Here is a 539013-nt window from a genome sequence, read left to right as displayed (position 1 = left end):
TACAACGCGGTATGTGGCTGTTGTGTTTCATTTGGTTAATGCGTCTCATTTGATCCAGAACTGCTCCCTCTTTTTTTTTTTTCAAGTGACATTTTATTTTTGAAGTTTCAGGTCAGCTGCCTTCGAGAATGCCCCCAAGCAATGCTTTCCTTAGGCTATTTTGTACAAACCACAAGTCACTTCGTTTCTGAATAGATATGCATTCCAATGTGCGTGTTATTAACATTTTAAAAAGAAAATAAAGTCAATACTTTTGTTTGAGGTCTGAATACACTCTAGACTTCAACAGGCAAGTTTTGGATGCAAGTTGGAGGAAGCGATTTCCTGATGAGCCTTAAATCCCAAGTAGTTTCCTACCATGACCACCTTCAGTAGGTGTAAAATATATTCTGGTTATCGAATGGTGTACTTTTTATTTTAAAAGTTGTTTTCCTCTTTTCTGTCTCTATTAAACTAAATTCCTCCAAGAGCCAACCTCTTAAGCCTAGCTATGCGTTAACCTATATTTCTCTAAACTCATTTACATTTTACCCATTTGGTTTCTTAATCTTGCCTACCCATTTTCAAACAGAGAGAGAATAGCCAATGTTAGGAAACAGACCAGAATTAACCCTACACACACATAGTGCCAGGAATAAGAAAAACCCCTTTAAATATTTTTCATTTATACTTCTCCATTTAAATAATTCTTTTGGGGTACAGAATTTAGTTAAATGTTGGGTTTAGAGCCTCCAAAGTACACAGCCATATAAACACATAGTCTGGGATCTTATTGACAATTTTAGAAAAGAACACTGCTTAACTGCAAAGTAATATTGACTTACTTATAAGGTCTTTACAAAGTACTTTTACCTATACTATTTGACCTGATCTTTACAACAGCTCTGTGAGGTAGTTGAGGAAGGTGGTGAAATCTTTCCTTTTCAAATGAGGAAATTGAGGCTCAAGCAGATGTACATGACTTGCCCAGGGTTTCATGACTACAATTGGCAGAGATGGGCTTTAAATCTGATTGCAGATTGCAAGCCAGAGGCATGCTGCAGTATCTCACTTGACTGAATCTACCTCCTCAAAAATCAATGTGTTTGTTTTAGGAATGCTAAGGTTCCTACCGTCAACAACAGTTTGGGAGTCCTGCCTTCATTGTTAAACAGCAAGCCCTTTGGACCTTTGGAGAGACTCTGTTACCATGGACATTTGAGGACATTACTGCTTTGGGAGGATGCCACTAACATAAAGTGTTCAATACCAATTAGGGCCACCCTCTGGTTAGGCAGATATAAAAAAAGCATCAATCCGGGCCACCTGGCTGGCTCAGTTGTTAGGCATCTGCCTTTGGCTCAGGTCGTCGTCCTGGGGTCCTAGGATCAAGCCCCGCATTGGGCTCCCTGCTCAGTGGGGAGCCTGATTCTCCCTCTTCCACTCCCCTTGCTTGTGTTCCCTCTCTTGCTGTGTCTCTGTCAAATAAATAAATAAAATCTTTAAAAATAAAAAAATAAAAAAGCATCAATCCAATTTGTACTTCCTTCAAAGATGACTCAGTTGCAGCATCTAATGTATTCTCTCCTGGTACCTGATAATAGTCACTGTTAAGAGTCTGGTTTTGCTTTTGCCTTTCACCTAAAAGGTGTTAATGATCATTAAACCTACAAAAATGAGGTCTGGAGGCACCAAATGTCATAGTTTTTTTGCTTCACCATGGGTTTGCCTAATTTACTTATATTACTAATAATGGGAAACTGACAGATCGGAAACATTTTTGTCACCATTGGTTGTAAGTAAATAATATAATCAACATTATAAAGCAGCTTCATTGTGGACACAGATTCCTCTTTAGCAAAGTCATAATAGTGTGTGTGTGTGTGTGAGTGTGTATGTGTGTGTGTATACACATATACACACAAATATGTTTGTTTTATTTTCTTTGTTGTTTGTATTTATTTGCTTTTTAGTTGAGGTACATTTAATATCTTTGTCACAGGAAGGCTGATAATATAAAACTCTTCTTATATATGAAAACTCAAAAATAACCCAAAGTGACAAGTGAAATAATTGCTTTGAGATGAAAAATAATAATCCAAATTTTCTTCCTGAATTTTCTTAAAATTAAAAAAAAACACACAAGAATCTTCTTGTACTTAAATTGCCATTTTCTGTTTTTTAATTTTGTCAACATGTATTTCATTGCATTTATGAACAGGAATAGATCGTATATATACACAAAGCCAACACTCGGGGATGGCTGCTTGCTTTGTGAGGTGCTTTGCAAATGGTGAGTTCTCTTATTACATAGATTATTCAAAGCTCCCTCAACTAATAACTTCATTTAATTTGCAATATTCCTGCAAATTGATTTCTCAATCTGTTTGGCAAATTAAGTCCGTCTTAGCAAATCTGGAACTGTACTTTAAGGAACCAGCTCTCCTGAGGATAGAGATCAAATGTTGCTTGTCTTTGTGCATCTAGCGCAGCACCTGCCCAGAGCAGGTGGTCAAGTGTTTGCTAAGTAGAACTGTCCTCAATTTTATCTAATGGAAAAAGAGAAGAAAGGCATTTCTTTACTGAAGAATTTACTATTTGACTGCCCCAAATAGAAATAAATTCAGTTTTATATGGTATACACATTTAAACTCCCAGTGAAAATGAGTGCACTTCTATGGGTACAATTTCTCACGGGCCATGTGGCAGCAGGTCAATCCCCTCGTCCACTGGCTCAATCCAATCTCTCTCTTTGAATACCTTTAAGTTTGCTCTCCTCTAATCATATAAAAAACAGACCCATGTCCAGTTATTTAGGTCAAAGGGAAACATTGAAAATACTGATACTTTAAAAGCTGAAACAAAATGTTAATCCAAGGTGGTTTCTGATGATTTGATTTCTATGACTATTCTTTTAAGTATGGGTGGCAATTTCTTAGGAAGAGGACAAAAGTTCTCTTTTATAACCAAAACTTTTCATTTTTAACAAAGTTCTTAAAACTATTTTGAGTTTTTAAAGAATTGCTGATTGTTTTTCATTTCACTAAGTGGTTTGCTTGTTGGTTTATTTTTCACCTAACTTTTATCCCCTGAAACTTTGATTTTGTAGTCACCATCCAAATTTCTTTTACTGGCAGTCTTAACAGGAGTCCTAAGGAAGATGGCTAAACCTAGTCACTAAGACAAGTATACTTAATTTTCCCCCATGGCAATTATCAATACCAGGAGAGTTTCCACGGCTGTGTCATAGCTTCCTTATGATGCAGAATTGGTAAGACTTATGTGAATATAAATGTATGACTTGTTACACATCGTAATAGCAACTGTAGGGTAAGAACAATGTAAACATCTCCTTGTATTAGAAGAACCACCTCATTCCAGGATCTGAAGAGCTTTCTTGTCCCTCAAGAAAACAAGTCCTGGTCCCGTCCAAAAAGCACACACACACACACAAAGACCTCTAAATTGACTCCTCCCCACCCAAAGTTTACAAAATACCGAAATAATATTCTCACAAAAAAGTAGAGTTTAGAGAATGAGTATCAAGTACATGCAGACAAGCTCTCACTTCACTCATATATAAATGGCTCTAGGGAAAGATACAGAGAAATCTACCAACTACATCACCCAGACTTGGTGACACCTGACTAGGGCCTGGGGAGGAGGAAATAAATAGTTCATAGGGTAAATCCTCTGTCCCACAGTCCAATCAGGGAGACCCCATGGTGTCACCAGGCAGTAAAAGTCCAAGATATCTTTTCAGATAAGTTCCTGAGTTGGAGTGTTCTTCAGAATTTCTCATCTTGCTCCTTCCAAATGCCAACATTATTGCCTCCAGTGTCCTCAGCCTGAAGTCAGCCATCCTGCAATATGAATCAGAATCTGTTGTATAGCTGGGTTGCATTTAACCAAGCAAGAATATTCTTAGAAAGCAGTTTACCAGTGACATTCGAGGGAACATCCCAAATGATCAGTACTTTGTGCACTCAAGATTTAGAGGGAAAGATCGTGTAGTCTACACAGCTTATGAAATCTTAAATCCTACAGAGTCCAACAGGGTTGCTTACATTAATTCCCTAAAAGGTGCTCCACAAGACCCTGGTCTATGAAAAGCTTCTTGTTGAGGTTTCCCTCTTAGAAATCCACAATGTAAATTTGTATAAGGGAAAATTTGTAAGGGAAAACGATATATATATATATATACATATATATATGTATACACACACACACACACACACACAGAGAGAGGGAGGGAGAGAGAGAGAGAGAGAGAGAGAGGGAGAGAGAGAGGGATATAGGTATATAGAGAAATATGTAGGGAGAGATATACGTAAACATATCAAACTTTATTTACTCCAGCATTTCCTAGCCCTTCTATGATATTTGTTAATTAGATTTAATTTAGTAGAAGATAAGGGAAAACAAAGAAGCATTATAAAGAAAATATACATAGTCTTACTGCCAAGAGAGTAATCATGACCTGCCATTGTCCCTGCCATCCAGGGGCTCAATGATCATTGCAGAAATGATATGCATAGTCCCAAAAAATGTTCACACATTTGCATTTTAAAATGAGTATAAATCCTGGAACTCCACCAAAGGAAATACATAGATTATAAACATAACTGTCTTTTCTGTCGGTCTATCATTTTTACTCATAGGATTCATAGACATCGCCTGATTCTAAATAATACATCTGTAGATCATTTCTCTGAATGCCATTCATGGCCTTGCCTGGCAGAAAAAAATTCTTAAATATGAAAACCCCTTTGTCTACATAATCAACTCTGATGTAATTTTGTCACATTTTTTCCTTTTTACTTTCTTCCCTCAACAAGGGTAAATAGTCTTCATTTGTTACTGATTTGGATGACGACAATGTATACCATATGCATGATATATACAAACATATTGTCTTCCTTAATTAGCACACATGAAATTGAATACTAGTCAGTGAACCATCTCTGATTTATGACATGAGAAAATTGAAAGGGTAAGATAATACTTGAATATAAATATTCAATTTTCAAAGAAGAAAATTAAATTTAAAAAATCCAGATTTTTGTCTCTATTTCCTTATTGAAGATCAGGAAATCCTACTCATGTAAGTGATTGTCCTACATCTAACAGGCAGTGAATTTCTCCTAAGCCAGGAGCAAGGTTTAAGTACCCTAAACAGTGCTAGGCAAATAGAAGTGAGCTCATAGCTAGTTTCATGGTTTATTAAGCAAAAGCAAGTACTCCTCTGAATTCAGAGGTGGTCCACAAGGTGAGCACCATCATGAAAGCTCTAGGTAGGCATCCTACGACTCTACGCATAGAAGCTCTTGTTTTTCATGAGATTTTAATTATAGCCACATTGCTCATGGAAACAGCCTCCATAGGCTTAGGTGATAATGGGGTGACTAGCACAATTTCAAAGAATCTTGCACAGTGATTTCTCACTTTTTGGGAGTGTCATAGACCCCGTTGAGTATCTGTTCAATGCTGTGGACCCTTTCTCCAGAAATGAGCATATGTCCATATGTAATTTCACATAAAGTATAATACACTTTCATGAACTCCTTGAGGCCCTTCTTTAGACCCCAGGTTAAGATCCCTTCCCTAGGATATCTTCTTCTGTCATAATATCAGGAACGTTGTCCTTTTTACCTTTATATACCCAGCTTGAACTTGCCAGGCCAGTAGAAGAAATGGAAGGGTAGGACTGAAACATTTGTCAAGATAATCAATAAAGAAATGTTAAAAACAAAGTTGGCATGGCAAATCTATAGTAAATTAGCGGGGTTGCCTAGGGCTGGGATGAGGTAGGGGAGATGAGCTGTGACCGCTAATGGGTACATTTGGGAATGACGTGAATGTTCTTTTTTTTTTTTTTAAGATTTATTTACTTATTTTAGAGAGAGAGAGCACAAGTGGGTGGGGGGAGGAATATAGAGAGAGAGAGACAAGCAGACTCCACGCTGAGTGTGGAGCCTGAGGTGAGGCTCAATCCCACCACCATGAGATCATGACCCGAGCTCAAATCAAGAGCCGGATGCTCAACTGACTGAGCGGTCCAGGCATCCCCAGGGGATGATGTAAATGTTCTATAACTAGATTGTAGTGATGGTTGTGTATCTACTAAACGTGACTACTAAAAATGTGTGACTACTAAAAACCACTGAATTATATATATACTTTTTTTATTTTAAAGATTTTATTTATTTGTTTGACAGAGAGAGACACAAGCGAGAGAGGGAACACGAGCAGGGGGAGTGGGAGAGGGAGAAGCAGGCTCTCCGCAGAGCAGGGAGCCCGAAGCGGGGCTCGATCCCAGGACCCTGGGATCATGACCTGAGCCGAAGGCAGATGCCCAAGGACTGAGCCACCCAGGCACCCTATATATACATTAAATGAGTATGTTTTATAGTACATAAATTAGGTCTCAATACAGCTGTTTTCAAAAGTTGGTGTTATAAGAAAGGAAAAAGAAGTGGCTCAGCAGGAGCTTATAATAAACTGCAGGAGACTGAAGATAATTTGTGGCCTCCTTATTAATTGTCTTCAATGAGGAAGGAACTAGAGGAATTTTGGTTAAAGGTCATTGGAGTTTTTCTCATCATGGGAAACCAAGGAGACTGTGTGTTTAGGTCTCCTAAAGAGTGGAATGTGGAGGACCACCTAAGAATAAAGAGCACTGGCTTGATCCAATAGGATCTCTGCCTAACCCAATAATTCTGTTTATGAGAACGACTCCATAGAGAGGTGATGGCTGCCCTCCATGGCACAGCTTGAAAGGTTAGGAATACGACACCAATTGCCCCAAATCTTTCTTCTCAATACACTATGGACTGTTGACTAATAAATTTATCTAAGTCTATCTTGAATCAATTTATGTTTTCAGCTTATTCCAACAAATCCCATATGCTTGGATGATGTGAATGTAATTTTTATGTGGAGCCAAACCCTGGTTTATAGAACCTTGAGGCTCTCATGTCTCTGATTCTCACCACCCCCTTCTCCATGATGCTGTCAAAAGCCACTCTTCTCTCTCTGCAAGTCTTTTGCTTCCACTGCCCATCACTTTCTCTCCCCGACCCCGAGTTTGGGCCCTGATTCTAGCTTGGAAAACTAAACTGACTGGTATAGGGTACCGGCCTATCGGGTACACCCAGTAAGTCATGGATCCTTGGGACATCATTTTAGTACACAGAAATGGCAGCCTCACTAAGCTTTAGAACCCATCTGGTTCCATTTTATACATGACGAAACTGAGGTGCAAAGCGAAGAAATAATTTGCCTGGGATCACACAACTAGCCAACAGCAAGATGAAAAGTAGTATGTATTAATGCCCAACCATTCAGCTCTCACAACTATGAGGCTGTCTCCTGGATTCACTATAATGTTCATCTTGGCCCTTTGAGCCTCCTCCTTGCGATTTTACTTGTAGTTTGACCCAGAACTGACCTCACCGTCCTGTCTGGTCTCACCCACATCTGCTTCATCCTGGTCAGGCTCGAACTCGGTGCCCTGGTCAACCACATCCACGCCAGCCTGCACCCTGGGCTTCTCGTTTTCCCACTTGGCAAAACCCTTGTCCTTTGCTGCTTTGCCATGGAACTTGGATTTCATTTTGGGGAAGGTGTGGGACCCTGAGTCCCCCCAGCCAGCCTCTGACCATACAGGTTCGGTCTGGGTAGCCTGGCTGGTGGTAGCCCGCTGCAGCCTCACGGAGATCTTGCGAGAAGAGCCTGTAACCAGCGTGATGGCTCTGCTGTCCAGGTCTCGGTGTCCAGCAGTGACGCCAGGGAACTCGAACACCTCATCCTGCACTGGAAGGGGGGAGACTGTTGTGATTATTTGACATCTTGATTGCTTTATAGCAAACCATCAAAGTTGGTGCAAACAACAGGAGTCCAACAGGCAAGGACCTAGAGGGACAGACCAGAGGCAGACCGAAACAGGCTGCAGGTGAGCTGCATAGAAGTGAAACTTGAAAACAGAGAGAAGCAAGTGGGAGTCAAGGGTGTAGCCACAGCAACTCACCCTGAAGTAGGTCTTGGTATCAGTGACTCTGAGCAGGTTCAGATCCAGAACCCAAGAGAAGTCCGAGTGTGGGAAGGCAAGCAGAAAGAAATCGAGGTAGAAAAAAAGCAGAGGCTATTACCTGGGGGCAACGAGGGACTTCCAGGCAGCGACCCATGACTACTGCCCAAGGAGGGCGCCCGAGCAAATCTCCTACAGGCCAGAACCAGGAGGTCTTTGCACTGTTTGTGACAATTGGCTCCACAGTCTGAAAAATCCCAAAGTATCACAGACGATTAGTGGGAACCAAGTGCATCTGGTGCTGACTGGGCTTCCAGGGTAGCACCTGAGCTGTCAGCTGTGCCCTCCCCATCCCCTTTCCCGTGTTGACTCAGAGTCTGGCTCAGGCCTGCAGGGTGTGGCCAGGGGCTGGAAAAGGGCCAGTGGGACTTGCTAGCCCTCCTGGGGTTCCTCTCACATTTGTTCAACTACTTCTGCACAATTCATCGAGGTGCTGGGGAGCAAACAAGCAGGGGACAGACCTAGTGAGGAGTTGTCTTTGCCCCAAACTGAATGCAAATTCCATGGGACTGGGATTTTCTCCCAGGCCAAGACAGATTCTCCACCAGTGAGCCAGAATGAGGGAAAGAAACCCCAGCTTCTAGTATCTCCCAGGACCAACAGCTGCCTCTCTTCATTTACAGCGAGGTGTCCCTTCATTCAGTATTCACTCGCATTTTTTTAATTCTTCTTCATTCCTCCAAATCTTTTCCAGAACAAGTGATTTTATGTCCTGCTTTCTTTCTTTGCATAGAAACAGAAAACAAGGTGGGCTTATGCCCAGTATCATGTTCCAGATTTGACTTTATGGCTTTGAAACAGCAGTAGACTCTGTGAAATCCCCCATTAGAATGCTTTAGTTAAGAAAGCAGACTATTAATTGCTGCTTGGGGTAGAAACTTTGGCTGCTTTGGAAAAGAGCAACACAATTATTTCCCATAGAGGGTCCTACATTTCTTTTAGAATTACTGAACAGATAGGATCATTTTATTTTTAAAGATTTTATTTATTTGAAAGAGAGAGAGAGTGAGCGAGAGGGAGAACAAGAGCAGGGGGAGGGGGAGGAACAGATTCCTCTACTGATCAGGGAGCCCAAAGCGGGGCTTGATCCTGACCTGAGCCAAAGGCAGTTGCTTAACCAACTGAGCCACCCAGGCGCCCCAGATAGGATCATTTTAAAGAGCATATTTCTCTCTCACTATCAAACAGGACCTTTCTAATTCTTTCAGATACTTGCTTTTCCCCCAAATGGTCTTATTTTCAAATGCTCTTGTAATGACATCATGGAAAGACCAAATTAAAATGAAATGTTCAGTCTATTTTAATTAAGTTTTTCATTGCATTGCCTTTAAGAGAAAATACTGTATACACACAGATGATCCAAGGGCTTAATAGATTTTCATCTCCATAAAAGTGTGTTTATATGTGTGTGTGCATGTGTGTGTGTGTGTCTTTTTAGAGGATAAGGGTCAGAAGCGAGAATAGAACTATGGCTGGGTGGTAAGATATTGCGGTGTTTTTGCTGCTTGAAAGTAAAAATCCAATTTACACTCAGACAACTAATACCAGGAACTAAAGGGAAGGTTTTTGAGACTAAAAGGTGGCTCCCATCTAGCTTCAGGGAACTCTGTTCATACAACACGAGGCCCAAGCCTGAAAGATAGCTAGAGAAAAAAAAAAAAAAAAAAAAAAGACACCATAAGGGAATAGCATTAATCTGAAGGCATTCTGTGGTGAAGAAGTTTCCTTCTGTAGTTATATCTTTTAAGAGCATTGTCGGATTCTTAAAACCATCAATACAAATAGTCTGCATAAACTATCCAGCAATTTCTTAAATGAAACACCAATGATATATAATGATCATATATGCATAAGTAAACAACACAGCCCTAAGTGCCTATTAATATGCATGTGTGTTGCATTTATCAAGTACATACTTATTTGTTTATAAATTTCAGTGAAATGGAGAACTATATGAAAAATTCATTGAAAGGAACAAAAATAAGTTTTAAGGCTTCTCTTTTTTTATCATCATCTCTGATTTAGTGGAGAAAGGAAAAGCTACCTGTGAGAGCGGAAAAGGCATATATTACGGGAATGTATTACGGGAATGAGTGTGTGTGCTTATTCACATGAAGGACAAGGTTCTTTCATATGGTATTTTAGTTAGGCCTGCCCCGCTCCAGAGTTCCCACCCTAATTGTGTGCTGATGATTCACAAGACATCCTAGAGATGGGGCCACATGTACGTGGCTTGATAAGGATGGTTTGCTTGCTCTCACAACAAACTATAAAATTCCAGTTGGGCCTCTCCAAAACTCTAGGGTTTTTTTTCCCTAGACACATTACCTCTTCAGTTGCCAGTGGCCCAAAGAGCCGAGTTCTCCATGATGCCAAGAGTTTTTGTGGTTTCATCAGAGAAATTTGATTCCTGCCCATGTCACATTTTAAAATTTTACCAAATAACATTTATTTACCTTTGCATTTGTATCCTTGCTTGATTATGCCCCAGAGCTGAAACAAAAGACAGAAGGATGTCAGAGAACCTGAATTAAAATCTGGGAAAAAAAAGAAACAAGGCCAGAGAGAAGGAAGTCCTGGGAAGCATGATGGTTGGTGGAGCACAAACAGGATGTAGCTGATCCTGACACCCTTCCTGTCAGATAGAAGTTCACTGCAGCTGGGGTGATAACAGCTTTGCTTCCCTTTCTTTCTGAAAGCCAAATGGGAGCCGGAATGGGAAACTGACGTTGGTACATTTATTGGACTTTGGTATAATGCGCTCTCAGCTCAATTTACCAGGGAGACTGTCACTGTTTTTGGAAGCCCCTAGCTCCCTCTGCCTTCTTTTTCATCACTCCAGATGCTCTTGGCGCCCTCTACAGGAAATTAAGCAACCTACAGGGTGCATATCCCACTAAAGCATTTGCATGGCGCTAGGTCCTTTTCTGAGTAGCATTTGTGCCTTGAAAGAATATAGAAAAGGAAAAGATCTATTTGTTCATGTATTCATTCTCTGATTGCTCAGTGTTTGACCTGTGCTAGGGCTCAGGGAGATGCAGAAAACACTCCGATTCTGCCAACCACATAGGAAGGAGGATGTAGGAAGTGACGAGTGTCTCAGGAGAGATGTGAGGGCCTACAGTTTAAGGAGGGGGTGTTTGCCCAGGTGGCTCAGAGGATCATCCTGCGGGTAGTGTGTTCACCCTCCTGACACACTGTGTTCTTCCCCATGCCTCTCAGCATTGCACACGGGTCCCAGGGACACAGAAACATACAATATTGATGAATTCAGTGGGCTTAGCTCAAGCTGGCAAAACCCCCATTTTTAACCTTTTAGTAGTTAGATTAGGTGACTGATATCTTTGTAATAAAATGATTTTGAGAGAAACAGGGCCGGTGGCCTACTGGGGCTGATGGGGGTGTCATTTACATGTATGATAGGGGAACAATGCCCTGAGTGTGGCATTGTTCATGACCCTCCCTACAAGAAGAATAAAAAGTTGCCAATGTGAAGTGACTTGAGGCATCAGGAAGACTGATCCTTACCCTCTTTCTGACAAGGAAATTCCACCAGTGGAAAGTCATTCCTTTGAGTCTTAAAAGTTAGCGGGTCCTCCAGAGTACACTATTAAGATGTAAATGTGTCCTGGGAAGGAAGGATTATGAAGACAACTAACTGGCTGCAAGGCCTCAGTTACCTAGGATGACCGGAAGAGATGAGGGGCAGTCTATACAGAAAAGGGAAGTGGGGTTGGGGTAATCCCGTCATGTCAGAGATACAGGGACCTTCAAGATAATTGAGTTTGCTTTTCTCCCATAAAAGGCGAGTGGAATGATCCAAAGAATTAAATAATCTGCAAGGTCCCACATCTGGGAAACTTTGCAGTGATAAGAAATTGTTTCCTCACAGAGCCCTTGGTGATAGTAATACCCATAGTAATGATAGCTAACATTTATTAACTTTGGTTGTGTGAGAGGCACAGTTTTAAGCTTTTTATGTGTATTCACTCATCCAATGCTATGTATATACAGACTGGGCTCTCGAGAGGTGAAGTCACTTGGCAAGGTCTTGTTGCTAGTGAGCAGGGAAAGAAGGATGTGTCACATGAGGGAAGGACCGGAAGCCACTGTTCCTGGGTGTTTTGTGTGTCAGCAAAAGCCACTGATATAGGACAAGAAAGGATAAGATTTAAGAAGAAGCATTCTAATATCCAGATATGGCACATTATTAGCAAAGCTGCAGGAACTGCTAGAAAAGATAGAGTGAAGCCTGAGTCCTATCAGGAGAGAAACTCAGGGGACTGCCTGCTAATGCTCCTTAATAACTAGGAGACGACACAAGGCAGGAAGGGGCTCTGGGTCAGTGTGCCAGCCACAGACAGGAGACAGTGACATCATGGAGATGGGTGTATAGGAATATTTCCCACAGTCCTTTGATTTGAGACCTCAGGTTGCTTTAGGATTTGGAGGGTCTGTGGTGTAAGGAGCACTGAACTGGGAGTGCTAATTAACTCCCTTTTACAGATAGAAAAACAGAGACTCAAAGATGATCAATAATTTGCTCAGGGACATAGATTTAATAAGGGCAGAACTGAGATTCCAAGTCAGCGTTCCAGACTCAAGTCCAGAGCTTCGTACCTTATCACAGATGCATCAAGAACCTAGCACCAGCAAACCTGCTCTGAGGAGTCAGGAAGGGAAGTGTGGAAGCTCCTGAGAAAGACCACCTTGTTGCTTCTACAGAACCCGTGCCTCCATAGAAGGGAGAGATACCCAGAAGGACTAGAGAGCACAGATAAGACCCTGAGATTTGATAAGAGCCCGCCAACTCTCACACCATACCAAAGCGCAGATGTCTCAACCTGACTTTCGGTGGAGTTACGCCATGGCCTAACAGATTCACTGGGCCCCACTCTGCAGAAAGAGTTGCACATGGCCCTATCCTACTTCAGCATTTTTCAGGTGTAGATACAACCAAGATTTCCCATCAGAGGAAAGAAATATGAAAAAGGAGACATATTTGTTGTATGATAAAAGTGGTCAGGTGATGAAATCCCACTGGGGGTGAAGCTGACAGAAGAAGAATCTCTCCTTCTCTGGGGTGGGCTGGCCTTGCCCCTTGACCACATCTGCTGCAGTGACCACCTGGGGCCATCTTTGAGGTAACTACTGCCTCTTATTCACCCATTCTCAGGGGGGTAGGGGCTTGAACACAAACGCCTGTCCTTGGGCCCCTCAAAGCCAGTCCTTCAAGCATGGGATGGGAAAACTGTTATTTTTGCAGTACTATATGATAGCAGCTGTGAGTTCAAATGGGTCGCCAGGGGAACACGATGGCTGAATGAAGCTAACACAACTGAGTTCTGGCCTCTGGACAAAGAAGTAGTGGTCATGCGGGCTGCCGGGCCAGCCTCACCTAGAGGACCACATTTTCATCTTCTACAACCTGGGTAACAAATAGACTTTCAGGGCGCAGGAGTCTTTGTTCAGTATCAGGGCCAACGCTGCCCTTAGTTGCCAGAGAATTATCAAATGTGGGGAACTGAAGTGTAAAATCTTCAGTTTATGCAGTCGTGTAGGTAGAGCATGGGATTTAGAGTCAGAACACCTGCGTTTGAGCCTTGGCTCTGGTAATTATGGGCTGTAGGGTCCCGGGAAACTTATATCCTCTGAACCTCTCTGTCCTGATAGGCAAATGGGGAGAATAAAACATTCGCCTCATGAGCTAGTTATGAGGATTAATTACATTAACGTGTATGGAAGTACTTCATTACTGTCAAGGGCCAAATAAATGTAATTTATTATTATAACTATCTTCCCTCCGAAAAGATTTTTCCTTTTGAGTTATGAATCACTGAGCCATGCCATGATGGATTTCTAGTGACTGACATCACATGAAGCAAGAACTGGGAGGAACTGGCGAAGATAAATAATCCCCTTAATTGCACCTGCTATGAGTATTAGCGATCAATGCCAAGCCTCCTTGGGCCGAACTTTCCTTGGCAGGGATTAACAGACAAAACGCTCTCTTGAGTTAACAAGCCTCACTATCCTTTCCTGTCACCAGTCCTACATTCCTCGAAAGAACATAGTGAAACCTGCAGAGTTTGCTTTTGCTTTTTAACTTAGTTTTTAATTTCAGGGAGTCGTCATATTTTACTTCTGACCTAAAGCAGACAATGGACTCCGTTGGTGTATCGTTTTCCTACCTTCTCAGAATGAGGCACAAATTACACACAAGAGAAAACAAGAGAAAACAGACTTACAAATCCTGCACAGTGTTCGCAGAAGGTTGGCTTGAGATAGGTCATCTCCTGAAAATTATGGACAAATCCCGGTCCCATTTTACAGTGTAACTGGGACTTAGCTCGCAGGAAGTAAGCCATCATTTCATCTTTACTAATAAGGCCATCCCTGTAAAGAGAATCAGAAAAGGGAGGGATCTTTGAAGACCATGTTGCTAAGTTGCTGACACACTGTGATCACCCAACTCCCCAAACCTTTGTGGCCAAAGGCAGGTGGGGAGTGTTTACTTCTCTGTTCTTTCTGAAAGGAGAGGACCTTGAAGGACAGCATTTAGTGCCAAAGGCTCTTAGTAAGGAGAAGATACGTATGTGTATCCTGTGCTCGGTAGCACAGAAAGTATCGTTCATTACCAAACGGTAGTTTCTAGTAGGAAATCTCCTTTCTGGCGCATCCCTAGCAATAGAGTGTGCAAGAATTAGGCTGCTAGAGAAAGGCAAAAAACTGTAATAACTGGGCCCGCCATTCTCAAATTCATTCAGCCTGATGTCATCCATGCCGCTGCCATTGGTAATCTTTCATTCATGTCTTACTGGCTTATAGACCATTTCCTAGAGCGATTCTTCCAGATCTTCTTCACACAGAGTCTCTGGTTGCACCCACCAGCACATATCCAGACTTCCTGTTTATCAAGAAGATCAAATCTACATGAAGTAGGTGATCTTCATACTGCCTTCTCTCCACATTGGCCTGTGCTGGAGACCACACCCTTCTGTGCCAATTCAGAATTCCTTTGTATCTCATCTGTCCTCTCTTGGGTCCTCCTGTCTCTGAGGAAGTCATGCTCCCATCCCCCACTCTGTAGACTCCAGGACACAGCTCCTTCCAGGTTCTGCTCAGTCTCTTCACCCGCTCCTTCCTCTGTGTAAAGATACGCTCGCAACTTCCCCGCCTGGAAAATGTCTGTCTTCAACCTTGCTTCCATCCCTGGCACCTGTTTTTTCTCTCTTCCTTTTCTTACTCCCAAAGTTTTCAAAAAGAATAATCATTAGAGGGTTTTTTCCCCCCATTTCCTTCAATTACTCTTCCCTCCATATAAACAGGCTTCTAACCCTACCGTTCTGTTGAAACTGTCACAATGATGTCTTCAGTGGCCTTTTCTCACTTTTTTTAAAGATTTTATTTATTTGACAGAAAAGAGAGAGAGAGAGCGAGCACAAGCAGGGGGAGAGGCAGAGGGAGAGGGAGAAGCAGGCTCCCCGTTGAGCAGGGAGCCTGACGTGGGGAATGATCCCAGGACCCTGAGATCATGACCTGGGCTGAAGGCAGACATTTAACCGCCTGAGCCACCCAGGCACCCCCTTTGCTCACTACTTGATGTTGTCTACCTCCTGGCTGCATGTGACATGCAGACAGGGTTTTTCCTTTTTGACACTCTCTCTTCCACGTACCCCTGTGATTCCACACAGCCCTGTTTCTCTCCTGCCTCCCATGCTCCTCCTTCTCTGGCTTTCCTGCAAGATCCTTGTCTTCCTTTCATCTGCATGTGGGAGGAAGGGTCCCCAAGCTGCAGTCCTCAGGCCCTAAGCTCATGTTGCTCTCAACTTTCCCAACAGAATTTGCTCTCATGCCTGGGACTTCAGCTTGCACGGCTGGGCTGAAGACCTAGCAATCAATATCTCCAAAACTGTTCTCCTGAATCTTGGTACCATATCTACAGCTTGCTAGAATCTCCTCCTGGATGTTTTACTCGCCTCTCAAAATCAACATATCTCAGCTTCTTTGACAAAAATCATGTAAGCTATGAATATTTCAAACCTTCATTTTTAGAAAAAAATGTATTTATATATCTTTTCTGGAACAGTGTCAGGTCCATCTAAAGAACCAGCAGGAAAAAGAAACGAAGAATAGGAAGGGATTTTAAGTTCATGTCCTACCTACATGTCACGGACAGAAACAAACTAAGGGAAGTGGGTAGGTAGCAGGTAACTTAAATTTTATTTTGTAAAAGAAGTTTATGTTTCTAATAATTTTTTTTAAAGTATTCTTTGTTCTAGATATACAATGAAGATGAATTAAGGTTTTAAGATGTTATGATAAAATATCAAGGCTTTCCTTGGTGTACTGAATTACTTACAGATTTAATTTTTTAAAAATTCTCACACGAACAAAAATATTAAAGAATTCTAAGGTGATATAATTTGGACATTTCACCAATATAAAATCTAACACCTCGTTACAGATGATTTTTAAACTAGGAACTAATCTCACAGAATTAAAAATTAAGCAGTCAGATTACTAATGCCAGTATTTCTCCACAATATGTATATATTTTATCATTGTTTTCTAATGAGCTGGATCTTAGCAGAAATATATTTTTACTTCATTTATCAAAACAACCTTTGAACTAGCACAGAGAGAAACAAAGCGAGGACACTTCTTGGCTCTCTGTAGATATCACCTGCTTTTCTGAAGACTGTAAGTAACTTAAAATAATTTTACTTACTTGGTGAGTTTTAGTCTTGCCCTTAAGTCCACTGATGCTGAGGACTGTACCAGCCTAGGTGTAACTATCTTTCTCCCCTACTCTTTTTGATGGAGGCTTGGGGGATTGATGAAATAGCTAAGCAGAGGTAATGTGGGGAATGGAGACTCACGCTCATTTGCAAATGGGCACTCACACTCAACACTGATGTTGTAGTCTGCCCTGTGATTTCATCCAACAGTCATGTTTGTGGACACCAAGAAAAAAATCAGCAGAACATTAGACTTGTCTCATTAACACGCTGGGATTAAAGCTGTCAGGATGTACATTAAGGGTATCCCTGTTCTCCTCTGACACTAATTTTCTGCTTCAGGACAGTTGCATTAAAATATAACAAAATTAAAACTTACTGATCTTTGTCCAGCACACAGAAGGAATCCAAAAAGGGAAAATTGGCAGCTATACTTTCAAAGTCCTCTTGGGAGATGTACCCATCATGGTCATGGTCATAGTTTCTAAACACAGACTGCAAAGGAAAGACAAATATTTATGGAATAAATATTTATGAGTCAGGCTCTGAACTTATTGGGGAAGCAGTGATAACTAGCATATTATTCTATCAAGGAGCTTAGAATCCAGTGGGAGATAATCAAATCAAGAAGCCTTTATGGTATAAGAAGTGCAATGCTGAGGATAAAAACAGGGTGCCATGAAGGGAGGGGAGACAGGAGGGAGATTTTAAAAGGTTTCCTGGAGAAAGTGAGGTCTAAACTGAGACTTCAGTTTTAGTAAGAGTTAAGCTTGGTGAATTCACAAATGCCAATACCATGTCGATAGAAAATGAAGCTTTAAAATGTTAAATTATCCAAAAATTTCAAGTATACTTTTAATATAATTCCAGTCAGAATTCCAGTGAGAATTTGTTTTAAATGAACAAATTGATTCTAAAGTTCAAATAGAAGTGAACATGTTGAGAATAGCCTAAAATTGTTTAAGATGAGAGGTAATGAGGGAGAACGTGTCCTATCAGAAATCAAATAATCTACAAAGCTACATTAATCAAAACAACATGGTACCATAACTTACTACAGGTAGCACAGTCTGGAAATAGATCTATGTATATACAGGATTTAGACTCTCAAAAAGTATGTCTTCAAATCCACAGGGAAATTAAAAATTATCCAATAATTACTGTTGAGGTAATGGCTAATAATCTTACAAAATCAGTTGCCCCTAAACTAAATTCTAGATGCATTAAATATTTTAATGTAAAACATAAAGATACAGAAATATGAAAGTTAAATAGATAAAAATATTTTTTATGTTTTGTGATCTTTGAGTAGGAAAGGCCTTTCTTACCATGACATCAAAGTCAGCAGCTATAAACGAAAACATTTTATTACATAAAATGCAAAATATCTGAATCAAAAAAGCTCAGCTAACAAATTTAAAGATAAATGACAGAGAAGATTGCTTGCAATATACATGAGAGCAAAGACATAAAAGGAAAACAGGAGATCACCAAAGTAAAAATACAAATGGCCAATATATTCATGGAAAATGCTCAATTCTGCTAATAATTATAGAAATGCAAAGAAAACTTTTTTTAACCTCTCAGATAAGAAAACATTAAGATAATTGGTAATTCCCTAGGGTAAGAAAATAGGCACTCTCATATTACTTGATGAAGTCAATAGCCATAGTCTTTCTGGAGAACAGTCGGCTTACTCTCTGACCCAGCAGTTCCACTTAGTGGAATCTGTTCTAGGAAAATAGTTGAACAATGTTACCCATGGGCATACGTGGGTGTGAGTGTGTTTATGGGGGGGGGGAATAAAGTCATACAAGATAATTTACAAATTATCAGTGTTTATCCCTAGAGAGCAGAATTCCCACGACCTAAAAGTAAAACTTGGATTCTCTATTTTTTTTGAAAAGTGTGCATATTTACAGTGATTCTGACTCTCTTTATAATCAGAGAAAAATAAAAGGAGGCTTCCACTGCTCTCTGCTAAATCGGGTTTTCAAAAAGGTTTGTTAAGTTCTCCCCAGAAACACATGTATGGAAGAATATAACAAGTCTTTCTCCCTTTTCCGGATGGTTTCTGTCTATTCTATTTTATTCGTATTGCCCTATATAGCAAACTGCTTCAGGAGTGTTTTGGGAGATGACCAAGGTATAAATGAACAAATTACTTAATTAAAAATATGACTGTTTAGCACCCATTGTAAGTTTATCTACAGATAACTGAATTGTGCAAAATCATAAAGCATTACCTTTTTTTGCAAGTCCCAATATCAATATTTATCTACAATCAAAATTACTTAAAATTGACCATTGTAGAGTGCCTACTATTTATAGCCTAAAATCCATATTTATGTTGAAAGTACAATCTTTTTGTAGAATAAAATTCAGTATGCAAATTTCATAATAAAACCCAACCTTTCACTTGACTGAGCCCAAAGTAGGCAATTTATCCAAACTGGGCCAACCTTCCCCCCATGAAATTGGAATTGGAGAGAAAATAAGAGAGATGGCATAAGGGAGGAGAGAGGGAGAGAGAATCATTGTCTTTCGTTTCCTGGTGCCAGACCTTCCTGAGCTGCAATTCTTTCCTGCCTGGATCCCATCCCCCTTCCTTGGCTCCGAGTTGGGTCTGTGACCACAACATCAACACATGGTCTCCACTGGACCTTATGCTTCTCAATGCCGTCCTTCATCCTTTCTGACCTTTCCTTGCTGCCTCACATGCTCCACAGAACTTTTCTTCCAGTGCACTATAGTTCCCTGGATGATCCAAGATGTAGAACATTCTTTCGTTTTCTTTAACCATCCATCCCTGGCAAAATGTTCATTTTATCCCAAAGACATGATCCTATTGCATCATACCCATCCATTAAAGCAGATGTTTAATCAGGGGTCATAGTTTTTAGTACCAGGTATGTTTCCATTTTCTGCACATTGGCACTTCTACTCTTCTTTCTTTTTATTATTTTTAAAGATTTTTATTTATTTATTTTGAGAGAGAGAGCACATGATCGGGATAGGGGGAGAGGTAGAGGAAAAGGGAGAAGCAGACTCCCTGCTGAGCAGGGAGCCCAACTGTGGGGTGGGGTGGAGGGGCTCCATCCCAGGACCCCGGAATCATGACCTGAGCCAAAGGCAGACGCTTAACCAACTGAGCTACCCAGGGGCCCCTCTACTCTTCTTTCTATGTGGAACACTCTGATAGAGACTTTCCCATCATTAAGTGATGTTTCTGACCCAAATGGCATTGTGCTACTGTGTCCCAGACCCCAATATATACAGCAAGAGAAACTGTGCACCTACAGGATCTTTTCCTACCCTCACATAATCAATTTAGTGGGCATTTCATTGTGACCCATGTAGGTTCTCATGAGTAGATTCTAATCCCCAAACAGTCCCTCAAGTTGCAGGGGCAGTAGTGGAGGCATCAAATGCTACCGAAAGAGTTGGAAGTAGCTGAGGGTATTTGGGCAAATGAGAACAGAATGACAAGAAGGGAAAAGAGGGCCTTTCCGGGATACTCTCCCCCAGAGGCCAATGCCAAGTAGAGCTAAGTGTCTGCTAAATTGCTCCTACCTGCTACAGGGCTGTTTTCATTGACTTCAGCTGATTCTTGGGCAATGACAGAATATTCTGGAAAGAGAAAGGGGTCTTCTAGTGCTCAATTTCCACTCTGTCAACCACTTACCTCAACTAATTTTCTTATGTGCTTGTTGATGACTGTGGGGTCTGGCTTCGGCACCACTCCTGAAGCCCAGTCCAGGGGCACCACGGGCTTGGTGGGCGTCGTAGGGGAGGTAGGCTGCTGACAGAGAAAAGACATTTTTCAACTTTATCTGAGACCCTGAGCAATTAGGGGACACTAAGAAAGACATATACATTCTACATATTAATAGTACTAGTAAAAACTTACATATATGTAGCACTTAAATGTTCTGAAAACAAACATCTTTTGTGAATGGAATCTAATCTGTGACTAAATACACCTGTGGATAGTGCATTTTGCTTAGCAGTAGCCTAGATTCCATTATTTTAAATGGAAAAAAGATATTGCTCTCCCAGCCCACCCAAAAATTCTATCCGAGTTCCCCAAATATTACTAAAACATCCTTAAACCTATATAATAATACTCCATACAGATTTTTGTATAATATAAAATATACAAAACACCAGTTGTCTAAGTCTTTAATACTTGGTGTTGGTGAAAAATTAGATGTGTGCAGTAAATGGGACCATGAGAATCATCAAGTTTATGTCCTCAAGCTGCCATCTCTCTCATTATCCTTAATCCCGGGACACCTGGGTGGCTCGGTCGTTAAGTGTCTGCCTTCGGCTCAGGTCATGATCCCGGGGCCCTGGGATTGAGCCCCGTGGGAAGCCTGCTTCTCCCTCTCCCACTCCCCCTGCTTGTGTTCCCTCTCTCACTGTCTCTCTCTCTCCGTCAAATAAATAAATAAAATAAAATAAAAACCTTAATCCCTTCTCACTGTTTGGCTAGTTAGGTCTTTCTAGCGTCTTCAGTGAATTTGCTTTCTCTATATGTTTTTCCATGTTCTTGCAAGACATTTTCACTAAATAATGTGGAGAAGATGGTGATGATAACACATAACATATTCACACAACACAAGGGAAAAACACAATCCTATCAGGAGACCAGCCAAGAGTGCTGTGCACTTTATTCCTCTCCCTGGGACCCTCAAATAATGTAAATATCTTTGCTGGTGCCTGCATGCAAACTTGTATTGGCAGGTTTTATTTGATGCTAAATTGGGGATAAACATGTTTGCAAGAGGAATGGAGGAGTAACTGTACTGGATTTAAGCCCCTCACAATGTTGTGAGGTGGGTGAGACAGCAGGACCAAAAACTACCTGCTGTCTGGATATGATCACCAAAACATAGACTCACTCACACACACATCATACACATCATGGCTCTTTCTCTCAAGCTTTTCATTTTGTTCATCTGATGAAGGATAAACCCATGATTCCCAAACTATATAACAAGGTGCCCCATCCGTAATACAGCAGTGGACTCATAGGGGTACCCAAAGATATTTCAAACTTCCAAGGGAAATACAGCAGTACTCCATATTTGTCAGACACCATGTGAACTACCAGCTTGAAGTAGTTCACAGTTCCCCCATTAGGTCCCGCTACATTTCTTTCAATGCTATCGTCTTTCCAAAGCAAAAAATCAATGTGGAACAAGAAAAAAGGTGGCAGTATTCAATCTGATTCCAAGACTTCAAAAATTGTTCCATGCCCAACAGGCACACACATCCATTAGTAAGTAATTGTGCTTATTTAAGAATGAAATTAAAATATTATTTTTATTTCGACATGTATTATCTTTTCAAGTGGGTTCTACATCGTTAGAACATTAATATATATTAAAAGTTGTTTGGACCTAACTATCCTAAAAATGGAATTGTGAGGTATTTCTTTTGACCTAGAAGTAGTCTGAAAAAACCGAGGCACAAAGTAAAACACAAAGAATTAGTGAGACACAAAGGGTATGCTGTGCAAAGGTTCACGGTGGGATCATGTGAGGTCCACCAGCACCAACTGTAAGCACACTGAGTTACAGGCTCTCAGTACTAGCATCCTTTTTTTTTTAAATAAAGATTTTATTTATTTATTTGAGAGATACAGAGCACGAGAGGGAAGAGGGTCAGAGGGAGAAGCAGACCCCTCTGCTGAGCAGGGAGCCCAATGTGGGACTCGATCCCGGGACTCCGGGATCATGACCTGAGCCGAAGGCAGTCGCTTAACCAACTGAGCCACCCAGGCGCCCTCGGTACTAGCATCCTGATCGTACTTGTTCTCTAGCGTCAGCATATGTCAAACCAAAGCACAAAACAGGACGACAGATGGAAAGGGATTGGGGAACTGCATTTTCATAGATTCAGAGGATTTTAGCCGTTGGAAGAGGCTTTGAAAGCTTCTGCTTTTATAAAAGATAAAAAAGACTACGTTGGATGGAAATGTCTCCAACGATTGGCAAAAATTTATCCTGAAAATAAACTAAAACAAATCTAAACAGCACCAATCAGGCAAGTGTGCTAACACGGTCATTCCTACCATGTTCCTGATACAAGGGGTGGCGGGAAAATGAAGGGCAGCGTCCCGAGGGAGAAAAAGCACAGGCATTAAAGACAGACAGGCCTGACCCACCTCTCAGTTCTCCCACATACTGGTTGTGTGCTCCGCGTGAGACGCCTGTCCTCACCAGACTCCATTTCCTTAAGAGTTAATGAGATAATGATGCCCCACCACATGCCCAACAACCAACCGGTAGCAACTAAGGTGCCTGGTTACTGGAAGAGGGAGGTGCAGGGTGGTGGAAATGCCATGTGTACACGGAACAGCTTGCCACCCTGCAATCAGCTTCTTCACACCAAAGCTAAGGGGTGAGAGAAGAGCTCATGAATTCCATTTTTTCTAATAACTTCGCTTTTGTCTCCAGCTCTTAGGCATGGTAACTTTGCAGAGTCTCGCCCTCATTTGGCCTGTATCTTCCCATATGGGTCTGTTCTTCAGTGTCCCCAGGAGATGGGCCTCTGGGGACTGGTGGTCGTGAACATGCTGATGGAAACACCATACTCAAGATCATAAGAACAGATGCTACCAGGTCAACCGACTCAGACTCAAGTGCGTACTCTCCCAGCACCGCACAGTCATTCTGCCTCTTTCGGGCTGATGCTTCAGAATCAGAATAGAGGGTCACACTTACGGTCCACGTCTCTGGCAACATGCCACAGAATTCAACTGGTAAGGAGGTAAGGCACGAGGTCTTTATCAGAACCCTGATCTCAGGATATGATTCTAAGAAGCCAACATAGACAGTTTTTCCTTCAACATGCAAACCACATCCTCACTGTAAATTTCAAATTTGCCCAGGTATTTTTTGACTAGCACAAAACATATCTAAGATACAGTCCACTCCCTAAAACTAATGACCAGTGTACTTTCAGTAATGCAGTTTCCTCAATCTCAGCATAGAATGTTTCTTTCCTAAGAGTCAGCCGTTAATTGAGACATGATCCAATGTGATACTGAAATTCTGAGCTGAGTCGATCATTAGCAGGGAAATTTGTGAATTATGATCAGGGTCTTCAAAATTTATTAAGCTTAATTTTATGCTAAATGGGATTTTATACTGAAGAGTCTAAATGCTCTTTAACATTAAGATGAGTTCTTCATTTGTTGGGAGGATGCCCTATAGGTACACAAGTTCTCAGATGGGACACAACACATAGATGATAAACAATAAAACAGAGTAATTGGGAATAACGTTCTTCTTTATTAGCCCCTGATATGAAGAAATAATCCTCAAACTGTCAGGGCTCAGCCGTTCCATGGGCAAAATGGAATAATATAGATTTTTAAAATTCTTCCATCTTCAGATCACAAAGCATCACTGTAACAGGCACGATAAATGACAAACAATGGTGTTTGGCACTGATCCTTAGAGAGAAAACATCACCTACCGATTTAGAATTTCTAGGCTCCAGCACCAGTGACAGTTTGTAAATATCGTCTTCTGTGTGGTAGAGGTCCAGAGAAAGCTACAACAAATTAGAAGGGATAAAAGATGATGTTGGATCACATTTACTTATTTATTTACATGGCTGAAATATTTTTCAAACTCAATGTGTTAGCTCAATGTCTAATAATTTGAGAGAATGAAGAGCATTAAAAAGATAATATGTAGAGGTAGAACGTGAACTTTTAAAAAGAAACAGGGAAACCTAGTATGGCCATCAGCATCCTATGAGTTACATCAGATGTATTTACATCAATAAAAGGCAACACTCTCAACGAGGTAGGGATTTTGTTCAGGGGTGGTGTATATAGCAGAGGGAGAGGTTCTGGAGTCCGAAGGGCCTGAGTTCAAGAGCTGAGCCTGCCACTGCTTAGCCCTGTCACCCTGAGCCAGTTACATCTTCTCTGATACTCAGTTTTCACATCGGTAAAGTGGAAATTATCATAAAAGTCCCTACTGAATTGCATTTTGATTAGGATCAAATGGAATACTTCATGTGAAGTGCTATACAGGGGCCCTGGTACACACTGAAATATCAAGAAAGGCTATTTGGTCTTGCAGCTGTTACTACTGATATTATTATGTGTGGGGGGTCACTGAAGACAGAAATGATCAAGACGGAATCACAGAGGAATTTGTGAACTAGGTCCTAACTGGGAGGACTTGGGCAAAGAAAGAGGGAAAGATCAGGGCAGGAAGGACACCAACTTAGACCAAGATTGAAGAGTATGGATAAAATCAGTAAAACCTAAAATGCATGGTCCCATTCACTTAAAATAGAAGTCATGAGACTACAAATAAGCCTGGATGAGTCCCACCCACACTCTTCAATGTTAAAATACCTGATGAATCACATCATTTCATCAGAAGTGAATGTAACCAGGTGCCCTGTCCTTTCTTTGACCACTTAGGCATGAAACATTTAACATATTTGGTCTAAAAATAACGACTTAATGTGTATGGGTGTGGAGTGAGGGAGAAGAGCAAGAAGGAGGAAGTGGGAGAAAACTTAGAGGCAAAGGACATCTTCCAAGGATTTATCTTTTTGTTCTCATTCAAGAAAAAGTTGGTATTAAAAGATGTCATTTTTGAATTAATCATTCATCCATTCAGCAAAGATTTATTGATCATCTAATATGTGCTGAGGACCATTCTAGTCACTATTCTATCTACTAAATACATTTAAATTAAGGATTTCATACATTGGGTCATATATTGCTTTACCTAGCCTTTGCCACCTAGAGATTTTTTTCTAAACATAATAAAATTGACTATTATAAAATTGCCCCAGCATCATTTCAGATCTTGAAAATCCTGCTCACAAAGAATGGACACTGTATCCACCTTCCCCTAAACAGCAGTCACTCCTACCTCCAGGGGCTCCGCCTTTATGCAGGAGAGGAACCATCCCTATATCACAAACCAATGCCTCTAAGGGCCAGCCCATTATATAAAAGAATGAAATGGGATGCATGAAAGAAATCTTTTGATAGAAACATTGGTATAACAATGTCTTCTTTGCAAAAAACATCTTTGCAGATGTAATTACCTTGGGGCCCTGCTCTCTGAGCTCAACAATAAAAAAATTTGTGATAAGTGGAATCTGACATGGATCTCTGGGTTAGGGAAGCAATAGGGAGAGTTGTGGTCCCTGATGAATGGGAGACAACCACTGCTCAGCCAAGGCAATTTGTCGTCAGCCTGACAAGTGCCATATCTTCTCTTTTGTCAAAAGAAGCCAGAAATCTGGAGTTTTATATGAAATATCTCCATTATTAAATACTGGCAACTAATTAAAAAACTTTATGATTCCATGTGGGCCAAATAAAACCCATCTGCCATGGACAGTTGCCCGCCATTTTGTAAATTCCACAATGGAAAACTCTACTGGCTTCTAAGCCTCAAGAAAGCAGGCAGCGCATCCGTCTTTTCTGCCTCTGTAATCCCAGCCACAGCCTGCTGCCTTGCACTGTGAATGCTACATAAACAGAAAGAAAATCAAGTAACAATTCCTTGTTATCAGGAGTTATTCTAGACTTTGATGAGCATGTTCCTGTCCTCCTCATTAGGCCTCTAGTGACAGGCACTGGCATCTGCTGGAGAAGGGATGACAAGCATGCTAGAACATCTGACCAGAAATCCCAATAACCACATACTATGTAGGGAAGATGCTCTTTCAAAAGACACAGAACATCCTTGAGTATTTTCATATATCACATGGACAGATATCAGGTGCTATGACGGAAATATCTTCTCCAAATGTTTGCTCTCTGTTAGCGCTGTTGTGAACCTGGGCAAGTCATTAACCTTCTTGGGTCTCAGTCTCCCAGTCTATAAAATGGGGCATAAATAATAGGTCCCTCCTTGGACTGCTGTGAAGATTAAATGAGCTAATGTGTAACCAGCGGGGTTTGTTTAGTGGGCCATAGAGATGGGCACTACAGGATTTGGCTCCCAAATACCACTGCATGCATCAGTGAAAGCAAAGCTGCCCCTGAGTTACTCCTGCCAGCTCTTTGCTTTCCCAGCCACAATCTTACCTAGGTGCACTCTCTCATCTCCTCTGGGTTTTATGGCCCTGCGTAGAGTAACCTGTTGTACTTCCTATACACCTCTATTTTATAATTATAGGCAGCTTGTCAATGGAATTTCAGGAATGCTTGCTTGTGTCTCACATATCTTGAATCTGACTGTTTTTGAAAAATGTCCTGAGTCACTGTTTCAGTTTGCTGCATTTACATCCAAGCCTATCAGCAAAGATGGTTGTAGATTTACTCTGTACATTCAGACCACATTGCCTTGACTGGAGAATTGTAAAATAAAACACACTTGGTCATCAAACTAACACCATTCACCATTTTTGCAATTCTTCTTCTTTTTTTTTTTGAAACTGTAAAAATACAAGGGGCTTTCCAGTTATTTGCATATACTCAGAATGGTAAAAGTAACTGATAGATCTGAAAATACTATGAAAAGAATCAGATGATTTCATATACCATGAAGCAAGAAGCATCAGCTTTTAAAACTTCTGGTTCCAGGACTGGGATGGATCACAAGGGAAAATGCCTTCTCTAGATCTTCCCTGAAAAGGGGAACAATCCAAATCCCAGCAGTTTAGTGCTGGGGTCCTCCTTCCTTCACGTGCCCAGTGCTATTCAGGGGGTAAGTTTACAATGATAAAAATGACATCAGAGTCCCTGACTCAGATTTGGTTCTATAATTAACTCCTTCTTTAGATACCCATGAAGAGGGATAGAGAGATTATTTAATTTTTACAGATGCAAAATAAAATAAATGTCAGCAATGTTCCTATATTATGGAGTAAATGTCCATCATTGGGGGAGGAGGGAGTGCCCCACCCCTCCACAGTGCGATTCAGAAGTTGCCCATTTGCAAGCCTTTTGTCCTTTAGAAATCTGTTTCTTCCTTTGTAAAACACAAAGGGGCAGGGGTGAATTTACGGGCTCTGGCCTGCAGAGGCTAGCTCTGGGAGTGTCTGTGAGAACCAAGTAAAAGTACAGGGAAGTGCTGTGAAAAGGCAACCAATTACTATGGAAAGTTCAAACATTGCTCCCAGCTCAGGGCATGGAGCAGACATTCAGTAGTTGTGGATTCTTTTAAGAGTTCTTATTTTCTATCTCCCAGGGCTCTCAATTGTGAATTGGCTTCCTCACCTGGGGCCATGTTTAGAAGCAAACAATCACTTTGGGCAAAAACCTGACCTAGAGTCTTGAGGCAAAAGAATGGTCCCTTCGTATGCCTTCACGTGCATTTGGGCAGCTTCTGTCAATCAAATGGTTCTAATCCCAACACATATGTGCTTCATGAAATGCCCTCTGGGCTCTAGTGAACACTTGATGGGAATCTCCTCTATCTGCGTTGAAGAGATTCATCTGCCTGTGGCCAGGAAGAATGAACGTATATTCCCATGCCCTGAACCTTCTGCTTGGTTGTGGGGAGGAAGGGGGGATGTTGGCTGTAAACAGAAACTGGCTTGCGGATTGATGCTCATATGTGGGGCTGTGCTATCCTGAGGAGCCACTGGGCTGGAACCACAGAATCAGACTGACACGAACTTCCTTATTCTCAAGGTTCCACCAGTCCTTATATTTAGAATCACAGAAGTTTAGAGCTGGAAGAGATCTCACAAATGATCACAAAATCCTTTATGAAAAGTCCAGAGTCAAGTCCAGTTAGCAAGGAGACAAAACTAAGTAACTGCATACATTGAACTAAAAGCTAGATCTCCCACCTAGGATTCGGGCCACTGCAGTACACTAGGTAACATTGCTCTTCCTAAATATGGTGTTTGGTGGCTTCTACATTCTCCTTTAATATGAGAGAGAGAGAGAGAGAGAGAGAGAGAGAGAGAGAGAGAGAGAGAGAGAGAGAGAGAGAGACTGAGTTGGCATCCTCTTTTTTTCTTTCCTTCCCAGCAAAAACAAAAACAAAAAAAAATTCTTAATCTTCATTTCTAGAGTTCAAATTTTCCATTGGCACCCAAAAAATTTCATTCAAAATCCTTTGATACCTTCTAAATATCTGTCATTATGGTGCTTGCTGCATTCATGACTCAAAATCCATTCCCCTCCTCCATCCCTATCTTTTGTGTGGATGAGAAAATGCCTGAGCGTGGGCACCTGCTCTGTGACGCTCTCCTCCACGTGGTACGGGCAGCCTGGACACAGACGTGGGGAACTCAGGCCGCTCTGCAGACATCACCTGGGCCTGTGGGTTTGCAGTCTGATGGGGGCTGCAACTCATCACTTATTCATGGAAACAGATTTACATGGCAAATGATTAATAAATGCAGGTGCCTGGTTTATTGTGAGGGTTTTTTTTCCCCCTAATAGAGAATGTCTGTGTGTTTACTGTTTGTCATACAAACTCAGCCCCAAGAGATTCATGTTTCTGGGTGTTGGCCACTTCTGCTTTATACTAAGGTGCAGCTTCCATTACTACATACAGTTCAGGGGTTCTGTTCTTTGGTAAACAATTATGTGCTCTAGGAATAGTTTGTGAAAAGGTCTAGGAACCAACACTCTTACTCCAGCGTAGCAGTCCTAGGGGATTCAGGCTCCTAGAGCTTCAGAAGTGTTATTGTTTTCATTTTTCCATGGCCATTAAAGGAAAATAGTCAACTGAATATTGCAGCCAAGTGTCAGATGCTTCAGTGTTATAAACCCAAACTGGGAAGTTGCTTCTTCATTTGTTAAACAAGGGTGAGAGAATTTGATTATGCCTCTTCCCCCTGACAAAGCAGCCGTCAGTGGGGAAGGTTTTCTTCTCCACACCTGTTGTGTCTAAAAGCACTAGGGCCTGGAGACCAGCCACAAATGACAAAAAAAATATGAATGCTAGATGAATGTCTTCTGTCTGACCCACTTTGTTCGGAAATACAGTGTTCAATTAATCTGCTGAGCTCCTAAATACGCCAGGTACCATGAGAGGTGCTGGGGCTATGGGATGTGTAAGGTAAACAGGAAAAACAAATCTATTACAAAGTGATACCTCCTATGGTTAAGAAAGTATAAAGAGCAAAAGCCACACATGTGACAGATGTGTTACGGCTCTGGAGAGGAACAGAGAATGCTCCAGAAAGACAGAGGCTTTTGAATGTGAGCTAGTCACAGGGGTGGGTAGGGGAAGGGATTTTCCAAGAAAGGGCAAAGGCCAGGAAGCAGAAGGCAACGGTTCACAGTGGAAAGTCCAACGTTCCTCAAAGGCAAGTGTGATGTGAGATCAGGTGATGACAAAACAGGCTAGACAGACAATGAATCTGGAAGGGCCTCGAATGCCAGGCGGCTTTGGGGAGGTTGGCCGTGGGGCCAGAGAGATGACAGAGGAGGTCCTGACACTACCCCAGGTTCCAGCTACAGTTGCACAGGGAGGGCAAAGGGAAGCAGACGAGAGAAGGCCATGTAGAGGGAGGTGATGAACTAGACAGGTGTAATGAGGGAGAGGGAGGGGCTGAGAGCAGGAGGGCCTCTCTAAGAGCTCTGGATGCGGAGCTATAGGGGTGCTGATTAGGCTCCTCCAGACAATGGGAAATTTCTTGGCCCCAAGATTATAGTCTCAATTCATGCTGCTTATAGGGCTGGGCTCCCCTCCCCTCACCCACCCTTGCAGATCTCTCCCGGTCTACTGGCCCTGCACACAACCTGGTGAATGACTGTCCCGGATGTTCCTGCACCCCCTGTGCAGGGAGGCATGCAAGGGCCCTTACCACAAACCCCGGTCCCTTGAACTTACCGTGAGTAGGTTGATCAGATCCATGTTGGGTTCTAAGTGGTGGGAGGCATTCTGCAGGGACACCAGTTCGCTCAGGGTCACAGAGAGCTGGTGCATTTTTACAATGTTCACTTTGTTGTCCTCTGTCCAGTCTGGGAAAATGACATGGACCGCTATCAAGTCTTTCAAGTGCACGCCGAGGATGGGGATCTTGAAGCCCTCACAGTCGGCAAAGGCCCTGCGGTAGCAGCAGTAATTACCATTGGAGGAGACCAGCTCTGTCATTTCATGCCAGTTCTGGGAACAGATGGAAAAGCAGAGGTTTCAGTCTTCCCTTCCACCCACCCCCAGGCCCTGCCATGTGGGGCTAGGACATTCCTTAGCACTGAGAGAAGTATCGATTGCACCACCACTGATGCAGGGAAATATTAACCTGGAAAAAGAAAATTAGAAAAATGTACTGGGCCTGGCTACGAGTGGGGCAGCCTGTTCTATTCTCCTGCAGAGCAGAAACCCCCTGCACCTCTTCCTGCCTGCTAGTGCTCTCGGGGTGTAAAATAGCTTCAAATAGCTATAAGTATTTTGCTATTCATGGAAATATTACAGTCCACAAATATAAGCATGTATCTATTAAAATATAGTATGAAATATATTAGTGTCCTAGTTTTTTAATTTTTAAAATTTTTTTATTTTGCCTTTTTTAAAATGTTATTGTTATGTTAATCACCACACATTACATTAGTGTCTGACGTAGTGTTCCATGATTCGTTGTTTGCATGTAACACCCAGTGCTCCAGGCAGAACGTGCCCTCTTTAATACCCATCACCAGCCTAACCCAACCCCCACCCCAACCCTGTTTCTCCATAGTCTCTCCTAACCCATCCCCCACCTCCCCAGAACCCTGTTTCTCCATAGTCTCTCCTAACCCAACCCCCACCCCAACCCTGTTTCTCCCTAGTCTCTCCTAACCCATCCCCCACCCCCCCAAACCCTGTTTGTTTCTCCCTAGTCTGTCATGGTTCGTCTCCCCCTCCGATTCCCCCCCTTCATTTTTCCCTTCCTACTATCTTCTTTTTTTTTTTAACATAGTGCCCTAGTTGTTCTAAGACTGTTGCCTTCATGGTATTACTTGAAGGTTGTTCTGGGATGGGATGGGGTAGGAAAAGCCACACTGAGGTGTGAGATAGCTATGGTCTGGGACTCTGCTACTAACTAGAAGCATGACCTTGAGCAAGCAACTTCATTTTGAAGAGCCTCAGTTTCCTTTTCTGTAAGAAAGAGTTTAAATAATTTTCAAAGGTACACTGGTGGTTCCAAGCCTCTAAGAGCCTCTACTGAATTCTTACTCTTCACAACATGTAAAATGTGTTTTGCTCGTTACTTGAAATTCAGTACAAAGCTAAAGGAAAATAAGACACTTAGATAACAAGCCCTGTTACACTTAGAATGAGTGTTTTAGGTCGGGCAGCTGTGCATCTTGGCTTGTATCCTTCTGTTTATTTTTAGTTGCCTAACAGCAACCAGACCTCAATTTCGATCACGCTATACTTTCTCCATGCACCCCATATAACTCAGATGGAGCTGCCTCCATTCCCAGGTCCAAGGATGGGTTCTGATTTACCATCATCATAATTCTGTCCCTTTACTTTGTGATTGGTTCAGGAACACAGACCTAAGCCAATCAGTACATTATATTCCTCTAGCAACTATTATTGGCCCAGTGGTGAGCATGTGACTTGAGGTGGGTGAATCTGCCTAAAAAGGAGGTCTTTCATTCCATGAGGGCAGGGCTGAAGAGATTTTTTCCCTATCTCCAATTTTCATGAGCAAGAGAGCATCATTTATGGGACAGCTGGGTAGCTCAGTCCCTTAAGCGTCTGCCTTCAGCTCAGGTCATGATCCCAGGGTCCTGGGATCGAGCCCAGCATCGGGCTCCTTGCTCAGCAGGGAGCCTGCTTCTCCCTCTGCCTGCCGCTCCCCCTGCTTGTGTTCTTTTTCTCTCTCTGACAAATAAATAAATAAAATCTTAAAGAAAAAACACAAAAACAAAACAAGAGAGCATCATTTTCCTGCTACTGCAGATGGTCCAATCAGGAAGGAAGCCAGTCTAATGAAACAAACAAAAACCTGATCCTCCAAGGAAGACAGAGCTACTGAGCCAAGAGCTCTGATCAGACCATGCTTGGATCTGGCCCTGCCTCTGGACTTCCAGGTATGTGAGATGGCTCATTCGCTTGCTCTTTCAGCAATTTCCAGATTTTTTTCAACTGAGAGCTGAAAAGTGTCCTTACTGATGCAGCAAACTCCATGCTTATAAGGAACTCTTTTCATAAGGATGAAATGTTCTTTTTTACTCAATAAGGAAAACTGTTATTATTGTGGTCTGGAAACAGATACGGCAGAAAAAGCTCAGTTTGGGAAATGATTGTTGTTTTTTAAAAAAAATATATTTTTGTTCCTGAAAACTTAGCTATAAATCTGAGGGATTTCTGGACAAGGTCTACATCTCCCTCTTCCTTTGTCTCTTTCACTGTGCCAAACAGTGCTTTGAAGAGAGCAGGTGTTCAATGACTTCCTTTGAGGAGGGCAGGGTAGGAATGATTTGTCTTGCACCCCCTGTGTGTGTCACAGTGCCTATCACATAGCAAGGACCAAATGCAGACTTGTAGAGTACTCACACCTGCAATACGTTAATGGTATTCAAGTCCTTCCTATTGGGACACTTGCCACCACTTCCAATCTGGTTTTCCAGGCAGTGTGCCTACTCCCTTCCTACTGAATTCTCCATGTGTAACCAGGCATTGCCTGAGAAGAACATTTTCCCCCTCTGAGTCACATCTGTTAGAAGCATCCTATCCCTAAACAATTTACAGATGATTTTTTCACTTGGGACTAGGATCTAATCCATTGTACCTTTGTAACTTCTGAAGAAAGATGAGAATGGGTCTCCTTGAGGCGTGAGATGGAGCTATGACTAAGGCCTCCCACCACTGCCATTAGAGTGTTAAAATTTTTGAGCTGGAGGAGCTTCTGCAATACAAAAATGTTAACATCAATACTTTGCAACAATTTTTCAATTATTCTGGTCTTTCTGGGATTACAGGTGAATGCATGCACAATTTCAATAAAAAGAATCTAAGAAAAACATTATCAATTTAAAATGAAGCACAAATGCAATCCACCAGAAAAACATACTAATCATTTTACCAAAAAAATAGTTATAATAAATGCTTCTAAGGATTGCCGATTAAAAGCAATCTTCTTGCATGACAGCAGTATGAGTTGTTCACTAGATATTATGAATACTTTAATTGTCCTTTATATTGTGAGCCCCAAATTTCTTCAACAACTATTCTCTAGAATGAAGGACCATCTAGATTCCTTTAAGAACCCTGTCTAAGGGACGCCTTGGTGGCTCAGTCAGTTAAGCATCTGCCTTCGGTTCAGGTCATGAATCCACGGTCCTGGGATCAAGTCCTGCTTAGCGGGGAGCCTGCTTCTCCCTCTTTCTGCAGCTGCCCCCTACTTGTGTTTCCCTCCCACCTCTCTCTGACAAATAAATAAAATCCTAAAAAAAAAAAAAAAAAGAACCCCCATCTAACTCCCGGACATACATACCTTGGCAACATTGATAAACTTTGTAATGACTTCTGCCCTTTGCTGGGGGGTTGGTTTGCTAAGAACCATCAACTGGACCCACTTAGAGATTCCATTAAATAGAGCAATAGATCTCTCCAAGGTTGGGTTATTCTCCAGGCAGCCATGGATGACATAGCTTTGGTAATCAGTGAACTAGTAAAGGAAGATTCAGAGACTGAATTAAAATGGAGTCTTTGCAAAATCAGAAATTGGAATGTTGCATGGAAGATGTGAAATACTGTTTCATAACAACATAATGATTTCTTTCATTTCACATTTATAATGGCATCTTACACATTTGAATATACAGGTTCCCTTAATATACTGTTTTGCTGTGTTTCACTCCCCCATACACAGACACATACATCACAGTGTCAGGGGTGGGGTGGGAAGGGACAAGATTCGAAGTCACATTCCAGTGAGTCCCAAATTTGCTGGATCATAAGATCCACCTGGGGCATTTGTGTTTTAACCTATTGGTTTCTGGGAACACTCGAGACCTAAAGGGTCAATCTCTCCAGAGGAAGAATCTAAGAATCTCCATTTTTCAGTCACTACTGGTGATTCCAATGGTCAGGCAAGTTTGAGATACAGTGGCATACATTAAAGAAGAGGAAATGAATATAAATATAATGATTTCAAGTCAGAATAATTTTGTAAAGTTTTTTCAAGAAAAAAGAAAAAGAAACAGTAGTTGAAGTAAGGTAGCTCCTTAGCAAAACAGACACCTTTTCAGGAAGTCAGCATGGATTTCATCAAATACATATGAGCTTTCCATCATATAAACAGTGCAGGGGGTTCCTTTTCATGGCCTGCTGGTGGAGAACCATGAAGGTCCTCTCCAAAAGAATTATTTATTGAAAAGAATCTGTCTTTCAGAATCCATACTTCTAACTTCATGTTCATCTTTGCAAGTAATAATATATTTAATTCCCTGGCATCTTGGAAAAGAAGGAGGAAGAATGACTGCCCCAGAGCTTGGTAAGACAAAGGCTGATTATGAGCCATTGCAGAAATATTATCCTAACAAGTGGATAGTGAGTAGGTGGCTAGGAAGAGACACAAGACCATAGTCAGGAGCAAGAGAAAGGGGGTGGAGAAGAAACGCTATCAAGACAGAGTAGGAAAGAAAAGTTTAATTCAGGATCTCTGTTCCTGGGAAAGAAACAACCTAATGTGAGATTCTCATCAAAGCCTACAATTCTTATTTTCAACCTACACCCATAATTAAGCATTTATACAAATCCCAACCTAAATAAAGATTTTGTCCCTCAAATGAAGGACCTAGCAAAACATGTTCACTTGGGAGAAGTCAGTGGAGCTCCATAAACCTTGAATGGTTAAATCTCCACTGAGTATTTAGAAAATCATGCTTTAATCCTATGAAAGGAGGCATTGAAAATAGCGACAGATATATAGCTCCTAAGCCACAAAATAAAGACAGGATAATATTTATCTTTGGTTAAAAGGGATTGTTCCTGTGAATTCAGGGCACTTTTCCAGTAGAGCACAATGACAAAGGCTGCCAATACTTCAGAGTATGAAAACGCAGCTTTTGGGAAAGTTGGCATGGTGGTTGTTATCCTTGGAAGAATATACGTCAGTTTCTTACTGAGATCCTTCTAAAAGATTTATGCTCCAGAAAAGTGAGGTGCTCAGCCAATTCAATGGGCTCCAGATGGTCAAACAGCAGACAGGCTTTTCCCTTCTTGGATACTTTTTTCCTCTGTGTGACTCTTCTCATCCAGTCATAGGAAGGACTATAAAAGAAACAGTGAGTCTGGTCAATGCGCTGAAAGGCCATTTCATTCAATGGAAGTTATTAACCTACTGACTCTGTAACTCTTGGCCTGCTTCCAGAAGCTTGTGCAAAATACACACCCTGTCCTTCATATTTGAAGAGAAAACCACTGACCCATTGCCAATAGAACAGAAACTGTGAGTTGTTTTTCCAGACAGGGTGGGTTTGCACTGATCCATCAAGAATCTCTTACTTGCTCTTTCTTAGGACCAGTAAGGTTGGGATCATAGGGGAGAGGTCAGGGTTAGGTCTATAAATTTGGCAGATTATCAATATATAGGATGGTGATTTAAGGCACATGAAAGCCACCTGAAGTTCGTTCTCACACTTCAGCAACATATAATCTGAAAAGCTCGTGATATAGACAGAGATCTGACCTCACTGCCAGAGATTCTAATTTATTCGGAATGAACCTGAATAATCTCTATTTTTAACAACATCCCTGATGATTCCTGGATCATGCACTGTTCATCAAGATTCTCAAAGAAGTATTCTAGGAAAAAGGACTAGAGTATGAATGACCAGGACACAAGAGCTTATCTTTGCAAGATGGGATAACCATTCTTAGGGTCATGAAATAGTTTTCTCTGTGCAAAGTTAACTGGTAGATATAAAACGCTAGTCTCATTAGTACTGAGTTCCTAATAACTGAGCTCACCAACAAGGCCATTACTACTCTCTCCCCCAAACAGTGGGCTCATCATGTTTGAAAGAAACGTGTGCCACTCTTACATGCTGGATATGTCGATGAGGCTGATGTGCTTTTCATACCCTAGTTGACTAGCTACTTCCCGGAACTCTTCAGTCATACGGATCAAACCAAGGTCCAAATTAAATTCTGCAGGAAACTTGAGAATCCAGTACCTGAGAGGCATCAAGTATTTTTGATGAAGAGACGATTTCAAGCTATACCTTTATGGAAACTGTTGTATTATTTTACAGATTACGTTTAACAATGAACCCAGGGCCATGCCCCAAATTAGCAATCTCCTATTCCCCACCGATGACACGGGGTCTCACTCTTCCCTCCTTCAATCAAGGACCCAAGTCTACCACTCCCACTCTGAGCCTCCCTTTCTGACCCTAAGTCCTGAGCATCTGGACTCGCATCTAAGTGCTGAACCACAGCTGAAATCAAACCCTTCCCCCAACTTACGGCAACTAGATGGGAAAACTTATGGTGGGTAAATAGAAAGATAAAATGAATTTACTCTTTCCAAGAGCTAGTTTTATTCCCTAATCACATTTGCTACTGCTTGATCTCTAAAAGAAAGATAAATTCTACCCCCAGGAACAGAGGAAGGCCAATTTAAATAAAATCAGGAAAGGGGGGAATCTGAGTCAATTCTATTGCCAGACTAGGTCTACTGTCTGGGCAGAAAGAAACTGTCAACAATTCCAGAACCATACACTACAAGACAATTACATGTATATTTACCTCATGAAGTAGCAGATCTTTAACCGAAATTCATCACAGCTTTCTCCACTGGCATCTCGATACGTACACTAGTTAAAGAAAAAATCCATGCACCTGGTTTCCTTTGCCCACACCTGCAGCTGTTTGACCAATTTAGATGAAGTCCTAATAAGAAGGCCATCCTGGGGACATTTGGGTTATGTGGACGTTCAGCTGGGAAGAGAAGGGGCTCTGACGATGTCAGCACTAATTGTCACCTACACACTACCCCTCGATATTGAGATCTGGGGACGAGGATCTTGCTCACTTTCAGGGACCTCTGTTCAGGTTGAATGTCCCCTTAACCCTTTCTGCATCCCCTTCGGCCCTGAGGTTGTAGGGAGGACAGAGGGAAGAAGGAGGAAGTGGAGCAAGCTTGCAATGAGCAGATGGACGCCCACATGGCCCTCATAATCATTTGACAGACCCTCTGCCTTTCAGGCTCCTCCTACCCTGTAGGGCTTCCCAGTCATCTGCAAGGTCCCCTGGGGTTGAAGCAGGCCGAGACTGTCGGAACCAATATTAGTGATTACATGATAAACATTAGATCTCCAGGAAAAAATCATCCTTATAAATCTGAGACTGTTTTTTCATTTTGGGCCATTTGGCTTTACAACCACCTTTCAGGACTGCTGTGTGTTCAAAAGTGGTAGACTGCTAAAAGCCCTTATTATAAAATGGAGTTTCTAACTATTTTTTTTTTGCTTTTATATCAGAAGGAAATCTGAAATTAAGATCAACCAACAAATTGCAATAAACTTGCTAGAATGTTCTTTGTGTCTTGTAAGCAAGGGAAGATATGAAAACTCAGGTGGTGTTTGTGCCTGAGCCAGATCCTATTATTTTGGCTGGCATTTCCATGTGTCTAAACTGTATCCTCTACAGCCATCATTTTGCCATCCTAAAAGGAATGAATTAGGTCTGGAATCAGTGTTGACTATTCTTTCATTGTACTAACAACAGAAATGTTTAAGTCAAGTTAGAAACATTCAGCCTATAGCTTCTGTTTCATTTTATATCTAGTGGTTATTTTTAAGTCGAGCCAAAACATCCAGATGGATAGTCAACTGTTTGGTCCATCATCCAGATGTCTTGTCTAGACATCTATATATATCCACAAAACAGCTGGATAACTGACTAAAGACTATTTATTCATCTTAATTTACTGGCTTTTGTTAGATGCTCTATCTAAATACAGAACTTGATTTATGATTGTAAAAATTACACAGTAGTTGAAAAGATATATGCAGAGAAGTTTTTCTGCCAATTCAGTGGAAGATAAATACCATCGGTGCATCAGTAGAACTATTCTTGGCAAATAACTATTATTCAGCTCTCCATTGTCATCTGTTAAAAAATAAAATAAAAGGGGTGAGGAGACAACAGTGCTACTCTTCTCTTTTTCTAATAAGAGTAGAGAAACATTAGTGTCAAAAACTTCTCGTATACCCAATTATTGTTTTCCTCCTCCTTCCATTGGTACCTTCTTACAAGTTAAGTGGATGTGGGGTTTCACCCTCCCTCTGGTGCTGGACTGCCAGATTTAGCAAACAGAAATACAGGACACTTAGTTAATGTGAATTAAGGTGAACCACAAATAATTTTTTAGTATAAGTATGACCCATGCATTATTTAAGACATGCTTACACTAAAAACAAACTTTATCTGAAATTCAAATTTAACTGATCATCCTGTATTTTATCTGGCCACCCTACTCTGGTCTAACTCTTCCTGTAATGATCAATTTAAAAAACAATTAAAACAACTCCATTTGTTTTGTACAAAGGTCACACCATCTGTACAAAGAATAATCTGAAATGCTGAGGTGGATATGTAAACAACATAAAGCATATAGCTGTAAAGTCTGTAACCTAGTAGGAGATACGAGACATATATGCAAATTAGAATGCAGCAGACTGTGCTATCCACAATTATGTGAGCCAAAAGACCGAGAAATGATCATACCATATGGGAAAGTCACAAAGGGCAGTGGGAGGAAGCAATCAGCATTCCTGACAGCAGAGATTAGGTACGGTATAATGAACATCTGAAACAGTATCTGAGATGAGCCCTGAAGCAGAATTTCAATGAAGGCACAGAGGTAGAAAGATGCAGGGGATGTTCCAGAAACATTAAGGGGACAGTATGACTGGCATATTAGCTGTGGGCATTAAAGGGAAGGAAATGCACAGGGCAGTGTTACTAGAGAGATAGATTGGGGTCAATCAAAAAGGACTTAAATGCCAAAGATGGAGACCGAGTTCTGTTCAGCAGCAACACTCGCATCTGAATAGGGAGAAGTGAGAGTATCAAGGTATATCAAAGGGAGAAAAGGCTCATACCAAACATCTCAATGCAAGTGCTCAACAGTTCATCTAATGTTGCTGCTTTTCCAAGTCCACTTGACCCCATGGTTATTTAGCCGTTGTCAAAAAACTAGATACATTTTCAGCATCAGGTAGACCATCTCCATAATCACACAACTTGGTAATGTCTGTGCTGGTACTGGTCTCTGTCCTTAGTCATACTTCAAGACTCTAAGGAAACAAGAAATGAAAGTTATCAGACTAGAGTTCAGACCTCATTAAGGCATTACTTTTCCACCTAAAAAGATAAGGACTTCCATTGACTGTATCTTTCCCCAAGAAAAGTCTCAGACTGGCAGAGATTACGTCAACCACCATGATGGTAAAATGCCTGCTAAAGTGCTCTTTAGCATGTAAGGCGCTCCAGAACCACAGAAATGTTCTGTGAGATACCATTCCATTTTGCAGCTGACATTTTTTTCATACAATATCTTAACTTTTCTTCATATTCTTAAGTGATAAGAGAGACATTCAAGAATATTACAAATGTTACTTGGTTTAATATTATCACAAGTATATAGAAGGAGGTAAATTTTGAAGTGCAAATATATTGATGAGCATCATCCTCAATGATCATATAAACATTCAACAACTGATTTAAAAAATCTTACTTGCCTGATTTCTCTAATAGTAGTAGTGAAAGTATTAACAAAAACCTATTGAACAGTCACATTACGTACCAGGCACCATACCAAATGCTTTATATATTATCATGTACCAGGCACCATACCAAATGCTTTATATATTATCCAACTTGACCTTCATAATAATACCATTATGACCAACACAATGATGCTTCATAACAATGCTTCCAAACGATAGTAATTAGTACTCCCAGTTTACAGATGAGGTCATGGATTTGCAGAGATGCAGCAACTAGTCTAAAACCACACAATTAGTAAGGTCTAGAATCAGGACTCCACTGTAAAATAAAGCTTTTAGTTTCCTTTGCCCCCTTTTCATTGCTCTCTCAAGTATGGATATCATAAACCATCATAATTTTGTCCCCTAATCTAGTCAGAAAGAGGACACAGCCCCAGATCTGTCGCCTAGGTAGAAGAAATATGTGGGTATAACAGAGGTCCCATGTTACAGCACTGTCATGGGAAAAATGGGGATTAAAAACAACCTCTTAGAGTTCCTCATACTGGACGTACTGCTGTTGGAAACACCATCGCTTTGTTTTACAGAGTCCTTGTAGCAGTGCCATATAGGGCCTAAAGAAGGTGAGAGGTCATCATGATGTAAGACAGTTATTTACTTTGGGCAGTTTAATAGGTAAATGTGGCCACTGGGCATGAATCTCTTAAGCTATTTGAAATCAATGTCTATTTTACTTTCAGAATGTATTTATTCAACTGGTAAGCCCTGAGGACCTGACAAATGCCGGGCACTGGGCTAAGCACTGAGGCTGCTAAGATGAACAAATCATTGTCCCACCCCTGCCTTCAGCATGCTCAAAGTCAACTTCAGAAAGCAAACACGTGAATGAATAGGAAAAAAAAGCTAATGTTCCTGTGTATGGTTGTGTTAGTGCAATCAGACCCCCAAAGAGTGACAGTTGAGTGGGTCTGTGCACTAGGCATATAACTTTAAGGAAAATTTTTTACCATGTATTATTTCTGTGTAAAAACCATATTCTTGTGCTGAAGGTGCCATGCTCAAGGCATAAAAAGTTAGATTATTTCCCATGTGCAGTAAAAATAACAGAAACACTGCATCAGGTCTCTCCCACTTCTGCTACCCAAATGATTTGTGAAAGGGAAATATTAAAGATGTCTGGAACCAACTCTTTTTACATCTCTTCACCAAGTTACCTTATCAGTAAGGCCTTTCCTGACCACCCTATTTAAAACAACAAGACCGGGGCACCTGGGTGGCTCAGTTGTTAAGCGTCTGCCTTCGGCTCAGGTCATAATCCCAGGGTCCTGGGATCGAGCCCCGCATCCGGTCCCCTGCTCAGCGGGAAGCCTGCTTCTCCCTCTCCCACTCCCTATGCTTGTGTTCCCTCTCTTGCTCTCTCTCTCTCTCTGTCAATTAAATAAATAAATAAAATCTTAAAAAAAAAATAAAACAACAAGACCTCTCTCCCCACACTCACCTCCTATTTGGCATGCGCTCTCTCACCTCCTGGATTTATTTTTCCTCATAACAGTTTTCCCCATATAACATACTACATATTTTACTTGTTTATTTGTTTTGAAATCTCTCTAGCACTATAAACATAAGCTCTATGAATGCAGAGATTTTTGTGTTTTCTTCTCTGGTGTACTCCCCAGCTCCAAAGATTTTGTCCCTCACAGAGAAGATACTAAGAAAAGCAATTGATGAATTAGTGAATTGATGAAGAAATGAATAAAATATAAAACTGTAAAGAGTTTGCCTTTGAATAACTATATATTTGTATGCACGTGTACTATAAATTTTTTAGTTTGTTTTAGCAATTTAAATCAGCATTTAGTAAACATCCTAGGACAGAAGTTCCTGCCAGCTTTCTAGACTTGATAGGATCTTTCTGCGTTCGTAAAAAGAACTTGGTATCTCTTCCCAGACATTTTGGCAGCACTTCTCTTATTTCCCTAATGTAAATAATCCATTAAAAGTCAAGATTGGACAATTGACAAGTCTGATTCCCCTTCACGTCTATACAGACACTTTTTATCTTGTTAACACTTGTTACTGAAGAGTAAATATATTACTTAGAACCAAACAGACTAGATTAACTAAACTAGATTCTCAGGTCAAAACCAAAATTATTCAGCTGACCTACCTGAGGAAGGTATTACCCTTCCATAAGGGGTTGGAAATAACCTGGTACCAAAGACCTGTCACCATGTTTGGAGTTATATTTGTGATCCACAATGAAGCCAGCACCTGAAAGCCAGGTGGGCCAGACTATCCAGTTACAATCTGTTTCTGCAGTCAGGAGATGGGTCTGTGCCCCTCCTTAGCATTCTGTCACCTGCACGTGTACCTGAGGTCTCATTTTTATGTGTGGCTATTATTGTGTCTACAACTGCTTTTTCAACAGTAAAGCTTCTTTATTATAAAAGCAATATAGGGTGATGGGTATTAAGGAGGGCACGTGCTATAATGGGCACTGGGTGTTATAAGTAACTAATGAATCACTGAACACTACATCAAAAACTAATGATGTACTATATAGTAGCTAACTGAACATAATAAAAAAATAAAAAGAATATTTAAAAAACAATATATATTCTCCATTTAAAATAAGACAGTAAGGAAAAAGGAAGGGAAAAAAAGTTACCCATCATCTCATCATCCAAAGACAACTCTTATTAATATCATAGCATGTTTCTTTCAGTTTTGTTAGGCATATTTATCTTGTCAAGATTTTTACATAATCTACAATAGTTTAAAGAAATACTTACCCACTGATTTCACACTGAAAGTTCTCCAGGTCTGAAAGAATTTTAAAGGCAGTTATCATCATTGGAAAAGGCGCTGGGGATGCAGTCTGCAGACCTGATTTCTCCAATTTGAATAAGTACTTTGGAGAACCTGATAAAGGAATGTAAAGAAATCCCCAGAGTTAAAATAATAGAAACCCAAAAGAATGCGGATGGTGCTAAAGCATTTCCAAAACCCTTGAGTTATAGGTGGTTTTGAGATTGTCTAAATTTCACCGACGAAGTCAATTAAAAAAAGAAAAATATTCAAAATAGTTATTTGGTAACATATTTTTCAAATCAAGTAGTTTTTTTTTAATTCAACCTATTAAAATCCTGCAAATGTGGCAAAATCAAAATTTATACACATAGTGTAAAATACTATTTTGGTCCAAATATACTTCTATTATTGGAGTACTCATTAAGAATTTCCAAACACTGACCTTGGAGTGTTAGTAAATCTCTAGAAGAGTTTGTTGTGGTGATCATCAAACTCTGACTCTAAATCACTCCTGACTGTCTCAACATGAATGTCAATGTTATTTTAGTCCAGGTTGTTTAGTCTCCCAATGATTTGGGACTTGCTTTAGTGTTGACAGGTACTCTCTGGCTGCAATGAAAATTATTGCTCCCCAGCATACACATTTTTCTCACAAGTTTGAAAAGGACACAATAAGCCAAAATTTCCCCAGGGCTTGAATTACTTCTAAGAGAGAAGTTCTCACTTCAAAAGGGCAATAGAGTTCTGCTGGGTGTGATTTCCAAAGGCTATGATGTATTCATGCAGCAAAAAGGCTTTCATTAACATGAAAGCCTCTATCTTCAAAAAATCCTCCTGAGGTTGCTTAGGACAATAAGAACCATACTCCCAATTTTAGAAATAATAAAAAGGAGCCAACTCCATGCAGCTGTCCATTAAGAGACATAAATTAGCACCCCAGTCTCTTGACTCAGAATCTTGGATTGTATTTCCACATTAGATAAGCTAATGGGGAAAGTTATAGTTACCTCTGAGTAAAATGCCATTAATGCTTCTTACTTTACTAGATTATTGAAGGAGTTTCAGAGGTAACGTAAAATCTACCCACTGTATGTCCTTTAAAACACTAGGTGTCCGGAAAGGTATCTCCCTTTGCCCACACCATCTCTTCCAGTATTTAAGGATTTCTAAGTTGAGGACTTAGGTGAAGTAGAGGACATATGATTGAAGTGACAGGAAAGAGATGTTAAGTTAGAGAAGGAAAAGGAAACAGGAGAAAAAATATTGTGACATTAGAGCTTCTAGGAGTAGGGCAGGTGGCCTCATCAGCAATGGAATCTCATTCTCGAAAGTTCTCAAGCCAAAGTAAAGTAATGACTGTCAGAGATGTTGTAGGCTTAATTCCCAGATGGTGTCTAGGAAGCATGCCAGAATGACAGCAAAGGTTGCTCCTGGCTCCAGGACTGCACGATTTATAAGGTGAAATATTGTATCTAGTAAGTATTCAATAAATAGTTTTGAAATGATGTTGGCCATATTAGAACTTCCAAAGGTAGTCTTGTCTATAGCATTCTCTCTATTGCAATAAAAAACTAACAAAAACCCTTAAAGACTCTTCCCTCCTAATGACAGATATTCTCTTTATGTATAAATGACCACAAATATGTCTTTGCTTTTATATGACCTTCATATGGAGATAAGGGGGTTTCTCTAAATGCCTAAATCCTTAGTGAAAATGAGTGCTAATGACCACAAACCTTTAAGCCTTAAGGATTAACATAGCATTTGTTGTTCTGGCCACCTTCAAGCTTAATCTCCCTTTCTCACCACAGACATGAGATTTGAAAGGTGCTGTGATTATATTCTATGAGACTCCATTGGAGAATCAAGACTATTAATAGTTCAGTAAGAAAAATGAAGCAAAACCCTGAAAAACAATGAAGTTATTTGACAAATACTGAGGATCTATTAGATACCAGATACTAAGCAAGATAGTAGAAGACATTAGGAGCAAACAGAGAGAAGGATAAATTGGTGAGCAAGAAAGTCATAATTCTTATACTCTAGCAAAGAATTAAACAAGTAATTACAATAAAGTATCCCAGGAAGGGGAGGAGCACTACATTAATTCGGAGCCAAAGGAGTTTTAGCGAGGCAAAGAGTGAATGAGAAAATGGCAATTATGAAAAGCTGAAAGACATCTAGAATGATTGAAGTATTGACAAGTGGCAAGACATGAGGCTAAGAAGTCTGTACGAGTAGCTCATGAACAGTATTATAAGCTATATGAAGGAGTATGGGTTTTATCTGAAAGGCAATGGGAAACCATGATTTCAAAAATGAATAAGAGGGTGGCATGATCCTATCTAGATTTTTTAAAGATCTCTCCAGCTGCAGTATGGAAAAGAGATTAGTAGAGACATATACAGATGATGCTGAAACCAGTTAGTAGTCAATTATGACCATCTAGGCAGGAGATGATTGTTATCTAAACCAGTGTGTGGCAATAGAAATGAAGGGGACTGGTTGGTTACAGACTACAGTTTGGAAGATAGATCCAACAAGATTTGCTGATCAAATGGCTTTGGAGACTGAGCAGAAAGGAGGACTCAGGGATAATTTCCAGGTTTCTAGCTAGATATTTGGTTGGGTTATGAAGCCACTCCCCTGAGATTGAGAAATTGAGGGGAAGAGGAAGGAAGTTCATGTTGGACAAATGATGAGTTCATTTTTAGATGTGTTTAGAGATGTCTGAGACATCCAAAGGGAAATGTTGACTTAGCTTCTGGATACCTATTACAGTCTTCTGAATCGACACCTGACCATATTTAACCTCTAAGAATCAGTGGAAAGGAAATTTAAGGAACAGGAGGAAAAGAATTTAATATATATAACAAGGTCCCTGAGAGGACAGAAGTCATGGACCCATGCATAGGTGGAGGGATTTACCTTGGATAAGGTAGCAGGCCACCTTTTTCAATTTAACAGCAGGAAAGGGGGGAAATGGGTAGAGGTATAGGTAGATTTGTCCTTTTGATAGCGGAGAGTCAAGGAAGTTTCTGTCTAATGACTCATTTACTCTAAAAAGAAGGAGACAAGGTCATCTGCTGGAAGATCTGAGGTTTATCAAGAGAAAAAAATATACAACAGATGTTATAAAGCACAGAAGAAAGAAACCAGAATTACTGGGCTATTTCCCATTATTTCCATTGAAAAGGCTGATGTTTTTCTTCTGGAGTTTGTTTTGAGAGAAATTAATTTTGTGTTCCCTGTTCCCTGGGTGACATCATTCACTTGTGCCACGTTTCTGAAATTATTTAACTTTTTTGGAACAACTTATACAGCAAGTTCCTTCTTTATGGGGCAGGCGATTCTGAGTTAATGCCGTTATGGTCCAGTCACATGTGGTTTCCATAACCCAGAGCTAAAGCATGATGGCATTTGCTAGGTCGTTTCCTCACAAGGGCATGCGTCCCTCCCATTTCACCTATATCTTTGCTTCAAATGGTGAAGAAGACAGACACTATTGGAGAAATCATTTGTCTCCCACCCTTTGTCTTGATCCAGGATACTGCATGTGGGCATCTACCACCTCAGCCTCAGCCACCATCCCCATGTCCTGCACTTTCCTTGCCTGGATTTCTGTATCTCTGCCCCACCCCCCACGCACACTCACCAATGCCCTCATTACCCGTTACCTCTAAAAAAGGTCATAAATCACAAGATACATTACTGTTCCTTCTCAGTTCACTCTTCATATCTGGAATTCTTTGCTGATTTCTGTACTGGTCTTGTTTTAACTTCAATTTTCCTTCTCACTTCTTTCCACATCGCCTCTCAGTTATTTCAATTTCTCTTTCTACCTTATTTCCTCCAATCAGTTACTCTTCTTATCATACTCTCACAGTGTCATGGTTGTCACTGTCAAAGCTGATTCTATCACAAACCAACCGGGATAGTACATACTGAGGAAATGACCCCAATGCTTACAGCAAAGTTACAACATTTTAAGTGGGCCATCATGGTGACCCAGAGAATCAAGTATCCTGCATTTATAGAGAGTGGAGAAATATTCCCAAAGGTTATATAACAATGACATACGGAATTGCTGTGGAAAATATTTTCTCAACTCTAGAGTAATTTTTTTCATTCTTGCCTTGGACGGATTTATTCAATGTGATGATGAGGTTTTCCTGGGTTTTAAAATTTTGTTGTTGTTTGTTTTTCATCTGCATAGAGCTTTTCCTAAATCAATAGGGCATTAATAAACAATACTGATGTGGATTTTAGAAAACAAAGTAATAATATCTTCTTCAAGTACTACTTGTTGGTGGCATGTAATGTGATACACATAATGTTGGGAAAATTACCTGTATTATGTTTAAATCTTATAACACCCCGAAAGCGAAATATTATTCTCCCCATTTCATAGATGAGGAAATTAAGGCCTACAGAGGTTAAGTTACTTGTCCTATCATGTTACTGGTTTAGTGGCAAAGCCAGCTCTATGAAAATTTATATTTTTTCTACTATCCACACAAATCTTAGCTGTTGTTAAGGCTTGCCTATTAGATCAATTTCTGGGCATTGTCTAGAACAATTGTGTACTATGCCCTCTGCTTAGCTTTTAAGCATTTTATCACTGGCTCTATTGTCTGAAGATGAATAACCATTATTATTAGAGCAAGCTTGGCATTTTAGGGACTCACTGGTACCAAATACTGAACGGAAGTCAATAACCAGCTCAGAGCTCATTCCACAAGGCCCCCTTGTAGTTTGGGCTAACAATTAAGTAACAAGGTTAAGCTGCATTGTATTTATTTTTTCTTGGTTACTGATATATACTATTGGCAACCAAATGAACATATTTACAGCTATCTGACATGAGTTAAATGAGAAATGAGAATATTGAAGAAGCTCTAGTAATAAATATGAAATTCCAAAGTCCATCTGAGGAGGTATTTTCCTAGCATTTGGCTGAAGCTAAACACAGAAGAGAACCAATATATACACATATTAGACATTTGCAATCAGATGGTTTCCAGATGGACACATTCAACTCCATGGAAATGTTATGACCTACTATGGCAACTCTAGTGTTCAAATGGTAAATAATATCCCAAAATAAGATTCAGAACTAGAAAATATTTAGCTTAGAAGTTAAAATTTTAAGCCTTGGGAAAACAGTTTTTGTTTTCTTCAGCATTATATTCATCAGAATCTTGTCTGTGGCACTAATGCTTGGGAAGGACCTGGTTCCAAATCGCTTGAAATGAAGTCACGTCCCCTTGTTCATTTACTCCAGAGTGAGCTTGATGATGATGATGCTGTTGGTGGAGGAGAAGAAGGAAGAGGTCATTGTTTTGAATGCTGTCTGTGCCATCATCGTGCTGAGTGCTTTACCCATTTAACTCTGGGAAGCCAGTATTCTCCCCAGAAATCTAGCAACAAATAAAACACAGCTTAAGCTTGTTACTTAATTGTTACCAAAAAAGTGCAAGGAAGCCACATGGGATGAGCTCTGAGCCGGTTATTGACTTCTGTTCCGTACTTGGTACCAGCACTGACATGGTCGTGCCTATATGTGCCCACCAGGAGCAAGAAGACATTTTCAGTAACTGGCATGAGTAAATAAAACTCTTAAGGATCCACCCACTGGAGCCAGAGAACAATCTCAGGGGTTAGAATCTACACAAAGGAGGCTCTAAGAAAATGAAGATACTATACAGAAAGCCTCTAAGAAACAAAAGAATATGAACAGAAGGCACAGCCTGCAGTATAATCTCTCTCTAACCTACCATCCTTCTGTGCTGGGGGTGGAAGCTGCTATCTTTGAAAACACCAGGAAAGCATTTTAAAACCTGAGTTCTAAGTTGTTTCATAGGAATGCAGCAAGAAGCACTAACATAATGAAGAACTGACTTCAAAAGTATCTCCATGCTCACAGAAAGGCATTTGTTTGGTTGAGAAAAAAAAAGAAAGGCCAATGATGATTGAATATCTACTAAATATTAAGTGCTATGATATGGGCTGGAGATGTAAAGAGCTCATTTAAGGAGCCTACATCCCATTGCAGTTTACAGATTATAAACTAATTATTATAAAACAACAAGCCCATTAAGTCCAATGCCAGAGAAACATGCCCTGGGTGTTATGGGGGCACAAAAGTGGGATAAAATTTAACCAAAGAGAGCTGGGAAGGCTTCCTGAAAAGGAGACATCTGAGAATATTAAGTTTTATGGGTCACAAAACTAGAATAGAAAATACCAGCTAAATTCAGTGGTGTCGGACAGCAAAGCAGCCAGAAATATCTGAGCTTGATTCTAGAATTGGGCAAGAGATTGATATCATAAACTGTTATCAAGAAACTTATCCCCACGGGAAAAAAGAACACATATAAGACAATACTTAGAACAAGAGCTAATGACAGTAAAATGATTGGGATGCACTGAGTTCTGAACTGTCATTGGATTTTTTAAAAAGTATAAGTAAATGGATACACTATGAAAAGCATGGAAACTGTACAATGCTGCTTTATTAGTATTAACTTTATTATCCAGTTTTACTATTGACGGTGATAAGATTTTTTAGATTTTATTTATTTAAATTCAATTAATTAACATATAGTGTATTACTAGTTTCAGAGGTAGAGTTCAGTGATTCAGCAGTCTCATATACTACCCAGTGCTCACTACATCACATACCCTCCCCAATGTCCATCACCCAGTTACCCCCTCCCTCCACCCCCATCCCCTCCAGCAACGCTCAGTTTGTTTCCTATGATTGCGTCCCTCATGGTTTTCTCCTTCTCTGATTTCATCTTGTTTTATTTTTCCCTCCCTTCCCCTCTGATCCTGTTTTGTTTCTTAAATTCCACGTATCAGTAAGATCATTGTTTCTCTGATTGACTTATTTCGCTTAACATAATACCCTTTAGTTTCATCCATGTCATTGTAAATGGCAAGATTTCATTTTTTGATGGCTGAGCAATATTCCATTACACACACACACACACACACACACACACACACACACACACACACCACATCTTCTTTATCCATTCATCTGCTGATGGACACCTGGGCTCTTTCCATAGTTTGGCTATTGTGGACATTGCTGCTATAAACATTGGGGTGCAGGTGCCCCTTCAGATCACTACATTTGTATCTTTGGGGTAAATACCCGCTAGTGCAATTGCTGGGTCTTAGGGTAGCTCTATTTTCAACTTTTTGAGAAACCTGCATACCGTTTTCCAGAGTGGCTGCACCAGCTTGCATTCCCACCAACAGTGTAGGAGGGTTCCCGTGTCTCTGCATCCTCACCAATACCTGTCGTGTTCCTGACTTGCTAATTTTAGCCATTCTGACTGGTGTGAGGTGGTATCTCATTGTGGTTTTGATTTGGATTTCCCTGATGCCGAGTGATGTGGAGCATTTTTTTCATGTGTCTGTTGGCCATTTGGATGTCTTCTTTGCAGAAATGTCTGTTCACGTCTTCTGCCCATTTCTTGATTCGATTATTTGTTCTTTGAGTGTTGAGTTTGATAAATTCTTTATAGATTTTGGATACTAGCCTTTTATCCAATTATCTTCTCCCATTCTGTCGGATGTATCTTGTTTTGTTGAGACAGTGATAAGCTTTAAAAGCTAAATTTCTTACACTATTCTGGTGCTAACTTTTGTATACATAAATAGGCCCACTTGGGAATGTAATATTCATTTCTCCTTTTTAAGTGAAACTGTGTGTGTTATCATCTAAATGAAAACTTTTTCTTCTATTTAGAAACCAGTATGTTCATGGTACTCTTTTGTGGGATGGTAAAGTCTCAGTTTTAAAACACGTCTCTATCAGGGATTTGGGGCTAGACCTTTTCTTGAAAACAATTAAAAGTAAAGCACAGGGACCAAAAAAATGTTTTTGAAATTATTTCCGTACTGTCAATTAAATGTATATAGCCTGAAGGTTATAATTAGAAGACTCCACTTAATGACTTTGTCCATTCTCTCTGATTTCACATGTTTTTCCTACAGCAAATGTTTCTTCCTTTCTCTAAAAGGAAAACAAATCTCAAGAGGTAGTGATATCTCTCTTCTTATTTAAGGCATTAACTAAATTCACCTTACTCCTGAAAAGAAATCCCTGTATATACCAACAAAAGAGAAAATATTAGTGACTAATAAATGTCAGTAGTGTCTTAGGTCCCTATTTAACTTCTCTAAGGCTTGCTTTCATCATCCCTAACATGAGAGAAACAATATTACTCTGTCTTCTTCATCAGAACAAAAAAAGCTCTCTTAAAGTTTTAAGAGCACAAAACCCAATGAAAAAAAAAGGGGAAGTCCTAAAATTACAAAATGTTTCCAACTATATTTGTAAAGTGGTTATTTGGAATTTAGAGTATATTTCCCCACTAGAACATTATACATGGATTAATAGCATATTACATACAGAGGATAAGGAGGTTGGTGGGCATCTATCAAAATGCTGAAAAGAACTTTTGGAATTCTCATGGAGTTTAGAGGTTGATGGTACTAATTTTTAATATGCCGAATTACCCTTCGGAAATTGTGTAACTGCTAGAAACATGAATCAGATGGGTTTATTAGAGGATCTAGAGAGACACAGGAAGAGGAAAAAAAAAGGGAGAGGGTGGTTCCTTCTCACAAAGTAACTATGAAGGAGTTGGAGGAGGCAAATGACTGAAAATAAGAGTTTTGTTGATACAGCTATAAAAAAGGGAGAATTAATGAATTGGAGTTAAATTGTTAGCAGTTTAAGTAAACAAGAGGTATCTTTCCTGGCCAAAACCAGAAACAAACAAAAAACACCAGTTCCCCACTGGCCAACTCTCTTCTCTCTCCCATCCTTGACGGCCAAGTAGAATTTGCTGGATTGGCTCCATCCCCTCTTCAGACCGCCCAAATCAAGCTCTGTCCAGTTCTCCCCTCACTCCCCACTCCCACACTTCACTAAAACTACTCTGGCGGCATCACCACATTTGTGCTAAGGCTTGGCAGCCTTGTGTTACCTCTTGGCCACACTCCCTCTGACATTCTTCCCTTGGATGGTTTTCCTGGCAACTTCTCTTCCCTGGTTTTCCTCCTGTGCCTCTGGTCACACCTTCTCAGTCACACACAGACTCCTCTCCTGCTGCTGGGGGTCCACAAGTATCTGTGCCTGGACTTTTCTTCTCACCTCAGATTCTCCATGGTTAACTCATCCACAACCATGGCTTCAACTACTACTTCCATGTCAGTAACTCCAAATCAAACTGAGGCCAGCTGCATGGTGTACCATAGAGAGCCAAGAGTGGGGGCTGCCACTTAATACTGGGTGCCTTTGGGAAAGTTTTATTTTACTTGAGGGTAGGTTTTCATACCTTACCATCATACATTGCTAATGGAGATATGAAATGATGTGTCCACTTTGGAAAACAATTTGGAAGTTCCTCAAAAACTTAAACATAGAGTTACCATATGATTCAGCAAATTCACCCCTAGGTAGATAGATCCCTGAAAGAACTGAAAACTTATGTCCACACAAAAGCTTGTACATAACTGTTCAGCAGTATTATTCATAATAGCCCAAAAGTTGAAACAACCCAAATGTCCATGAACTGATAAATAGATGGATAAAATAAAGTATATCTATATGATGGAATTTCATTCAGCCATAAAAAGTAATACAGCACTGATACATCCTGCAACATGGGTACACCTTGAAAAACCTGATGCTAAGTGAGAAAAGCCAGACCCCCCCCCTGCAAAAAAAGCCATTTTGTGTAATTCCATTTAGATGAAATGTCCAGAAGAGGCAAAGACTATACTCATGACCTAGACTCTACTCACAGAGATAAAAAGTAAATTAGTGGCTTCCAAGGACTGAGGGGAGGGAGGCAAAGGAGTAACTACAATGAGTTGAGGGTTTCTTTTTGGGGTGATGAAAATGTTCTGAGGTTTGAGAGTGGCAGTTGTGGTACAACCTTGTGAGTAAACTAAAAATCACTAAGCTATACACTTTAAAGGGACATATTCCAATAGCCTGTGAATTATTTCCACTAAAATTTTTTTTAAAGATTTTATTTATTTATTTGAGAGAGAGAGAGAATGAGAGATAGAGAGCATGAGAGGGAAGAGGGTCAGAGGGAGAAGCAGACTCCCTGCTGAGCAGGGAGCCCGACGTGGGACTCGATCCCGGGACTCCAGGATCATGACCTGAGCCGAAGGCAGTCGCTTAACCAACTGAGCCACCCAGGCATCCCTCCACTAAAATTTTTTGATTACTTAAAAAAATATGTCCTCTTTACCCTCCTAAACTTTTGTTCCTATATCTCCTTCCTTGATGCATGGCTCCGTCTACCTCCCCGTATTCCATGCCAGAAATGAGACCTCCTAGTGCCATTCCTCCATATCCAAGTCTGATCATCTACCTCCCAAATGCTTCTCAAATGGGTCCACCCCTCTTCCTCTCCACTGCCACTCCTGGGTATTTGGAGATGGGGCCTTTGGGAGATAATGAAGTCATGAAGGTACTTTGTTGCTAAAGCTGCCCAGTCTTTGGTATGCTTGTTACAGCAGCCTGAACTGACCAGGACATCATGCTTTGTACATTTTTTTTTTTTTTTTTAGCATGCTTTCCTTCCCCTCAATATGTCTGTTTGGCAATCACATACTCACTTCTTAAATGCCTACTTGAATTCTTCTCCTCCCTCCCAGGTCCTCCAGGCAGATTTCTGGCACTCAGTGTACTGACTTGTGTGAGGCTTTCAGGATTTATGTTACCGAATGGTTCTGTCTCCTCGGTAGTTTCTTAAGAACCAGTGTCTTTTGTCTTTCTAGCTCTTAACCGAGAAGTACGTCTGATATCTGCATGTGGTTATCTTGCTCTGCCATCTTATTCTTCCCACATGCTCTGCAGACTTTAAATTTGTTTCTCTTCCACTTTTTTCCTCCAATCTTATTTTTGTCTTGATTTTTTTTATTTTATTGAATGAATTTACTCCTCTTATATGAACATGCCCCTGATGGAATTTCAAGACATGCTTCCAGATTTTTATTACAGATTTATGTTATAGGGAATAAAATTACACTGAATACTTCTTCCAGTCATTTTATCATTTGTTTAATAAACAGTTATTTCTGTGCCAGACAATGTGATTAACACCATGGCAGAGGTACAAGATTATATCAGGCACAGATTGTGATCTCAGAGGCCTTAGAATCTAAAGGAGGGGGAGCACAAAATAAACAGAAATGACGATACAGGGCATTATGAAAGAGTCACGAGAGAAGTGAAAACTTCTGACTCATAGAGTCGAGCTGTGACCTTAAAGCATGAGTGGGGTTGCACTGAGTGGAGAAAAGGAGAAACCACATGCAAAGGAAAGGACACTGAAAAAGGCAGAGAGCTGTGGAGAAGCAGGAATACTAACAGAATGGGGAGCTCTGAAAACTGGAATTAAAGAATCTATATGATCATTCTTTCATTCAACAAACATTGAGAGGGGAGACAGGGCTACCATGTTGTAAGGAGCAGAACTAAAAGCCACTGTGAAGGTCCATGTGATTTAATCCAACACAGCCCTTTGCTGTGGGTTTGTGCAGGCTTGACACATTTCAGTCACTTAATGAGTTCTGAGCACAGCTCGACTGATGGGTAAGAGTCTGGACTCTAGAGCCAGACCACTGGGACCAAATTGGACTCTTGTGCTTTCTAGTATGTGGCCTTGGGCACTTTATGTAGTCTTACTGTGTCTCTGTACCTATATACCTCGATAGTGATAGGATCTATGTTGTAGGGTTGTTACAAGAATTAAATAAGTTAGACGAAATCAGAGAAGGAGACAAACTGTAAGAGACTCAATCTCAGGAAACAAACTGAGGGTTGCTGGAGTGGTGGGGGGTGGGAGGGATGGGGTGGCTGGGTGATAGACATTGGGGAGGGTATGTGCTATGGTGAGTGCTGTGAATTGTGTAAGACTGATGAATCACAGACCTGTACCCCTGAAATAAATAATACATTATATGTTAATAAAAAGTTTTTAAAAATTAATTTTAAAAAAACAAAACTTTGTTTTATAAATAAAACATCTATAAAATCTACAAATAAAATACTTCAAAGAAAAAAAAGAATTAAATGAGTTAACAAAGGTTAAGGGCTTATTAACTGGAACATAGTACATTCTTGGTAAGTGTTAGCTACTATTATTTATTTTCTTCCTGGTAAATTACCAAAAAGTGTCTTCTACCTATGGAATAAAATGATTTGTATTTATATCATGTCTCTCAAAGTTATAAGCCCCATAAATTGACCTACATATACTCACTTTGCAGAAGAAAGAAATAAGAGAGAAAGAAACAAAGAAACCAGGAGGAAAGGCAGCATAGGCTGGAAATTTGAGTTATGAAGTGAGAACTAATTTAAATCCCATTTCTACTAACTGTGCTTTAGGCCCCCATTTCCTTAAATAAAGATTCCATAATTAGCTTCTTACTATGTAGTATTCACTATTTTGGGAGGACAAAGTAGCTGCCTCTAGACATATAACTCAACCTATTCATACTCACCTATTTATATATATACATATAATTAATATATATATACATATACATAAAGTATATATACTTTATATATAATAATATGTTAAAGATTTTATTTTTTTATTTGCCAGAGAGAGAGAGGAAACATAAGCAGGGGAGTGGGAGAGGGAGAAGCAGGCTCCCCGCTGAGCAAGGAGCCCGAAGCAGGACTCGATCCCAGGACCCTGGGATCATGACCTGAGCCAAAGGCAGACACTTAATGACTGAGCCACTCAGGCGTCCCTCAACTATTCATATTTTTATCGATCGGTTACAATCTATTTTTTAAAGAAACATCTATCAAGCATATAGGTACTTAAGGGGATACACAGACAGTACATGTCCCCAAAGAAGTTAAAGAGGAGGAGATTTTAGTAGATTCATATAGCAATCCCAGCAGTATTTCATGTGTACGAAAGAGTCATGAATAGGATCCAAGTCTTGAAACTGCAATCATTTTTCTCCAGCATGGGAATAAATGCATATTAGGTTATTAATATCCATAAAAACAATTCTTGAGAGTAGAAATCACACAAAAACATTTCCACCAAAAGTTCTGCTGATGAATCTACTAGTCACAATAAGGATGTTGAAGAGTTGAAATAGTAAGTGAAACTGAGCTGGGCACTAAATTTAGAATGAGAACCTCATCAACTTCTGTGGTAATTTGTGGGGATTTCATAAGTCCCCATGTTCACATAGTTTTAAACCCTCACCAATCTTTATCTCACCACAATATCTCATTTTCAGTAACTTTTTTCAACACCTTTAATTTCTAGTCCAGGAACCACGGCATGTATTTATTTATTTATTTATTTATTTATTTATTTATTTATTTATTTAGCTCTCTTAGCATGCTTCAACTATTAATCACATAAAACCTGAAAGGATTTACCAAGCATGGTGGTAAAAAGATACTTCCTCACTACTAAATACAATGCTGATTATTTTTTGCCTTCTTAAAAGAGAAAAATACAAATGAAAATGTTTAAACCTCTCATTAACTTATTATTCTGCAGTAATATTTGGTTTGGGCAATAAAGGGGAAAAAAGCTACCATAAAACATCAATGACTGGGGAAAGAAAATACTGGAATATCTCAAACGGTGTCTATACTGAAAAATGAAGGAACACTCAAGACCCAAACTGTGTTACCTTCAGGAATCTAAAGCAATGTAAATGGAGCCCAAGTTTTATAAAATTGTTTTTGGTTCTCAGCCATTCTAGTTATTTTTTTTCCCCAAAATTTAGTTTTGCTTTTGGGTAAGAGAGTCTTGACTTTGGTAATGTGCTGTCTACACGATGCCAAACATCTCTTTTATAAAAGCTAGCAAATTGTTTATGTCATCTAGATGTCTCCAAATCTCCACATCTTTGTTGTAATATGGAGCAATCTGAATCACCCCAATGAGTTTTTATTGAGAACTATGTTCACAGCAAGATGACTCAACAGATGCCATATGCTTGACATCAGCAAGATCTCGCGTAGGTGTTCTTGTGGGTCCTAATACAAAATCATACCTTCCATAAAATCCAAGAAATTGGCTCTGATGCCATAGAAATTAAATGTAAAAGTACAGTGGCTGCTTAAACATTATATCGTTCTCAAATGCCCTTTTGACGTTTTTATCTGAGAATGCCTATTTAAAGACATACAAATACTGAACCACAAGTCTTTTTCTTTTTTTTTTAAGATTTTATCTATTTGACAGAGACAGTGAGAGAGCATAAGCAGAGAGGAGGGGCAGAGGGAGAGGGAGAAGCAGGCTCCCTGTCAAGCAAGGAGCCCAATGTGGGGCTCGATCCCAGGACCCTGGGATAATGACCTGAGCCGAAGGCAGACGGTTAACCGACTGAGCCATCCAGGTGCCCCTGAACCAGAAGTCTTAAGTTCTTTTCTCCAAATTGAAGATGGTGCAAAATAAGGTCTTCCTCACTCAGCATCCACAGATTATAAAACAGTGACCTCCTGGACAGAGATCTGCCCCATAGATGTATTTCTTTTTCTTTTTTTTGTTAGGCCCACACAGGTTTGGCTCTCACGAAGTTTCAAAAATTTTGCATTATTTGCAACATGTACAAATCCAGACTTTCACTTTTTACAATTCCAGTTTTCTAGATTCTTTTAAAGATTTATTTATTTGAGAGAGAGAGCATGAGCGGGGGCGGGGGGGAAGCAGGACCCTGGGATCATGACCTGAGCTGAATGCAAATGCATAACTGACTGAGCCACCCAGGCACCCCAGTTTTCTAGATTCTTATGGAAAAATCAGATCTGCCCCATGAGGTAACATCTGGCTGGAGCTGAGTAGCAACTGTCTTCTAATTCCTCAAAGTTCCCACTACCCTCTGTTGTTTCCCCAACTGAGGCCAAGGGTCATTGCCATTTATCACCCCACTATGGGCCTTTTCTTTCTAGTAGATTTAAGAGGAAAGTGAAATATCACTTGTTCTAGGTAGGGAGATAATTTCCTGCAGACATTTGCATTTGGGAGCCCCTACCTCAGACACATCAGACTGCCTACTGACATCACAGATGCTAAGCAAAAGCTAAGGAGGACTCTTCGGTTGGGCAGATCTTAAGAATGTTACTATTCGTGGATTAAACAAAGAAGAATCACAACTACTATGCCTTCTGGCATATTTTCATTTACAAAGTAGGTTCGAATTACAAGACAAACTTCACCTCGTGCCCAAACAAGAAAGCAAGTTTAAGGATTTCTAGAGCATTTGTCAAGCTTGCTTTGGCTAATAAATTATTATTTATTTCCATTTACAATATGTTTAAAATGTCTATATTACCTCCAAGTTTTGCAATTCCCCCAGATTTCTGTGCTTTCTTTTGCAGAAAAGCTCTCATAATCAACAAAATAGATGTCCACTAATGATTCCCAAAGAGCATGGGACTTGGTGCAAACGCCCTCTCAACACTTTACTTTGTAGATTCTGGAAAGATTAAGGGAAAACAGAATGTATACTGGGATATTTATATAAAAATATGTAACTACTCATGCTGAGAGGCAAAGACATTTTTAGATTCCTCACGTTATAGTGAGTATCCAGTTTCACTCTCTCCCACTTCCTCTCTATGTTGCTTTGGATACGTTGACTACAACTATTAACAGCTTACTCCTCCATGTCAGATTTGAGTAATCCACAGGTACTCATCACTGTGGGCTTTTCAGGATAACTTCCTGTGAATAATTCCCAGCACTTAGATCATGAGTCACTTGGGTAACTAGCGATTATACAAGTTGAGCTGGTATTCTTCCTTTGTTGTTATCGCTCTAAAAGGAGAAACCAGAAACCAGGGAAGGGTTATTTACTGGTCAGTGCAGCTGCAAGGACTGGTCTCTGAACACCTGATCTCATCAGCTTGCTCATTCAAGTCTTCTGATAGTACTTGTTTTTTGTTTGTTTGTTTACTCGGAGAAACTCTGTCGTTCTAACAGAGAAAGAGATTGTGGTAGAGGAGAGACAGCGAACATTTCTACTTTTCAAGGGGACCTTTTATTCTCTAGGTAAAACTACCTCACTTTATAAAGGAGAGCCCTGGGGCCAAAAAGATTACATAATTTACCCAAGTTTAAACAGAGAGTTTGTGGAAGAAAGGGAAATATACCACCATGGTGAGCGTCCAGAGAATCCAGCCTCATTGTGGGGTCGCTGGGACATAAAAAGTACATGTGTCAGAAAGCTGATTTTGAACTAACTTAGACTTGGAAAATGTAGAAGCTATCTGCTGTCTGCTCAGAATTTCTGCTCAGCAGTCTAATTTTAAGGGAATTTGGCTCTTTGACTTTGCAAATATGATTCCTATCCCATCATCTCCCTTTGTAAAAATATTTTTTTTTTTTTTTTTTGCATTCTGGGGTCTAATATGATAATGAAGGTTTTAGCAAGAGGCTAAAATCCCTGGTTGGTGGGTACTGGGCATCTGAAAGCAGTTCTGGGTACTTTTGAGCAGGACAAAGATGTATTTGTTGGTGACGGTGAGCTTGAGAAGGTGAAACCTTGGAACTCAAAATGGTCCTGACACAAAGAGCTGGCTCTCTGGCTCTGATGCTTGCATCCTAAACCCTGTCCTATCATTTATTCCTGTCACAGGTAACTCCACGTATTTTGCTGGTTAACTTTGGTCACTCAAACTTTGACTTCTCGTTTTAAGTCAATTAACTTTGCTCACTCAGACTTTGACTTCTCGTTTTAAGTCTTCCAGAAAAGACCTGCACATGCTCCCTGCCCCCAGTCTAAACTACAACATCACCAGGCTTTGAGACTCTGCCCTCTCTCTCCTAGGTCTGGGACCAAATAGTCCATAAATTACAGTTCCTATTATCCTCACCCACAACTTCTACCCACGTCAGGCAGTGGCAGCATTTTCAAGAGGGATAAGGCTGGATTTTTAAGGAGCAAATGGCTCCCACGTTCTCAGCAGTTTTTCTCTGGCTTGGGTAGCTCTAATCTTAATTGGAGAGAGACCTCTCTACTTTACAAAATGGGATTATTGTGTTCTGGAGGATACCTGCCTCTTATTAAATGCTTGAAAGAAATTCAAGGAGGCCCTGGATTCAGAGGGACAACCTTGCCAGTGAAATGAAGGAGAATCTACAAAAGAAGTCCACACCCAGCCTGAGAACACATCATCCTTCTGCATGACCTTCATACTTTGCTCGGTCAGTGGGGACTCATGAAGCCTGGGGCAGAAAGAGAGAGCCAGGCAGAGTGCTGCCAGCTGGTCCTTTCCCTGTTCTCCCAGGCTCCCATACACCACTGCCCCCTGCCCCAAGGTGGTTCTTCCACACGCAGGGAAGTTGCTCACTGCGGAGTCCCCCTTCCCAATACCCACTCCTTCAAAGCACAGCTACTTTAGGGGACACGGCAGTTTTTAGAGTAGGCTGATATTAGTCTGCTCCAGTTGCTATACTAAGGTATCACAGACTGGGTGGCATAAATAACAGAAATTTCTCAGAGTTCTAGAAGCTAGGAAGCCCAAGATCAAGGTGCTGGCCAATTTCGTTCCTGGTGAGACTCTTCCTGGCTCGCACTCTTCTTGCTGTGTTCTCACATGGTGGAGAGAGAGAGAGCGAGCTCTGGTGTCTTCTTCTCTTCTTATATGGGTTCCAGCCCTACTTGATGAGGGTCTTACTTTTATGACCTCATGTAAGCTTAATTACCTCTGTACAGGCCCTATTTCTCAATTCAGTTACATGGAGAGTTGGAGCTATGACTTAGGAATTTGGGGAGGGACACAATTCAGTGCACAGCAAGACTCTTAACCAAGAATCAGAGATTTGTAAGGCCCCAGCACCATATGCAGAATGGTGTGTGTTTGTGCCCATGAGCTTCTTTTTTTTTTTTTTTTAAGATTTATTTAAATTTAAGATTTATTTGACAGAGAGAGAGAGAACACAAGCAGGGGGAGGAGAGGGAGAAGCAGGTTCCCCGCTGAGCAGGGACCCCGATGCAGGGCTCGATCCTGACCTGACCTGAGATCATGACCTGAACCGGAGGCAGATGCTTAACTGACCGAGCCAACCAGGTGCCCCCCAACGACCTTCTTTCTGGGGAGAGGGTCCATAGCCTTCCTCACAGTCTCAAAGGGGTCTGTGATCAATAAAAGTTTAGGAACCACTATTTAAACCTACAAAGACTGATTGCCTCAGAAGATTTCAGAAGAAGACAAAGGAAAGTCAGTATTCCTTGAGGTTCTACCATCTAATGTCATTTTTTATATATTAAAACAAATGGACTTGCCCAATGCAAAAGGAGAGGAAAAAACAACATCATTCCCTGATTCCTACCAACAGCTTTTTAGGGTCACAAAAATTTGAGATACTGAAATGTTTCCCCCTCCCAAGAGTCTATGTGCAACCTTAGACTGAACATCCAATTTAAAAACAACTTAAGAACAATGTAAGCTTGCTTGCTTTCCTTCTTCCTTTTTTCTTTCTTTCCTTTTTTTTCTCCCCCCCGAGACATCTGTGATGCTGTCAGGGTCTAGAGATGCTAACCCCACTCCTCCCAGTGAAGTTGCTTTCTTCGCCACTTCGTTCAGAACCTTGGCCAGACACCATCAGGTGAGGTGGGGTGGATACTGTGCTGTGTGGTCCACCAGCTTGGATGGCACTTCCCACAGGGCAGAGCAGCCAAGAGGAAGGCTCCAAGGGTACAGAGACAATGATGTAAGTCCAGCCACTTCATAAAAACACTGTCAAATGGTGTCCTTTCAAATAGGGCTTATAACAAAGAAGCCCAATGACATTTTGTTGACCCACAAACCACAAGAGTTCAGACATTAGTGCAATGCAGTTCTCAGACTAAGTAACTGATAATACATGTAATCTCTGCACCATCTCGAATGGGACTTTGTGCCTATCTAAAGTCTTTCTTCAAAAGACATTACAGAGCAACGATCTAACTTCACCCTACAAAACAATTCTGAAAAAAAGAGTTAATAGTATTATTTCTATATTATAAATAAATAGGAACACAAAGAAATTAAGTAAATTTTCAATTAGCTACTCAATCAACTTATCAATCAACAAGCATATTAAAAATTAACTTTACTCTTTTTGGGGGGGGTGAGGGGCAGAGGGAGAGGGAGAGACAGAATCTTAAATAGGCTCAACGCCCAGCATGAAGCCCAACGTTGGGCTCAATCTCACAACCCTGAGATCATGACGTGAGCTGAAATCAAGAGTCAGATGCTTAAACAACTGAGCCACCCAGGCACTCCTTTTCTCTTTTCTAAATGATGTTTAACTATTATCTTTGAATCTACTTAAGAGTATGATTCAAACAGCAAAAGGATCTGATTCTTATCTCATCAGGAAAAAGTGTCTGTTTTAGGCTCAGTATCCAAATAGTCCTTTATTGACTAAACAAATACTGAACACAATACCGCTACCTTCCAGACATTATGACAGGACCTGGGCACTCAGCCGTGAACCAAAGAGACCAGATCCCTGCCCAACGGAGTGAACAGTTTAGTGAGGGAAACCAACATCAGACAAGTAGACAAGCTGATATACAATTACAAGTCGTTATAAGAGCAATGAATGAAAACCCACACAGGATGCTAAGATAGAGAATGACAAGAGGGATTATTTTAGGTGAGTAGCAGGGAAAGATCTCTTTGAAGTGTTGGAACTTGGAGATTAATGAGAGATGTGAGAGAATGAAAGGCCTGAAGAACTGTCAGGATTACAATCTCATTTACTGAGTTAGGGAAGATTGACAGGGCAGAGGGAAAGGTACACTGGGAGAAATTTATAGTTGTACTTAAGAGGTGCTAAGGTTGAGTTGCCTGTGAACTCCCAGGTGCAGGTCTCAAGATGCAGTTAATTCATCCAAACGTGGAAAGATCAGAGATGGAATTTAATTTTGAGAATTATCCCTATGTAAATAGCATCTAAAGCTACAGAAATGAAATCGCTTGGAAAGAAAGCATAAAGAGAAAGGACAAGAGAGCCCACACTTTACGCCTTGGGCATTCCAACATCCAGCGGTCAGAGAAAGGAGGTGAAGCAGCAGAGTGTTATGAGGAGTTGCCAGAGAGGCAGAAGGAAAATGTAAAGCATGTTGTGCCATGAGGCCAAGAGAAGAACATGCTCATGGAAGCTGAAACTGTGTGTTGAATGCTACTAAGAGGGGTCAAACAAGAGAAGGATGGGAAGCTATCTGCTTTTTAAATTTTTGCTACAAGGAGGTCACTGGTAACCTTGACAAGAGCAGCTTTAATGGAGCTGTGGGCAGAAGCCAGGTTGGTGTGAGCTGACGAGTAAGTGGGAGATAAAGAAACAAAGACAGCATGTGTAGAATATGAGTTTAATGACTGTCTAGAATGGAAGAGAAATTGGCAGAGGATGTGGGGATCAAGGGATATTTTTATAAGATGAGAGCTGCTGAAACATTCCTGTACCCTGATGGCGATGATCTTACAGAGAGGAAGAAGTTAAAGAATCAGAAGGAGGAAGGAGTAACCAAGGGGATGAACACCTGATGTAACATGGATGAAGAAAGGAGAACATGGTTGCAAACCCAGATAGAGTATACATAATTAGTGAGGGGAAGATGAAGGAGAAGAATCTAAATCAGAGACATAATTATCAGGTTGGCAGCTGGAGTTTATCTAATCCAACTGCTTCTGATACTCTCAGTTCTCCTTCCTGAGATTTTGAAGAGGAAAGAAGCAAGCAGAGAAATGAGCTCCCCAAGTCCCAGAGGGAGAAGTCCCAGGATGAACTGTCCTATGACTTGGGATCTAATGATCCCTTTCCCTGCCTGTTCAACAGTATGGCGCTAATTCCCTTGAATATTTTTCTAGTCATCAAGTATCTGTATTCTTGCCTGCCAACATGTGATGCTCTTAGATACCAAAGAGTGCTGTCGACTTGTGTTGTAAACCACTCAGTTCGGCTTCCTGTGGACCTTAGTCTGAAAGACTTGTCATTTTACATCTTGTTTTTGCCCAGGTGCCCAAATACTAATGAATAGTATTTCATTAAGGGTACTGGGTCATCACCAGTTACTACTGTTCAACAGCAACCATGAGATGAAATGGCTCGTGTAAATCATCTAGTGTTTTCAAGGCACACGAGAGTAAGATTTGTAACTGACACATACTGATCAGGATTTCTCAACCTCAGTACTATAGATACTTCGACTGGATAATTCTTCATTGTGGGGGTCTGTTCCATGTCCTGCAGGATGTTTGGCAGCATCCTTGGCCTCTATCCACTAGGTGCCGGTAGTACTCCACCCCCAACCCCAGTAGGAACAGCCCAAACTGTCTCCAGACTTTGCCAAATGTCCCCGGAGGGTAAAATTACTCCTCCTCCCCCCCCTCCCCACGGTAAAAACCACTGAAACAGGCTGGTGTCCTAATATCAAAATGGAAACTGAAAAAGCCAATTAAATACCTAAATTTCTTTCTAGTATCAGAATGTCTCCTTTTTGTGTAAGGAAACACGGGGCTATTTGAACTTTTCAGTCTTCAAATGAATCCTAGATGTCTTCATCGGCAATAAGCATTTGAAAAAAATGCACCTTCTAGACATCATCTCAGCTTGATTTTTAATTATTGAGCCAATCGGTGGGTTTTAACATGTCAGAATTTGACTTAATTTACAACATTTCAAAGCTTTCTATGTCTAAGCTTGTTTATCACTCTACTAACTGACATATTTTGGCCCTTGTTTTATTCATGTGCTAATCATTTTCAGTTTTATTTTATTTTTGCTGTTCTCATAAGCTGCATTTAATCTTTCTGGAGAATATCAGAGGATTTATGAACATAGGCATTTTTTTCACAATATGTGAATAAAGGGTTCTCTTTTGTGAGAATAGTTTACCTTCTCTCCTCTTGCCCACGTGCTGGCTCCTCTTGAGTAATCTCAGGATGACTCTGTATAGAATGCATTGCCTCTCCTACAGTTTTTCCTTATAAACGATCCACTCTGTTATTCTGTTCTTCAGAGTTGTTACAGGCAGGGAGTGATGCTCAGTGTGAAACTACCAGAGGTGATTTGTTCTCATACCTGCTCAGTTGCTTACTGGCAGAGAGCTTATGCTTCTGGGAGTCAGTTTCTTCACATTCAAATTCAATTAACCTTTATTGAGAAGCATCAGTTTTGCCAAGTCAATACTTGACATTGCCTCAAAAGCTGTTTTGTGGTAGGGTATGGTTGCTCCATATGGCAACAACTTTTGAGGATCAAGAAATTCTCAAACAGCTTCTCATTTTCATAAATAACCCAGTAAGAATCAGCTATGAATTGTGTTAATCCCTCTTGAATCACAGCCTTTCCTTTTGGCAAAATAAATGTATAGATTTAATCTCTCTTGTGTAAAATACAAATTTTGCATAAACAAATATTGAACTCCAGTTAAAAATATGTATGAAGAAGTATTTAGAAATGAAGTGCACTGCTGTCTGCAACTTATTGTGGGGGAAAAAAAGATGAACCAATGGATGGATAGAAGAATGGATACGTGAATAGATGTGAAAAAGCAAACATGGTAAATTGTTAATGATAAAATTGAATGGGTGGGTATATGGATATTCACTATACAATTCTTTCAAGTTTTTTTGTTTGTTTGAACATTTTCATCATAAAGTGTGAAAAAATTCCTTCCATTATTTTAAATTCACATCTTTAAAACCTTCAGTGTTTGGGGATTTGATGAATAAGTCATGTTCATTAGCCTTTATGATTTTATAACTATTATCAGATGTAAACTAAAGAGGTCTCAGTCATCATTCTGTCCAAGTGGCTCCTCTATCCCCTTGAACATTTTAGATGTTACTCTGGATGTTTCCTAACTTTTTTTGTTTTGTTTTGTTTCCTAACTTTTGTTAATGACTTTCTTAAGATGGGACAATCTAAATTACTTCAAATGTTCCAAGTCTGAAAGTTTTATTTGAGGGTAATAGGAAGATATTTTTTGGATTTGTTTCCAAACATCTCTGGCTAATGAAAAAACAGGCTAAACTGCTTTTCAAAAAATCCCTATACTATATCAGTTATTGGCATATTTATATTCTGCTTATGCAGGTTAGAACCTCCAAATTTTCCTTAACTTCCTTCTCCCCTTCACCCCCATATCTAATTGATCTCCAGAATTACCAATTTACTTCTTAAGGATTCTGAAAATTCTTCCCTTTTCTCCATCACTATTGACTTGGTTCAAACCCATCTCTGGAATCTTCTATTCGTTTGGTATTTTTTCCTATTAAACTTATTCCCCTCACTGCTTCCAGAGTTTTCTTTCCAGATTACAAATATATTATATCACTTCTTTACTTGACAAGCTATAAAGCAGTTATGAATTATTAATTATTTTAGATGTATTAATGACATCATGGGTTTTTCAAAAGAGAACTTATCTTTTAGAAATACATACCAAAATATTTACAAGTGGAATGATTAAAAGTCTGAGACTTGTGTCAAAACTAATATGGGAACAAGAGATCATTTGTGGGGATAGAAACGAAACAAGATCGTCCACTAAAAATTGTTAGAGTCAGGTAATGAATACATGGGGGCTCATTATATCATTCTGTCTACTTTTGTATATGTTGGAAATTTTCTATAATAAAAAGATTTTTTAAAAACTTTCAATGGTCCTCAAAAACATCTAAATGCTTCAGAAGGGCACACACTACCCTTAGCCATCAGAACCGCCTTATCTTTGAGCCTTTTCTCCAGTTCCTCCTTTCACATGTACCCTCTGATTAAGCTCTACCAAACTACCTATTCTTCATGGAAAGAAGACTTTCAAAATATGGTTTTTTCTCCTTGAACAATGATTATTTATCCTTTATACCCAGTTCAAATGTCACCAGTCCTAGGGAACCTTCTTTGACTCACCCAGATATACAGTCCTCTCCTTTTCTCCAAAAACTTTCTTCTATAAAATTCTACACAAGCCTCTTTTATCGACCAAATATTTGTGTGTCATGATTGTCACAACAATTTTTTAAAATATTTGTATGCTTAACTAGATGGTAATATCCTGTAGGGTAAAGTCTGTGCCATTATTCATGTTAGTGTAATAAGCAACACAACACATATGTTTAAAAATACTTGCCGAATGAATTGTATGAAAATATATTTTGGGCCTTTTTTTCCTCTTACTTTTGTTACATAAATGTAAATTCTGGCTTCCAACATAAGAAGTCTCATAAACTAGACCATGCTTACTGAAGTTTTGATAACTTTTGGTTGAGTAAAATTTCCAAATCTAAGGATTAAAACTCAAAACAGTTTTTCAAACATATTAGCATCTCTAATACGAGAGAATATTCCACATAGTTGCAGTTTTATGCATACACATTTCTCAGTCATCCTTATAGCCAAAAAGATAAAACCTCAATTCTTACACAATAAAACCACCATGACTGGCTTAAGTCAACCAAAGTTCCTGCAGCTTCCAAGAGAGGGTGAAGGAACTATTTCTTCTAAAACCCAGAGAATTAAAATAGCATATGTTCTACTGGTCCTGCTTCAAGGTCTGCTTCACCCTTTTATCTATTTGTAATCATGGCCCCAAGAAACAATTTATTAAGTGAGTATGATTGCCTCTTTTGATGCCAATATTATGTTACTTCTTATAAAAACCAAATAAAATTTAAAGCAAACTGTCATTGCTGGTTAATCAGCCAGATCCTTCAGTCATGATCTTTTTTATACCTGTCATCATCTGAGATAGTGTCACGATTTTCCAGCATAGCTGGAAAGAGAACACTGCCCAAGATGCAGAGCGCCAGAGTTGAGAGAACCCCTCAACAATAGGAACAGGATGAGTGCATTCTGGGTAGAGGCTAAGAGGAGACTATAGGATGCACTCATGAATCCATAGAGTCTTAGAAGTTTCTTTGTCCCCTAGCAGCATCCCTCTAATGGAAATGGCTATGTATTGAGCATGACGTAATGTCAGTTGCAGGCAAAACCAGCAGAATCCAGACTCTACAGAATGGCTGCCCTTTCCATAGTGAGCAGTAGTTTTTAACATAAATATAGTGAGAGACAAGTGAAGTTGAATAGAAAAGGTACATACCTTTTTTTTTTTAAAAGATTTTATTTATTTATTCATAAGAGACAGAGAAAGAGAAAGGCAGAGGGAGAAGCGGGCTCCCCATGCGAGACTCAGATCCCAGGACCCCGGGATCATGACCTGAGCCGAAGGCAGACGCTTAACCATCTGAGCCACCCAGGCACCCAAAAAGGTACATACTTCGTTTACAGGCAGACTAGGACCAGAATCCTGGCTTCACTACTCGCTGGCTTGTGACCTTAGGGAAGATACTCAACCTCTCTGAAATTTAGTTTTCTCTTCTATAAGAGTGTCAATGATAATGTCTACCTCTGGGAGTTGTGAAAAGAAACATCCATTTCTTTCCTCTCCCAGCAGCAGATTCTGTTTAAATGCCAACTACAGAAGGAAAAGAGAGAGAGATTCATCTTAGAACCTGAGTGAGTGGGGAGAGAAAGAGACAACAGAGAAATCCAGAGCACCGCCATTCAGACTGAGCACTGTCCTTGCCATAAACAAATAATCTGCAAAACATCCTGTCAACTCATATGATTTTGAATGGCAGGCATTCCATGCATACATGAAATACTTTCTACTTTTAAAAAGCAGAACCGAAAGTAAAGCAGAATCCCAAGTTTAGTCAAATTGAAGCCAGGGTATGATTTTTCCAGAGCCAAGTATGGAAATTATACTCAGTTCTTCTATTTTAAAAAGGTTTTAAATTCTTGTGTAGTTTTTGAGCTTCAGAATTCTATATTAACTTGAGATTTGAGAACATTCCTCCTTGATAGTCATAGGCAAGTTGACAGAGTGTGGCTGGAGAAGGCCATTTTTCTTCCCAGCTCCTTGATTCTAGGTCCAGAGAGTTCTGTCAAACCAGTGTGTCAATTCCTAAAAAGGAACCCCTAGGTGGTACCTTCTTAAAGTGAACTTATAAAAGAGTATCCAAGGAAAACTGGTTCAGCTCATTTTGAACTGTTAAATGAAAAGAAAACTACTTTTTCAAAACAGAACAGATGACTAACTAACCAGCCTTTTTCCCCCCTTTCTTGCTTTCTTTTTTTTTTTTTTAATCTGGAGTCTGATTCCTTGGCAGATTGATGGTCCCTTTGCCTGAATTCTTCTCCAACCCCTTAACTTCCTTTTGGCCAGTTCATCAGTCGCTAAGGTCTCAACCACAGTACAAAGACCTCGTCTGTGATTTTTGAAACAATGAACAGCAGCAAGGTAGTGACTAAAATGAAGTTCTGGAATTAGTGACGAACTTTTTTCCATGTCATTTTCCCCATCACTAGATCTCTGTCAAGGATTGTACCTGGAACGCATTCACTTATAACACAACACAAAAACACAACACAATGACATAATGATCTAGGCAAGTGTCTTGGAATATTTTGTGGGGTGGGGATGGGTCCTCTTAAAGTAGCACTAAGTTAAGTGTAAAGATAGGAAAGCAGTTGGAATAGATGAGCCTTCAAAAAATTAAATGATCACATGGAAACTTACAAGATATTGGGGTATCTGCAGGTACATAAATCATTCATATATTGAGCTGAATTCTCCACTTACAATAGGGATATCAAGGTTTATATTATTTCCTATTCTACAGAATGGAATCCAGGACATTAAGCCTTTTTTTTTTTTAAGATTTTTATTTATTTTAGAGAGAGAGACAGCAGAGGGAGAGGGAGAGAGAATCTCAAGCGGACTCTGCACTGAGCACAGAGCCCCACGTGGAGCTTGATCCCATGACCCTGAGATCATGACCTGAGCTGAAACCAAGAGTCAGACACTTAACCAACTGAGCCACCCAGACATCCCCAGGACACTAAGCCTTGTTCATTTTCTTTCTTTCCTTCTTTTTAAACAATTTTCTTTCCCCTTTTGTCCTCTTGAGAGATACAATAAGTTCTGATTATTACAGTAGTTACTAAGAAAAATACTCTTTGAGTCAATTCATGAATAAATGTTTTTCAGGATTTTTTAAATTCAAAGAAGGCTACCTTTCACACTCATACTCAAAAAGGACTTTAGAAAGAAACACTGTAATAGCTATTATTGTCAAAGAGAGGTTCCCTTGTTTCCCCCCCACCTCTAAGTCACAGCCATCAAAATGTACAGCTACACTGTAAAACCATCAGGCATCGGACGCTGTCATTTTTATGACCTTGCCAACACACAGATAATGCTGTTATACAATGAACTGGGTGACCATAACAGAAAACTGACTAGTAGTGAAGATTCTTGATTATTCTAGCAACCTAGGAATCTTGCAGGTAACTTTGCAGAGGGAAATGGTCACAGTGGACACCGTTCCTAGTAGTCAAAGTATACTATTTCCCATGGGAGGCAGGGTACTGAAACCAGGCGGAACTTCCAAGATAGCTGACGGTTTTGTGGGATAATGGGAGTGCATGCTGAACAAGAGACTGCATTTTTTATATCTAAAACAAAAAACAAAAAACCCAGATCCCTTATAAAAGTTGACTATTACATCATGCCATAGTTAGCAGGACTCCAACTTAGCCACATTGGGTGTGCCGGGGAGGAAAATGACCACTAAGATCATTTAGAAATACTGCACAAGTACCCTCACTGACATGCACAACATGGTACATCCTGAATCAGTCTCCCATTTACCTTTTGCGCAACAGAAATAATACAAATTACAGCACTTTTGATCACAGACGACAATTCTATCGATACTATTATTCAGAGTCAGAGGACGGAGGACTTCACTGAGCTCTGCCAGGTACTGGTTCCATGTCACTCACTTTCCCTCATTCTCAGTTTCCTCACTGTAAACAGTGGTGAAGATGTCCTCCGTCTTTCACAGGATTGTGGCAAAGTGCAAGAAAGTGCCTTACCCCGGAAAATTCCTCTATAAATGCAGGAATTTGTCTTACTGATACTACAAATGGGCTCAAGATCAAACACAGCAAACCTACACAGACACCACTGTGATCATATGCAACCACAAAAACAAACCAAAATACTTTCAAATCCATCAAACAAAGGAAATGGGACTTGCAAGTAGCAGAACAACTCTAGGGATTGTAAATGAGCGATCAATACAAAGGGGAAGTGGGACCCAAGGGAGTGAACTCTTTGGGAACAGGTTTTTCGGAACACACAACCTGGAAAAAACAAAGAAACAAAGCCAACCGACAACGGCATCACAAATTTTGTTTCCTCATCCTAAAAGCTCCTAAGAAAATAACCAAACACTTTATTTTGCTTTAAACCAGCTCTGGAGTATAACGTACGGACTCTGCGGTGATTTTGAATCTGTCTCCTGTGTCTCTGTAATAACCCACTGGACAGCACCGACTGCCATGGAAATAAGCCATTCCCAGCAAGAACTGCAGGTAATTTCCAGTGGTTCTGGTTTAGCAGACTGTTTTTGCTGACTTCTCTGGCGTTGGGCTTAGCTTTAGAAGCATCAGTAGGTGACAAGTAGATTAAAAATTCCCCTTTCTTGCTATAAGTAGCTTGATCTTCAGAATGTGTGATCTTGCCATTAACAGCCTTGAAAACACACTGATAACTTTCTCAAAGACATCCATGACTGGTCTCCACTCTTAATTTTCCTTCTGATTAAGCACAGGACCCTTCTGCTATATATGTATCACTCAGTGCTCTTTCTCATTGTCAGCCCTAATTTTGACATTTAACCACATGGAAGAACAAATAAAATTTTTAGAAGGGTTCAAGAACTACCTTTCTTTCTTTCTTTTCTTTCTTTCGTTCTTTCTTTCGTTCTTTCTAAGATTTTTTTTTTCAAAGATTTTATTTATTTATTTGAGAGAGAGAGAATGAGAGATAGAGAGCATGAGAGGGTAGAGGGTCAGAGGGAGAAGCAGACTCCCTGCTGAGCAGGGAGCCCGATGTGGGACTCGATCCCGGGACTCCAGGATCATGACCGGAGCCGAAGGCAGTCGCTTAACCAACTGAGCCACCCAGGCGCCCCTCTTTCTAAGATTTTATTCACTTACTTGACAGAGAGAGAAAGCACAAGCAGGGGGAACGGCAGGCAGAGGGGGAAGCAGACACCCTGCTGAGCAGGGAGCCCGATATGGGGCTCCATCCCAGGACCCTGGGACCGTGACCTGAGCTGAAGGCAGACGCTTAACCGACTAAGCCACCCAGGCGCCCCGAGAGCTACGTTTCTTTAAGGGCTTGGTCTCTGGCTGTTGACCCAGAGAAGCTTCAGGCTCATGGCCCACAGTAAGACAGGCAGTCTTTAGATCTGCGACAGGTGCAGGGAGAAGTGTATACCTGGGCAAAGGCTGGAGCAGACAGCATCCCAGTCAGCGGAGAAAAGCACACCTCTCCTCCCTCACCTCATTCCCTCCCCTCCCCCCACCTATGACCTCCCCTCAGGCTCAGAACAGCTGGAGCAAACAGATGGAAGAACTACATTATTTCTATTCATGAATAACAACCACCTACTCAGACAACCAACCTTCCAGGTTGAACAACAATGAACAGGTCTGGTAATAGTGTTATCACCACGAAGCCAGCTATTTGGGGGTGGGGCAGGGATGGAGTGGCTGTCCTCCAAAGGAAAGGAGTGACAGGAAAAGCTGAGGAAAAGGCCAGAAAGGGCAGGGACAGTGGAGTGCTCCAGGCTAACGATAAAGTTCAAACTTGCTGTTCCTCCCAATGGGAGAGCCATCCCTGAACTGCTTTCAATGAGAAAAACACGCTGCAGGTCAGTGATCCTGTACAGCTTGGGCCTGGACTGTCACAAGGGGAAACCTCACCCTTCCTGCCCGGGAGCGTTCGCAAGAGCCTTCACACACGGTGTGTGTCTGTGTGGCACTGAAATATTCTCATTTGCATTCCGTTAAGCATTTCATTAAGTTTTGCTTTTAAGTTTAAACTTGTGGGATTAGTGTACGTGTTCCACTTTTCTTTCTTTTTTAATTCCACTTTTCTTCTTTTAATGTGTGCAGTTTCTGGAGTCAGATCCAGGAGCCACTTCTGTCTGTGCCATGTACCGCCCAGCAGCTAAGGGGGAGGGGGGGCCCCTGAGCTTCAGTTTCTCCATCTATAGAACTGGTATAATGATATATACATAGACGTATTGTGAAGATTATATGAAAATGAATACACTTGCTTAGCACATCATTTGGCAGAGTACGTGCATAGTAAATATAAGTTATAATTATTAGGGTTAATGTTATAATCATAATATAATAATAGTAGCGCAAGGCTTGGGCTCTCTTTTCTGGCTCGGCAACAAACTAGCACTTTGACCCAGATAGATGTTACAATTTTCTCAACTTTGAAATGAATGTGCTAGATGGCACATTCTAGAATTCCTGTCCAGATCTAAGTCTTTGACTCTATAGACATACTATCAACATGTAAAATAATTATTCATTATGCTGTTAATATTCAAGATATCATGAGGTTTTTCCAAAATAATCTGTGGGCCCTGAAAAAATCAGCACCTGAGTAATTCAAAGGATAACTTGACTGCCAATGAGACCCCTTCCCCCATTTTATTGTGGGTGTCTCTCTTATTCTGGAGACATAATTTCACCTGATCGTTCTTTTCCACTATGCCTGCAGTAAAAGTGAAACTAAACCATGAGCAAACTCCTTAAAAAGTGGCCCAGTGGGCAGCCCTGCTGGCAAACAGGGAAGTCACTGAGCCACGTGGCCACGGGCTAAATCAAAGCCCTCACACAAATGGCATAAAAAGGAATGGAAGAGTTAGAAATATTTTTCTCTCGTTGAACATTCCAAGTCTTGTAGCTTCTTCTACATTTTAAGGAAAAGAAGAGGAGAAACTTCCCAGTGCCAGACTAGCCACTTTTCCAGATGGGCGTCTGAAAGTGCATCCACCCCAGACCTTTGACTGATGGGGTACTCGAGACCAACTGCACCGAGGGGAACTGCAGCAGGCCCAGTGCGCTCCAGGTCATTTTCAGTCCATCCTCCACCTTCCAGGAGTGGAGGGGGTGCAGGGAGAGCAGAGCTCCCTCCAGGCAGGGAGCAGAAACTGCAAGACAACTGGACAATCCGAGCGTATCTGACCATCCATCAGTCACCCCGGGAAACAAACACACTTTGGAATACTCTGTGCTTGTCTCAAGCAAAATAACTGTTTGGTAAGAATTCAAATCAAAACAACCTGCCCACCCCCCTTCCTAATGTCCAGGCAATCCAGAAAAAGGAACTTGTTTGGTTATCTCCCCCAGGGCTCTGATTCAGAGGCCTGTCACTTCCAGAGGTTTACCTCATTGATTCCGGGTTCTGTCCTCTCCCTTTCCCCTTTTCCTTGCTTAAACATTCTGGCTGGTGACTACCACAGAAGGACAAAAGTCCCTGAACAACAGCCCCATTCCAGCATGGGGCCTGCTGTCCTGCTCTCCTGAGAGCAAGCTCCAGTAAGCTGAAGTAACCTGAGGGAGAACAGGTCTATTACCTGGCTGGAAGCCAGCTATCAAGCCCCCAGAACTGATAATCAGCCACAGGCAACACTTTTATAATCCAGGTCATCAACAAGGAAGAAAGACACTGAGCATCATCAAAACACTAACTTTCCCTTTCTAAAGTAAGGAAGACCAGGGGTGACTAAAAAATTTAGCTTTAAAGTAACAAGGTTGAATTAGCTTGTTCAAGAAAAGAGCTATAAAACATATCTCCACTGAGTTGGAAAGCATGCCTGAAATCTAAAAAATGCTTCCTCATCTAAATCTAAATATTATTTTGTTAGTTTCCTATATTGCAGATTGTTATACTTCGTTAAATGAGATCGTTTCCAAAGCTGACTGGTCAAGTCAGACATACACATTTCTCAAAACACTATTTTTTTTCAAATTTCAATGGTAAAATCGATTAAAATCAAACCCAGTCATCAGGTCACTTTAATAAGCTCTCTACTTCATAACCTGAATCTTGGCTTTGAATCTAAACACCACAGACCATAAAAATCCCAGACACCAGGAAATCAACTCGCTACTTCCTAGGTAGGAATCAAGCAATATGCCTCATTCACCCTTAAAGTTAGAATACGACGTTGCTGCAAATGTCAGATTCTTAAAAAAAAAAAAAATTAGTAATACAAATGACTATTAACAACAGATAACATAAAATACCTCCTTGAATGCCAAATGGAAATCAAAATCAAAATTAAAAATTGCCAGTGCCTTGCAAAACACACACACACACACACACACACTCTCTCTCTCTCTCTCTCTCTCTCTCTCTCTCAAAAGTTCTCCAGTTACTTACTGGGGCGGTTCTGCTGTCCTGCTCACATCAGCGTCCTGCCTGTCCGGCTGCCAAGTGCCGGAGCATGCTTCGAGCAGCTGTTTCCTTCAAGCTGGGCTCTGTGTCTTACCCAGTCACATGCACCTCCTGATAAATACGGCTGCCTGCTGCCGTGCCAGGAGGTCAGAACCTGAAGATCATTATTCTCCTAATTCGCAAGCTGGCTCAGCCGTTTCATTTGCACGCAGAGCAGTACACTCCACAATTTTTCTTTTAGTGGCAAACCCCAAACAGCTGATAAGTCACCCTGAAGGGCAGGTCACGGCAAGTGGAAAGTTGATACGTGTGGGGGAGGGGGAAGGGGCGTAGGGGGGAGGGGCTGGCCGCCCCTATGTTCCCTCAACTCCCTCCGGTTTTCACTGGGGCTCTTGACCAGCAAGAAGAAGGAAGCACAGCCCTGCGCTGCAGGTGCAAACCATGCTGCGTGCCGGAGCCCCCGGAGGACATCAGAGCGCTGCTCCGTCTCAGTTTCGTCTTAGCATCCAGGCTCCGGGCTGTGGGAAGAGCTGTAAGACTGGGCTGCCCGTTCTGAGGAAGGCAGACTAACCAGCTCGGAATGTTTAGGTTTAATTTCAAAGGCCAGGGCTGCTGTGCCAAGCGGTGCTGAGGGGCTAATGGGTGAGGGGTTAAGGAAGAATATCAGATGCGGCTTCGTCTAGAGAGCCAATGGAAATGAGTTTCAGGTAACTTAAGACCCAGCGTCCGCACACTGTAGTTATCTGTTGGATCGTGTCAACATTTTGGGGGCACAGCAGAGCCGTTGAGATTATCAGCTAGGGAATCAGAGTGGAAACAGAAATGATCACAAGATTTACAAGCCACTTTACAGATGTGCTGCCTGCCCCCTTTGGTGCTAGGAAGTGGAACCAACCTGCTGTTTCCTGTGCTGCTCACAAAGGTGGCAGACCATCTGGGTGCCTTGTTGAATTCATACTTCTCACCTTAGCTGATTTTCCCCCCTCTCCAAGGAAAGCCTGTGGTCGCTTTGACTTTGGATAGCACCCGACTTCTTGGTAGAGTAAGAGTAACGCTAAAAGCAGAGCCCAAGCAGGGTAGAATGCAGATAGGACAGGCAGGCAGCTCATCTGGCAAACTGAATATCCAAAAAAGATTTTAAGAGGTTAAAATGCCCCAGGGGATTTCTGCACCATAATGAGCCTGTTAAACTGTCAACCTTGATTTTTAATAAGTGAGATTTTACTCAACAGAGAAGCTTGTGTGGGCAACCTTTCATATCTGGGTTTTGTCTCATAATTATTTACAGAATTAATCAAACCAGAAGTTTCCCTCCATACAAAGGATAGAGTTTTTCCAGAATAACCAAAACAAACAAACAAAAAAAAACCCCTCATTCTTGCCATTCTTTCAGGGGACTAATTTGTTACCAACATGTGAGTGACCGAAGTGTAAATAGAAAAATTTTTTGCAAGCTTCAAAACATATCCCTTTTGTTCAGAGTTAGTAATACAAAGGAACTACAGATATTAAAATACAATGTGCTAAAATATGTCAACTTCATAACCCTTTTTCCTCATATGACAATCATTAATCAAACAGAAAAGGAGGCCTACTGAAGATTCGAAATGTTATTTTGATTTATTTATACTTTGCACTTAGAGTAATGGAAACTTGTGATCTTATGGCATCCATCAATCACTTTATTTGCAACTGGTGGTGTTAATTATTCTGATGATCCATTGCATACCATATAGTTAATGAGGCAGAGGCTTCTGGAAACCCTTCAATGACCAATTAAAAAAATAGCCTCAGGAAAGGTAAGCATAGAAATTCTCTCATTCTGTTGGGAAAGAGGAAGGGATGGATCCAAACCATAAGTGAACTGTCAACACAGACCAAGATCCTGGACACTTCTGACAGTGTCCAGGGCTGTCACTGAGGTTCCACAAAGGCACTCTTCTAGCCTCGGAAAGAAATGGGGAAATCCCCCCTTTCTGCCCCAGACACCTATAGGTACCAATTTTCGCCTTCAACTCCGAAAGAAATACCCTCCTCCGCCGAAGGCCATCCACCCCCGGGGCTTTCTGTCTCACCTTGGGACTCCCCCCTCTTCAGGATTCTTTGCCAACAATCACGCCTTCTCTCCCTGTCTACTCATCCTCCTCATTATCTAAATATGCTCACATGATTTTTATGTCCTAAAAACAAGCCTTTTTGATCCTTTGCTCCATTAATTACTGCCCTAACCTACTCATTCCCTTCACAGGTGAGCTTCTGGAGAAACACTTCTTGCGTCCATCATCTTCACATCCCATTCACATTGAGGCCTGTTTCCATTCTGGGTCTTCCCCCAACTTCACTGAACCTACTTTCCCCAAGTCACCAAAGACCAATGCTATTGGACACGTTTTTGCTTTTATCTTACTTGACCTCTAGGCTGCACTTGACCTAACTAACCATGCACTCCTTATTGTGTTCTCTTTTGGCTTCTGTAAAAATTCATTCCTACCTCCTTCAGCCTCCTGTGTGGACTCTTCTAATACCTGCTGCTCTCACATGTAAAAATCCTCTCTGTTCTTCCTGTTTTCTAACAGCTCTCATATATCTTAATTTATTACTGAATGACTACAGTAGTTTCCTGATTAGATGTCTTGCCTCCAAAAGTCTGTCTCTGACCTCTTTATTTTATTTTATATTTTATTTTATTTTATTTATTTATTTATTTTATTTTATTTTTTATTTTATTTTATTTTATTTTATTTTTACACTTTTGTACTGAAGGCCTCTCAAAAACCATGGTAGAATCTTAGGCATCTTTGTATTCCCAGAACCTAGGACAGGGCTTAAATCCTTCTTTTGTACATTCTGTTACTGTTGCATTTCTTACTCTGTGTTATAATTAGGTCTTAATGTGTCTATGTCCCATCCAAACTTTGACGACCTTAAAGAAAGTCTGTGACTTATTCATTTTATATCCTGCAGTGCCTAATACAATGTCTGACCTGTAGGAGACACGCAGCGGAAACAATGCTGAATGAGTAAATGAATGATTAAAGAGAAAGATCTTCTGTTTATTCTTCACAGAAAAGATACAAGAAAAGTTTACAGAAACTGATTTTATATTAGGCCACCAAAAAAATCTTAAGTAATGTCCCCCTCAAAGAAATTATTTTCACCACATTCTATGACCATATTGTAATATAACTATAAAGTAATTGCAAAATGTAAGTCAAAAAAGAGCCAAGCTCTTGGAAAATTTTTACGACTCTTCTTTAAGAAAATCATTGATTGGAAAGAAATCAAAAAGGCAATCACAGGATGCTTAGAAAGGTTCAGTAATGAGAATACCACATATCCAATACCATAGGTAGAGCCAAAAGAGTTAATTAGAAGCAAACTGACCTAAGAAGTTGAAAAACAACAGATCGATAATCATGGAAAAATGTCAGTTATTAAGAAATTGTTTCCAAAAAAGTTTTTAGTCCAAATTACTTACACAATCAAGTTCTCCCTGAGTTTCAAGCCACAGATAATTCCCAGGCTGTATAAAATGTTCAAATGGACAAAAGTAACAGAAACCTAACATAATATCCCAGACATAAAAACAAACAAACAAACAAACTGATAAAGCATAATAATGGAAACCACAAACTAACCTCACAAATAAACACAGTTTACCCAAGAGACGTAAAAAACTCTGAATATTAAGGAATGCATTAGTATGATGACATGATGGAAAAAAGCCTTTGAATTAGCATAAGAGGTACTCTTGAAAAGTCTTCTGATAAAATTCAATATCAATTTTTTAAATTAATAAAATGGAGTTAGGAGAATTTTTCTTGTCATGATAAAGCTTATCCCAAACCAAACACAAGTGTCATACCTAATGGTGCAGTAGTAGAGATATTAACATTAAAATGAGAAACAGAGAAAGGGTGCCCATCATCAGTACCATCACACAGTGCTGTTCTGGACATTCGAGCCCTTGCAACCAGACAAGAAAATGAAAACCAAACAAACAAAAAGTAAAGAAGAATTATGAGAAAGCAAGAGACCAAATTATCCAACTTGCATATGTTATAATCATTTACTTAGTAGAATTAACTTTTAAAAGATGTTTTAAATAATTAGAAATGTCAGTGAACAATCACAAAATAAAATTAATTGGGTTTCCCACATAACAGCCTAAAACTGTTAGAAAAATCATGGAAAAAAAATCGCATTCAGAATGGCAACAGTAATAGCAAAATTTCTAGGAAAGACAAGAAAAGTGAAGAAAATATAAAGAAATTTATAAAACTCTACTGAGAAAATAGGAAATATTTCAATAAATGGAGCATTCTATGATTTTCCAGGACTGGAAGACTCAACATTGTCAGGATGTCCATTCTCCTCTGTTTAATTTATAAATATAATTAAATTTTGATTAAAGTGCCAGAGATTTTAAAAAACCGGTCCAAAAAAAAAAAAATTCTGAAGTTGATGTGAAAAAAAGAAACTGAGAATGGTAAAGAAAATTTTAGAAAACAACAAAGTGGGTGGGGGGTATGAGGTATTAAATAGGATGAAAACATTAAGAATTAAAAGTTTGATTCTGGTGCCAAAAGAGGCAGACCAATGGAGCAGAACAGAAAGCCAGAAATATAAAAACAAATACTATATTAGAATGTTTATTTGTTAAATATGATATTTAAACTCAGTGGGAAAGGAATGGATTATTTAATGACTGGTTGAATAGTTAAGTATGAGGAAAAATAAAATAAAATATCACCAATTATTAAAATAAAAGAAAAATCAGGGGCACCTGGGTGGCTCAGTCATTAAGCGTCTGCCTTTGGCTCAAGTCATGATCCCAGGGTCCTGGGATCGAGCCCCACATCGGGCTCCCTGCTCAGCGGGAAGCCTGCTTCTCCCTCTCCCACTCCCCCTGCTTGTGTTCCCTCTCTCACTGCGTCTCTCTCTGTCAAATAAATAAAATCTTTAAAAAAGAAAAATCAATTATTACCTCACAAAAATAAAATCAATTACCTCATACCATACACAAAATAAATGCCTAGCGGACAAAAGAGCTGAATGGTGAAAATAAGACCACACATGAACTTGAAGAAAATCATGTGATTGTTTTTATAATCTTAAAATTATTTTAATCATGATTAAATGATTTTATCATGAAAATTATTTTAATTATGATCACAAAAGCAGAAACCATTTAAGAATGTTTTAAATATTTTAAATAAGTAAAAAGTAAAGTTTATGTATGTCAAAAATAACCCCACCATAAACAAAATTAAACCACAAATGACAGAATGAGATTAAAAAATGAAACCTGTAAAGTAAAAAGTTAATAGCCTTAACATATAAACAGTCTTTATCATTAACAACTAGGCAAAGAATATAATAAAGACTTTACAAGTAAAGAAATATAAATGACCATTTACACACATATAAAAAAAATCCATCTTCTTAAAAATGAGTACAAATTAAACAATGATAGGATACCATGTATTACCTCTAAACTTGACAAAGATAAAAACTGATAATCCCCAATGTTGTTGGCAGGAGGTTTTGGAAAATGGCACCTTTATACTCTGCTGCCAAGAGCATAAATTGGTACCATGTGTAAGAAAGATAATTCTGTGATATGTAGCAAAAGCTTTTTAAAATATGTAGACCCTTTAATTCTTCAGTTCCTCTCCTAGAAACATATCCCAAGGAAATAATATGGATTTTCATATGTGCAGGAATGTTTCTCACAGCACTGTGTATACTAGTGAAAAATTAGAAACAGTCTATGTACCAAAAGTAGTTGAATAAATTATTATATATTCATAAGACTTAGTACTATGCAATCACCATAATGTTGTTGAAGTATATTAACATGGAAAAATATTCAGCATATATTAAGTGGAAAACACAAGTTATAAAACAGTTTATTTAGTATGATCTCATTTTTCTAGGAAGACATGTGAACATATGTAAAAGTCAGAAACATTATATAGTTGACACTTGAAACACACAGGGTTAGGGGCCCTGACCCCCACACAACTAAAAATCCTTGTGTAACTTTTGACTCCCTAACCCTTAATGACTAAGAGCCTTCTGTTGACTGAGCCTTTTCCATAACACAAACAGACGATCATCACGTATTTTGTATGTTATATGTATTATATGCTGTAGTCTTATAATAAAGTAAGTTAGTGAAAATAAATATTAAGAAAATACATTTACAGTACTGTATTTATAAAAAAAAAAACCACTTGTAAGTGGACCTGTGCAGTTCAAACCCATGTTGTTCAAAGGTCAACTGTGCATCAAATTTTTAATAGCAGTTATCTTTGGGAGTTGGGGTCAGTGTTTCCCCCCTCTTTATGCTTATCACTTTTTTCCTACTGTTGCCATGTCATAAATGTGTATCAGTTGTTCATTTGTAAATGAGATCTTTTTTATATAAAGAGACCTACCAGCATACTTAAGGGCTCTAATCATCTACACAAAGAGGAGAAAGCCGTAAGAAATGTGATCAAGAATAAAGGACCCTGAGCAGCAAAGTCTCACCATCCATTAATAAGGTCAGACACTTCTTCCTAAGTTTCAGTTCTCTACCCTTCTGTTCCTGGACCCAATATTGGATAGCAAGTCACTGAAAGTGGTGGCACGACCAGGTTCAGAGGATGCCGGAAGAGGAAAGAAGCATGGTCTTGCTTGAGCACCTTGGGTTGAGAGATGCCCTGATGGGCCTTTATGCCTACCCCAGATATTCCCTTAAGTAGAATTTCCCAGATGGTTTCCATCCTATGCACACATGGTCAGAGAGCAGGAGCCTAATCTGCCAAGTGCCCCCTGGTGAAGCTGCCCATCTATCATTCCACCTTGTGCCAAATTCCTCCTCCAAACTGGTGACACACCACCTGCTGGTCAATTTGAGGTACTAACGCCATACTGCATCCCCACTCCCACCTCCCTTTCCTTTCAGTGGACCTTTCACACATTACTTTCTTATTTCTACTGGGTCATCCCTTTCTCAGATACATACACTTCTTTCTTTTTCCTTCCGACATTTGTCTAAGTATCACGAGGGATTTTCTCTCCCGTTCTTGTTCTTCCCCTATTCTTCCCCTTGAGCCAAAATAACCCCCTAGACACGGTTATCGTTAAGAGTTGTGCTAGCCACATGCCTGTAACAGAGAAAAAATTGTGAAAAAATCAGAGAGTGGAGTTTTTAATCTCTAAAGCCCTTGAACAAAGCAAACCATTGTCAACAAATGGAAAAATATAGCGTCTGTGTTCAAAGTACATTGCATTTAAGGATTCACCAAAGCGCGTGACAAAACTCTCTGCTCTCAAAGTTTACAATCTTTCTTGGAGAAAATGCAACATGCAGAAAGCCATATATAAGGAATTATAATTATCATGTATCATAACAATTAGCATCCATTAATATTGTAACATACCTATATAGTAATATATAACAAGCTAACATCTGTGCAAAATACTCATTTAATTCTCACAACAATGCCCTCAGGAGATGCTATTATTTTACTCTGATGATGACCTTTAATGAGATTAACTAGCCTGCCCACAGCTAGTAAGCAGCAGAGAAAGAGAAAGAGAGAGATACAGACGCAAACAGACCCAGGTCTCTCTGCTCCAAACCTTCCACATTTACTGTTTCCACCCAGCCAAATGGGTTAGTATGCATAGAAATTTTCATAGACTTGCTTGTCTTTCTCTAATTAAACCTGCTCACACTCATGCATAACAGCCAAGTCAACCGTGGTGCACTTTAGGGTCTAATTATTGGCATTACAACAGCAGTTGTAACTTACTGATTTACAAGTGAACCTTTTGACACAAGCCACTCATAAACTGGAGATGGGCTGTATAAAAATAAAATGGAGACTGAATCAGGAGGACAGCCTCTATCAGAGGGAGCCTCTGCAGAAGCTGCTCCCACACCCTGTCTGGGAGCCCTGCCCCCTTTCTTCAGCATCTCTGGAGAAATCCCCAAACTTCTGGGCAAATCAGTCCAGTTTAAAAATGGACTTCCTCTTTTGGTCTCTTTCTTATTCTTATATTTTATCTCTTTTCTTTTTTCCTTTTTGTCAAATTGCATTTGTTTTTTAAAAACACATTACATAATAGTGTCATTGCATTTACTTAATCTAATTCATTTAAATTTACCTTTACGGCAGATTTTTTTCCATCTAATCAGCTTCTTAGACTAGGCTAGGTTTCTAGCCGAACCTGGATTCAGTAAACATGAGAAGGAAAAGTTAGCATCCATGACACAAATCACCTCACTTAGCATAATTACTTACATAATAAATTTTTCCAGTAGTTTTATTTCTAAACCCTGATTTGACAGCAACTTTCATTAATCTTTGAAGATCTTACCCCTATAAGCCACAGACCAGTGGTCAAATTAATCTGAATCTAAATCTTCCAACATACCACTGCTGCTTTCAGAATTTAGTTCTTTTTTTCGTTTATTAGATTTATTTATTTATTTGAGAGAGAGTGCACACGTTGGGGGAGAGGCAAAGGGAGGGGGGAGAGAGAGACTCTCAAGCACACTCCCTGCTGATCATAGAGCCTGAGGCCGACTAGATCCCAAGACCCTGAGACCATGACCTGAGCCGAAATCAAGAGCTGGCTGCTCAACCCAGTGAGCCACCCAGGTGCCCCCTCAGAATTGTTTTAGTTCTTGAAAAAGTTGCTTAGAGGAAAAAAAAAAAAAAAAACAACTTCCTAAGGCTGCCTCTGTGCATTTTTCTGAGAATCATTTAGTGTGCAGAAAATAATAGAAGGGGAATTTCAGATTTATAATTTCCTTTCTATTCAAGTTTCAGCATCATTGCTGTTTCAAAGGAGAAAATACAAAGCTGATTCAGGGAAAATGAGGCAAAGAAAATATTAAAATTTTTTTTCTCGAAATGTGTGATAGCTAAATGCATGAGATGGGCACAGTTTGATCTTTGCAGGAATCATAGGAAAAGTGCCATTAGAAGCTCCAAATCCTCTTTTTCTCAGATGAGAATGTGAGCCCCTCCTGCCTTACTCTCCCCATCCTCCCACTGCGGCTCCGCTCTCTGAGTCTTCTCAACTGTCCTGGGCTCATCCCATAGCCCACTAGTCTTTGCTGGAAGATGATGCTCAGTGTACACTTTCTGAATGAAGGAGGGAATTTTTACACCACGGTTGTAATTATCAAATAGACATCTTATTTTGATACTAAATCCATCCGCTAAAATTGTGCATGAAGAAAAATGGATTTTCTGCCTTCTGAAAGTTCAAGTTATGCTACTTCACTTTTACAATAAAAGAGCTGCATTAGCACCAGTTTTTGCTAACCAACAGGAATCCAAAGAAAGGTGAAAAGCGAAAACAGTGTTCAGCATTTGGCAGTGAGCCCTCATAGAGGCAGGGCGCACCCCAGAGCCACGAGTGTGGCACCCCCGGCGGAGAGTGTGGCGCCACCACGTTCCTTTCCGGGGAACTACACTCAGCATCTCAGTATCAAGCCACCATTGCTTTGAACAGGTGTGAGCATCTGTGCTTTTCGTCGATTTATTTTGTGCACCCATTAGTAAGATGTGATATCAGAAAAGCCCAAGAGGTTATTTTTGGAGTGTGAGCACGCTCAAAAAAATTTCCATATAAATTAATAATAAATTATTAATATAAATAAATTAATTGCTTCATTGCTTTATGCTATTTTGACTTACAAAAGGTTTCATTTCATAGGAATGCTCTACTTTTGAATAGCTGGGGAAACCTGTAATTCTAAACATCAGTGTTCTACATAATCACTTCAGCTCTTCACTTTGGCTATCACAATATCCAAAAACAGCTAGCTGACTGCAAGTCCTGTCTTCCAGTCCTTTGTGCCAAACTACTTGCTCACATTTTAATCCAACCAAAACCACCTCTAGGTTATAAATCTGTGAGGATTGAGAGTCTAACCTCATTTCCATATCCTTTCCTCAAGTATCATTACCTTTATCACACACTTCATCAAACATTGTCATGATTTATTTACACTGTGTTTGCTCAAACTTTTGGCTGCACTCTTGGGGTTACTTAAAACATTTGTGTCTAGAAAGCCTTTGGATGAGAGATTCTTCATCATGACTGCCTGGGAGAACACAAAGGTAACCACAGACAGAGCAGGAACCCATTGAGTAATGAGGATCTAGTATTACTACAACCAGATTTTCTGATTTGTGGATCAGAGGGGGTAAACTAAGAAAGCACTTTTAGAAGCACATAAAAATGTGGTAGGAAAATTTCCAGTTTTCCTTCATGTTTTAATTAAACAAGAAGTTTCTGTTCTCAGGGCTTGTTTTGTATTGCCATTCCTTTTAGTGAAAAGCAGTGGATCAATGTATGCTGTGTTCAAACTCTCAAATTGGGCAGGTGGAGGGGAGGGGCCAGAACTGAGAGTGGGTGTTGTTTCTTTAATATAACCATAGGAAGTAAGAACTCTGCAAAGCTTCTTGGCTGGTGGAGATAAACACATGGTGGTGAGAAATCAATGCAGGGGAATGCGGGCTAAAACAACTGAAAAATACCAGCCTACATGATGAGGCTTTGATAGGTATTTGAATGCCTATAAATTCTTTTTAAATTTATATCTAATGGTCAGAATAACTACATTATCACATGGAAGAATAGTCTTGTTTCCTTTTGCAAAATAGGGAAAGCAGGACTCCGTTTCTTTTTTACTTTATAAAATATTTAAGTTTAAAAAGCAATAATGTTCACTGTAGCAAATCAAATGATACAGAGATAGACATAAAGAAAAATTTAGTGACCTCTCTGTCCTATCCACACCCATCTTGCCAAGATAACATACACCTATGAAAAATGTATCTCATACATACATACATGTACGGAGTTCTATTTTTTCCATTAAAAAATCTGTATTTGACTTTTCCCCTTAAAGTGTTATGATCATGTATATTGGCTCCAAGGTCAATAATACAGATTTAACTTACACTTTTTAATAGTTGTATACTTCACCACAGTGTAGTTATATCATACTTTATTCACCCTATTAATGAACATTCCACATGCTCCGAGTTTTGTGCTAGTATAAACAGTATTGCACTAAACATCCTTGCCCATATACCTTTAGTTTCTGGTGTTTTTAATTCCATAGTATAGATATCCAAAACTGGGATTATTGGGTTTGCAGAATTATTCATTTTACTATACATTCTCAGTTATTTTCCCAAAACTAACTTAAAATCAATGCAAACATCCATGGCCTTAAGAAGACTGAAAAATGTCAACAAGATTTTAATATGAGATGCATTAAAAATTCCTTTCAGAATTATGTCCCATCAGGTATATTAACTAAGTCAATTATATTGAAGATATTGGCAAGTAATAATAGTTTTTAAAACCAAATGTTTTAATCAAATCGACTCAAAATGTGTCAAAGTCAAAAGTTGGAGCCTATTTCCCTCCAGCTAGTCTTTAGTATCTTCACACACCAAAAATTCCATAAACTCTAAAGGTCATTCCAGTTGTAGAATAAATGCTGATTAATTTTTAAAAATTACAAGTGAATGTGAACTGATATGTTATGAAGAACAAAAATGTTAATGTTGGACTAAAAATGATCCACTGTACTTTCAAAGAATGCAGTGGTGTTAGTGCGAAAAAGGGTCAGTCAAAAACTCACTTGTTTCAATTTTATTCCCTGGACTGTGGCCTTAGTAACTGAAGAGCCCGCTCTTCCCCATGCCATCCCCATGAGACAGGAATGGGGCCCACAGTTCAAACACAAGGATAGGAGTACCCACTGTCTACAGCTCCACTCCTCCTGGTGGGGGCTGGTTTTCTAAAACCACCTCTTCAAAATTATATGGTTTTGCCACGTCATTTGGTTTGGGACTTTGGAGTGAGAAGTTGGGCAACACTTTTCTATACTTTTCACAGCATATATATTCCAACTGATATGGCTAGAGCAACCAACACACTCTTAAGACACAAGTGACCAAGCATAAGGTTCCCTGCTTTAAGAAAAAATAAGTTACAGTCAACATAAATTCAGGGAAATTTGTTCACATTACCAAAGCATTCTTTGTTTTAGAAAGCCACTCATTGCAGGATTACAAGAGATGTGTTCACCCCTGGTGCACTGAAAATGGCATTCAACCAACCAAAATTCAATTCATATTATTCAAGAGCACATTTATTAAGTAAAATAAACATGAGTCCGATTTTGGACCCAACTTACTGGCCCAGATGGTCTGTGTCCTTTCCTTCGGAACAAAAAAGTGGGTAAGCAATTCCTTGCGGCCTGTGATGGACAGGCTATTTCACAATGCCCCCCCCTCCCCCGGGGCTTAAAGTAACCTGCTAAAAATAGCCCCTCAGGGCTCACATTAGCGTCCTTAGCTGAAGGGCCAGGTGAAAATACAAATTGCTTGAAATACGTCCTGCATTCTAATTCCACAGGACTACCATTAGCTGAAAATCCCCACTAATCCTCCTGACGATTCCAACATTAATAACCTTTTTCTCTTTTAACCATTTTTCCAAACTAGTAGGAGAGGCAGCATGTTGAGTGTTGAGATGTTGGGGATGACTGGGGCATTGGGAAGTCAGGATTCTCATTCTCTCATCATCCACTCACCAGCTGAGTAAGCTTAACCCTTTAAGTAGAAAAGTCTTCAATTGTAAAAAGGAAATGATAATACCCAACTCAAAAGGTGGCCATATGGGCTGGGGATAATGGGCTGTATTTCAGGATTCTATCCTATAAAAATATTCAACAAGGGCACAAAAATAAATGTTAAGACAAGCTCAGTGAGACATGTGTAATCACAACAAAAAAGGGGAAAATAACCTAAAAAGAAAGGGAGATTGGTCAAAATCATCACGGGGCAGTAATTCAATGCCATATATATCATGCAGCCATGAATAGGATTAAATGGGAAGACAGCTTTGCCGTAAGAAGTGGAAAAAGCAAGCTGCAAAAATCACTGATTTTTGTTTTGTATCAATGATTTTGTATCAATGATAATTGTTTTAAGCCAAAAAAACTATGTTTTTAGCTCCATTTTTATCACAATCATGTATGCTTTTGAAAGCACAGAAGATATCTATAATGATAGCAATCAATAAACATATATCCACTCTGAAGAAAACAAGAGGGTCGCAAGAGTTGCGAGTCTTTCCTTTTTTACACTGTTCATTTTTGATATTGAGTACATTTATTTATAATAAACCTGTGCTGTTTTTATAATTAAAAATTGAAGACAATGAAGAATACAGTGAGAACTAATTACCATAAAGCACTGGCACAAGGCCTAGTGGGCTTTGATGAATGGTGATTATCTCAGTTAATTCTTCTTACAGAACTTCTTACATAAAACGAGGTTACAGAAAGCAAGCGGACCTTGGTAACATGCAACCGGTTATGCTCGAGTGTGACCCTGATCTGTTTTATTTTTTAAGTGACTGTTTATGATCTTGACGGTGGTGACAGCTTCCTGGGTATCTACGTAAGTCAGGACATCAAACTGTATACTTGCAATATGCACCTTTTGTTATACGTCAATTATACCTTGACAAAATTGTTTAAAAGAGAAAAAAAGTGGAGCTAAAATTTTCAGCAGTAATAAGATGACAGATGTGAGAATGAGCTCGGAATGAAAGGTTTCTAAGGTCTTTGTGTTATTCAGAAGAAGTCAATACGAAGACATTAGGATCAGACTTGGTTATATCAAATAATGTCTTTTATGTGCAAACACTTACAAGAAAAGAAATAGAGGACAAAAATTCCAAAACACTAGAGGGGAGAAACTAGAATAAGGAAAACTTGAAAAATCCAAAAGAAGCAGGAGAGGAGACAAAAAGAACCTTAAAGAGAAAATAATGCTATTGACTCTTCATAGCATTATAGACTGTCTGAATTCACCATTAAAATGCAAAGACTATTATTAAATAAGAAGCAAAAGGATGGACCCATTTTTAATCAGTTCAGCTCCACAGGTGTAGGGCGTGTGTGTGTGTGTGTGTGTGTGTGTGTGTGTGTGTGTAAGCGCGCGCGTGTGTGTGTACAGAAAAGAGGATCAGATATCTTCCCTCAACTCAACCTTGTTTTTTTTTTTTTAAAAGATTTTATTTATTTATTTGACAGAGAGAGACACAGCGAGAGAGGGAACACAAGCAGGGGGAGTGGGAGAGGGAGAAGCAGGCTTCCCGCGGAGCAGGGAGCCCGACGCAGGACTCGATCCCAGGACCCCGGGATCATGACCTGAGCCGAAGGCAGACGCTTAACAACTGAGCCACCCAGCCGCCCTCAACTCAACCTTCTTTAACTGCTTTTCTGAAGCCTTGGAATTAATGGAAGGAAAGTTCTTTATACCAAAAATAACAAAAGGAATGGACTTAGTCAGAAGGGGAGAGGGTGAGGGAAGCATAGGGAGGCAAAGACAACTGGCAAATAGCATGTTTGCCTGCCAGGACCTCAGCAGGGGTAAATGCAAGGTGCAGGGAGCTGTCTAGCGGACACCACATGAGGTCACCTTTCCCACCTACAGTGAGGCCCTCCAGCCAATGTGGGGCTTGCCTCTGGTCCCTCGAACTTCTCTTCTCGGGAGGAGGTCTGAAGGTAAAGAGCCCTCCCCTGCCTGGAGGAGCCAGCACTCTTCTGAGAAATGTGAACCCAACACAGCCACGCCAGACGGGACAATTCATCCATGCTTTCATGGAATCTGCAAAACTGGGTGGATGGTTCTAATCAATCGTATCTGGAAAACAGATGGAAAATTCTTCCCAGAAGTTAATTCTTTAGTCTTACTCCAAAAGTAGGCCACGTGGCTCCTCTGGCTGTGTGTGCTTGGCAGCACTCTCCTGGCCTCTACTGAGGGGACACGTGTTGGGGCTGCTGTGCAGGCGGTTGTGGGGGAGACCCTCGGTGACTAGGAACGGTCAGTCCTACCGTCCTCTGCCCAAGGAGGGCAGGCACCTCCACACGTCCTTCCCTGCCCAGTTACCTAGGAACCTGCCCACTGGGGTGCTAACATAGAAATCGAATCAGACAAAGAGTCAAAAGACAGACCATAAAAGACTCTTTATGATAGAGAACAAACTAAGAGTTGATGGAGGGGAGGTGGGCAGGGGGATGGGTTAAATGCGTGATAGGGTGTTATGGAGGGCACTTGTGTTGAGCACTGGGTGTTATATGTAAGTGATGAAAACAGAACACAACAAAACCCAAAAGACAGGATTTCTCCCACCAGCTCTGCCTTATTCTAGTTGAGCGATTGTAAGTCAGTCAGTCCACCCCATTACCCTTAGGAGTCCCCCTAATTATCAATAAAGTGGGAATGATGGTATCCATCTCGCAGGTGTTTCTGGAAAGCTAATGAAACGAAGTACTTTGAAACCCATAATATATTGTGGAAATGCAAAGTGTACTCATTTCTTACATTGGTAAGACAGCTTTAAGGCTTCACAGTACCTTTGCCTACATAAGATCATTGCCTCCAGAGGTGCTAAGGAGTCTCAGCTGACATTTATGACATGCCTAACATGCCCATTCTTAGTGACAACCTCATCTGCCCTCCTCCCTTTGGAACATCTTTGGTATTTTGGGCAAAGTTCACTGGTCCAGGGATGGGCATGAGATCCAAAGTGGAGTAGTCTTAATCCTTCTCTTGCTTTGGCCACATTTGAGCATTTCAGGGATGAACATCTGACTTGATTCAGGCAGATGATTCCCTAACCTATGATGAGTCACTGTCCCACACTTTTCAGACATGGAGCCAGAACATCCATTTTCCTGCGGCCAAATCTTGAAACACAAAACCTAGAACCTATTAACAGTCACATTTTCTGCTTTGCCTATACCATTCTAGGAGCTGAGTGGGAGTAGAAGGCTGGTGTCAACCTTCAATTAATTCTCTAGTTTTAGGTATAAAATGCCTTCCCTCATCTGGGCCCTATCCAAAGACCAGGCTCCCCAGTCTACACACCCCATATTTTAACTTCTTGAGAGAACAAACTGCCAGAATCCTGCTATGGTGAGACAGGAGCAGTCTTCCAACTGTGTGAAGTTGGGGAGGGGATCTGGAAAGCTAACTGTTTTGTTTTTTTTTAAGATTTTATTTATTTATTTGTCAGAGAGAGAGACAGCGTGCACACACAAGCCGGGGGAGCTGCAGAGGGAGAGGGAGAAGCAGGCTTCCTGCTGAGCAGGGAGCCCGACATGGGGTTCGGGGCTCGATCCCAGAACCCCAGGATCATGAACGAAATGCAGATGCTTAACTCACTGAGCCACCCAGGCAACCCAAGCTAACTGCTTTTTAAGAAGATTGTGAACCGGTCCTCCTCAAATTGGCTTCATTTTCACCTACAGTTTCAACGGTAGCTGGTGTCACTAATTCCTGGGTCTTGGAACGGTTCTCGGGTGCAAATTGGATTAATTTTTGGACTATAATTAATTCATTTCTATTGTTGAATTAGTAGTCAACTGTCTCTTTCCCAGCTTTCCAAATATTGTCACTGTGTATTTGTGACTTTAAAAACACACACACATATACCAAACCCTGTGATCTCATTTGAATGGGATCTCAGAAAGCAGAAGAGGAGTTAAATGTTTGTTACACCCTTCTTTCACTATACAATACAATCATCACTCTTCAAAATACTCAACCCTCTGTGGTGGTCCCTGTGGGCCAGGCCTCCCCCAGGCTCTCTATCGTGGCCACCTTTCCCAGTCTTGTGCTCCAGATTTCAAAATTATCCCTCTTCCCATATGACTTTCCTAAGTTATAGGATTATATACATAACCGAACTTAGAAAAGCACAGATAACCCAACTTTATGTCGAGGTATCAGGGATCAACTTGCTCCTATTTGGAACAGTTACGGTTTTTGAAAGGTGACTTGTGTTTCTTTGTATCTGTGTAATTTCAAAACTCATGTATGTTCACCACAAGCGATCTGAAAAGTATAGAAAAGCACAAAGAAGAAAAAAAAGATCAACTCTAATCACACCATTCTTAAAATTTTATTTATTTTATTTTTTTATTGTTATGTTAATCACCATACATCATTAGTTTTTGATGTAGTGTTCCATGATTCATTGTTTGTGCATAACACCCAGTGCTCCACGCTGAATGTGCCCTCTTTAATACCCATCACCAGGCTAACCCATCCCACCACCCCCCTCCCCTCTAGAAACCTCAGTTTGTTTTTCGGAGTCCATCGTCTCTCATGGTTCGTCTCCCCCTCCGACTTACTCCCCTTCATTCTTCCCCTCCTGCTATCTTCTTCTTCTTTTTTTTTTCTTAACATATATTGCATTATTTGTTTCAGAAGTACCGATCTGTGATTAAACAGTCTTGCACAATTCACAGCGCTCACCATAGCACATAACCTCCCCAATGTCTGTCACCCAGCTACCCCATCCCTCCCACCCCCCACCACTCCAGCAACCCTCAGTTTGTTTCCTCAGGTTAAGAATTCCTCAAATCAGCAAGGTCATATGATACATGTCTTTCTCTGATTGACTTATTTCACTCAGCATAACACCCTCCAGTTCCATCCATGTCATTGCAAATGGCAAGATCTCATTCCTTTTTATGGCTGCATAATATTCCATTGTGTATACATACCACAGCTTCTTTATCCATTCATCTGTCGATGGACATCTTGGCTCTTTCTACACTTTGGCTATTGTGGACATTGCTGCTATAAACATCGGGGTGCACGTACCCGTTCCGATCCCTACATTTGTATCTTTGGGGTAAATACCCAGTAGTGCAATTGCTGGATCGTATGGTAGCTCTATTTTCAACTGTTTGAGGAACCTCCATACTGTTTTCCAGAGTGGTTGCACCAGCTTGCATTCCCACCAACAGTGTAGGAGGGTTCCCCTTTCTCCGCAACCCTGCCAACATCTGTCGTTCCCTGACTTGTTAATTTTAGCCATTCTGACGGGTGTGAGGTGGTATCTCACTGAGGTTTTCATTTGGATTTCCCTGATGCCGAGCGATGTTGAGCACTTTTTCATGTGTCTGTTGGCCATTTGAATGTCTTCTTTGGAAAAAAGTCTGTTCATGTATTCTGCCCAGTTCTTGACTGGATTATTTGTTCTTTGGGTGTTGAGTTTGATAAGTTCTTTATAGATTTTGGATACTAGCCCTTTATCTGATATGTCATTTGCAAATATTTTCTCCCATTCTGTCGGTTGTCTTTTGGTTTTGTGGACTGTTTCTTTTGCTGTGCAAAAGCTTTTTATCTTGATGAAATCCCAATAGTTCATTTTTGCCCTTGCTTCCCTTGCCTTTGGCAATGTTTCTAGGAAGATATTGCTGCGGCTGAGGTGGAAGAGGTTGCTGCCTGTGTTCTTTAGGATTTTGATGGACTCCTGTCTCACGTTTAGGTCTTTCAACCATTTGGAGTCTATTTTTGTGTGTGGTGTAAGGAAATGGTCCAGTTTCATTCTTCTGCATGTGGCTGTCCAATTTTCCCAACACCATTTGTTGAAGAGACTGTCTTTATTCCATTGGACATTCTTTCCTGCTTTGTCAAAGATTCGTTGACCATAGAGTTGAGGGTCCATTTCTGGGCTCTCTATTCTGTTCCATTGATCTATGTGTCTGTTTTTGTGCCAGTACCACACTGTCTTGATGATGACAGCTTTGTAATAGAGCTGGAAGTCCGGAATTGTGATGCCGCCAGCTTTGCTTTTCTTTTTCAACATTCCTCTGGCTATTCGGGGTCTCTTCTGGTTCCATACAAATTTTAGGATTATTTGTTCCATTTCTTTGAAAAAAGTGGATGGTATTTTGATGGGGATTGCATTGAATGTGTAGATTGCTCTAGGTAGCATTGACATCTTCACAATGTTTGTTCTTCCAATCCATGAGCATGGAACGTTTTTCCATTTCTTTGTGTCTTCTTCAATTTCTTTCATGAGTATTTTATAGTTTTCGGAGTACAGATCCTTTGCCTCTTTGGTTAAATTTATTCCTTGGTATCTTATGGTTTTGGGTGCAATTGTAAATGGGATTGACTCCTTGATTTGTCTTGTTGTTGGTGTATAGGAATGCCACTGATTTCTGTGCATTGATTTTATATCCTGCTACTTTACTGAATTCCTGTATGAGTTCTAGCAGTTTTGGGGTGGAGTCTTTTGGGTTTTCCACATACTGTATCATATCATCTGCAAAGAGTGAGAGTTTGACTTCTTCTTTGCCGATTTGTATGCCTTTGATTTCTTTTTGTTATCTGATTGCTGTGGCTAGGACTTCTAATACTATGTTGAATAGCAGTGGTGAGAGTGGACATCCCTGCCGCGTTCCTGACCTTAGGGGAAAAGCTCTCAGCTTTTCCCCATTGAGAATGATATTCGCTGTGGGTTTTTCATAGATGGCTTTTATGATATTGAGGTATGGACCCTCTATCCCTATAGTCTGAAGAGTTTTGATCAAGAAAGGATGCTGTACTTTGTCAAATGCTTTTTCTGCATCTATTGAGAGGATCATCTGACTCTTGTTCTTTCTTTTGTTAATGTACTGTATCACATTGATTGATTTGCAGATGTTGAACCAACCTTGCAGTCCAGGGATAAATCCCACTTGGTCATGGTGAATAATCCTTTTAATGTACTGTTGGATCCTATTGGCTAGTATTTTGGTGAGAATTTTTGCATCCATGTTCATCAAGGATATTGGTCTGTAATTCTCCTTTTTGATGGGGTCTTTGTCTGGTTTTGGGATCAAGGTAATGGTGGCCTCATAAAATGAGTTTGGAAGTTTCCTTCCATTTCTATTTTTTTGGAACAGTTTCAGGAGAATAGGTATTAATTCTTCTTTAAATGTTTGGTAGAATTCCCCTGGGAAGCCATCTGGCCCTGGGCTTTTGTTTGTTGGGAGATTTTTGATGACTGCTTCAATTTCCTTAGCGGTTATAGGTCTGTTCAGGTTTTCTATTTCTTCCTGGTTCAGTTTTGGTAGTTGATACATCTCTAGGAATGCACCCATTTCTTCCAGGTTATCTAATTTGCTGGCATAGAGTTGCTCCTAATATGTTCTTATAATTGTTTGTATTTCTTTGGTGTTGGTTGTGATCTCTCCTCTTTCATTCATGATTTTGTTGATTTGGGTCATTTCTCTTTTCTTTTTGATAAGTCTGGCCGGCGGTTTATCAATCTTGTTAATTCTGTCAAAGAACCAGCTCCTAGTTTCGTTGATCTGTTCTACTGTTCTTTTGGTTTCTATTTCATTGATTTCTGCTCTGATCTTTATTATTTCTTTTCTGCTGGGTTTAGGCTTTATTTGCTGTTCTTTCTCTAGCTCCTTTAGGTGTAGGGTTAGGTTGTGTATTTGAGACCTTTCTTGTTTCTTGAGGAAGGCTTGTATTGCTATATACTTTCCTCTCAGGACTGCCTTTGCTGTATCCCAAAGATTTTGAACAGTTATGTTTTCATTTTCATTGGTTTCCATGAATTTTTTTAATTCTTCTTTAATTTCCTGGTTGACCCATTCATTCTTTAGTAGGATGCTCTTTAGCCTCCATGTATTTGAGTTCCATCCGACTTTCCTCTTGTGGTTGAGTTCTAGTTTCAAAGCACTGTGGTCTGGAAATATGCAGGGAATAATCCCAATCTTTTGGTACCGGTTGAGACCTGATTTGTGACCTAGGATGTGATCAATTCTGGAGAATGTTCCATGGGCACTAGAGAAGAATGTGTATTCCGTTGTTTTGGGATGGAATGTTCTGAATATGTCTGTGAAGTCCATTTGGTCCAGTGTTTCATTTAAAGTCTTTATTTCCTTGTTGATCTTTTGCTTAGATGATCTGTCCATTTCAGTCAGGGGGGTGTTAAAGTCCCCCACTATTATTGTATTGTTTTCAATGTGTTTCTTTGCTTTTGTTATTAATTGGCTTATAAAAGTGGCTGCTCCCATGTTAGGGGCATAGATATTTACAATTGTTAGATCTTCTTGTTGGATAGACCCTTTAAGTAAGATATAGTGTCCTCCTTCATCTCTTATTACAGTCTTTCTTTTAAAATCTAATTTGTCTGATATAAGGATTGCCACCCCAGCTTTCTTTTGGTGTCCATTAGCATGGTAAATTGTTTTCCACCCCCTCACTTTCAATCTGGGGGTGTCTTGGGGTCTAAAATGAGTCTCTTGCAGACAGCATATTGATGGGTCTTGTTTTTTAATCTAATCTGATAGCCTATGTCTTTTGATTGGGGCATTTAGCCCAATTACATTCAGGGTAACTATTGAAAGATAGGAATTTAGTGCCATTGTATTGCCTGTAAGGTGACTGTGACTGTATGTTGTCTGTGTTCCTTTCTGATCTATGCTGCTTTTAGGCTCTCTCTTTGCTTAGAGGACCCCTTTCAATATTTCTTGTAGGGCTGGTTTTGTGTTTGCAAATTCCTTTAGTTTTTGTTTGTCCTGGAAGCTTTTTACCTCTCCTTCTATTTTCAATGACAGCCTAGCTCCTGGATATAGTATTCTTGGCTGCATATTTTTTCTCGTTTAGTGCTCTAAAGATATCATGCCAGTCCTTTCTGGCCTGCCAGGTCTCTGTGGATAGGTCTGTTGCCAATCTAATGTTTCTACCATTGTAGGTTACATATCTCTTCTCCCGAGCTGCTTTCAGGATTCTCTCTTTGTCTCTGAGACTCGTAAGTTTTACTATTCGATGTCAGGGTGTTGACCTATTTTTATTGATTTTGAGAGGGGTTCTCTGTGCCTCCTGGATTTTAATGCCTGTTTCCTTCCCCACATTAGGGAAGTTCTCTGCTATTATTTGCTCCAATATACCTTCTGCCCCTCTCTCTCTTTCTTCTTCTTCTGGGATCCCAATTATTCTAATGTTGTTTCGTCTTATCGTATCGCTTATCTCTCGAATTCTGCCCTCGTGATCCTGTAGTTATCTCTCTTTTTCTCAGCCTCTTTATTTTCCATCATTTGGTCTTCTATATCGCTGATTCTCTCTTCTGCCTCATTTATCCTAGCAGTTAGTGCCCCCATTTTTGATTGCACCTCATGGATAGCCTTTTTGATTTCGACTTGGTTAGATTTTTAGTTCTTTTATTTCTCCAGAAAGGGTTTCTCTAATAACTTCCACGCTTTTTTCAAGCCCAGCTAGTATCTTTAAAGTCATGATTCTGAACTCTAGGTCCGACATCGTACTAATGTCAGTATTGAGTAGGTCCCTGGCAGATGGTACTACCTCTTGTTCTTTCTGCTGAGGTGATTTCTTTCGTCTTGTCATTTTGTCCAGAGGAGAACAGATAAATGAGAGAACAAAATGCTGACAGGTTAACAACGTCCCCAGCAAATATACTCTATACAAATCAGAAAAGACCTGAAACCAGGGGAAAAGAAAGGGAAAGAAAGAAAAAAGAAAGAGAAAAAAAAGGAAAAGAAAAAGATAAAAACAAACAAAAACAGAACAAAACAAAACAAAAAAAACCAGAATATGATCAAATATGATCAGGCTAGTGCATAGATTAGTGCCACACACTAGATTCTGGGTGTATTTTGGTCTGTTAGAAGAAAGTGCCTCCTAAAATTTTAAAGGAAGAAAGACTTATATATGTACAAAATAAGGGTTGATACAATGAAAGGATGGAAGATGACTGTAAAGATGAAACTTATAAAAGGTTTTATAAACGGAATTGATAAGAAGTTGTTTGAAAGAAGAAAGAAGAAGATTTAAAAAAAATAAAAAAGAAAAGAAAAAAATGGGAAAGACTGATCAGGCAGGAGACTAGAACAAAGCCATACACTAGTGATTTAGGGTATATTTTGATCTGTTAGAAGAAACTGTATATCAAAATTTTAAAGAGAGAACAACTTATATATATATATGCGAAAAATAAGGGTAACTACTCTGAAGGGATAAAATATGACTCTAAAAATGAAAAATAAAAAATGTTTTTTTAAAAAAGGGATTGATAAGATGTTGGTTGAAAAAGGGAAAAAGAAAAATTCAAAAAAAAACCCAACAAAAACAGTTTAAAAAATTAACTTTGAAAAATTAATGAATCATGGTAAAAAAGCCATGAATTCTATGTGCAGTATTCCCCTAGTGCTGGAGTTCTCCCGTTCTCCTTGATCGGTAAACTTGGTCTTGGCTTGCTGGCTGTTCTTGCTGATCTTCTGGGAGAGGGGCCTGTTGCCGTGGTTCCCAAATGTCTTTGCCGGAGGCGGAATTGCCCTGCCCTTGTGAGTCCGGGCTAAGCAAGCTGCTCCGGTTTGCTCTCGGGAGCTTTTGTTCCCTGCAAGCTCTCGGTACAGCTTTGGAGGACCAGGGTGAAAATGGCGGCCTCCCAATCTCCACCCAGAGGAGCCAAGAATTTGGGGCCCCGCTCCTCAGTGAGCCCCCAGAGAAAAGCAGTCAGTCACTCCCGTCACCCTGGTCTCCGGCAGCACTCTGTGCTCACCCGGCCTGTGACCGAGCGTTTCTATCTCTGGCATCCGACCCCGTGTGGAGTCTCCAGACCCAGCAGATCCCTGCGGTGCGTTCCCGCGCCGCTCCTCCCCAGGAAGGAAGGGGAGTCTCCCCGGCTCTGCCGCTTGTTGGGTCCCTGCTGGGGGAGCCGTGCCCCGACTGGGCCGCGGATCACAGTTTATGGCCACCCCGAGCTGAGAGCCCGCGCCTCGGCTCCGTCTCTGCAGCCGGCTTCCCCGCTCCGATACCTGGGAGCTCTGCCGCTCTCAGGCACCCCCAGTCTTTCTGTGACCCCGAGGGTCCTGAGACCACACTGTCCCGCGAGGGTTCCACCCCCCGCTTAGCCACTATTGTGACGTCCCTCAGCAGAGCCAACTTCTCAAAGGTCCGATTTTGTGCTCCGCAGCTCTATCACTTGCCAGAAGCGGCCAATGGCGGCCCCCTCCCCCGCCCTCTAGCCTCCCGAATATCGCCTCGGATTCACTTCTCCGCACATCCTACCTTCCAGAAAGTGGTTGCTTTTCTGTTCAGAGAGTTGTTGCTATTCTTTTCTTCGATCTCCTGTTGAGTTTGTAGGTGTTCAGAATGGTTTGATCCCTATCCAGCTGAATGCCTGAGCCCAGACGAAATCCAGGTCTCCTACTCCTCCGCCATCTTGCTCCGCCCCCCGACTTTATTTTCTCTTTATATGTATGATAACCTGCAGATAGATGGTCCCAGTGATCCTCCTATGGCTTATACCTCAAGGAATTTATAATTAAGTTGATGAGAGAAGAAACTCCTGGAAAATGAACCATCCAGGCATCTAACGATTGAATTAAGACTGATCGTGGCTTCATCAAACAGGGCAGACGTGTGCTGGGTCTGGAAGCCTATAGGATTCGGATTGAGAGAAAGAAGGGGGAGTGGCAGCATCCTAGTCACCTAGATCAGCACAGGAAAATCCACAGAGAGAACGATATGTTCAGGCACATTTAGGAGACACGTTGTTGGCTAGGGTCTGGCAGAGAGAAGTAAAAAAATAAAATGCTCTATTACACCTGATGGCCAGGTGTGCAAGATATAGCTTCACAAGCATGAGCCTCTTCTGAAAACTGCCCCCATCCTCTGGATTTGTCCTGTGATTCCTCTCTCAAGGTCATAAATGACTAGACAAAGAATGGACACCTGAGGCAAGTTTAGGCCAGTCTGATAATCAGATTCTTTCTCAAGGGAATTTGGAATGGAAAGCAAGAGATGTATCCGTTTCAATCAGTGCTTGAATAAAAAGAACCTTCAAACTGAGGAGCTGGTGGACATCCTCCATGCTGTGCTTGGTGAGGTAGAGGCAGGAAGAGCAGCTGGGGTTGGGGGAGGTGAGCAGAGCCTCTGAGGAATGGAGGTAGAAACCATCATGTTCCAGAATTCATGGCCTCAGAATCTGATCACCAAGTTTCTGGAGGGAGGCCCCTGCCGTTCTCCACTTCATTTCTTGTGATTCCATGACACACACGTTTTCTTATAACCAATGTAGCTACGCTGAATATATTTCCATTCCCTGAACCTTGGCTAAGATCCCAGGCCATCTGCAGCCTTGTGTCAAGAGTTTAGCTAATGGACACCAGCCCCTCACGCAAGGGCCTGCCCTGGACAACAACCTGCAGAGTGACAGGTTAACGTAAGTTCCTGATAGGACCTCCCTAAAGACCCTTATGATAAACAGTCTCCCCAGACTCCCAAGGCCTTCCCTCGTGCTACCCTGGTAAGACCAGGTAAGACCTGGTGGGACTTAAAAAAGCCACACTTTTTGGTTTGAATCGACCAATCTGGCCTTAACCCAGGAACCCCAAAGCATGCCACCCACAGCCTCTAACAAAGGCATGTGCTCAGTTCCTGTGCCTGCACCCCACCTTGACCTCCTTGTGTAGCCCCTCAAGGTATGCAGTGTGCTTCCTCCAGGACCCGTGAGTAGTAAATCTCTCTCTTTCAGTTTCTGTTGCGGTCTTCTGTTTTGCTCACCGTCCAGCAACTCTACAGGGCTCTACTTAACAAACGTTAACTTCACAAAGTATAACACCCTCCAAGACAGATTATTCTCTCAGGAGTGTGGAGAGGTGAGTGTGAGGGAAGGGGAGAGCCTGAGGGAAGGAAATCAGCTGGACGGCTACTGACAGAGTCCTCGATTTAGGTAAAAAGGGCCAAGAAGGGAAGCAGTAGTGACAGAAAGGGAGGAACAGAATGTAAGACACATTTAACAGGAAGGATGACCTACTGGGCTACCTGGAGGTGAAGAACAAGATGGCGGAAAGATGGCTCCAACCCAGATGGGATGATGTCACCATCAAAGGAAAGAACACAGGGAGGCTGCATAACTAAGGGAAGAAGGGCAGGATTTTCAGTTTGGACGTGCTAAGTTTGAAGTGATGATAGAACATCGAGTAGAAACATACGGACAGACACCTGGTCCTAGAATGCAGGCTACAATCCCCTCAGAGCTAGAGAAGCAAGTGTAGAGTTCTTTACATGCGGAAGCCATGAACGAGCTCTCTAAGGGAGAAAGGATTTAGAGAGAAATGGAAGACAAGGACCTCTAGTAAATGGCTGCGAGTGAGGGCAAAGGAAAAAAGAAAACACTCATCAAGATTGAAAGAAAACAGGAAGAAGGGGGCATCTCGGATTTCAATAGAGGACAATTTTAGGAGAGTAAATGATACAGGGATCGAGAGGAATAAAAGTGGAGAGAGGTTATTTCCTGCATCATTTAGAAAGTTTCTGACATTATGCTTTCAGTGGAGTCGAGGACAGAGCAGCTGATTTTGTGTGTTTAAAATCTTGAAAGAGAAATGAGAAAACAAAGGTGTTATGTGCCAGAAGACACGCTGAGAATTTCACCGGTAGAATTCGCGAATTCAAATGGGTAACTCATATGGGCAGCGGATTGAGCTAGTCTGGGTCGTAGTTTCCACAGCAAAGAAAAAATGTGAAGGTTTTAAAGAAAACGGCCTAGAAGCCAAAGAAATTAAGAGAGAGGATCCTGAAGAAGGATGGGTTCATCAGTCAAGAAGGGTAGGGGTCATTTCGGATACAGAAAACACAGATGTGCGTGCTCCAGACGTGGCCTGCCTCTTTGAGCAGCATGCAGCACAGCACCCACCCTTGATCTCTGTTGGCGGACCTCCCCTGACCAGAGAGACAGCCCCAGTTCCCAGCCAGAAGGAAGGCATTCCAGAAGAGAGAAGTCACAGGAATACTTTATTCTCCTGGCCTAGGCTCCTGGTCTTGAGCTACATACATAATCTCCACCCCACCTATATGTTCTTGAATTCTCTTGCTGATTTGTGAAACCAACCAGTGGCCCTTGACCTTGCCCGAAGGGCAGTTAATGCCTCACTTTGCCACCCGCTCTTCATTTACTAGTGATGAGAAAAAGCCATGGTCCTATCTGTAGGATCCAAGAGTTCATGGCACTCATGAAGATAGAAGAAACGGAGCCAGAAAGTGTTCTCCACATGCAGAGACCAGCTGCGCGTGCCCCGCTCCCCTCCCTTCTCCCTCCCTGGAGGCTGCAGGAAAAAAACCCAGATCCAAAGCAGAGTCCCTGGTGCTCTGTGTTCCTTTCTCCTTTGGAGAACTGAGCAACTGTGCATGAATCTGTCTCATGGGCCCACACAGTCTCCTTCACTGCAACCTTTCTCTCCGCCTTCCTCTCGGCCAAATGTTACTTAGGAAAACCTCACCCTACTTGGGAACAAAAAAAAGATCCTAATTATGGCTACACACTAAGAGCAGTGCTAGGCGTACTTCATCCTTAAGGAAAAGGCAAATCCAAGGTTCAGACATCCAAATGAAAAGCCATCTCCACTGACAGGTCAGAGGTAAGGCAGCCTCCTTAGAAAAGAATTCCAGGGCGCCTGGGTGGCTCAGATGGTTAAGCGTCTGCCTTCGGCTCGGGTCATGATCCCAGGGTCCTGGGATCGAGTCCCGCATCGGGCTCCCTGCTCCTTGGGAGCCTGCTTCTCCCTCTGCTTCTCTCTCTCTCTCTCTCTCTCTCCCCACCTCTGTCGCTCATGAATAAATAAATAAAAATAAAATCATTAAAAAAAAAAAAAGACTGCAACATCCTTTAAAAAAAAAAAAAAAAAAAAAAAAAAAGAAAAGAATTCCACCTGTTTCCTCATTTTGAGGTGAATCTGCTTTCCTATCGACATTAAGGGACAAAATAAGTACGATATATATTTTATACTTGTTCCCATGCCTGGTGTGACTAGCTTCCCTACCAGTGCTTGTTGCTTCGGATATAAGGTGATGTATGCCTTGATTCAGCATATTCTTTTTTTGTTTTAATTATTCATAGATTATTAATGTATTAATGTAATTACTAACATTATTAATGTATGATATACTAATGTAGAAGTGATACATTAATAACTATAGTTCATTATAAATGCATTGTGATAATTTAAGATTTATAAAAATTATAAATATGTAACATATAATATATAAATATATAATATAAATTTATACATATACACATATAAAAGATTATTTATATTAATCATAATTTAATAAAGAATAATAATGTAATATATTGTGAATATAAAGTAAATACACTGTAATAATTTCGTTGTAAGTACACAGTATTTTATTTTACTTAATTTTATTTATTTATTTTTTTAGATTTTGTTTATTTGTCAGAGAGAGAGAGAGAGAGAGCACAAGCAGGGGGAGTTGCAGGCACAGGGAGAAGCAGGCTCCCCGCCGAGCAGGGGCTTGGTCCCAGGACCCTGAGATCATGACCTGAGCCCAAGGCAGATGCTTACCCGACTGAGCCCCCGGGTGTCCCAGTACACAGTATGTTAGGTGCACATACCCTGTCACTATTTATTACCTTGTTTCTCTCTCTTTTTTCTTATGACTTTGTTTCTATGGGGAAAATGGAAAGTGAATTCAGAGGGCCAAGAAAATTCTTACAAACAGGCTTTTGGAGCATTTACCAATTTGTAAATCATGCGGTGGATGGTCATTATTTACATCTTAAATGTCTTTAACTTTTATTTTGATTTTTGAGGTTTCTGACTGCTTTAAATCTAGCTTTTAGAAACAGACCCTCATGGAATAAGAAGTGAACCCAGACTACGACAGGTCCAGGGGGCTGAGACTCATTGCCAGGACTTCGGGGCCCTTGTCTCCAGCTCTCTGCCACTGGGGGGTGGCCACAAGAACCCACAGTCTTTTAGTTGGACCCACTTCCACCGGTTCTATTTTTGCACCCCCATCTTTAGCGCACAGAGCTATCTTTATCACTCCAGCTGACTGGCATGAGAGTCTCCAGGGCATAGGAGTCATACAAGATTATTAAAGCATACTTCCTACTCTTCACAGAAGACAATGCAGAATGCCGAAAAGACATCAGCAAGCGATCACAATGCTAGAAGGAGTCTGCATGTGCGTGCGTGCGTGTGTGCATGTGTGTGTGAATTACTAAAGATTCCTTTCTTTGTACTAAGTTGTATGCATTACTAGAAACACAATATTCATAATGCTCTCTGAAAGTTAGTTTTATACTGTGTAATGAAATCATCCCTATGCCTAAATTCACTTGAAAACATCATTAGGAAATAAAGTTTCTTACCATCATGTAACCCAGATTTCAAAAACGGGGAGTTTTTCAAAACCTCCATTACCCTTTTCTGTATTGAAGCATCCATTAGTTACATGGTCTAAATGAACAACTGCATGGCTCTAATGGGCAGAAATTCAAAAGCTGCCAATCTTTTGCTTGCTTTTCAGTCATTCAGTTTTAGTTGCAACCTGTGAGAGTGGCCACAGCTGAATAAATCACAAATATCACTGAGTCCTGAACAGATAGTAGGACCCCGCAAGCCAAACTTCACATGCTATTTATGTGACTATAGTTCTTCTGTTCAGATCTGCACTGTTAATACAACAACCACCAGGACCCTGACCAGGACCCTGAATCCGATCAGCACATAAAAATGAGCCTTGTCCTAGTAGAGATGTATGTTAAGAGTAAAATATACACTGGATGTCCAAGACTTGCCCCCCCGCCCCGCTAAAATGTAGACTATCTCACTAATAATCTTTTATATTGATTACTTGTCAAAAATGATGATGTTTTGATATATTGGGTTAAATAACTACATTTTAAAGACTAATTCTATCTGGGTGTGCCTGGGTGGCTCCGTCGGTTAAGCGGACAACTCTTGATTTCGGCTCAGTCATGATTTCAGGGTCCTGGGATTGAGTGGTTCAGTGGGGCGTCTGCTTGAGAGTCTCTCTCTCTCTACTCATGCTTTCTCTCTCTCATTCTAAGAAATAAACTCTTCAAAAAATTAATTCTGTTTCTTTTTATTTTTGAAAAACTCCCCATTTTTGAAATCTGGGTTACATGATGGTAAGAAACCTTATTTTCTAATGATGTTTTCAAGTGAATTTAGGCATAGGAATGATTTCATTACACAGTCTAAAACTAACTTTCAGAAAGTGTTGTGAACATTGTGTTTCTAGTAATGCACACAACTTAGTACAAAGAAAGAAATCTTTAGTAATTCACACATACACACAACTAGAAAATACAAAAAGACATTTGTGGCTCAGGTTATATTTCTACTGGACAGCACTGGTCTAGAGGCCTCCACAGCAAACAGCATGACCTGTAAGTGGTCTTTAAGATTGGAAGCAAGAGCTGCTGTGGAATTGTGCTCCAAATCAGGCTAATCAGAGGAGAATCTGACTTGGAGTAAAGGTTAAAACACGCCCTGCATGTTTAGTTTCTCCACCCAAAGAATTTTAAGAGTACCCAAACTGACAGTGAAGTTATGCTTATGGACACAAGCCACTAGGGAAGAGAAATGTTACTACAGCGTACGGAATACCTGCCTTACTTCGCTCTTTCCTAACTGATGACGCAGCCTTCATGTGAGCTCTCTGGTTGCTAAAGGGGCTCATTCCACTACAGAGTGAAACATGAATTCACTTGCTTTGAGTTTTTGTTGTTTGTTCCCCCAACCATTGCTGCTAAAATGAAGACCAGGGATCATTTCATGGAAGACAGAACTATGAATTCGATATTTTTACATTTAATAGAAAATAAAACTTTTAGAATTTTATGTATGGGCAACCAACCAATGGCTAGTTTATTATTAGAGGAGACACACACACACACACACACACACACACACACACACACACACACGGAAAAGTTCATGCTGACCCCAAGTGTTGATATACATAAAAAGTTTAGTACCAAACACTTGATGTGGGATTACCAGATTCCTGAATCAAAAACATACTGGGGGTCACTGCTCCCTTTGGCATTGCCCAGTCTGATCTGCTGACCAGCTTGTCTGCCCATAATTGTTTTCTGCCATTCATTTCCTCCAATTGTCAATTATTACTAAAACAATTATGAAAAAAAAAAGTGTGTGTCTTTGTTTCCTGTTGCTGATGAATATAGTGAAGTCACAGACCAGTCTAGTGCATCATGATCTTTTCCATTACAATGAATTATGCTGTCACAAACAGGATACAGCTCTTTACTGGGCAAAGAGGCTGTAAATGGGGCTGAGTTAGCTCAGACATTATTGTCAGCCATGACAGCAAGAAATCAACACTGGGACTTGGCTCTCCACTTTTTTTTAAACACACTGGCTTTTGTTCCTGATTATAAGAGTAGTACATACTTATCTTGGAGAAAATGCTTATCCCAGAGACAAAGTAGAAAATAAAAATCCCCATTACCTCACCAAGGAGAGATTCCTATTGTTAATATTTTGATATGTAAATTTTTAATTAACTCTTCTTCATATAAACATATATAATTGTTAAGCAAATGAGTTCACACCGTGTATATAATTTTTTGCCTTCTTTTTCACTTAACATTTACTAAAAACGTTAAATATTTTAATTAATGGCTATATAAAATTCTACATTGTGGAACATTACTTGACAATTTCCTCATTTTGTATATTTGTCCAAAATTTGTCCATTACAAATAGACACACATTCTTTCACATATATTTTGGTCTCAATCTATGAATATTTTCCTTAAGATATATTCCTAAAAGATACACTACTCACTTCTGACTAAAAACTATACTGTGTATCTCGAAGTAAACCTTTAGAATAAAAGGCCTAGGAAACTCTCTTAACAATAAAAGCAGATATGTGCATTAAAAGCTTAATAACCAAACTTGATAGTATGTGCCCTCCTAACAAGATAAAGAAGTGATGTATTTTTCATGTTTACAAAGTTTAAGATAAATCTGAAACTGGTCTATTCATTTTTTTTAACAGATTTTATTTATTTATTTGAGAGAGAGAGAATGAGAGACAGAGAGCAGGAGAGGGAAGAGGGTCCGAGGGAGAAGCAGACTCCCTGCCGAGCAGGGAGCCCGATGTGGGCCTCGATCCTGGGACTCCAGGATCATGACCTGAGCCGAAGGCAGTCGCTTAACCAACTGAGCCTCCCAGGCGCCCTGAAACTGGTCTATTCAAAATGCCCTTCAGGCCAACCAACTGTAAGGGGGTATATAACTCCACAAAGTCCTTTTCCAGAATCTCCTAGCACAACTAGCCTCCAAACCATTTAGGAGCCCATAGATGATTCTGCAGTGATTCTGTGAACTCTTGGTTTCCTAAAGAGCTTGCTTCTAGCAGCTGCCTGCTCTGTCCCTGCCTGGCCTGGGCGTCGTTACCTGGGACGGCCACTAGAGGGAAGCTGGGGACAGAGAAAAGAGTTTAACATTCATGGGCCAGTTTCCGGCATCATCCTTAATTCACCAGATAAGCAAGGAAAAGTAAAACACGAGGGAAAACCAATTTCGAAAATAAATAACCATGCAAGTAAAGAAATACGAAATTCTCCGAGTATACACTCTTCCCTTTTCCTCAGGGAGATTAACCAAAAGGTGCAGAATTCTGAGAGCTACCCATTAGAAAAAATTAAATACCAGGAATCCAGTTAAAAATCACAGACCTGTACCTCTGAAACAAATAGTACATTATATGTTAAAAAAAAAAAAAGAAGAAGAAGATAGTAGGAAGGGAAAAGTGAAGGGGGGGAATCGGAGGGGGAGACGAACCATGAGAGACTATGGACTCTGAAAAACAAACTGAGGGTTCTAGAGGGGAGGGGGGTGGGGGGATGGGTTAGCCTGGTGATGGGTATTAAAGAGGGCACGTACTGCACGGAGCACTGGGTGTTATACGCAACCAATGAATCATGGAACATTACATCAAAAACTAATGATGTAATGTATGGTGATTAACATAACGTAATAAAATAAAATTTAAAAAAATCAGGTGACAGCATGAACAATTGGTGCCTTTAGATCTTCGCAGATGGAGAAGGGGAATTCAGAGCAGATCGAGGGCTTCGGCCTCCTACACACCTGCGTTCCACTCTCTGTCTCTCGCTAGCTAGGTAGTCGTGGACAGATTACTTAACCTCTCCGAGCCTCCGTTTCCTCTTTTACAAAATGTGGCTAGCGAGGCAGCCTGCCTATGGGTGGTTGTGAGCATCAAACAAGAGACTGGACATAAAAGGCTTGGCACATAGGAAATGCCCAATCAGTTCTGGCCCGTTGGGATCTCTTCTGCTTCTCTCCTCCCCCCTAAACTGTTTCCCATTTCCAGCTGGTCGCTTCCGATTTCTACCCACTGTCCATCACGGCATCAAAGTTAAGATGACTAAAACCAAAGTCCTCATCTCCCTCACTCACTCCCTGACCTGCTGCTACCGCTCTGATTGGCTCTTTCTCAGAACAGACCATGAAACATAACATCCTAACTCTTCCTCTCCTCCTATAACCAAAGCCAATTAGTTTACAAAACAGGTCGATTTGTTCTCTAATGTGTCTCCATCTGCTTCCCTTCTCTCTGTTGTCACCAGAATCCAGGCCTTGGCAACCTGCTCTCTTTGCCCCACTGGGTCCTGTCTTAACTGGGCCAATTTTATTGATGTCATTTCCCTTTCCAAAGCCCCTCAGTGGCTTCCCAGTGGCTTCAAATTAGATTCTAAACTCCACTGTCTGGCTTTACTGTCCCACCACAGTCTGACCCCAACCTCCTCCAGATGCTTCTCTCCGGCCCCATATGCTCACCGCCCCGGCCCCCGTCAAGCTGTTGACACACAGCTCCCTGCTATGGTTGCCAGATTTAGGAAATTAAAACAGGGGACACCCAGTTACATGTGAATTTCGGATAAACAACAGATAATATTTCTGAATACGTATGTCCCATGCAGTTGACCTCAGACGCACCTGTGCAATGGGCCCAAGTTACACTAAAAACAGTTCATTGTCTATCTGAAATTCACATTTAACTGGGAATCCTGTTTTCCATCTGATAGTCCTATTGCTGGGGCACACCAAGAATATTGCTATCTCAGAGGAATGTGCAGAGGCCCCCATACACAGCTCCCATCCTGTTCTGGACACTCTTATCGCTTGCTATACCCATCAGCTCTTCAGCCCTGTGAGTCAGTTCACCCTCGTAACTCCACAAAGCCTGCTTGGATCAGGACTTCCTTAACCGGTACCCACTATCTACACCGTTCATTTAGTTAATAATGAATTTGGTGTCGGATGCTTTGTGTCTTACATAATTCCCTTTCTCGGAGTAAATGCTGAGTTAGCAAAGGTAAAGATTGCCGTATAAGTAGGAAAACTTAAAAATGCTTTAGTGGTGTCGTGCCACTGTTAACCTGTAATACAGGGAAGTGCGGGGATGAGGCATCGGAGAAGGAAAACCTCTAGAGGCCGCTTCTCAGAGACACACTAAAACCAATACGCGACTTCCCCCCCACATCCCCACAGCCAGGGGGTTGCAGCTGCCTGACTTTGGCATGCTTCTCCCCACACTCCACTTCAACATATCCTACAAGTTATGGACCACATGTGGTGACTTTTCCATTTCTCACCGCTTCACACTATCTCTAGAGTAATCTGATTTCACTTGGATTTAAATGTGAGGGCCAGAGGTGGCTCTATCATATAACCTATAAACACAGAGCAATTACAACAGTCATGCTGGAAATCAAGCAATACATTTCTACTTAATTAATAAAAAAGCTAAAATTAGCTAACTCTAACATCAAATAGCCTCAGGAGCTTGAAAGTACATCAAGAAACTGGTGAAATGATTAAACAGTCCCCCCCCAATCTATTTTAAATAACTGGGATTTCATGAATATATTTATAAGCATCTGTGGGGCCTCCAGAAACCAATGACCAGCCATAAGATTTCTAAAAGTGAAAAAAAAAAAAAAAAACATTCTTAGAACAAAAGGCATGATGCCTAATTTTCTCTATTATTTAAACCTTCGACAGTATTTAAACCATTTTTATTCTAGTAAATATGTCAGATGAGAAAGTTGTTTTGAAACTGTAAGGGCAGGGAACTCAACATTCCCGAAATCAAGATCACGGTCCGCACTGTCTCTATCACTAAACCCACGTGGGGGACAATTAGTGAGGTGACCTTGGGTTTCACTTTGGGGAAATAATAAAACAGATTCAGAATTAACTTGGCAGCACGGGGGTGTCTTGGAAATGCGTGCCAAGAGTTTGTTTCTTCAGATCCATCATATTTATCCAGATTAACTTTATTTCCCTCTTTCTTTGTACGGTTGAAGTTCAACGAAGAAAACTTGTTCTCCCTACTCGAAAATACTACACTTTACTACAGTTTCCAAGGATGAATTCTAATTTTCTAATCAGAAAAAAAATAACCCTTAAATTCTCCTAGGAAAGAAAGCAGCCAATGAGCTCCACGTGGAGACAGAACCATGGCTTGGCGTCCTCCTGCCATTGGAAATCTGGCTGGCTCAGGCTCTCTGGCTCCCGGCTTTGCTATCTCCTTGCGACAGATTCTCAACATACCAATCTCAAACTGGGATAAGCCGGAATAAAGGCAACACGTTTCTTTCTGCTCTTTCTTTTCAACAGACCACTAGAAACATACTCCTTTGTTGTCACTGCGACAACATTAATCAAATTCCTCCAGGACAGTAATGTGGGTATTCTCAGTGGTGGATGCAAATACGGTGCATCACTTAAACAAATGTACTTGTTTGATGGCAAGGAATGTTAAAAGACTTTGGAATGTTCCTAGGAGCTTTCCAAGTTTTTGTGGGCAGCATCAACTGTTCTTGGATTTAACCCATTCCCTTTTGACCTTTCCACTTCCAAACCCGGGGGCAATTTTCAGGCCACTCAGAAAATGTACGTGACACAGATGTTTTGAAATCATAACTTAAATGTGAATAAATATCGTGAACACTTTCTATCACTGGAGCTCGTCAGTGCTGTTTTTGGTGTTTCTGGAAGGTTCTCCTTTGTCTGAAAATGAATGTCCAGGAAAAGAAGCTTTGTTTTTTGTTTTGTTTTGTTTTTAAGATTTTATTTATTTATTTGAGAGCGAGAGAATGAGAGGTAGAGAGCACAAGAGGGAAGAGGGTCAGAGGGAGAAGCAGACTCCCTGCTGAGCAGGGAGCCCGATGCGGGACTCAATCCTGGGACTCCAGGATCATGACCTGAGCCGAAGGCAGTCGCTTAACCAACTGAGCCACCCAGGCACCCGGAAAAGAAGCTTTGTATTAAAAACAACAAACAACAACAACTTTCTCTTCACTTACTTTTCTACGAAATTTAACTTTCAGTTAAAGCAACTTTTCTAAAGTTGACTATTTTTGCTTGAGAGCCAATTTAAATGTATTCTAAACCAGCAGTGATCGAAGAAATGGTACATGGATTATTAATCAGCAATTTGAAAGGACTGGACAGACAAACTCAAGAAATTATATTTCAAAAATGATCTTCAGTAAAATCATTTATACTATTTAATCCCTGGCAATGATGAAACAGAAGAAAACTTAATGGAGATAAAGCAATCTTAAGGAAACAACTACTATTTCAAGAACAGTATTTATCATTGTTACAAACTGAAGATGTACTGACGGAGACAGATTTCTACATTTCTTTAGAAATAAAAGCTTACGAGCTTTTCATGAGGCCCTGCCCTCACAGCATGCATACTGTCTCTGGCTAATGCCCACTGCTCACCATATGCATGTAGACACAACAATGGACAGTCTTAAAAATGACACTTACCTTAACTCACAGATGTAGAATCATTTCCAACTCATCCCTCTGTTGAACTGTCTTCTTTCCGCTTTGCCAACCCCTCATAAGTTTCTCTTCCATGTGTGAAAACACCTAGAGATTTCTGTTCTGTCTCCTAAAACGCTGTCATCACCTCCATAGCCCCAACGCTAGTCAAAAGTGGGGAGAGAAAAAAAAATCTCAAATTTGCAAGCTGTTTACTCCTCCCGACGACAGTGAAGTTGCTAAGCTTTGAGCTCAATGAATTAAAGGTTGTTTGGCTAAATGGCAGGCACACTTCCTCCTATTCTTTCTGAACTTAGTTTTCCTGCCTCCAGTGGAGCTTTTTCCTTTCCTGGGCTATAAATAGGCTGGTCCTAAGAGCACTGAGGAAAGAAGAAGGCAGGAAATGTATGTGATTTCAAAAAGCAGTCTGAGGTGTGTGTGCGCGAGCGTGTGTGTGTGTATGTGTGTGTGTGTGTGTGTTTCTTTCAAGTGAATACCAATAAACAAGCTAAGGGAAATTCAGCTTTGGTCATGGTACCATAGTCAAAATTTAACTTCCTATCCTCTTGGTTGTGCTAAATTGACATTTCCCACAAGCAAAGCTTGGGGTTGGAGATGTACCATTTTCTATATAAAATACCATCCGCAAACCTGCATCACCTCCTTCATTTCCCAAGGGAATGACCTGTAAAGTGAATTTCCTGGGGGAAATGAGGGAGGGGGCAGATCATGGGGATCACGACACTGATTTCTTTTCATTTGAAAGGAACTGAAGTACTTTTGGCGGCAAGGTTCAACAACAGGAAAATATCAACAGGTGGACGAGAAAAGCAGATACTTTGGCTTAAAAGAAATGATGAAGCTAAGTTTATAGACCAGTGAGCCATCGGCATTAAACTAAAGACTGTCCACAGTTTCGCTACTCAAATTTGTTTAACTTCTCTCATAATTATAGACAACATAAAATAAAAATTAGATTTCATTTTTCACATATCAGATGGACAGAGCCAAATATTGATATTGTCTGATACCATTCGAGTGCGGAGGAGTAAGAATTCCCATAACAGTCGATGAAAGTACCAACTGGCATCAACGGTGTGGAGGGCAATTCTCAACTTCTTTCCAAATGTGGTGTTCACATACTCTAACAAAATACTTAAACCTGGTTGGTTTGGCAAAGTGGGAGTACAGATCTGGAATGTGGGGACAGTTTGGTTTGTGATAGACACATTTAGTGCTCTTTTGTTTTTTATAGTGTGCATCCCATGCTTTAAAAACTTACTAATTTTCAGGATGTCTGGGTGGCTCAGTTGGCTGGGCATCTGTCTTTGGCTCAGGTCATGATCCCAGGGTCCTGGGATCGAGCCCTGCATCGGGCTCCCTGCTCAACGGGGAGCCTGCTTCTCCCTCTCCTTCTGCCCCTCCCTCTGCTTGTTCCCTCTCTCTCTCTCTGACAAATAAATAAATAAAATCTTTAAAAATGTACTAATTTAAAAAAAACTGTTATTATTTAAGGTCCTTCCTATGATTTTATTAGTTATCTATTGATTATCTATCATTTTCTGTCGGTCATCCCACATTTACCATCTGTTAACAAGCTGCTCTTTACATGGGGGGAACACTTTGAGAAAGCAACACAGGGGAAGCCAGAGAATCTCTTGATAGGAGGGGCTACTCAGCGTGCTGTTTGCTGTCTGTGGACCAGTAGCCTCAGTAGCTATTGGATCAGAATCTCAGGGGGCGACGGGGGGCAAGGGGGGGCAGCAATCTGTGTGAACTCCAGGTGACTCCAATCCTCACTACAGTATGAGGAGCTGTGGTCTATAAAATTATTTTATTAACATCCCACCTCCTGAAAAGGATTTGGTGACTATAGTGAATAACACTGTAATGTGTATTTGCGAGCTGCTAAAAGAGTGGAACTTATAAGTCCTTATCACAAGAAAAAAATGTAACTATGTTTGGTGGCAGATGTGAACTCGACTTACTGTGGTGATCGTTTCATAATATATACAAATAGCGAGTCATGATGTTGTACATCTGAACCTACTACAATGTTATATGTCAATTATATCCTGATTAAAAAAAAATAAAACTGAATAGGATTTAAGACAATTGATTTTGTTTTATGGAAGAATAAGGAAAACTTCTAAATGCTTTTTATGCTGGTGACTCCTATTTAGAAGACCAGAAGACTATTTACATACAATGTTAGGTAGACACACTAATTTCCCTGTTACCATGGAGAAGCCACCTGAAGCAAAGCAAAAGCAATGGCAAGAACTAGCCGATGGTATTTAAGGGAGAGACAAAAGCTCTCTCTTATTTGGGGTAGTCATAATAAAAGTGCATAAAGTCAAAGCCACCTTTACTAATATGTATATTTGAAAATGATAAATGGCCTGAAGTAAGATGAAACCAAAGAAAACAGGAAGAAATTAAGTCTCTGGAGGAAAACAAAATGTCCCATTTCCCTATTTTTGGTTTAGTGATTTGATTATTGTTTTCGGATCCAGCTGTCCCTTGCTGTCCATTTGTAGCCTTCATGTAAGACCTGTATATTAGAAAGAATAGGTTAAACAATGAGCTCAGCCAGAGCTGGTGGGGGAAAAGCAAGAGTATGTACATTCCCAGGCACAGATGGGGAGGAAAAGATTTCTTTAAAAAAGAGAGAGAGAGAAAGGAGTGAATGACCCTGTTGTAACAGCAGAAAGGAAGAAGGAAGTCCAAGATGGTCAGGATATAACAGCTGTAATGTACTGAAATGATTAAAGGGACACAAGTTGACATTGGCCAGAAAATGTCCAGCCACAGGGTAGGATGTTTCTGGGAGCAAACCATGCTCCCATGTGCAAAGCATGAACTCCGCAAAGAAACTCCAAGTCCATTTACCAGGCTTACATTGTTCACTGGAAACGTCCCTTCTCTTTTTGTGGGGAAGTGTTTTCCTTCTCACAAAGAACAGCTTCACAGAGCTCCCTATATAGGCCATCTCTAAAAATGAAGCATTAAAACCTGTATGGGAACAGAAAGGTTCTGTGTTCTTAATCTAAAATTAATGATAGACTCTCTCAAAAGGCATTAGGGGAAAAAGTCAAAAGACCTCGTGGGGAAAGGTAATGTGGGACTTTCTTCCACTATTTTGGTTTTGCAAGTGGAGGAAAATACACTTTTTTACTGTAGTCACCTACAAATTTCACTGTATATAATAGAGAGGAAACCCAAGCAAAACTTGTCAAAGAAAATGCAAAAAAAAATCTGCATATTTTTGTTTAAGTGGAATACACTGTACCTGAAGGCCTTATAGATATTTTTAATAAAAGCCTATCTTTGTTCACAATGTGCAGAAGTGCTAGGTGATTACATGTTGTGAGGAACCATGCTCCTTTGACTTGAATTGTATCATACTAATGAAAATAAACCAGAACTCCTGGAATGACTAACTGAAAGAATGCAGGCAAAGGATGGACCTCTAAATTAGGAACTCTGAAAAGATGAAGGTTAGGAAGGAGACCTACATTACGAAAATAAAATATAAAAGCTAACAACTCTTTGAAGGAACGAGAACACTTAGTGGGATGGTAATAAAATTTTTCCATTAATTTCATTAAAATTGAGTTGTGTTCATCAGTAGTTTATTTTTACTTAGTCTAATTGTCAGTAAACAATAATGTTAAAGTTACCTTGCAAAATTCCAAGAATCCCAGCACAAATGAAATAGTTCAGAATATCTCCCAGGAGAGGCCCAGCCTTGGTAAAGTTCAATGGGAAAATCTAAACCAGACTGCCTGACTTCACTGGCTTTGGCTTTGGCCTCTCTTGGTATTCTGTCACTGCCAAGCACCTAAAATAAAACAGCACTAGTTTCCATGTAATGAAGGAAAAAAAAAAAAAAGGATCCTGAGACTCTCCAATAATAAATGCCTAGAGCAGTATCAATTTTGTCAAGACTAAAATCTGATGTCATCATAACTAAAGAAATAATAATTGGTGTTGTGGTAAAATTTTTCTATTGATTTTGAAACAGGGACACTTTCTTTTTGCTCTTTCTGCCAGCTGTGTGTCCCTTTGGAAAAAGCCTTTGAACTCAACCATAAGCTGGTCTGTGAACTCATCACTGCTGGAGGCAGGGAGAAGCAAAGCCATTGCTGGGAAGAAATATGCAGAAAAGAAAGCAGATCACTGTAGGGACAGGGCATGACACACTTCTGAAGGCAGAAAGAGATTATGGGCTCCAAGAGCATTGGTGCCCAAATATTACTTTATTTTTGTGCAACATTTGGAAGGAAGAAAGGAAAGAGGGGAAAGAACGTGGCAGCGAAATTGGTTTGCTGAGCAAAAATTAAAATTTATTGCTGTGAAAGTCACTCTGGTCTAGTCAAGGCCAAGTGGTAGGTTGGTTGCTAATTTAATGGTGCATACAGTTTCCTTGCTTAAAAAAGTACATTTGTTTGAATTCACAATAGAGTCAATATACTCCATAATCCCCTGAACCATATAATTATGTAACTGATGAAAACAATTCAAAATGGGTTTATATTGATATTGTCAAGGTGAACATGATCACAAGTTTTAGAATTCTAACACAAATTATGGTGTGCAAAATCTCCCCAAATAGATGCAGCAAGTTAAAATAAGTGAGTCTTCTGGTCATATTCAATATGACCAAGAGATTCTCTCTTCCTTGCTGGCTTTGAAGAAGCAAGCTGCCATGTTGTGAGCTGCCTCTGGAGACCACTACATGGCAAGAACCTGGGGGTAGCCTCCTTCCAACAGCCAGCAAAAAACTGAGGCCCTCAATCTGAAAGCATGCAGGCAACGGACGTTGCCAACAATCACATGAGCTTGGAAGCAGCTCCTTCCCCAGTTGAGCCTCAGATAAAACCAAAGCTCTAGCCAATACCTTGATTGAAGCTTTATAAGACTCTGAAAAAGTAGACCCAGCTAAGCCATATCTGGCCAGACAAGCTATAGAAGAGTCTCCTACCAAGAGAGTTTACAGCCATATGTAAGGTAATCATATACACATAACTGTGTATAGCCCATTACCTTTGCTGCATTCTATGGGTTAGAAGCAAATTACAGGTCCTGCCCATACTCTGGGGGAGGGGATCAAAGGGCATGACTACCAAGAGCAGGGGATCATGGCATCTGCCCTAGAGTCTCTCTGCCTCGGTGGATAAAAGACTCAGAAAGAAGAAACAAATACATGTAATATCTGGTAGATTACTGAATAGTTAGACGACAATACTACCCAAAGACAGAATAGACAAAACTACTTCTTAATTGTTCCTCCTTCAAAGCAGAGGGAAGCGTACTGCCTTGAGAGAGAAGCAGGATGTCTCTTTACCATCATGTACTCTTGAGCAACTGTGTTTGTTACCTGAGTGTCCTCAGGCTCCATCTCTGAGGTCCTTTCAGTTCTAAGTCTCTGTGACTTTCGACCTGACCTTCCAAGCCTCTGAAGACGTTTCAGAACACCACAAATTCCTGGTTGTAGTCATACCAAGCATTTGGTGACCTCGGGGTTACTGTCGACATCTTAATAAAACAATACAGGGGAGAAAGAGAATATATAATATATTAGTCCCTTAGAAAAGTTAAAGGCCAAATCTATCGGGATGTTACTCTCTGGTCCAACTTTTGATTTTCCATTTGAATGTTTATATTTCTACAGCATGATGTCATTCTAAAAAATATATGGAGATAGAACCATTATGAAATTCACTTTGCATAGGCAAATTTTGAGCGAAAAACTATGTTCTCTTTGGGGAACAAATTACACTTCACATTACATCCAAGTAATATTGAATGCATCGAGAAATTACTCTGGCACTGTAAATTCACAGACTCGGGGTTAGAAATCCTTTTCAGACCACCGCCCATCTAATGGGCAAAATTCCTCCAGAGCATGAAAAACAAATTATCTTATTCATTTCTCAGTAAAAAGCTGCCATGGCACATTTTTGTGATATCATAAATATAAATGATTCTATTAGAAATAAAATTATGAATTTAATCTAAATGAAGCAACTCCAATTTGCTTTGCTCACTAGATAAATGAACTTTTCTTTTTCTTCAGGCAAAAAATTAAATTCTAAAGTATGTGGAACTTTAAACATACATTCACAGTTATTCTTGTGTGGACAGACTACACAATGAAATACATCAAATGCTGTCTAATACTTCATTACGGACCCAGATTAAAAGCTGTAAGTCAGGTTGAAACCAGGAATGCCTCATTTCCATTTAAAGGCTGAAGAGGGATAAAAAGTTCAAGAAAGCAATGACTTTTTAGAGTTATATGAGATCAGAGGATCTGAGAGTCTGGATTTCAAAACACTAAACACTACAGCCACGTATTTGGAGCTTGCATCACATTATAGCTCCTGATTATATGGCTTGTTCAAATACCAAGTATTAATGCACAATTAATTCTGAAAGAAACCACATGCTACAGATTATATTTTATTTGGACAAGTCTAGCAAAATGCTTTTTTTACTGTATTTTTTTCAACCACATGTTAAGTCCCTACTAAGTACAAAGCCCTGAGCTTGAACCATGGAAGAAAAAATAAAATTACACATTTGACCTTTGCCCTAAAAGCAGCATACCTTCTAAAGTAGAATTTCTCAAATCGTGGTTCAAGGACAGCCTGTATCAGAGGAACACAGAGTTTATTGCACATGCAGATTGCTGGGCCTCAGCCTCAGAGGATTTCTAATTCAGTTAAGTCCGGGGTAAGCCTTGGAATATGCATTTATAATAAGCCTGTGATTGTTACTTTGCACTGAAGTTTGAGAACCAGTGATCTAGGGGTCAAAACATACATTTTCTTAAAAAAAAAAAGATTTATTTATTTGAGAGAGAGAGCACCAGTGGTGGGGAGGGGCAGAGGGAGAAGGAGAAGCACACTCCTCGCGGAGCAGGGAGCCTGAGGGGAAGCAGGACTTGAACCCAGGACCCTGGGATCATGAGCCTGAAGGGAAGCAGGACTTGATCCCAGGACCCTGGGATCATGACCTGAGCTGAAGGCAGATGCTCAACCCACTGAGCCACCCAGGTGCCCCTCAAAACATATGTTTTTAACTAGTACAAGAGAGGGACCCAAGGGGAACAGGTTATGCAAGTACTGAGTAAATTCTGATTATAGCTTTAGCCGACATCAAGGTTCCATACTGGAACACATGTTAACATATAAACGTCCTTTAAAGTCAGTTCCAATTTATGTGTAATGTAGCATTATAGCATCAGTTTGTGGCTCTTAGGAAAGATCTGGATGGAGGGAACTTTTTCCCCCCTGGGTATTAAAAAAATTGGTTTTGGTATTTTTTTTTTTATTATGGTAAAAATACTTAACGTAAAACTTACCATCTTCACAATTTTTTTAAGTGGGCAGTGCAGTAGTGTTAACTACATTCCCACTGTTGTGAATCAGATCTCCAGAACTTCTTCTTACGAAACTGAAACTCTGCACCACTAAAGTAGCAACTCTCCCTTTTCACCCTCCCCCAAACCCTTGGTAACCACCATTCTACTTTCTTGTTCTATGATGGGAAGACCATTTTTAAAACCCAATCCGAAAACAAAGTACCAGTTCTGAGTAAGGAGAGTCCAAACATCAAAACCAGGGAGTAGATTTAAGAAATGAAATCTTAAAGCAGAAGGAAGGAGCAAAGCAAAGACAGATTGATGTGGAAGCAGAGACATTTTCCAGAACTGAGTTGATCCAGTTTGGCCATCTGGCTATGGGTGTTGGGTGCCATGGAGACATGCTCTTTGAAGCCAGAATGTGAACTATAAGTCACTGTCAACTCTCAGATACTCCCCCTACATTTGGTGAACAAATGACTATGACTAAAGTAGATGAGAGGGAGGTCAGAGGGTGAATACTGACAATTATAAAGAATATTTTCTACTTTCAAAATTTGCTGCAGACTTGGGAGATGGGCAGCTCTGTGACAGAATCCATTGTGGTGGTTTGCTAGGATTGCGGTGGTTGAGGTAGTCCTTGGGGCACTGTGGGTCTCTCTGATCCGGGTACAGTTGTCATAAGTATTGTGTCAAAAGGCACCATTCCAAATGTAGAGCCATCCGAAGTTCTGGAGGGCCATGGTTCATGCTTTGAATAGGCCATGATGATCTAACAGAGTTTGTATCTAACACAGAGATGGCCTAAGGGAAGTTGAGGACTTAGCAGAAGGTATCCCCCAAGGCACTGATCTGGGGGACTAGACACCTCTTTTACAGTGTATGCTGGGTAGTTGTGACTCTCATCCAAGTCCTGCTATAGGGAAGGAGGCACAGAAAAAGCAGTAAGAACCTATGCTTTAGAGTCAGACACACCTTGCTTCAAATTTGACTGTCTCTTAACATCTGGATGACCTTTAAACCATTTAAACCTCATATAGATGAGGAAATATCCATTTCCTTGCCTATACCTCAAATCGGAACAATACCTTTTAGAATTAAGGGTAATCATGTAACGTACTAGCACAATACCTGGCCCCAGAGCAATCAATAAATGGTTGTAATACTTATTGCTACTTAACAACAGGGACAAATTGTGTCCTTGCTTTTGTCATCAGAATAACATGCAAAGCAGTCCCTGTCACGCCCTGTGATTCAAATGTGCAGGACAGGAAATTTTTATCTCTTTTGGCTGTCTGGCCCATAATGTATGTGGAATTCAAATAAGAAAGAAAGAGGGGGGAGGAAGAGGGAGAGGGAGACATGGAGGGAGGGAGGGAGGGAGGGAGGGAGGCTCATTTTTGCTTTGTCTTAAATGATGCAGACTCCAACCATCAGATTTTTCAGCAAGGGGAGTCTGGTCCTTAGAGGTGACATAGTCATACCTTAAACATGGTTTTTAAAGTATTAGAATATTGCATTAAATCTGTTTTATTATCTTTTGTGCCCTTGCAAATGAAAAAAAATCCAGGTGTGGCTTGATATAGTGAGTCCAATGACGAAATGCCTGGGGGTACCACCTGGACCGAGGCAAGCCCCCACAAACATTTCCCATTTTGGAGCCAATGTTGTAGCTGGACTGGCCCATGTGGTTCTTATTATGATTGCAAGGCACACCTTAGCAACGACCATTAGGGAACTCTGGGAAAAAAACAAACAAACAAGGTTTATTACCCACAAGTTCTAGAGGGTATATGTCATACCTCGGGCCACAGGGCAAGTTTGTGGATAGAGAGAGAGCATGCAAAGACCTGGGGTTCTGCTTTTATTGGGGTTGAGGGTTCTAAAAAAAAAAAGGAAACTTCATGGGCGTGGTGGCCTGACTCTTTATCCATTGTATTGCTAGCAGCATGTTTAGTGGAGATGGCTGTCTTTGAAGTATGTGCTTCTGCAATCAGAAGCTAATGTGAGACATGTATATTACATCAAAACTGTCAGATGTCGACAATACAAAGGGCCTGAGGATGCCTGGAAACCAACACCGGAACATCATCATGGCTTTTTCTGTGGCTAAAATCTTTACTTAAAACTGTCAGACTGGATTCTCCTTGAGACTAGAAATGTAGCGCCCTGGGCTCATAGCTTCATAGTGACTAGAGAGGAAAGGGACTCCTTCTCCCTCCTCCCATAAGAAAAGTCCTGTGGCAGGACTTTGATGGGCTTGGGCAACATGTCCACTTCTTGCAAAAATCACTGTAACCACAAAGGACTGGCCCAGGCCGAGTTTCATGCCCATCCCCAGAGTCCGAGAGGCTGACGCTGGAGAGGAGGTGGGGAGGGGTCTTGACAGACAGAAAAATGGGGATCCAGAGCATGCCTCCCATTCCCACTAAGTACCAAAGGTATTGGCCCCAAGGGATGGGGGAAATTCTAGACGGAGTTAAGCCAAAATAAAGATGAAGAATTTGCAGTTCTCAGAATTCAGGCCTGGTGCCTGGTATCTAAGCAAAGATAACTCTTTTCCTTCTTGTGTTGGTTAACAAGATATGGAGAGTGGGAAAACTCAGAAGTGAAGTTCTGGGCCTGGAAAAATCTCTGGGAATTAGCTGATGGCATGAACAGGGAGCTATCACCAAGGATAGAATCATGAACTGCATTAGCTATACAGAAATTAGCTCAGGAATTCCATTTCTGGTCTACTGAAATGTTAATTCTGAGTCTGGAGACAATGCTACTGCGGACTGGATAGAAAGCACCTATACCCAGAGTTCATATCATTTAGGGCCAAATATTAGTATTCCCAAAAATGGAGTCCACATGTAGATATCTACATTCTCTATAAAAAATACTTGATTTTGGACTTAACTGAAATATGGTAACCTTTAAAGAATACAAATATTTTGGATCATCTGATCACTACCTTTTAGCTAAGTATTACAGTGTGTTATCAAAGAATTTGCATAAATAAACAAGAAAAGGACACACTTGTCATAGAGAATAAATCAGTGGGGAGCTATATGAACCAGAATTCATAACAGTTAGAAGAGAGAAAGGTGATTAAAGAAATAAATGCTCATTTTGGCCAGACTTCAAAGAATATACACCACAGCAGACAGTATAACTCATCCAAGTGACAGACAATTTAATCTTAGAAAATGTCATTAGTCAAATTAATACTATTAATTTTAAATATATTCATTTTACTGTTTTGCTGGCTTGTAATTGGAAAATTTGCTTTGACTTTGTACTTGTAAAGGAACCATAAGCACAGGGAGTCTATGTTTTATACTTGAATGTGTAAGTAACATGATAAAAAGGAATTATTCAACACTGGGAAGGCACAAGAAGGAATTTGCAGGCTGTACATTTGAGTTGAATTCATGTTCACCCAGAACCTCAGAATGAGACCTTATTTAGAAGTAGGATCTTTGTGGATATACTTTTTGGGGATCACAAGATGAAATCATCCTGGACTTAAGACTGGACCTAAGTCCAATGATTTAGTGGTGTCCTTTTACGGAGAGGTGAGGACACAAAGAGACAAAGTCCCTATGAAGATGAAGGCAGAGATTGGTGTGATGTGGCAACAACTCAATGAACATCAAGGAATATCTGGAAAAGGTAGGAAGAGGTAAGGAAGTATTCTCCTGTAGAAACTTCAGAGGGAGCGCGGCCTGGCCAGCACCTTGATTTCAGACTTCTAGCCCCCAGAACTGAGAGAATAAATTGTTGCATTCGGGTACCTCAGGTTTGTGGTAATTTGTTATAGCTGGTCCAGCCCTTTACCAGTTCCTACCAAGGGCACCAAGAACGGCTTCCAGGCTACCGAACAAGAGATGCCCTCAGCCCTCTGGACATCAGGCTGGGTGCTGCTCATGCCAGACCCCATATACAATGTGACATGCCTGGCCCAATACATGCATATCTCTGTGCCCACCTGGAGGTGCCAGCAAAGAATGCTGGCTCTAACCAGCTGCCCTGGCTTGCACTCAGCCCCTGGAGCTCCATGGGCTCAACAAGGAAACTAACTCTCCGGGCAGCCATTCTCAGAGGCCTTCCTGGGACGAGGAAAGAAGCACTGATGATTCCATGTCTGGTCCTAGGGGACTCTCCAGTGTCCAGGCTGAATGCCCTTCCCTTCAGTTCTTGGCTTTACTCCTGTGCAGGCAATAAAACATGCCACACAGTATGGTCAGAAATCCTGCTGCTTGAAAGAATCCATTTCTAGATATGAGAAAAACAACTGTTTGAAATTCCCCCCAAATCCTAACATGTAGGTGCCTAGTGAGGTTTTTAAAATAGTTGCAAATTCTTTGACATTCCTTCCATCAAATGGCAGAGCTCATGTTCCCTTCCCTTGAACCTGGGTGGGCTTTTAGGATTCCCTTCATGAAACAAAATGTGGCAGAAATGATAACGCATGACTTCCCAGGTGAAATTAGAAAAAGAAAAGACTTTCTGCGGCTTCTTTGGGGACATTTGCTCTGGGAACCATCAGCTACTATATAATAAATCTAGATACTCTGAGATCATCATGAGGAAGAACCCATGGAGACAGAGAGAAGGAGAGACACAGAGACAGAGACAGAGAGAGACCTAAAGAGCCCAGCTGTTCCTGCCCCCAACTATTTGAATCTCTCCAGCCCAGGTGCTTTCAAGATGATACCAGCCACAGCCACCACCTGATGACAGTGTCATAAGAGACCCCAATCCAGAATGCTCAGCCAAGCTGCTTCCTACTTCTTGACCCACTAAAGCCATAGGAGGTAATAAGTGCTTATTATATATTTTTTTATTTTCTTTCCTTTTTTTTTTTTCTTAGAGAGAGAGAGAGAGCATGCACGCACATGAGAGGGGCAGAGGGTGTGAGGAAGAGAGAGAATCCCAAGCAGGCTCCATGCTTAGCACAGAGCTGGACACAGGGCTCGATCCCACAACCCGCTCAACTGACTGAGCCACCCAGGGACCCACGGCGCTTGTTATTTTAAGCCACTAAAGTTTTGGGGTGACTTATTACACAGCATCCAATAATCAGACTAGAGCCTGGGAATAACAAACTGCTTAAGAAAACCCCAGAGATTCCTGGAATAACCAAACTTCTCCAAAGAAAGGAGCGGAGGTGGGTCAAAGATCCCGGAGCAGGGCGAGCCAGTGTCGGGGTGCTGGTAAGGCGGCCGCTCTGCCCCCACCGCGCTGACCCGAGCCAGGCGGCTCCTGCCTGGAGCCCCCAGGTCCTCATGCAGCACCACTGCACCAGGAATGGGGGTGAGGATAACAATTTGTTCACGGCTGCCAGAGCAAGGGCAGTGTCTCTGAGACCTGGAGCGGAAAATGTGAAAAATGTCTTTCTCCGCTGGGGGTAGTGGTGGCGAGTGGCTAGTGGAGGAGAGTTGGAGCTGGCTGAGTGATCGGGGTCTGGGTTAGGGCTCCAGAATAAGAGTGAGGCGGTGCCATTTTCAGTTATTATCTTTCTATACCCTGCTCTGTGCTGCTGACCTTGGTTTTCCAGCTGGATCCCGTTGAAGGTCTGTAGGGGGCGCTGGAGGAAACCTGGAAGAAGTGATGACTTGCTGCTTCCGGTCCCTACTCCTGTGATGTCACCTCAGCAAAGCTTCTCACCCCGCCAGAGGCACCACCTTCCACAGCAACAAGTGAATCCACTTTTCAATTATGTCCCACTTATATAAGCAGCTCCTTGTACCCCTTCAGAGACACCAGCGCCCCCCACCCCCCACCCCGCCAGTACCACCTCCTCAGAGATTATTTCAGCTCTATAGGCAATTCTTTTTTATTGTTTAAATTTTTGTTTTAATTCCAGTTACTTAACACGGTGTAATATTACTTCAGTGTGGACAATATAGTGATTCAACACTTGCATACAACACCTGCGGTTCCTCACAGCAAGTGCCCTCCTGAATCCCCATCACCTCTTTCACCCACCCCACCCACCTCCCCTCTGGTGACCATAAGTGTGTTCTCTAGAGTTAAGAGTCTGTTTCTTGATTTGTCTCTCTCTCTTTTCTCTTTTCCTTGATTGTTTTTTTTAAATTCCACATATAAGTGAAATCATATGGTATCTGTCTTTCTTTGACTTATTTTAAGTTATATTACAAAGCTGTAGTGATCAAAACAGCATGGTATGGGCTCAAACATAGACGAATAGATCAATAGAACAGAATAGAAACCCCAGAAATAACCCACAGCTATATGGTCAATTCATCTTTGACAAAGCAGGAAAGAATATCCAACGGGAAAAAGCTGGTGCTGGGAAATGGCTGACAAATGGTTCTGGGAAAAACTGGACAGCCACATATAAAAGAATGAAACCGGACCACTTTCTTACACCAAACCCAAAAATAAATTCAAAGTGGATTAAAGACCTAAATGTGAGCCTTGAAACCATAAAAATCCTAGAAGAAAACAAAGGCAGTAATGTCTTTGACATCAGTCACGGCAAGTTTTTTGTAGATATGACTCCTGAGGCAAGGGACACAAAGGCAAAAATAAACTATTGGAACTACATCAAAATAAAAATCTTTTGCACAACAAAGGAAACAATAAAAAAAAACCTAAAGGGCAGCCTACAGAATAAGAGAAGATGTTTGTAAATGTCATATCTGATAAAGGGTTAGTATCCAAAATATATAAAGAACTTAATAAAACTCGACACCCAAAAAACAAATAATACAATTAAAAAATGGGCAGAAGACATGAACAGACATGTCTCCAAAGACGACACATGAAAAGATGCTTATCATCACTCATCATCAGGGAAATACAAATCAAAACCATAACGAGATATCACTTCACACCTGTCAGAATGGCTAAAATTAAAAACACAATAAACAACAGGTGTTGGCAAGAATGTAGAAAAAAAGGAACTCTTGTGGACTATTGGTGGGACTGCAAGCTGGTACAGCCCCTGTGGAAAACAGTATGGAGGTTTTTCAAAAAGTTAAAAATAGAACTACCCTACAATCCAGCAATTGCACTACTGGGTATTTACCCAAAGAATCGTAAAACACTAATTCAAAAGGTAGTATACATGCCCCCCTATGTTTATAGCAGCATTCTTTCCAATAGCCAAAATATGGAAGCAGACAATTCTTTCTATTGAAACTCTCCTGTTCCTATCCCTGGTGTGGTTTCTGCCTCCTCAGTGGATCCCGACTGATACAGACGTGTTCCTTTCAAAAATAATCTGTAGTAGTAACTTAACTGAGATTTAGCTACCAGGGAGAACAAGCTCAAATACCAAATGTAAGGACCAGAGGCAGGATTTGAAGTAGAAATCACAAAAATCAGAAGGTTGAAGCTGGGCAGAGATAGAACAAGATAACAGCAGGGGCAGGAACAAGGTAGAAGGGTTAGGGCAATTGCTGTGACGATGGTTCATGATCAGCGCACTCCACCCGCAAAGGATTCTGCTGCTGGGATGCGTAATTTAGCATCCAGGGGCGGGAGATAGAGCTGGCTTAACCTGGGTGGCTCAGTCGTTAAGCATCTGCCTGCGGGATCAGCTCATGATCCCAGGGTCCTGGGAACGAGCCCCACATCGGGCTCCCTGCTCCGCGGGAAGCCTGCTTCTCCCTCTCCCACTCCCCCTGCTTGTGTTCCCTCTCTCGCTGTGTCTCTCTCTGTCAAATAAATAAATAAAATCTTAAAAAAAAAAAAAAATCCCAGGCAAAGTGGACATAAGTTGTCTAGATTTGGGGTTGGTGACTCCCAAGGGCAGCTTGCAAAATGATTCCTATTGTGTTGTTGATGTAGTTGTCTACGGTCATAGCATCAGATAGACACGGAAAACAGGCCCTTTTGCCTCACGGCTTTTTCTGGCCCATCATGTCTACTCCAAGGACCAAAACTGCCTTGAGACCAAAGTTGTGAGAGTACTTGCTCAATGTGTATTCAAAATTACTATCTGAACCTTGTCAAAGTACTAATCCCAGAGGCTTCTCAGCTCCAGACTGATCCAGACCATGGATTCTCCCACATCTCCATGTGAATGCTCCCAGGCATCTCAAACTCACCATGTTCCAGATGAGATTCAATCTCTTTTTCATTCAATTTTCCCCATGGGAGGTAGGTATGAAGCACTAGCTTCCTTGGATGCAGCCACCAAAACCAGAAATCTAACATCCTTCTGGAATCTTTCCTTCTTCCTTTTCTCTTACTGGCTTCAGACCATTTGGATAATTTGTTTGGCATATCAGTGAAAAAGATGAACTCTTGTTGCCTAGTTGGGGAAATAAAGAAAATCAGTAAAAGGTAAATGTGAGCAAGGCTTTTTATTCAAACATCTCTTACAGGGGGGAGTCACGAGCAACTGGTGCAATGGGGGCAGTGCTGGTGATAAGGAATACAGGGAGGGAATTCTGAAGATCTCTAGCCCGGATCTGCAGGAGGCGTATGAGAACAAAGTGCTCTATGAACTGTTTGACTCTTGCCTGATTCTGAAATGTAGAAGTCCACTGGCAGGAAACCCTGTGGAGACTAGAGACTAACCCATCCTGCCATTGTCAGCCCCACGAGGGGCTGAGCAACTGGAGCAAAAGGAAGTTGTTTTATTGTTTTGTTTTGTTTTTGTCTTAAAGAGATAGCCTTCTTAAAAATTTGTATTAATGTCTTGGGTAAAGATGTAGGGGTATGCAAACTTGAAAAAGACAGCAACCATATTGGAGGATGGAATCAGAATCTCAAAAGATCTTGACAGGCTAAGGTAAAGGGACAAATGACAGAGCTGAAATTAATTGTAGCAAAGGTAAAATTCTGCACTGAGGTCTGAAACTACCACTTGCCCAAGTTCATAATGGAACTTAACAGGAACTCATACTCTTCAAACTTGTTATTGATGTTATGTCAATCTGGATAAGCTAATTGCTATAATTACAATTCCCAAGCCTCTGTGTTCTTAAAATAGTCCATGGGGAGAAAGAGCCAAAGGGATGTCCATGGTGGCTCAGTCAATTGATTGCTTCTAGCACGTCTTCAGACATTTCCATTAATGTATGCCCAGTAAGGGCATACGTTAGATATTGTCTCATTTACCTCATTTATCTCATTATTATCTCATTTTACCTAAGTTAAATTCATATTGGGAAAAATGGTTTAATAAGATTTCTGCAAAAAAGTAGTATGTGAAAGAAAGATAACAGCAAAATAAAAAGAAAATGACAGAGCAAAACTTATTTGGAGTACAAACTCTTCATCAGCTGCATTATGGTTAACTAATCCCTCCAAATCTAAAATTATCAAGAAGGCCGTTTGAAATAGGGATTTACAACCCGTGCCATTAATGGTAAAATTCTCCCTTAACTGGCTAGCATATTATGTCTTAAGATATTGAGTAATAATACAATGTTCATGATTAGCAAGACATTTAAAAACTAAAAACTAGCAAGACATTAAAAACTAGGAAGACAAACTTTAATTTTTTAGAGCCTTTGAAAGCAATGTGGAACCCCTATTTATGCACATTTGTATATCATTGTGTATTTGAACACACGATAATTGAATATTTGAAATCATTACAGCTTTTCACAGAATTGCAAAATGTAAAAGATGAAAGATAAATAAAGTAATGTGGAACAAACCCAGCTCTTGACAAAACTCATGAAACTTACAGATAATCGCTTAGAAGCCTCTTTTGCGATTTTTCACTTTATAACAAAGGAACAAAAGCCACAAACCCTCAGGGTCTCTGGTTCTTCGTCCTGCCATTGGAAAACAAAAATGTTTGAAATAATTGTAAAACAAAAGACCAACAAACTAAAAGGCATTCCTTTGTCAGCAAATGTTTTGGAAAGTCACAGAGAAAACATTGCTGAAGATCCGAAGAAACAGATATTAGAACAGATTCCTCAGTACTGGCCATACATTTGGGTGAAGGTACAAATGTCTGTTAACATGTCTCAGCTTATGGTATTTGTTAGCTTCTATCTCGATGGTTACATTCCTGAAGAACTGTTTTTTTCCTGAGGCATTTTAAAGAAAAATCCTGCCAAAGACTATCCCAATGATAAATAATTTCATAAATAAAAACAGTATTTTCTGGGAAAACTGTGGAAGTGTAACCACTGAATTCAGAGGAATGAAAGGTAGTCCTAGAGAGGAAATAGAAGAAGGCTTTGCGAAACCTTGACGGGGATGCTCCGTGGTGTTCATCCGATGCTTCATTCTGCACGGAGGCAGTGGGGCCAAGAAACTGATGTGGCAAGTGCCCATAATGTCACCTGATGTCACTGTTAGTTTTCATGAAAACCTTCAAAAGCAGAACTTTACAAGATCGTAATGATATAGCGAGTCTGTTGAAACTGCATCATTACTCACTTTTCTCCTTCTGCCCAATACTGCTTCCTTCCGTTCCCTTCTACAGGCACCGTTCCCAAGAACACTCCCTAATTCAGCTTCTGTCTGCTGAACTCCATCTCAGAGTCGGCTTCCTGGGAAACTCAACGTGCAACATGGGCAGGTCTGAGAAGACAGACACTCACACGGGGTTCTGAATCTGTCACCCACAGGCCAGCCCACAGTGAGGATCCGGATCATCAGAAGGAGGAAGGCTGCTGTTACGTGATGGGACAAAGAAGAATGCAGTGGCGTCCTGGTGATCCACTGGGATGCCTCTTGAGATTTCCTTGCTCATCTTGATGATAAATGGACAGATCAGGAGCTCAGAGGCGTCAGGCAACGAGGATCTGAATTATGCCAACAGGTAAGCAAGCCATCTACTCAGCAAAGGTGGTAGCTGAGAATGAAGCAATCTAGAATGGGTGGTAGATAATGGATAACGATTGTGGCACCAACTGCTTGGGTTCCAACTGCTTGTATCTGGGGCTGCAATTTCCCCTGCTAACCTTCTTATCTATTTCTTCTAGGAAAAGAGGTCCAACAGGATCCTGGAGGAAGTCTTTCCAGAACTGATGGGGAGAACTGGATCAGAGGAGTGCAAATGGTAGATTACAGGAACAGCTCTGATGTGCCACTCTGACTCCTTTAAGACTGAAGGCAAGAACTTACTCCTCCACCTACTGAGGGTGTTATTGGCTGACAGTCCCCAGAAATTACCACAGGTTGGAAAGTTCTGTCTTACACAAAGACATGCCTCCTTCCCCAGAGCAGCCCGGATCCAATAACTGGTCAGTGTATGGTATAAAGGGTCACACCCCTTATCTTATCTCAGGACAACAATGAAAGCTCATCACAGCTTCAGGGTTCCCCAAAGTTGGCCTAGTCTTTTTTGAGACTGCATTAATTTCTTCTTCTGTCCAATACTGACTGCCTCCTTTTCTTCCCTTCTACAGCATTGATCCTAAGAGCACTCCTTATAAAATTCCTGCACACTGATCTCCATCCCAGAGTCTGCTTCCCGGGAAACCCATCCTTCAACAAGAACATTATTGGGACACCTGGTGAAATTTGAATATGAACTCTTGGTTAGATTATAGGACTGGATCAATGTTAAATTTCCTGATTTTTGACTATATGTTGTGTTTATATAAGATAATGTCCTTGTTCTTAGGGAACACATTGAAGCCAGTAGGAGTAAAGGCACAAGATATCTACAACTTAATTTAAAAATGATTTAGAAAGAATTGTACACGAAGAGGTGGAAGGTCAGAGAGAGAAAGGTAAAAGAAAATAGTGTAAAATGTAAACATTAGTGAATCTGGGTAGAAGGTATAAGGCAGTTATTCATATTCTTCTTGTAACTTTTCTATAAGTTTGTTTTATATCAAAATGAAAAGTTACAAAAATAGGATGATCAGACCTTATCCCATTCCTAGAAATTCTGACTTGCTTGGTAGGGTACTGGCATCAGGGGGTTGTTGTTTTTTTTTTTTTGTTTGTTTTTTAAACTCCCCAGGGTCTAGAGCCATTACTAGCATGGGAAGGGTCAACGTTAAACAAGTAATTTCAATCAAGCGGGATGAGTATTAATGAGGGAGGAAGTACAGAGTACCGAGAGAGAACATACAAAGAAGGACTAACCTAGTTCACTGGGTCAAGGAAGATATCCTTGGACAAGTGACATGTGACACCTGAGGGAGAACTTAGACAAAGAAATATTGATAAGAAGAACAGGCTATGGGAAAGTCCCAAAGGAAGAAAGAGGGAGTTACCATCATGGAATTAAAAGAAGTTGAGGGTGGGGACCAAAGAAGTGAGGTCAGCAGGGGACACATGGAAATTTAGCTTCAAGACAATGGCAGGCCAATGAATGGTTTTATTTATTTTATTTTTTTAAAAGATTTATTTATTTGAGAGAGAGAGAGAGAACACAAGCAGGGGAAGCGGCAGGGAGAGGGAGAGGGAGAAGCAGGCTTCCCGCGGAGCAGGGAGCCTGATGCGGGGCTCGATCCCAGGACCCTGGGATTACGACCCGAGCGGAAGGTAGACGCTTAATGACTGCGCCACCCAGGTGCCCCTCACTGAATGGTTTTAAGCAGGGGACTGACTTGATCAGGTTTATATTTTTGAAACCTCTCTCGGGCTCCTAGGTGGAGAATGACTGCAGAAAGGCAAGAAGGGGAGCAGGCAGACCGTGAGGACGGACTGGCAGCAGGAAGATGGCTTAGGCCAGAGTAGTGCGTGTGAGACAGATGAAATGTGGATGGGGTCCAGGGAGGTGTATGCTGCAGAGTCAATAAGACCCGCTATCGACTGGCTGTGGGAGATGGGGTGCGGGGAGGGAAGGGTGACTTTCAGATTATGGGTCAGACAACTGGATGAGGCAGGGGACATCTAGGCTCCGTGGAAGCAGGGGCCTTGTCTGTATTGGGTACTGTCATACTCCCAACGCTCAGCCCTCCTCTGCAGGTGTTCCATAAATAGTTGTTGAATAAATAAATAAATAATCTTGGAAGTGAAGATAATGAGTACCTTTGCGTCCTCTTTTGAAAGCAGACTCTGGGGACTGTATAACCTTTCATCAGATTCTGAAGGTAACCGTGGAAATATAACTCCTGTGTTCTTATTTTGAGACCACCGTCCTCCCTAGTATTTAGAAGTCTAAAGTCCCCCATGAGACCTTGTATAATCAGTATCTCATCACGGTGGACTTAATTTGATTTTAAAATGACACAGTGACTAAATATTGACCTTAACTAATGGGGGGAAATTGCCTGCCTTTGTGATCATCCATAGTTCTTTATCCTGTTTTGACCACAATACACATAATAGTTTTTCCCTTTTTTTTTCACTTTTGGAAGGCGAGCACAACATGTCATAGGCATTTCATATTAAGATGTTCTGGTAAAAGTTAATTCTAAAAGCACAGTGTTTTTAAGTAGACAAGTAGGACTAGATGATGAGTAGGAGAGAGAGAGAGAAAGAGAAATAGAGAGAGAGAGAGAGAGAGAGAGAGAGAGAAATAGAGAGAGAGAGAGAGAGAGAGAGAAAAAAAAAGAATAGAGGGCACTCCAAGGATTTTTACTGCCATCCAGTGGTGGTACTCTCAAATACAGTACTAAACCCATGGTTAATCTGTTTTCCACAGTAAAGTCCCAAATGCCATTCATTCAAGCGTAGTGATTAACCTGCAGTGCTAACTTGCCATGAGAATTGTATTATGTTTTCCTGAGTTTCAAGTATTAACTTCAATTGGTCCTCGTGTGGTCTTAAAGGAGACCGTAGGCTTCCTTAACAACCAGTTTATTTTGAGAGTATGCTCAATGTGGGGAGAATCTGGTTCATGAAAGCCCTTGTCTTGACACACCAAGCCCCTGCTCTGTTCTCCCCTAGTCTACCCCATATACACACCCTTATGGAGAATGGTCATCATTGATTCACTACTGAATCAGTCCCTGATTCCAGCAGGGAGACATTTCCAAGTCATTTTTTATCTGTGCTCTTATAACTGTGAGCTTCTGGATTGACTGACTGTTTAGGGCCCGTGGAAACAAACGAAGGAATTGGCCAAACCCCAACTCATTGATTTTAACCAAGCAAGAACCTTTGCCAACCCACTGAGTAAAAAAAAAAGAGAGAATACTGTTAGCATAAGATTTAGAATAAAAGAAAAAATTGGTCCTAACACATCATGTAAATTTTATATGAAGCACACTTTTTGGCCTTGACATACACTGCCCAGGTTACATGAAGCTCATAAAAGTGTTACTATTTCCTACTTTTAAAATGTACATAGAGCGTTCTCTGTGCACTAAAGATGTGGCCTGTTAACCAGAGTTTGACCTGGTAAATCCAAGCCCGCCCACCCGCTTGTCCAATAATCTCGTCATAATTTCTGGCAGTGATGTTATTCCTTGACAGTGAAAATAAACACCACCCAGAGTTCTGTTTCCTTGCCCCTGCAGGTTTATGGTCCATCGTAGAGGGGCCGACGGGCAGGGGATTACAAGATCACAGGGTTTTCCTTGTGCCCACTGGCTTGAGCAACTGGCTTCCAGGGACTGGCCTGGACCAAAAAACAAACAAACAAACAAACAAACAAACAAACAAAAAAACCACTTCCGGAGAATGCAGTACAAGCTCAACTTATATAATTCATAAGGGTGTGAAGACCAAAGCACACAGTTGGCATCCAGTGAAATGTCAATATATATATTGTATTCACTGGCAGACAAGACACCAATTTTACAAGGAAATTTGGGAGGGAAATGTGGAGGAAAAAACTGAAATTGTTTTCATCTCACTTGTTTTAAAGATATTTTTAAGTAATTCTGTAGATACAGTACACTACATATAGGAGTCCAGATGAAAACCATTGGTTATGGTTATGCAATAATATTCTACTACACCTGAATAAAAAACCGAAGTCATATGTTTAAGAAGAAATATACCAGTGACTTTTGGTACTGAGTAGGCTACAAAATAAAATAAATTTACTGGTAAATGAAATCCCACATCCCAAATGGAATACTATAATAAATAGCAATATAATCTTCCAACGAATACTGAAAACCAAAAGTAAATCACAACATGAAATCATGCCAAACAAGTTTCACGGGAACGAATGCAAATCAACCAGTAAAACAAAATACGAAAGAACAATTTCCTATAGAGTGGCCAAAGGAGTCAGTAAAAACTTGGTACAAAACACAGCAAGAAAACAGATGTGAAGGAATACACACTTTACACTCATATAGACAGTAAAGTAACTATTTCACTGAATTCAGCGTACAGTCAACAGCAGAAAGAAAATGCATCGATTCTAATACAAACAAGTTGACCCTAAGATTATAGCAATGCTTCCACTGGTTCAAAAATCGATAACATCCACTTCGCTCTGATGTTTCGTGACACTATGTTCTGCCACTGTCTTCCTGTTTTCTGCTCCTTTCCCCCTTCTCCACATTGTGGGGCCTTGCATCTTTAATACGAGTACACTGGGGGCTGGGATAGGAGGGGTATATGCTGCCAGAGCAGATAACGTAACTCTGTGCTTCCTAGATTCGAGGGGACTGCATTTGGCTGTTCTATGCCCTTGAACTAAATATTTCCTAGACAAACCTCCTGAAAATACAATATACCTGTGGTTTTGATTTTGTACTAATGATATGCACTTGAAGTTGTATACTGTTTAAGAGAAGTCACGTTATGATTTCCGGTAATTGGCTAACGTAATTGCTTATCTAGAGGGCGGAAAGGGTAATAAAAGATTTTATCTCAATCAATCAATGAACTTTTTTTTTTTTTTTTTTTTTTTTAATAATCCGGAGTGACTTGGGTTTCTTGGATGATGCATTGGATATTCATCCCCAGCAGAGGCCAGGTCAGGCATGTTTCAGCTTAGAGGCTTACACTTGAGTTGCATGAGGTTTCTGTAAGCAGCGAAACTAAAAGGAAATTTCTCTTTAGCTGCAAATAATTCAATAAAATTCTGTATTTATTTTCATATTAAGCCCACTAGCAAAATAGGAATAGGAAGATTCTTCACCAGATAACAGCATACCTAGAAAGAGTTAAGCAACATAAGTGTCATATTTAAGAGGGCAATAGTGAAAAGATTTTCCTTAAAATCAGGATGGCTGCTATCACTATTCAACAATTCAGTACTATTCTGGAACTCTCAATTAGTTCAGAAGACAAGAAAATTTAAAATATAAGGACTGGGAAGGAAGAAACAAAACTGTTGTTATTCATAGAAGATTCGATAAAATCCCCAAATCATCTAAGAATCAACTGCTCGAATTAAGAAGAGAGTTCTAGCAAGGTTATGATCAATATATATAAGTCAACTGTATTTCTAGATATCAGAAACAAGCTATTAAACATAAACTTTTAAAATGTATAACATTTCCAGAAAAATAACAACAAAAAATAAGACACTTAAGAATGAATCTACTAAAATGTTTATAAAGCCTGTGTGAAGGGAATTATACAATTTTACTGAGAGACATTAAAACAAATCTAAATAAATGTCGTGGACCAGAGGACTCAGTACTGTGAAGCTGTTATTTCTCCCCAAACTGATCTATAGGATCAATGTCATTCTAATCAAAATCCTAACAGGGTGGTTTGTTGTTGTTTTTTTTTTTAACTTGAAAAATGATTTTAAAATGTATATATAAAAGCAAAGAGTTTAAGAGAATGAAAAGAAAGCCACAGACTGGGAGCAGAACTTTGACAACACATACCCAAAATATACAAAGAATTCTTTAAAACCAACAATAAGAACACAACCAATCCAATTAAAAATGGACAAAAGATCTAAAGAGGAATATATAAGAAGATACACAGATGACAAATAAGCATGCGAAAATGTTCAATATCATATGTCATCAGAGAATTGCAAATTAAAACAACAAAATGCAACTATCCACCTATTAGAATGCGGAAAATCCAAACACTGACGATAGCTTACTGTGGCAAGGGTGTGGAGCAACAGGAACTCTCATTCATTGCTGGTGGGAATACAAAAGAGTGCAGCCGCTTTGGAAGACAATTGGGCAGTTTCTTACAAAACTCAGCATATTCTTACTATATGATCCAGCAATTGCACTTCTTAAGAGGGATCAAGTAATTGTTCAGCCCAATGAGCTGAACACTCCTATCGACCCAAAAACCTTTACATGAATGTTTCTAGAAATTTTATTCATAACTATCAAAACCTGGAAGCAACCAAGATGTCCTTCACTAACGGAATGGATAAACAAACTATGGTATATCTCTAAAATGGAACATTACTCAGCACTAAAAAGAAATGAGCTGCCAAGCCATGAAACTTAAATGCAGGCTACTAAGTGAAAGAAGCCAATCTGAAAAGTCTACACGCTATCTGATTCCAACGATATGACATTCTGGAAAAGGCAAACTATGGAGACAGTAAAAAGATCAGAAGTTGTCAAGGGTTTGGGGTGGGGGGAGGGAAGGAGAGAGGGCTGAATATGTGGAGCACTGTGGGGAGTTAGGGCAGTGAAACTATTCTGTATGATACTGTAATAGGGGATGCATGTCATCATATATTTGTCAAAACTCAAAGAATACATAACACAAAGGGTGTGCTCTAATGCTAACTGTAGACTTGACCTAATAATAATGTATCAATAGTGGCTCATCAGTTATAACAAATGTATTAACACTGATGCTAGGCATTAATGGGGGGAAGGGGCAGAAATCAGGGAACTCTCCATCCTTTCCCTCAATTTTTCAATAAATGTAAAGCAGCTCAAATAAAAAGGGTTTTAATTAAAAAAAAAAAGGTGAATATATTCCCCAAAAAGAAATGTGGAAGAAATTACCTGACATCAGAAATGAAGGATTAAAAAGGCGAATAATAATGATAGCAGTATGATACTGATGCAGAGAGAGATCAAAAGTGATGGAAATTGAACAGAGTCAGAAATAGACCCATGCCTGAGTGGAAACTTGATCTATGACAGAGCTGTCCCTGTAGATCAGCGGGGGAAAGGATGACTATTAAATAAAATAATCAGTTCCACCCATAGGGCTATACCCTGAAATAATGCTTCCCAGTGTTGTTCAAATGATGGCAAAAAGCCTATTTCACAGGCTATTCATTTGGCATACTGGAGTAAAAAGGAGGGGATTTGAGGCTTCTGGGTAGAGCTTGACGGAAAAAAATTAACCAAAATTTCTTTATATTACACAATCATTTTAAGAAAAATAAAATATGGGAACACGTGGGTGGCTCAGTTGGTTAAGCAACTGACTCTGGATTTCAGCTCAGGTCATGATCTCAGGGTCCTGGGATCAAGTCCCATATCAGCTCCACGCTCAGCATGGCGTTGGCTTGCAGATTCTCTCCTATCCCTCCCCCCATCCGTGCACTCATGCTCTGTCTCTCAAATAAATAAATAAATAAATCTTTTTTTAAAAAAAGAAAAAGAAAATACGTAGTAGGTATAATAGTAAATATTGAAGAATTTTCCTAACACTTCCTAATAAAATATTTTTTAAAGTTTTACTGAGAAACTTGAGCTTGTAGCTGCAAACATCAGTGAAACATTTGCACAAATACATGTTAAAACTTTAAATCTAAAAATCATTCAGAAATTTAAAGCATTTAAAATTATATTCAAAGCAGCTCTTCCTTTTTCACACTAGCAAATGTAATTTGAAATACCTTGTCGTAATGCCAGTTAGAATCTAATTGATCCTTTTCACATGAAGTCTATTCAGGTGTTGAGGCTCTAACTTGCAGAAAGCCCATATATAGTTAGACCACTTGCCACCTGTTCTTATGCATCTAGGGTACATAGAAACACCCAGCTTTCCAGAGATTTTTCCAGACATTGTCTATGCTCCCAAATGGCTTTGTTAAACCGTTCTAAAGGTGAATCATTTATGTAATCATAGTTAACAGGATTAAGAAATGAGGCTGAGGGATGCCTGGGTGGCTCAGTTGGTTAAGCGTCTGCCTTCGGCTCAGGTCATGATCCCAGGGTTCCGGGATCGAGTCCCGCTTCTCCCTCTCTCTGCTGCTCCCCCTGCTTGTGCTCTCTCTCTCTCTGTCTCTCTGACAAATAAATAAATAAAATCTTTAAAAGAAAAAGAAATAAGGCTGAGAAAGAGAAGACATTTTGACAAAATGGAAATCAAAGAATTAGACAATTTTTGTAAAGATTTATTTATTAGAGAGAGAGAGAGCATGTGTGTGCACGAGCAGCGGGAGGGGCAGAGGGAAAAGGAGAGAATCCTTAAGCAGACTCCCTGCTAAGAGCAGAGCCTCACAGGGCTCTGATCCCAGAACCCTGAGATCATGACCTGAGCCGAAATCAAGAGTCAGACACTTTACAGACTAAGCTGCCTAGGTGTCCCAAAAAATTAGACAATTTTTGACATAGTAGGGACCTCAGAGTTCACTTTACTGATGACAAAACAAAGTTACAAGAGAAAAAGACTGGCCCTGGAAGGGCCAGGAATTAGGACCCAGGTAGGTGTTCTAAGACACCAAGTCTAGTGCTCTTTCTGTAAGACTAGACGCAGGTTCTGTGACAAACAGGAAGGGGCAGGTGCAGTGGCTAAAGTGCTGCTTTCTTTTCTGTTTTCTAGTAAAATTTAAGACCCATAAAATTCCATTTATTTCACCTTCTCCCTAGGGCTTCTCTCCCAGTTCGTCTCCCACCCACCACAGATCCCAGCCAGGCAGACTTAACTAGTATCTCCTTGTTCCCATAACACTGAGTTCTAGCCTCCCCTGGGTTACTTACCTGGTTGGAGTATGGTTAGCTGAGCTCCCGCCTGTCTTCTGAGCCAGGTGTGGCGTCGAACACTCTAAGCTATTCTTCTCCATATTCCCAGGGTCAAGCACAATGCCTGGTACAAAATAAGCGTTTAGCAAATAGTCACTGAATGAACAAAATAACAGCAACTCCCTTTGGCCATTAAAAATCTTAGCACAGGCTAATTAGTGCCTATCCAGTTTTCTTACATGGGAGAGTTCTGAACAAACCATTTCCCTTTTCCAAATGCTTTCCCCTCTGCTTCCTGCGAATCCCTGGGAGCAAGGTGCGCTTTGATTAGCACACCACACCCCCCAGGATTCCACCTGTTAGGAAATTCTCCATTTTCTAGAAGAGGAGCCGAAATGGGCAGTTCTCAACGCCCACCTCTTGACTATTTCTGTATGAGGGTCTCATTATCCTTCTTGCGTCTGCTCTTTGGGCTTCCCAGTGGTGAGAGGAGAGAACTGTGTCTCTTCCAGGAGCAGGATGTTCCACCTGGGGCTGAGGAGCAACATGACATCCTGTTTTGGTATGTGCCCCAGGAGGCTCTGGGAATTTTAGAGCTCAGAATAACCTTTAAAGCCACATGGGAAGGAACCAGGGAGGATGACCCCTAGGCAGAGGAAGAGAGAAGTTTGCTTACAAACAGAGGGACTATCCGTCATTCAACATTTGCATCTGGGAATGGACTGAAAAGTTGAGATGCCTAAGGGTTAAAAGAGAACATTTCAACAATCTTAAGAGGTAGAAAAACTTTCTTACTCTGGCCAATAATCCTCATAGGACCAGGCCTCCCTTTGACCCTCTGAAGGCATCACCTACTCTCTCCCAGGCGCTGCATCCATTGCAGCCACACTGCCCCTTCCTGGTCCAAAAGTTCCCCACATGCTCCCATCTCAGGGGTCTTGGTACTTCCTCTACAACAGAGGAACTCCTGCCCCAGACATCTGCAAGCCTTTCATACCCTCACTTTGTTGAGGCCTTTGCTCGAATACAGTCCCAAGGGACGCCTTCGCTGATGTCACACGTCAGCCTCCCTCCATCGTCCTCGAATATCTTCAGAGTTTTTATTCAAGTAACACTAGAGTTGCCATTATTGTCCCCCCCCCCCCAACTAGAATGGAATGTCCATGAGGATAGGAATGTTGTTTACAGATCACTGCTGGGTCCTGGCACCTCGGACGCTGCCCAGCGCCCAGCAGTACTCATCTTCATTGAGTGAGTGAGGGAATGAAAGGGATGAGGTTCAGCACCAGAGCCTGACATTCTGCTTCTGCCTCTGTGACCTGGGTCTCACTGATGCTAACCAGGAGCCTGATAAAGGGTTTGCCCTGAGAGACTCTACTGGAGAATATCCTCTATACTCATTTTTATTTTCTGTTGTAAACTGAGAAGTGTGTGTTTTCTTCCTAAGCAATGGGAAGTTCAGGCATAGTGTGTGGGAAGTATGGGCTGGAAACTCAGGTGAAGCTCTGGGTATTACTCCTTGTGGGACCCTGAACAAGGTCCTTAACCTCCCAACCTCTGTAACACGAAGGACAATTCTCGTGAGCATTGGAGGACAGGCTTGCCACAGAAGTCATCAGTGAATAGTAGCTTTCATGCTTGAAAAAGAAGACCAGGAAGAGATGGCACAGAAAGGGGTGGTTAATGCAGGGGTGGCTGAAAGCACCCTGCTGGGGGCAGGGCCAGGCACATCCCAGTCCCAGTGCTGTGGGGCGCTGGCCAGGGTAGGTGAACAGCCTCTTGTGGGAAAAGTTCTCACCTGTAAAATGAGGGCAGAACTCCCAAGTTCTCACCTGTAAAATGAGGGCAGAACTCCAGGGCCTCTTACAAACATATATGTGAACCTAGCATTTCCCATAAACGTGCCAGGAGAGCAAAGGGATGAAAACTAAAAGAAAAGCAGAAAAGCTTACAATGGAGGAGGTGAATCAGCTTTCAGAGTGGATTCAATGAGAGTGGTGAAAACAGGACAGCCTCCCAGGGGAACGCACTGCTGTGTGGGTTGGCCTGGAGAAAGCTATCCGGTGTGGTTGAGTGGACGAAGTCCAGGAGGACAATGCAGGCCAGGTAACGAGGGTGATTCCAATGGGGGAGCCAAGAGGAGAACTGAGCCGAGGCTGCACCCCTGCACGGCCATCGGGGCAGAAACGAAGGGTAGAAAGCTCCAGAGCCAAGTCACCCTGGGCAGAGTACCTAAAGGAAGCCAGATCTCCTGTCACCTGCAGTTGAGAGGGGGGCAACGGAGGAATCTAGCAGGTGTCTTTGGGCCCTGCCTGGTCCTTCCCAGGTCTCAGCTCTATCTTCCCTAGCTCCTAAGGACACTAGTGATGAGCTAGATTTGGCTGTTGGGATTGTGCATCCAAGGTGAGTACATACCAACGCAAGAAAAGGTCTTCTCTTTTTTAAAAGCTAGATGAACCCATAACGAGAGATTGAATTAGTTATCAAAAACCTCCCCCCCCAGAGAAAATCCCATGACCAATTTCTGAATTTTATCAAACATTTAAGGAAGAATTAAAATCGATTCTTCACAAACTCTTTTAAAAATAAAAGAGAAGGAAATACTTCCCAACTTTCTCTCTGAAGCCAGGAGTATTCTGATAGCAAGAGCAGGCAAAGATACCAAAAGAAAACTACAGATCAGTATTTCTCATGAACATAGACACAAAGATCCCCCCCAAAATACTAGCAAATTGAATTTAGCAACATATGAGAAAGGATGACATACCATGACCAAAAGGAATTTGTCTTGGGAATACAAGATTGGTTTAACATCTGAGAATCAATTAGCGTAATACTCCACATTAACAGAAGACAAAACCACACAATCATCTCAACAGACACAGAAGAAGCATTTCACAATTTAACAGCCAACTTTATAATAAAAAACCGTAACAAACTAGGACTAGAAGGGAACTTCTGCAACCCAATCTATGACATCTATGAAAGACATCTATGAAAACCTTCAGTTAAATCAGACTTAACATTGAAAAAATCAATCAATCAATCAGACTTAATGGTGAAAGACTGAATCCTCTTCCTCTAAGAATCAGGAATAGCACAAAGATGTGTGTCTCAGCATTTCTATTTAACATTGTAAAGGAGGTCCTACCCAGGGAAATTAAGGAAGAAGATGGGACACAAGGTATCCAGATTGGAAAGGAAGAAGTAAAACTGTTTTTGTGGATGGCATAATCTTGCATATACAAAATCCTGGGGCGCCTGGGTGGCTTAGTCGGTGAGGTGGCCAAACTTGGTTTTAACTCAGGTCATGAGCTCAGGGTGCCGGGATTGAGCCCCACGTCATGCTCCCCGCTCAGTGGGGAGTCTGCTTGAGAATCCTCTGTCCTTCTCCCTCTGTCCTTACCCCCCACTCTCTTTCTTAAATAAAATACACCTTTAAAGAAATTAAAAAATGAAAAGAAATGCAGCTGCATTGCTTTAAAAGAAAAGAAAACCCTAAGGAATTTACTAAAAATTATTAGAACTTATGAGTTCAGCAAGATTGTAGGATATAAGATCAATATACAAAACACAATTGTATTTCTACACACTAGCAATAAGTAAACTGAAATTGCAATTAAGAAAACACTTCCATTTATAATAGCATCAAAAAGAAGAAAATACTTATAAGTTTAACAAAATAATGTAACATTCATATTCTGAAAACTATACTACATTGTTAAAAGAAATTCAAGGCCTAAATAGATGGAAAGACATCCCGTGTTCATGGGCTTAGTACTGCTAAGATGACATTGCTCTTGGAGCCCTGGGTGGCTCAGTGGGTTAAGCGCCTGCCTTCGGCTTAGGTCATTGATCCCGGGGTCCTGGGATCCTGGGATCCAGACCCACATCGGGCTCCCTGCTCAGCAGGGAGTCTGCTTGTCCCTCTCCCTCTGCCGCTCCCCCTTGCTCATTCTGTCAAATAAATAAAATCTTTTTTAAAAAAGAAAGATGACACTGCTCCCTAAGCTGATCTACATGTTCAATGCAATCCCTATCAAAATCCGTGTGTATCTCAAGATCCTGGTCAGGGTGGGAGAGTTAAGTCCCCAGTTAAACTTGAGATTTAAACTTGTGGGTCCGTGTGGCCAAGTTTTTCAAGAAAAGAGCCAAGAAAACTTTAAACATGAAAGACTTTCTTAAAGGGGAATGATTTGAAAAATTGTTAAGCCTGTCCTGGAAGGTGTAGCTTTGTTATATGACAAATGCATCTTCCCTCATAGGAATCCCATCCACCTGTTTGAGACTATAAAGCCTTCTCTGCTCTATAGAATGGTACTGTGAGCCTGGTGCCTTCTAGGCATGGCATCTGTTTCTCCTATTCAGATTCTGGATGCCCCCAGTTAAGTGAAACTCAAGTATCACAAGGAGAGCCCTGTAACAAAAGCAGGCTGGTTTTAGATTTCACAAGATCTGGGTCAAAATTCATACATAGGCAATCTTGGCCAACTCAACTTCACTGATCCTGTTTCCTTCCTTTCATAAGAAAGGATGATTCCGTGGTACACTGGTGAAAGTGTAATCAGCAGCTGTTTGCCAATTTCTGTGGTGTAAATACTCTCACCATGGCTAATTTCCAGCCACCAATGTGGTTGGGACTAGACATGCACAGTTAGCTCTCATGAGCTGGTGACAGCCACCTCCAGCAACACGTCTCAATACTCAGGTTAAGGGTTGTTGGTTAAATGTGCAACATACAAAAAATAATTAGTTGTGGTCTAGTAGACCTTCAGTAAATAGCCATATCTACTGGATTACATGCTCAGAAAGTCAGTATTTCTTTGGGGCCCCTCCGGTGGAGGGCACTGAGGGGGGCTGGCCTTCCTGACAAAAAGTATCATGATTCCTGGAGCCCAGTGAGCACCTGTTGCCTAGTGAACAGGCGGTTATTTAGGGCAGCAATCTCCAACTTTATCATGTATCAGGATTTTCTGGAGGGCTTATTAAAACACAGATTGCTGTATGGCACCCACAGAGTTTCTGGTTCAGTGAGTCTGAGGTAGAGCTGAGAATCTGCATTTCTGACAAGTTTCCAGGTGATGCTGATGTTCCTGGTTGGTGACCACACTTGGAGAAACCCGGAGTTATGATAAAGAAGGCCAGAGGGGCTAAGGAGGAGTTCTCTCTCTCTCTCTCGGCATCTATCTCTGGCACTTTCTCAGAGTTCAGGGCTCCGTGGTCTTCTTCATGCCATTCTCTGCTGCTATAGCAAAACTGGTTATATTTCACAAAAATGAAGCATGTGGGCTTTCTCTGAAGATGAGACAAGATAAGTCAAATGATTTCATTTGTTGCTTTAAACACTGACTGCAGATTTGCTTGGAGGGCACTTGTAGCAATAAAGACATTATTTTCTTTACCACAAACAGCTTTCTGCCTAATAACGCACTAGGGACCACAGGTTGGGAGAAAGGACTGGGAGAGAATGGGTCCTGGTGAAGGGCCAGTGAAAGCCCAGATCCCCAGGCTGCGCTGACCAATACGGTAGTCCCTAGCCACACGTGGTGACCAATAGGGTAGTCACTAGCCACACGTGGCTATTTAAATTTAAAGAAAAGTAAAATTAGGAACTTGGGTCCTTAGTTAAACTAGCTACACTTCAAGTGTTCAATATCTGCTTGTGGCTACTGGCTATCACATTGGACCACTCAGATACAGAACCTTTCCATCATCACGGAAAGTTCTGTTGGACAGTGATGATCTATAGCACTGATGAAGAGAAGCATAGAAGGCTTTGGTGATGAGGGAAGGAGTGCTACTCTGCAGGAAGTGAGTTTCTGCCCCATCCATACCAGGCTGGGGAGACTTTAAGAGAGTATTATCTCCAAATTTTGATCCAATGTCCATAGATGCAAGAAGTCCCCAGGTTCCTGTCTCAGCCCCCAGCCCCTGCTTCCAGCCAAGTCATTTTGAAGCTAGAGGCTGAAAATCATGAATGGCAGTTGGACAGAAGGATTTGGCTGCTCTCTTTTTTTTTTTTTTTAAGATTTTGTTTATTTATTTGATAGAGACAGAGAGAGAGGGCGCAGAAGTAGGCAGAGCAGCAGGCAGAGGGAGAGGGAGAAGCAGGCTCTCCACTTTGAGCAGAGAGCTCAATCCCAGGGCTCGATCCCAGCACCCTGGGATCATGACCTGAGCTGAAGGTAGACACTTAACCCACTGAGCCACCCATGAGCCCTGGATTTGGCTGCTCTTATGGTCAACTCCTTATTTACCCTACAGCTTCTTAGTCTTCAAGCTAAATGTCATGGTCCTTGCTAGGAAAAGCAGGTTGGGTGCTCCCAGACTGAGGCTACTACTCTGTCCAGGAACAGCCTGCCCATCAGCTGAGCATGGTCGGATGGTGGTGGCTCCTGGCCTCTTCCCACTGAGTCACCACGGCTCAGGTGTACTCTGATGTCATGACCTCCTTTCTAGGTCCCTGTCTGTGCCTCAGGATCCTGTTCAAGGTTGGAGAATGAAATCTCAGGCACACTCCAGACTATGTGGGTCAGTGTGGCCATTCTTCTCCAAAAATGAAAACATGTTTCATGTTTTCAAGAAAACCTTGAACATTAAAGTCTTAACCTGTGAGTCTTGAATGACACTTAACTACCTGGTGTAGGTGAGGTCATTTTGTTCACATACCAATCTTCTCTCCCATCTACGTTCTAATACTTCTTACTCCGATTTTTTCTCCAAAATCCCCTGCCTTATTTTTCCCCAGAAGGTTTAGATGACTCCTGAATTTACACGTACATTTCCTAGTCGGTCCCTCCAATATCTTTTGTTTCTGATGCTCCGTTGCCGCAACTTCCTCCAGAAAATTATTTCAACAAACGGGCAAAAGTCGAGTCTCCAGATTGTGGGGATATGAGGAGTTTAAATCAAAGTGTATCCAAGGGAAGCCTCAGGTTTGGAGGCAAGCAGCTGAGAAGGGAATCAAGAAGAAGGGAGTCCAGACTAATTCTTCATCGTGGCCAAAGGAGCATGTACAAGAGTCAAGGTTTCAAAGTGTGGTTAGTGGCACAGAGCAACGAATAATCATTCCTCAGCTGCACACGATGAATTCTGGCTTATAAATATGATCTTATTTTGATCCCTTCTACACTCCTATGAGGTAGTAAGGGCAGGTGTCACTGTCCCTATCTTACAGATAAGGAACATTGCACAGAGAGTAAGAATTCACTAAGAATTCCTCTACACCCAGAACACTAAACTAGAATTTCTGGGGATAGGGTCGTCACTTTTTCAAGCTCCCCAAATCATATGCAGCCAAACAAACCAAACTGCTTGTTCAGAAAAGTGTGTCTGAAAATTTAATATGCACAGAAACCATCTGCAAGGTCTTGGTACAAAAGCCTGAGATTCTGCATTTCTCAATCTCTCTCAGGAAATACAACTGGTCTAAGGACCACACTCTGCGTGTGTCTGACTCCAGAAGATTTTCTCCAGAAAAATCCAGATACTTATAAAGATTTCAGGGAATTTTTTTTAATAAGATTTTATTTATTTGTCAGAGAGAGAGAGAGAGAGAGAGCACGCACAAGCGGGGGGAGCTGCAGGCAGAGGGAGAAGCAGGCTTCCTGCTGAGCAAGGAGCCCGACCCGGGACTCGATCCCAAGACCCTTGGAACATGACCTGAGTCGAAGGCAGATGCTTAACCAACTGAGCCGCCCAGGTATCCCAAATTTCAGTGAATTCTTATGTATGTGTATGTGTTGGGAGCGTGGGGCGTCAAGATAGATTATCAGTGTCCTATTGAATATTCTGTGTCTCGTCACGAGATAGCTCTAGTTATACTCAGAGTCACGATAAAAAGAAAAATCCTCTTCATAAATGATTTGGAAGATAATTTCTTCCTCCAGTGGTGGCCATCCCATACTCTCAAAGAGAGGGAAAAGTTGGTTAGAGGAATCTCATATTCCTGTGATGATTATGTTTTATCCGAAATGAAGGAACTCTTTCCCCTGAGGTGTCTTTTGTCTTATCGGACTGTGGTTTATTCCTGCACTTTGCAGATGATGTCTTCCCCTTAGAGTTTTCTCCTAATTATGATTCCCCATCCCTGTGACACTGATCAATGACAGCCAATGTTCTCTTCTTACCAAAGATTTGATCAATCACAGATGTGCCAGTACATAAAGTCATTCCTATTTGAAAGGTGAAGAGTGTGTTAGAATCATAATATTTTAATGCTGGTATTAGAACAATTCCTAAATCCATGGTTCTGGCTTGTCTGCACAAGGAGGAATGTAGAACACTGACATGCATGTTGTTTTCTTGCACTGTTGACCCGAATGAAATGTTCATGAACCTCATTTTTAAGCATATTGGATTTGTCATTTCTGCCAATATGATGACATTAAGATCCCCCAGGAAAATTCAAGTACATTTTAGAGTAAGAAAGTCCTTTGTGTGTAAAAATATTAAAGCTAAATTATGGTATTCTTTCGAACATAAAAGCAATTTTTTAGAGGACTGTGGATGAAATTGTATAAAACACCTCTGATATGTTTAAGGGCTTGGTTTGCTAGGTTTGTATTTAGTGCTCATTTTGACTAACAGGGCAGATTTCAAGAACATAACTTCAAATTACATAAGTTTCCATCAGATAGCCAGGTCTAGTGTTTCTGGAACAGAGTTTGATTTTTATGACAAAAGAAGAGAATGTTATTGTTGGCCTTTTAAGGTAAGCAGACTCATTCTATGGCTGGACTCTGACTCAGGCAGCTGGAAAATACATGTATTAGCATAAAAGATTATATAACCAGTGTAATGGTCAGAATGTGCTGCATTATGCACCTGTGTCTTCATGGCCAATGAATTAGAACCACTGGCACAGAATCCTAAACCTGTGGTTTTGAGGACAATAGGTATTGAAAGTAAAATTGCAGTAACTACTGGAAGGAGCTAAAAAGAACTGTACATTATTACAAAAAACAAAATGTTTTTGGGGAGATGTGTACAAAACTAGGTAAAAATAATGGGTAGACAGACATGGAAAGCATTGTGGAAATGCATTGAAAACAATCACGTCAGCTGGTCAGCAACATCCAAGTGCATATCCACTTCGTTGAGAGTCTTGGTGCTTTCAAACATCGTGATGATTCCAACTATGCTAACATTTGGAATATAATTCAAGACCTGCGCCAACAAGTCATTTTATTTAAAATGCTTGTGCTGAGTTTTGGGGATTTCAATGTAAGTTTCTCCTATATATAAACGTTGGTTGAAAATGTTGAGAGATCCATTTTATGATGTTTGAGTATTGTTTTAGATTTCTGTCGCTGCTTCAACCAATTATTGCAAGTTTAATGGCTTGCAATAACACACACTTGTCATCTCACAGTTCAACAGTTAGAAGCGGGTCCATGTTACTGGCTGGAAATCAAGGTGTCAAGAGAGTTGTGCTTTCTGGAGGCTCTAGGGGAGAATGGTACCTTCCCTCTTCCAGCTTCTAGAAGCTAGCCACATTCCATGGCTCATACCCTCTTGCCTCTTCTTCTGCCTTTAAGGTCAGCACAGCAGGGACATCTTTCTCACCTGCATCTCACACCTCCTCCCAGACTCTCCTTTTCTATCTCCCTCTTCCACACTTGTGATTACACTGGGCCTACCTGGATAACCTCCCTATTAAGGCAGCTGATTAGCAACCTTAATTTCCATTTGTCACATACAGCAACATATTCACAGGCTCTAGGGAAGACGACATGGACATCTTTGATAACCCATTATTCTTCCTGCTACAGGTATTAGAAACCAAAGTCCTGTATTTCGGGAAAACGTTACACGAGATTATCTGCTGGGTATCCTTATACATAGTTTCATTGCTTTTCTTTAAACTCAGAGGCTTTTATGAAGTAAAAAAATGGATCCCGAAACTCACTTTAACAACTGCATAACTACAGTTGGCTATTAAGCAGAGACTAGAACCTCGAAAGCAGTTTTCCCTGTTCCTGTGATATCCATCTGTGATCTGTACCTGCACCGTTTGCCAGGGCTGCATTAACGAAAGACCACAGACTGGGTGGCTTAAACACAAATTGATTTTCTTATAATTCAGAAGGCTAGCAGTTTGAGACGAAGGTACTGCAGGGCTGATTTCTTCCGAGGCCTCTTCGCTTGGCTTGGAGATGGCTGTCTTCTCCCTGGGTCTTCATATGCTCTTTCGTCTGTGTGTCTGTCTTCATCTCCTCTTCTTATAAGTATACCAGTCATATCAGGTTAGGGCCCACCCCAAAGACCTCATTTAACCTTAAGTACTCTTTAAAAACCCTGTCTCCAAATACAGTTACATTCTGAGGTCCTGGGGGGTTAGGACATCAACATATGAATTTGCGGGGGGGGGGGGGACACAATTCAGTCTCTAACAATATCTAACAGATTTAATAATTAACCTGTAAAAGACTTTACATTACTAGAGAACCACTTGTAAAAATAAATGAGAAAGGGGATACAACTTATACACAGATACTCACTGACAGTTACTCTCCGGTAGAATTTTTTTTTTCTAAAAAAATGGTGATTTATTTTGCTTTAACATACAATGGTAAATACGGTGGGATCATCAAGTTTTCCAAAAATTTTGCTGGGCTTACTTTACACAATTACAATACTAACGTAAGCTCATTAGTTCTTCCATTTCAATGCAGGAAAGGATCCAATTGATGCCTACTAGCAGCTTGGCTAAGAATGGACATTAAAATCAGACAATACACCGTAAATATAAAGTACTTTCCTCCAAATGTGTATAAAAGTTTTGAAACAAAAATCACGGCCTGCTCCACAGGACAGACAGTGTGGATTTTAAAAATGCTCCAGACCAGGAATAACATAACCCTGTGTAACAATACTTATAATACAGTTTAACAATATTTTATCAAAGACTTGTGCACTTGAGAATGAAAAAAAAAATCTGAAGAAAAACAGTAGCCAAGGAACTGCACAACCAAAAAATGAAAATTATATAAAATATTTCCACCACTATTTAAATGCCGAATTTAATCAAGCAATAGTAGAAACAAAACAAAACAAAAACATCATAATACAACCTTCTGTTTAAAATAACAGCACTGTTCCGCCTCTTTTCCACTGAATTTTACATATGAACAGACTATATATACTGGTTTTTCAGAGAAACGTCCATTTGGTCTGTCACACCAGTCAGGCTCACACTGGATCCTCTCACCCTCTTCCCGAGGACGCACAACTCCGCGATGTTTCCGTATTTCTGACATTCCGGGTTCGGTGCAATGTCTCAAGTATAATACATCTCTCTCTTCCCCTTTACACAGTGCAGAGTATACGGGCTTCGGTTATGTGGATTCTCTTTTACTCCAGGTCACTGTCTTTTTCTAAATTCAAGGCGGTATTCAACGGAGTGCAGTAGTTGGGCTTGTCAGAAGGTACATAGCCGGGCAGACATAGGCACTTGTAGGAGCCTTCAGTGTTGATGCACTTGGCATTCTTGCAGAGAGACATACGGGTGTTCAACTCATCACATTCGTTTACATCTGCAAGAAGCCAAACCATGCAGGTAAACAAGCTCTCCTATGACTCTGAGAGGAAATGTAACCTACAGCTTACCCCAGGCATCGAGGCATCCGGCCGGGACACAGTCTGGCGGTTCTCTGCTTTCCCCCCAGTAAACTGGATAGTCTTTCTCACTACTGTCTGTTGCAATCACACGCAAGATAAATACAACTTTCTAGGTCCGAGAGGTTCTAGAATTTTCTTCCCTGTTATTTAAAGCAACATGAACATTTGGCTGGCTTGACATTTTATAGTCAAAACTCAAGAAAGCTGGGAGAACTTTCCTACTTCTAAATTCCCTTCTGCAGGTACAGAAAAACCGTTCAGATTTGTCGACAGGAATACACCGAAGAAAGAACCAAACAAGTGAGTGGACAGCCCTCGGGGCAGCCTCTGGAAAGGCTCGAGTTACCTTCTTAGGTTTCTTTCCACAGAAAAGAAACGTACTCGCAACACCTGTAATAACCCAGGTTTACCTCTTTTCCAGACCCACCCACCAGACTGAAGTGGGGAAGGGGGGTTGCTGCCGGAGGGAGTAGAAGAGACACAGAAATAGGAAAAAAACCCGTAATTCAAGGGCCAGGCTCTAGAAGGCGGCACGGATCATACGAGGAAGAACAAATGCATGCTTACCAGTCTTTTAAAAATAAAAGGGATGGTCATGCGAGAGACAGAGAGGGACAGGGCGGTTTAGGAGGAACGTTCTCCAGAATGATTACCACCAGAGTTATGTTTTTTTCAGACATTTACACTCCCTATGCCAGTGTCAGGTACTGGGGGAAAACATTACTTGCTGCAGAGTCAAAAGCTGAATTTAGAAGAGTCAAACTGATTACCTGGAACATTCTGTCCTTTCTTCCCGACGTACCACTATATGAGCTCTTAAATGAGCTATCCGTGTTATTTTTTAAAATTGTGGTAAAATATACAAAACATAAAATCGGCCATTTTAGCCACTTTTAAGGGCATAGCGTAACGAAGATGCACACTGTGGTGCAACCATGACCACCGTCCCTCTCCAGAACTTCTCTCCTCTTCCCAAACCGATACTGCAGATCTATCTTAAATGTCCTCGACTATATGAGATCTGGCCACAGGAGATGTGAGGCAAGAATAATCTGCCATGGGACACACATCATCCTTACCAACACAGGTCATCTTGGCCATGTCCAAGTGATACCCGTCGAAGCAGTCACAGGTGTAACCTTCCTGCACCCTCACGCAACGGCCATTCTCACACCCATTGAGGATGCCACATTCTTCAGCCTGCAACTCCTCAAAGCTATTTAAAAAACCTGGAAAGGGGAAGAGAGGAGCCAGGTTAGAAATTTGCAGCCTCTGCGGCGCCTGGGTGGCTCAGTCAGTTGGGTGGCCAGCTCTTGATTTTTGGCTCATGTCACGATCTGAGGGTCGTGGAATCAAGCTCCACGTCGGGCTCCGTGCTCAGCAGGGTGTCTGCTTGAAGACTCTCTCCCTCTGCCCCTCCCCTCTGCTTGCACTCTCTCTCAAATAAAATAAATAAATCTTAAAAAAAAAAAAAAGACATTTGCAGGCTCTTACACCATCTTTTAAAACTATATATTAAGGTTATGGTTCATCATATATACATATTTCAGACACCTATTTCAGACGCCTTAAAGTTAGCAGTAAAATTTCAGGCTGAATATATCTGTACACTACATTAAGCACATGATATTAAAAACTTTGTATATATTGTGCATGAGCAGCCCCACATCTTGAATTCCGATATTCTATATTAAAATCACAAAAAATGCTAACGTATGGTTTTGGTCTTGTCCTTACTGAATAGAAGTGTTTATCTAAAATCCCAAATTTCCTGAGTTCTCAGTAGGGCAAGTGGCAGCACAACTTTCAGGACGGAACCCCTGGAAGTCACTATCACAGTGCGGCAGACATCTGCTGGGAAGATCCATGGGAATTTCAGGCGGTGGTTTTCCCTTGGAGTTCCCCAAAAAGCAGCGAAAAGCCAGGCTGGTCTTGCCCTGTAAAGTCTGTTTGTTTGCTCTAGCTTTGGAATATAAGCCTTACAAAAGGGCTCTCGGGAGATCAAAGGATAAAGACAGTAAAAGGGATTCGAAACATCCTGATAAATGAGAAAAGTACATCATACTTGTGCTTAGAAAGCCAAAAATCTTTTTCTTAGGGAAACAAAGAAGTCCTTGTTTTGCTCTTTTTATAGCTTAGATATCTTTAAACTGATTTAGAGCTAGGGTTTATGAATGTAAAAAGAGATCAAACAGACATCAAGTGCGTTTAGCTCTCTTTCTAGAGAGAAAAGTTGCAAATATAAATCCACGGTGACACAGACACGCTGTTGATGTGGGCTCAACCCCATCCCCCACTTCTGAACCTCATCACGTATCAGCTTTAAAAAAAAAAAAAATTCAAAATATGGCCATAACTCTCTCTCTGGCCTCTGAAGTAATTCTCCAGTGGAACTGCAGGGGGCAGCAAAATATCACTGCTTAGGCAGGGCTGCAAGGTGTAAGTCAAAGTGATTTTAAAAAATTAACACATCCATGACAGGCCCTTTTAAAAATTTTGAAAGGGGAAAAAGAGAAAATGAAAGGCCATCCAGACTATGTCACTAGGGCCCCCAATCCAGTCTGAGAAATACTTAAGAGAACGAAGTCTTAATCTACGAAAATATTTTCAAATTCCAGGTACTATGGCAAAATCATTTTGACTTTATAACTACAAAAAATTTCTATTATTACAGAAATTTAAACATGGAATTAAATTTTGAAAACTCCTACACACACACCTCAAGTAGGCGCCCGAAAATACTTCTCCAGGAGTCAGCAAAGGACAGCCCCCACTGCAAATGTGGCTGGCTCCCTACTTCTGTAAATAAAGTTTTATTGAAACACACCTATACCCATGCACTGACATGCTGTCTGCGGCCGCTTTCGTGATATCCTAGCAGGGCTGAGTAGGCCTGCAGAGCCTTTTGCAGACCTGCAAAGCCTAAAAACTTTACTCCCTAGGCCTTTATAAGAAAAACCTGATTTCTGCTCTAGGAGTTTCTACTTTTATAAAATAGTGCCTTAACTAAAGGTACCCCCCAGCTCTCAGTTCAATTTTCTTAAATAAGCAGAAGTCAGGAGATAAGAAACCTCAGCCCTCCCTCTGTGTTACTATCTACCCAATATGATCATTTCTTTAGGGCCAGAAAGTCCTTGCTCCTGGTCTGGGAAGTAGGAACCATTTCTCGTAACCTGTAGTGAGTTTAAAGGCCATTGACGTAGTCAAAGCTCAAGGTCTAAGATTTGCTTCTCAGCTTCCTATGTTCCTAAAAAGGAAATTGATGTGACACCAACATGTTTATTTCTTAACATTTGTAGTGAATTAAAAAAAGAGTTTTACAGCAACGTCAGCGTTAAAAAAAAAAAAAAGGTACACAAGCCAGAACATTTCAGCAGGAAAATTCCTGGAATATGGACTCTATCTAAGGTGATAGGGGCTGTACATAGGAGCCGCACAATTGTGCCACAGTTGAGTATAGACTTAACCTGTTATTTTGGATTTATGGGGCAGGCAAGCTGGGCTTTCTTTCAACCTTAATATCTCTCCTCCCTTTTCATTTTTTTAAAGGTAAATGTCCATTGACCTGTAACATATTCATAGGTAAGTGTAGAAATTGTAAGTGCACAGTCTTATACCTGTCAGTGTATTTAGACACATTTCATGAAGTAGTGCACGGTTGTATGCTGTGGATTAAAAGCAATAATCAAAGGTATTAGAAGTTAGGAGAGTGGTTATCCTTGGGGCGGGGGCGGGGGGGGGGGGAGAGGCCCTGGCTGGGAAAGGGCTTCAGGGGGTCTTCTGGACGCTGCTAAAGTTCTACACTTGGGTAAGGGTTACACAGGTGTGTGTTAATCAACTTGGCTAGACTGATACAACGCTGTTTTCACGTAGATTTTGAAGCACTCTTAATTCTGCTGAATGATCCATTTATGCATCCATCAAAAAACCAAAGGTAGGCAAGGAAAAGAACGGGAAGGGAAGGGAACGAAGGAAACACCCTTTGACTCAGAGTTGAAGTTGCTCCAAATGTAGCCACAAAGCTTGGGTTGCTCCTCAGGAACCAGGTCATGGCTAGTGTGCTTTGTTCACAGGTAACAGGGCCCAAAGAAAGAAGAGGTTTTATTGTAGTTTGTAATTGAGCGGTGTCTCCAAAGTCCTAACTCTAACTCCCTGGTCTGCAGGGATTCCCTGCCTTGAAAATCTGGTGTGGCTTTGCCCACTGCAAGGAGGGACCCTCTGGTAGATGCAGACGAGGCAGCCCAGAATCCGCATTTCCCTATTCCCATTCTAGAAGTGAGGCAACCTATTCTTTACCAAGACTGCATTTGGAATTTGAGAAGCTGTGGCTTCCCCCAGAGAAACCTTTAGCTTGTATGGCTTCCTTATCCAAGACACTCCCGTTAACCATCAGACATTTTTTTTTCCTAAATGGGATCAGGGTTCACATAGGCACACTCCACTTTCCACAGAAAAAATTCTGCCTGCAAGTCCCGCAGAGGCCGGCATGCATCATTCCTTACTTAGTAAGGTCTGCCACGAGTGGATTCTAACAATTTCTGACCAGAAGCGCAATTTTTTTGACCTCCCACTCTAAAATATCTGTAAAGATCAACTTGGCACAGTTAACATGTCATTTGCTTGTGTGAAAAACGATGGCAATTATAACCAGGCTTTCAAGAAAACCCTGCCCCTTATATTAGACCACAATGTAATGAGTAAAAAATGATTTTGTTATGGATATTAGAAGATCTTTTTTTTTTTTACTTTAAAGAAAGTAAACATAACAGCATCCCCACCAGCATGCCAATAATTTGATCCAATATCTCCCAAACTCAAGCATGCATAAGCCTTACGCAGAGGGCTGGTGAAACTATTGGGTCTCACCTCAGGTTGCCATTCAGCAGGTCTAGAGTGGGGCCCCAAAGCTTACATTTCTGACAGATTCCCAGGGGCTACCTTCTGAGAATCACTGAGTAACCTTTAACCATAATTTAGCTTCAACATAACTGAAAAGTTTTGCTTACGGTCCTGAATAAAGTAGGGATCAGCTTCTGGAGCATACTGTTCGCTGAAGTCGACCAAGGCATCCCGTCCATATGGGCGCCGGCGTCCCGTGACGGGGATGTTACACAGCTGGGCATAGTCGTCTGAGAAGGAAATGACAAGGAGTGTGAGACGTCATGGCTGTTTGCTGGCACCCGGACACACCCCCTCCCAGCTCAGAGCACCAGGCACTGGCCAGGGCCCTGTCCACCACACGCCCTGTCTCCCACATGTGTGCACGACTGATGCGAGACTCGTCTCCAGACTCTTTACGGGAGCTGCATTCACCCCCACACAGTGAAATGCTGGATAGCATAACTAAGATTCTACACTTGGTCTACGAGACCAAACACAGCAGCTGAACATTTGGCAGAACGTGTTCCAGGAGAGTAAGGAACGGCAAAATGAGGCAGCGTTCAGAGGGCTGTAGGCGTTCTGGAAGAATGACTTTATCTGCAACCACCAGGTGTTATCGCCGTAAAGGAAGAGTCACATTCTTACAGACAGGTACGTTTTTCACTCAGAAGAGACAGAAAAGACGTACCTCGGGTGATCCCGAAATGACACAACTGAGCAACGATGCCAGTATTAGAACTATTCTAATTCTACCCTCAAGGCCTGGTCGGGGTGAACACGGTATTTCAGTGACGATGAGGATGATTGTAAGAGTGTAGTAACAGTAGGAGTAATAGGAGTACTAACAGTCGTAGGATGCTTCCTCTCTGCCAGGTACCGTTCTAAGCACTTACTACACATTAAGGCACTAAAACACTCGCACCACCCTATGAAGAGACACCATTATCACCTCCATTTTATGGATGAGGAAGCGGAAGCAGTGGTTAAGTGACAGCTGGTGTGTGGCGTTGGCAAATTTGAACTCAGGAATGAAGGTCCAGTGCACACACTGAACATTCTGCCTCTCTTACCTGTCTCAGCTCCTTTGAAATTCTCGCCTTTACCTCTTCTGCACCACAGATGCTTCTGCAGTTACCACTTTCTAGAGGCCATATTCCTAGTCTAAGCTGGGTCAGCCCCACAGCCACCTTCTTCTAAACTCTCCTGTGGTCTCCTCACAGGACCCAGCCAGCGCTTGGGATCTTGGTTTTCCCGATGTTCTGGGGTTACTGAGCTTTCAAGGCATTTCGTAGTCCTAGGCTCTTGCTTGAGTTTCGGAGCAGAGTTATGGGGCAAGGTCTAGAGAAGAAAGCTTTAGACGGGGTAGCTTTGTGTTCTGATACATGTTGCATGGAAATATACTGCCCAAGGATTTATCTAGCAGATGGCGAAAATCCTGGGGCTCCCCAGACTTCAGGAGCTCTGCCAGAACTGGGGATTCCAGTCTGGAGGCCCCAGGACTGGATGGACACCCTCAGGACAGTCACACAAGGCCAACAGCCACACTTGCCTGGACCGCAGATTGGAGGGAATTTTCCTCTCTTCTGTTTCCTCCTGTGACGTATGAAACTAAAGAAACGCACTAGGGCAATAGTGTGAGCTCTGAACTCTCAGGCTTGCTCTCACCCCCCACCCCCACTTAAAGGAGGCAAAGGTGCGTGTGTGCGCGTGCACGAACGCACATGCATGCACAAAGACTCACACAATTCTCTCCTGGAGTTGCACAGAGGAAGCGTAAGGCCAGAAAAGAACCTGGACAGGTAGGATTATGGTTGCCCCTTCCTCAAATTCTCCTGGTGTGGGAGCATTCCAGGAAGAGCATACGGACCCCAGATACCCCAACACTTCTGCACGACACATTTCAGAAGAAATACTAATTTCATCAGGAAAATAGCTGAACCTGGAAAAAGATCCTCGACTCCTCCCCACCCCCAAATTCATACACAACTGAAAGCAGAGAGAATAGAAATGGTTGTCAGTCCTGCTTCAAGTTTGAAAAAGAATTAAGGATTTCCCTGTGAGAGCAAGATTGCTGAAATGTTTACAAGTTTCAAGAGCTGAGCTCATTTCCTCTCCTGACTTTATTCTGTATGTTCATTGTACATCCGAAAGGGAGACTGTTCGGTATTTTATATCCAAGCAACGGCTGTGATCCAGATATTAAAAATAAACTCATGCTCTTATTTTGTAAGACTAAATCCAGAGGTGGCTGAGCACGGTCCTATCTGACGTCTGCCTGGCGGGAGGCCTTGCTGAGACAGTTGAGGGTCCCGAGCTGTCCAATGACATAGGGCCGTCCGGGGCAGCCTGGCCCGTAGGCCTGGGTCTTCCCCTAGACCAGCGCTCCTCCACCGTGAAATGAGCTGGTGCCTCCCCTCCAAGCTCTCATCATCTAACACTGCAAAAGGAGGCGCCCAAATAGGAGACTGAAGAGGAGGAAAAGCTTTCTGGAACAAACGGCACCTGACCTGAACTTAAGAAGACAAGTAGGTTTACTTTGCCACAAAATGTATTTGGGATTTATTTTAAAGAGCTTGCCCAAAGGCATCAAGAAAGCAAGCTGGAAGCTGTGTTTGGGGACTACCAAGCGGTTCCTAAGGCAGGCTTCTAACTGGACCCAGGCTGGTAAAGGGGAGCAGAGGATGGAGGGGGAGCGGTGGGACCCACCAAATCCTCTTTCCCTGCCCTTTCTTCCTCAGTTATGCATTTTTGGGATTCTAGAACTTACTGTCCTTTGCTGCTTTACTTTCTCTTGCACATTAAACAGTCCAAATTTCAAAACAGTCTTGGTCAGTTATCAGAACAGGATTTCTGCATTAAATGTACACTCTTTCATATTTGAGATGTGCTATATTCCCATCATCACCAGGACGTGCATTTTGGGTTATTTTCTGGGAGCATGGACGGGCCTACCCTAAGCCATCCACGCTGCCCCTCCCAAAGTGCACATCTACTCTCATTCTTGGCCAGGGTCAAGGGTGAAGTGAGCGTCGGGGAAGGGGAGGAACACGGGCTCTGCCGGAGGCAGAAGCTGGGGCTCAAGTCCTGGTTGGTCCACTTACTTTCCAGTTTAGCAATGTGGGGCAGGCCTCAGTTTCCATATCTGTCACGTGGGGGTAACAATTCTCATTTGTCTACCTCTGTGTTACTGATGTATGAAAATGGGATAGTGTTATAGAACTGTTCATAAATTTTGAATCACCAAGAAAATGAAGGTTCCAATTTATCTGAGGTAAAAATCGCTAAGTCCCTACTGAACATGTGCAAATAAAGAAGGATTTTCAAAGACAGGAAAAGAATAAGTTTCAGTGTTAGCAAAAGTTAAAAGAAGTGTGTAGCGAATTAAGAGCAATAAAGCACACTCTAGATGTTTTTAAATATTCTTTCAAGATGACTTGGAATTTTTAAATACAGGGAGGGAAACTCTCGCTCAGTTAACACAGGAAGATGTCTTCATGGACCTCATGTCAAACAACAAGGGACCAAATCATTTACTGCCTTGACACACTGAATTACTCGGTCAGGCAGTGAGAGCACCAAATCAACAGCACTCAAAGAAGAAGGGAGACTGACATCCAACAACTCTTAGTATATGCCTTACTTTAAACCTTTCGAGAGGTCTCGAGTAGACGGGCTTCTCATCCCCTTCCAGGGGAGCAAGTGGAGTATCACAGAATTTTCTGAGTCTTCAGCAAGGCATCCTCTTCAGGAACTGGGCACGGGCACATTTCTAGCACCTGCTGTGTGCCCCAAGGCACAGCCAGAGCCCATTCTAGCTAGGAGGTGCATGGCCTTGGTTATCCATAGGGCTGGGACCTGGCTACACTCCAGCTTGGGGACACAGTGAACTGTGGTGGGCGGAGGGGACAGAACCCAGGAAAAGCAGATCCCTGAACTATTTCCATGACTTCCCATGAGAGCACATGGGACTCTCTCAGCTCTCCATTTCACCTAGCTCAACGTGTGGGGATGAACACATACTGTCCCTTCTCTAAAATACCCTTCACTTAAACACATCAACAACGATTAAATGCCTCGTTGCCTGGGCATCGATGCAAAGGAACAGTGTTGCTTAGCAAAGCTTATACTTTATGAGGCAAATACCATTTCTGAGCCACCATACAATGTGTTCATCCAGGATCTAGCCCAATACGAATGTGAAATGAACAGAAACTGGAAATATTCACACCTCAAAGCCTCCCCCCCTCAATGCATTCTCCACCTCCCCAAGGACAAATGCTAAGCTCTTGATCAAAGCTATGAAAGACACACATGGGGTGGTGTGGGACACCGTCACGACGTGGTCTAAACAAGATCCAGGCCATTGATCACACTCCTTTCCCTGGCATGGCAGATTCCTATGACAGATGGTGCTGCTTTGATTTTAATTTTAAATTGAAAAAAAAAAAAAGGAGTTTAAAAATTACCCCCTGGAGCCGCTGGGTCTGGGGCCTCTGCTGTCAGCAGCAATGGGAAGCACATTACTATATCCTGGCAGGAAATCTCCCTTCCTGATGACAGACCCATCTGCAGGGCTGGTCTGGACAGTCACATGTCACAGTGTGACTCTGACATGTGAGGAGACGGGGAGGTGAAGTTTTAGTCCTGAGACAGATTAAAGTCAGCTGCTTTGAGAAACGAAGAAGAGGCTGCATTTCATTGTCCACACAATCACAGCTAAAAACTCGGGGCTCTGAAGTTTGAAGGGCAATATTTTCAAATAGAGAAGAACCAAGGACCGATTCTTCCCCATGAAGTAAAACGGGACACATTTTGCTCAAATTGCTAGACTGGGTGTTTTTCTTAGAGCCTTCCATACATATCGCTGATCGACGGTGGTGTTTGGAAAACACAAATGCACAAGCAGGAAATGAACGGAGAGGACAGGGAGGATGAAATGAGTATTTCCGCCGGCGCGTGCTGAGCCAGCAAAATCAACAGGCGTTTGTGACTGCGGTTGGCAAAAGCTCTGAGATCAGAAACACAGTCACCACGGAGAGAAAATGCCATCCGGCACCGATGATAAAGGACCGTGTGCGAGCCTTCTACTGGCCACGCCACACCCTGGGTGGGGTGGGTCTCTCTCTACTTACGCTCTGCTCAGAAAAAAAGCTTTTTGCCGCAGAGCCCGGGGAAGAGGCTGTAACCCTGCTTCCCAGATATTAAAACTTGCTGAGCTGTGAGAGAAAACAGGGTATACTAAAAAGAAAAAGGACCCGGAGTCAAAGGTCTTGGGTCCTAGTGCTGCTCTGCCACTTTTCTAGTTCCTTGGACTGGACCCATTTTTTTGAGCTTCATCTGCTCAACAGGATTAGGGTACCTGCCTTTGCGCTATTAAAGGCAAGCCATTGTTTCATTCCGTGACTGACTTATTCTCACTCGTTCCACCAGACACAGAGAATAATTATGGGCAGGGTGGGATCTGGAAGAGAGGAAGGTCATAATGACGCTGTGAACACAGGTGCATACACGGTGACATGTGCAACAGTTGACTGGGACCACAGAGAAGGTCAGGACGACAGCCATCCAGGAAGAGCTGGGGGAAGGCTCACCTTGGAGGTGAGCATCTATAGGACAGAGGCCAAGTCGGTGAAGAGGAGAAGGAAGGTAACTCAGAGTCACAGGCGTACAGAGTGGGTAAGAAAGCTTTAGTGAAACAAAAAAAGTACCATGTAAATGCTGGCTACTCTAGATCCCTTTTTCAGGAACAGTGGACAAAAAAGAAAGGGAGCTCACATGGACGATTAAGTTCCCACGCGTCAGGTGCTGTGGGCTTTTGCGTACATTTTTCATTTAAATCTCAGAACACCCTATGAAGCCATCACAATTAACTCCTTTTGTTTCTGATATCGTATAACTTGTCCTAGTTTAGTTGAGAGAGTCAAACCGAAAGTGGTCTATCTGCAAAACCAGGTTCTCTTCCGCAGCTGCCCTTTGGAAACCCTGCAAAGAAAATTATTCAATACACTCCCACTGTAAGCCCCAGGTAAGTAGGTAGTTCAGCAATAAGCATTTGTGACTAAATTCCAGGGAGAGTAATAACCATGAATGCTGATGAGCTCAGCCCCACCAGGGTCAGCTCCATCATTAGCAGGATTTATGTTTATTGAATTTGCTCGATTTATTAGGTGAAAGAGATCAAATTGCTTAATGTTCAATTAAATTGTACTTGTCGAGGACAGGGAGGTAATGAAGTCTAAAGTCTTGGCAGGGTTTATTACGGGACTCCCGTAAATGTTAATGCTCTAAGGAAACTCATGGGCCACAGACCAACCGAGCTCCCCCACCCCAGCCGTCACCTAACGCTGCCCTTCCAAGTTCAGTCACTCCCTGCGTTTCCAACAGATTGCTGTTTATTTAGCCAGACTCTCCTGGAGAGACAGATTTGTTGGGTATGAATGCCAAAAAGCGGAGGCTCCCTCTGCTTTCTAAAACCTGGATCCAAAATGCATACACTTGTATTGGTATTAAAGCCACACACGAAAACCCTAAAATAATGATTGATCACTTATGAATTTCTTAAGGATGGCATGAAGAGTCTTCCCCATTTCTAAACATCCAGGGCTTTGGAAATACAGCACTCAAGTCTTACATTCAGGCAATCACAGAGGAAATGGGAATGAGGTAACCTCTAATGTTTGATAACAGAAGACGGAACAGTAGAATAAACAGGCAAACAAGAGGAAAGTTCAACATGTTAGTTTTCTCAACTGATCTGCTGCATATTTTCTAAATGTAAGACACCAACACCATTGTTTCTTCTTTCCTGCTCTTTAAATATCACTCTGAAGTGACAATCCAAGAAGTCAACAAAGAGCAAAAATCACTAAGTATCATGTATCAGGCATACACTGGTTTCTCTCTTTTTGCATTAACCAAGTAAGAATTACTTTAAAATAGGAGCTAAGTGTGCGCGTAAGAATAAGGGGGAGGCTGTACAACACGGTGGATGTACTAAATGCCACTGAACTGTTCACTTGAAAATGCATAATTTTACGGGGTGCCTGGGCGGCTCAGTCGGCTAAGCGTCCAACTCCTCGTAGCAGCTCAGGTCTTGATCTCAGGGTCGTGAGTTCGAGCCCCATTTTGGGCTCTACATTGGGTGTGGAGTCTACTTAAAATAAAAAGGAAACTGCAAATGCTTAATTTTATGTTATATGAATTTCACCTCAAAAGAAAGTCAAGATAAAAATAATACAGGAGAACATTTTTTTATATATTGTCTGGAGTTCATCTAACCTTTCTATTTTTAACTGGTAAAATGAGGAAACTAGTTGATCTCTGAGGCCCTTTCTAGTTTACGTGTCCTATGATCCTGAATAGAAAATTTTTACTATTAGGCTGCAGAATCTAGGGAAGACAATTTGTCATGGAAATTTGTGGTCGCGATAGGAGGTAATCACCACTAGATGCCGCTATTGCGTTCAGCCGAACTCACCTGGATGTTTTCAGAATGATGGACAATCGTGGAATTTAACACACTGTAAGCAGTCAGTGTAACCTGTAAGGTTAGTCTCTCATTCACTTTTCTGCTGAGGAAACGGAGGTCCAGAAAAATTTAATGATATTCCAAAGACCAAGTGAGGATAAATTCTTAAAATATAGTATTTTCTTTTACTAAAAACAAATTAAAATATAAGGGTAAAGGTAATTGGGTTTCAAAGTATATTATTTTAACCTTGCTCATTTACGTTTTGAAGCAAAGAAAGTTATATTAATATTTGCTCAAAACTAGCTTGAGGGACACCTGGGTGGATTTGGTTAAGCGTCTGCCTTTGGCTCAGGTCATGATCCCAGGGTCCTGGGATTGAGCCCCGCAACGGGCTCCCTGCTCAGCGGGGAGCCTGCTTCTCACTCTCCCTCTGCTGCGCCCCCTGCTTGCGCTGTCCTGCTCTCTGCCTCTCTCTCTGTCAAATAAATAAATAAAGTCTTTAAAAAAACTAGCTTAATATTCTGAAGTAGAGATCTCAAGGTTATGAGATAAAGATATACTGCTAAATCTGTTACTATTTGAAGAGCAAGTTCTAGGTAATTTATATAATATTAAAATAACACTAAACATGGTATTATTCCATTCACTTATTACAAAGCAAAACTGAGCTTTTTCAGATCCCTGACTCAGTTTTATGATTTTTCTATATATTGCTATTTATCTTAATCTGAAATAACTCTTTTCCCTTCTCCTCTGGATCTATTCAGAATCAGATATAGTCTTAGTAGCTCTTTCTCCTGGCAGTAATTTCTTCAGCTACACTTTGTAGGTGCTCACAGATGACCATGTGAATGGTATCTTCTAGGGTTGAGCAGTGCACAACCAGCACAACTGTTCACAACAGCTCTGCTTGCCACTGAGACTTGAGTCTTAGAAGGAAACATAAAGAAGGCATGCTCTGTCCTAAGCTCCCAAGTGAGCTAATCTTTTGAAATCCACTTCTTTCTTAAGATACTGGCTATTGATATGAAGCAAAAACATTGCCCTCCTTAGTTTCTACTCCTTGCAGATCTGTGTCAGCACAAAGACAAGAACGTGATCGCTTTCTAAGCACTTTCTAGATGCTTTTCTCCCAAACATCACAGGCACAATCAGTGTGTTGCATGAAGGGAGACCAGATAAGCTTCCCCTGGTCTCCCCTCTGCCAGGCTTGCCCATTCCAGCCATGAGGTCAGCATTTAAAGGCACAGGTGGCCAGCAGCTTTGTTCTAACCACAGCTGTCTCCTAAGTTTAATTAAGAAAAGATCAGAATAAGGACAATATTATTTGAATGCAAAACCTCAAACGTAAGATGCGGCTTTCAATAATTACGTGCCATGGTTTTGTCACAGCCCCATTCATCACGGTTCATTTACCTCAGAGGACATTTCAACTCCTCTTATCACTGAAGAGGAAAAAAAAAAAAAATCACAGCAGCAAAGTGTATTTAAAATATGTGAAAGTAAAATTTCCACAAAGAGCAAATCACCTAATAAAAAATAACCCTGAAAAAGGTGTTTATAGAAACTGAGCACCTTATCTCTGATTTCAAGGGAGAAAGTTTAAACTGTTAAACATTGTATTTTGGAGATAAATTACAAGCTTGTTCATTCAAAGTAAAAGTGTTGCTTTTTGTCATCAGATCGCTCATTTTACATGTATGTCTTAATTGTTCTACTTTGGCTCCAAATGAGAAAGATTCTAACAGGACATCAGTGAGATCATAATCACAATCAAATTTACTCTCTGTTCGGAATATTTTATATAAGCATGGGGCCAAATACCTTCTTAGCCCTTCAAGGCAGCACAGATTTTAAGAAAATAAGCACTGAATACAACGGACGCCCCAAAGTCCAAGCTGTGCACAAACTAAAGTTTCGGAAGTGCTCGGGACCCCAACTGGCAATCCCGTCGTCAAATTCTGCTCACATTTAACCGTTCTCTCATTGTTCTGGAGCCCTTGAGACAAAGAGTTTCTACCGGTTCTCAGAAGAGTTAACACTCCAGTTTGCAGTTTAGCAAGGTCCCTGCAGCTGCCCTTCCAGACACTCGCTGGCTCCCCAGCCCAGGGAAATGGGATTGGGAACCGTATCTGGTTCCAGGACATGCCTCCAGAGTGCTGTCTCCAGCAGTAGAGCAGGAAATGGAGTCCGTTCTCCCCTCTACTAGGGTTGGGTTTTCACTGTTGTTTTTTCCTTTTTAACTGTCCTTACTCTGAAAGCACACCAGGTTTCCTCTTTTCGTAAAGATGTTTTTAATCAGTGACTACAAAATATGATCCTAACCCCCTTGTGGCTGACCGGTCCGGTGCTTTCCCTTTGTCTGATGCACCTGCCAAAGGCAAGGGCACTTTTTAGCTTCATTTCTAGTATGCTTCCTCTGACGTGCTGACCCTCCTTTTTGCAGCAGGCTTCCCTGTCACTCCCCCCTGCTGACTTCGTCCCTCTCTCAAGTCCTGTATCGCCTGCGCGGCCTGGGGAAGGAGGCCCTGACTGGGGGGTCCTGCCCGGCTGAGTACCCCACCTCCTCCCTGCCCTCCTCCAGCATGTACCCGGGGAAGGGAAAGAACTGAAAACTAAGGTCCCTCCTTAAGTGTGATTTCAGTGGGCAGCGCAGAAGGCCCACAAAATGCAAATATTTAATATTTAAAAATATTTAAAAATTTTTCTCAATCCCGCTTGTGATCGCCGATTTCATGTGCCAACTTGGCTAGGCCATGAGGTGCCCTGATGTAGTTGGTCAAACGTTGTTTTGGGCGTTTCCGTGAGGGTGTTTTTGGATGAGATTAACATTTAAACTGGTGGATCTGAGTAGAGCAAATTGCCCTCCGTCATGTGGACAGGTCTCACTCAGTCCTGAATAACCGAGGCACTGAATTGCTGAAAAGAACAGAGAATGACCTTCTTCTGAGTGAGCGAAAATTCTCCAGCCCACAGCCCACAGCCCACTGCCTTGGACTCTTCCAGCCTGAAGGCCTTTGACCTGGAACCTGGGCTCCCCTCAAGCGTCCCACAGCCCACCCTGCAGATTTTGAATTTACCAGCTTCTATAATTACGAGAACAAATTCCTTATAATGAATGAATCAATGAATCAATCAATCAATCAATCCCTATCTCTTTTATTGGGTGTGTTTTTCTGGAGAACCCTAACACCCCAGCCTACGTTACAGGCACAAGGGAAGTTTATCATCAGTCTTAGCCGCCAGTGTGGTAGGGAATCTCCCCAGAGGGTGAGCACATCCCTTTAGGAGCAGGTATCTGATTCTTATGGGGAGTTGTGTGTAGATGGAGAAAAACTTTTATTAATTTTATCGGCCCTATTATTCCCTTGAGAGTCCCTGTACTGGAGGATATTGATTATAAAAACAATACATGAAAAACACTTGTGGTCCCATGCTCACATGGAAGTAATAAAATGTGCTCAGCAGATCATGCATGGATGCTCAGACTCACACGTGAGTATACACATCCCACGCGCTGGTCTTAATTCTCTAATAATGGACAATCACAGTCGTGAATATTTCCACCCAGTCACCTCAGCTGGCCTGAGGTGGAAATTCCTCTAGTGATGATGTACATTAAGTCTAGAGTAGTTATACTTTTCTGTTAAGGTTTTAGAATGAGGTTTTTGTTATTTTGTATGTTTATAATGTTTAGGAGAACCCTGTAACAGAGAATCAGACAGAAAAAACCTTGTGATTTTTATTTGAAATAAAGCTGACTTTAGATTAGGATTTGTGTTGAATGAGAATTAAGAGAATTTGATTAGGTTGGTAAACAGAATTTAAATTTATTAGAAAATTCAATTTGTCATTTTAAGTTTGATTTATTAGATTTATAAGAGCTGCTCAAGCACTTAAGAAGAAAATGCTTATTAGGATTGTGGGCTGCCCTTTCAGGTATATAAAGTGCTGGAGAGAAAATCAAATAGATAAAATTTATAAATGGAGACCAAAGTGTTAAAGAGATTTAATTAACACAATTTCGATATAGAAGTCACTCTCAAGTAAAGTTTTATTTCTTCCTTGATATATTTAAAGATCCGTCACAAAATAAAACTTGATCTTATTTTATTATAAAAGTACTGGACTTGTAAGGAGCAGGGCAAAATGTGTAAGTTGAACTTAAATTCCCAGGAAAATCTAGGTTTTAACATTTATACACTTAACTATTTGCAAACATACTATTTTGCTTCTTTTATTAAAAAAATTGATAAATTGAATATGCTGAATGTTCATTTAAAAGCCAGTATGCTGAATGTTCTTTTAAAAGCCGGCACTAAATGGTCCTTTCCAGCCATAAAGCCTCCCTTAGCTTACATACTCGTAGCTTTGGAGCCTGGAGGGGCATGGAAGGAGCAGCTTTTCTTGGGGTCCACAGAGTTGTTTGACAGCTGTTAGTCCCCAGACACTCTTCCAATTCTTCATTGTCTTTAATTCTTGCCTCCTTTCAAAGAAGACTTCTAGCACCGAATAACAAGGTAGTGGTGGGGAATAATCATTAGCTCAACTCATTTCCTGGAATGGGATTTGATTTGCTAACACCTACAAAGCAGTTACTGTAATCCAAGCATCTCCCATACATTTATCACACTTAACCCTCAAAGGACCTATTGTTGCTACTGCCATTTGACAAGGAAACTAACATAATGATTACATCCCAAAGCTGTATGTACATAATTCGCTACTATATTTTATTTTGCAACAGTCCTTTTATAGTAAGAAAAGCATTTTTGCTCCTTTCTGGGAGGAGTAAGAGGAAGTAAATAAATCTTTTCCATAAGAAACAACATAAATTGCTTACTTGCCATGCCATAAGGTATCCAATTCAATCTAGTTCCACGGATACCAAGAATTACGTCCCCAAGAACCGGACCACTTACCACGCTGTGTATCTACGGCATACATTATGTGTGCAGGCATGGTAGCCAGAATTTAGGAGGCCTTATATATCTTTCCAGTGCCATTTTAATGCTCCACTATAATTTATTAACAGCTACACTTCCTTTAATCATAATATTCAGGATCTCTGATAAAAAATGATACATGCTTTCATACTCTCAGAGAGTATTAATTACCATATCCCCTCACAAGAGTTCGCAACTTTGGATAAAGGAAACTAAAGTAACTTGTCCAGTAGAATCGACAGAAGCAGTGCCAGAAACAGAACGAGATCCCTGGGCTGCCTAAGCCGAAGGCAGTGACCACTCACTGTGCCTCACATGGAGGATGTTCCAAAGTTATTATTAACATTCTTTGGAAACATGTTTCTTGGAAAAGGCTTTAAACCATGACTGCTGAAAGGACTTTTGCAACCACTGCCCAGTTACAATATTTTTTCAAGTTCAGTCCATGACTCAAATCCCTGTCTTCCTTCACACCTCCAAGGGTATTATGAAACTTCTTACATGGAGATATTTGGGCATATGTAAGAGCTGTGCATGGATATGGAAGAAATCACTAGCTCAATTGTTCAGAAACAGATTCCAAAGTCTTTCCCTTTTGCAAAACCATATGAAAAAACTGGGGGTAGGTTAGCTCTTAGGAAGTATTAAAAAATGTGGTGTTGCAGCAAATGGAGAATTTATTAATGAGGGTATCACATGCACATTGACATGAGACATCATTTAGGAAAAAGCTGTTCTAATTTAGTAACATAATTGTATATTATGTTAGTTTTACAGAACTAAAATTTACACATCATATAAATGCAAACTTTACATCTGCTGCAAAATTTGTTGGCTAGTGCTGAGCAGGTGTGCAGTAAATAATGAAACAAAGGAAGGAATATGTAAGTAATTTAACTAAAAGTGAACTGAGGTAAGCTATAAATAATTCAAGATTGCTTTTCCCAACCATAGTTCTTACTCCTAATTACAACTTGCATATAATAGTTTACAAATTCCCTAATGACAGAGTAGATTTCAAATTTTTCTTATGCTGTAAAGATTACATTTTTCCCCCTGGCACTCAAGTACAAGCATGATCTGTATCCCCAGAACTAGAATTTCTGCCCCCAAAGAATCTAGAATCTTTCAAGTGTTCTCTCCGCAAAACTGGACAATTCCTCTGCATGTTGATCAATATTAGTGCCTTACAAAAATTGTTTTAACATTTTCCCATTTCTTTTGCGGCACTAGTATCTTTAGAGGTTTTTTATTTTTATTTTTTTAACTACTCTCACCTTGCTACACCTGACTTTCATTAAGAGTACTTCAGGGGGTCTAACACATGTAGTGCAGTACATCATACCACCAATAGGCGGCACTCTCCCAACACACAAAGTGTCCCATCAAATTGCTTCAAAGTTTTAGATCAAGACTTTTAAGTCTTTATGTTCAATTTACTTACAATATGTCTAATTATTTTAATAATTCACAGAAGTCTATTTCAAAAAGATAGCTACAGACACTGGGAACCCTGGGTATTTTGTTGATTGCTATTATTTTTTTTTAAGATTTATTCATTTGAGAGTGAGAGAGCACGTGCGTGTGCACACGCAAACACAGGACCGTGAGCAGGGGGAGGAACTGAGGAAGAGAATTCTCAAACAGACCCCCCGCTGAGCATGGGGGGGGGGGCCCTCCTCCTTCCTTCCCCCCCCCCCCAGGGCTCGATCCCAGGACCCTGAGATCATGACCTGAGCTAAAATCAAGAGTCAGACGCATAACCGACTGAGCCACTCAGGCACCACAACCCTGGGTATTTTAAATTCCAGTATTCAGGTGTGTCTAATTTTCTTTCACATGCAGGCTAATGGGTTTTTTTTTTCCATGTGATAACGGCATCCCATAGATCTTGCAATTCATAGGTACATTTTCCAGAAAATTGAACTTTATGCTTTTAAGAGTAGCAATAAAAATATTAAAAATTCATTTAAGATAAATGCAAGGCGTCACCAACTTTTGTTTACCAAGAATTACTGCCTTGCTTTAGTCCCTTAATTCATAAAATATATATTGTTATTATTCCCACCAGTGCATAGATGATGAGATACCACCTCTCACCTGGCTAACCCTTATCCCCTAGCTCTAAACCTGGAGTTTCTCCCAGTCTTGTTTATGATATGGACAAAACGGTTTGTTTTCCCTGACTTGGTTTTTCCAAACAGCTTTTTTTCTCCCAGAGTCTGGAATGATATACCATGATAAAGAGCTCAAACTTGCGGGTCCTCCCAAAGCAGTTCAGGCCCCCCTCTCCTCAAACATTTTAAAAGCAGGCAGCATTCAAAGGTATAAGGGGGGAAGGAGAAGAGACAGGAGAGGGAATAAGGGAAGAGCGGCCCCCAGAGGTTGAGGATGCGAAGGCTGTCGGTGCAGGATGCCTTCCACAAACTGCACTGTCCCACCTGCAGGTTCCCCTCAACCATCGGGAACCTCTGTCATGCCTGGTGTCTGGCCTCCATGACTCTAGCAGAGGATGAAGATGGGAACCTAAGCAGTCCCAGGAAATGTACTGAATTATATGACTATGCAACTCTCCTCGTGTACAGCTGCCCGGACACAATCCGTCCCCCGCCACTCCTTTCCCCGGGGCATGTGGTACCAATCCTCAAGATGCCATCTAACTTCAGAGAACACTACTGAACAAGCCGCTCTTACCCCCTCCAACTACCAGTATCCTCGGACGTAGCTGCTGCCTTAGCAAGAATTAGTGCCCATGACCTATTGGACCAGAAGTGTGAAAGCCTGCTCCAGAGCCAAAGCTTTACTTTACACTGCACTTTAATGCTCAAGGCTGATGACAAGCGCTGCGATTTATTCCTCAAATTCCTCCAGCACTGTTTCCATCAGTAACTAATTGTTCCCCAAAGCAGCGCTGAGCTCCTAGGGAAACTGGACGGTTCAGTGCCTGAGAGGCTGGGATTACTCCAGTGCTTATACTAACAAACAGACAATGTGGTCCTTTTCAACTCTCAAGATATGCATAGAACAGCATATTTAAAAGATTCAATGACAGAAATGATGAGGAAATGCATTTGAAAAACCACACATTCTTTGTTTCCTCTTTGAAAGATGAGTAACAGCTTTAAAGTTGGTTTTTAACAAAATCAAGGTGGATGCTCCTAGATGTCTTTAGAACATCTTGAGAGCATGGTCTGAGGACCAGCAGCATCCGCATCATCTTGAGACCGGCTAGGGACACCGAGTCCTGCCCAGCCCTTTGCACCTAGAAACCAGAATCCGTTTTTTGATAAAATCTCCAGGTACAGGTAATTGGCATGCCCACTGATATTTATGAAGCAGCTGTCTCGGAAAAGCAAGTCTTCTTCGAGAACAATTACTTCTGCATTTGTCTATCCTTAATTCATGTTCAGATGCTATTAGGTAACTGTATATTTTTTAAGATCCTCCGACTTCAGTTACATTTGAAAATGCATTTGACCCGAGTCATTTAGCAGTAAGTAGCACCAGCTGCTAATATCTTCCGCATGCGTCAAAGACTACTCTAGGTGTTCATGTATTCACTTAGTCAATTCTTAAAACAGCCCTGAGGCAGGGGAAATTATGTTCACACGAGGAAACCGAGGCATGGAGTGACAAACAAGGCTGCATAGATAAGAAGTTGCCCAAGCAGGAGTCAAACGCAGGTGACCTGCTTCCAGAGCCCCTGTGCTGACCTCTGTGCTCAGGCCCCCCTTAGTGACTCTATGTCAGCAGAAACGCTCAGTGGGAGATGGTTTGGCGTGGGTACAACCAGAACGTCAGGTGCTAATCCAGGCAATGAAGGCTGGTCCGAGGACCACTGGGAAACCCGTTTAACTTCGCTGTGGACCTTCTCTGTGGGTCCAGAGTGTAGTTCTAGGCCCATAATCTTAGGGGTATAACAGAAATACTCCTTCTGGGCTGCTTAACTTACTCCTATCCTCCGACTAAACCATTTAGAACAACGGTTTTCAATATGTGTTCTTTTGAACCCTGGGGTCCTTCACAGATACCTCAAGAGCCTAAGTAGCTGTTCTCCCAGCCAGTTCCTCCAGCATCTTTGAGGTTAATGAATTTATATACTGGAGGTTAAAATAACAATTCAGTGGACAAAAGATTACCAATGTTTAAAAAATAAAAGATTGAAAACCACTGACTTTGAGGATTTGGTGGACTATATGCTAGAGATTCTTTCTGGAGTGTGCCAAGTACTGTACTGTGCATATATAAACTAAAACAGTGTGGCAATGCTAATCATTATAATTATATAATGCTATTATGATTAGCAATGCTAATTATTTTTTTTAAATTTGGCAATGGGGACCATTCTTTTCCTGATACCCCATACCCTCCTAAAAATATTATACAGTATGTATTTGTTCACACGTATCTGTTCAAATTCACATTTTAAAATGTGTTAAGTCTCAGTTAAGAATAACTGACGCAATATTCTAAAATTAATTTCTAACAGCAACATACTTGACTATTCTTCCAAAAGCTATGTCAATTAAATTTGATTTTCAAAGGCACTGGCTCGTCAGATTTTATGCAGTAAATACTTAATATCATAGGATCAGGACAGAATATGTGCAGAATCTCCACAAAGGAGTTTCCATAAAGACATATATATACACATACACACCATAACTCAAATGTTGGGGTTGTGAACAGAATATGCACAAAGCTCCTACAAATTAATAAGAAAAAGACACCAAGTCCAACAAAAAAAAATGGGCAAAGGATATGATAAACAATTCACTGACAAAGAAACGCGTATCACCTATAAACACGGAAAAGATGCTCTAATTCCCCAGAAATAAGGGAGACACGTGTAAGATACTCTTCTCGGCCATCTGATAAAAACACTTTTCAAGACTGCAAATATCCAGTGGTAGACGGGTCTGATCAAAGAGTCATTTCAAATGCTGCCAAGGTGAGTGCAAATTTGCACAATATGTTCAGAGTAATATAGTAAGTGTACATACTTCCCGACCCAGCATTTTCACTTGTAGGAATTTTCTCCTGCAGATATATCTAAAATACAAGCATGAAGTTTCCCTGCAGCCGGGTTTATAATAGGAAAATCGAGATTGAGGCAAGGGGTGGGAGGGACAAACAACCCAAATGTCCAGGGCTGGAGGTGACTTCAAAGAAAACCTGACACATCCATAAAGCAGTTAGTACAGCCATTTAAAAGGTACCATCTTTCATCAAGTCTAAGATACCATAGATTGTAACAAGCATTCTCATATAACAGACATTAAAATGTGAAAATGTTCGATGCTGTCAATTGTAAGACACCCCCAATTTCAGAGATGCTGAAGAGTAAAACACAAAAAACAAAGTGTGTCTTACGGATGATACGGAATTCAGTTTTATTTTTTTATTTTTTAAAGATTTTATTTATTTATTTGAGAGAGAGAGAATGAGAGACAGAGAGCACGAGAGGGAAGAGGGTCAGAGGGAGAAGCAGACTCCCCGCTGAGCAGGGAGCCCCGATGCGGGACTCGATCATCATGACCTGAGCCGAAGGCAGTCGCTTAACCAACTGAGCCACCCAGGCGCCCCGGAATTCAGTTTTAAATATGCTCTTAAACATACGGGGGCCTGAGTGGCTCAGCTGGTTAAGCATCCAACTCGTGGTTTTGGCTCAGGTCATGATCTCAGGGTCCTGGTCTCATGGGTGGTGACAGCTCTAGCCCCACCTCTTCGAGCCCTGCTCAGCGGGCAGTCTGCTTGAAGATTCTCTCCCTCTGCCCCTCCCCCTGCTCGCTCTCTTTCTCTCTCTTCAAATAAATCTTTAAAAAATACAAATATAAATAGAGCTATATAACAATAATTAACGCGTAGGAAAAAGGTCTGGATGATTAAAAAAAAAAAAACAAACAAACCCAGCTGTTAAGACTGAATATCAAGGAGGAGAGGAGTTCAGTTGTGATGTGGTAGGTGTGGAGGGACAGAATATCTTGGATTAATTCTTCAGAAGGGGTATAATGTTATTTTTGGAAAAATTTAAACAACAAAACCACTGGCTAAGTAAAATGATCTGAGGTATCAGAGCACTGTGAGCTGTCTCAAGCCCCCGTGTGCTCACTTCCTAGGGATTTCACTCTCCTCCAGTGTGGCATCTGCCTCCGGGAACAGATGCCACAGTAATGCTAACAATTATACCCCTCCCTGTGTTCCTGCTCTACCTGCAGCCTCCCCGTCCTCAACAACCCAACAAGACAGACACAAACGCCTCCATTTTACAAATGAGCTATGCTGGGTGAGGTTATTTTTCTCAATGGGCAGTTCGGGATTCCCGACCCAGCCTGCCTGGCTCCAGAACCCATTGTCTTTCAAGTCCCGGGCTACTATCATCACCATCTATTTCTTTATGTATTTGCTCTTTGTCCTTTGCAAGTCCTTTTTCTTTTATGGCATTTCAAATCATTTTCTTTTTTATGCTACATTGGTTTTAAGTTACTGACAATTTGAAAAGCTACAAAATAGCTTGAAAGTTGCATTCTAATGAACTGAAAATTAAGGCATTTCCTCTTTTTGAGAAATTCTTCCCGTCTTGACCACTCTGAGAATTTTTTCATTATAAACTCCTTCACTTTATACACCACACCGTATCTTTCTAGCTTTAACAAACCAATTTCATAGCCAAAGACAAAATGATATACCCTTGAACACTTTCTTTTTTTTTTTAAGATTTTATTTATTTATTCATAAGAGACAGAGAGAGAGAGGCAGAGGGAGAAACAGGCTCTCTGCTGAGCAGGGAGCCTGATGCTGGACTCGATCCCAGGACTCTGGGATCATGACCTGAGCCGAAGGCAGACACTTAACCATCTGAGCCACCCAGGCGCCCTACCCTTGAACACGTTCAAGGACTTTCCTTTAAAGAGCAGTAAGTGGCTGTAGAGGTAAGAAGAGAAGCAGTAAGCAGTGAGCTCAAAGGCTTGCAGTCACTGAACAGCCCAGAGTCAGCACCTCCCGGGTCCTCCTCGAACACAAGGAAAGGAGATAAACCCGGAGCCTAGCTGTTGCATTTTCCACTTGACCAAAGGTTTATCCTCAGATCTAACCCTTGAAATGAAAGGACATTTGTTCAAAGACACTTTCACTTACTTCCCACTTTCTTCCTTTATTGTTCTAACCCCTTTTGGATCCATCTCACCAAGAGGCTGACATAAAAACCGGGACTTTGACCTACAAAGATTTTCTCCAGTCTCTAATACTTTTTGCTCTAAGTAGACACTGTTGGAAATGAGAAAGACTGTAGGAAAAAAGGAAGTAACGTGAAATATGAATTCCAAAGATCTATGCCACCAGTCGCTAAGTCGCATGATGTTTCTTTGGGTCATCTGTCATTCTTAGGTAAAACAGAATGAGGGTTTCAAAAATTCACGACAGGGTCGGGACTGGAGCACACATACCACACAACACCTCTGATCCAAGTAAGGAATCGGGAGTGAAGATGAAGATATAGAAGTGAAAGGACTGTCTGGCTCCAAGGGAGGGAGATGGACTCCAGTGGAAGCAACCAGATCAGGGCTCACCTGAATCCTTCATGGGGCAGAGGGCACACTGCATACCCCAGGCCTCTCCATACAAACAGCAACACTCCGTGTAAGTCGTCTGCTTGCCCACGAGGGGCCGGCTACACACATACTCCTCACTCAGATGTTCCCAGCACAGATCCTGGTAGACATCAGTTTCTTCTATTTGTTCTGAAAGGGGAAACGTGGTTCCATGACAATCACGCTGTTATTCTTATTTCATAGACAGTGTGCTGGAAGCCAGTGAGTCTCAAAGTTTCCATCTCTGCTTCTAAGAGTGACTTCCAAGTACAAGTCTGAAGCCAGCCTGGTCTTTCCATGGATCAAACTTCTGTCATCTCCCACCCATCAGCTGAATTTCAACCTGCCCATCATGTTCCAATTAAATCCCTCCCTCTGCAGCTTCCCATCATTATAGAAAGCACCACACTGTCTTCCTTTTATACTCCGTAATCCTAAAGCACTTCCGATTTTCCAATCTTTCCCTTTTTACATTCACTCTTCTGTCAAATCCTACCATTTCTTTCTACATAACACTTTGCAGATTCATGCCTTCTCACCCAGTTCATCCACCAAAGCCCTGAACTAGTGACACTTCCTGTGCGAGTACTCAACTCCAAACTTCCTGCCTTTCAACTGACATCATCCAAGGTAGTTCCTGACAGTGATGATAGATAGATCAATTATGCCAATTTTAAGTAGCACATCATCTCATTGGGGATGAACAGGGATTCCAATAAATGGACACCAGGGGTGTCCACCGCCTTGTTGGATTCCACTGTCTCTTCCGCCCAGCCTCATCTGTGTTCTCCAGCCCAGTCAAACAAACCTGATTACCCTTCTCTGAACTCACACCTTCCTCAGTTGCCTTTGAGGGTGAAATGGGGCCAACCCTCAAGTGGAGAACAGCTCTGCTATCTGCTCAGCCAACCCATACTCTGTTATCCGTTAAATAAGTACGTGCAGGGTATTGACTCTCCTATATGCCGGTGATATGCAGTTAATTATTTCTCTTACAATTATTCTGTTTTATTATTTTTAGCATTTCATTTTAATGACTCCAAAATACCTGAGGAGTCTGCTTTTCTCTTTCCCAGTAGTTCACATTTCAGTCAAAAGGAAAACCTTGCCATTTATTTGGACACAGACTTGCATCTCACATGCAAACGTACCATGTGATTCAGTTGGTCGTATACATCTTTTCTCTGAAGCATCCAGAACCATTGGATGGGTACAGAAGCAGTTATAAGAGCCTTCTGTATTAACGCACTGGCCATCAATACAACTATTAGGGTCCTGACATTCATCCATATCTTAAGAGAAAAAAATTATTAAAGAGAATCAGCAATCAGTTGTACTTCATACACTTCCCAAACTTTACACACTGCTAAATTTTGTCCAGATTCCAGGGGCTGCCACATGTTAATTAACTATACATCATCATCCAAGAGAGAACAGCTCTGACTTTAAAAATATTAAATTGTATTGATCGGAAAAATAATGGTGCCCTGCTGCTGCTGACAGTAAAGAAAGAAAGAAAACATTTAGGAACAGGATATGCTTCAAAATTTAAGATAAAATGCCTCTTTATGATCGTTTTAAAATTATTTCCTTTTGCTATGGTTTTCTGCCTAGTGTATATATATATGGTTTTCTGCTTAAGCCTTAAAGTCTGGGTCAGTATTTAAAAATGACTTTCACTTGCATGGTATGAGTGATGAAACAGGAGGCTCTCCAGACTAAAAGAACACTTCAATTAAACCAGTGACCTGAATTATAATTCCACATTGAATATTACCTCTTTGCTTGAAATGTGTTCAAATAGGAGTATGGAGGTTTTTTATTTTCTTAAATCTTGCTCAAGAAAAAAATCCATAAAACATTTAAAGATCTTTTCGACACGTGACTTAGATGCAAGGGAATTGTTTTTACTACACAGCATTACTTATTTTTTTCCATCTGTATATTTTCACAGCACAGTGTAGCCTCTTAATACCTACCAAAGCACTGCAGTTTGACGGGATCATAGTATGTCCCCTGCTTACAGTAGCATTCGTAACCAGGCTGAGTGTTCAGACAGAAGCCATTTTTGCAGATTTCTTGCCCGAAGAGCACGCATTCGTCCGCATCTATGGGGGCGGAAATGGAGAAAGAGAACAGTTAGCTTTGGTCTTTCAGGTAAAAAGAAGAGTCTAACCAATATGGGGCTTCAAGTTAGATATTATAATATTCACAGTCCAAAGAATCTTCAGATACAACAACAGAGAAAATTCTTCAAGTTAGGCCTAACTCATAGATACAGGAAGAGAGTCTGTGATATCTTGGGAACAATGTCCAAAACATTAGTGGATAAGGTCTTTTTGTAAATATGGTTTCTGCGTTGCTACCTCCCATTTGATGAAATACTCTATGGGTTTTACAATGCAACCAACAATATCTTCATAAAAATATACCTTTTAAGAAAAGTGCCTTTCTATAAGTGTGTATTTTGGCCCATTAACTAGTTGAGATAAAGAACACTCCCAAGAAGAGTTTGATGGAACCCGATGAGGCTTCTTTCCTGGTGATAATGACCAGCTAATAAAAGCAAAAGTTGCTAAGGGTGTTGGCAGACCCATTCCTCCACAGAATTTATAGTGTTCACCATCTGCAGACCTCAGTTTACTTAGTGGTAAGTTGGGGACAATAGCAACATCTGCCTGATAGGACTGAAACAATTAAATGAGAAAATCCATGTAGAAGACTCCATAGACTCTCAAAAACTGTTATCCCTTGCTTTCATTGCTATTAATATTATCATCAGTTCTAACATTTTAGAGCAAATGTCATGTCATTAAAAAAACTGTAGGCTCCATAGATGAATCACTCAAAGTTACACAGCTGGAAAATGGCAAAGTCAGGTCCATAATATATAGCTGTTTGGATCTGCAACTAATATTCCAACCGTTTACAGCACTGCTAAGAGAGGGTGAGGAGGAACTTATTTTTATATGAGAGAGGGTAACTTTATGGTAAAATCAGGGCTCTGTTCCATAATATAAAGTGAGATTTAACTATATCCCTGCAAAAACAAAGTAGGATATTTGTGAACTTGAAAACCGTTAAACACATATTGCAAACCAAGTCTTCTTTTTATTTATATTGGACTAAATCATAAATATATTTTAAAAATACATATGGAATTTCCTATGCAGCTACTGACTATCATTAGAACACTAGTTCTCAACAACGGATGGATAATAAAAATGTTTAGTCTGTAGTCCAGCCACTTAGCAGTTTTTCAATATTAAGCTGTAAAGGGGAAAAAAAAAAAAACCCCACATTGTATTTAAGAGGTCATAATATCTCTATCAAGGAAATGTCAAAAGTGAGTGGTTAACAAGGAAATATTCATACATGTGGTTTAAATTCTGCCAAAAAGGCTGTGCATTTATTCCAGAAATATAGACTGATAGAATTAAATATATAAAACACATCTACTTTAATTTTCTCCTTTTCTTTTTCTTATGAGGAATCCGTAGCCATTGGTAAAAGTATCTTAGCCATAGCAGGATGAGTTCTAAAAAGGGCAAGAAGCTTAGTTTTGTTCATGACTACACAGACTAACATAATGAGAGTCAAAATTATATGGTCTTATATTATTTCTAATGTACATCTGGAATAAAAGAATAAATTTATAAAAAGTACCTCCTAGGTACAGAATTTTGTGTTAAGTATTTTTAGTATGTTATCTCATTTAATTTTCACGATAAATCTCAGAGACGTTATTTCTATCTCAGACAGGAAGCAACGGAAACTCAGGAGGTTAACATGACATCCCAAGGCCAAACAGTCCTACGTGCTCTAAATCCCAAGATAGAGCTCTGCCCAGAGTCGGTAGTGGCCGTCCAAGAAAAGAATTAAGGGCTTTCTAATCAGTTTCCACGATGAGAAGAACTCTAATTCTGTTGAACCCAAGCTGTGCTTTCACTTGAATGATGATACGCACATGTGCTACAAATTCATTTCAGTTTGATTCTGACCTTTATAGTTCTCACCACCCATCTCATAAGAGGATTCTCCAGTGGGGACGAAACCTTTCCCTCTAGGACACATTTCGGTGAATTCAGCTGAATTCAGGAGAGACAGAAAAAAAAAAAAAAAAAAAGGAGTTAAAAGAAGAAAAAAAAGAACATCCTCCATTAATTTGTGTTTAAAATTCAGTTTTTCTTTCTCAGGCTCAGTAACTTTAAGGCAAATCTTGTCATCTAATTTGGGCAAATAAATTCAGTACAATCTCCAAAATTACAGAGTAGGTGCAAATAAACTAATGACTTTATAAGTTTACTTGTAATTTTAAAAAACTCTCCAAGTTCATGCACTTTTCATTTACCTACATTTTAACTGATGTGATGACTTACTTCTCCATGACTGTGGTTTCTAGCATTTTAAAGGTTTAGTAAGATTCCATTCAAGCAAGATCTTAGCCTAAATATGCAAGCTCTATTTACAGATAAATGCGGTGTCAGTTTTAGCAGAAGAGCTTGGTTTTTTAAAAACGGAACAAAACTGAATCACCTTTCCGCCAAAATATCACATGGAACCTCAGGGTAACAGTGTATTCTGTGATGGACTGAAGTTAAGTTCAAGGTGTCATTTGGAGGTGGGATGACAGGGAGGGTTCCAGCCCTGGGTGAAACCTACTGTAAGGTAATCTCATCTCGATTCCGCGACGGCAGGTCCCAGGCAACGCCATCGTTACAAGGCTTAAATGCAGAGACCAAAACGAGAACATTCCAAGGCCCTGGACACCCAAGGACCAGATCCAAGTATGAACACGCCACTCAGCAGGTCCTTACCAGTCCCCACGACAGGGCAAGGGAAGATCTCACAGTTGTCTCCCCACCCGGCCCCAGAGGTGCAGCAGCATTCCTGTTTGGTGACGTTGGGGGCCAGCACATTATCACAGAGACTGGCGTCGTTGAGATTATAGTAGCATTCTTTCTTTTCTTCCTTGGGTTGATCTTCATCTAAGTCTAAACAGAGTGGAGAAAGTAAAAAGAGGACCTCCAGCACCCATCAGATGAGTATCACAACAGAGCACAGGGCACACCAGTAAAAAGGGAGGCGGGCTGTGCCAGCAACATTTCACTTACACAAAGCGGCCTTTCACTTTCAGCGGTGGATTCTTCCACTGCAAGATAAAAATGCGCTGGACTCCTGAATTTTGATGGATTTCTAACACACCCCAAGAGTGTAAATCTGTCAAAATCATTTCCTTTTACGTTAACCAATTACTTTATTCTTGTACATTTGGCCGTGACAAGAGTTTCCATATCTGCTTTCTTGCCAAACATAGAGCTGTTCTATATGAGCTATAACACCTACTTAAATCAATGAAAACTTTCCCCAACATTTGACCAGAGATGTGGGGGCCACACAAAATATTTAACTCTTAGGTAGTTATTTGAATCAACCATGCCCCAGTCTTTTCTGAATAGAACAAGGCAGCATAAGATAACCAGAAAAACACTGCAATAACCCAAAGTCTGTAAAATAACCTTTCGTTACTGAAAGTCTACTTCAATTGCTACAAAACAGGGCTTTGACTGAAATAATGAGTACCAGCTAAGCCTCAGGGTAGAATTTCAAGGCTGGGTTCTAGTCTGGCTCATGTGTGTTCTAGAGGAATATATTTTCCAACAGACTCAGTTTAACCCTCTGTGAGAAAAGACAAAGTGATAATGACAGAATACAAACAATGAGAACAAAATCCACCCACTTTCAGATAATACTACAAAAATGATTTAATCCCATCAGATTTGTAGTCTATGCAGAAGAGTGTGCTTTTGAAAAACAACCGATATTTTGAAACTAGGCTTGTAAAATAGTCTAACCTCTTCCCTACCACATGTTGTAGAGTTCAAATTACTGCCTGTGATTCAGTTAGAACTTATTAATAGTTTTTATTTTATGCTGTATCAAATAAAAAGCTGACTACTGACATCGCAATTACTTAGATTAATTCCAATGAAATATTTTCATTGGAATACTGCTGTTTCCAGATTCTTAGACACAAAGAAACTACAGGGACAAAGGGAAAACATTTGCCAGTCAGGATAACACTTTAACGTCAACACCTACCTTTGTTTTGCAGTTGGTAGGTAAACTGTATTATTAGAAAAGTTTAATGAGATATTTTCACAATAGTTTCCTATGTATTTATTTTGGCAGGGTCGGGTTGACTGTGAAAACTAGATTAATATGCCATATAGCAAGTCTTCCTAAAACAGAAGTCCACAGAATTGTATCAGAAAAGCTACTACACTTTCTTTCCTCCTATGGCAAAGAAAACAAGCAAAACGACAAACAAAATGGATGTATACATTACTCTCGAAACATAGAACAGCAACGAGAACATAAAAGATCCCTTTCACACTTGATTCTGGCTCCTTCGTAGATCATTCTGTCTTTGGCATAATTCAGTCTGGACTCTCAGTTAGCATTAATAGCTGATGACAAATTCCAACCTAGAATAAGTGTCCAGGAAAAAGCAGAAATGCTGATTTCTACAGCAGTTTATGAAGCGGTTTTAAATCATTTCCTTGTGTGTGAAATCAGATAAAACCTGCCACAGCCCTCGACTCAACTAGCTTTTCAAGCGTGCAGAAGACAGAAATGTGCCTTGCCCACATGGATGGAGCAGATGACCCCCACTTCATTCCCCTTGGGAGGGGCTCCAATCTCTTATACACAGAATTCTCTGGGAAACGTAAGGGCATTTTAAGCTGTTATTAAAATCTGTCATGAGCCCTGTAGAACATTTTACAAAATTTCCCGCAACACTTGTGAATAAATTGACAGCCTACTAATAATTCTGCTCATTTTATTCAGTTGACCTAAAAGTGCAGCTATTAAAGGATGCATTTAGAAATACAAATCAAAGCAGCATTGCAATTAGGCTGTCAATCAAGTTTACGCTCCCTGTTCTGCGGGGAACCTGCTTCTCCCTCCCCCTGCTTATGCTCTCTGTGTCAAATAAATAAAATCTCTTATTTTTTTTAAAGATTTTATTTATTTTTATTTAAGAGAGAAAGTGAGAGCGAGTTAGCACGAGCGGGGTGAGGGGCAGAGGGAGAAGCAGACTCTGTGCTGAGCAGGGAGCCCGATGCGGGGCTCGATCCCAGGACCCTGGGATCATGACCTGACCTGAGCCGAAGGCAGCCGCTTAACCGACTGAGCCACCCAGGCGCCCCATAAATAAAATCTTAAAAAAAAAAAAAATCAAGTTTACAGTCTGTGCTAAAAGAGGGCTGAATAATTGTTTTCTTCTTCTGTTCAAAGTTAGAGGTATGTCATGGTGTTCGTTACAAAACGAAATACTATAGAGCAGGGCGTCATGAAGATCGCTATATTCATAGGTAATCCAACAGCACAGGCTTCTGTAGTACTCAAAAACTTTATATGTACATATATAAATATAAATATACATGGTCTGTTTTTTACAATGTTTGTTTTACTCATAGCACAGAAACTAAGAAAAAAATTATCTTTGTTTTCCTTTTGCTTTGGAAGGAAACCCAGAAGTTATTGCATAAGGGAAACAACCAATAATTTCATTGTATTATTCAGGTTTTACATGGGTTGTTACAAGTTTTATTTTTTCTCCAAGCAGACTGAAAGTTCAATGTTTACACAGCTGAAATTGGGGGTTAGTCAGGCCCTCATCTGTGTTTGGAAAGAGATGCAAATTCTTTTCAAAAAACTGGTCCACAAAGGTTGTTCTGTGAAAATTTCCCTATCTTTTTTCTTTTTTTGTTGAAAGATTTTTATTTATTTATTTGACAGAGAGAGACACAGTGAGAGAGGGAACACAAGCAGGGGGAGCGGGAGAGGGAGAAGCAGGCTTCCCGCTGAGCAGGCACCTGGACGCAGGGCTCGATCCCAGGACCCCAGGATCACAACCCGAGCCAAAGGCAGACGCTCAACCGACTGAGCCACCCAGGTGCCCCTATCCCTATCTTTCTAATCTTTAAATAATTAACTTCCTAGAGCATTTTTCCACAGGGGGAAAACTGAGCAGTAAACACAATGCAATGTGATTTCTTTAGAGAATCTCTGTATGAGTTTAGGTCACTGCTGCCACGGGAGGAATGGTTCTATCACAAAATAATTTTAAGAGATCTAATCAATGGACATACAAGTGTCAAGCATTAAAAGGAATGAATTTTATTTTTCTTAAAGATTTTATCAATAAGATTAGCCACATCACATACCTCAAGCCACAGACTTCTAAGAAATAAACTACCTCTCCTCCGGTATTTTCAGACGTCATTTTTCAATTTTACTAAGAGGTTGGCGTTTATACAACCATCTGTGTGTAAACAGCAATTTGTGTAGTTTAATCCTGGGGTATGCATGGTGACAAGAAGTGAGTTTTTGGACCTTTTACATGTGTTTCTGAAGCAATTTGTATGGAGACCCTTTCTTGTGATCCACAGAGTAACTCCGTGAAGCAGACTGTATAGGTTATCAAACATCCTCAACTTCCAGAAGAGACAATTTAGGTTGGGTACGTTGTGTCATGCCTACTGCTTTCCCCAACTATGGGGCTCAGCCTCTTAGCATCTGAACGAGCATGAGTTTGTTTTGCTTTGCTTTTTTTCCTTTCTATCTCCTCCTTGAGACAAATGAGGAGGGGGCAGGAGATACCCCCTGCTAGGGTACGGTGTAGCTATATAGGGCCATCACGTTCCCTTGCTCTGAAGAGAAAGTTGTGGGTGGAGTCATATGTGCCACTTGTGAAGAGCACCTACTGGAAACATCTTCTCTCTTGCTTCATCAGAAAGAAGAGGATGTGGCGTTTACTTACAGGATTGTTTCCTTCTTTGGTCTCATCTTAGGTTTGCTGTTAGGCTGAGGAAATCTGGAACATTTTACTAATTAAAGTGGACATGAGCATTTTAAATGGGCTTTTTAAATTTTTTTTTTTTTTTACTTTCAATTTTCGTCTGCAATGTATTCCGAAGGCCTTTATGAGCTAATCCTCTTCATACCATTCTGGGACAGTCAGGATTTTGACAATGACCAACGAGTAACATCACAAATACTCGGATACAATGCCCCAAATAAAACACCTGCCATAGTCCTGAAAAAGACATCAATTTATAAAACTCTAACTATGGTACTGTTCAGTAAATTACTTTCAACACATCATTCATGAAGCTTTAGTCCCTTTTTAATATTTTAAAATCACTATAGGCACTAATGTTTTATACCAACTCATGTTTTTACGAGAAAACTATTTCTAGTGTAATATTCCGAGGAGGAATAGAAGAGGATTTGGAAATTCATGATCTCTCCTTTTTCCCTCTGGTTTTCTCCAGCAAAGGCTTCCAAGATGAGAAGTGTGTGCGTGTGTTAAGGGGGATTCAGGAGAGAGCCGCTGCTGAGCTCCAGAAAACAAGCACTGACAACAGGAAGGGGTGGGACGGGAAGGGACGCAAGCAAAAAAGGAATAGTGGAAATAGGGGCTATGACTTCAGTGGTAAAGGTGTGGAAGTCAAAACGGAGATGAGCAAGCGAAGCACAAGAGAAAAAAACACATGGGAGAGAATTCCTCCACCCAGCTCCTGTCCTTAAAGAAGTCAGGCAGACGGGGAGTCAGGCCCTGACCGAAGCCGCACTGCGTACGGCCGGGGGGGCAAGGCTACCACGGGAGGCTGCCTGGAGGATGTGACATCTGAGCCAATGTCTTCAAAAATAAATTCTGAAAAACTGGACAGGAAATAAGGTGTGACAGGGGAGAGGAAGAATACAAAGTACAACGGTCCTGAAGTCTGTGTGGGTAGAGCAGGGTGAGGGGAGGGGGGGTTCTGCAGAGGGAGTCAGGGAAGGTGACTCGGCGAGCCTGAGGATGGGGCAGGGATGCCTGGTCATGGCAACAAGTGAAAGCAGAGTTCCTGACTCAGGTGTTGGGTGGAGGACAATGCCACTGTCCGCCACTGGCCTGAGGGTCACCTCAGGGCCTCAGCTTAGAAGACAGGCAATATGGGCAGAAGACATGAACAGACATTTTTCCAAAGAAGACATCCAAATAGCCAACAGACACATGAAAAAGTGTTCAACACCACTCCGCATCAGGGAAATCCAAAGCAAAACCTCAGTGAGATACCACCTCACACCAGTCAGAATGGCTAAAATTAACAAGTCAGGAAACGACAGATGTTGGCGGGGATGCGGAGAAAGGGGAAACTCCTACACTGTTGGTGGGAATGCAAGCTGGAGCAGCCACTCTGGAAAACAGTATGGAGGTTCCTCAAACAGTTGAAAATAGAGCTACCATACGATCCAGCAATTGCACTACTGGGTATTTACCCCAAAGATACAAATGTAGGGATCCAAAGGGGTATGTGCACCCCGATGTTTATAGCAGCAGTGTCCACAATAGCCAAACTGGAAAGAGCCTAGATGTCCATCGACAGATGAATGGATAAAGAAGATGTGAGATATATATATATATATATATATGTGTGTGCGTGTGTATATATATATATATATATACATGTATATATATATGTGTGTGTATATATATGTATACATATATATACACACACATATATACACAATGGAATATTATGCAGCCATCAAAAGGAATGAGATCTTGCCATTTGCAATGACGTAGATGGAACTGGAGGGTATTAGGCTGAGCAAAATAAGTCAATCAGAGAAAGACATGTGTCATATGATCTCACTGATATGAGGAATTCTTAATGTCAGGAAACAAACTGAGGGTTGCTGGAGTGGTGGGGGATGGGAGGGATGGGGTGGCTGGGTGATGGATATTGGGGAGGGTATGTGCTATGGTGAGCGCTGTGAATTGTGGAGGACTGTTGAATCACAGACCTGTGCCTCTGAAACAAATAATACATTTATACGTTAAAAAAAAAAAGATAGTAGGAAGGGAAAAATGAAGGGGGGAAATCAGAGGGGGAGACGAACCATGAGAGACGATGGACTCTGAAAAACAAACTGAGGGTTCTAGAGGGGAGGGGGGTGGGGGGATGGGTTAGCCCAGTGATGGGTGTTAAAGAGGGCACGTTCTGCGTGGAGCACTGGGTGTTATGCACAAACAATGAATCATGGAACACTACATCAAAAACTAATGATGTAATGTATGGTGATTAACATAACATAATAAAAAAAAAAAGAAGAAGAAGAAGACAGGCAATAAATACTGGCCAGGGTGAAGGAAGGTTGTCTTCCTTTCTTTTTTCTGGTGAAGGAAGAGAAGAGAATGGGAGAAGCGAGCCTGAGATAGGAACAGGCTGGGGCGAGTGGGGAAAAGAGAAAGCTTAGGACTCAGGGAGAGAGTACTGGAAACTCAGAAAGTCGGGGCAAGAGCCCGGTGACACAGGAACCTCCTGAAAGCAGAATGAAGCCCCGCAGGAAAGAAAAATGGGCGCGAGGCGCTGAGGTGGCTGAGTGAGTAGGTGGTGGGTGTGGAGGTAGAGCAGTAAAAGCCCCACATGGTCACAGGACGCCTGGGTGGCTCAGTCGTTAAGTGTCTGCCTTCAGCTCAGGTCATGATGCCAGGGTCCTGGGACGGAGCCCCGCATTGGGCTCCCTGCTCGGCGGGGAGCCTGCTTCTCCCTCTGCTCCTCCCCTCTCCTGATGCTCACACTCTCAAATAAATAAATAAATCAAATCGTAAAAAAAAAGCCGGTCACAGCACTGACACGCAGGTATCGTGAGGGCTTGTGAAGACGACTGGGACAGTAAAGCCACATCTCACATGACAGGTAAAATATCTGGAAATGTTTAAAAGGAAATGTACAAACCCTTGGTCTTCAGGCCATATTTAGGGCAAACGCTAGGATCCCCCATGATTTCTAGTGCAACGGTGTGGGTGTCTCTCTGGTAGCCTCAAGAACACAAAATGGCTCATGTACAGGCTGAGTCTGTCACTTGGATCAACTGCTATCGGTTCATTCAAAAGTGGACATCTCTTTACTAAAAACTCAGATATTATTTTGGATACTAGATAAAGTAAATTTCATCAAAGTAAAAGCACAGTTTGGTAAATTCTTCTATTCTCTCTGAATGTAGGAAGAAATCTGACCCAACTCCCCCCACCCAACAAATGAGCCTATTTTCCTTAGACTTACCTACATTTTATGGTATAGATCCATTGCAAATACACAAGAAGACCTCAGGAGTTTTACGGCATTTTACAATGTTTGCATTTTAAATACTGTGTTCTCAGTGTCTTTAATTTTTTTCCTACCGAAGCTCTTTTTTTCTAATCAGAAATTATTTTTAAAAAACTCTTTTGGGCGCCTGGGTGGCTCAGATGGTTAAGCGTCTGCCTTCAGCTCAGGTCACGACGCCAGGGTCCTGGGATCGAGTCCCGCATCGGGCTCCCTGCTCAGCAGGGAGCCTGCTTCTCCCTCTGCCTCTCTCTCTCTGTCTCTTATGAATAAATAAAATCTTTAAAAATAAATTTAAAAACCTCTCAATGTTAATTTATTTTACAGGTTAACTAAACACATTAAAAAAAAAACCTACTCCACCAAATATAACAGTTGAGTGATATTATCTGTGATTTCCTGCCTTTAAAAAAAAATATGTACATACATAAAACCTATAGTGGACGTACCTCTCTAGGAAGAGAACAAGAATGTTGTCTGAGTTCAACTGTCAGAACCATGAGGATGATTTGCATGTACCCCTTGACAGCACAGAAACTCTTTTTCTTCTGTTCCACTTGTTATTTAACCAAGCATAGAGAGGAACCATCCCCCCTACACAGAAGTAGAAAGAGATAATTCCTCATTCAAGTATGCCCCCCCATCTCTCTGATAAAATGAATAATTATTTTGATACTACAGAACTAGCTGGGAATGAGATGGTGAGATGCAGAGGGGACACGCTCTCAAATGTCGACCGGCAATTTGATTCAAGAGTTCCTGAGCATCTGCCACAGGTCAGGTACCGTGCGTGCTAAGCAGTGAGCAAGGTTACAGGGGATGCAAAAGAGGAGTAAGACAGAGTATCAGGGTCCTGTTGCCCTGCTGCCCTGCTCATGGATTTGAACTTCATGCTGTAGGCAGCAGTAAGCAGTTGAAGCTTGTTGTGATGAGCACCGAGGGTTGTCATGGGTGATGAATCACTAAATTCTATACCTGAAATTAGTGCTGCCTTATATGTTAACTAACTGGAATTTAAATAACAACTTGGAAGAAAAAAAAAAATAAAACCAGACTCATGTTTTGCAAACATCAACTGTGGCAACCGCCAGGAGCAGGAATTGATGGGAGAGACTGGAGGGAAGTCAGGAGGGTACTGCCACGGTCCGGGTAAGAGATGCTGAGGGACTGGCCTGGAGCAGTGAGGAGCGGGGAGAGCTTTGAAGGACACTGTGGAGGCAGAATTGGCAGGATGTTATGAGGGCTTGGATGAATGGTGAGAAAAATTAAGGTATGATGATATCAGGATTTCCAGTACTGATGTTTGGCACTTAATGAGTGAACACAGGTTGGAGATGGAATGGTAATGAATTTGGTTTTGGATAATTTCGGACAGATCCACTTACAAGACACCCTGGGAGAAAGGTCCAATAATAGGCAGAGCGAAAGAGGAGTGCAGCCCCAAGGACAGAGGAGGAGGCAGAAGATATTTACTTGGCAGCGCGTAACACGTAAGTAATAGTTGACTCAGAGAAGAGGATTAAATATCCCCGAGAAGAATGGAGAGTTAAGAGAGGCCTGAACATGCAACTCCCCAGGACCTTATTATTTAAGGAACGGGCAACAGAAAAACAGTTTGGGAACGAGAAAGAGAAAGACCAGAGCAAGAGGAAGGAGGATATGTCCTGAAATCAATCAAAGGGAAGAGAAGGGGGAGGGAAGTTGGGAAACCACTGTCGGTTATTTCAGGAGGAGTCAGCAGTGAGGCTAATGGCTTTAGCGTGTAGGAGCTCACCGCTGACCCACGGGAAAGGCACTTCATGCAGACGAACGAGCATGAGGGCCCCGGATCAAACGGGAGACAGTCCTGTGGAGGGAGGTGGAGCATGCATGTCCCCAGAAAGAATCTGGAGGTCAGCGTGGTGGATGGTGCCACTGTAGGGGATTTTCGTTTTTCATCTATTTTTGTATTTGCCAATTTTCTGAGAAGAATGCACATTATTTTAATAATGAAAACAAAACAAAGAAATGAAGAGAAAAGGAAGCCAATTTTTAGAAGAATTTGGTGTCATGGGGTCCTCAGCCTTGAAAAGTGGAATGGTGAAGTGGAAAAGATCTCAGGGTTGGGTTCCTGCACAGCATTAGCCATAGGGCCCTAAGGAGAACAGTTAGAACTTCTCCCTGGGCCTTGGCTTCCTTACACATAAATACAGGAGCTGGGCTGGAAAACCATGAAGGTGCTTCCTTGTTGGAGAAGCCTAGGCCTGAGCTTGTGATGTGAGAACAAGCTCACAAATACATTAGTGGAAAATGGTATTTAAGGAAACCCTGAAATAAACTGTGTAAAGAACAATTAATTTACAATGCCAATTATCACGCCAACTTATGTTTTATAATTTCTGATCTCATTTGCTTTTCTTAAAGTGAGGAACACCTGCCTCAATTATAACATACATCTCTTTGTGTTCTTTTCCTTACACCTTCTGGTTTAAAAATAACACTCAGTTCCTACCCCAGAGTCTCCTCTGTGCATCAGTCAAGACGGAGAGCAATGCTTTGTGGGTAAGGCCTGGGCTACCGTTGACAAAACTACATATTTACTGCTTCCTTTAGAGTATTCAAGGACATCAAGTTTTCACTGAGCAATTATCACAGGCACTGAGCAAATAAAAGCATCAGGCTATATTTCATATGCATACCCTCTTACATGGGATGAGTGGCTTGGACACTTTTTAGTTATTTCTGTTGCAGGTGCTTTTAGGCAACAGACAGCAATGTAAATTAGCGGCCAAAGGCCCAGGCAGTGAAAACCATTCCGCCAGACCTAAAAAAAATTAGGTGGGAGCCAAGAAGTAGTTTAGAAACAAAAATCCTAGGACATGAAAATTCAAAAGTACCTGAAAGGAGACCTGGCACGATATCCTGCTGGAAGTGGGTGCCCTATCCCACCGGTTCTGGGATACCTCCCGGGAAACACCCACAAATTCGTGACAGTGACCTGCTGTCTCTAGTTATTGGACAAATCTGCATACTGATCTGAAATCTGCCTTCCTGACACCCACCCCTTAGCTCCAGTTCTGTCCTCAGTATGAGTCCACTGTAGATTATTCTGCTACTGCTCATTGCTGGAATACCCTCTGTCCTGGGGAAACTTTATAACCGAGTAACAATCTTACAGCCTATAATGCAAATTCATCTTTCCTTTCTCTATTAGTTTTCAGGAAGGATGAGAGCTGAGCTGTTGGTCTATCATATAGACACTGCTATTAATCTGAACCCTTGTTAAAAACTTTCACTTAAATTTGGTACACCAAGTACAGCAGATCCTTTGATTGGAGTAGGAGACCAACTCTTTTAAGTGGCCTCCATTTAACCAACCTGTTGCGGTAACCAATGTTCTCTCGCCCTCTGGAAAGCACTCTGGCCAATGTCCACAGCAGGTAGAATGCTCACAGCCAGTCGGCTGCTTTCTGGTAGGAGCACACACTTCTGCTCTCCCATGTTGAGCAGTATGCTGACCAAGACTCGGCTGTGTTTATTCTCAAACATTCTCTGCCAGTGTATTAATTGTTGTAATTACATAACTAAACAGTATACAAATCAATAAAATATGCATTAAGGAGAGTTGTTTATGGAACAAGTTCAAGGTTTGGAAAGACTAAAGCTGATTCAGTAAACAACGCTATCAAATTAGGTGCAGATAAGACAACTGTAAAAAAAACCTCGAGAAAAACTATAAAAATCTAGAGGGATTTTACCCTCATTTACTTCGCAAAGGCCTTTAAATTCTCACTACCTTTAAAGTGGATGGTGTCGATCATGCATAATATAGTTTATGCAGGACAAGCCATGCAGGTCTTTAAGAGCGGACTTCTACTCGAAGAAAGACTTTGGCCTTCCTTCGAGGATCGGCAAATGAATGTACCTTTGTGTGCTTTAAGTTAAAATTTAAATACTTAAAAACTGTATTATCTTTTTTAGGATTTCCAGCTTCAATCACCTTTTTTAACAGCAGATCAATTACTGACCCTGATGAAGTCAGAAAGAGAAATCTCCTCCTGCAGTTTTTATAGCTGGCTTGTCTCTCAGGACCCTGACAGAGAATTGCTCACATGAAGATGTCATCATAGACAATCTTAAGACTGCATATCATCAGTTAAAGTTTGCCAAGAACTATGCAAATTGAGGTAGAGTAGTCAGAGCTGCCAGGAACTGTATACATTAGTCAGATTATACTGACAGGGACCGATAAAAACAACTGGGTATGTATGGTATTTAGCAAAAGCCAGAGAACTATGGGGGGAAATGTGTAAGAAACCATAAATGGAAAGAGCAGATACAAAATTAAGAGGAATTCCATTGGCAGACAAGATTTATGAAGCTGAGTATTCAAAATGAAGTTCTTTAAAAAACGCAGGACAGTACATAGTGAACTCTGACTGGGAGAACTTTCCAGAAAGAGTCAGTCAGTCACCGAGAGAGCAAAGACACTAAGGGAGGAAAAAAGCAAAGCAAGTGTCAGGGACTTTGTTACAGAAAAACTTAAAAATAGGATATGAGGAACAAGGCTTATACAAAATGAATCACTGTAAAGTTTTAAGAAGCAGTTTATAATGAACTACTCCAGTTCCCCCAAAATGGTTCAGATGGTCTCATGATCCTATTAAGGTATCATTAATCTCTAAAAAAAGAAATGAGCAAGCTCTAGGATCTCAGACATGTACCTCATTCGAATCTATGTGAAGTGAATGAACCATTCTTTGATGTTGCTAAAACATTCTAGCAAAAAAATATCTACCTAGGGGAAAAAATAGTTAAAAGGTCCATCATTTCAGAACAGATTCTAAAAAGATGAGAAATAGGTATCACTTAAAGTGTTTGGATTATAGCTTACTTCCTACAGTACTCTGCCGTTAACAAATGGCTTTTACATACAGGATTTTTTAAAAAATTCATAAAATTCTGTGAGGTAAATATAACCTTTCTATAAGTGAGAAAATCAAAACTCATAAAAGGTGAATGATATGCCCAAGCTTACACAGCTGGAAAACAGCAGACCACCGTGGTCATTCCAATTTAAAGCATTACAAGAAGTTTAGAAGACAAAGGAAAAAGCTAAAATTTCCATTAATTCCAATAATTGTCTTCTTAAATGTCTTTTCTTCTTCCTTCCCACCACAGACTGTAATCATTCAAAGAGCCTGCTTTGTCATTCAACATCGTACCACACACATTTACCTTGGCTACCTAACCTTCATATGAATCATTTAATGACTGTACAATAGCATGACATGTGAATGACTTAGTCAAAGTAATACTGTGGGTAAGGTGCTACTCTACAGAACCAAAGACAAATAAGAGAAAGTTACTTAACCAGTCCTTTTATGGGCCAGGCAGGTTTCTGATTGTGTGTTTGTTTTTGCTATTATAGGAACAACTGAAATGAAAAGTCTTTTCTCTTTGGCTCATGGGTCACAGTGGTGGTCACTGGAATGAAGAGCAACCCCTCCCTCCAATAACACTTCATCTCATCCCCTTCATAGACAACGTTTTTGAATTACTTTTTGTGTCATTCTGTACCCCGCTTCTTTCTATTTTTAATAATTAAGAAGAATATGTGTAGGTGAAAATATTTTTACATTTTATTCCTTATTACTTGCAAAGATGGTTATTCCACACAGAACAAGTGTACCCTGTGGAGAAGTAGTGAGAGCTCTCTTGGAAGCATGGATATAATCACCGAGATTGAGCAAGAAAGTCAAATGGCCAATGTTTCATTTTATTTGGCTCTCGAATGACCATTTGGTCTTTTGCTTTCCTTAAAATACAACCAAGCTAGAGCTACATGGCACAAGCTAAAAGAGTGATCTGGAAGTTGATTAATTTATCTGGAAAACCATCAGCTCTCCATTTCAATTTGTGCCATGACGACACAGACTAAATCAAATTTTAAATGAATGCAAACACAGCCACTCTCCAGGCCAGTTTCTGAAAAAACACCTTAACTCTTCCAAGTGGAAGTCTTTGTAGATCCTGAGAGGCCTATATGTTGCTTTTAATTTAGAGAAGTGTCAAGATACATTTCTCCAAGGGCCAAGAAAGAAAGATTATGCAACCTAATGAGATGATGCCACGTTAAACCCTGAGCTGATGGCTCTCTGAGTAGTAAGCAAGTCCCAGTGAATGTTCTCAACATTTTGGATCCTTTACCCTACACATGGTGTCTCTGGGTTGGAAAGCATGACAGAGGCCATCTAGCTCAAATAGTCATCACTGACCACATCCTAATTCACTGATAAGGCAGACTTGGAAAGAGCATGGAAGCTTCCAGAGACAGCAGTGTGCCAGGACACTTGGTTATTCCTTACCTCACTCCCAGAGTGTGTGGCTCAAACCTGTGTAGGTACAAGTCCCCAAGAAGAGCCATGGTGACTTACCTCCCGGGGCCCGGGAGCGGCACTGCCCGGTCATGGGGCTGTACTCCTGGTTTTCATCAGCACACACACAGAGGAAGGACCCTTCCACATTTTCACAGAAGGCTTCACCACACACCCCACTGAGCAGCTCGCATTCGTTCACATCTGGAAAAGGGAGCACAGAGCAAGTCAGATGCGTGCCTCCCTCCCAACAGCTCTTTATTTCACCGGCTGTACCAGGGCTAAGTGGTGTCTGCTTGTCACAAATGGTCCCGAGTGAGCAATCAAACCCTTCCACTATTTTCTGGGGAAGGGACTCCTCAAGGATGGGCTGCACAATTTGGTTCGTGTAAAAAGGACCATGAAAACAGAGCAAAGTTTCCATGTTCCAATTGCACTTTACAGAGGGTCCTGGGATTGTACTGCAAGTAGCGTATGTACACCCTGACCATTTAATTCTCTCTGCCTTGACTTCTTGACATAATGAGGTCTTAAAGAACATGACAGTCCACTCTCACTTTTAAATTCAAGGAAAATTAGCAAACCTGGTGCTTCAGAAACAACAACCTTTCTCACATTCATTACAAAATTGTTTTCAATCTATACATATATCTGAAAATACAATTCTCTAGTAGCCAAAATGTCCACACTTTAACAACCAGAAATCAGGTTGCGTATCCCTTTGGGAAATGAAGGAACGACCCCTGTAAATACTCACCAGGTTAATCATTCACACCAAACAAACTGTTCCAGTAACTTATCGTGGGCTGTGCCTTTAAAAATTCTGCGGGTGTACCACAGTGTCCTTTCTATTTTGCTAAGTGTTTTTTGTCTGCACTTTATGCTTAATTAAAACACAGCCCAGGAATCTACTAATGAGTACATTTTATTCAATATTATGCAAGCACATAGCCCTAAAAGGGGCTAATTCTAACGTTTGACCTTGCCCAATACTACATTGTAACGTGTCTCGTCCAAAGAAATTTTAGTAAGGAATGCCCAGTTCAACAAAGTACTTGACTTGACATCTGAAATGCTCATGTATTTTATGCCTTAAACATGTACAAACATCAGCTCTCATGAGCGTACTTTGAGATGGTTTATACAAAGTTAAATATTTGAGCAATTATCCAAATCATTCAGGGAAAAAAGAAATCTTATTTTCACCTACTATACCCAGTTAATTGGACAAAAAGTTTATGTATCTTGACTTAATTGGATAATTACCTCAGTTTTCCATTTCACTTTGTATATAAACAAATATAAACCTAATGAGCTGGGTTTTGCTTATGAAAAGGTATTATAACATGACAGAAAGCAGAGAGAGTTGGCATATTTAATCAGCCCAGTCATAATTTAGACCAGAAAAATTGACTTTAGAAATTTGCCAGTTCACATTTATCAATTTGGTAAATGTCAAATGGAACTTTCTACTTTCTAACTTGTATTATTTACATGACTCTTGGTATCTCTCCCATGAGAATGAATTTACTCAATCCAAAAGTACTTTCTGGTTTACTCCTGCAGGCCAGGCACTGGGGAAACAATGATGACGCAGGCAGGCCCAACTCCTGCCTTCACAGAGCTTACAGTCAAGCCAGACAAATCAGCCAGATGATCTCACAGGCCGTGATAAGTGCTAAGATTGAAAAGTGCAAGGCAAGCATGGAGCGGTGGACCTTCCGGGCAGGGGCAAGTTAGGGAAATGATATTGGAGCCAAGTTCCATCTGAAGGACGAGGAGGTGATAAGGAGCAGAGTTGGCAGGGGGCTGGCGGGGGGTGGGGGCGGGCAGGCACAGGAAGGGTCCAAGTAGAGGAAACAGAACGGCCAAAGTTTGGTCTCAGGACTGATTCAACTCTTAAATTCTACAGAACACCCAGCAGGAAGTGTATATAGTAGGTGCTCAGTTAACATTTTTGAAAGAGTGAATAAACAGATGAAATGACACCTGTTGAGTTCGGTAAAATCCCTCCTCTAAGGGTGGTGTCTCGTGGGCTGAAACAGAATGTCAAGTTGGGTTCGGTGTGCTCATCTGACTGGTTAGAAGTGAACTTCAATTGGGGGCTCAGGAGCTGATATGGAGTTAATGGTGGGACATCGCTATCTTAACAGGTAACAGTTAAAATCTGCTGTGAACCTACAATAGGTCAACTATGAGTCCCAGCCAGGGCAAAGAGACCAGGGCTCTTGAGGCCTCGGAGAGGGCAGCTGCAGGCCATCTACACAAATGACAGCCCAAAAGTTTGTAAGTACTGTAACTGAATCCGCCAAAGGTATTCTGGAAGCAGGAGGAGGGTTCAGCACCGAGCTGGAGAGAGAAAGATGGAGCAGGGACAGTGTCTGGGAGGAGAGGGACAGTACCCTCAGGAGCAATGGGCTGCATCCCTACTCAGGCAAGGGGAAGCTGGGAAGATGTTTCCAGCAGAAGGAGCAAACAACAGCCTAATCGCTGCACAGCTGTGAACCACCACAAGCAGTTTTATGTCACTGGAGGCAAAGAAGGAGGTGCTGAGGCTGAGGAGTGGCAGCCAGGTCACAAGACCTGTTTAGTCAAAATATTTAGACAAGTTTTCTTGCCTGCATTTTAGTGCAAAGGAGACTAAAGCAGGAGTTGGAACCAGCAACTATGACAGTGTGAGAGTAAAAGTGGTGACTGTTCACGGGGGCGATTTCATCACTAAACCTCCAAGTCGATTTTACGTTCCCCGTTTAATCTGGACGGGAAATGAATTAATGCTTTGAACTGCAAATGTTCAAACTCAGAAGTTACAGACTCCTCCTGAGACAGTGCCTGCTATGAAATGAACGGAGTAAGAGTAAAGAAAAAGCCTCGTTACCTGTGATGTTCTGAATTTAATAACCTTTCTTCTTTCCCAGTTCATGGCTCCCAGTGCAAATGTTTCATAATGAATTTGATTTAAAGAAATCACAGCTGATCAGAAAATGGAATATGAAATGGGTTGTCTATAGGAGCATGTGCTGGACCCCGTTCTAGGACATGTGGTGATATCCAAGATGCCTCCTAGCTCTGTCAATCCCAGAAAGACTGAAGAAATAGAGTTGCACTGTCCAAAGCATCATTTTACGGGTGTCATTCCTGGAAAATGAAACTCCTGCCAACACTTTTCCTTAACTGCACTGCCTAAGGAGGTACATCTTGAAGACAGACAAGCCACACCACACACCAGACTATTTCCTGTGCAGGAGGGACTCTACAGAAGGGCTCTGTAACCACAGCTCAGAGTTTAAACAGATGTTCTTTTTTAATATACATGAAATTCAAAGTTCTTCTTCTCTATTTCTTAATGTCCTGAACAATTTCAGAAGCCATCTTTCTGCACATCCCCAAATCGTGTGACAAAATCGCATGAGGATGAAATTCTATCCAGATTACCTTGCTTACAATCTCTGCTGTCCTTGATAACTCTGATGGCATTTCAACAGGGGGGACATGAAACATGCTGTGGAAAGAAATCTAAACACTCACCCACACACCCTTGCCCATCCTGTGGGGCCTGAAAGCCCTGATAACAGAGGCAGCGGAAGGAGCCAGCCGTATTGTCACAAAACCCGTGACTGTCACAAACAGTGTTGTTTACACATTCATCAATATCTGCAAAAAAGACATTTAACATCAGACACAAAACACAGACTGACAAACACCAGATATTAATGGATAGACAGAGGCGCTCGACACACCTCGATTAGCATGAGATGATCATGTTTACACAGAATGAACTTCTAAAACATTTTACACATCAATAAAATGTTTTCATGAAAATGTCTTCATAGACAAACACTGGGCTCTGTGAGAAAACATTTACTTTCCTCAGGAAACGTTTTCGAACAGATAAGAGCTGCTATAATCGCCATGGTCAGTGTTTTCTGCCTGCTTCCAACCCTTTATTTCCAAGGAGAGTATATTCTCCTACGGGGGAAACCCGTGGAAGTATTGTCACCTTCCTGGGTCGCGGTCAATGCCCACAGTTCTTTCTGCAGAAGTGGCTCACTCAACCCTACAGATAACCTTGGGCAAATCTCAACAGCATTCCCAGGGAGGGAGGAGAGGGAGACAGAGGATCTGATGAGTTCAGCAACATAGCCAGGAAGCCTGACTTATTCACAAGAGAAGACTTCCTGTCACCAAGTTAAAGCCACTCAAGGTCCTAAATGTCAATGCTGCTCCCACTGGTTAGCCAGTGGCCCACTTGCAAATTCATTGTGTTCTCTATAAACTTGATGATAGTGTTCCTATGCCTTTTTTCCCCAATAAAAATGTTCTCATAAAAGTGATGTCTTGATTAGGAAGTTATAAACAGACTTTTAGATACACTTCTTTATCCTTACGGTAACTAACAGACTTCGCCTTTTTCCTTCCCCTTCCCCTTTTCCTGGTTTACTTCCACACCGCACACTCCCATCTGTCAGGTTCTGTCCTCTCTGCCTCTGGATTACACGCTCCCCAAATTCAGGCTTTTGGAGAAACAATTAAGAAAATGCAATTACTGCATCCAAACACATGGGAAGATAACAAATGATTTAAAAAAAAATGGTAAGCTGGGCGCCTGGGTGGCTCAGCCGGTTAAGCGGCTGCCTTCGGCTCAGGTCATGGTCCCAGGGTCCTGGGATCGAGCCCCGCATCGGGCTCCCTGCTCGGCGGGAAGCCCGCTTCTCCCTCTCCCTCGGCTCCCCCTCCCACTCGTGCTCTCTCTCTCTCTCTCTCTCTCTCTAATAAACAAATAAAATCTTTAAAAAAATTTTTTTTAAATGGTAAGTAGCCCTTGACAGAATTTAGTTTGGAGGAGTTAATAAAACTGAACTTTCCTCTTCCTCGATTTTTTAAAAGTTTTATTTATTTAAGTAATCCCTACACCCAACGTGGGGCTCAAACTCACAGCCCCAAGGATCAAGAGTCACACGCTCTTGAGCCAGCCAGGTGGCCCTGCTCTTTCTAAAGTTCTTAATGTCGAGTCAGGAAACTGTCCAGAAGAAAAAGAAGAAGATGAACGCAATATGATTTGGTAGCCATCTCACTTCCCTTCCTAATTTTTCAACATAATCGAGAGTAAGTTCAGAGACTATCTCACCTCTGAATTGTAAACTCTGAATGACTACCCACTTTTCTTACTTTTCTCCACTCAAACAAGACTGTCCCTTCTCCTTTCAAGGCCAGGCTCTTTCCCTACCATTCTCTCCTCCCTCGAGTCCTACCGGTTCATCCTTCTCTAGCATCCTCAGCTACTCTTCCCTCCGCTGACTTCAAACATGTTAAAATCTCTTGGAAAAGCATTCACTTCACTATGATGTCACCTACTGTGCTTTTTCATTCATTCTACTGTTGCAAAATGTCTCAGAAAAACTATCTACATGCACTGCCTTTGTTCCTCATGTACCTCATCAGCAAAAAAAAAAAAAAAAAAAAAATACTAGTAACCATACTATACTAGTAACATTGGTATATTCCTAAAATGACTGTGAGGACTCAACAAAGTACATGTATAAAGTGCTTAGAACATTACCTGGCATGTGACGTAGGAAGCATACAATACGGGCCAACCATTAGTATTACTATTATTCCTCCCCCTGTTCCTTCTTGACCTACAAACTCACTTTCTCACTCTTTATTCCATGAAGCTCCTCTGAGAAAGGCCACCAACGGCTGACCTGTCCGTAAATTTGATGATCATTTTCCAGTCAGCCACCATCCATCATCCTTGACCCCCAAGGCTGGCCAACTCCCTCCTTGAACTCTCTCTTTCCATATCCCAGGACAGAGTATTATTCTTGTTCGACTTTTAAACACGTTGGCCAGCCCTCATCCTTCCGCAGCCTGAAGATGGGGTCTGCCAGGGCTCGGGCCTCGCCCTGGGACCTGCTGCTTCCTCAGTGCTACCCCATCCCACCCTTTCCAGACAAGCTGGACTTCAATTACCACGGTCCTCAGAATGAATCCCAAAGCTTCATCTTCAGCCGGGATCCTTCTTATTCTTATTTGTTTCCATTTCATCTTCTGCTCTAATCTCAAACTTATCAAGCCTGAAACCAAATCCACTGTATTCTTCCTAAACCACACTTCCTGAGCTTACTGACAAATCTCTGGTATTTTTGTCCTTTTTTTGCCTCTTACCTCAACTTGAACCAAAAACTCAATGACATTGTTTCACATCTAAAAAACTGACTCTCCCCTGCAACATCGAACACAAAGATGACGTGCAGTAAATCTGTTCTGATGGTTTCCAATGTCAGCACAACGCTACAATTTACTTACTGATCACAACCGTGAGAGCAGTAACTACAGAGTATCACCAAATCACTTAAGGCAGGCCACTACTAATTTTAGACTTCCGGAAATGGGTATTTGTCTAAGAGATTATTCACTGAGCCACAAGATTTAAGGGCTGGAAAGAAACTCAGAAATGCTTCAAATTACCAACTATATACTGATGATATCCCAGTCTTTCTCAAAGGTTGCCCGCTGGCCTTTAAAACCATTTATCTGATATTATGGGACATGTTCATGATAAATGAACTTAACTATGATCCCCCTCCTCACCTCACCTCCGTCTCTCCTTTTTCTCTCATCAGAGACTCCAACCAGTCACCCTAGCTAGAAATCTTGGGGGCATGCTCCCCTCTCTCTCTGCCCTGTCCCTCCTCTATCATTCCCTCTTATCTGTCTTCCCCAAACTCCTCACACTCCTTATCTCCAGTCTTGCATCCCTTCCTCTAATCCATTCTCCACCAACAGCAAACCTGTCAGTGACACTCCCTCGTTCAGAATATTCAGTATCTCTTCTTGGCTGGAGGACACCAACCACTCTCTTTGGCAGAGCACAGAGCACCCGTCCTCCTCAGGCTCCTGGCTAAACTTCCAGCCAGAGTTCTTAGCCAACATTTCCTTCCCAATTTATGTCCCAGCCGTCTCAGGATACCAGAGTTTCTCGAAAACCCTATGGTCTTTGATTTCTCACTGACTTGGAACCCTCCACTCCCTCCCTGCACTAGAAAGTCTCCCCATTTATCTGCTTTGCTCAGAAACTCCTCCTGGCCCATCAGCAGTCAGTCCAAGGGACACCTCCCAAGTGTCAGACTTCAGGGTCCATCCTCTCTCCTCCCAGGGCATTTTGTGCCATTGCTGTACCCCACCGGTCCACTGTTTGGGGTGGAGAACCTCCAACTGAATCTTGCCGGCAATTAGCTCCCTACTAAAATGAGAAAGAAAACAAAGAAGGAGGAAGGAAAACCAGTGCCGAAAATCTGGCGGCTTTTAGTCCAGATTCTTACAGTAACATCTCTTGCTTTCCTTTTCGTTAATTCTGTGAAGTCACAGCAGACTATGACTTTGTGTTAATGACCACCAGCTCAGGCACTGAGAAGCTGACCTTAAGGTGAACAAGTCCTGAGACGGTTATGAATTACTGGGCGTTGTGCAGTCTCAGACTTAATGTACCAGTGATTAACACAGAAAGTTTAGATGAGCAATATTTTGGATTTGAACGAATAGGAAAACATAACATGGAATGCCTGCTGGAGACTAGCTCTTCAACAACTCATATTTTATGAAAATGATACACTGTAACTCTCAGCAGTTTCATGTTTTCAACAATGAGGTAAGGTAATAGCTGAACAAAAGGACAACATTCCTTTTACTTCTCTAATGACCTGTATAAAACAACATTATTTCATTAGAATGGTCTTTGATGATGTGAGTGCTGAGATATTTTTCCATTGTTAGTCCTGTCTATAAAGTTCTAAGACCTGCTATAATTAAGATCAACTCTATAAAAATAAAGCTAAATGCAAGAACATTTATTATTATGTGAGAATAAAAGCCCTACCAAGATGCAAGCTTCATTAAATGGACAAGTGAATGCCATCTTGTTTTATTGAAGCTGATTTTTGAATATGAAACGGCATTCTGAATGATGCTAATATGACAGGTTTTCTCTTTGCTTAATGAAGGGGACATTCTATTAAATTTCTAAAACCAATTTTGCTTAGGCATCTGGAAGGGCCATGCATGATATTATCACCAGTCATAGTATCTCCTAGATGAGTGACGAAAAAATGACTTTCCAGAAATCTTTCAGTTGGCAACCCAGATGAATTAGTTATGCTCCTTAAGGTTGCTGATTTCTCATGCAAGTTTTTGCTATTAACATTTGATAGAGCAAGGCAGATATAAATATTATGGATATGGATATGAATTCAAGGAAAAATTACACAGACCAAGGATAGTGGATCACTGATATGAATTCTCTAATAACAAGGTTAATATAACCATCAGAAAGAGAAATAGAGCATCATTCTGGATAACTGGAACTACCTACCAGTGGCTCATTTTTAAAGTAGCAAGCTGTCAATGACTACACAGGCCCACATTTTGAAGGTCTTAACTTTTGACCCATCTGGTAGATCTATTTCCTTGCCCAATTGCTTTTTACCTGGTACATTTTCTCCACAGACCAAAGCTTTTCAAAACCTACCAATTATTATCAGGGATTTTACATATAAGAGCAGAACTCCAATCACATTTCTCAAATTCTCAAATAAAGGCATAAGCCAGATACTTGGTGTCACCTTCTCCCTTAGGTAAAGTGACTATGAAATAAGGTGAAAGTATGGAAAAGAGGCATGATCTTCTAAAAGGGATTGGGGTTCTGGGATAAGGCTTATTTACTCACCAGAAAATTACAACTATGTTCAAAGACCTCAAGAATGAAATTCCTAATAAAACCCCAATGATTCTATTCGGTTTTCTGTACTATATACCACAAAGTATGGGCATGGGGAGAAAGGAGTATTTGTATGTACTTTGTCAATGAAATGATTTGGTTTTCTTCCTCTCAGCTACACCCCTCAGCTTCTTGTTCTGAACTAAGAAAAAAGCGCTTCTTTTTCTTTCTTAACATGTCCTATCTTTGTGTGGTTGATTTTCTTTTTCCTTATTCTGAGTAGGACAAACCACCTGTTGGAAGCAAAAGCTCTCTAATGAGCCTCGTGCTGCTGCCAGAACCCTCTAGAAAGGTGGATGACAGAAACTGAGTCCCAGTTTTGGTAGTGGATCACTCACATGAAAATCTCCACAGCTGCATGGTTGAGCATGTCATCAAAACATTTTTATACGGATGATAGGGTTCATCTCAACTTAAAGGGACTTTGAAGACTATCCAGTTCAACCCCTTCATTTTAAGAACCAGAAAGCTGAGGCCGAGAGAGGCAAAGCAACTTGCCTCAAGGTTACCCAATCAGAGCTGGCAAAGGAACAGAGCCCGGGAAGGAGAAACCTTCTGAATCTAAGTTTGTGGCTCCACCCTTCCCAACCTCTTGCCTCCCACCACAGTAATGGTTATAAAAGGCCAGTGCAAGAGGATGAGAAACACATGTCTGTGTGTCCAACGAGCATACTGGTGTGTTTTCCTTACAAAGATGTAAGTCAGGACACTCACTTTTCGACTTATCTCCTACTGACTTACAGTTTAATCAAGTACCCACCTCTTACGCTTACACAAGGCCTGAACATCAAGTAGTATCAGACTTGAAACCTAAATACCCAAGGTACTGTATGTCCTGAAGAGGCTACATTTCTGGGAGACCCTTGCAAGAAAGGCCCATCAAGCACCAAGGGTGGGGTTGCAGTCACGGAAAATCCCAGGGCCCTGTCTAGCAGGGGTGCTCTCTGAATTTCTTCATAAAAAGGAATGACCCACTATTTCAGCCCAGGGCTTCCTGACCGACTGCAATTGGTTAAATATTTGGTGCCAGAATCTTTGGAAAATAAAGCCAAAAAAGTGTGTGTGGGGGGTGGAGAGGCTTACACTGGAAGCGATGTAGGGTTCCTGCTTCAGGGGAAATGCAGCCCTCATACTTCTTATTGAAAGGAACGGAAGCTGACCAAGAGACAGTAAATCCCAGCCAAGAAGTGGGATTGAACAATGTTAAACCAGCTGCATAGCTGCCCAAAGGAATTTTAAAATGGCATGGCGGCTGGCCCAAAACAGATTAAGGTCTCTCTCACAGCACAGGAGAGAAGCCAGCATTAAACGGAAGAGGAGTACGAGGCCTAAAGAAAAAAAATAAAATTTAGCCAATAGGAAATTAAAAACTGGATTTGGAGATGGTCCAGACGATACAATAGGATATGGAAAGAGCCCTTAAAAGAAAAAGGTCCACTGAGGCCTGGCAACATCAACAAGGCTGAAGAATATGGGCCTTATGTGTTATGGAAAATAGCTTTGTTCTGAGAAATGGGGATGAGCCAGAAAACAGCAAAACTATGTTCTCGTGTGGAGTTTGACTGCCATGCCGATACATGACAAAGAAGAGGGGGCAACCTGGGGACACAGGTGGTCACAAGTATGTTCTGAAAGCTAGTAGCCTAAAATAAGCAGCAAGAAATGACAGAGGTAGCAAATTATACTTCAAATCCAACTTTCTGGACATAAATTCTAGAAAACAAGACTAGCCAATGAGAGATCATTTTCTTCTTAGTTTTGAAACCCACTACTTCAAAAAAGATTTACTTAAATGATTCTTTAAAAATTACCCAGAGCTTGCTCCCATTTGATTTCTGGAAACAGCTAGAAGTTCCAGAGAAAGTAAACCAAAATTTTGCCCTGATTTTAATCAATCATTTTGTGAACAACATATATTCACCATCCATAGTTAAAGACATCCTAATGAAAACCGCTCTAAAAACACAAACATCACATCCCAGTCCAAAAGCATGGGACTCATTCTTGATTACCTCCCCACAATCCAATCATCGTACTCTTCTGATTTTCTCTCTTGGTTCTATCTCCATGCATGCTCTCCCCTCCTGTCAGCCTTATCGAGGGCTTCACCATCTCTAACCTGAATTCTCACAGTGGCGTCCTAATGGGTTCTGTGCTTTCAGCCACTCCAAATCCATCCTCCATAATGAGAGAATGATTAACCTACTGAAACAGTCCAATCAAACGATGCTCTGCTTAGACCTCTTCGGGTTTTCTCCATGGATAATAGTAGAAGGCCACTGACACCTATCTTCTGGAGCTCATCCACAGTTGGCTTCTCAAGATCTGTGCTTTTCTAACTGACCCCGCTGCCCCTGCATCTTCTACTTCCCTCTCTCCTTCTCTATTGGGTCATTCTATCAGGATCAAAAATTTCCAGCTATCATCTTAAAAGTAACCAAGAGCCTCCTTGCACATAAGCCCTTTAGCTACAACCGTATTTTTCAGTCTAAATTCTAACAGCTAAAGTTCTGGACCTTTCTACACACGTTGTATCCACACCATCAGTTTTCATATGTTCTTGGGTAGCTCTCATATATACTAATCCACTGGAATGGCTGTTGCTAAGGTCACCATTTTGTAAAATTCAAAGGACTCTTTTTGACTGGCATCTTCACAGATTGCTCAGTGGTATTTAATATAGTTGACCACTCTTCTTTTTAAGTACCCTCTACCTTTGGATTTTATGTTCTTATATGCTCCTGGGTTTCCTGTTAATCCCGTGGCCACTCCCACACAATCTTTAACTTTACTCCTAAATGTGGCTGTTTCTCAGGGCTTAGCCCTAGACCCACTTTTCTTCTCATTCTATGATCTCTCTTAATGGCCCCATCCATTGTAATAGCTTCCAGTACCATCTATATCTTATAACTCCTAGGCTATATCTCCAGCCTAGACTTTTCTTCCAAGCACTAGATCTAAACTGATCCAATTGCCTGCTTGATATAACCACAGGAATATTTCAGGGGCAACTCTAATAAACCCAAATAAAAAATGTGATCTTTAAAAAAAACCTGCTTCCTTCTCCCCCCACCCCCCGTGAGCGAAGAGTGCCAGCAAATATCTACTTGCTAAATCCAGAACCAGAGATCTATCCTCAATATTCCTTCTCCTTCTTACCCTACATCCACCCCAACACTATGTTCTAACCCAAGACCAGGTTCCATTTTCAAAAGATTTCTTGAGTCATTCATTTCTCTCCATCACACTGTTACTACTCTAGCCTGAGGACCAGTATGTTTGGCCTGAACAACATCCTGCAAGACTCCTCCTGACTTTTCTCTTGCCCCTCTAATCCCATTTCCAAACAGCATCCTGGGTGATGTGTGCTTTAAAAATATAGAGTACTGAGTAAAATCAAATATAAGAGTACACACACTGAAAAGGACACAGATATTTTATGTGCCTCTAAGAAAGGGGAAAATATTCTGCAAGCTATTTTGTACTGCTTTAAAAAAAAATCACATCAACTATAAGAAACATCCAAATATTATAGTATTAAAAAATACACAGCTTCAAAATGATGACATATAGTATATCGCTGTCCTTAAAAATTAACCAGTCTGTTTCTTTTACACTTAGAATGATATCCAAACCCTTGATGTTTCCTGGGAGGCTTTCCATATTCTGCCCCTGACTCTCCAGCCCATGAGTCACTGTGCCGCCTTCCCTCTAAGCACCAAACACAGGTCTTTTTCATTTTCACTTTCCTGAATGCATCTACTACTTCCCTGCCTCAGAGCCTCTGCCGTCACTACACCTCCACCTGGGAATGCTCTACCCTGCCTGCCATCCCCAGCCCACTCTTCCAGCAGCTAACTCACTCTTTAGAGCTCAGCTCAAATGCCATTTCCTAAGAGAGCTTTCCCTCTTCCTCCTCCTCACTGACTCTTCTCTTTCCTTCATAGCATCTGTAATGGTTTGTGGTTACATGCTGTTTGGGAAGCCTATTTGTATATTTACTGCTTGCCCTGTGCACATGCAGATCCTCGAAGGCAGAGACCATACCTGTTTTGCTCATCACCACGTGCCCACAGTTTGGAACCAAGTCTGGCGTATAACAGGTGTGCAATGGCAACACTCAGCATATTACTTGTTTAATACAAAAGCCAGCAAAGCTTCCACAATCCAGCCTTGGCCTACCTCTCTAGCTATATCTTATGTATCACTTTTTCCCCTTTTACGTATTCAACTGAAACTAATTTATTTAGTGTTCCTGAATTTTTCCAATATTTCATGTCTGCAAATCTTTGCTTATGGCATCTATTCCAAGCCTCCAAGCCTGTCAAGGCTCAGCTGGAGCCTCCTGGAAGCTTTTCTGACCCAACCTTGTGTTGAAAAATGTGTCTAATCACACAGCATCTTCCTCCCCTCACTAGACACTTATGAAGACCCTAAAAAGATGGTGCATCACATTACCACCAAAACCCAAGGCTGAGCACTCACAGCCATAGCCTGGGACAAAAAGCCACTGAAGCAGTGGCGCTGGGCTGGAAGAACAGCTGGGGACACAGCCGTGTTCCACCTGATCAAAAGCGACAGTACATTAAAGCTGCACTGGAGTTTAAGAAGCTGAATTTATAATGCAGAAACTTGTATCTGAAACTTTCAAAGGCAAACTTGAAAAGCTCTTCTAAGATGAAGATAAAAGAACAAACTGAATGGCAAGATACGTTTTTGTATCCCAGAGTATGAAAGAGTTAAATACAAAAACAACACCACAAAGATAAAATACGCTAAGAAATAAAAGTATACAATTGATCACAACAGAATACAGAAAATGGCAAAGTAAAAAGCCAGGGCAGAAATAACAGCATCATAAAATTAAAAGGCAAATTAAAGAATGGGGTAAATATCTATAAAATATTCATAAATCATTATTATCCCTAATACACATAAATTGGTCAGAAAAACACAAACTCCGCCTCATACAGGCAAAACAGTATTTCACAGAAGACATAAATATAAAAGAAGTTAAGCTAACTGGTAGTAAAGGCACATTAAAAGGAGATATTATTTTCTCCTTATCAAATCAACAGAAAAATAACAACATTAGCTTCTTGAGAGTGTCAAGAGCTAGGTCTCACGGGGTGGTAATGGAAGCAGAAACCAGCAGAACATTTCTGGAAAGCAAGGTGGTCCCAGGTGTTGTTAAGACCTGTAAGGTTGCCAGTGTCCTTTGATTTTTTTTTTTTTAAGATTTTATTTATTTATTTGACAGAGAGAGAGAGAGACAGCAAGAGAGGGAACACAAGCAGGGGGATGGGAGAGGGAGAGGCAGGCTTCCCACGGAGCAGGGAGCCCGATGCGGGGCTCGATCCCAGGACCCCGCGATCATGACCTGAGCTGAAGGCAGACGCTTAACGAATGAGCCACCCAGGCGCCCCCAGTGTCCTTGGATCTTGTATTAAGTATCCTCCAATCTAGTCTAGGGACGTGATCACTGATGAGGATAAACGTGTATATACAAGTGTATTCATAGTGCACTCAATGGCAACGACAACAAAGGAAACAGTCTTTATCTCCATAGTTCAGAAGATACTTTTACAAATATATGGTACAATAATGCTATGGAATTACGTAGTCATCAAAAATTTATTTTTAAAGATCAACAAAATACAAAAAATATAATGTAAAATGAAAGAGTTAAGACAAAAAGTATAAGATCTTATTTTAACAAATAAATGAAAACTCTAAAAAAAGAAAGAGGCCAAATACTAACTGGCTGGTAGATAAATGATTTTATACTTGTGAGCATTTTCTAAATTTTCTACAATGAGCACATGCTACTCTTAAAATCAGAAAAACTATATATCTGCAAACAATTATTTGAAGATACTGAAAGGAGAAAATTCTTTGACTTGAGTGTATACGCAAGTATAGATGGCACCGTAACCAGAAAAAGCAAATGAGTAAAATAAAACCATATAAACAAAAGTAGAATAATCATAAATATTCTAAGAAGAATTTAAGAACTGAAAACATTTAAATGTCTTTCAATTCAACTGACAAAAAAAGCAGAGAATGTCTTTTTAAAAAATGTCTTTATTTTAAAATAAAGTATTTTGCTTGAAATGATAAAAATTACAGGAGGGGCACCTGGGTGGCTCAGTCAGTTAAGTCAGAAGTCAGACACTTCTCAGGGTCCTGGGATCGAGCCCCTCATCAGGGCCCCCCCTCAGCAGGAGTCTGCTTGTCCCTCTCCCTCTGCACCTCCCCCTGCTTGCACTGGCTCTCTCTCAAATAAATAAAATCTTTAAAAAAATTACATGAGAAAAATTCTATTGTTAATAATAGTACACACATATTTTAAGTTAAAAAACCAAAGCAGTTCTCAATAATTGCAATTACAATTGAAAGCAAGGAAACAAAGTGAAGTAAGTCAGTCAGAGAAAGACAAGTATCATATGATCTCACTGGTATGAGGAATTTGAGAAACAAGACAGAGGATCATAGGGGAAGGGAAGGAAAAATGAAACAAGGCAAACCAGAGAGGGAGACAAACCATAAGAGACTCTTAATCTCAGGAAACAAACTGAGGGTTGCTGGAGTGGTGGGGAGTTGGGGGGATGGGGTGGCTGGGTGATGGACACTGGGGAGGGTATGTGCCATGGTGAGCCTGTGAATTGTGTAAGACTGTTGAATCACAGACCTGTAACCCTGAAACAAATATTATATGTTAATTTAAAGATAATAAGAAAGCAAGCAAACAAAAAATTTTAATACTTTTTAATCTAGCGAAGGTTTTTGCATACAAAGCTGTATTTGTTTAGTTTTAAAAACTCTGTGGAGACCCTGCCCAAAAATACAATCTTCTGAACATTAATTCAGAGATTCTGCTGAATGAAAAGTAAAAACACTTTAGACCTAATCCCTTCCTCTAATACAAATGGTAAATTCCCAGTTATGAATGTTTTCTACTGAAGAATGACTTTTCTATAGTACACAGTTAAGTACTGTATATAATTTTACTTTTTACTATGTGAAAATAAACCTTGGGCCAGTATGTTTCAGACCCTAAACTTATTTTATTTTCCTTTTGTACACTGTTTCATTAAAAATCATAGGGAAACATTCTTCAAAAAATATGTATAAAGAACAGTAGGAAGGGATTGATATAATAATAAATACTCTAAAAGGCAGCCAAAAAAAAAAAAGGAAAAGAAATGAGACAAATGGAAAATACAGTATAGATTTGAACCCCCAATAGCAGTAATTATGGTAAATGTATATGAACTAAATTCTCCAATTAAAAGATGAAGATAAAAAACTACTATATTCTGCTTACAAGAAAAAGGCCCTTTCAAAAATAAGAACATGGAGAAATGGGAAAAGACAAACCATGCAAAATCTAATTGAAAGAGGCATATGCAATTATACTGATAAAAAACAAAGTAGATTTAAAGACTAGATGCATTGATAGAGACAAACTGGGACATTTCAAAGGAATAAAAGGATCAATACACCAGGCAAGACACAGAAACTTCAGCATTTAATTCCATGGTCAACAACATATAAAACAAAACCCAGGAAACTAAAATTAGAAACAGATAAATTTCCATAATAATGGGAGATTGTAAAACACCCCTTCAGTAAATTATGTAATAAGCAGACAAAAACAGAGTAGGAATATACACGATTTAAAGAACTTACAAACTGGGCCCTAATTAACATATATAGATCCAACTGCAAAATACATGTTGTCTTCAAGTACACAAGGAATATTTACCAAAATTGACCATATTTTGCACCACAACAAATTCCAAGGACTGAAATCATTGATTACCAAAATTGACCATATTTTGCACCACAACAAATTCCAAGGACTGAAATCATTGAAATTATGTTCTCTGGCTATTGAGCTATAGATAACAAAAATAAAAATTCTCCAAAAGTCTGGATATTAAGCAAAACACCTCTAAATAATTCACTGGTTGAAGAAAAAAATGACAATGCATTTGTAATACTTTTATCTGAATAGCAAAAAACATATCAAAACTTGTGGCTGCAGATAAAGCCATTCTTAGAAAGAAATAAATAGCCATAAATACATATTAGAAAAGAACATATATATTATAGAAAAGAAGGTTGAAAACCCAATGATCTAAGGATCTACATCAAGAAGGTATAAAGACAAATGAAGCCCGAAGAATATAAAAGCAGAAATTAACATAATAGAAAACAAAGAGAAAAATCAACAAAAGTTGTTTCTTTGCAAAGAATAACACCTGTGAAAGCCTGATTAAGAACAAAACAAAGAAAGCACAAATTACTAAATAAAAAATGAAAGGCATCACTAACACATTCTATAGACACTAAGGAGAGATAAGAAAAAGTATTATCAACAACTTGGTGCCAATGAACTGGAAATTTACCTAAAATTTTACCTAACATGGATAAGTTCCTTGAAAAACAGAGTTACCAAAACTGTCATGAAAAGTCCAAGAACTGAGACCATTACTTTATCCTTTAAAGAAATCTTAACTGCAATTTTAAAACTTTCATAACACCCTCCCGCACACACACACACAAAACAACATCAAAAACTTCCAGGCCCAAATGACTTTACTTGTGAATTCTTCAAGGAATCCAAGAAAGAACTAACATTAATTTTTTTTTTTTTTACGTTTTTATTTATTTATACGAGAGATAGAGTGAACAAGAGAGAGAAAGCCCACAAGCAGGGGCAGAGGGAGAGGGAGAAGCAGGCCCCCCGCTGAGCAGAGAGCCTGACGTGGGACTCAATCCAGGACCCTGGGACCACGATCCAAGCCGAAGGCAGATGTCCAACTGAATGAGCCACCCCAGCACCCCTAACACAAATCTTACATATACTTTTCCAAAAAAACCCAGAGGGGGCACTTTCAAATTCAGTTTATGAAACCAGAACAACCTTGAGTCTACAACTTCACAGAAGGTTAATCTCTCTCATGAACACAGATGCACATATTCTCAACAAAATGTTAGCAATTGGACTCCAGGGATATACTGTATAGGAAGGATACTCTAGCATGACTGCTAGGTTTATTCTAAGAATGCAAAGGAGGGACATTCTGGGTGACTCGGTCAGTTAAGTGTCTGCCTTCGGCTCAGGTCATGATCCCAGGGTTCTGGGATCGAGTCCCACATTGGGCTCCTTGCTCAGCAGGGAGTCTGCTTCTCCCTCTGCCTGCCGTTCCCCTGCTTGTATGCTCTCTCTCTCTCTCAAATAAATAAAGTCTTAAAAAAAAAAAGAATGCAAAGGTATTTTTCACTAAAAAAACAAATCAATATGGTTTAAATGTGTATGTGATGGTAGGCAGTGGAGCTACGACCTTTGACCATGATTTAGAATGGCATGTGAAACCTAGCACAACAAGATAGATGTCACCTGGGATCACTGTGGACCTGAATTCTCAACCCTGGATTACTTATGCTTGAACTGCTACACAGAGAGAAATAAACTTTTATCTTGTTTAAAACAAATGCAGAAAAAAAAAAAAAAAACCAGTCCATGTAATTTGCCACATGAACAGAATAAAGGGGAAAATACAATTTAAAAAATAATACCATTATTTCAATAGATGCAGGAAAAGCATCTGTAATAATTAAAAACAATTCATAATAGAGTCTCATCAATCCACAAACAGAAGGGAATTCCCTTATCTGAAGAGTACATACTAAAAATGTCTATGGCAAACATCAAAGTTTAAGAAATATTCAATGCTTTTTCTGCTGAGATCAGGAATGAGACAAGTAAGCTAGCTACCACCATTTCTACTGGAGAACAGGTCCTAGATAGTGTAATAAGAAAAGGTATAATTATTGAAAGAAAATAAACCTAGCACTACATTATTTGTAGACAATATAACTGTTATGTTCAAGATCTAAAAGAATCTGCAGATGAACTAACAGAAATAACAAGTAAATTTAGCAAGCTCATAGGTAAAATGTCAATGCACAAAAATCAAATTGTTATAAGGGCAGAATACATTTTATTTATTTTTTTAACAATTAGTATTTGCCCATTTTTATTTTTTTATTATGTTCAGTTAGCCACTGTATAGTACATAATTAGTTTTTGATGCAGTGTTCAATGATTCATTAGTTAAGTATACCTTTTAAATACCCTTCACAACAATATAAAAATACTGAACACTTACTTAGGAATGACTCTAAAAAATTCTGTCCAAGACTACACAAAAAACTACAACAAAACACCAAAACAAATGAAAGAAAACCTAAATAGAGGGATGTGTCATATATATATATGTATTGGAAGACTCAATACTGTAAAATATTAAATCTCCCCAAATTGATCTATTGACTGAATGCAATTCCATTCAAAATCCCAGGATAATTTTTTTCTGATATAAATTGATAAGTTGATTATAAAACTTATATAGAAATGCAAAGGGCCATGAATAGCGCTGACAATCTCAATTAAGAACAAAACTGCACAATTTAGAATTTACAGCACATACATTAATGTTTATATAAAGTTACTATAGTTAAGACAACATGCTATTAATGCAAGGATAAAACCACCCATGGATGGAATGAAGAAGAAAAAGACTCATATATTTACACATGGTTCATGACAAAGTTACCAGTGCAAATCAGTGGAAAAAGCGTATTCTTCCCAAAAAAGGGCGATGATCCAATTGGAATCCATTTAGGAAAAAAGTAAATCTTGACCTCTATTTCACACCATACACGCAAAACAATTTCAGCGCTATTACAGATTCCAAATGTAAAATATAAAACAATAACGCTTTTAGAAGACAATATAAAAGTATACATAGGGGCGCCTAGGTGGCTCAGTCGGTTAAGCATCTGCCTTCGGCTCAGGTCATGATCCCAGGGTCCTGGGATTGAGCCCCATGGTGGGCTACAGTCTGTTTCTCTGACTCTGCCTCTCTCCCTGGCCTTTGCTCTCTCTCTTTCTCTCTCTCTCAAATAAATAAATAAAATCTTTAAAAAATAAAAAGTGTAGGGCGCCTGGGTGGCTCAGTCGTTAAGCGTCTGCCTTCGGCTCAGGTCATGATCCCAGGGTCCTGGGATCGAGTCCCACATCGGACTCCCTGCTCGGCAGGAAGCCTGCTTCTCCCTCTCCCACACCCCCTGCTTGTGTTCCTGCTCTCGCTATCTCTCTCTCTGTCAAATAAATAAATAAAAATCTTTAAAAAAAAAAAATAAAAAAAAATAAAAAGTGTATCATAATGACTTTAGGGTTTGCAAAGACCACAGACACAGAAAGTACAGATCTCAAATGAAATAATTAAAACATTGGCCTTCACTAAAATTAAGAACTTGGCTTCATTTCAACTTACCGTTAAGACAGTTGTATTGAGCACCTCATTTTGAAGAGATCTGTTATGCAGAATTAGATAACTAAAATGATACCCAAAAAGCTAATAAGGGTATGAAAAGTTGTTGAACATCAACAACCCTCACAAAGGAAATGCAAATTGACAGACACCATGACAGGGAGATCCCTTACTAAGGCAAGGCAAACCTTGAAAAGAAATGACAATACCAATGGTTAGCAAGGATGTGGAACTGAAAGGCTCAGAAGTAGCTCTTGGCTGTGTAAACTGGGACTCTGAAAACCGGCTGTATATATGAAACCGAGACATTCATGTATTTTAGGACCTAGAGATTACACTTCTGAGTAATATTCAACAAGAAATTAGTGATTATTTCCACTAAAAGTATGTTCAAGAATATTCATGAAAGCTTTATTCTCAAGAGTCCCAGACTTTAAGTAACCGAAATGCCCATCAACAGTAGCATGGATACATAATCGTAGTATATTTATACAATGAAATGCCATACAGCAATGAAGATGAAGCGCTGCTAGAGGACGTAGCTGAAGCTTGCAAACATAATGTTATACGAAAGAAGTCAGGCACATATCAGTGCCTCCTGTATGATTCCATCAATAAGATGTTCAAAAAGATAAAACAAAGCCATAACAAAGACAAAATAGTGCTCTGTGTGGGTAATGGAGAGGGGAGTGGGTTAAAAATTAGGAAGAAGCTTGAGGGAGGGTTCAGGGGCTCATTACCAAGTGTGCTCACTCTGTAAAAGTTCGTCAAACTGTACCCTTATGATTCATGCACTTTTCTCTCATGTATTTTAAGCAATTACAAAGTTTACTTAAAAAGAATAGCCAATCCACACTGCTCTGTTTCCTGGTTAAAGACCATCTTAACCATTTCAAAAAGTTCATTTTCTTTCTCCCTCTTTCTCATTGGTAAGAGGTATATATTAGACTAAAATATTAAGGGACTCCGAATAGTAATCCTGATCACCACTCCCTGTCTGTCCATAATAAGCCAATCAAATACTGTGAAATTTAATCTCTTCCAAGTACAAAATAAAGTCAAGCTATTTTTTTTTTAAATAGGAACACAAGTGGAAATAAGAGAGCATATGTGACACAATAGCCTTCCTTAAAAATGTAACTACATTTTTATGTGACCCACTGCAAGTCAAGGGAATTAATTATGTGATTCTCTGTCCCAAATATGCTACAATATTTTTGTCTTGTAGAGGTGAGAATTATTATGGAGTGAATTTTTAAAATAATTTACTTAAGATTATAACAGCATTGCTCTGTATTCACAACAGACTAGAATTCTAATATTCTAGGATATCTAACTTAGGAATTATGACTATTTAAACATGGGAGACACATTTAATGTTCGAAGGAGAGGTCATATTTGATTGTTAAGCATTAATGATGAGACCCTAGATCTGAACCAGAGCCCTTGTCAGCTCTGCTCCCTCCCAAGAGCCCACCTGAACCCCTACAAGTGGGTCCCCGTTACCATCTCTTTCCCCACTCCACATGGTCCTTGCATCAGTTTAAAGATAAACACAGCTAGTAAAACATCCTTTTACATGAGGGTAAAATGTAAAATTAGTAAGTTTTTAAATTTTGTGATTTTGTTTGAACACCCAAGAGTCCTAAGAATTTTTCAAGTATTTAGTATTAAATAATATAAAGTATTAAAATGTCCTTGACTCTCACTTGCATTAAGTTTTTGACTACAATGCAGTGGGACGAAGGTACAGGTTATCTCTTCATTATCCAAATGAGGTCAAGAATGAAAATCCTCAAGAACAAAATCATCTTAGATTCATTGGTTTTAAAAAATCCAAGAAGAGTATTTCAGCTTTTACATTTCAAATTGTATTAAGTTGATGCAGTGAAAGACCAAGAAAATGGGGGCAATGCTCTGTGTCTCTGGTTTCCTCATGGAGGGAGCTCACAAGGCTCTGCTTCCGCCGCTGGAGAGGGCATGTGTCAGGAGACAGGTTCAAGAGCCTGCAGTGTGCCCCGGGCGCCTATCTGTCCTCTCAGAGAACCAGGGCACAGGGTGGGGCGGAGGTGCTGCGTGGGGATGCCATTGTGTGTGCCAGATGTTTGTGCAATTACAATAAAAAATCCCAATATTATCGGTTAAAATCCAAAACTAAGTATCTGTGACACTTACAGGAAAAATTTTGAACCAAGTTGAAAAGCAGGGTATTTTCAATGTGACATAAAACACTTTTTCTTTGGACAAAAGCTAAGCCTGTATACACAAAGCATTTATACTTCTTTTGAGAAAAAGAGGATCACAGAGTATTTCTGAATTCAAAATGCCATTTGTCCCCATTATGGACTGACAGAATTTTATATAAAAACTGGAAAAGTTCAATTAGAAGGATTTAAATCTGCTACAGAAAAGAAACATTCCTAAAAATGTGAAGGGAAGAAATGAGAAGCTTTAAAACAAAAACAAAAACAAAAACAAAAACCAAAAAAAAACTTCTCTGCTCCTGAAGGTAAAGAATCATCCTAATTTACTGTTATATAATGGACTATCACAAAAAGCAAAGAATTTGAATAAATTCTCTATGAGGAAGAAATTCCATTCCATTCAGAAAAATTTCCTTAGATACTTATAGAAAAGAGGCTGGACTTCAATTGCATATTTCTAACACAATTACTTGCAAAAGATAATGTGTGAAATATATTTAGTGTTTCTTTTTTACACACTATAAAATTTTTGAAATGCACTATTTTCTCTGAATATATTTATTTATAACCACTGGATTATCTTTGCATTAATTTAATAACTGTACATTTTTACAACCAAGATTTTCCAAAAAATAAACATCTTCTTCTAACTTTAGAGTCACACCGTACATTTTCTCTTTCCATATAGTCTTTCTTAACACCAAGAGGTACTGCCAGTGAGGACTGGGAGAAAGCCCTAAGCACAGGCCAAACACATCAAACTCCAGATTCATCTTTTTGACACTTGGGCCCCAAAAGCAACATAGGACTGGCCAAAAAAAATTCCCATTTTTTTCACTATTCTAATTTTTCTCTTTCTATATTCAAATAGGAGGCCAAGAAAGTTCAGTTATGAAGCCACAGAAAATAGTGTATCTCTAGAAATAACAACTTCAATGTTTAAATGCAAATAAGCATCAGCATTAGCCATCCGTTTGGTTTATTGGCAATTGATTCACAAAACATTTGAAAACTTGAAACCTTTTAAAACTTGAAACATTTTAAAACTTAGGAGGTGAATAGAACTACAACTCTTAGGGAAAACAAAGGGTGAAGAATTAAAGCACATTAGGTATAAATGGGTTACTATCCTATATTTTATATGACTTATATAATTTATATTAAATAAATTTGGGGTTTAAAAGTAGATAGAATATAATGTAGTACTTCATTTATATCCAGACCTGGTCTTAGAACAGACAATTTAGTTCACAAAGACTTATGTAATCTGACTGTATGTTGTGCATTTTGTAAGCACTGATCACATAAAAACAAATAGGTGTTAAATGCTCCCTCCTTTTAGATGTCCACATATTAAGGAAACAAATGGCAACATAACTAAGGTATCTATGTAAAAGTGCTAACACACTAAAGAGAATTCACATTCATGGAGCACAACTTATGGGGACAGGCTCCATTCTAAGTTGGTACTTGTCAACACACATCAATATATTTAACTCTTACAATGACTCCATGAGTGCATTATGCTTGTGGGGAACTGAGGTACACGAGCTTTAAGTAACTTCCTCAAGTTTACACAGCTTGGAGGCAGAGTAAGAGTTCAAGCCCACACACTCGGAATCCAGCCTAAATTCTTAACCACTTCTGTACCCAATACAGAATTACACAGGGTGTGCTTTAGAGAATTAAGTCTTCAAAAAATAGAAAAGGCTTCACCAAAGTACACAAAATACACTCAGTTTGGAGTCCTCTTATTGTATCTGTTTCCTGGTATGCCAGGATGAGTTACAGACCCCCTCTTTACATTTTCATTCACTCACTTTTTATTGTGCCCTAACTAATTATTCTCAATGCCATACAGTTGTGAACAAGACTGATCGCAAGGCCTCATTTTTTTTTTTTTAAGATTTATTTATTTGAGAGAGAGAGAGAATGAGAGAGAAAGCACATGAGATGGGGGGAGGGTCAGAGGGAGAAGCAGACTCCCCGCCGAGCAGGGAGCCCGATGCGGGACTCGATCCAGGGACTCCAGGATCATGACCTGAGCCAAAGGCAGTCGCTTAACCAACTGAGCCACCCAGGCGCCCTCGCAAGGCCTCATTAGCCTTAGTGTCCAGGAATGGGGTCTGACGATAAACAACAAGAGAAAGGAGAATAAGGTGGTTAAAAAAGAGCAAAGGGGGGAACAGGAAATATTAGAGGGTGAATGTGAGAAAGGGTGGCTAGAAAGTGTTCCCTGAGAAAGAGACATTTGAACAAAGACCTCTAACAGAGGAGAGGTGACCATCTCTACACTTCTTAGTATAATGAATTTCCTTGTTTTAAGTTGTTCATTGCCACCAAAAGCATTCCGATTAATACTCACCCTACCCATAGGTTTGTCATGAAGATTAAATGAGAAAACTGGTACAATGCACTTAGCATAGTGCCTGGCTCACAAGAAGAATTCAACAAATGCTAGCTATTATTATTATTATTGCTCTCATTTTAATAAGGTCATGACATCATATACTATAGGAAGAATCTCCAGTCCACTCATGTTGGGAGTCCAAGACCACCACGGAATAGTCCATCAGCTGGATGCCTAACAAATAACCAATTCTGGAATTGATGTATTAGATATTACAACTGAAGCCTAACGCGTAAAAGTACTACTCACAACAATCTTCCATGGCCTATTAAGTACTCTGCTTGTGGAGGACATCAAAAGATTCACCAAAATAGATGCAGGAAGCCTGATGCCCTGGCGGAGCGCTGGGTGGCAGTAGATGGTGGAGGGGGCAGCTCACTCTCGGCAGACTTCACTTTCTGGCAGTTCCATGTCTATCTTTTGGCTTCAAGGAAAGTGTTTACTTCTCTGTCTATGAACAGATGATTTTCCATAGCTCTGGGGTTTTAAAAGGTCAGCAGTGATAAAAGGCTTAGGAAGAGCTCTTGAATTTCTCTGCTACTATTAAGAATTTCTTTATAAAAATGTTGATATACGGAAGACAATCAAGCAATGCATGGAAAATATGTATTCCAGATCCAAAAGCAGCTTATTCCAGCAAAATTTCCTCAGCTCTCTCCCTAATGATTTAAACATCCATTTTCACTCACTTCCGCCGAAGTACATTCACGGAAGCAGTGAGCGTGAAGAACAGTAGCCTTTATATAGCAGGAAGCCATTTCCCTTCTTTACCTGGAATGTTGTAGGATCCTTTTCCTTTTTACATGTTGTGGGGGGGGGGAAGGATCTTATTGTTAACCTAAGTTCTCTTTCTTTAGAAAAGAAACACTCAGATTGTATTCTCTTACTAGATTTTTCAATTTCTGACTCTAAAGCTATTAAAAAAACAAACAAACAAAAAAACAAAAACAAAATAAACACAAAAACTAAAAAAAAAAAAAGCAAAAAACCTAAAGCTCTTTGGGCCAAGCAGCCAGATGTAATATATTACATCCTACTTGACTAAATCATTTTAAAAAATATTTTCTCCTTGGTGATGGATATAAAGTTGTATCTCTATGCTACAAAGCCACCAACTGCCTTGGCTCACTGTCAGCAACGGTTTTATACCTTCTTTCTATACTTCTCAGTAGAAAATGTACCTATTATTCTGAAAACAAAACCGTGCTTGCTTCGGATTAGTTTTTATTTCTTCGATTTGGTAAAAGTTGCCTTTACCCGTATTTTCTGGTTCCAATGAACACAAAATTAGCCTCAGAGTTTAAACCTAACTTCTTTAGGCTTTTTAAAAAATTTTTTAGTAATGTCTACACCCAATATGGGGCTCGAACTCACAACACTGAAATCAAGAGTCACAGGCTCTTCTGAGCCAGCCAGGAGCCCCTCTTTTAGTCTTTCTGATATCACTGTTCTCAGTAAAGTTCAGGAGGTTAGCCATCCTGACCACTTGCCTCTGATTACATTCTCCCTTTCCAATGAGTGAGTTAGCAAGAAGCAGTTTTTAGAAGATACCCTAAAAAGTTATAGGATTAGAATCTCTAGAGCTATTTAACAACAGGGCTGGATTCTTTGAATACACTGGGATTCAGTGTTCAGGCTACATGTTATAAGAAGTCTTCTTCCAATCTTTTTAGTTGTCAAATTCTGAATCAGCATTAGAATTGTCTTGAAAGTGGGAGCTGAAGCTTCTGATCACAGAGCCTGTCTGAGGTATTATTTTTAAAAAGTAAGAAATAACATCCAGAGGAGGAAAGTACAGGAGAACACAGAATTAAAATTAAGGGTTTTGATTTTTCCTTTCTTATGAAAAACAGGTAATTCTAGAAATGCCTGACTTTTAAAAACAAAGGTTATATTCAAGAGCAGTTTCAAGTTCACGGGAAAATTTCACTGAAAGTTCCCATATTCCCCTCCTGTCTCCCCAACCCCCCAATCCTCTTGCCCAGGCTCCCCCACTATCAACATCCCTGAACATTTGTTATGACTGATGAACATACACTGACCCGTTATTATCAACCCAAGTCCATAGTTTACATTAGGATTTGCTCTCACTCTGATTTGTACTCCCCTGTCGAAAGAGAATTCATGTGGGCAAGAGGCTAGCAGCCCTCAGCAGACAATCTCATGCCCTCCGGTCTATTTACTGACAAGCTATTACCCCTCAGCCAGGGGATGACCAGTGTAAAAAAGGGTACCTGATAAGGCTTCACTTAGTTACCCAGACACAAAATTTCTCTGATTTCTCTCAGTATAAGGCAGAATGGCCAACTCAGCCCCCCCCCACCCCGAGTTAGTAAGGTACCAGCTTTCCATTCCTTGCTCCAGCCCTCAGATCTCCCTCACCCTGCTCTACTTCCTTTTCCCACAGGGTTTCTGTCTCTCTAGCCTGTTACATAGTTTATAAGAAAGCGGGAATTGTTGTTATTCACCGACATAGCCCCCGTACTGAGAAGAGTGGGGGGCACGTAGCATACACTTACTGTCTGTCAAATGAATGAATGAGCATGCTTTCTAAAAGACAAGGCTTCAGGGAGGGATTCTGGCCATGGTTTGGAGGCCTAATTAGCCATGACTAACTAGGTTCTATAAGCCACCGGTGCTGTGTTGCTCCTTTAGGTTCCTGCTAGATCAGCGCGGCCATTCTGAGGTGTGAACAGGCTGGAAAGCAGTGAGGTCTAGACATGTCCGATGTCCCCAGCTGCACTTGTTGTATAAACTCTCACTCAACCTGGATGCCCATCTGAGAGAGCACCACGGCCCCTGGCCAGAGCAGCGTGCAAAGACCCACACATGGCATGATGCCAAATAAGAGGCTGGTTTGGTGTGTGTGTGGGGGGGCATCAGGGGACAGACGTGTGACACTTAGGAATATGACGGCCACAAGTTTCCCTACTCTCCCACTCACACACATTCTGCTGTCGAGGATGAACCCAAACCCTGGGTCAGTTTACACATGGGATGATGAATATTCTTCATGAGGTAAAGCTCTGCAACAACCACCACCACCACAACAAAAAACTAGAAGAGCAAAAGAACGGTGATTTTTTAAACACATGAATAAGATAAATTGGGACATAAAACTGAACTTAGTGAAAGAGGTAAAAAGTTTCCTTTGCTTTTCTACACAAGATAAACACTCTAGCTAAAGGACACAGAGGTGGAGGCAGGAGGAGACGAACCACAGTTCTAGGAAGAAAGGGAAGCAGAAAAGAGGAAGTCCATCAGGACAGTCCAGTTTCCCTGCACTTTTCCAACACCCATGTGTGAGATGGGTGAAAAATGACCTGACCTGCATAATTTATCATGTTGCAACCTGTGCTTATTTATTTTTTTGGGGGGGGAGGGGGAGATAGAGAGAGAAAGAGAATCTTAAGCAGGCTCTCCACACCCAGTGTGGAGCCCAATATATGGGGCTCGATCTCAAATCCCTGAGATCATGACCTGAGCCAAAATCAAGAGTTGGATGCTTAACTGGTTGAGCCACGCAGGCACCCAAATAACCTGTATGGACTTATATCCCTAAAGCATAACTATGTTATATTGTTTAAAGGCAAAAAGATAATTTTCTGTATGTACTATTTACTTATTTATCCCAGATTCCCCTCCTGGAAGGTAGGTTCCAAGTGGACAAGAACTGTGTTTTGCCTGGCACAAGACAGGCACTCTGTAAATGAAGAGATGAATCAACAGCTCACTCGCCACATACTTCCCACCCACTCTACTCCAGCTGAATTTCAAAGAACACTGTTGTTCTCCATGTCCTGTAGGAGAATCAAGGTGTTCCTCCTTCCTCTACCAGGTACATGTTCCCAGAACACCACATACAGAAGGGGAAGGAAGGATTCAGTGGTGCTGTTTTTATTTCTATACAATCTGCCATGCTACCTGATACCTGAGATAGTTTATGCTGATGGAGTATGTCTCTCCACTGTGGTTCAGTAACTGGGAGCAGATACCAACAAAGCCACTGGAAATCAGGGACAGGCCCTCCTTCCCTCAGCTGGGCAGGATGCAGTTAGCCCAGCCTAGAGCAGGCTATCCCAGCCCTGCGTCCTCAAGTCTCCAGCTGCCTAAACCCAAAGCTCAGAAATAAGCTGGTGGGAGGCCATGAAGAGAGCCAGTCACTTCTCAGTGTTAAGTACTATGCACATCAGTTCCACAGCTAAACCCTGATCACATGGGCTGGCTTCATCCTACACCACAGCCAGGGGTAGAATCAGGACATTCTGCTACTGCCACAAGTTTCAGGCTAAGTCCAACAAAGGAAAATTTGGACCAGTTTAATGCAGTGGAGTAAGCCCATAAAAAATGAAAGCTTTGCAAAGCTTCTTCTAGAAAGAGACTAACATGCCTAATAATTAGGGAGATTTCTAGTTATACTGCCATATATCAGCACAATATTCTAAATTACCTATTTTATTACTTATAAAACTGTCCAGTTTCTAGAGTAAAAAAATATGGACCAACTGTCAAAGAAAGTATACTAAATAGTGTAGTAATTTACAAAGTACTGGAAGTTTTCTAAAAACACATTTTAAAATCCAAGTCTTTGCCAAGTAGACGCCTAACAAAATTAGAACTGCAAGTAAATTAGAATGATTATATCAGTATTTAAAAAGTATTTTTAGATTAGTAAAAAAAAAGAAATCAGTATTTAAAAAACACGGAATTAAAAGAAAATCGCTAAGTACAAAAGACAAAATGGATGCGAAAGTATTTATATGGGTATATTCTTCTGGAACAATAACTTCCGCTAGTGAGCATGTGAGGTGACCTGCAGTTTTTTCTGAACATCATTTCTGCATGGCACCACCATCGGTAGTTATAACATGGACCATTTTTCAGGGAAGGAAGCCCTTCTAATCCATGTTTCAGACCCAAACGAAGAATCAAGCCTGCATCTTTCTGGAATGCAGGGAAATGTGCCTTCTGCCCATCAGTGTCATCAGTGACTCAGATGGGCTAGCACCCTGACCCTCTGCCAGGGAATGCTGCTGTCTCTGCAGAACAACGGATGTATTCACGTAGGGTCTTTCTTAAGAACTCTAGGCTCAAGGTCTAAATAAAGGTAAGGTAAAACTCGAATCACTGTACCACGGAACCCTTGCAAACCTCTCATGACCACCTTCAATGATGTTTTTCCCCGTTTCCCAACTTCCGATGGCTTCCAAACCCCTCAAAATCCGCTTGCTCAAACTGCACCCCACACTCTCTCTCTTTCACTTGAAGCCAAATCTGGCATCAATGTTTTGTCTACTCAGCAAGAGAGCAATTTCAACAATCGCCTGCTTTTTATAAGATCAGTTTATTCTTCCCAATATAATAATGACTTTCAGATGAACCTGGTCGCCATTCCTTGGCTTGCTTCCGCCGTGGTACGAGCAAGGACAGGAGGCACTTCCTGCTGCGCTCTCTTTTAGAACAAAGAATTTGGGTTCTGTCATAGGCCCGGGACAGAACCTTTGCAATTTACTTCTTTCCAACTTAGCTGGCTTTTGATAACCTAGGTGCTCCAAGAGATGGACTGAAATTACGATTATGGGAACCTTCTCAGTTTCCTTTTAAAAAGGTTCAGGTGAATTATTCCTCAACTTATCAAACTATAATAAATCATTAAGAACATAAATCTTATGAACATAAACAGTGCTGTATCCCTGCAAACACACAGAGGTTGCAAAGAGAAAGCCAACGCTCTTACCTTAATGTCTTACAACACAATTATCTTTCAAGGAGATAATAATTACAAATGGGCAAGAACATACACCAACCTACAGCTAAGGAGGTTAGGGAAATAATGAAAATCTCTGCTGACAGTGGTACAGAGAAGAATCACACAAGCCATGTTCACAGTGATGAAGATGATCTGTATGACCCTGAACCAAAACTGGCCGAGTCTTGAGTTACATCAGGGAGGTTGCTGACAGGTTTCCCCACGTGGACCTGAAATCATCGTGTCCTGCATGTTTCCATTAATTAATTCAGTACCAGTAGTGGAATCACCCGTGAGTATTTTCATCATCATAACCTTAGGTTATCCTATGTGTAAATCCCAGCAATTCCCGAGCTGTGAGGAGTCACCTTGATGCATACATGCTTGGAGGCCTTAAATCATGAGTATCTCATAGTGTCTTCCAGCCTCTGCCTGCTTCAACAGAAAGCAATCTCCTCTCTGCTTTATCATGAGATAATTACAGGCCTCCTGACGGTTTATCTTACCTTCACACGTACGGCCATCTGCAGAAATTGAGAAACCCTGTTCACAGACACAGTGAAAAGAACCATCTGTGTTGAGACACTCTCCATGAGGACCACAGCGTCCGGGCTGTTCACATTCATTAATATCTGCAATTGAAAAGAGTTCCAAATATGCGAAAAAAATTTTTTTCCTTTGGTTTCATATGATGGCAGACATACAGTAAGCGAATCTATTACAAAAGCGTCAGATATTTATTCTATGGCCCAAATGTATTATTTGTACATATATCAGACCACCAGTTGGACTGTTTTAAGAGAAAAACTACTTTGGTTCAATCATACGAATAAGCCAATGTTCAACCATTTTCAATTTACAAAGAAAAAAGCATTTTCATTTTCAGATGTTCAACCTGAATGTATTTTTTTTTTTTTTTTAAGACCTACTGGAGGCTTGAGGAACACTAACAAACAACTCCTCCGAGAAACAGTCTTCATCTATGCGCGTGCTGTGTTCTTGTCCTCTCCCACGGCCATGCACACAATCCTGACGGAGCCCCACAGCATCATGTCACCTCCACGCCAACGGACCCCCACGATGTGAACTCCTTAAGGGCAAAACTGGACATGTCTTACTGATAGTCTCTGGTCCCTAAAGTGGCCCTTCACAAATGTCTGAATATATAAATGAAATAGCCTCTAATCTGTAATTGGTTGAAAATGGAGAGAAGACACAAAATACAAGAAAAAGAAGGCCTTTGAGATGAGGGAAATTTTAATCATTTGCACAGCTTTGCGATGATGCAATTCATGAATGAGGGTCAAGGGCTTAGTATAGTGCCTAACATACAAAAAAAAGGGTCAGAAAGTGGTAGCTACGATTATTAATGCTCATGAACAAATAATGCTGTACACGTGTGTTGACCATCTTAGCACAAGTCTTGTGCGGACCTGCTTGTTCTCAATGAAGCGTGATTACACTCCCCATGGCCAGGGTCATGACGCACTCCTAAACACTTTCAATGCATGAAGTGAAATGTTCTATCAAACTAGTGCTAATTATCGTGGATACAAGTGCTTACAGTGACAATATAAGGAATCCTAGAGAATGGTCATTTATTCACACCAGTACTGATACATGCAACTACCTGTCTGCACTGTGTTTTAATCAATGTTTTACTCAGTTGTTTCCCTTATCACACTGATGGCTCCTTGAAGAGAACTACATATTTGAATGGAGTCCCCAACTCCTAGTACAGCACATTCATAGTGTATTAGGGATGTTTACCCACCACAAAATCTCAGTTATGCTCATTCTCTCCTAATTAAACCATGACTGGTTAAGGTACTCTTAGTTAACTAGGGCCATGAAAATTATCACAGGTTCTTGGCACCCTACAGGAAGGAGCCCTACTAAGGCCATTTTCTTCCCTTTCTGAAGTCTCCTTTACCTCTCAGTAAAGAGGTCGTTGATACATCTTCTTAGAAGTCCATTTTTAGTTCAGTTAAAACCATTTACTGAATGCTTCCTATGAGAAGGCTGAACAGGCTGGGGCCCTCACCATTATGAAGCTCACAATATAATAGGGGAGGGAGGAGCCAACATGGATAGTTGTAAAGCTTAATGGGCACATGAAAAACATGGATTAGGAGCCCTTCCCAGTGACCTCTAGAACATGCTTACCCATCAACCCTACATTTCTCCTCCATAAAGCCATCCCTTTCTCTGCACCCAGGATCTCCTGGTGCTCTTCTTTTTGCTCTACTCACCTCACGTGACAGATATTCTGGCAACACCACTGATTTATTCATCTGTCTATATCAATCCTTAACTCTTTACCATTCCATCTGCCATATATTCGCACTATTTGGCCTATTCACTGCTGAATCAAAATAAGAAACCAAGCAGGAATTACTCATATTTGTTAACAATCCTCCCATTCTTGTTATTGTCACTACTTCAAGAGCATTTCGAGGAAAAGCAATGAATCATTTTCTACTTGACTACTTCTCAATGTGACTTCACCCTGTGAAATCCTTCATTTTTTTTTTTTTAAGATTTTATTTATTTAATTGACAGAGAGAGAGAGAGACAGCGAGAGAGGGAACACAAGCAGGGGGAGGGTCAGAGGGAGAAGCAGGCTTCCCGCCGAGCAGGGAGCCCGATGCGGGGCTTGATCCCAGGACCCTGAGATCATGACCTGAGCTAAAGGCAGTCACTTACCCAACTGAGCCACCCAGGCGCCCCAGAAATCCTTCACTTCTTTTATAAAATCTCTGATACCTTTTATGATTTGTCCCTACCCACTGGTAACACCTTAGACTGGTCATCTTTTTTGAACTCTGACCTTCTCTTGGCTTTTAGTTTCTTTCTTTCCAACCTGCTGCCTTGAGTTACCTCTATCTGGGCAACAAGGTTCAATAAAGTTCTACTGGCCTGGGGGGCAAGTCCAAGGTCCATATCCACCTTGTGGAGCCGAACAGGTTATCCAAACCTCCTCCTTATTTCATCCTATATCTCAATGTGGCCCTTTAAGAGCTGCCAACTTGCAACTTTGCATAGGGAATAATGTGCATGAAGTACTTGCTTCAAGAGAAGTCACTGATTAACAAATAATTGTCTAAAAAGTTTGATGACAGGAACTGAAGATGAATTCCCAGACTTTTTTCCAGGAAACCACTAAGAAAGAACAACATGAATATCTGGAACTAGAGAAACATATGCATTCAATTTGGGTTGTACTTATTGAGGCATTTTTAAGCTATGCTGCTAGTAACTCAACCGAAAGCCAGACTATATTTAAGTTGGGTTTCTTTCACGGGTCCGAGATTCCACAGAAATTCACAATTTCTTATGTGTAAGTCAAAACACAAAACTGAAGTGTGTTCCGAATCTCAAATGTACGCTGTCACATTCCTACAGAGACTATTAACATGGAATTTCCACGCTGTCTGTATATCAGCATTAATTTTGCTGGGGGAAGACTCTTACACTTTCAATTGAAAATGCCTTACGGAATACGGAACTATCTTCAGATTATTAGGTAAAGTTTAAAGCTTATGTCTATCACACACTGTCATTCATGTGTGTCCCATGGTTATCAGCACTGGCATCAATCACATTTTCAGCATTAAAACAAACTCTAAAATCTATGCCTATGTACAGAATGTGACCTGGCCATGAGATTAGACAGAAGTAGGCTAGTAACTTCAGGTGGACTGAAAGATCAGAAGGCTGCCTCTAGTGACATAGCCAAAAGAGAGGATTTAAAACAAGATGAGTGTACACTGTCATTATAAACAGCCTCTAATCAGGGAAAGGTGGGTGATGGAACAGATTCGTAGATAATAATCTAAACGGTACTAAAAGCTGCTTCAGGAATATTTTTCATTTGTTTGGATTTTTAAGCAGACATATTAATTTAAGGATTTACAGTTAATAAAACATGTTTGGAGAAGTGACATATTAGAGTTGATATCAAATCACAAACAAATTTAATGTACTGAGAGAAGACAGTAGTATAATTAATAAATCAGATGGCTAAATTACTTCCTTATGATTTAACTCTTAAAAGTTTATGAAATCCGCAATATGCTCGCTCTCTCTCTCATTCTCTCTCTCAGATAAATAAATAAAATCTTTAAAAAAAAAAAAAAACTGTGGAGGAGAAGAATGAGAAAAGAAAGTATTGCTTTTAAACCCAAATGTCTATAATAAAAAACAGGATACTGGGGTTTTTTTAGGGGGCAACTCTTGGCATTTTATATAAATCAAGATTCATTTGAAGATGTACAGTTTCTAATATTAGCACGGTAATTTTATAATTCAAATATTTCTTCTCTGTTGCATTAAATCCAAGCACATTTATTTTCTGCATTGAAAATACTGAAAAATTTAAATTCACCTTACTGCATCACAATGGTAAATGAATATAGGACAGCAAATGAGGTACATCGCAGTACAGTTAAATCTTGGATCAGTAAGTAAATTAATTTTAAAAGATCTCGAGGCAAAGGCCCGTGCCTTTGGTATCACAGTGACATAGAGCTGCGTGTGGACAATGCTACGAATATAGCGTACAGTGTGATTCTAGTGCTACCTCTTAGACAGTACACGCCACCCTCCCTTTCAAGTACTACACATCAGGGACATGAGAGAGAAGACACAATTGATGAAAATCCAGAATTAAAAAATTATTCATGTCCAGGAGCAGTGGATAAAGAAGAACTTCAACAACCTTTACTTATATGTACTTTGGGATACACTTCACAGTTCATGAATGGAGGGGAAACAACTAGGAAAAAAAAATTATCCAAGTAGCAGAAATAAGTAAGTATAAAGATAAATATAAGTGAGAGTCTTTGGTGGAAGAAACAGGCATGGATTTCTTAAGACTAATAAAAAGGAAAACTGGGAGGGCAGCCAGGTAGAGCTAAAAATGTAGAGATGAGGGATCTAAACAATCTGATTTTTTAGTCCCAGCATCACCAAGAACTCAGTGTGCTATACTGGGCGAAAAACACTGAATCTCACAGGCTTCTTTCTTTTCGCTATAAATGTAGTAATTACTGGTAGGGCAACACAGGAGAGAATGGTGGGAAAAGATCTTGGGTTCAAATCTCAAGGGAGGAGCATGCTAATTAGTTTCTCTGAGCCTCAGTTACTCATGTACAAAATGGATGGATATAAGAAAAGCTGCCTCTTAAATTCTCCACAAATCCATGAGCCACCCATAGCAACTGGCACATAGTAGGTGTTCAATTAAAGCTCTTGTGGTTGGTGCTGTATTCTTATCAGTCCCTTGCGTCCTCTATACCTTTGTTTGGGAGATGAAATGTGATAGCACTTTGAAGAAATAATAAAATCCTGTCCTCTATACCTCCATAATTTTGACCAAATTATTAATGAGTGTTTTTTTTTTTTTTAGGAAGATGAAAAAGCTGAATATTGGATAAAAACAGGGATCAAGGAAAGGATGGATAAATACCAGCTATGAGATAAAATGAAATATACCCACAAAGGACATAAAAAAAGCCAGGAGATAATTTTTAATCTAGCACCAAGACTGACCCATGGAAGGAACAGCAATTTCAGGTAATCTCAGTTACCACCAAAGCTTGCAAAGCTAGGGCACAATTCCAAAATGCTTGAGTTTCAGTTAACATGGAGTACAAAGTAAGAACTTCCCATACTTGATGCAGACCCAAGAGATTTTTAAAACTTAAATTGGCATAGCTCATTTATATATAAATGGGTAAAGCCACAGACTACCATCAGGAAGCACCAAAGAACTGAACAACTATGTAAATTAGGACTAAAAAGCAGAGAAGTACCTTGACATCCTTTGTTGTCGTTTAGCTGGAATCCATCTGGACAAGTACAATCATACGACCCTTCAGTGTTAATGCAGTCTCCTCCTTGGCAAACACTGTTGTCCTCCAAGCATTCGTTGATATCTGTAAGTCAATTTTAAAAATTTAAAAGATGGAATAAACTATATTTAAAAAAATTAAGCATAACTCTTACACACAAATCACATAAATGAACATTATTTTACATCTTTCACAAGAATATGATTTTTAATGGAAGACAGCTTTTTAACTTTTGATTTTTAAAAATGAAACATTCTGAAAAGATTTTGGCTTTGAACAATAAACTAAAGTTTTAACATCAAATGAAATTTGGAAAAGAAAACGTCAAAGTCTTGTACTAAACAATTTACTTGGCTATGTTCTTGGTAACAAGAGGGAATAAAAATATTCTTTAAATATGTATTAAGAGGGACACCTGGATGGATCTGCCTTCGGCTTGGGTCACGATCCTGGGGTCCTGGGATTCAGCCCAGAGTTGGGCTCCCTGCTCAGCGAGGAGTCTGCTTGTCCCTCTCTCTCTGCCCCTCCCCCTGCTTGTACTCTCTCTCTCTCTCTCTCAAATAAATAAATAAATAAATAAATAAATAAATATTAAGAATATCCTGAGCATCTAGGGGCGCCTGGGTAGCTAAGTCAGGTAAGCATCCCACTCGATTTCAGCTCAGGTCATGATCTCAGGGTCCCGAGATTGAGCCCCAACACAGACTCTGCATTGGGTATGTAGTCTGCTTAAGATTCTTTCTCTCCCTCTGCCCCTCCCCCCCATCTCCCTCTCTAAAACATAAGTAATAAATATAGAAAGTGAGTGGGGGCACTTGGATGGCTCAGTCAGTTAAGTGTCTGACTCTTGATTTTGGCTCAGGTCACAATTTCAGGGTCGTGAGACCAAGTCCTGTGTGGGGCTCACACTAGGCATGGAACCTGATTACAATTCTCTCTCTCCCTCTCCCTCTGCCCTTCTCCCACCGCTCTCCCTCTCAAAAAAGAAAAAAAAGAAGACTATCTTGAGCACCTATTTATACAAGATCCTATACTCTGCATTATAAGAAAATTTTTAAAGTATGTGGCATGATTTCCTCTCCCAAACAGAAATGATTTAAATTATATGAATAAAAATAAGCACAAAATATTACATTGCTTTGTAAGTCCAAGCAAATTCAACCCAAGAGTTGCCAAAATATATAATTACTTGTCAAAAGAATAGTACCAACTTCATGTGTCACATGGATTTAGAGAACAGATATCATAAAAGCTTCATGTAACAGAGGGGATTTACTTGAAGCCTGGAGAGCTGAGGAGAAAGTGGAGGAGGGGAAGAAGGGGGATTTTGGCAGGAAAGGGAATCAGTGAGATCAAAAGCTCCATTGAAGTCACTTACTCAGCAGCTATCACCAATAGGTTTGAGGTTGACTGGATTTTTTTAATGCATATATTTATAGCACATGTGCAACTAAACATGGTTTACGTAACCAGTAATGAGTTCTGACTGTGAGCATGTGAGACAATTAATGACCCCCCTCACTGCGTGAATGCTGGGCTGATCTTTCACAAGGACTCTTTATTACCACATTTACTTCCAGTCAGAGCTCATTACTCCTAACATAGTCCATGACTCCCTCTTCTGTTGTCTGTGCAGGACTTCAATTATGAGCACTGAGGAAAGCTAAGGAACAAAACCTTCTTTGTTCTCTCAGACCTTGGCATATGATGGCATTTCTTGCCAATAATTATGATTGCTGTGAAAACGCATGAGAAGTTCCAGGAAGAAGTGAACATGGAGACAGTTGCAGTCTCAATCTCCTCACTGTCTCATTCAAAATGTTGGCACACCAAATTAAATTTTCCTCATAGAACCCAATCCACTTATTAACTGGCTTCTGTACCGTTCATGAGGCAAATAAAAGAGAAACAAGCAAGCACCTTACAATTTTACTCCACCGAAAGAAACACAAGTCAGGCTGTCCCGCTAGATTAAAATGTTTCTGAATACTGATCCTAGAACATAAAACACAGCTGACGTGACGTTGTCACAACTAAAGTGGGTTATCCCTTCTTCAGTGTGTTTTTCCAACTTCACTCAAGTAAAATTTACATACAATACATGCATTTAATTTTAAGAGTCTAGTTCAATGAGTTTGAACAAATGTAGATCCATTCTTGTGATCACCATCACAATCAAAGTAGACATTTCTTTGTCCATTTACATCTGTTGGGATCACTGTTGGATTCTTATATCATCGCAAATGCAATCATTTTTTAAAGAACTGTGAGATATCTCTATAAGAATGTTATTCTATAGTTACAAACATAAGGCTTGGTGATATTTCCCTTTGACTCCTTTTCCAGTCTGCCCTGAAATTTCCATTCCTAATTAACCTCATGCCACGAAAGAGACACTAAAGAAAAATTATTCACAAGACAGAGAAGAGCATGCAGGAGTGTCTCCCATGAAGTGTGAAACCTTTAGGTTTCATTTCCATGCCAAAGAATGTTTTATTCACCAGCTAACTGACCCTTGGTATATCAAGATTTCTAAAAGTGGAAACAAAGTTAACTGAGGCTAGGCTTTTAGATATAAATTCTGTGAAAATAATTCATAAACCCCAACTCTCTGATTTGTTTTCAATAATGATTGTGCCAAATGGGGATAAGCGCATCTACTGTGTATGAATCTCTGCCATAAAACATGTATTAAGTGAATATATTAGACCAACCATTAAAAAAAAAGATGTAGGCATTTCCATCACCCTAAAGGTTTCCTTGTGCCCCTTTTCCGTTTGGCTTCTGATCAGCACAGTGTTTTTGAGACTGATCTAAGTTATCATGTGTACCAACAGTTCTCTCCTCCTTATTGCCGAGTAGTATTCTACCATAAGAATGTGCCGCAATTTGTTGACCCATTCACCTTTGATGAGTGCCTGGATTGTTTACAGTTTGGCTATTATGAATAAAGTTTTAATAAACATTCATGTGTTAGTCTTTGTGTAATCACAGGCTTTCATTTTCCTTGAGTAAATTCCTAGGGGTGGAGTGGCTGAGTCACAAAGTAGGTTTAAGTTGTGATTAAACGGTCCCCTAAAGTGGCTGCCCCATTTTACGTTCCCACAGGCTGGCATGAGAGCTCCAACTCTCCATATTTATTCTAACAGCTCCACAGCTATTCTCATGGGTGTTACGTAGGCAGTCGGTTTTTAGATTTACCTTTCCTTGTTCTGTAGGAAACTAAGATAACCAAGGAAAGGCATATTGGGTCATTAGCATCATGTGAAAAATCTCAATTCAAAAAAGATGAAGGAGAGCCCTGAGAACATGAATTTCATCCACAAGAGGAACACACTGCATTACCTAGATGTTTGCCTTAGCATAATGGAAGTGCATCAGCTTTGTGCATACTACTTTAAAATCATTTGATTCATTCATTTTTCAAAATCTAAGAGAACCTCTGTGAGGAAAAGAAACACTTATTCTAAGTGTTTATAAATGATTGTATAGATTTGAAAACTGCATTATATTAGAGCCTGATTTAGTCTAAATTTCTTTTGAAAGACCTCTATCTTCAAAAGCAAAAAAAAAGAAGAAAAAGAAGAGAAGAGAAAGAAAAGAAAAAGCAGGCTGAACATTAAGAGAGAGCCCAACACATGGGACGGTCCTGCACCACTGCCTAAGGTGGTGTGAAAGACAGAGTCCTTCTAAGATTTGGGCAACAGGCTTTAAGGAAATGATGTCAATCTTGATCACACCTTCACTAGAGAATGCACTGGTCAAAGCCACCAGAGATCCACACCCTGTTTAATCCCATGGTCAATTCTGGCCCTCATCTTGCTTAGCAGCAATGTTTGACAACAGTTCATGACTCCCTCCTCTCTGAAATGTTTTCTTCTCTTGGATTTTGATTTTCATCCTTCCTCTCTTGCCACTTGGTCTCAATCCCCTTTGCTTGTTCCTATCCTCCTCCTCACTTATAAGTGAGGGGCCAGGACTCCATCTTTGACCCCTTTTCTCCTCTAACTATACTTACTCCCTTGGTGATGTCTTCTAATTTCACAGCTTAAACACTATCTATATGTTAATGACTCGCAGCCCAGGACCCACTAGTGAATTCCACACACATAGGTCCATCTGCCTTTCAGATCAGCCCCCTCCCCCCTTCCACACTTCCCATTTCCCCCTTTTATTTCTCTCCATAGCATTTATTGCCACTTAACTAACTATATATTTTACTTATTTATCATGCATATCTCCCTCACTAGAATGTTAGCTCCACAAAGGAAAGAATTTTTGTCTCTTTGGTTTATTACTATATATCCTATACCTAACAATACCTGGTACATCCCTGGCATGCAAATATTTGTGTAATGAATGCATACATGAAAAGAATGAATGATTTTGACTTGGAAAGAAATGTCACAAGGAAACAAATACAAGCACTTCTTTTCTCACCTTTTTTGATTTGGTCCACAAAGAAACGACCAAGAGAGAGGGGCCACAGAAAGGCAGAGTAAATCATAAATCTTCTTTTTCAGACTTTGCAAGGGACTAGCATGGAGCAATCATAGTGATGGGCTGGGGAAGGGGCTAAGGTGCACATGGAAATAGAGACTGTATCTAGAAAGGGAACAAGTCAGAGGCAGGGCCTTTAAAGGCTGAGATGCCAAGACCTCTAATAACCAGAACAATGGAGGCCACCCTTCACAGGCTGAATGGCTACTGAGCATGTTGGTGCAAGTAACACAGAGAAATTAGCACAATACTTGGGATTCTGACTCTGATTCTGACTTCCAGAAAGACTGTAGGATAACACTTCAAGAAAACAAGGCCTTTGGCAGAATTATTAGAGGAAAGTTACACATGTAAATATAAAAGCCAACAAGAAAGATGGTTCTTCCTCCCACAGCTGTGAGAGGCATGTGAACAGCAACAGCTCAGTTAATTACAGCTAAATACCACTGAGGAGGGTCGGAAACACTACTAGCTGGGAATTAGCAGGCTGAAATGCTACTATAGTTTCAAAGACAGCACTGAATTAGTTGAATGGACTCCAATTCTATTTATAACCTAGAACACTAGGGAAATTAGCCCTGACTTTAAGAGACAAAGGACCAATTATATACTCCAAAAGAAGCCTTCTTATTGAGTATCTATGTTAACAATGATGAGCAAATTGGCTAAAAAGTTTTTGTTTAGCTTTTCATGCGGTTGATGTTGATAGAATAAAAAATCCTGGACTTCTGATGAGATGGGCAACACATTAAAACAGCCAAAATACAGCAACATGCCCTCTACTGAGGACCAATCAATAGCCTTGGTTGCCCTCTGGGTCAGTCAAGGGGTAGGACAGAAGAGATGCTGGTGGTCAGTTTAGGTTTTCAGGGCCTTAGCATGTGCCCCATCATCCAATTTATTCTGGAAGTAGTTCTTCCATGGCTGGTCCCCAGAGGCACGTCTGCCTCTCCCACCTTAGAAAGCCACTATGTTGAATCATTAACAGTTATCCCTATGTTACAGAGTTCCCAATACACAATTTTTCAATCAAATTTCATTATTTAGATCATCACTTGTTTGCCTATTTTTCAATAGGCATGCTGATTACAACTTTTCAATGGAGTCATTAGCCCTTTGAAGACTATTATTACCTTAGGATCAAATCCTAGATGGTTTACTTATTTAGCAATAACATGCATTTTAAGGCCTCTGAAACTGCCCCAACTGCCCTCTGGAAAGTTTGTCTCTGGTTGTTCCAAGTTCTCTGGTCAGTAAAGTAGGATGCTATGAAGTATAATGGATCTTTCCCAACCAAGAGGGACTGACAAGGGAGAAAGTATCATGGCCATTTTTCACTGTGTATCACATTTGTGCCACAAAACCACTCCCTAAAAAGCTCATGTGTTTCTCTCCAAGGTGGGGTTTAACCCCTCACTCACAGACTCTAACTCTCCATGTGAGGCATAGCCCTGCCACACTCCTATTTCTGGTCTCACAACTGACAGGTTCTACATGTGGGACATCAGAGGATGAACTGGAAAAAAACGGTGAGGTGGGTAGACAATAAGCACAGAGAGTTCACATGTGACAGGCTGGTGAAAGACCAGCCGACCACCCCAGAGGCTCCGAGGCACAGCAGGTAGTGGGGTGGTTACAATTATACCATGCTCTACACCTGGGGTATCTTTTAGAAATACTTATGCAAAAAACTCAAAATTGAATTAAAGTTTAGCTCTTAAAAACTTCCCAGCTATCTGGAAAATTCACTTGTGTTTACTTATTTGCATGCTGGTCCTGCATAAATAAGGTGTTACTGTTCAGAACTATATACCCAGGAAAAACCATCTAAAGCTGAGGAAAGTGAAACTGACTCTTTACTCATTTAGCGGCATCATTCTTCTAAACCACAGCTCTGAGCAGTGCAAGGAAAACCTGGATTCTACTGGCTTCTTTTCATTATTTGTGTGACCATGGGGAAAATGATTTTGCAGGAACCTAATGTCCTGACTGTGAGGTCAAAAGGTTGGACTCAAGTACAAAAGCCAGGATGATGTCCAGATTTTTCTGGGATTCTGCAATCAGGAGCAATTCTCACCTTCACAGTGGTCCCCAAGGGCGGATGCTCTGTAACCTCGGTCACAAACACAGAGGAAAGAGCCCTCTGTGTTCCTGCACTGTCCATTACTGCAGAGGTGATGGTGCTGACATTCATCAATATCTACGGGCAAGAGAGTAAAAAAAAAACTGTATAAGTGGTACTTTAAAAATATTTTTAATCATGCATGTAAAGAAGTCTATAAATTATCTAGGTTACAATTAATTTAGGCTCTTTGTTATGTGAATTAAACTGATCTCTAGTAAAAGGTCATGAATCCCCCAGGAGGGAAAATCCAGATGAACTTAAAATCTTAACCAGTAAGCTAAGAATCTGTGCATATTAATCCCAATGTTCACCAATGAGTGGCAAATACTTTGCTGTCATCTGTAAACCTCAATTTAGCTTCTTGAATCTCTTTTATATGTTCAAATAGAACACTGAGCTTGAAAGCACTTAGGCCTGTAACAGCCTGAAGAAGAGGTGAGCAAACTATAGTTACACAACTGTAATCAAAATTTTATTGGAAAATACACCAAAAACTCATGTACTATCTGGCCCTTTACAAGAGAAGTTTGTAAAAGCATCATGGCATAGACATCTTCATTTCTTTTTCATAGATACACCCTTCAGCCCCTTAGCAATTAGGCTTCCATTTTTTTTTTTCCCTCTCAATGATTTTCTGGCCAAATCTAATGGCCTTTCCCTCCTTTCAGCCAATTTGATATTTGCATTGCCACCAAATCTCTCTCTTCTTAACCCACGTATCCTCAGCTTAGAGATGATTTGTTTTGTAACCCAACCCTAAGCTCAGGCTCAAGCACACACACGTGTCATATCTGCACATCAGAAGGCACATGACATACTGCATGTATTCAATTATTTTACTTTTACCATTAGATTTTAAGTTTTCTGAGGGCAGGACTATGCCTACCACATCCTTTATGACTTAGATGATCTAATGTTTTACAGTGAGTAGGCATTAATTCATGTTGTTTGTTGACAGGCTTTGTTCTTCACATCTGAGTACATTTACCTACTTCTGGCAATGGAATTCTAGAAGAGTCAACACAAACCTAAGTTTCCATAGGGACCCCACACAACTCTGCTCTCCCTTGCTCTGTTATAGCATCATGTTGATTATCATGGCATTTGGCACCTAAAATTGGTTTGCCCCTATTGATAATTTGGTAGGCGGTTTTGCTTGTATCTTATTTTAGGTAGTGATATCACAGGCTCTTCAAAAGAAAGGATTATGAATATGACAGCCTTATATTATCTGTAGACTGACCTCTTCCCTTATTATACATTCATTTGTAGTTCTCAATGCACAGTGGGCATTTGATAAATGCTTAGCTAATTAAGGTCAGGAGTCACAGAATAAAGTAAAAAACTTTGAGACGGACTTGTAGAATCTAGAAGGAATTACTTAATTTATCTGTGTGTATGAGCATGCTTGTGTGTGCTCTCAATTCCTAAATTAGGAATTGTAATGTCTTTCCTTGTTCAAGAAAGGGGAAACTGGGGAAGGTCGTGATGATACTGGTTGATCTCTTTGTGGTACCATCATTTATAATAGCATCTCAGAAGACATTTGCACTCATTAAATAGTCAAAGTTTACATACAGCCATGGACATGATTTGTTTCCTTATGGGTCCTGTAGACTGTATATTCTGTTCTTAAATAAATGGCATTTAAATGACCTTTCTTTTCAAGAACTCTAGACTCTTGTGCTTGTCACCAGTGATACCATCATATCAAGTGCAGGAAGCATATACTTATTGAGAAGTGAAGTAATTCTGTGAAAGGTTCGACGAAGTATGTTTTTTAAGTCTGAGGTCAACCTCAGCGAGATCCAAAATACTATCACCTGTAGAAACAGGACATAGTTCACAAACTTGATCTGTGACATAAGGGGGATGCTGTTTCTTTCATTCTTGGGCTGAGATAATAACCTTCCAATTGCTGAAATCTGAGTAGGTAAGACTTTCAAATGAATTAAATAGAACCGGGCGCCTGGGTGGCTCAGATGGTTAAGCATCTGCCTTCGGCTCAGGTCATGATCCCAGGGTCCTGGGATCGAATCCCGCATCGGGCTCCCTGCTCCTTGGGAGCCTGCTTCTCCCTCTGCCTCTCTCTCTCTCTCTCTGTCTCTCATGAATAAATAAATAAAAAGTTTAAAAAAAAAAAAAAAGAATTAAATAGAACCGATTTTCTGCAGCAAGGAATTACACAGAGAGCAATGCTTTTTCTTCCTGAGATGAATGCTCAGCCACTGATCACAAATACCTTCTTTTTCAAATTTAACACTTTTCCATCCTGTGTTACTGATTTTTCTGACTTAAGCTGAGGTCCCTTGCTTTTTGGCACTCTCCTGCAACCATCCAGTTAGCTTCTGAAAGATGCTCCCTTTACTGAGTACTGTTTTTCAGGCCAGAGACCTTAAACAAAAACCACAATAGTTCCCATAGCCACGCTCCTACCTTCACACTGGTCTTTTGCCGCTGATAGCTGGTACCCCTGCCCACAGGTACACCTGAAGGAGCCCTCCGTGTTTTTGCACTGCCCATTCATGCACAGATTCCCTTGCTGACACTCATCAATATCTGTAAATAGAAAGAGTGACAATTATTTTAAATTAGGCCTGTATCTAGAACAATACCGTTACCTAAACTTTGAGCCTATAAATCAAGCTATGAAATCAGGTCCTAAAGATCAATGTCTAACTATTGTTTGCTTCTGAAAATATCTTATTATTTAAAATGCATCTGAAAGGTTTTGCCAGGAAAGCTCCATTTGGGGCACAGTCCTTCCCCTCAAGTATGACCAATAACTACCCATTTCCAGAGCAAAGCCGTATTTCTTAGCCTCTCATGTGGCATTAATCTTTTGAATTATATCCTGATGTAAGCAAGGTGTCACATTATCCCATGTTTCCTGAAATAGCTCACATAAACTGTTAATGTAATTGCAGCTCATGAATTCATTTTTTAATTAGTTTTTTTAGAGAAATTAATTTGGTTTACTAGAAACTTTTGTTTCCCTTATTTGTAAATAAAACGGATCAACACCACAGCAAGTCCTGCCTGCCTACTATTGACTGCCAGTAGAGAAATTAAATCAGCGAGCTGAATGTCACTTTCAGAACGATGTTGTACCTTTCCAAATGCTCTAAGTCTATTAGCTTTAGGAGTGGTCGACAGTAAAGAACAGCCTATGCCACATTTTCTTTCAGCACATTCTAGTAAGTAGTTGAGACGTCAGTTCAAGAACTTAAGACCAACAAGAGCGTGTGGAGCTCGTTGGATCTCACGCAATGTCTGACAACATTTTTAGTGCCTTGGACTCTTTTTGACTTTCTCAAAGAAGATGACAAATTAAGCATTCCCATGCAAAGATGTCTGCAGCAAGAATATACCCCCCATTCCAAGTACTGTCAGGGTATGCCAGACATCTTACATAAGTTACTCATTTACGTCGGGAATACTGTCAGAAGTAATTCATTGTAAGAAATGACACACACACTTGGAACAACTTGAGGCAACCCCGTTATCTTGAATAAGGTGATCTTGGGGTCTTTAAAATGACCACAGGGACAGAGGCAGTGTAATTCTACAGATAAAAAAAAAAAAAAAAAGCCTTTTTCTTTTCTGATGAAGGACAAAATTCCTATGACTAAAGAATGCTTTCTAATAAAACAGGCACGCAGGACAAACGTCTTCTCTCTTTTGTGCCAAGAGATAAATAGAAAACAGCGTTTTCCCTGAAAAGGATTTAAGGGACTTTCACACATATCACTGTGACAAATCCAGCTCAGAGTTAAAATAGAGACTATCTCCAGGTATTTATAAATTTAGGACGTATAATGCTAAAATGTACAAAGAGATACAAGAAAGAAAGAAAGAAACAAGTACTGAATTAATACACGAGACAGCATATTTACAACATGAAAAAAAGTTGTCAGTACATTTAGTGAGGTGAAAACCCCAAGTCAGTATTTAGCACTAAGGTGAAATTTGGCAGTTGCTGGAATATTGGAAAAGGAACAGATTTAAGATCTGGGAAGAATTTGACATCAGTGAGCTGAGGTGTTTTGGGAAAGATTATGAAATAATTACAGAAAAAGGGTGTTATATAAATTATTATCGTAAAAAGGGTGGGCTTTGATTGGGGAGTAAGGAAAATAATCAGTGTATATGTAGGTTTCTAGAGCAATGGATGGGGATCTTGCCTGACCCCATCCCACACTGCAATGTGGAGACCAGGAAAACCAGAATGGGGGGGGACAAGGTTCATTGGCAAGCGGCGGTAACAGCCCTTTCCCACCTCCAACCTTTGACATGTGCAGTTTTCTCTGCCTCCTAAGGTTTTCTCCCTTCCGTATTCAAAATTTTAGGACCAAGGTCGAACAGCAGTCCCTCGGAAAGCTTTCCCAGCAGCACGCAAGCAGGATTAGCCACACACTTCTTGGCTTTAACAGAACTTTGTACATGCCTATGATCTGGTGAATAACAACATCAACTACGTGTCAGACTCTGTCCCTGCGTTATCTCATTCTCCACACATTACCTCTGTTTCTGTATTTTTTCACACAATCCTCACATCTACCTGAGTAGGTACCATTACTGTTGCCTTTCTGCAGATGAGCAAGTAAGGCTTAGCGAAGGAAGAAACCTTACCCAAGCTCACACTTCTGAGTGTCCAAACTAGGTTCTGATACACTGCACTCCTCCTTTGTAAACTAAACTCCAGACTTCATTTGGGTTTCACCAGTTTTTTTGATTCATGCACTCACTCTGTTCCAGAACCCAATCCAGGGTACAACACGGTATTTAGGGGTCCTGTCTCCCCCATCTTTCCTTATTCTTCACAACTTTAACAGTCTTGGGAGTATGGGCCAGACTCCTGTAGAATGTCGCCAATCTGGATTTGTCTGATATTTTTCTCATGATTAGAGGTTGGGGTTATGGGTTTTTTGGAAGGAATAAATACAAAGGTGAAACGCTCTGGCCCACACATAAGGTCAGGAGTATATGACGTTCCCGTGACATCGCTGATACTGTTAACCTTCATCACTTGGTACTCTATTATCTACAATTATCTGTAGTAGGTTTCTGTCTTTTCCAACCAATAAAAGTCCTCGGAGAGATTAAAACCACTCAGTAGCATCTGCATTTGAACACAGTGCCTGGAACACGTGGGTTCCATGATACACCCAAAAGAAAGGGAAGGATGAAGAGAAGCTTCCACAGCCGAGCATCACATAGAGGTGACATTAGTGTTCCTAGGGCTGCCATCAAATGATGGTGTGAATTTGGGGATGCTGGGAAGCCTTCTTAGAAGAGGAGTAGGCTCAGCTGGGATGGCTGAGTAAGAAAGAGTGAAAAAGTGGTTTTAAGTCATTCACCTAACATGTGCTGACTCAGAGCATTATCCCTCTAAAGAGTCCAATCCCCCAATTTTAGAGATGGTATGAGACCTGGAAATCTGAGTTTATTTATTCACGGTTGCACGGTGAACCACTAGAAGAGCTTGGTAGGAAGGCTGTAGACGTGGGCTGGCAGGAAAAGGACCCAGGGGGAAGGGAGATGCGCCCACGTGACCTGCTCCACTGGGAGTGGCCAGTGTTCCACTGTACGTAAGGAGTTGGGCCCCCAATGCGGAGGTCGGTGAATCTGCTACTGCCAGTGGGAGATGCTACAGTTCCCACAAGACAGTAAGATTCTGTTTACTACTTGCCTACCATGGTGAGAAATTAACCTCTACCACCCTACCTCCTTCACTTTGAGATACTTCAGAAAGAAGAAAAATTCACTTATTTCCTCTCTTCCTCCCCTGCAAAGAGCATGCTTTTAGGTATAAAGAACTAGGAGCAGAAAGGAAGCCATCCACAGATTTGACCAGAGAAAAAATTTAAACTTAAAAAAAAGAATTATGCCAAGAAAATTAGAGAAACCTTGGACAAATTACAACAATAATACCCCCAAAAATATATTTGTAATGCACAGACACATGTATATAGGTTTACACATGTATTATAAATTGTTCATATAGATGCATTAAAAAACCTGATAAATGGGAACAGATATAACATAAATTTACACAAAAAAATACAAATGTTTAACAAACACCATGAAATAAATGTTGTAATAATTAGAAGTGCCCAGAGAATTAACAGATATAAGCATAAATAATAAATAATCTTTTAGAATTAAAAGAAACACATTTTAAAAATTAGAAGTTAGTGTTCAGTCAAAATAATAAAAGACATTGGGACGCCTGGGTGGCTGGCTCAGTCGTTAAGCGTCTGCCTTTGGCTCAGGTCATGATCCCAGGGTCCTGGGATCGAGCCCCACATCGGGCTCCCTGCTCGGCGGGAAGCCTGCTTCTCCCTCTCCCACTCCCCCGCTTGTGTTCCCTCTCTCGCTGTGTCTCTCTCTGTCAAATAAATAAATAAAATCTTTAAAAAAATTAATAGTAAAAGACATTAAAAACATTTTACCCAATTATTCCACTTTTAAAAATAAGGAAATAATCCTAAAATTCAGACCAAGTTTTATTAAAAAAAAAAAGCTTGTTAGATTTGTTTTTTTAACATAATGATGAGAAGTTCTAAAAAAAATGTGATTGTTGAACACATGAACAGCAAGAAAATGCTGAAGTAGTAATACACTGACTATTAAACAGCTTTCAAAAATAATATTTGAAAAGTTTTTAATGATGTGTAAAATGCTCACGATATACTATTAAATGACAAAAAGCAAGATACAAAATTGCCCATATATTATCTTGTGATAGAAAATATCCATGAGATAGGACTATTGATGAATGAGATTGAGAAATTGTTATTTTTGTTTTGCTTATTTTCTGTGTTTGCTAGATTTTCTAAAATGAATGTTTTTTTAAAAAGATTTTTTTTTTATTTACTTGAGAGAGAGAGAAAGGGAGGGAGTGAGAGAGAGCATCGGGGGGGCAACGGAGAAGCAGGCTCCTGCTAAGCAGGGAGCCCAATGTGGGGCTTAATCCCAGGACCCTGAGATCATGACTTGAACCAAAGACAGAGGCCTAATGGACTGAGCCACCCAAGGCACCCCTAGGATGAATGTTTTTTAATTGAGATATAATTCACCACCACATAATTCATCTGAAGTGTACAATTTAATGGTGTTCAGTATAGTCACAGAGTTGTGGAACTGTGTGTATTGTTTTTATAATGAGAAGAAATGAAATAAATGGGTCTGTGGTTTAGAGATGCTCTCTAAAAATATGTTGTTTTCCTTTATGTAAATAGATATGGTCTGTATGTAACCACAATGGGGAGTGACTTTCAAAGGCACCAACAAAAATGTGCTCCGAGTAGCTCAGTCAGAATAAATGACAGGTAGCATGCTTCTCTCTCTCTTTTTATTTTTTAGTTCCCTTTTCTAAGCTAATTACTCTAACATATTCTTAAATGCAGTTCAAATAAAAAAGAGAAATCTGATCACAGCATTTACCTTTGCAGTGCTTGTGGTCTGGCGTCGGGGTATAACCCTTATGGCATGAACACATGTAGGAGCCTTCAAGGTTGGAGCAAGTTCCGTTTGTGCAGACCTGTGGTTCCAGGCATTCATCCACATCTTGAAGAATGTTGCAGAAGGGGGAAAAAACCCACAAAGACAAAGAGAGAAAAAAAGAAAACATGAATAAAGTTGAATTTGGCTAAAAATAGAAAGAGCACATCCTCAAACAGGGACAGATTCTTTAAGACAAGCTTTCAGATTAGCCCAAAGGAGGAACAGGAGCTCTGGTGTGAGCTGCATGTATGATAGTTCTATGTCTTGATTTACTTTATGCAAAGTAACTCAAAAAAGGAACCAAGAATGCTCTATGAATCAATTCCATGGAAAGCTCGTTGTAGAGGGGAGGGCAGAAAAGATGGCAGGGTGGGAGTTAGCATCCCCTGCACAATGAAGTAGTCCAAAGAATCAAAGACGTACTGAGGTCTAGCTATGGAACTGATGAGTTCAGCAGGAAGGGAGGGTTCGCGAAAGCCAAAGACAGGAGTCGGGACCCGAAGAAACCACAAGAGGTCTTAGCAGAAAGATTAAAAAAAAAATGATAAAATGTTCAAAGATGGCACTGAATCGGTATTATAAAAACCAATCTAGGGGACAAACAAGCCTAGTGGGCAGTTTGAAGGTAGGGGACAGGCTGCAGAGATAGATAAAATAATAGCTCGTCTTCACCAAGCCCTTACTGCATGGAAGCAGGAAAGGCTGTGCATGTACATGAGCTTATTTAATCCTAATACGAGGCATAGAAGCCAACCATTTTATAGACAAAGGAACCAGGATTCAAAGAAGTTCCAACAGATTGCCCAAGTCCACATGGTTTGAGAAACTGGTGGCTCATAGGTGCATCCAGTCAGCTTAACTCCAAAGCCCATCCTTTTGACCGGTTTCTATTAACACAAGTGTAGTGATAGAAACCGCTAAAGAGACAATTAGGAATGTTTGTTTTTATTATTTGCTAACACAGCATTTATATAGAAAATCATCAATGTGTTCACTGATTTCATTCAGCTTTCATTATGTTCTTACTAGAATGTTGTTAATTCAGGGGCACCTGGGTAGCTGAGTTGGTCAAGCGTCCGACTCTTGATTGATTTCGGCTCAGGTCATGATCTCAGGGTTGTGAGATTGAGCCCCCCGTTGAGCTCCAGTAGGGAGCCTGCTTGAGATTTCTTCCTCTTCCTCTGCCCCTCCCCTGCTCACTCTCTCCCTCTCTCTCTCTCTAAAATAAATACATCTTTTTGAAAAAAGATGTTAATTCACAAAGAAAAACTTGAGTTCTGCGCCCCACCTAAATGCTTTTGTTAAGTCCATCGTATGTTGTAGTTGAGAAGACTGTGTAGCATGAACAACCAACACCGTAAGAGGAAAGATTGAAACCACTAAGTGCTGAAACTACACACAGCATCATGATGTAGGCTTAATTTTACAGCAGTCTATAACTCAATCCAGGCATCTTAATCATAAGGCAGACCAACAATACGGAGGAAAATGCTCTTGACTACATCCATTTCATTTTGCAATGCTCGCCATGAAAGCAATAAAGCTTGCCACCCTCCTAATATTAATAGGCGGAGAGTCACGAACACATGAACATCAGAGACCTAGTTCTAACTGAGCATTCCAGAGTTCGAACTGCATTCATTTGCTTGACATTTCCTTAAACCTGTATTCTAGTTTTCTCTCTCTCTTTTTTTTTTAGATTTTATTTATTCATTTGAGGCAGATACAGAGAAAGAGAGAATGAGCAGGGGGAGAGGCAAAGGGAGAGGGAGAAGCAGGCTTCCTGCTGAGCTGGGAGCCCGACGTGGGGCTCAATCCCAGGACCTGAGATCATGACCTGAGCCGAAGGCAGACGCTCAACCATCTGGGCTACCTAGGCACCCCTGTACTCTAGTTTTCTTAAAATGATATCTAGAAATAGAGTATTACCAAAATGAGGCTATGGTGTGTGAGCACGCACGCACACACTGGCACACATTTCACATGCAAACTGAAAACAGCCAACTAACTGGCATTGTCTGAGCGCTCTACCTCACTTTCACAAAATCAATTACAGTGAACTGGACTCTACTCCATGATAACAAAAAGAGCACTTCCAGACTGACTCATTGTCCATCCTTTCTTTGGTTGTGGGAGTCCACTTTTATAAACACCGAATGCAAATAATTTGAAAGAAGAAGCTAAACATTGGAGCCAAAGTAAATAATGGGACAGAATGAGCCTAGACACTAGGCATATAAATTCCAGACAGCAACATTAAAATGTCACGTCTGGTATCTGGATTGGTTTCAAAAAATGTTAAAAAGTTGAAAAATGTATGGATTGTTCTAATTATGTATGCACCAGGAAATGTGATTTATAGGGCTACAGAATATGACAACAAAATCAATTTCTAAGACCATATTTGCTCTAGTTAAAGCAAATTAACAGTACAGATGATCATTCATGAAATACTTTTAAAACACTTGATACTAGGGTGCCTGAGTGGCTCAGTCGGTTAAGTGTCTAACTCTTGATTCTGGCTCAGGTCATAATCGCAGGGTCGTGAGACCAAGCCCCCCACCGGGCTCGGCACTCAGCGCGGAGTCTGCTTGTCCCTCTCCCTCTGCTCCTCCCCTCCGTTGCAAACCACACTCTCTCACTCTCAAAAACATAAATAAAATCTTTAAAAAAATACTTGATACTTACACTTGAATTAACAGTACCACAGTGCCTATTTAAGAGCTGCTAAGAGAGTTGATCTTAAAAGTCCTCATCATAAGAAAAATTTTTTTTTTAATTCTGTAACTATGGTGATAAGACTTTCACCCGACTTACTGTGATCGTTTTGTAATGTATACAAATATCAAATTATTATGTTCTAAACCGGAAACTCATACAATGCTATAGATGTATCATACCTCCATTTAAAAAAAACAGAATATATAGTAGGAAGGTGCCTGGAGTGGGGCCTCACCTGATGGATGTAAAAGGAGTGAAATAAACTCAGTGTTTTATCTTTCACCCAGACCTGTCTCTTAAACAGCCTAGTTGGTCAGTGTACTGGACATTCCCCCCCGATGTCCCACAGGCCCCTCTGAATCTTCACAGCCCAACCTGATCTTTCTCCCTGGGTGTCTTTTATTCCAGGTCAATATATGATACCACTATCCACTCAGATGCCCACGTCAGAAACTGGGAGTCATCCTCTCTAGATTCCTTATTCGCCCTCTTTCCCCACATTCGATTTGTAACAGTCAAATCAATTCTATCTTCCCAATATCTCTCAAATACACCTGCTTCATTTCATTCTTACTACCACCATTCTGTCTCACATGGGTTACCGCCACAGTTTGTTTCTCCACCTCAAGTCTCACCCTCTCTAATCCACTATCCAGCTGGTAGCCAGAGGCATCTGAAATACAAACACAATCAATGGTATTGCTCCTTTCAAAACCCTCAGTGGTTTCCAGTGTTCTTCCATTAAGTCAAAGATACAAACTTGTGGGGCCCTGAGTGTTATCAACAGAAAGCCTGCCCTCAGTTCTTACTTCAAACCCTTGGGAGATTCAGTGTTTTGGGAAACAAGGTAGTCCTTCTCCACCCCACCATCCAACACCCATAGCCTCTTACCCATGCTGCAGAGGGAGATGATTAAGTCTTTGGTTTTCTGTATTGGAGCTCAAATTGCATCTTACTCTAGGGTGATGGTCTTGTACAAGAGTCAGATTACCCAAATTCTTGTGATGCATATACACATAATCAGTTCAAAAGGGAAACGTCATGAAAAACACTGTGTTCACAGAAAAATGTGTTCCAAACTCCCAAAATACAATTTACCAATGGGCTTTTGGGACATAATAATATGGCATCTGCTATCCAGTGAATTAATTAAACCTCCCACAGTAAGGAAATTGCCAGGGGTTTATGAGGTCAGCACTTTGTGGATATGATCGTTCAAAAGTTTATGAATCCACCCCAGTATACTATTACCCAATCCAAACTGATCATTGTCATCTACAACACCCTGAGAGACTCTAACAGAGGCCTGTGGGAAACCAGATATGCCATGTCTATAGGATTTCATGATCTGCTCCTCTCAGAAGCCTGTCAGAAGAGGCAGTCAGAGCAGTGGACATGATTTGTCCTTAGTGAACCCTGGCTGATTCTTTTTTTTTTTTTTTAAGATTTTATTTATTTATTTGAGAAAGAGAGAGGGAGGGAGAAAGCATGAGCAGAGGGAGAAGCAGACTCCCTGCTGAGCAGGGAGCCTGATGTGGGCCTCAATCCCAGGACCCTGGGATCATGACCTGCACCAAAGGCAGACACTTAACCAGGTGAGCCATGCAGGCACCCCAACCCTGGCTGATTCTTATGATCATCTTTTTCTTTTAAAATGTTTCACCTTGGGGTGCCTGGGTGGCGCAGTTGGTTAAGTGTCCGACTCTTGGTTTCAGCTCAGGTCCTGATCTCAGGATCATGAGACTGAGCCCTGCATAAGACTCCCTCTCCTGCTCCCTCTGCCTCTCTCTCAAATAAATAAATAAATTCTAAAAAAAAAAAAAAAACACAAAAAAAGTTTCACCTCATCATTTGAATCCTGCAGCCTACAGTTCTTTGTCAAGATTAACATGAAACTCAGTGGTCATTAGTTCCTGAACTCCAGCTTTTTTCTTTGGGGGGAAATGAGGACATTAATCTCTTTCCAGCTCTCTGGCAACTTTCCATTCTCCACAATTTTTACAAAGACGACTTTCAGCTGGCCAGCAAATCCACCTGCAAATTCTCTCGTTGCCTTGGGATGTAATTTCTCTGGGTCAGGAACCCTTCTGAAATTTCCCTTCCTAATGTCCTGGGAAAACACAAGATAGCATGAAGCCCCTTTCTGACGGTTCAGAGGGTATTCAGTGGCTGACCTCACACAAGTCAGTTCAAGGCTATGCTGCCTCCTTCCACTTCACCTATCAGCTCCTTGAGGTTGGTCAGAGTTGGCTGACGATCATAGGTAATAAATGACAGAGCTAGGACATGATCCCAGGTCTTTTATCTCCAAAACTAGTGTTCTGTTCTATACACTCTCTCTTCCTGTACACCCAAGACAATGAGAGAACAAAGCAACATGATTAAGATAACGGGAAAGAAAAGTTCATAGAGAGAGAGATAATCGATATGGGTGGGAATCATCCCTTGCAAGCAGCAGTAAGAATGGCTGAGGGATTCTTGACTCTAAGATGGCAGTCTTCTGCATAGATAGCCCCAGTTGAGTTTCGCTGAAAGACAAAATATTCTTTTGGAAAGGGGAGGCAGGAAGCCAGTTCAACAGTTTACCTGCATTACTTCCTGTATTTTCAAGGAAATTAATCTCTCAACACTGTGCATCAGTCATATCTCAGAGGCCATTGAGTCCCATTTAATTCCTTAATGAGCACCACAGACCTCAATGAGCGAGCACCATTTGATATGTGAAGTAAACATCTTATTCTGTCACGATGACTACAGGAAAATACAAGATTGCTCCCCACCCCCAACATGACATTACTTCAGTGATCCCTCAACTATTCTGTACACACAGTCTTTTATAGTAAAGATGATAGCAGAACATACTTGACAGAAAAGCCAGCATGGTTAGGCCAGCGGGATGGAACAACCTGCACTTGCGGTACAGCAAATCCTCAGGATCTCAGGTGCCCCCTGTCAAGTCTGACCAAGTAAAGATATGCAGTAACAGTGCAGCCGATAAAAATATGTTACGCATCCCTCAAAGACTCATCACTGTTCTTCAAAACTGGAGAACAGCCAGTGCTATGTACATCCCAGATAAAGACCCAAGGATGGTCTCGGAAAATCAGTCCATTAACCCTACCACACCACTGGCTTCCTGCCTCCCCTTTCCAAAAGAATATTTTGTCTTTCAGCGAAACTCAACTGGGGCTATCTATGCAGAAGACTGCCATCTTAGAGTCAAGAATCCCTCAGCCATTCTTATTGCTGCTTGCAAGGGATGATTCCCACCCATATCGACCTTCTCTCTCTCTATGAACTTTTCTTTCCCATTGTCTTAATCATGTTGCTTTGTTCTCTCATTGTTTGGGTGTACAGGAGGAGGGAGTGTATAGAACAGAACACTAGTTTTGGAGATAAAAGACCTGGGATCATGTCCTAACTCTGTCATTTATAATGAAGTCAATGCCCTCTGTAGCAACGTAAGAGAAGTTTGTGTTATTATGGTAACTAGTCTTCTCACACAGGTATGTTTCCTGCTTTCAAAAGTAGTTTTTTGGTTGCTTTTATTGAGATATAATTGACATATGACATAGGGTAAGTTTCAGTGATAATTTCGTATGCTTATATATTGCAAAATGATTAATAAAGTTAGCTAACGCCTCTCTTATGTCACATAATTATTTCCTTTTTTTTGTGAACACAATTACCATCTGGCCTCCTAGGAGCTTTGAAGTTGATAATACAGCACTGTTGATTATAATCACCAATCTGTGCAACAGGTCTCCAGGGCTTATCTACTTGCCAGTTGCAAGTTCGAACCCTTAAACAACACCTCCCCAATCCCCCTAGTGCCCAGCTCCTGATAACCACCATTCTATTCTGTTTTGTTTCGCTTATTTGTAACTTCAAGTCTTCTCTGGAATTAAGTACATAATTAGGTATCCGATAATAACATAATGACTAATTAGAAGACTTCTTTAGCTATAGTGGGTTTAGGGATTAGGCTGGTGTTTGCACATTTAATAATTATCTGCAAAAGGTAGATGTTCAGTTCTGTTGCCATCTTATGCAAATAAATGTAGAATAAAAGTCTTCAATTTCAGATAAGTCCATGAATATTCATCTATTCCATAAAGGTTAACAATGATTCTTAAAAATCTGAAAACAAATACTAGTGGTCAAAGAACGCCTAGAACAAGAAGCTTTCCATGTTTATCATGCACGTTCTGTGCACCTGGTTTTGGTTAAGACTATGGCTAACCAGTTGTCAAGTGGATCAAATGACACTAAGTTCTTCAAATTCCTAAGACCCATTACATTTAGAAAACGTAAATTGGAGTCACAAAGTCACTATTAACTTAATTACAGTTTGACAGAGAAGGATTAGTATGATAAAAATCTCAGAAATTTGTCTTCCCAGGTCACATGGTCTTTCACAGACTCAATTATAAAGCAAGATATTAAAGTAAACTCAACAAGGGATCGCTGCCTACATCGACCATGTGATAGATATTGTGTCTTATGAAGGTAAGCCAAGAAAATGAAGTAAAAGGATGGAGATGGCAGTACTGCAGAAGGTAAAACATTTGTTAGGGATGATCGATTACCCTACAGAAAAGTAATATGATTCTTTTCTTTTTTTAAAGGTTTTATTTATTTATTTGACAGAGAGAGACAGCGAGAGAGGGAACACAAGCAGGGGGAGTGGGAGTGGGAGAAGCAGGCTTCCCGCCGAGCAGGGAGCCCGATGCGGGGCTCAATCCCAGGACCCGGGATCATGACCTGAGCCGAAGGCAGACACTTAACGGCTGTCTTAAGAAATAGATCCCAGCTAAACAAAAATGCTCAGAAGATGAAAGGTAATTATAAGACTAAGATTACTTAGATTCATAAAAGAAAGTTCCTGTCAGATAGGGAGAGTTAAGAACTACAGGAAATGAACTTATTAAAGAAAGTCAAAGACAGTTATACATAGAAACTTGACATAAAATTTACTTAAACAAGTACCAGTTATTACTGCACTTCTAACATCTCAGGATTAGGGAGGTAAAAGGGAGGATAACAGAGTTGGGGGAAGAAGGGTTATAACATTTAATGGGTTCTACCTTGTGTCACATGCCTCACTAGGTGCTTTATATTGCTTATTTAATTCTGACAGTAAATCCCATGAGGAGAGCATTTCAATCCCCATTTTAAAGATATTGAAACCAAGCTTCATAGAGGTCATACATAACCCCAAATCTGTCTAAATTCAGGGAAATATGATCTTTATATCAGAGTTACTGAATGTACCTTTAAACAATTAGATGTTAGAGAATCTCCTTTAGAGGATGGCTCCAGTAGGGTTTAAATCAGGCCTGTTCTTGAGTGAAGAGAAACCTGCAAATTGAGTACCTGACAGGCTGGCTTCCCTCAAGAAAGGTCCTGGCTGAAGCAGCCAGTTGGAACTGGCCAGAACCCAGGGTGATGAAACAGTCATTAGAGGCGAGGATCAAGCGGGCAGCAACTCCAGGCTGAATGTGAGGTCCAAGGAATACAATGTTGAATGATGAAAGAGGCTTTCCAGAGAGGACTGAAATCGACAACTTGAAAGAAGAAGCTATGTTAACAGAGGAGCCAACAAGGTTGCCAAAAAGCATCAAGGGATAGATATTTTGAAAGTGGACAATAAACTGCTGAGAATGAAGGATCATATACCCTGAAATCAACACTAGGAAAGAGCATGGTCTCCCAGACAACACCTGCTAACATCTGACCTGTTTCTGCCCCAAACAATTTCTGTTCTAATTCATAAATCACGGAGAAGCATCAATCAGTGAGATCCAGCCTACATGGCATGAATACAAGGAGGCAATTAACGGGTTCACCAAGTTCACCTTTGGGTCAGTGAAAGAGGCACAGTGTAATTGGCATCAAATCCCTGCAGAACATAAGGGTCTAAATAGCAATTCTCGATTCCTAATGAATCCATTTAACAGAAAAAAAAAAAGTCAAATCAACATATGGATTGACGGACTTTAGAAAAAACCATAAGCACTATGCCACACAAAAGTAGAATTACATACAACACTGTACAACTTTAATTATAATAATTTTTTATATATATATTTTTAATTATTATGTTATGTTAACCACCATACATTACATCACTAGTTTCTGATGTGGTGTGCCAGGATTCATTGTTTGCGCACAACACCCAGCGCTCCATGCAGTAGGTGCCCTCCTTGATACCCACCACCGGGCTAGCCCATCCCCCCACCCCCCTCCCCCCTCGAACCCTCAGTTTGTTTCTCAGAGTCCGCAGTCTCTCGTGGTTCGTCTCCCCCTCCGATTTCCCCCCCTTCCTTTAAAACTAGTCAATGAGAGCAGAGTGGTAGAAAAAGGAGGACACTAAGACCTGTGAAACAGAATCCCCTGTAAGGTAGGGATTATCTTCTCTACAGATGACTAACAAATGCCAAGTGTAAGACTCTTCTTCAGATGGTGAGATTTGGGAAGATTTTAAGTCTTTAATGTTCTCATGTATTTAAGATTGGGGGGAAAAATCTTACAAATGTACCCTAAATTATCTGGACTAAAAGGATATTAAAAAGCCACAAACCAGTCCCAAGTAACCATTAGAAACAAAAACAAATAGAAAGAACACAATAGAAATAACCTATCATTTGATGCCTTCTCTGACCCCCATAGAATCTCTGACACTCTGTCTCCCTTAAGCTGCTTTTTTTTCCTTTGTGGCACTCAACACACATCTGACATACCATATGCTTTGCTTGCTGCTTTGTTTATTTGCAAGCACAATGTGAGCTCTAGAGTACAAGCACAATGAGGGGAGGGCATTTATTTTGTTCACTCTCAATCCCCTGGGTCTTGAAAAATGCCTGGCTCTTGGTAGGCACTCAACTGTTAAACTGAACAAACAAATATATAATCAAGTTGGTGCTGATGAGCTCAACCCAATGATACGTTTAAGTAATGTCTACACCTTCTAAAATGTGTCTTTGGAGTACCAGAAGGATAAAGGTGAGAACTAAAATGTATGTGATATGGCTGGGTATTCCCTCACATTGTCAGAGTTGAGCAGAAAAATCGAATTCATTCATCGGTTCAGTAAGAACAGAAAAGCATGTTGCAATTCTACTTTTTAACATGTGAAAGCTCTACTACAGTCAAAAATTAAGACGGATCCATTTTGGTATAATCTGCAAAAGTCTTCCTGAGAATTTTAGAGGAGCTGCAAGTCCAGTATGAACAATGAGTGGAACTGAAATTACAGCACAGAAGAGAAGCTTCAACTGTAGATGACAGAGCCTAAAATTTTACCCAAGGCAGAAGGAAAGAGTACACGGTGTATTTTTCATAGGAAATGCACGATCTTAGCAATGCACAAATGAAAACTAGTGCTTGGAGCAAGTGGCTAGCTGTGTCACTCTGGTGGACTACACAGTGACCTAGTATTTCTGCTTATGATCTTACTCAGCTGGTTGGCAAAGTCAAGTTACTCTGAACGGAGGTACTGTGCTTCTGTCCCTGAACTGGAGCAAAGTGGTCATGCTGAGACTGATTGCATACATCTAGGTATAATAACTCATTTATTCTTATTGCCCAGTCTAGATAAATGCATTTATATTGAAGAGCACTCACTTGCCCATTTGCTCAGTCATATTTCATTAGTAAATTCATGAATCAGGACTGTGTTTATACCACTATTATGGATTTTAGTTATTTGAGGTAAAATTCAGGCTCTCTTCTTGGATTATAGTATGTAGCAGTATGTGAAAATGAAAACACAAATGAAATCTTGATGGGCAACTATGAAATTTGTGCCAAACGGGAAAATTAAAACCAAATGTACTAACCAGCACTGATCACATAAACAAATGCATAATAAATAAGCCATTAATGAACAAAAATCTCTTCTCCCAAAGATCAACATCTCACAATTCCAAGGACAGACACTCTTAGAGATGGGCATGAGCTTCAGGGCAGAGGGCCACCTGTACCACGTACAGAGGCTTAGCTTCTGCAACCTGGTGATGAGTCCAGAGCTTTGCAACTGGGACTGTTTCTGCGAAGCCTACTTAGCCCACCTGCTCTGCAACACCTAACGTCTTTCCCAGAGATGTAGGCGTAAAGATGAACATTTTATTATTTTTTTTTATGTTCAGTTAGCCAGCATATAGGACGTTAGTTTTTTTTTTTTTTTTTTTTTAGGACATCATTAGTTTTTGAAGTAGTGTTCAAGATGAACACTTGAAACAGGACTGAGAGAGAGGGTCTGGCATGGTCTGTCCCCTCATCCTGCTGCAAATCTTCTCTTGTTCTGTCCTTCAGCAGCACCAGCCTTCCAGCTTCTGGAACATGACTGCTTCCTCCTTCCCATGAGTCCCCTGAATATGCTCTTTTCTCTGTCCAAAACTATCTCCCTCCCATCCCCTTCCCCAGTTAAACCTCAATCAGGAATTTTCCCAGAGGCAACTCGTTCTGTGACACATTCTTATTTTTTTTTTTTTTGGTAATTCTTTTATAAATTTTATTTTTTAAAATTTTTATTGTTATGTTAATCACCATACATTACATCATTAGTTTTTGGTGTAGTGTTCCATGATTCATTGGTTGCGTATTAACACCCAGTGCTCCATGCAGTACGTGCCCTCTTTAATACCCATCACCAGGCTAACCCATCCCCCCACCCCCCTCCCCTCTAGAACCCTCAGTTTGTTTTTCAGAGTCCATCGTCTCTCATGGTTCGCTGTGACACATTCTTACAGCATCAGAGAACCCCCCTTCCCAAACAGTCTCATTTGTGTTTGTGCATTTATTTACGAGATGTCTGGGTATCAGTCTTCCTCACCAGATAGTTCCATGAAGAAGGTACTTTTTTTTGTCCCTCAATGTATCCCAGCACTCAGCACAACTCTGGGTATATTATAGTAAGTTCTCCAGCATTTGTGGATGAAAAGAAAGAAGGTATGAATAAATGAGAAACTGAACTCACATCGTCAGAGTCTGGCATTGAGTGTAAAAGAGCTCAGCTTCTAAGGAAAAGATGACACAGAGACAGAAACAGAAGGGAAAACCATCAGGGGGGAAAGCTAACTAGAGCACAGCTAATTAGAACCAAAGCAGTTTTGCTGCTTCTCTTCCTCAGCGCCTGATGGCAGCATGAAGTATTTATTAAATACATATATGAATAAATATAAGAGGTGTGGCCATCCATCAAGATTTCTCTTTCTACTTCTGCTGCACGTCTGTGTTCGCATGTTCCTAATTCTACTAGTCTCTGGTAGCTTGCTTCTTCTTAGGCCTTTTCTCTCTTTTTTAGCCTTTTGTTCCCCACCACTCTCCACCCTGTGGTGATTCTTATTTTATTTGGTCTTGGTTATTCATCACATCAAGGACAATTTGCTTCCATCAGAATTATTTCTCCCAGGTAAAATCTCACATTCTTCATGCCAACTTCCTTTCTTATATGTCTCCCTGGTTAGAAATTACTTAGAACTTTTCTTAGAAATTTTCTCAGAAGGACACAAGTTTATTATATTCCATGTTTTGTTTTGTTTGTTTTTTTTAATTTTGAAAGAGGGCTCACTTGGCATTACGTCACTCTGTCAGAAAATGGACTAGAGAGAAGAAATAAAACTATGATAAGAACACTCTAGTACCTACCAAGACACTGCCCATTCCAACCTCGGAACCCTTCTGTGCAGGGAACACACTGGTAAGACCCAGGAGAGTTCACACACTGCTCATCTGGACAAGTGCTTGCAGTCAAGCATTCGTCAATATCTGGAAAAATCAAAAAACCAGGTCACAAACATTTTATCAGAATACTGAAACAAAAACATACTTTTCTGATGAAGTGGGGGGGGGGGGGGAAGATGTGTTCTATCTACATTTTGATGGAGAAAATGTTAAGTAGGTAAGTCAAACACTGCCTACACTTAAACACCACAGTGATAAAGCACGCCAGGTATACCTGGATTAAAATATTTACACAAATTCAAAAGAACTTGGCCCCAATTGCCCAGCTCCACCCTGGGAGCTGGCAGCTCCTTGGGGGCCACTTTCTGGACATCAAACAAGGTAACAGTGCAGCTTGCCAAACAGAAATATAACAAACGGGCATGAGAATGACGAAGCCACAAATCCACCTGGCCAAAGGTTCTCTCTTCAGACAATGGATGCTCTAGGGAAATCCTTGCTTTGGCTTCATGGGCCCAAGAATATCCTGGGTTTGAATAATTTAAAACCTTTCATAGGATAGGAATTCCTTGGAGGTGGAAGAAACACATTAAGAGAGAATGAACTCATCAAATACTTCAAAGAGTTTCCAGAAAACACGGTGATATGATCACAGGGTAATAGTTTCTCACAAAAATATACCTTATTTCTCACATTCACAGCTAACTGAAGTTATTCATCATTGTTCTTTTCAATGTGCATTGGAAAAAACACCTTCAGTATGGCTGGGGCTATGGCAGAGGGAACTACTACAATGGTGTTAGGCATTTTGAAGAATGGTAGGAAAACAGAATGGGGGAGAGGAAGGATAAAGTTTCGAAAGGGTTCAAGAGTTTCACGTGGATGGTGGTACCATGGGAACCAGCTGCATTCGAAATGATCATTTTTCTGGAGTTGGATTCCAAATTCATGTGAGTGGATTTAATGTCTAAGTGTTCTAATTTAAAATGTATATAGGACTCACCATAGCACACACACAAAAATAAATACATAAAAAATAAAATAAAAAAATAAAATGTATACAGGACATCTAATCACACTTAAAATATAAACCGAATTTTCAGGACATAGGCTGAAAAGTGGAAGAAATATGTAATGGATACAGCCATGCGTTCTGGTAAATTCTCAAAAATTCTCTCCCCTTATCACTAGGCGAGTGTGAAAAGATGTTAAAGTAAAAATGTTGATGATGATATTAATAGAATAAGCACCAGGTCAGGGTGGTAATTTTTTTTCCTATCAGCAAAAAATCCTTGCCAATAGACAATGACACACAGTGGTTTTTTTTTTTGGTTTTTTTTTTTTAGGTCAGATGTTCTGGGACTTCTTGTTCTACAAAAAGATGATGCTTGCCAGTTTCATTTTCCAAAGAGCATTACATTCTTTTCTGGAAGGAATTTTTTGTAATAGAACTACAACTGCTAAGTCAGAGAAGGTCAGTGAGAAAGGCTGGTCCAATAAATAAGGTGCAATGCTGAGCAATACAAGACAATATCCCTGAATGTCCCGCGACTCACCTCTGCTTGCTTGTTCCTTCATCTATAGATCAGAGACTACCTGCCTGGGAATACCTTAACTGAGCAAAGTAAGGATGCATGAGATAATGTCTGTGAACTAGAATAGACTCCTTGGAGACTGGTGCTGTTTAAAAGCAACTTTGTTAGTGGCAGCTGAGAAAATCTTTGGTGAGCCAGAAGCTTGGGGACCTTTGGTTCTGGTCCATGACGAAATTAGAAAACAGCCATGTTATTTGGCTCCCTCTTCTTTTCAAGCCGTTTCATAGGGATAGAATTATGGATTATTTACTCGGGGAACCCTGGTAGTATTTCTGTTCATTTCCATACACTGAATATTCCCGAATAGTCCCCTAACTGCTTCCCATTTGCTTACAGAGCTTTCACATTTCTTTTCTCCTCCTTCCCACTTTCCATCCTCACGCTATAGTTACTAGTTAAATATCTTCTCTTCCCATCCTGATAAACTGTATGCAGAACTTAAGAATCAGCATTTGACCTCCTTGGGGAGTGTTGTTTGCACATAAATGCTTGTCAGGTAAACCCATGCGATTTAAAAAAAAAAAAAAAAAAAAAACCTCCCACAAATACAGATGTACTGAGAAGGTCTCTGCAAAAACAACGTAATCAGGAAAAGGGGGAGGTTTCCAGAGACTAACAGTTCTTGAGAACTAGCAAGGTGATAGGCACCATACAAGATACCGCAGCATGCATTTCTTCTCATGACAACCCTGAAAGTTAACTTTGCAGCACCCATTTCACAGGTTTCAAAAGGGCTAAGTCACCAGCTCCAAGCCAGACAGTTACTAAGCATGGGAGTCAGGAGCCAAGGCCACTGTCCTGCTCTCTCCCAGGGCCATGCTGCCTCTCCAGGGCAGAGGGAGGGTCCCCTGTAAGAGGAGAGTGGGGACGCTTCACCCCTTGCTGTCCCATGGCCCTCGGCTGCCGGTGGAGACCGTATAGCTCCATTCTGATCCGAGGCAGTCAAAGATTCAGTAATGTAAAACGCTCCCATTTCTCTCCAGATCAGAGTACAAGGGGCTGAGCAAGGGGCCAGGGGGATAGTCAGGTGCAGGCTGCCAAAAAACATCTAATTAGCTTTCCCTCCAGGCCCAGGTCATTAGATCCATGAAGAAAACCAACACATAGGAGCCAGGGACAGCTGAGAGCAGCCTGCCCCAATGTGTCCGTCCCTCCCTCGGCCTGGAAGCCCAGCCATATTCGAAAACAGGCTGATCCTCAGGCAGCCCGGCAAAGAGCCCTACGGAACCAGCACTGTCCACACAGCCTGGCTCCTCAGAACCATGCTCAGGGGCCCCTGCTCCTCTAGCCGACACGTGTCCACGGCAGTATTTAAGCAGAAGCGCAGTATCTTTCTTCAGGTAAATGATTCGTTAAGAAGTACCACGGCGGTTGCGAAAAGAACCTGTGTAACTGGGACACAAACATGAGCAGAAAAATTAAGTGGTTAATCATTCTGGCCATGCTCTAAAAGCTCTTCAGAACTTTTTTTCTTTTTAAATAACACTAGCAAACTCATTGCTGTGGTCAATAATAAAGAAATTTTATCTAGCATGGTTGGAATTTGACCTGCCGTTAGTCAGACAGTGCTTCTGTGGAGGGTTGGTAAACAAGTCCCAGAGCACAGGAAAGGAATGTAACAAGGCGAAAAGGTTGGAAACTAAAAATCAACAGCGGGTAAACCTGCACCCAGCTCCCAGATGAATGACCCAGACGCTGGAATTAAGTCTGGGTTTATGCTAAGACACTCTGCAATTAATCATTCTAAAGCAATTCACTCCAAATACGAGGGAAGGCAGATACTGAAGTGGACAAGGAGAATGTGAAGATGGAAAATAATCCAGACCAAGCCACTGAAGGGAGGCAAAGAGGCTGTGAGTCCAGAAGGCAGGAGGAGCGTGGATGAGAGGCTGGTGTCGCGCACACACTGGCAGAGGAAGCTAAGTACCAGGCTGGGTGCCTGGCAGCCCCAGCTGGGGGCCCAGCCCTGCATTTCAAGGTCTCGTGCACTCCGCACTTGGACGTGGCATAGACTCACCCTCGCAATGGCCTCCCCGGGTCATGCGGTAACCGCTGTCACAGTATTCGCACCTGAAGGCCCCTGCGGTATTGACGCAGTGCCCTTCCCCGCACACATCTGGCCTCAGGCACTCGTCAACATCTACACAAAGCAGAAAACATTGTCGAGTTTTATTTCCCACAACAGAATTTCAAACCTCTCCCATCTCCCAGGTCAGATGGAAGTCAAGAATAAAATAACCCATTCCTACCACAATCTCTTCATTTGTTTGACATGTTTCAAAAATTGAGTCGTTTTGATTTATGTGGGGCCCAAAACATTTAACACCTTGGGCTCTGCACACATTTGACATTCTTCATTCAAAAGTGTTGGAGAAAACATTCCATTTTTGTATCCTCCAGTATCTAGCAGAAGACTATGTCATAAAAGGTGTTCAATAATAAATTCTGGGTTGCCTGAATAAGCAGTAAGATTGATGGGATCTTAGGGGAGCTAACAACCCAGATCTGGGAATTTATGCATCAGGAAGAATACTGCCATTACCTATGCAGTTAGTACCCTCCTCACTGGCCATAAATCCTGCTGGGCAAATACACAAGAAACTTCCCTCAGTGTTTTCACAGCGTCCCTGGGAGCAGAGCTGTTGGACCTGAGTGCATTCATCAATATCTGTTAACAAAAATACAGATAAAAGGATCAGTGCAGTGTAGCATGAAATTCTGTTTCCCTGTCCATAAAATACCAGCGTACTATTCCCTGTGCACCAAATCTTTATAACCGAGGAGAATAGTGAAAGGAAGCATGATCACCCTCCTCAGACACTTGAAGGATGGTTACTGGGAACAGGGAATATGTTTAAGGTGTATTGTTTCAAAAGCTGAAACTATAACCATGACATTGGTGTTTCTGAAAGATAGATCTGGGTCAACACAGAAAGACCCACCGGATACATGGAGTCATCTAAGCAGGGAAATTCGCTGTGGGACCCCCAGGCCAGCTCAGGAGAAACATCCAGAAATATCATGAAAGGGACTCTTCCACTGTGCATGTGGGTGAAGCTAGACAAGATCATCTCAGCTGCCCCTTTCAACTTTATATTCTACGGTTCTAAACAGAATACATAGGATGTACACAAATTCAAGAGAAATAGCCATGGGATGGCGCAGGTGGATACTCCTCTTGACCACATATATATACAAAATAACACAAGTCACACATCTTGCATAATGGCATTTAGCACACTAAAGCCATATTAATTGGCTATACACCTTTGTTACTTTATATTAATTGGGTATACACCTCTGTTGCTTTATAATTCTTAGTGCTAAATTTCCTTTTTCTAAAAAAGAGAGAAATTAAATTTAGTGTTAACATATGCACTGAAATGAGTTCCATAATGCTATTATACCTCTGAGATACTTTTTTTTCCAAAGAACCATGGACAAGATCCTGTATTTGTAAATTCATTAACAGTTTTGTGTCAGCTTATTTTCAGTTTAGAAATTGCTCTTAGGAATCAGATTTTATGCACTTACATGAGTATAAGTCTTTATTGCAGTATATATTAATTTTATTTTAGTTTTGCTAAATACATGTTTGTAGGTAGATATTTCTATCATTTTATTATATTATTTTATCTATATTTTATTATATTATTTTATTATACCTAGAAATCTTTGGAAATTTTTTCACCTTTATATTTTTTTTTCCCACCTTTATCTAATTGTATTACATTTGGCCAGGTAGGTAGCATTGAGCCAGGAGATAAGAACATCCCAGGAGATTAGCAAACCCTCTTTTGGGGCTCCCTTAGTTCAGGGATAAAAATTTTTAAAAATTAAACACAATAACATTTCCCATGATAACTACATAAAACATGTTCTTAATGTGTAAATATTTGATATTTAATAATTTCATCTACTAAAAGCATCTCTTACCAACACATTTCCTCTGTTGCTCACTGAACTTGTAGCCCTCATAGCATATACAGGTATACCTCACGGGCAGGTTAATGCAGTGTCCTGCTCCACAGATATCGGGGTTCACAGTACATTCATTGATTTCTTAAAAATAAATAATAGAGGAAAAAACAGATATCAACTAAGATTTCATTGCTTTCAAACCATTCCTTTGCATTTCCTGATTAGCTTATTGTCAGGTATGTAATTAGAAGACAAAAATCACCTCTAATTTATCCAGAGAAAATAAAAAATTACTTCGAAAAGATACACACACACTTACGTTTATTGCAGCATTATTTACAATAGCCAAGATACGGAAGAGACCCAACTGTCTACCGAAAGATGAGTGGATAAAGAAGATGTGGTATATATACACAGTGGACTATAACTCAGCCATAAAGAAGAATCAGATCTTGCCATTTTTGACAACATGAATGGACCTAGAGACTATTATGCTAAGTGAAGTAAGTCAGAGAAAGACAAATACCACATGATTTCACTTATATATGGAACCTAAAAACAAAACAAAACAAATGAGCAAACTAACAAAAAAGCACGAATAGACCTATAAATACAGAGAACAAACTGATGGTTGCCAAAGGAGAGGCGGATGGGGGTTGGGCAAGGTGGGTGAAGGGGAGTGGGAGATACAGGCTTCCAGTTACGGAAAGATGAAGTCACTGGGATGAAAGGCACAGCACAGAGAATCTATTTGATGGTACTGCAATAGCACTGGGTGGTGACAGATGGTAGCTGCACTTGTTGTGGGCACAGTATAGCAAAGAGACCTGTCCGATGACTAGATTATACACCTGAATCTAATGCAACAGTGTGTCAACTTTACTTCAACAAAAAAAGATGGTAACCTCTAAAATCAAGTATAAATTTGATTACTTCATAATTGCTCAGTTAGTCTCACCCAAAATCATCAATAACTCCTAATGAAACAACTTCTAAGTTGAACTGGAATGGATAGTAACTCAGAAAAAGGGCACTTTGGAAGTTGTAAGATAATCAATTCTTTCTAACTTCTAAGATGGCCCACAATGAGTTTCTTTTTTTTTCCTTTTGGAAATTAATTATTTATTATTATTGTAAAATATATACAGTGTGAAATTTACCATCAGTGACATTTGGTACATTCACCGGGCTGTGCAACATTGAGTTTCTATCCACTCCAGTTCATCTGATATGATGGACTCAGAACCATCAGGTGAGTCCTCCTGATAAGAAATATGTGGTAACTTTTTATTCATTAGCAGGTCAAATTCAGTTTCCAACAACTATGTCCAACCTCCTCCAAAATTTCTCTTTAATTCTCAAGGAAGTTTTACCACTTCTAATCAAAGCCAAACTTTGGGGTGTAACTCACTCTTAATTTACCAATTTCAACATGAGCATATTTATGTTGATAAAGTAGAATCTTCTTCCCGATCTTCTCTGCTAAACTCTTTCCTTGTGCTCTTAATGACTCCTGTGTGAAACTCACTTCTTCTGTAAGGCCTGAGCAGATTGGCCCTGGGTCCTCACTCCATTTGGGGAACACAACCATGGTAGAGGCAGGGTCATAGGAGTCCACACTGAATGAAGGCCATCAAAATGAGCTTCATTACCAAAAGGATACATGACAACTTTAAAGTACCTGAGGACTCAAAAGTGTCCTCCTAAGAGGAATTACTCTCCTAAGACAGTCTGTTTTCAATGATCTTTGTAAGGAGTTATAATGGCATCATGGCGGCGGCGGGGGGTGGGGTGCAGGGCAGGCCAGCTGGTAGAAGCCCAGGTGTGCAGATAGTGCAAACACAAATCTTGCTGCCCTTTCTTAAATCTATAACACAGGGGCAAGTTACTCAAACATTCTATGCCTCACTTCTCTGAATGTAAGATAAATGGGAATAATCAGAGAACCAACCTGAGTGTCAGGTTCAAAGATAAATAATGTGCATAACCCAATGTCTGGCACACTATACAAGCTCAATGAAAGTTAGCCATTAAAGACCTACATGCGAGACCTGAAACCATAAAAACCCTAGAAGGGAGCACAAGCAGTAATTTCTCTGACATCGGATGTAGCAACATTTTTCTAGATATGTCCCCTGAGGCAAGGAAAACAAAAAGCAAAAATAAACTACTGGGACTTTATCAAAACAAAAGGCTTCTACACAGCAAAGGAAACAATCAACAAAACTAAAAGACAACCTGCTGAATGGGAGAAAATATCTGCAAATGATATACCTTGATAAGGGCTTAGTATCCAAAAACATATAAAGTGCTTGTTCACCTCAATACCAAAAAAACAAATAATCCACTTAAAAATGGGCAGAAGACATGAAAAGACATTGCTCCAAAGACCTACACATGGCCAAAAGACACATGAAAAGATGTTTAACATCACTTATCATCAGGGAAAATGCAAATCAAAACCACAATGAGATATCACCACACATGTGTCAGATTGGCTAAAATCGACAACACAAAAAACAAGTGTTGGTGAGGACATGGAGAAAAAGGAACCCTCGTGTACTGTAGGTGGGAATGCAAACTGGTGCAGCCACTGGGGAAAACAATATGGAGGTTCCTCAAAAAATTACAAACAGAACTACCATATGATCTAGTTATTCCACTACTGGGTATTTACCAAAGAAAATGAAAACACTAATTCAAAGGGATACACACACCCGGATGTTTACTGCAGCTTTATTTACAATCGTCAAACTATAGAAGCAGCCCAAGTATCCATTGACAGATGAATGGACAAAGGAGATGTGGTATATATATACAATGGAATATTATTCGGCCATAAAAAGAATGAAATCTTGCCATTTGCAACAACGTGGATGGATTCTAGAGAGCATAATGCTAAGTAAAATAAGTCAATCAGAGAAAGACAAATACCATGTGATTTCACTCATACGCAGAATTGAGGAAACAAAACAAACGAACAAAGGAAAAAAAGAGACAAACCAAGAAACAGACTCTTAACTATAGAAAACAAACTGATGGTTCCCAGAGGGGAGTTAGGTGGGGGGATGGGTGAAATAGGTGATGGGGATTAAGAGCACACTTGTGGTGAGCACTGAGAATTGTTGAATCACTATTTTGTACACCTGGAATAACAATAACAATGTTACCTTGGACTATTATCCCATTGCCATCACAAAGCAAACAATGCTAAAAAGGCATTCGGCCATGGGTGTGTCCAAGTGCCCAGTGTAAGAAGACCAGGGCCTTAAGCACAAGCTACAGCAACAGCCTTCCTGGAGGGGTCTGTGGTTTGAAACAGAAAAACAGGTATGCTACCATCACCAGTAACCTACAATGCATTCTTCATGAGGATGTGAAAAAACAGTGCTTTAACAAAGACTCCCTATGGAAATGACCCAACTTAGGGCTGAGGTTGCTTTCCAAAAACCCAAACCACATTATTCATTTCTCATCAAGTGTTATTCACTGTGCTGTGACTTTAAGACAATTGGTGCAAATCATTTGGAAAGTTGCTAGACTTTAAAAGGAAGCATATGAATACAGAGCTGCAGTATCTACTTGGATGTCACGCATTTACAAATTAATACCTTTAGTGAGCCTATTTATGCTAATTCACTATCAGAAAAATAGACTGGCTTAGTCTGTATAATGTAAAGTCACAGAAAACATACCGTAATTCAAAAGGCTAAAGACATGGGTAATTAACATGACTGCTTAAAGTTAAGTGACTGGCAGTAATGCAAAAAATGAATTATGAAACATATAGAGCATAATTAAGCATTGACAGGATAGGAAAATGCTGATTTGTTAAAAAAATATAGTTGGTTACAAATACAGAATATAATCTAAATTACAATATTATACAGAAAAGAAGACAGGAAAGAAAGAAATCTCAATGTTATGATTATGGGGATTAGTATTTTCTGCTATATTTTTCGGCATTTTTCAAAATTTCTACAATGAGCATGTATGATTACTTTTATAATCAGAAGTCTTCCTTAAAAAAAATGATCATTTCTATGCCACAAAAATCTGAAGGTAAAAGGTAATCTTCTCTAGGTTATAATCCTAGACACTTAGGTAAGAGTTCTCTTTTCTGTTTATAGGAATTCTTTACTAGAACAGTGTGAAAATCACATCTCTAACCATCTATTCCATATTGTAGGAAGACACCTTCTCTGAAAATTATTCGTATTTACTTTTCTCGATTATCTTTGTGATTACTGATCTTCCTCTAGAGTTTTCTCTGCCATTTTCATAAAACAGAAAAGACATATTGATCAGATTTGCAAAAAGAAAGATCAGAAGATGAATTAATACAGTCAGGCAAGGATTCACAAGTTCAAAGGCTATAAATCTGGGGTTTTCATGCAACACCGGAGCGTGACTCACTGCCCCAACGCCCATACATACCAACCTGTTGATTACCAAATATCTATAACTTTTCAAGCATAGCTTTAGAATGGAAGTTTTACATGTGTGAACAAAAATCTTCAAAACTATGTGATATTTAATTCAAATATAATACATTCTTACACCACAGTCTGCCAACATATTTAAATTGTTTCTTTTTACATCAGCTCTAAAATAGGAGAAATACTTAAGAAGTATACTGCTTAGTCTTAGGAAATGAAGTGAATATAATGGCCTTACCTTCCATTTTAGTATCTTAAATAGAAGCTATGAGGATATTTATGAGGCATGTTTGAGGATCTTTAGCTGATTACCTCACAGATAAAGTATATAGAGATACAGCTTAAAAAGGTTGATCCCATCAAAAACTAATGATGTATGGTGATTAACATAACAATAAAAAATTTAAAGGAAAAAAAAAACACCACCTTTTTGCACTAAAAAAAAAAGGGTTATTCCCAGTTGGCAGGGCACTAACATATGTTAAGAAAATGTTACTCTGACACCACTAGAGGGTACTAAGAGATACATCAAAGGAGTGGAGGGACATGTACTAAAATATACTTGATTTTCTACCCCGTTTGTCCCATTTTTTTATATAAGTGATTAATTCATATAACCTTCATCAGTTTGGCCTCAGAACTTCCTTCCATCCACCTCTGAGGCAGGACTCCACCCTTGTAAGTAGAAAGAAGAGTTGTAACACCTTCAAAACACCTCAGAACTTTTAAAACAAGTCTCCTAATCACCTCTTCCTGTGCTTTCCCCTCCTTTTCTATTAGATTTTCATTCTCCAGGATGTATTACACAGAAAGGCGAGTCCTGAGGTATTGTCTTGAGGAAGAATTGGAAAAATTCTCTCATTTTTCCATGTTTTTTTAGGGAAAAGACATTATGTTTTTTATTTTTCTAAGAGGTCACTCATACATAGGGATGTGAACCTGTTTCCACATAATGAATCAGCTTATGCTGAAATGTACATTTCTTTGAGCAGACTGTGTGGACATAAGCACAAGAATTATGGCAAAGCCTCACATAGGAAGCACTAATTATTGGTCTCCAGGGTACTCTAGTTAATGAAAATGTCTAGTCTTCTTTAACATGTTTGGTATCCCAAAGAGATCATCAAGATGCTCTTCCCACTGGATTCATCCCTAACGCCCACCACATGTCCCCTGGTCCTCAGGACCACCTGACACTTTCTTACTCTCTGTGCCCCCGAGACAACTTTAACTTTCACCAGGTCAAGGACCGTATTCTGTTTCTTTCACCAGAGTGCCATTTAAAACCTGGAAAAAGAGCCATGACCAAAAGCCAGTGGAAAACCAAATACTCTACTTATCCCAGCAACAAGGCCAACAGTGGATTTAAGAGTTTGGTATCTTTATTATATTTTTTTTTAAAATGAAAAAGAAAGCTTTTTGCCAAAATATGAAAATGAGTATGCTGACCTTTCGCTTTTTTCCTCATCAGATGATTACTCAAAGTAAATTAATAAATAAATAAATTAATTAATAAAGCCTGGAAATATTAAAGTACAGTGATTTTACATGAAAAAAGGAGTTCATTTTCCATCAGCATACATAGCTTACTGAAGCCGTAAGGACGCCGGCAATACGCTTTAGGAACAAACATTTTTTAAAGGGGTCAATTCTGAGCTCTGGAAAAGCTCTGATGAGCAAATAGTTTTTATAATGTTTGGGCCATGATAATCACAAAGGTTTCCACATGGTAGTCATGGAAGTCAAAGAATAATTTCTGGCTGTTATTCGAGGGCCATGGAGGAAGTCTGGGTAGAAGAGGAGGAAGGCATCAAATGTTAACTCATGGAAAGGTTTACAAAAATGCCCCGGCTTCCTAGCTGCCCCATAATGAGCATAAATTGTCCCACAACAATTGAAACAGATGTTTCCACTTTGTAAATATTTGCCAGAGGTTTGATTTTCCAACCTACCCTTGAGCTATTAAGACACTATGCTAAATCAAGAATTTATATGCTGAAATGTATAATTTATTTGGAAACAGTATGCCAATAATGTCGCAAGCCACCAAATCAGCTGTTAAGAGTGGAAAATATCACACTTATGTCCTGCAAATATGTGGCTCACTTTATAATTATAACATGTCAAAGTGTGTCTGAAGAAATCTGCAAAGGCTCCTTCCAATCTCACCACCATAAAGATATTGTCACTGAGCAATGTGGAGCTGATTTGTTTATTTTAGATTCCTATGTAATATTCTATTCCTTTCTTCAACTTGTGAGACAAACGAACAGTGACAAGTAAGATTTACCTCCTCTGTGTTTTAGGGGAAAAAACCATTGTGTAACATTCCGGACAGAGCTGATCGGATTGCTCCCTCAATCTACATGTTTGGCTCTCATATCAAATCAATGGGAACATCTACAGTTTAATTTAAATTTGATATAAAACAGTCTTCTTGTTCTAGTGTAGATTACTGATGATTGTGTAGCTCTAAAGTTGCAAACCATTTTAATTCAAAGACTATAATATTCTCCCTATGGATTGTTTCAGAAAGATTCTTCTACTATAGGAAGTAGGAACACCTACAAATGTTGCATAAAATTTTAACGTCACTTTTTTTCTGGAAGGAAATATTCATGCTTCAAACATGCGATAGCAGATGTTGGCCGTGTATCTCTGCCAAACTCGAATTAAGCTGTCTTCTAACAACTTCATACAGCACAGCTACGTTTTTTTGGTTTTTTGTTTTTTTTAAATCAGCTCTGTAGTTCAGTTGAAGCTAAGTAACTTCAATTTGTTATTCCTCACACGGAATAACATTTGCATTTAAATGGAAAAACTGCTTTTATCTAGCCAAACTTAACCCCTACAAAGCTAGCTTGCAAGAAGTCCATCCATTGAAGTCAGCCATTGTTAAAAAAGCACAAAACTGTATTTATACACTGGAAAACAGAAATATAGAAATACAGTATTTAAACCCAGTACATTACATTGTCACACTGCAATTTTCCTCTTTAATAATATGAGGTCAACAGTGAGAAGATCCTTGCTGTCCAAGAGGGTGTATTACATCGTTGTGTATGTTACAGCGCATAGCAGAGCCTCTCACAGATGTGCTTAATAAAGCGAGCAGACACATAAATGACTTCAGAATGGAGAAACGGTTTTAGCCATGGCCATTAAAAAACAAACACTACCGTATCATTGTATCACTCTAGAAGCACTGAGAAGATCTGATATTTCTCTATCACTTAACTCAATATTAAGAGTAACATCAAAGAGCGGTTGCAAGGCAGTAACTGGGGAAGGCTACGGCTCTGGCTACAGGTGCCCTGACCTGGGTAAAAACACACTGCGGTCCATGATGCGACTCCACACTCCTCTGTCGGGTGCATTTCATCTTGGAACACACAGGTGCTTTTTAAAAACACCTTCCAGGGGCGCCCGGGTGGCTCAGTCGGTTAGGCGACTGCCTTCAGCTCAGGTCATGATCCTGGAGTCCCGGGATCGAGTCCCGCGTCGGGCTCCCTGCTCGGCGGGGAGTCTGCTTCTCCCTCGGACCCTCTTCCCTCTCGTGCTCTCTGTCTCTCATTCTCTCTCTCTCAAATAAATAAATAAAATCTTAAAAAAAAAATAAAATAAAATAAAAACACCTTCCAGGGGCGCCTGGGTGGCTCAGTTGGTTAAGCATCCAACTCATGATTTCGGCTCAAGACCAACATCAAGGGTCCTGAGATCAAGCCCCGTGAGGGGCTCTTCGTGGGCTTGGAGCCAGCTTGGGATTCTCTCTCTCTCCCCCCCTCTCCCTCTCCATCCCCCACCCCCATCACCCCGCCCCATCCACTCTGCACATGCACTCTGTTTTTCTCTCAAAAAAACAAAATACTTTCCAGTCTGACATCTCAGTTCAAATATCTAAGAGAACTTACATCCACATTTTTGAGAAAATAGCCAAAAGTTTTTTTAACATATAAAAATTACATATTTTATATAATTTATTTTACATATTTTATGTAATTGTACTGTTTTCAACATAAAACATATACATATTTAAGGTGTACAACTTAATGTTTTGATATACACACACATGGTGAAATGATCGCTATAATTTGTCTAACACACCAAGCACATTTTTACTTGAAAAATTATACATATCATGTTTCTGAGGAAAGAATATTTTAAGAAAGTCTGCAAATTCCTCTATTAACTTTTTGTTATACACAGCCAACCTCATCCTGACCTTAAGTTGGCATGATACATCTTGGTGATCTTTTTCTGACTATAGAATATTTGCCCATTATACAGTATATGGAAAATAGAAAATATTCTACCAATACCCCCAAACCTCTTGGATCCTACTATAAAAAATAATCACTGCTAATATCTGGCATATTTTCTTCCAGTATTTTCTCAGTGTATAAGTTTTTATATAACTGGTAATAGTATTCTACATTCCTGCATTTTCATATACTTCATCTCACGTTTAACAGTATTTTGTGACCATTTGCTGCTAGATTTTAATAAAAATTCTTCAAAAATACTGCATTTGATGGCAGCATCATGTTCTAATGCATAGATGTAACATAATTATCTACTTCCCCATAGTTAAATGTTTAGATTGTTTCTACTTTTTCTCTATTCTACCTGGTGCTGTGGTAAGTATCCATTTATATAAACATTATCTCAGTCTTTAGGGACATTATTTCCTCACACTAGATATTTTAATATAGGATTACTGGGTCAAAAGTTCTGAACATTTTTTTAAAAAAATTTATTTATTATTTATTAGAGAGCGAGAGAGAGAGAAAGAAACAGCATGAGAGGGGAGAGGGTCAGAGGGAGAAGCAGGCTCCCCACTGAGCTGGGAGCCCGATGCAGGACTCGATCCCAGGACTCCGGGATCATGACCTGAGCTGAAGGCAGTCGCTTAACCAACTGAGCCACCCGGGTGCCCCTGAACATTTTTTTTTTTCTTCAAAGATTTTACTTATATTTGACAGAGAGAGAGAGACAGCGAGAGAGGGAACAAGCAGTGGGAGTGGGAGAGGGAGAAGTACGCTTCCCGCGGAGCAGGGAGTCCAACGCAGGGCTCGATCCCAGGACCCTGGGATCATGACCCGAGCCAAAGGCAGACGCTCAACAACTGAGCCACCCAGGCGCCCCTGAACATTTTTAAAATTCTTGATACATTATGCCAGTTTGTGCTTTCCAGAAACGTTGACCAGTTTACATTCCTTTTGGCAATGTGTTTGACTTCAATTTTACTCTAGTAAAAATTAAATGCTAATTTGATAATAATTATTTTAATCTGCATTTCTTTGATTACTGGTTGACATTTCCTATTATATGTTTTTCTATAAATTATCTGATTATATTATTTCCCCATTTTTCTATTAGTATTTTTATTGCTGATCTATAAAAGCTCACTATACATCAAGGATATTAACTCTTATGCTGTTGGTTTGTTTCACATTATGATAAATGTTTATAATGTGTCACTGATTAAAATTATCATAAAGAATTTTGAAAATATATAAAAATATATCAGAGAACAAAGATTATCCACGATCCTATTAACTGGTGATGAACACTTTGATGTACTTTTTTATTTATTTTTTTGTGTTTTATTTATTTAAGATTTTACTAATTTATTTGAGAGAGAGAGAGAGTACAAGCAGGGGGAGTGGTAGAGGGAGAGGGAGAAGCAGGCTCCCCACTGAGCAGGGAGCCCGATGTGGGGCTCGATCCTAGGACCCCGAGATCATGACCTGAGCCGAAGGCAGATGCTTAACTGACCAAGCCACCCAGGCACCTCTTTGATGTGCTTTCTGTCTCTCTTTCTGTGTTTGTAAACATTTAAAAAATAAAATTGGAATCATACTGTGTTCTATATTGCTCATTTTGCCATAAGCATCTCCTCATGACATTAAATATTCTTTTACAACATTAACAGCTATGTAATATTTCACTGTATATGTACCATAATTTATTTAAATGCTCCTCCTTTTTAACAGTATTTAGATTATTTCCAAGTATTTGCTATTATGACTCACCCTGCCATGAGCAATCTCATACATTTGACACAACTGTGATACTACATTTAACAGGAGGCTCACCCCTATGTCTCCCGCACAGGCTGTGGAACAGAATACCATACCTACCTGTTACTTGAGTAGGTGCAATCACTTGGCTGGCACTTGATGTAGAAGCTTCAGGAGCTACTTCCACAGGCACAGGAGGTGATGTTTTTTCAATCACTACTACATGAGGAAAGAGGGGATGAAAAAAGTTAAAGCCTGTTAGGTGCTTTGAGATCCCATCTCAAAAATGTAAGCATAATTTAATTCTAGTAACATACCACAGTCGTGCTTGGATAATTAAAGACTCTTAGAGATCCCTAAAGCTCCTGGCATTAATCTATAGCCTCACCTCAGTTTCAACATTTAGTAAGAAAATATGAGAAGAATTCAGAAGCCAAGAAAAATGACACTTCATCAAATGATGACCTTCAAAAGTGTTCTAATAATATATACCTACTCCTGGCCACAGAAAATCGTGAGAAACTTACCTTCCTTTTAGTCTTCTAAAACTTACATGACCATCCCCACACTAACATTACAAGTATATTAATATACTTAAGTGTATGTTTCACATGGCATTTCACATATGAATTCTAATGATTTATCAAACTTTAAAATCAAAGACAAAAGAATCCTTATCTTACTCTTTTATTCACTGATAATACTCTTACAAATAGCACAGATCAACAGAGGTTACCTGGAAACTGTGGGTGCAGATGAATAGTTGAGATGCCTGGAGAGAGCTGGGGTTGACCAGGCTCAACTTTGGTGTTCTCTTGATCCAATGAAGGTATTTCCTGGGTGGTTGTATTAAAAAGAAAAAAAGAGAGAGAGAACTTAAAGTAGGAATTATCTTTAATGTTCACATATTACTATCTTTATTTAATTCTACTCTTAGAAAGGCAACAAATATCACAGTACATTGGACAACAACCTGCGCAATCATGTGGGGGAAAAAAATACACATACAAAGTGTTGCTGAGCCACTTTTGTAGCAAGCCTTTGATTCCCCCAACAGCGCTTACCCACGTACACACCCTCACCCACGGCCCAGGGGCCCAAAGCAAAAGGTCCCTTCAGACGTTGTAAACAAATGCGTTGGCTCAGGGGCCAACATCTGGTCTCAAACAAGGCAAAACTAACCCCAAAGGAAAACTAAACTATCCTCTCCTGGACATGGTGCTCTGCCCTAGGAAGATGACCAGCCACACTTTGCAGAGTAACTAATGGGTACTGCACATGTGTCATAACCAAGAACGTACAGTACATTAAAATATTTTAAGCCAGGCAGTCATTAAGGCCTTTCTGAACCTCCCAACCAGGAACTTTGCACCTCCAGCTCTCAGCATAGGGGTAGTCAAGCACAGCAACAAAAACAGAGGGGCTTGGACAAGCACCCAGGGCTTCCTCACGCGTAGGTTGCCCCCTCTCGTCCCCCAGACCAGAGGTGAAGAAACAGGCTTGCGGCACCTGTGGCTCAGCTTCTAGTTACAGCTGCTCAGGGCTCCTGCAGACTGAACTGTGAGGCCAGCAGACACACACAGTGGGGCCAGCGTGCCCGTGCCACCATATCCTTAGAAGTGTTCATCAGGTTACTTGGTCATGGCTGCCCAGCACACCACTGCCATCTTCCCGAAAGCTCACTCCCCAGGTCTGTTTCCCTCTTCATCGTTGTCCTAACTTCAATTATCTCCTTTTCTGCTTTTTATAAAATAGATAACCTCTCTGAGTATCTCATCAAAAACCCAAATTCGTAGGCGTGAGTATTTACAGTGTGACTCCATTTAGATCTTCCACCAGCACCTCAAATCCATCCCCTCCAAAGCCCTGCAGGTTCTCATTCCAAGGTCTGCATTTCTGTCAAGGCCACAGGGATTAAACCGGCCAGGTTTCAAGTCACCTTGTGGTCCTTGCTCTTTCATTCTTCATTCCAAGCTCTGCCCATCTGCACTGCTCTTGATGTTTGTTGACCTTTCCGTACCCATAGCCCCCACTGTCCTGGTCTGGACTCTCTTTCTCGTCCTGTTTATTATAATTATCTATTGGTTTCTTAAGCTCCCTCTGTCTCCCTGTCTCAGTTAATCCTGCCGTGATTCATCTTCTAGAAGGACTGAGCATTTATTACTTTTTCCCACATTTTCCCTTAAGAATACAGACTAATCGGGCGCCTGGGTGTCTCAGTTGGTTAAGCGACTGTCTTTGGCTCAGGTCATGATCCCGGAATCCTGGGATCGAGTCCTGCACCAGGCTCCCTGCTCAGCAGGGAGTCTGCTCCTCCCTCTGACCCTACCCCCTCTTGCGCTCTCTCTCTCTCAAATAAATAAATAAAAAATAAAATAAAAAGAATACAGACTAATCTTCCATTACCTATTAAAGGTGACCTCAATCAGTCTCTCAATTGCAGCCCATTCCCTGCAGCCCATGGTCAATGCCAGCAAGAAGCAGACCATCATCAGATGTTTATGGATTCCTGAAACTTACAGAAAGAATTTCCCCCATCAGCACGGGACAGCAGACTTCCTCATCAATGCTACTTCTCCACTTGACAAGTAGAGTCGAGAGAGAGGAGCACGGTATCTCGCCACTGATTACAACTGCCATTTGGATTCCAAGCCTTCCAAAGCAGCCCCAAGTTCTCCTTCCAACCAAGCCTCTCCTGCTCCCCTAACTGACCTCTTGCTGTCTCCTCCATCGCACCTTTGCACATATAATTTCCCACCCACGGGCTACCCCGCTTTCTCTTCATCCATTTTTAGTATCATGAGACCTCTGTGAGGAGTCAAGACCGCAAAGACTATGACTGCATTTTTCCCACTGCCTCGTCTCCAAAAAATTTACAATGTAAGTATAGAAGAAAATGTTCAGGCCCTCTTTCAGATCCTTAGTGAGAGTTACCATAAACTCCATCCTCAACAGTGAAGAAAACAGAGATTATTAAATAAGATGAGGTTGGGCGCCTGGGTGGCTCCGTCGTTAAGCATCTGCCTTCGGCTCAGGTCATGATCCCAGGGTCCTGGGATCGAGTCCTACATCAGGCTCCCTGCTCAGCAGGAGACCTGCTTCTCCCTCTCCCACTCCCCCTGCTTGTGTTCCTGCTCTCGCTGTGTCTCTCTCTGTCAAATAAATAAATAAAATCTTTAAAAATAAATAAATAAATAAATAAGATGAGGTTATCAGGGAGCTGGCTGGTCTGTTCATGCCTTGAATGATTCCTTCCCCATATCAACCAGAACTGAATTCAAAATCAACAAAATTGCAAACTACTGCACACTACTGACCTTTAGAAACACAATCCAGGAGCTGTAAATGTGCGTATAAAATATGCATATGTGTTGTACTGCTTTTGGGGTCAATTTAACAATGCTCTTCTTTGTTGGGTGCTGTCACTCTAAAATCCTACTTCTTTGTTGTCTGGATTCTTTTAGCACTTAGGTTAGAACTCTGAAGTTATTCTATCCTATATGCATAAGCTAAAAAATTTTAAAACTATTTATAGTAATTTATATGTGTTTGTGCCATTTAAATTCTAACACTTGTCATTCTTGTCTACTGAGCGATATATAAATGTATGAAGATTTAATAACGATCTAATTTTCATGTTATTAAAGAATCAAAGCAAGATTCAGATGGGGAACAATATTACATAAACAGGACTTAGATCCAGCAAATTTCTATATTTCCTATGAATAAATCTCACAATTCATGGTCCCATTTTATGCCAAAAAACCAATAGGCTGACTAAATACTTCTCTGAAATTTCTAAGAACCAATATTCTAGTATTGAAATGTAACTTCCAAGAGTAAGCTCTGTTCTTCTTTTAATGTAATCAAACACGCATGTTAAATTTTAGCTGTTACTGGAACACTACATCAAAAACTAATGATGTAATGTATGGTGATTAACATAACAATAAAAAATTTAAAAAAAATTTTAGCTATTACTTAAGAAGAACTTCACTCAGTATATATGCACCCTAAGAATTCACAAATGCATGTACACACCGGAACCTTTCCTTCCGTCCACAGTCCAGGCCACGAACTGACTTGAATTCTGTGTAAGCCTCTGATTCCTTCAGTGCCACCTTTTTCTCTCACTAGAATTTAAGTTCCATGAGAACAAGGAGTTTTGTCTGATTTGTTCTCGATTGTTTTCTTAACTCAGGATAGTGCCAGTTATGTAGCAGGGGCTCAATCAATATTTCTTGAATGAATGCTTTATTTCCTCAAACCAAATAATGAATAATAGGCATGTTACTGTATTTAAGTCTAAAAAAATCCATATGTATTCTAAAAGGAAATCATTGTGACAGTAAAAAGACAAAGACCTGCAAATAATGAATGAATTACCTTCTCAGGGGGTACAGTTGCCACTAAAACCAGAAAAGAAAGGAAGACATTAGTACAATTGAAGTCAATTCACCACATGATAAATTTGTAAAAAAACGACAGAAGTCCACTGCCACTCCAAAAGGATTAAAAATGAAACAAAATCAAATGCAGAACTATTGTCATCTACCATTTTGGAGAATTTTACACATGACCAAAAGACAAACTCTCCATGCTGTATCATTCCTTGGCTACAAAAGTTCAGGTAGATGTGATAAAATTGTTTCCAACTCCCTCATTAACTGAAAAGGTTAAAGGAAACAATACTTCCTGGTACATTACTTTATGTCTAATCTCAATTTTATGGAACTTCCCACATCAAAAAAGCATTTTCATTAATTAGCCACATACTTATCCTTATCATAATATATAATACTTGATGTTAATGTTAAAAAAGAAAGCCACTTATTTCAGTAAGAGATCTAAAACCGGGTACTGTACTCCTAGTATGTATTGAAGCCCTGTGAGCATCGTATGATAAACTAACTAAATTAGAGAGAAAGAACTCATAGGCCAATAAAATCTAATTAGAGATTAGCATCAATATGTTGAACAGATTACATATTACACAGTCATGACATTATTGTGAAGCGGTGGGAGTGGTTATGCCTTTGGATTTAGAAAGACTTGCTTCTCATTAATCAGTCCTTAGTATTAGTCCTCAAGCTTATGATTAACAATTACTGGGGTTTTTCTCATTAGTCATCATCCCCATAAACATCAGTGTTCACTGTCGGTAGATGTCTAACTTCCAAAAGCAATCAGGACACCAGATAGCTTATCACTGCTGCTATATTCTTGTGGTTGGAACAGTCAACTAACGGTCGGCCCTGCGTAACCCACCAAAGAAGTCTTGAGGCAGAAGCTGGACCAGAGCCCATTTCCTCCTGCCTGTGCAGAGCAGGAGTAGTTGCAAACATCTGGCCATGATACCCCGTGCAGAGGAGCAAACCGGTCAATACTGTCAATTCTAGGGGAGGTCCTCCCTGCTCTGCCTAACAAGAAGGGCCACAAGTGAGACAGTGAAATAAAACAGGCCAGAACACAGAAAGATTCAAAGCCCTGGAAAAAGACCTCTCTAGAAGGCAGCTTGGCCAAGTTCCTGATTCTCCACTAACCTAGATACCTTCTCTCCTCACAAAATCCATAAATGGGCACCTTAAATTCTGACCCAACAAACTGTGAGAAGCCAACAGGGGCTTCATTAAAGAAAATATATATTCTGTACAAATCTAAAAATGTTTATTCTTTCTATCTGGGGGAAACATTTTTAGGATAATAAAGATATTCAAGGAATTGGAGATGCTGGCTTTTATCTAGAGACAAGGTCAATTGTCTCTAGGCTCCTAGAATATAAAGCCATACTCGCTTTCTTGGGAAAATGTGCTCCTTGGCCCCATTACATACTCTTCATATGACACTTGGCAAGCCATATTCCCTCTCTAGGTCTCAGGCTTCTCAGAAAGTCAATGAAAGGACTGTGCGAGGAGACTTCCAAGATCCCTTCGATGGATTCTCCTGTCCTCCTCCTTGGAGCGCCATCATCCCTGACTGTCCATTGCCCTCTATTTCATGGAAGCTCAGTCAATGCTTTAACTTCTTTAAGTCTGTGGATTCGTCTTTGTAAAGTACATAACTATTTATTAAATGGCCCTCTAAACAAAGAAATGAATTAAGACTATTCCCTAAATGATCTGAATTACCCTTCAGGAATAAACACCAAGAAAAAGTAGCCCCCAGCATGTCCTGAGATCACCGTGGAATAGCGTTAGCTGCTACAAACCTATTACTCTACAGAGGTGGTTCTCAACCAGAGGTCATTTTACCCTACAGGGACATTTGGCGGGGCTGGACACCCTTCTGGTTGTAACACCTGGAAGGGGGGACGGTGCTACTGGCAACTAAAAGTTCGAGGCCAAGGAGGGGGCTGAACATCCTACCACGTACAGAGAAGCCCCTCACTAAGAATTATTCTGAAGTATCAATAGTACTGAGGTTAAAAACCCTATTCTAGAAGGGTATTGACAGGGAAACCAAGACACACAAGACCTCCTCGATCTATTTTCACTCTCACCTTCTGGCTCCGCCACTCCTGGCCCGTGTTCCTGGGAGAAGGTCAGGGCCTCCACTGGCTCTTCCTTGGCTGGGAGAGGTGGAGGATGAGTACTTTTAGCAACAGGTTGAGTGTTCTTTGGCTTGACAAATACAGGTCCTTTACCTACATGGTGATGGATTGGCCTGCGTCTATGAACGCCAGAAACCGTATAACCCATTCCACCAGGACAGATTTCCTTAAAAGCAGCTAGATTTGGGATGGGAAAATATTCCTTTTAAAAATCTAAAAGTGCAAACTTATACAGAGGAAAATATCATGATGAGTATTTCTTAATAAATCACCATTAATATAGTTACATTTAAAAATTTCAAAAACAGACGCATAATGCTTGAATTTCTGTTAAACTTGCATATTTACAGAAAAAACCCAACCCTTTCTTTTACTCAACATTTCTCCATCTGTTAATTCCTTATCAATATTATATTTATAGCATATAGAGAGCATATATTTATATTATATATATCAGCAACCAATTAGGAGATATCATATATACATTTTCTATATTTAATTTTCTCTATCATATTATATATCACATATATGAAATATATGTAATGTATTAGGAGGTTTTCATGTACAGAAGATACTATATATATTATATATATTTCATAGGGTATGTGTATAAGATCAGCAAAAACCAGGCTTTCTTCTTTTCCTCCTGCTTTGGTATAATTGCATTAGTTATTAACAAGGAACTCAATAACATCTCTCTAAGCTAGATGACTAGCAAGAAGGTTAAAAGAGAAAAATCAATCACTAGTCAGGGAAATGAGAGGCTGAAATGTTCATAATTTGTTTCCAGTTGAAGAATCCAAAGGACTCAGCCAGAATGGAGCATATCAGCTGATATGGTGAGGCTGGTGAAGAAGGACTGAAAAGGGGAGTGTTTTTGAAGAGAAAGTCTCAGGATAGTGAGAAGAAATCCAGCAAAGTAAGACATACTAAAGGGATGATGGATAAAAGTCAAGAACAACAGGACATGCCAAGTCAGAATGGAGTCATTTTCAAAAAAAGGGATGAGTAGGCAACAGCCTGATCTTGACCAGCTGGCTTAACTATCCAGAGGACAAGGAGATGTTCTGTGCCCCGAGACTGCTACCCTTGCCAGGAAAGTGGTCTTGCCTGTTAAAAAAAAAAAAAATGTAGACTGGGCCCATAGGACTTGCTAACCTCCACTGCATCATCTCCAGGAATAAGTAAAGGAGAAGACAGGGGTGGTAAGGCAGTGTGTGGCCTGAGAAGGAAAATCCACCTAATCCCTTTGGTGTTGCTATTGGAGGCAAGTTACCAAAGGCAGACACTAAGGAGCTTATGGTCAACTTTTTTATTTCTACTTTTCAAATTGAAAGTAAAATAAGTCATTTCTCACTTCTACTCAACAAGAGATCTCCTATTGAATGTTCTGGACCTAAAATTAGTTCTCAATAAAAAGGAAACTCTAAAATTCTCCTTGAAGCACGCTAAAACATTGTTTTTCTAAGGATCACACATTAAATGGTGGAACCTCATTCTTAAATTTAACTATGAAATACAATTCTTACTTGAAAGAACAGATGTTTCCAGAAGAAAACATGTTTTCCGATCAAATATTTGCAGTATTAATGAGTAAATGTTGTGAAAATCACCATATAACCAAAAACTGGGTAAGTACAAAAAGTTTGTCTTTAATGTTATTTTCCAAATTTAGTTACTGGATGTTATGGAGGAGTCGCCCTGTGTTATATTCACCATCTTGATTTATGTTTCATGTAAGAGTTACAAAGCTATTAAAATTGAACTTGAAGAGAAATGGGTCTATAAATTATGAAGGTCATTTATTTCATGGATTATTACCTTTTAATCACTAGTAGTTCAGATCCCACAGGGGGATACTAGGCCCTTTTGAAGGTGTCTAAATTTATACAGTCTACTAAAATACCATCAGCATTATACTATCCTCCGCCTTACCAATTCTTTCTGATCCTAACCACCAACAAAGGTGGATTATGAGATTTAAATTTATACTTAAACCATGTCTGCTGCTGTGTAAGCTACAGCTTTGAGACATTCAGTAGTCCTGTGAGAGTTGATGCACTTCTCTAGGTGGGAAGCATCTTAATCAAATAAGCACCTGATGAGACTTTTTTATGGCCATCACATGCCTGTGAAATAGGGACCACTCCTCCTTTGATAATGCCATGCCTGGTATTTGCAGGGTGTGTTTCTTTCTCTTCCACTTAATTCTGCTTGATCCTGCTTGAGAAGTTGAGGACTCCTTGGTAGGAGTAAGGCACTGAGAGAAATATATTTACCCTTTCAGGGCATTAGGCAAATATGTACCAAACTAAAGCATAAGGAATAATCAACTTCCATTAATATTCTGACTTGGAAGTTCCTCAGTGCACTGGCAGGATCTGCCCTTGTGTTATTAATCTTCACAGCACAAATTCAATCATGAAGATAATTCCCTCCATTTCCAAGTGGAGAAAGTGACGAGCACATGTTCAACCAGTGAGTGAGTGAGTCAACCCGCACAGGGGATGGTGGCCGTGCATGTGACACACGGCCAGTCATTAGGAGAGCACATGGCCCATCTGGTCTCTTCACACTTTTAAACACCAGACTTAGGGTCCCACAAAGTAATGGCTTTTCTTAACATTCAAGAGGAAGTCTCATGTTACACAGAAACAGGAAAATATCTCTTCTACTGATTCAACCTTCTATGGTCATGGTTTGTACAAAACTAGTAAAAAATACACTGTATTATTTACACATCGATTAAAAGTTGGAAACCAAAAAGAACACAAACTGCCAAAGTCCTCCTGTGTCCTTGTGTGGCTGGCAAGGAATATGAGCGTGCAGCTGGTCATGTCTTACCTGTGCCCGGAAGGGGACATTTCTCACAGTGTGGGCCCCAGGCCTTGCCCACACTACAACAGCAGAGCTGCTTGGTGAGGTGAACAGACAGAGGGTGCATACACTGCCTTCCGGAACTGACAAGACGGTAACAGGGCCCTTTCTCTTCAGAGAGCACAGGGGTATCCGCTGAAGCAGAGAGATAAGGCCTGATGTCACCGAAGAAACAACAAAAGACTACATCGACTTTTCTTGGCATAGTAAAACGAACCTTTAAGTCTGGATTAGACACCATACTTCAGAATAAATTTGTGTAGATTCAGGGCATTGCCTTTCCTGATTTAGAGTCGTTTACCAAATATGTTTTAGGTTTTAGAATCAGGGCCCCAAGCGTCCCCGTCCCTATCTGGTCCCTTCTTCCATTCTAGCAAGCATTAGATCAGGTACGTGTGCATGATGTAAAAAGAAACCATTTCAAGCAAAATCAACTGCCCAACAAAACCTAGGTACCTATTATCAAAATCACTACGCCATTTATTTTCTTGTATTTAGCCATAACACAGGTAGTTCTAGGGAAGAGTTTGGTGAGCAACCAGGCACTGTGAACATCGGGAACTCAACATAGTTGATGCTGAAAGCCAGCTGCTGCCCTTCTTAAGGACTGTGAGAGCTTGCAGGGTCTCGCTGTAGGCCAGTCAGCAGCGGATGGGAGGCAGGGAGCAGCTTCTGACCTGCCAGGTTACACAAGATGGCACACCAGAGAAGGCAACGGTGCGTTCAGTCCCTTAGAAAACATGCAACAACACACCAGCCCATAATCATGCAAGACCTAACTCCTATTCCTGATGCTTCTATTCTAAGTTTAGCAGATAAGACTTCACTAATCCAACAGCTAGACACTCTACTGAGCACACAAGGCAGTTACGAGGATAAGATACAGTCCTGCGTTTGAGAAGTTCATTTTCTAATGTAGAGGTGAGCCAGCTCTAGGCCAAGTAAAGTGCTGAACAGACCAAGCTTGAGGGTCCCCCCTTTTGTCCCTTCTTCCCTCCCAACCAAAGTTCTCCACTGTATCACTGTCCAGATGAGGTTTTTCCAATTTGCCTTTCCCTTAACCAATTCCTCTAGCTCCTGCTGCTTCCAAATCACCTTCCCTTCCTGCTCAGATCTCAATTTTCAATCATTCTCAAAGGACTGACATCTTAGTTAGATGCTCTAAGAAACAGTCTGATCAAATTAAGGTACTACAACACAGTGAAAAGAGCAAAGGTTTATAGAGCCAGATAGATCTGGATACTCATGGGACGTCTACCACTTGCCAGTAAGACAACCTATAGAAGTCACTGGGGCTGTGACGGTTGACTGGATCTTTCAGCTTGGCTAGGCCACAGCAAGTAGGTATTTGGTCAAACACAGGTCTGAAAGTTGCTCAGAAGGTATGTTTTACATGAGATTAACATTTATATTGGTAGACTCTGAGTAAAACAGATGATCTCCAGAGTGTGGGTGGGCCTCATCCTAATAGCGGAAAGGCCTTAAGAGGAAAAAGACTGAACTCTTCCGGAGAAGAGGGAATTTTGCCAGCAGACTGCCTTCAGACCCACGCTGTAACACTAACTCCTCCCTTTGTCTCCAGGATACAGCCTACTGTGCGGATCCTGGACTTGCCAACCTCTGCAATCATGTGAGTCAATTCCCTTAAAACCTCCCTCTCTACACACACGAGCATCCACACACACAGCCCCCTACTGGTTCTGTTTCTTTGGAAAGAACCTTAATACACTGGGTGAGCTTCAACCTCCCCCCTCCTATAAATAATAGGCTCAATGTGCTGATTAGAAATAGCATATGCTCATAAACCTCTGGTACAGAGTAGACACAAAATACATGTCAGCCACTCTTTAATTACAAGTATATATCTCCATCGTCTCAATGGGTGTTTGTACACAACTTCATCGCTGCTTAGTGGCAGAATTTGAACAAAGTGAAGATATTCAAAAACAGTTATTACTGGTGAATAGGAGCATGGAAACTGGGCATTGAGGGGAGCAGGGGAGACCTTCCTGAAGCCTCAGAGCTGATGCAGTTAGTATGCCTAATAAGGCCAGTTTTGTCCAGGGCTACTAAAAAAGTGCTCAGAGGGAGAAGTTTGAGTCTTTTCCTCTCCCTTCTCCCACTTACTTTCTGGAATCTTAAGAACATATACGTAGTTCTAGTATAATCAGCTCAGGAGGGATTCTACTAAAAAAAAATTTCTCTCCAAATTATTTGGAACTTACAACACATATTTCCATAGAAACAATGTCAGGCCATCTCACAGGATCCCATTTACACATGGCAGGGCTTAATTATACCACTAACTGCTCTAATATTGGTTCTAGATCCCCGGAACAAGGGCCATTCAGAGCAGAGCAGACGGTTTCCTCAAATCCATGACACTGGATAGTGGTGACATTGACTCCCTTCCACTTAATTCTCCACCCTCACTTCTTTGTAGCCACCTTGCCCGCACACCCAGGCGAGGGATACCATATTAGGCACCATCCTTTTTACACTCAAAGTGCCCCCCCACATCCAAGGACTATACTTTGAAGAAACCTCCTACCATGCCTGTCCCAAAAATTAAACCAAAACTCCACATCGGCAATTCAGTGTTTTAAGGGATTACTACGTGCACATGTGTGAATTTTAAGAAATTGCTTGTTAATTAAAGTGAGTTGATTGTTGTTGAGATCTTGTGAACTACACACACACACACACACACACACACACAAAATTTTGGGTATTTTATCATCTGGGGAATAAAGATAGAAGTCCAGTGAGCTAATTCTTTCTAAACAAATCATCTATAGACTTTTGTCTTCCCATCAGACAGTTTCCAAAGCATTTCAAATGGGGGTCTTTAGGGGACTAAGAGAATCACTGGCTTACAGTCACCAAGTCAATTGTCGGGGAGCATGGGTGTATCAGACCGTGTTCTAACCAGACATGCCTCACCCCAACTACATATAAGAACAAGAAACTAATAAAAAAAAAATACACTCCTTCAAAGATGGAAGACAACCAAGAAGGAAGCCATTGAAAAGGTCTAGCCTACATACCTCAGTTTTACTGGTGCTCCCACGATTCAAATTTTCTTTGATCTACAACTATGTGGAGGAAAAAGTGTTCATTTATGCCTCAGATTTCTAACAGGGTATGCCTTTTTAAGCCACTCCTGTTTTAACACCTACATTACCTGTCATCCTTCTATCATTTCCAATCTCTCACATGGCAATTCCACTTATCTCTCACATTTTCACATTCCAGTCAACATGACATGTAAATCCAGAAACAATATGCTCTGAATTATGAAGTTGAGTATCTTTAGCCACAGATCGGAAGGCTAGTCATGAGGGGTAATTCATTATACACTACATCATTTATTATTTTAAAATATGGCACACACGATCATATATTCTCTTGAGTCATAAGGCTTTGTGTTACGCTAAAAGAAATCAGTATTGACAAAAGATTTCTAAAGATTAAGTGGAAATTGGTATGGGATGGAGTGCTGAGGTTCCCATATGTAGACACACTGAAACTGGTTTTGGCAGATTATATTTTTGCAAGATGCATTGCTAAGATTAAGGTGGGAAGATTCAGGTACTCTCTATAGATGGAAACACCTTTCAAGAGTGTAAAACCTATTGGAAATGCCACCATCAGTCAGTCAGGAACATAAATCATTTTTCTTAGCTAGAGATAGAGAAATCCCCAAAGGTAATAAACATATAGCTCCATACCTTCGTCCTGAATCATCACTACACAGCCAATGCTATGATGCCCCACTTACAAAGGACAGTATGAAGGAAAGATGCTATGGTTCTCTTATTTGGGTTCCCCAGTAGCGTATCAAGCAACTTAATTATAGGGCTATACCATAAATTCTGATCATACTTTCCCAAAGACATCTTCCACACACGAATGACAAGTGTCATTAAAAGCAGATATAAATTAATCTGGCACTTAGAGGAAGCTAAAAAAATATAGAAGACCTAAGGAGAGGGCATATAGCTAGCCTGTTTTAAATGCCCCCTGCACCAACACCCCCAATATCCTCATTCAGCTCTTGGATGAATTCCACATCAGAGTTTCATCTCTTTAAGCTTAAAACCCCTGTGAGAAGAGTGTTGGGAGGCAGGTAAAGTGTTGATGAGGAGTCTGAGAGATGAATTTGCTGAAAGAAGAGCCACAGGCACCCTTTTCGGGAAACGGGCTACTAAATTCTGGGAGAACTAAAATAAAAGAAACCATGATTCTAGAGCCAGTGCAGAGTTACACCACCTATTCTATCGTGTGGCGAGTAAGACTTAAACAACAGCTCTCCTTAAATAAAGGACTCGCTCCCATCAATTCAGACTAGTTTCTTCTTCCTGATTCAAAGCTCAGCTTGTGGACTAAGATCCAGCTTCAAATGTGGGCTTTACCACTTAAAGGCTGTGTGACTTTTGGCAAGATCCTTATTAACCCCTCCAAGCCTCCATTTCTTTATTCTAAAATAGAACGGCAACATAAACCTCATGGATGTCTTGGAAGTATTTTATCTGGTAATGCATACCAAGTGCTTAGTGCCTGGCACTTATGAAATGCACAACAAAGATGCTGACGTTGCTGCCCTGGTTTTGGCTGTTACTGTTAGGTGGGGGCAAACACTTTGTAGAGACGTGTCTGTCTAGCCCCCAAGCCACGATGCTACAAGACGGCTAAGTGAGGGAAGTGAGAGACCAAAGCTGGGATGGCCGCAGAGGAGGCAGAAAGACAAGAGAAGGTGTAAGACAGATTACAAAGATTAATGACTTTCTTGGAGACAAGGAGAGGACAGAGTCAAAAGTGGCAGAGGAGCTCCCAGCCTGCCTGCCTGGAAAATGGTGTCACATGCACAGAACCACTACGTCAGGAAGGAAAGGGGGAAAGGAGGAAGCCTAGCAGTCATTTACCCCATCAGCTGTGTCAAACAAGGATCTAGAACTATGCTGTCCGATACATTAACACCTAGCCACGTGTTGCTACTTCAATAAAACTTCAATGAAATACAATTTAAAACTCAGTTCGTCAGTCACACTGCCCACATGGGACTAGCACCTGCTACCTCAGACAGCACAGATACAGAACATTCCCATCATCACACAATGTCCTATTGGACAGTGTTGATACAGCCCAAGAGTAAACAAACTCTTTCTGTAAAAGGCAAAATAATAAAGAGATATTTTAGACCTTGTGAGCCCTACGGTCTCTGCGGCAACTTCCCAACTCTACCATCATGGCACTAAAGCAACACTAGACAATATGTAAATGAACAGACATGGCTGTGTTCCAATAAAACTTTATTTACAAAAACAGACAGTGGAACAGATTTGGTCCGTGAGCTGTATCTTGCCAACCCCTGATCTAGGACCCAAAACTTAGAGGCACAAAACCCAGTATTAAATCTCAAGAGTCCCTGGGGTGCCTGGCTGTGCAGTCAGTTAAGTTTCCGACTCTTGGTTTTGGCTCAGGTCCTGATATCAGGGTCATTGAGATGGAGCCCCACGTCCTGCTTCATGCTTAGCATGGAGTCTGCTTGAGATTCTCTCTCCCTCTCCCTCCTCCCTCTCATGCTTGTGCACTCACTCTCTTTCTCTCTCTCAAAAATAAATAAATCTTTAAATCTCAAGAGTCACTTTACTAGCTGTATGATCTTAAGAAGTTGTGTAAGCTCCCCAAGCTTCAGTTACCTAATGCATAAAATGAGAATAATACATATATCATTAAGATGTTAGGGTAATAGAAAGATATGATGGGCATCAATATGACTGACTTTTAGAAGGAATGTGTTCTTCATCTCATGATTTCCAGGTTGCTGAGCACATCTCTCCAACCCTCTAGTTTTAAATTAGCACCCAGGCCATGGGGCAAAAAAATGCAGTCAAACAGCAAACAGTCAGGCCCAGAGATTTTTCATCTGGGCATTTTTCTACCAAACCTATGGACACACCCACTGCAGCTCTCATCCTGGAGCTCCCGAATTCCCAAGAAAATTGCAGCTCAGAAAGAGAGTTTCCCTATTCCAACTACAAAACGTTATTATCCTTTTCTTGGATTTGCTCTGACAAATCCTAAAATTTCCCTTTTCCCCATGGAGAGGGAGGAGGCGGTCTGAAGACGCTGCGGTGACATCTGAAGGCACAGACAGAGAGGTCTGGGGTAGCAGAGGACAGAGCCCTCCGGCCTTCGTTCTTTGAGCTGTGCTAAGTCAGGGACAGAGAACAGGCAAGGAGAGAAAGAGAAATAGTGCAACCTTTGGCCAGAGTCAAGGAATTCTGAGGGTGTTCACTTCAGTGCATCTGAGAATAGGGAGAGCTTCCCATTGCTCCTTGGCCATTGCCAAGTGCCTTTCTTTGCGTTCAGAGTCAGCCACACCTTTTATGGCCTGGCTATGCCCTCAATTCATGCTGCCTGAGCAAATGTGGTCAGTCTCTTCCATTTGCTTACATGCTCTATCCGTGGCTGACAGCTCTCAAAAAGATACTACAAACGTTAAGTAACAACTCCTCTCAGGGCCTTTGTGTGTCTGGGCACATGTGTCTATGTGTGTGCATGCGTGCAGGAGTATGTGTGACCTCCAGTCTCCTTCTGCTATTTCCCCATGACTATTAAGGATACCACCATCTTGCCAATATTTTTTCCCTTACTCTGTAAACATCACCTTCTTTCCTGATTCTTCTCAACTATTTTCAGACTTCTGCCTTGGTACCCCACCCCCCACCCCGAGCCCTGCATTGATTTCTTCAAAATACAGTTCACAAACAAATCAGGCAGGACTGAACCAAGTCACAAATCCTGAAGGAACTCCACATACCTGGGATGTTACATGTGGTAAATTCAGAGGACAGAGAATTAAATCTGCCACTCAACGCTGGTAAAGATCCCAGGTTTTAACTCAAACTCTAAACTGGAACATTTAACTAGCAACAAACCTCTCTTAGTGCTTTATCATTTCAGCTGCTGTAGCTGAACCATAAAATTGAATTATTTTTCAAATAAGAATGAATGGTTGTTTAACGAGTTCAATATTATTCGGGCAACAACAGGGAAAATAAATGCTAAGGAAATGTCTAAGTGTTTCAAAAATCTCATTGGCAGATTTCTACAATCTTATTAAAACCTGGGTGTCTGCCCTTAACTCTAGACATCAGATCTAGTCAAAGTTCAATAAAACACTTTGCGATCAGCTCTCCAACTTTACCTAATCTGCAGTCTTCAATGTGGTAATTTTAACCAGACTACAAGTCAAATTAAGAAGAAAAAAAAAACCCCAAACATTTAAAGCAAATTCTACATCCAAACTCTGTAAAATCTTTTATGCTTAAAATTATGAAACTATTTAAAATATTTACACATGTAATTCTAATCAGCCAGAAACAATCCCTAAATTATCTGGATTTTATCAACAATGTGATTTTTGATCCGAAATTTCCAAATCCTTGCATTAGTTTTCAAATATACCTTGTATGCAAACATCGTTTTATAGTCTAATTTTACCACCCACCAAAAAAGCCCTATAATTAGGTGTCTGTCTGCTTCATGATCAGAATTGTCTGTGAAAGAACATGGAAAAAAGAACTTACGTGCAAAATTTCCTAATCTGCATTTGACAGGTTTTAAAAGAAAATAGTAGTAATTAGTAACAATTTTCCAGAAGACTCTCTGAACTCTTAGAATTTTAAAAGTAATGAATGAGACTGTCATTTTTATTTTACTACATTTGCCCATACTTCATTGTGTCCATGTATCTCAGGGGGAGTTGCACAATTAACGTAATAGCTATCAAGAACATGTCTTAACCAAATACCAAGTTTAAAAATGGAGGCCAGTATATCAAAGCCACATTAAAAAATAGGCAATAAAAACAAAAACCTATCAGGACAGAAATACAGAATTGCTCTTTAAAATTATCCTAACAGTTTTCTGCCATACATTAATTTACAATGTTTAAGCTTTAATGGTATATGGCTTTTAAAAACCTTCAGTGTTTACCTGCTTTGTAATAATGAACACAAGTTCTTTAAAAAGTAAGGTAACCTTAAAAAAAAATCTGCAGGTGAGAACTTTATATCTAAATGCATCCATCTCTGGTCGTCGAGTGATCTGTAGTGATTATACTGGATTAGGTTTTGTGGCTAGAGAGTTTCTTTGGAGACACTATATTTTCTGTATTAATATTAGAACATATGGTTTAGTGAAGGATTTTTACCCTTACCAGGTACAAGAGAAAAACTTAGAGACAACATCTCTAAGATGGCAGAACAGTCTAACTCTGGAGACACATTTTGGTGGTTTTTGAGGACAACAGAGAGAATCTTAGAAATTAGAACTGAATAGAAAATCTGAAATGCAGGGCCTTTATAACTATTTCCCAGACTCTACCAACTAAGCAAGTACAGTGAAACCTCATTAAATCAGACACCAGTGACTCAGAATTTGGACTAATTAAAGGCAGAAGCTGGGACAAAGTTTAACCCGGCCTAAATAATGCTTAAAATGCTCACAAAGGAAAAAACTGTTGTCATCTTTCAGTTATGAAAATTTTAAATAACTCTTCATCAGAGTTTATTTTCTCAGTGTGCTTCTTCCCTACCTTGAGTTATAGCTGTTACATTTTTCTGGTTGCAATAAAAATTTATTTTGGAGAAAGATCCAAAACAGAGATCTTAGTAGGTCTGCCTCCTTCCAGCTGTCCTTTCAATGAGATTTTCCCACATATTTACAATATTCAGTTGACTTCTGAGTATTTATCTTCTTTTGGATACCCCCTCTTCAAATAAAAAAGAACAATCCAAAATAGGAATAAAAAGTGATCATTACTTACGAACACAACTTGAAAAGGTGGGATCCGGCCCAAATCCCATTTTGCAGGTACATCTATAGCTGCCCATGGTATTCAAACACTCACCATTAGGGCACACGCCCTGTAGCTGGCATTCATTAATATCTGCAGGAAAACAAATCCTTTTAGAAGAAGTAGTCAAGCTCAGTTGAACAGATTCTGGCTGTAAAAAGCATTCACTTTCTTTTTCACTACAATAATCTCTTAGTGACAGTAAATAAGAGATGTTAGCTTTTAATGCAGCAGGTACAAGTGACCTAAAATCAAATCAAACATTCACTGAACATCTACAATTTATATAACAGCTATTTATTATGTACCTACAATGTACCTGGTTCTGCTCTAGACACTAGACACTAGAAATTTACTAGTGAACCAAACTGACAAGATTCCAGTCCTCACAGTACTTACGTTAGTGGCTATTAGGTTTTAGAGATCGTATAGGTAAGGCAGAGACTCTCACCCTGAAGACATTAGCAATCTAGCTGGACATATAACTACCTACAAATTAAAGAAGTGAAAAGCAGTTGAACTTATCACAATTAGAAGAAAGGTCATCAACTTGAAGAAGTCAAATTATGAAACTGCCCGTGTAGACAAGTAAGAGCTGGTGGAGTTAGCGGAAGGTAGAGGAGACTAGAGCCTTGAGGAGGGGTTAAGACTTCATCAGGCATCGAGGTCAGGGAGAAGGTGGGTGGCTGGGTGGCTGGCTGGCTGGCTGGCTGGCTGGCTGGATGGATGGATGGGGAGGAAGCGGGGGGACCTAGAGGAGTGACCCCAGAGCGTGGGCACAGAGACTGCAGGAGGGAAGGGGGGATTAGGAAACCCTAAGTCAAACTGTTGGCTGGAAAAGTAGTTTCAGGAGGGTAAACTGTTGGAAAAAGGCCCGGTTAAGCCAGGCTAGGTTTGGATTCACTTTTACTGAGAACAGGGAGCTATCCTAAATGTTTCTGAGCACGAGGAGGATAGAACCAAAGGAAGGCTCCGGCGAAATTCATCTGGACAACACATGGCCCTCCTTGGTGAGAAGAGAGCAAAAGTTGATGACTGAAGGAGTAATGCAAGTATGAGACGGGATAAGCCAGGTTGGGATGGTGAGAATGATCAGGAAGGAATTTTTCTTTTGAAAAGAACAATGGGCCAAATGCACAGTGTTTGACTCGCCAGCGTAACACTGGAAAGGAATAGAAAGGAGTCGAAGATGCCTGGGAGACATCTAATCTGGGAAAAGAGGAAAAGACATTGTTATTTTTGTGGAAAGTTCTGAGGAAAAAAAGAGGCAAATGAAAAGACTAGTTTTACACTTGAAGGTCACATAAGGATACCCAAGTATAAAATCCAACAGCAGTGGCAGATTCAGGAATAAACTAAAGAGGCAACGTGGCTAGAAATAGAGACTTGAGGTACCCACACAGGATGATTGCTATGGTCTGAATGTTTGTGTCCCCCCCAAAATTTAGGCATTGAAATCATAACCCCCAAACATAATGATATTAGTAGGGGGGCCTACGGGAGGTCCTTAAGCCATGAGGAAGATATCCCTAGTCCCTTGTAACATCTGAGGACACAACAGAAATGTCTGCAACCAGAAGAGAGCCCTCACCAGGAGGCGACCATGCCGGCACCTTGACCTTGGACTTCCCAACCTTCAGAACTGTGAGCAATAAGTATCTGTGGTTTATGAGCTACCCAGTCAGTGGTAGTCTATTACGGCAGCCCGAATGGGCTATGACACTGATCCAAAGGAAAATCAAAACGATCTGGAAGAGGAGAGATAAAAATGTGTGCTTTAAAAAAAGATTAGAGAGTCTTCTGTAAAGGTAAGTGATTAAAAATAAAAAACAGAAGAGGACAAGTTAAAAGAGAAAAATTAATAGTCATTTCTATTTTTATTCAGGGTGGCTTATGAAGCTTAACAGTTAATAGACATGGTTATTAGCATTTCTGTTTCCAATAATGTTTGCTTGCTTCAATCATCAGTTCAAATAAAACTTTTATTAATGACTTTAAAATTAATTTTCTAAATTAAAACTGGACACAATTGGGAGCAAAATATTGCTAGCAAAATTGTCACATAATAAGGAAAATACAGCCCTCAATAAATCATTATTTGCTTATTTTTCATATTCTAAGTAGCCATTGATTTCTATAGTGGACCTATTTTATCGAACACATGCAGTTTTTAATTTCAGTAATAAAACGTTTTCAATGACATCCAAATAACAAATTAACACATATATTTGTTCAATAAATTCCACCGCTTTCTAACTTGGATCGAGCTGAAAACTGGCACTGCTAGATTACACCTGGCACAGCATATGGTCCCCGACCTGATCATCTTATTTTTTTAAAGATTTTATTTATTTGAGAGAGAATGAAATAGAGAGAGAGAGCATGAGAGGGGGGAGGGTCCGAAGGAGAAGCAGACTCCCTGCTGAGCAGGGAGCCCAATGCGGGACTCAATCCCAGGACTCCAGGATCATGACCTGAGCCGAAGGCAGTCGCTTAACCAACTGAGCCACCCAGGCGCCCCCGATCACCTTATTCTTTATCAGAATGTACATGGTGCTGTAATACACACTTATCCACAGCATGTAATTGAAAAATACTCCCCTATCACTCATTCTCCTTAAGAAAACCACCATGAAGGACCAGGAAGAATGCCAAGTCCAGTTGGGGCTACACGGTACAAGTAAAGCCCTTATCATATGTCCCAACTTAAACCTCAAATGTGGGTAACCAGCCAATTGTGGTCAAAAAGGTTGGGCAAGATCTGCACTCTTCTGTTTTCCCTCATGTCCCCACTTGCCTGTGATTTATGAGACTTCCTCTCTCAGTGGTCTGTACTCCTGCTCATTGGTTGCACCCCGTTATGTCCCATGTTTACCTCTTGGGATGCAAAATTTTCCCTCGACTGGAGTTTTCTATGAAGTGGGGTATCAGCCTGGCTTCCGGCTGCCAGGTCAAGATGACGGTTTCCTCCTCCAATACATAAATATCTGATGTACAAACACTCGCTTGTGTCCTATGCCAAGAGCCCCTCCTTTGACTCTCCTCAACATTGCCCACTGCTTCAACCATGACGCCATGGGAATGCAGGACAGGAATTAAGACTTCAAAACAAAAACCACTATGGCTATAGACAGGAATAGAAAAATTCAAGAAGGAGGGGAATCGTGCATTTCCTACTACCCATACCTTTATCAGCTTGTGCCACCAGCACTAAGGAGCAGCACCACCTCCCCTAATTTTGGCCCTAGAAGCATGCAGCTTTCTACATCACTTTCTCGGCTTCCAGAAAAACTCCTATTTCCTTTGACTCAATTTATTTTTTAACCTAGTCTCCAAAATACCATAAATTACAGATTAAATTTCCAAGTTCCTTCCTAATTTATATGTATCAATCTTAAATATACAGCTACATGAACTTTTACACATACTTTTGTATATGTATATCCACGTGTGCACACGTACATAACGGAGTAACCACCATCCAGACTGTGATTTGGAAAGTTTCCACTGCCTCAGAGGGCTCCTTTACCGCCCTTTCCCATCAACATCTCTGTCCCCACAGGTTAACTACTATCATCCATTAGTCTGCCCTGTTCTTCTACTTCATATAAAGGGAATCCTATTGCAGATGTTCTTTTGTCTGACTTTTAGTCATTATTAGGCCTGTTGCATGCAGCGATTCATTATTTCACTGTTGTTATATTTTATTGTGTGAGGATATCAAAATTAATTTATCCATGCAACTGCTGATTGACATTTGGGTTAGTCCCAATGTTTGGCTATCAGTAAAAATGCTTCTGTGAATATTCTTAATATAGACATCTTTTGGTAGGCCAAGGTACTCATTACTCTCCTGTATGTATCTAGGAGTAGAATTTCTGACTCACTAGAGAAGACTCATGATTGCTTTAATAAATAATCACACAGTTGTCCAAAGTGGTTATGCCAATTTCCATCCAAGTGTTCTGCATCCTCACCAAATTACTGTCAGTCTTTTTCACTGTAGCCATTCTGGTGGGATTGCAGTGTTCTTTCATTGTGGTTTTAATTTGCACTAATTTTTCATATATTTATTGGTCATCTTAATACAAAAACATTCTCTTCTAAAATGCAAATAGGGAATGTTGTAGGTCAGTAAGATTGCTTCCCTTTTGGTAGTCAGGGAGATCAGTCGGTGATTCTCAAAGGGGGAAGGGTGTGTGCTTGTCTACGGGACATTCTGGGTTGTCACAAGGACTAGAGAACCCTGAGAGTAGATACTAGGGAGCTCAGCATTCCGAAAAGTGTAGGTAGTTCCCCTTGACAAAGAATTGCTCAGCCAAAAACGTCTACAATGTCCTTGCTGAGAAATTCACACAAAGATGATGAAACGCTGAGTTTGTAAGTACAGAGGGGACCATTTTGAAGTGAGGAATGCTGGAGTGAAAGTGGGTGCTAGCTACACGAAAGGACTTGATGGGTTTCATTCGCTTGACTCAGCATCTGTATCTTGGCCATCTGACAATCTCCTGCTGTCACCGAGACTGTACTATGGTCTTAGCTAAAAGCACAAGAGACTGGGTCCCCCACATCCCTAAGTGTGGGCCTGTGCGGTTTGTGACTTACAAGGCCACAGTCCTCACACCAAGCCTGACCAGGTCTCTGACATGATTCATCAGACTTAACTGTCACCAGCTGAGCTGTCCCCAGAGTCATGGGGACCTAGTACAGCTGTTTTAAGCAAGGCAGTTCTTTTGCATTTGTTTCAAATATTGAGCTTCTATAATAAGATGGCACTTGTCAAAATTTTTAAGTTTTAAATCCTTTTTATTTCCGTGACAAATCATATGGAAGGTTTCAACAACTCACAAAACCTTCAAAAGCATTCCAATCATAAATTGTTAATTCCTAACACACAAAATTTTACACCTAAAACCTCGATTAAGAAAAAAAAATTTTTTTTTCACTTCCTTCTTCCATCCCCTGCTTTGCTCCTGAGAAGACTGTAGGTGATTAGTTTATATGCTCTGTGTTTAAAAAACAAAAACAAGGGGCTCCTGGGTGGCTCAGTCAGTTAAGGTCTGTCTTTGGCTCAGGTCATGATCCCAGGGTCCTGGGATCAGCTGGGGGCGGGGGGGGGGGGGGTGGGCAGTGTCTCCCTGGTAGGCAGGGAGTCAGCTTCTCCTTCTGCCCCCTCCCCCACTCATGCTCGCTCTCTCTCTCTCTCTCCCTCGCACTCCCAAATAAATAAAGTATTTAAAAACAAAATAAAAAAGATAAAAAACAGATCTCCCATGGTTTTTAATTTAGAATCTTAGAAATTAATATGAAACATGAATAGTTATTCAAATGACTTTCTCAGGTAGCCAAGCTCCTTAAGATCTTTCTAAATAACCTGAAGGAAATGAGAGGTTCAAAATGCTTTAAGAACAAAACATGTATTAACTGAACGTGTTATATCTGGACATGAGAGGTTTAAGGAGTATACTAAGAGATGTTATCAGGCAAAAGTTTAGCAATTACATGGAACATGACGGGTAAATTATGAATTATAATTCTATTTAGATTCCAACAGCTATTTTTTTAATTCAAATAAAAGCTTCTAACTTGATCATTTTTATAATAACATATTTGACAAACCTAACTGCGTTTCAGAAGTCTCATATTTGAGAGGGTCAGCCAATCTCCCTTAATGTATTCTGATTAAACTGAAAACAGTTTAGTGTTTAAACAGATAAACAAACTGGACTTGCTCATTATTTTTCTCTCTGTAGAGCACTGAATTTTTCTAGCCAGCTATGGAAATCTATCCTTCCAAAGAACGGTATAACCTCGCAGTTCACCGAGTTAACGGATAAAGATCCAAGTGAATGGCTGGAGGAGCAGGCCCTCTCGAATAGCCAGGCCCTATGCCTCCCAAGCTGAGCTGCTTTGCTAAGCCCCGAAGTTGACGGAAGCAGAAAGAAGGAAAAAAACTCATACAGCCCTATGTGCTCCTTTCCCATAGGCAAAAATCCATAGGCCTACAAGGGAACATGAAGGAGACCTACATACTTCTCAACTCACTTAAAACATTTATAGAGTTTCTCTGCCCTCTATAGCCTACCATGTGCTTCTGGCCATAACAAGTTCAAGAATACAAAACTGCTCTTCTTGTAAGTCTGAAATGGTTGACTATTAGCAATGTCACATGGTTCAACCTAATACAACCGAAATTGAAGGCTGGGCCTCTATTACCCAGAAGCAGAAAAATACCGAGTAGTTGGAAAATATGGTTAACAAGAGACTCTTCAAATAACCTAATGTAACACAGCTTTAGCATTTCAATAGTAGGGAATGTTTACAATAATCTAGTAGAATGAGATAAGGATCCTCCCCTTCCTTTATGTTTGTACAGCACACCTCCTCTTATTGAAACATCATAACAATTCTGGATGGTGAGCAACACAATAGTTATTCTCATTTTGTAAGCATAATTTGGCCAAGACCTTTTTTCTTAAGATTTTATTTATTTATTTGAGAGAGAGAGCATGTGCAAGAGAAAGAGAGAGAGAGAGGGCATGCCCATGCATGCGTGAGCTGAGGGGAGGGGCAGAGAGAGAGGGAGAGGAAGAAGGAAAGAATTCAGGCAGACTTCGTGCTAAGCATGGAGCCCTATACAGGGCTTGATCTCAGGACCTTGAGATCATGACCTCAGCCGGACACTTAACGGACTGAGCCACCCAGGCGGCCGAAGATCTTATTTTTTACAAGGCTTAAGGGCGGGGGGGCGGGGGAGGTGTGTGAAAATCTAAGGAGAGGCATATCCCATTAAGACCTACTTTTGGTGTAACTAGGATGCTAACTTATGTTACCTAGAACAAGTCACTTAGTTTCTCTTGATTTCATGTTCCTTTCCTGTAACACAAAGGGGCTGAGCCAGACAATTCCCAAGGTTACTTCCAGCTTGAATATTCAGACTTCAAAACAACCTGCCAGGGTTGAAAATGCCGAGGAATAAATAAAGTATGACAGTTAATGCATAATGTATTATGAATAGTGTAAGTGTCCTTAATGGGAAATAAACACACTTTTATGTATCCATTCTCCTAAAGGAAAGTATGTATGTTTAACAGACTCATAATTTACTGCCTCTTTAGTGACGCAAGTTTATACAGGAAATGAGGCATGTCCAGTAACTGAAAGGAATTAAGTACAAGGTGAGAAGAGTACATGAAGATCTTTATACTGTGTGAAAATATGAGGTTTTCTACAGCTTCTGCTGTGGATATTCAGTTTTTGCTGATGGACAGAAATACCAGCATATAATTTAGCAATAGGACTTCCACTTGAATGCAGAAAAAATACCTCTCGAGGTAAATACTTTTTCTAGCCAGACAGACCATTTGGCTATTTAATAGGGATCACTTGCTTTCCACAGAGAATGAATTCTCCCAGAAAACATATGGACCCTTCAACTCCTATAGAAGCAGATTCACACTGGGTACACCTAGAGCCCTAAAGGCATATGAGAGTATGTCACAAGGTACACACAGGCTTGGATACTCTTATTTAAGGGAATCAATTTCATACGTTTCTTTCTCTAAAAGTAATTTCCCCAAGAACACATGTGCCAATCTTCCTTTCCCATCCCTCCTTCCCTCAGAGCCTTCGTCCTCTTTACAAAGTCAAGGCACACCTCTTGCTCATCTGGAATCTTTTCTACAAGAAGCACACTGCCCTACACAATATAAGATTCTCAAAGGCACCAAACATATGAACATTTCACAAATATACTCCTCCTGAGGAAGAGTCACAGGAAAAGCGTTAAGTCTGATTTGTTCAAGGCCCAGCTTTTGCCAATTAGGTTAGATGGTGACATTATTCATAAACTGAATGAGCCATCTCCGAAGCTCCAAGGTTTTGATGAAAATATGTTTAAAGCACATATCTAACATAAATGTCCCAGAAATGACTCCACTGTGTCCACTTAATTTTAACGGGAAAAATGTAGAAGTCAACTTAAAAATGGGTGAACACTAAGTTTCTCCAAATTATTTCAGGAGATAAGTGAACTAAAAAAAAAAAAAAAAAAAAGGTCTGAAGGTCAATGTTCTAGAGCAACTTTACCCAAGGCATGTTACGTCAAACAAACTTTGTGAGCTTATAAAAGGGTCCTGTGGCCAAATATGTTTGAGAAACACTGCACATTCTACATACGTGAGCACATTACAGACCCTGAGAACTCGTTTGGCAAGGACTCTTGGTTTTCTTTAACTTGGCGTTTTTCACGCCTTCAGCCACGGGGCCCTTTCGCACATACCGTCTCTTAACATCCCTCTGAACTGGTGGTCTGTGGAGCACACTTTGTGAAATGCTCTCTGGGGATGGCCCCGAAAAGTATCATACCGTAGATCTCTTTGCAGTCATATTCGTGTCAACCTCGGCCTCACCACTGCTGTAGCCTCCCCTCCCGACGTGTAACTGCCCCACCTTCACAAAGGATAATCTAGCACAAGATAGGTCTGATGGCTGCACTCACTGAGAGGAGGCAAACCACCGTGCCTGCAACTCCCTTCCTTCCAATTCTTCTGTCTTCAGGGTAACATGATAAAAGAATTATCAGAGCCCAGAGAACAGCTTGTATTTATTTCTTGATACACGTGTGCTACACATGGAAGATACTAAAAACATACACATCTCTGTTGGTCTTGGATTTCTGACTCTAGTCTACAGACATGACATTAATTTCTCCTTAAACATTCACAGTAACATGAATCCATCATGGGCTTTCCTCATCACTTGTGATACAACAGGCATCTTCCCATTGATTTTATAGCCCCAGAGATTAAGGTCAAAGAACTATTGGAAAATACAATGTGCTAATGACTCACTTCACCACTGTCTTTCCTGAAGAAAAGTGAATAAAATAAATAGACATTTCCTTTTTGAATCCTATCCCAGTGATAAAAGCACAGTAAGAATATACACTAGAAAAAGACTCTCAAATGGATCGGAGTGGGTCCCAAATTGATTTTTAAATGCTGAAATATGATGCTCAGGTCCAGACCAAAAACTGTTTAGGTTCTTACCGAAAATGTTGTGCCTATTTAAACTAGAAACTGCAGCAGGAGCTCCAGGAAAATGCCTAGGACAGTAAAACAACCTCTTCAAATCAGTAACACATCAATTCCCTCTTAGTCACTGACTTTTGTAAAACCTTTTGATTCAGAATCACATTAAGTACCACAGCACTGGGATTAAATCACTAAATATAGCAGAGCACTGTGATGCATTTCTGGTAGGCTAAACAAAAAGAATTTTAAACATTTTTAAGTGTTTTGAAGAACTGACTTATCAAGACTGGTGGACTCCAGTCTTAACTTCCACCTACTGATTTTCTACTGTAACTTTCCAAATATATAGCAAGAACAACAGATTCTACCTTTCATATTTATACCCACATTGCTGTCATAGGCACATTACCCATTTCTTCCTAGAAAGAAATAAAGCATTACAATAATCAATGCCCTTTTGATAGTGGAACTGAAAGCAACTTTAGAGACCATGTTAACTGGAGAGAATCCTGCATAGACAGAGAAGTCAGAGAAGAACACGTTGAAGGAAGGGAAAAAAGTACTGAAAAAGATTTTAAATGAAAACATCAATGGGTATTATCACTTCACTGGCCAGAATTGTGACTATTACTAGGAAATGGTACTGACCACATGCTGCTGCATGAAAGGAGTAGACCCAAAAGAACACGGACTGGATAATTTGAAAGTTCATAAAAAAACCCAAACTGATCTATTCTTGTAAGAGTCAGGCTAGTGAGGGGCACCTGAGTGGCTCAGTTGGTTAAGCAGCTGCCTTCGGCTCAGGTCATGATCCCAGGGTCCTGGGATCGAGCCCCGCATGGGGCTCCCTGCTCATCAGGGAGTCTGCTTCTCCCTCTCCCTCTGCCTGCCCCTCTGCCTACTTGTGCTCTCTATCTCTCTGTCAAATAAATAAATAAAATCTAAAAAAAAAAAAAAAGTCAAGCTAGTGATTACTTCTGGAAAAGAGAGTGCATAGGTTATACACAAATACGAAGTTTATTTAAAAATATAATGAACTACACAGTTTCTATTATAAACACCAGAATAGTGGTTTTTTTCCACCAATACTTTGTTGATATGGCTCCATACACAGATGTAAAGTGACCTCATATTAATATAAGTAAATATCTTCATCTCCTTTTTTCCCCAGGCAAAGGCACTTATACTTGCTGAATCAGGATAAACCATCAGGGTGTTACAGATTGATTTTCAAAATGACCCCAATTTTCCACTCCCCCACATGTCCATGGCTTTTGCTATGTGACTTCATAGCTCCTCCCATGAAGAGGTGGAGTCCAATTCCCCTCCCCCTGAATGTGGGCTGGTTTTGTGACTTCCGACTTTCAGCCACTAGAATACAGTTGAAGAGACAGTATGTCAATTCCAAGCCTAGGCCTGAAAAGCTTTGTGTGCTTTTATTCTGTCTTGGAACCCTGCCACCACCATGAAAACAGCCCATGTTGGCTGCCCAGAAGATGAGAGATTGTGGAAGACGACAGAGTCATCCCAGCCAAGACCATCCTAGACCATCCAGCCCTAGGCACCCAGCGGCAGACGACAGATGTATGACTGAGCCTGGCTGAACTCATCCACACCTGGTGTGGGTCAGCAAAACCGCCCAGTTGCACCTATAAGTGTGAGGAAATACATGACTGTTTTATTAAATTGTTCACTGATGGGGAAGGGAGAAGAGAGGATACCAGAAAAGGCGTGCCTCAGAATCCAAAGGAACTGTAGCTTAAACAAAAGCGAAGAAGCATAAACACAAAAGCATACAAATAAACACAAAAGCATTTAGAAGCATAAATATTCTGCCTTTTAAAGACTTCTGGATAAAACTGAGGAGGTACAATGACTTAGTAATATTACGATAAAACATTTTTTTAAGTACACAGCAGACACATTTACAAGACAACTTGCTATAAAAATAAATGATGAAGTTTGGAGAACTTTATGATTTCTAAACCAAGCCAGTAAAGGAGCCTAAGAGCTAAATGCAGATTGTGAAAATACTGGCGAGCATCTAATATCACTCTCAGCACTGCCATTCACTGTGCAAGGCTTCACGTCATGGTTTCCCCACCTGTAACAAGTAGGTGTGGTCACTGTCACAAATTAAGGAGATGAGAAAATGTGTTAAAGTACTTTCCGTGGGGGGGTGCCTGGGTGGCTCAGTTGGTTAAGCGTCTGTCTTCAACTCAGGTCATGATCCCAGGGTCCTGGGACTGAGCCTCACATCAGGCTCCTTGCTCAGCAGGGAGCCTGCTTCTCCCTCTCCCTCTGCCTGCCACTCTGCCTACTTGTGATTGAGCTCTATCAAATAAATAAATAAATAAATAACATCTTAAAAAAAAAAAGTACTTTTGGTGAGCCTGGGTGGCTCAGTCAGTTGAGTGAGCATCTGACTCTTGATTTCGGCTCAGGTCACCATCTCAGGGTTGTGAGATCGAGCCCCGAGTCAGGCTCGCTGACTGAAATAAATAAATATTTTTTAAAAAAGTACCTTCATAAACTATAAACTGCGATATAAGTGCTAGTAGCCCAGGGAGGGGAGCCCAGGCTGCAGAGGTAAATTCTACCACTCTCCAGTTATGTGACCTTCCATCGCTTAATTTCTTTGAGCCTCAAGACTCAGTTTCATTATCAGTTTAAAGAAAAGATTGTTTCAGGGTTGTTTGACTATGACATACCTGAAGAATCCAACACAATGGCTCCACTAAATAGACTCTCAATAAAAGTTAGTAAAATATACAAATGGGCAGATAAAAATATGTAAGCGATAACAACCAGAAAGGAAATGTATTGTATTAGAAAAAAGAAAACTACCAAGCTATTCTTATGCAAGTAATACCATAAGGAGAAAAGCCTCACATCGATAAAATCAACAGTAATTAGAAATGGAGCAACAGGGGCACCTGGGTGGCTCAGCCAGTTAAGCATCCGACTTGATTCTGGCTCAGGTCATGATCTCATAAGTGGTGAGATCTAGCCCTACCATGACGGGCTCCCTGCGGAGCTCGGAACCTGCTTGAAGATTCTCTCCCTCTGCTCCTCCCCATCCCAAAAAATAAATAACTAAATTTTTTAAAAGAAATACCTGGGGAGAGCCTAAATAGAAATGTACAGGGCCTATGCGAAGAAAAAGATACTGTTTTACTGCCCTTTGTGTGTTTTCAAATTTGTAAAGAAAGGAAGTAGAAGAGGAGAGGAGGGACACGGTGAATGAACTCCCTATTGCCACTGAGAAGGGAAATGGACATCCTCTCTGAGAGGTAATGTGCACAGGATGAATCACAGCTTGGAACCAGTAGTTTCACTTGTAAATATAACCATGGATTCATCGAAGCTTTGTGTTCAAGTATGCCGGTGACAGTATATATATATATTAAGAAAAAATAGAAACTAATCTGAAAATAGCACTTTAGGGGGATGGCTAAATGAATTATCCTATATCCATTAAATGGGATACTAGATCAGCATTAAAATAATTTTTATAAGATTTAATAACATCAGAATGTAGTATCTATTAAGTAAAAAAAGTTTCACTTCACACTTACCCATGAATTATAATCTCAAAAAAATATATATATACATATGATTGGCAGGAACTACAGTAAAATGCATCAGTTTTTGAGGGAGGTTAAGGTAATTTATATTTTTATACATTTCTTTAGTTTCTAAATTTTAAACAATAGGTATGATTTATTTTACAAATGGCAAAGACAATGTGTTTGTTTTAAAGAACACGTTTTTAAATTGGAACTTTCTTCTGAAATTGCAGGGTCTGGTTCATTTCTTAAGCATTTACTCTATGCTGCTTTGATGTTTTAATTATACATGAGAATAGTGATCTTTCTAAGGGCAGGAGTTGAGTCTCATATTCTAATATTGCTCAGAGCACCCCTACTTATATCATCATTAAATATCTGTAAAATGAATGAGTTAATGAATGGCAGATGGTTAATATATCGATGTTGTGGGCTGCTTAATGACAATAGGAAAAAAGACAATCTTTGAATAACATTTAATTTATATAATTTGAAGCTTTCTCAATGTTTTTTAACATCCTCAAAGAAAATTTATAATAGATATATACACATTAAATACCACATTCCAATATTGGTATCTTGAATTTTAAAAAGCTTAATCCTGATATGGATAAATGTTAAAGAAATGTAACATAAAAACTTCATGCTTTGGCATTCTCTCCTGTTCCAAATAACTAGCAATTGCAGACAATTATAAAAGAAGATTAAAAAAAAAGAAAAACCAAGACAAACATCCCAGTAAACCTGAAATGTCATAGAAATACATGGCAGTGGATGGAGCCACTGAATTTCTGGGGCTACTGTCTAGGAAGAAATACGGGCAGCCAAGAATTTAGCAACTGAAGGTAAGAATCTGAAAGTACCTGTGCAGAAATGTTCTTCCTCAGCAACTAAAATCTTGCTAAACTTTTCAACGTGCTTAAAAAGTTAAATGAACACATTTTAAAAGAAAAGAAACAAGAACAGGTAGCTATGAAAAATTATTAGAAACCTCAGAAGTGGAAAACAAGACTTAAAATTAAAAGTATAACAGATGGGATAGAGTCCAGACAGACAGAATAAAGCAAGAATTAGAAAACCGTAAGATGGAACTGAGGTATTCCTTCAAAATGCAACATCAACAACAACAAAAAGACAAAAGGATACAAGCACAGAAGACTTATTCAGAGGCATGAAAATTAGAGAGGTTCCCCAAACTAGTCAGTAGGACTTTCAGCTGAGAAGCATGGTGGAAAAACAGTATCTGAAGAGATAATAGTTGGTCATTTTTCAAATTTGAGGGCAGACACGACTGTTTGGAGGGAGGGACAATACACTCTGTCCACTGAGCAAAATCAAAATAAATGCAAATACTGACACAGTGCGATAAAATGACAGAAAATAAAGGATTCAAAGATCTCAAAAGAGAGAAAGAGAGATTATCTACAGGGGAGGAAAAGTATCAAAAAGAAGTCGGAAGACATCAGGATAAGGTGGTCAAATGTATTGCTGGAAAACCACCCAGACCTGTACACCTGACCAGTCTCCTTATAGAAGGAGCTCAAAAGAAAAATATTTTCAGACATCTAAAGTATATACTTCTCAGGCACCATCATTTAAAGAACAGTGAAAGAACACCATCTTAAAATACAGATTGGCAAATAAAAACACAGGATACACAATTAAATTTGAATTTCAGATAAACAAGTACTTTTTAGTATATATGTCCCAACCAAATTATTTGCTATTCATCTGAGATTCAAATTTAACTGGGTGTCCTGTACTTTATCTGGCAAACCTACCTTAAAAGAAAAAAAAAAAAGAATCCAGAAAGTAAGCACAGGATACAAGAAATGATGCTGAATGCAAAACTTGATAAAATAGCTAAAAAAACCTTCTCAATTTCCATTAACTATACCTTTGAAAATAACTGTAAAGTGATGACTCTAATTCTAAATGAACCCACCTATGCCACAGCCACATTCTTTTCTCCAGCCAAGTAGGTTTTCTTAAAACCTGTATTTTCTAGTTTTCTCAAAGCCCCCAAAGACCAGTCTTCTATATGCTTACCATACTGCAGTCACAATTTTTTGTAATGATTAAGAGGTCTGAAATAGAAGCTATAGTCCAGCCAAGCTCTTCATAACCCAAAAATCCCATGTATGGCTTACTGGTATAGAGTGAGTTGTGAGTTTCATTTAATAACAGAGACATGCCCCTGAAAAAAAAAAGTCCATTATCCTTTCGGTGTTCCAAACAAAATTTGGTTTCAAATACAATTTGGGGCACCATCTTAAAGGAGCTCCACATTGAAAGTTTTGTACTGGGTATGATGATGCCCTAATGTATCTGTTTTGTAAATTTATTTTGTTAAAGCAGAAAAACCGGTGTAATAAAATGACGCCAAGAGAAAGTTATGTGGACAGCTCTTTCATATTTACTTTAACGGGCTCATCTGGAGTCAGCTAAAATTTAGCTAGTTGGGAAAGTGAACAAAGCAAATTGTGTCCTGCTGATTCCAACTTATTTAATTACACTAAGTCCAAGGTCAGGAAGGATGTCTTATTCATCACTTATCCTCAGTCTGTAGCTCAAGAGAGCCCTGCCAATTAATCTGTGTGGATCACTGAATATTTTTTAATATTTTCAAGATTACCTATGAAAAAGGAATATACATACACTGGATTATGAAAGCGTAGACGTCTCTCACTTACATATTTTGGCATTGCCCACAGCACCTCAGCACATGCTAAAAAACGTACAAAGTAATACTAGGTTGATTTTATCCCTATAGCTCATGAAATGGGTGATTTCAATGTATCAAAAGAGGTATTTGCTTTTAATAAAAGACTTTCCTAAATAGCCTGGTCCCCAAGTAATTTCAGAACCAAATGTATTTTTAAAATTTGGATTTATGCCTAATTTTTAAGAGCTCATTTATCTCATGACAAAGTAATGGTCAAGTGAGAGTACTCAAAATGCAGCAAAGAACTGAGCTCTAGAGTCAAGGAGTATGAAAGCAGGCATTCCTATTATCATATTCATGAGGTATCAATCCATTTAACTCTAGCTGTACATCAAACTTTCGCACAATAATCAAATGACAAATGCTGCTCTAGATCCACTAGGAAATATGCTTGTATTGTTTGCTTTGATAAATGAAGCAAATTATAACAATTCCATAATGTTAAGGGTAGTGAGAGCAGGTTTTAGAGCTCCATGTGTGTATATGTAATAAATCATTCCTTTGAAAAGATAATTGCAGCACCACTAGAGAGGAGAAAAGACCCAACTTTGAGGGCAATTATTTCAAAGCTCCTCAAATTAACTTGTGCACAGTTGGTTCTTTGTTACTGAGCCCACATTACCAAACGTTGTTTCAGGACATTAGTTCGCTTAGGTGAAGGAAATAATGTAATTTTAGTTATTAATCACTTTAATTTTAAATGTGCTTTGTAAACTGAGAAGACATTAAACTCTAAGAACAATGAGGAACGCACAAGTAATTAGTGGTTAATGGGCTCCTTTTGAAAAACTCTAGGATAACAAAATCAAAAGCTTCAACACTCTCGGAAAAAGGAGTGTACATGTGTAATGTGAGAAAGTTCTATTTAATTTTGCTGACCGATAGTGTCACAAAGGGAGTGAAATTAAGCCCTTCTCTCAAAAGTAATTTTAATAGATTATGATGAACGGAATCATATTATTTTATGAGTCAGTCTCCTCTGTAGTGTAATTTAGCAGTGCCCTTTGGAGGCACCATGAAATAGAATTTTCTATGATACTTCACTCCAGAATCCATGCCAAAAAGTATAACGCTGTTCTGCAAATAACCTCCTGAGACAAATGTAAGCCAGGATTTGGTGTTACTGACCATCACTGCAAAGAACAAGATGGAACCATTAAGATATGCTCAATATGAACAAAACTTGCAAAAGGACACTCCATACCAGCCATACCAGAGAAGCAAAATACAAAACGAACACCAACAATAATCAAGCAACTATTTAAAGGATTTTCACTCTATTTTGCTAAATGAGAGAGCAAGTGCAATAGTTGCAAATTTTTACTTCCACTTCTACCATGGTATTTTTAAATACTGGTAGAACCTTGAAGCAGCTAGAAGGAGGAATATATTGGATAACCATCCTTTCTTATTACACAAAACCAAATTACTATTAATTGCTTTGACTTCTATTACTCCTCACAACAGATGGCGTGTCTTCTGTTCTAATGAGCTAGTATCTACATTAGTCATACTTCCCAGATACAAACAAAATCCGTAAAGGAGGCCACGTGGCACACAGAAACAGAGGTGGTTTGGGAGTTCAAGCCTGGCTGGGCCTCTTATTATCTGTGTGATCTTGGTAAAGTTACTCTCTCTGTGTCTCGGTTTTAATTGGGATTAATAATGTCCACATCCCAGCCCACCCCACCCCATCCCAACCACAAAAACAATGTACATTCTTCCTCATTTGCAGTTAGGAAAAGATGACATTCTGGAGAATGTCTAACATTTAGGCACATAGGTTTACAATGGGGAAGGATAACTAGGGATTCTCCTCTGTCTGTAGTCTAAGGAGCAGGCAGTTACACCTCATCACAGGGCACATTTCAGGAAGCTTCCTATCTAGGGGTTAAAATCTGTGGGACACACCAAGATGTCATTTCTTTCTTCTCATCCACAGCCTCTTTCCCGGCAACAGAGTAACGATGCATCAGACAACTGGAATGTACCTACAGAGTCACCCAACCTCATGTACTGCACAGGACAGAAATTGCCCATAACACCCCTGACTAGCTGTTATTAAGGATCTATTGGATCACCTCCGTGTGCAGGAAGCTCAGTACTTCCAAACGCATTTCAGTACAGCGTTGGGGAATGCTATTCCACACAAAAAGTTTGCTTGTAATTGTAAATATGCTTCCTTTTAACTCCATTCTATGCACTGGTTTTTGAAGCAACTCATAAAAGACTTGTTTTGTAGGACAGTTAATCAAACATTTATAGGCATGTTTGCATGGCCGCCATTACATTTCTCTTTAGTCTGCACTTCTCCAGGGCTAAACACCCTCAGGTTTCCAGGCCCTTTGCAAGCTTTGTTGACCTTATCAGCCAAGAGACAATGAACACCAAATGCCCAAACCTCAAATTCAGTCTGAGTGGCAGGGGACAAGATTGTTACTTCCAACACCCTGCTCGTTCTACTTCTACTAACACATTCTAAAAATGGGCTAGGGCTTGTCATATAGATTTTTATCCAAATCTGTGAAGCAGTCACTTCATTTACACTGCAGAATGTACATTCATTCATTTGACATGTTCCTTCTTCCATCCATTTAATTCAATCTTCCCTCCGTTTAACAGACCCTTTTAAGGATGTCTTAAATTCTACCGGTTCCTAGATAATAATGATTAACCCATTATTCCCATGTTACTAAGGTTTACAGAGGTTTCTCAAAAAGTGTCGTGGGTGCCCTCTCCTTGAACAGTTAAATCTAACTTTCCCAATACTCTTTTACAAGAGGGCTTATCATATTTTAAGGCAAAACTTTTTCAAACACATGGTATACCTCGGTGCATTTCAGAAGAAAATTCTTTGTTTGCTAAAGCTCTACGAGTCATAAAAGTTAGATGCAATATGGAACAACTTGAGAAAATTCTCAGATAATTAAGATAGTCCATTGAAATGAGCCCTTTTAATAGGAATTAATCTATATTTTCCAACATTACCTTAATCTACTCTGTCCTATAAACACATACTGGTCAAGGATACAGAGCCCCAGACAAGTCAGAAAACATGCGCTGTGTTCTTGACATGGATTTTGGTTCACTAAGATTCTTGAAGGCTCTTTCTTTATTTCAATGTAGACATATTTCCAAGTTACTAATAATACCTGTATCCCAGACATGTCCGGGGAAATTAGGAGCATTAATTGGACATTCCACAAAGTAAGTGACACAAAATTTGCTATCATGTATGGGTACTAAACCAGGCATTAGTAAACGTGAGTTCTAACCTTCGCTCTAGCCTCAGGGAAGTCACTTAGCAAGTCTGGGCTTGAGCATCCTCATCTATAAGGTACAGACACTGGGCTAAATGATCTCTGAGGATCCCCTTGGCTTGCTCGACTCTGCTACGTGGTTCAAAATAAACTGAGCAAAAGTGCTTAGGACATTCCACATTTAGCTACATAGCTTTAACTATTGCCTAGGAAATGTGTATTCACCCTGATATTTAAAACCCCATACTTCGAGGTGGCTAGCAATATTCTGATGAGAGGGGGAAAAAAAAGGAACTCTCCTACCCAATCCTGTGTCAACAAGGAAGCAGTACTGCTAGGTACAGGTGTGAACTCATCTGTACCCAAGCATCCGCTCACGCATGGATAGGCAGTGACTAGCGTGGAGACCACAGAGGGCTCTGCTATGTAATCTAATCTCCTGTGGATTTCAGGAAAAATTTCAGGAAAAAAAAGTGCCATGAAATTTTAAATGTTACTAATTCTAGTAACCATACACTAGAACTCTTTATTTCCTTACAGCTAAATTGAGTGAGCAGGAGGTAGTCACTGTTAAGACCTTCACACATTGGGCTAATGAGCAGAACATGATCAAACAACCCAAATTCCTAAAAAGCCAAAACAATGAAGTCCACACCAATGAATTCAGTTAATCTTACCTTGACAAAAGGTGTTGTTAACCCGCTTATAACCTTGTAGACATTCCATCATTTGGTTATATCCATGATAAGCTGTAAGGAGAAATAATTCTTTGTTACATGTTTAAATTCTCACAGTCCTAAACTACCAATGTGATAACCTAAGCCTCCGAAGTCATCAGTGGTCTGTCTTATTCATTTCTAAGATACCCAACTCAACATATAGCAGTTTCTTTCACATTATCCCTGTTCTTCAGTATACTTCCTATTCTGCAACAGAGTCCCAAGTAGTTGTCAGCAAATCTTGATTACGTTAAACCAAAGAATCGTAAGACTGTTTTATATTTTCTTCCAATTAGTGATTATTTATATTACAGAGGATATATTCCTCCCCAAATGACTGGCTACAGGAATTTGAATTTTCTTATAAGTTGGAGTGAACATACATCCCGGCCTGCCTGGGACAGCCCTGGGTTGAGCACTCTATTATACTCTCACAAGTGGCCCAGTTCCAAAAATAAACTCTATGCTCACCTAAATACTGGCTCACATATGCTGGTAATGAGGGATTATTACTACTATGAACCTGAGAAGAATAGGAGATGAAAAGAGGAAGCCAGGCAAGGAGAAGGGCTGCTGTGATCATTGGTATGATTCATCACCCAGAATTTTCACCAATACAATGCTGCTGTTACCAAATTACCAACAAAACCCTATTCATGGATTCTGGCACTCTTAACTGAGACCCAAGAGACTTCTTGGCATAATGGATACGGCTTAAGTTCAGGGACCAAGCAGTTCAAATCCTGGCTCTGCCTATCAATAGCTCTGCGACCCTGGGAGACAAGCTTTCCGGGTTTCAAATGGCAATTCTATACAATGGAAGTATTCACAACTACTGAGCAGGTCAGGGCTATTGTGGATTTTAGATATAATTTATGCAAAATGCCTACCACCGTGCCTGACAAAACCACTCACAAGATGACAGATGTCTTTATTTCCTGCCATACGGTATTCTTTCATTAAGAAGACCATGAGCAACAGAAAATGGCCAATAATCAAAACAGGATGGATGGTGAGACCACTAAAAAGACCTGAACAAAGAGTAAAGAGGGAAAATTCAAAATGAAAAGGAAATTTTCTCTCAGAAAATAAAACTGTTTTGCCCCAACACATGCTCTTTATTCTCACCACTAATGGAATGCTCCCCTTTCCTCCTTCACTTCCTTTCTTTGCTATATGTCCCATCTCTTCAGATCCTTCTGAATTCTAGGAAAAGGTTATAGTGAGGAGTCTTGGAATGGTGAGTTATAAGAAGGGAGAAATTGACATGTGGGGAGTCACCCCATTCAAGCTCCTTGGCCACATAACTAGTCTTCCACAGAATGGAGACTCTCTGACGCAGGATGCCTACAAGATCTTGGGATCTCTGTGAACCGTTCAAATGAAAAAGAGAGGATAACTTGTTTAAAAAGTTTCAGCAGTCATCTACCTCAAGGCAGAGAGTCAGACCAGATGATCTCTTCAGGTCCTCGTCAGCTTAGGACTCGATGTTAATTTTCTTCTAAAAACTTTTAAAGGACCAGTGACTTGTTCATGCTAAGTACATTTTTAATAGATTACGGAGTATTTAATGAAATCATTTGCAGATTTAAAATTAAGTTTTCACAGTTAAAACTGATCAACAGTGAAAGGTCTTTCCGTATGTGGCTAAACAAAAACTTCAAACATTAAATAAAAGCCATTTGAAAACTGAAGTTTGAACTACTTCAAGTGAAAATTAAAAAAAAAAAAAAAGGCATGGAACACAAAACCATAGCATATAAAGCCAAGGAAAGTCTGCTCTCTTCCAAAAAGAATATGATTTAGAGAGTAGTACCAACCAAGGAAAGGAAAGTTTCTAAATGACACAGGAAGAATGTGACCCTGAGTGTGTTTCTTGGGAGTGAGTCACTTAGGACAGCACAAACAAAGTAAATGTCAAGATGTTAATAGTTTACTTCAGTCATAATCCACATTGCCCTTCCTGAAATGAAATCAATCGCTTCAATTTTATACCTTATATGAGCCAACATGAATTTATTTTCGTCAGCATTTAGTCAAAAGTGATAGCAACTTCGTGCTTTCACATTCTCCTTAAATTATTACTAGCACTAAAACATAGAATTAACAAAACCATTTAAAGCAGTGAATTTAGTTATGCTCAGAAAACACAATTCTAAATAAAAACAACAGAAGGTCGGGAGTAGAGGTTAGGGATTAAAAAACAACAAGAAGAATCTAGGATTCTCTTTACCCCTAACTCCTGTCCCTCTCTTTCAACTTTGGGATTGAGAAAATGGAGGAAAGGGAAGCAGTTAAGCAAAAAACACAGAAAGAAGGAGGGATAAGAAAAAGACGTAAGATAAGAGAAAAGATGGAACAAGTATTTAGAGAACATGAACTTGGCCCCAGAATAATGTTGGAAGAACTGGACTTCTCCTTCTGCAGTCCTGAGACTTAGAGGTGGGAAACATACTGTCCCCTCCACAATATTCCTACAGACAAACTGAGAGAGTATATGAGGGATAGGCCATTAAAAGAGAAAGAAAAGAAAAGCTTTGCTTTTTCAACATTTTAGATATAGACTCTTGTTTCATGATACATATGACTCAACAGCAAATGACTAAGCTGGGAGTCAAACTCAGGTCTGTCTAGCTCCAAACTCCAGGCTCTTTAAATCATATCAAATCTCTCCTGGATATCCCTTTGGTCAGGTTGCCAGAATCATTTTAGGCACATGGATCTTTCAGTGAGGAGGGACTATAACACTCAACCCACTTACTGGAAATCCAAATTACCAGTCATTATTGAATCAGCGTAAAAAGTCCACAGGGGACATTCTCAGTAATGAAGGTCTTCATTTATGTGATCTTTCCCTAAATGAAGAATTCACTAGTTGCAGGAAATTTTAGTGGGTGTTTTCACAAATTAGTCCTCTGAGAAAAATAGAAGCAGTATCAACAAAATAAATGAAATTTTAGGCATTACATGTTTTAATAAGCAGTTCTCAATTGCCTTCTTAGTAATTTTAGGGTTCCATGTTAGAAAACACCTAAGTTTGAGAGATAAGGAAGTCCAAATGAGAGACAATTATTGACAGCAAATTACTATGATGGCAGAACAATAGTACATAAAACAAAGCTTTGGAGCAGTGATTCCAAGATGGCAGATTCTAGATTGAACAGAGGTGTGAAAGGCAATTGAGACTATCAAATCAACAGGTACTTAAGAAGAAAAAATAAAAATTACCCAATTGAGGCAAAGGAGAAATTCCTTGCAACACAAAGTGTAAAACACCTACTATAAAAATCTTCAGCTATATAAGGCAAAGGAAGATGACTAAGGAAAATATCACTTGCTTTTTTGGGAATCAAGTTACCTCTGTTTTTCTAAAACATCTCTATTAGGAATCCGCTGGAGTTAATGCTACATTCAAAAACTAAAAATGTTAACTATAATTGGGGAAAAAGTAACAGAGACTCACAAATCTGGATTTACGCAATCATGAGGTCCTAAAAACCAGAATTTATACACTAACCAAAACATGTATCGGTATAGATTCAAGTCACTGAGAACTGTGATGGTACCAAAAATGTGGTGACTGGGGCACCTGGGCGGCTCAGTCAGTTTAGAGTCCGAATCATGGTTTCAGCACAGGTCATGATCTCAGGGTTCTGGGATCCAGCTCCATGCTCAGTGGGGAGTCTCTTCTCTCTCTCCCCTTCTCCCTCTGTTTGTGCCCCTCCCCCAACGTGTGTGTGCAAGTGCATGTGCAAGTGTTCTCTCTCTCTCCCTCAAATAAATAAACAAATCTCAAAAAAAAAAATTAAAAGTGTTGACTGAAAAGGCGAAAGTACTGTATCCTAGTGACTGTAGATTTATTTTTAGAGGTCAGCAACCAATCATTTCTCCATTTTAGCCTTTTTTTTTTTTAAGTGAAATCTGAAAACTTACAGTATAACAAACTTCTATTGTGGCTATTAATAAAAATTTCATTTAAGGAATTTAACCTAAGAAATAACAGCTTCACTAACTTTTTATCAGTTTTCGAAACATTTACCATTTTTAAAGACATTTTATTTTCTCTTCACCTAAAGGAAAAAGAACCTAGTTTAGTGTACTGCCTTCTTAAAACATCTTTTAAAAATAACTGGAGAAGGCAATTGAGAACTGCTTATTAAAACATGGAATCGACAGGAAATCTTTCTTAGCAAGGTTTCTGGAAATGCCAATTTTAGCACTATGTTCTAGAATTCAGTAAGAGTTCTTTGAAAGTCTAATGCTATCTCCACATTAAAACAGTGATCATAAGGCAACAGATATGCTACATTGACATTCAAATGAATGATGAAACATCACTTACACGGCTTCTTGGGGCATTTCTGGCATTTGTTAAAGCCCCAGGAGGTACCCACAGTTCCACAGCAGTCCTCCTGCTTTGAAAGGCCGGGGAGCGCCTTGCCACACTGCAGTGATGAGATGTGAAATAGGAAGGTTAATTGAGTGCGAGATGCCCAGCCCTAGAGCGCTGCTGGGCTTCCCGGTCACATTACAAAACAGTTCCCTTGTTATCGACACAATTAGAGAGGGATGAAAAAAAAAAAAAAACCCTCAAACTTTGAAACAAAACACCAGAACTGAATCAATACGACACTAATGAACAAGCATATTTCTAAGAACTTCTTGGCATGTTGAGAGTCTTAAAAAATCTGTCACCGGCTCAGAGCACTTCATAAAACGTACGCTTCCAATGCCCCCCTCCTCTGTTTTTTTTTTTCCCCTTAAGAAGAATCTCAACTTGGGGCGCCTGGGTGGCTCAGTCGATAAGCTTTTGCCTTCGGCTCAGGTCATGATCCTGGGGTGCTGGGATCGAGCCCAGCATCAGGCTCCCTGCTCGGCAGGAAGCCTGCTTCTCCCTCTCCCACTCCCCCTGCTTGTGTTCCTGCTCTCACTATCTCTCTCTCTCTCTCTCTCTGTCAAATAAATAAATAAAACCTTTGAAAAAAATCTCAACTCAAAAGTTCAACATAAACTTTTAAAATTTAGTGTAACTGCTGGAAGCTCTGCTGTGGATCATCAGGGAACAGAACTGTAAGGGTATGGGGGCAGGTGTGTCAACCTTGAGAAAGTGGCCCAGGTCCCATCTACAAGAGGCGTTTGGTCTTCCTATAACCACCAAGGCCTTGGCAGGAACAGGACAGGAGAGGGCAGGACAGGAAACGATCACTGGCTCCACCAGATCAGCTTTGGCAGAGATGAAAGCCCCACATAGCCACGTGGTCTGAGCCAGGGAGGTCAGCCAAGTTAGGAAGGGGCTGGCAGGGTTAAGCAAAGGCTAGCAGGGAGAAGAATGGGGCTTACAGTTGTCAAATATAAAGACCCATCTCCTCTCCTGGTAAACCATGGGAGGTCTGAAGAGGTTGAGAGGAAGGGGCCTGCAATCAGACTAACCCAATGAGGTCAGGAAGGGCCTAGGCAAACAGGTCTTACTCTGTGTACCCATCCTGAGGCCACCCGTGCAAGAAAAGCCACGTGGCTCTCCACCGATACTTTTGTCGGCTAAGCCCAGACTCCACACCTGAAGGGTCACTCTGCCTTTCTCTGTCTCAACCTCTGAAAAGTCCTCCAAACAGTTTCCAGTGTCATCTTTCCAAAGACGAATCTGATGACATCACTCAACCAATTAAAAACCTTCCATGATTCCCACAGTCTGAAGACGGCAAACTCCCTGGGATGATATACAGGGTTCTCCCTACCCTGCCTCAGAGCAGATGACTTTCCCTCTGCCCCCCTCCACCTCTCTACATCTAGCCTTCGGGCACACTAAGACTGTTTATTTTCTGAACAAATGTCTTTCCGAGAGCTGTCTCCTTCCTCTGCTGAGCCCCATACCCACCCCTCCTTTTCCCTTTGCCTGGAGAAACTTTACCCGGTGAACTCCAGCTCTGAAAGGCCGTCATGGCGTAGCCTCCTGTCTCCTCAGCTTCAGTGAGCTCCTCCTTTCTCTTCCCCACACTACACAGATCCACCGCCTCCGCTACGCTTTTTAATTAAATGCAGATGTATCTTGTGTATCTTTATATCCCAATACACAGTGCCCATGCTCAATAAATTGTGAACGAAGGAAGGAACAAACAATCCAAGGAACTAAGAAACAACCCAGCTGCAGTCCATCCAGACAAGCAGTGGCTCTGTGAAAACCAGGAAAAGGTAGCAAACGCACCCAGGCTAGTGAGTGCAACACGGTGACAGAGTCTGGGCAGGTGGTGACCCTTAGAAGGGCAGGGGATGCCAGGCACCTGGCAGGCCTCCGGGTCCAGGCAGACAGCATTCTGAGGGAGGCTCTAAGTGACTACAGGTCCGAAATCGTAAAACAAAGCCAGAAAAGACCCAGCACAGTTCATGAAGGTTTAGTTCCACCTAGTTCTGAAGTCCTTAGGTTTTTGTGTTTTTTTCGTAAGATTTTGACAGGATGTTGTGTCAAAACTGTCTACTCTCGAAGACAGTAAATGATGGGGGTTTGGGGGGTGGGGGGGAGAGGCAGGGAGACGGGGAGGAAAGTGAACACACCAACAAATAAGAACCTGACAGAAGAAAAGCATGCAGTGGCTGGGTTCAGGTCGTTCCCGGACTCCTTCGGCTCAGTCACAGAAGGCTTACATCTGAAAGAGGAAGCAGGAAGAAGGAAGAGAGAACTGTGCTACAGGTCTAAGACTGGAAACCAGCGATGATGCTGAGAACACAGAGGTCTGTCTCCACTGCTGCATTCTGCTGCCAGGGTGCCTCCTGTTTATTTCCAGTTTTAACAAGACACCAGTGTACCTCAGATGTAGATCATTCTTGTACCAGACTCTTCAGGTTCTTCTCTTCATCAAGTAAAACTTTCAACACTTGCTGATTTTATATGCTCAAAATTTTAGTAGCAGTTAAAATCCAATTTTCACCTCAGATTCCTAGAATGTTTTATTTGGTAGGGTAAAAATAAATCATCTCTCTCTACCAGGCCTCAGAAAAGGTACAAGATTTTCATTACAGGATTCGGGCTGCTTTATCCCATGGCTTTGTTTTTGCAGGTCCAAGGCCAAGAGCAGCACAAACCATCCAAATCGATTAAATAAATGACGGTGTAGGTGGTACCACGAAACTGTGTGTTCTTCTCAAAATTGGGCCTGCACAAGATAACAATAGGCTGCGAGGGGATGAAGTCAGGCTTATAACAAGGCGCAAAGTCTCACACATGCCCCTTGAGGTAGTTAATTATGAAGAGGCTTCCACGCGAGCCAGGAAAGGCTGAGAGATCTTTGTGGCCACAGGCAGGCTCTCACACAAGAGATTACACCCCCCACCATGAGATCTGACGTGGATGTAGGAAGTAGCCAGAGGAAAAAGAAGGGGCAAGAGGATCTTTTCTCCTCCACACTCAAGGTCACTTTGGGGAGAATCACGAAGAACAGGAGGAGTTAGCCTTCAGAATGCCCTTCTCTACGACTAGTGGATTCTGCTTCTTCAGGAGACACCATCCCAAGGACCCAAAACGGGCTCTGCCCAACTGCATTTTTATGCCCAGATTGAGGTGATTTTTGACAAGTTGAAAACACAAATGGAATTTCTCCTATGTGACTCATTCACCACATTTTCAGAGAAAGCCTGTCTCTCATTTCAAGGCATCTCTTATGTATAAGCCATCCAGAAGAAATGTACTAAAAAATTTACAACCAATATTTAGCTATCTCAAGCCAGAAAGAAAAATCTATCCCGTCAAATGAGCGTTGTGCTGGAGCTCCTCAGAAAGCTCACCCACCCTTGGGCTGCACACCGGGGACACTGTCACTCCACACGTCCATGCTAGGTTCGGCGAAAGCACGACCCACCTAGAGCAGCAAGCAGAACAGCGCTGGTTCTGGTAACCAGGTCCTGTGAGCGACAAGCAAAGAAAGGAGAGGCGAGACTCTCCTTCTCTTCATGGTATGACCATGATGGCGGAGTTGAGATATGTTAAGCAAGGCTGTTGGCCGAAGCCAGGTGCGTGATAAAGGGATGAGCAGGACCAAAGGCCACAAATCAAAGGAAGAGAGGACTTATGTCAACCAGCAGGAAACCTTTTTGACAGTGAATGCTCCTCAGCAATGGAAGATGCTGACATCTTCACTGGGAGCGGAAGCTGGAGGACCACCCGGCAGGAATGTCCAGGATATGAAGTGGGTGAGTTCTATGGTTTCTGCCAGGTCTGGGGTTCTGTGTTCAATACCTACTGATAGGTCACAGTACTTGGTTTAGAAAAGGCAAATTACGAGACACCGGAGCCAACCTGAAGAACCTCTGTTGCTCTCACATCTGCGTCCAGGACTGTGTCTGGGTAGATGCACTCCTAACCATCTTTTTTAAAGTCTTCCTTCCTTCCTCACATCAGTCTCTCCAGAGATGCTCACCCCAGGCTGAGCTTCCTCCTACAGGACTTATGTAAACTAGACAGAAAAGAGAAAAACAAAGAGCTACTCCCATCCCCAATCCACCAGTGCACTGGCCATGAGTCTTCGAAGACTGAGTGCAAGAAAATAATTCAGCGACCTTTCCTCCCTTCCTGTGTCAGCACTATGCCTCCAAAGGTAAAGCTATTCAAGAATTGTTACAATTGCTCCATGAATAGCTGTGTTTTACCTTTTATAACACAAAATTATCACACGCGATAGCACGAAAACCTTTAATTTTTAAAGTAACTGTTAAGAATAAACAGATTGTGGAATAATGTACTTTTCTAAATCTTGACCTGGTTGAGAAAACTTCAGACTGCAACCTCAGTTTTAAGGTACTACCATGGCACTTTCCTGAAACTCAGAGTTAAGCTGTGATTGCTGTTGTTTTTAGATCTCCCTATAAATACACGAGCAGGAATGATAGTTCAAAACTTATCATTTGGCAACCAAGGCCTGTCATTTTTGTCAGTTAAAAACTCACCACTGGAGATGCTCCAGAGATGAATGGTAATTTGAGGAGGTTGTGATAAATATCGGAGTATGGCTTCCTAAGATTGAATTTTCATGCCTTAAAATTACTAGTACCTACAGCACCCTCATTCTAAGAGTGTTTGCTGTGTTTTGACAGGATCTGGGGAAGGAAGATCCAGTCGTGGGTAAAAGAAGAGGGTGCTGGATTATAATTAGCAAACCTGGATCTAAATCCCCACTCTCTCTCAAGAGCAGTGAGATGTTCACCAGACTGTCCAGACTCTCTGGGCTAATAATGGGACAATGGGACAATAATCCCAACAGCAAAGGATTGTGGCGAGATTAAATGATATGTGTCTGAGAAGGGCTGCCCTATCCCTTCAGCCCCTGTGCAGGGACTGGAAAAAAGTGACTCTTAAGATGTGTTGTGCATCAGCACATAGCATTCAGTAAACAGAGCATGGGCTGAATCCTTGTCTGCCCTCTCAGCTGGTGTCCCATGTTGAGTACGACCTAGAAAATGTTCAAGAGCTGGCTATCTGTTAGCTTCCTGGCATACATTTATTAAAATGGTTCAGATATTCCACGAGTAAAAGGGCCACTCAATGGAGATGGCCACCATGTCAAGGACCTACTATTTAGTTTTCCTATTTAATACATTTTAAAATGACAATATCAAAATACTCTTGGGAATTATCCTTTATCACACGTACAGAACTCGTTTTACTTTGTGATCAGGAACCATTCTACAATAAAGCATAAAATACTGAGTTTAAATAAAAAAATGTTTTCCCGAAGAGGATAAGGCACTGGAGCCAAAAAAACAAATACAACTTAAAATGTTGAAGTGATACAGATTTTTTAAATGCACTAAAGTAAAACATGAAAGAACAGAGAAGGCTGACTCACTGCAACTCTTGCAAGAGTATGCAGGACTGTGTTTAGGCAAGAGCTGAAACAAGACAGTGACTCAACCGCTGGACTGGAGAGACAGATTCCAAAGAGATGGAGCAGCTCTAGCTAAGCCCAAGACTGACCACCAACTGGGAGAGGACCCAGGGGCAGGTGGGTGGGAGGGGAAGGGTGGAGGAAGGCAGGCCAAAGACAGAGGAACAGAGAGAGTGGGTGGGGAAAGTCAGAGAATTAAGCAGAGCTGAGCCATGGAGAATTTTCCAAATTTGGGATTCAGTTTGTGGTTAGGTACCAAAATTAATCAGGAGATAGTTCCTTTTCCCAAAGCAAGAAGTTCTGGATTGCTTCCAGGGAAATATCTGGCATCTTTGAAGCAATGGCAAACACAGAAATATTGATAAAGAGGAGGAGAAAGAGAAGGAAAAAACTGTTTTTGTATAAGTATAGTTTTCTACATCTGCAACTTCCCCTCAAGAGTAAAAAGGAATTATCAGCATAGAGTATATTGTTCATGGGGGAAGGAATTACATTTAAAGTCAACATGAAAGGTTATCAGAGGACCAAAAAAAAAACCAAAATTGGATAATTATGAAAGGACTAGTAGCAATACTTCTCCTCAGGGAAAGAGCACAAGGGAGGTTTTATTTTTTAAAAAGATTTTATTTATTTATGTGAGAGAGAGAGATCTCGTGCATGTGCCCATGAGCGGGGTGAGGGGCAGAGGGAGAAGCAGACTCCCCGCTGAGCAGGGAGCCTGATGCAGGGCCCCATCCAGGCACTCCAGGATCATGACTTGAGCCAAAGGCAGACGCTCAACCAACTGAGCCACCCAGGTGCCCCACAAGGGAGTTTTTAAGTTCAGCACAAAACGAGCTCTTTCCCCAACAAATGCTATCCCCCACAAAGCACACACCCAGGCATCTCTGTGTCCGTTAGAACTGGTTCTCTCTGAAGGTGAAATTGACCTTTCCACACAATCACAGTCCCTGTGGACCAAGTGAGAAGTAGTATAATGATGATCCATAACAGAGTAAATGGTAAGAGCACACCTTTTGATGTTGGACCAACACGAGTCGGTGTTGGCTGACTTGACCAGTTACCACATATATTATTATCACGGGCAAAACTCTCAACCTCTCATTGCCTATACTCTCCTCTATAAAACATAACTAAAAATGCCCATTTTCACAGAGCTCTCAAGAGGACTGAGACAATACCTATGAGACAGATGGCCGGCATGCACTAGGCTCACAGTGTTAGATCCCTTTCTCCAGGACCCTCACCTGGAAACCAGGGTTGATTTAACAAAGGACTAAGTAACCTAACGATTATTCAGTATACAATGTCCCAGATTCAATGTATCAAGAAAAGAGATATAAAAATCATTTAGATAAAGAAATGTGAAAAGAAGGGGTGCCTGGGTGGCTCAGTCGTTAAGCGTCTGCCTTCGGCTCAGGTCATGATCCCAGCGACCTGGGATCGAGCCCCGAGTCAGGCTCCCTGCTCCGCGGGAGGCCTGCTTCTCCCTCTCCCACTCCCCCTGCTTGTGTTCCCTCTCTTACTGTCTGTCTCTCTCTCTGTCAAATAAATAAATAAAATCTTTAAAAAAAAGAAATGTGAAACAAAAAAGACATTACAATTTTGCTAAAAATGTTCAGGTTTTCACAAAAGTGCTCTGGCTAGTGAAAAAATAAATGCTCAAAGAATAAATGCTATGGAAGATTTCTAACTGTATGGGTTTCATTTTAATTCTCCTCAAGAAACACAACATGATGTCACTGAATTACATAATTCAACCAGTTAATATCAATGTTCCCCAAGTAGCAAATTTCACTTTGGGGACATCCAGATCCTTTTGGTCACCCATCATGTCTTGGTGCCAAAAGATCAAGACCATGAAGCCATAATAGCAGAGCCCACTCTGCACCTCTTTCCTACAAGCACCCAGGGCTTAGTCATAAAACACTGCGGAACATGGAACTCACTAAAACAGGTCCCAGAAATATATCTGTCCTTCTAGGTTCAGCTGGTGTTATACACTGAATATGTGCCTCATCCCCCAAATCTCTATGCTGAAACCCTGAGCTCTAATGTGATAACATAGGGAGGTGGGGCCTTTGGGAAGTAATTAGGTTTATTTTTATTTTTTTTCCATATTCATATAACTTTTATTACAGTATATTGTTAAAATTGCTAATCTCTTACTATGCCTAACTTACTTCTTTTTAATTAATTTTGTTTCAAATTTTTATTTAAATTCTAGTTAGTTAACATACAGTGGAATACTGGTTTCAGGAGTAGAATTTAGCGACTCATCACTTACATATAACAGTGCCCATCATAAGTGGCATTTAGTGCCCTCCTTAATATCCATCGCCCATTGACACCATCCCCCGCCCACTTCCCCTCTATCAACCCTCAGTCTGTTCTCTATAGGGGAAGTAATTAGGCTTAAATGAAGTCATGAGAGCGGAGCCGCCATGATGGGATTAGTGTCCTTAGAAGGAGGGGAATGAAGACAGAGCACAGATTCCCTCTCTCTCTACCACATGAGCACATCAAGAAGGTGGGTGTCTGGACACCAGGAAAACAGCCCCACCAGGAACTGAATCTGTGAGCATCTCTATCTGACTTCCAGTCTCCCCCACTGTAAGAAAGTAAGTTTTGGTTGTGTAAGCTACCCAGACTATGGTATTTTGTTATGGCAGCCTGAGCCAATGTATACAGATAGCAATGGTTTCTTGTGAATACTCCATGTCCAAAAGAGATGGCCTAAGAGCCAGGATAAAATAGTACAAAGAACACTGAAGTAGGAACCACAAAGCTCAGTTCTAGTCCTCACCAACCGCAAAGTCAATACCAGACGTGAAGCAAACTAATTCACTTCTCTGGACTTTAGCTTCCTCATCAACAAAGCTTTAAGGATGCTAATCCTCAATGATGTGCCTACATTCTATGATTTTAGAAAGGCTCCCGTGCAGAGGTAGAGAATAACCAGGGAGCTAAGAGTGGAATGGTTTGCCGTGTCAGGGAAATCCTATGAAGGTCATTGTTCCTTAAACATCCCGTCTGGCCAGATGGATACAGGACATTACATGATGCCGCCTATTCACCAGTCCTAACATCACACCCTGGCCTAGATCAGTGTGATCAGTGATAATCAGGATGGGTCTCCTCTTTCTTGACCCTACTTCATGCTCACTCCTTTCCTGATAGCCAGTATTCACAAAAAAAGGCAGCTCTGTCTTCCTGAAAATAGTCTCAGCTCTTAAACAGCTATTTTCTAGATTAGAGTAATTATAATGAATTGCATTATGATTATCAAGAGGCAAAGTATCAGAAATTATTCTGGAGATGCAGATTTTGCATATCTTCAGCTGTGACCCATTATAAAGTCACATTATGACTGATCAACCCATACTGCATGGGTGTCCCGTAAATTATCCCACCTATGCAGTTGAGATGTTCATCTCCATCCAGAGCTAGAAGATCTTATTCCAACATTCTGGCACAAAACTGAGGTTTTCTGGCAAACAGAAGCTATACCCTCAGTACTCTAAATTTGGTTGAGGAATGTGAATCCCTTTTTTGGAAATCCTGGACTTCTTTTTGTGAAAACCAGAATGAGGTCCCTTACGGGGAAAGTTCTAACTGTATATAATGGGGTGGATTCATCCAAACTTCTGTCACAGCTCTTCTTTATTCCTATCATCAATCTTTTTCACTATGATATAAGCACATCTCCACTCCGGCAAAGTGACTTCTGCCCATCTTCCAAGCAAAACGGAGTTCCTGTAGCCTCTGGACCAACCATGGCCCCAAACTAAACTGGGAAGACCTCAGGAGAGCTCTTCAGTGTCCATGCACTAGAACATTAAATATGTTTATTTCTATGTGCCAGTAAGAAAGAGGGTCCAAATATCTAAGCCTATCATTAATGCAACTAGAGCAACATATTTGATCAACTTGTCCTAAAAGGACTATACTGTACTATAGAGCACTGGCGGCGTAACAGGCATTGTCTCATAAGAAGAGGAAAACGCTTAAATACTTCCAGATTTTCTAAAAGAACTTGTAAAAAATTTGCTTTGGCTTGAGCAGAACATTCTTTATAGGCAAGGTTTTTTTTTTTTTTTAATCCACCCAGCTTTCTTTTATTAGAGTAATTAAAACAATGTTAGGCATTTGGGGTATCTGATACAACCATAATCCTCTGATATTTCAGGCTATTGATTTTACAAAATATCTACTGTGACTAGGGCATTAACTGCTGGAAACGTATCCACATTGATTTCTGACAGTGTATTTGTTTAAAGCCTGCTGAAGCCAAACCATGGGCTTCAAGGAATTCCAGACAACTACTTTAGTTTATGAAATGGTATTTTAAAAGTTACACGAAGGCAGAAATGGTTTTAAAAAGTAACATACAAAGGGGAAAAAAAATTCTTAAGCATGAAACTTCTGATTCTGCTTGACATCTTTTCTAAAGAAACAATTAAATTTGGGATATTTTCTCCATCTCTACCATGATTTGAGCATTTCAACAGTCATGATATATGTATCTTGCTATTCTTACATTGTGAAAAGAATAAGTATTGTCATGATTATATTCTGACATCATAATTCCCGTTAGTCTGTCCTTGCAGCAAAACAACACAAATCACATCATAAATCCTAGCACTCGATGGTGAGAACATGAAATTTATTCAAAGTTCCATTACCAAGGATGTAACTAAAAAGACAGACTCGTGTTGAGGGGGAAATAAAGAGGGGCATACAGACATAGTTGTTATTACCATGACAACCGGATCACTCCCAAAATGATGACCATAAAGGCCTCTTTTCCCCAATGCTTCTTTCTACAACTGTATTGAGGGAAATTTTCTATATTAAGCTTCAGTGCTTCTCAGGTTCTTTTTTGTCTATGTAGAGATCCTGCAAGGAACAAAAAACATTTTGGGCCTCATACCACTGTGCAAATTTTAACACGTGCCTCATCTGGTTACGCTCCCAGGTTTTCTGTGCCTTATCCAAGTACACAGAACTCAAAACTAATAATTACCTGTGGTTTGGTTGCAAATAGTGTAGAAAAACTAAATGCCACAAATCATATTAATAGGTTTCTTTAGTTCCCTGGGAGCAGGAAACCAGGTCTGTCTTGACCACACTCTGCCGCTTGTGGCAGGAACATTCACTGCTCACCAAAGAACCACTTGTCCCAGCTTCCCTGCATATGACGGCTTCCTAACTACCATCGGTCAGCTCAGACTGGTGTTAAGAAAATATCATAGACTGGGGGGCTTAAATAACAGAAGTCCATTTTCCCATAGCTCTATAGGCTTAAAGGGCAAGATGTATGAGCATGGCCAGTTCCAGTGAGGTCCTTCTTCCTGGCCTGTAGGAGGCTGCCATCTTGCTGTGTCCACATATGGCAGAGAACTGGAGTCAGGAGTTCTCGGGTATCACTTCTTAAAAGGACACTAATTCTGTCATGTCAAGGCTCCACCTTTATAATCTCACTGAATCTTAATTACCTCCTTATTGACTCTATCTCCAAATAAAGTCACGTTGGAGTTTGAGATTTCAACATATGTTTTGGGAGGGCCACAACTGAGTCCATAGCCCTGACAGGCAGGGCCAAGTGACTCATTCTGAACAAGGGTTGTAGGTAAAAGAGTGTCCCTTGCAGCACCTCTTTCTCCCCATTGTAGGAATTAAGGAGGCCACATATTCCAGATAGCAAGCATTAACATGGTGGAAGCCCATGAGCCAGAAGCTCAGAGATCTAGCACAGAGCTCTCAGCAAAATGCAAGCTTTCGTTATGTTAATTTAGGACGACCACACAACCTAGCTGAACCTAATAACGTATTTACTGACTATTCCTCTCTGCCCAGCACTAAGCTCAATTCCTAAATGGCCCTGCCCTCACAAGAAGCACAGTCTTGTGGGGAAAAGAGGATCAAAAACAACGATTTGAAGATAATTACATTCAAAATGGTCTGATTGGATTCCAAATGCAGTAAGAGTTCAGGGAGGAGAGAGAGAACGTGCGCTGAAGGATTGGAAGGCTTTTTGGAGGAGCCAGCACTGGAGTGGAGGCTCTTGGGTCAGCTGGATTTGGGAGATCATTGTAGGTCTTGATGTATTTGATGTTGGTGCAGTTTGCTCTGTCCTCAGATCCTGTGCATATGTAACTCTTAGTGGCACGTAAGACCATGGTGGAAAAGAAGAAAGATGTCAAAATTATCACAGTCAGAGGACTGCAGGGCTAAAAGAGGCCATGGTAGTCTTCTCAGTCAAAGTTATTTGAAAAATGAACAAAACCAAGGGCCAGAGATATGGCGAGCTTGCAAAACAGAGAAAGATCTATGGACCTGGAAACCCCAACAGAGCTAGTCCCTACTTCTGAGCCTCGGGTTTCACATAAGTAAATGGGAGACAAAAATACCAACTTTTCCTTGTGTTTTAAAGGTCAAGTAAGGTCATAAATGTCAACATTCTCTATCAGCTATCAATTTTATACAAATGCACTGTCTTACTAGGATGCCTGCCCCTAAGCCCCAGAACGTTCATACCATTTTCTGAACAACTCCATTAAAGCCTGAACATTCTAAACCAGACCTCTTCAAAGTGTCATCTTGAAAGCACTGCTGTTTTCATTCAAAATATTTAGAGCTCCTCTGTCTCGATTTCAGAATTCTCTTCAGGGCTGAAGACATACTATTTTAAGTATCCTCAATGGTGCAAATCCTTGCTTGCTGGAGGCTGAATCGACCATTGGAAGCCTTCGATCCATTGAGACTATAGCAAATGAGTGAGCTGCAGAAGATCAAAGACAGACTAATTTTCTTATGCAGCTCATAAATGGATTCTGAAACAACTACTTCAAAATAGAAATTGCAAGTCTGTTTGCACAACAGCATCACTAGAATAAAGACACAGTCCCTTAAGCAAAGACCTCAACGTGACAGAATATTCTATCTTATATATACCTTTTTTGATATATAAAAGGAGACAACAGGAGAAAAAAAAATGGAAGGATGAGAAAGAAAAAGAAACCTGTACTATCATCATTGTGGGAGAAGGGGCAGGGCTGTGCAGGGGAGTCATTCTGTAATCTCTCAACACAGGGCAATGTTGCTTTGTTCTCCACAAATTTATGGGTCAGATTCCAGAGGACTGAGGTTTATTTCAATTTTTTTTTTAAGTAAACCAGATGATTCCACTTTGTTTTAGCAAATCTCAATTCTAAGGGATCATGTAGACAAAGCCAAGAACCAACAGACTATGAGCTGCGACTCCTTAAACATTTTTGTAATGTACAGAGCCCAAATCAACCAGCAACTCAAGCCTTGGTCCCTTAAAACTACTTCCAACCTACTCAGAATTGTCATCGTCAAATATCATGACCACAAAATCACGCCACGTTGCCAGTATCTGAACTGACCTAACATGCTTCCATTCTCAACTGCCCCATAATTCATTTCAATGCCTGTTGCTCAGCAAACATGGGAGTCTAATTATTAATAGGATATATTATTTTAGTGAGCCTAGAGGTATAAAACATGGAAATTTGATATTCCATGTCATGATAAAGGCACTTTCATTGCCAATAAAATGAAAATCATCTGAGAGTGGGGGCTTGAGGAGGACCCAGGAAGTGTAAATGTGTCTATGAAACAGGTCAAGCGGTGTGAACACTCAAAGGAGTGAACACTTCTGGACACTGGTAGGCGCCCAGAAGACACTGGCCTGGGTGAAGAATGGTATTAGGCAGTAGGAAGGGTAATGTCTGGGGCATCATCCATTCTCTGAAGGACTCTACTTCAGGTCTAAGAATCTATATTTTGATTATCCTAATGTCTCAGTCCCACATTCAATCCAAGTCAAACTAGCAGTTCTCCCTGCCCCTGGCAGAAGCCCAGTGACATGCAGACATTCTCCCTTTCATGCAGCTCTTTCTCCCTTTGGATCTTATCCCCGTCTTTACGGATCTTTTCAACTCGAAGGAAGAGGGGCCCTGCACGAAGGAGGTCTGGCCGAGGCTGCTGGAACAAGACCAGCCACTGCTGGAGAGCTCCAGGCTCCCATCACTGATATGTGTGGAACACGTTCAGTGATACCTCTGCTGTTGACACAGGTAAGCTTTGGCAAGGGTGGCCATTTTAGAGCCACTGGAGACAACCAGACTCACTAACACTCAATTAAATATTTCTTAGATTATGCCAAAGGACTATTTGAGTGGGATACTGAAGAAAAACCCAGATGTCATAGGAAGTGCCTGGTGTTAATGACTTATTCCACCCGAAGGAGGCCAAACTTCAGTAAATGCAATCAGCACACCCAGTGGGGCTCTCTGCTCACAGAGAAGGCAGATGTCTGGTAGCCCTGGCCCAGCCTTCCCCAGTCACTGCCCGGCAGTACGTCTGCAAGAAGATGAAGCCCAAGTTCACCTGGGATGGCCCTGCCCCTCAAAGCATGTGGCTGGGCAAATGGGGAAGGGGCGAGGGCCACATGCACACCTGTACCCACTGGTGACCCAGCCTGGGACACTCCGTCCCCCTTCCCACAGAAGGGGATAATACATCCGTGAGAGGCCAAGCGTCTTTGGTAAAATGTCTTATCGTTGTTCCTTCTTTAGAAGTCTCAGCTACTTATGTCGCTTGTGGCCTCAGTTGAGGAAAATAACCAATATGAAATGTTACAATGATTCTGGCACGACCCCCATCAGAATATCCTCAACTAGCTATTTCATCTTAGCTTTACGCCTCATTCCAACAATGCACTAACGGTCACAGCAGAGGCGACTCTGTGGAAACTAAAGAACAGATTTCTAAGCAGAACTTAATGTCCCAGACCCTTTAATTGAGCACTAAATTCATTTTCCATCACTGAGAAGAGATTTTCAAAGTCTGTTCTCTGTCTCTATATGTACAGCGGTAACAATCCACATGGGTGTCTATACATCCATCTGTGTTTTTTTTCTGCCATGTGGGACTGACAGGCCTGGTATCTGTTTCCCTACTTTCTCATTGGCTTCTGTGTAGTAGAAACCAAGAACTATTTTTCTTCAAAGTCCTGTCACAGAAGAATTGAGACTTTCAGCCATAATTAGGATAGTTTCCACTTTGATGAGCTCACACTTCCCTGTTAATTTCTCCATGATGTTTACTTAAAAAAAATTTTTTAAACAAAAGTTAAGTGCACCTGTTTGACCCTTCAAAAACTGTGTGTGTGTGTGTGTGTGTGTGTGTGTGTGTGTGTGTGTGTGTGTGTCTTACTACTAAGGTTTAGAGACTGGGGATGTTATTGAATTTGTCTGCCAAAAAAGACCTATTTCCAATTATATCCCCCAATTATTTCTCCAAAGGCCCATTCTGTTTCCATTTTTCCTGTCTAAAGAGAACTGTTAGAACAACTTCTGGAACCTCTAAGAGGATCCCCCAAATAATTCTTGGGTGCTTTAACTCAGTTTTGCCCCAGCTCTTATTATTTGTATGAGCAGGAATTAAAGGAGAGAAAGGCTTTTCCAATAATTTCTGGATTTCACAGCAAGTATTGCTCCTTTCTCTTCTTCCTAATCCACATAAGGATTATTTTTTTTCTACAGAAGGCGTATTAGAGAATTTAATCTTAGAGTTTGTTTCTTATGGGTTTTTTTTTTTTTTTACTTAAGGACATTTTATACTTGTAAACTACAAAAGTGGGCTTGCATGTTGTTTGGTCATCTTTATTTGTGGTAAAGCACTGTACTAAAAATATCTTTTCTGTTTACACCGACTTCAGGTTTCCCAGTATTTCTGTTCTTAGTTAACTCAGGTGTTTATATGTGGAATTTTCTGCTCTTTTGGCATTTGCAATAGGAAGGTCTTGAAGTACTTGAATTTTTTGTCTCGTTTTGTAATGTCTGTGTCTAATTAAGGGGAATGTTCCCATGTTTAACAAAGAGCACATGATTGCACAACTGGGCAATGGCAGACCCAAGCATGGACGCTGGACCCCAAGCCCTACCTACATCATGATTCTAAACACTTCTCAGACAAGGTCTTTGCATACCATCTGGCATCATTAGGTCACTGCAAATGTTTGTTTCCAGCAACTGGGCAACAAAACATACTTAAAACAACCAAAACCTCAAATGCCAAGTAAGTTTCAAATTTAGGTCACTGTTAAGAGAACCAATTTAAAACAAAGGAAACCTGTGTACAATGGAAAAGGTATACATATTCAATGTCCCTGTGATGCAAAAAGAAACTGGAGGGGTATTTTCTGAAATTTGGCCTCTCCTTAGAGATGAAAACTAGCATGGAAATGTTCAAGTTTTAAGCATTTGAAATAACATGAGATTTTCCTAAAAGTAGTTGGTAATTGTAGCCATTGGAGATGTAATTCTAACTTGATCTATACAGGAAGCAAACCCTCCAAAATGTTTTTAAACATATATCACAATTTACTTCAGATAGCACAGATACCTAACTGCCAAAATTATAACTTGCTGACTGCTTCAAATATGATTGACATTCAAGAAACTGATTCCTCTTAGTCACACCATACGTTCCATTATTTTCTATCCTTTTAATACTTTAACATGAATTTAATGATGCCTGTACCCAGCTGATTCAAACAGAAATAAATACTTTATATGATCTAAAGAACAAGAAGTTATTTTTAGGGGGCGCCTGGGTGGCTCAGTTGGTTAAGCGACTGCCTTCGGCTCAGGTCATGATCCTGGAGTCCCAGGATCGAGTCCCACATCGGGCTCCCTACTCAGCAGGGAGTCTGCTTCTCCCTCTGACCCTCTTCCCTCTCGTGCTCTCTATCTCTCATTCTCTCTCTCAAATAAAAAAATAAAATCTTAAAAAAAAAGATAGCATTATTTAAAAATAAAAAGAAATTATTTTTAGGACTCAAAAGATGGAACGTCACTTTCTATAACAGTAAAACAATAGGACGGATTCCTCCCCCCCCCCACTCCACCTCCCGCCCTTGTATCTTGGCACACTCTGTCAAGGTGAAAAACATTGTAAATTTCCAATCGCATTATTTCTGCTCTTTTCTCTTCACGATACAAGCCAAAGAGATGTCCTCTGTTCTCATGAATTTATCACCACTAGATCTATTTGCTGCCTGCTAAATCTTGTCCATTCATCCACTCTCATTCCATCTCTGAAACAACACTGGGTTTCCCAATTGATACACAAGAATACACCATTCTTGATGTCAGTAAAGGATGGGGCTGCTTAAAACAAAGATGTAGTTACTCATCTTCACCTTACAATCCTCCCCCAGGGTCAGTTAATCAATGAGAGTGAGCATTTATCTGATTTCTGAAGCAAGGAATTTCAGAATGGTCCAACTCACCACCATCTTTTTCTTTGCAACAGCCCATAATCAAATCCTGATGCTTGATTCTTCACAAAAGCTCAGAGATTCATCTTTATTTTCAACTTCACTTCTTAGACTGGACCCTGGTCAATTCACAAATGGACCAAGGCCAACTTCTCTTCCCTGGTTTCCTCATGTCTACCATTTCCACATCTACCCACCCCATTCTTTCCTAAGTTGAAACTTTCAAAATTACTTTCTTAAAATTCATAAAATGTATCAAAGTTACAACTTTTAAGTTCAGCTTAAAATTCGATTACTCTAAGTCGAGAAAATGATCATTTTTCTGTTTCTTTTCCTCAAGAAATTTTCAAATACTCTGACATATTCAAAGAATAATACAGTGATCACTTGAATACTCACCTCTGAGTCGACAACAGTCAAAATTTTGCCATATCTCTGTGTAAAATGCATTTGAAAATAAATTATAGACATCACGGCATTTTACCCCTAAAACTTTCAACATTCATCTCTCAAGAATAAGGACACGGTCCTACATAACCCCAACACCATTATCATACCTAAATAATAGTAATTCCAAAATATCATCTAATATCCAGTCCTATTTAGATTTCCCCAATTGTTCCCCAAATGTCCTTTAGAGCCAGGTGTTACATGTGCATGTTTTTCTAACCAGGATTTGATTAAGGTTCATATGTTACATTTGTTATTGTGTCTCTTTGTCTCTTTCTAGAAAAGTTTTTTTTTTCCCCATGAGAGGATTTTTTGAAGAAACCAGGCAATAATATCCTACATTATGAATCCATCTGATGGAGGAGGCAGGTGTGTGATATTTTTAGTTGGCTTCCTCATTCCCTATAAGCTGGAGAGATTAAGGTGTAAGGGCTTGATTAGATTCAGGTTAAACATTTTTGGCAAGAAAACTTCAAGGATGATGTGTAAACTCCATGCTGTATCACGTTGGGAGGCACATCATGTCAGCTGTCGTACTTCTAATGATTCTGACTTTGACTGCCTGGTTAAGGAGGCTTCATGAATATTGTTACCTTGACACCAAGTAGTTTATATTGCACTATGCCTCAGGTGTAAGGGCTTGCTTCACTTATCTGTGCCAACGCATGCCAGGGATCCCAAGCTATTTCACTTCTCTGGTCTTTCCTGACACTCCCTTCTCCATTTCTTGTATTGTTCTCTTCCCTTTGTTTAATTATTCTCCCCCTCTTCTGTGGGAGCTTGCTCTCCTAGCCAGTCATACATTTTCCTCCACCATCCAAGCAGTTCCTGAAATTCTACTGTACAAAGATTCCCTGAATTAAGTACATGATCACAGCTCATGTTGGGTTTTCAACCCCAAGTTTACTGTCTAATTATTAGAATGTGCCATAGAAACAAGGGCAAATTATGCCAAATTTGTTCTGTATATGACCGTTTATGGCAGCACATAAACACAGGTGCTTACTGATGACTCTAAGGCATTCAAAGTCTCAACAGCCAAAATCTGCAGCTTAATAAGTGTTTCAAATGGAGCAAAGCAATGTGCTCTGAGTGAGCATTTACGCAGTTGTTTCTGCAATTCATTCAAAATCTACCTACATCTCCTGGAGTTTTGTTTATAAACTAACCACAGCAAAAAGTACACATATTTTCCAACACCCTTGTAGGATACATCTTATATACTATTGACTATTTACCAATAGCGCATATATTTTTTTAAAGATTTTATTTATTTATTTGAGAAAGAGACAGAGCACAAGCAGGGGGAGGGATAAAGGAAGAGGGAGAAGCAGGCTCCCCGTTGAGCAAGGAGCCCCAACACCAGACTTGATCCCAGGACCCTGGGATCATGACCTGAGCCGAAGGCAGATGTTTAATCAACTGAGTCACCCAAGCACCCCAGTAGTATGTATTTTTAAATGCCTAGATCATCCTAATTACACAAATTAATTGGGCAATCACGGGCACCCAGCAACACTTCTCAGTAACAAGAAGACAAATATACACTGAGAATGTTTTCTGAAAACAGGTCTTATTTTGAAGCTGTGTATTAGTGACTACACATGCAAAATAAATTAAGAACTGAGATCACTGTCTGGATCATTCAGACCAAAAGTCAGAAAAGTATCCAGATAAGGCAAAAGTATTCCACGGAGTTCGAATTATTTGGGTAACTCCAATTATCCAATTCACTTTGACTGTATTGTCCAGCTTAGGCTTAAAAGTAAATAGTTTGTTTTTACCCTTTCTAGTTAGCAGTCATCTCCCTACTATTATACAAAAATTCTAAGTTTGTTAATGCCTCATTTTCTTGCTTTTTAGGCTCTGTGTTCCAACTTGGAAATTAGGGAGAAAGATACTGGGCATGTAGTTTTAAAAGGACCTGCTTTTTCCTTTCTCATGACCAACCCAAGCTGGAATGATTAAACAATGCAAATGGCACCAAAATCATCCTCTCTCTCCAAGGCTAACCCAGGGCAACACTGTGAAGTATGAAGTTTATGTTCTGCCCACTGCCCCCTATCAAAACCTGCCCTTAGCAGGATGCCTGGGTGGCTCAGTCGGTTAAGTGTCTGCCTTCGGCTCAGGTCATGATCCCAGTGTCCTGGGTTAAGTCCTGCATCTGGCACCCTGCTCAGCGGAGAGCCTGCTTCTCCCTCTCCCTCTGCCTGCCACTGCCTATTTGTGCTCTCTCTCTCTCTGTCAAATAAATAAAATCTTTAAAAAAACAAACAAAAAAAAAAAACACCTGCCCTTAGCACAAGAATCCAGTCTTCACTTCTAAGCTAAATTTAAATTGATGATGTTTCTTCTCCAAAAAGCATTTGCTTAAGCCTGGTCTTCAACTGAGCAAAGAAAAGGTGCCCTTCAGTGGGCATATTTCAGGTATCTGCCAGCAGGTGATAAAGGTTGTGTTTGGGCAATCAAGCCTTCCTTGCTTTACTGAAATTACAGGACATAAGCAATCACCTACTTTAAGTTTGACTATCTGGATAGATAAGTATCTTCTAAGCTAATATTTGCAGAGTTCTCTAATGTTTGCAAAGCGGGGCTCATATTACCTTGTCTCATCTTGACAGACCTCCATATGCTTATCTCTACCTTACAGATAAGGAAGCTGGCTTCCTAGCACAGTGCTGGGCCCACGGCTGTAGCCAAGACCTTTAACTCTTATCTGCATGGGTGCTCTTTTCTGTTTGGGTCTATAAAGCAATTTTGTCTTACTGCCCTGGAAGAAAGATTATAATCCTACCATTGACTTGTCCAGTACCTAAAAAGTATTTTCTAGGTTTCTAAAGCAGTAATAATTGATTCTATTACCTACAAATACTTCCCACACACAAAATTTTTTTTTTAGTATTGAGGTAACGACAGCTAAATAATAATACAGTTAGCGCATCTTCTCATGGGGGATCCAAACCACATCAAATGACAAGAGGAGAACCATAGGACAAATTAACATCATTATCATGTGATCCCAAACAAGTAGCACAAAGTAATTGGGGTAGAGGAACCAATATATTTATACTGCCTTTCCTATGTACATTCAACAATGAGTTTTAAAGAAAATTCAGCCTTTCTCCCACTTTATGATATAAATATAGGCCTGAAGTTACATGTAAATTCAATATTAAAATGCATTTCAAACAACTCCTGCATTGCCATTCTAGTTATGAATTTTTATCAGGAGAGAAAAGATGCCAAGTTATTAGTGCACAAAGGGGTCAAATTTCCTCTCTACCTACAACCTGCAAGCTACTGCAGAAAGGCATAAAGGTTTTCAAACATCTTTGCAGAATACATCTCACCGTACCACATCTCATGCCTGACACGTTTCATACACAAATTACCTTAAGTGAAAAAATATATAAGCAGGCAATCATGGACTTCCAGGAACAATTATGAAATGTCACTACTTAATATTATAGACTAAGGTCAGCAAACTTTTACTGTAAAGGGCTTTGCAGACCACACTTTAGGATTTGGCTATCAAATGATCTCACCGACACTACATAATTTTATCATCAATAGTATGAAAGCAAGGATAGACATACGTAAATGAATGGATGTGTCTGTGTTCCAGTAAAACTTTATTTACAAAAACAGGCCCATGGGTCAGTTTGCCAACCCCTTCGGTAGAAGATCATTTTACCAAGTCTGGCTTTCCTACTAATACGAGACCATATCTAGAATGTGTTCCTAACATGGGCTAGACAGTGTTGCTTACCTGTGACCCGATGGTTTCCTGGAAGCACCGGCCAAGCTGTGTCTTAGCGGCCACGGGATAGACATGGGGGATGACTTGCTGGTGAGAGTATGTGGAATGTACTGTCTGGGTCTTCTGGACAGGAAGCCCTTGGTAAGAGATTTGGGATTGGCCCGGTTGAGCTTCCTTTGCCTTCTGGCCTGTTGGGCCATCGATTCTTGAAACCTGATGTATCTGGACTGAAGCCTCAGGAGGGTGCTTCACATGGATATTGACTATGTTGGGAGGAAATTTCACTAAAAGAGATCAGGAGAAAAACTTAGTCATGAATAATTAACATGCGAGTCAGCATGAGAGCAAAGAGTACATACACACGTATGTATTTATAGGCATCTATACCACCCCGGGGATAAAATATACACAGTGTGTATGCATTTTTGCTGCATAGCCATCAACTCTGGAGAATAAGAGGGTACTTCCAAAACACAAACTAGACCTGAATTTATGTATTTTAAGGGATAAAACTGAATAAAGTATAAAGAGAAATTAAAGCCTCTCCCAGTAACACATTCATGAGACGAAAATTTTTTCAGAGTCAGAAAACTATGAAATCCATGCTGCCTGTGGTCATAGGTGGGTACATTTTATCAAAGGATAGTGGTAAAGACTCAAGAGTTCGATTACTTTTGCATCTCTCAGAGTTTCCATTGCCAAACTTGGAAGATTCACCATTCTACATCAACAGAGGAAATAACAATTTCACAAAGAGTAATTCTTTTGGCCTGAACAGCAGAGTGTGGACGTACTCGTGTGCGTCTTGTGCCTCACCAAAGACCCATGTGTGATATTTTATATCTGTATTTACTTTCTGCCACTTTCAAATACAATTTCATCTTCTGATGCTAACACTCAAGTTTTACAGAGTAAAGGCCAGTCACACCTCTCTGACCCTTTTTCAAAATCTGGGCATGGAAGAGATGCCAAGTTTAAAAGAATGAGTTAGTCATAGAATTTCTGAGCTCCAAGTGACCTAGTTTACGTTCCTCTACAGATGAATAAACTGAAGCCCAGTGAGGTTAACTGATTGTTTATAACTAAAACCAAGCACTCTTCAACTACAAAATAAACTAGGTATTCACCAGCAGGTAGTATATGATCCACTAGCTTATTCGTCCTGTACAGGCCTGAACACAGCCTTGGCTCATCTTTCTGTTTCCCTGCCAGAAATGTGCGTGTAATAGCTCTTGGTGCTCAGAGCCAGCAGAGAAGGATGGGGTCCTTTCTGGTTTATTTCCTAGATTCCAAATCTCTATGGCCTAGAAAGTACTGCAGCCACATAGGTGGGCCCATATTCTGTCCCTGCTGCCATTTCTTGGGCCACAGATCACATACTTCTTTCTGTTTCAATACCAGCCCTGCCACGTGCAGATACTTGCTTCCGTGTGGGTTTGACAGGTTACCCGAAGTCTGACGAATGGGCAAAAAGAAAATAAATAAGCTTACCTTTGACTCCTTGTTGGCTAGTCATGGTCAGAGGCAAGGTATGTGTGGAGTGGACTACATGCGTTCCCAATGCCTTGCCTGACTGCTGGGAATGCTGATACAGTTTCGGCATGCTGGCACCATGGACTGGGATCTGACAAAGCTTCCCTGTGAAATTCGGAGGGCACTGGCATTTGTCCCTTGAACTGCACTGGCCGCCATTCATACATGGAAGATGGCAAATGACTAAAAGGGAAAAGAGAAAATGTGGAGAGTTGGTTAGTTTCTCAAATGCTAAGTAACAACCAACCAACAAAACTCCCAAAACACACAGCCCATTATAACCATCATATTCCTGCTGACTTTAGAAACAGTCAACAAAGAAGTCACTACATGAAGAAAACAATAGTCTCTATTATTATCTTCTTCTTCCCATCTTAGGTCATTTAACTCTCCAATTGCTTATGGCAACAATATCCCAACAATATCCCAACAATGGAAAGAATTCAGGGAGAAGAATATACATATATACACATACATACATATATACATAGTCACTCAGGATTATTATCTATATAATTATTATATATAATTATATATGTTATATATTATATGTAATATAATTATATATTATATATAGATCATATAGATTATATTATGTAGATTATATAAGTATTCTATAATTACTTTGCTTTTGTGTTTTATTATTTATTAACTATCTCTCAAGATTATAAAGTCCTTGGGAAAAAGAGGTATGTCTGGCTTAGTGATTTTTAGATCCTTAGCATCTAGAATAATTTCTGGCACACAGGAGACATTAGTTATTTCCTCAAAAAATAAACAAAGAAACACATGAGAGTGCTAAAAGTATCTGTTGAGTGTTTTCTCTAAGACAGGGAACTAAGTGCTAACCAGAATCAGGGGGAACAGTCTGGGTCCTGCTGTATCGTAATGTGCAATATCCTTGGGATAACAAAACCACCGGGAAACCCGGAAGTAGCAGAGTGATTAGTAGTATGGACTTGAACTGATTTAGAAAAAACAAAGAAAAAAGGACGCACAGGGTAAAGAACTGTAAGGGGAGTTTTAAATTCTGTCTAAATTCAGCTTATAGCCAACTTCTTGATCACTAATAAATTCTTCCTATCAGCCTTTTAACATGATCAGATTCCTACCAGCCTGAACATGTCAAAGCCCCTCAACTCTACTTCCTTCCAGCTTCTACCCTCTTCAAAATTTTCTCCTCCATGACCAACCTTTCAAAGAACTGTCTGTTCACTTCTCCACACGCTACCATCTAGCTTGGACCCCGCCTCTCTTCTACAGGACCCTACTCTACAGGACATTCAAGGTGACTCACAGGCTCCATGTTGCTAAACCCAATGGACGGATTTCATTCTTCCTTTGATTTCCATCACATCTCACTCACCTATTGTGCTCCTTCCTCTCTGCCCATTTCAACTTAATATTCTGCACAGACTCCATTTTCTATGCCTTTTAAGTATTGGTATGTATTAAGGTTGGTCTTAACCTCCTCATCTCTACTAATTCTATACACTCTTCCTCTATGATTTTACCATGTCAGACGCTGGTGTCACCCAAATTTGTATTTCCTAACCATCTACTACAAAACTATCTACTATCCAAACTATCTACTACAATATATCTTCATGTAGAGATTCCACAGGCAACTCAAACTTGAAATACCCAAAATCAAATTCATCTCCCCCCAATACCTCCATTCACCAAGTGGTCCATAACAGACACCTCGCTGCTGCTCCCCCATTTCACCCATCCAAACATCCAGTCCTGGAGGTCCTCCCTTGTAAACATTCATCAAATATATCCATTTCCTTCCCATCGCAGGACCCCTGTTCCTTCTGAAGTCTTATCTTTTATGAATCTCACCTCAGCTATGAATTCAGCTACACTGAATTCCATTCATTTCCTCAATATACAGGGTCCTCTTGTGCTTTACCCATCCTGTGTCCACGGCCTGAACACTCTTTCCATTTGGCCCCCTCACCTACCTGACTCCTCCTTATCTTTTAGACTCTGCTTGATTGTCCCCTCTTCTAGAAGCATTCCCAGTCACCCTTCATCTGGGCTTGGTGCCCCTCCTCTGTGCCTCCATGGGTTCTCACTCACTGCTCATCCTGGCACCAAGCTTACTACTGCATGTATTGTCTGACTACTTTTCTGCAATGCCTCATTCAGCTAGAGTCCTGTGAGGCCAGGGACTTCATCTTGGTATGTTCTACTTCTAGCATGTAGTTCAGCTTTTAGAGGAAAGCTGGAGATGGATGAAACACTGAATGAAGCAATGAAACAATTTATGCCTACCACTTTGCCCAATACCATTCCAGGTGCTCCAGAAGATACAGTCCCTGCCCTTTGAGAACATAAAAGCTACCTGAGCAGATAATACGTGGTAACTCTCAACACAGATCAGCATAGAAGTGACAACCGGAAAATATAAAATGTAAATCCTGGGGGATATCAGAGAAGAGAAAACTCCTTTCTCGGAAATCAAAATAGACTATACGGGCAAGATCATTTGGGATAAGTCTTTGAAAATGAGCAGTCAGAAAAACAAAGAGGAGTGCTTTCTAGGAAAAGGAAGGAAGCAGGCATATTTGGGAGCTAATCAATACAGCTGTCTTGCTAAAACCCTGGGTTCCTGAGTTAAGGATCAGGTGAGAAAATGGGAGATGGAGGCTTGAGTCAGACGAAGTAAGTCCTTAAAGGCCTGCCTGGTAAGAAGTGTGAATTTTATTCTGCAATCGGTGAGGGAGCTGGGAGGCTCCAAGGAGAGAATTCAGGAAGACTGACTATCCCAGGAAGATTCCTCTTGTGACGGCATGTGAGGCTAGTTTGAAGAGTGAGTGATGAAGGTGGGGAATTCAGTGAGGAGATAACTGACGTCAATGAATCACAAGTTGAAAGACACCCAGATGAGGATCACAGCAACGGGAATGGAGACATACACAAATATAATGACAGAGGGAGAATCAGTACAACATGGAGCTAGGACACAGGAAGTAAAGAACAGGCTGAGGAAGAGAGGAGACAGTGGAGGAGGAAGGAGAGAGCCAGAAAAAATGACCAAGGGGGCCACCGAGAAATTGCCTCCAGAGCCTGCCCATGCTGGATGAAAGCTGAAATATGCTTTCTCCAGCACCCACTCTACTCTGAGGTGTTAGGTTAGAGGAGAGGAGTCAAAGCGGACTCCATGGTTGAATCAAACACTTCATAACTCCCAGTTCACTTCTCAATTCAATTTCTAAATCACTTGGCTACAGTGGATGCACTCAGTGTGTAACGGGCAAGGGGAGCCAAGCCAAGATTTAAATCAATTAAATTTACCACCTATGAGTAAGGCAGTCTTCACTTGGCATGGTTCCATGTGCTTGAATTTCAGTGACCACAGTCTGGTCACATAACACCAGTACCCCCAACAGCATGGTTCCAACTTCAGTTGTCACAGTATATTAATGCTGAGTTACATAAAGCACAAACTTCACCACTAGGTTTTTGGTCCAAAAACCCCTGCATGAATAACAGATGCGTATCATGATCACTAATCAATAGTGTCACTTCCACGACTGTCGGCAACTGGTTCCTGCACATCCATCGTTCGATTCATGCTCAGACAGACAGCAAACAGGTAGTCGTGTTGCTTTCTTATCTCATGGGAATAAACTCACAGGACATTTTACAAAAGCACACAATCAAAAGAGGGTGTGCAGTCAACACAAAATGAAAGTGTAACAAAGAAATAAAAAGTGGTAACAGTGGTAGTGAAATTGGAAAGTGACTGTAAGGAAGAAGATGAAGATGCCCCAGAGGAAGAGACATGGAAGGAACACTCAGTTCACGGCTGTGAAAGCACCAAGGATAACATGTTGGAAGCGGATCCAAACTCGGGAAGGGACAGGACAATCCAGTGCAGCAGAGAAAAGATAGTCCACATCGTACGTGACAAAATGAGGAGAAAGCAAATGTGTCCAAACTACTCTTGGTAAGTTCTCCTCAAAGAAATAAAACAGGTTAATTCTCGGTGTTCCTACCATTTTAAATTACAGGGCATTAAATTAATATTAGCTTCACTTTTTTTTTTTTTTGCATTGCCCTATACATTTATAACCTACAGTAAGAAAGCTTTAATGTTTTGACAAAAAATTTTAAAGGTCATAGAACTGGTCATTTTCCCACTGATTATTAAGGTCATTTTGCTCAGTTTCAGTTTGCAGATCATTTATTTGGTCCTCCAGTACCGTGTAGACTGCCTACAATCAGTACTAAAGTAACTTCATATATGTAACCATCTTTCCTCTTCACAGAAATGTTAACCAATTCACTTTTGTGAGACGTTTCTAATATCAACAGATTTTGAGTCTAACATGAATTTAATCAGTTTTATTTAAATCTACCTTTAAACCCCTGAGGCAGCTTTCCTACAAGTGTTTCAAGAATGCACCAGTCTAAGCAGATACAGCAATATCCCACCACACAGCTCTAGTAACCTTGTGTCTCTCCTTGTTCATAAAGGAAACAGTTTCTGCTTGACTTATTCTAACCAATAAGTTGGCATTATTTATAACTATTTACGATTGAGAGGTAAAATATCTATTCCCCGGTTCCAGCATTTTCTAAAATCTAAATTACAATATCAAGTTCTTTGCCTCAACTCAATACCTACACGTTGAGTCCTTGGTGGCAGGCACTTTTTTTTATAGCTCAATAATCTTTTATATCAAAGAAAACAAATTTAAAAGTCAACCTACAAACTTAAGGTTTTAACTATGAATGGCTTCTTTCTGTTTCCCAAGTTCACATCACTCTCAAAACAATCATCTAGTGATATATGGTCCATGCTGCCAGGGTTCTATAAAACCTTCTCAACACATGAAGAGGAAAAAGAATAAGTTATCTTTAAGGCTGACTTGAGAAGCCTGCAGTATGCCGGCTGTAAGTCTACCTATGGCACATGTAGGAGGTGTAACGTAGAATGCTGGCTGAGAAATTCCATCTCCTTGGCAGCCTGACATGTTGCCCACCACCACCCTAATTCACTAATTCACTCTATTGCATCACATGGTCACCTGGGACCTACTGCAAATAACGAGAGGTAGATGGGTCCTCGGCTTGTTACTCCAGGAATTGTAATTTCATGACAGCCGCTCTGTGTATCTCATGGTACTACTATTCGAGGTCAAAATGAGAAGGATCCATGCTGGAAGAACAGTAAGTTGGAGGTTTTAAGTATGTCAAGTGTCTCAGTGCGTTCTGCCATCCGCTCTGGCCTAGAAAACAACCTGCAGGACTCGAGAAATCGGGCTGATGCAACAGTCCCATTTTACGTCACAAGCTGGAGGTTAAACGAATAGATATCAACTATTTGTAATGCAAATACGAGCAAACTGAATTTTCTCAAGATTCGTACTGTAAAAAGCCGTATTTTTTCTTTCCTGTTATCTCAGTTGACTATAAAAATGCTTCAGCTGCTTGTCCCCAAAAGGCGCCCTCGGAATGTACTCGACTTCCCTGCAGCAACATCCTGGCCCCTCCACCCACCTCCTCGATTTTCGTGCCAGCAGACAGACCGTTTCAAGTTATTGTGGCTAAGGCAGAACAGGGAAAACAAACCTCCATCTGAAGAAAAACCTACATCTGTCATTTCACAGAACAGACACACACATGATTTTGATTTGAAGAGCTACTTAAAGTTTCCCACTTATCTCTGATTAGAAGAATAATGTTCCCTGAAAGGGTTGCAGCATTTTTGTCGATATCCCTGGGAGTATGGGGAAAAAAAAAAAAAGCAATATTTTTAGAAAGTCAAAGTTATCACTTTATTTCTTCCCCTAAACATCCCTACACCACCCCCTCTTTTCAAGGGTACCCTTAAAGTCTATTCAGCCCGAAAGTGGGCTAATACTGTAGCTGTTTAAAGCTTCTGGGTAATAAACGTTAGATAATAATTAGATGCTACAAACCACTGCTCACTTTAAGAACCTATCCCACTGTTATAAAAACAAAAACAAAAACAAACCTTGACTGCTTGCCTTTTAATTCAGTATGCATCACCAGAAAACAAAAAACAAAACCTGGGAGCTGAAAGCAAAGATGGAGGTCACATTCTTCTGATGCAGGAACAGGGGAGCAGAAGGGGCCTAGCCCTACACAGAAGCCAAGGCAGAAAGCATGGAGATTAGCAGGCATTTACTATAATCTAGGTTTGGGGTTTATTTATGGAACGTAGAGATTTACAATTGTTCTGCTCTAAAATTGTCTATAGCCAATTCTTGGTTATCTGTCTGCTAACATACACGGACTCACAGGCTCTACCAAGAAAACATTTGAGATACAGGAGTCCAGAACAACCTGTCCGAGAAGGCAACATGTAAACTAAACCTAAAAGGAGAAGAATCCAGTGATGTCACAATTTGGCAGAAGAGCATCTGCAAAAGAAGAAATAACAGGAGCCAAGATCCTGAGGGGAGATAGGGCTTAGAAAGGCCCAGAAGCTCCGAGGAGGCTGATGTGGCAGGAGCGCAGGAGGCAAGGACAAAGTGAGAGCATCTGGGTTGGAGAGAGAGCAACACGGGCCAGGTTCCCATTTCTTCCCAAGAGGATATAGGGCAACCAGTAAAGGTAGATACGGAGCAACAGAATAAGTAGATATAAAAACTTAAAATCCAGGACCAGGATGGACAGCCATCACAAGAGTCAGAACCAGGGAAAAAGAGAGAAGACAGAGAAGCAAGGGTAAATAGGCTCCTTTATTATGTACACATGAAATGTGCACTACAAATCTGCTTTGAGTTCCTGGACCTCATTTTACATTTTTGAGTAAGTATTTAGCCAGATTCAAGTTAAATTCCAGAAGGTTTAATTTAAAACTCATTAAATACAGAATCATTCCATTGGGAAGAGGATTTTTTTTTTAATGTGTAAGAAAAGAGATTCATGTTCTTGACAATACATGCAAAAGGAAAAAAAAAAAAGAAATCTTGGGGCAAAGGGAAAAAAACTTTCATAGGAGTTAAAAATGCACCCACCACTCTCTCCCTGTCAGAGGGAATCTCTTTGTTTTACCTGCTCTGGTAATTAGGAAGACCATGTCATCCCATCCCCACTTATCAAATCCTCAAGTTTCTTACTGGGCTCGAGTTAAAGGGATTGCAGATTTCAACAAATGCAAAATATCAACCTTAATACAAACAAGAATTCCAAGAATGTCACTAGTTTTTAATGCTGTGTGCATTAGCAAATGCTTCAATACCATGTTCTGTTTACAATCCAGGAGATATGAAGCTCTGCCACACACATGCACATTAGAGCTTCCAACTTGGGATGAGGCCATTCATCATCTCAGCTTTGTTTATGGCTTTCTGTTCCTTTAGCCTCAACCTCACCATAGCACTCAGCTATCTAACTTGATCTAGTTCAAGCCTCTGCATGACCTAAGGAGCTCCATTTATCGATGCTATCACAAAATTCTACTTCCTACCCTTCAGCCACAGAGGCCGTCAGGGCAGCTATCTCTTTAAAAATTCCTGAACACCAGGGCTCTTTTATTCTTAGAAAAAAAACACAGCAGCATTTGCAGGCTGCAGAGTCAACGCAAGAATCCCAGGCACCTTGGGATAGGGGTATCCTTCAGAAACAATCTTTGAAAACTGAAGCAGATGTTTTCACTTTGTGGGTTACAGTATCCCCATCTGCTAAAAGGGGTGGTTCCATAATACAATCTATGGGTTCTTTTCCATCCCTGAAATTCTGGTTCTCAAATGTTTAACCAAATTAGTCAATACAGTGAAATCCAGAATGCCCCATCTCATCTAATGGGAATGGCAGGATTTAAATTTGAAAATGGGGAAGAATGAATATCCAGACCCTTGCAATTTGTGTAGAAGTGACTGGAGTTACTCTGTTAACTGGTGTGTTTTATTGAATTATATGTATAAAGTATAATCAGACACTGATTCAAACATAAGTTTCCTTCTTACTGACAAAGCAGTTAATAAAATGCTCAGGGAGTTAGGAAAAGTGGACTTCATTTGGGGGAATCATATAAGCCTACCACACTGAAGAGATGGTAATGCTGCACCTAATGGGCAGTAAAACAGGTGTCATCCAATGATGACAGGCTTCATCTTCAGAGACCCTATCTTCTACAATGCTATCACTACAAAACTCTGTACAGACCCAACGCCATTTAGGTGACTGCAGTCTGGCATGTTCTTTGATATCACTGCAAAATGCTTTCTCAAAAACCACATAATACCACTTATGCCTCGTACCAAGGAATACCACTTAAGCTACATACAATAGTATTACAAATAAAGATGAAAAACCTCTTAGTATTTATTGTAATTTGCAAGCTCTGTGAGGTCTCCAGAGACCAAGCTCAGACTCCTACTAAATTCAGTAATACCTGCTTGTTTTTTGTTTATTCCTGAGCCACAAGAAAGGACTTAAGTGTGAATTTAGAATTTTAAAATATTTGCAGTCAAAACCTCAACAATACATATCTGACTTGAGAACACAAAATTGCACTCAAACCTTCTGACATCACAGCCAGTCTAAATTCTGGAAGCTCTTTAATGTCTGGTACAAATATGGCCTCCAGAAAAAGGAATGTTCCTTCCAAGAAAGGGGCATGCTGTGTAAGAAAGAATCCTGGAGCCATTTGCAGATTTGGGGCCAGCACCTAACAACTTGCGTCATTTATCAACCTGCCTTGTGTTGTAATTTATTTTCTGTTCCCTTCTACTCAATTTTGAATATGGTAGGAAAGAGGCCACGGTGTTCTCATCTTTGTACCCCCTGTATTTCATAGCACAGTATTTTACAGGTAAGAACTCAACAAAAAATTCACATCAATCTCCTAAAAATTCCAAATGGAAGAGAAGCCAGCAAGTACCTACACCTCTTTTACTCCTCATTTTTTTTTTCTCCTGACACATGGTAACTTTAGCATATACTGGAGAAGTTTTCTAACTACTAACTTTCTAACTATGTTCCAGAAAGTGCTAAGGTTCCACAGAGGTGCTAGAAAGTATCTACCAAATAATCTAATTCAACCACGTTATTCTACAGATAGTGAGCTACAGACACTGCACGTGCTTAGGACAACATGGCTGTGTAGTCACAGAAATGGGACCAGAACAGAGACGTCCCAAATCCTGATCTAGGGCTCTTGCCCACACAGCCCTTAGGACAGAAGGACCAAGACGTGTCCTTCAAATCTCACCACAGAGTCTTGTCTCAAGCCCTTTTAAATTCTTCTTCCAGAGGCACGTTTTTCATAACTTGTCATAATAAGGCTTGCTAACAGAGCCCTAATTCAGAGGAGAGGGTTTAGCTCACTGAAGATCAGGGTAGACTCCTGAACTTTTCAAGGGAATCTACATACATAAGCTGAATCACACCAGGGCTTCTTGTTCCTCTAACAGCAAGACACATGGGTTTTCTGCAGACATCAGAGGAAGATTAGAGGAACAGATTCAAGAACAACGAGATGAAAAAGGAAATGAACAGCATTTGTTGGATGGCGTAGATTGGACCATTTCCATCACGAGAAAGCTCTACTGCACACTGCTAGTCTATCACTTGTCCCCTTGAATTCCAGTGAGGACAGACGTGAAGGCTAGAAGCTCAAAAAGTGATGTTTGCTCATTCAATGAATGTTTACTGTAGATCTACCACATCCATGTCCCATTCCAAGCCCTTGGCAAATATCAGTCAACAAAACAGACAAAATTCCCTGCCCTCCTAGCATGTAGCTTCTGTCATCTACAGTCCCTGTGAGAATCTGGGCAGAAGGAGAATTGCTTTAGGGCCTAGGAGTCAATCAGCAGGACACGGCTGGAGAAAGCTATTCTCCCAGCTGTGCAGGCTACTACCACCAATAGGACCTTTTCAAAGAGTGTGAAGAGGCATCAGGCAAGGCAGAGAGCTGGGAGTTCTGGGGGGGGGAGGTGCTTTCCCATCTGCAGTGGCCCTGCAAGGATCTAGACAGGAAGACCTGGGCAGATGCCACATGGTGACTGCAGGTCATCAGCACTAGGCGAGGAACAGGGCACGCTTGGCGATCCTCAGATACGCTTGCAGGAGGGGTAGGGGCAGAAGGGATAAAAGTTCTGTGCAGGAAGGTAAGGGTTTGGGGCTAGCATACTCTGGGTTTTTCATCATCACTCTATTTTATACCTACGAGCTGGTGAAGCCTACAGGGACATCTGGGTTACAGTTATGACACTATAGTTCACATTTGCATTCTTCTGTTACTACACAGCCATACTGTTTCATGTTACATATTGCTACAGAGCCTTAACATTTTTAGGAGTTACATAACATTCTATTACATTGACAGATGATAAATTACATAGTTACTCTTCTGTTTGTTTAGATTGCCTTTCTTTTTAACTATCACAGATAAAGTTGCAAGGAATGTTGTCAAGTATACAGTTTTATCCTTCTTAGTGATTATTTGCTCATGCATTAGACTAATATTTATTGTTTAGTATGCACCAGGCAATGTGCTAGGTGATAGAGTGAACAAGTAAGACACTGATGAGCCAATTATACCTGCCTCATCATGAGGAGGACAGACAAGCATAGGCATTAAGATCAAGGGCCTGGAATGAGACCTCCAGAGCATACGAATCCCAGTTTCATTATCGGTAGTGTTAGGACCTTGGGCAATTTACTGAACAATTCTCTGTCCCCCATTTCTTCACCTACAAAATGGCAATAAAACTGTACCTGGCTTAGCTGGGTTGTTGACTTGAATGAGGTCATATATTCAAAGCACTCAGAACTCAGCACACAGTAAGTACTCAGCGAAATGTGAGCCTCAGCAAATCAGCATCAACTTCATGAACAGGGTGCAATGGAATCATACAAAAGGGGAAACCAAACTAGCATTGTGACAAGAAAGGAACAGGCATATCCTTATAACTAGTCTGCTCTGCACTAAACTGTACCGTGTATTATTTCATTCACTGCTCTGTTTGTAAAATCTATTGAGGAGTTTTGAATTGCTGAGTATATCAATAAATGAATCATCCAGAAAGAGCACATGAGTCACATCAACAGCATCTATCATTAACATATCAAATTCACATCTATCTTGTCAAAAACCGGATCTTATTTTTAAATATTTCTACTAGTTTAATAGTTTCAAAATGTTAACTTGAGAGCTTTAACATTTCACCTGTGATCAGATTATACTATCACAACACTAATTTTGCACATCTTTACTTAGTAAGGATTTTTGACATTTCCCCTACATATTTGTTCAGTTTTTATTTCCTCTTGTTTGACATATTTATGTTTATATATTATATGTATCCCTTAGAGTCTTAATGATTTTAATTACTTTCATGATGTTTTATGGACAATAGATTTCAAGATCTTGTTTGTCCTTTGAGGAAATAATCTTTGTAAACATATTTCCTGTTCCTTTTCATTTAGTTTGTTTTGGATACACACATTTTATTGTTTTCGTATAATTAACTTTGTAAGCTCTTTTCTCCCAGTTTCATTACTTTAAAACCGACTGTACCTCCAAGTATCTGATAAATAACCTATTTCATGCTAGCTTTCTAGATTATTTTCATCTCTTTTGCTAAATTGTGTAACTCATCCCATCTGGAGTTTTCACCCAGGGGATAAATATGGATTATAACTAATTTTGCTTCAAATTGCAATCTAAATATCTTAATATTTGTTATTACATAAAACTTGCTTTCCCACTTTTTAAAGATAAGCAGGTATTTTGAAAAGAAGGTTCCAAAATCGGGAAAACATAACGTGGTGGGAAATAAGAAAGAAAAGCAATGTGGCAGTTTCGGGCGGAGCTGGGGCTGGGAGCTCAGGGAAGAATGTAGGATAAACAGGCGTCGCGTAGGACGAACACAAGAGCGGAGAAACATTCCCTGGGAGACATGAAAGAAGAAACATACTGGGTCATAAAGTGAAATGGGGTCTGTAAAATCCAGGCAGATGCCAAAAGGGATAAATTCTGGGTAGACACTGTTTGGGAACCACTACTATAAACACCAATCCACATGGGCTGTCTACAGCTTCCTTTTATCCCTACCCTCCACGGATCATTAGTCTCCCATGGCTCCCACCTAACCGCCCGACCACAGGGAGGAGATACCACCGCAAGGCCGATTTCTCTACCCTCACCTTGTTCCTTTTAAAGGGCAGGGAACTCTTCAGCCTTCTCTTCCCGAGTAGTAAGCGGTCCCCGACAAGCAGCAAGGCAGGTAACGTTGAGCGGCAGCACCAAGAGTCAAAACCACCACAATGAAGAAATGACCCATTCCCAAGAGAATGGATAGATCTCCAATCTACCTAGATACCTGAACAGAAAACCCTCAGGCAGGACAACAGGCTCCCAATGCCTGGTTTACAGACGAAAGAGCCCAAACAGACTGTGGACTTCAAGCCTCCCTGTAACACAAAAATGCCCAAGGAAAACCAGTGTAGAGGCCTCTAGACTGGGTAAGCTATCCCCCACACTGATGGTTTCAAAGTCTTACACATAGGTCACAGGATGTACACACAGGTGTAGACAGAGATTGCCCACACTCACAGTCAAAATGGGCTGAATAACCACCTGACCATTGCTGCCGTGATTGCATACCAGTTGCTCCTTCAGTTAGTACGAAAACAACTGTCTTTTCACTTCCTTGCCTCTTAGACTTACAGTTCTTACTTGAAGGCACTGAAGTTAGAGACAGAAGAATGGGTTTTTTTTTTTTTTTTAGGTTTTATTGGGTTTTTACAAATACAAAATACTAAAAATTTCTTTCTTTTTCAAAAAAAGATTTATTTATTTGAAAAAGAGAGACGGTGGGGTGGAGGTGGGGAGACGCCAAGTGCGGGGAGGGGCAGAGGGAGAGAATCTTCAAACCCCCCCACACACCCCGCCAAATGCAGAGCCAGACACGGGGCTCGATCTCACGACCTGTGAGATCCTGACCTGAGCCAAAACCAAGAGTTAGATGCTTAACCGACTGAGCCACCCAGGCACCCCAACACTAAAAATTTCAAAGACTGCAGCCCAAGTTTCAACCTCTTAGATTAAAAAAGATTTTTAATCCAGATTTCTTATTTCACACAGCATCCCATTTTTCATTATGTACCTGTGTGCAGAGAAGGATGAAAATGTGTAACAGGAACTAGAAGGTGATCTATGGACATTACCATTAACGTGGATGGTAGAAAAAAAGTTCTCAAGTAGCTTCTCCTGGATCATTCCTTCTGAGATACAGACTCCTCTGAGCTAAAAGCTGAACACATCCATATCCTGCCTATCTATTCCAGAGATGCTGTGTCTCCCCGGCAGAAGACATCAAAACCCAATCATGGCAGAAGGGCTCTTCTTGACCTAGCTCTTGCTACCTGTCTAGCCTGCTTCCCCACTGTTGCTGTCATGGTCTCTTCAGTTCCATTTATACCCAACCCTTGGTCGGTTCTAAGCGTGCCATGCTCCGTCTCACATGTGTGGTTCCATATGGTCTCTTTCCTCTCTCCTTCCCAACTTACCACCCCAACCCTACTACCTCAACCCAAGCCTCTAACGAAGTTTTACGTCATCACTAAGGCCTTCCCTAATGATGTGAGAGAAGAGCTGATAGACCCCACTCCCTGCCACATCATCAGAGCAATGCACGTATGTGTGCAACAGCTTGGCACAGAGAGCAATGAACTGGAACTTTCTGGGTGTGTGTTTGACTTCCTCAAAAGGCCATGAGCTCCTGGAGGGAAGAAATCTTGTTCAGGACCTTGCCTCTTTCAGCGGCCCATCCTTAGAGTTTAGCAAAATGCTAGTCACATGGGCGGTACCTGATATTTTTTGAATGAATAAATGAGCAAATGGAACTTTTTACAGAACATTTTTTGATTGTGAAGCCGACTGAACACCAAATTCTAGATTTTCTTTATACTTTGCTTTCCAGTTTCTTACCCCGTCTTACCTGACCCTAAATGGACCATTAATATTATACTAGTCATTTGCTTTTATTGTCTTTCCAAATCATTTCACTTAATTTTCATTAAAAAAAAAAACTCATTTTTTAACTGGTTTACATAATATTTCATTCAGTGATGTAATTTCTGGTCAGAAACAAAAAAAAAAAGTGACTCTCTGTAGCTATTCAGCTCAGACCTGGGAGGTATATATGGTATACATGGGGTGAACTATCAGGAAGGAAGATTTACTATGTCGTGGGCAACAGTCCGTATATTCTAAAAAAGGAGTGGAGGGAGTTGGTTAATTTGAAAAGTTAGTTAGATAGAGGTAGTTTTAGAGAGCTTCTACCACAGATTGCTTAAAATCACACAGAACTTTCCAGAATCAAATGCTAAAGCTATTCAAAGCCACGTGATTCATTACTGACTGATGAGATGAGCCAAGATGTCTCCTTCCATTTAACTTAAATAACTTGATATGTCAAGTTCAGGTTATTAAAATATGTCTATTCATTCCTCAGGGCTCCATATATACTTCCTGGATCTGGAACATTCCATTAAATCAAGACAATATGTATCAAAACTGACTTCCTGAAGATAATTCTTTCTAATCCCCAGTATTGGCCCATGGGTATGTTTCTAATTAACTCTCTCGAGATGTAGCTCAGCCTCAGACTAAGTTAACTTTTGAAACATCTTAGTGTACACGCTAATACTCAGTTACCACAATAAAACAATTGGAGGTCTAGATTTTGTACAGGATAAGAATCAGAGACATGGAAGAAAAGTAAATTAAAACTACCATCATTAATCAGGACTAGAAAAATTTCCAAATCCTTCTGGCAACTTTCCTAAATAAACCAGTATCATCAGGGAAACTACTTGGGTATACGAAGAAGAATTTCAGAAACTTTTCCCTAATATTCCTCCTGTTTCTCCTTTCCTTTTATGGCCTGTCAGACACTGAACTTAAGGCAACTATATAAGGATGTTTTAATTCAGAATTAAAATGCACCATACAATGATTTTTACTGATATAAAATGAAATACTATAATTCTTATCAACTAAAAAATTTACCAAAGTGATTTCAGCATGAAGTTGTATAGTATATAACAGATCTGATCCAAACAATAAGAAAAAGCCCACATTATTTTTAGATGTGTATCTACTTTTAGAGTTATTCTGTTCTGGTAGAGGTAATTTCCACAACTGACCTGGTAACCTAAAAAACCTAACGAGGAAAGAGGGAAGCATTTCACAGCTTTTATACCTATTAGTAGGTTTAACACCACTGGACCTTGAAACCTATCAAATGCCAAAGATCTATTTTCACAAACAAGCTATTTGGAGCAAAACGTTTTCACCTTTAAAATTCTACTAATTCTCAGGGCGCCTGAGTGGCTCAGTCAGTTAAGCGTCTGCCTTTGGCTCAGGTCATGATCCCAGGGTCCTGGGATCGAATCCCGCATGGGGCTCCCTGCTCAGCGGGGAGCCTGCTTCTCCCTCTCCCACTCCCCCTGCTTGTGTTCCCTCTCTTGCTGTCTCTCTCTGTCAAATAAATAATCTTTAAATAAGTAAGTAAATAAGTAAATAAATAAAATTCTACTAATTCTCTACCTGGAACTGATATATTTAAGCAACTTCACCACATGACTTAAGCACTTCCCATAGAATTCACTGTTTCTGGCCCCAAATTTTTATCAGGAAATAGATCCAGATGATGATGATGAAGGTAATAGTAATAATACTTCCTCGATGTAATAAAATCACTTTCACTATAGAGATTTTTTTTCTGTACAAGTTGAAAGTCTAGTGTATCAGAAGATCTCTCTTCTGGGAGCCAAGAGACCCAAGTTCCAGGCCTAGCTCTGTATGACACAGCTCAGTGACCTTCAGCAATCCAATCTGGCTCTCTGGAACTTGGTTCTCTAGTTAGTAAAACAACAGATCTAACTGAAATACACATTTCCTTCTTGGTGCTAAACTTTTATACATCCTATAATGTACAAAATGTTAAAGACTACTGCTTCTGAGCCACAAACACTGGAGCCACGTTCTTCTCTGTCCCATAACCTGCACATTGTGACCAAGTCCTACAGCCCCTCTCTCATCTTCAGTAACTTTCCTGTTTATTTTTTTCCTCTGCATTCCCTGATGCCTTTGTCCAAGTTCAGGCTACTGTATCTTGCGTGGACTATGGCAAAGCTTTCTTGATTTTTCTTACCTCTCTCCGTACCATGTCCAGAATGTACTTCCTGCCATATATACTCAGCTCATTACCCTACATGGTTTTTCCGTGGCTCTCTATCGCCTAAAAGAAAAACAAACAAACAACAACAAAAAAAACCCCCACAAAAAACATGTTTTCTCAATGGAATTCAGGTAAAAGTGCCTGGGGGTAACTGCCTCATGGGATTTGTGGTAAGAATTAACGGCTCTACTCCTGGTAACAGTGCATTAAATACCAAGTGCTGCGGTCTTATCTCCACCAGGTCCTATTTTGGGCATTTTTGACCACAAAATCAATTTACGTGTGATTTCCAGGAACATACCACTCTCTCTTTTTCACTCATGCCAATGCACATGGCTAGATTCTGGAAGAATTCACATCTTTCCTTCTTCTTCAGTTCTTGGGCCCACCACCATCCCATGTCCTCTCTTTCCCTGAAGCCTCCCTTGATCACCCCCTGCAGACCTAGGAGCTCCTGCCTGTGCACCTAGGATGCCTAAGTAGATGCCCCATAAATGCCAGTGGTTTGAATGAACCTCATTGGAGCCAGCTTGCCAGCCCTCAGACAGAAGGCCAGAACACCCAAAGTTAAACTCTGTCTGGGTTTATGCAGGGACCAATTAAGAATTTTTCCCAGTACAGCCTTTTCTGTTTCTTTTTATTCCAAATGACATCAAAATAAGTAGAGTAATAATGCTTGAAGTGAAGGGATCATTTCCGCCAGCATTCCATGATATTTTAGACTCCTCCAACGCTTTTTCCACCACTTAGATAGCAGCAATCCTGGAAAGATTGAACATTTCTTCTACCCTGGTCACAAGCCTCAGAGTGTGTTAGAACTTTTAATATTATATCCAGAATATTTTTAAACTGTATTTTGTATTCTCTCCATAATTTTTAACATACTGCAATATTTCCAATGTTAAGCGATGATTCAAAGTCTCTTAAAGCTTCCTACTTCCTAGGTCTAAAAGGAACACTCCCTCACTCTCTTTCCCAGAGCCTTTTGCTTCCCAGACACATCTGTGCCACGTCTATGAATCAGGAGTCTGACAACAAGAGTCCTTGTTTGTATCTGGCAGGTCTCTTCTGAACACCTCCTACAAACTTCAACTAATTGCTCACTTACACTGTTCTCCCTATAGAAAGCTTCTACTACCTCTGGAAGAGAAATGCTATGCATGTGGATAAACTTACAGCTTGTTCCTAATCTTCATGAGTGACTTATGAAGAGATATCTTCCAGCTTTGAACAAGCTGATCAACAGCCATGCAGAGGAAAGACAGTGAACCTTATTTGTCAACTACATGTATCACCAATATGGTCCAGATTAGGAAAGCTTATATTTGACTTGAGGACAAGAACAAAATTTCTGCTTTTACCATTTGCATAAAACTGCAGACTTCTTACAATTAAAATGGAAAATTCTAGTTTTTATCGCCCAATACCCCATAGAAAACACACACAAAAAACAGAGATTGATGGAATTTTCCAGTCAGAATTCCTAAAGCCAACAAGAAAAAATAATGTTTAAGGACTCTATTTTGATTTTTAAGATATTGTTTGACCACTATCTTTATATGCTCTTGTGTACGAATCTATTGACACACATATGAACGAATACAAATCTATTGAATCAACATTCAGGACTGATAAAACCTCACCCTTTATTCTGGTACCTTAAATTCAACCCGTCAGCAACAAAAGGTAGAGAGGAACAATACCACTGTCTCCCTCCAAATTCGCTCTTCTGACCCTGACAAAACAAATGATTTATCTGTGGCTGTCACTCTATTCTAAAATTGATCAGTATCAAATCAGTTCTTCCACATGTGTTTCTCAGATGCCTATGGAACTATCAAGGACTGTTAGCAAAAATGCTCACTGTTACCAAGTCACTTCATTTCCATTTGAATGGAGCAATTCAAAAGCCAAGGGAGATATGGAACAAAGAGTTGAATGAGAGCTGTCTAGAAGTACAGAAGAGATTATTTAGTAACGAACCAAACCATCCAAAATGTCTACGACTTATCAGTAAAAGTTATCATATGAATGTTTAGTCTAAGATCCAAGTTCTTCAATATGCCCAACATAAAAAAGAAAAGTCTCTACTTCATTAATAAGTTAAAATATATCAACCCTTGGGGCGCCTGGGTGGCTTAGTCGGTTAAGCGACTGCCTTCCGCTCAGGTCATGATCCCGGGGTCCTGGGATCGAGCCCCACATCGGGCTCCCTGCTCGGCGGGAGGCCTGCTTCCCCCTCTCCCCCTCCCACTGCTTGTGTTCCTGCTCTCGCTGTGTGTGTGTGTCTCTCTGTCAATTAAATAAATAAAATCTTTAAAAATATATATATATCAACCCTTGTCAGCTAATACATCTAGTATTAAGTGATGGAAATAACCTATCTTAAAATGCTTTTATGCCAATATTGACCTTATCTAATCAACCACACGAAAATGTTTGCAGAAGGCAAGAACAATGAAGTTTCAATAAGGATATGGCTATCTGTCCCCCACGTAAGGGAAAGGTGCTAAGAATTGTTGGACTTCTGCTCCTTCTAGGGTACTATACTCATTGTCGCATGTACTTTTTATAGCAACCCTGTGAATGACAGTTTCATATCAAACCACAGAAGAGATAACTGAGATTCTAAGACCATTAATACTCTTCCCAAGGCACACGATTAATAAATGGCCGTCCATATTTACAGTCTACCATGCTGTCTCCAAAGTGTGCACATCATCCTCAAAGATTCTGGAGAGTTCAGGAGGTGATGGAAAGGCCCAGTCATGGTTGTTATGACTAGTGGCTACTGCAAAGACCCATGGAAGCAACAGCCAGAGGCCAGGCACTATAGTCTCTCCTCCTAATGAGAAGTACTAACCTCTCATGGCTCCTCCTGCGCCTAGACGTAGACCCTGAATCCTTCTCAACACACTGCAAGGGTCAGCCACAGGTAGAGTCATTAGATAAAATCCACTTTCCATCCCTAAGTATTGCAATGATCAAGAATAATGAGGCAGAAATAGGGGTTGCCACTAACCACAAGGGCTCAACATCTAGTTACAAGTGTCCTTGTCTCTAATACAGATTTATTCTCAACTGAGCTGAAAAAGCCTATTTCTGTGGGAGGGTCAAGCCACTGTACTGAATTCCCATATTTTCCCATTTCTTACACGAATCATTATTAAAAGAACAAATGGAGATGTGGTGCTCCATCTGCAAGAGTTTAGAAGCTAGCGAGAGGAAACCAAACTTACACAGGCATTCAAGCTCTTGGGAGGGCCACCCAAGGATGCTGACACAATCAATCAAAATATCCCCTTGGGAGCAGTACTGCCCTAACCACATGAATGACCGGCTCCAAGGAATCCCAAGGCACTTGGATCCCATTAAGTTCAAGTTTTGCTATTCATCTACCAACAATTAAAAGGGGCAGGACTCTTCAAGACCCTAATACATTTTCTCCATGTGGCTACAGAAATGGAAAACTGTCCACAACAGTTATTTTTACAGTTGGATTAAATCTTGTAATTCTCTGCGTTGAGTACACGGACTTGCTCGGCCTCACTCTTCTAATCAAGGAATGGGAATAATACACCTATTGTTCTCAGGAAGAAGAGAAAGAGTATGTGAAAAATACCTACAACTGTGCTGGGTGCACAGAGGGTGCTCAATAAACATTAGTTCTCCTTTTCCTGCACCTCCAGGCTAGCTCTTTCCCCAGAGGTCTAACTCCAGGAATTTTTCTTCTCTAGAAAGCCACTGAACTCTCACACAGGAAGCTAGAGCAGCCCAAATTGGACCTACCCATAGGTCCCAGAGGCAGAGTCAGCACGTGGCTTCAGCAGGGACCCTCCCAACAGAAGCACAAACACTGGAGTTCCTGTCTTTCCGTTATTTAAACATATTATTTAACGAGTTAAATCATCAGACAGAAAGATGAGCAAATAGAAGAGAGGAGGAGCAGAATTCTTTCTCTGGCAATGGAACCAGCGACATTGTCTTTAAAAGGTGGACACGGGGTGCCGGCAGTGGGGGCTTGTTGAGAACTCAAACTCACCAGCTTGGTTAAGTGGCTGCCGAACTGAGCCCTGACTTGAAAGCCAGCCTACGGTTCAGAGGAACTATTACCATTCCTCTCGCTGCAGCTTAGAAGGACCCATATTTTCCCACTGTTTGTGACAGGAAGCCCTTCAGCTGCTGGGCGCCCAGGGGCAGCAGGTTGCTGCACTCCGTGAAGACCAGCGGGGCTCAGTCAAGGCCAAGGGGAGGCAGCCAAGCCAAATGCAGCTGTTGCTATATGACCACAGCTCACCAGGCTGCAGCTTTGTCCCCTCGTTCTGAGAGGCACATTCCGGGCTGGGATTAGGCAGACCCGAGCCCCACCACATTCCCGTCTCATTGCATTCTGTCTGGCCATGAGACAAAGCAGCACAAGGGACATTTCATCTTACCTTAACTGAGCTCTCCAAAGAAATGTGTTTCCTGCCTCATTACATGATGTGCTAGGCTAAGCCTGTGTCATCAGTTTCATAGAAAAAAAGGTAAACTCTGTGTTTCTACCATTTTGAAGACCGATAAGACTTTTGTCTTCACAGCTACTCAGCATTTAGGTACAGTACGGTCCATTTGAAGGATCAGGGTTACTGGGGAGGGGGAGAAGGGGAGAAAAGGGTGGGGGAAGGAGGGACACACAGGGGAGAGAAAGAGACAGAAGGGGAAGATTCACTGATTTGTGTCATTTAACAGTTATTACACTAAGGGATTTTAGTTTATATTTTAAGTTCCAAGAAGCCAAAATGTTCTGGGTAATACATGCGAATCACTGGAAAGAAATCTTCCATTTTCTGGCTAAAAGGTGACTCCTTTGATAACCACAGAGTCAATGAATCATAGGTACTTTATTACTCGACTTCCTTTCAATGAGCTAAGAAAAAGTTACTCAGGACCCCCTCTAGGAATTAGCCAAGGAAAAGTGAATCTCCCGGACTTGAGCTCATCTGGGACATTCTCTCTCAATTTCTCCTCTGGGTTCATTTCAGAAAATGGCACATAACTGTGGCATCCTGTCTTTACCATGCCCTGCGGAAGTTGCCTTCAGTAGCTGGGATGGGAGGGCCTGTCTGCCAATGCCCTGGGCTATTTCTTCAGCATGACTGCTTGCACTTTTAATTCTAAATCCCTGGATATCTGGATTTGATATTCCACACATCAATCTCTATCTGAAGTTTACACAGCGTTATCTACTCATGGTTTGGTTGAGCAAAGTTTACATAATGACTGGGGAATATTCTGTTCTGCATATATATTCTTCTCTGAGTATCAACATCGTGGTTTCCCCCAGTGCCTCTCGTCTTGCTTGGGTGGGAGCAGGGGTCGGTAGGAAAGGCTACCTTTCCAGAGCAGAATCCAGCTCTAATACTCCCTCCTCACACATACAAACCGTGTTAGAAATCACCACACAGTGGCATCCTCTGACAGCAGGCCACTTCAAGAAATCTCCAGATACAGAACCTTAAACCTCAAAATCCCGTTTGGCAATGCAATGAGAGTCATAAGTCTGCATCTGAACCAGAGCTCGGCCACTAGCTGTGACCGTGAGGTAGTCCCCTTCTGTCTCTGGGCCTCAGTGTTCTGATCTACAAAATGAAAAAGGTGAGCTAGATGCTCTCAGTTTTAAGGATCTCCCACTCACGGGACTATTTGGTACAACTGTATGATCACTGGCTCTCAACTTCTCAGAAACACCAATGACTGGAGAGAAGCCACTTGGGGAATGCCATTTTCCTTCCTTCATTGCTTACTGTCCTCACAGCAATTCATTCCCATACATGTATTAACCACATTTTAATGCTTTCTGCAGTAACAACTTCTTAAAAAAACGAGACAATAACAAGTCTCTGGAATCCAAACACCTTTGATGTGTGACATAAATTTTTCAGCATCTATAATTTTAAGGTTAAATTATATACTAAATTTCAAAGGCCAAGTACTTCAGAAAGGGTGGGGGGGAAGAGATTCCATGTGCTTTCCATGCACACCTTGAGTCCAAATAAAAAACCACTCTTTAGTCACCAATGGGGTAACTATCAACTGTGTAAAATCTGTCCCTTGGGGAACTGTGAAATGTTTAAATTCTTTAATGAAAACCCCAGAGAGCAAATTAAACTGAGTCAAAGTTCTTTGGATGCTCCTAAAACTTATTAAAGCTATGTACAGACGATAATTTGTTTGTATCAGACTGAAAACTTCGGTTAAATGACATAAAAACATCGACATACTAGGCAATGCGATCAATTTATGTTTCATAAGTTTAACGTACACAAGAAATTAAACATAAACTGGTAACATCTGTTAATGCCAACCTCATGTCTTATAGTATGTTTTTTTTTAAAAGATTTTATTTATTTATTTGAAAAAGAATGAGAGAGAGAGAGAGAGAGCACATGAGATGGGGTAGGGTCAGAGGGAGAAGAAGACTCCCTGCTGAGCAGGGAGCCTGATGTGGGACTCGATCCCGGGACTCTGGGATCATGACCTGAGCCGAAGGCAGTTGCTTAACCAACTGAGCCACCCAGGCGCCCCATACAGTATGTTAAAAATATGCTTGGCATTACAGTTAATGAATTGCATTCTGAGATAATCAATTGTATGTTGTACGGTAATCAGGCAATTAATAATAACCCTAAACATATGGACACTGCTCTGATCAGAAAGCACTCTGAGAAACCACGCTTCATCGAACCCTCTGAACAACTTTCTGAGGTGGGTATCATCTTTCCCGTTCTACAAATGGGGAAGGAAGCTCACACACACACGTGACAGAGCTTCCCCCAAGACACAAGAGTCAGTGAACAGCTTACTCACTTGCTCTATAGCCTGGGGCAAGCTACTTACCTTGTCTGTACCTTATTTTCCTCATCCATAAAGTGAAAATAATGACCTGATCCTTCAGGGCTGTTGTAAGGTGAAGACAGAATGCATATAAAATGTCTAACACTGTGCTGTACATACAGAAGGCACTCACTAAGTAGTAATCTAAAATTTCTGATCCCCTCCAATATATTTATATGCCCCTCATCAACAAAATTCAGGCTTTACCCTGGTGTACCCCTCAGAGTTTGCTGTGTAGTATTGAAGAGGGGTCACAGCTGATCAAAGGAAGCTGAATTCAGTACCTTGATTTGATTAACAAAATTTTATCAAAAACAAATTTCTCTACCAATTGTATGTAAGGAAGAAGAAACACAGTGGTAACCCTGACTACATAAAAAAAATCACAAGTTTCTTCACGACCTGAAAAGAAAAACATACTACCATAAGTGAAGTTAAAACACCAACAATCCAGTGGAAAAGAAAAACAGCAAAGGAGAAAAACGTTTGGACAACTGGGTTCTCAACCAGGAGTGATTTTTGCTCCCAGGGACATTTGGTAAGGACTGCAGACATTTTTAGTTGCCACATCTGTTGGGGAGAAGGAGAGGAGAGACTGCTACTTGAATCTAGTGAGGAGACACCAGAGGTGGTGCTATCAATATCCTACAATGCACAAAACAGCCCCTTGAAACAAAGAACTGTCCAGCCCAAATGTGAATGATGCTGAGGTTGAGAAACCCTAATGCAGACACAGGAGAAGACTTATTTTGAACTCAAGTTCAAAATGCTTAATAATCTGTATTGGAAAGGATATGGTCAAAGAGACAATCTCTGCATTAGGAGACACAAACCGGGGTTCTAAATCCAAATGTAAATTCTCTGGACTGGGAATGTGAGAGAGTTCCTCTATATTTTAGGTAATTTGGTAATCATCCATTAAAATTAAGTCAGAACTTACCCTCCGATGTAGCAATTTCATTTCTAAGAATTGATAAAATTCTTAAGATATTCACACATGTATACTAAGAATTCATTATTCACTACAGCTAACGGCAAAAGTTGAAAAGGCAAATAGTGGACACCACAGTTAACTATGTTACAGTATATGCCAGGATAAAATATTATGCAGCCTTTAAAAAAAAAAAAAAGGCAGATTTGTTTGTGCTGATATTAACTGTTAAGTAAACAAACTAGACTGACTTTCACTCCAGAGTAGGTCCTGCTGTGTTTTTTAAATCTTGTGCCATATGTTACATAATCCAAAAAGTGCATTACTTTTTTTTTTTTAAAGAAGATGCCATGCAAATCAACTGTTTTAAAAATCTGCATTCAGGTCCTTAACTGTAATTTTAGTGTTAGTCAAGGCACAATCAGGACAAAGAGGCACATTAAAATGTGGCAAAACTGAAGACAGTCTAATAGAGTTTTTTTTAAGATTTTATTTATTTATTTGAGAGAGAGAGAGAGAGAGAAAGAGAGGGAAAGCACAAAGGGAGAGTGAGAGGGAGAAGCAGACTCCCAGCTGAGCAGGAAGCCCAATGTGGGGCTCGATCCCAGGACCCAAGATCATGACCTGAGCCATAGGCAGATGCTTAACCAACTGAGCCACCCAGGCGCCCCTAATTAAAGAGACTCTTGACGTAGGTATATAGGAACTCGACTGAGTTTTGAGAAAACCATAGTAAGAACAGCACCCTGGAACCGCCAAAGAAAGAAACTGGCAAAGAGAGCTCCTCCTGACAGAGGCTGTGGCCTCTGGTCGAAAAACACCAAGACCCCCAGGGAGACTGCAGGCAGCCGCTGGGAATAAATACCCCAACCTATCTCCCCTTCCGTCCTCTAGTATCCTACAGAAGGGAGTCCACTGATGCCTCCAGGGACACAGAGCTGGGCGGGAATTCAGGCAGAAGCATTATTAAACTCTGTCCTCTGGCTGTTGAAGAATGCTCACTCACCTGGCCTTTTCTTTAAGTCCACACGAAGAAAAAATTCAAGGAGCTGTTAATCCAAGTAAATTAAGATAACCAGAAGAATTGGCAAGAGATAAATGAAGCCAAACATGCATCAGATGGAAGAAAACTACCTCTTCAATTACTATAAAAACCATGCTCCTTAAGTTTAAAATGAGCTTTTGACTTTATTCCCCCCCCCCCGCCACCCAGTAAAGTGATTTAAATCCTTGCAGCTCAGATTTTTAATCCTAAACCATACATCTGTTACAGTGTAGAAGGGTCCCAGCACACTCTAAGGCATACAGGCCCTCACTGCAGTTCATTTCTATTATAAAATGGGTATATTAGATTGGATAGTATCATTTTAGGGCTACAAGGGATTTTGAACATCTACTCCCTAAACTCCTCCTTTTGCAGATGAAAAAATTAAGATTTCAAAATGAGTCTTGTTCAAGGGGCAGGACCAGGACTAGAACTCGGGTCTCCCAAGACTCACAGTCAGTACTGACTATTGATTACATTGTAATTAAGTACTTAGCCTAGTGGAAATCTCAGTTTTTAAAAAATCATCTACAACAAACCAATTCAAAATTGGGCAAAGGACTTGGATAGACACTTCTCCAAAGAAGATATACAAATGGGTGATAAGCCCATGAAAAGAGACTCGACATCATTAGTAATTAGGAAAATGTAAATCAAAACCCCAATGAGAGATACCACTTCACACCTACGAGGATGGTTATCACCAAAAAAAGGCAGTGGGGGAGAGTAATAAATATTGGCAAGGATGTTATAAAATTAGAACTAGCATGCTACTGGTGGGAATGTAAAACGGTGCAGCCACTGTGGAAAACAGTTTGACCATTTCTCCTAAGTTAAATGGAATCATCATATGATCCAGTAGTTCCACTTCTATGCATATTCCCTAAAGAAATCAAAGCAGGTCCCCAACAAATCCTTGTGCACCAATATTCATGGCAGCGTTATTCACAGGAAACCTAAATGTCCATCAACAGATGAATGAACAAACAAAGCAGTCTCTATGCATACAATGGAATATTATTCAGTCTTAAAAAGGACGGAAATTCTGGCACATGCTACAACAGGGATGAACCTTGGAAACATCAGGCTAAGTGAAATAAGCCAGACACAAAAGGACAAATACTGTATGATTCCACTTATATGAATTACCACAAATAGGCAAACTCAGAGAGACAGAAAGTGGAATGAAGGTTGCCAGGGGCTGGGTGAGGGGAGAGAAGAATGGGAAATTATCATTTAATGGGTATGGAGTATGTTTGAAATGATGACAAGTTCTGGAAATGGTTAGTGGTCAGGGCTGCACATCACTGTAAATATACTCAATGCCACTAAAGTATATATACTTCAAAATGGTTAAAATGGTAAATTTTGTGTTATGTATATTTTACCACAACTAAAAAAAAAATCAGTCATGTGAATTATGGGCTGAGGGTCTCATAAAAAGCAGCAATAAAATATTGCTGTGCTGACGGAATTAAGAACAGGCATTTCATTCAAGCAAAAAAAAAAAAAAAAAGCACCAAACAACTGAAAATTCCAAGTTTCCTGGGCAAGATGACCAAAACCTAAGGGAAAACTGGGTAAGGGGTTATATGCAGGTGAGGGCGAGGTCTTACTTGCTCTCTGGGGCTGTTTCTCAGGCCAAAAGTGAACGCTTTAAAAACTTGCTATACCTCATTGTCCAGCTAACCTGGAGTGTTTTGGCCACAAAGAGGCTTTTCTTTTTTCAACAAGTTAAATAATATGTCAGACTCTCAATGCTTGGATAGTTTTTTCTTTTAAACTTGGCAAAAATGACCCTTCAAAAAGCATGTGTAAAGACATTTGGGTTAGAAATAACAAACCTGCAACCCTCCCAAGGTGCTCTGTTTATTTGAACATGTGATGATGCTATTGTTCAAATAAACACACTCAGCTTTCTCTCCTTTTCCAACGGCCATAGCACAGACACTCTGCAAATGAATGTGCACGGTAGCAATGCTTAGTGTTGAAAAGTGGTTTCTATTATACAATCATTTCTGAGATGTGCAAAAAATGCCTCCCTTGCTAAACATTTTCCCACTTGTTATTTCTTCAGTGTCCAAAGAATCCCCATAAAAGCCAATCAAACCACTTGAGTCATCCAGAGACACCGCAAATCATCTCAATCCCTGCACCCTCTGAAATCCAACATGATCATCAGGTATAAATGATCAAATGCAAATTTGGCCTCCAGGAGCCTGGGTCCCGTTTCTAGTTAATACATGTACAAGAAGGGCTGAAAGAACTGTCAGTTCAAGCCCCCCCACCATCACCAAAAAAGTGCCTTGTGACACAACACTGAAGGTTCTAGCTAGAGAACAATCTTGGGATTTAAGAGGGTGGATTCTCCAGGGACCTGGACAAAATATCCGAGAAGGTCTGAGATATTGTCCAAAAGGGAAAAAGAGCATTGCCTAGAGCAGTACTTCTTAGCTTCGGCACTGCTGACATTTTGGACCAAATAATTCTTTGTTGTAGGGGTGGTCCTGTGCACTGGAGGATGTTTAGGGGCATCCCTGGCATCTGCCCACTACATGCCAGGAGTATCCGCCCGCCCCCCCCCCCCCCACCGCCAGTATGGACAACTACTAATGTCTGACACTGCCAAATGTCTCTTGGGGGGAAGTGGGGGACAAAACTTCCCCATGTTGAAAATCATTACCCAAACTCGGCTTTCCCCTTCCCATCTGCACCATGGGTGTGAACCAGAGACTGCACGGTAACTGAGGGAACTGAGCATGCGCCACCTGCGATCCGTCTGCTAGATGCACGGGAGGCAAAAGGTAGAGGCCAGAGTGAGGGGAAGGAAATACAATGGGGCCATGAGGGCAAAAGGAAGAAGAGTTTTAGCTTTGCTATCCCACCTAACGAATTCATTTTATTTTATTTCTGTTTTATTTCCCATTAAGTCAACTTCTCTAGTATGCTGTAGGTGCTCTCAAATATCATATTTATGAGTCAACATCTAGGCACTACAGGTGCCTAGGGAAGCTTGGGTGTAACAAAGTTCAGGTCAGAGATTATGTTGTCAGAGAGCCAGGCTGATGGTTGAGTGAAGGGTTTGGACAACTCAGTATCATTCAAGCACACCTTATCTTGAAGACTGCATTCTCAAGTCCTTTCAAAATGCTTAATATTAATCACAAGGAGAACTTAAGTGGAATAAGGATGGATCCATGCAAATATATCTCCCATTTCACTTCATCCAGAAAAACAATTCAAATTTATGTCCTATTACTAGTAGGCAAATAGTATCGCCCTTGCATATAGTTGTGCAGACTATGGAACTTTTTAAAGATTTTTATTTTTATTTATTTTAGAGAGAGAGAGCACAGCGGGGAGGGGCAGAGGGAGAGAGAGAAAAAGTCTCAAGCAGACTCCACACAGCACACAGCCCGACACGGGGCTCGATCCCACAACCCTGAAATCAGGACCTGAGCCAAAACCAAGAGTTGGTTGCTTTAACTTCTGTTAGCATTCCAAAGCTGCCAAAAGTCAGTAATAGTCATCTCACTGCCTGGGGTGTGGCTGCACTGCAGAAACCAGCTAGCTGCCCTAAGGAGGGAAGGGGACAATCATCCGGAGAGCCTGACACATATCCCTTGAAATTCAGGGGACATGATGAACAAAGAAATTTTCTGACTGTCCCTGGGAAAACTGTGAAGGCAGGAGGTCAGCTAGAGCAGGCTGGACTGGTAGCGTAAAGAGAGAAGGCAGCCCTGCACACAGGCATTAGAGGCTTCCCTTTGCGACCGTACCCAAGAGGCAGTCTGGCAGGTGAGGCAACGCCAGCTTTTTTTTTTTTTTTTTAAGACTTTATTTATTTATTTGACAGAGAGAGACAGCAAGAGAGGGAACACAAGCAGGAGGAGTGGGAGAGGGAGAAGCAGGCTTCCCACTGAGCAGGGAGCCCGATGCGGGGCTCAATCCCAGGACCCTGGGATCATGACCTGAGCTGAAGGCAGATGTTTAACAACTGAGCCACCCAGGTGCCCCAGGAAATACCAGCTTTAAGAGAGAAAGGAAAGGAGGTAGGAAAGTTGCAAAGGATTAACATATTTCAATTATATAGCAGTTATAAAACATTTCCTAATACAGTGTCACTCATAAGAATTCGGTATCATTAAATAAAGATAGTGTATCTTTTTGAAACCATTTTTGTTGAATTAGTAACACCTTAGATCTTTGCTACTCTGTGGGTGATGCATGGCCCCCAGCAGGATCCCATCCCCAGGAGCTTGTTAGGAATGCAGAATCTCAGGACCCATCCCAGAACCCCTGAATCAGAACCTGCATTTTGTCAAGATTCACAGTGATTCCTAAGCATTGAAGGGTGATGGGCACTGGCTTAGACTACAGGTTCTCTATCAAAGTTGTAGCTAACCATTGCCAACATCAGTGGTTTTCACAACACACACACACACATCCAAAACACACCCAGGCACTATGATCCAGAAGGCCAGCAGGGCGGGCTGGGCATCTGTACCTTTCAGTAATCCACAGGACCTTCTCCTGTAGAACTAGGACTGAGAACCACTGATTTAGGGGTTGGAAAAGGCAGACATTTGAAGTTGGGTTTCAGCCAGAGCTCCTAACTACTATCATACCTCCCTCACCCCCATAAACATTGTTATACAGGTGCATCCGCTTCTCCTTCTAGAGGCTTCATGAAGTCACCGCCAACCTCTAACAAAATGTAGAATTAGATATACTTTTGTCTCAGGACTGATGAGGAACCCCATTCAAAATGATCAAACAGGATAAAAATGGCACAGAGACACGCAAAGCAAGACAGGTTGAAAAGATAGAAACTGTCCACAGCTGCCTGGGACGTGTCAGTTTGACTCAGCACTGACTTGTCAGGAGGGCTTGTTATTTGTGAATGAAGATGAAAGGAACCATTCACCAGCCACCAGCAAATTGTTAGGTTTTCTTGTCTAGATTCTGTCTTGAGGGAAGAGAGAACAGGACCTGATTTAAATCAGACCCTGATTTTAGCCGCTGTTATTGCTGCATACCCAAATATTCAAACTCAGCCACCACTGGAGCTGGTCAAATTTCAAATAACCAGCTAAAATAGAGCCCAAGCTCTTGAATCCCACCCTGATTTCTAGGATAGACTATTACGCAAATTGGACACTATTAGTCCCTCGTGCGGTATGTTTCTAAAGAGTTAATTTCCTTAAACGAGATTCCTCAGAATTCTTAAGTTTTCAAATGACTGCCAGGTAAAAAGAAGAAATACTTCTGGCAGAAAATGGTCTATAATATGATGAAGTTTGACAGAAGGGAAATAATAATTACTGTATGAACAGCACAGTCAGAAGGTCTTTTACCAAATAAGGTTATGATTGCTGCAGTGAATGTGTTTCAATAAGAGGATATTTTCAGCCTGAAGAGTTAGCTTCTTTTTCAAAATGCGTATAATACAGAGTAAATTCTGTTTAATGCTAATTCATCTATTTACCAAGTACACAACTTTGGCGTGAATGTTATTTTTTTTTTCTTTTCCATACAACGTCATGGTTTTCTGGGCACATTACGGGGCTCTCAGATGTTTCTAATTACCCTCTCTGTACACCCAATAAAACATCTGGCTCAAAATGTTATTAATACCACAAGAAGATCCAGAGGGCTCATAAATCACCCTTTCTTCAGAAAGGGACAATGCAGTGGCAAAAAGTGACATATTCTAATCTTGCTACATAAGGCTAGTTAAGAATGTTCCAGTGCACTTCCTAATTTGCCAGAAAAAAGGGCAGTGGTCTGCTTTCCTTACTGTAAAAAAATCTTAATGTCAAGTTTCCCTTTCACCTCTTCTAAGGAAAATTTGATGAAAATCAGGTTGAGTTTTTGCACTAGGAAATCTTAGAAACTCTTCATATTCCAGAACAAATTTTTATTGAATCTGATGGGCATATGAAGTTTGGTCTCAGAGTGAAGAAATTTCTCATTACTGCCCAAAGTTTTCATTTTTCCCACCAAATCTTACAAAAGCCAACACTGCAGTCACGCCAGGTTTTTTTTTTGGTAATTATTGCATGAGTCGAAATTCAGGATAATTGTGTCGAGCAGGAAACCATTCCTTAAACCCCTACTCTTCCACTAAAGAGAAAATCAAGTTCTCTTTTTTTTTAAATCAAGTTTCCATAAGTGTATCAATGACAGCATTACATTAAATTGGCAAAGGGAGGGCATCTGGCTCTTCTCATTTTATTTCTGATACGATTTTGGAGAATCAGTCTCAAACTTCCTAACTAGCTTTATCCTTCCCCATTTGGTAGTTATTTTATTTTCCTGGACTGCGTAACATGAAGATGACTGTGTGGCCGCCCTCAAAAACATTTTCATATCATCTGTGAGGTGAGTTCCAGAAGGTTTTTCCAATGATACAGAAATGCATTATTCCTCTTCCACTTGGAAAAATATATATACCAAAAGCTGGTATAAACATTTGACTCTTATACTACAGATGCAAAATTGAGCCCAATGTGTACGCCAGTTAAGTGCTGCAGATATATACCGTATCTCATAAATATGAGTTCAGTATTTATGTCTAGTCCAACTTCCTTACATTTACTCTAACCAGAGAGCCCAGAGGTAAATTACACAGTGACAGCAAAATGACTAGCACAAAGCAGGATCAAATGTTATCATCATACATCACTGGAGATGCCCCCATCTATGCAGGATGATTACTTTTCCTCCTGCCCACAGCTTTCAGTTCCAAAATGTGTTACACTGTTTAAATGCTTTCACTCTTGTCAGCAGGCTTGGCAACAGGCAAGAGCTTCCTGGGTAAGCCAGAGAAGCCCTCAAGAGGGAGCGGATCCAAGGCAGAGGGAACATGGTGCTACTACATTGTCTCCACCCTATGACAATGATACACGACATTACTTTGTATGTAGGCTAACCTGCCCAAAGTTAGCCTAAATGTGAGCAAGTACAGAGCCTTCTGTGCACTAGGAGTGGAGGACCAAAGTGGAGGAGACAGAAACATCCTTCTATGTCTTTTTTTTTTTTAAGAACAGGAGAGAGGGGAGGGAAGGGGCAGAAGGAGAGAGATAATCTTAAGGAGGCTCCACGCCCAGTGCAGAGCCCAACGCAGGGCTCAATCTCACAACCCTAAGATCATGACCTGAGCTCAAATCAAGAGTTGGACGCTTAACCGACTGAGCCACCCAGGCCCCCCTGTGTCATCAGGATCAGTAAATGAAGGAACCATGGTCTCTGTGGTATAAAGGGAACATACCCTATCCAAACTCAAGGAGATGTAAGCACACTGCCCCGTATCACAGGACACAGAGGTTGTAAATTAACAGAAGGATTGGTTACGTTTGGGAAAGACAAAGTTCTTCTTGAAATCAGTCCAAGGAATCCATATACGCCCTCAGTCTCCTCCTTCTCATCAGCCTCAGGAAAGTGCTGCAAGAGATGGAGTCATTATTGGATTGTTTCACTAGTTTGGAACCAGACAGGTGAAATCACCAACCCAGGGTTCCAGAGCCATCAACAGTATACCTGAGCTAGAGCAGCAGTGCCAACTGACAAGGTAATCACTAGAAGGAGAAAAGGAAAGAGAAAAAGCAGCACACACAGAAGCATTTGAAATAAAGCTCGAAGATGTTCCTTAAGAGACTGCAGGTATTGGGGCGCCTGGGTGGCTCAGTCATTGGGCATCTGCCTTCGGCTCAGGTCATGATCCCAGGGCCCTGGGATCAAGCCCCACATCAGGCTCCCTGCTCAGCGGGAAGCCTGCTTCTCCCTCTGCCACTCCCCCTGCTTGTGTTCCCTCTCTTGCTGTGTCTCTTGTGTGTCAAATAAATAAATAAAATCTTTTTTACAAAAAGAGAGAGAGAGAGAGAGAGAGACTGTGGGTATTTAGACAGACGTAGGAATGGGGAGCAGGGGCAGCTAAAGGTACAGGAATCTAACCGCCCTTGGCCATGAGTAGAAAGTACACCATAGTCAGTGTTCAAAATGTAAAATCCAAACTCCACACAAAGTACTACAAAGGTGTCCTTTTTCCAGCATCTTGTAGTCACTGGAATATGTATGTTCTTCTATTCTGTATCCCCAAGCTCTATAAAGACTCCTCAGATGGTTATTGTACTCCTGTGATTTCGGTCGCCTGGGGATTCATAAGGAAGCTGTATCGGGTAAAATCTCTGTGCCACCATTACAAGCACCCGCATAGACAATTTGCTCTGTCAACCCAGAAGCCAGAAGCATTCCTAAAGTAATGCACCATGCTGGCACCGGGGAGACCAACAAAAAGCAGACAGGTCCCTGTCCCCAAGCAGTTGAGAATTCAGTGGAATAAACAGGTAGGACAACAAATTAGGGAGATGAGGCTTCGTGGCATGAGCAGTGCTTGGCTGAGTCCTGACAAAGCAGTGGGGGGCTGCCCAGGCTCGCTGGCCAAGGAAAGGCATCTGCCAGGCTGACCCAGCGGTGTGAACAGGGGCACAGCTGCACAGAAGGCGTGGCGCATCTGGGGACCTTTAGTAACCGGAGCCTCGGTTGGGCAGAAGCAGAGATTAAGGTCGAATTATGGCCAGGGAGCCAGGCGGCAGCTTATCCTGGAAGCCCCAGCATGTTAAACTAAGTAGTCTGGTTTTCCAAAGATCAACGCATGCGCTCAAGCTGAGTGACTAGGAAAGAATACACACTTTGAGACACTGTGTTACAGACTCTGAGGAATTCTGAAAGGTCATTTATTCTAGGCTAGCCAGCATTAACCCCATTAAGGAGTCCCAGCCACCCCCATGATATACGCCAGGCATGGCTTACAAGGAACGATCGATCACACATGCCTTTCTCACAGAGCTAGCAAACGGCTGAACACTTTTACACACAGTTGTTTCTTTTCTTTCTTTCTTTTTTTTTTTTTAGCTGTTCTGACTACAGACATACTTTCATATACAACCACTCTGATGCCCCTCACCTTCCCAGCTTCAAAGATCTTCTTCTTCAACCAAAAGGACCTCATTCTCTCCTGATTTTGGCTCTTAGCATCAACTTACTGCCTCTCCTTGGTCCAACTAACCCTAGAATCACCTTTCCTTGCAAACTTCCTCCACACTGGACCCTCCCCCTAAACACAAACACACAAACATGCACATGCACACACGTACACACAAATACATTTGCCCTCACAACCAGTCTTATTTCCATTAAAAGCAAGCTCCATACCAAAATCATATGATCTGTCTTATATAAAATATTGGAGAAATAGGCAACACAGCTTCTTTGGTAATTCTTTCCTGTATCAAAGACCCTATACTTTTTATTATAAGTAACCAAGATTCCTTCTGCAATAATTCCAGGACCACTTTTACACCAAGAGACACGCTTGCCTCCATCCTCTGTGTATGAGGCTCTTTATCTACAGATGTTATTAATAGGATTCCTTGATACAATGTGTGTGTGTATGTGTGTGTGTGCACGCCTATATACAGATCGATAAAACCTAATCCAAGAAGACATACAGGGCAAATTTGCCTGAACGCTCCAAACACCAGCCCTCTGGAGATGAACCACAAGTTATATAAGACAAACACAGTGATAGAGTTAGATTACAAAGTTTGTGATGTTCCCTCCCAGAGCTCACTACTCAGTCCATTCAGGTCTCTGCTCAAATGTCCTCTCACCAGAGAGCCCTTCGGGATGGGTCTAAAATAGCAGTGCGTACCTTCCACCACCACTCCCATCCCTACGCCCTCTCCCAAGTTTCTATTTCTTCATAGCAGTTATCATTACTTGGCATATGTCCAGTTTTCCTTACATGTTGTATATTGTAGTATACATTTGACTATAGTGTGTACTCACACTATAGCTTAGGTTTTTTAATTTTTAGTTGTGGTAAAATACATGTAACATAAAATTTACTATCTTAACCATTTTTAACTGTACAGGTCTGTACTGTTAGGTCCATTCAGACTGTTGAGTATTCCAGCTCCAGAACTTTTTCATCTTGCAAAACTGAAGCTCTCTACCCATTAAACAGCACTTCCTTATTTCCCCCCTTTCCACCAGCCCCTGGTAACCACCATTCACTCTCCCTCTGTGAATCCGACTACCTAGGTAACTCATACAAGTAGAATCCTATACCATTTGTTACTTTGTGACTGGCCCATTCCACTTAGCATAATACTATCAAGGCTCACTCACATTACTCAGCCACACTGTATTTTTTTAATGTTGCAGGGACAAGTATCTGTTTTGTTCATTGCTGTATTCCTACTGCCTACACCAATCCTTGGCACATAATAGGTGCTCGATAAATATGTTAAATAAATTAATGTTCCTAATACCACTTCCACAGCTCAAATAAAATAAACAAGAAAATGTTTTACGGTAATGGCATTTATTCAGTATCAGAAAATATTTGGAGAAGATTAAATATATTTGGGAGTAGTTTCTTTGATAAGTTCTTAACCAGTCCAAATTGCCCAAATGGCCAGCAACCACTTTTTTTTTTAGTTTTGTATTAGATCATGTTTAAAAACATAAAATCTATACGATGCATCAAGGGGAAAATATACTTAGCAGTTAATTTAAGAGTGATATGCTGGCATTTCACTGGTTTTTGTGCTGGATAAATACCAAGGGATCCAAATGAAGACAACTGGCAGAGGACGAAAGACTCACTTTCTGAACTAAGTTGCCAGAAAAAAATCTTAATGCTCCCCCCTCCCTGAGCAGTTATTGGTTTACTGATTGCCTCAGTGAGAGGGAACTGTTCTTCCCTCCTCACGAAGAGATCCCACATAATGAGTGTTAACAAAATGAACTGCTCCCATTCCTCAAAAACACTTCAGGACGAAGTTGGTTTTGTGAGACATATGGGGGAAAATTCCCAATGCAGAGCAGCAAGCCAATGTCAAAGCTGTTAAAAGTGGCTAGAGGTTGTCATCTATTATGAGCTGTTCAAAAGCTTATTTACGCTATTAAAACCTTAGTTTCCTGCCTTCAAAAACAGAAAACTTCCTCCTTTTTACAAAATGGTAACTATCTCTGTCCCCCTTTCAGAGGACTTTAGTAAGTTCTGAAAAAGTCCAAATTCCTAAGCTTGGAATTCAAGGTGCTCTCCAGCCTTGCCCCAGCTGACCTTCCCAGACTTGTCATGTATCATATCATTACCTTTGGTGCTTCCCACGTTTAAGTGAAACTACTCCCACTTCTCAGAAACTACCCGTGCCTTGTTGTCTCTATGCCTAATTCTAACAGGTAAATTCTTCCCTCCCATATCAGCTTTGCCTCCCTTCTATTTCCCATCCATCCACATTTTAGAACTTAACAATGCTTCCAGTCCTGCTGCCCCCACCAGTCTGCATTCAGGCAAATGTGCGTTTACCCAGCTCCCACTACGAGCCAACATGGGTAGCAGCTGGGAGAGCAGGGTGAACTAAAGAGGAAAGGCACATGCCATTCCTCGTCTCCCGAAGCATCCCTCCCTCAGCTGGACGTGGTATCTCCTTCTCCGGGCTCCTGTGAAACATCTTCTACCTTGATTTAGATTTATTTACACATACTCCTCGTTTCCCCCAAAGCAAAAGCTCTCAGCAGACAGCTTTATGATTTGTCTTGGAAAATCTAATACGGTGTTTTATACATACTCACTTGGCAACATGGAGAGCAGGAGGTATCTGGGACAGAAAAACCTAAGTGAGAGTCACCTTTAATCAAACCACAAGGGCCTTGGTACTCACATCCACAGAACATGAATACTATAATTTACCTCTCTCAGAGGAAGTAAGCATCAAATGAAGTAACATATGGGATGCTCATGGAAACTAAGTCCCCTATAACTCTTCAGAGAAAGCAGCATCATATAAACCAAATGTATTATTTTAGCCATCATGATTGCTTTTCACTGGTTCTACAAATAGGCTATGCCATGGATAGTGTTATTTTATTTCAAATATTCTAGTTGTGACAACATGAATTCCTGTGTTCTCCTTATTAGGGGGACTTACGACTCTATAAACAACTTTAAAAATACCAGGAGGTCATCTTCATTATATCCCTATGAGTGGAAAGAATCCATTAAAACAACAATGGTTAACCTGCTGGCCCACTCAACTGGGAATTTGTTCCCCTTTTTTAAAAAGGCAAAGGTGGGGAGAGCAAAGAGGCAAAGTTCAGAATGTCACAAAAAAAGTTATTATCATTAGAAATCTGCTTTAAAGGAAATGCCACTTAAGGTAAATATTCCGTTACATCATATCATGTTCATAAAAAGGAATTTATTCTAGAATCTCAAGAGTACTTCCCTTGGATATCATCCTCATTCAGACCTCACAGTCAGTGGAAGTCATACCTTAGATTTCTCCAACTGGGGGTGCTTGCCTAGCTGAGTCAAGGCGTTGATCTTAGGGTTGTGAGTTTGAGCCCCATGTTAAGTGTGGAGATTACTTAAAAATAAAATCTTAAAAAAAAAAGATTTCCCCAACTGAATACTCAAGAACAGAGACTATGTGCTTAATCGTCATGAAAAATACACCTGCCTCTCACATCTAAATAGCCCAGACTCACCATCACCATAGACCAGAAAGACAACCACAGAAGGAACACAAAAAAAGGAAGAAATGAGTATCACCCCTGTGTCTGCTACAGAACCACCCTCTGTATACCCATTATTACCTGTTTTGTGTGGCCAGTGACCTGAACCCAAGAGGATCTAAAACCAGAACATGCCCAATGGCCATGATGACGCCAGGACTCCAACCCAGGGCTGCTGGTCTCTGAGCTGTCCATTCTCTATCAGACCACCCGTCCTTCCCACAAAACCCAACTCCACAAGGTCCTTCACCTGTGTCCCTCCTATACATTGTGTTCAGACGCCAGGAAATTAAGTAAACAGATGACCTAAAGAGATCTAAGTTCTAGTCCCAGCTAACAGACTTGCTGGGTAACTAAGTCAAGCTCCCTTATACCACCACCTAAGTTTCCTTATCAAAAAAATGTCAACAATATTATGTGTCCCACTTCCTTCAAAAAAAAAAACAAAAACAAAAACAAAAACCAACCTATAAATCACCATGGAAATGTTCAAAATTATTTCTGTGTTCTAATTATCAAAATGGATTATTTAGTTAAGCTGCCTTGACTTTGAAGTCCATATGGTTTTCCCAGTATTATTTTGACTCCTTGGAGCACAGTCAGCAAACTGTGCCACTCAGCTCAAACCTGGCCCACCGAAGGTTTTGTACGGGGCCACACCCAGGCTGGTACATATCATCTATGGCTGCTTGCAAAGCCACTGCAGAGCTGAGCAGTTGGACACTGTACAGTTTGCATTGCAAAGTCTCAAGTATTTACTATCTGGCCCTTTACAGAAGTTTGCTAGCCCCCACATCTGACATACCAGAGGCCAAAGAGAGTAGCTAACAAGTCACGATGAATTTTGAATTTGCCCCAAGCTGTTCTATTTTCCATATACATATCTGATTTGCCAAAAGATTTAATATACCATAAGCAAGTATAAATAGAAAAACCACTAAGTTAGAAAGCCACTTTTTTGTAAATAATAAAGCTATATTAAACAAGCTAAGTCCACAAAGATATAGTTCTAAAAAATGAATTTCTAAAATTTTCTGTATTTCTGAAGAATCATAATCTGTGAGTTCTACAGAATTACCCTTCTTCGAATAAAAAAAAAAAGTAAAACTTCTCCCACAAATTATCCAATATTTGAACTTAAATAAAGAGAAGAGGAAAATAGCTGAGAATATAAATGAAGTATTTCCCAGGACTGCCAATGTGAAACTTGATTACCAAGCCCTCTCTGTCTCTCTCTTTTAAACTACTCTGCCAATCCTTTTGTGGCAGAGTTGAGTTCTGGTTTTGAAATTTTTTTGTGTGTAAATAAGTTTGCTCCATTTTATATTGTGAATAGGCTACGTGTATCCTGTTCCTAAACATCTGCTTAAATGCCAGACAGGAAAGTGTGCAGCATGTTTTAACAAGTAGACTTCCTCTGTTTCTCAAAGCCTTCAAATATTTAGTTTCAAAATGAATACACTGGAAGCCAAAAAAATTACCACCCATCCGATTACTTTGTCATTCCTACTGTAAAGATTTATGAAAAATGCAAGGAGGAGGAGGAGGGGCCGACGCTGTTGATGGAGCTGGGAAACACATGCGAGCAAGGAAGGCAATCAAGAAAAGTAAAAGTGGGAAAAAGCCATTAAGCCCGTAACAACCTCCTGGGAGCTGCCTTTTCTCTTCCCCTCATTGTCTACAACCCTCCAGAAAATAGGATTACTTGTTACTCATAAAAAGTCCTAAGATTTTAAAGACAGACTGAATTTCAGAGGTCACTAAGCCTAAGCCATTTATTTTATGGATGAGACCAAACTGAGGTCCAGAAACAGTAAGTGTCACACCCTGTGGATTAGGTAGTGGCAGGACCGGGACCAGAATCTAGATTCCCGATCCACGGTTCAGCACACTTCCCATGAGGCTCGGCTCTCTGCCCTGCGAAGCGTAATGTGCCACTTGGCACCTACCAGCTAAATTCTTTTTAAAATATGCCCAAACACCCTTATCGTGGCCAGGAAATTCACAATACCCTTTTAAATAGTATCTACGGGCACATGTTTTTTCCAAGTACAGACTATCTAGAATACTGCTTTGACCTCAGAAGGACTAGGAGTCACAATAAAGCAGAATAATCAAAGAGCTAATAAGGACCTCAGGCTGTCCCCTTGTATTTTGTCTTGATGATCATCAGTTTGAAAGAGACACCCTCTCTCCTACCCCCCTAGACACACACACTCAAGACTAAACAGCAATATTCCATAAAAAGACCAGATCTAGCCAGTGTTATTATCTGTCTGACATTTGGGTTATTCTTGTGAGTAACTCATAAAGTAATGTGGGTGTCTGTGATTATTTGAGTACACATGGCAAACCATAATTGGTCAAAAAATAATAAAAGACATTTTTCCGTGACAAAAATACTGTACTGCATGACAACATGGCTGTGTGACAGTGTGACAGCATTCAGTGGACCGCAATACTTTCTCCCTTTACGAAAAAGTAAAAACAACACAAAAATTTTAAAGTAAAAAGCTTTCTTTTCAGTAAGCCACACAGTTCATATTTAAAATAGTTATGAAAGATTAAAAGGTTTGGAGTGCTGACAGTAAGCCACTAGCATTTTTTCCCCTAAATCCCTGTCATATATCAATTTATAATTCTGCCTTTTGATACAGAGCAGAAATGTGGCAAAAGATTCAAGTCCGTATTCCTTTCTACAACTGAAATGCAGTTTTTGACAATTTTTAGAATTTTTTTTTAGAACATGACTATTCATCCAGTAAAACTTTTAACTTCATCACCACGATCCACATTTTGTAACATGAGGCAGATCTAATGCAAATTCTCCTTATGACCGGGCATATAAAAATCTGAAGCTGATCAGTGCAAGTTGTGCACAAGGGTCTTAATCTAAAAAGCGATTCCCTTCTGTCCTATGGATACCTCCCATCGCCATGGGCTGCATAAATGATAGGCACTAAAGGGCAACCGTCTAGCTGCCATTGCTCTGAGAAGCCAAAAAGCAGGTTAACAATTATTCTGAAAGTTAAAGAGCTCACGGAAGCAGCATATTCGGACTCAGAGACAGAAACCCATTCAAGCAGAGAGCAGTGTGAGTAGAGGAGGATGTCTAAACGCTATGCTCTCATACAACTCTATGCAGTAAGGACGGTTAGGGACCGTGGAGGAACTCACCCACTCGGAAGTTCGTGGCCGTCAGGGTGTCAGCAGCATGACCATTCTCACTAATGAGAGTGGTGGTGTTCCCCTTCTCACAGCTGTTCTGACAGCTGCCCTTGGTGCAGGTCACTTTACAGATGCTCGGAGTAAAGACCACCTTGATGCGGCCAGTGTGGTTACTCACTAGGAGCGGAGGCAAGGAGAAAAAGAACAACAAACACATCAGCTTAGTATCCATGAACGTGCCTTGGAAGGTTTTTTTAAAAAAAAGGAAAAAAAAGAAAGGAGAGGAGAGGGGGGACGAGAGAGCCCACAACCCGACAGGTTTAAGGAAAGAGGGAAGCCTTTAGTGCGCGCTGCTCTGTATCCAGTGGTGTCTCTGAAACAGGAGTAGGAAGCTTAGCAAACAGAACTCTGGGATGCACTCCAAAACCACATTTGAAGTCGAGTCACTGGAGTGGGATTACTAACCACAATGCTGCACTTTATTCACGGGCAGACAAAGAGCACTACGGAGGGCACGACATGAAAGAGCCAACCCTGACAGGCAGATGTAATGCAAAGAGGTTGGCCATGCACCTCGTGGTGAATAAACTCCTGTGTCCTCAACTTGCATACTTTCCCGGTTTCTCCACTTATTAAGTCACTATTTGCAGTCCGACCCCTGGAAATGTTTTAGGCATGCGGCATGTCTGAAAACATCTGTCTCAAATCTCCTGGCACTCTCAGCTGAAGTGATCAAATCCTGTGATGCAGCTGTGGGAGCCCAGTTCTTTTTCACAACTCTGGGGCATTATTTCTCCACATTAATTTATACAACCTGTATTTTGTTTTACTGTAAACAGGGTCCGTCTAAGAAAACGGGAGGCCAGGTCACGAGGCTCAAGGGCTGCCTCTGTTCAAGGACCATCCTGGAGTCCTCGCTGCGCCTCTTCATAGGCCACCTCAGGCAGGTTATTTCCTGCATTCGCGTGGCCCTCTCCTTAAAACCAAATGCTATAACCTGACTGCACAGCAGAGGCAGCAGAGGATCACAAAATGGGCACAGATCTCACATTCACACTCTGGCTTATAAACCTGGCTCAACCGAGGTGTGACTTTGCACATGTCATTTCACCTTTTCTACAAAACATGAGAGAATTGCAGCTGATGTTTTCGAGCTAGTTCTAACTTTCAATGTCTCTATCAGGGGTCAGCAAACTGCAGCCCAGGGATCAAATCTGGCCCTCTGCCTGCTTTTATAAATAAAGTTTTATTGGAACACAGCCACACTTCCTCCTTTACATATTCACTATGGCTGCTTTTGTGCTGCAATAGCGGAGCTGCACAGAGGATGTCTGCGCTCACCCAGAACTGCCATTCATGGCCAAGTCCCAATCTAGACTCTATGACAAAGTGCAATACAGAAACTCTAGTCTGACTTCTACGTCTATGATATGTCCCCAACCAGCTTGTTCCTCTTTCCAGGAGCCTAGGCAGAAAGCAAAGACAGTAGCAGCAACTGGAGAGACAGATGGTTCATCTCTGAGACTAAGGATGGCAGGAAGTAGTACCCTTCCTATTACCACTGTGTTACTTTAGAAGCCAAGGAGAGACTAGCTCTGGGTCAGCCTTTCTGTGGCCATCCCCTGACTACCAGAAGCAATTCTGCCCCTTTATACTGCCTCGGTCTGACCAAGATTATATTTTCAGGAAATCATCCAAGAGGCCTCTATAGGCCCTCAACAAAATAACTGTGGTCAGATCTGAGCTTGGAAACAAAAAACCTTAACAACAACAACAACAACAACAACAACAACATTAGAATTTCAAAGCTGGAACTGGGGTCTCAAAGGTCCTCTGACACAACATTATTTAAACATCTCTAGTGACAGGTTGTTCATTATCCACTAAGATAGCACATTCTAGTTATAAGCCATTCCTAGCAAGTGCTCTTCCTCCTTGAGCTCAAGTGTGGCAGTTGCACCCATTAATCCTGACTCTGCTCCCCATGGTTTCACAATCTAACAATGCCTCTTCCACATGATTGCCCTTCAACTCCTCAAAGAGAACTACCAAGTAAGCAAAGAAAACTCAAGTTAGCAGGAACTTGAAGAGATCAGCTTGGGTTGGCCCTCTCACTTAACACAAGAAAACAGTTCTTCCAGAAGAGAAATAGCCTCTGTTCTTTTCAAATGTTTTTCCAAGATGATTTCCCATTCTTATTCAGTGGTTCTAACACAAGAGATCAGGACACATAGCGTGAAGTGGGGAGATATCCTAGGGGTCAACCGGATCTTCCAGCACCTTGCAAAATGGCATCTAGAAACTTTTTCTACAATGGGCCAAATAATAAATATTTTAAGGCTATAGACCTGATGGACTCTGTTGGCAACTACTTAACTCTGTTGTGGTAGCAGGAAAGCAGACTGTCAAAAACAGTATGTAAATGAATGGTTGTGGCTGTGTTCCAATAAAACTTTATTTATTTATTTATTTTTAAGATTTTATTTACTTATTCGAGAGAGAGAATGAGAGATAGAGAGCACGAGAGGGAAGAGGGTCAGAGGGAGAAGCAGACTCCCTGCTGAGCAGAGCGCCTGATGCAGGACTTGATCCCGGGACTCCAGGATCATGACCTGAGCCGAAGGCAGTCACTTAACCAACTGAGCCACCCAGGTGCCCTAAAACTTTATTTAAAGAAACAGTTTGCCAACCACTGCTTTGAATGCTTATACATCTAAAATTTTTGAGTGTACCCAGAAATTTAAAAAACTACAACAGGATGTTAATTCCACAATCAGGCAAAATTCATATAGTTCAACTTCTTTTTCTTTTACAGTAGTACACACGCTCACACACAAACCAGCTCACATTCAAAATTGTCAGACTATGCTTACAAATATCTTGAGAATACTTTGTGTATCTAAGTGTGTGGAGCCTATTTAAAAAAAGAGAGATACAACATCATCCCACTTCAAAAGAATATAAACTTCTATTTTTTCTGGCTCTTGGTAAAATAATGAAATTAGAAATGGTGTGCCAACTATTTTGTCTTCTCTGGCATTAACTCATGGCACCAGCAGCTGCCATGCAGATGCTCAGACTGTCACCTAAATTATGCTCACTTAGGCGAAGAGAGACATCCAAAGAAAGCAAGCACTTAATCATTATTCGCATTTCACCTCTCAGCTACAGTAGTCACTTTATAGGCATTCGAGATTCTCCGGGCCTATTGTTTTTAAAAACTTATTCTATTTCTTAGCCAAAAAAATTTTTTTTGGCCTGGAATCATTTGTATTTTCAAAAGGCAGAGACAGTTTCATATGACTTAATTCTGATTTTTATGATGTTCACATCTTCTTGGAAGAAGACACACTTATTTCATATTTCCCTTTGTGTTTTACTAACATTCTGCTATAAAGTAGTCTAATTCTAAAGCAGACACATAATCTCAGCGGGTCCTCTTGTCTTCACAAAGCATTGACTTCTTCATTACAATTAGCTTTTTTTTTCCACATCAATCTCCCAATCAGTATTGAAAAACTCCCAACTTCTTTTGACACTAGGTGGTCATTTGTAGCTCTCACAGGATCACTGTAAATATTAAATGGGTTAGAAAATACACTCTCCCATCCCCTTGTAAAAATCATTTCTATGTATCTACTAGGGTATCATGTAGAGTTTAACCTTCAAGGTACCCAAGAGTAATATAAAGTGCTCCGAGTTTCAAATTCCTCACATGTGACGAGCTCAAGACACCACTCATCTGTTAAGAGTTTGGTGGGAATTCACCAACAGTGGCAGTGAACTTTCCTCCAGAGACTCCTTGGTCTGTAAGAGGCATCTTCCTCAAATGCTTTGAGTGAACTAATACTCAAGAACCCCACATGCCTGCATACAGGAGGTACCTAATAAATGTAGAATACATGAAGTGACCCCAAGGAAGACAGTCGAACCCCATGGAGATCATGAAGTCACAGGATGCTGGAGACCATTCTGCTCTAAGGCCTTCCTTCACTGGTGAGGAGACTGAAGCCCATGGCAAAATCAGCAGTCAAAGACCATCCCTGGAGTGCTAATAGCTGATTAAGAATTACAAATCTGGGGGGAAGCGCCTGGGTGGCTCAGTCGGTTAAGCCTCTACCATTGGCTCAGGTCATGATCTCAGGGTCCTGGGATCGAGCCCCGTGTTGGACTCCCTGCTCAGTGGGGAATCTGCTTCTCCCTCTCCCTCTGCCCCCATCTTGTGCTCTCTCTCACTCACTTTCTCTCTCAAAGAAATAAATAAAATCTTAAAAAAAGAAAAAAAAAAGAAGTACAAATCTGGAAAGCAAAAGTCAGGTCAGTCAGGAGTTAAAAGGAAAACTGCTGGCAGAGCCTTCATGCTTGGTCCCTCTGACGAAAAAAATGTAATTTTTAGATCCCTGTGGGTAAATCAGCCCTAGAAATCTGAAGCAAGTGCTTTCAAACCTTGCATTTTCGAGGCCTTGGCTAGTGTGCTCACTTCGGCAGCACATATACTAGAGGCCTTGGCTAGTGTGCTCACTTCAGCAGCACATATACTAGAGGCCTTGGCTAGAAACATAGATTGCCTGGAGCCATGTAGCACCTCCAGCAGGCCCCCCAGTCAGTCCGTCAGTCAAGACACTCAAGAGTCAACATCCTGTCTGCAGGGTCTGCCAGACCCTGTGCGAATTTCAACCTCCAAGAAGAGGCACTGGCACATGCTTTAAAACAAACCACAGACATTCAGAGCGTATGGTGAATGGGATGGAAGTGAAGCCGATATCCTCCCAATAGGAAAAGTTTTCACTTCAGCTTCCCGATCATTAACAACGGAGAAAAACCCAAAAATGTGAAAATGGTTCTTGACAAATAGACTTCAGTCTAGAGAAGAGCCCAGCTACCATCTTTCAGTCATTAGCCCAGGATGGGACCAAAAGTGAAGGCAGCCAAAGAAATAAATAGCACAAGTTCAAGACCCACATCAGATGTCGTGCACAAATACAGTCTCCTCCACATTTATCCAGAAGGCTGTGATAGCACATCAGCATTCATCCAACTTAAACAAGAGCGACCAACTAGCACAGACAATATCCTTGGTGAAGGAGAAGCACCTCCTCTGTGGTTAAAAGCCATCACCCTACCCATTAACTGAGGCTGCTTAAAAGAGACTTCGAAGCTCATTCAACACACAGGTCACATGTGAGAAACGGGGCAAATAGCTCATTCTCCTGCTGCAGTCCACTGCTTGCCCAAAGGCCAAGAATTCTTTGAAGGACAAATCAGAAAAGTATTAAATAATGCTTTGAATAACAGGAGTTCATTGTTCTGCTCTCCAGGCTTGCTTAACTCCTCGTGGACTATTAAAATAATTCCCACAGAATACCGTGTTCCTCGAGAAACGTGCCGTGCAAACAAACTAGTATGAGATCTATTACTTCACCGCGTGGCTCCAGTCCTGGAACAGATTTCTAGTTGTCATGTGAGCACCTCCTCAGATAAGACTCTAGGAGTTACATTCCAGGACCATCTCTTGAGGTTTTTTTCCCAGATAGATGTAACAAAATGAAGAAGTAGAGGAAGAACTACATGCTACACAGTTGATACACATTAAAGGAAAGACCATGTGAGTTTCCTCTCCCATTCAATTCTCCAATAATATCCACTCAAGGCAACTATGTCACTTATCTCTCTCACAGGTATATACAAGATTTCCTTTCCTTTTTAGACATTTAAGGAGATAAACTCTTCTTTGCCTTTCTATGGGTCCATTAAATCATTTAATGTAAGAGTCAGTTTCTGGATACATTCTGAGTTCCTTACAGAATTGCCTACCACTCATCAAAAACCAGGTATCAACTATACACTATGTGTGAATACAATCCCCAAAATATCCACTTGGGCAGACATGTAGCAGCAACCTAGTCACACACTCTCTTGTATGACCTCACTCCCTGATTCACTAAGAAAATAAAAGCTCTAAAGACCCAGGCCTACCAACTTACCTGGATCCACAGCTGTCCTGCCTTCCCTCTGACCAAGGATGGGGTTCTAGCTAAAGCCAAGCCCCGCACCCCCCCCCCACTTCCCCTGGCTAAAGTAATGGATCCCTTCCTCTCTTACAGACTCAAAGACTTGCTCTCTTCTCATCTGTGTTCGCATGCAAACATGTTGCACTCTTGCCCAAATATCAAGAATACCATTCCTTATTGTCTCAATTCCTCTCTACTGCAGGTAATGCTCTATTTCTCTGCAGAGAACTCCTCAAAAGAGCTGCTCTACTAGCTGTCTCCACTACCTCCCCAACCATTCTTTCTAGAAACTGCTGCAGTTAAGCTGCTGCTGTCCATACTTCACCAAAACTGCCCTTATGAAGGTCACCAGAGTCTACACATTTGACAAAATTCAATGGCAAATTCTCTGGGTCTTTCTTTCTCAAACATTCAGCCTCTCTGACACACAAGGACACTGCTTCATGATACACTTTCTCCACTGGGCTCCTAGGTCACTCTACTCTTTCATGGTTCTCTCCTACCTTGCGGGCCTCTGCTCTTCATGACCCTATCCAGGGGAGGGCCCCAGAGCCTAACAGACACCTCAAACAAAATGTGTTCAGAATTAAGCTTTGATTCCTTCCTGTACCCACACACAAATTTGCTCCTCTTCAAGTGTTCCCCCATTTCAGAAAATGACAAGCCTATTCTTGACTGGGGTGGGGGGGTTGTCCATCTGAGACTCAATAAAACAGCAAATCCTGTTAGCTCTCTTTCCAGAGGTAACAATTTCTCACTACTTCCGTGACAAACACTCTGGTACAATCCATCATCATCTTCGGTCTGGTTTATTTCAACAGGCTCCTAAACCAGACTCCCTGCTTTCACCTTTGCCCTCCTGCAATTTATTCTCCTCACAGCGCTCAGGGTATCTTTTCTAATTTATGTCCGTGAGATCATAGCATTCCTTTCAGTGGCTTCCCCTCTCAATCAGAACACAAGCCAAAGGTCTCACAATGGCCAAAGGGGGCGTCCACGGCTGCAACCTCTGACCTCATCTCCCACAACCGTCCTCAACCCATTCACTCTGGCTTCCTTGCTAAACTGGGCATGCTTCTGTCCCAGGCCCTTGCACCTCCACCTAGAATACTCTTCCTCTTCTATATGCAGCTTCCTCCCCCACTTCCTTCAAGATTTCTCCAGAATGTCAGATCATCAGGAGGCCTTTCCTAAGAACCTGACATAAAACTGCCAACAGCCCCACACATTACCTATCCCCCATACCTTGCCCTACATTTCCTATTTATTGTACACATACTTTATATATTTGTGTTTGATTATCATCCTGAGAACACAAACTCCATGATAGCAGGAATATATCTGGTCACTATTATATGCCCAACATGTTTTTCATAGTAAGTGCTCAAGAACAGTAACTGAATGAACAAACTAAACTGAAAGAAATTAAATAAATAATATTTAACTGTGGGTTAATTGCCAGTAGTGTTAAAATAGTATAGAATACTCCTATTAAACGTTTAGCCCTAAAACATACTTGCCATATGCTGTATTTGTCAAAGAGAAATGTTTTAGCCATAAAAGTTTCAAATCAAGCGAAAACACAGTTGTTATTCAGGAAACCCTGCAATCATTACAAAACACAGTTTTCCCAAAATCATTAAAACATTACCCAAAAATGGCCAATGACATAAAAAAGTGAAAATTTTCATTTAAACATGCCAATGAGAGAATAACTGAATAAACAGGAAATAGAAATTTCTCAAACACTTTTTCAAAAGAAAAACAATTATTTGCTCCCAAAGTTTCACAACATATTATGCAGAAATCAAACTGACACATGATAGAAACCTCCTTTAATTTTGTAAATAAGAGTTACAGTGATGTGTAAGGAGTTTTTAAACTCATTTTTATTCACTAAGTATCCATCCCCTTTGTCAGGCAAAGAACTAGGAAACTGAAAACACTACTACCGAGATTCTGTGAGTCAGATATGAATTGCCACTGGGCCATAAAACCCACCCAATAACCCAACCATGTTGGGGGATGCCCATGAGAACAAGCCCCATGTCAGGGCTCAGCACCGAGTCTGCTTGAGAAGCTCTTCCTCTCCCTCCCTGTCAGTCCCTCCCCTGCTCACGCACCTGCGCACACACACTCTCTCACAAACAAACAAACAAACAAACAAACAAACAAAATCTTATGAAATACATGTTGGTTCCCAGCTCAGAGAGACTGGCCAAGAGACTAGCCAGAGATTCACCAACAAAGACAACAGATTTTGTCCCAAATTTCTACAGATTTCAGGAGTCAGGTCTAATATCCTATTTCATTCAGTCTTTGTTTTACCTTGACTCAAGACATAAAATCTCAGATTGTCACCTATCCCCCGTCACATTTTCTCAGTCTTCAATCTTGCCCTGCCAACTGGACTCCATGCAACACACCCTGAGACCATGGGCTTTGTTTTCATCCTTCCTTTTTCCTCCTTGGGGTTTCTACTCTTTAAATACCAACGATTAAGTTCTTTTCTCTAAAAATATTTTTTAAAAGATTCTATTTTTATCTCTGGAACAAAATCAAGTATGTTTGAAGGTGTAATATATTTTACAGTCAGGAGACTAACTTTTCCCCAACAAGTTGCTCATCTAGCAGGATCTGGCCCAGTGTTTGGGGAAAGAAATACAGTCAGTACAAAAAGTGGAAAACCAGCAAAACAACCGATGGCTTTTTGACATTTTCATATTCTGACCTTTTTTGTAAAATAATTTCTTTAACATTCCCTGAGGGGATTCAACCGTCTAGGCATATCTCAGCTAATGCATAAAGAACACCCAGGGAAGTTCAGGACAGGCTCTGGACTGCAGTCCAGGGAAAGAGGTGACCACACTCTAAGGCACCTCAGTCCTGGCATCCTGAACTGTACCAGGCTGTTTCATAGGGGTTCCTTTGACATGACTTTAAAAACTCTCCTGTCTAAAATATATCTGGAAATCTCTGCTCCTAATCTTGAATACCAGGGAACCTACCATTGCCCATCTATCCAGAAGGGATGGTGGCATTTGAAATGCTGTGGCCATTCCCCAGGATTCCTGGGTGGCTCAGTTGGTTCAGTGTCCGACTCTTGGTTTCAGCTCGGGTCATGATCTCATGCGTCATGAGATTGAGCCCCACATTGGGCTCCACACTCAGCAGGGAGATTGAAGATTCTCTCCCTCTGCCCCTCTCTCCACACACACTCTTACACTCTCTCTCTCAAATAAGTAAATTTTAAAGAAAAAAAGAGAGAGAGAAACACATCCCCAAGGAGACAGGATTTAACATCAAAATTTCATAACATAAAAGGAGCAAAGAAGAAGGGGGGGGACTCACTGTACCCATGTTCTCAATTCTGAATTGAGAATGTAATCCACCACCTGGATCTAGAATCCGGACAATTATGGGAACCACACTTGGGGAGGTTTGAGTGAGTTTGTCCAGGGAGTTGTTTTGTTTTGTTTTTTTGGCATCAACTTTCAAGATGCTACTCCGTCTCCCAAGGGAGAAATACCATTTAAAAGATGCATTTTTTCATGTGAAAATCTCTACCTCCCTTAAAAAACCCACACTGGACTTTGCAGCAGCACAGCTAGAGATCTCACACACAGCCATGGGAGGACAGTCTTCCTACAGCTGAGAAGTGAGGACTTCACTGATGTCCCTGAACCCAGAGAACAAGGTGTGGAGCAGTGAACACTTACATGTCTTCTAGCTCTAGTCCTCATACATTCTGGCTAGCTTGCACAGTCTCCTTACAGAAAGCATGGGTTAGATACGCGTCACATGATTTGAATTTTCTGTGCCTTAATTTTGGAACAGAATTAGGTTTTACTTATCCCCACATTTGTTGTTTTTCCAAAGAGAAGTAAATGGAGGCATTTGTTATCAGTCTATCACTCATCATTTCCATAAATAACATCTGTTTGTTTGTATGTGGGGAAGCAAGTCTGACTCAAAAGACAGATTATCTACTGGGCTGTTTGTTTACCAAAGAACAAGTTTCATGACTTATCACAGGCTTGATTAAGTGGGGGCCACTTCTCCTGCAGGTCCCAGATTGTATCTACCATATGCTTTGAGAATTAGGATTCCATGTAATTTACGTACCAGTTATGACAAATATTTTTGACAAACATTTCTGACAACATCAAACTCCTTAAAAGAAAGTTGAGATCCTTTCCCATCTAGACCAAATCTAGCCTCACATCCTGCAGCATTCCACAGAGAGCCTGGGCACTAGCCGAACCAAACTGCCCCACGGTCCTCACTCACATGGCCTACTTACTTCACATGTAGTTTTCTCCCCCTGGAAAACCTTTCCTCCTTTTTCTCCACCCCTCATCCTCTTGAACCAACCCACTTAACCTCTCCCTACACAGTTTTCAGCAACCTAGGCATGCCAGATTAGACAGTGCATCTCTCCATTTTCCCCTAGCTTTTAGCACGTAAGTCTATTTACATATTATTTTCCTACTTTACCAATCTTCCTTTGGCCTCAAGCAAGCGCCAAAAAACCAGTCTGTATTCTTATCCTCCTGCTCTATTTGTAACAAATGTCCCACCTGGTGGTTTTCCTTCTTTGGGAGCAAGAAAAGATAACATGGTGGGAGCGGAGTGCCATGGGAAAGAATGCAGGGGTAGGAAAGGAAGAGAAGTGAATCAAAGGTAGTATGAACTCAGGCAAGGAATACACAGGCATTCCACTGTCTACTGCAAAGGGCAAAGCAGCAACTTTTACTCAAACTAATAACCGGAAGGCACAAAACTTGAAAGGAGTTGAAAGCGATCAGGGTTCCATCGCCTTCGTACGGGGGCATGGAAACTTCCCTCCTACACTACAGGCAGACACAAAGAAGAAAATGATCTATCACACTTTACAAGATTTAAATTCCGCCTGAAAGAAGAAAAAACTCAAAAGATAGGGCAGAGACTCTGGAGACCCAAAACTTCCGGTGTCCTGTTGGGAATGAGCTGGCCTGACCAGAAGCAGATACTTCCTGTGCCTCTCAGGAATTCCAATTCAGTCACAGAGGCAATAAAAATCCAGAGCAAAAAAATACTATAATATGAATGCATTTTATTTTAAGAAGCCTTAAGAAAGGTGAAGGTATGAACATTTTTGTAACCGCCAAAACAACTCAAGTTTGGTGGACTCAGTTGAAAGAAAAAAATCTGTTGGAGCAATTGGTTATATAGAATAAAACTGGCATTTTTAACTCTCTGAATTGAGAATTATAGCATCAGAGGTATCTAAGCTTGCAGAATACAGATTCTGTCATTCACTTTTTGTTCCCTTCCCCCACAGCACAAACTTCTCTCTGGCTGTTTTTAAATGACTCCATCAAATGGCCCCAACTACTCTCTCCAAGGGATTACTGCCAAATTCAAGAGAACTCAGCATTAGAAAAGATTTCAGCCTAAATATCCTTTTTCTCAAAGTCATATTCTATCTAGCTTTTATTTATCATGTGATAAATAAAATTGAAAAATGATTAGTCGCCAATAAAAAAAATGAATTACTGATGTGTAATCACACACTGTAAATTTTCCAGCTTTCAGTTAATTCTTTTTGGGTTACTCATTCTCAACTTCCTGTCTCATCAAGATAGTGCCTCTCCTGTTGAACACTGTGATGGTTTTAAAATCCATCCACAAATTCTTTTGAAATCTAATTCTAAATCTAAATACGAGCTGGTCTTAGCAACTCATGTCTTAAGAACAGAATAAACAGAAGTGATGGTTTCAGCTTCAGAGACTAGATCACAAAAGGCAGTTTCTGTCTTGGGCTCTCTCTCTCCAATCACTCATTCTAGAGGGGGGAAGCCAGCTCCATGTCATGAGAATACTTAAGGGGCCCATAGAGTGGCCCACATGGCAGAGAACCAAAGTCTCCTGCCAAATGCCATGTGAGTGAGCCACCCTGAGAGTGAATCTTCCAGCCCCAGGCAAGCCTTCAGATGTCTGCAGCCCCTGCTGATACCCTGACAGCAACTTCATGACAGAATCGGAGCCAAAACCAATCAGCTAAGGTATTTCTGAATTTCTGAGGCACAGAAAGTCTAAGATAACGTTTGTTGCTTTAAACCACTAAGGTTTGGGTTAATTTGTTACACGTTAAAGTATAAACACACAGACGCACACTTCACTGCTTTTCTTCTTCCCTAGATTCTGAGGACACAGAAGCTGAATTTATGGACCTTTCTACATGTACACAGCACTGTCTGCATAACTGATGGGCTCATGAAACATGTACTGAGTCCCTAACTAAGCTATGGAGCTCACATGCACACCACAGTCATTTAAATAATACTCACCCCTTCGCAGACTAGGAAACTACAGAGATGTTCATCAGAAACCTGACCAAGGTCATTTTGTTAGGAAATGGTAGAGCTGGGATTTCAGCACAAGCCTTCACTCTTTCCTCACTACCCAATGCCTCTCCTACACTTCCAATGAGCATTTACCATAAAAACTACAGGATAACCAGCACCTGGGAAGGCTGGAGCAAGGGAGGGAAACAAACAGATTGAGCACATAATATGTGTTTGGCAGTATGTTACGTTTCATATCCCTCACCTCATTTCATTCTTACGACAGACCTATGGGAATAAGTACTAAGATGTGTATTTGACAGAGAAACCAATATTCAGAGGTTCGATGGAATAGAAGACAGTGAAGCAAGTCACAGGCTCCACCCTGCAGGATCTTGCAAACTAGAGTGGGGACAAAGAGACACACAGAATAATGCTACCTGACCCATCTGCCTAGTGAGACCGTGGCAGGGGCCACATGAAATAATCTGTATGGATGTGATTCATAACCTGTTAAACACTATGCAAACCCAAGAGGCTATCATTACACGTGGTCAGCTCTTGGTGGAGCAACTGTGAGGGAAAGCTCAAACTAGTGGTGACATTTACCCCATGATATATCATACAGCAAAACCCACAAGAGCTTCTAAATATGGAAAATTTCATCTCAAGATGTTTGTTTTATCATAATTATTATTTAAGACTCTAGAATAAAGTTCCACTGTGGACTTTGATTGCTACATAATTTCCAGATAAGATCTGATTGCTTGACTTGGTTTGAAAGGTATCAAAATGGATTTCAATGAATAACAGACACCCATTGATTAGAATAGCTTATTTTGCCTAATTTGAATAATTAAGTTAAACAATTCTTACCAGAAACTCTAAGTTTAGGTCATTTTTAAGTGATACTGTCATTAAAGCCCTACATATAATAATAAAGCGGACAGACTTTTTAATGTCGTCAAATTTGGCTTTGCATTCACTTAAAAATAACACATAAAGAGCTAGAGTCGCACACTTTTTTTTCCATCGTTACTACTGAAGTATTCTTGAAACACAGTGTTACATTCACTTCAGGTGTAGGACAGAGATCCAACCACTAGAGACATTATGCTGTGCTCATCACAAGTGTAGCTACCATCTGGCACCGTTATCAGGTAAAGCGAAACTCTTCCCAATGAGTAAGATTGCTTTTGGCAATTTTTAACTCATCATAGTTTTGTCTCCTAATAAACTTACATGAATATACATGTAGGGTAAATTTTAAACAGTCAATGTACTAATATTATAATGTAACACATTGACTTAATGCACGTCAGGCTCTTAGTACAGTGGCTGACATATACTAAGCCAAATAGATGAGGAAAAAGAGGAAGATGGAATCTGCATAGTGCCACTGGTGGGAACAAATGAGCTTATGTCCAAATTTCCTAATTACCTGATGTTCAGAGACAAGAATATAATTTCCAATACCTTCAGCAGGTTTTTAAATATATATATTATATGTTCTTGAGGTATATTAAGGTGTGTTTTGGAAACTGGGATCTCTGACAAGAAACATTATGAATCACTTTCTCCACTAAGAGTCTTTTTAAAACTTAAAAAAAAAAAAAGAGGTATCTAATTTTGCTCTATTTCCATGTTCAAGACATGGCAGAACATGCCTGACAGGTATTTGCACACACACCCCCTGTGGATGCCTGAAAACCCATACCAGAAAAAGATGACTAGGAGGCATGACGGGATTTCGGGGTCTTATTGGAAAGGTTCCTGTCTATACTCACTAATGAACTGAAGTTGGACATTCTCCATTCCATGTGAGCAAGAATTCGAGAGCTGAAAACATTTCTATTAAAAATCCAAATGGGTACTGAGATATAAATTTGGTAAAACCACAGGCCCTATGAAACCCCAGGCCAGGCAGAACAATTCTGAGTGCTCGGTGGTCTTGGAGAACATATGTAGCTGACCCCACTCACCTGTCTGTGCATCTCCCAATACCCCAAGCTTTCGCAGGAATAAGAGAATATAGACGGACTAAGGGAGTGAAGAAGAGTAAAGCAGCTGGGTTATCCTTCTCTGAAAGACAGTCTTTGGTGCTCTGAGACATCAAGACATGCAGCTATCAAAGGGAAGGGTTCAAACAGAATGTGTGCTAGCTGGGGTCTCTACCTACAATACAATGGGGGGGGGGCGTGTGTTGCACACACTCTCAAGTGATGGGATTGTGCAATAAAGCTGTGCTCAGCAACACAGGAGATGCAAGTCTCAAGACAACCCAGAACAGCCTGCCACATAGGCCAGACCTAATGGAGACTAGAATATACTTCAGTAAGTGGGAATACATTAAGAATTCATAGTACTTTCAGCAACCCATTATATGTTGCCCTATATCCAGAAAATGCTTTTCAGAAAATGCCGTTAGACTTCATTCTCGGACCCAACATTAACATGACACAAAGCTTCTCCCGGCTGTTTATGCTTCTACTTTGTATTCTACTTCTGTTCCAGTCGCTTACTGTTCACCTCTAACTTACAAATTCCTTGAAAAATTCTGGTCAATCTTACTTCATCAGTGTCATCCCTCTTAGGGAATGCTCTTCTGTCGGGCCACCTTACAGCAGCTGGCTAACTCAGGTTGGTTTTCTTGGGTCAAGTGCCTACCCATCTTCTAGTCCACTGTGGCAAGAGGGTGAGGTCACCCAGAGTAGCATTTTTACCTGTATGTATCCTAGCTGATTAAAACAGTATCATCTGCTCTGAGACTAACAACTGTCCAGATTGTCTTAAAAAGTCCCTCTTCTGCCCTGCTAAGGTAATCCAAGAAAAACAGAAGTCAAAGGAACTGGCATGTCAGCAGACCAGATCCATAGGGTTTTCACGGTACAAGGAAGAGTGGAACCCTACAACTCCAAGCTCTGAGATGGTACACTGTCATTCCACCCACACTCCATTACTAAGAGCAAGTCACAGAGCCAAGTTCCAAGTCAATGGGGTAGCAAAGTCCTCTATGCCCACAAGGAAGCCATGGTGAGGAGGAGGAGGGAAGAAAGAATTACATGTAAATAAGATCTACATTTTTATTATTTATTCTGGGATGAAAAAAATGTCATGGAGAAAAGTTAAACAGGACAGGAAAATAGTAACAAAATATACGTGCCTCCCTCTCTCCCTGTAAAAACAAACTAAAGCACACTTAAATCGTGCTTTGTTTTTGTTAAATATCTAGAGTTACAAACACAAAGAAAAAGACCTTTGGACCAGATAGCATCTACCTAACTGAATCACCAAAGGTGGCAAAATATTTCTGAATGACGAATAAAGGGGAAAAAAACATCAAAAGATTTTGTTTGGGGAGTGTTATTCGGGGGCCCTCGAAAGCCAAGCAGAGCCTCCTTCAGCGGCTCTTCGGGGCACGGACACTGAACGCGTGGGAGGAAGAGCTCCGCTTTCTGCGGCGCCGGAGGCAGGCAGTGGCCAGCATGAGATGCACCTGTAGCCGGTAAGTGGGCTTCATTAAAACAAACAGCACAGGGGCGCCTGGGTGACTCAGTCGTTAAGCGTCTGCCTTCGGTTCAGGTCATGATCCCAGAGTCCTGGAATCGAGCCCCGCCTTGGGCGCCCTGCTCCGCGGGAAGCCTGCTTCTCCCTCTCTCACTCCCCCTGCTTGTGTTCCCTCTCTCACTGTGTGTCTCTCTGCCAAATAAATAAAATCTTTTAAAAAATTGAAAACAAAAACACAAACACAGCACAGCTGCCTGGTGCGTGAGGCTCCAGGCATCGTTAGCAGTGAGCCCTCGATCCCACGCAAGCAGCCCAGGGGCCATCTACCATAGGGAACCCCACGAGCACCGCCCTCCCACCTGCTGTCCAGATTCTTTGCTTCCCCAAAGCTTTCTATGTCTGTTCCTAGGATATAGGGGTTTTGAAATAACTATGAGGTTTTTCACAAGAGCAACCACGGCCTGTTTAAAGTTTTCATTTAGTTAAAAAGCTGGGACCTTGGAAGCGCAAATGGGGGAAGCGCTGTTAGGGCTACGCGATTTTTTTTTTTTTTTAACGGATACTTGTGAGATGGATAATGTAGGTGGCTGCAAAGAAATAACTCTTTAAATAACACATATTTATATATGTGATTGAACATGTATGTGTATATATGCATATACATACGGCATACATACACATTTTGTGGTTTACTGCTTTCCTGTCAGAAGAAGTACTCAAATATAATCATATTGCAATTACCTCTTAGGGAAGAAAGGTTTCCCTCCCATTCACAGCCGTGTGTGAACTTGTACTTCCTCTGTACGGGAACACAGAAGTTGGGCAACTGGGTTTCAGTAAAGATACATTTCAATTTAAAAGGGGCTAATACTAAGTAAATATCAAAAAATCATGCAGAACTAAAACGGTAGAAAATTACAACACAAACTCTTTAAAGGTCATAAAATGTAAGGGAGGTAAGGAGGTCTTTACCTCAAAGTGGGGAAGACAGACTCAACACAAGGCAGTAATTTCAATGCTAAGAGGACCCCTCTTTTAAGGGGACTAACCTGAGTAAATACCAATTCTACTTCAATTCCCTTTGGAATATCTCCTTAGCAATATTTTTGTACAATCTCATTTCTGTTGAATCAAAACCATCAATTCAACTTTAACAATGATTATTTCCTAGAAACTATTTTCTTATTCAGAAATAAAATCAAAGTAAAGCCCTCCGTTTCTGGCAGAGAAATCCAAAGTCTGAGTAGGAACATCTCTTCAAACACAGATTTTTCTCCTCCTAAAACACTATTTTGTACTTTCCAGGCAACCTGTAAATTCATTCGTGGTATTTTCCCCCACCATTATCACAGTTTGATCACAGACTATTCTGGAACCATACAGGATCTATTCCTCAATATCTTGAACTTGGTCTCAACACCCAGAAATATCCTTGGATTACTTTGTTTATTTATTATGAAATCTGGGACGCTTGGGATTGAAACCTCCTTCTCTGGCACGAAAGGCTGCCCATTGGAGAATTTAGATTACATAACCCTTCACTCTAGGTTTTCCTCCACTGTTGTTTTTAATATTGCTGGATAAGCTTCCTGGAAGTGTTTATAATCAGTCTATGTCTACCATTTCCCAGTGATCTTCCACTGTGTGTAAGCGATCAAGAGGCAAAGAGAACGTTCATGTTCACCTACCTTCCTAGACTGGGATGTGATCAGACAACTCCTGGATAAAACATACCACCTGCGCTCACCACCCCCAACTGAGGCACAGTGGCCATGGTAAGACTGCACATATAACCCTCTCTACAGCGAGTAATACCCTGCTCTTCAATGGAATATAGATTCTTGAGGGCGTTGGCTCAGCAAAACCCTGGTCCTTCACCCACATTCACTGGAATGTTTTCTCGAGCATCAGTTTGTACCAAGGAATGCTGCGGCTTTGCCATCTAGGCATTTAAGCCAACAAGAACTTTGCCAGAAATTACTGAAGAATAGGTGATACTCTTTTAGCCATCTATAGTGCTAACATCCACACTGACATACAGCTGGAAACTGGCTCAAGGTTCCTTATTCCCACACACAGAGTGGTGTAGGTGACCAAACAGACCAATCAGGAATTTGATTTCATAAGGCAAAAAGCATGGAGTTTTACCACAATTCCTTCTTTAAAGCAGTCCTTTTTTTCCCCCACCTAGTATTTTAAATGCTAAATTGTTTCTTTGTTAGTTTTCATCAGCTTCTTGGAGGATCGAGCTCCTGGCTGGTCCCACTTCCACTTTGTACCCACTGGTTTGTTGTGGGGCCAATCCCAAAGACATTCATTTGCACCTGACCCAACCAAAGGTGGTCTCCACACAGGGAAGGCTGTCAAGGCTGCAGAACGTGCGCCTACGGAATTCTTCTTCCCCTCAAGTGCACTCTCAGTCCATGGGCAGAGCTTGGCCCCAGTGGGGCTCCCATCAATCAGTAATTGTCGGTGAGGGCAACGCAGACACCTGGAGTTGCCAGCACAAGCAATTTCTCCCTCTGCTCTTTCTTTTCTCCCTTCACACTCATATCCTAAAATGAGGCTTGGGTGGTTCTCAGGACCAGATTCTTCTTTACCTGCATTTTCAAACTGCTCCTCCCCTGACAACCTCCCGATAACAATTCATCCCATGCAGAGCAATCTGGCTCTGATTTCCTCATCTCTGCTGATTGCATATACATTTGTGTTTATCCAATAGCTGGTCCAGGGTTTCTCTCCTCTTTTGTGAAGGGCCAACAGATGGAGGATGAATTTGGTCTTTCTCCCCCACATCACCTTCTATCCCATGGTGGGTGCTCTGAGCTATACCGCAGACTCTCTCTGTGATGACTCAGACTGGCACTGGGCATCCAGAGCCTTTTAGTAGTGTTCTTGTCTACCTCCTTGAAGTGGCCGGGGTAAGCAGAACAATCCCGGCCAAACACTGCCTGCCTCCTAACCTTCGGATTTGTTTTGCCAAAGAAAAAACATTGTCATCTCTGAGTTTTTGCAGAAGCACTGCATTCCCACAGTGAAAACAACCAGGAAGTGCATGGTTTTATGGGTAACGTTACTCTTTGCTGTACCAGTCTGCAACCATACACAATCCTCACTCCAAACATAGGGACTTACTTTTTCAAGGGGGAGACATAACCATCAAACCCTGAGATGCTTCCATGCCTTGTTAGGCTTCTTGATGTCACTGGGAACAAAGCCTGGGGGCTCATGCTAGCACATCCAACCACAGTGTCACTAGAAGTACAAAGAGGAGGTCTCGTGGCCAAAGGGTCCATGCTCTTCACCGCCTGGGACTGTGGGCTACAGTCAGGCCAGAGCTGGGATGCGGGGGCTCAGGTAGCAAGGCTGCTGGTGTGAGAACAATGGCATCTTTGCCTCCCCCTCTCAGGCCTGACACCTGGCTGCCTGCTCTATCTTTAAATGGGGGGTGGGCAGGAATTCCAGGTAGCCTGTGACCGACTGCTGGGCGGTTGCTGAGCTGCCTGCTCTGTTGCAAGGACTGACAGAAGTCAACAGAGACCACAGGATCCAGGGCTAAGGTGGTCCCGGTGCAAGCACGATTATATTTTCTTCTCTCCAGAGGGGCCCAGTGGGGGCTGCGTACCTTCTTCCTGCACCATGGTGGCTGCTTAGTCAAGCAGCAAGGCTTTGCCTAACACTGAAAGTAGTGAGCTTGTCCGAACTTCGGTAACGTGTGTCTGAAAGGCCAGCAATCCATCTCTCTGCCATATTTCAGCACATCAGAGGAAAAACTGCCAATTCTTTTAAGAGTCTGATTTGTATCGGCTTTTAAAACTTTAAAAAGGTAGCATGTAAAAGAGGACATGTGTCTTTCCTGAAATTTAAAATTTAAATGAAAAACTGAAATGAAATTAAATTTAAAATTTAAATGAAATTAAAGTAAATTTAAGTGAAAGTAAACTAAAATTTTAGATGACTTTAAAACATAAATAACCTCTTTAAAAGCAAAGTCCATCTTGACAGGAAAACAACTGGAATTGGCAATGGAAAATCTGATTTAGAGAAGTTTTAATTTCTAAGTACTTCCAAATATTAAAACATAATAGAAAAAGAGACTAAGCAGCTGTATATTTAAGTCAGAGACTGCCCAGTCTTTTAGCTCTTAGGACTCTTTGCATAACCTGCAAACCATTTCAGTTGCATGAATATTTCTGCTCATCCTAAAGATCTCCTTTTTAAGTCAGTCTACCACCTTTCTTAGGAAGCTCTCCAGTACTTATAGCCCTGAAGATAAAAACGTCCTTCCACCACAGATTATAACATAAATATTCTCCGCTTTTAACATCATCGAGCATCCCACAGTGTTTTTACTACAACAGCAGATAGTCTGGTGTGAATACTCATTAATTACATTCAAGGTCTTTTTCTAGTGAGTTGTGCCAAACTAATCTCTTTTTGCATGAGTTATTTGGGTTTGTTCCTGGGCATATGTTATACTAATAGTCTCGAATGTTTTTTATAAGATGATTTTTCAAATGTTATCAAGTCACTTTAACTTTTCTTCCGCTGGGTTATAAATACTAAAATAAACACAATAGAATTTGGTTTACATACTCAATTTTTTCCTAGAAGTTACCAAGGAAGATACTGGATAAAGGAGACCCCTCAGCCCATACCATACTTAGAGAGAGCCCAAGGAGCTCCATTCCTGGAGGTCATGCTAAGTCTTTTGTAACTACCTATATGGCGCAAAAAAAAAAAAAAAAAAATTGTAAGTACTTTAATTTTTTTAACAGGGCTCTTAATATATTCACAGGTCCACAGGTCATACAACCACCATGACTAATCCCACAATACTTATCAACCCAAAAGAAACTCCTTATTCATAAACAATCACTCCCCATTCCCCCTTCTCCTCAACCCCTAGCAATCACTAATCTACTTTCTGTCTGTATGGATTTGCCTATTCTGGACATTTCGTATAACGGAATTATATGTGATCTGAATCCTTTCGTGTCTGGATTCCTTCACTCCACATGTTTTCAAGGTTCATTCATGCTGTGGCATGTATTAGTATTCCATTCCTTTTTTATGGCTGAACAACCCCCTTGTCAGATACACCATATTTTGTTTATATATTCATCAGATGAGAGACACTTTGGTTGTTCTCACTTTTTGGTTGTTATGAATAATGCTGCTATGAACATTTGTATACGAGTTTTTGTATGAACATATGTTTTCAATTCTCTTGGATATATACCTAGAAGTGGAAACGCTGGGTCATATAACAACTATGTTTAACTTTTGGAGGACTTCAGGTGATAGTTTAATGTGATTCAGTCTAGCCAGATGGCAGTTACTGGTTCATCCAATAAAAATGTTATTTCTGTCAATATTAAAAGGCTTTCCTTAAACAACCGGGAGTAACATCCATTATTTTCCCAATTGCTGTCGCTCTAACAGTAAAGGAAACTAGATGTATCGGACTAGAGTGGCCTTCTAGTAGTTCATATTTTTCTGGCTGCCTTCAAACTAGTGAAGATTTATCTGAACATGATGGTGAGGAGGGTGGGTTGCCAGGGACAGTGACAATGAAGGACAGCTGGTTATAGACAGGGCCTCTTGGACAGCTTTTAATTCAATGGCTATGATCTAGGTACCTACAGGTCTAAACTCTAGATGTTTTTCATATACTGAGAGACTAAGGCACTAGATCAGCACCTGGCTAACTTGACCACCCATGAGACTAATCTAGCCAGCCACTCAATTTTTTTTTTTTTTTTTTACAACCTGCCAGCTAAGAATGATTTTCACATCTTTAAATTGTCACATTTTCAACAGTTATGTAAGAACCTATATGTAACATCCTCACAATTCCAAGCCTGCAGTATTTACTATCAGATCCTTTAAGAGAAAGTTTACAGACCCCTGCTGTAGCTGATAGTCATGCAAATTAAGTTCTCTTAAGACCAATGAATAAAGCACCACTATGCTAGAGACAGCCAGTAAGCAGCAAACACCCAACACAGGATGTTAAGCAACCTGGGAAGTGACTCAGAAGGATGGTAAAGCACAGAACCAAGATAGGAAAAAAGCAGTATGTGCACAGTGGTAAGGGATGACGCGTCAGGTCATCAAAACTCTGGGAAATCCTAATAAAATGTTCATTCCTTGCAGCAGAGAACACCTCCCTAGCAACATGATAGTTTGTTTCTCCCTATCTACTTTGCTTTATCTAGAGAGTGCTAGACATAACATATTAACACACTTTGCTTTACTGAACCCATCCTACCCTGCCCCCACCACTGTCATTCTTTTCCTGCTTCTTCTGGCCATTTCTCTCTAGACCTACCGGGCATCAATGGCAAATCCTTATTCACTGGGCTTGTAGGGCTATGGCTCCCCTATTATAAGGTGATTAATTTACATGATGCTTAGAGCTCTAAGTAAGCATCATGGATGCTGTTTGCATGATATTATTATACCTACATTCATTACAGTAGACCACCTTTTTTATCCCAATTCAACAGGGAAAACAACACTTGTCTTTTGCCAACCTCAATGTTTTCTCTAGTCACCAAAGCTTCCCAAAAGTTACGGCAGTGGACTGTTATGACACTGGTCGCTAAGTCTCTTTCCAAGACATATTATCCCCACCTGCTGGTAATATCTTCTGTTTTTCTCATGAGTCAGAATTATCTACTCCTAAAATTGGACCTTAAAAGTCTTCAGCAAAATGAGAGGTTCATCTGTTTACATTTGATCTCTTCTATAAAGATAAAATTAAAGACACTAAAAGTTCCTGCTTTTCCTCAGACTTCCTTACTAACTTTCTCTTCCTTTCTGTTACATGTAAGGTGTCCTTGGGGGCTCCTTTCATCTAATGTGAGGCTGATGTGGGGAGACATTACTTTTAGGTTCTTAGTATTACTCGTTCCTCCTTCCTAGTTTTAATCTTTCTATTGTTGTTCTTACTCAATTGTGCTATTTCCATATTCTCATGGTCCTGCCAAATTACCTCTTTTCAAAACTTTCCCATTAGCCTTCCAGCTCTCAACAGAGTTTCGGGCTCAGCAAAAAATAGCCACATTGCCTTTCCTGGCCTTTCTATATGACTATTTCAGTTAGTTCCTGGGCGTTTTTTTTTTTTTTCTTTTGAACAGCAATTAACTCCTGGGGGCTTTGAGCAGAGAACCCCATCACTGTGACTATGTCTTAGTGTGAATTACTATACTAGCTCCCAGCTATGGAAAAACTACATTTAAACAGAAACGTTGGGAAATTTATGGACAATACAGATAAACCTCTCTCCCTGTTTTTCTAAAATATAATTTCATCTTCTAGAAGACACTTCAACAAAGGTCTGAGAGTTTAAAATACACACACATCGTGGGACCAGTCATTCCAATAACGAATCATCAACAAACCCAAACCAGTCCCGGCTCTAGTCTCAATACCAGTGATTCTCAGACCACCTTTTCCTGACACTTCCATAGAGTTCAAAATTCTCTTCCTTACCAGTAAGGTTATAAGCTTCCAAAAACTTTCCTCCCATCACATTCTAATTCTGGAAAGATTCTACGAAATCCCTGATCTATATAAAAACCCAAAGAAATAATAAGTATACCTCTTTGGGGTTATTTTTTAAATTAAGATTAGAAAAATATTATATACTCAGGGATATTCACAAAGAACAGGTTATGAAGCACTTACACCAAAGGGTCTTTAAAAACAAGATGGACACCTCTATTGTTATGCAAATAACTTGAAAGTATCTTGCCAAAAAGACAAGGAGATAATCTATAGGATTTCTCCATTCTTCCCTCTTGAAAATCCCCAGAGCTTGCTGTCCTCATGGGCCCTGTGAATCTCATCACCCTATTGCTCTGGGGAATCCAGCCTCAGGTCACGGAGCAGAATTTTTTCAAAAGATGAAAAATGCAAGGTGCAAACCTTACACGAGATACTCTTTTTCTTAAGTCACCAATTCTAAGGGAAGAGTCAATCACTCTAGAATGATGACCAACGCAGGGAGGTGGGGATGGGCCCAGGGAATGAAACCCATACAGATACAGACTTCTGAAGGGCCCAACAGTCGTAAAAACTCTGTCTCAGCTCTTTGCACTGTTTTTGGTGGTGAAAGACACTCCTTTTCAACCGAACAACTGGCATTCTCCTCTATTACTTGTGGCTCAGGCAATAAGTCAGTGTGAGACGGAGCAGGAAGCTGCTGGAAGGCGGGCGTGTGTCTAGCTCTCGGCTCTGAATGGTCTGCGCCTCACTCCAGAACGTTTCCTCCAGATGCTGCAAGCAGACACTCCGTAATACCTAAACCACAAATCATCACATTCCCCACCCTTTGAGCCCGGGCTTGTCCTTGAGCTTCCCACATAGTGAGATAGTAACCAAGCTGGCCTCGGATACAATCACTCTTTACAAATTCAGACGAAAACCTGACACACCATCTGCTCCGTAGACTAGAAAGTGGACCTCATATCATAAAAATATCCGCTGGAGGTGAACCTCAGAGAGTAATGCAGGGCATTTCAGACATTTCACAGGGCATGAATCCTGGCTAGCTTACTAAAGAAAATATTTTATCAGTGTAAACAGGTCGGGCATACAACTGTATCTAAAAGGAGAACAAGTATGTCTCAGAAATGGAGTCATCTTGCAGAAACAGAATTACAGGCAGGTCACTGCAGATTCTCTGCCAACATCCAAGGAAACTGCCTTTCCTCAAAATAAAGAAAATGGGCCGCTGTCTATTGTTTGGGGAACCAGGGTGGGTTTGTTGTGTTTGGGTTGTTTTTTTTTTTTTTTACGACTCTTAAGTTTTATCCACTGTGACATATTAAAGCCATCTAAACCAAAGTATTTCCAAACTATGATACTGTAACTTAGAAAAATCATTGACCAGACTATACTCACACTGAAAAGGTGCCGTGACTTGACCCTGCCCGTATCTTGAAGGGAACGAACCTTCAGTGGACTGCTCTCCCGAAATCACCTTCTGCGCTGCAAAGTACTTGGGCTTGAGCACATATTCCTGGGTCTGGCCGTGATGAATCATCACATTCTGTGAGGAAAGGGGTGTCACTCTGGGAAGAACAAAGCCAGGATAGGGAAATTAATTATGGATTTTTAAGGCTAAGATGGGAAAAATAAGAAATTAAACTCAAAAGGAAAGAGATTTCACACAAGGCTCAATTTTTCCTTCAAATACTATAGCTGACCATTTATAACACAAGGAACTAACCGCTTACACATAGAAACCTTAACACAGGGCACCTGGGTGGCTCAGTTGGTTAAGCATCCAACTCTTGGTTTTGGCTCAGGTCATGATCTGGGGGTTGTGAGACTAATCCCTGTATCGGGCTCCACACTCAGCAGAGTCTGTCTCCCTCTCCCCCTCCCCCTAGCTCGTGCACTCTCTCTCTCTCTCTCTCTCTCAATAATCTAGAAAAAGAGAGAGAGAGAGAGAGAGAGAAAGAAAGAAAGAGAGAATCCTTTTTTAAAAGGGACTCTGCCTCTCTAGTCAAGAAGCATAGGCTAAAGAGGCCACCACAGGTGGATTCTATCACAGGATTCAGAGCAAAGTTACCACAGCCTGTATGCAGAACACAGGACATTTATATGTAAGAAAGACAATGACCTATACATGAGTAGGTACATATATTTAAAAAGTGCATTTGAAATACACTGATAAGTAGGCAGTATTAGAAATGCAAAGAGGGGAAAGAAAGAAGGAAAAACAGAAAGAGGGCTATGCAAGAAATCACGCGCTTGATCAGTTATGCAAAACTAACTCTCAACAGTCAGAGCCTGAAGAGTAAAGCGTGGGACCTTCCTAATGATAGAAGATGGGCAAGCTCTCAGCCTCACCTTCCTAACCTGTACCACAGAACCTCCGTCACACAGGGCAAAGAAAAAATGCTCATAAAAAATCTGAACACACAAAAACTGGAAAAAAAAAGAATTTCTTAAATTATCTTTTGAAATATAATTATGATAAGGAAGAAACATTCAACTTTTTCTAGTTAACATTTAAATATTTTATGCTGTATCTCATAATAACTAAAACCGTACTATTCTGGTTAAATGTTTTACAATGACTAGTTCCTAAGAATAATAACAATGGTAAGAATGACTAATCACAATCTCATTTCTTCAATACCACGAATCAAGAACTCTGGGGACTCCTAAACACAATGACTGTGTATTCACCCTCTGGCCCAACCATTTTCTATGACAGTTCTCTTTTGTTACATGTAATGGAAACTGTTTTTTTAAATAATTTTTTAATTTTAATTCCAGTATATTTAACATACAGTGTTATATTAGTTCTGGGTATTTTATCCAAACAATACAAAAACACTAATTCAAAGGGATACATGCACCCCAATGTTTATAGCCGCATTATCTACAATAGCCAAGATATGGAAGCAGCCCAAGGGTCCATCGATAGATGAATGGACAAAGAAGATGTGGTAATATATACACAATGGAATACTATTCAGCACGTAAAATTTAAAATAATAAACCTTTGCCCAGATTTAGTAATTCCCTGGGGAACAGAACTAAAATCATTAGCTAAGCAAGACTAATAAATAATCAAACAATATAAAGAAGATACACCAATTCCAAAAAATGCTTAATTGCTACCAAAACTGCTGAGACAGAGCATTTTAGCAGCAAACTGAGCCTATGAAAGGTGACCTCTCCAGTAGTAACCTTGAATTTTATCAAATGTGGCACATTAAAGCCATCTAAACCAATCAAAATATTTCCAAACTATGATACATGAACTTGGGAAATGGTTGACTGGGATATAATCACACTGATAAGGTACCCCAAAGCCCCAAAGATTGTCCCTAATGAGGGACTCTAAACGAGAGGAAGAAATGACACTGTGACAGGGGAGTATGAAAGGTCAATTGTCAAGCCACCCAAAACACCACCACACAGTGTCTCCTCAAAAGCAGGAACAGTCCTGAATAAAGTCAGTCTATGTGACTGACTCTAACTGGAGCTGATGAATGAGCTATTCTGCAGGACAAGGCGTCCACAAGAATGAAGGAAGAGGGGGGGATGAAGACTGCTTCCCTCTTAGCAAGTCAGGGACCTCGATCCACCACTCTAAAGCTTGGAGTTGCAGGAAAGCCTAGGAAAATCCACCCTGGACTTGAGTTTTCCCAGACACAATTCCATGAAAGGGTACTCCCTCTATCACTAGACTAATGACTTAAATTGCTAAAAGCCTAAGTAAGGCTTAACGTTGTAAACACTTTTGTTTTGATGATGTAAGTGTTGGTTTGAACGTTAAGTTTGTTTGGTTGGGATTGAGTAGAAAGTGTAACAGCTGGACACATCTGGCGGTGAGTGATAAGAACAAGTCTACTCCATCAGCCTCGTGAAAACAGGAAGCCCTTCTTCTCATCTCCGGGGCAACTCACTCCCCAGTGATGCTGTCATCCTGTCACTACGCTGCTGGCCCCTGCTGGCAGAAGTATTCCTGTTCACGAGAAGACAGCATCCAGCTCTGACCGTTGCCAGGTAGGATGGACTCGGGGCCGGGGGAGGGGTGGAGATCTGCCTCCTAGTTGAGGTCCTCCCTTCTTTCCCTTCTGAATCAAGGAAGTGAGAGGCACCAAGAAATGAGCTGAAAGCTTACCTATGGGCTCCTTTTCCCAACACCTCACTGGAAAGTAATGAACAAACAAGGAAGACGGGCTTACCGGGTCTCGAACTTGAGCAACAACCCTCAGCCATCATGGACTTAAGGAAATGAGCAGTGAGTAAATGCCAGTGTAATGGTACTTAAGTCTTAACTGCAGTAGAAGCACCTGCCAAAGTCACAGATTGCAAATATGGAGCTACACCCGAACTGCGCTTCCCTTTCTCCATCACCCTTCCTTTTCCCCAGTGCCAGTGTGTCACCACACAGGAATAGACTGAAGCCACTCTGCATGACGGCCCCACAGAGAAAGAAGCAAAACCATGGATGGCGGCATCACATGGGGCAAACGGAGGAAACTGTGCGATCACTCATTTCACAAATACACGATTTGCATCCTCTTCTCTCTTCCTCCCTTGATGGGTGGCGTCCACTTTGCCCGCTAACGCCATCATCCGTTACAAATGAAAAGCCTTACAAATACATATTCTCTTTAACTCTTCTCTTTTACCCGAGTATTTCAGGAATAATCTCTCTCCTTTCATTCCAATTGGGATTTTCTCCATTCTTCCCTCCTCCCGGGGCTTGGGGGGAGGGAGGGAGACTCAACTATCACTAGTGAACATCAGGTTTGTCAGAGCATTACAATTTTTTTTTTAAAGAGAACTAAAGTATTTGAGAAAATTAAGTTAGAAATGAAAACTGTAGGACCTCTGGTTCAAAATGTTTTGGTTTTTGTTTTTTGTTTTTTTTTTTAGGTACCTATATATCTCACCTTCCTCCAAAGATGCCCTTAAAATTTTAAGGAATAAAAAAAGATTTAATTCAGAGTTGACATTTGGCTGTTACCCAACAGTACAGCCACACTAGTCATTAAAATATGGCAATATTCTGGTCTGATAAAGAGCTGCTATCCCAAGACCTTTAGTGCCCCTCCCTCCTCCCTCCACTGGGTGCCCCCAAGACATACGTCCCTTCAATCCTGTAAATAAGGAGTTAACACTTGGCAGAGCTGGATCCCTAGGTCTCTGTTCCAGCATCCCTTCAGATTAGTCAATACCTGTGCCACACAGGGTACTAAATATGGTTTGTTGTACCCATTAATAAACCCACAAGAGATATTTCAACAAATCTGTAAGATTCAAAGTGGATTGAGAAATGTTGACTGTTGTAGCAGCATGGAGGAAGCCATGGCCTGAAAAATATTCTCCTAATTTCTTTTAGTTCAACCTGCAGTAAGAAGTCCATTTTACTTGAGACCCAATTCACATGTACATATGGGTCTGTGTTTTTATATAACTAAAACAAGTGTTATGAAACAACATTTACCCTTTGCATGTGTAGGACACTTTGAGATTTTTGTCCTCTAATCTGTTTTTTAAGTGACAGTCTTGAACCACTACATTGATTTCATGACTTCATGACTCCCTAATGGGTTGCAACCAGTAGGCTTAAGGGCACTGGTCAAGAATCACTCTGTGAGGCAAAGGCACAAAGGAGACAATATTCTCTGGGAAACACAGAGGAGGTTTGGACCTGAAACCAAGTAAAGCAAAGGGTGATAAAAAGTAGGGCTGAACACTGGTGTCTTAACTAAAAATCTATATATAAAGGCAGCTATCCTCCCCAACTCTAGCAAACAAAGCATCCAGATGTCAGACTTCTACTCTTCTCAGGGGGAAAAAAAAAAGAGTACTCTTCTCTAAAAGAATGGAACTAGGTTGTATAAACCACAAAACTTACTGCTCCCTACTCCCAGAGTAAGGCCTTCTCATTCTGGATTCTGGGTTCCCCTAGCTCAAAAGACTGGTCTCCCATTTTTCCCCTAAAAAGAAGCCTGCCAGGAAATCAGGAAGACAGGGAGCTCTGGGAGAATGATGCCAGGGGGAAAAGGAGTCACAAGAATGGAAAATATGGTTGTGAATTTTGGAGACACTTGACTATATGGTATAAATGCAACTGTTGGAAAGAAAAATGGAGAATACACTCAAATTTGATGCTAGGAACACTCTCCTTCGAGAAGCATGCATGAGAGCAAAGGACAGATACAGAGAGAGAAACCCAAGCATTGAGTGGTACATCGACAGACAAAATATTACAAACGCTGTAACTGTCAGAAACAACTGGGTTCCCAGCTTTGGTGATATTAATGTACAGAATTAGCTAGAGAAGGTTGGAAGATTCTTGAAGAGGAGGAGAAGGGGAGGGAAGACTGGGAGAGCCACTGCCCTTGCCTTATAAAATGCAGGGTCATCAGATACTATTCATGACCTTGACAGATGACATTGACAGAAGAAGAAACAGAAGCCTAAATGTGCCATTGGGGTGTACACAAGCTATGAAAATGAAATGATGATTTTGAGAGAAAGGGTGGGGAGTAAGATGTGAAGTAAATAAGCTAAATCTTCACCTCCTAGGGCAAGAAGTATTCAGACAACACTTAAAAGGAATAAATGAAGAAATGGCTGGGTGGAGCTAACTACCAGAAGGACCCATAGGACTTGATGATTAAATGCAGGACAGCTGGGGACAAAAGGCAAAGGGCTCAAGTGACAAGGAAAGGTTTCGAGCCTGGTTGACTGGACAGGTATTTTTGTTCAAGGCCAAGGGGAAAAGAAACAGCAAAGAAGCATGCTGAGTTATGGCAGGCAGAAGAAAGGGTCAGTCTGTGAGGATGGTGATCATGTTAGAGACAGAACACAGAGCAAGTCTCTGAGGGGCAATTAGGGAAAGCCTCCAAGATGAGGAAAAGTGATGTTCAAAGAGGAGCCAACTTCTTCAAAGGCAAAAATGTTTCAGAAAAAAAGAACACAGAACCACATGGTCTGGAGGACATTCACACGTAAGGGTAGAGACATAAAGAGAAAATGGGGGGGAAATTAGGAGAAAAACAAGAATAACGTGGATCCAGAAATGATAAATGGAAGAAAGTTCCTAGGAGGAAAGGATAGAGGACCACCTGCCAACTGCAACAGGAAAAGCAGGGAAAGAAATGAGGAAAGGCCACGCCTGGGTTGGGGAGGTCACTGGCACCATTCACAGTGCATTTTCAGCAGTGACAGGAGTGTGGCTGCAGTGGGCCATCCATTCGACAGGTGGCGAAAGACAGAAAAGGAAACAGAGGCCGGAGCTTAGGGGAAGGGCTGGCCATCTGAAGACCCGAATCCGTGGAAACCTCTGTATCTTTATAAGCAGCAGGGAAACAATCCCATACAACTTCTTTCCTTAAAAGAAAGGATTAGTCACACTGTTTACACTGCTGCCTTCATAGTGGCAATTTTTGGCACACGTATGGACTAAACTTTTCCACATTTCTACTAGATTCATTATTTGACCTGTGGAACGGGTGGGAGGATCTGGCAAAACACAAGCCCCTTTCCACTTAAGGAAAGAGCTTTGGACCTCACAGAAGGAAACCCCCAACAGGCCATAAAATGTTTCCCACAGAAGGCCAGTCTAACACAATCCAAACCTTTCCCCGATGTGTAGCATACTCAGGTTTATAATCAAGACTAAGAGAAACCAGAAGGGGAAGAAAACAGAGCTAGAGGAGGAAGCCACGAAGGGTCACCTCCAGACTTCTAGGGTCAGTTTCTCCTGACAAAATGCAAGCGATCCTAGGTGACTTGCATGGGTTCCAAACTGTTCAGAAGCAGGGGTACATGCTACTCAAGGAACAGGCGGTGTGCTCAAGTACAGGAGATGCCAGCTATGGTCTGACGGAGGAAACAGAGTTCTCGAGGCTGATAAGCACAGAGGGAAGGACCAAAAAAAAGCATACGGCTAAGAAGAGGTCACGAGGCATAATAACACACATGTGAAGGGAGACTAATTTTTGTGGTGAGCCCATTCATACAGAATTATCTTCCAGACCAAGGAAAGGATTAGGAAGTAAAAGGTTGCTGATGACGAGATCAAAGGGCAGCACAGACAGACAGCACAGACAGACTGCCAGTAACAGGATAAGGGAGAGCCGGAGTCGGCCAGAACACACACAGTGAAAGTAAAATGAAACAAGCAAAGACAAAGTCTGGAGAACAGAAGGAAAGAAAAGAGTATATGAAAAATCTAAGTGTAGGGGACAGACCAGTAGGGGATTGAGGAAATGAAATGAAAGAAGGTAGATATTGCGGGGGGAGAGGGAAAGCATGGAAATGAAGTAAACTGTGGTGGTCATCATTAATAAACACGGAAAACACAACCAAGTACTTTGGGAACCAATTTTCTTTGGCAAGTGGTTCTTTCCTGGGAGTGATTTTGCCCCCATGCGCATCTGGCAATATCAGAGACATTTTCAAATGTTACAACTCAGAGGTAAGGGGCTCAATCCCGTGGGGAGAAGCCAGGGAGCTACTGAATGTCCTATAACGTACAGGACAGTCCTCCACAAGAAGGAATTACCTGGCCCCAAAAGTCAGTAGGGCCAAAGCTGAAAAACCCTATTCTCAACATGTGCTACTCTCCCCAAACGATTTTAATAGACATGAGTAAAGAGCAAATGGCCTGTAGGAATGGCAATGAAAAGCTCTAGAGGAGATAAAACCTGCACAACCTCCTATGTGTTTTGTAAGCCCTATGAGGCCAGGGACGCAGCCCTGGCCTCAGGTTCCCTGGCTGGAAACCTGCAAGGGGGGCTAGCCTATCACTGAAAATGGTATGGAATAGAGATTTTTAAAAAAATCATTTACTAGAAGCCCTTGCAGGAACAGTACAACACAGAGTTGGGAAGAACTTTTTGTTAAACTACTTAGCAAGGGAAGGGAGTGTGCCATGAAGAGATGGTAGAAAAAGAGTTGCCAAATGCTTTCTAAGGCGGGCGAGTCCAATCGACCATACGTGTTTAGTTATGCCAAGAAGGTCACACGTGTTCGGGGCTTGGTGTGAACCGTCGGGGTAACAGACAAAGCTGAGTGCTGCACCTACAATTTCCCACATCTGCCCTGTCTTCAAATGGTCCTCCACATCTTCTCTAAAGAAATGTCTAATCTGAGGTGTCTCACAACTGGTCCCCGAGAGGGAACCTGTGTCTCCACACAGCCCTGGTTAGTAGATACTCTTCTTTTTCTTTTTCTTTTTTTTAAAGATTTTATTTTTGACAGAGAGAGAGAGAGAGAGAGAGAGAGCACAAGCAGGGGAACAGCAGAGGGAAAGGGAGAAGCAGACTCCCCGCTGAGCAGGGAGCCTGATGCGGGGCTTGATCCCAGGACCCCGGGATCATGACCTGAGCCGAAGGCAGACGCTTAACCATCTGAGCCACCCAGGTGCCCCTAGGAGCTACTCTTCTGAACATGACTGCTACATGAAAACATTCCAGGAATTCTCAACCCATCTAATCCCAAGTTCCTAGAGGAGGGGAAAATATAATCAAAGAGCTGTAATGAAGAGGAAATTTTAAGAAGCAGGGAGGAAAAGGCCTCCTCTTGGAAAGTTTAATAAAATAATCCCAACACTTCGGAAATAAAAAATGAAGTTGGCTGAAATTAAGTGCTTGGGAAAAAAAAAAAAAAAAAAGGAAATGGTCTAAACAACTCAATTAAAAACCAGAGCTTGTCAGACTGGTTAGAAAGCAAGACCCAACTACACAGCTGCCTACAACAAACCCACCTTAACTATAAAGACAGACATGTTAAAAGCAAAAGAATGAGAAAAGATTTCACATGTTCACATGAATCAGAACAAAGCTGGAGTAGCTAGGACTATGTTAGTAACAGGCGGAGTAGATTTCAGAGCAAAGATTATTACTAAGGATAAAAAGGATCATTCCATAAGGATAAAGGGTCAATTCATCAAGAGGACACCAAGAATCCGAAACAGCTGTGCACTTGATAACAGAGCTTCAAAATATGTGAAGCAAAAATTGTTTTAAAAAAAAAAAAGCCATGAGAAACAGATAATTTTGTTTTAGTTCCTGTTTCAATACCCGTTTAAAAAACGGACAAAACAAGCACACGGAAAATCAGTGAGGATATAAAAGACCTAACACTATCAATCAACTTAACCTAATTGACATTCATAGAACACCACACCCAACAACAGCTGAACACATGTTTTTCAAGTGCATACAGAGTATTTACCAAGATAGACCATTTGGGCATATAAAAAGTGTCAGTAATGTTTAAAGGATTTGAGTCATACAAACTATGTTCTCTGGCCATCATGAAATTAAATCAGAAATCAGTAACAGAAAGATCTCTGGAAAATCCTCTAAATATCTGTAAACTAAAAACCAAACTAAATTTGTGAACTTCAAAGCAACCAAAGGATTCACAGAACTAGAACAATCCTAAAATTTGTATGGAACCACAAAAGACTCCAAATAGCCAAAGCAAACTTGAAAACAAAAAGCAAAGCTGGAGGCATCACAATTCTGGACCTTAAGTTATATCACAAAGCTGTAGTGATCAAGACAGTATGGTACTGGCACAAAAACAGACACAAAGATAATGGAACAGAATGGAAAACCCAGAAATAAACGCACAACTGCATGGTCAATTAATCTTCGACAAAGCAGCAAAGAATACCCAATGGAAAAAACACAGTCTCTTCATCGTCAACAAATGGTGTTGGGAAAAATGGACAGCAACATGGAGAAGAATGAAACTGGGCAACTTCCTTACACCATACACAAAAATAAATCCAAAATGGATAAAAGACCTAAATGTGAGACAGAAAACCATCAAAATTCTAGAGAACACAGACTGTAACCTCTTTGACAACGGCTGTAGCAACTTCTTACTAAACATGTCTCCTGAGGCAAAGGAAACAAAAACAAAAATAGACAATTGGGACTTCATCAAAATAAAAAACTTCTGCACAGCGAAGGAAACAATCGACAAAACTGAAAGGCAACCTACAGAATGGGAGAAGATATTTGCAAATGACATATCTGATAAAAGTTTAGCATCCAAAATCTATAAAGAATTTATCAAACTCAATACCCAAAAAACAAATAATATAGTTAAAAAATGGGCAGAAGACATGAATAGACATTTTTCCAAAGAAGACATACCAATGGCCAACGGACACATTAAAAAAATGCTCAACATCACTGATCATCAAGGAAATACAAATCAAAACTACAAGGAGATACCACCTCACACCTGTCAGAATGGCTCAAAATAAACAACACAAGAAACAACAGGTGTTGGCGAGGATGTAGAGAAAGGGGAACCCTCTTGCCATGTTGGTGGGAACGCAAACTGGTGCAGCCGCTCTGGAAAACAGTATGGAGGTTCCTCAAAAAGTTAAAAATAGAACTACCCTAAGATCCCTAAGATCCAGCAATTGTGCTACTAAAGAATACAAGAATACAAAAAAAGTCATTCAAAGGCATACATGCACCCCAATGTTTACAGATTATTTACAATAGCCAAATTATGGAAAGAGCCCAAATTTCCATTGACTGATGAATGGATAAAGAAGATGTAGCATTTGTGTGGAATATTACTCAGCCACAGAAAAGAATGAAATCTTGTCATCTGCTACAATTGGAATGGAGCTAGAGAATATTATGCTAAGCAAAATCAGTCAGAGAAAGACAAATACCATATGGTTTCACTCATATGTGGAGTTTAAGAAACAAACTTAAACTTTGTTTAAGAAACAAAATAAAAGATCATAGAGGGAGAAAAGGGAGACAGACAAACCAAGAAACAGATTCTTAACTAGAGAGAACAAATGGATGGTTACCAGAGGGGAGGTGGGTGGGGGCTGAGTCACACAGGTGATGGGATAAAGGAAGGCACTTGCTGTGACAACTGCTCAAGTGTTATACAGAAGTATCAAATTACTATATTATACACCTGAAACCAATATTACACTGTGTTAACTAACTGGAATTTAAATAAAAAGTTTAAAAAAAAGATAAACAGGTCCTGGGAAATTAATATATACCATACATATTGCATGGTGGCTATAGTTAATATTATGATATTTGCAAGTCTAAATTTTCTAAGAGGGTTGATTGCAAGTGTTCTCACCACAATAACTTGTGAAGTAATAAATGTTAATTAGCTTGATTGTGTAATTATTTCACAATGTGTATGCATATCAAGCCATCACATTATAGACCTTAAATATGCAAATTTTTGTCAATTTAAAAATAAAAACCCAAAGGATCAAAGAAGAAATCCAAAGAAAAATTCAAAATTATTTTGAACTGAAAAATGAAAACACAACCTATCTAAGTTTATGGGATGCTGCTCAACCATTATCAAGGAGTAAACGTGTAGGGCTAAATACCTGTATTAGAAATGAAGATCTCAAATCAATGGCCTCAGCTTCCACATAGAGAAACTAGAAAAAAAAATGAAACTCAAAATGGAGAGGAAATGAAATAAAGGTCAGGGCAGAAATCAATGAAATACAGAAATAGAGAAAAATCACTAAACCCAAAAGCTGTTTGAGATCAGTGAAACTGATAAAACTAGCTAGACTGATTTTAAAAAACAAGCAAAGAAAGACACAAATTCTATCAGAAATGGGAAGGGTGATGTCACTATAGATCCAAAAGGTCAAAAGGTCTAAGGGAATAATTTGAAGAAGCCCCCATTAGCCAAGGATGAAACAATTTCAGCATTGGTAAGAAAAAGTGATGATTTGAAATATTTCATATGTGTTTAAATACATTCATTCATTTAAAAAAAATCACAAGTGGGGACACCTAGGTGGCTCAGTTGGTTAACGTCTGACTCTTGATCTCAGGGTCATAAGTTCAAGCCCCGAGTTGTTCAAAAAAAAAGACGACGACGACAAAAAAATCCTAACTCACCTTTGGAAAATGCTGATAATCAACTCGTTTCAAAACTGGTCAATGAAAGGATAGAATCAAGCATAGTATACCCTCATGTGATGGATATTTTTGTATGTCAACTTGGAGGATACTTTTGGATGAGACTAACGCTTAAGTCACTGCACCAGGTAAACAGATGACCCTTCATAATGTGGGTGAGTTGAAGGCCTCCCTGGCTAACAGCAAACTCTTAGCAGACTGTTTGAAATTTACCTGCACCACACGTTCCCCTGGGTCTATACCTGGGTCTAGTCCCCATCAATAAATCTCTTTACATATACACGCATCCTTGCTGGTTCTGTTTCTCTGGAGAAGCCTAATATGCCCACTACCTTCCCTATACAAACTGAAGCCCAGTCAAATAATTGAAGAAAGGAAGTAAAAAAGGAACAGGATTAAAACACCATTGTTTGCAAGCCCTTATAAAATGTAGGTGCTGATCACCAATGGCTGCTAACATCACAAAGAGAGACAGTGCGTTCTGATAGAAGAGCAGGACCCTACTTATGAAGAAGTCCAATCAAAAATCAAACTCGAATCTGACCAAGCCTCTAGATCTATACACATTTATATGAAATTCAGCGGGGCAGAATACCTGTTAGCATTACAGGGGTACAACAAACAAAATCTATAGTTTCTGCAAGAAATTTCAAGTAAAAAGAGAGGAGTTTAAAAGATTTGAGAAATATAGATCTACTGCAGTGGATGAACATTGTTTCGATCCTGATGTGAACAAGTAGGAAGTACTTATGAAACATTTAGGGAAATTTAAATGCCTGGATTTTTATTGATATTATTTGTTTTGGATAGGCTAATAGTCTTACAGCTACTTATTAAGGGCCCGTATCTTTTACAGACACATGCTGAAACATTTATAGATTGATTTCAGAGGGAGGGAGAGAAGCAGACTGAGTATAAACAAAACAACTAATTTTGGATGGTTAAGCATGAAAACTGCTGCGTGGGTATTGTGAGGTATTTTTATACTATGTTCTCTGTTATTTTTGTGTTTAAACTATTCTATAAGAGTTTACAAAATATAAATATCCTACAACAATTACCTTTTGTGATTTTTTTTAACCTGGATCAAATCACATACTTACAAGTACTCTGAAAAGGAGAAAACACTCTATGAGTAAGATAGCAATGTTACTTATTCACAAAAAGAAAAAAGGAGACCAACAAACACCGAGAGAGGAAAAAAAGGATGAAATGGAAAATTTCAGCAATGCATATCCCCTTTTTCCTCCTATCGCTAATTATAGAGGCTACATGCTAATGAGGCAGATATCCTATCTGCCAAGAATGAGGTAACTATTCAACAGCCCTGAAAAACCCAGAAGACTAAAATCATCAGAACCTTGACCTGGATTAAGTTATTTAGCAAGTAACCATGGAAGGAAATATTGTTAATAACTAAAGTCCTTAGTTTGTCAAAAATGAGCTGGCACATTTGGTTATTTGAGACAATGTCCCTGAACACAAACTAAAAAGGAACTGTCGTCATCGATTTATCTGGACTAATAAGAAAGGCCAGAGGAAACCTAAATACAATCCAAAAAAATTCCAAAATGTAAACAATAAGGCTTCTACCCTCTTGGGAAGCTGCCAACTGCAAGGTTTTTTAATCAAATTTTAGGAATCAAATCCTGACTCTACTACTTACCATGGGAAGGGGAGAATTACCTCAATTTCCTCATTGTAATCTAAGGGTAATAACATCCACCTCACAACATTAACATGAAGGCAAACACAAAATGTGATTTCATTTTTTTTCCTGAAATGTGTGGAAATACCTAGCACAATACCTGACACACCCTCTGGAGTGGTCAATTCTTTCTTTCTCCTCCACCAGGTAAGGAGGACAGAACAAAAACAGAATTTCACCCCTCTGGTTATATTCGAGTTCATATTCAGAAATGACTCAGTATAGTTAAGAGAAAAGCAACATTTGTTTCAAAGTTTTATAAGTAACTTCAGATCTTTTCTTTTAAGACTGTGAGTTCAGAATTTATAGTCCCATTCAGCAACCTTGAGGTCAGTTGTTCATACTGATACACTTAGAAAGGAAAGCCCTCCATGGGCTTGCAACTGTCAAGGAACCCAGCACCACAGCTGCTATGAAATAGAGTTTGGGGGTTCCTCAAACAAATAAACAAACAAAAAAACATAGAATGACTGTATGATCTAGCAATTCCGCTCAAGGTATAAACCCAAAACAACTGAAGGCAAGGTACTCAAAAAGACAACTGTACACCAAAGTTCATTGCAGCATCATTCATAATAGTCAAAAAGGTAGAAACAACCCAAGATATGCCCTTCACAGATGAATGGATCAACAAATTGTGATACATACATACAATGGAATATGATCCAACTCTACAAAGGAATGAAGTTCTGACACATGTTATGATCTTGGAAAATGTTATGCCAAGTGAAATAAGCCAGATTAAAAAGGACAAATTTTGTACAATTTTTATGAGGTACCTAGAATAGGCAAATTTATAGACACAAAGTAGAATGAATAGGGATAAGGGATGAAAGTTTTGTTTAATAGGTACAAAGTTTCTGGTTTGGGGTGAGGAAAGTTTTGGAAACAGTGGTGATAGTTGTACGATGCCCTGAATGTAATTAATGCTAATGAATTATACACTTAATATGGTTAAAATGGCAAATTTTGTTATCTATGTTTTACCACAATTAGGAAAAAAAAAACTTACATAATAAAGATCCCAGATCTATTTAAAAAAAAAAAATAGCACTACAGTCAGAGAAGAAGGGAGAAGGCAGGTTTCTTAGGCCCTGACCTCCAGCCTCCAGGATTTCTGGTAACACAGCAATAAGACTTGTTCATCTCAGGAAATCCCAAGTATGTTCTTGTCCCCTTTTAGCCAACTGTTTAAGACACCAATTCTACGGTAATGATCAGGTCTATGGTTCCGTCCCCTATATTATCACTTCAATCTTTTTTTCCTCCTGCTTTCTGAAACTCTTTGAGTAGCCACTCCTTGAACACACTGAGATTTCGGCCTCGGCAGGCCTAATGCTTTACATTCTCCAATGACCCTCCCCTTACAGCAATGAAGGAATTAACATCCTGTTTGCCAGACATGGGAAATAACCTCTATCCACTTGCCTAGGAAGACTTTCATACTTAATTGTGCTCATTCTCCAAATTCTTCCTCCCCAGCATTGTGGTTAGCTGTTATATTTATGTGAATTTTTTTAGTCAACTCTCCATCATGGACCCTGGTGGCAGCAGGAAGAGACATTCATGGTTTTTGGGTTTATGCTAACTTCATATACTCCCTCTCATTACCTGTAAACCTGGAAAAATAGAACAAGATAGTGGGAACATGTCAAACACAACTACTCTTTCACTATTTCCCCCTTCCTGATTACCAACATCTTCCTTACACAGAGCTCTTTGAAGGGCATCTAGAGAGTGTCAAGGACAGATGCAATGGGTACAAGGATCCAAGAGCTCACTTCTCCAGGGCAAGGCATTCACAGAATTCAAGATGGAGGAAGGATCAACAGCACTGAATCAGATTTGGTAAATTAAAATCATACCACTGAATCTGTAAGCCAAGGGTCAGAGTCCTATCCATAAAGCAGAGGGATCTATGAGACAACCTCCCAAGTCCCCCAGCTCTGAAATTCAGTTATAAACACATCAACAACCCTAACTCCAAAACTGTTCTCTAATCACATTAAGAAATACTTCATATAGGATGTATTTGTTTTTAATGTAGTATACATTTAGGTATCTGTTCAAGTAGAAAGAGAATCTCTCAATATTTTATTTTCCCACATTGAAGCTACATAAAAAAGAAAATTCTTTCAATTTTTAAGGTGAATGCAATAAACTCTGTTTTCCCCAAATGGCCTTGTTTTTTTCTATTACAATTGCTGCTAAACTAGGTCACCTAAGTAATAAATATTGAAAGCATTTAACCAAATTCAAACATCTGTTTCAATCCTCTTTTAGGGCTTGATCCAGCTGAAACAAAATACCCACTGCCGTACAGGACCTGCAAGATCCACGCTGCTGGAAATGTTGGGCTTTTTCCTAAAACCAATATACCTGGTGAAAAAAATATGGCTATTTCAATATGTCTGGAGAACAATGAGTACAAAAGTACATGAGAGGCAGCAAAATCCAACCAAGTAAATCATGCCACACTGGATCTTCCTGTGCAGGATAAAAGAACTCATAAACTTCGGTTGGTACATATCCAACTGAAGGCCTGGCTTGGTAGGTCTATTCAGAGAATGTGATGAAGGAAGTGCCTCTCCAGCTCCCATATACACTAGGAGAGCTTTGCTCTGAGAGTAGCCGCCCCCTTTTCCACTGGAATTTCTAAGCCAATAACTCAAATTTGACTTCAGGGAAAATTATATTGAGTTTAAGAAACAGAAATGGTTTGTATATAAAAAGACTCTTTTATAAAAGATACTAAATACAAGATTAGAAAAAGTATCTGCAAGGCACATAAAAAATAAGGGTATTAGATACAGAGATCTCTTTTAAATTAATGACAAAACTGGTAACCCAACAGGAACAAAACAAAACCTCATAGGAAAATGGACAAGGGATATGAATGGGCAATTTACTGAAGAATAATTTTTTTTTTTAACTAGAAAGAGGGGGGTAGGGACAGAAGGAGAGGGAGAGAGAATCTTAATCAGGCTCCACACCCAGCACAGAGCCTGACGCAGGGCTCGATCTCATGATCCTGAGATCATGACCTGAGCCGAAATCAAGAGTCAGAACTTAAGTGAGCCACCCAGGTGCACTGAAGGGTAAATCTAAAACACTGTAGCATCCCAACCACACCAGTGATACAAACTTAAAATTGCTTTTGACATCTACTTTGCTAATTTTTTCAAATTACCAAAATTTGAAAAAAAAATGACAGAATTCCTGCTGATAGGAATATAAAGCGGGAAGAGGGTATTCTGAGCATCACTGGTAGAAATATGAATGGTAACAGAATTTGGAAACCAATCTAGAAAAACCTAAATTCAAAATGAACATACCCATTAGCTGAGTAATCACATTCTTTATGATTCACTTACAAGAAATAAAAACGTAGTATGTAAGGATATATTTGACATGTTTACTGAATCGCTGTTTATAATAGCAAAAAAAAAGAAAAAATACTGGAAACAAACTGCCCTTTAGTTAAAGAGTCGTCTAATTAATCAGAACATTGACAATACAGATTATTATAACCATTAAAAGGAATTATATCCATGTTATGGAAGAGTTTCTATGATCTCTTTTAAGTGAGAAGATCATGATTCAGAAACATTTATGTAGTATGTCCCTATGGTTTATTAAAAAATAAAAAAAAAAATAGCCAGACATGACTATATGGGCATAAGAAATACAGAAGACTGTCCTCCAGATTGTTATTGGATATATGTGGAAAGCAAGGGGTACTGTTAAAGAGGGCTTAAGATTTAACAACAAAACCCCATCAGGCAGGTTTTGATCACCTAGTTACTTACAGATTCTACAGAATTATGAATAGACATATAGATTAGCTCTGGCTCTTGCTTCCTGGTCCTAGTAGACCAGGTTATCAGCAGGCTCCTCTCCCCTCCTACCCTCTCAGAGTCACCAAGTTAAAAAAAGTAACTCTCACTGGGGCGCCTGGGTGGCTCCGTTAAGTTAAGCATCTGACTTTTGGTTTCAGCTCAGGTCATAATCTCTGGGTCGTGAGATTGAGCCCCATGGTGGGCTCCCAGCTGGGTGCAGAGTCTTGAGATTCTTTCCCTCTTCTTCTCCCTGCCCCTCCGCATCCACCCCCCGGCTTCTGCACATACACACTCTCTCTCTCTCTCAAATAAATAAATAAAATCTTTAAAAAAAGTAACTCTCAGAAGTTAAATATTTTTGTTTTTATTTAAATTCCAGTTCGTTACCATGTACATAATACTAGTTTCACGTGTACAAAATAGCAGTTCAACACTTCCATACAAGGTGCTCATCACAAGGGCAATCCAACAGATCAATGAAACCAGGACCTAGTTCTTTGAAAACATTAAAATTTATTTTAATCTGCTCCTGCAACTAGTTCCTGTTAATGTGATTAATCTATACCTGCTATCACCACCTCCTTCTCTTTCTTAATCTGAATTTCATATTATCTTCTAAATGCCTGCTCCCAAACAACCCTGTGAGCATGATCCTGTGAATACATGACATTAAAAAACTCTGAAAACTAAAAGCACCATAAAATTGCCATTGATAACTCTCTCATCCTTGTAAGAATAAGCTTCATGGATCTCACTATCTTTGAAATCTCTACAGCACTTGTAATATATATGAAAATGTAAGACTTTAACATCTACATATATAATAAATCCCCATGCTATTATACTCAGTTCCCATCTGGTGTCATTTCCCTTCAGCCAGAAGAACTTCTTCAGAATTTTTTGATGTACCAATCTACAGCAAATGGTCTCCATTTTCATTTTTCTGAAAATATCTTTATTTCACCTTCATTTGTGAAGATTTCTCTTTGAACATAAAATTCCAAGTAGATAACTGGATTTTTCAGCACCTGAAAAATGTTTCACCACTTTATAATTTCCCTTGTTCCTGATGAAAAGTGACCCAACATTTCCATCATTGTTCCACTGTATATATCCTTTTACTCTGTCTCCTTTCCAGATAAATTATCTTTTATCTTCGATTTTCAGCTGTTTTACTCTGAAGTGCCTTAGGTGTGGTTTTCTTTGTATTTACCTTGCTTGAGCCATTAGTTCTTCAAACCTCTTCCCTGCCACATGCTCTCCCTTCTCGCCTTCTGAGATTACATATACATATGTATTAATTTATTTTATCCCAACGGTACTGAGACTTTCCACTTTTCTTTTATCATTTTTCCCTTTTCTCCAGATGGGGTAACTTCCTTTCATCATTGATCTTTATCCTACTTCCACTTTCAGGTTTTCTATTTCTATTAAAATTCCCCATCTGTTGTTTCATTATGACATTTGAAGTTGAAACTATTTACAGGAGCTGCTTTGAAAGTCCTATTGCATGAGTTCCAACATCTCAGTCATCCTGGGGTTGTTTTCTACTGACTGCTTCTTCTCTTGATGGAGTCATATTTCCTTTTCTTTCTCATGATTAGTATATTATGGAAAGAGTATTATGAACATCATGGTGTAGAGACTATCTTGTTCTGAAGAATTTTGGCCAGACAGTTACTTGGCTAGATTCAAACTCCAAATTCTATTTCCCTATGGTGTGCACTGGCTGGAACTCCTCAGTTCCTTCAGCTTTCCAGCTTTTGCATTTCACTGGAAACCGTAGCGTCTCCCCATGGATCAGCCAGGAATTTGGGCAGAGTTTCTATACAGATGTTGGGGCTTCCTCTGCTGTGGCTCTTTCCTTTCCTGGAAGTGTCTGACTCTGCAGTCACTCTGGCAGTCACAAATGCCATTCATCTTCTGACTCGAGTCAGTAACTGCCACTTTCTGCTCTAGGTCTAGCCACCCCACTCTGCACAGACTGGGGAATGCCAGCAGGCAAAACCAAAACATATGTTAATTTACCCAAATGCAATTCATTGCTTTTAAGAATCAACTCCTCTCCAATTTGTCTACTTTCAATTGCTCTCCGGTATCTTCAGGTCACTGACGTTGTATTTTACCAAGAGTTTATAAATGTTATCTGCAGGAAGCTTAGTCTGATAAAAGTCTATCACTATCACCATCACCAGAATAAAAACCTTCCCCATCTATATTTTTAAAAACATGTTTCTTTCAATCAAAATCACTAATATTTTACATGGATATGTTTAGTTTTTGTTTTTTTTAAAAAGCACAGAAGAGATACATTTCCTGTTAATTTTTAAGTAATCAGATTACTTAAGTAATAAAGATCTTAGTTTTCAGTTTCATAACAACTATTTGCTTACACTAGTGCAAAAGCATAGGGTATAAATTTAGAAACGATCACATGCATGTTTACATTTGGTAATGGAATTATTTTTAAAGTGGAAAAAAAAAATATGTCCTCTTTAGAGAGAGGGACAGATGTAGTTTTTCCCCATTTGGAAGATAGCATTACCTCGCACATTAGCTCAGAAAACCATGAGGTTTATTACGATGTGCGATGCAACTCAGGAAAGCAGTATGTTTGCCAAGGCCAGCAGGATTCATCACATTTCTGGCAGCTGGGGAATTTGTAAAATCTAACTCACTGAACAATAAAATAACATCATTATGTGGTACTCACTGAGCACGACAAGCCAATTACAGTAAATGGCTTTGTGTAATTCCCCAGACTAAGTCTGCAATTCATGTGATAATGGTCTGGTATTCTACATTCTGCAAGAAGGCCAGCTATAACTTCATTGATGAAAAGCAGTATTCAGACAGCTTAAAGAGACCTGGATATCATCTAGTTCAATCATGTCATTCTACAGATAGGGAAACTGAGGGCCTGAGGAATTAAGTAACTTACCCAAAATAAAAAAAAATTAACTCTCAACAATGGCAGAAACAAATCTAGAGCCAACTGCTTTTTCCAGTATCTTCCACTATTGGTCCTAGATCCAGCATAAAAAAAAATAATAATAAGCAAAACAATTTTTTTTACATGTGAAAGATATAGAGGTAAAAAGTTTTAAGGGAAGAACAAAAAAACCCTCCAAATCTTTACTCTCTTACTGCTTGGTGAGATTAGGTATTTAACCTTCTAGTGCCTTTTAAGACTTCAAACAGCAAAATAAACCTACCCCAAAAGAGTTGTCTTACAGAAATATCAATAAAAATAACTACAAATAGGGGCACCTGGGTGGCTCAGCCCATTAAGCATCTGCCTCCGGCTCAAGTCATGATCCCAGGGTCCTGGGATCGAGCCCTGCATCAGGCTCCTTGTTCAGCGGGGAGTCTGCTTCTCCCTCTCCTTCTGCCTGCCATTCCCCCTGCTTGTGCTCCCTCGCTTTCTCTATCAAATAAATAAATAAAATCTTTAAAAAAAAAAATAACCGAGCAGCCCAGTGGCGCCTGGGTGGCTCAGTCGTTAAGCATCTGCCTTTGGCTCAGGTCATGATTCCAAGGTCCTACGGTCGAGCCCCGCATCGGGCTCCCTGCTCAGCAGGAAGCCTGCTTCTCCCTCTCGCACTCCCCCTGCTTGTGTTCCCTCCCTCGCTGTCTCTCTGTCAAATAAATAAATAAAATCTTTTAAAAAAAATAACTACAAATAGCTCGTAAACATGAATAACTGGGAAAAACTCCTTTGCCAATTGTTGGTCATTAACTTACATCGCTCACCCACTACCCTTTTATCGCCAGAACCCATTCATCCCATTAAGATCTCTTTCTGCATCTTTCAGTCCCACATTCAACCACCCACGTGGGATCTGGGAGATGCGAAGTTCTAAGCCCGCACTTCCACAAACGCCAAGTGCTATGAGATCATCATTGTGGTCTTCACTTCTGTAACAGGGCTCTTCCATGGAGCTCCATTAGTTGCCTTCTGATAACAGCAGCTTCGCAATGGTTTCTCAACAGAAACAATTGCATTTTTAAAACCAAAAGAACTGGAGTCGTGTGTGTGTGTGTGTGTGTGTGTGTGTGTGTGTGTGTGTGTGTGTGTGTGTGTGTGTGTGTGTGTGTGTGTACTATACCAGTTGCCTGAGTTCTTAAGAAAGAAATCAAGAGAACAATTTGGAAACATTTACACTGGCAAATGCAGAGCCCATGAAGGTAAAACATTTTTTAAAAAAATATTTTGAGCAGTCCTATCTTAGCTGCCAGAAAAAAAAAAAAAAAAAACTGCCAAGAAACTGTTTCAAAATGCTTGGATTGTTCTGCCTTTTTTTTTTTTTTCCCTCCCAACTGTTTCCACCAGGCAGTAAATAAAATCCCAGAGTCCTTGGGCCAAATTCTATCTCCCTGAATAGGACGGAGAGCAGGAGCAGAAGACTATGGAGGAGAAAGAGGGGCAAGTCAAAAACGTTTGCATTTAACCATCTTAACTGCTGTAAACCAAATATTTGATTTTGCTCACTTATTTCCCTTTGAAAATACATGCACATGAAACAAAGGTTTGATTCAAATATATGAGGGACTGGTGAGGACGTTATGAGCAAAATGCTAGTTTGTCGAAAGGTACTTTCTACTTTAGAGACTGCTAGAATGGGTGTGGGTACCATGTGGTTTCCTAGTGCTTGGGATGCCCTATGGGGTGGTCTCTTTCTCTTACCCCTTAGATTTCCTACCCTCCACCTGTGACGGGAATCAAGGAAATATAAAATTAGAAGCGATTGAAATCTTCCCACTAAGAAGGAGCAGCCCAGGTCTCGAAAGCAGCCCCATCAGGTGGGTGGGATTTATACAAGAACAGAATGCACTAGCAGCAGACGGGCCCACAAAGGGGGAGAGAAGGGAGAAGAGTTTCAGAGTTTAGGGTCGTGGGAATGGGGGCTCCTCAGGGATAATTCCTGCGTGCAGAGAGGAACAGTCAGGGCAAGGGAAGATTTCCAGCTTTTCTGTCACACCCAGGAGCTCCTCAAGACTTGACCAAGTATTTATACAAAAACTAAGGATAAATTACTTATGTTTCCCTACGGTTGGAACTCCACCCATGAAATATCTCTCCACTATTTATTCCTCTAAGGAAAACACTTTTATCCCATTGTTCGTATGTAATATAGATGATGAGAGCATGGAGTCAAGAGTCAGAAGGAATAATCCAGAAGTCTTAAAGTCCGCAGTTGTCAACACCTATTTGATAGGAGCCTAAACTGTAACCCTAAGTCTTTTTTTTTCTTTTTTGCACTTCAAAACACAGGCTCTAAGGTTTATGAATTTCACGAGTTTTTTTTTTTTTTTTTTTAAGGAGATAGAAGTGTATTGAATACAACGCAAGGAAGCAGCGGGTAAGGACAGCAGAGGAGAGGCTATTTGCCTAAAAGTTCAAGTGCTAAGAGACAAGACTATCTTTTCCTTAAATTTGCTTAAAACGACAACAAAAAAAGCCCACATTATCCAGGCATGCCATACACTGTGAGAGACAGAACCCAGTAAAGTCTAGATCCTCTCCATCGGATAACTGGCAGATGGATGGGCTTTGGGTGAGGAGAGTCCCAAAGAATTGCACAACTAATTGTGTATGTATGTATTTTTGTGTTTTTTGCAATTTAAGATGTCAATAATTTCTCACACACACACACACATACAGACACACCTGGTACTACTATTAATTCAGATAACCTGCTACTTCAAGTCCCTTTCATTACAGATGAGAAACCTGAGGTGCACCAAAAATGACCTCTGTCCACAGTGACACAGCTAGAGGTGCCCCCCGCCTGGCCACTGTGCTTTCAGGGAGCTAGGGGTGGCATGAGGCCCCATCAGGGCATGTTGGAATAAAGAATCACACTGCAAGTCCACATCCAAACAGCAACAAGGAAAGTTTGGAAAGCTTTCCCTGCCAGGGCTCTGGAAGCAGATTCAAAAGTTAGACTGGAGACTGAAAAATCCAGACCTGTGGAGACACAGAAGGGGCGGAGACTCAGAACACAGAGCTTCCTTCTGCTGCCAGTCAGACTCCCGGGACCATGGGCTCTCGCCATTTATTCCTATTTGTTTTCCTACTCTGCTTCATACCCAGGTAAGAACAATGGTTAGCTTCCACCTAGAAGCATCCATGGGCATTATTCATTCATTCAACACTTATTAAGTACCATGTGCCTGAAATGCAAAGATAAAAAAGATGAAGACAAGATGGAAGGGGTGAAAAGTGCAGAGATGTTCACATCAGACAGCCTCATTGATGTAACTCAGCCGCTGGCTGAGTCATCTCAGGCAGTTCTTTCTGCCTCTGGGACTCTACTTCCTCATCAATAAAACCAGGAGCGCCTAGAACACACATGGGCTCTGTTACTACTAGTAGCAACACAGTATCTGTCCTGAAGGAGCTCACAGACCAGAGAGGAGGAGGAAGAATTAACTAGTTACCATCCCACAGGACCTGAGCTCTACCACCAAGCGCCCAGGGAGGAGTCCCCACCTTCCCCATCACCGCCAACGGGAGTCACGCGTGATACACGCATGGACAGGCACACAGTACAAACCTCAATTCATACAGCTTCCAGGACAAGGAGGCTCCATAAAAGGGCTGCGACTGAGAGGTGCAGCAATCCTGGACAGTTACGAGGCACAACCAGACCACCATGTGGCATGCAGAGGTCTGTCTAGCCTGAAGAGAGCAACCCTGACTCAAGCAGGCTTCTCCTCAGATCACACATACTAATTCCAGTCTGTACATCCACATTCTGCCCCAACGGCAAACAAAAGGGACCGAAACTGACTTCACAAGGTAATCCTCTTTGAATCCTCTTTGAACCCCACTTCTTCTACCAACAAGTACCTTCCCTGTCCTTGCAGAGCTATAAGAAATGGTACTTCGCTGATGCTTTGTTAATCATTGCAACTGAGAGGTAAGGTCAGATTTCTCTCTAGTACTCCACTGGAAGTCCCACCACCACCTTGACCCTTCCTTTCAGGACAGCAAAGATCCTTAGCAATGTAGCTTGACCTATTCTGGCCCCACCATGCTTTAGTTATACAACTGTGAACAAGTCACTTAACCCTGCCTCCGTTTCCTTACCTCTTAAAATGGGAATCATAATGGCATGGCAGGGCAATGAGGACAAAATAGTCATTCGTGAGGAGTGTTTTGCACTGTACCTGAAACAAACTAAGTACTCAGTGTCACCCATTTTCACAACAAACTATAGCTGAGTTGAATACAATGTCACAAGCATAAAACAGATCATTATACATCAGAACCTCTTTTGGGGAAACATCAGACCAGACCACCCAAGACAATGCCTGTTACCCTACCAAGTGAGTAACTGATGTGTCATGAAACATCCGGGAAATGGGGTCAACTTTGAAGACAACAATAATAAACAAAGAATATCTTCAAAGTCTTTTCCCCTCCATATAATTCCTCAAACATGATACATTGCACAACATCTAAATAAGAAAACAAATGAAACAATGGAATTACCCAAATTTTCCAACTTTCCTCTCTTACCTTGGAAATTCACAATATTCTTCCACCAGAAAAAAAAAAAACTTTCATGTAAAAATTTTTTTTTCTCAGATTTTAAATGCAGGTTTTTAAGTACACATGAATCACATAAGGTCAATCAAGTTTAGCTCAATCAACATCACCAAGTTGCTCGAATGCATTTTGGTCAAATGTAATTTAAACTTCTAACAAGTTAATAGTTCCAGTCTTCCATGGTGGTTGTAACTGTATCAAACAGTATTGTTTGCTGAGCTAAGCAATGATTCATTATCTATATGTTTATTCTATTGTTTGGGAAGCAAATAACTTTTTAAGATATATAAATATATTGATGAAAAAAATCCCAAACTAACAGAAACTACTTTAGGTCTGGAATCAAAGTATCAAATTGAAAAAATTCATTTACTTGCTACATATTAACAGACTTTAGTTGGTAAGTAATACCTAGTCCAACATAGGATACATACAGTGACACACTTTTTATTTTGCTCAATATTTTTTTGATTTTTTAAAGATTTATTTATTTATTTGAGAGACAGCACAAGTGGGGGATAGGGGCAGAGGGAGAGAGAGAAGCAGACCCCCTGGCTGAGTAGGGAGCTCGATGTGGAGCTTGATCCCAGGACCCAGAGATCATGACCTGAGCCGAAGGTAGATGTTTAACCGACTGAGCCACCTAGGTACCCCTGTTTTGCTAAATATTTTAATATTATACTTTCATGACTGTCTGGGACAGGATAGAACCTCAGCACTATTGATGCTTTCTGCCAGATAATTTTTTTTTTAAGTAGGCTCCACACCCAGCATGGAGTCCAAGGTGAGGCTTGAATTCACAACCCTGAGATCAAGACATGACCTGAGATCAAGAGTCAGATCTTGATGGCTGGCCTAAGCCACCCAGGCACCCCTATGCCAGATAATTCTTTACTATGGGGGCCTGTCTTATACACAGTAGGGTAGTTAGCAGCATCCCTAGCCTCCAGCCACAGAAGCCCATAGTACCCTCCCCCAAATCAGGACAATCAGCCACATCTCCAGTCATTGCCAGATGTCCCTTTGGCAGGCGGGGGGGGGGGGGGGGGGGGGGGGGCGGGCGGTGCGGGAGACAAGATTGCCACGGTTGAAAACCACTGACTTAAGACATGACTGTTTCCTTCTCAGGTTTATCTGGAAAACACACATGAGATGGAGAAGCAATCATTCTATGCTATTATTCTGTAACAGTAGCGCTGCAACGTGTTCTTCATACATCTTGTCCAATCTCACAATCCTATTTTGTCCCCATTAAAGAAAGATATGGCCAGGGCAGTCTTTCAAGTCCTAAAGCCCAAAATGTGCCCATTTTGTCATTCATTTATAATACAGTTATTTTTCAGGGGCGCCTGGGTGGCTCAGGGGTTAAGCCTCTGCCTTCAGCTCAGGTCATGGTCCCAGGATCCTGGGATCGAGCCCCGCATCGGGCTCCCTGCTCCACGGGAAGCCTGCTTCTCCCTCTCCCACTCCCCCTGCTTGTGTTCCCTCTCTCGCTGTGTCTCTCTCTGTCAAATAAATAAATAAAATCTTTAAGAAAACGTACAGTTATTTTTCAATGAGGTGTTATTTTAAATGCTATATTCAAAGCACCATGATCACCATTAAGGAGCATACAAGGCTCTTCTTTTAATTTCCACTTGTCACCAATAAAAACCTACCTCATTTCTCGCCCCCTTTATACACCCATTCATTAAATCACTCAACAAATACACATTAATTTCCTACTTTGCAATGTCTGAGGCCAAGGAATTTAGCAATGAACAAAACTGACAGAGTCCTTGCCTTCACAGAGCTCAGAGTCTAGTGAGGTATTTCCAAACAGAACGTAACAGGTGAAGGCACCGGCACAGGCAAATCACAAATCTGCCTTAGCATTACTGCTTCTAATTCCAATCTCCAGGAATTAACAAAAGGTTTCTATTGTATTATTCTGTAGAATGAAGGTAACTGCCTTAGCTACCCTACTTGTAAAAGCTTTTATCCTTCATGCGCCTGATATTACCCAGGAATTTTATCAAAGTGAATGCCTAAAGACTGAAATTTACTATTTTATTTTAATTTTTTTAAAGATTTTATTTATTTATTTGACAGAGAGAGTGTACAGAGGGAAAGTGACAGGGAGAAGCAGACTCCCCGCCGAGCAGGGAGCCCAACACAGGACTCGATCCCAGGACCCTGGGATCATGACCTGAGCCGAAGGCAGACGCTTAACCGACTGAGCCACCCAAGTGCCCCTGAAATATACTATTTTAACAACAAATAATTTTAATTCATTTTGACTATACTTAATAGAATTTTCTGTGAACCAGACAAAAATCACTCCATGTCCTAAATTTGCACCCCAGCACCATCCACTCTAGCCACAAAATCCCATTCAGTTTTTGAAGTTCTCTAACTTCATAAGGTAGTAATCGGAACATCATGGTACAGCTTATAAAAGTCAACTCATTTCAATTCCTGCAAACTGGTGAAACCTACTTAAATTATTAAGGCAAAGAAAATTTTGTTTGGATAACTTCCACTGACAGTTCATAAACCAAACAACCTGTTTTTGTGGCCATCTTTCTGAAAGATGACTTTGGACACTGTTATCATTTACATTCTGCTTTCTCCCATGCTTAAACTTGGGGCAGGGTGGGGGATGGAGGTGGTAAGTGAAGGGCAGACAGAGAATGAGAAATTTCTGAGCTGAGATAGAATACTGATTTACTGTCATGCTATCTCAATTCCCTCATTTAAAAAACCGCAGGCTAGTCCTTAAGACTACCTGGAGGAGCAAATGAAACCACCATTTTGGGCAGGCTTTGAAAATGGGAAAAGTAAAATACCAGGGTAAAGGTAAAGAAACACAGCATAAGGGAGACTGTCCAGAATCCAACACGACAGCAAAAAACTGGAGACCACAAAACGATCTCTAGGATAAAGTGCCCAGACAGGTAAGTTTCTACACAAATAACCACAAGATGGGGACAGTCTCCCACTGAAAAAAAAAAAAAAAAAATGTTACTCCTTTTTCCTTTGCCACAAGTTAAAAGATGGAACCGGGCCCAACGAGACAAGGAAGTAAAAGCTATTCCAGGCGCTGAGTCAACAGAAACTGTTCTTAATGCTTCTGATAAATTAAAAGACATGAACAATGACCGTCAAGATAATTTTACTAAAAATAAAAGTTAAAAGATTACATCATCAAGTTCACAGAAAGCCCAAAAGGAGGCAGCCGAACCCTCTGTTCCCTGATTATACTGAGAAGGTAAATGAGAACAAGCCATAGTGCTATCAAGGGCTGATTCAAAGTTTCAGGCCTAATACAGGTCATCGTCCCATGAGATCATAACCCTGGGGCTCTCAACAGCAAGGTCTACCTATTTCCCATCATCAGCCTGCTGCTACCACACTCCCCGCAGTGGGTGCCAACTGACCACTCGACTTGGTGTCAGTCATTTCTGGTGAACCTGGCCCTCTGGCTATGGGTCCGAGGTCCATCTTTCAGGACATGGGATTCCCTTAACCGGATATCCATCTTAGGGTCCGAGCCGACAGCTCCTTCTTGGTAACCTATCCAGTACCTCAGTTCCTCAAGACTAGAGTCCGGCTTATTCCTGCAATTCTCTCACTGAGGAACTTCTCTGTACCTGAACTCTAAGCAGTTGCCTACAGGTAGTGTCCTCCCATGCTAACACGGTGCCTGCTTCGTAGTGCACTAACACATGTAAAGCACTTAGAGCAATGCCTGGCCCGCCATCGGAACTAATGTTTGTCATTACTAGTGTTTTAACCCTACCTTTTCACTCCACCTGCGGGGGTCTCATTACTCCAACACATGGTGCTGTTTCCGACTCCCCAGGTCCTCTGGACCCCACCTTCTGCCTGACAGACCAGACTTCTTCCCGGGTGCAGCTGAGCCTGTCTCCACCAGGACCCACCACAGCCAGTAGCCAGGCCATGTCCATACAACATGGCACCTAAACATTTAACATGGGGTTCATATTTTCAATCTAGGATCATGGGTAAGAACACAGAATTTGGAGTCAGATCCTGGCCTTGCTTCCTACTGACACATGATCATGCGCAATTGACTTCAGCACTCTAAACCTCAGTTTGCCCTCTGTAAAATGAAGATGCTAATAAGCATTTGATAGGGTTTGTATAAGAGAGTGTAGGCACAATGCTTGACACACAATGAGTATTCAGCACCCCAAAGCTGCTACAGATATTCACATTATTCCTAAGGCAAGGATGCATGTATTTTTATATCTGAGGGTGGAAATATTATCAGAACTGAGAACCAGAATTCCACTTCTGGAGACCTGTCTTACAGATGAGATTTAGCAGGCGTGCACAGAGGAGTCTTGAGAGGGTGTTCGGTAGATGAGTTTACACAGTATAGTAGCTTCCTACGGCACCCTCACAAATCACCACAAACTGGGAGGCTTCACACAACAGCAACGCATTCTCTCACAGTTACCGAGTCCACAACCAAGGTGCTGACAGGGCTGCCCCCCCCCCCCCCAACCCGAGTGCTCCAGGGAGAATCCTTCCTTGCCTCTTGCTTCTGAGGGCTGGAGGCATTTCTTGGCTTCTGGCTGCACCACTCCATCTCGGCCTTGCTCTCCACACGTGGCCTTCTCTTCCTCTTCTGTTCCGAGGACGTGGGATTAAATTAGGGCCTTACCTGCTTAAGCCAGGATGATGTCATCTTAAGTTTCTTAAGCTAAATCCACTGCAGACTCTCTTTCCACATAAGTTCGCACTCACAGGTTCCAGGGATGAGAATGTGGATTTTCCTTGCAGAGGGCCACCGTGCCACACGCTAACAGGAGAGGTAGGGGGACAGGGACAGCAGAGGTGCTTATCACGGAGACCTGGTCGGACCACCTGAGGAACAGGGTAGAACCCTCCCAGCTGTGGGAGCGGGACTGATCCCCAGAAGGCACCTGAGAGCACCCTTGGCAATGGTATACAGTAGAGCATTTGAAAAATGGCGGGGAGGGGGGCACCTGGGTGGCTCAGCTGGTTAAGCAACTGCCTTCAGCTCAGGTCATGATCTCAGGGTCCTGAGATCGAGCCCTGCATCGGGCTCCCTGCTCAGTGGGGAGTCTGCTTTCCCTCTCATTCCCCCTCTATGCTCATGTGCTCTTTCTCTCTCTCTCTCAAATAAATAAAATCTTTTTTTAAAAATGGGAGGGAGGGGCACCTGGGTGGCTCAGTGGTTAAGCGTCTGCCTTCGGCTCAGGTCATGATCTCAGGGTCCTGGGATCGAGCCCCACATCGGGCTCCTTGCTCGGCGGGAAGCCTGCTTCTCCCTCTCCTCTCCCACTCTCCCTGCTTGTGTTCCCTCTCTTGCTGTCTCTCTCTCTCTCTCTGTCAAATAAATAAATAAAATCTCTAAAAATAAATAAATAAATAAATAATAAAAATGGGGGGGAAATGTTTTTTAAAATGTGTGCCTGTTTGTACATAGGTTTTTTGTTTTTTACAGGAATGAACAGGAAACTCTTCAGGGGCAACTTCTAGATGCAGTGAGGAAGGGGGCTGCCAGGGATGGTGACCCTTTTTATGTTCCACTCCGCTGAACAGTTTGAGCTTCTTTCTGCTTGCCTGTAGGACCTCCAGACTTCCCTAAATCCAGGTTATTACTGTTACCAGGATCCACAGGAACTGATGCGGAAACAACGAGACTACAGACAGAAGCCTCAGAGACAGCCCTGCTGACAGCACCTTCCCAGCTCCCAGAGGCCTGTCCGCCCCATGGTTCCCTGCACGACTTCAAAGCCTCTTTCTTCCTGTCTTCCCCTGAAGAGGCCTATCTGAACGACTTAGATAATTCAACTCAGCTCAAATTTAAAAACATATATCCCTATCTGGGTGTGCGCACACATGCACACACACACACCATGCTCTGATACTTCTACATACTACACATATAGGTTCATCAAGTTTCACCAAGAAACTTTCCACCTCCATCCTATAAAAGCCTTCTTTGTCTGCTTTCTCAAGAGTCACACAGAGCCTTGGAGATCCGCAGCTCACCCCTCTCTGAATGGAGTGAGAAAGCATTTTTTGACCTCAGATCCCTTCACCTGTAATGCAAATTTAATTAACACTCAGCAAGGTCTCCCCAGGTTAACGAACTATTTGCCTGTCAGGAGAGCCACCCAAGTACAAGTAGCTTCCTCTGTTTGAGTATCAAATCCCCTCTTAGGTCAAGAAGCCCGTTAGGAATTTCGACTATAAATTGTCGAAAATTCCATTTTACAGTGTGGGGAGGTCAGGACAAGGTTTCCTTCTTCGATGACCTCCTGGAACTTCCTTCATCAGTTACTGTTTCTTGACCTCTCAAGTTTCTCATTCGAATGCTGACACTCTGCACTACAATTGTCCTGCCTTGAGATCACACACAGATAAGAGTTAATACAATCCCTTTTGGAGAGAGATCCAGGAACTAAAACCTCGGCTGAGGCCCCCAGGACCTGAGCTGTGCTGTTAGAGAAACTCACTGCGGCACAAGAAATCACAACCACCTCACCTGCTGCAGAGGCCACACCAAGAGCCTCCTCCACAATGTCGCTGAATATCCACACCCTTCCCTCTCCCATTTGCTGACACTGCTGTCAGGTGAATCCTCCTAAAGCACAACCCTGATCCTGTGTCATCTGGGTTTCCTATTACCACCCCCCAACCAGAGGAATCTAGACTCAAGTGGATTTCTAAGCCTCTCTTCAATATTGAGACCCATCCTACTGCAGGGTGGGGGTGGGGAAGCGAAACTTTTTTGTGACCTGAACCAGTTTTTCTCCTGGTACATCCTGCTTTTCTCCCCACTCAAACTAGGTCCTCATGTTCATCATCTTGGGAGAAGCAAGTGGCTAGGAAAAAGCAGAACTAGCCTGCAAACGTTCCTGACTTCTATGTCCAAAAGCCCAAGCCCATAGGCAGAAAGATGGCTCTCTCACGTAGAGCGCATAACCCAGCCAGCACTACCAAAAAGGGTATTTCCAGAAACTAGAAAGAGACTTCATCAGGCAGGAGGGAGAAAAGGTTGATTTCCGGATTCTGAGGCAGGGCTTCTAGGGAGGGAACAAGACTCCAACGAATGTAGAGCATGGTGGTGGGACTCAGCCATCAGCAGCCTCACAAGGATTCCCATGCGAAAGAGAATCGGAGGGCCATAAGGACTAAGACGTTTTAGGTTTCTGTGGTAAATTATGTGAGCCAACAATGAGGAACAGATGCCCACGTTCACTTGGCAAATCTAAGATTCTGGAACCATGATACAGGGCAAGGAGGCCTCAAAAAGGACTAAGGAGATGCTTCCCACAGCACAGTCAGATGAGCTTGAAACGTAAGTGGAGTTATAATCAATAATACTTATGTCACAGGTCACTTTATGAACTGAGATGCATTCCTACTCTACTCCCTTGTTCAGAACCAGTGTTCTGGTTCTCGAACCAGGACAATCCCAAGTCCTTTCGACATTACCCACCCTGAGATGTGACCCCAGTGTATCTGAGCATGATATATTCCTCCTACTTTGAATACTCTTCCCACATTTTATCCACTTACTCTTACCCATCCTTCAATTCCTAGCTCAATATCACTGCATGCTTATGCATGTGTGTATATAACATGTGTTAAGCGTATATATTAAGCATGTCAGGTACGTGTGTGTATTCATATTAAAATAGAAATTAGAGTCTATGTCCTGAACACAGATATTATAAGAAGAACTTGGACTTAAGCAGATGATGGACAAACAGATAAAGATGTAGAGTTTTTCAATAGAACTTTTGGGATTTTTCAAGGGCTTTAGCAAATGCAGACATAGGTTCTACTTCAAAACTTGGCCTGTTTTCACCCTAACATAGCGATATCATTTTTTTTAATTGTTTTTCCTAGTTGTGATTAAGACTTCTTTTTCTTTCAAGATTAATTGATTTATTTTAGAGAGAGAGTGCCCAAGTGAGCGAGCAGGGACATGGGCAGAGGGAGATAGAATCTCAAGCAGACTCCCCACTGACGTGGAGCCCAATGCAGGGCCATCTCACAACCCTGAGATCATGATCTAAGCTGAAACCAAGAAAGAGTCAGAGGCTCAACTGATTGAGCCACCCAGGCGCCCCCATGAGCAGGGCTTCTTTGGTCTATCTATATTCACAACGTAAAGAAAGGTTAGCAGGTCAAAAAAAGAAAAAGCAGCAGCATATGGATTTAAAAGAACATATGAAAAAAAGGCACTCTGTTGGAAAATTAACTGCACTGCAAGTGGTTCAAGCAAAACAAAAACAAAAGTTTTCTAAGAAGCAAGAGAAGAGTTCAACAGGGAGCTTTTGCACGACGCGGTCCCTGTGAGAGTCCCTAGGGGGCGCGAGCGGTCTAGAACAGCCTGGTTGACTATAGAGGGACCTAAGACTGGAACTGGGAGGGGCAGGCTCCTCAGAACCACAGTGCACATAGGCATTTCAAAAACAAAACCAACAAAAACAAACAAACAAAACAGGATCCTTCTTAGGTCAGATATTCACATAGGACATATTTCTATTACTATCACAAGCTTCCCTCTCAAGATTCAGATTTTTATCCACCTGGTAGAAATGGAAAGGCTTGTGGATGACCACCATTCATCTCACACACATCCTTTCTATTAACACTGGATTTCTCTGAGCATTTTTGTTTTTAAATAAAACCTGGGAATAAGAATAATGCTCTCCCAAAAGCAAACAAACAAATGGAAGAAGCCTTGAAACACCCTCAGTAAGTCTTTGGAGTACAAGTTGAGCTCAAGGAAAGAACTTTAATCCAGCAATACAACAACTTTCCAAGTGGGTAAAAGAACTGTGGCCTGGCCATTGCTTTACGAGGTGTATATGGGACATCGCTTAGCCGGGTGATCTTTAGTCATGGCTGCATCCTCTTAAAATTCACAACTTACCCGCCTTAAGTAACAGAGGGATATCACCTCCCCAGCTCCATCAGTTTACCTCCACCAGCAGAGAAGTAGAGACACAAATCTGTCACAAACCACTCGTACTAAAAATACTGACAATCCCAACGAGATACTCCTTTTTCCTGTTGGTATGCTGGCATAGAGGACCAGCCATGAATCACATCAACAATTCAAAGTGGTTTAATAAATTATTAGGAAATCAGAAAGCTTTGGTCACTTAACTCCAACATTTCAAGAGCTAAACAACATACATAATAACCTGAAAAAAAGGCCCAATGTCTAGAAAAATAAGCAAGCAAATTTATATTAATTAGGAAAAATGACCCTTTGGAGGATGTTTGCTACAGCATTTCACTTTAAAGCATCTGGAAATGACTTTTTAGCAGAATACCATCATATTCTAAGCAATATGGATTATATCACTTGCTTAGAGTATTAAATTTAATAACCCCCCACTGAAAAAATAAATAAATAACACCCAGTAAAACAGGTAAATTGCTAACAGGCAGCTGGGTAACTTCAAAGTCAGATGTTGGTTCAAAGACACCTAAGGCCATTATAAAGGTAAAATTTTACAGTCCATCATTCTTGCATCTTGCCAAGAAGGTTGGAAGGAATTTTTCATGAACATAATTCCAAGATAACTCTCATAGTTGAATACCGTCAAGTCCTTTTACAGGACCAACAAATACATGTTTTTTGTAGATTTCTCAAGATAATAATTTAAAATTATACTAGTAACTTGACTGCGATTCAAATTTTGAAGTTTAAAAACCACAATGCTAAGTTAATAAGTCAAAACACAGACCTAATGCTTGCTGGGAAGTTTTATTCCCCCAAATATTTTCTACTCGTTCATATATCAAATCTCAATTATCCATAGGTCACGGAAAACATACCGTGTGGGGATAATTCGCATTACTTGAACCCAAGGTAATATTTGACATCCTAACCCATTCTGTGTAAGGGCAGCCTCCTAAGGAAATAGAATTGCAGGTGTTTCAGAGATTTTAGGGATGTGCAGAAGTCCACTCTCACCAACCCCCTCCCCTTACTTCAAATTCTACTGCCACAACATCCTTTTTGATTCCTGAGTGCATACTCGCTCCTCTATCTGCACCCTTTGCAGAGCAGAGAAGTAACTGAATCAGTAGATGCTGCTGCAGGAAGATGTGTCATGAAAAGAAATGGAAACTAGTGATGAGTACTGCCGAGGAGGAAAGGAGAGGAGAGGAGGGGAGAGGAGGGGAGAGGAGGGGAGAGGAGGGGAGAGGAGGGGAGGGAGGAGAGTAAAGGAGGGGAAAAGAGGAGAAAGGGAAAGGGAAAAGAAAGGAAAGGGAAAAGGAAAGAGGAAAGGAAAGAAAAATCATGGCAGCACTTGGGCTAATCAGACCTGGTTTGCAGCCAGGTCTAGTCTCTGAATTTGCATGTTAATGAAGTACCAACTTATCTAAATATTTACTTCAGAACAGCATATTATATGTTAAATCTACTTTTCTACTTTTTAAAATTCTGTGAGATCAAATATACCTGACACCTCAGTTACCAGCTGCAGATCATCTGCCTCTTGAGTGCGGCTGACAACGGGAACATACGCACTCTGTTACTCCCTGACCACCAAAAATTAATGGAATCAGTGGCGACAACTTGTGTCTGTATCACTCTGCAAGTCTCCAGCACTTTCATATACCCTGCCTGGAAGACTGAACTCAGCTAAAATGGAAAACTGATGTTTTAGAGCAAATTTGGAGATTGTATCAGATTTTATTAAAACCAAACTTCCAAAAAGCAGTTAATAAAAAAAAATTTAAAAAAAAGGCAATATCAAGAACAACAAACGTAAAGTAAGGTCCTTCAAACGGCTCGGCAGTTCTCACAATACCCCCATTTTGGCCCAGCAGGAAAACTACAGAATGGTGCCATTTCCTGTTTAAATGCAGTACTGAAAGGGCACACAGAACTCAGTCAACTCCCAGCGGTCATTTCTGAGATTGTCATCAAAGACAATGAGTTCAGAGCAGCCAGCTGCAGGTCAGGGACAGTCGGCAGACGTGGATCTGCTGCCCAACACAGAAACCCACGACGATCCCCGTCAACAGTGCAGGCAAGAGAAGGCAGCGGTCAGAGCTTCTTGTCTGCCTGGAAATGCAGTTTCTACTATTTCTTCCTGCTAGCGCTGCCCACTTACTCATCTCCTAGTCAGTCCTCAGCCCACTGCAATTAGGGTATGTCTCAGCTCTCCACAACACGAACAACAGAGCTATCACTGCCAATCCCAATACCACGTTGGGTCATGCTGCCCTCTCTGTGGAGAGCGACACTCATGACTCTCCCCTCCAGGGCTGTCCCTGGAGCAGATGACCAAATGTCTCCAAAGCCCCACTGTCTAAATAAATAATAGGAGGTGAGGCAGGCCATAGGACCCAATGTGGCCAGTGCACTATGAAAGCAGTCACAGGGGCTCGAGTCCTGAGAGCTAACACATGGTTCTCTCCGTCACGGCAACCAGCAACATTTCAGAGAGTGGCAATTCCCTAAATCAAGCTCTGCCAGTTGAGGTTCCAGAGTGAAAACGACAGGAAGAATTCCTAAATGACCTTAATAGACATGTCCCAGTGATGATTATGGGGGACAGAGCCCAAAGCAACCTGCAATGAATATTTGCCTGAACAAGAAACAAGTCTTTGATTAAGCCCAAGATTAGGAATTTTTTTAACCAAATCATAACCTAGCCTGTACTCGAACTCTTTCCTCCTCCCCCTAGCTCGTGAGACCACACCTTTCTGATTCTTTACTTGCCTTTCCCACTTTAACAGCTGCTGCCCCACTACCCATTCATTGGCTCCCCTCTCAGATGCCGTGCTAGGCAGCCTCTAAGATGGTTCCCACCTCCTAGGATTCAGGCTCCTTGTGCAATCCCCTCCCCTGGAGTGTGAGGCAGACCGAGTAAATAATTTCTAATGAATATGGCAAAGTGAAGTCACTTCTGATTCTGAAATTATGTTGTGAGAAGACTGGTAGCTTCCATCTTGCCCACCCTCCTGCTCACTCTGAGGGAAGCCAGCCACCTACCTCGTTATGAGAGGCTTGTTTAGAGGGGCCCAAGTCGTGAGACACAAATGAGCTTAAACCAACAGCTGGCATGGAACCAAGACCTACCCAAAATCACTTGAGTGACCTTGGAGGTGTGTAATCTTTCCCAAGTCAATCCTTCAGATAAAACCACAGCTCCAACCGACAACTTGACTACAGCCTTACAAGATCTTGAAACAGAGACTCCCAGGTAAGTTGCCCCTGGAATCCCGACCCACAGAAACTATGAGATAATATATGTTTATGGTTTTAAGTCACCATTTGGGACAATTTTGTTACACACAACAGCTAACTAATGCAGATTCAGGTGTTTCTCCCCTATTTTCCATTTGAAGGGCAATTCTGTTATTTTCTACAGTATTAACTTTTTTATTGTTATGTTAATCACCATACAGTACATCATTAGTTTTTGGTGTAGTGTTCCATGATTCATTGTTTGCATATAACACCCAGTGCTCCATTCAGTACGTGCCCTCTTTAATACCCACCACCAGGCTAACCCATCCCCCCACGCCCCTCCTCTCTAGAACCTTCAGTTTGTTTCTCAGAGTCCATCGTCTCTCATGGTTCATCTCCCCATCTGATTTCTCCCCCTTCATTTTTCCCTTCCTGCTTTCTTTTTTTTTTTTTAACATATAATGTATTATTTGTTTCAGAGGTACAGGTCTGTGATTCAACAGTCTTACACAATGCACAGCGCTCACCATAGCGCATACCCTCCCCAATGTCTATCACCCAGCCACCCCATCCCTCCCACCCCCCACCACTCCAGCAATCCTCAGTTTTTTTCCAGAGATTAAGAATTCCTCCTCATATCAGTGAGATCATATGAGCCAAGATGTCCATCGACAGATGAATGGATAAAGAAGATGTGGTGTGTGTACACACACACACACACACACACACACACACACACACACACACACACACACAATGGAATATTATGCAGCCATCAAAAGGAATGAAATCTTAGCATTTGCAACAACATGGATGGAACTGGAGGGTATTATGCTGAGCGAAATAAGTCAATCAGAGAAAGACATGTATCATATGATTCCACAGTATTAACTTTATATTGATCACACTCCTGAATCTATTTGGAGCAGAGACTCTTCTCAAATGCCCACCAGATATTTTTGCCTAAAATATCTGGCATCTCTTCAACCTCTCAACCAATACCTCTGCTTTCTGCTCCCTGAAATGCATATGTCAAATAGTGTTAAGACCTTCCATTTATCACCCAAGCCAATATCCTAAGAATCAGCCTTGACTTCCTCTCCTTATTCCCAACATTTAATTACCAAGGTTTACCAACTTGACTTCAGCTGGCCTCTGTCTACTTAGTCTCTAAACAGCAGACTTAACTATGTCCCTCTCCCACTTACAAGATTTCAAAAATCTAGGATAGAAAACCCAAATCCCCAAGTCTGGAACCCAGAGCCCTTGAAGATGAGCCTGGTCCTCTAAGGCTCCCTCCACTTCACAAACAAGTAACATCTGTAGTCTTTGGAGCTCAGCTTGTTAAGTCATGCTGCTGCACCTGCTGCCCCTCCACCCTGATTCCTCTCCCTTGCACATCAACCTGTCCCAGGATGCCAAGTCAACTCTACCCAGCCTTCAAAACTACTGGGGCATCACTTCCTCTGTGAAGCCCTCCCTGATCACTTCACATTCCCAAGAGTAAATTATTCCTCTGTACTCAAAATGACTGCACTTAGCAGACTGTATTCTAGTTACTTTTTCATAAACCTGTCTCCCCCTTTTGAGCTTCTCATCTTCTGAGAACCTCCAGCATCTAGCCCAGAGCCCAGTCCATAGTAAGATATAACATATTGTACTAAACAGAATTGTGTTATATCAGAACACCCCTCAGTGTCTAACTCAGAGATCTGAAAATCAAAAATGTAAAAACCACCTTCAACATTTGTAGAAACCAGAAATTCCAACCCTGTGCTCAGGACCCCTCTCTGCCATCTCTTTTGCTATTGTCCCTAAGCTATAGTCCCATCTTCCCTGTCCCCTAGCCTCAGAGTTCTTCCATTTCATTCAGAATGGGATGTTCCACGTGCCAGAGCACAAAACAATCCTGAGGTTTCTATTAAGGCAAAAAAAAAAAAGTATCCTATTTCACCTCACTCCGTTTTCAGTAAGGTCCTACTTAAGACATGTTAACACACTTCATTTGAAGTATCTTTAACTAGCCAGCCTTTGCTCCTATTTATCTACCTAGTTGGTCCTTTAATTTATTCATAATGGACAGGTGTGACTATAGGCAGTGGTCCTCAAAACTGGCCACAAAGAATTCTGGAAAAATACTCACTCCCCAGGTTCTACCCACCTAGGAGGTGACCCCAATCATGTCTATTTGCAGGCTCAAGAGTCCACAGGTGTTTCTGATGTATAGCAAGGATTAGAACCACTGCATCAGACAATCTCTCACTCAACCTAGTCATTGAATAACAAGGAGATACCCAGAGAAATCAACACTCTGGGCCACGATCTTATAGCTACTGACCAACCCGGAGTTCTGATCTGGATCCCCCATACCACACTGCCTTCCCTACCGGGGTCTGTTGTGAGCTAACAGTAGGGGCAAACACAGGAACAAGGCCCCTGCCTTCAAGGGGCTGCTTGCACAGGATCTATAAATTAGAAGTGAAAGAGCCTGTTAGAACATGCCTCTTCCATGAGCTGGAAGAATAAAGAAGTAGGAGCGCCTTTTCCTGTAAACTAGGCGTGGTCCTCGGGCTTCGGGGAGGTTCCCACTGTGGGCTGGGAAGTTCTCAGCGAGGGCTAGCAAGTTTAGGCATTCTCTTGGCAGAAAACCACACAACAGTGAGGAAGTATCCACTTTGGTGAGCAACCGGGCAGGCATCACTTAAAGCCCTTCTTTGAGCGACTCCCAGCCACACTTAAAGTGAGGACCCGTGGCCACCAGCCATGGCTAGCCACCCACCGCCGGACATCAGCTCTGAGGTTTCCCCTTCCCAGACAGGCACGCTGCCCCGGTTTATTTTACCCTTCCCTCGGGGCCACAGTCACCTTGCCATGGCCCTCGGCAAACCGTCGTTGGCAGACCAACAACAAACAACTCCAGATGGAGAAATGACAACCTATTCCAACAGACTTTGCAAAGGAAAAAAAAAAAAGATATTTCTGAGTTTGTTTTTTGTGGGCAGCTGGAAAAAAAATAAATAAATCTCCCAAATACCAACACCTCTCCAAAGAGGTTTCTTGCCAGGACCATGAGGACTGGTGCTAAGAATGTGAGTTTCCGGCAAAGAGAATGTGACACATCACTTAGTCAAAGGCAAGCCCAGCCCTGGCTGAGAATCTTTGTCAGAACTAGGTTATGCTCTCCCTGTAAGAAGTTTAAAATGAGGGCAATGGTGAAGTCACACCAATGAGTCATTTTCCCACATGCTATGCTCCCTTTCGACATGATCAATAGACCAAGTTCTCCAAGAGCTTCCTTTGGATTGTGGGCTGTATCCAGCACGTGGGAGGAGGGTTTGACATTCTCAGTCAGTCAGAAGCGCTCTACGCACCCCCCCCACAAAATAACCCAGATAAATTAAAATCGCACAGAAGAGTAATGACAATGGGCTTCTATGGACAGGAAAGAGGAAAGTGAGAGGCAAACATTGAAACTGCCCCGTGGTCACTCTTGATCGGTTTGTTCTGTGAGCAAAAAAAAAAAAAAAAAAAAACTGGTCTGTCAGCAGAAGCCTGGGCCTGCGATCCTGGGTCTGGAAGCCTGAGAATAATCCCGACCCAGGACTTACAGACTGTGAGCACGTGTCTGTGTGCAGGTACACACACACACATGCACACTCACCAGGGGTGTCAAAGGCACCAGGGTCACCGTTACCTGCCTTCTTTTCCCTCTTCTTCCCAGGGAAGCTTTAGGAAATAGCAGGAACTCTGGGGTAGGCAGCTCCGACTCGCCCAGGCCTTCAAGGAAATAATACCATCTTCCACACCAAAAGGGATCACCCAGAGGGAAGGGCAAGAATGGTTGCTGGATCTCTGACAGGTTAGAGATGTGTTTCCTTGAACAGAAGGAGAAGGAGAGGCAGACAGGGTGGGGGCCGAAGGAGTGGCAGGGAGGGATCCGTGCACAGAGCCGGCAGGTGGTCCCCCTCCCCTTCTTTCTCCTTCTCCCCAGTCCAAGCTCTCAGAAACCAGGCCTCGAAGGGGGCACTCCTGAGGGCAGAAGGACCCCTCACAGGTACAGGGAGAGGGAACCTCGAGCCCTGTCCTCTCCTAGACAACTTAACACTACATAAAAACAAGAGTACAATTTAAGTGAGCTTCACGTCTAGACAAAAGAACCTCAGCTTCACACAAAATTTCCCTTACCACTATTGGTTTTTTGACATTGACCTTTATCAGGACACAAAAGCATTCATTCCCTGAATATGGATACGGAACAAATAAACACATACAAATGAGAGGTTAGCAGAATTTTCCAGTTTCGGGCCACACAGGAAACGTTTTAGTCTTTGTGGGCCAAGAGGGAATATCAAAGACATTATAGGCATACTTAAAAAAAAAAAAAGCTTCCCACAAATTTTATACTGACAAAATTCAAAACATAATAAAATACAGTTATTTGTAATACAAGTCTCCTAACATAAAGAATGATATTCTATTTGGGAGATGACGAGCTGCTTATTTGGGGTTCAAAGTTAACATTCCCTATCATCAAAACCAATGGCAAATGTTTACCTATTAATACGATCTGTAATGTGACTTTACGTATTTCATCTTTGAAATTTCTTTTCACACAAATATGTAACACTGATCCACGAGTATGAATTTAATTAACTACATTCAGCATTTAAGAAATTCTATTAGAGTCTTCTGATATTTTCCTTTTAGCACATCATATTGCAGATTCCAAGTGAAATTAGGTGGAAGCTTCTAATTTGCACAGTTAAATGGATTTTGACATAGGAAAATATCTTTTGTACTTGCACTGAGGTCTGAAAAGCCCTGCTGGTATTTCGTTTGAGCTAAGAAAACTTAACCACTACAAACTGGTTTGAGAACAGAGATCTCATTTCTTATTTTAACTCGACAACATAGGAAGTACATAAAGCAGCTTGACATTGCTAGTGATTAAAACAATGTCAGTTATCTAGTTTCACATTATAAGCATTGTTTTGAGTTGTAGTTTTATGTTAGCTCATTATCAAGTCTGCAACAAAAGCTAATTTCCAAAAGCTAATCTCGGTGTTCAGTATTAGTGGCTAAAGGCGGTTCTTCCTGTTCAGAAGAATTTTCACCTTGGCCCTAAATTTTAAAAATTCACACAACACACATACACTTTTACCAGTGCTAAGCTCTCCAAGTGCTGTGTGGTCAGGCAAATCAGGATATTCATCTTCTACCCCTGACAAAAATTCACAGAAGCCACTGACTTAAGAGAAGTCAGTCTACCATTGGCACCACTTGTTCAATAACAGAAGACAAATTCAAGTATCTCCAAAGTACCTGGTGATAAAAACAATAATCACAGACTTCCAACACCCTATATTTTCACAAGCTCTGTAAATTTATCCAATTACACCTTTTTCTGACCTACACTTTTTTTTAATGATTTTATGTGTAAGTAATCTCCATACCCAACATGGGGCTCGAACTCACAACCCCAAGGTCGAGAGTCACACGTTCTACTGACTGAGCCAGCCAGGCACGCCCGAGCCACACATTTTTATCACCAGCCCTAAACCATCTTGAATTCAGTACAGTCTGAAGTAGAAACTATGTTTTGTTTCCTTGAGAATATTCTCTCCGGTATGTAGCTGTTCTGTACAGACCATTCATAGAGACACTAACTTTCTCCATCACTTCAACTCTACATTGATCCAACGAAACAACAACTGAGCAGAGTTCGTATCTGTGGACTCATCAAGAACCCAAGAACCAAGGAAAACCGTTTGCCTTGTTGTCTACTGACATCAAGCCCAAGCTCAATTCCTAGATAACACTAAAAGTAGGAACAACTTTGTTTTCTCTTAACATATTTCTTCAACTGCTACAATGAAACATGACTTCATTAACTCACCACCAGTAACTGGCTTTTCTGACTGGGCTAACAAGCCACTTGAAAACTTACTTTGGTTGCAGCCTCACTTAATTTTAGAGGCCAGGGAGAGAAACTCTACCATAATGAGATATTTGGTCTTAAATTCTCATTTCTCACTGCTGCTTTCCTGTGAGTAGGGCACATTGGGTTGACTGCTTGGTATGCTGACCGCACAGTCTCATCACACAATAAAACAGTGCTTTGCCATCTCCTTGAATAACAAAGGGATATTGTGGCTGTAAAGGGATACACAGGGCACTCAAAACACTTGTCAAGTTACACCTGCATCATGATTTGTAGCACACCAAACAGCAGCTCGATACAGCCTGTGTCACAACGCCTCAGCCTTGCTGTTGTACTGAGAAAGCAGCTGTAGATACTATGTAAACAAATGAGCAGGGGTGTGTTCCAATAAAACTTGATTTATGGCACTGAAATTTGAATTTCATACAATCACATTATGTGTCACCGATTATTCTTTTGATTTTAGTCATTCAAAAATGTAAAAAACCTTCTCAGCTCTTGGGCCAAACAAAGGCAGCTGGAGGGGCGCCTGGGTGGCTCAGTCATTAAGCGTCTGCTTTCGGCTCAGGTCATGATCCCAGGGTCCTGGGATCGAGTGCCTTATAGGACTCCCTGCTCAGTGGGAAACCTGCTTCTCCCTCTCCCACTCCCCCTGCTCGTGTTCCCTCTCTTGCTGTGTCTCTCTCTGTCAAATAAATAAAATAAAATAAAAATAAGAAAGGCAGCTGGCCATTGACTGTCAACCTCTGATTTACACGAGATCTGGTTCCATCGGCACAGTGATACCACCCACTATCAGACTCTTAATTTTTCCCTTTGAGGAAGTAGTCATAAAGTGGAATGCCACTGGGTCTATGAAGGAGGAAAGGGGAGGTCAACAGAGAATGAAGAAAAGAAGAATTAGAGATGCCACAGATAAGCCTTGCCCATTTCATAGTTTTGCCTAGGTCAAGTCCATTTACCTTCAGAGAAGTCTCAGATGACAAATTTCCTGATGTCTGATTACAGGTATGATTATTATTATGGTAACCACCACAATCTATGGACTGACAACTGATGTCCAGGTAATGACCTTGGAGTTTTACATTTAATCTTCTCTGTAACATGAAATAGGTAGGTATTATTCCTCAATCAGAAAACTGAAGTTAAAACACATTAAGTGATTGCTCATCAGTCCTACTACTGGTAAAGAGCAGAGCAAGAATTTGAACTCGTCTGTCTGATCCTTAACCACTACTCTAAACAGTTCATTAATTTTTAATAGCAGTCTGTATGCCAACATACCATTCCAGCTGCCACCTAGCCCAGTATTTCTCCAACCCTTACTTATTTACAGGGTGTTTAGACCTTTGGGAAGTAGAAAGACACTGTTATTTACCATATTTTACTAAAGGTAAAAGTAGACAGGCGAACTGACTTCCCTCAAGTGACATACAGTTAGCAGTTACAACTAAAAAGAAAATTAACAATTAGAGCTCTAATTCATTTTTTAATTTTCTGTTCTTCTGCTCTCTTTCAAAAGCATGTTGAATGCTGGCAACATAAAAATTTTGGTCATTTTGTAATGTATAAATATCGAATTACTGTGTTGTATACCTGAAACTAATAGTGTATGGCAATTATTCAATTAAAAATTTTCAAAATTTTAGAACTTTTTGTACACCCTATAGGTCAAATCACATTCCCCGTATAGCTGATTAAGTTTCAGAAGCCATTCTTGAGGTTAAAATATAAAGACTTTATAAATATTTAGTTGCTGAATTCATGACTAAATCATCTACCACGTTCCCAACACTATGATGGGCACTGAACAACACACAGGGCATAAAAATCAATCCATACGTTATTTGGGAAAACAAAATTAGCATAAGTAGAGAGCCATCATACCAGTGTTGTCTAGTGAAAGAAACACAAGATAGTTAACCTCTGCCTTTTTCTAGAACAGTGATATTCTCTCATTCTGTAATTAAGTAACTGCAATTGACTATGTATGTATTAGATATATGGCTGTTAAATCATGCCACAGTGTTTAGAAAAGAGAAAGATTAATGGCTGTAGGGAGAGTGAACAGGTTGAGGAAGTATATAACAGAACAGGAATTTGATCTATATTTTGAAAAAGAGGTAGGGTTTGGAGAAGAAGGGACACAACAGGCCAGGGAAGAGAACCACCTCAAGAAAAGTCGAAGAGTGAAAGTCAGCATCAGAATCACTGATGAGAATACAAGAAATGAGGCTAAACAAGGCAGGACTAAGGAAGGCATCAGAGAACCCTAAACTCAAGACTACAGAACTAAGTCCCCAGGGAGTAGTGAAGTGATATTTCAAAACAAGGTCTGGGAAACTATTAGATTAAGCATCTGTATAAAAGATAAAGTTTGAAGGGTAGAATCAGGAAAACCAGAAAGGGGAAAAAAAAAAAAAAAGCCCTACAGCGGTAATCGGAAGGAGAAACATTGTCTGTTGTGTTTCTGCAGGTCTTCTATCAGTTTTTCATCTGGATAATCTTTTCAAGGATGTCTGGAAAGCACACGGCCTTGAACAACAGAGATAGTGTCTCCATCTGTAGCAAAAAAGATCTGTTTGCTGCCCAGGAAAATGAACAGGTCTCTCTGGGGCAAAAGTTAGACAAAATTTGTCAGCAGCTTCTTGTTGAGAATGGAGTGTCCTAAGCTTAGGGTTCCCTGCCTATGACACAAACCCACTAAGTCAGTAGCCCTATGGGACTTAGGAGCTATGGGAATGAAAATGAACATACAGTTTGTGCTGCCTGCTGTACCATGACTAATAAAGTCCTTTGTCTCTAAGAATTCTCGTATCTTCTGTCAGCATCCACAAAACTGTGGAAAGCTGAACTTTTAGCTTGCAATCAAGAAAACAGCTCAAACTCTTCACAGTTCTTGAAATGTGACTTAGTAGACTGAGGTCTGAATTTCACAAATTTGCAGGATACAAGGTCACCCAATATAAATCAAACATATTTGAATACATTAGCAAAGCATCGGAAAATTTACATAGCATCAGAAAGCATACAATACTGAGGGACACATTTACCAAAAGGTATTTTTTTTAAGATTTATTTATTTGAAAGACAGAGAGAGAGAGAGAGCATGCAAGCATGTGCATGAGTGGAGCGGGGAGAAGGGGGGCGGAGGGGCAGAGGAAAAGGGAGAGAAATCCTCAATCAGACTCCCCATTGAGCACGGAGCCCAACAGGGGGCTGGATCCCAGCACCCTGAGATCATGACCTGAGCCAAAAATCAAGAGCCAGACGCTCAACCAACTGAGCCATCCAGGCACCCCCAAAAGGTATTTCTGAACATCTATACTGAAAAATACAAAATGTAAATAAATGTGGAGATATACCATGTTCATAGATTTGAAGAATGAATACTGTTAAGATGTTGTATATCCCAAATTTGATCTATAGCAGCAGTTTCCAAATTCTTTTTCTCAGGACTCCTTGACACTCTTAAAAATAATGGGGGGGAACCAAAAAACTTTAATTTATATGGATAATATCAAATATACCATGAGAAATTTAAAACAATTATTTTACAATTCATTTAAAATTAATACTCATTAACATTTTTTATGAAAATTCTTCCTAAAAGAGTAAAATTGAGAATATTGGCATTGTTTTTACATTTTTGCAAATATCTTTCATATTTAACATAATAAAAGACAGCTGGATTTTCCTACCTGCTTCTGCATTCAGTCTACTACAAGATCACACATTATGTAGCCTCTGAAAGACTACTGTACACTCTGAAGAAATTATGTAAAAGCAAGCAATGTCTTAGTATTATTATAAAAATAGTTTCATCTGGTAAACACCAAGGATTCTAGCTTCAACACAAAGCAAATCATAGTCCCACTGTAATTCCTATTTTGCTTAAAAAAAAAAGTGATAAGCTGATTCTATAATTTATATGGAAATACAAAGGTCCTACAAATATCAAACATCAAAAAGCAATGTTGAAAATGAAGAAGAAAATGGGTGACTCAGTCAGTTAAGCATCTGCCTTCAGCTCAAGTCTGGGATCAAGCCCCATGTCGGGCTCCCTGCTCAGTTGGGGGTCTGCTTCTCCCTCTCCCTCTGCTGCTCCACCCCACTTGTATTTGCTCTCTCTTGCTCACTCTCTCAAATAAATAAAGTCTTATAAAAAAAAAGAAAATGAACAAAATTGGGAGACTTACACAACTTTGTTTGAAGGCCTACTTTTGAAGCTACAGTATTCAAGACAGTGTGGTTCTAGCTTAAGGATCAGCAAACAGATCAATAAAATAGACTAGAAACTACCAAATAGACTCATACAGACATAGTTGATTGATTTTTGACAGAAGGCACCCCAAAGGAGGGAAAAAACTTTTCAACAAATGATGCTAGAACAACTGGGTATCAGTATGGGAAAGAAAATGAACCTGGATCTTACCTACTTCATGCTATATGCAAATATTAACTCTACATTTACCATGTTAAAACTAATGCTTCTCAAGAAATCATAGGAAAGTATATAATTTGGGAATAGGCAAAGATTTCTTAAATGGCACACGAATCAACCATGTAAAAACAGACAAATTAGACCTCAAAATCACTATCTTCTGCTCATCACCACACAGTAAGAAAATTAATAGGCTAGCCACAGACTGGGAGAGAAAAATGCATGGTGTGTGTAACAAAACAGACTGGTATCCAGGATAAAGAATTCCAACTCAGAGAAAAAACAATTAGTAAGTGTGCAAAAGATTGAACAGACTTTTCACAAGGAAAAATATACAAATGGCCAAAGTGTACATTAAAAGCCATTCACCCTCATTAGTCATCAGGGAAATGCAAATTAAAAACATAATGAGATACCACTACACACTGAGAAAAATTAATATTAAAACAACTGACAATACCATATGTTAGTGTATATATAGAACAAACAGAACTCTCATTCTTTCTCTGCGGGAGAGTTAAAATAGTAAAACCACTTTGGAAAAAGATCGTAACAGTTTCTTATAAAACTAAGCATACGCCTACCTTCCAACACAGAAATTCCACTCCTAGGTATTTACCCAACAGAATTGAAAGCATATGTCCACAAAAGGACTAACACAATGATGTTCATAGCAGCTTTATTCATAATAGACCCAAACTAGAAACATCCTAAGTATTCATCAACAGATGAATGGCTAAAGAAATTGTGGTTTATTGATACAATGGAATACTACGCAACAATAAAAAGGCAGATGGCAATATGAGTGAATTTCCAAAAAAGTACCGTGAATAAAAGAAGGCGTACACAAGGGCGCACACTGTATAAACTCATTTATATGAAGTTTGCAAACAGGGAAAACTAATTATGGTGAAAATATCAGAACAGTCAAGGTCTCTCGGACAGAGGGGAGGACTGAGTGGGAAAAGGCTGACAGAAGTCTTAGGGACTTTCTCTATCCCAATCAAATTTGGGTTCCGTGAGTGTAGATATTTCTCAAAATTCAAAGACACATGTAAGAGTTGTTCATTTCAGTGCATGTACACTGGATACAAAAAAATCTATAAGCAAATACTGACCTCTAGTTAATAATATGCATGCTGAAGTGTTTATGGGTAAAATGTAACATTAATAATAATAATAATCTACATCTCAGTCTGAAAACAATCAAGTAGACGAAATAGATCTATGAACACACACTGCAGTACCACCATGAGATGTTCGGTTAAGAAAATGAAATCTTTCATAGATATAGACTAAATTATATTCCATAACCACTTTGATCACTTTATCCCTCATCATCCCCCTAAGTGAAAGGAACATGCCCCACTAACACCAGTTTCTCCATCTCAGGACCAGGCAAAACACCCTTATTAAGTTCTATGATCTGATGTGATATAATCAAGTACAAGGCTACAGCTACTTTTGTTCAGATGTCTACAAGAGTCATTTCAGAAAACATTTTAAATAATGTCATTTTTAATTTAAAAAAAAAAAAAGCTACCAAACAATTCCAATAGCTATAAAGCCTGAGTCTTAAAAGAATACAAACGTGGTGCTTTTCGTTTCAAAACCAGAAGCCTCTCTGACCCCCTCATTTTCTTTTGAATATGAATATAATCCATCGTCTCTGATCGCTTTGCTTTTAAAGACCACAAATATTTTAATTTTAGCCATCATAAATGTATTTCTGCAAAAAAAAAACTAGAATTTTAAATTCAGTGCAACCAATGGCATTTAAAAGCCACCTCTCCACCCCAGCCCACTGCTACCCATGCAATGCATGCATGCGCCCCTTAAGATGATTTACACACAACCCAAATTAATTATGGGCAAAATAATCATGCCATTATGCCTTGGATTTAAACGGTTCCCAGTAACAATCAAAAATAAAATGTGACTAAAATCCATAGAAACCTACCCTGTACGCAAATAATTTCCTCCAGTTATTAGAATTTAGTACCTGTGTGTGTTTCAGGACTCCAGTGAGTTTTCAAGGGGGAAAATTAAACAAGAAAGGATCCCTACTACATGGTCATCTCTTCTCAGCCCACTTCTAACACCATTTCAGAACCCTAAATTCTCATCCCATCATGCACCATCACATAGACTTTAAATAATCCTGGGGGTCAGCAGTTGACCAGCACAAGGGTGAAGTACGTGGGAGTCAAACGGAGTCTGCTGTCTAAAATAGGCCTATGTGTACAGTCCAAAGTCAGCTTGCAAGAGAGGAGCTAAGAATTTCTGACGCTGCCTGAACCAACAACATCTAGAGACCTTGGCTCTCTTATTCCAAACATCTCTTGCCTGTTTTATTTGTTTTTAAGAATGGAGTGAAAGGCCACCAGAAGCCTAGAAATAGCCTGTCTTCATATTTGCACGAGATGTACCTGAAGTCTAGAAGGCGTTTCTCTGTTCTTTTAGGGAGGTGTCCAACTGATTCTCTAAAGCTCCCACTCCTTCCCTCTGTCTCAGTGGAAAAGCTTTTATGCGCCAAATTTAACGCTGCAGAGTTAGTTTCAGAAGCCCACTATAATTATATACTGAAAGGAACATGCCCTCCCTCTTGCAGTCATCTTAGGATTTCTCAGATAGCCTGTGTTCGGTACATGAACACCAATGCTGAACACTCCTTCCACCTTTACAGGCCCAGACTTCCCAACCACACAAGCCTGTCCAGTCCAAAGGCTAAGCGCGAGAGCATGTGGCTCGGCTGCTTTCGTCCTATAGAAGTTCTCTGTTTTATATCTAGATTTTTCGGCTCAGCCATTACCCTGGGCACCATGGTCCTAGCAAGTCTGAACCCAAGAAAAGGAGTCCCTTTAAGGTGTTTGAAATTAGATCCCAAGGCTCCCTGAAGTTTCCATGTTCATTCTGTTGATTTATGGGTCTCATTAGTGGGGAAGGCTGGAATAGTTCTCTTCCTTCCTCTGCTAGTGGGTTCAAAGCACTGTACGCTTGGTTACCCAAGTACATTAAAACTAATTTAAATCATCATCTTAAGCACCAGTGTGCTCAACAAACCAGAAAGGACGCCGGAATCCAAAATGTATGGTCACATTTTATACTTAACAGGACACAAAGTAGCAAATCCATCAACACAATGGTATAGCTTTTTATGGGCATAGGCAAAACACTTCTTAAATGTTGTACTACCTAATGCCGCCTTTTAAAAAATGAAATTCGCGGGGCTCCTGGGTGGTTCAGTCATTAAGCATCTGCCTTCGGTTCAGGTCATGATCCTGGGGTCCTGAGATTGAGCCCCGCATCAGGCTCTCTGCTCAGCGGGAAGCCGGCTTCTCCCTCTCCCACTCCCCCTGCTTGTGTTCCCTCTCTCGCTGTGTCTCTGTCAAATAAATAAATAAAATATTTTTTTAAAAATTTTAAAAAATGAAATTCACATCACCCTTCCCCTTCTGTAAGGCCAAGGTAATTAAGGGTAAACACTTCTAAGGATAACACCAAGTGGCAGTGAATGTATACGGCTGTGAAAATAAGATAAACACCTACGTTTGTATAAACCACAGGTAAAATTAACAAGCTGGTACCACTCATTTTCTATCCTCTCCTTGTAGCATTGTCATTTCAATGCACGCATGCCATGTCACTTTCTGAGCATAAAAGGAAATGCTTTTTATCCTGCTACCGTTACACTAAAGCTCACAGTCTCAAAATAAAATAGGAGCAATTGAATTAGTACCAGTTAAACAGAACTTCTGACATCAAAGTACATCCAAAAAACCTGAAACATTGGTTTTCCATGCTGAAAACTTTACCCAAATATGCAATTCAATAGTTTTTAATGTGCTCTTGATACAAGCTATCAACTTCAAATACGAATGTCACCTACGCAAAAATTCATCCTCTAGCATATTTATCATTCGTAGCAACTATGATTCTGTTATCTGCAAAATGTTCCAGAGTATTCATTTTTGTAAAAGAAAAAAGAACAAGAGGAAGACTAACTGTGTTGATTCAGTGGAAAGAACTAGGCTTATAAAAGTTACTGAAACTGAATGTTAGACCTGGCTTTGTATAATGGCAAATCACTTAAATTTTGGAAGCTTTTGTTACTCATTTATAAAATAAAAGAGGTAGGGTGGTTACTTCTAATTTCCTCTAAGGCCCTAAGAATCTACTATCAATGGTCTTTCGTAGGAGTTTATCTCTTTGAGATAGGTTTTAATGCTAATTATATTACTACATGCTTATTACTTTCATAAACATTGGCAAATTTCTATATATTTCCTTATAAATGGTTATTACTGGCCTACAAAGATCATAAAATGCTTCTCATGTACAGTTAACACTTTGAGGAAGTGGAGAAGTCCCAATTTATCCAAGCTAAAGTAATTGGAAACATTCCTAGGTTTCTTCTTACTCAAGAGTCAACCAGAAAGAGCTCTCAATGGCCAAAGGTGGAATAACTTGAACAATTATCATCATCTAACCTAAAGAATAAAATAAGTATCTGGCTAAAAGAATATAAATAAGGGACTGAATAATTAAATGGGGGGAAGGGACAAGTACTCCTTACAAAAGAGTTCCAAATAAAATACAAAGATAACTCCCCATATACACCCCCACAGGTAGAGCTTAATTCCCTGCCCCTTGTGTGTGAATGGTACTTAGTGACTTGTAAGAAAGAATGGAACAGAAGTAATTTCCCAGTAGAAAAATGTGGGAGACACAACCTTAGCAAGTGGTGAAGATTATCACCAGTGAAATCATGTTCCTATCATATAACTACTCATTCGAGGTGATGAGAAAGGAACTTCACTGTTGCAGTATTTTTCTCCCAAACCCATTACTCCAGTCCCATCACGAAAAAACACTGATTAAACCCAACTTGAGTGACATACTACAAAATACTTTCAGAAGTGTCAAGGTTTATAAAAAACAAGAAAAGAATGAAAAACTATAACAGATTATAGGGTTTCTTAAGGAGACAAGACAACTGAGTGCAAAGTGGTATCCTAGACTGGACATGGAACAGAAAAAGGACATCAAGGGAAAAACGGGTGAAATATGAGTAAAACCTACAGCCTAGTTAACAGCAGTATACCAGAGTTAATTTCTCAGTTGTGACAAATTTGCCAAGATTGAATAAGATGTTAACGTTAAGAAAAACTCTTAGTATGTTAAAATTAATTCAAATCATCATCTTAAGCACCACTGTGAAAGGTATATGGGAAGTCCCCGTATTATCCTTGCAATTTTTCTGTAAATCTAAAGTTATTCCAAAATAAAGCTTGTATAATATTAATAAATCACATACTTGTGTCAAATTTACTACACGGTGACTCATACTCCATCTTAACTCACTGAAATAAAATATGCCGATACTTCAAGGAATTTTGAAATATACTGAATAAACATTTGAGCCCCTGGGATATTCCCAGAAGAAAAATCATTTTAAGAGATTCAGAATCTTTAACTGTTTCTGTGGTAACTAATGATTTTGGGGAATTATAAAGAAAATCCTCTCGTTTTCCATAAAAGAAATGCCCCCCTTCCCTATGCAAGAGGTATCTGCTAGGCACTTGGATGTTGCCCCCCCCCCCCCTGCCCCCAACTCCAAGCCCAAACTATAAAGGAGAGGACTGAGAAAATACAGGAGAGAGTAATCAAGTCAGTCACCTTGTAGGGAACTGGGTCTTTCTGAAAGTCAAGCAAGGAAAGATAGTCCAATTGAACCTCTTGTAGAATTTGGGATTTCCCAGCACACAGAGAGACTGGTGATTGTTCCCCAGACGGGCATCTGCTTATGCAGTGCACACTGGGGGATCTGCGCCCCTACCCCTATGCCTGTCAGAACAGGAGAGAAGAAAACAAGCAACTAGGCAGAATGGAGCCGAAGACTCTAGGGCAAACGGCCTGCAGTCCCATCAGTGTGGGCCAAAGCAGAGTGACCTTCCCACAAGTCAAGGGGATGTCACAGAAACAAAGTGGAGCAGTGACAACATATTGTGTTTGCCAGTGTTTTGTTTTTTTTTTCCCTTCCCAGACCCATAGCGGGATTCAATTTCCCAGCCTACCTTGAATTTAAGTTAGGACAACTAAATTCTCCCCATGGGAATCTGAGTGACAGGCAAGCAATTGTAGGTATATTCAAAAAAACCCATCATCAAAAAAAAAAAAAAAAAAAAGAGTGGGCACGAATCTCCAAGAGCTCTCTCTCTTTCTCCCTCCCTCCCTCTCGCCGCTCTCTCTCCCTCTCTCCTATACTCAGAGGTGAAAGTGAAGAGCCTCAAGATGAGGAGTTACAAAATGGAATCCACTGGGCCTTTGATTCCCTACTGGAGAAGAGCTGGTATATGAGTCACATGTGCCACACTGGACTGTGACATAAATACATTCAGTTATTGAAATTGTTTTCACAGCATAACTTAGTTTATCCCTAGAGATAATTAAGGATTAAGTCCTAATTGAAGATTAAAGAGAGCTTGAGGTTTCTGGCAAGTATCCTACCAAAAGTGGTTGTCCATTGACATCACCAATGGACACCTGTCTCTTATGCTCATCCCTCCTCCCTGCCCCAGCATCGAAAGAGTAGACCATGTACCAGTTCCTCCTTCTAGTCCCTCTAGCCCAACTATAAGGGGGGAAAGGTGGAGGGGTAGTAATTCAATAGGAGATTGGCATTTCAAAAGTGAAAGCAACCCAAAAATCACAGAATCCAAGATAACAGATTTTAACAAAGCCATATTCTAAAATAACACTTAGGAGGAAAACCATTTATTATTAATATCTCTTCAATAAACTAATTTCCCTTAGCATCTCAGTTTCTGTTTTGTCCTACACCTTGGTCTTTCTCTTCTAGACAGCCTAAGTTTATTGTGAAAAATATTTGCCAAATAATAAATCAGGTTCTTGACTATCTCACATAATATTAGACATTAACTATTTGGGATTTTTTTAAACTCATTCTCCCAGATTTCAATAAAAAGGGCTTTGTCTGTTCCCCCCCCCCAAATTTTCCCATTCACTCTTGGAGAGACAATGTTTAAATATGTTTAAAGAACCTAATTTAGGGCGCCTGGGTGGTTCAGTTGGTTAAGCGACTGCCTTCAGCTCCGGTCATGATCCCAGGGTCCTGGGATCGAGCCCTACATCGGGCTCCCCCAGCTGTGCGGGGAGCCTGCTTCTCCCTCTCCCTCTGCCACTCTCCCTGCTTGCGTTCTCTGTCAAATAAATAAATGAAATCTTTAAAAATAAAGACCCTAATTTAACCTTAGCTAAGTACAAACATTAAAATCGGTTCACACAGTGAACATTAGCAAAGGCCTCTTTCAAAGAAGGAGCATCACTAAAAATTTTTCACCTTAAGTTTTCCCAAATACGACACGTGCATGTATTTGCTATCAGCAAATTTTGGAATAAGAGCTCATGCATATTTCCTATATCAATGGTCCAATAACACAGCCCTCCACTACACCCCCAGAACGCTGCAGTTTTGTGGCTCTTGACAGAAAAGCACTTGCAAGTCCTCACCAGCCTGTCCACCTGATGCACAGGCAGAAGACCAGGCTACACCCCTTAAAAGCACTTGAGTAAAACTGGACTGAGACGTGCAAAGCTAACCCCAAGGTTTGTACACACATATGTTTAAATTTCAAACAGCTTATGCAAACCACGGATCGTTGTTCAAGTAAAACTTGAAAAGAGACTGTAGCCTTCAAAAAGGAAATGAAAATATGTGCCTAACTCCTTGGGTTCGACATTTCCTGAGGAGAGTTGATAGGTTTCTAGGACTGAGATGGTTGTAAGCCTCAGAGACGGAGCGAGACGTGGGAGCAGCAATCAACTGCCTTTTGGTTATGAGGCACCAACACACCCAGGCCCTGTTGCATGCCACGCACAGGCCAAGGCTGCAGACCCCCCGGGAGCTCTGTGCATGTCACACAACTTGGCAACACAAGCTCTGGGAATCCAGGAGCAGCCTGGCAGGCAACCAAGTCATCACAAAACCCAAGCTTCGAATGGTACAAATATTTCACAGGCCCGTCTGGAGAAGCCCCTGTCTTGGCGAGGGCCGGACCCCCCCAGTTCACACGGGGCAACTACCTGACTGCTTCTCCATTCTCAGTTCTCACTGGGCAACTCTGCAGAGTGCTCTGCGGTTTGTAACAGCACTTCATACAGCATTACCCCCACCTCCCCTCAGACTTGACCGTAACACCATGACCAATGACCACGTTCACTTTCTAGCTTAGGAAACCTCACCGAGAGGTCCACAGACTTGCCCGAATTGTAAAGCTGGTATGGAACAAAATAGAAACCCAAAGCCTAGTGTTCTTTCCAAGTCTAGGGTCTTCCCCCCACTCCCCCAGCCCTGAGCTCTTCCACACCACCCTGTGCACGTGCAGGTGAGAGACATCTGCATGAACTTTTATGTAGAGTAACCTCTCTTCATTGAGTCACTGTCAAAAGGTAAAAAGTAGTAACTCTGTCTTTCTCTGCCTGGAAAAAAAAAAAATTGAGATTCCAGAAACTGTACACAAGGCACCTATATGCTGGCTACCAAAAAAGTGTTCAAATCAGTAACCTATTATGTATTCTTTACAAATATACAGGACTCTAGGGCGCCTGGGTAGCTCAGTCAGTTGAGCATCCAACTCTTGGTTTCAGCTCAGGTCACAATCTCAGGGTCGTGAGATCAAGCCCCGAGTTGGGCTCTGCGCTTGGCAGGGAGTCTGCTTGGGATTCTCTCTCTTTCTGCCCTTCCCCCAACTTGCACAAGCATGCATGCACACGTGCTCTCTCTCTCTCTCAAATAAATAAATATATTTTCTAAAAAAAAAAAAAAAAAAAAATATACAGGACTCTAGCTTTTTAAAAATGGGGGGCTGGCTGGCTTTAAAATTTACAGTATTTAAAAATACTGACTGGCTGGCTCAGTCAGTAGAGCATTAAACTCTTGATCTCAGGGTTGTGAGTTCAAGCCCCACGTAAGGCACAGAGCTTACTTTAAAAAAAAAAGATGGGTAGGAGAAGATCCTTAAGCCAGCCAGTCCCCCAAGCCCACAAGCTAGATGATCTCCAGGTTTCTTCTAACTTTGCTGTAACATTTCTGAATGATGTTCTAAAGCGGCACCAACACTGGCTAATGAGCACTCAAAACATGGTTAATCCCAACTGAGGTGTTTCTAAGTATCAACTGTACACTGGTTTTAAAAACTTACTGTGGGGGGGAAAAAAACAAATCTCATTAATATCTTATATCGATTACATGATGAGATGGTATATTGGATATTTGGAGTTAAATAATGTTATTGAATAATTTCACCTGCTTTACCTTTTAATACAGCTACCAGAAAATTTAAAATTACACACGTGGCTCACATTATATTGCTATTGGACAGTGCTGTTCTAAAGACAGAATTCAGGATCAAAACCGTTGCTGCCAGAGATGGAAACCAAAACAGGCCAGGCAGAACCTCTGCAAGGCATTTCCTTCCATCCTCCGGCATGCCAGGTCCTCACCAGCAGGACACAGTCATGCCTCCTTCAGGACAACCCCACCCTCCCCACAGCCTAGCCCAGGCAGTGCCTTCCAACCTGCAAATGAGCAAGGTCCCCCCGCCCCACCAATCCTCCAGAAGGCTGCTAGGTCTTCTTCCTTCTCCACCACTGGTGCCACCACTCCAGGGCAGAAGAGACTCAAATCCCTGCAACATCCCCCGATCCCTCAGAGACCAGGATGATTTTGTAAGAAAGTTCCCAGCAGTCTTCCTTCTGTTGACCAATGGCCTCCCAACGTTTAGAGTTGTGTTCCGTATCAAGGGAGGGGGGAAAAAAGACAACTTTAGTCAAACCCCAATACACACGTTCTACTGCATTAACACATACATTTAAAACATACTCAAACACATCATTTTAGAAGGCTGAGATAAAGATGAAATTAAGAATTCCAAAATGAATTCTGCTTGCTTTTCTTTTTGTTTTTTTTAAGATTTTTATTTATTTATTTGACAGAGAGACAGCAAGAGAGGGAATACAAGCAGGGGGAGTGGGAGAGGGAGAAGCAGACTTCCCGCGGAGCAGGGAGCTCGATGCGGGGCTCGATCCCAGGACCCTGGGATCATGACCTGAGCTGAAGGCAGATGCCTAACGACTGAGCCACCCAGGCGCCCCTGAATTCTGCTTTTCTTAATCCCTTTTCTTTTTGCTAAAAACATTTCTTTCAGTGACTCTGCCACCGAATGTGCTTTGTTATTTTTCTAAATCTTGGTTTAACACTTTGTCATGGAATCAGACCTTGAAAATGCCCTAAGTACAGTGTATTTCAGTATTTAGCTTCAGTATCTGCTCTAGCTTAAAAACGACACCTGACACAGACACAAAGATCCGAACAGCAGAACTGTTCTTAAAGTCTTAATTCTCTGGAAAAAAACAAAACAAAACAGTTTTTACAATTAAAATTCACATTTTAACATGAAAAAAAAACAAAAAAAAACAGTTTTTACAATTAAAATTCACATTTTAACATGAAAAAAAAAAGCCTTAATTCTCCAGTTTCAGTCTCCTACACTAATTACTCAAACGCTTCCTTACTAAAATTAGCAACTTTCCATTTTCCCTGTCAGTCAGTTGGTCTTGCAAACTAATTGGAAAATGTTCCATTTTGACAAAAATCTTCACTGGGTTTGAAACCCTTTGTTTGCAAGATTTTAGTTTAAGATTTTCAAGTATTAAAAAAGGAGTTTACAGAACACCCAACTACTGTTTTCCGCAACGAAAACCATTTAACGATCGAAGCGTATCCGTACTTATTTTACAGATGTTCAACTTTGTAGCACAAGATGGTTAAAAGAAAAAGCTCACTTTCTTATTAACTTATCATCTTTACTTTGAAAGCAGATTATGTGTACTAGTTTTTAAAATACCTATGGGGTAATGCACAGCCAAGTATCATTTAAAAGGCCAAAAGTTTTGAAATGCCTGCCTTTGCAAGAAAAATTACTAATCCACATTCAACAACTCCTTTAGGTAATTTGCTCCCATGAGCTTCTGTAGCACCAGAGATTATAAGGATCACTCCCCATGCCATTATGAGGTGCTGTAAGATTTTGTGGCTACTTAAGATGCTGTAATCTGTCAACCTCCTTAATTGGGTAGAGATAAACCTCTATCCAGAGTCAGCCTCCCTTATCAGCAGAATGCACACTCTTCCCCCGGAATGCCCTGGGGCTCCAAACCCCACTCCTAACCTTTGTGTACAGAAGGCACCAGGGGGCAATTTGTAGCTTGACTATTAGTAAAGTTGACAATTGCTATCTTCAGACAGAAGTAAATATAAGCAGAATGTCTACTGTTTTCTTGCATCCCAGTGGAATGTCGTACACGGGTCTGGAGTGTGAGCACCTTACTCTAAAAAGTGCTCTTGTCAACATCCACGTGCCAGGTCAAGATTTTCACTGTTACAACCACTTCGAACCCAGTTAACTTGTCTTCTTCTACTAGTAGAACCAACAATACTGTTCTCTTCCAAGAGGAATCTGGAGGATCGGTACTGCACTCCAAAATCTTTTCCTGGTTCTGGCTCTGTCGTTCCTGCCAGCACTTGGCTTATACTCTAAGGAATGGGTTCAGTTACGGTCATACACCTCCTTCTACTAAATAAACGCTCTTCATCTCTTTCCACTGAGACGACCATTGGCCCCCTGAAATTCTCAGCTGCTTCCAAATTCCTCATTGCTTTTTTGTTCTCTTTATAACACCTTTCTGAATCCACCACTCCCAAATGGTGCCTGGTAACAACACTATGGCTCTCAACTTATTCAGGGTTCATCCGTTGTAGTTTGTAAAAAAAAAAAAAAAAAAACTTTTTTCCTTTAACAACTCTACTCAATAAGAGGTCGAAGCACTTTTCCTTCTGAACATTTGGAAAAAATTTTTTTAATGGAGCAGAGATCTATACTTTGAACCCAGAGTCTATGAGTCGTTGGAGTCACCTGGCCCTCGCCTCCTTTCCTGCTCTACAACATACCTGGACCTCCACCACCAGCTACATTTTCCAAACCAGCATGTCATCTATGTTGCATTTTCAAACTCACTTGCATCTATTCCCCTATAGGAACACTCCAGGTAAAGCATGCTCAGCCCAATTTCTCCTTATATTTCCTCCCCTTTTGGCATTTCAACTACTACCCATCCATCCATAGTTAATACCTGAGCTGCTCTCCCCTTCAACTGTTCTCATGCTCCATGCTCTGCTTAGAGGGCCCTTAGCTTCTCAAGAACGTTTTACCCTGTTTTGTCTTCTCTAATACAGAGCATGGTACAGTGCATAAATTCAGCCCACCCTAGAAGCTGGGTTTAATTTCTTATTAAACACTATAAATTTTTTTTATAATTATAGCTACATAATCAGGAACACGCATTATCTGGAGTACTTTTAATAAGTGAAAAAAGTTTTTTCTTGGCCAGTTGTTAATTATGTCAGGAAGGGAACCAAAGCTGCTTCTACAAAAGCAGAAAAGACACTGGGCTCAATCCCACTACTTTAATGTGCACCTAATTTCATGTGACGCAGGACTTCCTGCTGTAACGTTTTCAAGCTGAGACACGGAGCATTTGCTGTGCCATCACCACAAACAATTCACAAAGCACACCCCCTAGAACAGAGATTCACTGCCTTTGGGGATTATGAGCTCCCGTAGAGCCTCAAAGAGGCCATGTCACCATATCCCGTAAAAACACTCAAATACACAACAGTGTCAGACAACGCTGAGGGTGGGGGCGGGGTGGGGTCCAAAGCCCTGCCAGCCTTGAACCTCAGTACAAGACAGCTGGTTGGTTCTTCCAACGTCACAAGGCTCACAAGTCAGGTGACAGGCAGGGAGTGAGTCAGCCTTATAGATTCCTTCCCAGAAGCTCACATATACGCCAACCGATATTAAAAAAAAAAATTAACATCCCAGTATAGATGTTGAAAATACATACCCATTGTCAATATACAGGCATAAATTAAGGCATTCTTCTAAAAGTATTCAATATCCACTCACTCTAGGTTACAAAATAATTTGACCTCACTGCCCACTGGTAGCAACCTCTCACTGGTCTGGCCTTACCTAATTCTGGGCCGAAAAGAATGGACAGTTCTTCTTCTCGTTGTTCAACTCCTTTTTTCAGAGTAAACCATCGCTTTGGCATTTCTAACCCTCCCAGCTTCCACTGGCAACCAAACAAATCCCTGTTTTCCTCTTTAGACTGAAGATCAAAGTCCCTCCTGTGCTTTCTGGCTCTTTTCTCTTTCTCCCTTTTTTCTGTCCTCCTGTTTCAAAACCACACTGAGGAAAGCATATCCTCACCACTCCTGCCCCAGTCAGAACCAAAGTCCATCTTCGTTTTCCTTGGCAACCACTCCTAGAGCATCTCCTTTGAAGCACTTTATAAACTGTTTATATCAAATGCATTGAAAACCTAATTAACAAATCCCTGAAAAGGAACTTCTGTTAAAGGAAAAAGAAGTTGTTAACAAGAAAGCAAACAGCCCAATTAAAAACATGGGCAAAAGAACCAGGCCCTTCAAAGAAAATATGCAGATGGCAAATAAGCAGATAAAAAAAAAAAAAAACACTCAGCATGTTTAATCTAGGAAGATTCACATTAAAACCACAGTAAGCTACTGCTATACAACTACTAGAATGGCACAAAAAAAAAAAACCTGACACTACTAAGTGCTGATAAGGATGTGGAGCTACTGGAACTTTCACACACTACTGCAAGGATACAAAATGGTGCAGTCACCGTGAAAAACAGTTTGGCAGCTTCTTAGAAAGTAAAACATACACTTGCCAAGTGACCCTTGGTCAGCTACCATGAGAGAGCCATCTAGCTAGAGAAATAGGCTAGACCCAGAGGAAATGGTAAAATCAAGACTCTAAATGACTACCCACCAGCTGTGTGGAGTGGTACGGTGGTAAGGAGCTCATGATCACTTCTGAAGGTCAGACAGGTGTAGGCTCAAGGTCTGAGTCTCGCTTAACGAGTTGTCACTTTGGCAGGTAAGTACCACCAGCACAGTGTTACCATGGTAAACGTGCTGATATTCTTACAGAACAGAGGGTAAACAGATGCAGTTCTGGGCACCCACCCCACAACGGCATCTCCACTCAGTAACCTTCCCCAGACCTCCCGACAATTCGGCACTAAAAATAACCCCCAGGACAGCACACAACCTTGCCCTACAGTAAAGCTGGCTCTGTTCCCACTGCTCTGTGTCTCTGCTGTACAGTCATGATTTGAACCTCACCCCTGTTACAAGAGTGTGTCTGCAGAACACCTGACACGTTGTGAACGTGGTATGTGCTCAATAAATGCTGGCTATCATCTGAGTTCTTGGGGAGCTCTTGGAACAAGAAACTGTATCTCACAATTCAAGGGAGGATTTGCCAGATGGAGGTGAGAGGAAGTAAGTGTGGACCTGAGAAAGAGCACGGGGGAAGTTAGGGGAGGGGGCAGCGAAGAAAGTGGCCCACACAGTGCAGGAGGCATCAGCTGGAGAACAGTGCAGAACAGGGCTAAGCAAGCAGTAGATGGGCCCATAGATGGAGTGTCTTAACAAAGGGTTTAGGTTTGATGGAGAAGGAAATGGTAAGTCATCCTTCTCTCGACTCCCAGAGCACCTGCTGCAAAACCTCTCCCATGATCCTTATCACAAGGAAATAGAATTTTGTGCGCGAATGTATGTGTGTCCGTATGCCTTCTACGGGACCGTGAGCTCCTTAACAGCAAGAAAAGGACTCTATTCCCAACACACATGATGTTCAGGAAGCACCCTCTGCAGCTGGAGTTCAAAATACCCACTCCGAACCTCAGTCCACACCCATTGTCCAAGCCCCCGTAAATTTCCTCTGACTGACAGGCCCCCTCCTGCTTGCAGATCCTCAGGCACTACAGATTATGGCCTCTGGTAATCACTGCTCCTGATCGCAAACCCAAGTTTAGCCTTCAAGTAACCCAGGCTTGTTTTCTCCCATGTCAACAGATGAAAACTCTGTAGATCTCTGTCTTCTGCTCTACCTGGACTTCACCCACCACTTCTGGACTCCAAAAACCCATCCTGTTGGGTCTCTTCTCTGATCTCCCCTTGAGAATAGAACAGAATAGAAAAGAATAGAGAATAAAATAATAGAGCGTTTCATATCTAAAACCTCAACTTTAGGCAACCACAGCCAGCCTTTCCTCACCCCAGAACCCGCCTTTCCAAAGATATCACCCCAGGTTTGATACTGACATACTAAACTGATGGTTATCAAATTCCAACCCGGATTCCTGAAAAAGATATAATATGGGACAAAAAAAAAAAAAAAAAAGTAATTTCATTCACTCCCTCAATTCAATTTAATTGCCTATGATTATATTATTATACCCCCCTACAAACATAACATGTAATTTCTCAATGACTTAGACAAGTCTGGGATTAGAATTGGTCAGCCAAAGATATACTTGATCTCAATTTCGGTTAGAAAAGATGTTTTACTTGGTGTCCTGATATTTTCGGCAATGCTCTACAGGCTGCCAAGTTTACAGGTGGTCACTATAAGGGAAGACACTCTAAACCATCTAAATCTAAATTAAAGGATTATAATTTAAACCCAGGAAACCATCACAGTCAAAATAGATAAATTATTTCCATTACAATGCAGGCATACTAATTCAGGAGTATTCATGGCTTAAGAAAATATATATCAATGGGGCTTCTACTCTCCCTTGTCCACCCTTTTCCTACCCCAAATTACTATCCCTCTCCTCCTCCCTTAAAATGAACAGAAGTTCAATTTTCTTTCAAACTCTAAACAAGAAAAGTGGGATTAGAACACATAAAAGCCAATTTAACCTCTGCATATACTCATCAGTACTCTCCATCACTTGTTTGTGAGAGCTGAAGAATACCCACATGCAACTACTGAGCAAAATAAAGCAACAGGAGACAGGATTTAACTACTAGGATGGGCACAAAAAACAAAGGGCAAGAACGAGAGGCACACCCCAGAGCACAGATATACCAGTCAGGGTGCCAAGGAACAGATACGGGGAAAAGCTGCCCCAGAGTACTCTGCAGATCCATCAGGCCCACTGGCCATTTAGTTGAAAGATGCCCCGACCATAGTGAGGTATTCACAAGATATTTCATGCTATAAATGACAAGGAAAAGAATGCATGAATCTCTCCAAAGACCTGGAGTCTAGTTATTCAACTGTGATATGAGCTCCTTGCAGCACAAGGAACTTTATGGTTTATCCCCCAAATATTAGGTTTCTAATTTCTCAGAATGAAAACTCTTTAAAATAAATTACTTCTGGCAAAACAGAGGATTAGATGTCCAGAGAAAATCTGCCAGTTATCAAACAACTAAAATTGCTGGACAAAATATCCAACTATGGTTGAGCTGGCGCGAGAGTCAGAGAAACTCTCAGAGGCCAGAAACAACCAGAGAGCATGAATCCAGGGAAATGAGTTGGCACCAGAACAGGAATTTGCCCTGGAGGGGCATCTGCCATTTCTGGATGCCTCAATTACAGGTTTCAATGTGCTGCATGGGGCACAGGAACAAACCTGGTAACTGTACAAGGTAACAGATTCCACATAAGACCAAACAAATACTTCTAGTAAGTGAACCAAAGAAAACCACCCTACAGCAGGAACATGAGGTTACATGGCTGTCTCAGCTAGGGCTTTGGCTGAACATGAAAAATTAGAGTAACAACAAAAATAACCTCAGGTGAGAATTCCTCATGACAGGTCCACGTTTGTGCAAGTTTGGCAGTCAACTGAAAAATACCTGAGTGACCAAAACAAGAGCAACTCCAAATTAGGGAAAAGTTGGCCTGGATGGGTAGTAACTCCAGGAACTTCTGAAAAGCAAACACAAATGCCTTCTGTAGGGACATACCTGAAAACTTAGATCTAAGGAATTCTAGAGATAAAAAAAACAGTGAACATTTATTCACAATCAGAAACATAAAATACACAAAGAAATAAGACAGAAATCAGTGTGTGCATGCGTGCGTGTGAGCACACACACACATCAAACCGTAGGATCAGTCCAGTAACAACTGCCAATTATTCCATTGGGATTTTAAGATACTGGGTGTAAGTATATTTAATATGCATAGGGAAGATGTTGAAATTATGACTGATTGATAAAAGATTAATATAGACTAGAGAGGTTTGAAAAACAAATAGAATATTTAGACATAAAAAAATAGTTAACAGTTGAAATGGGGAACCTGACAGCAGGTACAGCAGAGCTCAGTCGAGAATCCGTGAACTGCAAGAAATGAACCTCGAGGGGCACCTGGGTGGCCCAGTTGGTCAAGCGTCTGCCTTTGGCTCAGGTCATGATCCCAGGGTCCTGGGATCGAGCCCCACATCGGGCTCCCTGCTCAGCGGGAAGCCTGCTTCTCCCTCTCTCTCTGCCCCTCCCCCTGCTTATGTTTTTTCTCTCTGTCAAATAAATAAATAAAATCTTAAAAAAAAAAAAAGAAATGAACCTCGATGTGGCACAGAGACAAGGAAACACAGGAGAGATTAAAATACAGGGAATTGAAGGAAAATGTGTAATAGTTGTCTAATCACACTTGTAAGAGGAAGAACATGGGAAGAGGCAAGAAGTCAAAGGGGAAAAAAAGGACTAAAAACTTCCCCAAAGTCTAAACATGAATCCTCACAGGCAATCCTCCTAAGTTCCAAGCAAGACAAATTTTTAAAATCTAAACAGAAAAGTGACTCCCCATAAAGGAACAAGATTCAGACCGACCACCAGCTGATTCATCAACAGTTAACCAGTGCAGCCACAAGTCCATGGCAAAATGGCTTCCAAATACTGAGAAAAAACTAACTGACCAGCTACCATTGCACACCCAGAAGGATCTGATGGAAGAAAAAGACCCTCACCACAGGAATTTCCAAAAGAGGCACTTTAAGAAAAACTATCCCAGAGAGAATGTATAAAATGCAAGTAGGAACGGAAAACAAACCAAAAAAAGTGGCAAATATGTGTGACGATCTAAAGTAAGCATGGACTATATAAAGCTACGACAGATTATCTACTTTGTAGAATTAAAGTTTTTTGGTTTTTTATTTTTTCCTTGAAAGCTTAAAAAATAATAGCAACAGTCCTCTGGAGGAAGAAATCGAAGTTTTTTGGTTTTTTTTTTTTAAGATTTTATTTATTTATTTGAGAGAGAGAGAGCACATGAGAGGGGGTCAGGTCAGAGAGAGAAGCAGACTCCCCACTGAGCAGGGAGCCCGATGTGGGACTCGATTCCGGGACTCCAGGATCATGACCTGAACCAAAGACAGTTGCTTAACCAACTGAGCCACCCAGGCGCCCGCCGAAGTTTAAGTATCTTAAGGTCTTATGTTGTTTGGTAGGAAGGTAAAAATACGGAATGCCCTTTGCCTTGATTAACTTAAACACACGTTGATTTGAGGTAAACATCTGTGATGACCAGTAAGACCAGAAACAGAGTAGATCATCCAAAGTAGTTTGTGAGGAGGGAGGAAGGAATGAGGAGAGGAAGACTAATCAATCTAAGAGAACCATCCCCCCCACAAAAAAAAGAAAGAAAAAGAAAAATTTTAGTACAAATAAAAGTACAAAACGACATAATAAAAATTAGATCACCCTACTTGGAAAATATCCAAGTAGTTTTATAAGCAAGTCCTACCAAACATCCAATCTTACACAAAATTTTCAAGAACAGACTGGGAAGAACACGCCCCAGCTCATTCTATTATGCTAATATAACCTTAATAACAAAAAATCTTATCAAAGCAATGTGAGAAAGCAGAATTACATGGCAGTCTCACACATGAATACTGACGAAAACTGAAAGCAATGACAGGTTTAAAAAAGACATCAGTGAAGTTTATTACACAAATGCAAAGTTGTTCCAACATTACTGAGTCTTTTAATCCCCACATTAAAGATAAAAGGAAACCATACGATCAAACCAACAGATGAAATTCAACACCTGTAACAGATATTCTCAACAATCTAGCAATGAAGGGGCTGTCCTTAACTTGATAAGGGTATCTACAAAAAGCCTACAGCAAATGTGGTCTCCAATGAAGAACAGCTAATGGGATGCCCTTTAAATAAGGGACCACACCCCCATCCCTGTTTCTGTTTCACAATGAACTAAAGGCCCCAGCCAGTGCCACAAGGCACAAAAATTACAGATGTGAAGATTAGGAAAAGAAAAGCATCATACATGATGTAATTCTCTGTACAAACCTCAGCATAGGGGTGCCTGGGTGGCTCAGTCAGTTAAGCATCTGCCTTTGGCTCAGGTCATGATCCCAGGGTCCTGGGATTGAGCCCCGCATCGGGCTCCCTGCTCAGCGGGGAGCCTGCCTCTGCTTCTCCCTCTGCCGCTCCCTCTACTTATGCACTCTCACTCTCTCTCAAATAACAAATAAATAATCTTAAAAAAAAAACTCAGAATATCAATGTACTAGAGTAACTTTAAGCAAAGTTTCAGTGCACAGAAAAACAGGAAACCTCATTTCTATAAGAAAGCATGTTTGAAAGATGAAATTTTAGAAACGATTCCATCACAACAGCAACCAGGAATATTGGAGCAACAGATCTCGCAAAAGATGTGCAAAATCTTCATGAAAATTATTAGAAAGTATTCAAAAACATTAAAGATGACCTAAATAAAATGGAGGGATGTTACATTTACGGATAGGAAGAGTATCAAAAAAGATCATTGATATTCATATCAAAATTATATACTGGTTCAATGCAATTTCAGTCAAGAGGCTAGCCGGGTTTTGTTGGTTTTTTTTTTTAAGTGACAAGCCAATTCTACAATTATGTGGAAACACAGCCAAAAAATGAAGAGGGAGTATTTGCCTACCAAGACTTGTGATACAATTATAGTACTTAAGGTACTGGCTTAAGGACAGAAACCAACGGGCCAGGATAGAGAATCCAGAATCAGACTTGCATCTATTTAGAAATTTGTGAATGACGGTGCTTGCTTTGGCAGCACATATACTAGAAGTTTGCATATGACAGCTATGGTCAGGTTTGGGTGGGGGTGGGGGCGATTCGTCAATAAACAGACAGTATGTTATCCATATGGAAAATAAAAATCACATCACACTCAATTCCAGGTGCATTAAACAAATGTGAAAGGAATACTAAAATAGAAAACTACCTCAAGAACAATGCATTAGGGAAGGATTTTTTTTTTTCTTTTGGCAGGGAGGGGTGTGGGGAGGGGCAGAGGAGGAGGAAGAGAGAATCCTAAGCAGGCTCCAGGCTCAGCTGGAGCCCGACACAGGACTGGACCTCACAACCCCAAAATCATGACCTGAGCCAAAATCAACAGTCAGATGCTTAGCTGACTAAGACACCCAGGTGCCCCAGGGAAGGATTTTTTTTAAAAACAAGATAACACGGGGCACCTGGGGAGCTCAATCATTAAGCATCCGCCTTCGGCTCAGGTCATGATCCCGGGGTCCTGGGATCGAGCCCCGCATCCGGCTCTCTGCTCAGCAGGAGGCCTGCTTCTCCCTCTCCCACTCCCCCTGCTTGTGCTCCCTCTCTCACTGTGTCTCTCTCTGTCAAATAAATAAAATCTTTAAAAATAAATAAATAAAAATAAGATAACACAATAAAAGAAAAACATTGATCCATTTACCCAAGATGAGTGGTTTTAAGCTTTGACAAGAGCGCACTACAAAAAAGTATGTCACCTCTCTCTTCCAGCCATCCAAGATGCCGAAAGTAAGGCTAAGGGGAAGAAGGTGGCCCCTGACCCTGCTGTCATCAAGAAGGACAAGAAGGTGGCCAACCCCTTGTTTGAGAAAAGGCCCAAGAGTTTTGGCATCAGACAGGACATCCAGCCCAAAAGGGACCTCACCCACTTCAGCAAATGGCCCCACCACACCCAGCTGCAGCGGCAGAGGGCTATTCTCCATAAAGGCCTAAAAGTGCCTCCTGCAACTACCCAGTTCAGCCAGGCCTTGCACCACCTCACAGACCAGAGACAGAGAGAAGAAGCAGAGATTGTTGGCCCGGGCTGAGAAGAAAGCTACAGGCAAAGGAGATGTCCCCACTAAGAGGCTGCCGGTCCTTCAAGCTGGGGTTAACACTGTCACCGCCTTGATGGAAAACAATATTGCACACAATGTGGACACTGAGCTGGCTGTCCTCTTGCCTGCCCTATGTCATAAGATGGGGGTTCCCTACTGTGTTATCCAGGGGAAAGCCAGGCTGGGGTGTCTGATCCACGGGAAGACCTGGACGACTGTAGCCTTCACACAGGTTAACTTGGAAGACAAAGGAGCTCTGGCTAAGCTGGTGGAAGCCATCAGGATCAATGACAATGAAGGTTATGATGAGATTCACAGTCACTGGAAAGGCAACGTCCTGGGTCCAAAGTCAGTGGCTCACATTGCCAAGTTGAGAAAGGCAAAGGCTAAAGAACTGGCCACCAAACTGGACTAAGTGTACACTGAATTTTCTGCACATAAAAGTAATAAAAAGTTCAGCCAATGTAAAAAAAAAGGCACTTCATACCCATAATATTGATTTTTATTATTCTACTGTGTAAAACTCTTAAAAATGTTTACTAGACGACTTATACAAAAATGCTCATCACAACACTGCTGGAATAGCCAAACACTGGAAATTCAGATGCCCTTCATCAGGAGAAAGGATATATAAATTGTGGTATATTCATATAATGGGAAACCATAAAAAGGAAAAACAAATAAAGCCCCACTATAAAACCTCAGGATCATCCTTGGTTCTTAAAGCATGGTCCCAAGACCAACAGCATTAGCATCACCTACAAGTTTGTTAGCCAAGCAAACTCTCCTCCCCAGACCTACTGAACTAGAAACTAAGGTGGGGAGGGCAGCAAGTCAGGTTTTAGAAGTCCTGGGGCGGGGGGGGGCGCACCTATGTGGCTCAGTTGATTGAGTGTCTGACTGATCTCGGTTCACGTCCTGATCTCAGAGACATGAGTTCAAGCCCCACACTGGGCTCCACGCTGGGCATGGATCCTACTTTAAAAAAAAAAAAAGTCCTGCAGGTGAATCAAACAGACTCAAGTTTGAGAGCCACTATTTCAGGTGAAGATCAGTCACACCTGGGCAAGAAAGTTAGAAGAAATAGGTTTATTGAAAAGTGAAAAACTGGCTAACCAAAATAAGTGTTAAAAGAACTACCAAAAAATATAATACAACTATTTTAAAAAGCAGAAAATGATTAATACAAGTTACTCTGTGGAAGAAAGAGGGTAAAGTATGGAGAAAGGTTACACCAAGCGCCTCTAACAATGACAGTGTTTTATTTCTTCAATTAGGCAGTGGATATGAGAATTTTGGTTTGTCATTATTATCCTTGATGCATGTGTTGTATAGTTTTTTGTATGTGATACTTTCTAAAAAAATTTCTTAAAGTAGCACTGGAAGAGGAAAACTTGAGAACATATAAAAAATTATGAACATAAAGTAGCATAGCTCATATGAACTCATTTCTAACAAAAGGCACAGGAAAAACAGAAGGCACAGCAGGTGCTGAATATTTGTAGACTATTAAATGTTTAAATGTTTACAATGATTCACATCCTTCTTCATTCTTCTGTTCCCTCAAATTTTTCCACAATGCATAATTATCCAAGAAGAAAGTTTTATATAGAGCATAACAATTCACAAAATAATTCGGTGCCCACCCTACTATCGCTCCCATCTTTTAAACTGAGTCTCTTTACCAGACATGAGATCCAAATCCTGACTAAATACACAGTATAGCCTAAGGGAAGAAAATGGGTTTTTTTTTTTTTTAAAGATTTTATTTATTTATTTGAGAGACAGAATGAGAGATAGAGAGCACAAGAGGGAAGAGGGTCAGAGGGAGAAGCAGACTCCCTGCTGAGCAGGGAGCCCGATATGGGACTCGATCCCGGGACCCCAGGATCATGACCTGAGCCGAAGGCAGCTGCTTAACCAACTGAGCCACCCAGGCGCCCAGAAAATTGGTTTCAATTCCGGGCTCAAAAAGTGTTTTTCTTCTCTCATTTTCAAAACTTATTTCATGGAATTCCATTCAGTTTTGTTCATTTGTCAGACCTCCACATCAAGGTTCCTAGTCAGTTAGAAGTGATTTTTTTTTAAACTGGAAGCAAAATAAGGTGTATGTGTGTGTTAGTATTAAGACTGTACAACAAAAACCTCTTACAAACCATACAGGGATTGCCCCCCAAAACTCATTTGTTTTTAATTTATTTTCTCCACCAGCAATGTGTTGCTAAAATCACAAGAGAATAAAGCGTTGCTCGTATGAATTAATTCCCATCCATCTGCAACAACAGGAACCAAAGGATCAGCTTCAGCATCCAAAGAGAGGCAATTACGCACAATGAGCAGAGGAGGTGGTTCGAGGTTGCACTGCCAAGAAATGACATATTCCAGTGGATTCAAACCACCCTCTTCAAATTTTGGCATTCTGTGGTACAAAAATAAAACCAGAGTTCATTGAAAAGCAAAGCTTGCCACCTGCTGCCCAATGGCATAATCGTAAAAGTTCAAATCATGTACACGTTTCTCAACTGAAATCCTCTTAGGAATTGATCAGTGTGGATGTTTGCATTTTCTATATTCGTTCATTAGTTCTGAGTCTTTTTTAAAGAAAGAATATCAGCCCCAAAGTTTTTAAACCAGATGCTATTTCAAACCCTGTACATTACAATCAACTCTAACCAATGTGCTTAAAAAAAAAAAAACAAACCCAACTTCCAAACTATTATACATGTTGTGTATAAAATAAATCGGCCAAACTGCAGTTGTATCTATGATGGTATCCAGACCAGGGAGGAATGCCTTTGAAAACATACCAGCACTGTCCTACACTTCCACAACCTGTCATCATTCTAGAGGATATGAAATACTAAATCCACTTCCTGATCTATGCAGACTGTAAAATGCAAACATTAACAGTTTAGCTGAGGTTTCTACACACTTACATTACAAAATTTGAAGTAGCAAGTCCAGCGAACCAAAAAGAAAAAACTTGCCCACATGTCACCATTGCTTTGTCAACTCTAACCATTTAAGCTTTTAAAAATCTTCATTAATAATGATGAGCATATCTATTGCTTAAATGTTTCTAGTATTCTTTTTCGTTTCAATTTCCTCTAAGAAAATCTGAGCAGTAAAACCATTTTTAGCCTTTTTTTCCCCTTAAGAACCAAACCTTCAAGTTTGCTCTCATTTTCCGACTGTGTAGACCTGTGTATCCATGTCATCATGCCTGTCAAAAAGAAACTCAAAACGCTCGAAGGAAAAAGTGAGACTCGGAATTTGGGGGGAAAATACCATCTGAGAGGAAGATATCCTGAAAAGCCATCACAGGCTGAATCAGGAGAGAGAAGGTTCTAAGGGCTGTTCCATGTGCTCTTCTTTTGCCCAGGAACTAGGGCAGGTGTGCAATTTTCGGGAGCTTTATGCCAAGCAACCTCATCACACCACAGTGAGAACTCCTGACTTGATTCCTTGTGAAATAAAGCCTTTTCAATCAAGGCTCCGGGCAGCAGGAACTTGTCCATATGCAAAATAGCACCAACGCTCGTTGACGTTTCTCAGTTGTCTGGGAACTACTACGAAGCAGACAATAAAAAATAATTCATTGTCAAAACAGATGGCCCCATAATGTCGTACGAGTTCCTAGGGTGTGTTTTCTTCCTAAACACTAGAGGCAGTGTCTCCATACAAAAGGAAGCCTACCCAGCTGCAGCCAGTTAAGTTTCAGATACTGCTGCTTCTGCGAAATATCTCTCTCTCTCTCTCTCTCTCTCTCTCTCTCTCTCTCTCTCTCTCTCTCTCTCTCCCTCTCTCTCCCTTCTTTTCCTATGGCTGGCCTACCCCTTTCTTCAAAAACTCAACAGGAGCTATGAATTCACGTACTATAATTGCTGCGTGTTTCTGATCAGGCAAAAATCTCTTTCCCAGGTCTCATTTAATCGCCCCAACTGAAGCGGTTTGAGATCCTAAGGTGTGTTAGGGTTTGGCTCGATCTTCCGGAGTACTATATCTACAAGTCAGAAATGGTGCCTGGTGTGATGATACGGCAAGCTACTCTTTTGATTAATTAATTTCAGGCCCACTGATGCCAGAACTAGACTTTGATGGACCAGGTCAAGTATCTGCCAGTGAAGGGAATAACACTACAAAGGCTTTGTCCTATAAAAATACAGCTCTCCACTAAAAACACCAAAGTAATTACTCATTCTAGAAATAGAAAAGGAAGAAAGAAACCACAGGTATGGGTTATTTGCTGAAACTGAAGAATATTTACTTGAGCCCTAGCACAGTTCCTGGCCCACAGTAAGTACTCAATAAATATATGTGAAATTAGAGGTCCCAAATCATTTCTTTTGGTTTCTTGCCAAAGACTTTCTAGTAAAGCTTGATCAAAAATCCTTATGGGTTTTTTTTCCAAGTTTTTATTTAAATTCTAACATACAGTGTAGTATTAGTTTCAGGTGTAGAACTTAGTGATTCATCACTTACATACAATACCTGGTGCTCATCACAAGTGCCCGCCTTCATCGACATTACCCATTTAGCTCATCCCCTGCCTACCTCCCCAACAGCAACCCTCAGTGTGTTCTCTATAATTAAGAGTCTGTTTCTTGACATATGAAAAAATGTTCAACATTACTAGCCATCAGGGAAATACAAGTCAAAACCATAATGAGATACCACCTTACACCAGTTAAAATGGCAAAAATGAACAAGACAGTAAACAAAAAGTGTTGGTGAGGATGGGGAGAAAGGGGAACCCTCCTACACTGTTGGTGGGAATGCAAGCTGGTGCAGCCCCTCTGGAAAACAGTATGGAGGTTCCTCAAGCCATTAAAAATAGAGCTACCCTACAACCCAGCAATTGCACTACTAGGTATTTACCCCAAAGATACAGATGTAGTGAGAAGGGGCACATGCACCCCAATGTTCATAGCAGCAACGTTCACAAGAGCCAAACTGTGGAAGGAGCTGAGATGCCCTTCAACAGATGAATGGATAAAGATGTGCTTCATATATACAGTGAAATATTACTCAGCCATCAGAAAGGATGAATACCCACCATTTGCACCGACATGGATAGAACTGGAGGGGATTATGCTAAGTGAAATAAGTCAAGCAGAGAGAGACAATTATCATATGTTTTCACTCATATATGGAACATAAGGAATAGTGTGTAGGACCACAGGGGAAGGGAGGGAAAACAGAAGGGGAAGAAATCAGAGAGGGAGACAAACCATGAGACACTCTGGACTCCGGGAACCAAACAGATTTATAGAAGGGAGGGGGTGGGGGGCTGGGGTAACTGGGTGATGGGTATTAAGGAGAGCACGTGTGGTGATGAGCCCTGGGTGTCAAACGCAGCTAATGAATTGTTGAACACTACATCAAAAACTAATGATGTACCATCTGCTGGCTAATTGAACATAATAAAAAAAAAATCAGAAAAAAAAGTCTGTTTCTTGGTTTACCTGTAAAAGAGGTTCATTTGTTTCTTAAATTTCACATTTGAGTGAAATCATATGGTATTTGTGTTTCTCTAACTTATTTTCCTTAGCATAATACTCTCTAGCTCCAACCACGTCATTGCAAATGACAAGATTTCATTTTTTTTAAAAGATTTTATGTATTTATTTGACAGAGAGATAGAGAGCATAAGTAGGCAGAGAGGTAGGCAGAGGGAGAGGGAGAAGCAGGCTCCCCGCCAAGCAGGGAGCCCAATACGGGACTCGATCCCAGGACGCCGGGATCATGACCTGAGCCGAAGGCAGCTGCTCAACTGACAGAGCCACCCAGGCGCCCGGCAAGATTTCATTTTTTTGATGGCTGAGTAATATTCCAGTGTGAATGAACATCCTAAATTAATCTGAATATAAAGGTGATAAATACAAGTGTTGTTTTTTTTTTTCTTTTTAAGAGAAGCATATTATTTCTTCACTGGCTTTGGGAAATATTTCTGATTTTGTGAAAGACCATACCAGCATTATTGTCAAGTAGCCTGGGGCTGGACTGATTACTTCCCAGAGCAAATCAAAAACTTTCCTAGCAACCCGTAGGCCTCAATAGCTAAGTTAAACAACAAACATACATGAGGTCTGAAACAAAATTGATGATTTAACATTACACAATAATGAAATTTGTTTCAGATTTCAATTACTGTTAATTCTTTTTATTACATTATGTTCAATAACAACTAATGAAAATACAATACAACTAGAAACCAGATAATGCAGTTCAACTATAAAGATATCGAGACCCGATCGTCATGCAGGTTGTTAGACACCTGTGTGTACACATGTGCCCAAGTATCCAAGTCTCACTTTCAGCTCAGTAATGACATCATAAACAATGTGGGAGTTCAATCACCTACTGGAAGAGGAATATCAGTGAGCTGAGCACTCCTAGAATAACATGAAAACCACAGAGCAGAGGCACAGGGATTTATGTTGGAAGGGGCAAAGAAAACACGCCATGGCAAAAGCTGAAGGGCCAACAAAGGTAAAGGTAGAAAACTGGAGTCTGATAACATCTGAAAAAGAAAAAAGACTTTTCTACAGAGCATGATGGTCACCAAACGCATTTTGAAGAGTGTTAGTTTGATCAACACAGACGGAAATAGAATCTGCTTCTCATTACAGGTCCATGAACTTGAATCCAGGGACAGAGTGGAAGAAGAAAAAAGAAAGCTTTCAAAGACAACCCCCCCATCTTCCATTCCTAAAGTGGCTAAGATGACAGATTCTTTGACTTAACATATCTAGAGAGAGATAAACGTCAGACTATACCTAACTCCTTAGCCTGCATCCAAAGGAAGTGTTTTCTGGACTGCTAGTCTGCATCCCTTCTATTTTTAAAGAAAATTAGATTTCCTCTCCAGTGGTCACTGTGAGAGGGAGGTGGGCTACAAGGCTGGCTCCCTCAGGAACATTTCTCTCACCTACGCATCAATCTCCTGGGCCCTCCTCACATTGCCACAGAACCAGCCTGACCTGGCTCCCCTCAGGTAATAAATCTTCTTCTTCTTCAGGGTCATCTCCCCGTCTCTCACAGCCCCCCTCAAAGGCACTCTCCCCAACGGTCAAGGCCTTCCATAATCTGGATCTACCCACTCAATTTCACTTCCTACCGCTCTTCAATTCCCCCAAAATAGATCAATCTCCCACCCGTCCTATGGAAATCAGAGACTCAATCCGACCGTATCTTCCATCCTGTCATGTCCTGTATGTAAAGGCCGGCCTCACTTTCCAAGTCCTCCAGATTCTGGTAAGTCTTCCTTTATTCCAGTCCTTACTGATGGCCCCCTTCTTATTCTCCACTAGAATCTGTAACAGGTACTACCTAATAAGTCAGTCAATAAGATATTATTCCATATTATTAACTATCTTTCTAAGCATGTTAGCCTGATCCTCCAACTGGAATGCCTTGGCATATGGCTGGCACTCTTTGTTGAAAGACTAAATTAAACAATTATAGAAAACTGATTTTTGTATTGCAGAGGTGGGGAGAACAGAGCTTCTGTATTCATTGTGGTGAACCTGGGATAAGGCAACTGGGTTAGAAATACATTAAGAACGGGCGCCTGGGTGGCTCAGCTGGTTAAGCGACTGCCTTCGGCTCAGGTCATGATCCTGGTGTCGCAGGATCGAGCCCCGCATCCGGCTCCCTGCTCAGCGGGGAACCTGCTTCTCCCTCCGCCCACCGCTCCCCCTCCTTGTGCTCTCTGTCTGTCAAATAAATAAAATCTTAAAAAAAAAAAAAAGAAAGAAAGAAAAGAAATACACTTAAGAACTATTCAAGCTTAGACAATTAAGATGGTTCAATAGTACCTGAAGATTTATGTCTGGGTCAACCACCAAGCCTCTCATAGGACTGAAGAATTTTGAAATACATTACCCGAGTCATTGATTGTATTCCTGTCCTCCCAGGTGAGTGGGAATTTTCAAAAATTCAACTTAAGAAGTTTCTTCCAAATTAGGGGATAAAAAATTCAGTAGGTACTAATAACATTCTTTGCATACAAGGGCCCCTCCCCACTTTGAGAGTTCTTGAAATGTTTCACAAAATGGGGGGCGTCTGGGTGGCTTAATCAGTTAGGCGTCCATCTTCGGCTCAGGGATTGAGCCCTGCTTCTGCTTCTGGCTCCCTGCTCAGCAGGGAGTCTGCTTCTCCCTCTGCCCCTCCCCCTACTCATGCTCAGTCACACGCTAATAAAATCTTTTTGTGTGTGTGTGTGTTTTTGTTGTTTTTTTTGCTAATAAAATCTTTAAAAAAAAATGTTTCACAAAGAGATCTTTAATATGAAAAAAGCTCTTACAAATAAAAAAGAAATTATAGAAATTACATAGAAATTCTATGTAAATAGAAATTTATATGGGATAAAGAATGTTAATAGATTATTCATATAAAAATACAAAGGGCTAATAAACATTTGGAAACTGTTCAACCTCAATAAAAAAAATAAGAAAAGCAAACTGAATTTTATCTGTGAGCAATGTGATAAAATCACATTCCATAGGAATATTCAAAACCACTAATGCTTTACAGACTGTAATTCATTTAATTTATCAACGTCTTATTTGACAGTGACCACACGTACTCTGTTCAAATTATCAAGGATCTGAAATGATCTAATACAACCTATTTATTTTCACATAAAAATCACTATTTAAATTAATACAAAGCAACGCGGCAACAAAGAAATCAAATCAAGGAGATTGCAAAGTGTTTCAACCTTACATATATATATATTTTTAAAGATGTTATTTATTCATGAAAGAGGGGGGGGAGAGAGAGAGAGAGAAACAGAGGGAGAAGCAGGCTCCCAAGGAGCAGGGAGCCCGATGCGGGACTCGATCCCAGGACCCTGGGATCATGACCTGAGCCGAAGGCAGACGCCTAACCATCTGAGCTACCCAGGCGCCCTCCCTTATGTGTATTTCTAAGACACTAAATTCTCCAACTATTTACATTCACAAGTCACCTTTCAAGACATGCAAGCAATTACGTTGTGAAATACTTGCCTCATTCGTAGAAATGGGTTTTTTAGGAATTCTTTTTTTCTCCTTCAAAATAGTTTCGTTCAGCCAGGAGATAAGGAAGAGCTACAGCAAGGGAAGAGGAACAGAAAGAGTTTTGTAGAGGGCCTAGAAGGTTAATGGTGGTTGTACTCCCTGAGTGAGGCAGGGGAAACAGAAAGCATTTCCTTTCAAATTCCTTTTCTCAGAGTGAAGTGCATCCTAATCATCTCAAAATGTCTATGTCGTCTTCCTGCTGGAGTTAAGAACATCCTTCCTAGAAATATAATTAAGAAGGATTAGCTGCTGCATAAAGAGGCTTTGAACAAATTAAAGAAGAATGATGTCTCACTTTAGACTCTGTCCATCAAATCTCCAAATACCAGCACTTGGCAAAACACCAACATCCGGCAAAGAATAAAGGCAGTGCACTTCACAAGCAATAAAAGTGATGCCTATGTCAAGAAAGCCCTAAGATGAGGGGCGCCTGGGTGGCTCAGTTGGTTAAGCATCTGACTCTTGATTTCAGCTCAGGTCATGATCCCAGGGTCGAGGGATCGTGCCCACGTGGGACTCCCCGAGCCCGCTCAGCACGGAGTCTGCTTGTCCCTCTCCCTCTGCTCCTCCCCCTGCTCGTGTTCGATCCCTAATGTGAATAAATAAAATCTTAAAAAAAAAAAAAGAAAGCCGTAAGATGAGAATTTTTAAAAAGTAAGTTCTGTATCTGTGGCAGACAGTCCAATTACTTTTTAAGGATCTGAAAACATCTTCTACATTGGTAACTTAGAATAAAGAAGTAACTGTCACATTTTCTCCTTGAGACAGGACACATTTTGGTAAGCGAACCTTGATCGTTTTGAAAATAAGCCACTTTTTGTCAAACAACAGTGTTTTACTTGAAAATTCACTTAACAACTCAAATTTTTCACCATTCCTCTATCTTTTTTAGGTTTGGGGCTACAAAAATACTGTGCAAATTTTTTTCATAATTTTGACAGCAAAGAGTCAGACAAGGGCATATAAAAAACAGCAAGGAGAATGTAGACTAAGAAGAGGTCAGGTTCAAGTCCCAGCTCTGTTACTACCCACCCATGTGACTCTGGGCAAGACATTCATCCTTTTAAGTTATAAAATTTTATGATCTGTGCTGGATGAAGATGTTGGAAGATGGAAAAATGATTGTACCTAATACATTCTTGTTCCATTTCCCATTACACTCAAATAACTCTCAAAAGGGACAAAAAACCAGGATTAATTCTTTTCAAAGACACTGATATTGATAAAATACTTCTTTGCATTTCGGTGAGAGCTAACTCCATGAATCATGTAACTCTGGAACCATATGAAGTCTAAGGGAAGAATGATTTCGCTGTAAGTGAAAAAATAACTCTAAATAAAAATAATTAAATTTGCCTGTCCCTCCCTATTTGCTTTTGAGAACTGAGCCCAATCTTCCATCAAGGTACAAATCAATTAATATTTCATTAAATACTCATGAGGACTAGGAAAGTCAAGCTCATAAAATGGATTTTCAGTGTCTATTTCAGACTGGCTGCCTGAGCTTAGTGGTCACTTTTCTGCTTGCTAACGTGCCTCTCAGTGGTCACTGGCGTTTGAGGAAGTGCAAGGAGCAAGAAGACCTGACGTTGCAAAGGTCAAGAGGAGAAGATCCAGAGAACTAAACAGAGTCTGACCAAAGAAAAATCCTTGTAATGGTCAGAGATACACAGCAAGTGGGTCCTAGAGTCACCTAGAAGCACCACCGTAAGGATGCGATGTCAGGGCCAAACTGCTGCCCCAGAATGGGGTGGGGGATGACAGAGTCAAATTTTGCCTCCTCTCATCAGTGACTCAATTAAACAGGGCTCTTCGGATTACTTTGAGGAAACTGAGGCAGCTTAGCCAATGGATTACTATTTGCATTCCTGCATGGTCAGACCTCTGGATTCAGAGCAAGGACAGCATCACTTACCTGTGTCCATTCACCGAGGAAGCATTGTGCCAAGAAGAGTAAATCACACAAATTGAAATGAATGCTATGAAGGGAGGGAATGGGGAAATGGTGTCACGAGAGCATCTTTGAGGGAATAACAGAGGTCTCAGGGAATGCTTCCCTGAGAAAACGGAAATCAGTAACAAGAGCAGGTGTTAGCAGGGAAGAGGAGCACGGGCGAGGGAGGGGGCAGACGGCAGACAGACAAAGGGTCAGGAAGGCGCTGGACAGGGTTAAGGAGCTGCCTGGGACATGATGACAGGCCAGTGCCTGCGCATTACGACAACCAGGGGATAGGGTACAAGGAGAGACCAGGGAGTCTGATGTCCCGGGAGGGGAGAACTCATCTTTATCCTCAGAGCACTGAGAAGCCACTGACGGCTCTTATGTAGAGCAGGGCAAGACGAGACTTATATTTTGAAAAGATCCCTCCAGTTGTGGACCAGACTTCATACTTGATAAAATCCCACCTAACCCTAGTGGGTGATAGGAACATTCTCCAATCCACGATTTAATTTCATCTAGTCTTCGCAGTTCCTTCTGCTATCCTGCATAAACACACAAACATCTTGTCCAGAAATAGCAGCCCTGAAAAATGACAGTCATTTTTTCCTGGATTAGTGAAATCTAGGGTTTCTTTTCTCCACAGTGTTTAAGGAGACGCTCTTTCCACTTAGAAGTTCCTGCCTCTGGGACCATAGGATCAGCTCTTTCCGCTAGGTCATCTCTAACACATTCAAGAAACAGACAAAAAGGTCAAAACTATACTTCACTTTGAGAACCACGGTGAAAACATACTAACTAAGCATGTTTACTACACAAATTAACTTGGTTTTTTATTTCCTGTTTATGCTTATTATAATGTGACTTGTACTCATCACCTCCCTCACATAGGACTCACATCTTACAGGTTCTTTATTCTGATCCCAGGCAACGCTGGGGCAGAGAATAGCTATAAAAGTTTAGTCTTAAAATTTAGTCTACACATTGCTGGAACATAAACAAACTGTTAAGCCAAGGAAAACAAGGAAAGAGGAGGTAGTGCAATGCTGGGGGCACACTGGAAGGATTCACGGGCAGTATCTATGGAATGCCAGACCTACCCAAATGTAAAGAAGAATGTTTACTGTAATCTACACAACAGCCAAAGTCAGGTTCGAAAAAGTATTCTCCGGTTTGGGACCAGCCATGCAGGCCAGGGCTAAGGCTCACGGGTCCCCTGTGTCCACCATGTTGCATTCTGTCCCAGCTGCTCATCAGTGGATTCGTGTGTGCTTCCACCGCAGCTCCATCATCAGTTTGCAGCAAGTCCTCGAACAACTAATTCATTTCCAGCGCACAAATTTATTTCAACACAGAATAATCATACAGGAAATACATTATCAGGCTTAAGGGCCCCCCTATCAAACTGTGGAAGGAAGGGGCATTCCTAGCCTGTTTCCCCACTCCTCTCCATGTCTGCCCGTCCCTTCCTAAACTTCCCCCAAGATGGCTACAATCAGAGCCCGCAACCCACTTGTCTAGTGCTTGGGGCTGCTGCATGTCAAAAAGTACTTGTTTATGAGTGGTGTTGACTTTTCAATCCCAAGCTTCATGAGGCTAAGGGCGTAAGGAGAACTAGGGCCCCTCCCGCTGCCTGGACAGCTCTAGGCTTTTGGTTTTCCCCTCTTCCAGCCACCACAAATGCCTGAGGGCGCTGGTCCCAAGACTTCAGACAACAGTGGCGGCCACATTTAGGCCTTAAATCTATGTGAAGTGCTTAAATCTAACTTTTATCAGAGTCATAAGGTCTGGCTATGCTATTAACTGAAGGGTGCTTTGATGATGATTTACTATCCCTTATGATTATGGCTCACTCTTGAGTACCAGGGAAGATCACAAAAACAAGACTGGGTCCTTGAGAAAACACTCTGGAAATCAGAATAATGGCTTTAACATTATTGCCCAAATAATTTTACCAAGCCCCTCAAAGATGTCCACAGCCAAAACCTGTGAATATGTTAGGGTACCTGGCAAAGGGAAATTAAAGTTGCAAATAAAATTGAGGCTGCTAATCAGCTGACCCTGAGATGGGGAAAGTTATCCTGAATTATCCAAATGAGCCCAGTATAATTACAAGTGTCCTTAAAAGTGGAAGAAGGAAGAGGCAGATCAAAGAGAAGTGGGACAGCATAAACACTCAGTAAATATTAGCTACATTGTTAGTACACAACATCAAAACATCATCTTGATTTCTAGCGAGGAAACTGGAGAGCAAACTCTATCCGAGCACTTGCACTTTTTAATTACACACTTTGAGTTTCCAAATCCTTATGTACCTTTCATCAGAACTTAAACCCAGTCAGCTGCTGGTCCTATCTCAAAACTACTCCTGGCCAAGCTTTCCTCGTGGGACTCAGCGGGGTGCAGACAGGGCAATGCACAAGTGCCCTCCCATCCCCTTCCCCTGCCGCCTCCACCCCCATCCCACAGTCTACTCTTCCTGCCAAGTCCCACTCAGGAAAAAAAGGCTCCCTGCTTCCAGTTCCTCAAACACCATCTCACCCACCATTTTCCCTAAGTGCTGACAAACAAAACAGTGCTGACCAACAGATGATACTAATATGATCACACTTTATACAATGGATCATGAAGTCCTCAAACCTTGGCCTTGCTATATCCCGTTGGGAGTGGTTTTCTGATGAACTCACAAAGGTCTTCTTCTGGAATTCCCACACATGCCTACCTCCACAGCATTATTCCTAAGAACCAAAAACTAGAAAAATTCCAAACACCCATCAAGAGCGGAATAAATAATAGATTGTGGTATATCCACACGATGAAATAGTCTCTGGCTCTGTACGTGGGAACTCCAGCCACGCACAACCACATAGATGAATCTCAGACATAACAAGGAGTGAAAAAATGTGCATTATATGATTCGTTGATAGATATGCTGTTGAAAAACTGAATTTCTGGTGTTAGAAGTCAAGACAACAGCTCCCTTTGGCAAGGAGGGAGAGGGTAGATCTAGGAACAAGGGGGCTTATGAGGTGCTGGCAATTTTCTACTCTGTGATGTGTATGGTACTTACAGGAGTGTGTTATCGCTTTGGGATAATCGCTAGGCTTAAGGCACTTCTGATTTGTGGACTCTATGTAAGTAATTTCAATTAAACTTCAATTTTTTAAGTTTAAAATATGCATATAAAATTATAAAAGCAATCACTGATTCAAATTATGAGTTCTCACCCCATCCCTACGGTGTCACAAAATGTACTCTAAAATCCTTGGATTGAGTTTCTTTTCGTCAACTTTCTGCCACTGTGCCTTTTTTCCCACATCAGAAAGTAGGATCAAGACCCTCACTGCATAGACATGTTAGGTAGATCAGATACACCAGGAATGCAAAGTACTCTGCAAAACGTTCAGGGCTTTACAAAGGCAAACAGCATTATTCCAAGAGGAAAAGGTTAATTCCTTGCAATACAGGTAGGTATTCATGAGACAAAACTCAAGGATTTAGACCTTATTTTTTTTCCTCTAGAAAAAACTCAAAAAATGTATTAAACATTTATTGTAGCCCTTCTGTGTACCTATGGTAATAAAGAGATGAAAGACTGTGTAGTAAGTGTTATGATAATGGGGAGTAGAGGAAGCACAGAAGGGAGCCCTGTGGGATGATCAGCAGAGTGGGGGGGTGAGGATCAATACTGAGCAAGGTACCCCCCCCAGGCTGAGAGATCATTTGAGGAAACTGCCCATTCTAGTATTGACCATTTCCTTGACTTCTTTCAGAAGTTCAGGTTAAGATCCCAATCTCAATAATTATGCTACAAAACGCTTAAAACTTCTCCCCAAAGTTTTAACTGTTGGTGTAGTTTTATAATGAAGGCTCCCCCCTGCTTCAGGGTAGTATGAGAAAGTCCAAATAAAGGGAATGAGCTTACATTTCATTGTTGTTGTTGTTGTTGCTGTTAATTAGGAGGAAGTACTGGAAAGAACATTACACTAAAAGCCCCCCACTTTTGTAGATATCACAGCATATCGTTTTTGGGTTTGGGTTGTTTTTTGTTTTTTGTTTTTTAAGACTCACAACCATGGTGCCAGGAAGGTAAGAACAGGGCAGAGATAAAGGACAATGTGGCACTGTCTTCTCCACAGCCCAGACATCACTCAGCGCTGCCTCCCATCCACTGACCCATGGTAAACGCAAAGTATTCAGTTCTCAAGAACTTTGAAAGTGGAACCCATCATCTCAATGTGGATTCTAAAGGGCCTTGCCTATATTTAGAAAATATCTGGCATACTATGAGCTCACTTGATAAATATAGAATGCATTTGAATTACTCCTGTCTTTTAAAAGAACATTTGCTCGTTTGCTTCCTTTCTCTTCACCACATCCCTGGGAAGAAGAGAAGGAAAAAGAGGGAGAGTTAACGCCATCAGATAAATGCAGTCCCCCTCCCCTGGATGGAGACAGGACAGGATTTTTCCAGGGAAACGAACCACCATCCTCTCTAACATCAGGACACCATAAGATGATGAAAATAGCCATCACTAGGGAAGGGAAAAGATGGAACACACGTGGGCTCCCTAGACAGATTTGACATCCATACCCTGAGTAAAACCAGACTTCCTTCTCAAGCTCCAAGAGAGGGGACTGGGTACAGTGTCTCCCTCGGAAGTGCTTCCTCCTTACACCGTACAGATAACAGCTTCCATTTGGCAAAGTAGTGGTCATTTGTACCAACCCTCTCTAATGACCAAAGACATCAGCAGCTAAAGAATGGTCCTCATGACCCCCCCTTGTGGTTCCATGGTCAGTGCCTATAACATCCATCATGATTAACATGGATAAAGACAGACATTTTGGGGGCGCCTGGGTGGCTCAGTCGTTAAGCGTCTGCCTTCGGCTCAGGTCATGATCCCAGGGTCCTGGGATCGAGCCCCGCATCGGGCTCCCTGCTCGGCGGGAAGCCTGCTTCTCCCTCTCCCACTCCCCCTGCTTGTGTTCCCTCTCTTGCTGTGTCTCTGTCAAATAAATAAATAAAACCTTAAAAAAAAAAAAAAAAGACATTTTACCCAAGTCCAAACAGTCTCAGTGAGCAATGCTGGGGACTAACGATAAACTTTCATGGGGCACTTCAATATATATGTGAATAATTACACTGACAGGTGACGAAAAAGTTCTGGAAAGCTGAACAGTTTTGAATTTTGCTCCTTTGTGGAATCTCCCAGCCATAACTTAGAAGCATTAACACCTTTTTACACAGAGGATGAAAGAAAGATGCTGGAGATGCACCTGTGACCTAACAGTGGCAATTCGTCAACAAATACGTTGACAGCTCCATACAGAGAACATCTACAGGATACAATCTGAGAGTAACCTGAAGTGTTAATATGGAATTTTCTAAGGACTTCCGTATTATAAAGTCAAGAAGAAGTTCAAAGAATCAGAAGTGGCTGCCAAAATTTGCATACAGGATGAGGAGGCAACATTTGGTCTTTTTTTAGCTCACGGAGTAGCTGTGATGTGGGCCAGCCAAAATTGGGAAAAGGAACACCATAATAATGAACAACTTCCATGAAAAGCATGAATGAAACTACCATCTACAGCAGTGACTACCACCAGGATGCCCTGGCCAGGGTCTTTCCAAACCAGTACCTGACCAAGTGTCTAGACATGAACCACTGATACCCACTTGCTTTTAGTGCCTGACAGGGAACAGAGAATGATCCTGGCTATTCATCCATAAAGCTCTGTCAGAGACCATCCATTCACCAAGTATCAACCACTTCAAAGACCTTGGAGATCCATGATATTACCAAAGAAACTTTCAAAAACAGCAGGATGAGAAGACCTCCACATCCCCCCTTCCTCCCGCAGTCCCAAGCTTGGATCATACCTGATGCTCTTTACCTTTGCCTCCCATATTTCATGACATGCCAAGGTTTTTTCATTTATAGGCACTCCTGAGTTCATGTCCTTCCTCTACACCTGTCACAGAACCAGCCTCCAGTGACCTCTCAGGCTAATCCACTGCAGATACTACAGCCAGATTAATTTTCCAAGGCAGAAAAAAAAAAAAATCACAGCCTTCCTCCCACTTGAAATTTCCTTTTGATTTGTTCTATTGCTGTTGTTACTCTTCATTACAGAAAACATAAAAAATAGAGTTCTGTGAGAAACCTCACAGACCCATCACCCAGCTTCAGTAATTATCTCTTCATGGCCAATCGTGTTACCTCTACACCTCAACCCACTGAATAATTTCAATCAAAGCTCAGACAGTGTATGACTTCATCTGCAAATACTTTAATATCATTCTCCTTACACAACTATAACGTCTTCATCACAGACCCTCAAATCAACAATCATTCTTTTCTATCCTTAAATTTCCGATCAATGTCAGCATTTTCATGATTCACCTATACATCATCATCTTTTTCTTTTATTTACAATTTTTTTTTGAATCAGGATGGACATAGTCCAAACATTGTGATTAGTTAGCATGTTTCTTAAGCCTCTTTTAAACTATAGTTTCCTTCTGTACTCCTTTCTTCTTTTCCATTTTGCTTTGTTGTATCTTTTTGGAATTGTTTTGTTAAAATTTTAAGGGTTAAACTTGTTTTTTAAACCAATCCTTAAAACCTTTTATTACCACTAGTCTGCATCTATATCAAGTTCCAATCAAATCATATCCTAAATGTGGTTTTTTAAATATGTCCAAAAATTCTTTGATATTTGTCCCTTCAAGCAGAGCAGCTTAATTTCACTCCTTTGGGGATGCACTCGACTTAGGGACCCACTTCTAATGAGAATGTGGTGGAAGTGAAGGTGTATATTTTCAAGACTGAAGACCACAAAGGCTCTGTGGCTTTCTCCTTGCTCTCTCCAGTGGGGGGATCACTGGCCTTGGAGGAAGCCAGTGGCCATGCTGTGAGGACTCTCAGGCAGTTCTGCAGAGAGCTCCACGTTGAGAGGAAGTGAAGCCTCCTGCTAACTAACAGCCATGGGAGTGAGTGAACGCCAGCCCTGGTCGAGCCACCCCTGCACACTGCAACCTCATGACAGACACTGAGCCACAACCCCCAGCTAAGCACCTCCTGGGTTCCTTGCCTACAGAGACTGTCAGACAATAAATGTTTATTGTTTGAGGCTGCAGAGTTCTGGGGTGATCTGTTACACAGCAGTGGGTAACTAATACACCATGATTTCTGACATCACATCATTGCCATTCCTGGAAATGCCCTTCTTATCCAGTTCTTTGTGTCCAAATCTCACCATTTTTTCAACTCACCTTCTCTAGAGCCATCCCTGGACCCCCACTTTCCCAACACTCCAAAATCTGGAAACAATTGCTCCTTCCTTTGATTTCCTAAAGAACTCGGTATCTGGTCCTAAATCAAGCTGTCTAAAACCAATCTGGCCAAAGGTAAAACCAATTCATCTATGGCTCACCTACGTAAAACGTGTAGTTTTAACATTACAGTTTTACTAAAATCACTGTTCCTGCAAACATGCCATGCACACACCTGTCTTCAGGGTTCATGCTCTCACTTCCTTCAGGCCTTTGCTTAAATGTCACCTTCTCAGTTGGGTCTTCCCTGACAGCCTGCTTAAGACCACCAGAGCCCTCAAGCCTTCCAACCCTGCACCCACACAGCACTCCCGGCCCCTCACTACAATTTTCATCACAGCACTTATCATAATGTTTTAATTATGCCACTTTCAATTGTCTCCCACTTTGCAGACCATAAGCTCCGGGAAGGCAGACATTTTGTGTATTCATTCATTCTGTACCCTGCACCCCTATAATGGTGCATGCGTGGGACACAGAATGTGTTCAATAACAGCTTGGGTAATAAATGATCAAGACTGAAGGGCTTCGTATGCCACATGATGAGTATAACACTAAATACACATTTTGATATTTTAGCTATCTTTATGTCTACAAGCACCTTAAGGGGGCTTCATCAATCTCCTCCTTCAGTAGATAAAACAAAACCTTGAAACCCCCTAAAGGAGGCAACTTTAAAAAAAAAAAAGGTAACTTAAGAATTGTTAAATATCCCAAAAGTAGCCAAAAATGGTCCTATCATCTGTGTTCTTTGGTGGTTTGATTAAATAGGATTTCAGGTGATTAGGTCATTACCTAAAATCATCTGTGGGCCAACTGCACCCTGCCTTTGCATCTCTTGCAAGTTACAGCTCATAGATCATTTCAAAACCTCCTTAAGAGCAGAAATGGATCTTGTACATCTTAGTATGATGTATTAACATATAAAAGTTTATTAAGAAATTGTCAGAACTGGGGCGCCTGGGTGCTTCAGATGGTTAAGCATCTGCCTTCGGCTCAGGTCATGATCCCAAGGTCCTGGGATCGAGCCCCACGTCGGGCTCCCCACTCAAAAGGGAGTCTGCTTCTCCCTCTCCCCCTGTTCTCTCTCTCTCCCCCAAATAAATATTAAAAAAAAAAGGAAAGAAATTGTCAGAATTGTTAGTGCCTCAGGCTATCTCATCTCCTTACCCAAAACCACACGGGAGGCACACCCACATACACAGGCCCTGTAACAATGGCATGGTTAAAAGGGTCTTCATTCAGCAGATGAAGCCTTTGAAGCAAATGTATCTACTGACTTATTTTTCCAAAGCCATGTTAGAGCTGAAACCTTAGCCACCTCTTTGACTCACAACATTCTTGTCTAAATTATACTGCTGCTACCAAAAAAAGAAAAAGTTGCTCCTTTATCTGACTTCTGACATATGGTTCTTACTAACAATCTATATATACACATCACAGAGGGTCAAATTGTAACAGTAGATGGTGATATTCAAGATGAACGAGATCGCTTGTAAATTACTTCACAGTTTATGTAAGTAGTAATGCAAGAAAAAAATAATCGCAATGCACAGTAACCTGACTCTCGATTGCCAAGGCACGGTTCAGCACGGAATTGTTCTTTGTTTTTCAGATCCAGAACAATGCTGGAAGAGAGATGTCTAGCTAGGATATCGCCAAAGCTTTGTATCATTTCAAGGACACACAGTTACATTCACGTTCTGGCCCAAAAAAGCACCACTATCTTTTAGAGAAAGGGTCAGCAAATCATAAGAATTCTTATATTCTTACATTTTTTTAATGGTTGGGGGGAACAAAAGAAGAATATTGGGTAACACATGAAATTTATACGAAATTCAAATTTCAGTGTCCGTCAATAAAGTTTTATTGGATCAGTCACACATGTCCGTTTATGCATCATCTATGGCTGCCTTTGTGTTAAACGGCAGAGTTGAGAAGCTACAACAGAAACCATATGTCCCACAAAGCTGAAAATATTTATGACCTGGCCCTTTACAGAAAAAGTTGCCATCCTCTACTTCAGGGCACGGATGCTGAATCTTACCTGCCTCTACTTAAAGCCTAACGTGTTAATATTATTCACTTATTAAGTGTATGACCTTGACCAATTACATAACCACTCTGTACCCTCAGTTTCCCTACCTGTGAAAGGGGGTTAATCATTGTACCCACCTTCTGGGGTCACTGTGAGTTGTAAATTAGGAATACACACAAAGCACTTGAAAAGAGTCCCTGATAGGCAGTAAGCCATGACCACGGATTCGCTGGAACCACCAATCCTTCTTGTTGCAGGCTGCAGGATGTGTTCTCCAAGGGAAATGCCAGCAAAGTGGTTAGATTTCAAACTAGCCCCCCAAATCTGTTTACCGTGGTAGAACTGAAGGATAAGAAGAAATGAGAGAAAAAAATGAAAGAAAAACAGAATGAAGAGCAGTGAGGAGGGAATAAGAAGAGAGAAGAAAAAGTATGAGGACCCCACTCAGCAGGGACAGTAGGTGGCCTGCTCAAAGGGGAAGTATAAATTAGGGTAATTTCATCTATACTAGCAGATTAAATAACTTCTGTGGGCTGCCTAGGTACTAATCACCATGTGGAAGCTGTCTCTAGCGGGGGAAAGTATTCCAAACTCCCAGCAAGGGACTTACAAATGAACCGCTGGGTCAAGCCCATTTTCAACTGGAGAACTTCCTGCATTTTACATTCCTAGACAAATGACAAGTGAGAAATGCAGTACCTTCTGCATCTTGTTATACATGTCGAGTAGCTAATTAAAAGGAAGCATTGTGCGTAAGGACGCTGGGCGGCAAGGAGGTGCTCCTCGGGCCACTCAGAGGAGGGCAGGGATAAGCAGTCTTATCCAGGAGTCCTCATTGTGTTCAGAATGGCACTTACTTCCAAATGCTAAGAAAAAACCACGTTGCCATAAATAGAACACAGGCTCATTCACCAAAAATGGACCTGGGTGGCAACTGGGAGGAAAACACGGTGTTAATAGAAGAGACACTTAACCTGCTACCGAGGTTGAGAAATGCTCTTTCCCAGGGCTCCCGCTCACTTGAATACCTTCTCTGTACAGAGCAGAGTTCCTGCCATTTCCATGTATCTTCGCAAATTTCCCTCACTGTTTCCCTTCAATTATTTCAAAAACTCTAGACACTTCCCCCCACCCCCAAAAAAGAATTTTTTAACTCACGACTGCACCGCAACTATCTTTCTTGTCCCCGTCCCACCTTGACTCCCCTAGTCCTCTCTAATGCTTCGGTTTACGTTTATGGTCAGTCTTCCCCGCAGAGGCTAAACACACATACCAAATACGTTTAAGAGACTTGATGTGTAAGCATAACATGTAAAACTTTAAGGAAAGAAAAGACATCATTATCCAAGTGATTTTAGCAAATTGTGCAGGAAAAGCAGTGATTGAAAACAGGGCATCCAGGACAATAATTAAGGTGCTCCTGAGTGGAAGCAAATTGAAAACACTCACTGAGAATGAATCTGCTGGGAGAGTCCTACTGAAGGCTTCGGCTTGAGGGTCAAGGTCATCTGGGCCATGGGACTGACTCGTGGTAGACTGTCTGCCTTCTTCAATGAAGTGTGCTTTGCTGCTTGCTCAGGAGGGACCCAGGAGGAAGCAGCCCCAGAACTCTGCCCTCCAAAGCCTGGTGACGAGGTGTCCTGGGCAGCTGTGGTCTCACAGGCCTTGCCCTTGGTCCCCGGTTTACACACACACAGTTGAGGCCGGAGACACATCCCGCCATTCTGGCACGGTGGAACGCAGCTTGCTGCAGAAAGATGACAGAAGACATGAGTTTGAAGAAAAGCATTATAGACATCACAAATTCTTCCAAAGCCTTCACATTAGCCCCAGGATTCTCCCCTCCAAAAATAAAACTGTATTTAAAAACACGACGGAGGGGCACCTGGGTGGCTCGGTCAATTAAGCATCCAACTCTTGGTTCTGGCTCAGGTCATGATCTCAGGGCCAGGAGCCCAAGCCCCATGTGGAGCCTGCTTAAGGTTCTCTCTCTCTCTCTCTGTCTCCCTCTGCCCCTCCCCCACCACCACTCACTGTCTCTAAAAAATAATCTAAAAAAAACATGATGGAAAAGACGATGATGATAGCTAATATTTATTAATGGCTTCTTATGTGCCAGGCACTGCTCTAATGAGGTATCAACAATTTAATCCCCCAGCAACCGCTGTGAGTCGATGTTTTATTTTGCCTATTTTACTGATGAAGAAACAGACACAGGGGTTATGTAACTTGCCAAAGGTCACACGATTATGAGTAAATAGAAGAGCTGGGAACTGAATCCAAGTGAACTGGCTGCAACATCATCATTCTTAACCACTTTATTAGAGTGCCTCTCAGAAATGCATCAGAAACGAAGGAAAAGCTTAAGAAAATGCTTTGCCCTTCTTTTTTTAAACTGTGCCCTGTAGCTCAAGTTTAAATTTTAGGTATCCAAATAAGACTCGGCAAAAAAAGCCCAAGTCCCATCTCAAACTCCAAAAAGTGCAACAGACTTCATCTGGCATAAGCTTTTTGACCTCGGAGTGACTGTTTGAGAAATGGAGTCCAACCCACTTTTTTAAGGACAGAAGGATGCCCGGATTGAGAAGGATCCAACATATACTTTTATACTTTTGTTTTTAAAAGCCAGTGCCCTGTATACCATTCCTCATGTTACAATGAAAGGCAACGAAAAAGAAACGAGCTCTTTATCTCCTTTTTGATAGGACGCATATACTCTGAATCACCACACCTGCAGTCAAGAGTTTTCAAATTGGCAGGACTATGGGCCATGGGTAAGGTAAGTGGATTTCATCATAGGCAAGGCACTAGAGGAGTTTAGAAGTTACTGACTTAAATTTAGTTAGGTTGATGTTAAAGTCCAACGGACAGGATTCCTTCAGTTTCTTCTTTGTCCAAATGGCATAGATTTACGCCAAATGATTTTATCGGTCCACTTTTGACTTCAACTCTTGGTCCTCGGGCAGATCACACTACTACATCTCCCATTAAATTCAATGTCAGATTCAGTCCACAAACATTTACAAAATAGATGAGGGATATGAACCAGAGCAGGCTCAGTTATGGACGAGACAAATGACCAAGACCTAAAAGCTCTTCGACCTCCTGTTCTTCTATAAAAGAGAAAAGATACTTTTCCCATCTTCCTACAATATGATTCCTATTAGTTATAGCAAATAATGATAAGAAATGACCATCAAGTGTCAGAATACTAGGCTGACAACTTTTCCAAAAGTGGGAAAGAATTCTTAAAAAGCAAAGAGAAATGCAGCCAACTCCTTTGGTGACCTTGGGGTAAGTTATTTAACCTTGGCCTCTGCACCTGTACATGTTCGGGGGCAGGAGGAGGGCAGTAACTGCTTTTTCTAAAATGGTCTCCAAGAGCTCTTACCAAATTAGGCTTCTAGAATTCAAAGCCCAAAATTATGCACTTCCAGGGTTCGGGATTCTAATTTATCAGCATTTTCTTGGCCAACTGATGATCACTGGGTCCCTACCAGGCCATGGTTATTTATGGAATGTCACAGGAATGGAAATGGGCTCCACCCAGCGAGAACAGAAGTGGCCACAAGGGAGAGCAGGACTGGGCTTTCAAAGCTGAGCCTGTGCCAGAGATCACCCCCCAGGCACTTTCATGTATACATTCTCTTCATGCTTTCAATTAGAAACATGTCTCATTTTAACATCTGAGAATGATTTCCGCTTCTCCTCCCTCCCAAGGTGTACTGCAAACGTCCCCTAATATACCAGGAAGGCTGCACAGAGTAGCTTATTACCTAGATAGGGGCCAGTCATGAAACCTTCCCAAAACACCACTGAGAACACACAAGAACCTACCTTTAGGAGAACATGGACGGACTGGAAGTGTAAAAGGGTAGAGATTTTTTTAACTCTTCATATTTGGTAGAGTGTGAGAGGCAGGGAAAGAATTTTAAACAAACTTACAAAAAATTTTTACTGTAAGAGAAAGAATATGTTATATAGTAGTATGACTGGATACACTATGACCCTTTTGCAGTAAATGTTGAAAGAGTAAGGAGAATGACTAGACAATGGTCTCGTCCACCTACCCCAGGAAGGCTCTGGCAGCAGCTCCCTGGAACACGCAGATGGGGGTAGGGGGGCTGGCTTGACCTGGGGCAGGGGGTGAGGGGAGGAGGTGAGTGGGTTACAGTCCCTAATTGCCAAGATAAGCCCCTCACCCTGCATGAAAAGAAAAGCAAAACTCATGTCCTGCAACCACATTTTGTCAGGCCATTTTTCCTTGGAAACTGGGACCTCACGCAGTCGTGGTTCTTCCCAAAGCGTGGTGCCTGGACCAGCGGCAGCAGCACGTGGAAGCACTTTAGAAATGCACGTTCTCGGGCCGTCCGAGGCCTGCTAAATCTGGAACTGCAGTCCAGCAGTTTGACCTCCCTCTAGATGAGTCAGATGCATCCTCAAGTTTGAAAACCACAGACATACAATGTTTGGAAACTGGCACTCTTCCAGCAGCACATTTTTGAGGATTTTTTTTTCCTAATTCCACTGTCATTAACATACAGTGTTATATTAGCTTCAGGTGTACAATACAGCGATTCAACAATTCCATACATTAGGATTTGTATTTTTATAATGGCAAATTTGGTGTTTTCACACTACAGTTGCATTTATTTTTTTTAATTCTTGCTGTGATAAATGTGTTTGTTTTATGTTGTTGCCCTTTTATTTTTAATGCAAAAAAAATTTAAAAACTTTCCATGTGACCAAATTCCCAGGATGATTATGGGTCCCTTCCAAAAGTCTATTTGTCACCATCTACTTCCAATGCAAAAATTTGTAGGCACTTATGAGAAAACAGTTATTCTAACCGAGGCATTGAAGTATGTGGAATATTATAAATAAATGTTACAGAAGCACTTTAAAAATACTTTTCCACCAGTTGATTCTGCATTTGCCCAGCCAGAAGTGGCTCAACACAATGCGTAAACACTACATCAAGATCTTATCAGGGGGCTGGGCCTCCGTTCTCAGGCTTTGCAGCACATTAGAATCACCTGGGGAGCTTTTAAAAACTCTCAAAACCCAAGGCTAACAGCGGGCTCTGAATCAGAATCTTGGGGGCGGGAGGTGCTCAGACATCAGTTCTGGTTTTTGCTTTTTGTTTTTTTAAAGTCTCCAGGTGATTGCAATGTGCAGCCAAACTCGAACCAAATCCTAATCCAGACTTGCTGACAGACTGGGTTTCGTAAAATGCAGCTCTTTGATTTTTTCTCCTTCACTCAAAAGCTTTCAGCACATGTTAGCTGCCCATGAGATATATTTAAGACCCTCTACACCTGCCCCAACCCCCTTTCCACCCTCACTGCCCCTGGCCCATCTCTGCAGAAGCCCTCCACTCCTTGTCTCTGCACACGGTGCCCTGTCCTGAAACACAGGCCCATCGGGCTCTTGCTCGTGTGAAACCTCCTCCTGCTCTATGAAGTCCTTCCCAAATGCCCGCCCGCCCCTACCACGATCTGCTCATCACCCAAACTCCCAACTCCTCTCACCATTCCTATCACAGTCCCCATGTCCTGCCACACATTGTTCATTAGCTCTCAAGTTCTCTCAATTCCCAAACTACATTATCAACTGTGAGGTCAGTTAATTGGCTCATGCAGAACTTTCTTTAGCCTAGGACGGCAGCTTTAACTTTATCCTGGTCAACTAGCTGGTGTGAAAGCAGAGCCACTCCTTTCCCAAGGATGCTGGGATTTGAGAACATCTGTAAAGGGAATATAATCAGTAGGCTCCTAATCCATTACATCATAACGTCTACACCTCCAGACTTCCATTTGCATGTTGCATCTTTGATCAAATCTCCAATCCTTCAAAGATGTTTTTAAACAAAAACTAGTATTAAAATATACTCTGCTAATGTGTAAGATCTGCAGCAGCATTTAAACAATATGCTGTTAGGGGCACCTGGGTGGCTCAGTCAAGCATCTGCCTTCAGCTCAGGTCATGATTTTCAGGGTCCTGGGATCAAGTCCCATGTTGGGCTCCGTGCTCAGCAGCGAGCCTGCTTCTCCTGCTCCCTCTCTCTCTGCCCCTTCCCCCCCACCACTTGTGTGCACAGGCTCGCACTCTCTCTCAAAACCTTAAAAATAAATAAATATAAATAAACAAACAATATGATGTTAAAGAAACCATTTCAGAAGCCCAGACCCAATGTGTTCCAGAAGAACTCTGAAGGGATATGACGCTCCGAAACAAGCTGGTTGAGGACTAACAGAAAGAACATCACAATGCACTGGTAGGAGCTGTGATAAGTTACTAAGCTTCCACTGGAAAAGCATGTTAAGGGAATTAGCCTAAGAAGTTCAGATGCAATAGATAGAAAAAGGAGCTTCTGTGAGGTACGTGTACACAGAGATAGTTTGGAGATCTACAGACTATCCCCTGAGCCTTCACCTGATCCTAAGCCACACAGCCATAGGGCAGGTCACCAGCAGGCCAGGACCTGTATGGTGCAAATTACCAGTCCTGCCCCCACCGGAGTCAGGACGTTCATCAGTCTCCAGAATTAAACTTCTTTAAAGAGGACAGCAAGGGAGATGGGTGGGGTGTGGGCTGGATGGGTGCTGGGTATTAAAGAGGACACCTGCTGTGAGGAGCACTGGGTGCTGTATTTAAGTGATGAGTCACTGAATTATACTCCAGAAACCAATACTGCACTGTAGTTTAACTAAAATTTAAATTAAAAAAAAAAAAAGAGGATAGCAAGACCTCAATGTCAAAATCAGGCAAGAACAGTACCTGAAAGAAAACTAACACACAAACCAGTTAAGAATACAGATACAAAATACCTAAATAAAATATCAGTATTTCAAAAACAGAAAAGCGGGCAGAATTCCGGAAATACAGGATGGCTTTAATGTCAGCAAATCCGTATATGGAATTCCCCATGTTAAAAAATTAAATGAGAACTTATCTCAATGAATGCAGAAAATCTTCCAATGAAATTCATCACTACTCATAATAACAAAAGAAACTGCTAGCCAACTAGGAATACAAGAGGATTTCCTTGTTCTGGTAAACAGTACCTACACCAAATCCCACAACAAACAGCATACCAAAACCTACAGCAAATACTATGATGGAACTATAGAAGCATTCCTATCAAAGCTGGAAACATAGATTCTAAATGCCTACAATAACCTCTACTAGTTGATGTTGTATTGCAGGTTCCAGCCAACAGGACAAAAGAAAAAGAAATAAAAGGTCTAAGAACGGGAAGGAAGAAACAAGTTTATCATTATTTTCAATTTAAGTAAATGTCTATGTAAACAAAAAGATTCTACAAGCTATTGTAAGTGATAATGCGGAACTGGTTCAGATAGAGAAACAGATCAATACAATGTAATATAAAGCGTAGAAACAGACTAAACCATGGAGTCTTGCAATGTAATAGAGATACAACAAATCTGTAGAGAAACAATGGACTACTTAATGGTGTTGGAAAACAGACATTCATCTAAAAGAATTAAAATCTGAGCCCTACCCACATAAGAATATACATTCTAGATCTTTAAAAACTTTAAAAGAGGGCGCTGGGTGGCTCAGTCGGTTGAGTGACTGCCTTCAGCTCAGGTCATGATCCTGGAGTCCCAGGATCGAGTCCCGCATCGGGCTCCCTGCTCAGTGGGGAGTCTGTTTCTCCCTCTGATCCTGCCCCCCTCTCAGGCCCTCTCCCCCTCACTGTCTCTCTCAAATAAATAAAATCTTAAACACACACACACACACACACACACACACACACACACACACACACACACACAACTTTAAAAGAAAATGTGAGAGAATCTCTTCATGATTCAGGGTAAGGAAGAATTTCTCAAATCTGAAACAGTAAGTAAAAGTCAAAAAAGGATTGATGAACTTGACAACATCCAGAGAGAGAGAGAATCTTAAGCAGACTCCATGCCCAGTCCAGAGCCCGATGTGGGGCTCAATCTCACAACCCTGAGATCATGACCTGAGTGAAATTCAAGAGTCAGATGCTTAACTGACTGAGCCACCCAGGTCCCCAAACTTGACTAGATCATAATTTAAAAGACACTATGTACAAAACTGAAAGACAAATGACAAAGAAAAGACACTTGCAATAGATTTAACAAAGGATTATAACCAGATATATCAAGAATTCCTAAAAATCAAAAGAAATACAAAAAACGGACAAAAGATATGAATCGGTTATTCATGGATGATGAAATGGGAGTGGCAAATAAATGTGAAAAGATATTCAACCTCTCCAATTATCTGAGAACTGCAAATCAAAACAACAGTGAAATGCAATTCTACAGTCAAGAGACAGGCAATAAGTCCGTCACCACCCAGCGTTAGCAAAGATAGAGGGAGATGGGAACTCTTACATACTGCTCGCAGGTTATTTTTTATTCACCTCTGTGAAAAGCAATTTGGCAGTATTTAGTAAGGTTCTAATGTGAAAACCCTAAGAGCCAGCAATTTCCCTTCTGGGCTGTCATGTACTCAAGGAATGTGCACTGCACACCAGTAACAGTAGAAAAATATTGGCATTGATAAACTGTGGTATATTCATACACTATACAGCAGTTAAAATCATGATCCAGATCTATACAGCCACATGGAGGGATCTTGAAAATAACATTCACTGAGAAATTACATGATGCTACTTTATGATACTGTTCTTTATATAATAACTGTCCATGCGATTTTTAAAATAAATAAAACACTAGTCATTTTTATAGACATATGAAATCAACAAAAGCATAAAAATGTACTGGATTCACACTAAATTCATGACAGTGACAACCTCTTAGAAAGAAGCAGAACAATACTAGCGAAGAAAATAAGTCACTTTACTGGAATTTTTTTCTTAAAGGAAAGATGAGTAGCAAATATGACAACGAGCCTACCTGTATTAGCTGTGCGTAGTATATAAACAGGGATTTACTACTGTACCCTTTGTACTTTTCTGTATATTTTTCAAAATCAAAGTAAGTTTTAAGAAAACAATGCCACAGAAGGCAATTAAGACCTGAAGGCAGTGAGTCTGCGGCCATCCCACCCTGAACGCGCCCGATCTCCTCTGATCTCAGAAGAATTGAAGGCAGTGAAAACCTGTTCCTTAAGCAGAGAGTGAAGAGGTGCTGAGGAGGATGAAGCAGGTCAGTGTCAGAAACTACCCCCATGACAACGATGAACTCAGTCTGCAAATCCTGGGCTTGCGGAAAGCTAACACTAAGACACGGGTGAAGAGGATAATGCAACAAAATCTTACTCTATCCTGGAGGCCAGACCAGTCTTCTGAAAACACCTTTTGGTCATTTGAAATAAATTCTCAAATTTTACCCTAAAGAGATACTCTCCCATTTCTTCCATAATTGATTCCTACTCCAGTTGACAAGCTGATCCTAATGTTCTTTAAAAGTTCGATGATTATATTTTTAGGAAACAACCCAGGCCCTGAAGCTCAGCCTCTACTGCTTTTAATTCTAATAAAGTAACTCTTAGTTATATTTAAAACTCGTCCCAGCCCACACAGAGCCAACAGGGTGACTCTCTGCCCCTTGCTTTTCTCTCCAAACAAGTTGTAGCTGGTCTACTGCATGTGTCCCGCAGAGAAATGTGAGTCTAACTGTGTCTTCTGTGATCAGAGACAGCAGGTGAGAAATGGCTTTGCTGTGTGTGTCTTCACAGTAATTCCCAGCTGCCCTTTGAAGTTATTCAATAACACTAAGTGATATCAGATCACAAGAAACATAGCATGAGGTCACACATTTTAGTCTAACTCTGTCTGCTCCTTGTACCAAACCCAAATAAATGCTGTGCTTGCCTTGCAAATGTCTCCGGGTCAGCTTCCTCCAAATCCCTCAAGAGCGAAAAATATTGGCATAACAAGAGCCCAGAAATGGACCCTCAACTCTATGGTCAACGAATCTTTGACAAAGCAGGAAAGAATGTCCAAAGGAAAAAAGACAGTCTCTTCAACAAATGGTGTTGGGAAAATTGGACAGCCACATGCAGAAGAATGAAACTGGACCATTTCCTTACACCACACACAAAAATAGACTCCAAATGGTTGAAAGACCTAAACGTGAGACAGGAGTCCATCCAAATCCTAAAGGAGAACACAGGCAGCAACCTCTTCCACCTCAGCCGCAGCAACTTCTTCCTAGAAACATCGCCAAAGGCAAGGGAAGCAAGGGCAAAAATGAACTATTGGGATTTCATCAAGATAAAAAGCTTTTGCACAGCAAAAGAGTCCACAAAACCAAAAGACAACCGACAGAATGGGAGAAGATATTTGCAAATGACATATCAGATAAAGGGCTCGTATCCAAAATCTATAAAGAACTTATCAAACTCGACACCCAAAGAACAAATAATCCAATCAAGAAATGGGCAGAAGACATGAGCAGACATTTTTCCAAAGAAGACATCCAAATGGCCAACAGACACATGAAAAAGTGCTCAGCATCGCTCGGCATCAGGGAAATCCAAATCAAAACCTCAATGAGATACCACCTCACACCCGTCAGAATGGCTAAAATTAACAAGTCAGGAAATGAGAGATGTTGGCGGGGATGCGGAGAAAGGGGAACCCTCCTACACTGTTGGTGGGAATGCAAGCTGGTGCAACCACTCCACTCAGTATGGAGGTTCCTCAAAAAGTTGAAAATAGAGCTACCATACGATCCAGCAATTGCACTACTGGGTATTTACCCCAAAGATACAAATGTAGGGATCCAAAGGGGTACATGCACCCCAATGTTTATAGTAGCAATGTCCACAATAGCCAAACTGTGGAAAGAGCCAAGATGTCCATCGACAGATGAATGGATAAAGAAGATGTGGTGTATATACACAATGGAATATTATGCAGCCATCAAAAGGAATGAGATCTCGCCATTTGCAACAACGTGGATGGAACTGGAGGGGGTTATGCTGAGTGAAATAAGTCAATCAGAGAAAGACATGTATCATATGACCTCACTGATATGAGGAATTCTTAATCTCAGGAAACAAACTGAGGGTTGCTAGAGTGGTGGGGGGTGGGAGGGAGGGGGCGGCTGGGTGATAGACATTGGGGAGGGTATATGCTATGGTGAGCGCTGTGAATTGTGCAAGACTGTTGAATCACAGATCTGTACCTCTGAAACAAATAATGCAATATATGTTAAGAAAAAAAAAAGAAGATAGCAGGAGGGGAAGAATGAAGGGCGGGAAATTGGAGGGGGAGACGAACCATGAGAGACGATGGACTCTGAAAAACAAACTGAGGGTTCTAGAGGGGAGGGGGTGGGGGGATGGGTTAGCCCAGTGATGGGTATTAAAGAGGGCACGTCCTGCGTGGAGCACTGGGTGTTAATACGCAACCAATGAATCATGGAACACTACACCAAAAACTAATGATGTAATGTATGGTGATTAACATAACAGTAAAAAAATTCAAAAAAGATATTGGCATAACATCCCGATGCCTTTTTTATCCAGCCTCATGGAATAACGAAGAATTCCCCATCACCAAATTTTCTGCATAGGTGAACAAAGCACCAACACATATACTAACCCTGGTGGATTTTGATCGTTATGAACACCCAAGTGAAGTACCTCAGGTGTGTGCGTGTGTGTGTGTGTGCACGCATGCACGCACACGTTCAGGTCCTTTTTCCAAATCAAGCTGCCAAGGAGCACGGGCTTTCTCCCCACTCTTTCCTATCTTGTTTGCTTTTGTCATCTACTCTCAATCTCAAGTGACAACTTACCCAAGCAGACAGTCAGATGGTTGTGCACACAGTTAGCACAAATTACACAGAATACAAGTCACAAAGGTTGTCTGCAGAATCTCCTGGCTTTTTTTCAGGAGTTTAATGCCTTTATGTCAAGTATTGAGCCGCCATCTGCCTAATTCCCCAGGAGCTGGGTTCTGGAAGGCTGAGGTTCTGGAAGCCTGAGCTCAGCAGGAGTAGCTTGTTACTATGTGATTTAATTTAAAATAGGTGGTCAGTAGAGGCGAAGCACACTCCTCCCAATGCCATCAAGAACTGTGAAATCACTCATGGAATATAACATAATTAAGTCATAAGTCATGTAATGAAAAACCACCAGCAGTTTTGCTGGGATCTGTTTCTGGTCTTATTACTGCCATTTTATTAACGTTTCTTAACTTTTTTTTTAAGTCAGTGAGAAAAGAAAAGAAAGCAACATTAAAGATCTACAGTTTAGACTACGTAAACATTTAATTTAAAATAGCAAAAGGGGGACGCCTGAGGGGCTCAGTCGTTAAGCATCTGCCTTGGGCTCAGTCATGCTGGGATCGAGCCCCCCATCGGGCTCTCTGCTCAGAGGGAGGCCTGCTTCTCCCTCTCCCACTCCCCCTGCTTGTGTTCCCTCTCTCGCTGTGTCTCTCTGTGAAATAAATAAAATCTTAAAAAAACAAAAATAAATAAAAAATAAAATAAACTAGCAAAAGGAAGAGAAAAACCAGAAAAAAATTTTCAGGAAATGCTCTTATATAGAAAGGATGAAAGCTGTCCTTAACAAATTAAGGACAAAATTGGAAAAAAAAAAGGGGGGGGGTGGGAAGAAAAGAGGGCAGAAACAGACAATGAAGACAAAAGAAAATGCAATTAGTAAATAAACTTGTGGGGTAATGTCCAAATTAAGTCATCAAAAGAAATTCAAACAAAAATGAGGAGATAGAATACTTGGCTAGTGTTTTGAAAGTCGCGTATAAGTATTAATAGAAAAAAAAGTAAGCCTCTTAGCAGTTTAACAATTATTAGCCTCATTTCTAGAAATATATTCTAATGGTCAAAAAAGGAAATAACTATGCACATACATAAGTCAGCTGCCTAACAGCAGTGTTATTTATACCAATGAAAAATTCACAAGAAGCATACAGGTTGAGTCAAGTATGGTATTACAACCATTCAAAATTAGAATTTTAACGTCCTACTGTTAAGTTTTTTAAATGTTGATACTGTCGATGTGAATAAAAGCCCAATGTTATTTTGTTAGTTATTAACCATCTTCTCTAGCAGTATAATTTTATTTTGTGCATTAATGCTAGTACATATGTATGATAAATACAAGTATGTGACAAATCTTGAGTTTTACAGACTGTAAAATATTATGCACATATAGAGTATGATTATAATTGAAATCTTTATAGTTCATTAGAAGACCACATATTTCTAAGTAATAAATCTGTAATGGGTATTAATCCCACAATCTTACCCTTCTTCACTCATTCCCACACTAAGACCCACCCCCTTATATGCTAGCCCTGTGCCAAGAACTGTGGATAAAAAGATGGAGGAGACAAATCTGCTCTCAAGGAGATCAGAGGCCAGTTAGGAAAGGCAAGTATTTAAAAAAAAAAAAAATCACTGTACAGTTATGTGCTGAAACAAAAGCTATAGAAGGAATGAGAAATGAGGGGCCCTCATTGGGTAAATGACAAATATTTTGATTTATTATATCCCGGGGACCACAGAGGATACAAAGAATTCTTCAAATGGTTTGTTTCCTAGAGGAGCGAGAAAAACACCCTTGCCCAGGCTCACCTACGGATGGAAGCAGATGAAGCTGGGCTTTGGAGTCTGAACCAACCCCACACCTTTGCTGTGTGCCCTGGGACCAGTTGCCAAGTTCGACCTCTGCCTTCTTAGTCCTTAACACTGATCCAAATACTGAGTGGCAATTCTGCATTCCATTTTGCACCAGGCCCTGTCATAGGCCCTGTGACTAGAAATGCACCCAAGAAAAAGCCATCTCTGCCCTGTGAAACCCATGGCCCAGGCAGAAGACTGACAGGAGCAGTGATTATCACTATTATAAGCATTTCAAAAAGAGCACAGTACACAGTGGGGGCCCACCCATATGGGATTTAGGGTATTAGGAAAGACCTCTCTGAGATCATGAACTGAGGATCAGATCTGAAAGCTGAGAGAACTAACACATAGGCCTGGACCTGGAGTGTGGGGCCAAATGTTAGCAGGGAAACCTGCCACAAAGGCATTAAGCAGCAGAATGCAGGGGCATCTGGGTGGCCCAGTCGGTTAGGCATCCGACTCTTGATTTTGGCTCACATCATGATCTCAGGGTCCTGGTAGAGAGACCTGCATTGGGCTCTGCACTCGGTGGGTGTCTGCCTGAGGTTTCTCTCTCTGCCTCTCCCTCTGCCCCTCCCCCCACTCTCTCTCTCTCTCTCTCTCTCTAATAAATCTCTAAAAAAAAAAATAAAGATTTTAAAGAAGCAAAATAAAAATGAACTCTGCTGACTCCAGAACAACTTTTCATTAGAGATCAGGTTCAGCAGGGTGAGGAAGGAATTGCAAGATATTCTTAAATATGTGTGTCCGGTACACTGAGCCAGTATGGTTTAAGGTGACCAGCAGAGAGGTTACCCTGTAGATCAGGAATACAACATTGATGCCCATCACCATCCGTGTAACTTAATGCGGCTCTAGATACTGTGGTCAACTCAGTAATAGGTGGGAGAGAGGCGTGCAGTGAGACAAGCCAGCCCTCACGCTGCCGACAAGACTGTCCACAGGAACAGACTTTCTGTACAGCAATCGGCCACATTTTAGGATTAAGACCTAGAAACACTCATGCTCATTTGGTTTGTGTTTTGCCATTCCTAACCCAGGAAATCTGATACCCAAATATGTCCACCGCAGTATTACAATCACTATAGTAGTACAAAACAGAAATATCTTACCCATAAACCAACAAGTGCACAAAAGTCATGGAATGGGATCAGTCATGAAAAACAATGTTTCCAAGACATCTTTAAGGGCATGGAATAATGCTAATGATGTAAGGCCAAATTAAAAAAGAAATACATAAAAATCTCCTACTCGCTCTAGAACTCACTCCAATCAGCTTCGCACCTCTCCCTGTCCACTGAATTGGTATCTTGTCAGAGTTGCCTGTGGCCTCTGCGCTACCGATCTAGGGGGCTTTCCCCCTTCTTGGCCAACAGCAGCACTGGCCATAGTGGATCAGTCCCTCCTTCCTCCCTACCCTCTCCCCATGGCTGAGAGGTCACACACTGCCAGCACCTCAGTCTCCCTCTGGCTCTCCTTCCCTGCCTGACCTCTGCTGACATTTCCCAAGGCTTGCTTGGTCCTTGGACCCTTCTCCTGGCGATCTCATCCAGTCCCACGGCTTTGATTTCCACGTAGACTGTGCCCCAAGTTAGATCTAGGCCTGGTCCTTCTATCTGAACTCCAGATTTCCACGTTCAACTGCTTCATCAACAGCTCCACATAGAGATCTAACAGACTTCTCAAATTGAGCATAGCTTCATTCCTTCCCCCACCCCAGACTCCACAACAGGCTCCCCCTTAGCATTCATCTCCTTAGAAAGCACAGCCGTTCACCAAGTTGCTCCCCGAGTGCATTAGTTTGCTGGGGCGGCTGTCACCAAGTACCACAAACTGGATGGCTCGAACAACAGAAAGTCATTGTCTCACAGTTCTGGAGACAGAAGTCGGAAATCAAGGTGTCAGAGAGTTGCTTTCTTCTGAGGGGTGTGAGGGAATCTGTCCCACTTCCCTCCTCGCTCCTGGTAGTCTCAGGCATTCCTGGCTTGTAGAAGCTGCCATCCCTCTCTGTGCCTTCACGTCTCCCCTCTCTGAGTATTTGTGTCCAATTACCCCTTTCATAAGGACACCAGTTATTTTGGATTAGCCATCCCCTCCACCCCCGTAGGACCTCTTCTTAACTAATTACATCTCCAGTGACAATTTTCTCAAAGAAGGTCACATTCTGGGAAACCAGAGGTTAGGACTTCAACAAAGGAACCGGAGCAGGGTAATATTTCAACGCGTAACACCCAGTTGTCATATTTGAGTCTTCTCTTTATCTCATACCACACACCCAATCCATCTCAAACCCTGTTAGCCCTCCCTTTCAGTACATCCTGAATGTAACCATTTCTCCCCACCTTCCCTCAAACCCTTCCCCTGGCCACCTCGCCCTCTGCAGTCTGTGCTCACCAGGACAGCCAGAGGGATCCTGTTAGAACCAAAGCCTGTTACATCACCCCTCCGCTCCAAACCCTCCAGAGTTTCCATCTCACCCAAGCAAAGCCCTTATTTCTACAGCTGCAGGTCTCTGCCACCCTGTCCCACATAATTTCCTAGCACTCCTGAGCACCATACTTCCGTTACACTGGCGTCCTTGCTGGTCCCCACACCTGCTTCCACTGCGAGACCCTTGCCCTGGATGCACCCCACTGAGGCTGTTCTTTCCCAGATATTACAAGCTGCCTTCCTCACATCGCTCAGCCTCTCCTGTGACCAGCTTCTTCCCAAGCAGCAGCCTCTGGGCCTCTCTCTAGTCCCTTCCTCTGCCTTCTGTTTCTTCAAGGCACTTATCCTTACCTGGCATTTATCTATTCATTGTCTGTTCTCCCACTAAAACATCAGCTCCACAGCGAGAAAGACTATTTTGGTCACTACTTTTTTCCCCTGGGCCTAGAATAAAGCCTGGCTCATAGAAGATAATAAATAACTGTTAAATGAATGAGCACATGAATGAAGGCTGGAAGAAAAACATACTTAAATGCAAACATGAATTATTTACCTATGAGTGGTGAAATTATGTTATTAATTTTGTTTATGCCATCTTATACTTTCCAGATTTTCTAAAACAGCCTATTTTATAGTATGGCAAAAATTAATACTTTTTTGAAAAGAAATGTTAATTCACTTAAGGGCTTATTTAAACATACTTAAATTCTTAAGGGCTGTAATTTCCACAATCTAAACAATATGTGAGGCAGAGTACCATACATGAGACTTTATGGTAACTGTACTATATTGGAACTTATATTTTTTACTTTGAAACTTACTCTTGATATACTATGATTGGGTAATATGTCTTGTACTATTATTAACACGTTTAATCTGTTTGAAAAGCTGACTTATTTTCATCAACCAAAATGTTAAACAAGAGAAGCTTTTTTGAAAATCAGAGCAATAAAAAATAAGTTTTATAAGGCCAAAACGACTGCCAACATGAGAATGGAGTATCTGAAACTTGGATTAAAATAAAGGGGAAAAAAGACTAAGACAGTCTATTTGATTATGGAGTGTCACCTAGTGGTAAAGAACCCACCGAAGCCAGGCAGCCCAAACCAAGCCGCCTCTGAGACGGTGACTAGCTGTACGCCTTTGGGTATGTTTCTATGACCTTTTTGGCATCTCAGTTTTCCCATCTGTGAAATGGGAATGATATAAAAAAAGGGGGTTTCTATATTGATTAAATGACTATATCCAAGCCACTTAAAACAGTGCCTGGTTCAGCAGAGCGCTAGACAGGTGTCAGCTATTAATATTATTACCCTACGTACCAAATTCATCCCACATGTGCCCCAAAATAGCCTTCAAGGAAGCTTTTAAGAAACAGATCATATCTATATCTGGGATGTAATTTTATTTCTACCGTTAGAATTTTACATTTACCTAAAACAAAACAGCCTTTCACACTGAAAGCAACTACCTTTTTTCTTTCTTTCTTTCTTTCCCACACTTAATCATCCAGAGTAGAACTGCGGTGGCAACAACCTGACGGCATCATTAGGCTAAAAGATTGCATAATTTTTCTCATATTTACAAACTAATTTTCTTTAGTGAATAAAGAATCATGGCTACATGAGTGACACAGAGCCTTTTAAAATTGCCATTTATTTTGACAGCATTCTTTAAGGTACTTTAAGAGTATTATGTGACCAAGGACGGGAACACCCTGGAAGACACACCCACTGCCAGGCCAGAGCCTTTCCTTGCTAAAATAAAAACCCTTGCAAAATGTCAGTGATGCCTGAGCATCACTGCAAAACGCAAACATCTGACGGACTGTGGACACCGCCCCTGCTACAGAGACCATAATAAATTAGGCTCTTACACCCTGAAGAGAACAGTTGAAGCCTCACAGTGAACTCTAAGGCCATTCCTCTAATAGAAGGAGGCTATTTGTAAACAATTAGTCCTCTGGCTACTAGCTCTCTTATTGTGAAATGTGATAGAAGTATTTTCAGAATTGAAGCTAAAATAGAACCACAGACTCTGAGGGCCCATCAGCAAGCAGCTGAAAGGAAGAAGCAAAGCTCTCTTTTCAAAACCTTAATATATAAAATCTAAAATTGTTTAAAGAGCATTCTCATTTACAACATCCTTCTGATGGAGAAATTAGTTTAGCGGTTCCTTTTACCTGCACAGTGGGCCTACCTTTCCATCTGCATCTAAATTGTCTTTTCATCTAACTGATCTCTAAAATCTCTTCAATAACCTGTCACCTCTGATCAGAAGTAAAAACCATGTCAACAGTAAACACATTTAAATAATTATTAAAAGCAACCATTCTTTGTTAGAAGTTGCCAACTTTATTTCCTTCTAAAACATTATGCAAACTTATTAAGTGGATGATGCTAACTGGGTGTTACTCTTCCCAAATTCTTAATGCTTTTGTTTTTCAGTAAAGTCACAGAAGTTTTTAAAGATTTAATCCAACTAATCATTTTTATTGTTCAAAATATGCCATGAATAACCAACTTTAATAGTCACTTTGTTTCCCTCTATTTCCTTACAAAGTGGAATTGCTAAATTTTCTCATCCATTCTGGAAAAACCTAATAAAAAGAAAGAAAACAAGGAAATTTTACACAACAATTCTGGAAGTAAAGATTTTAATAAAGTCGTGAAAAATACAGTAATCATGAATCTCTCACAACTGCCTATACAAACTATAAAGTCGTTTATTCTTAAGCCACAATCCCCTAAAAATAGTGTATTCCTAGTACAATTTTTTGTATTTTTCTTAGATTTCTTCCCATGGGTCATCACCAGCTCATACTGTAATTAGCAGCAGGTTTCTGTGGAGTGGGAATGAGGAAGAAAGAGAAAAAAGGCTACTGTGGTTCTTTGTGGTAGTCAGCCTCTAAAGAGGACCCCAAATAACTCCACCCCTCCTTAGCGGCAAATGCCTCTCCTCCCAACAAAAGATGGATCTCATGTTCCCTCCGCTTCAATCTGAGCTGTGTCTAGGACTGTTCCACCAAGGAAAGGCAGAAGTACCATTCTGAGACCTCTGAGCCCAAGCATTAAAAAGAGGCCAGGAAGCAACACCTCTTCCATCTTGGCACCCAGCTACCATGTTATGAGGAAGTCCAAGCAACCACATGGAGACATCCATATGGAAGAGAACTGAGACCCCCCCCCCACAACCAACAGCCCCTGCTGAGCTCCCAACCACAACAGCCAGCAGCCAGCATCATCTTGCCATCATGTGAGTATTCTACCTTGGAAGTAAAGTCACTTGCAAGCCACCCAAGTTGATGTCCCATGGTACAGGAATGAGCTGTCCCTATTGAGACCTGCCTAATTGCAAAATCATGAGTAAATAAATGTTTGTTTTAAGCCACTAAGTAGTAGGGTAATTTGTCTTGCAACAATACATTGCAGAAATTGTCTTCCCGAAGAAGAATCAGCATATCTCATTCCAGGGCTTCTGCTAATTCTACCATGCTCAATCACCCTGTATGAACACTTAAAACTGTGGCTGTGTGATCAAGTCCTCTAAATGAACACTAGCAAAGATGTGATTAATAACCTCAGGAATCCTATGAAGCAGGGAGAAAGCTCAGCACAGACCTCCATATCTACGCATTTTCAAGCACGGAACAGGATCAAATACAAAGCCAGCTTTCTAATGAGTGTCTGACCAAGTTACCAGGCACAGAAAAAATACTCATCTTTGATAATAATTGCCACAACTGAATACTATTTTACAAATTTTGTTATACATATTTTGCCATTTTATAAATAATGTAATATTCAAAAACAAAAAACACTGAATTGTACACTTTATTTTTTTAATTTGTGTGTGTGTGTGTGTGAGAGAGAGAGAGAGAGAGAGAGAGCATGTGCATGAGCAGGGCCGGGGGGCAGAGGGAGAAACAGACTCCCCATTGAGCAGGGAGCCCGATGTAGGACTCCATCCCAGGACCCTGGAATCATGACCTGAGCCGAAGGCAGATGCTTAACTGACTGAACCACCCAGGTGCCCAAACTATACACTTTAAATGGGTGAATTACATGGTATGTGAATATATCTCGATTAAGTTGTGTAAACAAAAATCACCATGCACATATAGGGCAATTCCATCAACCAGCTTATGAAGCTCAAGAAAATCTAGGATAACAGATAAATTGGCCCAGCTGTGGCCAAAGCTTAAGTCAGAGACTCTGAGAATAAGCAGGACCTCATCCAAGGATTACAATTCCCCTACAATCTAAGTCAAGCATTTCCAATAAGGATCTCCACCCACGAACAGCTCAGGTCATCTGTGAACAGTCTCTCTTAAAAAGACTTTTCCTTGGGACACCTGGGTGGCACAGCTGGTTAAGCATCTGACTTGGTTTCAGCTCGGGTTGTGATCCCAGGGTCGTGAGATCAAGCCCTGCATTAGGCTTCGCACTCAGCACAGAGTCTGCTTGAGTTCCTCCTCCCTCTGCCTCTGCCCCTCCCACTCATGCTCTCTCTCTCTCTCTCTCCCTCAAAAATGGATAAATAAATCATTAAAAAAAAAGACTTTTCCTTATACTGAGTTAAAACCCACCTACCCATAGCTTCCATTCATTGACTCCTCTTTCCCCAGTATTTGAAGAAAGCTTTATCACACTGCTTGTGTCTTCTTTCCTCCTGACGCCACATACTCATTCCTACAGCTACTCCTCGTGTGGGCACTGTCTCAAGTTCCTCCATCACCTGGTTGCACAGCTCTGAGTATATACAGTATGTCTCAGTATCCAAGAATATGAGCTTTGCAGTCAGAACCCCTTGGTTTAAATCTGAGTCCCATCTCCTAGTAGCCACATGACCTTTAGCCAGTTATTTTACCCTTTTAAGCTTCAAGTTCAACATGTGTAAGATGGGGACAGTAGAAAGAAGTCTCATCTTTGGGGGGAGGAACCAGGGCAAGACTGGGTACCTGAGATGAAAACCACATGTAGTCGGAATTACCCTTGTGTATCTATTTAGGATGCCCAATATCCAATCCCTCCAAATGTCCTTCTGCGTTTGAACAGGTCCCCATTTCTTCATTCACACACGATCGCTCTCCCTCAGCCAAGCACAAGTAACTCAAGCTTATTAAGTGCATTCATGATGCAACTGCACTATAAAAAACTCATCTCAACGATGAGTTCAGCAACTAACACAGTGTCTGGAACCCAAGCAGCCCACCCACATTCTTAGCTTTTTCATTCTATCTCTATTGTGATTCTAGGAGGGAAGGCCAAAATCTACCCTGAGGTTTCTAAGGTGGGCAGCCCAGGGCAGAACAGGACAGACCTACAAGGGGGACACTGTTAAGGATTTTTCTTTTTTCTAATGTCATGCCCAGGACCTCTTTTTCGGTTTTCAATGATCTTCTACTTCCTTCAGTGGGCAAGGAACTTGGGCATGGAAGGCAGCTGGAAAACCCACAAGAACTTGGGCATGGAAGGCAGCTGGAAAACCCACAAGAGCACCCTGGAGAAGCGAGCCTGGCCCTACCCTTCGAGGGCCACCCCCCCGATCGCCCCACCCCCTGCCCCGTGCCTATCAGCAGCTGTGTTTGCACTCATCTGGAAGTAGTCCTGCGGATTTCCAGACAGCTCAGACCCACGTGCACCGGCACAAGAAGAGAAGGTGGTTTGCTGACCCCACCCTGCTGAACACAAAACACACACATTTCTATTCAACCCCCACCCCAGAAGCCTGCCCTGTCACCTGCACAAATGTAACTGCTTATTAACTAAACCTTTGTGTGTCCTCAAGCCTGGTGAGTGGAGTCACCCAGGTGTACTGTTGAAAACTAAAATCAAATCTATTCCACCAAAGAGCTGAACCGCTACACAGTGAAGAAGCTTGAGTGTTTTTGTTTTGTTTTGTTTTTTACTGTAACAATAATTATAGTCACTTGCCTGGTCAAACCGTTCAACAACAAAGGGGGCTTTCCCACCAGTGACTGGTGACACCCTCCGCCCAGATGGCAGGGACCACGAGCCTGTGTCCGCCTGGCCACTGGGAAGATAGCCCTCTCTGCCAAAGCACCACACCCAGCTCTGCGCCCAAGTCTGAGACAGGAAGGGGGGGAAATTCCTGAGAAAGACCATTAATAACATTCCTTTCACTACTTGTTTCAGGGAGGAGAAAATATTTGCATTTCTGATAACCTGTGTTTGGTGACAGTTTGTCACCCTCTCGCCTGACCAAGCCGGAGGCAATGCAAAACTATTACCAGACCCGTCATTGGCCCAAGCGCTTCTGGCAAGGTCCGTGTGATAAGTGGCAAGGAACACACCGTGCAATGCACTCTCCTGCAGAAACCATGTAGGAGACGGCTGTCAACTCGGTGGCTGAGCCCAGCCAAACAGAATGAGCACACTCAGGACTGAGCCATAATCCACATTTACACCGAGTTCTTCATTCCACCTACTGGTTACTCTTCAGGCAAGACATTTCCTCTAGTGGGACTACTCAATGAAAAAAATACATGTAGCAAGAGAATTAGGCCCCGCCTGTATCGTTATTTAATCTTAATTCAGGGGCTGGTAGGGTGGTCCCTGGACTGACAGCACGCATCATCTGGGATCTTACTAGAAATGCAAGTTCTCATGCCCCGCCTCAGACAGATGGAACCCAGCGATCTGCTTTGCCAAGCACTTCGGGTGATTCTGATGCATGAAAAATTGAGAGTCCCAGTCATGTTTGAGAGTCACCTGTCTTAAGGTACCATGAGCTGTGCAACTGGCATCTCTGGGGTGACCAGCATTCCATTCGCTGCAAAGGAGCATGGTACTGGGGGCAAAAGCCAGAGTCTGGCAGTCCCATAAGAGAAGCAGGGTCATGGTCATTCAGCACAGTAAGCACCACGGGCCAAGTACAAGGCAACTCAGGGACTGAAGGTCAAGTGACAGGAAGGTTGGGAGGGTCATAAGGCACAGATGCTGTCCTCAACTGAGGACAGAAAGGTACTCACGCTGCCAACTTCAGAGTTCTCTGCATCAATGCACCGCGAGGACTCATTCTCCAAATTTTATCAAAGGTTAAATCTTCTCTTCAAGTGCAATTTTACACTGAAGCTTAATTATATGAAACAGAAAGCAAGGGTGTCTGAGCACCCCCCCACACACACACACACACTTTACTTCTCCTCTCACCTCTGCCCCACCAGACCCACTGAACTAGAAGAGCTGATGGGCCCTGAGGACCTGTACTGTTCAGTTTCTCCAGGTAATCCTGATGACCAGCCAAATAGAACCTCTGAGCAGTGGGAGTCTCAGAGGAGGGCGCTGGAGTTTTATATCAGAATCAATTGGCCCTGCCAATTCCTGGGCCCTTCCCAAGCCCTACAGACACCCCAGCTCTTGGGAGCCCAGGAATCTGCATTGTTAGGATGGTTCTTGTGAGCATCTGGAGAAGCCCTGTGGCCTGAGGCCAGAGAACAAACTCCCCTATCCCTCTCATTTCCACACCCCACACCAAACTGTGTTGTCTATCCATCTCCCCACCCCAATCTCCTTCAATCTCTCACAACCTTACCTGAAAATATCAAGAGAACTTATCCTTCCTGATCTCTTCGGACAGGGAGTCCCCCTGCCCAGTCCCTGAGCCTTCACCTCCGGAGCCTGGGTGTCCAGTCACATTCTGGGAGCAGGAAGGAGACATGTCTTGGAGCCCTGACTCCTGTTCAGTCTTATCCCTTAAGTCTGAGAACAGGACTGCAGACAACTAGGCACCAATGAACTGCTTTGACCAGTGGACCATGGTACGCTCCAGAAGACTCACCTGAGAAACTTTACAAACTAGATGTCTAGGCCCCACCCAACTTCACAGATTCTACCTCAATTGCTTTGGGTGGGGGTAGGGCATTGGTATTTTTTAAAGGCCTCTTGGATTATAATGCACAAGCAGGGGCACCTGGGTGGCTCAGCCAGTTAAGTGTCTGGCTCTTGGTTTTGGCTCAGGTCATGATCTCATGGGTTGTGGGATCGAGCTCCGTGTTGGGCTCCCCAATGAGTGCAGAGTCTGCTTGAAGATTCTCTCCCTCTGCCCCTCCCCCCTCAAATAAATCTTTTTTTTTTTAATGCACAATCAGGGAAGAAAACCACTGTCTAGAACAGGACTTCTCAAATGTGACTATGCACAGACTTTATCAAAATGAAGATTTTCATTCAGTTGGTGGAGGTGGAGCCTGAGACCTTACATTTCCAACAGAGTCACAGATGACACTGGTCGTTGGATCACATTTTGAGGAGCAAGGATCTCGCAGTTCTCACACTTTAGAATCACCTTGAGAGCTTGTTAAAACAAACTACTTGACCCACCCCTATAATTTCTAATTCAATGTGTCTAGGATGGGGCCCCAAATTTTGCATTGCTAACAAGTTCTCAGGTGATGCTTATGCTGACAGTCCAGAAACCACACCTGGAGAACCACAAAGACCATGGTTTTAAATATGAGTATACATCAAAACAGTCTGGGGAACTTTCAACAGCAGGTCACCAGGCCTCATCCACAGGAGTCCTGGGAAGGAGCCCAAAATTATACCTCGACAAGCTTCCTGGGGGACTCATGTCGTCCACTAGGCCAGACACCACACTCGGGTCTAGAATTTGCATCTTGCAAATGCAATAAGCATTTCTGGGACTGATAGAAAACTTTACTGCAAATCAGTCTGAACGTCACAAATAGACTTCGTAATAAAATGCCACGGCACACCTGAGACACTTTCTCATCAGCCACTACCAGGCCACTGTAAGGAAAAGAGAATGAGGCCACATGGAACCAGAAAAGCTCCTAGTAACTACTGAGTTCCCCGGGAGCCTCTCCTCTAGGGTTGGAAACCTAACCCATGGGGTTAGAAAAGACAATGCCACAGAAGCTCTTCCTGGGAACAACACCTATATGTATAAGGGAAAGTAACACAGCATGGTGGTTAATCACACAGGTGTTAGATTCAGAAGACACAGGTGAGGATGCTGGCTAACCTCAAGAGGCTTCCATTTCCTCATCTCGGAAATGGGGGAAATGGTACCTTCTTTGGATGTTGAGAGGACAGGAGATAATGTCTGTAATGTACTTAGTAGAGGGCTGATACTCAGTAAGATTGCAAATACACGAGAGTTCTGACAGCAGAGCCACAGTCTTAAGAGTTAGAAGGGACCTTGATGATGAGTCTTCAGCCAATAAAGGAAACTCAAAGAGCAGTAACACAGCATCCCCTGGGCACCTGTACGAAATCCCGTATCTCAAGCCCACCCCAGACCTTCTGGATCACAATCCGCATTTTAACACGACCTCCAGGACATTCCTATGCCCATTACTTTGAAGAGCACTGAGCCACACTAACCCCACTGGTTGCGGCATCTATCGGCGGTTCCCAACCTTGCCCATTTGAAATCATCTGCAGAGCTTTTAAAAAAATACTCATGCAAGCGCTAGTTTTCTGCACTACCTACCCACAGACCCTGCAGCGAGGCTGGCGGGCAGGGTTTGTATGTACGTTGATATTGCTATGGATATAAAACATTGAACATATTAAAAAAAGTACTCAGTTAAGGTGCTACCCTCAGAGAATCTGACTTAACTAATATGGGAGGTAGCCTGAGAACTGGGATTTTTACAATCTTCCCCAGATACTCCACTTGCAACAAAGATTGAGACTCACTAGTACAAGATAAGCATGCAGGCTCTGGGGTCACATGGATGGGTATAATCCTGCTCCACCACTCACCGGCTGTGTCACCCGGGGCAGCTTACCTCACCTACCATCACTTTGGTCTTACTCTCCTAACCTATAAAATCAGCATCATGATTGTACCTGTCTCATAGAGACACTAAGAGGATAAAATGAGATATAATCCTTAGAACACATGCAGAACTGTGTCAAGCACACGGTCAGTTCTCAGGGAATGTTAACTACTGTTAACTTGAGCAGGTGGATGGATATTAGCTTCTTCTGAAAGACTTCCAAAGACAAGGAGTTCTCGCTTCAGGTTAAGCACTTTCCTCTGTGGGGGACACTTGTTAGAAAGCTCTTCTAGCGATCATGAGGGCATAGCATAATCACTGAGGTCGGCCCTCTGTTCTTTGCCACAATCCAGCTCACAAGCACTGCAGATGGATGATCCCTGAATAACCCCACACACCACACATGCACACATACACACTTTCCTCATTGAAGACCCCTGGGTCTGGGCCACCCACTTAGGAATGTAGTCCCAAGGTCCTGGCCTGGGAAGAATGCTACTTCCAGCAGCAGGAATGCTCAGCAGCAGGCTGCAGGCTCTGCCTCTAATGAGCTGTGTGACCCTGGACCAGTCACAGTGCTCTGGGCCTCAGTTTCCTCTCCGTTATACAAGGGGGTCCGTCCCTGTGGTCGCTGCCAGTGCCACCCTTCTTGGGTTCCCTGGGGTCACAAAGGACCGAGTCATGTTTTTACTTCGTGGTCTTCAATAGAACAAAAAAGGCAGCTTTCTTCCCACTGACCACTCTGTACAGCCGTGTGATTTACATTTCTACAGCCTCTTAGTGATTAGCCAGTAAACGAAAATTTAACAATAGGCTTTCTCTAAAAGTCTTCTAAATATAGACATTCTCTGGGAGAGCAGAGGATTTCCTGAAGGGTTTTTCTGAGGAAACTAACAGGCCTAAATAATAGATGGTGCTTGGATTGAACTTGTGTATGGAGAGAGAGAGAGAGAGAGAGAGAGAGAGAGAGAGAGAGTGTGTGTGTGTGTGTGTGTGTGTGTGTAAAAACAATGTGACGACTGTATTGGGTTTTCCCTGAGAACTCTTAAGACACCGGGAATCATCTGTCCGACTGTCTCTGCCAATTTTGCTTTCACTGTGTCTCTTGAATTCATTGCTTTTAAATGAGCCCCTTTGAGGTTCTGGCTCCTCGTGTGCCGACCTGGACCGAGTTTCCCCACTCGTCAGCTCACCCCTCAGGCCCAGCCTCTCTCTCTCCACCTGGAGGGCCTGCCAGACCCTCCACCAAAGCAAGCCCACACCCCCCACAGCCTTCTGGCCCACCCTCCTTCCCCCACAAAAACCTGAAACGACTTCTCTCTCCTCTTCCTCCTGCCCAAAACATGAAATCTGGCTCTTCCTCCTAAGTCCATGTCTGTGCCTCCTCTTTCCTCATTTATACCTTCCTTTCTAATCTGGAGCACTGCCTCTGAGGTGGATTTCCCCTGCAAACTACCCCGCACCCCCACTGCAGGGTCTGTTCATGTCACCCCCAGCTTCTCTAAGCCTGTCAAATTCAGAAATCCTAACAGCTGCTGTTTACCAAGATTCTGCTATGTACCAGGCAGGGTGCTGGATTCTTCACTTACATTTTGTGAAATCCCCTTTACAATGGACACAGATCTCCATTTTGGGCTCAGCCATTGAGGCTCTGGGACAACACCTGGATTCAAATCTGGGTCTGTGCCCTTGCCATGGAATCATGGTACTGCTGGATGAACAAGTGAGGTGGGGAATCAAGCTTCTCCCAGCTCTTGGCTCAACCTACCACTTCACCCCTGTCACCTTCCCTTCCTCTCCAAGCATCCTGTAATCTGAGCAAATAGAAACCCTCCCCTACTTTTCGGACACAACTTCTGGTTCCCACCCCTGGACTTTTGTTCACACTGGTCTCTGCCTGGAAGGCCCTACTCCCAGACTCAGCCTCCAAAAACACCCTACTCCTATCTCCATTCCCTCTGGATCCTGCTCTGGAACTTTTCTAACACAGCTGAGTGCGAGATCAATCTCTCTCTTTTGAACCCCAGGGGCACTTGGTTCCTCTCTTGTATCAATCCAGGTGCTTTTCGGATCCATTTCACACTGTGGCAGACTCTTGAGTGGCAGGAACCAAGTCATCTTTGTGCCCCCCGCAAAGGTCTTCCCACCCCAGCACCCGCTAGGAGAGTGTTCCCATACAACTGGTACTCAACAAACATTTGCAGCACTGAGATGTTTCCAGATGCTCTCAAGGAGAAACAAGAGTCATAAACTATGCATAATCATCTTACCTTTTCCAATATTTTGAAGAATTTCTTATCCACATGAGGACTCTCTTATCACCTACAAGTAAAAACCAACTCTAGCAAATGAATGGAAGTTATAAGGAAGCATGTTTCAGCTCCACAAAATCAGTTTTATTTTTCACAAAGTTGTCTGTAAAATAAAACGGGTAGTCATGAAGGAGTGAGCTTCTTGTCTCTAGGAGGATTCAAGTACAGGCTCACTGGCCTGCGCTGTCAGTGCCTAGAGGATCCCTGGGTTAGAACAGGGATGGGGTAGCTGAATTAGATGTCTGACTTCCTAGATCATTTCCAAATAGGAGTCTAAGCCACCCCCTTCGTGCAGTCAGGACATCCACTGAAGATGATGAGCACATACTGTCATGTAACAACTGAAAACAGTTCCCTGAAACCTTACCCCATGTCACTCAGCCAAGCATCAATGTCACTTAACCCTGAAGTTGTGCAACAGTAAAAAGTCAAAGAAGCCAATGAGTTCATCCTCTGATCCCAAACCCTTGTTTTTCTCATTTTCCTTCTATGTGTGATTTTAAAACATTTTCTAGATCCACCAAAAGCCAGCTTTAATATGTAGACAGTTGGGGTGGCGACTGCTTTGCAAACTTTAATGAAGTTAAATGACACAACTGTAAATCAAGAAAGATTATTTAAGCCATTAGAATCATAAAGGTTTGTCTGCAAGTAACAATGATAATGTGCAATGAACCAAAAGGTATGATTCTTGCAATCCTGGACACCTGAGGTCCATTCAGAAAATGTACGGGGTTGAATCCTCTGTAGTTGCAGGTACTGATGTGGACAAATATTTAAAAAGAGAAGCTAATATGAGGTCATCTTCTATAACTTTCAGCAACAAGTTCTGCGACAGGAGATAAAAAGTGAAATGAGTGACAATCTCAAGCAAAAGAAAATAAACACTTTCTTCTTCCTGAGTCAAAATTTTGTCATCACACTTTCAAAAATCTGCTATAGCTATCTTTATTAACTGAGTAATCCCACTTTGAGCCAGGGGGAGTAGGCATTATAATCTCTGAAAATAAACGGTCTGTGAGGGATGAACTGTCGCGGAAGAATGAACAAAGGGCACTGCTTCCCGAGAGAAAGGACAGCCCCTGACACCCTCCAACAGTCCCAGGGCAACTGATTTCTCTCCCAGGCATCTGGACGTGTCACCCAAAAACTTCAATTGTCTCCCACCCAGATGCAAACGCTACACAGACGGGTAGGATCCTCACACCAAAAAGAGTCATAACGTTTACTAATGAAACATAACTTGACCCTCTGCAATGCAGTGCTGTGAATCAGACCAGGTAACCTGTGGATCGCTCCCACACACACCTCCATTTATGTAACAGTTCATAAAACAGGTCTCAAAAAGGGTGTCCAAGAAACCTGTATGAAAAGCATCCAAATCCATGAAAATGTGGTTAAGAACCCAGATACCAGTCTTCATGTAAACATCTAAGTAAATAGTAAAGGATAAGATCACTCCAACCCAACAGTGTTAAGCTTTGGGAAACTTACTCCATCTGTTTCTAAGTGACATTTTTTTTCAATGGAACTCCATTAGAACTTTACAGAAAGGTTACTGAAACTGAAATCGCTCTAAAAAAATGTATTTTTACGGGGCGCCTGGGTGCCTCAGTCTGTTAAGCGTCTACCTTCGGCTCAGGTCACGATCCCAGGGTCCTGGGATTGAGTCCTGCATAGGGCTTCCTGCTTGGCGGCGGGGGATTTGCTTCTCCCTCTCCCACTGCTACTCCCCCTGCTTGTGCTCTCTCTCTGCCTTCTGTCAAATAAATAAAATCTTTAAAAAAAAAAAAATGTATTTTTACATATCCTATACTTTGTCCCATATGATGTGATATAAATATTGATCCCTGGGTTGAAATTCGAAAATTAAATGTGAGCTCTAGAAGCAGTCCAGTCCCACAGAACGCCCAGAGATCATAACACCCCACAGACACAGGAGACTGTGAGTTAACCGGCCAGACCTCTGCCGACTGCATGTGAACAGAATATTGGTGAGCACAACACCTATCGGATCAATACAGCAGCTCCCAGAACGGTTAAATGCAGGACTTAACACTTATTATTATTCTTGCTTGGAAACTAGCAATAGGTAACACTTAACCTAATGCTATTTATTAACAATGGTTCCCACTTTTCCATTTTGCACTGGGCCCTGCAAATGATGTAGCTGGTTTGGTCCTGATTTGATGATTTGAACCCCTGAATCCAGTGAGGCCTGAAGCCGCCAACAGAAACCTGAGGACCCCCAGTTATCTGGCAATAAACAGCCTCTTTTCCTTTAGCTGGTCTGTGTATCTTTCACTTAGAGCCAATGGGTCCTGCCTAAAACGACCTCCAGTCCATCATCTCTCCCATAACATCCTATAGACACCCAATGCACTCGGCCCTGGCTGCCTCTAGGCAGGATCCTCTAGGATCTACACATTCTTCCTTGTACTAGTTTCCTGTCTATGAAGTTGTCACCATCTTAGTAGCTTAGAACAATACACATTTATTATCTCACAGATTCTATGAGTCAGTAGTCTGGGCACAGAATGAGTGAGTCCTCTGCTTCAGAGTCTCAAGAGGCAACAATCCAGCTGTCAGCCGGCCTGCAGTCTCACCTGAGGTTCAACTGAGTGAGACTCTACTTCCAAGAGCACTCAGGTTGTTGGCAGAATTCATTTCCTTGCAGCTGTAGGACAGAGGGCTCCAGCTTCATCCTGCCCACCAGCGAGAGCCTGCCCCCAGTTTCCCGCCTCGTGGCTCTCTCCACGGCAAGCCACAAGCACTACAGGCAGCTTACTTTTTCCAAGCCAGCAAGAAGTCCTCTCATTCCAGTTGGCTAAGGGGTCACAGACAACATAACATAACCAAGGAGGTGACATCCCATCAACTTTGCCATATTCTATTAACTAGAAGCAAGCTGTGGGTTCTGCCTGCACTCGAGGTGGGGGAAGTACACCAAGGCACATCTGCCACAATCCTACTGCTGTGATCATCCTGGCCTCCACTTGGGCTGTGAGCGCCACAGAGCACCACCCTGATTGTATCCTTAGCCCCCTGCACACTGCCTTCTACGTAGCAGGCACTTCAAAGTTAGTGAGTTGAAATGAAAGGTTGAAGACAACATAAGATATAGACTTCTAAGGACATAGACAGAGAGACAAATCAGCTATAAAAACATTAGCAGTTGTTTAAAACTAAAAAGAGAGAGAGAGGGGGGCGCCTGGGTGGCTCAATTGGTTGAGCGTCTGCCTTCAGTTGAGGTCATGATCCCAGGGTCCTGGTTTCAAGCCCCGCATCAGGCTCCTTGCTCCGTGGGGAGTCTGCTTCTCCCTCTCCCACTCCCCCTGCTTGTGCTCTTTCTCTCTTTTTCTCAAATAAATGAATGAATAAATCTAAAAAAAAAAAAAAAATTTATTTTTAAAGGGAGAGAGAATTTACCCACACTGAGACCACAGGAGTGAACATTAAGTCTTCTTAAAATCCAGCAATTCCAAATTTGGGTCTTTTCAAAATGTGAATACCATTTTCTAAGACTGTGGCCCTATCTAGAGGATAAACATTTGGGTGTTTTATCAAAAGTAACATGCAGAAAATTTGCTCACATTGGGAAGAGAAGATAAAATAATTACTTTTAACCAGGTAGAACTATTATCACAAAAACTAATGATTTAAATAAGCCTTGCGTCCCTCCCCCCAAATCTTTCTACTACTTGGAAATGAAATAGATATTTTTTTAGACCTAGTTTTTCTTCAATATTCAGGTAAAGTATCTTTGCATTCATTTATTTTGCAGGAAGAAAAAAGATACGTAATGGGGAAAAAAACTCCCTATTTTGTAGGAAAAGTAAAGCAACTCCTTCTTCAGCTCTTTCTACACAGGTTCCTAGTCTTGTAACAGGCAATTCCTTTCCTAAAAACACATCTAATAAAAGTGTGGATCATTGCTGAAATTCTTAACTGGGCTGTTTCCAAACATCTGATACATTCCTTCAGCAACGTGCAGGACTGAGTCAGCAGGACCCTAAGGAATGGCCAAGCAACACCACCTCATCTCTTTCCGTCTCAACTTCCTCATCCTCACACAAGAAAGCTTTGTCCCTGCCAACACTGAGGGCACGTTCTGGATAAAAGCATGCTCTTCGTTTCACTTTTGAACTATTTTGGAAACGAGTAATGGCACCTGCCTCCAAAACAAAATGTCACATTCCCTCCTGTTACTTTTATTAATGTTGTAATACCTTTCTCATCATTCTTGGCCTTTAACATCTTTTATTCCAGTACACCCCCTTTAAGCCCAGCATCCTCAAGCCTCAGTGTGGCTCATTCGCTAGATGCTTGTGAAAACCAGGGTCATGGGGTCACCACCTGAGGGTTCCAGTTTGGTAAGGCTGGGGTGGGGTCCCACAACCTGCTTTTGCTATGCATCCCACAGGGGACCACAGTGCACAAGAGGTCCAAGCACCACACCTTGATACACGCAGCCGTGAAGAATACGGAGAAGTGTGATTTAAGCATCTTCCACATTAAAGAACAGAAAAGAACTAGAAAGTCCCAAAGGTACAAAACTCACATTCACTGAACGGCAAAACGGCTTCCCTGGGTCCCCTCCATGAGCGTGCAGAATAGAATGTGTAGGGACGTGCATGGCTCAGATTACAAGGTGCCCATCTGAGACTGGGGAACTGCTCCATGGCCTTGGGAAGGGGGAGAAAACAGCTTCTAGTCCCCAAGGCCTGGAACCGAAGGGAACCAACTTCCATGCACCCCTCCTCTGTCTACACATGATGAAAAGGAGGGGCTGGGTCTATCTAGAGCAGTGCTTCTCAAACCATAGCTGCTTCAGCATTACCTAGAAGGCCCATTAAAACACAGAGTGCTGGGGGGCGCCTGGGTGGCTCAGTCGGTTAAGCATCTGCCTTTGGCTCAGGTCATGATCTCAAGGTCCGGGGATCTAGCCCTGCATCGGGCTCCCTGCTCAGCGGGCAGCCTGCTTCTCCCTCTCCCTCTGCCCCTCACCCCCAATCACATTGTCTCACTCGCTTCTGTCTGAAAGAAATAAAATCCTTTAAAAAAAAAAAAAAAAAAAAAAAAAAACCACACACAGAGTGCTGGGTCCCATGCCTAGTTTCTGGTCTAGGACCGGGCCTGAGAATCTGCATTTCCAACGAGTTCCCAGGTGCTGCTGCCCCTGGTTTAGGGACCACACTTTGAGAACCACTAGGTTTGTGGAGTGGCAGTCAAGCTGTCCATACTATCGGATGGAACGGGGCAATTTTACCCATGAAAGAGCCTCAAAGACTCAAAAGTGAGCATTAAAAATGGTTACACAGGAAGACTGGCTGTACTATACATTCTCTCCTACAAAAGGACCTGCTTAATAACATAATCTCAGTAGCCCTGATATAAATGAATTTCAGCTGGTCTTTCCCTCAGAAACAAATGTGACTTGTAATGTTTATTAATCAAGAAACCTTACTGAGAGTCTACTGTGCACACAGAACCACTGTGTAGGCCAACTTCCTAAGAGATAAAAAGCAAAACAAAAACAGGTCCTTGCCTTTAATTCACTTATCGTCTGTATTATTTCACCTCCAATTACTAAGAAATTTTGGACTAACTTAACATAACCTTTTCACTATTACAGTTAAGAAAGAAAGAAACATAGCTCTCTTGAAAGGATTCTTGTCTTTGCTTACACTCTACATTTAGGAGGACAAAGCAAGTCACGGGGAGGGGCACAAAAGTGGGGATTTAGATATTTTTGTTTATTTTCAAACCAACTTCCAGACCATTCCCCCCAGAGACCATAAACCTTCGGTAAATGGCCCCATCAATATAAAGATGTGAAACACAGATCTGTAATCATCAAAAACCCACTGTAATACACTAAGCCTCCTATTTTTCAAGACAAGAAATATACCAACACATTATAGACAAAAATTTCACAAACTGGGGATGCATGGGTGGCTCAGTGGGTTAAGCGTCTGCCTTCGGCTCAGGTCATGATCCCAGGGTCCTGGGATCAAGCCCCACGTGGGGCTCCCTGCTCGGCGGGGAGCCTGCTTCTCCCTCTGCCTCTGCCTCTCCCCCAGCTTGTGCTCTCTCTCGCTCACTCTCTCTAAAATATTTAAAAAAAAAATTCACAAACTGAAAACTTTTCACAAAACAACCAGAAAAAAACCTTAATAATAATATCACCACATGTTTTGACAGCTCTTTTGTGAAGCATTTTCATGAACCTCATTTTATTTGATACTTACTACAAAACAGGAGGTGTAGCCAATGGGTGCTAGTAACCCCATTTACAAACAAGAACAAAATCACCCAGGGACAGTGAGTGACTGCCCCAGAGGCCCAGCAGAGGTGGCCTTTGCACCTACCTCGGGCTCACCCCACAATTTGTGAAATTAGATGGGGTGGGGGGTGCATTGAACAAAACCTCAGAACAGCATTCAAATGTATTCCATAAACTGTATACTCTGAATTTAACACATCCTAACCACTCTCTTGAATTTGCCATGGTGGCCAGATTGGGATTCTTAGCTGCCATTTTTAAAGAATTTAACATTTTTTTTTTATTTAGAACGATGTGCGGATCCCCACTAACGTGCCTTTTAACACAGCAGTGACCAGAGACTTTTCTTTTTTTAACCCCCAAGCTTTCACCCTAAGCCTCGGCTGGTGGCTCTGGTGAACATGGGCCTCCCAGAGCTCGGCAGAGGCCTGGGGATGTCAGCAGCACAGGGGCTGGTCTGGTGATCTGGGCACAATGCATGCAGTCAGGCTATGATGATCATTTGTGTTGCCGGCCTTGGGTACTTCACTGTTCTATATGCAATTTTTCTCATCCATTAAAAAAAAGAGCATCAATAAAAAAAAAATTGAATGAATTTTCAATTTAAAGCATTCTTTGTCCATGCCTTCAAAGAAGTGCTGTAAAAAAACCAAATCCTGCCTTGTGTTTTATTCCTTAACAACAAAATCCACTTGCATTTACAAGGCCCCTGTGTTATTTATGGCCTTGCGCAGCCTGCGAGACCTGACTGGGAAGCAGCTCTAGCTCCCTGACCACCTATCACTCCGGTCCTCACTGACAACCCAACAAACTCACTTCTAGGTTCCTACCCCAGGCCAGGTCTATCCCCTCCCAGGGCCTTTGTGCTAGCTGTTCTCACCGCAGAACAACAATCTCCTCTGTGAAGAGTCTCCCTTAATTCATCACCAAAATACAACCAGCCTTTCGTTCTCCCCCATGAAGAACCGATCCCATCGGTTCGGTAAAGTGGACCATGTCAACCCTGGACTGGCAACACCTTCCTCAAATTCATCTTCCCGAATCCATGAACCAAACTCATCTTTCCTCTGGTCCAGCAGAACCAACGGCACGGATTCAAAAACCAGCCCATCCATCTCCTAATTTACAAAACACGACATTTCGCAAACTGTTTACGTCCGTCCGTGCCAACAACATTACTCAAATGTGGAGCAGTGAGGGGGCCACGGGGGCCAGGAGAGTTGGCCAAGAGCAGTATTCAGGGATCTAAAATTACAGGGAAAATCGTACAACATTCATTTTACTTGGTCCCAAATCTCTATCAGATGATGTTGAGCAGAAAGATTCTAAAATTGGCAGGGAGAAAGGAAAAGTTGTCTTAAAGTTTGGGCCATGCCAGGGCAGCCTCCAGAAAGAAAGCTAGAGGAAACAGAATAAGGTGGTGTGCCCTTGAAAAGCTGTCATAATAAAGCAGTGTCTGGTGTGCAAGGAGAAGCACAAGGGCAAAGAAAACCAAACGGAAATGACTGCCAAAAGGGGAGAGTAAGTAAAGAAGAAAGGAAGGAGAATCCTCTAGACAGTGTTTAGAGGACCGTATTTACCGCACACCACCACCAGAGATGCTAGTTCGACTCTATTCAATTCAGTCAGCATTGATACTACAGCAAGGAAGGTGCCTGGGTGCTTAACGTGACACGGAGAAAATCCCACTCCACACTGATGGGGAGACAGCCGCCTCTCCCGCCAGGGCCACCTACCCCCAGAGCCAAGAAAGAGTGAAATCACAGGGACCCGAGAAACACAAACAGGGGTGTGTAAAAGGGAGCGCCCAGGAGGGGGCGGGCCAGGGCAGAATGGAAACCCCTGAGAGCTTGAATATGGTTGGGCAGGAGTCTTGCTCTGCATGCACTTTTCATACACTACTTCACGTGGTTCCCCCACATGCCTCCAGATGGTGGTCCAGACCATTATCCTACCAGTTCCGGTGCACAGGCTAACCTAGCCTTCGCCCCTCCACCTCCCAGGTCTCACAATGAGGCGGTGTTCCCATCCAGAGCCTTGGATCCTAACTCCAAAGACTGAACTTCTTTCCTTTCTTTTTTAAGAGAGGGACGGGAGAGAAGGAACAGAGGGAGAGAGAGAATCTTAAGCAGGCTCTGCGCTCAGGTGGAGCCCAACGTGGGACTCGATCTCACGACCCTAGATCATGACCTGAGCTGAAATCAAGAGTCAGACTCTCGACAGACCGATTCACCCAAGTGCCCCCAAAGACCAAACTTTTAACCACTGACCTACACTGCCTTCTGGTTCAGGATAAGAAAATATAGACCCAGGAAGGGGAGAAAGAGGAAGAAGGCAAGAAAGGCAGGCAGGCTGGGGAGGGGGGAAGGGGGACCACTAACAGGCAGCAGTTCCTTCTTGCAACCACACTGTCTTAGGCACACAGATTCTTGGTACCCAATGCACTGTGCCTACACGAAATGTTCAATCCTGAATAAGCAAGGCAAATTAATAGGTACACATGAGCATATACAAATACATTCAGCTCTGATGTGTTTTTTCCATAAGTACCGAAAAAACTAATTTGTGTCACGCTAACAAATTATGTACTGTTTTCTCTCCACTAACAAGACAGGAAACATCATTAGCAAAATATGCATTTAGAGCAAGATAAGACCATAGTCTCTCCCTTATCTATAAATCATTGTGCTTAATGACCACATCAGGGAGTTTTTAAAAACATGACCCTGATGAATAGCTGTTGGATGTATTATTTTTTGTTTCTGTATATTTAAAATATTTTGTAATTGAAAATATCTAGTGGGGGGAAAAAAACACCCAATGTGTTTCAAAGTGTTTAAACCTTTTTTTAAAACACTTTAAGTGCACCTATGTATCATTAACAATTTTGCATATTTTCAACTCTTACAACAAAGTACATATATTTATCAAACATTCAGCTAACTGAAGAAAAACTGGATGAAGCAACCCTATATGCAGCAATCTCCGTATATACTATTCAAGACTGAGCTAAACCAGTATTCAGAGGGCTCCTGCCTTGAGGAGTTTCTAAATTGTTGTTTCTAAGTATTGGGCTTGAGCTTTAAAGTTCCACACAAAGAGTTATAAATAATGCCCAGGAGAGGGTTCCTTCTGGATCACTGCTTCTCAAAATGTGGACTACCTTCATCAGCATCCCCTGGGGTGCTTGTTAAAAACCCAAGAGATGCTGATTCAATAAAGCAGTTTAATAAACTCCTCCTGGGATCAGTTGCACATTCACATTTAGGAACCACCAATCTAGAATCTTTTTTATTATTAATTATTTTAAAGATCTATTTATTTATTTGAGAGAGAGAGAGAGAGCACGAGCAGGAGGGGCAGAGACAACCTCAAGCAGACTCCGCGCTGAGCAGAGCCCGACACGGGGCTCGATCTCAGGACCCTGAGACCATGACCTGAGCGGAAACCAAGACTAGGACACTTAATCACTGTGCCACCCAGGCCCCCCAGTCTAGATTCTTTTAAAACAGACCACGTAAAAATGGCCACAGTCATAACCCAGATCACCAGCGGCCTGCTCCTTATCTCTCCCACACCCCGGAGCAGCTCCGGCATTAGGGAAAACGCCAAGACAGATCCACAGTCACAGACTGTATGGGAGGGACCTGGCTCAGCTTCTGCCCACCCATCCTTGCATCTTTGGGTCGTTGCTAGGGACGCCAAGTCTTTTTTTTTTCTTTTTTAAGATTTTATTTATTTATTTGACAGAGAGAGTGAGAGAGCACAAGCAGGGAGAGCAGGAGAGAGGGGGAGGGAGGAGGAGGCTCCCCGCGGAGCAGGACTCATCCCAGGACCCCGGGATCACGACCCGACCCGAAGGAAGACGCTTAACCGACTGAGCCACCCCGGTGCCCCGGGACACCAAGTCTTAAGTAGCCTGCCTCTCGAGCCCACGTGCACAGCTTCTTTGGGCTTATTTTATGAGTTGATTATATCCTCCCACCCCCCCCAAAAGTGTGTTGAACTCCTGACCCCCCAGTAGCTTAGTGTGTGACTTTATATGGACCCTATTTGGAGTCAGAGTCTTTACAGAGGTAATCCAGTTAAAATGAGGTCATTAGGGGAGGCCTTGTGTCCTGATCAAAAGGGGAAATTTGACACAAAGACAGACACGCATAGAAGGCAGATGATATGGAGGCACAAGGCCTTCTACAAGTCAAGGAGAGAGGCCTGGGACAGACCCTCGCCTCACAGCCCCTGAAGGAACCAACCCTGTCCACACCTTGATTTGGGACTTCCAGTCTCCAGAACTCTGCGGCAATAAAGTTCTGTTGTTCTAAGCCACCAGTTTGTGGTACTTTGTCATGGCCCGCCCTAGAAAACTCACACAGCTTGGGAACTCACAAAGTGAATTCAGGCAATAAAAGCCAATCTGTATCGGGGCTGCTGTCCGGAGGGGCCACAGCACTGGATGTCCCAGCAGCCCAGGGCAGTAGAAAGAACAAGGAATCCGGAACCACAAGATCTGCGGGGTAGGGTCCAAGCAGTGCCCCCCTGCCTGAATGGGGATAATAAATCACACCTGCCTCTCCTACCCACACAGGCTGTGAAGGTCAAGAAAATGCTCCCCATGTGCTAGGAAGCACTTGGCGAGTTGTCCTCACCCCTCGGCAGCTCCTCAGCGCGTGCCCCGATCTCGGTCAGCGTGAAGAGTGGCGACACGGCCCCAGCACTCCAGCTCCCCCTGTTCATCGCTAGGAAGATACTTGGAAACAAAATCTGCACTTCAGGAAAATTCAATTTGAGCTCCCAAACATGTCTGAGCATGTTTGGAAAATCCAAGACAACAAATAACAGGGTCAGAAACAGCAAACTCCCAAGGTTGCCAAAGATCCTTTCAACAAGTCAGCCTTCCTAAGGGCCAAGGGTTCACTTGGGCAGAGAAACACTTCAATAAGCCAGGCCAGGTAGGAGCCAGGCGGTGCGTCCAGGCCGGCCCACGGGCTGGAGGAGGGCTTCACCATGAAGGTTTAAGTACTGTCGCCACACAGAATTTATGGTTCCTCCATGTTTGTTTTAACTAGTGTTGAGAACACATATTTGACCCAGGGTGAACTTGACCTCTGGGTCCCTCTCCTTTTGCCGGGCTGTCTGTGCCACATGACAAGACGTGCCAGCCGACCCTCCCACCCCCGCTCCCAGCAGGGGCCATGGTAAACCTCACTGCAGATCTACTGGCAAAGCAGCTGTCAATGACCATAGCAGGCATACGAAAAATGTGTAATCATTCTGGGCCTGACTCCCAAGCTCGGCTAGCGCAACGCGGAGCCAAGCGGGACGGGAGACAGCCTGAAAAGTCCTCTTGGTCATCTGAACTCCAGCCACATCACATTACTCCCTCCTGGACGATGCCATCTACTACATCTCTGAACACCAAGAGTATACGTAGCTGTCTCCACTGCATATAATTACGGAACATTGCTAGGTTTGCGGTGTGTGTGTGTTTCCAAAGCAGTGTGGGCTGAATGCCAATGGAAAAGCAACGGAATATCGATTTTTCTGTTTCTCGCTAAGGAGAGAACAAGTCATTTGATGGGCCATGAGTTAAGTGAGTAAAAACAGACCCTGTACTCCCTGCAGCTGGCTGCATTTCTCCTCTATTCATAGAACCTGGCACATGGTAAAAGCTAAACAGATATCCGTTAAATAAATGAAAGAACCATCCGTGCATTTATGGAGGGTCTGCAAAGTGCCAGGCACCCTCGGGGGGCTCCTATCTGCCATCTTTGCTCTTCCGCCCTCCTCACGCTGCCAACCTGGCCTCACCCTCATCTTGCCTTTATGCTCTTTTATGTCCTCTGCTCCCAATCCAGTCTCCTCTTTAAAGCTGAGCCCCCTGGCTGTCTCTCTCTCTAGCCCACACCTACCCTGAGAGGGGGACGAAAAGACTGCAAGAACCAGTAAGGGGTAGGTTCGGTTTGGAGAGAGGAAAAAAAGGCAAAAATGAAGAGAGGCAAAAACAGTACACATCAGGGATTTAATGCCCCAAGTGGAAGACAGAGTCTCTAAGCAACAAAGACCCTCCTATAAATGTTAACTCTTTGGAAAGAGAACAAATGTGGTGCCATCTCTTTTGCCCAAAACACAGATGGATCACTATCAACAGTCCCTCAGTATTAAGAACTAAAATGACATATCCCACACCATACTTTCAACTTCTAGAGATCCACACACAAAGGATGTCTAGAAAAGCAGCATTAACATGCAACTGGGTACCTCCAGAAAGCGAATGGGTGACTATAGAGCCCCTAAGACCACCTCTGTGGACACACAAATGCATTCCGTGCCATGGTGTAGGTCTGCTGCCTGCCTGTCTCACACTGATTTGCAATGCAAGGCTCACTAAATCTTCAGTCTTCAGAAGCATTTGCCTGTGGCACATTTGAATGAAGTTTCAATCAACTAAAAACAATGGTGTCTGGCTGCAAGGGCACCTTATTTTCTTCACTGGATTAAGCAAACTGAACAACATAAACACATGCGATCTCTTACACAGAAATATTTTTTGCACCAATTGGACATGACCTATATAAACTGAAATTCTTCAGCTAACCCCTTTCAATTATCCTCAAAATATAATGACAATTAGGAGGCATCCTCGGTGGTACGTTTAAACATGCATACACATTTTATGATGACAACTGTCTTAAGGGGGAATTTCATGTTCGTGTATTAAGTATAATATAGCGTACTGAAGCGCAATTGTTCAATTCAGCAAAATAAGGAAGTGAGAGAGGAAAAAGACCACAAATCAATTTCTTTTGCAATCCAAAGTTCACCACTGAAGTAGTTACAGTCACAAAAATGGTCAGGATTTTTTCCATTTAATTTATGTATACCTTAGGGGAGTATTTTTACCTCTAAACAGCAAACTTTATTCAAAAAGAACTAGAGACACACAAATAGTCTAATACTTGGTCGCTTTTTAAGTTCTATTAAAATAAATCATTCAGAACAAACTGCTTTCTTTTTTCTTGGTAATCAAAGCCAGGACAGCATGGGAGTGACTGGCTTTTTCATTTATTCTCCGCTCTCACCGCCCCCCCCCACCCCCTCCCCCCCCCCCCCCGTCTTCACTGAGGAATAATTGACAAATAAAAATTGTATATATGTACAATACTTGATAAGGTTTTGATATACACATACATTGTGAAGTAATCACCACAATCAAGCTAATTAACATAACTATCACAGTTAACATAACAATTAACACTGTTTAAGGAGTAGAACACTTTTAAGATCTACCCTCTGAGCAAATTTCAAGTAGGACCGTTAACTACAGTCACACTGCTGTCCATTAGATTCCCAGAACTGATTCATCTTGTGTGACTGAAACTTTGCACCCCTTGACCACCATTTCCCCCTTCCCCGGCAACCCTAAGCTACTTCAAAGCTGTAATATAAAAAGGGATTCATATCTACATTCTTTAAAAAGAAGACAACGATGACACCAGCTAGGGAGACATACACAGGAAAAAAAGAAAACTGAGTAATAAATAAATGAGTCAGGATTTGCTTGGCTGAATCCAACCAGAAACTAAGACTCTTTCTGGTTTCATCGAGGCTTGTATACCTTTTCTCTTTCACCTTGATACCTGGAACAACCCAACAAAGTGAGCAAGGTTTTAGCACAGTCATTTCTGGATGGGAAAATACAGGGTCAGAGAGGTCGAGTGAATCCCTCAAGGCCACACAGGATTTGAATTCAGGGCCAGGGGCTTTTCTAGTAGCACGCTGTTCAACCATGGACACAAGTTTCACAGCATGAGTGGGAACTCAGTCGTCCCATCCAAAGGCAGAAGGCTCCTTCATCTCTCTGGCTCTCCCACATACACAAAACAAGTCTCCTATTGAAACATAACCACCTAGTACATACATTACTTTAGGTTGGGCACTGGCCTACCCCAGCATCACTTTTAAAATTATTCCTGAAATGACTTATGATATACATTTCTAGTGCTTGGGCCTGCATTAATTTGACAGATTGGGCAGCATAGGAAGGCCAATTTTCTGAACGCTGAAAATCATCAAAAAAGAAAGTGATGTGGCACTGCTTAGACCCCATGCTTTCCATGGGCTAACTTCTAGGAATAGGAAAGAGAACTTGAACCAAAAGCCACACATATTTCTTGCAGGTACTGTGAGACTAAATCAATGTAACAACTTCCTCTGGGACCCCAAAGTCACTGTTCTGACCCAGAGCCTTCTGCAGTTTCTCTTTCTGGGTCACCAAAGGGCAAACCCAGTCAAACCTAGGCACAACCATGCCCTTGTCTCCGTCGCCTGGAGAAGCAGGAAGCCATGGAGTGGTTCCTTGAGACCTGGCTGCTCTCCCTTCTAGGGCATCTTTGGATCTTCTGAGACATCTTTGGAGCCCCAAATCCTCAGACCACCTTTTCAGAGAAGGCACTCGAATGCGTCATTTGCCAAGTAAATGTCTTCAAGTATTGGTGCATTCTAACAGGCATCAAGGAAGAGAACCCACCCACTGTCTAAAAAATTCTGCTCTGTATTTTCAATCTTTACACAGCAGCATCCCACTGCAATGGTGCTGTCATGGGTGGATTATCTCCACCTTCTAGGGAAAGCACATCCTATCAGGTTTTGAGCAGAAGGAGATACTGACGGGAGGAAAAGGTGTGTAATTTGACCTATTTCGTCGTAAATTCAAGAAAATGCTGGTACACTATTGTCAAGTGTAATCTAAGAAGAAGTGAAAAATTATGACAGTCTAAATGCCTACAACCCGCAGCATTTCTGATCTAGTGGTTTGAGTTCAGTAATCAGGAGGCTGACAGTGAGTTCATTTCTGCCATTACTCCTTGATCACAGTTAAATCCTAACCCATCCAGACATTCCTTTCTACAAAATCCAGGTCATTATGCCAAAGTCCTCCTGTTTCTTTCAAGGAGTGGAAGTACCTTTTAACAAGCAAGTGCACCAGAATGACTGCATGAGAAATTTTTTCCACTATTTTAAAATCCAAACTATATTTTAAATATGAGATATTTAAAATATTAAATCAGTATTTTAAAATCCAAACGGTATACAAGACAAATTGCTAAATCTTAGTATGCTGAATACCAATAAGCACCTAAATTTTGGATTCCAATCCACAATGTTTATGGCTCAAGCTCCATGCAGAGAACACCTAAGAATGCTAAACTTTGTGTGAGTGGACGATTTTTTAATTCCCAATTAGCAACAGACAGAGTCAGCTTGTCCAGCGGAACCTCACAATACGTTTTCACTGAATCCTTAACTTTACAATGATCAGGGAAATGTTTTCTGATGTTCTCAAACCTGTATGTCCCCATAATACATTTTTCTAAAACACTGCTACAATGTGTATTAATTGGAGAAGCACTGAAGGAAACCCCGCTTGTCAGTTCTAAAGAACAGCGAAGTGGTCACCTCCTGGGAAACAATCAGGCCTCAAGGATGGGGGATTCTTGTTGCTGTTTTCAGAAAGCTTTAAAAACTGCTGATATTTTATTCCAGAACAGGGCCACCTACTACCCATGCCCCTCCCGCCATCAACTTAAAGTTTCTCATTTGTCCATATCCGGGTCTGAGTTCATTGTACTGTTTTGGCATATGGCGCATTCTCCACTGGGAAGTTTTTCCTAGCTCCTGATCCACAGGTGTGACAGTGATTAATACCCAGTTGGGGGCAGGGGAACCCTGAATGCACCGCACAGTTCTGTACAATACATTGCCGCACTGATATCATCATTACCATGACCCAACCCTTCATGGGTGGTAATGAAGGCTGCAGATAATGGGGTACACTGCATTGCAGACGTTAATATCTCCAGGATGGCATTAGCCGCCTCATGTCACCCCCATGGAATCTCCCTCCCCCCATGTGGACAGCCCCACTCTGCCCACTGTGCAAGGCCACAATGAACGTGGAAACTTACGTTTGGTGCACCTCTGGGAACCAGGGGCCTTACTCCAGCCATGGCAGCACTGCCCTCCACAGACATTGACCCTAAAACAAAGCAAGACCTCTGAGTCCAGCAGTCTCAACATTAATTTCCAGAGAATCCAAGCTTCCAGGGGGCCCTGCAAGCCCGCCTCCCGCTTCCACATTCCTCTGGCTTCCAGAGAGTCCTAAGCCATACTGAGGATGCCCAAGCCAAAGGTGCCCAGGTAGAAGGGTAAAGACCATGTATCAGGGGAAGACGGGAGAACCAAAACGCCTGCATAACCTAGCGCTACACAGGACAGGAGAACGAGGTCCACATAAATGATTTTCTTAACCCCCAGTGTAGAGCCAAGTGTCTTTCATACATTATCTCACCCTCAGTTTAAACGAAATCTGAGCTTTAGATAGAAGTGTCCAAACGGGTGAGATCACAATGCCTGGAACTACCCATGAAAGAACCGAATAGGTAAAACAAGATATCCCCCAGCCCCCCAACCTGTGATTAATGGGGAGGGGGACAGGAAGGATGTTTATCAGCTCCCAGTAACAGAAACCTTCCAACCGAAAATTCTGTCGATGCGGAGACACCCCCGCCCCGGGAAAGCAGACCCCACAGGTGCACGGAAGCTCAAGCCCACAATTTCTAGGATGCTAAAAAGTTTTAGGCCACCGAACAGGGGCTGATCTTTACAGCCAGCCCTCCCAAAACGTTGTTTGTTTGTTTGTTTCACTAGCTAGAAAACATTTAAAACTGAGTTCCAAAGTTTAATTGATGCTGAGGGAGCGAGCTGTAGTGACTTCATGTATACGCCCATCTTCTAGGAATAGTTAGGTTTGCGCACAGGAGGTTACGCCCCAGGCAGAAATGCCTTTTGTGTTTACCCGCAGCCGAGAAACAATGCACTCGGAGTTTATCCTCAAAAGTCCCTCGGCTTCCCGCACTCGGCTCTTCACCCGGCGCTGGCGGGCGGGGAAGGAGAAGGCGGCCCCACCGCGCACGACGCCCGCGGCCGCGGCCGGGCTCCCAGGGGCCCCGACCCCGCGGGTCCCGGCGCGGGCGGCGCGCGCGCGGAGGGAGGGTGTGGGCTTACCCCTGCAGCTGCTGCTTCTGCTGAACCTGCAGCCTCGAGCCCCCGCCGCTGTGGCTCTCCGGCGGCACTTTGGAGCGCACGGCTTGCCTGCCTTGTTTGGTGAACCGGGCGGCCGCCGGATGACCGCCGGGCTTGGGGTGGAGCTGCCCGCCGGGGGCCCCGGGCCGCGCCGGCTCCGGCGGCGGTGGCGGCGGCCGGAGCCCCTGCAGGGCCGCGCCGCCGGGCTGGCTCGTGCGGCGCGTCCGCTCCGAGGGGGCCCCCGAGGAGGCGCGGCTGGGGACGCCGGCGCCCGCCGAGCTGCGGCTGTACCTGGCGTCGAGCGCGACGTTGAAGGTCCGCGGGCGCGGGGGCCCGCCCAGGGGCAAGGCGCCCGCCGCCAGGCCGGGGCCCGGGCGCACCACGTACGTGATCCTCCGCACCCGGCCGTGCGCCGACGACGCGAGCAGCCCTGCCCAGAGCAGCAGCCCCCACCTGAGCCAGGGCCCCGCCATCGCGGGCCCGAGCCGGCGCCCCCGGCGCCCGCCCCCGGCCGTGCGGCTCGCCCGGTGCGGCCGCCCGCGCGCGCTCCGGCTGCCCGAGAGCCCGGGAGGCGGGACGAGGAGAACTCGGTTGCAGGAGAGGAAGTTCTGCGGGCGGCCGAGCGGCCCCAGACCCCAGCCGAAAGCGGCGGGGAGGAGGGGGCGGGCGTGGGGGTGGGGTGGGGAGCGGGAGCCCGGGAGGGGGGGCGGGGCGAGGGGAGCGGGCTGCGCAAGGTGAGGGTCCGCTCGCGCGGCCGCGGGTGCAGGGGGCGCCGCGCCGGGCCCGGGGCAGAGCGGGCGAGGGCGGGCGTGAGCGCGCGGGACGTTCCGAGGCAGCCCCGGCTGCAAAGTCTTTAAAAAGTTGCTCTCGCCGTGGAACCGAGTGTCAGATCTGAACAGCCAATCTCCGGCAGACGTGACGTCAGGCAGTAAATCCTAATTGGGGAAAGCGTGAGATGAGCCCGAGAACGCGCCGCCACCCTCTACATCCACATAGGTTGTTACTGTGGGGCGGCGAGGCCGAGGTCCCCGGTCCTGTGTCCCGGGGAAAGACAAAGGATTCGGCAGAGCCACTGACTGGTCCTTTCCTTTTAGAAGCCCCATGGGATTCGTTTGATATTGTTCGGAAGGCATTTTCTTAGCCGTGTTTGCTCTGATACATGCTAGGTGTTGGATTAAAATCCCAGATCGGGCCCTAGAAAGGACTGCTTCGGATGCGCCGAGCTGTCTATTGGAAAGCGTTTAGATGGTTCTCTTTGAGACTGTAAACCCCGCGTGTCTGTGTCTCGGTCTGCAGTTTCTGGTACCCTACTGCTAGCTCGGCGTGGACGAGAGTGCAGGCTGGGCAGCAGGGGGCGCCCGCGTGGACGGGGAAAACCGCGGCCGGAATCAACCCAAAAAGCAGCCGTCCTTTTTGGTGAAAAGGCCTTTACGCTAGGAATGCAGACTTTAGGATCCCTGACAACCCCAAGCCATTTATACTTAAAAAAAAGGGGGGGTCAGCTCAGCTCCTTGGACTCCCATCTCAAAGGGAAGGATCACTCACTGTAGATGACCTAAAATCACATTAAGGGAAATGCAGAATGTTCCAGGGACAGTCCCTGGAGTTCATAGTGCTCT

The 539013-nt window shown here is 41.2% G+C and overlaps 3 protein-coding genes and 1 long non-coding RNA gene across 25 annotated transcripts; 2 read left to right on the top strand and 2 right to left on the bottom strand.

The window, feature by feature from the left end:
* Positions 1-1918: 1918 nt before the first annotated feature.
* On the bottom strand, positions 1919-112490 carry RASGRP3 (RAS guanyl releasing protein 3). Of its 14 annotated transcripts, XM_027621806.2 has the most exons (21): positions 112167-112490; positions 83786-83848; positions 48493-48567; positions 46190-46320; positions 43243-43372; positions 39824-40018; positions 38726-38828; positions 37464-37526; positions 36758-36889; positions 35837-35984; positions 34204-34377; positions 33499-33615; positions 30606-30881; positions 24298-24375; positions 20495-20611; positions 17189-17304; positions 14317-14464; positions 10525-10561; positions 8130-8255; positions 7430-7794; positions 1919-3842 (listed from the first exon to the last, which is right to left on the bottom strand). In XM_027621806.2, exons 6-21 carry the CDS (start codon positions 39891-39893, stop codon positions 3834-3836), a joined length of 2079 nt encoding a protein of 692 aa, XP_027477607.1. In that variant the 5' UTR covers positions 39894-40018; positions 43243-43372; positions 46190-46320; positions 48493-48567; positions 83786-83848; positions 112167-112490; the 3' UTR covers positions 1919-3833. The 14 variants fall into 14 exon arrangements, with proteins under 14 accessions (XP_027477607.1, XP_027477606.1, XP_027477609.1 ...); XM_027621805.2 differs by lacking the exon at positions 46190-46320; XM_027621808.2 differs by lacking the exon at positions 83786-83848.
* Positions 112491-149707: 37217 nt separating this feature from the next.
* Positions 149708-537889, bottom strand: LTBP1 (latent transforming growth factor beta binding protein 1). Of its 9 annotated transcripts, none has more exons than XM_027621430.2 (34): positions 537377-537882; positions 536278-536348; positions 493340-493637; positions 403167-403336; positions 378416-378583; positions 337573-337797; positions 336091-336365; positions 315028-315130; positions 310644-310715; positions 291348-291470; positions 282479-282646; positions 279584-279811; positions 277471-277493; positions 273821-273920; positions 273205-273303; positions 262638-262763; positions 261244-261369; positions 260719-260841; positions 257071-257190; positions 244639-244761; positions 239626-239748; positions 237142-237264; positions 230526-230648; positions 225216-225341; positions 197751-197876; positions 194283-194426; positions 180517-180693; positions 179701-179787; positions 177679-177807; positions 176851-176991; positions 175679-175849; positions 155819-155941; positions 151892-152041; positions 149708-150727 (listed from the first exon to the last, which is right to left on the bottom strand). In XM_027621430.2, exons 1-34 carry the CDS (start codon positions 537865-537867, stop codon positions 150546-150548), a joined length of 5157 nt encoding a protein of 1718 aa, XP_027477231.2. In that variant the 5' UTR covers positions 537868-537882; the 3' UTR covers positions 149708-150545. The 9 variants fall into 9 exon arrangements, with proteins under 9 accessions (XP_027477231.2, XP_027477235.2, XP_027477232.2 ...); XM_027621434.2 differs by having other exon boundaries at positions 279584-279652; XM_027621431.2 differs by having other exon boundaries at positions 403218-403336.
* On the top strand, positions 431535-471924 carry LOC113937416 (60S ribosomal protein L7a-like). Its single transcript, XM_035728819.1, is given in 4 exon segments — positions 431535-431739; positions 433413-433673; positions 471184-471463; positions 471465-471924. Coding segments are annotated over 4 exon segments (1206 nt in total).
* On the top strand, positions 478307-491572 carry LOC113937315. The gene is made up of 3 exons (XR_003524595.1): positions 478307-478506; positions 478654-478766; positions 491468-491572. It is a non-coding gene; the product is annotated as an uncharacterized LOC113937315 (long non-coding RNA).
* Positions 537890-539013: the final 1124 nt, after the last annotated feature.

Source organism: Zalophus californianus, chromosome 8 (genome assembly GCF_009762305.2).
Source record: "Zalophus californianus isolate mZalCal1 chromosome 8, mZalCal1.pri.v2, whole genome shotgun sequence".
NCBI classification, from domain to species: Eukaryota; Metazoa; Chordata; class Mammalia; order Carnivora; family Otariidae; genus Zalophus; species Zalophus californianus.
The sequence above is the reverse complement of the archived record's forward strand: the minus strand, read 5'-3'. Positions and strand labels throughout refer to the sequence as shown.

Bases quoted from the DNA above. Each gene is read 5' to 3' on its own strand.
- RASGRP3 (XM_027621806.2), bottom strand. From the start codon at position 39,893: ATGGGGTCAAGTGGACTTGGAAAAGCAGCAACATTAGATGAACTGTTG. The intron at 14,465-17,188 runs GTAAGTTTTAAT...TTCTCTTTACAG, and splicing joins TGTGTGCTGGACAAAGATCA to GGATGGCCTTATTAGTAAAG. The intron at 8,256-10,524 runs GTAAATAAATGT...GGGATTTTTCAG, and splicing joins GCAAGGATACAAATGCAAAG to ACTGTGGAGCCAATTGTCAC.
- LTBP1 (XM_027621430.2), bottom strand. From the start codon at position 537,867: ATGGCGGGGCCCTGGCTCAGGTGGGGGCTGCTGCTCTGGGCAGGGCTG. The intron at 237,265-239,625 runs GTAGGAGCGTGG...TCTTGCCCGTAG, and splicing joins GGCAAAAGACCAGTGTGAAG to ATATTGATGAATGTCAGCAC. The intron at 155,942-175,678 runs GTGAGCCCTGAT...TTTCCTTCTCAG, and splicing joins CTGCCCCATGAAGGATTCAG to ACGACTATGCCCAGCTGTGT.